At 38.3% G+C, this 559,811-nt stretch overlaps 6 protein-coding genes and 5 long non-coding RNA genes across 42 annotated transcripts in view; 6 read left to right on the plus strand and 5 right to left on the minus strand.

Annotated features, from left to right (window-relative positions):
• The window catches only part of LOC311443264 (uncharacterized protein), an 82,197-nt gene extending 51,975 nt beyond the window's left edge, over nt 1–30,222 (minus strand). The window contains exons 1-3 of the mRNA XM_084533326.1: nt 30,160–30,222; nt 28,918–28,987; nt 28,484–28,590 (exon numbers count right to left, since the gene is read on the minus strand). Coding sequence (XP_084389452.1) covers nt 28,484–28,590; nt 28,918–28,930 — 120 coding nt within the window. The 5' untranslated portion in view covers nt 28,931–28,987; nt 30,160–30,222. The remainder of the gene's footprint in view (nt 1–28,483; nt 28,591–28,917; nt 28,988–30,159) is intronic.
• A 7,390-nt stretch (nt 30,223–37,612) lies between these two features.
• FTO (FTO alpha-ketoglutarate dependent dioxygenase) lies at nt 37,613–282,901 on the minus strand. Of its 7 annotated transcripts, none has more exons than XM_084533340.1 (10): nt 282,830–282,901; nt 240,952–241,029; nt 233,750–234,410; nt 226,858–227,001; nt 216,565–216,644; nt 214,643–214,786; nt 207,877–207,996; nt 174,250–174,374; nt 149,927–149,993; nt 37,613–45,090 (listed from the first exon to the last, which is right to left on the minus strand). In XM_084533340.1, exons 1-10 carry the CDS (start codon nt 282,866–282,868, stop codon nt 45,043–45,045), a joined length of 1,506 nt encoding a protein of 501 aa, XP_084389466.1. In that variant the 5' UTR covers nt 282,869–282,901; the 3' UTR covers nt 37,613–45,042. The 7 variants fall into 7 exon arrangements, 6 of the variants coding, with proteins under 6 accessions (XP_084389466.1, XP_084389465.1, XP_084389469.1 ...); XR_014697170.1 differs by having other exon boundaries at nt 45,064–45,090; nt 149,927–150,023; XM_084533339.1 differs by lacking the exon at nt 149,927–149,993.
• LOC311443272 lies at nt 256,237–274,482 on the plus strand. 3 transcript variants are annotated; one of them, XR_014697171.1, is made up of 4 exons: nt 256,237–256,712; nt 259,331–259,417; nt 268,487–268,599; nt 270,968–274,482. It is a non-coding gene; the product is annotated as an uncharacterized lncRNA (long non-coding RNA). The 3 variants fall into 3 exon arrangements; XR_014697172.1 differs by having other exon boundaries at nt 270,999–274,482; XR_014697173.1 differs by lacking the exons at nt 268,487–268,599; nt 270,968–274,482 and adding exons at nt 259,779–259,909; nt 260,012–260,146 and having other exon boundaries at nt 256,566–256,712.
• On the minus strand, nt 257,409–259,889 carry LOC311443273. Its single transcript, XR_014697174.1, has 3 exons — nt 259,765–259,889; nt 258,685–258,832; nt 257,409–258,153 (listed from the first exon to the last, which is right to left on the minus strand). It is a non-coding gene; the product is annotated as an uncharacterized lncRNA (long non-coding RNA).
• A 185-nt stretch (nt 282,902–283,086) lies between the features above and the next one.
• RPGRIP1L (RPGRIP1 like) lies at nt 283,087–359,832 on the plus strand. Of its 13 annotated transcripts, none has more exons than XM_084533335.1 (28): nt 283,297–283,584; nt 285,853–285,944; nt 286,733–286,874; nt 290,580–290,878; nt 293,079–293,178; nt 294,600–294,743; nt 300,636–300,741; nt 304,833–304,979; nt 306,137–306,210; nt 309,859–309,906; nt 310,303–310,442; nt 314,225–314,331; nt 314,546–314,596; nt 315,783–315,962; nt 316,631–316,748; nt 317,655–318,107; nt 318,732–318,883; nt 321,168–321,534; nt 324,180–324,391; nt 325,571–325,654; nt 327,169–327,240; nt 328,798–328,960; nt 330,084–330,184; nt 339,348–339,531; nt 345,546–345,630; nt 353,108–353,241; nt 356,968–357,116; nt 358,684–359,832. In XM_084533335.1, exons 2-27 carry the CDS (start codon nt 285,860–285,862, stop codon nt 357,069–357,071), a joined length of 3,852 nt encoding a protein of 1,283 aa, XP_084389461.1. In that variant the 5' UTR covers nt 283,297–283,584; nt 285,853–285,859; the 3' UTR covers nt 357,072–357,116; nt 358,684–359,832. The 13 variants fall into 13 exon arrangements, 12 of the variants coding, with proteins under 12 accessions (XP_084389458.1, XP_084389461.1, XP_084389457.1 ...); XM_084533331.1 differs by adding an exon at nt 284,072–284,170 and having other exon boundaries at nt 283,298–283,584; nt 356,968–359,480; XM_084533332.1 differs by lacking the exon at nt 283,297–283,584 and adding an exon at nt 283,087–283,107 and having other exon boundaries at nt 356,968–359,480.
• Nucleotides 359,833–399,378: 39,546 nt separating this feature from the next.
• Nucleotides 399,379–413,534, plus strand: AKTIP (AKT interacting protein). 3 transcript variants are annotated; one of them, XM_084533065.1, is made up of 10 exons: nt 399,379–399,540; nt 404,446–404,559; nt 405,787–405,992; nt 407,949–408,013; nt 408,101–408,201; nt 409,517–409,605; nt 409,679–409,777; nt 409,992–410,099; nt 410,496–410,556; nt 412,215–413,534. In XM_084533065.1, exons 2-10 carry the CDS (start codon nt 404,518–404,520, stop codon nt 412,323–412,325), a joined length of 882 nt encoding a protein of 293 aa, XP_084389191.1. In that variant the 5' UTR covers nt 399,379–399,540; nt 404,446–404,517; the 3' UTR covers nt 412,326–413,534. The 3 variants fall into 3 exon arrangements, with proteins under 3 accessions (XP_084389191.1, XP_084389190.1, XP_084389192.1); XM_084533064.1 differs by lacking the exon at nt 399,379–399,540 and adding an exon at nt 400,947–400,996; XM_084533066.1 differs by lacking the exon at nt 399,379–399,540 and adding an exon at nt 400,949–400,996 and having other exon boundaries at nt 412,218–413,534.
• A 4,199-nt stretch (nt 413,535–417,733) lies between these two features.
• On the minus strand, nt 417,734–439,815 carry RBL2 (RB transcriptional corepressor like 2). The gene is made up of 22 exons (XM_084533063.1): nt 439,561–439,815; nt 439,303–439,433; nt 437,849–438,049; nt 436,358–436,422; nt 431,566–431,694; nt 430,832–430,992; nt 430,665–430,729; nt 429,776–429,962; nt 428,691–428,857; nt 427,896–428,005; nt 426,816–426,919; nt 426,322–426,459; nt 425,626–425,790; nt 425,259–425,370; nt 424,412–424,684; nt 423,668–423,942; nt 422,950–423,126; nt 422,716–422,787; nt 422,216–422,330; nt 420,973–421,175; nt 420,378–420,542; nt 417,734–419,682 (listed from the first exon to the last, which is right to left on the minus strand). The coding sequence occupies exons 1-22, from the start codon at nt 439,798–439,800 to the stop codon at nt 419,512–419,514; spliced, it is 3,426 nt and encodes a 1,141-aa protein (XP_084389189.1). The 5' UTR covers nt 439,801–439,815; the 3' UTR covers nt 417,734–419,511.
• LOC311443135 lies at nt 423,133–424,235 on the plus strand. Its single transcript, XR_014697088.1, has 2 exons — nt 423,133–423,521; nt 423,610–424,235. It is a non-coding gene; the product is annotated as an uncharacterized lncRNA (long non-coding RNA).
• Nucleotides 439,816–443,111: 3,296 nt separating the features above from the next.
• On the minus strand, nt 443,112–536,700 carry CHD9 (chromodomain helicase DNA binding protein 9). Of its 10 annotated transcripts, none has more exons than XM_084533049.1 (41): nt 536,519–536,696; nt 528,846–528,917; nt 528,095–528,180; nt 519,244–520,847; nt 496,123–496,460; nt 486,872–486,983; nt 483,252–483,398; nt 481,806–481,874; nt 481,664–481,719; nt 480,975–481,092; nt 480,371–480,457; nt 479,121–479,258; nt 476,860–476,981; nt 475,275–475,518; nt 473,980–474,156; nt 473,029–473,172; nt 472,117–472,372; nt 471,112–471,322; nt 468,980–469,175; nt 468,189–468,356; nt 467,433–467,612; nt 465,795–465,905; nt 464,116–464,312; nt 462,603–462,802; nt 461,957–462,116; nt 460,937–461,026; nt 459,905–460,008; nt 459,675–459,792; nt 458,967–459,024; nt 458,593–458,635; nt 458,222–458,441; nt 457,873–458,075; nt 456,676–457,584; nt 454,475–454,635; nt 453,335–453,607; nt 452,357–452,525; nt 451,379–451,518; nt 450,669–450,890; nt 449,765–449,893; nt 447,418–447,522; nt 443,112–446,593 (listed from the first exon to the last, which is right to left on the minus strand). In XM_084533049.1, the coding sequence occupies exons 4-41, from the start codon at nt 520,678–520,680 to the stop codon at nt 445,730–445,732; spliced, it is 8,676 nt and encodes a 2,891-aa protein (XP_084389175.1). In that variant the 5' UTR covers nt 520,681–520,847; nt 528,095–528,180; nt 528,846–528,917; nt 536,519–536,696; the 3' UTR covers nt 443,112–445,729. The 10 variants fall into 10 exon arrangements, with proteins under 10 accessions (XP_084389175.1, XP_084389178.1, XP_084389177.1 ...); XM_084533052.1 differs by having other exon boundaries at nt 452,357–452,498; nt 453,383–453,607; nt 454,475–454,638; XM_084533051.1 differs by having other exon boundaries at nt 453,383–453,607; nt 454,475–454,638.
• Nucleotides 536,701–536,955: 255 nt separating this feature from the next.
• Nucleotides 536,956–538,695, plus strand: LOC311443322. Its single transcript, XR_014697215.1, has 2 exons — nt 536,956–537,011; nt 537,262–538,695. It is a non-coding gene; the product is annotated as an uncharacterized lncRNA (long non-coding RNA).
• Nucleotides 538,696–553,996: 15,301 nt separating this feature from the next.
• LOC311443327 lies at nt 553,997–556,713 on the plus strand. Its single transcript, XR_014697222.1, has 2 exons — nt 553,997–554,102; nt 554,811–556,713. It is a non-coding gene; the product is annotated as an uncharacterized lncRNA (long non-coding RNA).
• The last annotated feature ends 3,098 nt before the right edge of the window (nt 556,714–559,811 follow it).

Genomic DNA, 559,811 nt, shown 5'->3' on the forward strand with positions numbered 1-559,811 from the left:
ATCATTTGTGACATAGATCAAGGAGAGACAGGGGGAAAAAAAGGGAAATCTGAAATACAAAAATCAGAACTTAAAGGAAAATAATGGTATTTTTCTCAGTTCTGTAGCCTCATGCAAACATTTGTAAGAAGCAAAAACTTTATTTTTAGTTTGGGTTTTAATAACAATACACGTGCACATTTATAAGTGAAATTACTGGAAGTCTGAAAACTTCGCAGTTTCAACTTAGGTTAAGCTGAAAATTTTGGTAAGTACATCTTCAGAATATATACACACAACCTTTAGGGAGAGGTGCTCCTTAAAATGATGACAGATGTATCAGCTTAGAAATATGTTACTTTTTTTTTTTTTTTTTCCCAATAGAACAAATGAGAAGCAACTCAGTGAAATCAGTGGTGACACACAGGTATGGTAACAGTATGAGTGGGTGGAAAACCCATCACGACTGGAGTAAGGAATTAGGACTGGTCCTCCCTCAACCACAGCACAGTTACGCAGCTCCAGCCAAGTGAAAGTGCTTAAGAAGGGAAATGAGACTCCTTGTATAATGAAAAAAGTCTCCCGGGATGCTGTATGTCTCACTGAAATGCTCTTCGACTGCTGACAGTGTGGGTGCTGCAGGAGGGCTCTGCCTACTCAGGTGCTCTTCCCTTGGCAGCACCTACCCTGCCCCGCGTGTACCCCATCGAAAAATTCCTCACCCACCAGCATCCAGCCTGACTGTGGGAAGGAGCAGACAGTAAAGGTCTCCATTAAATTCCTACTCAAAACCACTCCTTGCCGTCCTGCTGATGCCCAGCCTGTTCTGGCCCTTGGCACTGCCCGTGCACAACAAAAACCGGCTGCCCTTCCTGCAGGAGCCTGTGCAGCACCAAGCACATGGGGGCTGGGGTCCACTGAAGCATTTCAGTCCATAACTAAGGCTCCTAGATGCTGCAATGCCATAAATAAAGTGTGACAATGCGCCTTAATCACTTCTGCCAGAGTCAGTACACACATTCCTTTACTTCAGGGGCAGGAAGGTGCTCTCCATTTGAGTATGTTCTTTTCGGTATCCCAAACTCACATTTAGAACATTTCTCAAACAGTAAATATATGACAGTAAAGCTTCCCCCACAAGTGCAAATATACATTTTGACATAATACAGACATCCCTTTTTGCTGGCAAAGGATTGTTTCAAATATTTACCAGATCTGGCAGCAAACCCTGGTGCAGAGCAGTGCGAACAGTCCCCAGCTCTGTTTTCTCTGCCTCTCCCTAGCAAATGGATCTCTAACTTCCATCTCCCGTGGAAATTGGTAGCACAAGACATACCATGATGCTCACTCCCTTTTTCTTACTCAAATGCATGTGCTGGCAGGAGTATTACACCAAGGAGTAATGCTGGGTCCTCCCTCAGCTTCTCATGGCAGCCTGGGTCCCATGCGGCTGAGCGCCCGTCGAGGAGCAGGGTCAGAGGCATCTGAATTTCAGAACATTTTATCCAAATGCTTTGAGGTTGTTGCTCCTATTTCAGACCTGAAAAATGGGCTGGTGTGCCCAAATACTTATCTGTTGTTCCAGGATTATGGTCTAGTATAACTCTAACATCTGGAACGCCTCTGACTAATAGAGATACTGCATCTCCCTAAATAGCTTGCCTCACTTTTATTCCAAGACTATCACGACTACAACACCACTACTAATACAAGCACTTTACAATTATTAATGGATTAATCTTCGCAGCACTATTGTAGAGATGGAAGACAAAAGCACAGAGATAAAGCAAGTAGCTATTTAAGTTTGAGACCCAGCAAAAAAGGGAAAAAAAAATACCAAAAATGCCAGTTTCTATATGTCCTTACGTCTGCATTGTAGCACAAGCTTTTATTTTCTTTTATTTTTTTTCATAGCTTTTTATATATAGTAAATGAAAATTGATTGTTATAAATTTTAAATTGCACAGAATACTAAACCTCCACAGAAAATCTTACCACGATCCAAAACAAGCTGTTTCAGTCAGCATTTCCCATTTAGCAATTTTGACTGGTTCTGCTTCTGACAGCATTCAGCTGTCAGAGCTAAGTATGATTTTGCCAAAGACTTTGCTGTAAAAAGGAACAGCTTCTTCAATAAAACCAACTTTATAAAAAGTCTAATTACTCATAAACAAGAAATTATTTGTCATTCTACTGACATAAAGGTAGTAAAACCCATGCGAGATGTGGATCAGAGAGGAGTCTAGGGCACGGCTGCTGCTTTACTCCAGAAACCCCAGTGTTTGGTAGGTGGCAGCTTCTGTGTTTTCATTTGTGAACAACGAAGGGCACCTGGATTTTCAGAATCACTCATTTCCACTGGTTAATGGGCTAAACTGGCCAACGTACATATGCCTGAATACCATGGGAAGTATTCCAAACACACACACTGGTACTTGCAGGAACACAGCAAAGTTAATGCTATCTGTGCGTTGCTTTTTGTTCCCAGCCAAGCATATGAAAAAATGGAATTTATCTTAAAGCCATTGAGAAAACCTCCTCTCTTGGATCTGCTCTAGATTTCCAATTCCTCTGCTTCCCTTTATCGGCTATCATGTACAGATGCTTCATTCTTCAATGAGAAAGCCAGAAAATTAAAATCAATAACTTCATTATGTTTACAGTGTATTCCTGTTCACCTGAGTTTTTCCTGTCCTAATGTCTTACTATAACTTAAAAATCACTGCTTGGTTTTACTGAAATATTCCATTTTTATTCCAGTCATATAAGGATTAGGAGTATGGAAATGTATATCTCATTTTTTTATAATGCATATCTTGAAAGGACTAAAGCAAAAATCTCAGGTTCTGTTCACAAAATGCCCAACTGAAGGAAGTATAACCAAGTATTTTTATTCTATCTTCTACTACATGGTAAAAAATATTATTTTTTTTAAATGGGACAATTACTAGGAACCTTTTAAAATCATATTCTCATTTTCTGACAAGAATTCTTCCTGCACAGTTCTTGTTTTGTGCATATACAAAAAATAAATAATTGACATTTTGTACTATATGAACTTCATGTATTATTAATTTGATGGAAATGAACACATGATGGAGCACCTTCTTTATCTTTGTGATTGTTTTCACAGATATGTCAGTAACACTGATATTGCATTGTATGATGTGTCCTAGGGACTGTAACATTTCAACAAAATATCTCGGGAAATATATGTGCACCCACAATGTCATCTAACAAACTCACCTTTCATTACAGTCATCTACAGTAAATCTAAGCTTGCATTTGCAAGGCAAATCTAAAAAGCTACTGAAGGTAAAATAAAATAAAAAAAGTATTAATATAGCAATAGAGCCTTAGAGATTACTTTTGCTATAATTCTAATGAGACAATAAAAATAAAAATCCAGAGATTCAGACTTGACGGTTACACAGAACTTCCTTCGCAAGAATATTTGGGATCTTCATTAAATGATATGCTATGTGCTATTTCTATCTCATCTAAAATTCTGGCATTTCCTGACAATGTATTCTCCCAGTGATATGCACATGTGTAATCACTCATTTACATTAATGGGATTATCGGTGTTTTGTATCTAGGGGAGAAAACCTTCCCCCCCCATCTAAGAGTGGTTACTCACTATGCACTTGGCATCTGAGATGTATTAAGGTTTTTCCCTAAACAGGAATTAAGTCTCCCCTGTACAGCATGTCATACTTGCCTGAAAGCAAAAATGCTGCCTACTAAGCAATAGACACCCTAATTAAAGTTGCCCAGCATAATATCAGCCCATTAGTATAAACTAAAGACCAAAGAGAATAATGGAGGTGGTATTAGGATACCACAAAACATAACCTAAGGTCAAACAAAGATTAGTTTGCTTTGGGTAATTTCTTTAAATTCATACATTTTAAACCAATTTCCAAAGCCAAATATAGACAGGAAAATGCATGTCAGTTTTCAAGCTCCTGCCAAAGCAAAAATGATAACAAATAAACAGCAATAAAATAATTGTCAATCAGATGCTCTTGCTCGAATATTTTGCAATAATGAGACATAATAAATATTCATCAGCACATAATCCATAAAGGCACACAGGACCATATTTTATGCCTGCGTGTAACATATTGTGCTGGACAGTTACAGCTGATTGTGGAATAGCAGGAGTCTAACAATGCTTTCTTGCACATTACGATTCCTTTATCCCTTACACACAGCCTGGAAAATCTGAACCCTTAGAAATTGTGGGAGAAGGAAGGGGTAAAGATTATGCACGTTTCAAATCAGTCCTTTTTGCAAGGCATTCTCTTGAGAGGACAGGCCGAGCTCCTGAAATCAATCGACCTTGCAATTGCAGTGTTCAAACTTTATGTTTAATCGATAATCAAATATTTAAAAGTGAAATCTCTTATAAATATACACTCGGATTAACTGTTTCAGGTTGAACCCCAGGAAAAGAAAAATGCTAGCAGTAATACTGCTCAACAATTGCCTGTTAAAATAAGGCTGCTTTAAAAAAAAGAAATTGTCATCCTGACAATTAGCCAAATAAAATAGCACATTATCCATATTTGTTAAAAACACTTGCATGGCACTCTGACAAACAGGAACATGTCTCAAAATATAGGGTAACCCGCCCAGAAGAGCTGATAAAGGAACCAGCTTGCAGAGTCTGGGTTTGTTTTGTGACACCCTCCACAGCACTTGAATTGTTTCTGTACACATCTATCATACAGTCCTTCAAGGCGTTTATCACTGGATTTCAGGAAAATCAGCATTACATGGAGCCCCAGGAACCGCTAATCCAGGCCGTTTTACTGCCGAGCACAGGTGGGGCCGTGTTCCTGAATTTAACCACGGGGTCAAATCCTGCCCACACAGGTCACTGCCCCTCCTGGCATCCCGCCCTCGAGCTGTGGTTCTTCAAGAGCCGCCTCTCTGAGGCCATTCCTGGTGCTGCTTTCCACCTTTCCACAAACCTGACTCAAAGCAGAGGCCTTGGCTTCCCCTTTGGCCTCCCCCAGGAGGCTGGGGAGTGTTGGAGGTCGCACCTCGCCATCAGTCCTGCCATACCCCACGCCTTCGGCAAGGAGCAGAAAGGTGCTCGTGTCATAGGCCCGTGGCCTAAATTTGCTCTGAATTTCTTCTATGACAACCATGCCCAAAGACCCAGGGTGAAGGAACTCATCAGCAAGGCTGTATTAAAACCTGGAAAGCAGAGCTCGGATACAATAATCTCTTTTTAAGAGCACCTGGAACGTAGGCACGAAACGCCTGTCTAGTAGCCAGTGGTCTGGAAGTCTTCAATAGTTAAAAATCTGTCGCTGCTAGGCTGTTTGGCTGGGAAAGAACAATAGCTGCGAGATACGTTTGAAATATTTTGCATGAGTGCCTGCTTTAGAGCAGGTCTGAGCTGCTGTCATTACAAGTCAGCAGGGAGGATCCCACGGCTCTCAGTGCTACAAGCTCGCATCCTGCAAGCTTCGTTGTGCAGCTAAAGGTAGGGCTGTGTACGAACAACGACGTACTACAGATCCCAGATACTCGAGCTCTCTTGTGCTGTGCAAGACTCCTGTTATCACACCTGGCAGTAGTACTCAAAATACGGCTTTCACAGGTTTGAAATGGAGATGACAGAATATCTATAATGGGACCCGTTACGTGAGTGAATTCCTTTGCTCCTCCAGCGGTACGATTAGACGTGCTGTGCTGGAGCGCACGGGGAGAATGACTTATCTGTACCGCAGATGGAGCAGGTTCTTGGAAAAGATGGGTGAGACCTCTTCGGATGGATTATGATCTTCCTAATCTTATGTGATTGCATAGCAAGGCGGGCAGGAGCTGCTAAAATAAGCATGTATCAGGCAATTAATGTAATGCTCAAGTTTTTCTGTAAGGAGAAATTAGAAAATTCAGGTAAGACTAAAACAGAAAAGATGGCAAGTAAATATGAAGGGAAGCTTTCTGGACCCATGCTTGCTGTTCTTTCTAACCAGGGCTCCTCCAGTGATATGGCACAGCTGAAAGCCCGCTCTGTTGCCTGGTGCCATGGTGAGCATCCGTGGATGCCTTTCTCTGAGCCCAGCTCTACAAACAGCCAAGGGGATGTCGGCATGGTCAAGCCTTGGCCATCTCCAAGTCCTGCTCGGTCCTGTGGGCTTTCAGAGGGCTGGGTGTTTCACTGGGGCCAGCCCCATAGCCTGGTGGATGCGATCATCTCGACGTGTCACCCAGGTAGCCCTGGGCCACAGCCCAGTAATTGCCAGGGCTCCCCAAATGCCAGGATGAAAACCAACTCCCATCAAAATTGAGTGGCTCTGTCAAGTTCAAAAGGTGAAATAAATGAATCTTTACACATTATAAGAACAAAATCAACATTCTTCTGTGGCATAAAGTGCCTGAAAAACTAGCAAGTAAAAGCAGGTGTGATGTGCTCCCTGTCAGCTAACGACACTGATAAGCTTGCCATGCCTGGTTCTGCTTCATTTCAAACAGACTGCTGGAAAAAAGGGGGAAAAGCCAGAGCAGAAATAATTGCTGGAGCTTCGAGTTAGCTGAGAGAGCCTGCAGGCTAAGATCAACGCGACTGATTTCATCCTCTTCCTTTTATTTCTATAACCTTAAACGTTCTGCTATTATAAAAGTCATCATGTCAGCTTTCCCCCAAGCCTTAGCAGCGGCCTATTTTAAAATTGTATCAATTGGTAAAGCTCTTGGCTGGAGTATTTTCATCTTGATTTATGGCTTTTGAGCTTTAAAGATGAAGCAAAACTCCACTGACCTGATCCAAGCATGTTTGCACATTGTCGCCCGCATATGTTTATAATCAGGTCCTACAGAAACAACGCATGCTTAGGAAAGCTTTAAAATTGCAGAGAAAGAGGCAAATTGCAAGTGAACACTGTTTATCCTATATTTGTCTCCAAAGACAAAGCAACACCCACAAAAAACAAGAGACAGAACACCTATTTGGGTTCTAAATGGGCTTTCTCTGCTTAATATCAGGGCTTTAGGACTTCCTGAGGCCATTGATAAGGTAAGGTTTTTGGAATTAAGAAACTCGTAAATCAGTGTAACAAATGTGGACATATAATACCGTGGCCTTGTCCTTGCTTCCAGATCAATGTAGCTGATAAAAGAAATCGAGGCTGGTGAGGATGGGGGCAAAGGCACTCTTGTATTTTTTTTTTTTTTTTTAAAGCAGGGCCTGATCAAAAGCAAAGCCCTAAGTTGGGCTGTTTCAGCAGAGCAGCAGCCAGGCAGTGCTAACGCGGATTGCTGCCTTTTAAACACTTGCAGCGCGGACCCCAGAGAATGCATTATTAAAATGTTCAAGAGGCTCATATTAGGGCTTCAGAATAAATACTAACTTGCCACAATAATCTTCACACATTTGTCCGTGGGGAACGGAGGAATAATGACCCTTTGAATCTGTGATACAAAGGAGAGGCTTTTCTTCTCCCCTCTCCTTGCCAGCAGTGAGGTGGCATTGCACACCAAAGAGCCTGCCGCTAGCGGAAAGGTTAAACTGCTGGAGGAGGGAGGTGGGGAAAGGAAACTTCACCTAGAAAGATGGTGACTGAAGCAGGAACGTCGAGGTAAGGCTCGCTACCACGGCGGGGAAACGCGCGCTGGAGAGCCAGGGCAGGCGTGGGGCCTGCTGTCGGGCCTCGGGTGCCCCGGCCTGGCCGGCAGCGCCGCTCTTACCACTGGGGGAGGCTCCCCTCTGCTGCCAGGGCCATGGCACGGTGTGTGTGTGAGGCCCTCGGTCCGGCTGAGTTCATGTTTTTGGTGTGAGAAGGACCTCAAATAATCCCATCGATAATTTCCAATAAGCTGTCCATCACGCGCACCGCTCCTTCTGATGTGGGCGGCAGAAAAGCTCCATCCAAATCTGAGAAAATTCTCTTTGGATTAAGTGGAATTTAGACGATCCCCTAAAAATGATCTATATCTGCTCGGCAGACAGACAGCAGGTCAGCAAACGCCGGTCTTCCTCCGGGGGTCTGAAACAATCCTTTTTGCCTGTCTCCTCTCTCCCCTGTTGAGAAATGGCTCGGCAGAGCTCCCCTTACCCAGGGATATGCTGGAGAGCTGGCACGTGAAAAAATCTGCTCTCCCCCTTTTCCCAGGACAGAACTGCTCCCGACAATGCCCTTCGTATCAGTTAGCAAATGAATTAAAAGACGCAAATCGGAGAAAGGCCTGCCGAGTTGCCCCCGCGCTTCGAAAGCACCCAAAGTCACAAGGCAATGCAAGTGGGAGCCTCTTAAAAACAGCAACCGCGCTAGCGGAGCTGGGGGAAGAGAGGTTGTGCATGCAGTCAAAGCCATAAACGCGAGCCTTAGTCTGAAAAAAGGTAATTGTGCTGCGAATGCTGACAGATTTGACAGAAAGTGTCTTCATTGAGAAATTGCATTTTGAAGTTCTTCCCGTTCCTTCAGAAATAAATGGACTAAAGCACCAGGGCTGGCTCTGACAGGAAGCGGGGATTCGGGACTTCAAATACAAACATTATGAAAAACAAGCAACATCTGCAAACAGTAAGTACTTATTTATATTTTATGGAGTGTGTGCTTGGGATTTTGACAGGTTTTTAAACAGAGCCTATATTAGGCCCATACAAAGGCGAGAATGTCCCTTTTTAAAAATACATTATGCTGCTGAAAAGAAGTCTAAATCTGCAGCCCGAGCCTCAGGTGAGCTCTGACCCCTCCTAACCTGGTCTAACAAAACACACATGTGGTGTTTGCAATGGAACAGTTTACTGCTACTTTCTCAAGGTCAGGACAAGACAGACACTTGAGGGTTAGTATTCAGCAAGCTTTTCCCTCAGCTGCCAGAGTGGCTTTGAACTTTTCCCTTTTGAACAAATAGGAAACGAAACTGTGAGGAAACAAGTGCTTGGAATCATAGCAAGGAACACATACCAAAAAGAGAGGGGAAAAAAACAAACTATAAACAGACCTTTTTCAAGCAAATAAAAAAAAAATATCCAAAAACCAAAACCAGCCTGACATCTAATTTAAGGGTTTAAAATTATTCTGTGTGTAGTTTTGAAATTTTAACACGCACTCCTTTTCACATGCTCTCCCTTTATTTTTTTATATAACAAATAATAACCGGTTGGCAGGTATGGTGCACTGTGCACTATAAAATATTTAGTAAGGCAATAACGACTCCCTGGGCAGCATAAGAAAACCACGATTATATTCAGAGAGAAAGCCATGAACAAACAGAGGGGAAAAAATACAAAGAAAGATAAAGGAAGGCCTTTCATCAGGTCTTCCTGTCCAATAACACACTCAGGCTTGATCCATATGTTTTGAGAAAAATCAAAGTGTCACGACTACCAAAAATGTCAATAGCTCCAGTAAGGAATATTGTCTAACATTTTCTATTACACTGTTGAAGAATTTGCCTCCCAGCGCAATTTGGAAGAAAAGTCTTTTATTTCTAAAACACTAAAAAAAAAAAAAGAACAAGGCACGCTTCTGTGCAATGTGTAATACAATAATGCTGTGGGCTTCCAAACTATCCTGGAAACTGATACTTTGATGAAAGTGAGTCCTTCTCCACACCTCTCATATTTTCTGTCCTTTGCACATAGACAGGGCTGCGAGGCACATCCTGGTCAGTTTGATCTAATAGCGCACTACACCATTCAGCTTGAAATTGGAGAAGGCAAACTTTCATCAGCCTTAATATTTTTATAATCCTGCATAATGATCCCCAGGATTGGCTGACCCTCCTCCCTCCCAAAAAAAAAGGAAGGGGGGGGGGAGGTGCAGGCAGGGGGCATTAATTTTACTTGCTCAAAGATGTGCATCTGTCCGTGTGGTGTTTGCATCTGTGTGCATAGCTTGCTTTTAAGGACATCCCATTTCTTCCTGTCATCTGTAAACAAGCAATTTATTGCTGTCTTGGCAAAATGTAAACAAAACTTAGCACCTTGCCCTGGGGAGAGCTGCAGCTAACATATGGTTTGTCTGTACCTTGGTGCACAATTTCTTTTGTATTTGCCTTTTCCAGCACCCTTCAAGTTCCAGAGGGAAAAAACACATCAGTGCTGCTGTGTCTTTATCCCGAGGAATCTAAACAAGAATTGAGCGTGTTGCAGGCAATCAATAGCGCTGTGCAAATTAGCCGTTATGACTGAACCACTGTTTGCTCAGAGGAAGAAAAAAAGGAGCTGGTGTGAGTACAGTGCACCCACCAAGCTGGTGCCCCGAGCGCAGGGCAGCTCCACACAGGTTCCCGTGGCATTTTCTGGAGGAGGGAGGAGTCCCACAAAGCCGCAGAGCTGCTCAGTGCTGACAAGGACACAATATTTTTTAAGGTGTTTGTACTAGAGCCTGCTCCTGTCCTCTTGGCTAGAGGAGCTCGCTCACAGCTGGCTACCGATGAGGGCCACCATGCTGGCCAGGGCTGCAGGGGAGGCACAGGGCGCAGGGCTTGTCCCACTGCAGGAGGGACAGACAGATAAGGGACAACCTGACAGCAGCCCCGGGACCTGTGAGGGTGCAGCGAGGAGATGGAGCCAGGCTCTACAGAGTGTGGTGGGAGGATGAGAGGCAATACACCAAAGGTGAATCAGGAGGTCTGGATGGGAGATGAGGAGGAACCTCTCCCCAGGCCAGCCAAGCAGGGGCATGAGATGCCCGGAGAGGATGTGCAGTCTCCATCCTTGAAGATTTTCAGGACCCAATGAGAAAAAGCCCTCAACAACCTCTTTGAAACCCATACAAACCTGGGGGCTGGACTAGAGACCTCCTGAGGCCCCTTCCAACCCAGACTATGCAGTGCTGTCCTTAAAGCCAAACCCTGAGCCCGTGCTCAGTTACTCGTAGAAAAACCTGTTAGTTCAAGAAGACAGACTTTTGGAGTAAGACACATGGTAAAGCATTGCAGGATCTGGCCTTTGGCGCACTATTTGCCATTAACTTTTGCACCCACTCAATACATTTCCAGTACAGTATTTACATGACCTCCCACGAACACACCTACTTACATATTGCTGCATGCAGAATATCCAGCCAGGCTGCCCTGTCAATATTTGGTTTTATTGCTCGGTGCAAAGGAGTTTGTTTTCCACCTGTAGGTTAGTAAATGAGAGGGCTAGCACAGTAATGGACATTAGTAGACAATAAACTAAGGCTTTGTTTTAACAGGAAGGTGTCCAAAAGTGAAAGCAAATAGAATTGCCTGCCCAAACAAATCACACGATAGGAGAAAGAAATGCTCTAAGAATTTATTTGGTAGAGGATAAACAGGAGAAAATAACTAGAACGGAGATACTTGCAATGAACAAGATATTCAACACTTGTAACTCCTTTTTCTTGTTTGCAAATTATCTGCAAACTGACAGTGAGCTTGTGTATCTATTTGCTACTTAGAATTACTCGGCAAATGGGTCATGTCAGCAAGCTGCTGCCAGTGCTTTACCGGCAGGGTTTTGTTTTTTGTCTTTTTTTTTTTTAACCACCACTGTTGCTCTGAGCCTTTTTACGTTCTTTGTGCAATCAGCATTTGTGCTGGGCAATCTCCTCACCTAAGCCACGTGGTGTTTCGCTCTCTCCCTCTGGTATCTGGTTAGCCGATTCCCATGCCAGCAGAGAATGCACAAGATGACCATCTACTTCTGGCACCAGTCATTTATAATCACGAGTTCTTTCCGCAAATGTTTTTGTGCAAAGAAAAGAGCTCAGAATGTTCCCAGACAGCGAACAAAGATGTAGCAAACACTGCTAAATTAACTTGCATCTTTCACTTACAATAACACTTGCAAATAATTTTTTCAAGTATTCATGCACCGCTAAAAATAGCCCCTCTTAACTTTCTGCAATAACAGCGGGCTATATTCTAAATAATATATTTAAAAGGATCACAGAAACCATGAAAGCTTTCTTCCTTTATGCACTGGATTTAGGGTGCTTTTAGCTATCATACCACCCAGACATTGCTTATGAGACTAGCATACAGAAGAAAAACAGCCAGAAAGGATAAGATAGGATTGACAGGCAGAGCTGCAGTCACCCACCCCCTTCCAAATGCTGCTCCGTCCCTCCTAGGGCTGGCTGCACCACTGAGGGCACCCTAAGGCAGGGTGTTTGTCAGCACCGTTTGCCTTTGCAGCTGCCCACCGTGCTCACTGCTCTTCCAGCAGCCCCATCAGGCTCCCAGCGCCTGCTGGTTTAGCTGGAGCACACAGGGACGGGGCGACATGGGAAGCATTCCAACCACTTGCACTTTGTACGTTCTGTTTTGAAAAGAAGTCCAGCAAGAGAGACTATGGCTAAGATCTCAAGCATAATATTACCAGAGATATGACACTGTCTTACTCGTGCAGAGGAAAAATGGTCCCCAGATGACAAAATTTCCCCCTAGTCAGTGTCAGTAAACAGCAACAGAAATCAAAAGTCACAAGGGTATAATTGTCATTAGTATGTAAATTTTAAAAGCTAAGTCAAAAATATCAATACTTTCTACTTAATTTATTACTATATAAAGATGGATGATAGTAAAGTGAAACATTGATTTTCAATGCCCTTTAAAAAAATGGTGATGAAGAAAATACTCAAGGACGACTACTTCAAAATACACAGACTCAAAATTAATTATTGTATTTTTTTTTTTTTTTACAACTGCTTGTTCAGTTCAATCCTATTTGATTGCTTTTTTTTAATGAAGAAAAGGAATAGACCATTTATGTAAAGAGCCATTTCAAAATTGATTAGATGTAAAGACAGGTTAGCATTTTTACAGTATTGACAGAAAACCATTAACCAGGCAGCCTATAGACACGGTCACTGAAAGTTAATCGAAGTGAATAGTAATTTGGTAGGGCTTTGCGTGACAGTCATACAAGCTCACTGCTTCTATTCACAGATTTGGGTTGTAACCGATCTCTGCGGCACATTGAACTGTCTCTTTTGAATGCAGTGTATAATTACTTTTGGATCATAATCACTGAGTTTAAACATTTTTGATAGTGTGTAACTATTGTCACATGCTTGTTTCTAAAATTAACTACAGCATCTTCAACATCACATAGTGACTTGGATTTAATAGCACTGTAAGCAGTCTTGGGTAATAACTTTTCTTTGATTATTTACCTTTCAGATTACTTGAGCCTATGTTGTAAGATAAGGCTAGAGCTAGGAAATTCTTTTAAAGGAAACAATACTTGTGGGCATTTCAGGTCGATGGTTCTGCAGCATTTCTGTGCCACCTGACAAATAGTACCTGCTTGCAGCAAACACGGTCTTAATAGTGCTAAGCTGCCACTAACCAGTTTTTCACGTGGTTGTGGACTCAAAACAACCGGTACAAGTTAAACACACCAGGCAAACGAGATAAAAAGCCTGATATAACGTAAGGGGATATCCAATTTAATAACGTAGATAGCAAATAAACACATTTCCTTCCACTTTTATAATTGCACTGCAGATCATAAAACCAGGACAAGAAAAAAAATACTGGTTTTACTCATTACTCCTTACAATTAAATCAACGTTACCTTTGTTTCACATTATTAGTGCATTATTTAAAGCAAATGCACTGCAGTGACATTTTTATTTTAATTTTACTAAAAAATATAAGCAACTGCTGCAGCTTCCATCTGACTGCAGCATAGCTTTGTCCCATGTTGCAGGGAGAAAACACTTGGAGCTTTAAGCTTCTTTCCAGATTTGAAATACTTCATCAACTAACACCCTTGTTGATGTCTACCTGGGAAGTGTTTGTTCTAGCCCGTTAAGCTTTAGATAACAAGTTTTACTTCCTAGTATCTGTGATGTCATGAACTTAGTAGAGAAAATATACAAACGGTTGAATTTCATTTGCATTTCCCCCACCCTGGTTTGCACGTCCACTTGCAAGGTTTCACTGGTGACACCACTGAGCTGGATAACAACATCCTTGTAAGCCTCACTTGTTCCATTACCTTATTGCAGCATAAGAACAACAAAACCCAAAAGGACAGACCATTTTCAAAGACAATTTCCTGAGTAATTACCAGGGAAACTCCTGCTTTCCACCAGGTCCTTCAGCAGGAGACCCGTGCTGGATTATGAAGGGTACTGACCACAGCAAGACTGTGGGATTTTTTGATAAAGATCAAAATTTGGCCCTTGGACAGCACAGTATTTAGTAGAACAATGTCAAGAGGGAATTTATTATAATGTCCACTCAGAAAGAGCAACCAGTAATTAGGGCAATCCTTAACCAGACAATAATTCTCCAGCAGCTCAGGGAGATGTGGCTGCCTCTGTGCACAAAAGCCAAGAGCACGTATCATTCCTCGGGGCTACTTGCATTGCACAAGTGTTATGAAGAGCGATTGTTAAGGAGCTGCAAAGCAGCGTGCAGCACAACGTGGCAGACAGAAGCCTACCAGTGCTCACAGTGGTGAGAAGGGCTCTGTGCTTTTCCGTGCATTTCAGCTGGAAGTGAGTTCTAAGGGAACAAAATGAGAAGCAGGAGCACGCTCCTTGTCAAACTGCAAAGTGGTTCAACATGAACTTTGAATAGATGGGCCTTGCTAAAAGGTGAAAAGACTGAAAAATGTTTCCTTATTTGTCTTGAAAGAAAAACGGGAGAAAAATGCAAAGATGCCAAAAGCTGGAGGCATGCAAAGCACAGAAACACAAACCAAAGGCTGTCCCAACCTGCAGCTGTTGCACAAAATACCCCAAAAGCCTTCCCCAAGTAAATATCTTCCTTGCCTGCCTCTTTATTAGCAAATACTATGAACCCTGACCCAGCTTAGAAAAAATTTAATATTTTCCCCCTAAATACTTTAAAAAACATATTCAAGGGGCCTGGTGGAGTCAGGAAGTCTGGCAAGAGGTAATTTGACATCTGAATTATTTCAAGGCCAATATGGAAAGCTATTCAAAGGCTTATTTGGAGATATGTCAATCAAGAGACTACTTGTGCCACAGAGATGATGTTGGAAACCTAGATGGCTTTCAGAAAGCTGTGAGATAAAGCAAGGCAACTACAGTGAATGTCACATCTCAATCTAAGATGTCTACAATTAAGAAAATTATCTTGGTAATATGCCTATTTCCACACCTGTAAAAGCATTTAAAATTTATTAAAAATGATAAGCGTAAACAATGAACATGGTGTAAAAGCTTCCCTCTGCTAATTTGGTTGCACTGATTAAGATTTTCCGTGATGCTTCTAAATTGGAACGTCAGCCCCACGCTTCACGGCGAGGCTCTGCAGCTCAGGTTCACCGTGCTTTGGCTGAACAAGTGGCCTTCCAGCACTCCGCTGTGTTCAGGGGCAGGCACGAGTAAACAGCCTTCCTTTCATTCTAGGTAAGGTGTGGATGATTTAATTATTCACTGCTGTCCACACAACAGAGCTTAAAGTAAAATGGCCGTGCTTTGGCTCTGCATTCTCTTCAGGTATTTCCCTGCACACACACACAAAAAGCCACAAAACAGCAACAAAATATTAAATACCCATTGTTAAAATCTGAAAAACCAGCACAGCTGTACTTATGCAAATCTGGAGCCATTTTGCTAAGAAATGCTCAAGAATGTTCTGAAACACAATCAGCAGTAGGAAAAGAAAAATAATTTAGTGTTCATTTCTGCACATTGTTAGTAGTAGCACATGGCTAACAGCAGGAAAAAAGGAGGTGCAACGGACCCTGGGATTGACAGGGTTTTTTTGCATGTAACTCAGATTTGCATTTAGCACAGATTACTTTTTAGATGTAACTCAGAAGAGACACGTATTTTTATGGTGTCTCTCTGGTGTCCGCAGGAATCCCGGTGCCGCCACTGCCGCATGTCCCAGGATTTGTCACGCTGCGGCCTGGTGCTGGGCCGGAGCCGTGGCCGACCACAGCTTCTCAGGGATCGGCTCTGGCATGAGACAGTGGGAAGCAGTTTGTCGCCGTGGCTCTTCGCCATACATTACAGACAATTAAAACTATTTTTGTGTCGTGCAGAGCCACGTGTACAAGCAGAGCAGAACCCCTGGCTGAACAAAGCAGGCCGCAGTTTGTGACCGCAGAGTACCCAAATGTACATTTTCACTCACAGCCTTCAGTGCCTAAGCAGATGTAGATATTTAAAAGGCCATCTCCCATCTATTGATAAAGCCACATTCATGGCATTTATCACCTCATCTGAAGGAGAGCATCAGGCACAATTCAGCTGCAGGCCGCGGCAGGCTGTCCGTCCCAAGGTCAAGGAGCACTGCCTGGGTCAGGTCCCGAGGTCAAGCTCAGCTCTGGGGCTGCAGCCCTTAACTTCACAAAGGGAAGTTCCTGCTAAGTCCTTTTTTTCTGGACACACACACACACCTGCTATGTACTGATTTGTTCCTCAAAAAAACAACAAAACAAAGAAGAAAACAACAACGACAAAAAATCCTTGTTTCTGCCTTTGGTATTTTCTTAGTACAAGTGCTCATCTTATCTTCTTCAGACTTTTCTGGTTTATGGCTCCCAGGCTCAAAATCCAACATACAGAAACTTTAAGCAATATCTGAAATATCACCTTGTCCCAGTACAGAGGTGCCCTTCAGGGGTAAGTCCATGGTGCAGGAGCAAGGCGTGTTGACACACCTCCCCACCTTCCTCGTCCCCTGCAGCTTTACTGAGGAGCCCACTGAAGTAGAGCTGAGGCATGGCACCGGTGTCTGCCATTCCCAGGGACACCCAGACTGGTATTCAGATCTGCACTGGCAGTTGTAGAAGCAGAAGGGCTGCCTCCTCCAGTACCATTTGCCAGAAGGGTAAGAGAGCTTGACCCGTTCGTATGCTACAAGTGATGCAGGAGTGGCCTACCCAGATGCAAACAGCATGTACCCCGTCTCCTTCTCCCATCCAAATTTTGGCTGCTTGATCAATAGTGCAATTTCTAGAAAAATGTGAGATCAGAGTACAGCAATGCTAGCTGAGCATAAGGCCAGATTCAGGAAAGCAGAATTTGTCCCCATACCTAGTGTGGTGCTGTTTGTCCAGCAATGCACCTCCAACAAAACCACCTTCGCTGGTCTTCCCATTTGGTTCCTCCCCGTAAAAAATGAACTCAGGGTTTAATAGCTTCAGAAGGAAATCTCAACCACAAGGAATGTTGGCAAAGGAAAATGACTTCTTTTCCTTGATGGTACGTGCTGAAAAAGAGAAGACTGGGACAGTCAACACTTGGGAGAAACCCCTTGTGTAGCCAAGATCCTACAAAGAAGGAAGTAGAAGAAATCTTTGAAATCTCACCATGGTAAAACCTTGAGCCTCCTTTCTGAAAAAATCACTATCCATGTCCCCTCCAGACACCATGATGAGTCAAACAGCCCAACTCCAAAGACCGAAGCTGGTCATTTTCTGACATAAAGATGCCTCAGGCCCTGGTCTAGCAAGCAGTTATGCCAAATCTGTGCACCTTCATGTCACCTGATAGAAGACATTTGAGCCAGCTGAAGATGCGATTGTATACCAAGATAATAATTGTTTGTTGTTAAATTAGTGAGAGTGCTGTGCACTGGCACGAGCCCTGTGCATGCCGCTTGGTCTCCCACGCAGTGCTTAGTGCATCCTTTCTGCTGGCGGTTTGCTGCAGACCAGCCGGGTGGCACTGTGGGCTTCTGCAGGGCCAGATGTGCTGCAAGTTGTGGCCTCTGTTCTCCAGTGCAGCCAGCTCTATGGATCTGCTTTCTCTCCCAGCACTTGGCACTGTTCACATCCCAGCACAAGAAGAACACAGCCCGGGTCCCTTCCCTGGAGGCCAGCTTCTCCCAGCGCCTATCAGCTGCCATCGCTCAGCCATGCTGTTATGCTTTGCAAAGATTTTATCCACCAGCAAATCTCTTCCTAAAGGCTCACTAATGCAATGCTGATTGGAGAGATAGCTAATGCCCTGTTGCCAAGTGATTTCTCCTTTAATTGCATTTTAAGTCTCTTTTAATTGGTCCTCTAAAAGTCTCACACTCCGTAAGCAGAATGAAGTTACATTGTGTGTCTTACTAGTTCTCTCGCAAAGTATGCTCTGCAGAGGGTTTTGCTATGGCATCCTGGCCTTTTCATTCATTATTTTGAAGGATAAGATTAGCCAGTTATTTGGATATTGCTGTTCAAATGGCAGCTCTGGAACTACAAATCTTTTCCCTCCACCAGAATTCTTCAAAATTCCAAGTATGAAATACAGTGGATGACACCATGCTAATCCTCTGCTAATCCTAACTGCAGGCATGTATTTTCCTGGGTTTTCAGGAATGAACCCCAACATTATGCTTCCTCACAAGCTGTTTCATCTCTCTGCACACTCCTAAGTTTAAACTTTCCCCACAATCTCTTTGGTATTCACAAAGCCCACATATATTAAGGCCATACTTCCATTGACTTTGCTTTTAATATTAAACAGGCAGTACATGATACCCTCGATATTGACTCTACCAAGTCCATTAATGACCCTTTTGTGGCTTCACTTTAATTTACGCTTTGAAGGAAAACTGCTGTATTATGAGTCAGGGGTGAGAGAGAATATTGCTTATATTAAAGATCTGTATAAAAAGAATATCATCTCTGACCTACTGAGGCAAAGTTGAACACTCAGAATAATTCCTACTGTAAGGCACATGAAAAATATTATCATGGAATGCCCAGGCTTTTGTCTGACAAGGAAGATTTGAGGATTTCAGTGTTTATGTACATAAGAGGAAAAGGTCTTTAATTTTTTTGTTGCAGCCAAGCTGCAATAGAGCCAGAGATGTCCGAAGTCAGAATACATATATCTACCTCAGATTCCATATAATTGCTGCAGATTTGAAGCGCCATCCTTTCCAATTTCCCATTCTGATAAACTACTGCAGCACAGAGTGTATTAAAAGCATCGACTGTTGAGAGACATCTCTAGTACCTAAACCTTGCAGGTCACATTAAAGATAGAATTTCAAAACTTCCCGAGCCTTGCTGGTTTAAGTGAAACCCTTAATAATTCAGTATAGCTCTGTATGTGTATATCAAACCTGGTGGCAGAGCTGAGCACTTTGTAACGAGATAGGAGCAGGTCTGTATTGCGGTGAAGGATGACATAAGCTATGCAGCCAAGGCCACATAAAGTGTGAGTTTTAAATTGACTAAAGTGAAATGTAAGGGTGAGATTTGCTTGAATGCGGTCATCTGAGGCAAATTCCTTCAGATTACCCCAGGGAAGAAACAATTCAGAGAGGACATTCTGGAATCTGTCAAGGAGACTGTGAGCTCTCCAGCCTGCGCTAAAAGGGCAGCTGCTGGGGATGAACAGGGGAAGTCCTGCGTGCCAGGACCCGGCGCTCACAGGCATTGCTATTACCTGCGTGCAGACAGGCAGCTACAAGGGAAGTCTGAAGGCTCCTACTACGAGCCAAAAGGGTGACTGAGACACTAAACAGCTGCAAGAAAGCAGGTAAAAGACTCACAGGTTATTGATGCATCAAAAAACGCTGAAAGAATTTAAAGGCAGGGGACAGATTCAGACCGTGGTTGGAATCAATAAACTTGTAAGCGCACAGGCACTAAAGACACTCTGCAAAAGGCTGGTGAGCCGCGCAGCAACTACATAAGCATTTTTAATATAGGGTTTGCAATAATAAAGGCTTGTTACTTGGGAAATTGCTGCAAACTCTAAGAACATGGCAAAGGACTAAGGAACAGTTAGAAAATTTTATTTCAAAACCTTCCTCAATTTGCAGTTGGGAAGAAACCAAATACTAACAGTCACTGCTCCAGTGAAACTAAGCTGTATTGGCTGATAGCTGTAAGAAGTGCAATTATCTCACTTTTCCTGGGAGTCTGAACAATTTTCTATATGACTGTTGCCAGTCTGACTTCAGTTATTCACTCCATCTATGAACTGGAAAAAGACAAGCAACCTCATCCGAAAATGAATCTACTGGAAGGACGAGATTTTTCTAGAAAGGCGAAGGGCAGGGAAATACGTGTGTGTGTGTGTGTGTGTGTTGCATCTGGTGCACTGTTTCTTTTCATCTGGCCAACACTCAGAAATGCAATTATATTTAGATAAAAAATGTGAAACATGTATCTTAGCATTTTACAGCAGAGTCCATGCAGTAAATTCTGAGCCAGCTATCCTCTCCCACACCCAGCCAACCACCCTCGATCTCAAACCAACTTTTAATTTCCGTTAATTGAGCCCTACCTGTCAGGAAACCAAAGCAATGCTTTTTTTTTAAGGTGAGTGAAGTCTGGAGTCTCTCAAACAGCAAGAACCCAGAAGTCTGTTATAGTTATCCTGACCTTTTTCCAGCTAGCAGCTTCCATAGCCAAAATAAAGCATGGCAAGATGCAGCTGGGTGAATGTTCACATCATATACTAATTTTTTTTCACATTTGTGAATGCCTTGTAAAAATCTTCAGCTAAAAAACAGATGTGGAAGAAATGTCCCTGCAGCCTGGAAGGAACAAGGCTACTCGTCGTTAAGGGGGCAGCACAAGTTGCTGCAGTCTCCTCTGTAATTCCCCTACTGACTTTGACTGGTTTAGAGGAGAAACAGACTGGGATCAACTGACTAGCAGACAACTTGCCTTTCGAAGCCTGAGCTCAGAGGTCAGTGCTTTCTGCAGTGAGAGTGGTGCCAATGGATTGCAGAGCACCAGTGCTTTGCCTTATAAATACTTCAGCAGAGGGTTGCATCCTTCTAACACTTCACAAAAGAAGCTGTTAACTGAATTCCTCCCTATTTATCTGTATTCTGTAGTCATGTCCTAGTGTGAGAACTTCAACACCGAGCAAGAATGAAGCTGCTGAACAGAGCTCGTGCCTGACCCAAGCACAGGGCTCTGGGTTTCCCAGGTAAATGCTATCCCTGCCCTCACACCAGCTACTTCTGCTCGTTGCTGAAGTAGCTGAGAAAGAAGAGCAGTTTGCAGCCATGTGCCTTCCCAAGGGCTCTGCCAGCCTCAGTTTTGTGCAGGACTCAGCATCACACCTCAAGGGAAAGGTAAAGCAGGGTAGCATTACTGCAGGGGGCTCATGCTACCTGGGGCTACTACCACAGCTCTCCTTCACTCATCACATCTCTACGGTGGTGTTTTCATTCAGATGAGGAGCATGCTCCTGAGGTGACTCTCCCAAACACCACCACTCGCCATGCTTTGGTTTACACCACAGAGCAGAAAGCCACTGGGCGAGCTGGGCTCCTCTCAGGTGAATCTGAAGGGATGTTCTCCAGCCACAGGGGAGCACTTGCTGTATGGCACCAGACCTGAGCTAATTTCATGTAAACTTCCCTGAAACACCCATAGCATGGACTTCAGGCCTTTAGCACACATGTTTTGCTTTGCAGAGCTGCTCCGAACGGGCTGCATGACTTGCTGAAAAAGGTATTTGGAGTATTTTGTTGCTAGATGCCACTGTCTGAAAGCAGGGGACCAAACTCTGCAGCTCTTCTATAAACACACAACTGCAGTGGGAATTTTTGCTGAATGAAAAGACTGCAGACTTTAGCCCATTAATTTTACAAATGTCTTGTCTTCAAATGCTACAGTAATTAGCTTAACTCCTTCACACTTTAAGATGCTTTAAAGTGTGCTGCAGGAATGTCTTGGATTTTAGGGCAAAGCTAATTTAAACTTCACTAGCAGTATGTTCTCTTGGGATACTGCAGGCAATATTGATTTTTATCTGCAAACTCTCTCCTTTTAACTGTTGCCAAGGTTTTAGATTTTATCATAATGTATTCACAAATATTTATGGAAACTATAACTCAAAAATGCATTGGTTAGAATTAAACATATTTTATACAAGGTAACATCACTGCCAGTTTATATAAATAACAATTCTTAGCTGGTTCAGCAGGCTTGTTTGTCACATTTAGGAAAAACACCTTTAAATCCTGACTATGGTGTCTCATAAAGAAAGCTAAATCTGTGGTTACAGCTTACATGCCAAAGCACCTTTTAGCGTGAGGCAGCGATTGCAGAGGTCACCGTGATGCTCAGAGCACGGTATTTGCCTGGCCTGGGGCACAATAAGGGCCATGGGCTGTTCCAGAGGAAAGCCCACCGTTCATCCTCTACAAGACCAGGCAGCACGGAGCGGGGCTGAAATCTGTCAGACTGCTGGAACCCTGCATCTCTGGGTGGAGGAATGAAATTTTTCCCATGATTGATCTGACTATGGGAATACTTGGGACTCCAAAACAATGCAGGTAAAATAATACTCATTGAAAATTTTCAGAGAAAAATAAGGAAATGCAACATGAGAACTCATCAACTTCTGGATGTTACAGATATGGAACTTGCTCAGTGTAATAAAAGAGTCATGGGAAAAGCAGAAGCAGAGGAAACAAAGCAAAGAAGGTACTCAACATTTCCATGGCATATAAACCTAAATTCAATATTTTAAGTGTGAATATTTACTGTTAGCCCTGCAACCTCAAAAATGCCTACAGCATATGCATGTCATTGGTGATTTTCTACAGTTGTAATTCAGCATGCTGCTCAACTTGGTGGGGGAACATTTGTGAGGAGAAAGGGCAACACTGAACAATGGCAAAACTGACCTCGCAGTAACCAAGGCTGGAATCCAGTGTGGCTTCAGATAAACACAGATACATGGATTTATATGTTCTTTGCACTAGACTTTGTGCTGAATCCAAATTAAACTAGTTTAGGGTTTATCCTTGCAAGGGCAGTCATAGTGCAGGAAATCTTTAATCTCATGTTGCTTCTATTGTAGTTGGCCTGGCTAATTTTAATGGCCAAACCTTCTTGTTAACACACTAACACCACTCCTATGTCATTAACTGGTTTTCTGTCCACCTTGTATTTCTTGACAAGGTAAATCAGCCTAGACAGCTTGGATTCAGGATGATGGTATCAGAATCACACAGTGGCTGAGGCTGGAAGGTGCCTTTGGAGGTCACTTGGTGCAATTTCCTACTCAGGCTGGACCACCTCAAGCCAGTTGCCCAAGACTATGTCCAGATGAATGCACTGGAGCTTGAAAAGTAACTCAGTCAAGAATATAGCCTTATCTGAGCCTGTTAGGAAGGGGATGGTCATCACGCAGGGCAGAGATGTGGAATACATGGGTTACAAAAAGAGCACATCTGTTAGACACTTAAAACGAACCTTTACTCATCTATGCCTTGCAGTAACTACAGCAGGACTGCTTTCCTCTGAAGTATGCACAAAGCCAATACAGGCCTTCAGTGGTAGACAGCCTAGTAAGGTGAGCGAACAAAGCTTCTCATCCATAGCTGCAGGCATCCAAGGATGCCGAAGCAAACTGTGTTTTCCAACTGCTTCGGACAAGGTCACTGCTTGGTAGAGATCTTGTGCTATCACAAATACTAGTTTGGGGTGTCTGCCACTTTTAAAGCCCTCATGTACATTTTAAACCACTTATTCTCTACTTATTTTCTTGACTAGATTTTTTTTTAATGCTCCTCTGACTCTAACAGAATGGAATATCTGCAAGAGGTAAGTCATCAGCTAGGATTTTTTTTTCTCCATACTGAGTGTATAATGTAACAGCCTTGATTTGCTATGCAGGTCAAATGAAAAACAGGGAAGGAAAAAAAGTATCAGTATCTGAAAGTCTTACTCCTTTTATATGTTGTTTTCAGTTATATACTTTGTTGCCCGACCCTCTATTTTCTAGGCCTTCCTGGGATTTTTTCTCTATTTCCATTCAGTATGTGATATGACCGCTGTTGGAATTATGCTGCAGCCCACCAGGATTGAGAGCCGAGTACTCCTCATAATGGGAGGTCAAACTAAATGAAAGTCAGAGCCCCACCAGTTCTCACAGCTGAATTCCAACACTGGATATGACATGGCCAAGGGGAAAATATTGGATTTATTTTTATGAGTTAGTCATAACCCTAATGCCCTTAAGAGGTACTGTGAGAAGTCAATCCATTCATAAGGCCAACAAGGTCACTTTTAACTTGTAAAAATAAATCCAATATTTTTCACTATGTCTTATTAGGTTTGTACAATACAGGAACCACAGTGGTTTGTTTTAAAAACGTCACTTCCCACAACTGCTTATATTGCTTTTTAGCATGATTCTCATCTCCCTTGTCCCTCTACTCCTCAGCTCCTGAGGTCGGCATTGTCTCTTCCAACTCTTTGTTAGTGCTTTGAGACACACGATACATCCTGCTACTGAAAGCCCTCTCAAATTTTGTGTTTGCCTCTCACAATAACACCACTTCTGGTCATCACCACTTCTTTTTTTGGCATTTCTCTTCATTATTTCTAGCGTCAGCCTATCTCAGTGTCTACTGCTAATTACACTGAAATCTACAGACATTCTAAATATCATATATAATTTGTTGTTTAGCCTGGTCTGACATATAATCTAATAATTACAATAAATCTAATAATATCTGGGGCTTTTTCTTTTTTATTCCCCTCAAGAGCTCAACAGCTTTCCACTTGAAAGAATGGAAGAGCTGGGAAGTGACCTGCCCCAGCTCATGACGTCTGCCTTTTCAGGCCATGGGAAGTCCTGCAGCCCTCAGGACTTTTGGGGGGTTTGGAAAACATTTCATCCCACAGATGGCAAGAAACCATTTTTCTCCTTACAATCCGTGCTTTAATTTATAAACAAAACAAATAGGAAGAAGCAGAGGGTACAGAAAGGCAGCGCCTCCGAGGCAGGCTGGAACAAGTCTGCAACGGTCTTACGAGCAAAGAGGTAGGTTTCAAGTGACTGTTAACACACACGGGAGTGGGAAAATTCGGGATGGCAAGGTTGGTCACACCTTCTTTGTTTGCGGGAGAAGGCAGGGCAGCGTTTTGTGCCCACTGGAGTTTGAACAGCTGAGCCTCAGAAAGGTCAGAAGATTACAGGGCTATGGCAGGAAGCATTTCAGCGGTGGCAAAAGGCAGAGCGAGACACTGATCCCTTCAAAACACAGGTGGAAGAATACTGTTTCAGGGATGACACTCATATTTGCTGGTAAAAAAATAAAGGAAGCAGTGGATTAAAGAACATGGACGGAGCAGAACACTTTGCTCTCAATGTCATCCAAACGTGTTGGCCATCTGCCTCTGGAGGCTTTAGGGGTATTAACAAAAATCAAATTAGAAAATAAAATCTCTTTCATGAATTAGCTCTCCTCCTACCTGGATGTAATACGCTAAACTAAAGTCACAAAACCAGCACAATACACCAAAACAATTAAAAAGGAAATTTTTCTGTCAATCACATTCTATTGCTTCCTTTTAAAGCACTTGAAAGGAGATGCTGTGCTATGCCAACAAGTCTCTCCAGAAAGTATTTGCTTTTTCCCTACAGGAGTGTTCAAAAGTTTCTGACTGCAATGAAAGAAACTTGTATTTTCTCTTCCCCTTAAAACTGCACAAAACACAAACCAAGCTGTGAGCAGTTACAGGAATTAAAAAACCTGTCTCCCTTATTGCTTTTCTCGTGGATCCATCTGTATGTCCCCATTCACCCAAATGTGATGATCCCGCATTTTTGCTGGTGACAATAGAGCAGAACTTGGCTTTGATTGATGCATAAATCAGACCTCTACACAACTACGAATTTGTTCTCCCTTTATCCACATTCTGAGCTATTTTCCTTCCAAGTAATGATTTTCACTTACTTTGTCCTAACATTTATGATTACATAAGGTGCAAAGGAAAACAGCTTCAGCTGTGTATCTTTCTCGGTGAGAAAAGGCTGTGCATGAGCAAACCAGCTCAAACAGTTGACACACATTTCTCCTAAAAATGGCACAGCCACATCTTTATAATTTCAAAGCTCCAGCTCCCTGTTTGAGTAGCAGCTCCAGATCATATAGTGCAATTTAAAATCTTGGCACTTGGCTTTCAATAATTCCCTGTTAGATTACTGTCTGTGGAAGAGCATATAACACAACTGCTACAAATGCTGGGAGCAAAATCTTCAATAACAACTTACTGCATATGATAACTTTCCCAATTTCCTGCATCTACACCACCTATCTCTTTACTCTGGTCTGTAGCAGCTTGTTTCTTTATTGAACATCTGCCTTGGGATCCCCTGTCATAAAAAGTAATAAACACATCAATCCAAAAGAAAGAGTATTGCACGGCCCAAAACTACTTAACCAATCAAATTGGCAGCTGGTAGCATGAAACTAAAGGGATAAAACTCAGAGGTGCTTTTTATACCGAGTATTTCTAATGATATTACACACCTGCTGCCATTTTGCACACCTAACTGCCAGAGTGCTTCTAATAAGTTAATTATAGTTTCTAGCACCAATTACGGATTGCAACCTTTGTGGAAATACCAAGCAATGGGATTAATTTGTAAATCTGCTATCTCACAGATATTTGACAGCTATTGCTTTGATTCTCCTTCCTACAAAATACAGATGGATCGTCTGGGGAAAAAGCATTCTTTAACTAAATAATAATAAAAAAGCTCAATAGAAATGCCTTGTAGCTTATTATCTACAGACCCCACAACTTGTAACTGTGACTGTAATTATAGTTGTTCTCGTTTCCCCTGCAGGCTTTGCTAAACAAACAAATGAAAGAGATACCCAAAAGGAAAAACAAAAGCAATTTATGCTCTCCAGTTATCATAATATAAATATCCATAGATTACTTGCATAGAGAGCAGATCAGATCTAATCTTTTACTGGAGTTGCTTGTAAATTAGAAATTACATTTACTTCAGGTGTATGTTGTTTGCCCAGTTCATATCAAGCTGTAAATTAGAGCAGTTTTGCCTTTTGGGAGAAAAACCTCACTTTTGAAATGTGTCTTATTGACTCTGTATAAATTACTAGCAGCTGATCCATGAAGTAGATTCGAAGGCAAAACTGCCTATAGGCAACTTTCTTTATTGATTGTAGATTGATATTCATTTGATTTTAAAGAAAAGCAAACCAAAATAAAGCTGCAATGTAATTGCTAACTCTTTGTATGAGTAACAGAAACATTATCTCTCATAATACTGCGATTTGACAAGCAATTTGTTCCTCATCCTAGGACTCAGATTAGTATGTCTGGGCCAACTTTCCTTTCATTGTTCCCCTCCTGGGAGTACAGAAAGGTGACCAGGGGAGGGATCCTGTGGCCAGCCAGGCTTCCTAACAGCCCCACGGCCAGCGAGAGAACCAGCATTGCTTCTGGATGACGCTAGTTCATGTCTGTATCAATGTGTCGGCTGCCACATGTGTCCCTTAGCAAGAAAAAGATCCAAGACCATTTTGGAGTAAGAATTCTGAACAATTTTTTTAATATGAATTTTTTTTTTTTTAAAGCTTTATTAACCTAACAGATACAGGTAGTTTTCTAAGCCATATGAGCCATGAATTCTTATTTGCTGTGAAGCTGTCTTGTTATTTAATGCCTCTGAAGGGCTTGATTTCTGCTAGGACTGAGTTATCAAAACAGCCTTTTCCTTTCTAGTACTAATAATGCCTCTTTTCTAGCTTCACAAAACTTGCAGAAACATACCTCCTGCTTCAGTTAAATTTAGTTTAAATAGGTCTTTGGGTGATCAGAACTAAGAGACGTATGTGTGAGCATACAGAGCAATTGCAGACATCCCAAATCCTTAGGAAACCAGGTTAAATGATTTATTCTTCAGAAATAACATCTGCTCAAACAGTTAGAAAACTGAGATGCAAAGCATCGGACCTGATCCATCAGGTCAGCTTTGCTGACTTGGGGCTGAAATGCTCAACACATACCCCAGTTCTACCCAAAGTGCCGCACCGACTGTTACAAGCATACATCAGTTACGAACATGCGTCCATTGTACAGAATTCTTTGGAACCTGGAAAAACATTAGCTTTTATACAGCCAAAGCACTTTAAATAATAATAAGCTTGATTTATAAGTGTAAAATAGAGAGACTTTTCCCAGGGCTACCAGAAATAAGTTGTTTCATGAGCAGCAGAACTAATGAAGCCTGATTTCCCATGGATTGGATTTTTTTTGTCACCAAAATCCCTGCCCCTATCCCCTCACCACAAGAGTCCAGCTCTCTCCATGTTCAATATTTCCCCTGTGCAGGAGATCGACCACGCTGTGACTGACTGACCAGATGGCTGCTGCAACGGGACAGTGATGGTCAAGTTCTGCCTTCTCCTTGGAGGAGAAACTTCTGTACAACTCTTCTCCATTGCTACTTTCCAAACTTTTCGAACTTCAGCTTTCCTCTCCAGCTCTTGAATTTCTCTTTCACGTTTGATTAAAGTTGGCCATAAATTCAAAACTCTTTAGAACAACTTAGAGGTGGACAAATGATGAAAATGCATCCTCAGAGGCTTCTCCCCATTGAGGAGACAGGTAAAACACCTCGGAGCAAGTGACAGAGCCTGCCTTCCCAAGCCAAGCTCTGTCCACAAGGTACCAAGGCCTGGTTCCTACAGATGGAACAGTCATGCTGAGAAACTGCCACATTTGAATTGGATTCCTCTATTAATCACAGAAAGTAAATCTCAGCTTATTCTACCAAAAGCATGACTTACTGCAAAACACCATGAATTCAAAGTGTGGAGGAGCATTCCCACCTACCTTTCCGCCTTCAAGACTGCTTGGTTCTTCCAACCTCTTTTGAGCTCCCTCCTGTCCCTTTTCTAGTGCTCTCCATTGCCACAGACTCAAGGCTTCCTCCTGAGCAGCTGGAAAGTAAATGTAGCTTGTGCATATTTGCTTCCATTCCCCGTTTGTTCCCTCATTTCCCATGTCATCTCGGACTTACTACAGCTCTGTCCTTAGAGGGAAGTGGCATCTCGTACTTCAGTTAATTGTGAATTTTCCCTGCCAAGGAAGCCATTCCTGGCTATTTTAAACTATTATTCTGAGGTAAACTGAGGACACAAGGAGCCCACGAAAGCAGAAAACTACTATTCCCACTAAAAACACCCCAAATACCCTTTTACTGCAGATAGCATTGAGTTAGGTCTTTTGTGGACTATCTATAGAGGGAACTACTAAAGGATGCTCACCAGTGCACTGCATTTGTAGAGTGCTTAATATGATGAACTACTCCTTCCTAGTTGGTGCATCTTGCTTTTCCTGTAATACAAATACTCAACTTTTAGAAGAGAAACTGCTATCAGTGCAAAAGATCATACACCGACCACTGGGGCACAGCCTGTGAGACAGGGCTACTTTTGCTTTCACTGCTGATTAGCCCACTTTTATCCCAGACTTTCAACTTCCACCTTTAAAAAATTCCCTCCCACACCTTAGCCCCAGTGCTTTTTATACCGCTGCACAACACAGACACCATTTGGAAATGGTGAATACACATTTGGAAAACATGTCAGGTACTTTATATCTAATTACTAGTGAACTTCAGCAGGCAGATAACTGATAATTACACACAGCAGCTTCAGTTATTTGGGGCAGGTAATTGGGATGTATGTGGTTGCCTGAATGTTTGAGGGGATTTCTTCTCTCATTACATTCTCTCAAAAACTGCTGGCAAGGCCGCTTGCTTGAAGAGAGTGGAAGTGCAGTGTAGCTCTCCATTTCAGAGCACATTATTCAGTGATGGGCAGGCAAAATTACTTCACTGGGTGTTTATCTGCCCTCCTAATGGAGGTAAGGTCTAAAAACCTTTCCCTGTATGTCTCTCCTGTGCTTAAATACACGGCTGCCCTGAGATGCTGAATTTGTCTGCTTTTTATTGTTGGGCGTGCCACCAAGATTTATGTTGCTCTGTGTGACCATAGCAATCATCCATCACTAGTAGTTACAAGAAGATCTTTCTCCTTGTTTTTAAGTCCTTTGAATTAGATTTCATTTTGAAGGTAATGCACCACTGATGGTCAAGTGCTTGTGAATGCAGAGAAGGCAAACATCCTTCAAAAACAGGTGAGGGAAAGTCAAGGGATTTAGATGACTAAAAATGGACTTTCCTCAGCCAAATTTAGCTACCTGAAGATCAGACAAGCAAGTTATCTTAGCTCTCTAGAGTCAACAGGAAGGGATAGGCTTCTTCAGAGAAAGCTCATCCTCTCCTGAAATAAATATCAAAACCAGGTGGAATGACTAATCCCCTGGAGCTGCTTCTTGCTTTTCATCGGTTATGGAAACCATCTTAGAAGATGAACCTAATTCTCAGAACATCTTAACCTAGTTAAGATGTATTGACAGTTTTCCCAGTGGTTCTAAAATGATGACAACCTTGTATATAAAAAGGAAACAGATAAAAAAAGCATCCAAGGTGAATTCATACATACCTGAACACAATTGCGGTATTTTAAAAATAAATGTCATATTCTTCTACTGAAGTTGGAAATTACATTAGGAGTGAATACAACAATTTTGTCTCTCAATGAGGGAGACATAGTGCAGGCTCTCTCCTTTCCTCATCTGCAAAATTTCCTTTACAGCTTACACCCCCAGGTGAGAAGACAGCTGTTCATTTCTATTCAGAATAAGAAACACAAAAGTTTATTTGAGCCATGCCAAATCCTTCCAATGAGGGGTCCAGTTGCATATACACTGCATCTTAACCCCTGATCCCACCCTATTGCGCATTAGTTATATTCATTTGTGTTCAACTGCCATGATAAAGCTACACACACATCCAGTACAACCACCTCTAAGTGCTATTCAGTAGGCCGGCCTGCAGCAATGAAGACTGTGGTTCTGTTTGTAACAGAAGTTTTTGAATAGGGATCTCTATATTTGCCACTTAGTGTTTGAATTTGCAGGGTTTGCTTCAATTCTAGGCAGAAAAATCTAAATATTTGCTTCTTCCATGAAAGCCAAAACAACGTTCTTACAGAATCACTCATTTCCAGGACTCGAGCCTTCAGGTAAAGTACCAAATATTGCAAACCTTTCGATGGACAGCAGGACACTGATTTGACCACAGTGTTACCACACCTTCTGATACTTTCCTTGTTCTTGGATCCAGAAAATCTGCACAGAAGTGCCTCAGTCTGGACTTGACGTCACTGACCTAACACAGCCTCGGTCCCTGCCAGGACAGTGAGTGCAGCTCAAATGCTGCTGCCACGCGTTTGCAGGAGCAGAAGGCATTCAATCCACAATACCTTGGCCACTTCTTAGGCAACAGAAACAAAAGAGTCTCAAGAGTTGTTGCTTTTTTTTTTTTTTTTAATTTTAAAAGAATTGCTTGGCCCCCTCCCAGTTACTCCAGAATATTCCCATTGCTTGCTGTCAGCTGGGCAAGAGCATCGGATTGCTCATGAGGCAGGTAGAGCAGGATGTGCTTGCATGCAGGGTCTTTATAGGATCAGATTTTCACTGGGTTCACTAATTGCTGACCATGCTCTGAAGAAGACTACTCACACCAGCATGCAAACACTACTCTGGCAGCGTGGCAGAACTCCCCATTGACTTTGGCAGTGGCATGCCCACAGCATGTATGCAGTTTACTTTTGATAGTTAGATCTGTTTTTTTTTTTTTTTTTTTTTTTTTTTTTACTGTAAAATCATTACCCTCTATGACCCTCTGTGTATTTATTTTTAAACCAAACAGTTCAGGTGTTACTGTTTCATCAGCTGTTCTTACTGCCCCGTTCCAGGAAGCCCCACCGCAGAAAGCACTGGGTATTGCAGCAGGACCTGATGCAGCCCGTGTGTCAACAGGAGCCCTCTGCGTGGCTCTTGACACCCATCTGATTGGGAAGGAGTTAAAATCCTAATTTTTCTCCTGTCTGGCACTTCAAAGATAAACCCTTTTATAGCAGCCCGGTTCAAAGGCTGGGCTTGCAACCAACGCTGCTCAGCAGAGCATTTGGTTTTCTCCTTACATCATATTTTAGTGAATGCTGTGTTTTATAAGATAAAATGATAAATGGCCTGACTTAAATGACCGGAGGGTATCTACTTTCCTGCTAGTCTATTTAAAAGGTTTCTGTGAACGTTTTACACACCTTACTGTGTGACTGTGGCTGTCTAATAGCAAAGGAAACAATAGCCTCTGATGTCCACAAAGGCAGGGCATACCACACAGGTGCCATGTTTTACAACACCACTATATCTTGTCATTCAGAAGTGCTCCCTGAACAAATTGCCTGTCATATTTAAAGATAAAATCTGACAGTGCCAGAGCTGACAAGTAGTCCTCAACCCTGACATACAACACGGAGCTGAATTTTGCTAGATTTGCTGTAGATGGATTTGTCTTTAGAGATTCACAGCAAAGCCAACTGCTGGCAGAGCAGCAAAAATTATTTCAAAACATTGCTACTAAGTGTCAGGCTTTATTAAATGGCTGCTTTAAAAAAAAGGAAAGAAAGGCTCGGTGTGAGCTTTAGAGAAGAAATGTACAGAAATGTTTTTACATATTTTACTTCTCCCTAAAATAATGATGTACGGTGTTTCTAAATAATAGAAAATACGGCACTGCATTTCAGGAAATGTATTTTCATTACCCCTTAGCACTGTGTTTACACTACGGGAGCCTGTATTCTTTTATCTTTTGCCCTGTGAGGCTCTGAGAGGGATGCACGGTAAATATGAATTAAGGAGGAATGACACAGCCCTTTCAGTAATTACAGACACGCTGCTCCAGCGGTTGCTGGTGCAGGTTTGGAGGGCTCGCCTTGGATAAGCAAACACCATTACCCAGTGCTACTCACTGCAGGCAGTGCTGAGGGGAACCGAGGGGTTTTGTTGTATGACTGCTACACACAAGTGGCAGGAGCAGTGGCAGGTTGGCCGAAGCGGGGCAGGTACTCGAGAGGTTCGTTAAAATCCCAGCTTATCACTGGTTTTACATCAGCCCCCTTGGGGTTTGTGGTTTTGAGGGTGTAAAGAGCCACAGTCATCTTCTGGTGCAGCTCTTTGATGCCTACGTTAGATCACTGTTCATTTAACTCCTTCCTTGGCAAACTCTTGCATGTAAAATGGGAGAGATTTCTCTCTTCCTGCTCTTCAGCCATCAATAATAAGTGATGTGCATTTTCTCAAAGAGAAAAAAAAAAGGCCATCATCTGCAGTTCAGCGTGCCACGTTGCATCAACCCTTTCCACTATGACAGCCCTGATACCCAAATGCCTTTTCATACCTACTCCCAGCCGAGGCAGCAGGAAGGTGCTGGCACCAGCGCTGCCTCCCGCAGCCTCCATCTCCTGCAGCCTCCGTCTGAGCACTCAGCGAAGGGGAAAACAGGAGAGGACACGGACATAGCTGCAGTCAGTAGGTATTACAGTGTGTTTTGGGACAGGCCGAGCTGCAGGGCCCGGGACAGAAGGGAGAGGTGAGTCTGATCAGCAACCGCACAAGGCAGCTGTCGCTGCAGGCAGCAGCAAGCCGAAGCTGCTGGCGTTGGAGCTCACCCTTCCCACTGCAACCACCTCTGCAGAGCCCCTTGGCTCAGACTTCTGCCATGGGACATGCTAAGCCCCGGCAAAAGGCTGCTCGGGTGCATTCCAGTTGTGCTCCTAACTTTATTTTGGCAGCCCCTTCCAAGCCCCTCCGTTACTGTAGAGTTTGGCTGCCTCGCTGAACCTTCACCCCAGGGGTGGCTCCTGTGTGTTGCACCTGCTGGCTGAAACCATCTGTTGCCATCACCAGCTGCACTCAGCACAAGCAGAAAATAACTCAGGCTTTACCAAGGTGACCCACACAGGGCAGCCCCTCGCTGTCTTCAACAGCAAAGCCACCTGTGTGAGCTGCATTTGCTCTCTCAAAACTTCTCCACAGCATGGCCCTCTCTATCAGTCACTACACTAGAAAGGCTCCCCGAGTACCCTGTCATCCTGTGTTTCCTATAAAGCTTGACTTTGCCTTAGGAATAGTGTTAGTAAAAGCTGTAATTGTCATTCTCCTGGGCTGCATCAAATCTTATTTAAGGATGGATCTTCTCTCAATTTCTCTTAGAGGCACTTTACCCGAGAGAGAACCAATCCATTATTGGAGGAAGATGTTCTGACCCCATTAGCTGGGCAGACGTGTGTTTGAACTACAGACCTCTGAGCATCCTCAATCCGAGATGAGCTAGCGCAGGCTACTACATCGAGAAGGGTGCCTCCTCCAAGACCCCTGTACCATTTGGGCAGGTGCCAAATGCACAGTGCAACAGGAGGCTGAGAGATCATTATGCCCAAAAGGTGATTAAAATAGTGAGCATAAGGGTATGTAGATAAATAATAAAAAAAAGCCTGGGTAGCGTTACTTTGGACATCCACTTTGTTCAAAATTCAGCATTGAAAAGAAATTCTGTATGATCTGTAATTCTCTGCAATTCTCATATTAGCATGTACTAAAAAATCTGTGTGTAATATGGATTTTTTAAAAAAAAAGATTGCTCTGTTCCTAGCCTGCTTCATGTGTTGGATCGTGGACTTCTGAGAGTACTGGGAGCTGCACAGTACAAGAGTTTGTAACCTTTAAAAGTGGGAATGTTATAACTTGGTCTTAGTTAGCAAATTGTGGCCCTGACTCTAATGAAAGTGCTGCTGCCCAACAAGCTTTGCACTGCATTGATTTTTCTTCTATCAGTTGGGAGTTCTGGTAAAAAAACAATGGATCTAATAATATCAGCAAAGCAGAGACAGTAAGAAACAGTGAGCTCTTCAAAATAAATAGGTCAAGCCACAATCAATTTCCAGATTTGAAATTATGTTTTTAAAATGTCTGTTTAATACAAGACCTTGTTCTATATCTATCAACTCAAAGCTTGTAAGGTTTAAAGTTCCTCAACGGCTGCTTTATCAGGTAGCCCAGAGTTAGGCCCCAGAGGTTAAGCAATAAAAGAGAAACAAAAATAACTTAACAGTCTCTGCAGCTAGTTGAACCCAGCAACAGCTCCTTAAACAGCTTTTACATTCCTAGGGTTTGAAATGCCATAAAGCCACAAGATACACTGAAAAGCTATGAATTTGCTAAGTAGGATTTCACTTCCTCTTGTTATTAGAGGTCATTAAATTTATTAGATGTTAGTAAAATCCTTGTAAACAGAAAATATGAAGGCTTATAAAACAGTGCTCTGTATTTGAACCCAAATAATTAAGATGCAACTAGGAATAGGATAATAACAGAAGCCTGATTTATGAAGTGCCATTAGTTCTGAAGTGTTAGCGATGCTTATGCAACAAATTTCACACATACCTGTTGAAATAAAATATAATTGTACAGAATAGAAATATTTATGGAGAATATCATATAGATCAGGTCAAAACTTGCATGTATGGTATCTAGTAGGAAAGGGCTCAGTTACAAACTCTAAAGTCATACTCTTCACTCACTGGAAAAGCAAGTATCCGGAGTGACACAAACTTTTATTATTATTACTATTATTATTATTATTATTATTATTATTATTATTATTTTGAGATGATGGTTCTTTAATTTGAATGATCTTGGAATAGAAATGCATGCCAACATTGTAAAAAGCTGTTAGTACAAACTATTTCAAGTTATAACTGTGTAACTGCAAAATAAAGACCCTGTGATTGATAGATGATTGCAGACCTGCAATGTCAGCAATATAACTTTAAACCTTTTAGTTCAGAAATTAAGTTTTTCCACTGGAGGGATGGGAGAGTATCTTTTAGCACAGTGTACACATTCTGTGTGACTTACGTGTGATGTTCTACCTGTATGTAGTCTTCGTGATGGAAGGACAATTACAAGTCCCACTCCCCAGAGAGGATTTAGGCTTTTATGACAGATTTGCTACAGAAAGAATAGGATTAGGGTAAAATTCAAAACTCAACAAGCAATGCTCAATCAGGTGGTATTAAAAGGTGCTGTGCAGGGGGGCCTCCTTGGGGTGCTACACCCTCCTTCCCACTGAATCAACAAAAACCATGATGCATCTCAAGAATTTGGAATTAAACTTTTCTATCTTCTTGGCTCTCAATATTCTCAGGTGCTTTTTGCCTTTAGGGTCTGGCTTGCATGAGGGGCTTTGCAAGCAACTGCTTTTTAAAGGCAGGTTTTCAGTTTTACTTTTTAGAGGACAGCTTCTTCCTGTGGCACAGAAGATTGGCTGGTGCAGGAAATTCCCATTTGTTTCAGCCCTGTTCCAGCAAAAGTATCTGGCCTCCCTAGCTGCTAGTGCAAGAGGAGGCATCCTGATTAGTCTCTGCTTCATTTAAGACAAGCTGTTCTCTACTGCAGAGACTGAAAGAGTGCCTTACTTTTGAGTGAAGAGGGGTGAAGTCTCCTTGTGCTTGTATATCCCCAGAAAAGGCTCCCTGATGGTGTTTTACCCATTTTTATAAAAAGATAAAGACTGGGAAAATCTAAGGAACCTCTGGCTCTAAGGGAACCAGAAGAAAAAAGGATCAGCTTAAGGAAATCTGGATACAAGGGAAGCTCATCTTAGTCTTGCTAGAGTAATGTCACCTATGTTACAATGAATTGTAAGACATATTTAAGAATAATACTGTTTTCCCAAGTTGTCCTTTCATCCAGTTGCCCACACACTTACTTTTGGTTAAACTTTTCTGAAGCCAAGGAAAGAATATACTAGACTACGAAATCAATTTTCTTAGCTCCTGGATGCCTTGCTGACTCTAAGCTGGTGAATTTGTGAAAAATGTTCTCTGTCAACTTTTTTTGGCTAGAAGACTCCATTCCATCCTGGCAGGAATAATGACCTGGCCTCTGTTATTCACGCTTTCATCACCTCCTGGCTGGAATCTAGTAACGCAGAGTAACTGGGCACACAGCCTTTGGAGTTAAGGACATTCCTAATACAGAACACTGCAGTGCATCTAAGCGTCATGGGCATGTGCACATCAGATCAGCCTGCTGGACTTTATAGTGGCATTCTTCAGCACACCAAATGAAACTTGCAGGATTGATCCTTGTCTTACCCTGTAACCTGAATCCAGGGTAGCTTTGACTTAGGGCTATCTACAGCCATGAGAGAGAGAACTGGTGGTAACTCTGTTCCTTTGAGACAGCAGAACCCACCACAAAGTCTAGAAACAACAGCCATCACAAACCTCATCGCATTTTTTGTGTGTGTATGCAAGACATTTCTTCAATACTGCTTTATTTAACAACTGCATGTGTTTTTCATTGCACCTTCTACTGCAATAAACACAGGAAATGCCGTTTATGCACTCATATAGGTTGATGCAGTGCTGGTAGGCACTGGGTTATTAGCGCTCACATCATGTAAGAGTGTGGGTTGGATATGGGAAGTTGCATAGCCAGAAGAATACTTCTAAATTCAGTAGCAGAACCAGATATATTTATATTGAGGGAAGCCCTAGTACAAGGGGACTGTGTGTGTGGAGAGTTAGTTACGTCCATTTATAGTGTGAGTCTTACCAAAGAAAAGGAAATTAATCTGCCTTCCATACTAGAAGACCTGCAATACAATCAGAATTTAATTCCAAGAATTTCAGTAATAATAGTAAGCTCCCCATTACCTCCTTTTTGTTTTCCAATCAACAAACTGTTCACATAAGCAGATGAGGATAACTATGGCACTTGGCTTGGGTTTGCAGTACAGTTCAGTCAGAGAGAGATGCCCCACTGAAGGGCAGGTTCAGCGTACCTTTGAGTTTGCTGCTCTGAAGAAGCTTACCTCTCACTAATCAGCATATAGGAAGCTTACAAAAATTAATTTGCTCATATAGGCACCTGAATGGCGTGAAAAGTATGCTCCTCTTGGTCCTTCTTCCATTTACTGCAACAATGAAGTATTGATGATAAGAGCTAACACCTTCTGGAGGAAAAATGATAGACAAAGGCATTCTTTAAGTGATTTATTTTATAAATGTGGGTAAATTAGCAAATATATTACACAAAATCAAATATACATCTCACATTTTTATACAAATAGTCTTTAATAAAAATTACATGTAGCAATAGCAAATAAACAATGAGCAAAAATGTCGCAATAAATAGGCTGGAAAATAAATGTACTTGAGAAAAAGCTACCTGATACAGTTTTTATGTTTTCTCACTTTAAAGCCATGACAGCCTAACAAAGAACACAACTTCTTAATAGCATGACTATTAATAATGAAATAAATGGGAAAGAAAGGGCATTGGTGGACAGAAGGGAAAGAATGGCAATGAAAGAACCATGGAATGCTTTGATAATGTTTGGGTAATAAATTATTAGGATGTTCATCAAAATAACTAGAAAAGTAGTGCTCTCAGTAAAGTACTACCAGACTACGAAATAGGTACCAGACAAAAAGTGCTAACAGGTGCATAACAAGCACTCCAGCATGTTCCAGCAATGCATCTTCACCTTGATAAATAGCACCCAAATACCCACAGGGGATTTTCTTCAGTTTCCTGGTACAGCAGTTACACCACCCTGGGGGGCTGTCCAGTGAACGTATTTAAAACAGAGCCAGAAGAATGTGGATTGTACTGTAATATTCTCTGCATATTCTCCATGGAAAAATTTAATAGTTCCAGTAAAATTCACCTTTTCCCACTGAGACCTCAGGGACTTGGAATGTAACTAAAAGATTCACTCTGAAGTTTAATCAAGCATTAGGAGGCCTGAAAGATGTCTCTTACATGAGATGTATTACCACGTGTTGTACAATTAAATAATACATTAAATATTGTATGAGATGGGCATATTCCACTCTGCTTTCAGATATATCTTTGGAGAAAAAAAGTTCTCTGAGACCATCCTTGACCCGTAACTGGAGCTGATTAACTGGAAGTAATCAGGACACGCCAGCGATGGGGCATTACGTATGCTCTGCTCCAGTGTTAGCACGCAGAACACAGCTGCACATTTGACCTCTACCTCAGTTTCTCTTGTGTAAGGCATCCTGAGATCTTAAGATCAAAAGCCACTTTAAAATATTACTACAATTAGCTGCTAATTTTTTTGGTGAAATGTTTGAGCAAAGGACCTTGGAAAATGTCTTCCCATTCCACATGCATTACACCCTGATGGATGTAATGAAGTAGGAAAAAAGTGAAAAAACTTGTGAGAACACACAGGTGATATCACTGTGTTCAATTTTTCTTTTTTTACGTAGACATTCACCTTCTGCAGCAAACCAAGCCTCTCAGGAGTGCTGATAGCAAAAAGCCCTAGTCATACAGGCTCAGTTTCAAAGTTATGCTACTACTCAGAGAGAGAAATAAATGTATACTGTATTAAAAACAATCATCATAGCCCTTTAAATGATTGGATAGTTTAGCTTTGAATGCAATTCAACCTAACAGAGGCTTTAATGGCTTTTGACAGATTGTTCCACTGATCAAGGGACGTGTATGAAAATAACTGCCTACCAAGCCCTGATTTGATTTTAAGAAAAGAAAACTGAAGGTTAATGGTAAACAGAAGTTGATTGTTCACATTTTCACTGAAATAACTCTATCTGACCTGTTCTTAGAACGAGAGAAATAAAGGATAATGGGAATCCTATACACCTGACTTTTTACTTTAGCCTCTAATCAAGGAGACTAATCAGACCAAGATGTGTTGGCATGAAAGCAAGTATTTGACGATATGGAGGGGGAGGAGAAAAACTTTTGTGTCCAAATTCAGCACTGTAAAACCAATTGGGTATTAGAGGATGTAAACTGCAGAATAGCGTGTCCTTTTCTATCATGTGAATTGAGTGCTGGCTGCAAAGCAACGAGCAGATAACGCGTAGTTTTCATGTCATGTGTCAAGGGCTCACTCCCAAACATCAGCATTTTAATGCGATCATTTTATCAGTTATCTGTTGGCTTTCATTTGACATATTATTCAGCCAATTCTGCAGCCTTACTAAGTACAGTCTTTTTGCAAACGTATAAATTATCTTCTGTTGTTCAATGAATGCCTCAGGCTAAGGTGAATCGGAAAGATGAATGCAAATCAAGACACAAGCCCAGTGACATTAAAGGCGATGATTTTGAATTTGGACTGGAAAGGGAAAAGCACAGTGGTGCTATTCAGGATTGCCTCTGCTCTTACAGGTGGGGTGAAGTGACAGCCAGAATCGGGCAGGTTGGGGTCCTTACAAACAGTGCTGGCCTCTCCTCCCAAGGCCTTCATCACCACCTAACAGCACCCACCCTCTATCCCTAGATTAGCGTAGGGCTGAGCTTTTCAGTCTGCTGTGGTCTTTGCTGGGACAAGGAACCTCTCTGTGGCCAGTGCTCTGTTTGTCCGGCCCTTCCCCACAGCAGCTCACCAGCCCCGTGGGGCAGAGCAGGAGACGAGCTGCAACAACTCAAGAGGAAACAGATGTTGTATGGAGGTACGCAGCCACGGAGGTGTAGTGGGACAGAGGTGGGGGCTAAGCTTGGGAACAGTGCTTCTCATGCCTGTTCCTAACAGTGGAACAAGCACTCTTCCCAGCTCTGTAACCTGGGCACAAGATGACAGTGGTCAGGCCCCAGCAAAAAGCTGGGGACCAGCTGCTGGGGGCACGAGGGGGGTTAAGGACCTACCATTAACTATGGACCAGATGGTAGCAATCAAGGGAGAGGTCAGGACCTGCACTGTACAAGTTACTGCTGGATGATTCCCACATGAGTCAAGTTAATAAAGTTGTGGTCTTGTGAAGGCACATCCCTTGCATGTCTTTTCTCTTCTCCTCCTCTCATCCCACCTTCAACATCAACCAGTTTCATCTCTGCTGCATTAGCCCAAATTCCGCTGCGTGACACAGGGCTAAGGGAACTGCACTACGGTAACTGAGAAAGGAGCAATGCCTACTGGTAACACACTACAGTACTTTAATTATCTGTTGTGATAGACTTTGGTAATAATTAATGTATTTTTTTATTTCCCCCCCTGCACTAGAATCCTTGAGTCTGGCTCACAGCATTGAAAGGTCTAGAATGACTTTAAAGTATGTCTTGCTAAGTAAAGCTACATTATTATCAGTGAAACTAAAAACGGCATCTGGATGACAGTAAGACAACTGATTTGGGCATTTATAATGCTGCATGTTACCCATCCTGGACAGTTTCCAGTTGGTGACTACCCATAACATTCTTATTTACACTTAAGATAATCAGGATCTGCTGTAACGTTCAGAGTGTAAGCATGATTTCTTTAAAATCTAGTGCACTGGGATTGATATTTTTTATTTACTTAACCTTTTAACAACAAGAAAGAACCTAAAAGATAAAATATTTTCATATGCAGAGATAAGAATAAAGCAGTATAAAAACATTTATCATTTACATGGCATAACACAGCAGTTTTCTATCAACTACTTAAAAATGGCCTTTACCTTTCATCCCCCGCATTACATAAACAATAGAAGTTTTTCATTTTCTGCCAACATTTTCTTTCTCTGAGTGTAAAACCAACTCTCTATCTCATTTTTAAAGAAAGCCCTTGCCTTGAGCATTTCATTTGTATTGGTTCCATGTTTAGTCAGTAGCTTTAGTAAAATTGATGAATATTGTCTAAAGGCAAGTGCAGACAGGCAAACAGATCTGTATCTTCTGTAATCCATTTAGCCTGACACACACGTGCGAGTGAACTATTTTACCTTAATTCTTTCATGACTGATGAAAAGTAAATGTAAGCAAAGCCATGAACTTCACCATTTTAAAAGAATCACTGAATCTAATGTTAGAAGCTAATTTATGCTCTCACCTCTTCCCTGAAACAAACTGACCTTGGTCCTTATGCATCTACAGCATCCAGACTTGGCAAACAGTTGCTATACTCAGAGCATCCATTAGAGGCTGCGTTTTTCAGCTCATCCAAAATGGTAACGGGTTATTTAGTGCTGGAATACAAATGGATTGCTGAAGTATCATTGCAAAACGAACTACGTTAAAATTATTTGTATAAAATAAAGAAAACTTTGAAGTATTTGTCTGCTTATATCTCAAACACAGCAATAACTTATATTTGACCTCTCAGTTTTCTTTAACCATGTTCTTCTCTTGGGGTACCCTTTGGAATTACTACATGCTTCAAACAGTTTCATAAACCTTACTCATGTCTTTGCCATCAACTCCTGTGGGCTTTGGAGAGATGAAACCTCCATATACTTCTATATTTCAACTGAATTCAATCAAGTTACACTGCTTCAGATGATGTGAGACTTGAATGCAACACGGAGTGTTAACTCTCTTTAACCACTTGATTATTGGTATTTTGCCAGTGAAACTTAGGTCTTACCCATTCCAAAGGTTTTCAGTTGTCTGTCATTGCCACCCTTAGCTTAACTGCGTGCTATTTGACCACACTGAAGCTAGTACTAGTTCAGCTAATTCACTAGCTTAAATGTGCAGCGTAGGCAAGACCCAGAATCATGTATTTTTAAACATTCTATTATTGCTGCAACCCCTCTCCTAACACAAGAAAAAACCAACAATAACAACAACAACAAAAAAACAGTGTTGTTTCACTACTGCTGGAAATAATTATTTGCCAATCATTTTTTAATAGCTATGCCTCCACTTCAGCTACAAACTACGGCGCTGATGTGCCTCCTCTACCCTTTCATGGCTGTCAGATTCATTTCAATACTGTGATCCCCATGGTTTCTAGCAGAGCTTAATTAAACACACAAAACAATCATAAAGCAACATAAACAAACAAACAATCCCCTCAAACCCTGTGTTAACTGTGTTACATCATTAGCTTGTTTGAATTCATCTTTCTCATTTCCAAAGCAGTATCTGTTTCTGTGAGAACTGCCTTTTTCAAAAGCAGAATTCCCACATCTTCAGCTAGCTTTTTTCTAAGTGATCTCCAAAGTAAGCAGTATTCAGTGTGGCATTAATCCAAATATATGCTATTTGCCCACTGGTAAAGCTAGCTTTAGATAGCGCAGGGAAGAAAAGCTATGCCCATAACAAAGGATCTCCAAATGTCAACAAATCTGTGGCACATGAGACAACAGATAGATGTGTGGATTACAGTTATAATACAATCAAACCTAATTTAAGTAATTTATTTTTCAAAGAGTCTTTGCTTTCTCTATGGTGGCTAACAGCTTTAGCAGAAGTGCAGGAATACAATGAAAGCACTCGATCCAGACCTTTATACTTTTGCTGGCATAGCGGTGTCAAAGGTGTTAAGAGGCACAACCTCTACTTGATATAATTGTCCTGGCAAAAGCTGGTAGGTGTGGACACAGCTTTATACCACTAAAACTGAATTTTTGCTGGCACAGCTTCTTTAGCTGCAGGGAGGTCTGGCATATGTTACACTGTCAAAAGCAGAGTTTTCAGCAGTACTCATCCACGCACAGGACGCTTTGCCAACAGAGTATCCTGGTATGCTCTGGGTAAGCCTGGCCCCAGCCATGATTTTAAACAGAAGATTAACACAGGAGACGTATTCCATTTCTTGGTGGCAATGTCAAGCTCTGAGTCTGACTGTTTTTTTTTTTTTTAGTGGTAATACAGACTGAGTGCTGTTTTACTGTAATATAATTTTCTTCTGCTTTTTATGATGAAGGAAAAGGCACACACCAGCTCAAGTAAGAATAGCATCTTAACCAAATGAAAAATCTCTCATTCAGGACATTATCCAATATAGAATTGTTATTTTTATAGCATATTATTACAAACCAGATCACAGCAGCTTCATTTCTCATAGTCTTCTGGATTTGTTCTTATGGCTAGATCATCACAGATGTTGCCATGCCTTCTATCACATAATCTAAATCTGTTTTGCCAGGGGGCCTGACCCAAAATGGAAACCCACGGCTCTTTGGACAAGGTACTGGGAAACATGGCCTCAGAGCAGGATTCACAAAAGGCAGAAACAAAACAAAGGTTAGGAAATGAATCCTGAGTTCCAGGGAATCCTGAGTTCCATATTGCTGCATGTTGGAAAACTCCCCCTGTGTGTGTAGGTCCCAAAGGCCCTTCTGAGAGGTACAAATGACGGATCACACCATTCTTTCTAAAGGAAGGCAGATGTAATTATGCATCTGTTAGAGCATAAACCAGGAACAGCAGACAGCAGATTCATGCTCTTAGGCCAAAAAAGTCCAAATCCACATTTTCCAATTTCCTGGAAGCATGTAAAAGACAAACTGTAAGCTGTCCTGCCACAGCAGAGCTGTGCACCCTCGGACTGGACCTGTGAGCACTGTCTTTCAGAGGCCTATGCCCATGAGGGTCCAGGTAGGAAGTCCCTAGTTTGGAAAGTTTTTTAAAACCCAGCCACCAGGACAAACACTGTCAGGTGTTCTTGATAAAGCCATACAGGCATGTACAATTGTGTGGGGATGAGACTAGCAGGCAAGACTAGGTTGCCCAAAACCCAGACAACGAGGATGCACCTTAGGTCTAATAATGGACGTGTCAGATCTTCTGCACACACAATGTAACGCTAATTTGTATATGAAGGGTTTAGTACTTGGGAGTGCTTCACACCTTGAGATGACAGGTGCCACGAGAGGCTGACTTACTATCAGCATCATGCTCGTAATCTCCAAAACCCATTTCTGACAAAATACAAAAAGTACCATACAATTTCCATGATGAAAAACAGCAAAAAAGGCTTAGTATCTATGCCAGGATGCTCCTTCACAAGTTCCTCAGTTTTATAAAGGCTCTGACAAGGAGCCATTCCATAAAGGACTTTCTCCACCATTTCCTCTACCTCTGCCTACATTACTGGATAAAGATGTCACCACATTGTGTGCACAGCTCTATCCGGACACACCTATCAGGCTCCCTCCGAGCTGGCCTCTTGTTAGGATGCCCAGATTACGGATTCTGCTTTGTCCCACGTGTGAGCTATGCCTTCTGTTGCTCAAACTGCTGAGCCAGAGGCAGTTCTAGGCAGTCATGCAAGCTAAAACGTAGATGTCTGGGAAACTTGTGGAAACACAACTACCCATGGGGTACAGGATCAATGGGGATTTGAATGAAGAGGAAAGAACAGAGGCTGGTGTTCTGGACATCACATCTTAAAAGCCAACTCTTTCTGTAGTTTTGGTGTCTGGTCAGTTTTGTTGTGAGACAGTAACTAAGATATACTGTGTGGAGAGCAGTAAAATCTGCATTGACACATAAACCAACACATAACTGAGGAATCATAAAGATGAAAAAAATTATGCTAACTAAAAACTTACTCCAAATGATGAGCATTAATAGTTCTAGGCTGGAAGGTCATCTGATATTCTACCTACTGAACAAGATTTTGTAGGTGAGCTATTACTTCCTCAAGATCATATGGCAGAGGCATATTACATTCATCATTTGTCCAGAAGGGGTGGCATTCAGGTTTCTGGTCTTCTGGCAAGCTCTCTGCTGCTTCTGACTGGCACCTGAAATGAAAAGGAAGCAGAAGAACTACCTAAGTAAAGTTACATCAAGAAACCATATCAAGAAATCAAACACTCAGCAACGATACATTTGTGCTTTAACTTACAGAGAAGAATGAAAATAAACAAACACATCATCCGACCAAATGCGTTGTTCAGTTATAGTGAAGTTGACTTCTGTTGTAGGCTTTGTATTTTCTATAGGGATTTCTCAAAAGCCAATCACAGAGAAAACTCAGTTAGTGTACGTTTATACAGTAAATTATTTTTTCATTATCTCAGCTGTTATTTAAAGTATGTGATTAAACCATTATCAGATTTAAATGTTTGCCGGTTTCCAACATCTTACTAGATTATTGAGAAAGATTAAACTGAATTTACTGCATTAAGGTCAGGGGGGATAGATTAAACAATATTAAAGAAGCCGGACTAGCTTTGTAGATTCTGGAGATTTACAAGTGTATCAACCTGCTTAGCTCTGAAAAAGGCAATATAAAACGAGAAAATTCTATAAAGATAAATGGAAATGGAGGTTAATAACAACTTCCAATGATGAATAGGTGGGCAAAACTTCAATAAAATTAAATTAAGAGGTTAGTGTATGTTAGTCCCCCGAGAAAATGTTTAAATTACAGTGTTTTTTATTAAATGGATTATTCATCAATACTACTGAAGTCTAATTATAATATTCAACTGAACTGCAGCCTGCAGAGGAAAGTTTTCTAAGTGGCAACCATCACATCCCTTCAGATTAGGCTCTAATATAATGTGTTGCATCAAAAAAAAATTGCCACACTCCAATGAGGATTTCTCCCCCTCTTTTTTCACATCCCCTTGAACAATTTGCATGTTGATGATTAATTAGTTAACATTTGGAGTGGGACAAGACAAAGAAAAATGCTACGCGTTATAATTTCAGTATATACTGCAGGTCAACGCAGTTCTTCAAGGATACAGGAAGCAAATCCCAGAAATAAGCTTCTATCTCTTTTAAGACATTTTCAATAATGTCTATACTTTATGCTTCTATACAATAGAGTTGTTCTGATGATTTAAAAGTTCTTTCAAACATATGTATGTGGCTTTCATCCCTGTAAAATGAACTCTAAAAGTACTGACACCTGTAACTTCCTTGCCTACACCATTGGCCTTCTGGAAGAGACAGTTTCCAAGTGAAAGATGTCTCTTGGGAATTATTAATGGCAGTGTAATACCCCTGAGAAAACATACTTCAGCTTTACACCCATGTTGGTGTGTGGTTAATTGCCGCACCAGCATCCTGGGCACTCAATCCATCGTACATTACACTGCAAGGACAGTATTAACACATAACATTCCAATATATCTTCAGCTCTCCACATCAGCCCCTGATAATAGCATCTGTTAACATGCACTAAGTACTATTATGTAGCACATCACTTCATAAATAATAAGATTAGCCGACCTCAGGGCCCTGGGAAGAGTAATGTGTTTAAATGTTCTCATTATTTATTTAAAACAAGAATTAAAGGAACAGAAGCTACTTCTGACAATCCTCTTAGCATAAATATTAAACTGTTTGCATTGATAAGCTGCACTGTACAGAATAACAGAGGATTTGTTTTGCAGGCTGCTTTATAATAGTTGTTAGAGCAAATGCAGTTTAGTGTATGAGTTCTGAGAGGTACTTAACTGATTGTGCCATCATGTTCTGGAGACATTTTCCAAATTATATAAAGGAACGGGAGAAAATTAATATGCAGGGAAAGCTGAAACTAATTACAGCATAACTCTATAAGGCTTTTAAAATCTTGCTTTATTTTCTGTCTTGGCACAAAATAATACGCTCAATTTGCTGGGTAGTATAAGATACTCCAGTCTAAGCATTTCAATCTAAGAGTGGATAAATTAACCATGTACAGATTATTGCAGATGACAAATCAAGAAGCTCAGCTGGTAAATACTGCAGGCATATTATGTGGTCTGCAAAACTCAATTTATAATAATTAACATTCTCTCACTCATTTGCTATTAACAAAAGAATTTTCATTGAGAGGAAAAACACCACCTTCACCATTTAAGGCCTCCTTCTTTTTACCCCTTTTTCCTTTTTATCTTTAATGTCTCTTCCCCTCACTCTCTTTCACAAACTGCTTGGCCAGCTTTTCCCTCACCTTTGGGTTTTGGACATTTGTCACTGTAAACATGTCTGAAGTCACTAACGATGCTGTGAGCAGCTCTTCCAGCCACTACTTTCCTTTCTCTGGTTTTCTTACCATCTTCGAAAGGCCACCCCACAGCTACGTGTGTGCCCTAACTCCCAGCAACCATGTGCTCGGGAAGTGTTAGCCATATATTCCAGGTGAGGGACTACAGGTTAGCAATGATAACAGAGAACAGCCAGAATTCCTGTCTTTTCCCAGATACAAAGCAATAGATGAGGGTCCATGTGGAAAACACTGCAGTCATCAAAGTACAGTGGTAGTGGGAAAGTAACAAGATTTATACTATTATTTGTTAACTAAAAACTGTTATTTGCGTTGATAATGAAGTAAAGCCTCCAAAAGCAAGTAAATTCAATGCCTGTATATTTATGTACAAAACGTGTTAAGAGTGGAAATGCCACATGCCCTGAGATGTGGAAGAAAAGATGCCACATAAAGAGGAGTAGGGAACAACCACCATGACATATTTCTGAGCAATTTAGCTCTAGCACCTCGATAACACAAGTTTACCAACACACCAGAAAAGCATGATTTGTATGTCTAGAGGTGTGCAGAATGCACAAGACTCCTTGGCCCTTGCTTTCTTGCTAAAACAATCAAAACCTGCACCAGTTCCAATGCAAAAAGCCCATTTTGATGGAACACCAGGCTACTGCTGCTGTGCACTTTCTCTCCCATGTAATCTTCACACTCTTTTGATTCCCTTTTTATTCACATTTGTCAAATGGACTTTGCTCGTTCATGTTTACCAACAGCAGAACATTAACATAAGTCATGAGAGGCATTGGTGTAACAAGGTCTGACTCCTTCCCTTGGAAGGTGGCTGCGTTCCCCGAGGCAGGTGTGCGCTCACTGGCACCAGGGACCTGGTTGTGGTCCCTTGGGCTGCACTGACACTTTGATGATCAGGGTGTCAGCTACATTAGAGGACACTGATCACGATACTAAAATTAACCAAGCTAGCTAAAGTGTGTGTTAATTACGAGTATGCAAGCAGTCAATAAAAGGTTAATGCAAAAGTCAAAGGATAAATTTATTTCACTATTGCATCACTCTACTGACTAAATGACTAACATTATGCTTTGTTTTTAATCAATAGATTTTACAGTAATGCGTGAGCCATTGATTTGAAAAACAGACTTCTGTCTAAGGGCTAAGTTTTGCAACTATTTAGTATCAAGTATCAATATACTTAAAACACTCTTTCCTTAGAGCAGATACTTTTTCGCTCCAATGGCAGGAACAGGAATGCACACAAGCCAGAAAGAGCCTTTGGGTTCTGCTGATGCCTGTGATTAACACAAAAGAGTATTATTATCTGGGATCCTGGATTCCACCGCACTGTTTGTCTGCTCCACAGAAGTGTAGTCAAATCAGATCAATAGGGGTCAATTTGTGGCTCAGACTGCAAAGGCACGTTAAGAGTGAAGAGATGATCTGCACGGTCCCGTCTCCTCGATGGTACTGATTTAGCTGCAAGGCAGAGCACGGGGAACTTCACAAGGTCCTTCACGTCAAGAAACCCAGCCTGGCCACCTTCCCCATCTACGTATGGTCAGAAAGGGAGGAGGAGACACGTGCTGTCTATGTACAAAAGTACCCATCTTCCCCTACATGCTTATACCAGCATTCCTGATGTTATGTTTTATATGGGAGTTATTTCTCCCTCCAATCTTGCTAGAGTAAAGGTGTTACTGAGTTGTTATGCAGAAATTCAGAATATTTTTTAAAACAATGGCCCAGGTACAAACAGGTCGTGGATCACCCTACTGAGACAAACACATTCACTAATCCCACACTGACACTGGCTAAAATGATACGACATTGCTAACATGGATGCTGCTCAGAGTAAGGCAGAGTTTCTTTAGGCAGCATCTTCCATTTTTAAGATTCACAATGACTTTGCAAACTTGATCTGCTCACATCCTATGTCATTGAAAGCTCATATTCTTAGTTGCTAAAAAGCATGCAAGAGAAAACTGCACTCTCAGCTACCTGACTTATGCAAAGAACAGAAAATATGAGATTAGATACATGAGAACAACTACCCAAATGTGTTAACCTTGATTTTTCTTTTTCTAAATAGTGCATCTCATTCACAGGTACGACAAATTCACTTCTGCTGCTGAATGCATCACAATTAATTCCTGTAAGCACTTAAGTCAAAGTTGAAACTTGCAGGCATTTCAAGAAGACCAACACTAAAATCCAAATCCTTTCTTAGAAACCACTCACAACAGACATGAGCTACTAAGGATAATAATAAAAAATGTTATTTTTTAAAAGAAACTGTGCAAAAATTTAACAGGCTGAATATAGTTTCTCAAAGTATAATCTCAAAGTATAATTTAGCAAGACATACTTTTTTTTTTTTTTTTTTAACACACAAAAATTGTGAAATTACTGGCGTTATAATTCGGCTAATAAAATATGCTATCACAAGATCTGACTTCCTGTAACTTCTAAGTTGCCACAGAGGAAAATCAAAAACAAAAACAAAACTGGTTTATCAAACTGCATTGCTCAAAAAGAATGGAGAAACTCTAAAGTAAACCCTCAAATTGATGCTGTAAATACATATTCTCCTTCACCTTTGGACATGGATAGGATATTGAGATAAAGTCTGTAAAAAGGATTGAAAAAGTCACCCCTGTTATTGAAGAACCGAACTTTCATTTATCTTCATAAAAAATTAAAAGGTGTAAGGACAAATGTCACTGCTGATAAAATGGAATGGGAGGGGGGGAGAAATGTGAAAAGCAGCTGCTTTCCAGGTGGATGCCCATTACAGCATTAGCAATTTCAGAAATTACAATACGCCTTTGTATTTTTTTTCTACTCCAGGCACCTACCTGGTCACAGAAGCTGGTGACAAGTGCAAATTTCTAACCACTAATTAAGGTTTAAGGCCATCAGGTAGCCTGTTGAGAACACTTTTTATACCTAGCTCTATTTGTCAGCACGTCCGTTACATGCCAGTGGTGATGAACGGGGAATTCGGGTGGCTGACCTCTGAGAGGGCTGACCTCTGACACCAGTTGCAGGAGAGGGGCACCCCGAGCCTGCCTTGCTCCTACCTGACCCCCCTGGAATAATACGGGGGTCAAACACCGGGGGTGATGCTGTCTGTCATATATGAAGCAACCCCGCTAGAGCTTTGGGGCATCCAGTGTTGGATTCCAGAGCTCTGCTGCACCAGGCTGAGAGCAGCTGCAGAAATGTTGTGGTTTCACAGATGGATCAGGTAGCTCGCCTGGCCATTCAGGAGAACAGACACATGACTAAAAAAACACCAAAGAACAACCCTGAAAACAAACACAGCTGAAGAAATGGTAGCTCTTCCATCGGGGCAAAACACACACAGCCACTATGGCACCGGTACCCTTCTTCTGCACAGATCCAGCCTGGATCAGCTGTGCCAGAGGAGGCCACTGCTGTGCTCTCCCAGGAGTACTTTTTATGGAGATCTGACCCAAGACACGAGATTTACATTTCAGTTGTTCCATGCTTGTCATACTGTGGCTCTGCACAACTAAAACATTTTAAAAGGTTTACTGTCTTTTAAGAACAAATAAAATGACATCAATATTTGACTTTGCAAAGCAGATTTCAGAAGTACTGGTCCCAAACAGGCAGTGAAATGAAGTGGCCAGATGGAAAGAGCACTGAGCTTACTCTTTTGAATGTCTAATCCCCAGTGGATACCCAAATAGTCTGTCCCACTCACATTAGCCACTGCTGATGCTCTTTCATGTGCTGTAACTAGAGTGAGCCCAGCCAGATGTAATGGCTGAGAACAGGAATTGCATTTGTAGAGGGACAGAATTGACAACGTGAGTTAGTTTCCAGATACGGAAAAGAGAATGCCAGATTTAGGAAGGGATGGAGGCAGTATTACTTAAATTTTAGTCCTTGGAAAAACTTAGGATCAGCTGCACAAATACTCAAGTACAAACATGATGGCACGTTACAAGGTGATCCTGACTTCTTTCAAAAGCTGATAATGATTTGCATCACTGATGCACTTGGTCCTTAGTACAGAACCAAATTTTACAGTCAAGAGCATACAAGAGCTTTATGCCCCCAAAGTCACTAATTGCACTGCAGCGAGGACTCTGCTGAAATATCCTGAGGCATCATTGGTGTCCTGGTAGCACAGGCTGAAATCTGTCAGCATTACCCTTGTGTGTACTTCTGCAAAGTGAATCTACAGCAGAATCCATCTTACAGCCTGCAGAGAGTGTTTCCTGTTCCACAGAGAGGTGGGAGAGAGAGAAATGAACCTGACACTAAAGAGGCTTAAGTGACAGTGAAGTGAACTTGAAAATGCCAGTGTTTCTACTTTTACTCAAATTGTAATTTATCTAAATATGAGAAAAACACAACCTGTTCATACCCTTTGAATGTTGAAGTGTCTGCAACCAAAGTGCTGGTGGACTCCAACCACATCTCCACTGTGGGCAAATCAATAAACCCAAAAGATACTTCTGATGAGATTATCAGACACCTTCCTCATCATGGCCACCAGCTGTACCCTACCAAAGGGGAACTCCTACGATATGGCACTACAGGAGCAGCAGAGCCACCCAGGACAGTGCTGGCTTAGGGTGAGCGATGAAAGCTTGACTTCCCCAGACAGAACCTTTCCTTTCCTTTGTGGCCTCGGTCCCACAGACCTAGAAGCTGTCCATGAGACAACCAGAGTGCCTCCTATTCCCACCAGAGAATAGCTGTGTGGGGCAGTCTCCATTCCGTGTTTGTTTGATTTTTTAATTAAGAAACATCACTACTCTCTATAAAGTGTAGGGGGTAGGGAAATTCCCCAGAGAAACTCTGAATAAATAACACAGCATTTGCTGAAAGATGAGGTTTAATCCATTTTAACCTACAGGTCTTCAAATTGTTCTCTTCCAGCCCTGTTTCTCAGATGCTTTTGTTTCCTATTTTTAGAATAATATGTACAGAAGCAACGAACCCTGACTGCACGAGGAGCATGTTTATGCATATTGATGTACACACACCTTCATACCAATACCTGCAAATAATCCCATCAGGCCAAAAGAGACAGCATTTAGGAGGAAATTTTCAGCACCACAGACATGGATTTAGTTATAAACTTTTCATTATCAGCAACGGGATTTGGGTTATTCCCTCTGTGCTGAGAATATTTGGCTTTGACTTCAAACAACATAGAAATATATCAGCCTCAATATAATTTATATTCTCTCAAAAGGAACCTAAAATGCTCTAAGCCTTTGCTGAGGTGTCTGATGTTCCCTCCGTTACACTGTATGATCGGCTGCTTTATTTCACTTGCAATCGTGGCTTTCCTATGATTTTTTCAGACAAAGAAACAAAATGTCTGCTGTACACTGAGTATAAACACAGCTGACTTGTTTTCCCCAAAGTATTGATTTTATGCACTTTTAAAATAACTATTTTCATTCCGTTTGCATAATCAGCTGGGGCATTGTTCCTCTACATTTGCAGAAACACAGATGGAACCGCTGATCTGCAGCCTTTGGAGAGGTTTTACACTATTCTCCAGAATCTAAGCTTCTATTAAAATAAGGTTTCTAACACTTCTGGTTGTGAAGATAGTCTGGTCAATGTAAATCGATGCATGGTTATCATGTTGAGTCCACAGCCAGCCAGCCAGACACAATAGCACCAAGGGAGCTGTGAACTTCCCCCACTTACTTTATTGGGTGTTTACTTAGGGCCAGATGCTCCCCTCTGTTGTGCAGAATGGCGTTAAGTGACTGAGAAAGAGAGAGGAAAAGGAAATGGAAATAAAAATCAACAAAGAGGAGAAAAGGAAATCTCAACAGACTGCTTCCCAGGGGGTTACAGATGCCCTCCCTTGCCAGTATTAGACTGCTGGAAGATTTGGGGCTGAGCCATGCATATTGCACATTTTTCTAAAGACACCATATTTTCCAAACGAATGCCACACAAAAAGTTAATGATGCTTCCAGCATCGTTTACAGTCTCACTTTATCTTTTGCACTCCTTTTACGTGGAGGTCATACAGCCAAGGAGAAATGTAAACGTAGCATGCTTTCAGAGGACGCTGCAGGAGGATGGGCTGCCATTTACTGTCCCCCGTCTAAAGAAGGCAGTCTCATTTTTCCATGATCTTCAGGGTTTGAAGACTGCCTTCTGCAAGCAAGATAACACATTTTCCTCATTGATAGTGCATTTCTCCATGAGACTAACTTTCATCTTAATAAAAATCAACTACTGTATGACAAATCCCTATTTGTTACAGGTGCAAAGTAAAACCAAAAGCAGCAGGTCTGAATGCAAGCAACAGTAACCATATTACTTGATACTTAAATCAGGCTGGATAGAAATGGGCTGTATCTTTTCAGCATCAAAACCATGTAATCCTTTCAGCTCTAAGTGCTTCCTGTGACACTCTGCAAGCTCCTAACGCCACCCATCCTCAAAATCCCATCTCCTCCATTAGGGCCAAGGGAAGGGCAACAGGAGGCAGAAGCAGAAAGGAAGAAATAGTAGGGAAATGAGAGAGCAGATACAAGAAAGGCAGAGAATCTCAAAAATAGGAATCAAGTTTTGGAATTAAAAAAAAAAAAGCCTAAAGTAACTAATCACATTTGAATCACTGCAGAATTTCTCTACGACTGCTGCTTTATTCAGTGATATATTGTGGATAAATCACTGCAAAATATACCACTAAGAAAATTCCAGTATTGGCAGGGAAATAGGCTTGATAGCCAGGAAATGCTACAATACATCCAGACATGAATAAAAATCATATGGTGACAATGAAGAATAAAAGAAGTCTGCTACAGAAATCTCATCCAGAATTGGCAACTTCCACTGAAATCACTGCAAATGATTAGTAACCATGCAGGGGAATGACAGTAGTTGCTTATTGTATATTATAATAAACGAGAGAGACAAGATGCAGAAAAAGTAATTCCCATCTCAGTTGAGAGTCTCATTACCTCTGTAACTTGCTGACGGCTTCATTCTTAGTGGAATGCCAAAGAGCTTGGGAGCACTTAGGATGCTTCTCCTTAGAGTGTATTAAGAAGTATGTGACAAGTCTATGTCTTGGTCTACATCTCAACTCTATTCAAACTAGGTATTATTTCCATGTGTACTTGAAAAAAAAAAGTGCAGGATCTCATTCTATAACATCCTATCAGCAGACCTCAATTCTCTCAACATTGTGAAGATTTTTTCACCCAAGTGAGTACAACTTAGTATTGAAATGCTAATAGCAGGTAAAACCTAAAATGTCTATTACAACAAATGCATACAGCTCTTCATATTATTTTTCTATGGTGTAAAGAATCTTTCTGATCACAATATCAATGATTTTAAGACACAGACTCAGACTTTACACCTTTTGGTGGTGCCAGCTCACTTGTTTCATATGTTATGATAATATAGTTCTGACTGAGCTTTCTTTCACTGCTGATGTTTTTGATGCTTTGTTCTCTTTCTAGGATGGAAAATAACAAATAATGCTGAGTTCTCTTCTTACTCTTGAATTCTTCTGATGTCTACCTTCAGAACTCTTCTAACATCCAATTTATGTCATTCTATTTCTTTCTTACGCCGTGAGTTCCAAATGAAAGAAGGTAACATAATATCGTAAGATCTACAGACGATTAAAATGGCCTTCGGAGTAAACTTCAGAGTTATTCTTAAAACTACCTTGCCTGAATAGAAACTAAAAAAAAATTGCTTTTCAATAGATAATGCAACTACTCTTGAAATTCTCTCTGGATGAAGTTATTGCCATAGGGAACACTCTAATGATAATAAAGTATACGGTGCCAGTGTCATAAGAGCAGTTCGGATGTCTTATATTGTGGATATTTGCAAGGCACAATTCAAACTCATTCTTAAATGGTTGTGTTCTTTCTCTTGATTAATCCTTTATTATAAAATATTTACAAAACCTAAAATTTGTTAATGAGCAAAGCTGACATCTGCTGTGTCAACTGACCTGCAATGATGTTCTTATGTTACTCTGCCATATAATTCCTCTTAAAATATCAAACCAGAACTCCAAAGACCACTTGCATTAGATGATTAAGGACCTGATTCAATCTTCTATCAGGACTGAGCAAAATGCATAGTCACATATTTAAATTTAATTTAGCTCAGTAGAACTTGCAAATAAATTTCAAGTTCAGAATAAGTTTAAAAGCTTCACTCTGCAGGATCCCTAGAGATGATCACATCACTGCTCGATGCGCAGCCTCATATACACACATGATTAACTGCAACATGTCTTAGGAACTTGAGGTGGCCATCCCATCCCTGTCCTGGTCCCTACCCACACATTTCATCTCTCGTCACTGTACTGCACTGCCCTGTTCTCTGCAAATCACTACACAATGGGCATGCATCTTCCACGTGTTAGTTGAAGTAAGGCAGGTCTATGATAATGTACTAGCAGTACTTTTCAGAGATTTCTGCCAAGTAATCTGCATAGTAGACACACTGTCATGTTTGAATTATGTGGGTAGTGGCATAATTTTTTGAGCCTCAGGAAAGAGAAGTCTTCTGTTCGGTGCCATAAGCTGTCCATCCGTCTGTGCTTTGTGCAGATTCATGGGAAATGAAGATACACATAATGGAGTGTCCATGTCATTACTCTCACAGGAGACCTACTGTTTTGTCTTCCTTTGTTCCATGCCTGCTAGAGAACAGTTATTTGAACTTCCTGAGAAATAGATGCTCTTGGCCTTCCCCGTTCTATCTTGTCTATGAATGTTGTTTTTCAGACTCAGTTTTCCCTGCTTTATTGCTTGCCATCTGAGCAACATTAGCCCTTCCTTCCAATGAAATGCTGACAAATTCTTCCCTTCTACTTCCCTGAGCATGCAACAGACCTAATATTCCTCCTATTTAGTCTGTTGTTTCAAATAATATTTTGATTGTATTGATCTAAAATGCGAGGTATACATTCATCTTTTTCTTTGCTGAAATGCTGTTACTCTATCCTGTTTTAATGGCATGGAATAAATGTAAACTTTGGGGGATACGGCAACAGCTACACCATCCCCCTCTTTTTGGTGCAAACAGGAGATGTCCTTTCTTCCTGTTTCCTTTCCTAAGTCTGCCTGAGTTGTTGTTAATTTGTAGTTTGTATTTCTCAAATACATGCGGCTCTACAGGGAAATGCCACATGGTCTTTTGTTTATTGTGAGAGCATCTAGGGATGATAAAAAAAAAAATTCCTTAGCAGGAGGAAAAGCCCATTTTCTTAGACCTTTGCTTTCAGAGTTTGTCCTTTCCACTCTCATGTTAGCTTTTCTAGCTTTTCACTGCTATTGAGCTTGCAGAACACTGCTGCTTTCTTTTAGTTTCTCCTTGAAAACATCTAAATGTAATCCTTTCATACACATCCTGCCCAAACAGTGACAGGCCTGGGTTAGCTACTCGTTTTTAGAAGATATCAATTTGATCTCCATTTTCCAAGCCTTAATGACTTTACCAGGCTTGGTTTACTTATCTTGGCTTGTCTGTCTAGCCAGAGTGAAACAGTGGTGAAATCATCCTGTAACCGCAGGCTCTTCTGAAGTCCTTGAGACCTGCCCCAGGCCCTTCTTCCCCAACTCCCACCCCCTGTACAAGACACAACATTACTGTTCATTTACCTTTGTCTCACCATTTTAATCAGGTGCTAAACTTCAAGGTATATTTGTGATCTGACTGGAAGGATAGAATACCTTCAAGAAACCAATTTTGCCTTATGTAAATTTGGAGGGGGGTGTCAAAAAATCTTGTTTTCCAGTCTACTTTTCATATTTTTCATTCAGAAACAATGAAGAATTTTATTCTAGGAATCAAGTAATCTTGTGACAATGTAAAAACCCTTCTTGGAGGAAGTCATCTGTCCTGTGCCAGGATGCTTTTAGCAGAGTTTAAACCATTTTTTTTCTTATCAAATTGCTTCAGAACAGAAATAAAAAAGAACATTCACCTTTGCATGCAGCTAGGCCTCTTAGCCATATTAATGTCTGGCACTAGGCCGTGTAATTCACTTGTAGCAGACTGAAGAACGCTGTGTCCCCATGTTGATTTTAAACAGAATCCTGGAAATTATAAAGCCTGTTAGATTATAGATTCTTTTTAGTTATTATTATATAGATTATTCAAATTATAAAGCCTCATGCTACTATCATGACTGAGGCTGTCAGTTACCCGGGTATTTACAGGCCCTGTAGCATATCACTAGGCACTAAAAAACCGGTTCAGGGTTTGTTTGACAGATAATATGAAGATAGAAAGCATGCCAACAAGTGTGTTTGTCTGGAAAACAAATCTTGTTGGCCAAACCTTTCAAGATGGCAAGCTCATCTACCAGGAGAAACTATGTGAGTTGATTTACTCCAGCTAGGGAATGAGCTTTTTTTTCTTCCAAGCAGCATCGAACATCAACAGATCATAGACTACGTGAAGTAAGTAATGGCTAATAATTAACATGATGATAAACATAAATGGGGGATCATTACTGAGTGGTGACCCTCATAAGGGATTCCTTCCTCCAGACTGACACGGTGGCCAGCATTAGTCACGTTCTAATCGCTATGTGGAAAGTAAACGTGAATGATCCGCTACCAGAAAAGTTTTGCAGATAGCACAGACTGATAGAATGGTACGAAATATGAGGAGAGGATTTAGTGCTGCCAAGTCATTTAGTGATCAAGACCAAATGTTGTTTAGAACTATACACAGATATAGGGAGAAGGATGATGGAAAACTGATGAGACAGTGCTCAAAACCACTGCATCTGAAAACAACATAGATATCCCAGACAACTCAAAATGAATGCCTAGTATTGTACCTACTCCTTCTGCATTTCACCAGGTAGACCAATATGATAGTAAAAGGGACTAGCTTTGTTTCCTGCTTTTTAGAAGTATATTGAAGAGAGCACAGAAAAGAGACTGTGGAGATCGGTGGAAAATTTGTGATTAACAAAATTTTCTTTAGTTATCAGTTTTTTAGTTATCAGTTTTAAAACTGATAGATTGAAGGAAAATACATTGTATGGAAGAGCTCTCTACTGTAGCAGAGGAAGCCAGAGTTTGAAATAGAGCCCAGAGAAATTCAGAATAGCCTGTTTTTTACAATGAAGTCAATCACACACTGGGACAAACTATTAAAGAAACAGACTTCATTTCTGACATCTTCAAATCAAGAAAAGATTCCTGCCTGGAAACCATGCAGTTATACAGCTAGCACAGGGATAAAAAACTAAAATGTAGGAACTTGCTATGGAAGTCAAAACAGCTGACATAAAAATCTTTAATACAATGGTGTTCAAATTTTTACACATCCATTCTTTAATGAGCTTGCTTTGAGTAAGACTTGCAGTACACCTTGCTGTAAAATTAGACATTCCAGTCGGAATGGACACTCCAGCAAGATGAGAGAAGACTTCGATTGTTGAAGTCCCAAAAGGATCAGCTTAGCCTTTGAACCCAATACCACTACAGGGAGAAAAAAACCTGATGTGGGGAATGAAAACCTTTAAAAGCATCCATATTCTCAATTCTCTTACACCTGTTTTAGACAAGTCTGACTTTTTAATAAAAAAACTTTTTTTTTTTCTTTTTTTTTAACTGAAAGGAGAATTGGCCAAAAGGTACATATGCACAAATATTTAACTATAATTACAAATTTCCATGTAATTTCTCAAATGCATTCCAGATAAGAAAACAATTCCACTGCATGCCTCACTTCATTTACATTGTTTCTCTTAAAGCATCCTGGAATGACCGTAACATACAAGGTCAAACTGAATCAAAGGACATCATCTGCTTGTTCGAAACGTCATTATGGAAGGAAAAAGCAGCTGTATTACAAGTCACCTTTCCAGCTCTCGCAAACAAACTATTAATGGAGAAAGTCAGTCCTTTACAGTGCATTACAGGACCAAGGTCATCTGGGAAATGGTAAGGCCTCACTGGATACCCACAAGACCAGAAGAACAACTCGATTAGTCCCAATAACCTCCTGCCCTTGCTAAGGGACTGATGGAAAGACAAGTTTTTCAGCAGACTGCTAACTTGCTGTTCACACTTTTTGGATGAACAGATCTGCAAGTTGCAGCGTCTGAGATTCATTTGCAGCGCTGCGTTTGAATTTCTGTACAGTTTTCATTACTGTGCTCATTATTGTCTGTCAGAATTACCACAAGCATTATAATCATGTCGATAATCACAACTTTAAATACAAAGACTGTCTAAACTCAAACTTTACGTCAAGACTCGTATCTGCTAAAAAAGAACATAACTTTTCCATAATAACTTTGAACTGTCTCGTAGCTCTTGACTGCCATAAATCAGGGGATAGGAACATCTCACCAGGAAGTAAGCTACCTTGGAAATAACCTGTAATGACATGCCAGACACTTTAAAGCTCTCTCTTTAGAGTACCAATAGGCTAAAACCAATCTTTTGGTATAAGCATCTGTGTGTTTCCCTGTACAGAGTCCTCCTTCACGTTCCCAAAAGAGCAAGAGGTTCAACTTATTCAAACATAACCAGCTCACTATACAGAACAAATTATATATGTAATATTAAAGGTGAAAGAACCCTGTATGGTTTCTTTTTGTCTTTACCATGTTTGAGTAATCAGCCGCATTAAGATCCTGCAGCACCTTTCATGCCTCAACCAGAGGTTCCATTTATCTTCCACTCTGAGGGAATCCAATAAAATACAGTGATAGGGAAAAAGGAAAGAAAAAATCTCCAGGTTGTAACCATCTCTCCCACACACAACTATTTGGTTTCAGATCTTCCCTTCCATCAGATTACCTCCTCTCTTAATTTGGCAATAACAGACCACACACCTTTAAATCCGAATCCAACCCTACAATGGATGCAATAGGCAAAGAAAAAAGCAGGACAGAAAGCTCAAGGAAATATAGATTGCAGGTGTGTAGAAATGTACTTCTGTGATGAAACGAATTTAAAACACTTCCTTCAAAGCTCAGAAAGTGCTCTGTCACTTAATCGCTCTTCATCCACTCCTTCATCGATGACAACTGGTTTGAGGAAAGAAGCAAGTGTTTTTAATCAGTACTCTTTTCTGGTCGTTGCTAGACAGGAACCTGGCACGAATAACAGAACCCTCTCTATTTTTCTACTAGAATAAGTTATGACAAATGGAACTTTAAGATATTTTTGTCACTAATCCTTAGTAATATCTCACTACCTAGGAGCCTCTAGATCTCTCTGTCCTCTAGAGATTTCATGCTACAAGGTGCTGAACAGTCACTTCTCGGTGACATCGATGGGAGCTGATGGCTCTCAGCAGCTCATCACATCAGGCAGCAGGGGTTGCTCATGAGAAGAACGCCAGCCATACCTGAAAGATGTTGAGCAAGGTCCCAGCAGCTCGGTCACAGGCTGGCATGCAACCAAAACTGGACAACAAATTGATGAAGACAAAGTATGCTTTGCATTTTAAAGCTATGCTTATTTTAAATCGTTTATATTGTTTTCACTTCTCCATGATCTATTCTGAGAGAACAAGCACAGTACTACTGAACTATAAAGAATGTTTACAACAACCACCTAGTCATCTTAAAATTCAAATACAAAGTATTTCTGAGATAAATAATACTATAATTTCACATTGTAGTATTTTAAATGTTTGAATTTCCATTTAATATTTGACATTATACCAGATATTTGCATTACATGAGTTTAATTTCCTCATTAAAAAAATCGACTTCGAAGTGCATTCTACAGCTCACAGATAAATAAAGACGTACGGCACAAGTCTTGTACCACTTCTACACTGCCTTAAGTTGATTTAGCTTCAACGTTTTATATCAGTTTTACACTTGCATAATTGAGTTGACTTCAGTGGTTATTCTTATTTACACCTAAATAAGGAATCAAGCCCATGGTGTTTCTTTTCATGACTCAAATACATTATGCAAGGATCCAATAAAACCACATAGGCTGTACTTTCAATTCTCTGCGTGTTTTTATGTATATACAGGTACACAGGACACACACATGCTTTAAACAGTTATGAAAGTGACAAGAATGAATGCCATTTTTTTTTTTTCTTTTTTTTTCTTTTCCCTTTTCCTCCCTTGAAAGGACATTTGGACTGCTTAATGCAGGCACACCAGGGTACAGCATGATCTCTACTTGTAAGAAATTTCAATTAGTTATTCTTTGCTTTCAGGTACTGTAGCCACTAAAGCAATTTAACTTTAATTCCATCTGACTTCAATTGTGTTCAAATTATAGTAAAAAGGAAGAAGACAACAAGCTGTAAATATGAAAAGAGACAGAAAATCATTGAGAATCATGCCTTTATGAATATTTGATGAAGAAAGGTTAGATCTACTGCTGGTAAATTACAAGAAATTATGTCCGTCATGTGACTCTGTCAGCAAAGGTTAATACAAATGGGTTTGGATTTAGTTGAGATGACAACGAGGATTAAAAAAGATTTGTCCTGTCCTCACTGCAATTAGTTTTTCTCCTATTATTATTGTAACGGAGTTTATCGTCAGGATTATAGTAACAGAACTACTGCTCAATGAAATCATTTTGTTTTTCATAATACTGTGGCAGTTTTGCAATAAATTTTTCATCTCTACTAATCTAGCTCTTTATTGTGTGTTTGCTGGAGTAAGAATACAATTGTTAACCCATTGCTTGCTGCAGTGTGGCTCATTTTGACTGACTGCATCAAAGCTCCCTGGCTGCCCCAGCACTGCTCCCCACGATGGCAGCAAGGGAGGAGCTGCTATTTGGTGGGACGTCAGGGGAGCCCTGTGGACAAAACTAGTCATGGTCTCGTCTGCAGTAACAGCTCTTCCTTGCCTGTGGTGGTGGAAAATGGGAATATCTTGAAGTTACTGTACATGAACATGCACTGATAAAAGGATGAGGTCCTGAAAAATCACACCCTTCCTGTCACATTATCACTGCTTCAGAACACAAGCTGAAGTCAATTTACAACTTGAAAATATTTTCCGTAGTAGGAATTTATACAGAAAACTAATATCGGTGTGACTATGCAAAAGAAATCAGAAGCTTACGTGAAGTTAGGTTTTCTTCACAACGCATTTTAAGTTTTAACTTCTAGGTTCAAACATCACTTCTGCTCTTGTGCTGACAAATGGCTTTATATGGATAATTTTGCTATCCTGGAGTCCATGTTTTCTTTCCCCACTTTGAGTATAAACATTCACTCTTAAAAATATGTTTGAAGAGCAGCAGAATTTTAATCCATGCTTAAATTGATGCTTTTTATTTTCATACCAAGATGTGTAATCTCATCTGATAAATATGTAAGATAAAACTCTAGACGCACACTATGCTAGCAGGGATACACAGATTTGATGAATTGCTAGAAAGTATTAAGAGCGACTGGCAAGTGACTAATTGGAATTGGCAAGCACAGCACAATCTGATGGCAAGCAGTCAGACTTCGGTGGTGTCCACTGAGAGTTCTGCAGTTACATATCCTTCTTCCACACTTAAAGCCACATGAAAGAAGGAAATTTAACACATCAGGAAGCTTGCTAGATTATCAGAACATCTAATCAATACCATTGACAATAATTCTGTCTAAAAGCATTGGGGCAACCCTAAGTAATATAAGGAAAGAGACATTCAGGACCTTTGCCAATACATTACCTTTGACCCAGTGTTTCCACTGCATGCCCAAGAGGCAACTTGGTTTCCTTTCCTGAGCTCTTCCACCTAACTGCTTTCCAGCTGCCTACTTTAATAAAATGCACCCTTCACAGTAGCTTTGACCCAGCTTAAAAAAAAAAGGTAAAAACCCACCCCCAAAACCCCACTAGTGCCACAGCCTCTGAGGCATGAGAAGCAATGCTTTGGGTCATACAGCTGCTACCCTGCCGCAGCCATCTGATCAGTTGCATAGATTGGACTCGTGTAAATCTCAGCACCGTGCTCAACGTTGCGGGACTCAGTGGGATACAAATGGCTTCTTCATGTACCAGGCGTGCTCGGAGAGACTCGAGTTACCTGCGGAGCAACTTCCCCACTATCTGATATACACCTGGTAGTCCTGAAAGACATCACGACAAATTTCCACTCGCCAGATTTAACGCTCTAAAAAGCACCCGGATTTTATTGCTCGGGTTGAAGTTAACTCTGAAAGACAGAAGACAGGGATGCATATGTCTCGAAATACCTCGGGTAGCATTAGGGAAATGAAGTGCAATGGAAAAAAAACATTAAACTCATAGTATATGCAACATATCAAGTGTGACTGTTGTTCATGTGTACTGGTAATGGCCATCTATCTTAAAAACCTAAATAAATAAAAAAATCAACCTATTCTGAACAGAAACATCCCAAAGCACAAATGCACTACGCAGGAGTCATGGATCAGTACACAAACTTTTAAACATGTGGCTGCTATGCAATCCAGAAAGGAGTACAACAAGGAGAGTCACAGCTATTAGCTAAAATACACACATATCCCTAGAAGAAGACTCACATGTCACAGGGCAGGCAGAATGATTTCGTCATGTTACCGCTGACTTGATTGTGTGTTTAGCCACGAGGCCAGGCAGCCTGTGAGAGTAATTCTTCAGCGTAGCATCGCAAGGCAATCCATGGAGCACAGGTTATTTTAAGGACATGACCCATATTCCACATCCAGTCACTGAATTTTGTAAGCTTTGAACAAATATGTGAATATTGCTTTATGATTTCCCAAACTGTTAGTTTTTCAAAGACAACCAAATCAGTCCCCGGAGACACAGTCCTTTAAGTTAAAGAATATGCTTCTTACAGTGGTATCAAAGTAAAAAAGAAAACCTGAGGCCTTCAGCTTTAAAGACAACATAATGAGATCAGAGATTCTGCTTGCAAAGAAATTAACTTATGGCTAATTAATTAATGAGAATAGAGTAACCTTAAGTAGTAGGCATATTGCCATGAACAGGACAGTAAAACCTAGCGGTAGGAAATACCACACAGCTTGCAAGGGGCTAGAGCACAGCAGCCTGGAAGAGAAATTTGAGCTTGATACTGCTTGCAGATTTGATCCCAGATTTTTGGAACAACCAAGTAAGTCATATCTGCTATAGAGTCCCTGAAAAAAAACCCTCAAGTCCCCTTATGCACCCTCTAATAATGTAGATAATGGATTTAATTAATTGTCGGTGGAAAAAAAAAGTTACTACTTAAGACTCGTAATAAAATTTTTGCTTGTTTTTATAGGAATTACCAGAAATAAAAAAATCTGCTATGCCCTATGAGCCCCAAAGGTCCTCAGCTGCAATCTTAATTTGCCCCATTTTATGTCAGCTATACCTTTTGCCTGTTGCTATAATTCATACTAAGTATCTTAGGGCTCATTCAGTTATTATTGCTCCCTCTTCTTCTTAGTTGGCATAGGATCAAGCCCCAAAAACTGACCTTCCAAAAGACACTTAGCTGGTCTCTCTGACCTTTTGGCTACCTCTTCTGGCCTCTGAATATGCTTGGTTTCATCTCCATACACTCCCTTCTTTACCAACCTCCTGCAGTTCCTTCTTACAGTTGTAGTGCATCAATCACCCTCTGTTCCACTCAAAATATGTGCCTTAATATTTTATTCTTCAGGATTGCTCAATTTCCTTTACCATAATTGCTGGGGCCTCAAACAGATGTAAAACATCAGTATTTTGGTTTTGCTTTTAATTAGTTTTGTATATCTTCAGCTTGTTTTATCTTGCTAAGTGAAGCTAAAAATACTCAAAAAAGTGAGAGGCAAATGCACACTGTTGCTTGGACAGTACCTTATTTTCTGCTCCTTAAGGTGTTATTAGCAATTAATTCTTCTGTGTATATAAATCACATAGCATGACTATCATTACAAATTTTTTGTAAACTTCTCTGGGTGATTATGTTGCCTTATGTGATTAAACTAGCTTTATTTTTACAGATCTGGATGATACTTCCTTGCCATTTTTGCTTACCTATCTCTCCTTACAATATTAACACCAGAAGCTGGTGGAAGTCTTTTGTGTATCCTTTTTCCAAGCCTTACACTCATAGGAAATACAAATACTTCATTTATAGTGTTTTGTTTTGTTTTGTTTTTTAATATAATACAATAGCCTTGATGATACTTCTCATTATAAGAGTCTATTTTGAATCTGTTTCGTTCAGCAATTTACTCTCACCAAGGAAAAAGGACTGGAAACATGACATACTTTGAGCTTATGCTGATACGACACCTTTGCTAAATTGATGGGATGACTGGAGAAGCCTCAAACTGAAACATCACTGTCTTGCAAGAGACCAAATGGCTGGGAAGCAGGTCACTGTCTTGGCAAATCTACTCTTTGATAGCAGAGAAGAGACTCGAAGGTATGAAACGGTAAATGACACTGTGAACTCCAGAGTTAGTAGTTTCATAACAATGAGTGAACAAATTTGCTGTTTGGGAATGAAGGGAAAACATCACAACACCAACTTCATCAAAACACATGTTCTGCTGAAGAATGAGCAAATGAAGTATGGTATAAATGTAATGAAGTTAAGCTGACACATGATAGTCTTCTTAAGTAGGATGCTCAAATTTACCTGGTGGTAATGCTAATACTGAAAAAAAAAAAAGAGTAAAAAAGCCAGGAGCAAGCCAGTTGAAGTGGTTACATAAAATTATTGTCATCAAATATACTGTGTGCTTGTTCGGAATTCTACATATTTATATCATGAATATTTAAAAGGTATTATGTATGTGTAGAAGGGGGCTGATATTGATCAGATTAACCATACACTTATGTCAAGACACAACAGTAATATCGATTACAGCAAAAATCTAGCAGATTAACTGCAGTTCAGATTGTTATCATCTATGAAGATGGCAACATGTAGATTTTCCACCATACACAGCTGAACAGACAAGATGACCACCATTTATACCCATACATCAAGATACTTGGCCGTGCTGCCTTTTAAAAGCTGTTATTTCTTCTCCCCTTCAAAAATACTGAAAACAAAACTACAGAAAGATTTTTTGGTGGAAAGGTCACGATTAAAATAAAACCAAGACATTTTGCTTTGGCATATGTAAGTAATTTATCAACTCTGCACCTCTGTTAATCTGTTAATCCTACAAAGTATTTATTATTTTTGTTTTGACTCATCAAAGTCAGTAAACATGCACTCGTTGTGTGACACCTCTCCACAGAACCACTGATTCTCTTACAGAGGTCCATGCAGCCTGCATAATCAGGCTGGTAATGTTTAGCAATCTGTGCAATGAAATTCATGTGCATTATTGGAATGAACGCATACAGAGAATACAAAGATACAAAGCATGATTCATGACTTCTGCAGGACGAGGCTAGAAGCTCTGGTTGCTGCCTGAGATCAAGAAATTTATTCATCACAACAGAAACCACTAAGGGTCTATCTAAATAATTAGAAACAGATTTTCCTGAAATAAAATTAAATCATTTTAATACAACCAGGTGTGAAAAGCAACTTCAGCTGTGTGAGGGAATGGACAAGGTGATCTACAGATCAGCTGGCTTTATCAGTGGCTGTCAGAAGAACTCAAGAATTTGACATTATCAGGGGGTTATATTCATCTCTCAGAACTGGTCATGTGTGGCTTTGTATTTGATAATTCAAGAAGAAACCAGGCAACCATACATTTCATGCACTTCCTCTAAACCTCCTAACACTGGACGCACGAACTGGATACAGCATGCAATACCGTGGCGTGCTGACAATGAGCTTTTTCTCATCAATCTTCCATTAGCTTCAGTGCTTAATTTCCTGTGTAAATGTATACAGTGCACTTTTGTAAGAGCGCAGACTACAAGCCACATCCTATGAAAATCAGTGAAGTTAGCGTGAATAAAGTAACCAGGACAAGCACTGTTATACCAGAGCTTTTCCATGCAACTAATGTTTATTTTAGGGAACAACAAACAAACAAAAACACAATGACAAACAACTGTAATGCCTCATATTAAACAGGCCTGCTCAGAACTGAACCCTACAGAGCTCCCACTCCAGGTGTGTGGGACACGAGATGTAGATGGACACAAACGATGCACTGGCAGCCTCATAATAGCCGTTACTGCAGGTGTGCTCGTGCTGCAGCCTACACAGATGTGTGCAGAGTTGCTATTATTTTAATCTTTCAAATATGAAAACGTTAAAGTGCTATTTAAAACTTGGCATGAATATGGCTACACATCACTTCTATACTTCTGTAAGACTAAGGATTAAATTACATATACCTCTACGGAACCTAATTAAGACACTGAACATGTGCGCGTGACCAAATGCAACATTTGTCTTGGTTCCATAGGCACTTACAAACAAGCACTGTAGGAAAGCATTTCATCCCAAGATGATATGTTTGGCCAGAAAATGGAGCCAGGCTCTTCAGAGACTTGTAAAGTAGGAGGACAAGAGAGAACAGAAACTGAAACAAGAGATTCTGACCAGATACAAGAAGAAACGTTCTTCCCACGAGGACAGCCAAACAGCAGAGCAGGTTGCCCACAGACCTTGCGCAGTCTCCATCCTTGGAGGTTCTTCACCTCCATCTGGTTAGAAACCTACACAATCTGATCTGACCTCACCGATGACAATGCTTTAAGCAGGAAGTTGGCACAGACAACTCCTGAAGTCCCTTCCAACCCCGCTTTTCCTATAAACCTGTGAATTGAAGTTTTTGAGCTCGTATCGTTAAAGATATGCTTCCATGATAATAGACGACTGCAACTTTCTTATGTTGCTGCTAAAATTGTTGGCTTAATTCCAATTTCCCAAAGCAGGATGGGCAAGAAACAAAGAAGAAAAACCAAACCTTTATTGACATAAACCAAGACAGAGTGGCTTAAGGTTTCCCAAGTATTAACATTATAATTAGGAAACAAGAGTTTTTGTTCCAGCTCTGGGTTTCTCACAACATCCTGCCTTAACAGGATCTCTTGGAATTTGTGACTACTTTAAGCACAAATTGTTCTTCCAAAGAGATGTTGACTTTTGTGGTCTATTAAGCAAGCAATACAAAATCATACAGTGACGCAAGTGCTTCAGGCTAAGCTGTACATAAATCAGCTTCTTCTCCTCAGGGATTTTGCAAAAGTATAGACAAGATTAAAAGTAAACTTCAATGTTCTGGCAATAAGTGGTCAGGAAACAAAGGCAATTCATACAAGTTTGCTCACTGTTGCATCTTCAGGTGAAAATATATCTGCCTCTATAGAGGGATGTAGTAATTGCAAGGGGAAAAATACAGATAGTCCTATCTTTTGGACAGAGTGAAAATCAACACGCATTCCATGCCTTCGGATTCTTCTTCCAAAGTAAGCACCTCCCATTTATGGCAGACTGCTAGGGTAGCCCTCAAAGAGTCAGAAAAATGTAGGCTACTGTCTGTAGGAAAAAAGGACAGAACAAACATGTGTGCACCAGCAATCACAGGCGTGACTGTTTTAGCTCGTTATAGCCTCCAAGAAATCCTAATGGGTACATATCTGGGCTCAGATGGAAGGCGAACAAAACAAATTAAAAAGAAATCTCTACAAGAAAATGCTTTACAGAGAATTTCTACAGAGGTTTTTGTTTATTTACTTCTCCAGATTGGGCTATTGTGTACTTTATTTATTTATTTATTTTTGGTCCTCACTGGTGTGGAATGAGCTACCAAGTCCTTTGCTGGAAGACCAAATTAACCACCAATATAAGCAGATACTAACAAATAATAAAAGCCTACTCCTATCAGTGAAAATTCTGACAATCTTATTCGCAGAAGTGTTTTCTATGCAATTTTTTGACTACCATGCTAGATACAAGGGTAGTTATAGATTGCATTGGAAGCCAAGGAATGGGTTGATACGAAGTATGTATTTTAGGACAGTTCCACTCCACAGCATTCCACATGGAAGTTAACCTGGAAATTGCTAGCACTGGCGGCAGCCAAGGGCTTGGCATGGGAATGCTTCCCAGGTACTTACTCAGGTTCTTACGTTTACTGATGGTGGTCCCCATCTATTGAGCAAGCTATCTCATATGCTTCCACTAGTAATACTAAAAAAGAAAGTCTCACATAGCTTTGGTTTATTTTTTCCAAACACATTTCATGAGACAACTTTCAGCTTGCAATGCCTCATAGTAACATAAACAGTCTTACTCTGCTGTTTTTATTCAGACAAGATGCCCATTTGCTTTGATAAAATGTTCAGTAATACGTAAGAAGCATGTTCAGAATTAATAAAAGAGTAAACTGCACATTTCTAAAGAAAATTATCTAAACATGACAGCAAGATTAACACCATACGTTCCCCCCAAAATATCATCATCTTTTAAATCTAGACTTTACTTCAAGATTTTTTTTTTTCAATTCAAATTTCAAAGTACTGCTGGCATTTGTGCCAGTTTCAGCAATTACACGTGTTACTTTCTTCTAAACCAACTTAGTTGTATCTGGTATTACATAACAACACAGGAGTTCAGGTATCTATTACATGAATGAAGGAAGCTGACCGCCCATAAAAGCCCAAGATGCCATGCCTTGTGAAATCCATTTCAATATTCCAGGCAGCAAAGCTGTAAACAGGCAAAGGCATTATGCACAGAAATTTCAGCTTTAAAAATAAGTCCTTTCCACTGAGAGCTCATGCTCAGGTTGATGATCTGGGAAATTTTATTTGTTGATTTTAATTGTTCAACTCATCTCTGCCTAAATCTCAATATTCAGAACTATCACTGAGCTTCTGATAACTGCAATAAAATATGAGCAATGTGTGTTCAGGTTAACTCTTTTAGGATTCAAAAAGGAAAGAAAGAGACTTTCTTTTTCAAGTCTTTGACAATTAAAAGTTTTTCTACAGAACAAAAATAACTCTGCTTGTAATGTAACTTCCATGTTCCAGCTTCTACTCCTCCCAGCTCAAAGCACTTTATAACGTTGGTCCAAATAGTTCATGCTTTATGCTTGGAAGCACTTTCATTAACTATTTATGCAGGTACAGAAAGCAAGATTTGGTCCATGATAAATAATAAATCTTCACTAGATTTAGATGGGATCTTTTCAATGAAACATGTTTTCCCCAGAAAATCCTAATTTCTTGAAGCCATAGAAGTTGGTGGAAAAGGTCAGTTTCATCTTATTAAACACTTCAATGATATTATGGAAGGATGTTTTCAAATTAAAAAGTAAGTAAATTTCATTTTCAAAACATCACATCTTCATATAAAAATCTCATATTCTAAACAAGTAACTTTCATTTGGAAATTTCAGCTGAATATACAAAAGACCCCTTAAAACTCAAATATGTTTTGGGAACACAAAATACTTTCACTAGTCTGTGCTCAAGTGTCTTGGAGTTGAAGGCTGCAGGAAATTTTCAAGAATTTGCCTTTTTGTCTTTATAGAAAATATACAAAATGTTGATATTTTTCCTGAGACTCATGTCTGCCCTTTATATCATTGATCTGTATCTACATCTTACTGCAGAGATTTTAGTGTAGAGATATATATGAGTTACTTCAGATTACAAAGTAATGGATCTTAGAACACTGAGAAACCCGAACAGTCTGTTTTCCAGTAACACATTGAAACCATTTTGTTCCTTACTTCTGTAAATAAAAACTAATAAAGTCCAAATCATAATCCAAAGATGTTCCTGTAAGCATCCCTGAGCCAGCCAGGGTACACTTATCAGAGTAGCATATAGTGTGTTTGATCCTGCCAAACTGGGACCTCAACAAAAAGGCCATCCATCAGTACCCAACTGCAGTTAATTTAAAGCCATCTAGGGAACGACTATGTAAAGTGAATTTATTGCATTGTAATTTACGTATATTGAGTCAAATCAGCCCGTCTGCAAATGAAGAAAGATGGGCGTCATGGAGCTTTTCTCTCAGCATTTCAATTACTGGTAAGGAATTGGACCAGACCCATTCTGGCTCAGTACTTGCTCTGTTCTCTAATCACAGTAAGTGCTTAGAACCCAGAAAGGGAACAGACCAAAGCTAAGCAAAAAATGCGAGCCAGACATGGAATGGAAAGAATATCACGTAGATGCCAAGCCTGCTAATTGAGAAAGCCCTATCAAAGGAAGGAACAACACCCCTGCCTTGGTCTGGTGCTGACTCCCCTAGCACTGTGCTCACTTTGCTGTTCAGCCTTCCACGGACCTGCCAGCAAGCATTGCTCTCCTGCTCCACTTCCCCACCTAACACACATTTCCATTCTAGGTCTGTTCCGTCCCTCCAGGATCTCACCAGAGGGACTGCCATGTCTTCCGTAGCAGCAGCACCAGAGCAATGAAACTAGCAGGGTTAAATATGCAGAAATTCACCATTTTGGACCGGAAGGGAGAAAAAGGACTTCCTCGCAACAAGGCAGTCCTTTCTACCCCGCCCTGTACAATTCCAGAATTTGGCTAGCAACTTCTCAAGTATTACACATATTACGTATTTATATCATAAATATTACAATTACACATCTTAACAGGAGAGATTATTTACATATAAATGGATCCTAAAAAGAAAAACAACAACAACAAAAAAAACCACACATGTGAATGCTCTCAGAGATGGCTCAAAGAACCAGAACTTAAAGAACTTTTTTCTTTGTGATTAATTTTAGCATTTCTGCAGTTACAAATAACCTGAGGCATTGAAAATTACCATACTAAGGTATCTTAAAGGCTGAGTCAGGACTTACTGCTGCCATCAAAGACCCTGAAAAGTAATCAGAACACAGTCATTTGTCCTTTGGATGTTGTTTTGGTACTAGCTCATTTAACAGGGTGCAGGGAACCCAACAAAATCAGTCTCTCTGCCAAGGTAAAGCTGAGGGTTTGGCTTAAATTAACAACGCATGCCAGCAGATATATAAACTTAACTAAACACAAAAGTCTCAATTGAACTAGAATTTTAAAACAGCCCAAGTGGAGTTTTCATTTTATATAAAAAAGGGAGGAAAAAAAGTAGCTATTTTGTCACGGGGGGAGTTGCTGAGACCTCCCTTCACAATGGCAACAAAGAACCCGCTGGCATTCACCAAGAGACCACCCACAGCACATACAGTACACTGGAAATGTCAAGAAGGAGCTGCATGTGAAAATAAAGAATATGTGCCCTATTTCCTATGAAACACTTCAATATGGCATGCATAATGTTTTAAAATTTTCCACTGACATATTGGCAGTTACTCCGGACCAATCTGGATTGTCACTCAAATGTCAAGACGGAAGGAGAAAATGCAGGGCTAGGATTTTTCCTCCGCTTTAAACTTACCCATAATTTTACTGTCAGTCACCACAACCTTCTTGCTACTAATGGTAGCCCCTAAAAAACTGAGAGGCGGCGTGAGCATTTCTAAGACCACTACTCTGCCTACTCGGATTCCCACTTCCAACACGGAAACTCATTTCTGGAATTGTAAAATAAGGCGCCGCATGCCACGTTGCCATCACACCAGTGTAAGGAAGGGACCTGGCTCTATAAAAAGACAGCAAAGAGCTGATAAACAAGAGCACAGGCGGCTGCACAAATGCAGCCAGAGTCCAATTCTTCAGCGGTCAGCATGGTATTGACTGAATTATTTTCCTGAGAAAAATCTTCAGAGAGGTAGTGGTGTGATGCTTTTATCAGATATACCCATACATTAATACCAGGTCATGCAGCAAACTCCCCAAGGTGAGGCTGCAAGGTACAAATATGACATCATATTACAGAAACAGCCTGCTTTGCATTATGTTTCAGGAAAGAAAAAAAAGTAATCCAAATGCGTGGAAAGGAAATATGCAGGTCATCTCTGTTAATTTACTGCCCTGACTTGAAACCTCTAGATTTTAACACACAAATGCAAAGCACAACTTTCTAACGTTCCCTGGTAAACAGCTGCTTTATGAATAACTGGAAGAAAACCTTTATGCTTGGTCACACCACCAGCAGGAGACAACTGGCTTTTCTCATGTAATACAGGGAATTGCAGCCAGTACTTCATTAAAACACAAGACACTTTGGCAGACATGGATGCTGAACATTGCTTACTGTTCACATCTGTGGATAAATGACAGCAGGCTGAAACTGTTGCCTTCCACTAAAGAGCAAGTACATGATCCAGTGCAGTTAATCAATAAGATAATGGAATGAATCAATAGCAAAGATTTTTAGGAGGTCTTAATTAAACAAACACTTGCAGATACAAATGATGTCTTCAATCTATTGATGGTACCAGGGTGAGGGGTTAAACACGAACAAAACCATCAACTTTATTTTACCAGCATGTATTTCTCTAAAGTACCATCTAGCCCCATGGCCTCTGTGTGGGTCCATCACCACATCCCTATCCATTTTTACCACCACATTACACAGGCATATTAGCCCATAATAAAGATAATAGTAATAATAACAAATTAGTGAGTAATTCAAAATGTAATGACAAAGTAGACGAAAGTCACTATCATCCACTGCTATTTTCTCTCTGCTAAAGGTGCAACTACCTAGCCAGAAGTGCTAATAAATTCAGTTTCCAGCTGCAAGGTGTACAATTAGAATAATTAAAGAACACCCAAATTGATGGACCCATTAATGCAGGAGCTCTCCAGCGGGCCTTCTGCACAAACATGGGAAGTCAATATTTTTGATTCCCCCAATGGTTCTGTGCGAGGCACTGTTTTAAAGAGACATCAATCTATGATGTCAGCATTTATCTAATGAAGCTTCAAAAATCAATGTCAAGATGGCCTGCTACATGCATGCACCCAATTTGTCTGTTCTCCAAGGGACGCTAGATAAAACAAAAACATTATAAGAGCAGTGAAAACTGACTGCGACCACTCCACCTGACCTTGACGATGTTAATGGCAGCAGAGAAACTTCACCTGGCTGTAGGCACAAACGACAGGGTTCCAAAGACAACAGGCATTACCGTGCCTATTATATAATATGTGTACGTATAAAGCAATAGGACTTACAAAGAGAAAATGAAGTGGCTTAATTTAAGGCCCTCTGAAAGTGCCTTTGTCAGCTGTACAGCACAATGACAAAATAAACAGGTGGTTGTTTTTTTTTTTTTTTAAACGATTATAATCAGGATTCTTAAGGATAACAAGATTACCTTAGCTATTAATATAATTCTCGTCCCCAGTGCCAGCAGTGTCTTCCTTGGCAGGATTCTCATCTGCACCCAACAGCCAGCACGTTCAGTCCCTCTCCCAGCTATTAGCGAGGACAGCCACTTAGCTTTGATGAAGCTGTAAGTTCTTTTAGTGATTTTCTTGTTAGCGTTTAAGACTCACCTTACCCTCGCTATTCTGTCCACAAGACTCCCCCAGACTGGTGTTTTGACACCGTATCAGACAGAGAGCGGAGGGCTAAGTTAGCTGCGCTCTCTCTCTCTCGTTTGAATAATAAACTGGGCTCTGGTTGCTCTGAGGTAGGGCTGCCTGGGTTTGTAACTGGAGGTGACAGGTACTCGCTAGCAGATGGGCTGTCTTGTAAGCTTTTTCTTTATTCACAGCAACTCTGTCTCTTCCTTCTGTTCAGCCTATTTACTCTTGTTGGTAGCATGTAAACAGTTAGGTATGCCTCAGACAGTTCAAAGATATGTTATGTGGGTGAATTAGGATGCCTGTCTGCCTCCCTTCTGACGCGTGTCTCGCACGTTCCCTTTGCCAGCTCTCTGCCCAATTAGCTGGAGAGGCCGGGGCCCAGTCCTGAGCTCCTCGCCCAGAGGAAATGTCCCCTGAATTCAGGAAGGGGCCTCACAAGGTGGGAAGTGGAGAATCAGCACGAGGATGCCACGTTCCTCCATCGGAAAATGCTGCTTCCCACATAGCTAGTGGACTTGCACAGTGTTTAGCCTCTCTTATCAAAATACAACGTGGCATAAAGCAGGTAATTTAGCTCCCCATAAGCTTTGTCTCAGTGCATGAATTAGAGAGAAGTCTGTATATTTTTTTCTTATAAAATTACACAGAATAATTTCCTGCAATCTGTGCATTCTGTAGGACAGCACTGACAACCAGGCCAGCTTCTGAAGAATAATGCTCTCACAACAACTACACTGATATTTCATACAGGCTTCCTTTTTCCTTCGCCTGTCTGTTGCAGATTTGTCTTTACCCCTCAGCTAGCACTGGGGGACCAAGCCTTCCGTCTGATGCAGTCACATGAGGACTGAATGTGATTGCTGATATTTTGGCAAATATCGCTGGGTTTTGTTCAGTTTGAACAAACTGAACAAATGTTCAACAATGTTCAGTTTGGCTCCTTTTGGGAAAACTAATTCCCTGTGGAACCAAGTTGCTCCTCAACATAAACATACGCTCTTGCATGTTTACGAAATATTCTTTTTATTTATTTATTTATCTTCCTTAATGCAAAGTGGAATTTTCAAAATTGCCCACGTGCTTTTGGAGCAAAGTCCCATTAACCTCCGGAGGGATTCTATATTTAGTTGTATTTTATTTACCATCCTTTTTTTATGCAAAATGCAAGTCAGCTTTCAAAAATAAGCACGCACATTAATTTCAAGAACTACAGTCCATCCAGGAGTTGCTTTCCATAGATATCTAATTCTATAACTATTATGGTAACAGAGCATTTGCTGCACAAAATGCACAGGCAGCCCAACAGGTAATAATTCAGCAGCTCACATTTTAGTGGCACAAGTGAAGAATTTTTCCTATACTTTCCACCAACTATTTTACTCTTATTTTTTCCTAAGGTTATGTCAGGTTTTCTATTATTATGGAAACTGAGGATAAAGATTATGGTCTATTGCTGTTGAGTAAAAAAATAAATAGAAATCTAATTGATAACAGTCAGTAGATGCTAACATGTGCTATACATGTTCTACTGGTTAATTTTACTAGGTGATATAATAGGCTTCTGCTTCATGGTTGGGTATTTCGTTGTGCAAATATTTTAATTTCACAATCTAAGTTTTCATTCTTGGGGGATACAGCGGAAGGGATGTTCTTCCATGGCACTCCAGCCAGTTAACTTATTCGCAAATCTGTGAAAGGACTGAAGGGGACTCAAGCGTAAACAAAGTGAAATCAGTCATTCTTTACAGAAATGGCTGCAGAAGGTATTTTGCACTATTCACCCATTTCTAGCAATTGTTTGAGATCTGCCCCAAAGGCCTCATTTTACAAACAGCAAGGCATGCAGGCATCAAAATATCAGGTTCTTAAATGTTTCTGTGAACCTAAACCCAAGCAACTATACATCTTATTCACAAATAGGTCACCGTTGCCAGTATAACGCCCCTAGTATTGTGCTAGAATATTCATGAATAGCTCAGAATGCCTGCAAAAATCACCAACTAATCTTTAGGAAGCGTTAAGATACTCCTTCGTGATCCCTGAAGAGCTGACTGGTCTCAGTCGTACTTGAGAGATCTTTGTAAAGCAAAACTAGACTTAAAATATTAAGCTGTTGCAATTTTAATAGGTGTGATTCATATTCTTGTTGAAACAGTTGAATTGAAACTAGCCAGACTCACCACGTGTGCTATGGTCTTTGGAAGACCGTTATAAAGGCAATCTAAAATCAATACCAAGAAACAATTACAGCATCTGAATACCATTTGGGTGAAATAAGCTGATGGTGGTGATGCAACCAGCAGATGCATGTCAATACTTGCAACAAAGTACTCTACAGCACCTGCACAAAGAAGGGTTGAGTAAATATCAATAAAGCAACTCCTATTACAAACAGCAAAAATGATAAAATCAATATTATAAAATAAAGTTAGCACATGGATGAACTCTGGGGTCTAGATAGCACTGCCTTCAGAGCACTCCTAAGATTCTGGTCCCTGGGTATCAGCGAGAGAACAGACATTGGCCGGGTTTGTCCAGTGCTCTGATTAAAAGAAACCAATGTATACAATGAATGGCAAGCAAATGCACAACAGCAATTCCTACAAAAAAGGAAGTATTTATGTCCTACAGCAGTAGAAAGCACGTATCTACTGCACCTGCTAGTCCCATGCACTGTCACGAATCCATCGAATATCACACAACATGCTGGGTGCTGCCAGCACTGTCTGGTTAATGGGGAGACTCCGAAGGACTTCCCATTTGTCCGTAAAAAAGGATAAATTAAGAAGAAATAATCCATTCTTGCCAAAAAAATCACATGAAAACATAAAATCTCAGCAATTCTTTAAAAAAAAAAAACAGCAACTAAATGGGTAAAACTGTGAGTGACAGCTCATCTGCAAGATGCTGTCTGCAGCCCTGACCTGCATTTGAAAATAGGGCTGTTTAGCCTTTTGAGCACCTAAAGTTGGTTCCGTTGTTTGCATTTCATAGAAAATACTTTTGAAAGTAAACAAGAACCTTTAGTGAATTATTTAGCATACAAATAAACCAGCAAGGAAGGCTAAGTAGGCCAGTATGAACTAACTGGATTGAAATATTCATCTGTAAATAACTTTTCAATCTGCTGCTTTCACGTACAAATACTACATGGAACATTAGACACAACTAGCTTCTAGGGATATTTAGGCTCACTGGAGAGCAATTTTTATGTCTACTGGCATCTGTGGGTAGTGATATGGACTGACTGTTAATATAACCAACATAAAATTTATGTGAACACTCACTGCAATAGCAACACACTGTCAGACAGCTGGTGGTTGATGCGTAGCACATGCGGATTTTATATGCACTGTGTAAACTAACCTTTGCAATAAAGATTTAGCAGGTTTATTAGTTTAGGAAATCGCTATAATTAAGGATAATTCATAATGGCCGCTTATCCACTCTATAGCAATAGCTGCCTTAATTTAGACTCTGTTTCTTCGAGCCATAAATAAGTGTGCTGCTATCTTCTGCACAGATGTGGCATTCAACCTGTTCAAGTTGGTTGAGTTTCGCTTGTGTTTTCATCAGAAGAATTAGTAGATAAGCCTATAAAATGCACTTTGCTTGAAATAAATTAGCAAGAAACAGTTTGGAAGTTCGGAAACTCTACCGAGTAGCTCCTTTTTGGGAGGAGGGAGTAGAACACCGAAGTTTTCCACATGACAGGAATGCACTATATGGTCACAGACCTGCCCCGAGACAGAATACTGGATTTGCATAGCTAATTATAAGAAAAAGATAATGCCTGTAGCCTGTGTGTATTATTTACAGTCTGCTTGGTTTGTACCTGAGGGCTTGACCTCGGCAAGCCCCAGTAGTGACACTGCCTTTGCTCCTTTTGTCCACAGCCCAGAGCTGGGCTGCAGAAGAAGCCGTCTGGTGTCTTGTTACTGCCAGTCCTGTTACTCATTCCTGTGAAACAATCCCTTGCGTCTGCACCGCACACTCAGTGGAAAGCTCTCTTCCCAAATTTTCAGCCACTGGTTGGAAACACTGTGGGTGTCTCTAACCAAACACCCACAAAGCCAGGTTTCCTTCCCTTCCCTTCCCTTGGACACAATTACATAGTCCTGGTTTAGTCGTTACAGGGACATTCAATATCAGCACTCCTAGGAACAGAGGGATTTTGCCCTGCACAGGGCTAACAGAAAGAATACCAAGGACATAACAGATGCAGGCAAGCTCTTAACCCAGGCAGACCAGTCCTTGCTGAGGCTTTGCTGCAAGGAGCACAGATGGACCACAGCAGATATTCCTTTTTTTAGCAGACATTCCTTTTTTTTTTTTTTTTTTTTTTTTTCTGGTTCCATAAACGAGGGGACCCGTCACAGCCTTTCTAAAGTGAGCACTCCAGCCTCTGTGACTGGAGTAGGAAGAGTCCATTTCTTTCCAGAAACTGATTTAATAAAAGATCACTCTGTTCCAGATTTAGCCAGGGTTTTCAGCTGGGTGGCCTTCTCTACTGAGAGGAACTATAAAGGCTGGGGAAGACAGTAGTAAAAGGAAAGGAAAACAAAGAGCAAGGAATTTGCAAAGTGAGTTGTTGGAGAATGCTGCAGAGCTTGAGACGTGCAGGAGCACACAGATGAGCAAGAAAGCTGAAGGTACGAGGCAATGGAATCTGCACCTGGGTTCCACTACGTAGGATTAATGAGGTAAAACTCATTGGGCTGATGTGGGAATGTCTTGGTAACACGTCTAAATGCCTATGTTAGTACACCTGCCACTGATCAGGTTAAAGCAGTTAAAGCTGAGTGCTACCCACATGCTGCCTCCCCTCGTCCAGGATTCCCAGTTCTCCGTTCCCTTATCTCCATTGCTCACTGCTGTCCAACGCTTCTCAAGGAATTTCCAGTTCTCCATCTCACGACGAGGGTCGGGTCTCACCACCCCACACACTGTACCTACCCCTACATGATCCCAACAGAGCAGTGGCCTCAACTGGGGTAACAGTCTAGGGAAGAAATCAGTATATGGTGCATGAGTCTGAAGATTTAAAGGAAATGGAAGAATTTAACTATTAGGGAAGATATTTGTGGGACTAAATATCAAACAATCTAATATCACAAATAATCGTCCTGTCTTGATCTTCCCTACACATCTGCTCATGGTCACTGCTGGAGAGGGATACTCTGCTACATGGATCCTCGGACATCCTCTGCATGATGTGCATGTTTGTGCACACAGATTTATGGAATAAAGGTCCAATTACTGTAAATTGCAATCCAAAAATATTTCAGCTTGCTAGCATACAATACAGAAATGCTTGGCTTACTGACGTGTCATACCCAGCTATAGCACAATGACCAGTGCTGGCTCTCTTGAGAACTTAGCAGAAACTTTCCACAGGTAACTACTTATCACGAAGTCCTACAACAAATGAAATATCAAATCAGTACAAAAAATTTACTACATTTGCCACTTGTGATCCCACTAGTACTTTCAATACTCACATGATTAGGGACCTACCTAAGAGATTATGGCTTCAAGTGTCTATCATAAAATGTTTGATAAGATGGTTGCTGCAGCAGCTTGAGCTATCAAATGATCACAAGTCTGGAAGTGAACCTAAGTCTGGTTTTCCTGATTCCCAGTGATGATTCTTTGGAAGAACTCTGGATCAGTATCCCCAGCAAAAAAATTAAATACTCAGCTTCATGTCAGATGACTAAGTGTAACAGCTGAAGTTATTATTTCCTTATGTATAAAGCATAAAGACAGATATCTAGTGCTACAAAAAAACGTCTAGCCTTGTAAGTCTCCTGCCATAAAATTACTAATACATTGTATTTTTGGAGTGGGAATCTGCATTTTTTTTCCTAAATGGATTTTGTAGTAACCTCAAAAGTGACATAAAATGACACAAATTCACATAGTGGCATGGCAAGTCAGTGCAACATGGTAAGTATTCACTTATTGGGATTAAGTCAATTAAAAAATAAGTTAATTTCCTAAACTGTCCTTAGTTTTCCCATTTAATTTTGTAGGTGTTAAATAGTGCTGGACCTCAGATTGCAGAAGCAAATTTGGTCAGACTATGACTTCAGCTTTTCATTGTCAAACACTCAGGCTGAAAATATAAGACTTGATGACAAATGTATTTACTAGTAAAACCTAGTGTTGTGTTGACTAAGATCAAATGAAGAACAAAATGCCTAAAGTCTTCAAAAATTTTCTATTATGCCATTGTGCTTTACAATGACATACAGTTAGAAACATAAGTCATTACTACCAGTATATTGACTGCATATTGTGCACATATTTTATATAGGCATATATTGCACATCAAGCTGGGGCAGAACAACATAGCTTCATTTTTGTTTTCAATGGAAAAATATGGACACATAAATGGAAAACATTCAGAACACCTAGACAAAATGAACAGTATCTAAATAAATGTGAGCATTAGAAACACAAATATCCCATTATCAGTTTTCTAAAGTATATTATAAAATGCTTCTAACACCTTTCTGCAGCCAATATATAAAATAAATAAATGATCACATTCAATTTTTTTTCATGAGTGTATGAAGAGAGAATAAAACTATGGAGTATCTCTTCCAAGTCCCTTTTCAAATCCACGAAGCAGTAAGGAACAACTATTGCTTTAGCACCATTTAAAGCACAAGAATTGCAGTCATTATGTGCCTTCTGAATGAAAGGCATGATGAACAGAGAAGGGTAAAGGGAAACAAATATGTTCTTTTTTTCATATTCCTAAGAGGTGACGAGAAATAACTGCATTTTCCCTCCCCAACTCAAAGCCAAGATTAGAATGGAAATGGGAGAGAGGAGCTCTAGAGCTAGAAGTTTTGCTGTCAATGCAAGACACCTTTTGGCAGTATCCTCTTGCTCTCTGGGTTCTGACTAATATGTTCTGAATGAGATAAAAGCTTCTCCATTAGCATTCAGTTCAACCAACAAGAGCAATTGAGTATAGAAGGGAATTGCTTTGCCAATGGCATATTGCATAGAGCTGAATGAAAACACGAATTTCTACGCCAGAGGAAATCTTGAAATTTCCATTGCTTTTTTATATATTGCATTTTTTTTTAATCAAATAATGCCCAAATAATTCCAAATTGCAATGCTTGCTCAGAAGCGGGCAGAAACCCTTGGTTTTCAGTCTGAAATACTGAACTGAATTCCTTATGCTGACATACAGCTTGGTGGGAATCGTGGCAGGTCTGTGGTCAACATTCCTCATAGGAGACTACATCTCCTATAATTTATTCACAGTCATTTAACTCCTACAGGCTATTACATGGCTTTATCATACAAAGTCCAAAATGCCTCAAAGCAGCATAGTGCTGTTGCCAAAAAGCTGAACAAGCAGAAGAAAATAGGAGACAATTTCAGATCACACAGAATGAAATTGTTTGAATGATTAGAAACCTGAACTATCATAGTTCACATCAAACTCATACAAAATTAAACAGATTTTGCGTTATTAAATGGAATTTTTTAGCTTTTAAATTGCATATTCTGGTAAAAAAAAAAAAAAAAAAAAAAGTGACCTATACTGTGATTAGCTCAAATAATTGTAACTGCAAAAATATGATAAAATGGGAAAAGGTTAAACACTGCTTTGCTAATTCTTATAATTCAAGTTAATTATTGTAAGTTTACTGCATCTTTCTCAAATAAGAAATTCTTGGACTTGTAATAACATATAACTCTTAACCTCTGCTTTAAAAAGGCTTTAATGTTCAAGATTGTAAAGGAAATCCAAACCCTACCTGCACCAAAATAGAAGTGAAAAAACACAAAAAATAGTCCTTTAGAATCTAAAAAGGTTTATGTTAGTAATGATTGGGAGGGTGGGGGGGACTCATTTTCTTAACATTAGTGCAATAGGCTGGTGTTTATGAACTTAGGTTATATATGCATGATCATTTTTTGGAGACAATTTTTATTGGCCAAGTACACCATGTCCCACCTTGCATAAACCATCCAGAAAATCTCTGCCCGAGACTATGCCAAAGAGGCAAAGAATGAAAAGGAAACTAGTAGGGTACGGACTTAATACTTAAAGCAACCCGGGCTTGCATCTGACGTGCACAAGTGCTCAGCAAGGAAGCCGAGGTTGGCACTTGGGGCTGTCAGAGCCGTGGCACTCCGAGCTGGGTGCAGGTACAGCAGCACCAGTTCCGGGCACTGCAGGAGTTACCCAGATACTGGGAACTCTGGGCTCAACAGTGAATGTCCATTTGGAAGAAAAAATATTAAAGATTGAAAAAAATAACCCTGAGCACATGAGCTGGGGATCAAAATGACTTCAGAGACTGTCTCAAATGGATCATTTTTTAGAAGTGAAAGCCAGTGGCTAGGCTGAGGGGGAAAGGGAGAAAGTAGAGTTTATAAACTAAACAAAACAAAACTGAAACACAACTTCTGTCTTTGTTTATAACTCATTTCTTCCCTGAGAAATAAACTTTAATTTATCCAACAGGAATAATGAAAACAAGGTCATGAAAAGTGACTGAATTCAGAAGTGGCCTTGAAGGTTAGATTACATCTCTTTCTCTTAAAGAAACAAACAACAAATAGCACTGGACATATCGTTTGTTTTCTAAAGAATATTTTTAAAACTTCAAGTCAATATTTTTTTTCCAAAGAGAAATTCATTTGCAGCACAAATTAAGACACTCTCCAACATATTAAAGGAGAAGGGGTTGGGTACTGATTTTTATGACCCATGGCTGACATCAACAACTGAAGTTCAACATTTTTAAAAAGCAGAACCTATTTGTTAACAGGCACAAGTTTCATTTGATTTGCAGATGGGGACCTCTATTGGTATAAAACAATTAGTAAAAAAAAAACAAACATGACACCTAGAAACAGACTCATTGGCTCCCACTAAAATCAAAATTGGCCAAATTCTCATTTGCATTGTGTGTCAATGTTAACCTGTACTGATTTAAATTAAAACTGCAGGAATCAGCCCAACCAAATGTAATTAATATCAGAATCTTGCCCAATTGTGAAAGACATCAAGTATTCAAAAAAAAAAAAAAAAGCCTCCAAAGCAGACTCCTACTAACACGCTTTGAAGTTAACCTCCCTGTCCGTACGCCTGGGGGCTCGTCTGTGTGCGTCTTACGGGTATTGTTACTGCAGGCCTCGTGTAACCATGCAGGATGCTGGCTCTGGACTGACATATCTCTGTGTTGGGCAGGATTTTCAATCCTTCATGACTATCTATTTGTCACTGCAGGTGAGTGGTGGCACTCCGGCTGATCCCCAGCCACTTTCACAGTTACTTATCTGTCTTTATGGATTCTTCCTGTGTGTCAAGTTGGTGCATAACAGCATTACTGTCAGGGTGACAAAATCGTCCCCAGAGTGTCACAAATGATTCCCTATCCTTATGGCTGCAAGCAGGTAGTAACACATCGACACTGCCTTTCCAAGCTCATCTTTCTCCAGCCCTGCCAGCCGCCCATCACCCCGAAGAGCCGCGCGTTCCAGCAGGGCTGCGTAATGCTCGCTGCCCACTGCGGCCCTGCGACTTCTGCTCCTCCGACAGTGTCACGAAAAATCAGCAGAGTTTGTTTGCAGGGGGAAATCTTTCTGTCTGGAACATCCGTTCCTCTGCCTTACTTTTAAATACTATTTTTTGGGGAAGAAAACACTGCAGAATTCCTGTTTTCTAAATACAGAAACCATGACTATAAATTCAAAGGAGCGAGACAGCCGTGCATCCTGATTTGGTAGAATTCTCTATGCTACCAGAGCTGATAGTTTTTTTGCTATGTTTCTATCATACAAAGCCTATTTTTATCTTCCTATTGTATGTTGCACTTTTTACCTAATTGTATTCTGCATGCACTAACATCTCTTTTACATAACAGCTCCTTGGGTCCAGTGCTGGCTGTAAACCCGTGATGAATTAAAAATCTTATCAGACAAGCACTGGTTTAAATATTCTTTTTCCCATAATACAAAATTATTCCAGAGAGGGGAAAAAAAAAAAAAAAAAGCATCAAGTTAAAACAATTTATGCAATATTTGAAGAAGGCTGAGGGTCTTGATGAACATATTCAAAAAACGTGCTTCAGCCACAAGGCTTGCTCAGTAACCTGAACACTACTTGGTGCTCCCTCAGTACAATCCAGGATTTTGCTGGTTCTCACCTGAACCATGTTTCATGTAAAGAAGTTTTGCTTTGTTTAAGTCCACCACATTCCAGTTGTTCCAAGAGCTTCCAGGAAGCTGTTTCTGGGCACGGCAGCTGCTCCTGTGCTCCCTCACCCTGCTGCGTGCCTCAGTTTCCCTAGCTGTAAGCTAAAGGCTATTACTCCTTTCTTGCACAAAGATGCTGAATGAACTGCTGGGAGCTGGTAGCAAAGCTAGTCCCCATTAAGTATACACCGAGATAAAAATAAAAAGCCTCTTGTGTGTAGGACGAACCTTTAGCGAATGACAAGGGCGTGCGTGTGAAAGGCAGGGCAGAGCTCTGCTGGCTGAGCTGCAGCGAGACCGAGGGTGGCTGCTCCCCGGCGTGGCCGCAAGCACGAGCGCTCCCCCTGACGTGGCGCTGGGAGCCCGGGCATCCCCCCCAGCCCTGCTCCTGCTCCGAGCTCCCGGGGCGGCTCGGTGGCGCTTCTGATGCCGGGGAAACAAACCTAAAAGCAATTTAGCACTACCTGCCCACGGAGTCAAAAGGCAAAATATCTAAAGCTTCTCCTGGAATCTCTGACCTCAGAGGCTGACATGGTTTGATGGGAAATTTAATGTAATAGTCTGAGAAAGCCAAAAGGCCTATTGTCAGCAATGAAGTCTGAAAGTTAGCAGAATTAATATAACTGTACAATGGAAGTGCCCTCGAGGGACAAGGCTGCAGAACCAGGGCAGAGGGAAAAATGACTTTTGAAGTCATTTCACTATGACATTCTGTCATCACTGCTAAACGGAAATAAAAAATCATCCGAATCACCACGCGCTTCTGTGTGTGTCCTCTCCTTATCTAATATAAAGCAATAACACCGCGGCTCCACGCCCCACCTCGGCGGGCAGGGGCTCTACGGGGACGCGGGGAGCTCCATTTTGAATTGCTAAATGCAATAAGAATAAATGCAAGTGGGAGTCTGCTCAGCAGAGAGTGATGTCTGGTCTGTAGCCCATCAAAGCCCAATAAATCTCAATGCTTCAACAAGAGATGAAAATGGTTATCTCATCATTTCAGTGCCAGGGTGAAATTTTCTCTGAGCCGGAGTATTTTTATAGATGATTTATGGCTGGGAAGGGTAGTTGTTTAACAAAATGGCAGATAATGATAAATAGAAAGTAAATAGAAACAGCAGCGAGGGAGTGGTTCTTAGTTGCAGCAGTAGAATAAACAATATACTTACATAAAGTATATGTCACATATAAGTGCCATTATTCTAAATCCTATGAGTTATATGTTACTTGGAACATCACATAACAGAGCCGGTAATGCAATTTACAGGATAGGCAATTTAGCATGTACGCGAGGCAAATAAGTATCAAAATTCTTTTTGTTTCACCTGTGTTAATCCCACTTCACTGAAATTACTCTGGATTTATAACTCTTTAATAAACAATAAGCAACTCTGCATTTGCTGTACTTAATATATTATGAAATTGGGAGGAATCCAGGAGATGGGCTAATTTTGCTGTCCTTGGAAATTTATTTTTTAACACAATACTGTTAAAATTCACTGTGTGTACTAAGATATGAATGCTTTTATAGAACGGGGAAAGTCTGATACATACACTATCTGGACCTGTTTTTCATTAAAATAATCTGAAAATATTTCTTTTTTATGAGCTCAGTTTGGATGACATGATAAAACAAATACTCAGAGAGTTAATGATGGGAAGAAAAAATCGGAGAAAGCAGAGCCAGCTGCCTTTTGGAGTTTTTTGAATTAGAGATCCTGTAAACAATGTCAAATTGGAGATAGAGATTTGAGGTCAGGGTGCTCGGTTTGGGTTTCTTTTTCCTATTATGCATTTTTCCTGTGGCTGTACACAAAGGAAAAAAAAATCTAATTACAGCTTTAAATGCCCAAAACGCCATGTCCACCAAAAGCCCGCTGCTCATTAGTACTAGTAATTAACTTTACAACTGTCAACACAAACAGCGCCCAGGCTGACAGATAGATAGTAGCTCTGAGGGTGCTAATAAATCCGGAAATAACAACTTGACACGCAGATGCACAAAAGGATGCAGGTGATAAAGAAATGTTGACATCAAATCTAATTATCTTTGAAACGGCCAACTACTGCACAATCCACAGTAATGCACTGTTATTGCTAGTGATGAGCCCCACTGGAACGGCTCTTAACCACAGCATACAACCCGGCTTTTACAGCCCCTTGTCATATCTAGTGAGGACAATATCAAAAAGGAAATTATGAGTGTCATGACCCCTCCAAGTCAAAAACCTAGTGATGAATATAGGCTCAGCAAGGCATAGCAGATTACCCCCTTACGAGTTTTAAAGCCAGGATGATATATGACATTTTTATCAGGCACTTTCTCAGGAATGTCACCAAGAGGGAAAATAAAGGCCCTGAAAAGAGACGACTAGGTGAATTATGCAACTGTAATTGCCGATCATAACCTGATATGAGCTGAAATTGCTCTGTTTTCATATTGAGATAGCATAAAATTGTCGGGAAATGCAATGGCTCCTTAATGTGGCCTAGATGAGTCTAATATTCTGATCATTTTTCACTCAGCTGCTAGGTAAATAGTGCTTCTTTAACACAACCACCGTGGCCCAGGGCAATCTGGGGGCCCAATTTTACACTTGAATTGAGAAAATATGTGTAAACTACAATTTTTCATATTTTCTGCATACATAAGAAGATGAAACATCTTTATCATGTGTATTGTCTGGCTGAGCTTATACAAAATATTAGTTTATCTCTCCTACTTTGGTTTATTCCATAAGCAAAACACATAGATCTAAAGGACAGGCAATATTCTATATACAAAATAGGTCCATCTTTTATGCAGCTTCATATGAGGAATTCTACCATTTTGTTTCTGAAAAGCTGGCAATTAGCAAGTGAAGATTTTGCAAAATAAAATATTCTAAAATGCTCACATTTCCCTGCAAATCAGAGTGAAAATAGCAGCAAACAAAAGGTCACGGGAATATTTATCTGTACAACCTGAGATATTACTTTAAACAATAACCTCTAAAAGAAAAGCAAGGTGAAGAGCAGATCTTTATTCCCATGCCATGAGACAAAATTATTTTATCAGAAATCTGCTGAATTAAATGATTCAGATTTGCTTAAAAAACATCAACAAAAAACAAAAACCCACCAATACTCGAGTTTAAAAAAACACACACACACACAAAACACTGAGACAAAAAGCATGCTGCTACCCATTCTCAGATAATAATCAGCAATAATACCTGGGGCAGAAAGGTCATAAACCATACTTCCAAGACAGGAATAATTCATTGTACTACTATGTGTTTAAGAATTAGTTTGATAGAGTCACTATCTAGACTGTGAGATATTGTCTATCAATCTGACCTTCTAAAAATGAACCGGCAGACTCCCACTTGGATCAAAACCTCTTTGCTTTTATGATGTGCATTGTCTTTCTTTTGGGTGATTTTTAGGACCAGGCTTATAAGGAGTGCAGCATCATTTACAAAATCTATCAGTGCAGAAGAGAAGCAGTACAAACTGTTATATAATTAGGTGCTCCTTTCTAAATTTATTAATGTAATTCCCCACCCAAAAGAAATCATACTGGAATGCAAACTCTTTTTGCTCTTCTGCTAAGATTCAGTTCAGAAATAAACAAGTACAAAGGAGGTCAAAAGGTTTAAATTTCTTTGTTTGCATTAATGTTATCAGTTTTTAATTCCTATATATCCCCCTTATCTAGGTGCTCCAACGCTAATTGCAGAGCAGCGCTGCCTGGCAGTAATAACCAGCGCTCTGAAAACCCGGCGTGTTGCTGGTTACTGGAGATAAGAGCCCCTTAACAAAGTTGGATATATCTGCATCAACAACTTCCTTCCTACTCCCTTTTACATTTTATGCTTTCTAAAGGCTGAGATTGTGTACTAAATAACGTGGCAAAGTGCGATACCTTGTTCTACAGAGAGGCTTCAAGCACACAGCATTTCCAAAGGCTTCAGGGTGCGGGATATAAGGTTCTGAAAATAACACTTTGATACTTCAGCAGTCCCACGAGCCTTTGTGAAATATTTCTCTGGATAAAATAAAACAGGGTTGAAATATGGTTCCTAGCAATTAATAGTGTGTGATCCTAAACACAGAGTTGCTCAGATCTCAAAAGAATTTAGAATTGTAGACATATCTATAATTATTACATTACCACTAACCCTATTATGAGCAGTCTATATATAATTAACATACCATCAGGGAATTTAAGAGGTACTTGGCATTAATTTTCAATCCCTATTCTCCATGAATTTGGTACTCAATTGTCGTGATAAATAGAAGACACATGGCTGTGATTATGCATTTTTTGTAACGATTATGCGCCACAGTAGAAAATACCTCGTAATATAACGCAGGCTCACAGTTAGTGAGAGTACACATTTACTGCTGTACTTGCATTCTACTCCTGTAATTCAAAAAGTCAAATGAGCAGTTTGCATTTCTTTTCCTTTTTTTTTTCTTTCTTTCTTTTTTTTTTTTTTTCCAGCATCTGTTTACAGAAGATTTTTCCCACAGTCACTGGCACTTAGCAGAAAAATAAGTTACAACCTTGATCGCTCCCTTACAAAGTCACTGCACCACAACTGGATTTATTTCATCCTCCTGTCTCTGTATCCCCCTTCCGGAGAGCGCGCGCAGAGGCTGCAGCTGCTGTTGCTAAGCGACTGCTGCACCACATCCCATCCCATCCCATCCCATCCCATCCCATCCCATCCCATCCCATCCCATCCCATCCCATCCCATCCCATCCCATCCCATCCCATCCCATCCCATCCCATCCCATCCCCAATTACACGTTTCTCCCATCATCTGCAGCCTCTCGAATTTGGGAGCTGCTCTAATAATAGGAAGTCATATGGGTAACAGAAGTGTTATCCACAGGCTGGAAAGTTAGCAGGGGGATCATGAGAATTAAAAAAAAAAAAAGGCTACTGTAACAGTGACACAATGATGACAACCATTGCTAGTATTATTTTCGGTGTTTTTAATCAGAACTTTACCTAGCCACTAGGTTGCAGTTCTTAATTCTTTTGATTTTTATAGGTCTTTCTGTGCAAAAGAACACCACGGTATCCGTGCTGCTGAAAGCTACCTCGAGATCTATTAGTAATCAAATTTCAGCCCAGATTTTATGGTTAGTCTAACCGAGTTAATTTCTCTAATGTTAGCAATTCAGGGAAGAGGTCTCTTGTGGCAGCCCAAACCTGGGATCCACAGCAGCTGTCAGAAGAGACTCTGAGGAATTCCTTATTAGCCAGAATGCAACCAGGCAGAAAACTCATTACACAGTGCTAAATATACTTAATCACATCTATTAGAGAAAAATGAACTTGATAATTACAACAAATAACTAAAGAGCAAAAAGTGTTCACAGACAAACCCACACCAGGATGGGTAAGAAGAGGGGCTGCACGCTGATGGTGTGGGAGAGAGCCACACTCCCCGTAAACCGCTCCGCTTCTGCTGGAGAAGGATCACACCTGGCACACAAATGATTGAGGTTCCCCTTGAAAGTGAACCATTTACATTTAACAGCTGACATTAAATTTAATGTAATAAGTAAATTAATTACTGAAATTTAAAAAATTAATTTGGAAAGCTCTTCTGAGAGTTGAGACAACTGCACCTTCTCAAGGTGCCTTTTTGGGAATGGAAGTTGCTGCAGCCATCCCATACAATAAATAAAGGGAATTTCACAATAGCTGCGATTTTACTACAAAACACAACACGTGGGCTCAGAGTCCTTCCCAGCTGTGCAGCTGTTATTTGCCTTCAGATTAGACTGGGTCACACGTGCCCCATGGTCCAGAACCTGGTCCATCGAGCTATCTGTATTTTAAAGCGCGGTTGTTGAAGCTAAAGGTATCAGACACTGATCTCTGCAAGCAATTAGAGTCTAAAACCAAACCCAAGCATCACATACATTTTGTGCAGCAACATGCCATGTACAGGCACTCCAACCAGACCCGAATACCATCTGCCAAACCTCCCTTGCTCTGCCCTCCCAGAGATACCTAAGTCTGCCTGGTTGGTATTTGCACATTGCCTCGTCAGCACACAAAGTGTCAGCGTGCTAATTTTGCAGCCGCTCATATCCTGATATACAGGCGCCTGGGGGACATGATGGAGCAGTGAATCAGGCTCCTTACCTTTCAAACAGGCTTAGTGCCCAGACTTCTGTCCCTTTGCACCGAATTCCGCTCACATCTTATGAGAAGTTCGTCTTCAAGCAGATCTGTGAACTTGGTTTTGAGACTCTTTGAACCCGAACTATTTTAAATTTCTACAAAACGACATAGATTTTTAATATTAAACCATCTAAATACAGAAATTGGACATATTGAAATCATCAAATAAAACTTTAGAAGGGATACTTTGAGGTTTTCATAAAATATTGACTTGGTTGGAAGAGGGCAGCTAAGTAACGCATGAAGCAAGCCATCTGGTTTTTCTTTTGTATTCAGCCATAAACCATTTTCACCTTATTTTCTATGAAATACCATTAAAATATGGGATAGCATCTAGCAAAAATACAGACAGATTCCTCGCATTTATATGCAAATAAAGACAGCATATGATGGCCACAGAAAGTCCTCGCCTACAGACTGACAAAAAAATCCAAATGTCGATGCTTCTGCAAGCCGAGTTAGGGACCTGGGTAGATCCCATGTGAGAGATCTAAGCTGCCTCTTCCTCTCTTCACCTCATTCCTTTCCTTCAGCTGTCAGGAAGAGAGGCAAGAAACTGCAGAATTCCATTTCCTAGGCCCATAACTTAGCATAGTGGAAATTAGGAAACAGGATTTGATTCATTGTGTGGCCTAACAACAGGGAAAGATGCAACCTTTGCGTGAGGAGAAATTAAGAACAGATGGACAGGACTTTGAACTGATGGAGGAATACTTCTTTTACTATTTCCTTGCACTTGCTTTCCTTTGTTTTAGCTGATTCATACCTTCTCTGGGTCATTTCTGCTGTCTCTGTATCATGTCAGAAACAGTATTTTAAAAATATTAAAAAAATATTAAAAAGATAGCAGACACAAAGCTCCGGCGGTAGCTGCTTCTCAGAAGTTAGGCATCACAGAGAAACCATTTTCAAAGATGTTCCTTCCAATGAGTTATGGTCGTGGACTGATGTTATTTAAAAGACAAAATGTAAAAGATATTCTAAAGTCTCAAACTTGAACAGTTTTTCCCGCGAAAACAGACCATCCCATGCATTCATGCACACAGGACCTTGTTTGGCTGGCTTGTGGCACAACAGAGCGTATTTTTGGGGGTTGTGGTAATTCTGAGCACTTTTTTTGCTCTTTTATAGCCCATTGTTTACAGAATAGCTAATGCCCTTACAGAAAGAAGCTATTGAGCCTTGCAAAAATTATCGACCTTATGAAGTTCATTACTTATCCTATAAATCTACACAGCGGACCTCACTGTGGAGTACATGGTATCGCATTCCTCTTGTGTGAAAAAAGGTATCACGGAGCACATATAAGTGCCTGCTCAGTTCTCTATGCCTCTTAAATCATTTGTTTTTATTTGTAGGAATTGAAATTCTAATTTTGGTCTGTCAGAACTTAGCACATATATCAGGCCATGCTGAAATAAGAATTAATACAGGCACTTGTGAATTAAATTATGGGCGCAGAATTGTAAATGCATTTTTAAGTCATTTTTACAGTGTTCTATTGTATTCCAATAAATTTAACTCCCACTTAGACCAGATCTTCTTCACATAAATGTCTGGTAAGGTTGAGATCTGGAAAAACAGCTTTTATTTTCCAGGGTCCTCTCTCTTTGCTCTTTCTGTAAGCTTTCAAACCTGGGCACAGTGCAGACTGGATTGCCGAATCAGGCGGACCTTTCACCTGAACTTTCATAGTAGTTCTTATATTCTTATGACTAAGACACTCTTTATTCTTGAAAGTTAAGTTGGCAACACAAATGTGACATTAACTGATATGAACATAAAGAGAGCTATGCTAGCAATGATAAGATAGAGAAATGAAACAAGCAAGTTTTAAAGGGCATTAAAGGCCATGATCTTTCTTTGTACGTTCAGAAAATGGCTGCTGTTGGATCAGAATTTTGTTCAAAGAGTCGAAGTTGTTACTGAATGCTCCTTTCAGAATATCAGCCTTCACTTCTACGTTCAAGGGTCTGGTCGAGACAGGTAGGTTCTGTAATATTTGTGAGTTATATAGCATCTCTGAGTGGAGACACAACATACATGCATAATTGTGCAGTGCTAGCAGTGCCAAAAAGGAGGTATAACTTTGCTATCCAACAACCATGTTTGGGAAGGCTAAGCACAATAAGAAGGTCATTGGAACATTAGATTATAGCAGTAGTATTTGGGGGATAAAAGGCACCCCGCACTCCTTTCTGCCCTGTTGTTCAATAAACAATAACCCCTCTCCCCTTCAAGCACAAAAGTTCTGTATTTTAATATAAAAGTTCATTAGACTCTACTGAGAATTAAGTTAATAGAAATGTAAAGGCTTCTGTAGAGTAAGTATTATTAGTAAATTAACTGTAGATATTTCCATTTTAATCTAGATAATTCTTGCATGGATATAAATCCCTATTCTTCTCTATTGTGGGCAGTGGGGATTATAAATTTTTTAGGAAAAGGTGTGTTCTTTTGCAAAAAAGCATAGTATTCTAAACAGGCAAACTGCTTGTAGAGATGTTTACAGAGCAAGCTAATGTTTGAGAATGAAGAATGGTTCGGAGGTCATCACGGGGTAACGCACAGTGGCAAACAAGAACAGAGGAATCAATTCCTTCTGCAGCCTTCACCGACGGCTCATAGACGCTTCTCATAAGAAAGAAATACTCCGTTTGATAACAGCAAAAAAAAAGAAAAACTGCTAAAAATATATAAAAAAGAGCTTTGGTGTTAAAAAGTATGCAAAACGCCATAGCTCTAGATATTGCAGTCTTAACTGGAGCCTCCTCAGATAAAGTACATTGGCCGTGATGCTTTTCTTAGTTTTCTCCTATTTTCCAGCACAGCACTGCATCAATCACCCTTGAAAAATATGGAAGAGTTAGGAACAACCCTGACAAGCAGAGCAAGCAGAAAGAGCGCAGTGTGCTAGCAGCTGCAGTGCTCCAGGACTGGCAGGGGGACGGAACACATGGTTGGCACTTAGCGAACAATGGAGACAACCAGCCCGTACCTGCATTTGGCGATGTGGCCGTGGGGTTCCACCACAAGGAGTGACAAGAAGAACTGTATCTGTAACTTTCTCTAACGTTCATAACTCAAAATATCCGACCTTGATCACTTTAGCAGATGGTTTTGCTCTGCTGTAGTTGCAATTACGCAGAGTGTGCCAAAGTGAAGAGCAAATTACCCATGCTATCTATCCCAGTTAAAAAAATCTGCAGTCTTCCAGTATCTAGTGGGAAAACTTCCAAGATTCTCCAACCCCAGCCCATGCTGGATTGCCATTATATTTTATGTCAGTCAGTACTTCAGAGAGCCTGAGACCCTTGGCATATGTTCTTAGTTAACAAAATGGAAAATTAAACTTTGTAGCAACCCCCTGCCACTCCCAAAATAAAAGAAAAATTCTATCTACATCAATGAGCAGGAAGTCTGATCTTCCTGTGCCAGCCAAAAAGCCTGCAATACAAGGACATGTGGCTGAAGAAAGGAATTTAAAATAAACAAACCAGCCCAATTTCACACTTCTGCATTTCAGGTAGGGAGGGATATTCATTAGGAATACAAATTTTAAAATAACCTATAATATTGACAAGCTTAAGCTTATGACTTCAACAATGTTTTTTATGCTTTTAAAGCGTGAATTCACTGTCTGAAAATGTTATTTATTCTCATGGAGAAATGCTCCTTGAGAACATTAAAATACTACCAACATAAAGTCAGTATATATACAAACAGAAAAATTAATGTTGCAATGAAAAGGAAAGAGGCACCTAAAGTTGTGGCATTTTCACTAATTAATGACCCTGTCTGAGTCCATAGAGTCTGAAGGAGAACAAGACAACTGCTAAGAATGAGACCTAGTCTTTGGTTCCCAGCTATCAGAATATGCTTGGGTCTGGGCTACACTGAAAAGGAAACCTGAGCACAGTCTGCACATGGGTTCTTCAGCACTGCTGAACTGGAAATACCCAAGCACAGTAGTTTTTCACATTAAATGCTCAAAAACTGCTGTGACAAGACTTACAAAAATGATGATATTTGAGAGTAGCTCTGAATAGGAAGAAGATATGTAGATAAACTACCTTACTGGCAAACTCATGTTAAGTTTTTACAGTCCAGATGGTAAGGGGTAAATGAAAAGGGGGCATTTATGTCAGAGCTTGTACAATAGGAACAAGAACGCTGATATGGTTTCTTTTTTTTTTTTTTTTCTCTTTTTTTTTAATATATAGCTGGGTAAAGAGATCAGAGAACACTGGAACGTTAGCCAAAACAAGTTATCCAGCTGCACTGTGTTTCATCACATATCAATTTTTACTGAAAGAAAACCATACAAATTTAATCAGTTCTTCATATGGTAATATTTAACATTTTTTTTTTCTAAGTTGTTTGATATTATTGTTTTAAAAAGTTCCTTTTCCCCTCCCTTGAACATGATGTGTGATAGTGGTGAACACAGGAAAAATATCTATCCCTGGCAAGACTGAAAGTCTCATTTACGGTAGACTCAGTAATAAATGCACTGGCGTCTGTGTCAATTGCCTGTCTCAATGAAGAACAGGTCACTATAGGGAACAGCACAAGCAGCGTCTACATTTGAACTCCCACATCCTCATCCCATGCATGTTTGTAGCATCGGTAGAAATTAAATTACCCCAATAAACCTTTCTGCCTCCTCCCCTCCTGAAGAAACAAGTTTTTTCTTCCCCCCTGACATCTTAAACCACATGGGTTTTCCCTCTTTTTTGTAAGGCTATCGTATGGCATTTGTATGGCACTTTTAATTATTTGAAAATATATAATAGAGTGGAGACATGGATCCCACTTATATAAATGCCTATTAAAAGGCCATGTATTCTCTCAGTAACCATAAAACATAAAACACCTCTTAAAAGAATATAATTCCTTTGTTTCTAAGCCAAACACATATAATAAGACAGCTTGCTCCTTTTAAGTAAATAAAAATGATTTGTATTAAATAAAATGAAATATTGTATGCACTATATAATTTAACAATAAGACACATCAAAGTATGCATTACTGTGAGCTAACCCATGCCTCAGAGGTGTTGCTAGCCAAATACTTTAAATGATCCAAGAAACATGTTGTTACAGAAAAGCAAAAACCACAGCGCGTCATAAAATATTGGTCAGATGAGATGTAAAACCCAGTTCCTAACCATTTGTGGTCATTAAAATCCCCTGGCGCTTACTGTACCATTAGGATGTTGATTTTGCCCAACTGGAATGTTTTCAATACACAAGTTGCATGCCACCTATCTTTTAATCCTCCCGCGTTTTCTTTACAGAGAACTTCTTCGCTGCCCACCCCGCGCTGCCGAGCAGCCTCCTGCGATCCTGCGATGCTCGACCAGAGCGGGGGCTGCAGTTCAAATGCTTGCAAGAAGTGTCTGGTGGGGAAACACGCTCACATGGATCTCGGCATGCTCTCCCGGTTACAGCCCATTAAAATGAGTGAAACTAATGGGATTTCTTGGATGTACTTGATAGTGAAATGTGATCCATAGTTTGTAACACAGTTTGAAATCCCTCAACTATAATGCAAGGATAAATAACATGATTATGTTGTATATAACCCTAAATAAAATAATTCCAAAAATGTAATCATTGAGAGTACACTAAACCCCTTGATAGAACACAAAGTATGTTAAAAAAACACTGAAAAAACCATCAGCACAGAAAAGCTTATACATTGTTTATACCAGCTTTATATGGATTTAAACAACTGCATTGTATCCACATTCCTCATTTATGAACTGCTCTGGAGTCTTCACTGTTCTATTTTAAAACTGTTTCAGTGGAAACCCTGTACGCTTCATGCAAGTGCCTACAAAGCTGTTGAGTCAGTACTTTTTGCTAAAAAAGAGGCGGTGTCCCTCTAAGAGTGCTAACAAGTACAGCGTGGTTCAAGCTCTGGTTGTGCCAAGCGCCGAGTAGCAGGAGAGGAACAATCCCATCTCCAGCAAGAGCAAGAAGGTTTTTTAAAGTAATATATCATGCAAGGAAATGCACTGTAAAGCTGTTGTTTGTGAGGAATGAGCGAATGGTGGCACAAACTGGAAAGTTAGGGACTTAGAGAGCAGTTTACAAAGACTATTTCAAAAAAGAGGTCTTTCTAACAGGACAGATCCACGAACTTCCCCCTGCATCTGAAACCATCAGCACCATATAATCGAAGGCAGGTATTTGAGTCATTTCTTTATTGTTGTTTTCATGCCTTATCACCGTGCAAAGCTGCTGTTCCTGAGACCGACTGCCGGGATGGCCTGCCCTGCAGTTGGCACTGTGTGCGTGGCAGCTCAGGGAGCGGGGCTACCTTGCGCCTAGCAGCTGGCTAGGGGATGGGAAATGCTCTGCTTGTCACATCATTGCACATCCCACTGCAGAAGGCCCCTCTAACATCAATAATACATGTCATGATGTTTGAAAAACTGTTTTTTGAGTTAAAACCAAAACAAACCAAAACAAATCTAACTGCTAAATAATGAAGCATAGGGGAGTTTTTCCAAGTAACTTGATGTAAGCCCAAAACATTTCTCTTTATTGATCTAAATACACTTGCTAGGCTGGTAGGAAAGCCACTGCCACTAGCACACCATCTGTTTTAATCTCCTCTTATAGAAACAGCAGAAAATATATTACCATATTATTTCAACTCTTTGTATATAAATATCCACGTTAAACAGTAATATTGAAGGGATTTTTTCATACCGTAACATCAGTGAAAAATCAGTGTGCTAATATATTTTTTTCTTATTTTTAATTAATAGTATATGAACTTTTGCTGCTGTCCTGCAAATCAACCTGCACCTGCAGTTTGCTGTGGCTATAGACTCCACCACCAAAAGCTGTCTGGTGGTGCAGTCATATTTAATAAACACCTTTTATTAACCTGTCTTCCACCCACAGCCTTACTACAGTCAGTAAACGTTACAACAACATTCTTATGTTGCCCCCAAATTGTTATTAATTTGCATTTGATCAACTCCATGTGGCTCATGAGCCTAATGGCACTGCTAACTGTTTCTAGCACGGAGCTGAAGCTCTCCTGAAGCAGATTCACACCCCTTCAAAATGAAAAGGGTCTGCCCTCTGAGCAAACGGCAGCCAAATCCTCCTTCACGTGGCTGCTCTTGGAGTGCTGCTGGACTATTCACACTGATTGGCATCGCTCAATTTTTAATAAAGGATTTGCAGAAGTGACAGATACTTGTGAAAATAAACTGCTGACAGATTTGCTAAGTTATGTGAGTAATTAAGTATGTAAAGCTACAGATGTTGAACAATAGTGCCTTCCACCAAGACGTATGCCATAATATCAAAAAATAACCTGGCATCTGGTTTCTTTATTTAAGTACCTTTCTTAGGGTTTGGATCTTAATTTTTTACAGTTGACAGCAATGTTATTTGAGCCACTCGGTGGCATCTGGTTGCTGGGGGGTGGAAAAAAAGCAAAAAAAAAAAAAAAAAAAAGAAAAAGTGCTCTGTGCACTTTAATTAATTGTGGAGAGATTACATGGTCTTCCAACCGTGTAGTTTGTCATCAGAGCACATTACAGATTTATATTAGATGTTTCTCCACAGTGTCAAGAATAATTAAAAAGGGATAGGAAATGATGCCAGCTAGCAATGCTTTACATCAGTGGTGAAAGTTTTATATTTATTACAGCCAAACAATTTTAAAAGAAGATGTCAATTTTGTACTTACACTGTGCAAGGAATAAATATCAGGTGGGTAAAGCAGCCAATACATTTCGGCTGCTTGAATAATGAGAGGTTCATGTTTAATCTCTCAGACCCACCAGAACTGGTGCGACATGTCAGAGTTATTAATGAAGCAGCATCCCCTTTTCTCATAAAAACATCCTCTCAATACAATAACATACGTTTTTCTTTTCTTCCTTACAGGATCTCTGCCCAACTCTCCCTTCTGATTCATGGAAGAACAGGCACGCCAATGGTACACAAATGTTTCTGCTCAATTAATTTGCCGTACCTTTGGTCTTGGGCTGTGCTAGGCCAGTGTTTGCAGGTACCCGAGCTCCAAATACTGATGGTGAAGGGCCGCCTTTCTCTCCTCCCCTTCACACCTTCTTAGTACAAGTGGATGAAAAGCACATGGAGCCAAAAGCAGCTTCCAAATACCCAAAGACCCCAGGCCTCATTTTTGTCTCATTCACAAATTGAATCTCCCAACCCTCTTCAATACATTTCAGGCATGATCTTAATTTAGCTTCCGTTTTTTCAAACATTCTGTAGGAAGAAAACTGCTTACAGACAAGGTGCTTCCTTTTGCTACGGAACAGCTTTCAGCCTCTGGGCTCTACTGAGATTTTCTTTCAGGTGTCAACATTAGAAGTGAATTATTAAAAGCAGGTGTAAACTGTCCCCTCTTCCTATCCTGTCCTGTTTTCAGAATGACAGTGAGAAAGTTTCAGACAAATTACTGCACTTAACGATGGTCACATCACTTGGCCCTCACTGTCGCTTTTGCTGAGCACAAACCAGGAATTAAGCACTCCTGAATAAAATGGCTAGCTCTCTTGTCCAGTTCATGCCTTTTAGCGAGTTATATTTTATAAAAATATAAAAAATAAAAAGGAAGAATTTCCATTGTACGTATACAGTACCATCCACATGCCCAGAGGTGATGAATCCAAGTCCGGGCCTGTCAGGAGCCTCAACACCTCTCCAAGGTAGGCAGCAAGCTCCAGCTGACAGCAACCTGGCCTGGGATTCAGGCGGCAAGGCTTCATCCTGGCATCGCCAGGAGCTCAGCATATGCCTCGAGTAAAAGCCTTCGTGACTCTTCTGAAGCATTTGCAACTACAGAAGAGACCATTCCTTCCCCTGTATTGCAGGCACTTCGGCATCGGCACAGACATTACCCCAGTTAGAGATGGAGTTTGGATGTTATTGTCATGTGCAAAGATTTCCAAAAACTAAAAAGCAGTCCTTCAGTCTTCAAATGTGCTGGTTCCATTCGGTAGGTGAAAGCACGCGATGTACCATTGCTGGGTTAAGGTGTCACAGAACCTCCTGCTTACTGAAGCTGCTCTGGCATGCTTCATAATTATTTCCTAGCAAGCAGTGGACACCACACCACCTGCTCCTGTTTGGTTTTGTTTTCTGCTGAGGGATTACTTCATTTCCCATTGAAAACACGGCAGTGAAGATTCCTTAATGTTTTATATCTACAACATGTCTATTTGGAAATGGTAGCCAGTGTAAAATTTGTTTGCTAAATGATGTTTCTCTAAAACTGCAAAGCTTCACAATGAAAAATTGTACTTCTACTGTCTTGTAAGCACATTTAACAATTCAGTTCATCCTGTACATTTCTAAAACAAAGAGGAAATCACCTAAATGCCCTTTCTCTTTTCTTCATCTGCCCAGATTAGAAACTGCTGCAACTGGACACAGAAGTAAAGCCTAAGAGAAGCAACACTGGTATGTGAGCAAGCTCTCCATTCAGAAGCAGATCACTGGCCTTTTCTCCTTCCCTGGCATTCCTTTCTCCCCAGCAGCTGAGGAAGCATTCTGGGCAAAGCCAGGAAATGGCCATGGGGAATTCTCAAGAGACTTGCTTTGATTATATTGAAGTTGATAAGGTGTTTGATTTGACTGGAAGAGAGAAAAAGGGAAAAAACTCCTAGTCTTCTTATCAAATAGGATCAGATTTATTTTAAGATTATTTGGAGCACTGAGAGCAAGAGATATTAAATAAAATATGAACACAAAAAAGGAGTAGGAAATTGTTCACAGCTATATATTGCATTATATACTGCGTTTTACTTAGCTGCTCTCTTGCAAATGCCAGTCAAAACAAAAAAAGTTCCAGCTTCTCCCAGACTTGTATGTGTGAGTACATGCACCACTGACAATTCAAAGCCTTTTCAGTCTTTGGAGAACTAATGAACATATTCCAATGAATTTAAGAGGTGCTGAAGAGGCAAAAAAGACATATTCCCCTGTGCCCAAACCCAAATGTCTTTTTATTTTGAAATTAAAAATTACTCTACTAAGCTCATTTCAGTTTCATTTTTTTCATTCAGTTTTCATTTGACGAAAACCCACTGCTAAGAAGAAAAAGATCAGTTGTTCCCAACGACCGGCAAAGCTCTTAGCTCTGAACCAGTGTACTGCTAATATCGATGCACCAAACATTATGCCAAGTAACACCTCGTGGAGAATTAAATCAGGAGCTCTCCTAAACTACAACTTCTAGCTCAACACAAGTCGTACATCTACAATTATGCCATATTAGTCCAACCAACAGTGTCAGAAATGACCAGAGTGTCAAATATCATGAATGTGTCTGGGAAAATAATCTCCTCATCATGTTACTTCGTCCTCTGAACTACATTTCCCTCCCTCTCTACAGTTCAGTGACAGGTAGACAGCAAGAGCCCTTCGTAGCAATACGGCTGGTACAGTAGCTACTGCAGACTTTGATGATCTGCTTTGATCATCGTGCATCATATTCATTAGAGAACTTTTTACTCTTTCTATTCTGTAGGTAGTTATCTCCTTTAAAAGTCCCCTTCTCTGATTACTATCAATACTGGAGAATTCATAGCTGGCAATGTAGCCTTCAGATCTGACACACCCAGAGATGACAATGTTAAAATTTAATGCTTTAGTTGCATCAATATACAACTGCTTTATGGCAAAATCAATCCACTGATTAACAATATTTTATTATCGACTTGAAATTATGCCCATGCAGAACATAGCAAGTTATTAAGATTCGTTCTGATTTATCATACCCTAATCAATGCTCAGCTGCTGCCTATTTTTACCAATAGAATATTTATTAACAAGCCTTGAAAAAATATACAGCATTATCTAAGTTTTGGACACTTTCCAAAGCATATTCATTTCTCGTGAGACCCATCCAGGCTTACTGAAAATATATACACAAAAGCCATTAGTTTGCATGAGAACAGTGAAATGGATAAGCCTGAATTATAGATATTTCTCAAATTATTTACTATAGGAATGGCTGCCTTATCCCTCACCCTCCCACCCACCCTTTTGTGAGGAGTAGGGCGTAGGGAAAAATAATCACTACTTTTCTTACGCTGGCTCTTTACATTTTATATAGTAAGATTATCTATTAGATATTCCATTTCCACCCTGCCTGCTAACACATCCAGGGAGCTGCAAAGGCAATTGAAAGCCATTAAAGCAGCAAGACTAACCATGATTTAAAACAACAATTTTTTGGAGAAAATTTTGAGAAAAAGATGTGCTTGGAAGCTGAAAAAACATTCCTGAGCCAAACACTTTTATATAAAAAGATCAAATTAGAATGCCATCAGGATTTTCCAGACTTAAAAGTCCCCAGACACTTTGTGACTCATGCTACAAAGTGAAGGTGAGCATAAGCAAGACCATCAATGGTTAAGACACAAACAACTCTGCTTCTTGCTACATTTGTATTTTACTTAAAAAAAGATGAATTCATTTAGAAAAATATTTACCATGTATTCTAGACTAAAACAGGTCTAAATTTCGTCAATATTGTTGTTGTCATTTCAGTCAAATTAAACAAATGGATCAAAGGATTTAAATTATAAAAAATAAACTTCTTCATGCAGCTGCCAAAAAGTGATGTTTTTTAACCGAAGACTTTACATCAGAAATTAAAAAGCTTTTTCACTGAGCTGTTTGCCAGAAGCTAAAAATGTGCAAGGCTTGGCTACTGTTGCTGTGCACCACATTTCTAAAAGCCAAAATAAATCCACTGGAATTTGAGAAAAGCATCGCAGTGGTTCATCAGTGGCCCTCCGACACTTTGTTGGCATTTTATCTTATTCTTGATAATCCTTTGCCAGCACTCTCCAACAGAACTTTTCATGCCATGACACTTACTGTGGAGGATTTGAGAGCTATGAGGAAATGACTGCGCTTTCAGAAAGAAATGGGCTGGATTGATTTGGGTTACACAGTCATGCGGCCGATCTGAGCGCAGAGCTGGTGGAGTTGGCTCACGGAACGCAGATGGAATGCAGCAGGCACACGGGGTCTTGGTCACGTTCCAGAATGTCCTGGATTTTGGGGAAGAGTTAAGCTACAAGGTGCACAGCTAGCTGCAAAATGTGGCTGAGCACAAACACAGACATAGTAGCAGAGATCTCTCATTACAGATCAGGAACCTTCTATTACAAGATAGTTGTAATAAAACACTGAAAGGGCAGATATTAAGCTAAGGCAGACAGAGTCAAGAGCCTAGCAACTGAGAAGTGGAAGGAGCATTAAACTGGGATAACTCATTATGATAAAGAAGTTTTCATTTAAAATCTAGCCATAATGAACTCAGAGGAAAAACCTTCTACCTCAGTAGGATCACAATTTCATCCTTTGCTTGTATGCTTTACCCCAGCAATACAACATTTAGGACCAATCTATCCCACACTTTTCCTGTAGAATTGGAGCAATGCTGAAAGTTTCAAATATCAGACGTGATAATTTTTTACTCCAGGAGGCAACTGATAGAGGGACTCGAAAGTTATCAACTATTCTGGTAGCATTAGTCAGGTCCCTTCCAACAAATGGTTATCATGGCAAATGATTAAAGTCAAATGTATTAGTGAGAAAGATAATATCCTGTGCATATCTGAGTTTTCCATCAAAATCCTATTGTCTTGGTTAAGGATAGGCATATTTTCTTTCCTAGAAAAGAATTAACAAGGTTTAGATTACCACTGAGTGATAATGCTAAGGATTATTTTTTGATCCACCATGACATATTCAAGTATTGATTATGATATTCATATATTCAAAAAGATTAAATATTCAAAATATTCATATACAAAACAAAGAAAACATTCAGTGGTGTTGGTACTGTGCCCAGTTTAGGCCTGTGAGCCTAAGCTGGCTGCTATGGTGGCACACAATGCTGGTGAGAAAGGGAACGTGTTGGTGTGACAGCCCCACACTGAAGCACAGCCTGTGGTGTCTGAGTATAACCAGTGCTGGCGGCTTTACACCGCCGCCGAGTACTTTTCCATACCTTGGTAAGTGCAGCACTGCCGTTTCGTTCACAGCCCCTGTCCTGATGGCAGCAGCACAGCAGTACCTGCAGCAGCTCCCCACCTCCCCACGCCACCAGCAGCTCCTTAGCGTGGGCCCTGGGGTGGCTGCGCTGACCCACATCCAGGCGCGGGGACAACGTCAACAAAAGCTTGCAGGGGGCAGATCTTTTAAAACAACCATTTTCGGTTTCCGAGCAATTTACAAGGGAAATGGCACAACTAGCAGCTGACTGTCAGTTTTCCCTGACTGCACTAACAACATCAGGCATCTCTGCTTTCAGCTGGAAACCAGCAGCTGTGAAGTCGTACAGGTGAATTTTAGATTTCTACACCCTGTTACAGTTGTTTTCACATGCATTTGGGGATATAGCCTTGGGCATCTGTCTTTTTGAAAATTAGATCAATCCAAAAATAGCAACAGAAGGAGAAGAAATATGTAATATATATTTTATATGTACGTATATAAAGCTAGGAGCTGCCTAGGAACCTGAGCACACAGAAGTGAATTAGGAAAATTGCTTACATTAATTTGGAGGAGAAAAACTACTTCCACTTTCTTTCCCTCTGAAAGTCTTGGAAGTATTTCTTATGCTTATCACCGGAAACTACATTCCTTCAGAGAAACTTAATGTGGTTTAATGTATGTAAATTTTTTAATTTGCTTTATTCAAAGCTCCTATCACTTCATCATCAAAGTCACCACCATAATCCCTATTTGCAGCCAATGCAAGCAAGACTGAGTCTTAATGTTAACAAATTATTTTTCCCCAAAATAACAGCATCCATCCTACTCCTAGTCAAAATAACTTCTTCACTAAAATCTTATTCATCTACAATGGAAAATATTGTTAGGTTTAGATATCCACAGCTGGAGTTAAAATGAAATGGCTTAAAAAGTGTAGGGACCGCTTTACGATCTTAAATAATCAGTATAGAAGCAATTCTGTAAAACTACAGATATTTTTTGGGGGAAAAAATTAAAGTGCTTTTTTAATCTGCCAAAGACAGCAGTGACATTTTCTGATTTATTTATTTATTTTGTCTACCTCCTACTGAAATCAATTAAAAGATTTAGTGGCAGTTGAACTGGATGCTTACTGTCGTCTGTATCTACATTTTAAAAAATAATTTTATTTCTTCAAAAGACAGCTGTGTGGTCTTCTATACCACAGGTGCAATGCTCTGGTAGTATGCTAGATGATTCAATATATGTAAGGAATTTTCTAAAGTGCTTTAGGATCCTTTGGGATAAAAGGTGCTACATAAATCTAAGAAGTATAATTTTACGTAATAAAAATATGTAAAAATACTTCCATTATGTGCATCTAGATTTTTGCAGACTGCACAAGAAGTTGTGTTTTGTTGTTGTCACTTATCGCTTTGTATCCCTGTGTAGCAAAGAAATTTTAGTTAAAAGCAAAAAGCAACAAAAAACCTGCATACCACACATTTAGATTTCAAGCTGAAAGTGGAAACTCTGACAGACCTTTTGCTGTAACACCCCTGTTGAACTCCCAGTAAATCCTGAGCTAGACATTTATGAAAAATACATAGATAAAAAGGTAAATGTTTACTATGCACTATAATGTTTAAAGAGGTTTTATACTGGATTCTAGAACATGACATGAAATGCATAAGCACTTCAGAAATAAACAGCTTTACATTTTAGTCCTTGATTTCAAATAGTTTCAGCGTTTTAGCATTTGATGTGCCCCTGCACTCGCAGCCTTGGCAGTGCACCTTCTAACCTTTCAGCACTCAAAAGTGGGGCTGAGATAACTAAAATCTGGGAAAGGTAGTAAAACATGGAGCACATAATAAATTAAAGACTTGGAAAATTGTGGTAATAAGCCCTTTGGGGTAAAGACTCTTTTAAAGCAGTAGCGCTATTTAATGCTACTGGAACAATTCTTGTTTTATTTAAGACTTGTGTTATGGAACTTGAACTACTGGCTAGAGGTATGAAATGCTTCTCAGAAGACGACTTCATTCTGTTTCAAGGAGTTTCTGGCTGGTTTCACGATGCTTTTAGACCTTTGTCTCGACAAAAAGACAACAGCTGGGTGAAATGTTTAGTCCCGTGTACAAAGAAGGACAAGTCATTCCTTGCGTCAAATGCTTCCACTCTCAAAGTGTGAAGTTTGGGGAAAACTAGGTAAAGCAGATGACTACAATAACGAGGCATGACTTTGGAGGACAGCCTTCAGGGATCCCTTGTTTCTGGAAAGGTGTATGGGAGCGGGATCCACTGTTACTCTCTACATCTCACCTATGCTCCTCTAGAATATGAAGTGAGCTCTAGAGAGAAGGCTGCCCTCAGAGAAAGGCAGAACAACCAGCAGCTGGCTTTGGATAAGGGAACTAGCGTGGCAATGAGAAAGAGGCAGAAGTGCTAGGGATGCCTCACACTATGAAGGGTATTTGCATGAAGCCCTTAAAGAATCTCAGTGAGACACGACACAGGTAGGCTGGCTTTTCTGGGAAATCTGGACACGTAGAGATGGTCATGTGCATGCGCACGCTGGGGAATTCCGGTCTGAGCTATGGAAGTTGAAAAAAGGAGGCATGGGAAATTCCTTACGTCTTTGACAGCTATATGAAAGCAGACAAGATGTGCCCAGCTGGGGAAAACACTCCACCACCACACTGGCACCGAGGCCTTTAGGGCAGGCACATAGCGACAGAGCTCCAGTTGCTGCCTACAAAACCGCAATGAGAAAAATGGACAAGCCATCAGCAACTCCACAGCACATCAAGATCAGGAATTAGTAATTGTTAAACAACTGTTAAAAACAGACCCAAGCGACTGTCTAGCCTATCCTCTTGCAATAGGGCAGGACTGATGTAATTATCAGCATTCATATGCTCAAAACAACCGATGTGAAAACATGCTAAATGTGTCATTTGACAAATGATAGCAAACATAGATCAAAATGAAGCAAGCAAATTGGCAGGAAAAATGAGTGACTGAATTGCCTGAGGGATCACACAGGTGTTAATATATATGACCATGTGAACTGAAATGCGTACAAGTACTCACATGGAGCATCTTTTTTACCAAGAACTTTTTTTTTTTTTTAATCTCCTCACCGTTATAAAACTGTCAACTCAAAAACATTTATTAGCAATCTAAAGGAAAACAAAATGACTCATTCCTATTTATTAGTTTGATATGTTAACTAGCAAAAGGGGAAAAATCCAGATGAATTCAGTATGTGGAGGCTGCCTACTCTTAATATCTCTAGTAAATCTTTGATCTATGTTAATCTCATGTTATTGCACTGAGCATGCAGGACCATCATTCATCTCACATCAAGCACAGCACTCTTGCATGTCATGCTAGATTTTATCAAGAAGAAAATTAAGTCAAAGGTGGCTGTCAAGGCAGCAGGGTCTTGAGTGAGTGGAGAACTTCAGAACGGAATTTTTTACTTGCAGAATTTGATGGAGGAAGCAAGGAAATTTAATCAACCACTTTACATTCACAGTACTTCATTGATCATCAAAAAACTTTCCTTTTCTAAATTTGTATAGAAAAATCTTGCCCACTTTACTAGGTAGAGTTAACTTGTGAAGTAATCAACAGCAGTTCAGTGCACAAATGAAGCAACAGAATCGTTTGATATTGGAAAGGACGCCCTTTCACTACTCCTTTTAAATGTTACGGAGAGATGGAATTTGAGCACAGCAGTAAATGCAGGGCATGAGACTGTTGACAGGATATTAGAAGGAATCCTGTGGTGGCAAAGTCAATGTAATTCTCATCACTCTGTAGAAACAGGACTATGGTATTTTATGAGCAGTGAGTACAAATAATATTCACTTTGGCCTTTAGCAAAGTAGCGACTGGCAAAAATACAAAAACTATTTTTTTTTCATTTGCCAGGCTATGCTAAAGAAGCCCCAAAAGGTAAAATTAGAAGTATATTTTTCTTTTCACTTGAGGATCACATGCTGTGTTTTTGTTGTTGCAGTTTTTTAAGCTAGTTAGTGTTGACAGGATGACACACAAAGCTCCCCCCACCAGATAGTACCTTCAGCAGATACTGAAGGCGTCTCACTTGTGATGAAGTTAACCAGGAAAGTGCCCCACTGATCATCACTGGGAGGGGACGGTGTCCTCACAGTCTGCAACAGTCTCAGCACTGAGCAGATGAGCATTGGACTCTCAGTTCACCAACTGATGCACTCAAGTGCTACCAGCGGTCTCATCCCATTGCAGTTTTCAGGAAAGAAGTATTTGTGCCAGGACTTCAGGATGCATCCGTGTAGATACACCAGAGGTTGGTGAGCTTTTGGGCTCACAGATAGCTGCAGAAAAGCAACTAAAGAATGGCCACAAAGATCTAGCATTATGATTGTTTACCCTCAAGTGAGTACAAATATTTATATCATAGTCTTCTGAGCTCATTACTAAATCATAGGGTCAATTTCCTTCCCACCTTATTGTTCCCCAAACTCTCAGCAGTGCAAGTTGCTGTTACACTGCAGTGCTTAACTCCTTCCTAGCAGAACAGCAGGGGAACCTGGGCACCCGCTTCTGCTATGTAAGTGTTCTGCCTGCACTTTTCTGTTTTCTGGGAGAAACTGTATATAGGCAGAAGAATTTACATCCTGAAGGTAGGGGGTGGTTTTTCCCTCTATGTTAAGGGCTTCAGCAGAGTGTAATTGGTGCATGATTCTCATGGTAGCCTCCTGCATGAGGGCAAGCATCACCTACAACCCCACAGCCTGCACAGATGACATTCCACAGTGGATCTCCCATCACATTAACATGCAAATGCTATCTGACCCCCAAATCACAAGTACCATAAAATTACCACAACTGAGGGCACGTATGTTGATTTGATCATGAAATTTGGGGTGCACACACACACTGTATTCACAGTACTGACACATACCCTAAAAAAAGAAATCAAATGGGAATAAGGGTCTGCATGTAGCCATTGATGCTTGAAGGTTTCTCCCCCCCACCTGGAAACAAGGCTCCACCTACATTAAAAAAACAGATACATCAATTCTCTCCTTCATTTTCCCACACTAATGCATTATTGACTACAATGTACCAAACTTGCACTTGCAGTCTAACCCACTATTACAGCACCTTGTATCCGTACTTTAAACATTGCTTAACAAGAAAAATATGTCAATATACAATGAAAGCTTTCATTTATGCTTTCAAATTGAGCAAACTGCTGCAAGCTATGTTGTAAATTACCCCCAAGAATGTTTAACTGGGCAAAATAGAGAACAAATTTTAGTGACATCAGACGTGACTGGATTCATAATTAGTAACACTTAACAATATATTAACTTTATCTCCTTTCCATTCCAGTGACCCTTTCAGTTCTGAGCAACATTTGCATGTGCTGCCATAAATCATATCTCAGATTTGTCAACAAGCTCTGAGAATGGTTGTTATTAGGAAAAATTAAGTGAATTCCAGTTCAGGAATTTTTTTATTATCCATTAGAGGATAGGTGGGAACTGCCTTATCCTAGCTTCACTCCAGTCCCTCCTGAAAGCGAAAAGGAACTGCAACGAGTATCCACGCAGCAGTCCACTGCTGCAATAGCTGATGCTACTGGCTGGTGGGGCCATGCCAAACTGATCAAAAACAGGTACTAATGCCAAGTTAGCACTCTGCCTACAGCTACTGTCAAGTAATGATAGATTAGACAAATCTGATTGCTCTATCAAAACATTCATCTCAAATCTTGATTAGTAAACCTATTGAATTATGATTAATTCACAAGAGTGCTGCTGACAGATAAGGTACTTTATCTGACAATGTGTAGTAGTTGCTTTGCCTGAAGCAAAAAAGCTCTGAGTTGCTGGTAAAATAAACAGTATCAACTACAACACACTGAGAAGGATAATGAGGCTACATGCACCTTTTAATTTAATAAAGGCTGATCTATGAGAACCTAGCTTCAGTCACACACACACACACACACACACACACACAAAAGCAGAATAGTAAATAGAGGATGAGGGCCAGGAAATCATAGAAGTAAATAGCTGGAGAGAAGGTAAAATTGCCGGAGTACAGAGCTGCAGGCTTCATGGGATGGACTGCACCATCCTTGGGGTATAAGTCAGCAAACCCAAGCAGCCCTGATGTTGGGGAAAAGCCTGATTCTAAAATCATGGTACATGGTCTCTGCTTATTGCATCACATGGGCCTTACTGCGTCGTGTAGGAACAGCACGCTGCAGAACATAACTTGTATGAGATGTAATCTCATCTGCTTTGCTCTTCCAATGAATGAAACAAGTGGTTAAAAACTGAAAACTGTCTGGAATACATTACACTAGGAGAAGAGACATGCTTCAGTGTTATTAAAATACTAAACGAATATATTGCTTTGTTTTTAATTTGTCATCAAATTCAGTAATAGGTAGGCATCTATCATATTTCTATAACTTTAAAAAAATAAATACAATTGCATTTTTACAGTTAACAAAAATGGAGCTTTGTGACATTATCAAACTTCTTTTAATGCCACCTCTGCACACCCACTGTGACTTTGTCCCAGGCTCAGTACAGCTTCTTTTACAGGGCCAAATGACAACTTACTGGTTTCAATTCAACTTTGCTATACCTGAACATGCATGTGCGTAGGTCACTGGAAAGCTCCCCTTCACTTGAATTTGCAGCAGAGTCAGAGAAAAATAGATATTGTAATATTCAGCTCTGACTTAATGATGAATCCACCTTTTCCAACTCACTTGTTAGCTTATCCTGACCTAACAATTTTAAAAAAACCCTAATGCACTGTAATTATGTTTCTCTCCCGCCTATATTAACCTTTCCGTGACTCTTTTTTTTCTTTCTTCTCTCTCACACATATTTATTTATTTTACCTAGCCTCTGTTAATCAATGTGAACTGCAGATGGGGTCAAGGAAAGCTACTTCCTCCTTTGATAGCCTCCAATGCTTTCACTCCTGGGGATAAAAATGCTTTAAATGGAGTTATATTCTAGGAAAATCAATATATGATTACTGCAAAGATTTGTATCGATTGCCCTGTTGCATTGCAAAAAGGCTAAAGAAAAATTGCACGGCACATTCCCTTCATTTTCTACTTCATAGAACTTGCTGCAAATATTTTGAGCAAGTAAGAAGGGCTAGAACTTTATTTAATAACCTAAACTTTTCTTTGTTTAATCCTGCCACTTGTATGCTTACTTTGAAAAAATACCCCCAGACATCTCTTTTATAATGCCTGAAATCAGAGAGCTACTTGATGAGAGCCTGGAAAACAAACACACTGCAGTAAATATCCAGCTCTCAACAACTTCAGCAGTTTTACATATTTCACACACACACACAAATATATATACATATATAATCATTTCCTATTTTCACTACTTGACCAGCATTGTTGTTTGACCTTCCTAGCATAAACACCACACCAAATACTCTGACTGGATTCTGTTTTCAGACTTCAGCAGGGGGGAACCGGCCTTCCTGGCCCAGATTCAATTGCATGGATGTGACCTGAGCTACACTTGTTCACTCCCCAAGCAATTGCAAATACAACTTCAGCTATTACTTCACCAAAAGCGAACAACCTTTCCAACAGAAACAGGTTTTCCCACTCCTCTCCCCTCAAAAATTAGGTTCAGTTTGAAAGTTAAGCCAGAACGAAGGGCTTCTGGCACAAGGTTTGGCCAGGAGATGGTGGAGCACGCCCTCACACTCATGATCCCATCCTGCAGAAGAAATGCTAGGCTGACCACAGAAGCTCACATGCAATCAGCTCTGTAACACGAAAGCAGAGAAAGGCAACAATATTAATCAAGAAATTCTTTACAGGAAATTTTTTTTTTTTTTTGAACGAACACAACCTAATTTTGCAAGAATGGCCTAAATGCTTTCAGCAAATCATCTTCAGACAATGGTTTCTGTATTAACTTCTTGCTTCTGGTGTTACCCTTTTTTTTTTTTTAATGTTGTCACACAGCATGTTATCCAAATATGAGACCAATTATTTACAAAGTGATTTAATAATTTAAAAGTGTTAAATAAAATAACACACCATGGTACTTCTAAGTCACTTTGGATTAGTTACCGCATTTCTCTGTTCACTGCTTTCCTGAAGGAGATCATTTACCTCTTTTGTAAATTACTCAGATATCTACTGCCAAAAAGTACTATGGAAGGCCTCACCTAATGATGTTTATTATTGGTGAACAGAAATTAAAAATACGAAGCTGTATTTTTAAAGGGCACTAAATGCGTGCCAAGATGTACAGGTATTTCCCTGAATGCATACAACTTGTTGGAATACCGTCAAGTAATAATATGAAGGTAGACTTTACAACTATCCCAGCTTGTTACTTTCATTTCCAAACATTTGTAAATCACTTCAGCCCGTTCCAGTACCCTAACTTTGAAGGAGTTGCTAGTCCAGTCCCTGCTGACTACAAGCACGTCACCCAGATCTGATTATTTTCACATTTGAGTCATTCAAGTCTTGTCTCACAGTCATTTAGCTTTTTTTTTTTTTCCTGTGGCTCTGTTAAAAATAAGGAAAAATGTAAAGAATGAAGTGATTTTTCAAAACATGTTGATGAATGTAAAATTCCTCAGATTCTTCCTCCCTTCTCCAGTTTCATTCAGCAGTGGCTTTATAGTTTCAAGAACGCTCCTTTTGTACAAAGACCTTTGTAAAGCCTTTCTTTCTCCAGTCCTCTTGACTACAAGTTGATCATCCTGTACGTATGTTTTATGACCTTTGTCCTTTTCCAATAAGTCTTCAGTTTCACCTTTTGTTGTATTCCTTCCACTTTTTGTTCCTTGCCTTATCCCTAACGTACTCCAGCTTTGCAGGAGCCAGCACACTGGCTACTTCTGTTACTTACATTTTTCTCTTTCAGGAATGCTATCAATTATTTCAATTTCAATTACATTAAAAGGTATTTCACAGCATACTGCATTACAGTATCTGTTTGAATTCCTTAGGCTTTTTTCATATTGCTGATTTTCATTCTCAATAAATTCCTGACATTAGGTTTCCTTTGCTAATTCTTTGCAACATGTTCTCTGCAGTAGGTTCTAAACATACCACTAATTAATGCTAAGCATGCCTTCATTACTGTCATTAGTGACATTTTTTTATGGAAAGAAAGGGTAGCACTGTGCCACATTTGGTTCATGAGACTAATATTTCGAAATTTGTCTTGTGTAGTTATACATACGGAGAAAAAAATAAAATTCTGTTTGAGGAGAAAAGTTACTAACAGCTCAGGAACTCGGATGTCTGGCCATTTATGAGAGATAAAAAAGACTGGGAATAAGGCCTGTTGCCAGATTACAATTCATGTTAATTACCAGGTGAATGGAGGGTCCCAAGTAGTCTATTTGTGTAATTGCACTTTTGACATTGCTCAAATTGTGCCCGGAGCAACAGATAGGCACACCTTTGTATGGAATGTGTATACATGCAGAGTAAATGTGTATATGGCACTTGAACTCCTGTGGGAACCTGTCTCCTTTAATTAGATTCTTAAGTGGAAAGTGTCAGTTGCTGAGCTTTTTAAAAATTTGAATCTTTGTATTTTCCCATCCTTCCCCCACGACGTGATCCGAGGCCGCACACGAGCGTGGCACTGCTGCAGGAGGCAGCCCCAGCCAGCCGCTGCTCACAGCTCCCTGCTGCTCCAGGGCAGGAGCTGCACCGGCCAACGCGCCACCACCGACGCCGTGCTGCAAGCGCTGGGCGCCTGAGGAACCAGCTAGGGACCTCCTGCGTGCACGCACAGAGGACTTCTGCTATGTTCATCCCCACGCCAGCCGACCCAGCGCTGAAGGGCAGAGTGCAGGGTGCTGTGCACCCCCCTGCTCTGCCACAGCGCGTAAAGTTACAGCCCAGCCCTATGTTTCAGGATTTGTTTTGGTTTGAGGGTTTGGGGTCGGTGTTCTGGTAGCAGAGTAAAGCACAGAACAGTACTAATAGTCACAGAGCTAAGGAAAGACACCAGGAAAGAACAACTCCTGTTATGACACAGAATAAATACACACAGGAAGCACCGCGCGCCCTTCTCTGTAAAGGGAATTTCACTAGTTGGTACATTCACAGACACACAGAGGCTTGCTCCTGATAAAAACAGGTAATCTATAAGGTAATTTCATATTTTAATAATTCTGCATCTATCTATGGAAAAGTAAACAAAATAAATGTAATTTGAACTGAATACTGTGCATCCAGAAAGACTGGCTGTCAAATACCCCTTAGATTTATAGAGGGCTTTTGCTAAAACAAATGGAAAAATAGACGTAGCATTTCTAAACTAAGTTTCTCAAATTACCTTTCCTGCCAATTTATGTCAGGTATAGTAAGCTGTTTTACCTGAGAAAATTCAGTACCAGCAAAGATTTTTTTTTTAATCCTCTGTATCCCAGTCTGCAAATTGCAGACTAGTGTTTGCTACCAAATATTGCTCGTTTACCTGTGCTCAGTAACACTAACAATAACCATAAAAAAAAAAGAAAAAGATTATATTTTCTGCTGTATCTTTACTGAAGCCTAGCCCAAAACCTTGGCTGAAGCACACGAGGAAGTTGTTGAAGACCTATGGAGTTTTGTACAACTCCCTCAGCAAGGACAAGTAAAGACCCATGCCATGTACCTAAGTAAGTCTGTGGGTTCTGAAATGCAACACTCTTACCTACCCAATGAAAATAACATGAAGAAGAACCACAGCCACAGTCCAAGTTATCAGCTACTCCCAAATTCCTGGAAGACTTGATCATCACCTACTGCTACATGTTTTTGTTCCTCTGAATTCAGTAGAGCTATACTAGTTCACAGCAGGTGAGATCTGCCTGGGATTTATTTACCTATCAGCTACCAACTCTGCTCTCATATGGATAAAATGTTTATGAAAAAGCATGGCGGGACTAAAATGAGGAACGGTGCTCCTTTCTGTGCTGGATGAATCATCCCAATGAGTTAGACATGTATGGTGATACAGTAAGTAAAGCCTCCTCCTCAAAAAACACTCACCACCATCTTTTTCCCATTCTAAAAAGGGTAGCAAATATTTAATTAGTCAAATCCAAGTATATTTTAAGTTGGAGATTTTCATACTTGGACAAATAGCTACCCCAAATTGCAGCAGTGTCCCCCAGCGTTTTTGAACTGCAGTGACAGTCGTCTACAAATACACGGTCAACCAGCAGAACAGAAAGTGTTTAGATCACAAGTCGGCAGTTCTGGGAATTCCCTGTCATTTGATGAATGCCAACGACTGACCACAACGCTGAGAAAATGGTAACACCCGTTAAAGGAGATGTGAAGTGATGGCAGCAGCCCACATAACAAGAAGTCAGTGGCATGCAGAAACTCCTCCAGACACTGGGGCACCGCGTGATGGTCACTGAAGGTAAGATCATCATCTCCATTAGAAGGGATGTCAGGCTTTCAGCAAATAAAGCATCACTGTAATTAAATCAGATTAAAGATAACACTCAAAATCTAGAGTAATTGCAATCAGGTAACCTTGTGAAACACCCTGGGCACCAGTAAACAATTCCAGAACAAAGCCCTCGATTAAAAAAATTCCAATAATACATATGTATATATATAAACACACACACTCATTTTAGTACTGCCTCATAAAAGGATTAAGTTAAAATTTAATATAGACGCACATACACGGAACTCTAGATCCCTTTTACTCTGTACATATATAATTACAATTTCTGTGTAATCTATGAGTAAAAATCTGGTTTTGTTACATCCAGAAACACAATTTCTTCAATGTACAGAACTGGATAGTTTATTAAATAAACACAAACTGGGATATAATGGCATACATTTGTTTTCATTACAAGTAGTAACGCAATATTTCTCTAAGGCTTACTACATTAGCATTTCTTTCCATGTTCCAAATGCCTTTGAACTTTCTGAAAAGCTACATCTGTTAGCTCCCTTGTATACAGCCGAAACTTACCAAGCGAATTAACTTTTAATATAAATTGCTTTGTTCACTATTAAGATTGATGTTGGACACACTGTACTGTAAGTTGCAAACTGCAATTACAATTCGCTGCAATTATCTCTGGTTGTTAATAGCACAAGATAGCATGTCACTTTCTACCAAGTGTATAATTTATCTTTTTTTTTTTTTTTTTCCTCCATGAACTCTTGTGGTATTCCAAATGTATAATCTTGTTGTATTTATTTCCCAGTGGTCCAACAAAATGCACAGCAAGTGCTGACTAGAACAAACTAAAAGGCAGTGCTATTGACAAGCCGTCACTTGAGCAGTAATGAACACTCTGCCTCTACTTTCACCTCACCAAACTAACAGCTTTAATTTATGATAAAGCAAACGAGAGACAACCTCCAGTTTTATTATACCCTCAGTGCTGTTTCAAATAAAGTAATTAGAAGGTCAAGAGGCAGGTCTAGAAAGCCAAATACAAATGCAAGCCCTCTGCACTGACATTTTTAAAAAATCTTGACTGTTCAAAGAGCATTTTATCCATCCCTCTTCTGCAGAGCAGCGCAAGGCAGTTTTTACCACCGTAACCAATCTGAAACAGTGTGGTTCAATTCTTTGCTCGGTAATTCAGCCCATATGTTAGGACAGATACCTAGCAACGTCCCTTCCCCATGCCTCTCATTTCAAAGGAAGGTACAGGTGAGTTTTAAAAACATATTTTTCTAACAAATTTTCACACAAAATGAAATGGCTTTTTTTTTTTTTTTTTTTTGTCCTTTTAGAAGCGCAAGACATTTCATGGGATCCCATAAAAATACATGAGAAATATTTGAAGAAAAATAATTATGAAAAAAATCTCCCTTATGAAATTGAGTTTCGAAGCTCTAAAAGCTCATTTACAACTTGAAGAACAAACCGTTCCTAGAACTGCTGAAGAACGAGTTTTTCTTGAACGTTTGGACCAACTGGAATAAAAGCACAAAACTATATTTGGTCTTTGCAGTATTGTTATATAAATATTTACAACCAGAGATATATAATTATGCTAATGCAGCATGTCTCCATTTTCATTATATGATATCATCTTGAATTTAAATTTCTTTCATTCAAAAGTATCTCATAACACCTTAGAAGCCGGTCAAAATCATTCCTCAGCTAGAAACAAATGAAACCTATACAATTAGGCATTCTTATTAGGCAACCATATGTCTTAAATTACATCAAAGCATACTCCAATGCATTACTACAGTTCTGTTATATGTTGATTGGAAAATTACTTCCCATTAAGAAACTGTTTTTGTTGAGCCTTTGATGAGTTGTCTTAGACTAGCTTCACTACTTGAGATAAATCACTGAACTCCAGCCAGGTCTGAATAAAAGGCAGCAGCTGCCTGCCACAGATCAACAGCTTAGGAAAGATAAATCGGAGTCCAAATGAAATAGGTGGGGAACTGAAAAAGAACATGGCTCTCTGCATGGCCGCTTGGACCAACGCCCTGCTCTTCACTACTGTGCTTGGAGAATGCGTGCTAGGAATGGTCACAGCACCTTGCAGACACAACTTAGCCTCAGCCAAAATATTGTTGTTCCTCCAGCACCCTAGGATTCGTGTGACCCACACCAGGACCAGAAAGAGTGCCGCCTGCTGACTTGCGCCACACACCAACTCTGAGCCAGCTTTCTCTGTCTGGCATGCCTGTCGGGCTATGAAATCAGCTGGTTCAGATGGCCTTGGCAAAACTTCCTGGGAGAATTCATGCACAAAAGTTTATCCGACTAAATCCAAAACTAGATCTCAGCTCCTTGCATTATTTCTATGTAGCAGAGGCGTTAGATGAGTTTTCTATTCATACCAAAAAATTGCAGCCAATTGGAAATCATGGCAAAGGTCTCACAAGTGCATGCATAAAAAAACATTGGGATTGCCCAACTGTTTGCACATCAAGGGATTCTTCAGCCTTCAGTACTTACTATGTTTTGGTAAGCATGTCTTATATAATGGCCTTTTAATTAAGATTCTGTTGTATCACTTTTCTCAAAGTAATTTTTGCACTATCATGGCACATTCACGTAGCAAGTGCAATTATACATAATGACATAAGTGGTGTAAATGTATAATTATATAATTGGAACATGCAGTTACGTTGTAAATGCCCTCGTGGAACTGCAAAAAGCCCAGCAGATACTGTACACATGCATAAGAATTAACATAGCTCAGCTGCCACCACTTGAGTTTGTACAGACTACACAAAAGGAATTGCCTCGGAGGTTTTCTTAGAAGAGCTGCTCAAACTACAGACCTTTACAGGAACTATTACAGGTAGCTTCCACCTTCCCTCTTCCAGAGTTGCTAATAGTGATTTAAAACTCTGTGGTGCTGCCAGGCACAGAGAAGTCTGAACTGCTGCAAGGATAGCAGAGATGGAGTTACATGGACTTAGTGGTGAATACAATTTCTTTCTATCCCCTCTTCTTAATTACTGCTCCTTCATAACTGATACACTTGTGCTATTTGCTCTAAATTCAATTACTCCATCTAACCAACCAAATGCATATAAGCTGCTTTCTCACAGTGTAATTCCGTACGTACAAACAGGTAACTTCACACATATACATCCATGGTACTAATGAGAAACACTTTGAACTGTGAAGTTTTGTCCTGGTTCACCCGAAAAGCCTCAAGTTACTTTAATTTGTCCTAAAAACTGGTTTCAATGAAACCTGCACAACCTCACTGTTTTTCCCTAATGGCCTTCAGAGTTTATTTTCTCAAATTGGTGTTTACTGTATGAGATTAAATTTCTTTTTTTTTTTTTTTCTTTTCTTTCCTTTCCTTTTTTTTTTTTTTTTTTTAAAGCTGTGCACTCCCACCTAACATCTATCAGATGCACAGTGCACCTCCTTTTCTCCTACTTTGCAGGTCAACAGGATTGCAAAGATCACTTTGTTTGTCATCTTTTCCCACAAGAAACTCCAGTTCTCCAGCTTCCACTTTCGAAGTACCCTCAGGGTCAGTGAATTCTTTACTAAGATGCAGCTGAAATTGATGGCTGCCCCTTCGCTGTCCCCTTGCCCCCCTCATCCCTTCCATCTTATGTTTATTACTTCCCTTACTCGAACGGGTCATACACTAAGTGCTGCATATAAGAGGTCTTGCATGGAAGTTTAAAAAAAAACAACACAATAAATGCATCATAAAGTTGAGAATGCAGAACAGAAACATCACGTGCCTCTATCACCCAGCGCATGTTAAAATGACAGAGTTGAGGTCTATGTGTAGCAGGCAAAAACCAGTGAAATTGTGCTCTCTGACAGGCATCAGCAGGTAAGAATGTGTGTGTGTGTGTGTGTGTGTGTGTGTGTGTGTGTTTGTGTGTACAAGAAAGTGAACCTTTGAATCAATACATTGGACACTCTCCTTTGTAGCTTTGACTGCTGAAATGCCATCCAAATCATAAATTCAGACCTGATAGTATTCAGTGGCAAGCATTTCTTTAAGCAAACTTTAGATGGGTTCTCAAATATATGACCAGCGGGCAAATGGAGCTTATGAGAATCACTGTGAGATTTTATTTATTTAATCATCTACTCCTTGATTCGGATATTGCCATTGCAAAGCGCAACAGCAGCTATCTTCAAACTGCTATTTAAAGATGTAAGCATTAAAGGAAGTACTGAGGATATAAGGAAATCTGGGAATCAGTGAAAGATGTTGGTATGCAAGAGTGAAGATATACCAGCTGGTCCTACTGCTTCAGCTGGTTTCCAGAGGGCCAGGAAGAAATTAGTCTCAGACTTCAGTTGAAAGAACACCTGGACATTAACCTGGGGCACCAATTCCCTTATGAACAAGGTAATCTTTGTTTCCTCACCCATACATCTAGAAATTAAATAATGACTATTAAAAAAAATCCTTGCTCCCCAGTGTCCTTAAATCACTTAAGTTCAATAACGAAAAAAGAAGTATATATGAAAAGGATAAGGGAAAACACAACAACAGGCAGGGAAAAAAGCTAAGTAACATCTCTGGCCTTCTTGACAGAATACATGGACAAACCTAGAGATTCTGAGGTCTGCATCTAATTTATTTCCAGTAAAGTAGAGACAATAATAAGTAGTTGATTCTTTCCTCAACGATTTGGTTCGTTGGATCAAAATGGGACAGCAGGTAATGGAGTTTGGTACAGGGGTAGACAGAATTTCTACACTGACAACAATACTGGTCTTAAAATAAAATAAAACCTGTGCCATATTTTGGCTAGTGGCCTGCGTTTGCTCTTATTTGGAGATCTTGCCTGAGCATGCTGAACAAGGACATAGTTTGTGTTTGCATCTTTAGAGCATCCAAAAATGAGTATTGCACAATTTCCATAGACATTCACAAAATCTCACATATGGCTAAGTAGAAACTATTAGTGGTGTGTGAATCATATTATAGTTGGCAGCAGTGGTATTTAGATTGCCAATTACCTCCCAGCTCCAAATACAGGACTGAACCTCTGTTTTTCTGCTACAGTACATGCTGCCCTTCAGAAATCTGCAAAAGGAAATGCTAAAGAATTACATGAAATTGTGACTTCTTCCCCTACAGTATTTTTTTTTTGAAAAAGCTTAATATATTTTTCAGAAGAGAGATATTATTCTTACAAGATATTTGACTGCTTTGCAAACCAAAATGAAGAAATGTTTGTTTTCTTTTTTAATTACAGAAATTTTATATTTGTCTCTTTGTTTCTCCTATCCTGTGCTGAGGGAGAATAAAATAGACAAATCTCTACTCCCTCACCAATACACATAAAGAAAAATCTATTTGGCACTCATACTGAAAACAAATCTGATACAACTGATGGCTTTTAATGATTAAATTAAATACTCCTATTGTTTTTTATTAAACCATTGGTACATTTTAGAAAAAAAAAACAACAAATTCCACTACAAGGTTGGCATGAATGTGCTCGCCACTTTATTTTTTTCTCTTGCATTCTGGGGAGGGGGCATTTTCTTGGTGTTTTCACCCTTCCCTAGGCACCCTTCCCTAGGCAGCCAGCAGCACCTTGCCATAGCATTTGATGATGGGCATTCTGTCTGCTCAGTTCTAAGTACAAATTATTGTAGTAAAAATTACATCTCTGCTGACAGAGATGCTGCTCCTAGAAAAGTGGGAAACCTGTGCAGAAGGACCAAGGGAGAAGCAGATGGAAATGCCCTGCAAGCTGAAGAACCTAGAAAAGCCCACTCTGAAGCATGAACTGCTTGCTAGGAACCAGCTAAATGCCTCTTATTTATAACATGGATAGCAATGGTTCTCCTGGGTTACAGTGCTTCCTGACTGCAATGCAGGTTCCTATAGTTGTTGAAGTCTTATAATGGCATTTATCCAACAGGAGATTCAGACTCCAGAAGTAGCTTTACATTATCATTTATATTTTCAAATGATTAATGTTTTTCTGCTGCTGATTTCTGCAGTAAGATGCCTGGAATGTTTTACCTTCCTACAACAAGGCAGTTTTCTCCCGCTCAGTGACAGTACTAATACTACTCCTTGGTTATTACAGTTCCGATGCACAAGAAGCATGTATCATATCTACAGCGATTGCTACAAGCTCCATAGCCATATTAGGATGTTAAGACGTTTCACTGTTACCCTATATAAATACCTGCCAATAATGGAAGCATGTATTTGCAACGTTTCCAAAGGTAGCCACCATCTTACCATGCCCTTTTATTCAAGCTCCTGGCTTGAGCTGCTTTCACTTTGTGTTTTAGATTAGTTCTAACCACCTTCCTTCAGATGTCACGGAGCAGAACTGAAATACTCTTCTCTCTTCACAGCAGATTTCTTACTCCAGGAAAACAACACAAATGCTACTCCAGCCAGATAGTGGAGTTTTCCATTTTTGGGTCAACCTTCATTTGGATGTTATACACACACTGGAGATGTATATTTTATCCCTCAATCTGTTCATAGTGGTACATGAAAGACACTTCCTAGAAATTCTCTGCTATAGCTTCTGATTCATGATGTATTTTATGGAAGACATATTTTAAGTTGTCCATCCTTTGATTTCCCACAGAAACTAATAAATAATCAACAAAAATATGATTAAAGACATTGCTTCAACTCTCAGCCAAAATGAATACTAGCTAGTTGAAAATCTTTCTGATCCAAATCTGTTTATCTTAGAAACAGAATTCTAACTTAGGTTTTAAGAAGCCTGATGAAGGGTTCCGCTAAGATTTGACAAGGTATTTTCATATGCAAAATCTCTTGAATTGAGAAGGAGAAGGATATCAAACTTGAAATTACAGAAGGATGAAATAGAGCTTTAACTAGGAAAGAAAATTACTTATCTAAAATTGCAATTCTCTACAAAAAAAGACCCTCTTAAATAATATTCAACCACTATTTCATCTATTCTTGCGAGCACTGCTTTAAGACTGTTTAGGTAACTATAAAAGCAAGGCCAACAATATATAATGGATTAAAAATATTCTAACTCATGTCTCCCTTTCAGAATCAAGAGGTGAGGAAAAACTAAAATTAAAACTTCAAACGGAGAATTTCCTGTAATTCAATTCTCTGCCAGTCTATTTATCTAAACCTCTATCCCAAGCTTCCAAATAGTATTCAACAAATTGGGAAGTGGGCTTACGTTATGTTTATTTAGAGAATATACATAGGACTTCTTCCTTGTCTAAACTTTCTTTTACAAGCATAGGAAAAGTACAAAAGACCTGGTTAAAGAATATCATTTGTCAAAACATAAATGACCTCTAGCCTTTGTAAAGAAGTATTTATTTTCATACAGCCAAACCTGAGATACTTTTCTTGGTCAGTTATTGCTATCTGTAAAGGCCCAAGATCTGACATGTGAACCTTGCATTTTGTTCCAGCAGGCCGATTTTAGCTCAGAGGAACATCACCTAAGTAAACACAAGAGGAACCATCGAAGGAAGGGACCCTTTGTAAAAAGCTGAAATGCATGAATTACAACTTGTTTTGTACTTGACTAGTAACTATTTTTAAAAGTTGAATTACAACTCATTATGATAACTAGAAGAATAACGCATGTATATACATGTACACACATACCTTATGCAACTCTACAATACTTATTTATTTGGGCAATTAGTACACTTTAGTACTTTGTAATCAATTACCAATCATTTAAGTATTTATTAAAAAAGACAAGCATGATTTATGTCTACATTTAGAGAAGAACTGAAAATACACAAGACAGTAATTTTTTTAATAGCTGGCTTTTAATTTAAAAATAAAGTGCATTGGAAATATCAGAAACAGATATATATTTTTTCATGTCCAGCAATTTTTTAAAACCTGTAGCTCAAGTCCTCTTCTACATCAATTTATTTAAAGGTTAGAAGAGGAAAATAAGCTTTCCTGCATTTTCAACCCTCAATTGGTTTCTCAGCTTTGAATGAATTAGTCATTGAACTGAACCGTAATGGAGAAAAACTCTGCATGCTGCTACTGCTGCCAAAAGCCAGCTTAGCAGTTTAGCAGACTCGCTCCAGGTGTTTAACTCTTTCAGTCACTTGCCTTTCTTTAAAACTTCAGCTGTAAACAAGTGTGCTGCTTGGTTACTGGTTTACTTCAAATGGCTTTCTTGTATTTCAAGAAGCCTGTATGTTACCACTGACTCCAACTCTAACTTCCTATTTAAACTTGCTTTTAGATTTCTTACAACATGAACCTTGATTTCACCATACAAATTCTCTTCTAACAGCTTTTCCACCGAGTCTAAGGAAAACAGGCAAAACTACAATTTCTTGTAGCCTCCTCTGGTTTGGGACTCAGAACAGTGACTGTTCTGCTCAGCACTTCCAGCAGGTAGACCTCACAGTGAATTTTCTGGCTGAGGCAAAGATGTCTCCTTAACTTCAGAATTTCAGGGAAGATCAGAAGCAAACTCTACTTCTTCAAAGCATCTGCAGTAATTATACAAACACGAGCCCAAGCACAGCAACAAAATACCTCCTTCCTCATAGCCATGGAGGTGCAGCATGGATACAAGAAGTCATTAAAAGCCTATAAAACCCATACGCAGCTGGGTTTTACACATTACTTAACACTCCAGTCAGATGACTTTCTCTGTTCATGGCAACTGTGAGTGTTAGCAGCTTAGAAATCTTTCTGATAAAAAGCAGATGCCTAGAAAAAATTTGATTTGGAAGAGATGTCTCCCTACTACATGACCTAACACAGGGACTTGGTCTGTTTTAACGGTAGCTGACAAAGACTGACTCGCAGGCGATGGGAACACACCAGGAAAGCGTAGTGATGTAGAGAAAGTCCCCTGTGATACAACCACTTATAAAAGAGTTCAGATGGTAACAGCTGAGTGATAAAGTTTGCACATAATCAGTAGGAATTTGTCATCTTTCAACCCATTCCTCTGATAGAAAATCAAAATACTTGACTCGAAGCAACTATACTTTCTTCTCAAAAAAGACAGTTTTCAAAACCAGTGCAGGCACAGTATCCAACAAAACCACAAGATTAAATTAATCCCTGTGCAGAAAAACTCTGAAAACAGCAGTTCTACATGTGCTATACCATTAATAAATTCTAAAATACAAATAGCAGTTGGGTGTGTGTTTTTGACTAAAAGGACAATAAGCATTTCCATTTATTGCAGAACTGAAATGTTCTTTCTGGCCCTCTTCTGTGCCGGTACCTTTTCTCCTCATGCTCTACAGATGACACACAAAACAGTCTTATGGACTTGCAAGGGTAATATGAGGATTAAGCTAGGCAGAGCAAATACACCTTTACAGTACACAGTTAATGCCTTTGAAATGTTTTCATTTATTTTACAATTTACAGGAGGAAATGAGCACTGAAACACCATCACAACGTTATCTGCTTTAGCAAAACAACTGTTTAGTTTTACTGAAAGATGACCTGACGTTTGTCCCTATCCAGAGAACACACAGCAGTTGAATGTCTTCTGCAGAAAGGAGATTCCTAACACAACACCTTAACCCAGCCCTGAAGCGCTAACGTACTTCACTAAAAATACTATTGATAATTGTCGTTCCCAGCATCTCTAAACATAATATGCTAGTGTAGTGCAAACATATCATTTAGTTTATTAATGAATGTAATTTTGAAGATACTTTACACATGGAGGCTGGAGACTTCTGTTCTCCCATCTGTCCAAGACAACTAATGCTTTCTCACATTTCATGCAGAGACTCATCCAGCCTTACTGAGGGAATTCCTGAAAGGACTACAACATTTCAGCCAGAGCTCCCAAATCAAAGTACGAGACACAGGAAAACTCAGCCTTCAATACATCAAACAACTAAATAAAAGGTTATATCCATAACCTAAACTAAATTAAAAAGGAAGTGATTAAAAATTACAGAAAGCCCAAATGTCCGTACACGCGATCTCTGTGACCGCTGTGATTTGCTTTGTCCCCAAACCATGAACTAATTTTTACAGACGTATTTCTCCATGGAAGCCTTCGTGCATATTTCATATCACTTATGGTATTTAAGAGTGAGACATTGACTACATTAGGTGTCTCAGGACAACGAGCACCGACCTGGATGTCACATACAGAGGCAAATCCAAAACACCAGGCACCAAAGTAACTTCTAGGAATGAGGAAGCAAAAGGATTTCTTAATAGAGAATAAAAGCACTTGAAAGAAGCTGATTTAAAATTATTTCTATGCTACTTATATTCAACAACAAGTGGATAGGAAAACATATTTTCAGCTGAAAGTACAGGTCACTTATCAACCACTTTAACAAAGCTTTACCCCAAATACTCTATACTTGCAGATGTTTAAAACAGGATGCATCCCACCACAGGCAGCAGTTGTATAGAGTTAAGAGTTGCATTACAGCTGGGTGAAGGGAAAGCTGATGCAGATGTGCAAATTAGCACAGTGAGTGTTAATTGAACAAATATTGTACGTAGGAAGCTGAAGGCATGTGTTACTGTGCATGAGTGATGAGTTTTAATGGTGATCTCTATAAATCAAAATCAGACTAAGCTTTGTTTACTTATTCTCTGTTTAGAAGGAATATAAAAAAGTCTATTCAGTACAGAGATGCCTCCTAATATCTTGCAATAACACAACTGCAAGTATAATAACTAAAACCAGTGAGTATACAAATACAGTTATTGATTCCAAACAGTAACATTATTCCTTCCTATGATCCTCCACTTTACTTTGTTTCATTAAAAAAAAAGGGGGGGGGGGGGGGGGGGGGTGGGATAATTCCAGTTCTAAACCAGAGCTGTACCATTCTCTATTTCTACATAGTTAATCTGTGTCTAATTTTCCATATGATTATTAGATCACTTCCTCTGCAATGTGATACATATGCTCTCTATGGTCCCAGTCACTATTTGTAGCTCTGCATCTGAAACAAGCAAAATCTCTTTGAAGTTCCCTGGATGAATTCCTGGGTCTGCTGAAGTTAATAGCAAAGTTCTCACAGACATCAACGTGGCCCTGCATTTCTTCATATTAGGAAACTTAAATAATGCAAAATATGAACATAAATGGGAAGCTCCAGTGAAGACCAAAATACAGTGCTACAGTCTGACTCATATTCCCTGTCTTGAAGATAAAAGGCTGAAGAGCAGCTGGGGAGAGTGAAGAAACTACAGGGGGAAGTAGAGAACACAAAGTCTCCAGTGAATGGGTTTGTGCATCTTACACCTTGGTGCTATTCACTCTCAAGTCAATGCTACTAATAAGAACCCAAAGCATGCATTTTGTTTAATATAACCCACGGTATTTCCACTGCATGCTGTCTTTGAAGTCTGAAGTGTTTAAAATTCTAAAAGCTAAAAAGGGCCAATTATTGCATTTATGAAAACTATTCAATTACTGTATTAGTAAGGAGGAAAAAAACAGAAAAGCTTTACTGTGATGACCAGTAATCATACGCTGCCTTCAACCACAGCCACTCCCTTCTCTGAAATATGAACTATTTGTTTCTGAAAATGTTTTTTAGCCTGTATGAACAGAGTTAACAGTCTGACTTGTTCTGCAAGCTGCTTTTAATTGCTTAATGTGAAAAAAGTGATAATTAAATTAACATGCAGATCTCCAAACCCTGTTGACAGTGTCAGTAACAGGAACATCACATTAAAGTACACTTTCACAGCATAAACAACGAACAAACCCTTGGAAATGGGCCATGTGGATACTAGCAGTAAAAGCAGACAAAATATTGTTAATACAAGATAAATTGCCATGGCAAAATGGCAATTATCACTCACTTCAATGATTAGTTTCAGAGCCATGTAGAGATGGTAAAAAATAACACACAACATCCACAAAACCAATAACATAGTAAATGCACTCTCCTGTAGTATGATGCCAAAATGAGTATTTAAAAAATATATATATATTTAATTTTATTATTTTGGTAGTGATTGTTCTGTGTATATCATCTAGATTAATGCCATAATATTTAGATTTGCTAGAGACAGAACTGAGCAAGCTCTTCATTGCCTTCAGCCACCCAACACTGTGCAGCACCATTCGACAATCCTTGTTCTTTCCTACAGAACTCCAGAGAGCAGAACAATATTTCTGGAAGTTTGCAGGACACCATTCAGTCATTCTGCTTTTCATTTGTCTTCCAGAGGTGGATTTTGGGTATGAGCATTTGCACAGGTGGATTGCTGGGTCTTTCACAAAGTCTTTTTTCCTCAGGCTATTTACCCTTCAGCCCCCTCAGCTTTTCCATGGTGCAGTTCAAGCTGTACTGGGTAAGTTCAGAGTACAAATCCTATCATTTGTAAAGAGCATCTGTGCACTAGATTCCTACACACACCTTCAAAACTTTTGATTTTGTCTTTAACTTCATTACCTTTTGGAAGTAGGCTAAGCTAAGGTAATCCATGTCCTAGCTGCCTCTTCTCCACCGAATCACTGGATAATCCACAAGACACATCCTGAAAGACAGACCCTGTCATGCTTCTGGTTTGAAATGAAGGCTGAATTCTTACACCCACAGAATGACACAAGTTTCCATTAGGAGTTATTTCAGATCTGATCTTGAAGACTGACCAGAACTTCAGCTCTCTCAGGGGCCTAGGCAGCCAGCCCCCAGCATGGAGTCCCTGGGGACGGCTGGCCATGCAGGTGGAACTCAACGGGACGCTCCCTGCTTGGCCCTGTACCAAGAGGGTATTCCAAAAATAGGGCGCTGCCCTGGCCGGGGGAGGATCTGGTTACAGCACAGGGAGGGTATTACTAGCACACAGACCATCAGCTACGATTTGTCACTACCAAATGATACTTAGGGCCAAGTCTTCAGAAATGTTTAAGACCACCCCTTGGTTTTGGGCCAGAAGGTTTAACCCCCAAATTCATCACTACCACAAAACCCGTGGTGCAAACAGAATGGCTGGCAAGGTGAGGCCAGTGACAATACTCATACTGCTCTTCTGAAGCCAAGAGCCTCTTCCACGCTATCCCCTCAGCAAATATATACACATGCAGTAAATGTCTATAATATTTTATAAATATGTACATATACTGTATATAACTATATATGTATATATATAGTTTACATATATAGTTTCAGACAAACTATATAACTATATATAGTTTCAGACAAGCTCAGCTAACGGGAATTTGATTGCTTTTCCAAATGCTGACATTGGACATGAATTTTAGCTCAGTTTTATCAGTTAGGATTTAAGCTTTCTAACTTGCCTTGCCTGGAGGACTGTAAGCTCTGCCAGTTTCCAGGCACGTATTCTGTCTGCCTTGATCCTGCGTATGCTAAATGCCAGCAGTCACCTTGCACGCAGTATTGTTATGGCCCAAGCTACACATTTCTCTGCTGGGGAGGACATTTTTGAAAACCACAATCAACGACCTTTATTCAAGCCTTTTCTCACACTTATTAGCCCATACTAATCAATTTCTTATTTGAGATATAAGTATACTAGTACAAAGTTGCGAAAACATGCTTCTAAATGTGCCAAGCCCAGACTGTGGTGCCTCCAGACTTTCAAGTCCCAGGCAGCCACGCATTGAGCTGTAAATGGCACGTGTATAACACCCCTCAGCTGACTGGCGTGTCAGCAGAAAACCAAAAGGTGGTTTCAGCGCTGTTGGAAATCCAGAGCCTTGGAGGCTCCGGGACATTGCTGACAGTGCTTACAGCCTCAGGGAGATGAGGAAAGATCCCAGCCATTTCAGCCTTTCCTTTCACTCTGTGGTCCTTCTCTTCTCATTCGTACTGAGGCCACATTTACACTTTGTGTTTGCAGCCAGAATATTAAATACTATTAAGATCCAAATACGAGAGCTTTCCCTGAAGTCTTTTTAAGTGTTTCAACAATAAGAACAAACTATAACCTCTCCAAGTCTAACAGTGCAGATTCCATTCCCAGACATATTAAACACATATCTTCAAGACTTCAAATTGTTAGAAACTTAATCTAATAATTGCAATGAAACTATTATTCTACTATTAGAGAAACATCTGTCAACTGTATTTAGAGTTTTTAAAAAACCTAAGAGTGAATGAGATGCTATGCTTTGTGTTCAGACAATGCCCAGTAGATTATGTTTGTGTCCTACAAATCCTGCCATTATAAAGTACAAAGCACAGCATTTACATTTTATCACTCTTATAAAACATTCAACAAGATTTTCTTTCAAAAATAACACTTTTGGGGTATTGGAGTAATGGCAAAAAAAAAAAAGAAAAAAAAGGACACCTTAGCTGACATCATAGCACTACCTAAATAAAACAGATACCAAGGCTCATGTTAACATGATAAACATTTGAAACACAGAATTTGATTATTTCAGGGTGTCTTAAAAGGTTTTCTGAAAAGTGAGACATAAAATAAAAGAAATGAAAATGTAAAATAACCCACTCTTCTGCTATAAATCATTGAACTCCTTTTCCCAAATCCATTAATAAAAACAGTGATTGTATTTCATGTTACAGTTATCTACAAAAGACCATTCTTAATTGCTCTTAAGGCATCATGTTTTATTTTAGCCAGGTTCACATTTTATTATAGAAGACTAATGGGGCATAGACTCCCAGTAGAACTTATTTTAAACCTTGGACCAGTCAACTATAAAAAGGGTATAAAAATAGTTATAGAGGCAAAATAAAAATTAAAAACTATAGCTAAGCTTTCAGATTTACAGGTGTAATAAAATGTGTCATAAACTTTTGCTTTCATTCCAAAGCTTTGTCGTAAGAACATGCAGAATCTTTCTCCTTTTGGAAAGCGTACGCTCGAATGTTAAATTTCCCTCTGTTTTCATTTTTAGTTTATAGTCTTGCTTCGGTACATGTAATTTCTTAAAATTTATTGCTATTTCATTGAATACCCTTGCTGATCAGAAAGCAAAAGTGATAAGACAGAACCATTAGTGGATAATAATAATAAGTTAATGGCATTTCCAGTTAATGAGGTAATAACAAGAGGCCTTCAGGCTTTCTGCTTCAAAGTTTGGTTAAATAAACTACTTTTGTTATTATCTTACTAACCAGAACCCTCAGGTTGTCACTGTCCTAATAATAACTCTAAGACCTACTAGCTTCATTTATCAAATTAGTTAAAGCAGTAATAAGTGAGAGCTAAGAACTTATAAAACCTCTCCATATTAGACAGATGACCTCCTCCACAGGTCTACAAAATGCTAAGTTAGTGCTGACTGAAGACAAGAGGCATTGCTAGGCTGTTTGCAGCGAGACCTTTGAGAAAGAAAAGACTGAAAAATCCTTATCCTTTGAACAGTAAGAACAACCCTGGGCTTGTGGGGGCTGTCTTTCTTTATATTTCATATTTTTTAATCTACTCTTGAGGTCCGTAATTCATTCCAAAGGTGGTTTGGTTTAGTGGTAAAGCCATCTATTCAAATAGCTAGCATGGTTCGCATGCCAAAGAGCTGCAGAAATAACACCACCTCCTACCATGGCAGCAACAAATCAGGGACAAAGGAAGAGTCACCAGAGGAAGCTTCCCTACAAGATCAGCTCTACTTGAGTTTTTGGATCCACCTGGTTGCAGATGCACAGGGACTTCACTGAACGTGTCCTGCTGCCAAGGCGCACAGTCACCCACTTGTTTTTGCTGAAATCTAACAAAGTGTGCATTTAGCCAGTGGAAGCACAATCCCTTGTTCACAGAGTGGTCTAGTTCCAGACTACCCCATTTATATACTATTTCGGCAGGTTGCATTCTGCTAACGATGACATTTTGCCATGCCGATCTGTGTCACGTGAACTGCCCGTAGTTTCTCTCACCTGTTCTGGTCCATTTCTGGCTGTAGCAGGATTAACAATAGCAAATTATTCACGTGGAAGTATTCTTCCTTCTTAGGTGAAGGATGACTCATACACAGACAATATGGCTTCATTATGCACTTACGCAAAGTGACGTGTACAGAGAGATAAATGCAACAGCTATCTACTACTGCAAGGTATCAGCAGCTAACAGGGTTGTTTCTGTTTCTCCGTCATACTCTCCTGCCACAAACACTTAAACAGAAGAATCTTGAACTGGCTCAGGTTTGTTCCCAGCAGGCATACTTGTAAAGATAAAAAGAATAAGATTTTTTCCCCCTGCGTGCTCACTGTTTTGGTGTTATTAAGGAGAGGGCTAAGGAAGGAATGGAATGCTTAGCCCGGCACCGCCGTCTGATCTCGCGGAAAAAGAAAATAAGAGCAGTCAAGCAAAGTAACTATGTTCCTATTTCTGGGCCTAAATTTCCATGCCAGGTTGTCTTTTAATGTCTGGTTCTCAAAGTTTTCCTACTCTTAATCCTTCTTGCTAAAAAATTTGTTTTGTTTTCTCATCCTGCAGCTTCTGGCAGCAAGTGGTATGTAAATGCTCAGTAGCCCATCTGAACCCTGTTTCAGAACAAAACAACTTCAGTTTCTAAGTGTCTGAATTACTTTAACTAAATCTGAGGATTTACCTATTGAAGCTTGAGCTGCTCCCTTTCAACTCTGAATGAAGGAAGAATTATGAGACTGGAGTTATTCAATGAGAGCTATCTGTCCTGGCACTTAATCAAAGGGATTAGGATTTGGAAAGAAAAGCCTACAGGTGATCCTCCAGGAAGCATACCAAGCAGTTATCAAAAACATACAAGTTCAAAGCAGCTCAATTTTCATATGTTAAAAGTATTTGGATGAAGCCTCAGGCTTGTTTCTAGGTAAAGAATTGTGTTAAAGCTGTTTGTACTTGCATACTTAGTAGACAAGGGAATGAAATAGCATGTGGTGAAGCAGTACTAGGTCCATCTAACCCTGATGTAACACAATAAATCAATCTTGTTCTGTTAGTGAAACATGATCTGATACTGAGTCCAGGTTTCACTGTGCTTTCCGCACTCCGGCAGTCATAACAGACACTCTTCAGCAAAGAGAGCTGCCATTACACAAACGGAAAGATGTTACATGCTACCTCAAATGCTTTAGTAATTATTAATCAAGGCAGGCACTTTCTCCCCCTCCACACGCACTGGATTTTGAATTTAAAATATATTCAGCAGCTTCAGCTTGTACCAGAGTTTTTGCAGTATTAAAACCAGTAATAAACCGAGATCTGTCCTAGCCGTTGAGAGGCGTCAATAATCAAAGTTAATGGTGAATTCAGCTACAAAGAGTTTACTTACCACAAGCCTTCCATCAGCCTGACATGTAAGGGCAGATAAGGGACAAGGAACAGCACGTGCCATTGCCTTGCCGGGAGAGGAAAGGACACTTGAGGAGCAGGGCTGGACCAGCTGTGGATCCAAGACAAAGTCCTTAAGCACTACAAGCCTCACCAACACATCTCTGAGCTGGCTTTCTTTGCCAACCTGTTATATTTTGCATGCAATGAATGGAGATAAGGCTGTCTAGAAGGAGACAATAGAAAGCATTGACTGTACATAGTATGTTCCTACCTAAAGTCACCATAAATCATGCAGCCAGTTGCCACGGAAGGGAACACTGAATCACTCTGCAAAGCCTACCCTCACAGCCTGTGAGCAGCACACGAGGTGCAGAAAGGTGGGGAGGTATCCTTGGCACCAGCTCCTAGAAACTGAGACACTTCAAGTACAGAGCGCACGGCTTTGGGCCACACAGCAATTGCTAAAACTTTAGAGTTAAATATGTGTGTGTGTATACACATATACACACATATATATACATATATATATACTCAAGAGTTTAAATATGTATATATACATCTCTCTCTGTACTTATACGTCTATACATGTCTCTATATATCATATTAGCTCAAGGGCAAGTACTCCACAGCCCAGTCCACAGCAAAAGAGAATGGCACTTATCTCCCAAAAGGAGGAAAAAAAAATATATTTCCACAGAGAAAGGAGAGGAAAAATACAGATGTTCCAAGCCGCAGCTTTCAACCTTTGCTGAATAATACTTAGAGAAAAAACTGTGTTTCTTCTTTCCCTGTTAATATTATCATCCTATATACATATCACACACATAACCATCAACCAATCTCTTCATTAATTCTGGGGAAGTGGCGGTGGGAAAATAAATAGATCTGCACCCATCAGTTTCTTTGGCAAAGTAATGAAGAAAATTGTACATTATGCAGCAAAGTTATCAGGACCAGCTCATTTAAGACAAAAGCAAAAGATAAATTCTGTGAAATGACAACCCTGGAATAAAAGCACAGTACTTGTGAAAAAGGACTTTAAGATGTTTAAAATCGTATGCTTACATAAATATTAGTAATTTGTCAATATTTGCAAACATATTTAATATCTTTTTTTAAAGTTCAAGACTGGGATTATGGATTTTAATGATTATGTCCCAGTCTTAGTTAATTTAAACAAATGTAAGACAATAAAAAGAATTATGGATTTTGACCAAATTGTTTTGAGGGGATCATTACATTAAGGCTCCCTCAGAACAATGAAGTTACACAGTGCTAAACTACAAGCTTTATAACAAATGTAACCTGTATCAGAGCTAACAGGTGTGGCTGAGAAGCAATACTGCAATACTGATCCTCTGTGGCTTCCTACCATCTTTACATTAAAAATGACTGGCTTGAATATTACTCTGAGACAATCTTGAAGTCCTTATTTGTACCTAATTCACCCTTCAAAGCAGCAAGATTTAGCCCTAACGTATCTAATAATGAGGAACTGGAATAGATTTAAATTTATCCTCTGACTCTGGAGCTGTACAATGTCTCTGTATAGTCCCACCTGCCTGTAGAATCAGGCCCTTGAACGTCCACAGAAAAGAAACAAGAAAAAACGTGTAAATTCCTTCACAATTACTTTCTAAAAAAGTAAATGGAACTAAAATATGTATTGAAACAATCTCATTGACACAGGTTTCAAGGCATTACTTTCCATCAAAAATGTGTGTTGTGCTGCAGAATAAACACATTAATGCTCAGTATTTTTAGCTTACTGATCAACAGATTGGCTGTTACAAAAAAAAAACGGAGTCTTAAGACACTAGTCATCTTTAGGGAGTTGCCAGGTACCCTAGCTTCTTTATATATTTCCCTTATGACTCATCTCAACAAGTATGACCAGTATCAACAGGCACTGCTCGCAACCCTGATATTGTGCTAGGCACCATATAAGCAACGAGCAGGAATCAGCCGTGAAGAGCCTACAGTCAGAGAAGTAAAGAACAAATAAGGCAGGAGAAATTCTGTTACAATTACAGTGGTACACAGACATCAAGCACCTATACGAAGACGCAGGGAGCTGGAATTGAGTCCATGCCTTTTATCTCTCTTTCCAGAGCATAAAAACCTACCAAGCTCAGTGATAGCTGAGGGCACTCAGCACCTTGCAAGATCAGTCCAGCAGGAAGTTCATCTTCATAATAAAGCTATTGAAAGCCAGATATTACTTTCATTTGTAACGGTGTGAACCCACAAAGATGCTTTATTTCTATGGAGACCTTTAGAGTGGGATTTGGCTCCAAGAAGACTGAGTTACATAAATGGATGAGTTTGGTAAAGAATTTTAACTAACTTCAACAGAGTGCCGTTGGATTTACACCAGTGTAACAGTGTACGTGTCCTTGTACGACTAAAATAAAGGGCTGTATCAGTTAGCTTCCCATGCTGTCTCCCGTAAAAATAGAAAGGGCTGTTACCATCACAACATAAACACTGGAATACATCTTGTGTACACTATTAAATAAAAAGATGTATTGCATGATTGCTACAATTTTATTCTTATGTCTTTTTGCCAAAAAGAAAATATGGCTTTAATATAAGTTTACATCTGCGTGGTATTACATGCATGTAAAACAGATGTAACCTAATTACATTTTCATTTAAATTGCTAAATAGCTACTTAAGTAAAAAGCTAAAATAACATACAAACAACAGTTACTATAATAACAAGTGTACTTAGAATTAAATGAAAGGGATCAAAGCTACAGCATACAAAATTTGAGCTGGTCTTTGAAAAAGATACAGTGACATAACAGCGCTGTATTGATTTACTCTGTAATGTAATGTCTCTGCAAACTCAGCCAGAAGACACTTCTCAGTTTAGCAGAGACATATGGGGGAAAACCCAGAGTTTATACAAAGACTTTGGGTCTCAAGATTAGACATACCCTACTGGAGATTATGTAGCCAAATCCCAAATTGGAAATTAGAATACCCATGCAATACAATCAACTTGATTATAGTTTTAGGCAGACCTGTCTGAACTGGCTGGACTCAGAACTCATGTCATAACAGTGCAATCAGAGTCTGCCTTTTTATTTTTAGTAGAGACTGCAGTCTTAAAAAGAGATACTGTATTATTTCTATCTCTCCCTATGCAAACATGTTCACTACAGCTAAGTTTGGGGGACTAATCAAAATATAGTGAGTACAGTGGAAAGACTAGAAATCAACTCTCTTGGGTCTTCAAGAACTTAAAATATATTTAATTTTCATTCAAATGTTTTTAACAGAAAAGGCTAAAATATCAATGCCTGGACACAAACACAAAACTATTAATTGCATTGATAAAGCATATTTAAGTGTATGCAGATAGTCAGGAACAAGACATACAAATGCAGGATTCTGTATTCCCAGTATCACCCTCAGTAACTTAAGACACCGGTTACAATGTATGAATTTATTTCCATTACATGCAAATAGTATGCACAGAACCTCTATTACAACTTTAAGGAAGCAATCGTACATTTTTATCTGCCAAGAATCCTAGCTTTTAATTACCTTATCTGTTCACTTGGTACTTGATAGAGCTCACCTTCTGCATACTTGTCTTTCCAAGCCATTTGTGCAGGCTTTTATAGGTGGGCAGAAGGCACTGAAATTTATATTTACTGCCATGAAGCAGCTAATGTATTAGGTTTTGCATGTACATTTACACTTTGCTAGACTATTCTTTGTATCCAATTACATTTCTATTCACTTGTTAGGTTGCATGCAACTGATGAAGGTTCAACAAGCTGATGAGCAGAACTTTGTACAACAATGCAAAAGCATGTCGGTATTTTATATCAAATAAACAGTTAAGGATATTATTGAATATTTTTTTCAGAATAATGCCGATATAAACATTGTATAGACTGCTGCCTTCAGTACCTGTAGGCTGCTAATTACCATTTGACTTGAGATAAATATTGTCCTCTTTAGAAATGCACTGCAGAAGGAATGATGTGCACTTGTTGCTTTGCTGAAAAAATGAAAAGCCAATGACATTTACACATTTCACTATGAAGTGAACCCAAACAGGACTGAGGTAGCAGCTTTTTGGAACCAAGAAAATAATTGAAATGTGAATCATTTTCACATCTTCTGAGGTCTGAATTTTCTTTATTCGTCTTTTAGATAATTACTTACAAAACATACAAATTTATTATTCTTTCACCTAATCTGGCTAAAACTAACAAGTCCCCTTTACAGAGTTCAAGAGGGAAATTCACCCACCAGGTTTTTTTTTTTTGCATCTTACACAGTTTGCTTTGTGTGTATGTGTGTGTATATATATGTATATATATATATAACATCTATGAAGTTACTATTTGCAACTCTGTGATAAACTGTTTCTCATCTTCTCATTGTGTGTCTTAGAATTTAAATCCTGGATTAGAACAAATTCTAAGGAATAGCACAGCTCAAAGCATGTTTAATCTATCAGCAGTTCTGAAGGCAGGAGAACAAGTTGAGTGAAGAGTACAAGCTATTTATTTAACCTTCCCATTTATACAAACCCATTGTAATTTACAGCAGAAACCTGGAAGTTGGTAAAGTGATCGGAGACACATCTGAAACGTGTCCAGCTCCCAACCAGGTCACCAGAAATTCAGATGACTCAACATTTAGCTACAGGTACTCAGTATACATCAAGCCTGAGTACTGGACACAGGTGAAATTCTCATTTAGGGTCCTCAAAAATCTGTATCCCTTCTGTGTCTCATTAATGACCTGCATTCCTCTTGCTTTTTTGCATCTAGACATCACTACCAGGAAATAACTACGTACAGAAAATTAACGCATAATATACACTTTAATTCTGTATAAAAATCAATGGTCTTCTAAACAAAAGCTCAAACCAGAACATATTCTGCTCTTAAAGCACAAACCAATATGGGGGGAATATGCAAAGTCAGGAAGTAGATCGAAGTTCTCTTTGTTGCCATTACAAACAAGAAGGGAATAGGATTACCCGCAAGGGCTATCGTTCTCATCAGTCTATCTTAAAAAAGCCCTACATATATGATCACCAATATTAGGTGCATGAAGGCTTTGAAACAAGGGTTTGTTATCCTCTGGCATCCTTTATGCTACCTAGAACAAGCAGGGATCTGAGCTGATGATAGCAGGCTTCTGAGATTGCAGAAATTCCTGGCTTCCAATACATCACATTGCACACCTCTTTCTTTTGTGCACTAAGGCTAAATACATAAAGATTGAAGTATACTCTTCAACATTTTGGTATTAGACATGGATCAACTAGAAAAAAAGATACATTTATCTTGCTGAAGCACTACTGTTTCGTTGCTCATTTTAAAGAAATTATCGTCATTAAAAGAAACATGAATTAACTTGCCAGGCAGATGTTATTCTGGTGTCTCTTCTGTGAGGTCCGGATAGAATAAATCATCTCTCTGAAAATTTCCATTTTCTCTTAAGACTGAAAGCCTTATATATTACTATTTATAGAAATCTTATGATCTTTTGAAATAAAAAAAAACCTTTTTTTTCCCCCATTGGAAAAAAAGCAACAGTAGCTACTTTTTCATGAAAGGTTCAGTGTATGCAGTACTATGCATTAGAACACTGACACTTCTAAAGGAAGAACCAACCTCTGACCCTATTTTGATGTGCCAACATAATGTTAGTGCTTGCATTTTAAAATATTTATTTCCTTCATAGATATTTTATGTGTAGATCTCAGTCCCTATGCAGTAAATATTCTTATTTTCACATTAGCAGAAGCCACGACTAACATGATGCTCTAATATGAAAGACCTTCCTTCTTGGAAATCAGATTGTTTTCTGTCTTAAGCTCAGAATCAAAGGCATAAAATCATGTGTGCATTTGGAGATGGACAGACGCAAAATCTTAAACATGCAAATGCTTCACTGAGATACTGAATAAGAACTTTTTTTTTTTAATGGGGGAAATATAATTTGTTTTGAATCCTTATAGTTTTTAAACTCTGAGATAATTTACATCACTTTCCAGCGTAACTCAATTTTTTATGTATATTAAAACAAAACTCTGTAGTTTTGTTTGCCTTTTTTTTTTTTTTTTTTTTTTTTTTTTTTTTTTTTTTTTTAAGTATAGACAACTACTAACAGAAAGTCAAGAAACTGACCCAGTGAAGTCCTGCCCCCTGCCCCCATTATCAAGTAATCACATTTTCAGATGAGAGTCTCTCCCTCAAACCACTAAGTACATTTCTGAATGCTGCCAGCCCTGAAGCCAAGAGTTCTGCCCAAAGTCTGCTAACCACCAGCTGGTAAGTGGCATCACCGTGGAGCTGCCATTTTTTATGTAATACTTTGTGCACAATTAAAATCAATACTATCTGTCAGGATGAATCTTTACCAAGAAAAACACTGTCTTCTGGCAAAAACTGCTTTTCATAACACAAGTCAAGTTTACCCCCAAGAAACGTACACACTTTTGTTCCTTAATGGTCAATATATTCCAGTAGCGTGTCCTTTTGATCATACTTTGTGTCAGCTAACTACTAACCTTGTCCTTCACACCTTTTCTTTTCCTTTTTTTCTTCTCTTTCCTCTCACTCTCTGTTGGCAAAGCTCCCCCAAAACACTGATGTTTATTATCAAAATAAATAAATAAATAACTTTAGATCTTGGCTTCTTCAACAACCACTTCAACTTTTACTTTCCCTACTTCCACTGAATGCAAGTTTAAAACTACTGACTTAAGTTCCAGAAGACTACTTCAGCATACATGATGAACATACAGGAACATATAAACTGTTTAGCAATTTATTTGGGAGTGAACATATGCAATTATGAGCTGATCATATTGTTTTCAAGAAAATTAAGAAATTTGTCTCCTTTCTCTGTGAAATTTAATATTGTAAGACATATTCTTCCTCTTGTTCATAAGTCAGTGATGTTCCTCACTTCTGTCTCTCGTCCTTGCCACATATTGTATTTTACCTTAACGTCATACAAGTCAGTATTAAGTTACTAGTTTAAGTAACTTCCTACTGAACTTTTAGGAACTTATCCTACGCATTTATATGTTATATTTATATAAAATGGCTACACCCAAGATAACACATTTCCAGAGAAATACCCAACTCAGATAAAGGAATACATAAGAGCACAATCTTTATGAATTTTCCTCTAGAGGATGCGATAAAATATCAAACTTAACTTTACCTGTTTTCATTTGGGCTTCTGGAACCTGCAGAGATGGAAAAGTGTTCCCAGGAATTGTTTCTTTGCTTGACTTGCTTGTTCCATCAAATAGGCAGTTACTTTTTTTCCCCACGTGTGCATAATGGAGAAGATTATCAATTCCCAGCTTTGCAAAACAAATTTAGAACTCGTTCACACACTTTTAGATTTCACTTTATACTTTCTACATAAATCTGTTGAAATAAACCCCTGCCTAAAAGGCTAAAAGAAATGTTATTAAGTACCACGTGGAAAAAAATCTAGCAATTTCAAAGACATAATATGGAGAGAGTAGCAGGGATAAAATGAAAGAATTAAAAAAACAGAGATCCTTCTGGGACCCTTAAAGTTTTATGAGAATAGCCTTACTGAAAGATCTTTGAATGTGTAAATGTAAATTAATTGAAGAAATTGAATCTTTACCTGCATAAATTTGTAACATTTAACAATTAAAATCTAGTTAAACATTAATGATCCAAAATTTAAAATGTGCCCCCTATTAACAGGGATGAAACCTTCTTCAGTAATCAATATTAATGAATGGAAAACGTTCAGGTAACAAAGCCTAGTGCATTACTAGCTATTGGGGAACAGGAGTTTTTGATAAAGTTTTCTATAATCACAGATGACTCCCCCTTCTGTTATGCATCTTGTGTAAAGGAAAGTCCACGAAGGATGATTTAAAGAAGGAGGACTACAAATTCTGTATGCACTCTGGAAGATCATTCATCATGAGGGATTATTACCATACACAGACTAACAGCATGGTATCAACAGATGACCAAGGAGCTCTTAAGAAGCTAAAGAATAATATTTGAAGAGAACCACTTATCACTACTTAATATGTGCCTCTTGTACACGTGTCAGTGGCAAACTCACCACAGCCAAAATTGCTAGTCAGTAATCTGAAAATGAACCTCCAAAGCAATTATAAGGTGTGTTACACTTTATTCTGTAGTTGTATCCTGTATTTGAATTCATATTTTCATACAACTGTTAGCAATATCTTCTAAAATACACAGACATCTTCAGACATCTTTCTATTGAATAATATTTTTCTGTTTATATATATATATATATATACAGACACATATACATACTCTACATACTTTTTTTTTTTTCCCAGTGGCTTTTAAACTTTATGTATGGTCTCTTTTTACTTTCCATGTGCAATTGGTTTATTTCCCTCCTAGATTTTCATACCTCAGGAGGGATGTGACCTCAACATTTTTAGTTCCAGGTAAATCCACACAAAATTAAGACTTGATCTTGAAATACTCTTCATTCTGACACCTCTGAGAATCATTGCACTTATTAATAGATCCCTTTTCAAGCCTCGACTCCCGTCCTTAGCAGTAGAGGAAGAAGATGGGTACAGAAGAAAGCAAATTCAGGCAAAGAGTAATGCAAGTCTGTTACTGATGGATTTTCCATCCTGGGAGCCAGCATGTAAACTGCAAAACCACTGTAGAATATCCAAAATCAATCTCAAACCTGGGGGTCTAGTCGGGCTTCTAAACATTACCGTAGACATTACTGAACTGAAGGAAAGGTGGTTAAGATGGATATACAAACAGCCCTAAATCACTCAGCATGAAGATGCTTGCCTTTTCTATCATAATTTCCATCAAGGGTATCATCAAGACTTTGAGATGACCTGAAAAAAGTGACAGGCTACCGAGCCAGAACTGTCTCAGGATTTATAGCGTTGCTGCACCACCAGAGGGCACACACACATGTAACTGAGAACACCTAACTGGAATGAATGAAATCAAAGTAGTTCTTTGTTTCTCCTTAGCCTAGAGAAGGAATAATGCAAACAATCAACTCTGAAATAAAAACATGCTGGGAGTACTATTTGGGTCTTAAAGTCATAGCAATCACGCAGAGAAATGTTAAGTCACTTCTACTAAATGGCATATACCAGACTAGCCTTAGCCTTCATGTATGGTGCCCCAAATGACTGAAGATTTGGCCTAACAAAAAAACAAAACCACACCATATCCAAAAGCCTTCAAAAATCCCATGGAACTTTCTTTTACAGACCCTGTGTCCTGTCCAACATCCAGCTTGAGTTAGGCTGCCCAGCAGCAAGTTCCTCTGTAATTTTACTACGTCAATTTTCTTCTTTCTGCCTTATCTACACAAGAAAGGTGTGGGCTGGCACGTGTGATGTGATGCATTCTTTGTCAGGTGGCACAGGGATATGGGATCATTCAACACAGTGTCTGTCTGTCACTTTCCTTTTGAATAGTGTCTCTATATGCAGCATACATTTGACCCTTACCATGCCATTAAAGACCATGTAAAATATTTTGTCTTTATATAATCATTTTCATGAAGTGATTAACTTAAAATTTAGTAACTGACCACATAAGGCAACTACAGAATCCATTTAATGTGAAATCCTCTCACTGACGACGTATCAGGTATGCAACTGCTAATTACTGATACTACACTTGATCTTAGCCAAAAGGCCAAGAAGCAATTAGCCAAATAAAGCACCTATGAGCATTAATACACCTCCATACCTTACAAATCATTAACGTTTTTAATATTTCATCCTCCCAGAAAAGCAAAGAAATGTACCGAAAGGCAATCTGCAGTTGCTAATACTTAATACTAGCTGCTAGCTTAACAATAGGCTGGCTTGGTGACAGAAATATGTTCACAGGAGAGAAGTTTTCCAGTCATTATGGAACTATTGATTTCTGACAGTCTGGCACTAAAATGAAATTACAGTCACTGTATGCAAAGAAGCTTTCTAAGTCTTAACACAAAGGTCTATATACCTCTTCAGTGGCCTATATATAAGCAGAAGTCTTGCTGGCGCAGCTCCAAAAATTAACTTCTCCATACGTTTTCTATGGTAGTCCAGCCAAAATACAACCTCAGTTTAGGAAAGATACTTGGAGTCCTTTGCATATGCACTGATCCCGTAACACCAGAACTCTGCCTAGCAGAGGGACCATAAATATCTTCCTTCTCTTCCCATGGCAGCTAAATAAACACTGATCTGACTTCAGTTCTACCTTCTAGATTTAATGGTGCACACAACTGAATGAAGATAAAATTTTCTGTCTGGAGATGCTAGACATCTACTTAACTGGAAAATAATCATTACAAAAAAACACTTAGGACAATTCCTACATTTCACTTCACAAAAAAACACAGGTTGTTACAACCAAAGTAGAAAGAAAAAACCATTCAACTGAGGAAGAAAACCAAACTGATTTATATGAACACAGTGATGTTTTTCTAAAGGTTAGATGCCAAAGCATGAAGAACTACACAGTTTTGGTTTCCATCCTCAAGGCTGGAATTAAGAAAGGCATAAAGGAGAGCGAACAGCATGATCAAAGATAAGGAAAGGACGTCTTCTGAAGAATGATTAAATACAGTAAGACTGCTTAGCATAAAAAAGTTATCACAGTAAGGAGACACAATGGAACTTGATAAAATCATGACTGAATGAAAAAACTTACTAAGGGAATTACTTTTCACTATTTCCTAATATAAAAAACAAATGAGCAAAAGGAAATAGATTTTTTTTAAATACAGAATCTTTTGCAAGTATTAAAAGCCAACACGAGTCAAAAATGATCGTGTAATTTTACTGAGAAAAATACCTGTGCAAAACCATTAAATGCAAAAATATGATCTTTGCAGCACAAATTAGCTCCCAGTCACTGAAGCTGGATCAATACCCAGAGAGAGAATCACTATATGCTTCTCTTATGCTCAGTTTCTTCTTTTGGTACCTGCTGTTGCCCAGCCCTGCCCAACCCTGAGCTGGGAAGATCTTTGGTCTGAGCTGGCATAGTGCTGCTCGCCATGGGGAAGGAGAGCAGCAGAAGGGAGTTTTATAGCTTTTTTCCCCCTTCATTGTTCTTACTGACAGACACGTTCTTCCTCACATTATTGTATTAAAACAACGAACAGAGACAGTATTGAAACCACAAGCGTGGATGCTACTTACAAATTATTCCTGACTTGCACGAACGTGGTGTTTGGAGTACAGGTACTTTGTATTCACGATGCACATGCACTGATAGTCGCTGAACAGAGGACCACTGGGAGCAACTCTGGGCACTAATGAGCTGCAGCCGAGGTGTAAAGATGCAGAATTGTTCCTAGGCAAATGTGTACGGTGGAAGGAAGTTTGTACAAGGAAATAGGCTGCTTTCCTGAAGGGGGAAGGAAGCAGAGTCCCTAACTTGCAATTTTTACAGAGGAAATAATCCCAAAACAGGTGTCTGGCTCAACAAAATCTCTCCTTCTTGACCTGCTGCCTTCCCTCCTCTCTACCACAGGAAAGACTTATTTATAATAATTTATGTGTTATTCTACAGAACATTATCAGCCTTGCTGAAGCCTTTCTTAAATTACACATGCACATGCTTAAGTTATGAAACTATTCAATATACTTGCCAATAGTTACAAAAACTTTGATATGAAAAAAAAAAAAAGTATCAGGCAAGAAAACATGGGTTTAAAGAACCTAAAATAGCTCTCAGGCTTGTAACTGTTCATAAGAATGAATTTTTATTCAGGAAAAAAAAAAGATAAATGCCGTCCTTTTAATTATCAACATTTATCTCTGGGACAAGACCATCAGGTATATAATATAGAAGATTCTTTTAATATAGAGGACAGATGGCAACTGCACTCCTGGGACTTACTTAGACTGCCCCAGAAAAAAGAAAAAAAAAAAAAGACAACACTAAAAAATCCTATAATTTTAAAAGGCTTTGAGAATTCCCCGAGGACTGCAAGTCTGGATACAAGAAAGCTGGACTGCCTGGTTTGCAAAGCAAATGATAAAGCATTCAGGAATGTCCAGGAACTCTTCAGGACTGCAATGCACAAAATTAACTTGAAGAATACGCTTCCTTGCAATCTACAGTGGCAGCATCATACGCAGCAGACTTTCTTTTTGGAAACTAAATTATGTCAGAAGAATTTTTGATGATGTCACATGTAAATCCAGCATGGCAGATAAGAACGCTTAGGAAAGATGTAATTGGCTTGTTTGGCAAAATAAAAATATTTCAGCGAAACAAAGGTAACCCTTTAAAAATAATTCTACAAAGCACTTCAACTTGTCTTAAATCACACGCATCTCTATATGCACGTGGTATTTCATAGGCATGTTTCATACTTCACTTACAGGGTGTTAATATCATAAGCTGCGAATCAACACTTTTTTCTCGAGTGTTAATACCATTAACGTCCTGCTGGGTAAACAGCCAGAACCAAGCCGGTGTGCTCAACTGCCTCTGACAACGGTGAGCCTTCCTCCTCTTGGTCTGCAGCACAGTAAAACCATTTGCTTTTTTAAATATTAATTTTCTCATGGAAAGACCAAAAGTGTAAATAAAAGAAGAGTTTAATAGTGGTCTAGTAAAACTCGAAGAGATACTTCATGCAATAGCATTAATTAAATATTCTGCGATTGCAGAGTAATGTGATTATTACTGAGGGCTTACGTGTCTGTAAAGAAAAAAAAATAAAAACTGGAATCTAGTTGACTAAACTGTGCTCATCTCCATTGTTGATGCTTTGGGCCACAAATGAAAATTTCCATCTCAGTTTTCTTTACATTGGCTTAAAAAGCACAAAACAATAAAATGTGTAATTTTTTTCTCAAGCCTTTAAACGTAAAGAATGAAATAACGCAAATATTTTTCCTCCCTCAATTTAGACCAAAGTTTCCAAACCGCAGTATTTTACATTACGCGATGCACCCTTTAAATAATTAAACCGTTCGGCTCCATCCCTAAGTTAAAAAACATATAGAGCGAGCACAGCCATCAATACAGGATTTGCCCCTCTCTGAATTAATCCAATTATTCAAATGTCAGTTATAACTGTCAGAGAGCAGTTCCTTGGGCTGGACCAAACTGTTAAAAATTAAAACTGTTTTACCTCGTTTAGTCTCTCTGCCTTTTTAATGTAAAATCCATGGTCTTGACAAAAAGTTGTGGGATTTGACACCCAATGCAACACAACCCTATTTCTGTCATACATGCATAATTCACTTTGGAAATTTGCACTTGCTTTAAAATATTACTAAAATATACATGTAACATATGCTAATTCAGCCGCACTGGCTTGTAAGCTCCAGCCACTAGGTTATATGTAAACTTTGCCAAGTGCATACACTGTACATAAAGGGATTATAAATGAAAGAAAAGATCACTGTCCCTAGCTCTCAGTTTCCAGCCTTGGCCAAACTGACAGCCCCAAATCCCAGCAACATCTAACATGCCCTTCCTGTGGAGAAGACAGCCTGTTCTCAGAGTCTTAATTACATCCCAGCTGACTGCCCAGCGTTGCCAAAATCAGGCAACAAACGATGCACCTTCACTTGCAATATGGTCTGCTAAACAGACTCCCAGTCACACAGAAAGAAACTTTCACAACAAGGAGAAATAAAGGGACAAGCTAGCGAGGGAGGGAGAGGGCAAGCAGCAATCAAGACAAGGAAAAAACCTCTTCCCGGGCTCCTTGGGGACCGGTGAGCAGCAGCATGTAACAAACAAGGCTATCCCTCGCTCAAAACAACCTCGCAGCCCAAGGTGCCTCACGCCAAGGACTGCTGTTCTCCAAGATGGGCCACTGGAACCAAGACTCGATAGATTAATGATTGTTAAGGAAGGCTAACCAACCCCACACTGCTCAGGCCATTATAATTACAGAAGAACAGCATGCCACATTCTGCAATCGCAAATGGTATCATATGTTTTCCTGGCTGCCTTGCAGGAGGAGCTTTATTTACACAGATGAAATGCGAGAAGTGCAGATTTAAAGCAACAGCATTATTTTAAAATGAGAGTTAGCAGAATTGCACGCCTTCACGGACATCCAGACCTGTCAGAGAGCTGCTCCAGCCTGCAGGCCGACCACCACCGAAGTGCCTGCGAGGGCAGAACTCCCCCGTCCTAGCCGAGGCTGAGGGCTACGCTCACAGCATTTACAGCAGCCCCTTAAGGAAACGAATTCAACTTTACCCAAGTGCTGATAAAGCACATAATTGTCCTAGGACTGCAGGGCTTCTTTAGGGTCCGTGAAATGAAACGCCACTCTCACTAGAAGTGCTAAGGAAATCAGAGGTTATTTGCTATCGATTCACAGAACAGTAATATCAACATTATGCCAATTAGCTCCCACAAGATGGCTGCATACTTTCACTAAAGTTTATGATATGCAAACATATCATTTATGATATGCTGCCTCCTAGAAATAGTAGGTATGCACTGATATTCAGGAGGTTTTAGCTAACATCATTCCCAGAACAGCTTCCAACAGTTACTCTAAAATCACCCAGGTATCTTATTTCCCAATAAAGTTAGCTAGTTCTGCCTACCAGTCACATGCCATTTTTAGATTTATATCCTTCTTAAATACACATTTGATATAAAAATGATACTTGTATTAAAACAGGTATCTCCCCCACCAGTTTACTACTCCTTCAATCTTATTCTTTCCCTTCCACGTTTAAACTTTTACATGATGGACCATCTACAAAAGCCAAAGAATTTCATCGGGAACAAAACTGCCTGCAAAAACTGGCTGCGTACCACTGGAACAGCAAGGACATGCCACAAACAATAAATCTCAATGCTTCGTGACTGAGAGCAAAAGTATCTCCTGAAATAGCTCCAGATTAGTCAACCTTATTGACAAAAGTTTACAGGACAGAATAATTTGCACACAGCTTTGTTCTGCATTTTTTTCCCTTTCCAGCACTTTATACAAAAGAAGAATGATAGAAATCACTATAGTCAATCACATTTAAGCACAGGATTACATTTATTACCTTTTAATATAATATTCAGGAGAATTCTTAACAACGGAAGACAATTTTTATCAATACCTCAAAGACAGAAAAATTCAGCTAAATTTAGAAAACTGAACTTGATTGAAAGTAACGATCCTCCTGTTTTAGCACAAAACTAAGTCTCATTCTTACATTTTAATCTTCAGCTTTGAAGCCTATAAAGTAGGATGCAACCTGCCTACTGAGACACAGGTTAGCACCTGGTGCCTTGCAGAACTATCAAGTCACAGAATGGTTGTCAAGGCTTACGTACAAGTAGTAGAAACATTTTTTAATTCTTGCATATACTTGTTGCTAAGTATTGGCAATTTCTATATTGGCAATTATCCATATTGGCAATATGGATACATACTTTTTTTTTTCCTCTTCGTCTGTCTCTGTCTGTTGCCACTGATGTCCAAGATTTTGGTGCTGCAAGTTCTAATGTGTAGGTTATTTAATTTTATAAATAGCCCTAAGGACCCAGCTACAATGTCTGCTTAAAACAGTAAATTCTACACACGGCAGACTTCACTGAACTACGCAAAACAAACGGAGAGTACTTCTTCAAATGAGCAGTACACATTTCTGAATACTCTCCATCCAACTTAGTGGCCTATACTTTTGCAGACCCACATCCCATTTTCATTCAACTGGAAGACCGCTGCTGCAGTGGGGACAGCGACAACACAAAAGTTGTGCTGGGGATGTAAATTCATAGACATCAGAAGGTGTGAGGAATTAATAGACTGTTTTTACAAGGTGAAAGATTCAGAAACCTTCACAAAGATGTAGGTCTCCTTCTGAATGCTGTGTAGACAGGCACGTATCTTTTTGCCGAGTCACTCTGGAGTTCAGTATTAATCTCTCTTGTAAAAATACAGCGGGCAGAAGAACCATATCCAAGCCCATTCTGGGATGAATGGAAAGATCACGAGCAATCCTATTTCACGAAATCCAATCCCGTATCACCAAAATCCTCTTTTAAGAAAACTGACGTGATTTTTGTTGGCTGTTGTTAGCTGTAAAGCAGAAACTCTAAAAACAGAGGACAGATAACACTGAACAATCAGCAGAAGTTCCCTAAAACTCTATTTATATGCTGTAGGAATAATATTTGTGAACAATGAACACTTTCCTAAAGTAACATTAGCTGCACTGATACACTACCAGTCATATAGAAAAGATGTGAATCAGGTAATTCATGGTTATCCACTACTTCCAGGATTAAACTTCTTCCTAGGATTAAACTACTTCCAGGATTAACTGCTTTACTGTTTCATCCAGCAGATACAAGAAGACTTTCAGGAAGACTAAGGAAGGTGTAAAACCACGGTTAAGAAGTATAAACAGCATTTATATTACACAAAGCTGCATCTCTGCTGGACACCTCAAAGACTACTGGCATCTGATACATCAGACCATTGCATTTTCAATGTATATTACTTCTTACGTAGAAAGAAGGCGGATTCCTGAGAAGTGTTTCACCTGTGATGAAAGGGTCAAGTGCCTGTCAGCCACAGAAGAATTGGACATAGCAGAAAAGAGAGATACTCATCAGTTAGAAACAGCAAAGTGATGTACAAGCACTGCCATTTCAGTAACAATTCAAGTGGTCAACGTTTGGCCACTTGTGCAGAATACTTACAGGTTGCCTACTGATCCTGCCTCTTACAGGAATGCTGACTTCAGAGCTGCAAACATTCAGCATCTCTAGAAACAGCTTTGCAACACGTACACTAAGACTCAAACACCCTTCGCCCCCACCTCGCCCCCAAAATAAAGTCAGAGACCTAGGAGGTCTAGCAGTCTGAGTTACAGTGCACCTAAAGCATCAATAGACACAAGCAATGTCTGCAGAAGACTCGAGTTTTAGTCAAGACAAACAAAAAAGACTCGACTAAATTCGTCCCTTCAAACTACCTGCATAACTTCCTTACATAACAAACTTCACAGAACTGTAGCAGTGACAGACACTAGGGGGATTGTTATTTGCTTTTAGCATAAGAAGTCAGAGTATCTCTGGGGTGGAAGAGAGAATTTAGGTACTCTAAGAAACCATCTTCCTTTCCTTCTCTGCAAGAAAAATGATGCTGCAATACAGCTCCTAGGAGCAAGGACCTTTATTAGTGCACTAAACAGAAGAGTCAGAAATATTCAAAACTTACCCCTCGCTGATCTGGAAACAAGGACCAAAGCCTAGTGATGAAAATGGTGAGGAACTTTTCCAGTTCACTATGAATCAAAAGCATTATACATCATCACCTGTTAAGGACAAACTTCTCAATCAATCATACGACAAGTATCCAAGAGCTCCTGAAGAACAGATTTTTTCTGAAGAGAAAGGTCTTTTTCAGCTTGCGGTTCACTTTCAGACATTAAACATGAACATGGCACAGAAACCTCACAGCACCGCAAGTACAAGCCTAACATGCCACAGAAGGTGGTGCAGAAACTTGTGTTACCATCACATTAAGTGTACATAACTCCTTGTACTCAAAACAACAGCTCCGTGTGTAACCTCACCATGATGCGAGGTAAGCACCCTTACAGATCTGTCTGCCGAGGTGTGCAGAAACAAGAGAGGAAAGTGAAATGACTGCTGTTTATCTGTACTTCGGTAGACAGAAAATACAGGACACATTTTTCCTGTTTAGCTGAGAAAATGACAGTTAAGGACTGAAGACAGAAAAACTGCTGAAGCCAAGCATTCAAATAGAAATTAGGACTTTCCTAATATAACAATTACATTAGAGGATATATGAGTTCTTTAGAAGTTAATTCCCATTGTCCTCAAACCAATGGACACCATTCTAGAAGATGCCTTTAAAGCCAGAGACAAACCACTGGACTCATACAGGGACAGCAGTGAAATTAACGCCGTGTTACATACAGGAGGTCAGACTGGATGATGTAACGGTCCCTTCTGGCCTTAAACTCTATGAATCCATGAACCAGAGAACAAGAACATAGCAAAATACAGGAGACAGAAAAAATATTTTTTGTTTGTTTGTTTAAAATGTTTTTAACGTTTGTTCCTGCAAACAGAGCTGAATTCCACAATTTTGGCTAATTTTATCAATTGCATACAATTCTTAGAATGCATTATTTTAAAATGCATTAAATCTTTATTCAACAATATTTGTTTAAATTAACAATGAATAAAATCACAAAGGCATTTTTTTTCTTCCTTACAAAAAGGGCTTAGATTTAAAAATGCCCTTCTTCTCAGACGAGGGAAATGCATCATCCTACCACAGTATTCTATTAGCACAATGCTCGAATCCAGCCCTGAACATCCACTGAAATGTGCTTTTGAAGAATGCACAAGATGAATGTCATATTCACTCAGCATCCATAAATCAACTCGTATAATTTAATACCTGTTGAAATTTTCCTCCAATTTATTATATGAAATAATAACATGAGAAGTAATTACAATAAAGAAAAAGTTCAGGTGCAACAGCATTAGTTCAACATCTAGGATCAAGTGTCAGTGGAGATTAACAAATTTCATTCATTTTATCTCCAGCACTGGAGACACGCTGCTCCTAGCTTTAATAGTCAGGAATGTCTGTTAGTTAAATGACTTTGTAAAGGCAGTCAAGTGAGGGCAGACAGCGACAGTTTAATTAGGGAGCTTGCTATAACTCTATCTGGGAGCTGTAGGCACTGGACTAGAACAAGTGTAAGCGGCACTCAGTGCTGACTAGCAACCCCTCTCTCTACCCTCCCACCACCAACAAAAAAAACCCACGCCAAAAAGGAACCAACCAAAAATGTCACCAACAAAACCCCTTCACACAAAACCCCTTCAGAAGATACTTTTCAGGGCAGCTTCCCTCATTTATTCTGGCGTCAGGTTGGCTGCAGGTGAACGGGAGCAACGTAAGCGCGGCAGCAGAAGAAAGGTGAGGTTAAGAGAGCAATCATTTATCTTGTATTGATTTCTGGACACTATGTCCTAGATACATTCCAAGATAGAATGACAGCTTTCTGGTTTGTGTCAGTAAGGGAAGAAAATGACTAGCACCAGGACCCATTGTTTTCCTATCATATTTCCTCTTAGAAACATGCCACGCTTAGATTTTTATTCAGACAAGGAAATCCAAACAAGTTTATCACAGAAAAGGAGGGTTAGGGGATGGTTAATCAGCCATTTGTCTTTGCTGCCGGGTAGCTGGGAGTCAAAGGGTCAAACCCAAGCACAATTGGACCATTTGGTTTTATCTCAGGTAACCCTACATCTCTGGTAATTGAACCCATTTCACTCGGTCAGAGTTCCTGTCACTCATATTCAATGTCTGTCATTACTGAGAAATGCTTCATGACATATTACACTGACAGAACCACCACTGCAAGACTAGAAGGAATCCCCAGGCACCAAAAGTAGAAGACAATGGAAGCTTCTTTCAGACCAGTGATGTTTAACATTTTATGTGCTGACATTGTGACTGTAACCACAATATAACGAAAGCCTAGCAAATGGAAGATCAAAAAAAAATCCAGTTTATCTGCTTCAGGGACTAGCAGGCAACATCAGAAATAAAACAAACTGGCAGCTCCAAGGTTACCTGCACATAACATTAAAACCCTTGCACAAAATTATATAGAGTATCATATGTATAAATACATACACTTAGTGATGGACCTGAATATGATACTGATTTTATTTATATTACACTTGCTTTAACTGTAGTGATCCAAATCCTTTGTTTTTTTTTCCTACAATTCCTTTACTTATTAGCTGAAAATAGAAAGTGTAATTTGCATGCCTTATGCTGACAACAAGGAAAAAAAAAACAGCTTTTTAAAACTTCCGAAATGATCCTGCAGGTCAAAATTTGATGTGCAAGGATGCCAAAGTTATCAGCACCATAGTCGACGTCATCATACACTCAAAGCTGACTTCCTTGGACCACACAAATTTTTGCCAGAATCTCAATCCAGAGGCTGAAAATTTTGCAGATGCATTAACAGCACCTTAACTTTGTCAGCATGTTCATCAGAAGAAACAGTGGGTGGAAGCCTGGGAGACTTGGACCAGAAGATGGTGGAAAAAACAACAGAAGGCATTGAAGATCTCACTGTGATCAGGATGCATTTAACTCCGTTTTACCTCTTTTACTAAATATCATGGAAGCAATGTATCTAGCACATCATTTAATTAAATCTCTTCACGTAATTGATATGAAAATTGATTTAATTTCACTACATTTGAAATTTCATTTTCAAGAGCCAGCTTCAAACTAAAGGAGTTACTAGATTCCCAGCACCCTTTGCTAGGTATCCAGTCCAAGCATTATGATAAAAGCTGTAAGCTGCTATTTGAAGCAGTTTCTTGTACTGCTTTAGCGATGTCCAGACCAACCAGAGAAGTGAAATAATTTATTTCCATCCTGAGTGCCCTGAATGATAAATAAGCAGGATTAAGTTGTGCTCCCAAAATTGATGGAGGTCCAGAATTTTAGCTGAGATTAATGATATTAAACACCAGAGCTTCAAAGCGGAGACAAATATCAAAGGAACGCCAATGGCGTGGACAGTTTACTTCCATCCGATGGTCATAATGAATTCCACACAGAATGATGGAAAAATATCCTTAAACTAGACATCTCACATTTTATGAAATCAGTTTAGATTGATTTATGGAATTAAGCCATTTTTTTCCACAGCTCTTATACAATTCATTTTAAATAAGGAGCTGCAAGAGCTGTGGGATAAATAAGGAACTTTATCTTGAGCATTATTCACTCTCAGCAAAAGAAACCTGAGCGAGGAATACAAAGTAATCTTCAACTACGAAATTGCTCCGTGATGATCTGAGAATACACTGCCTTAAGTCTATAAAAGTTCTAATATCAACTAAAATAAATTATTTCTAAAGCAACCCTTATTTCTACTCTGCGAATAATCTGTATTTCATTGTGAAGTACATTCACACACAAAAGCTTAACGAGATTTAGAAACTAAGATTTGCAGCCGTAAAAGCAGTTAAGATGTCCAATAAGAAATATATGACAAAGAATAGCCCAATAATTCAGCCATTAATAAATCTGGCACAGTAACTGTTATCTTGTCACAAAGATAATACACCTCCAATCCTTCCATGCTGGATTTTTATACTATATTTATATGCTAAAAGGCTTCTTAGAACCATATGCTTCAATTCAAAGCACCAGAACCCTACTCACACGTACCTGCTCTATTCAACCAGCTGCTTTTGCCCAGTTCCCTACGCTGAATACTTCAAGCAGGGAGTAAAACTCTGGATTTGGAGTGCCATGGCCAAAGAATCCAAATGAATGATATTCAGGTCTATAGCCTAGCAGGGAAAAATGTGTTGCAACAATTTTTCTAATGCTGCAATACCATATCACCAAATGTTCCTGTCAAGGCATGGTTTAATTACCTTGGCACCCATGCCACTTATAATCACCTGTCATTAGCAACGATGCTTGCATCTGTTTACACGTCTGTCAGAAATGCCAGCCCAGATGAAGCCTAAGAATAAGACAACTTTTACTAGCGCTTGACCCCAGATGTGGAAAGGTCATCTTAAGGTTATCTAGCCCCAGAGTGAAAGGCGTACAGTAACTAAAAGGTGCTCGATTAATTCTTTAGTTTATAATCAATTTCATTAATTCTATATAGAATTAGAATGCTCTAAGCCAACAAGAAAATAGCTACATTCTTGCAAAACTATTTACTTTGTTTTTCTTTTTTTGAGATAATTTTGTGAAAATTCCCTATTTTAGCTACCCATAATAGAGTTATTCGCTATAGTCCATTAAACTGTTTATTGATTAGTTGTTTTTCAGAGGTAACCTTAAACTGGGAACAAAGAACTAAATTCTACCTCAGAATATCTGTACGGGCGATGCTATCTTTAAATGTGGGAGCGCAGCGAGCATGCCAATGAACATTTTAAAAAGCTAAGTCTTTGGGCATGGGATATTGTGAAAATCTCAGGTTTTGCTGGACTACAAATCCCAATGTTATCTTTATCCTGATTCTAGAAATGTGCATTCTATGCTGTCTCCTTTAATAACTGGTATTATTGGTCTTCTCCAAAAATTATGTGTTTTTAAGCTATTTCAAGGCATATCTGGTCTGTGATTTCCTCCACACAAAGTATCTTTCTATTGAGGCACAGCCTCCCTTTCACTTTGCCATTTCTATGGATGACAAAGGACTTCTGTGGATTTGTAAAGTACGGGAAGTCAGCAGTACTCTGGTCTTTGAACTCCAGTCAGCCATTGGGAGTTCAAGTTCATAGCAAACATTACGAAGCAGAAGAGAAAACTAGATACTCATCTACTGCACAAAGAAATACGTACCACAGTCTGACAGATAAAAATATGAAACGTGCATTTTTGTGACATGCATTTAAACTCAGTGTTACTGATTGCTGTCATCTGTTTTGCTTCAGAGCTAATCACACAGCCAGCGTCTCATCCTCATGTACACACACAGGTGAGGGACACATGCCATACCCACGGTTCATCACGGCGTTCTCCTATTCATAGCATGCTTCTATTTCAAAGGTATTGACCAACAGATAACAATGATCTTCAACGCTCCAGCTCTCAGCTGTAAAGAACTCTGTACTACACAGTTTTTGCCATACTGCTTCCTCAACATGTATTTTGCAAACATGAGGGTTCTCTCTCTTTCGTTGCTGCATATATTGCCTAGGAATTTCATCCTGGAATTTCAAAGTGCTACATGTATATAGCAGAATAAGTTGTCCAAGCTATAATAAAAAGACCTATTTAGAAGTATGGAGCAACTAAAATCTGAGCCTCAGGTTATTTAATGTAAAAGGGCAGGACTAGATAAGACAAATTCTGACTGATGTTCTGTCAAAGTCTGCTAGCAGGACTCACTAGGTATCAATTCAGTAAGCACACGAGGAAATCATGTGTGTGCATGCATGTGCACATTGAGGAGGCTAGTCTGGAAATAACATACCAAAATGAGGGAAAGAGCTTATTTCAATAAATTTTATAATTCTAGAAATAGGACTCCTGTAATAAAATGTATTTTCAATGTTTTTTGTACTAAGCCACAGGAATACTCCCTATTAGCTATTCCTGCTATCTGGCAAATATCTCTACAACAAGTACACAAATAAATCACTAAAGTAATTTTAGGGTTTTGTCCTGCAAAATTACTGCTGCAGCACTTACTCTTTAAAACCATAGCAAGTTAGCTGTATATTTAGAATTACATAAAGGATCAAAGCTCCTAATACAGGGCAGCACCACCAGGGCAATGCCCCGCACAGAGCAGATAAACACCTGCCCTTTCCTTTCCCCAAGCACGTGTATGGCATCGCTGGCATCACTGCACTCCAGCTCCTGTGGACTGGACTGGAGAAAGTGTATTGCAGCGCACTGCTTCTAGAGAGTTAAAGGACCTTCCACCAAGCTCTTCAGCTGCCAAAATTAAGAGTTTACTGCATAAGTATTTTCACATCTTTATAACGTTGTTGGAAGTAAAAGCTTGCAGATGTTACAGAAGCATGTAGCTGCAGTGAATATTACAATTTAAATGCACTTTTTATCCTTGTAAGGATGCATGAAACAAAGCCAAGAACTCTTTGGCTTTACATTCTAGTGGAATCCAAACTGGTCTGAATGACTATAAATGCTTACTGTTTGTCTTGGCTCCCACCTATATCAGATTCAGACTGAAGAATCTTAGTGAAGAAATTATAAGGGATAAAATGGATATTTCTAAATTACAAGACTGCAATTCCAGTGGCTCAGTATATCAGTTTTCTGTTTCATCTAAGCCTGCTGTAAAGAAATTGTGGGATCTGACAACAAAGGATCAAAAACATTTACTTTCATGAGCCAAAAGCTTCTTGCCTTGATTATACTGTAGATAAATTAAAAAAAAAAAAAAAAAAAAAAAAGATCAAGATCAGTTACATTTTGTTAATGAGTCAAAGGGGTGTAGGTTACCAACAGCATGGTTACCAGCAGAATTTTAAAGTGCACTCAATTTAAAACGAATACAATTGCAGTTAAGTTAATCTAATGCTGAATTTTAATGCTAGAAGTCATGTGTGTGTTACTCAAGTGACTTGCAGGTTTGTAACATTAAAAATTAAGGGGAAGCAAGCACTGCCATTGTATCTTCTATTTGATGGAGAAGCACAACACTAAGGACTGCCAGTGTATTGCCACTTAAAACAGCACCCTTTGTCTGCTCGCCTTTTTTACCTGGTATTAATGACACCTGTGTGGCCTGGCTGCCAAGCCACAAAGACACGCCAGCCACCAGCACCACTCCCCAGCACCAATCCCCAATCCCAGTGCAGTGGGATTAGCAGGTAGAAAGACACAACCCATCGTGCATGGGATGCACATCTGAACAAAAACTTTCCTCAAGGTTTGTACCAAAGCTATCTTGATAAGAAACACCATAAGCATAACTTGAGTTGTAACATCACGCTCACAGCAATGTTAGCAGTGATACAGAAGCTGCCTACAGCCAACATGCAGCTTGCCAGCCGGCGGGCAGGATGCAGATTGGGCATTTGACAACCAGAGCTCGGTTCTCAGCATCCTGGAGAGCACGCCAGCCCGTGCTGAGGGTGCACGTGGGGTGGCAGCGCACGCAGGTCAAGGCACCCGCCCATCAGCACAGCTCTGACTGTGAGCCTTGTTCAGGAGACCAAGCAGCATTTCCTGAGTCACAGCAAAGAAACATTGACTGAACATTTGGCAATACACAAACTGAGAAGTTGGGGATGATGCACATGGAACAAACCAGACAGGAATCATTTTCTTGCCTAAAGTGGCCTAGAAATTCTACAGGGTAGGGCCCCTTCCCTGTTCTTCTAATGCTCCCACACTTGGCACACGATCAACAGCTAAAACCAGAATGTTATTCATTTATCCTAGATTATCACTCCTATACCTTCCTGTAATACATGATGAACATGACTAGAAGAGAGATGCATTAATACAATGTAATCCTTAAAATCCAAAAATTGAAAAAAGATTAAGACTAAGGATGCAAGGGTGGCGGGGCAGGGGGGAAGCAGAGAATGGACAATTTCAGGAAAAAATATATTTCCTCTTTAGGCCTTTGTTGAAAGCATTGAAATCTATGGCAAAACATATGAAGAAAAAAATGAAATATTTTTTCTTGGACTGAAAGATAAATAATTTTCTGGAACAGAAAACTACTGTTACTATTGTGATAGTCAATCAAAATATTTTCTATAGAGATTTCAAACGATACAGTAGTTGGCAATTACACTTATATAAAAAATATAATAAATAAGGAGTCTACTTTCTAAATAATGCATGCTATTATTACATAATGTGAGGCAATAATGATGTCATATTTTTATTTTCCAATTATGACAGATTTTTTCAAGTTTAGGCATTTTAACATTCAAAAACAACATAGATAAACAACTAAATTCAGGTGCATATCAGCTCCATATTGAAAACAAAATGTGTTCAAAAATTTAAGCATGATGACAATTGCCAGAGCAGCTAAGAGGCCACTCATCCCAACATTTATCAATACCGGTAGCATACACAGTTTTTCCAAAACAAAAGAGGTTTGTATCCTGAAAACACAGCACTGTAACACACAGCACGCCTAGCTCACAAAATTATTAATGAAAATCATTAATTGCTGTTTTTTTTCCCCATCATATTTCTGCAGCTGACAATCCTAAACCTGCAAAAATGCCAGGCGTGCTCCAGAAGCCACAAGCTCTAAAACCCAGTTAGCCATCATCCCATCAATACGCAGCACTCACGGAACGAGCCCCAAGAGCTGCGGCGTTCCAAGACATTTTTGCCGTAAAAAAGACGATGAAAGGACTCATGAAAGAGTAGTTAGCATATCTGCAGTAAACATATTACCACCATATAGCATAGGACAAAGCTTGCCGTTTGCACCATTAGGCTAGCTACAACAAACGAGATGCTGTACGTGATGTATAGCCCAGGAAAGAAACCACAGCTGTTTGTTTTTGTAGTACATAGGTGCTCTGCACCTGAGTCTGCAAATATTTATTAAGCCTTCAATGGTGAGGTTGCAATGTGCCGACCAGCTACTGCTGAAAACCATTATCTATGGATAATTAACTATGTCAGGACACTGAGGTCCTAACATGAGGTCCTCATAATTCCCCACTAAGGGAAAGACAGTACAACATTACTGTAATATATTAGTAACATTTAACAACAGGATCGTATTATTTTTGTTTTAATAACGAAGGCTGAATACCATAGCATAGCAGGGTTTAAATTATTAGTTTCTGATGGTACAGTTTAAGCAGTGCTCAAATGCCCAGTTTTTGTTATTACTAAGCAATGTGATAGACTGACAAGCAATGACAACATGTAATTAGAAAAGGTTTTATTTGTAAACAAATAAAAGAGCATTCGTGTCCATGTTTTGTTATTATTAATGCATATTTTTTTCTTATCATTCCCTTGCAGAAGCCTAAACTTATTGGGAAGAAATAACAAATTCACAAAACATTCCTACTTTTTACTTGTCCAAAATAATTCAAATGAACTCTGGAAGCCCTTGCATTTTTTTTAAAAGCATTTTTAGAAACAGCTAGTAAAAAAAAATTCATCACGCAATAAAAAGGCTTTTTGACACATGAAGACAAAAGCTTCAGGCCGTTTATTAAGACTACTTCCTACTGTGTTGGGCTTTGTTTTATCTCATAATTAAAATCACACCTGAGCTGGGCCATCTGCGAGAGTGTATTAAGTTTCTTACAAAACATGAAAATCCTTTCATTTTTTTTCATACAAACGCCAATAAATCTTGTAGGGTTGTGCGTGCGTGTGCGACAAAAATAATACGCTTAAATAAAGGTCAGGCTTTGAGCAAAAAAGTGAGCAGGCAAAATTCTTTTTCCATATCCTTAACCAATTGTACCTCCATAACAATTACCACAGCTTAAAAGTAGTACATTCAAACAAAAAAGAAACCTTTTTTGCTTTTGATATCTGATAGTATGTTGCTTTCTCGCAGTTTCTTCTGTAAGATAAAAATAAAAATTAGCAAAAGTAGAAGGCAGAAGGATTTTCGGATTTGTATTTTCCGTATCTGTTAGCAATTAGGGTGCGCAGAAAAGGTCCGCCTGCACTCTTCAAGATCAGCAATTCTGTTAGCGTGCTAATGCATACGCTTGTAAGTTTTAATTAGAAAAAAAATCTGCATTTAATAAAGATAGATATTGACTAGAAGTCAGGCATATACCTAAAGCAGTTTGCTTTGAACATATTCATATTTAAACACAAGTAATTCTGTTTACTTTGTTGCAATCCATATTCCTTCAAAGAAAACGACATACATTCTTGAAATTATTTTAATACTTGTGTGGAGCCAGGAGGCAAATACACAAAGATTATGTTTCTTGATCTTGTGATTTTAATTATGCAATTAAAATTGCATGGTATCGTGGTAGCCTGAGCAATCCTACTCAAAGTTTTAAACTTCTCACCCAAGGCAAATTATAAAATGGCTCCCTGGCACATAACAGCACCTCGATCGCAGGGCCTAAGACATGGATGAAGGACACTGATCTTTTCCGTCTCAGTAAGAAAAAGGCAATGTATGGGATTATTGTGAAATAAAAGAAGTCATTTATCTCACATCAAGATGTACTATAATGGAGTACAAGAGGAGAGATAATCAGTATCTTGATTTTGATCAAGAAAGTTGTTTTCATAGACAAACTGAATGAGCAAGTGGATCAACTTCATGCAGAGCCCCATTGATTTCACAGGATTCAACACGCACAGAGGTCTCCCTACATTACTGGAACTTTTAATTATCAAGCAGTAAAAAGCCTTTTTTTGTTTTCTATGATGACCCTATTTAAAATTTTGATTTCTTTATAAATTTTGAAGCACCAAGCTTCAGAACTGATCTTTGCTAGCTATCACTGACTCAAATCCTACTGATGTTTACATATATTTGAGCTAAAAAATGAATTTTATTTTTATAAATTCATTTGGCACACTTAAATTGGTAAACATATTTTATTTGAGTTTTAAAATTACTTCTTGCATTAAAAATGACTAAATTAAGTGTGTGTGTCATAAATAAGAATCTGCAGCCATAAAAAACTTTCCAACTGTGTTTTGGAGTCTAATGACTATCAAATACCGAGGCTATTCTGAAAGCCCATTTTCTTCTTGGCTCGAAGGTACGTAAGACTATACTGAGTCATGTTAAGCAAGAAAAACATTTTTTAAATGTTTATCATAACAACCGAGTGGTCTGGATCCAACTCCTATCCTCTCTCCTACTGTAATCTATCTTCCTAAAAAACAAGTAGGCTCACAATACTACATAGTTCAATTGCTTTCCAAACGAAGTTTTCTTTCCTACAGACGTTGGCCAAGAGCCAAGAAACAAAGGCACTGTTCTGAGAAATGTTTTCTTATTCAATTGCACAAAAATTAAATCTTACATTTAAAAGAGAATGAGTTTGGTAATGACGATTACATGTGCCAAATTACAGTTCAGAAAGACTATTTATTAGGACCTATGTCCTGATTCTCTTCAGTTACACTGACTTAAATCAAGAGTAACTCTCTTGAATTTAGTGATGTTGTAAAATCAACCCACAAAGAGATTATGATGATAACCAGGATATTTTCACATAATACTGTCTGACATAAACATACGCTACAATTTCAAATATTCAGCAGTCTTATTATCCCTTCAGAAACCAGTACGGGCCATTACATTCTTGGACAACTTCCCTTTTCCCAGCCTCCTCTACCGAGGCAAATTTATCAAAAATTTAGTGAACACTACATTACAGCAACTATAGCAAGAGCAGACATTGCAGACACCTCCCAGTTCTGATGCAGAATGGTCCCCAACGGAGGGGTGCTTTGGCATACTGATGGATAACCTTGGTAATCTGACATCCTACGACGTAGGAGATAATGACATAGATGAGCAGGTGAAGCAACACTACATTTTATGGAATATGCTAGCAACACAGGTAGCCTTTCCGCCCCCTTACCTCTTCAATAGCAGACAAGGAGAGAATGAACCCCAGAAGGAACTTGGCTTCAAAAGAGCACTGCCTCTGGGCCTGCTCTTGAGGCAATCTGGTTTTTACACCTCACTTTGCCCAAGGCTGTGCCTAATGCACAGCTTTCCTCTGAATACGCTAAACAAATAGAAATGCGGTACTCTGGTCAGTTCAAAGTCCTGAGTTACTTCTCTGAATACACTGAAACAGTTGCCACAGGAAGAAGAACGGCCCTCTAAAAGCCATTATAATGCATATTTACTTTAAATTCTGTGGGAAAAGCAACAATGAACATGTATTAGAAGTGTACTAATATGAACTCTCTATTCAGCCTTTTCTCCTATTTTGCAAACATATAAAAGGCCCAACTTACAGAGTCAGCTTTATTTTCAAAAAATTTCATCGCTGCAGAATGAACAATAATTAAAATGAAATAATTAAAACTGAATGAAGACTGTCAAAAGAAATGAACAATATATATTTAGATGCATTATCCTTGCTGGTTTTCATTATTGCGTTGGCTCATTTTCTCCTCAATTGAATTCACAACATTTACCCATTCACAGCAGTCTGTATATTCACATCTGCACAGTGGTTGCCTATGGAAATGTGTTCAGTGTCAGCTTTCAGTGCTCCTTCTCATATGCCCTCCCAGCTGTAAATGAGGTTAGGAAACAGCACTGTAAACACAGAAGTCCTTTTGAAAGGTAAAATAGTGGAAGGAAAAAAACCTCGCAGGAAATTTGATTTGTACTGAGGTTTCATTCTTTAAAAAAACACCCAAAGCTTGACAGCATTTGAAACTATTGAAATACAAACTACTAAAGGAAGAGACGGCAGAATAAGGCATTATATTTTATGGTAGTCTTGTATTATTGATATAAGGAGAAAAGTAAGGCATTACAGTAATAATACAAGTTCACTATAAAAATGTAAGTAGCTCTTGTTCTGAGTACTGGGTTGCATTCTGTTGTTTTATATATAAATATATATAAAGAAAATCATCATTGTTTGCAATTCTTTCAACAAAAAGCAGGACACACATACAGATGTCATAAATAATGCCAAAATAAAGCCATGCTAATTTATGTAATGTGAAACTCTTAACACAAATTACTTTGCAGCGAAATTGCGCCTCCTCATATTGTGCATGTGAAATAAAAGCGAACAGATGTGCTCTTCCAAACCAGCTATTGCTACAATTAAACCAACAGTCATTTTGCAAACCAGCGAGCTACTTCATGTGTGTCTACGGTGCTAATCATCTTTCTGCACTACCGCAGCCCGGCAGATCGGCGAGTTATTTATAGAGTTATCTATCTTGCACTTTGCAGATGATGCCTAACATTATGACAACAGTGGAAAGGTCTCCGTACCTGCCTACCTAAAGCAAGTTTCTGTAAAGTAATGAATAGAGACAGCTTGGGGACCATCCACCTGCACCGCCTGCCTTTTACTGCCTGCAAAGTGAAGCCACAAGGGATTGGCAGAAGGTACTTGTCTGACAGGGCCAGGACAGCCTTTCTCCTCGGTGACAGCCCGGGCCTAGCCTCTTAAACCTGACCCACCATAATTCCTTCACAATGCGGCAGCGAGGCAGCTGACAGTAGCAGCTGCACCTCCTAAGCGAGATGGATGGAATTTTCATAACTAGTTCCCCAAGTTACATTTTACCTTCAAGATAATTTATGAGCTGCTGTGGAGCCTTGAAGAGACAATATGCTTGCCATAAAATTAACTGTAACAGTCTTGTAGGTTGTAATTAACACTGGGAGGGTAGCACCAACTGGATGAAACACATGGCATAATTGATGGTGAAACTGGAAATTAAGGAACCTAACAATATCATTACCGCGCACATCACTTTTGTGAAACCCAGGCTTTCCAGGGGTTAATTACAATCCCCTCCTAACGTACACATTCTGACGGGGAGCGGATGAATGTCACAGCTAGAAGGAGGCAGGTTTGCTGGCAAGGCCACCTTGCACCTGGACTGATGTATATATTGTTTTTTGCCTGGAAGAGATATACATGTCAAAGCAGCAGCACCGGCACCTGAACATCTGGCAGCAGGCACACTGTAGCTTAGAGATAGATGATTGCTCAAGCCTCATAGAATATTTCATTTTCTCTGTAGCCAGCATACTTAATAGCAAAGAAGAAAAAATCCTCTCTGAGAATTCACTTAATGGCACACATTATTAATTTAAATTACTTGAGCAGAGAAAAACATTTTAACTTTATATTGCCATAACTTAGCAGCAAATTAAGATTTTTTTTTCAACAGCGTATTATCATCTTGGTTTATTACATTAGTCTTTAGAAACATGCCGAGCAATCCTTTTAGCAACTTGCCTGTCAAGGGGATACTGTACTGGAGGAGCAATACTAGGGAGCTAGTTAATCGGCCATAACATTATGAGCCGCTGCCATCGTCGCGAAGAAGAAGATGCCATTCATCTGGCTGTATCTAAGGCTCCGCTGTCTGACAAAGCCTTATGGAATCATTAGCATACTGCATTTATCTGATTCTCTCTCAAATTATTTTAATGAAACTTTTTTTCTTTTTTTTTTTTTTTTGTCCCTGGACAAGATATGTGAAAATATACAGATAAATGGTGCAACAGTGTCACCTACAGGCAAGCAGAACAGCTAAAAGCCTTGTCCAGCGTTACACCCTCACACCTCAAATCCCCTCCCTCCCCTCCTCCAGCCTCCTGCCTGCCCCCAGACACAGATCTGGATTTCGGGTTGATGCACACCTCCAAAGATGAGCAGAAGGAGACGCATCTCGATACTTTCAGAGTGGTCTAATATAAAATATAAAACAATTAGAGCATAAATGTGGTAAAGAATGCCTTACAGTAAACATGCTGAACATGCCGTACAGCTGGTAAGTCATCTGGAGTGGACACATCGATTACTTCTCATCTCCTGAGCACTTTTTCAAATCCACCTTTACTAGGTTGTCAAAAATAATTCTGATAAGATTCTTTCCCAGTCAAAAAGACCAAATGTTGACCTTACCAAACAGCGCCTCTACACCCCCATAGCACCTCCACCATTACTAGATAAGGGCACTTGCTAAAATTGAGTTTAAATACAATTCAGGGCTCGAAAACAAGAAAAAAAACTTCATTTATTCAGCCTAGATGAAACTTTATAATATTACTGGGAAAGCAAACTGAGCAGATTATGCAAAATAATGATTATTCACACCAACCTTATAGGAAAACATTTAATATTTTACAGAATTTGACTAAAATCATTTTATTTGCTCAACAAATTAATGCACTGGCAGGAAGATTTGCAGAAACAGCAAATCTGAAAATCTAATATTTGAAAATTCCAATCATAAATTGTAAATTTGTAATCAAGGAAATTCACTCTAAATTGGTACCCAAACAATCATGTTCTGATCCAAACAAGGATCATATCCATTGCAGTGATAATATCTGGCGGATCAAAATAACTCACACTATGGGTTTGTGTGGACTGAATTCAGATTGATATTATTTCCGTAACCATCACAACCATCACAAATCACTTGGTAAGCCAAGGAATTTGTCTGATAGTTTTGAAGAGAAAATAAAAAAGAGAAAATGTTGACTTGCAAAAAAAGGAACTGGCAAAAAAGTTAAAATCATGGCCTAATAAACTTGTATTAAAATACCCCCCAGCATAATTTGGAGCTGAAGCTAACTCCAACACAGCCACAGGCATATCTGATGGGACCATTCAAGCTTGCCTTTGTAAAAAGAGTGGAACAAGCTCTTCTTAGCGGATCTGAAAATACACAGAAATATTTCCTTTTCCTTTCTATTATTGCCTTCACTTCACCACTTAATAGTCTTCTTCAGTTTTCCCTATAAACCCCGCATTCTTAGAGTCTGTTTCTCAGTTAATCATCCTGATACAACTCATGTCCTCTTTTTGTTTTATTTATCTCAATTTCAAATTATGTATTTTATGTCCACAGATGTTACTTTTAACACACTTCTTACCCACAAGTCCTACCTGCTCCATCACCAACCCAAGCCAATCTCTTGTACATGCCAATATGGAAACACAATTAAGTATTGTGGGTTATAAACTGAGGTGTTGCATACCTCTTCAAGTATCCCTGTTGGCTTAACTACTCAAATTTTTCAGTAATCCATAGCAGCATTTTTTTGCTACTATTAAATATGCTTTCCATTTGGGGCTGCTGTCATTTAAAAACATAAAACAAAGAATATGAAACAAATGCGTGCTATGTAACAGGTCCCTAAGGTCTCGAATTTTACAGAGCATCTTAAGAAATGCCAACTTCCTTTGTTAGCTATTTTAAACATCATCGTAGTTTGTCATTTAGTAATTTCACAGTAATTATACATTTAGAAATGAAAATTCAAACAAAATAAACAGCACAAATGTTTAAAATGCCAGAAAAATCTCATTTGTAGTCAAAATAAGTAACGGATCTGATTCTATTCGTCAGTTCATCTTCATTTCTCTGATTAGTTACACCTCCAGCCCAGCCTTCAGCCTCCCAGTGGATTGCACTTTGTGCAATCATGTTGACGTTGGCCAGGAGTTTACCACGGCACTTTCTCACCACGTATCTGTGTACAGGCATCTATGTTACCATAACTTTTAGTGTAAAAAAATAAATAAAATTAATAGAGAGCAATACAGAGCAATGCAACAGACTGCCATCCTCTTTTCGCCTTCAATCAGCCTCAATACTCTTCCTCCCAACCATCACCTAGAGCGCTCAGAGCACTGACAGCATCTTGCGCAGCTTCTACATCCATTTAATTTTTGGCTGCTCTGAGAATGCCAGCAAGGGTACCAATTAGTATCAGCTGTAACAGTTGCTTTACGTGATATACACACCTGCCTACCAGGATTCAAGAACCAATGCATTTTGCATAGGCCATCAAACACAGATATCCAATGGGAATAATCTTTGGCACTATCTACCTGAAGCACATTTGAACTGCTGACCTGAAAACAAAAGGCTCTGTATTTCATTACCAATCCCTGGAGCCATCAAATTCTAGATATGTGGAAAAACTTTAACAACACAAGTTTGACAACATTTAAGACTTAAGTCATGAACTTACACAAGCATCTGCTCACTCATGTCTCATGCAATGACATAAGCACACCACCTGGCTAGGTGAAGCCTTTGTTATCCCGTTATTTCTGCGCTGGTAACATATACCAGGTATTGAACACAGTTCTTCCAAATCCAGTTAGTTTTGTCCATCATAAAACCAAATTTTACTGCAATAATAATGGCACTAATAACCTTAACAACCACGTCCTGTTTGGACAAGGCATCTAATGCTTTACAGAGATGATAATTGCATCTTTAGACACATTTAAAAGTTTTTTGTTTTTTGAATTTTTTTTTTGACAAAGTTTTAATTTCTACAAAATTTGCAAATTATTTTTTTGGGTATATTACATACCATGGCAGCAACACACTTTGCTAAGGCAAAGGTAAGTACGGATTAATATTGCAGAAGAAAAAAACTCAGTGTCTAAGGCAAAATATACCTATGAGAATTTTGCGTTGTCTTGACCATCATTCTTGATCCCTAGTTTGTAACACCATGTCTTCAGCTGGCGTGGGCAGCTATGGAGTACGGTACAATGCTCAGGATTCTCCCAGCTTTTCTCCTTTTCCCTGCCCCTGGCAGACACCATTCTCTCTTGAAGGAATGATGACAGCTGATGCTAATGCTACTTTGTGGTTCAACTGTCTGATGATGTGGGTAACACTTTGTCTCCACAGATTATAAATTTGTCACCTCTGTCACCTCTGTGATCTATTCACTCTCCAGTCTCCTGCAGTCTGGAAACACAGTAATTTCCATCTCCAGCACTGAGATCTCCCAGTGGTAGTGAGCAAATCATTGTCAAACCCCTTGAAAAACAACACTATCTTTCTTGTACTGCAATTATGAAAGCTTAAATAAGGAAATGTCACCCCTGCTGACTTGATAAACCTGTCCAGGCAAAATAAATTCAAACCTTCAAAAAAACTTAGCCAACTATTAAAAATAAAAATAATCAAATGCACTCTGGTAGAGCGAGAAAATTATTTATCGCATAGTTTTGGAAACTTTAATTGCACTATTAAGACTAAATTGTGTCATTTGTCAGATTTGGAAGTGTCATTTTTGAAAAATCCTTCTGACACATCAGAAGGATTATATATATATTATATGTATCATATATCATATATATCATACAAGGAAGAAAAGCATTAAATCAAAAAAGGGATATGAGGAAAAATATATCCTGTAGTTATTCAGGTATGGGATGATGCATCTCGTTGGGGTTTTCAGAAACAGAGAATTAAAACTAAACTAAAATGGTAACATAACCATCAGAATAAACAATCCTCCACAAAGTGGCATAACAGAGGATGCACACAAAAGCCACACAAAGGTGATCTCCATGACTTTCCTCCTAGACTGCCATGCACCATTCGTTTAAAGTCCTTATACCAAAAGATGTCTTTTATACCGTATTTGCTGTGTCTATAGTGACATCACCAGGTAAGAACCATTTCCTGTAAATATCCAAGCTTGTAAATGATTTTTTTTTCAAGGGTAAAGGGTCAAAGCTGCTTTAAAGAAAATAAGAGTGGTTGTTAAACAGCAAGATTTAATCAAGCAGTACTTCCATTGTGCAAAGTACTTGTACCTATTGATGCCAGGCCTGGCTGCTTCAAAGACTCCCCAGAACAAGAAACACAGGTGAAAGACAGGCAGAGAACAGGAAGGGTCACACGAAGCGAAAGAAGTCTGGCAATAAGGAACCGGAGAGAAGTCAAAGGTCAATCGAGGCAGCTGATGTCTAAGCATAACTACAGCAGGAGACCTGACAACTTCATTGAAGTCTCAGCATTTTCTACATTCATTTAAAAGCTGCAAGGTTGGTTTGCAGTCTGCCTCAGAGCATCTTCCCCATTAACATGCTGTATTCAGTATCATCATCTAACTCACAACATGAGTTTACTTTCTAGATTTTTTTTTTTTTAGGTTACAAAATGGGTGCTGAATAGTTTAATTTTCTTCTTTGAAAGAACACAAACACACAAGAAAATCAAACAAATCCAATCTAATCTTCTGTTTGTTTGGTTGTTTTTTCCCCCTGTGATTTCCTAAATGATGAATCAAAATTTGTTCTTGTTTGTTGCTAATTGTTATGCTTGTTGCTAACTTACTGAATATCCATTCCAGCTGACACATTTATTGCCTAGAGAGGACGACTGTTACAAAATCCCACTGGAGATCACACAGCTGTGTATACTGAGATCGTTACTAATTTCAGAAACATAGACGCTGGATTCCCACAAAAGAAAAAAAATCTGTCATGCTAACATTACACAAAACAACTGCAAAAGTTGTAAATAACATAAATATTTTCTCCACTTTCTGTCAGACTTTACTCGATACTTCTGTCCTTTAACTGTTAAAGCTTTGGCACTGGTATAGTTCCTGTTTCTGAAGTGTTCATATTTCACATAGTTATATTCTGTGATATTTGTCAACCAGTCTTTGAACTGGCCTTACCACGTTTCTTTTAAAATCTGGCAGTTACTGACTTCTTGAGTCTGACAGAAGGAAAACTACTCCAATTTACCCAGAGCCCACGTTAACTTCTTAACCAGTTGACTTTTCTCTCGTTACAGAATAAAAGGTTTCTTCACATCAACATTTTCTGCTACCAGAGCTAAGAGCAAAATCTACCTCATTTACCTTCTTAGGCATGACTTAAAATTCCAATGTAGACAGAGGTAATGTGCAAGAATAAAAACAACTTTTCTTCAAAACAGAAAACAACAAAATATATCAAAAACTTTAAGGAATTGTAGTTAAGTTTGACGTGAAACCAGGAGCTCATACTATTTGCCATGAGTAAGAGGTTCTCTTTTGAGGGGTTATGTACAGACAGAAGAATATAACTCTAAAAAATACACAGTCATCTGATCCACAAAATGCTATGGGTTGTAGCAATGACCTCATAAAATAGATTTTTCTCACTGTATTATTTCAATAAGCCAAGGATTTAAGCTATTGATTCTTACAAGATATAATCAATTAACACTTTTCTGCTGTTTATCTCATGAACCAGAAGAATTCTGTTTACTTTGGTTTAAATTATTTATTGAATGTTTATTCTGTTTTCACTATGTCAATTTGTCATTATATGATGGTTTAGAGAGAACTCCATTAAGATTTCGGAATCCAACTAGCACAACTATGAGAATACAACTATCATGAATAATTTTGTTTTTCCTATCAAACTTTTCACATCATTAGATTTTTATCCAAAACTTCACATTTCTCCTTAGCTGACTGAATTTCCCTTAAGAGAAATGGTGCAAATTTCCCTGAGTGAAATAACATAGTGGACACTAGGCTGCCTCATAACAGAACCATTTCAGACTAATAAATTTTTTTGCATGAAAAAGATTGATTTTAATAATTACTTCACTAACCATCTTTTTCTATGAGTTAATATTTTCAATGTAGTTAAATTATCCTTTAAATTAATCTATTGTTGATTGCTTGATGACAGATGAGTTTGGTAGCAATGTATTTAAACAAAAAATAGAACAAAAACTACTAGCAATTAAGCAGAATATGACATCCATGCCTTAAAGGCAATATTATTATAACTTGGTACAAGTTTTATTAAGAGGAGGAATAAGAGAATTTTTATTGAGCTGTGCTGCCCAGTTCTGTTGGACATTCACCAATGTGCAAAAGTACAACATTCTCTCTTGAAATTCAAGTACTACTTTTTTTTTTTTTCTTCTTTTTGGCCAAACTGTTTCTTTATGATATTAACAACTTTCCTGTTTCCAGTTAAAAAGATCAAAAAATGTCAATAGCATCATTAGCGGGCTAAAAATATTAAGACCATTTTTGAAAATGAATCAGGTGCAGATATTGAACTGTACTTTTTCATCCTTTGTCTCACTTTTCAAATGATAATTTCTTCCACAGTCACCGTTAAATCTTGATCTATTCCAGCTCTCTGTATGGGTCATTGATTCTAGATGTACCATGGTTATTTTTAAATGTTTCCCTTTTGCAGAGAAAAAGAGGGCTGTCTAGAGCCAGATGGGTAACTTCACACTTCATTTATCAAACCCAATGCATTAGACTCCACCCTCTCTTTCCCACTATTGCTGTTAAACTTCCATATAATTTGGTAACAATTTTCATTATCATAGAGTGACCCCAAAAAGTCTACACAGGTTTGTGGTTAACCCAAAATTCACAGCTGTTCCCTTTACCCTCTGTTTGTTACAGTAGAGTCCGAGGTTCCCCTCACTCCATAAGCCGAAGGGTGACCTTTTCTAAGCAGAGGTTAAGAAAGGGTCAGTTCAAAGGGCTAGAGCAGCTCTTTAACAGCTATAACAACCTGTCCATCAGGCGCTATCAAGCAGTATAAACAAATCTGAGGCTTTAAGCAACTCTGGACCATTTCTGTTAACACTTAGAGGACATTCACTGAGTCCTACCTGAAGTCTTTTGGATCACTGCCACTCAACAGGGAACAACTTGAATCCTTGGAAGACCTGTACAGTAACTATGAGACCAACGACATCTTCAAGTCGATAGGATACGAGACGGCGGGCTGGAACACCTACGTGCTACCACGCAGCCTGGACCATGGTGCTGAACTAACAGCTTAGAGTGCTTTCCACTGGTTAATATGCAGAAGCACTGGTACAACTTCAAAGCAAAGGATGTGGTAAGATGCATTATCCACGTAGACATGTACACACACCAAAACGTGACAGATACCTTCTTTTTTTTTCCTCTGAGAAAGGCAAATTTGTAAAGTTTCAATCCGTTTATACTAACAACTCCCAGATTTATTTTATTTTTTTTTACTTAAGGTGACAAAGACAAATAAAACATGTGAAAGAACAGAATGCCTACATAATTCTACGAAGACCAAGTGCAGAGTAAAGTTTTTGCCAGCTGCCCTCCCTTCGTTGACCTAAATTTCTTGGAGTTGTACTATTCATAATGTGCTCTCTAATGCACAATGTAAGGTAATTAGAGTCATCTGTATTTAACTTCCAGAGGAAAAAAAATTCTATTATCTAATCTAGCTGATCCCCTGATAGCCTGTTGAAAGTAAAATACTGTAACCTATTGCCTGCCCTTTGACAAGTGCTAATTATTTCCTGTCCAAGCACATTTTTCTCATGTAATTCCAAAGTACACAATAGACTGATCTCTAAAACATGGGCAGCCCTGCTCGTACCACGGCGGACATTTTATAACTTTCACCACTGTATGCTTGATGGCTACCACAGTCAGTGCTTCATTCCAGACATGGAGCTGAAGCTTTGATGAAGTGAAGTGAGGTGTATGGTAACAGTCTGTTTATGCAGATCATATGGATGAGACTCAGATAGGTCACTGGGATGGGAAACATCAAATGGAAAGAAAAAGGATTAAGGATATTTAATACTCAAAGGACACTTTCTTTCAGAACTTTCAAGGCACAATGCTCTTGAAATTTTCTTTCAGGTGTTTAGTTTTAAGGAGGCCTGCACTTTGTCTGCTTCTAAGCCTCTCCCTACCCCCACCCAAGAGCTCTGGCATTTGTGTGTCAGACAAGGCTATGTCTACAACTGCAACGTCGGCTCCAGCCTCCGATTAAATCATGAACTGTAAAAGCGGAGGCCAGAAACACTGTAACCACATTATTTTTAAATGACTCTTGATTGCTGTGATTCCTGTTGACTTAGTATATTAGGGTATTATTGTTAAGCTAAACAAACATGAAAAAGATATTCCACTCATTACAATTATTTAGCCTTGTTCTATCTCTAGGAAGCTTTCTGTTCTGGTTCACAACGAGGATGCATGTGTCCCAAGGAAAAGCTTTAAGTGATTTCCTCTGTTTCCAATGTACTCAAACTATTTGCAGTATTTATGAAGTATGGTGATGGAAAAAAAAAAAAAACACAACCAAAAAAAAACCTAAACCCAAAACACACAAACAATATAATTCTCTTAAATTTCTTAAAAAGGAAGAAACAAAACACACATACAATCTGAACAATATTACAGACCCACCTCACTGAGCTCTTTTCTACTCTGAGTTCTCAACTCATAGTATACAAATAAACATCACATATGCATACAAAAGCAAATTTATAAAAACACGGTTTCTAAGTTGTAATAGGTGCTACTATGTAGCAATGCTTAATTTCTATCTAAAGCTTCTAAAATATTTCAAGTGCAATCAATACAATTACTGGGAGCAGCAAACCCAGACAAGTGTCAGATCTGATTATCTACAACTGAATTTCTAGTCAATCTAAGAAACTTCAGGACATTTCATTAAGTTATACATTAAAAAAAAAAAAAATACAAACAAACAGGAGAACTCTCTTAATTGGAACATATAGTGCAGGTCAAAAATCATGCCAGTTAAGTGTTAATTTTGATAAACCAAGTCTCATAAAGAAAATTTGACTAAAACCTGTATTTCATTGTAAGCACAGGACATCTCCTGGTCTTAAAAGGAGCTATACATTTGGAAGAAAAAATTCAGAGACTAACAGGTATTATATGTAATTATTTATCATAAATAAGAAAAATAAATAAATAAATACAGATCTACAGCTTTTAGAAATGTGTAAAAAGTTGAGATGGACTCCACAGGTAAAGAGAAGAAGGCAGATGCTGGAAAGACAGTTGCATATGGCAATTTTGTTTTTTTGAATCCACATATTTCTGGAAGAACTAGAAGTATGAGGCAACTGTTTCCAAAATACATCCATCTGACTACAGTCCAGTAATATAAATTTTTGAAATACAAACATGAATAACTTCTTAAAATTGTTAATAACATCACGTGCTCGTAATAGAGCAATATGCTCAATTTAAGAACCCATGTATAATAAAACAGTCAACATGATGTGAACTCTAGAAATATGTACACGTATGCCAATCTCACCCAACACAATCTGGTTAACACAAGTCGGGCACCACAAGAAGTGTGAGCGTTGTGAAGAAAGCAGGCAAAATGGACACCTTTTAGTATGGCAAGCCTGCTGGGCATATTGCTCATATTGTTCATAGTATAAGGAAAACCTCAGGGCATTTAAGGCAACAGCAATCCTCAAATATCTATGCTGTCTATCAAGGTATTCTCAATACATTGCACTACATAAGCACAGTAAAGGAGCATTCTACCCCACAAATTATATCTGAAATCAGAAGCAGAAACATTAAGTTATTCTTCCATTCAGAGAAAAATACCAGTTGAACTGTAAAACTTGTGAATTTTTTTAAACATCTACTTTTTTTTTGACTCCCTAGAAGTGGTTTAATAGAACTATATTTGATAGACTTATTTCTAATTTCAATAGCTCACTATCTTTCTCCAATGTCTCACCTTGCTGTCCACTCTTTACGTAGCCTTTGTCGCTCTGTAAGAACTAGCAAGAAGCAGTTGATGGTTTCATTCCTTTGTTCTTCAGTTTGTTCCTTTTTTCTAACTTCATGGAGGACCAGGCTTGACTTAAAGGGGAAAAACACATAAAAATTATAATCTAGAAATAGGAAACAATGTGTAAAATTAATAAAAAGCCCATAAGCAAATAAGGACAGTAAATCAATACCTTTTTTTATTACACTTCCACTGCTGACAAATCAATACAGTAAATGATGGTTAGAAATGGCCACCATATATTCAGTACTTAATCAATGTACATGGCACATAAGGTAAACCTTAAAATCTCATTGCCTTAAGTAACATAACAAGACATTGTGCATTCTAACATTTTTTTTAAAGATACAATTCTCTTCTCTTTTAAACATTTTCTTATATCACATTATATCAGAAGTGTTTCCCTTACTACAGCATTTGTTTGGGGGACTCCCTCCAACCCTTTTATCCTACTGAACACAATTCCTGTTTGTATTTCATCTTCTGAAAGGAATTTCTAATCATGTCCCCATGCTCTATTTGTCATGAAATATTTCAAGTAAACAAGTAGCAAAACTCTACCTTTTTTTCTTTATGGAATACACTACAAATTGCTGGAAAAAAATACATACAGCAGACTTCACTGTGGAGCAGGCTAACGCTCAGGCCCTGCAGAGCTCAAGTTGTTGGCCTTTCCAAATGTTGCATTAACAGTCAAACCAACAAAACTGCAGATCTGTCCTTCAGCCACCCAGCCAGTCAACTCCAAGTCCATCACTCCTCCTTTGCCTGCTACTACTACAAACTCATTCACAGTTTCCTCCTCTTCTTTCCCCTATGCTTTCCATGGCTGCAAACTTGGGGCAAAACCAGAATATGCTGATGCTCATTCAACTGACGTGTGCACTGCTGTGCTGACTGCACAGGCAGCAGTCCAACCACACCACAGAGCTTGAGTCCATGCTGAAGTCTTCTCCTTCAGTGGGAATAATTTATTTTTCTTTCTCTCCTTAAACAGCCTCTGATTTTCACTTAATTATCTTTGATACTCTAACCTTCATTCACATATTCCACAACCAGACCAAAGTATCTAAATGCTTTTGGGAAGAATGTGACTAAGTGGACGGAATCCTTACATAAACCTAGTTTATTCCACTGAAAAGGATGCTAAAAATATGTTTCTGACTTGAGCAGTTATGGAATTGAGTTTCAAAACCCAGCTCAAATATCACCAATAACTATAAATGCTTCCCCCAGCATGGCCTCTTTTATGGGAACAAGATGAACAGGCATGGCACACAGCCTCCTTCTCAGCATCACAGCACACTTCAGTCTGTCCTGCCCAAGTGGACACGCACAGATTCCTCTGGGGCTTCTGCGAGATAAATGGTCATTATCTTCAGGTTGTGAAAACAGGAAGATCTGTTCTTGGTCTGGCATTTTTTTCCATGTGATAGAAAAATATGCAGATTATACACTTGTTAAGCCATGCAAAGTAGCAGTGGCCTTGGTACCGTGATGATGGTTGCAAAAGGCAAGCATGATAGGATTCATATAGAAAATACTTTTATTACATCAACATCAGATAACAAAGACTACAAAGCATCCATCTTACACTCCACCTCCCAGCTCTGTCAGTTGGCCTACCAAAAGGCCTCACCCCATCATATCAAACTTACATATCAGAAAGAACAGTTTCTTTAAAAAAAAAAGAAAAAACAAACAAACAAACAAAAAACCAAACAAACAGAATCACAGAATCACAGAATTTTCTAGGTTGGAAGAGACCTCAAGGTCATCGAGTCCAACAAACAAACATTAAAAGCCACCAAATGTCCAAAACTCTGTCTATATAGATCACATTCTTGACCCTGCTCTGACATTACAAAGGAAATGAGAAGCCAGGGAATAATTTCAGATAATGATTCTCCGACATGGGTTTCCCTTGCATTGACCTACAACATTTTTTCCACAAGCTCTCCTATCCACCAACTTCAACAGGCCTGATCTTAGGCTCGCTTCCAGGAACTGCACAGTTAAAGCAGGATTTGATAGAGGACTTCAACACGTGAGACACACTCACGTCAGATGAAGAGATGTACATCCTGCAAGAGATGAAAATGAACAGTCCTTGCCATTCAGAATAAATATGCCTCTTAAGGCTCTAACATTTGTATTTCAAGACTTTTGACACAGCACTACAGGTAAAACTTATCTCCATATAACAGCACGATCAGACTGGCCACAGCACCATGTGGCAGTACACCAGGATTTCCCTTTTGGAATTCTTGGATACCCTTATTATTCACAATGGCACCGGGAAATCCACAGGATATGGTGAAGCTGGTGATGGTGTCTAAGTCTATTTCCCTCCAAGACTGCAGAAAAGCCACAAAGTTTAATGATGTGATGCCAGACAAATCTGCTAGTATAGTTATTTGCAGGCAAAAAGCATCAAGATCCCCTAAATAAATAAGTGGTTCCCAAAGTGTAAACCATGGAGAACTGATAGTTGCTAGGGACGTTTGAGTTAAAATTTTATCAAAACAGGATGTCATTGGAGTTTTATCAGTCAGCAAAGCTGGGTGACCACTTCTCCAAATACTCACGGTCACGTAACGCTTGTGTATGAACACTGATGGCCCAGCCAAATTGCGACTTTGTTATGACATTCCACTAACTTAAATCCCCTTCTTCTACATCATAATTCTGGAAATTGAACATAATTTAATTTTTACTGAGAGAACAACTATATTGCCCCAGACTTCTGTTAACACCTTTCATTTCTCTGGTGATGCAGACAGTTCAAGTCAAGCGCAGTTTGACACTGCCATCATAAACGCTTCTTTACTGAGCCCTGCGAGTACTGTTGCAGCTACCTTGAGGGTGAAATAGTACATTAAGCAACATACAACAACAATACATAGCAATTTAACTGATTTACTTGTTTCCTAGGAGTGCTAAGGGCAGTAAGGTTACCTGGAATACGAGTGCAGGGTTTGATATGTAGCTTTTATAGAGGCATTTCTTAATAACTCGCTATTCTTATTGTCTCAATAAAAATCCTAAATTGCAATAAATAAAGCAGCATTCTGGGTAAAATTATATTACAAAACACCCTCCTTTGAAAGATTGGGTTTTGCAAGTAACTTGTTTTGGGATTTATTTTTAACAAGGGGATTCAATATATACCTTGACTGATAAAGGTCAAGGGTTCAAGAAACTCGGTCAAAGATGTTATCAGCTGGGAAAGCCATTTCCTCACATCAACACTGATAAAAATCCATCAGAAACCCGGCCGATACCACCCCTACTCTAAAGGGCAGGAATGACCTTCTTTTGAACATCACTATAGTTGCACATCCCATCAAAGAAAATCTGACCCCGTGTCTCAATCCTTTTAATGTTCTTTAATGACAGATAATTGTCTACAGAGGCCCCCTGTGCCCAACGCTGAGTGAAGCCTTCACTTAGCTGAACTGGACTCAACACTGACTCAGTGTTGTTCAGCACACTTGGGACCAGAGGACAGTCGAATAAACAAACAATGCAGCCAGCCCTACAGCCTGTCTTATCTCATCCTTGGGCTCGCAGAGATTCTTGAGGGTGGTAATGTTTACAGATTGTTGAAACTTTCTTTCTTTTGCTTCCTGAGCTGGCAAAAACATATCCTGGACAACCCAAGCAACAAGATTACGTAAATTGCTTATCACTTGGGGGAAGCAACTTCTTGTCTCATTGGCCAGCATGTGTCTTTAATAAATAGCAATGTTAACATCTTCAAATCTTCCCCCTTTTTCCTTATAAATCTATTTAAATATTTAGGGCATTTCCTCTGTAATTCCCAAATGGCACAGTCTTAAAAATAAGGAAAACACAACAACACAGAACCCACCTCAAAAAAAACACAAAACAAAACAAAGTACATATGCATATATAAAGCAGCTGCCAATCTGGTCTTCTATGCAAGGCTGTTTAGCAAATGATATCCTTTACCTTCCTCTTGGCTCAATGGCAGAACTAAATATCTATTGCTATACTGACATATTTACTATGCAAGAAATGTATTTTAAAAGACCAATATCATATTCATCTCATTGCCACTGATGAAATATATCAGTGACATGTCTGAATAGAAGCTGTTAGAATTACATATTACTATTATTACTATTACTATATCCAGGATACACGCTTAAAATTATGTTTTTTATTAGTCTTAAAGCTATTGTAACAGGATAACTGGTATACTTTTTTTTTTTCTTGCATACACAGCAGAAGAAATTACGTTCCAACATAAATAAGGGACTATTCTGCTTAACAAACAAACAAACAAAGCATCCTCAATAACACACTCAAAAAAAACCACGCTGGTACCTTTTTAGTCTTTTAAAGTTTGATTTCCCTTCCTTCAATACAGACCTCTCAGGATTAGAAACATGTATAGCTGGAGACACAAAGCCTAATACTCTGTCAAACAAACTAGCCTTCAGTCTGAGCTGAAGTGGCACTTGGGACAGTTCATCTTTTGGTCCCACGTTATTGGGTCAACAAATGAGATTTTTCATTCCGAGTTAAAGATTGAATTTACTCATCACCAGTTTAAATAGGATAAGCTTCTGAATCTTTACTAATCACTTCCACTTTAATGTAGCAGTCATCTCTCAACAGTCAATAACTAGCAGAGGAAGGAAAAACAGCAAGTGTAAAATCTGTAAACAGGGCTACAATTTAAGCCTTTCTGCATCTTCCTTGTTATCTTTGTGACTATTTAGCTGTTAGTGTACCCTGATGAAAGTCTACAAAACCAGAACACTGTGCCTTTTAGAGAAAAAAAGAACCTGTAATCTATTAAGCCATATTAATTTAACATGTCATAACTTCCATGTGATAAAAAAGCTAGTAATTGCTTACAAACCACTGCTCATTTCTTCTTTGCTTTTAAATTTTTTTAACTTAAAATATGAGTAAATGCAGCCTTTTTCACTGAGATGTGGAAGTAGCCAGTATGGTTTAAGTTATCACCCAGCAATTTGGGCACATTAAACCCAATTCTCTGCCTTTTGTTTATTAATCCACTATGCCAGATATCACAGATTCACTCAGCAACCCTCATGTTTTGGATGATATTGAAAAATGGCTCATGTTTGTCAAAGAAAGTTAAAAAAAAAAAAAAAAAAAAGGTAAAGAGGAAAAAAGTGTTGTTTATAGAAGCCAGCTGCTCTGGCTTCGGCGCCAGCAGCTCTTCATCCTGCTATTTTACGCTTGCAACCCCCACTGCCCCCACTGGCACAGGTACAACTAAATGTTGACTTCAATGCTTCAGAGAGCACTCAACTGATTCTGTACATGATTAATTGCCAAAGACATGGCTGACCATATGGAACAGAGAAAGCATCAAGTAATTCATACTTCTGTATATGATCATTTGGCCCCTGTTGTTTTAATGTACAGGAAAGAGCTAGTATAGCACAGACCTGGTGTCTTGCCCTTGACAGCCCATTAAGAAATCTCAAAGCACCTAGTTGAAGTTATGCTGTTGGCTTTTCAATAGCAGCCTAATAAAACAGAAGCAAAGCTTTCCAACTAGTCTTAAATCTTTCACATACAGTACATTAACCACTGCTGCTAAAACAACTGGTTTCTTATGATAGGAAATGGGATTTGATTTCTAGCCTCTGCATACTTACTGAAAGCCTTTTTCTGACCTTTGGAGGGTTTACAAAATCATTGTTCGTTTTTCCTGCCATTTTCCCAGTTTCTTGCCATGGTGATCCTAATAGATTTGTTTAAGGTTCACTACATTCTACTCTTACTAGCTGTTATATGCAAACTGTACAACGAAGGTAGGCTCAAGGGAGCTGAAAGGAAAGAAATTATTATTAACTGTTTTCTTCCTGAGAGTCAGAGAAGTCACTGCAACATCTAAAACAATTTACTTTTAAAGAGCCTATAAAACAAAACAAAAAAATTTCTGAAAGAAAGCAATACACTAGCGTGTGCTTTCTTTTATCAGACTGGAGACAAAACATCAACTTTCATTTGAGAAGGAAGGCCAATTTATTTTAAAACCGTGGTATTCTCTGGGATGTCTGACAGAGCTCAATGAAAAGAAAAAAATGCAGACTTGGAATATATGTCACTATCATTAACTACTTTATATTAGTTTTATCTACTGTTAACATCTTTTCAGTCATATTCAGTCAAGAAAAACGTTTAATAATGTTTCCCTGTCAGATTCTTAAGATGACAGTGCTAAAAAGTTAATCCCCATCCTCACAGATCTTTTGGCAGTTTTGACATATGTTGGCAAGGATGTATTTGCTGGCACCTTCCAGTTGGAAAATATTTACATAGAGTTTTCTTGTCTGTGGATTTTCTAGTTGTCTAAATTACCTTCATACTCTGAAAGGCCTTATGTGGGAAATCCTAATAATTGGACATTCATTAGCAGTAATTGTCCAGGCTGCTGAATTCAGCTAACAATACTAATACTCCAGCAGAACACATGAATAATCCAAAAGCCAACATAACACTTTGCAACTATTTTTACTTTCACATGAAACACTGGCATATAAGATGAGAAATTCATACAAAGGTAAGATACTAAAGAGAGATAAAACATGAGCCAAAATTGATAGAATACTTTCAACATTAAAATGAGTCAAATAGTATGTCTGCATTTAAATAAAATATAAAGAAATGGAGAATGTTATGAAAGATTTCTTTTTTTTGTAGGGTAAAGGGAACAAAGTCTCATGTTTTCACAAAGATCATGGACTCTCTTCCACCATTACATTCAGTAGCGCACAATCAGTTAAAGCACTTAAGCACATCTAAACTAAGCAAGTACATAACCCAATTATAGAGTAGAATGCTTGAAGTTAGACATATGCTTAAGCTCTAAATACAACAAGCCTACATGCATTAAAATGTAGGGAGCTCTGTCTCTCTTTGAGGTATTCACTGCTGACAACAAAGGATGAATACCTGACTTGATAGATGAGTAGTTCGACCTAGAAAATCCTACAGAGAGTAGATCACAAACATTTCTATAAAAACTTTAGGTCTCACCTACACTAAAAAGTTGTACCATTTAACTACCTCTGCAGAGCTAAAGCAATACATTTTCTAGCTGTATGAATTTAAAGGCCGTAAAGTAAAATAGGCAGAGCTTATTCCTACATGAGAAAGGAAATTACCTTTATGCCTATATAATTCTATCTATACTGGGGTCTTGAACCATATATTTAGGAAAACAGAATTGAGACAAAATTATGACCAAGTGGTTTTACATTATTCTGGCATTACAAAACTGAATGAATTTCCAGCAGAGGGGAAAAGAAAAAAAAAAAAAAAAGTAATTTTTTTGCTGGATAATTCAATGTGGTTACAATGAAAAATCTGAAAAAAGTATAAAGACCAACACTTTCAAAATCTTTTTGCTGCACTAACCAGTTCAGCAGTGCTCTAAAGGCGAAGTATAACCCATCGCATCAAGAAAGAGCAACTGACCCACTCACAATGTTTGGAATAAGAGTGGCTTAGCACCTTCAGATGTATGGGTGAGTGAAAGGTTACCCTTTAGCCACATTCTCCCAGAGCATGGCCCCTCCACCTCTGAATCATCAATAGCACAAAGACAGAAGCAGGCCTACCATGCACAGTGGATTATATGAAGTGTAAAACATTGTGGGGGAAAAAGCTTTTGAAAGAAGTCAGGAAAAAGAAATCACGCTTGCAAGAAGATACAGCTGACAGGCTAGTCCCCAACAAGTGAATATGTTTGAAAACATTGTGAATTCAAGAAAAGAACGTGCCTTTTGTTTCCAAACCTACAGTGTGTCTTTACCCCAACTGTTGCCTGCATGGCTGAACATATGTTTTCTGAACAAGAATTGAAGCAGAAAGTGCTCTTTGTTATAATTCACTCCTTTGTATACACCTCCCTTTTTCCCATTTTGGTCACATGCAAACAGTAGTTATGCCGAACACTTACGATCTGAAGGACTGCTCAGCAGTATACGCTTCAGTGATTATTTACTATTGCTGAAATCAGCTAAAATGCAATACAAGACTCACTCCACTAATGTGCGCTCTGGACAGCTTACCTTTGGCAATACTGAATCACACGGAGTACAACCTGCACTACTTTGCTCAGCAAGCAGACACAACCTTCTTCATCCATTGCACACAGTTCTAAACAAGCACAGAAGAATTACACAGCAAATGGCTGAATTGGTGGAAATGAATACTATTTTGAATTAAATACTTACATAATTTTACTGATTCCAATCAAGTAATTCCCTACGTAAGCGAGGCTTTGCTTTGACTCATCTAATTTATACTGAAGCCTTTGTATGGTAAGCTATGTAGAAGCTTCCCTTAAAATATTTACAGACTTGTACCAAAATCTCCAAACCAGAGCCTTTGCAGCACTCAAAACACAAACTGGAATCGCTAAGCTTAATGCTATTGGTCACATGAGAAAATATTTTTAAACGTCCCCAAACTATGAGGAAAGATGGGAACACAGCGAGCCTAGATACTGAATTCCTGATTCCATTTCTGTTTGTGACCATCTTTCAGTGTTTGCACTAGAAGTGTAATCTGCCGTACTATTGATTTCTTGAACAGCGTATCTCAGTAGCTTTTTAGTATGGAAACGCCTTGAATACCAACGTTTTTCTCTCATCACTGAAGCCACCACCTGTTGCCATCAAGCCACCACCACCTTAGCCACTACACTTTCTAGTGCGATGTCTTGTAAAAAAATGTGCAGATATTTGGGACATACTCTTGGTGTCATTAGTTTTACTGAAATAATTTGAAACATGAAGATTCAAGTTACAGAATGGGTTAAACACTGCAGAATGAAGAAGCTGCTAGCTACAATCAAATGAAATAGCAAGCCACTTATGTCCAGAAGTGCCTGTGGGCATGCTTTGTCTAAGACATGCCACAGCAGAATAGCAATTTAGTACATATGCAAGATAACCACATAGAGCTGAATCATATCTTCCAGTGACATATGGGTTTCAATGCCTTTATCATCCTCACAGTACTAAAGGCACTGGGTCTATGAATATCCCTGTGATAATGGGACACTCACCAAGTTGTTTCAGAAATGAAGTTTTGTCACATTTGGTTCAAGTAGCAGTTTCATTACCCCCAGTAGCACCATGACACACCTTTATGTAGATTTAAAATTCATATTCATGTAAGGGCAGTAGTACACACTAGCTGTCATGGCAAAAGGGAGAGAAAAAGAATTTAGAACAAGCCCCTGGGAAGACCACAGATGAAAACAAACAGAACCTGATATCTTATGCTTATTCATTTAATGCATGGGGAATACGACATTGTCAAGCAGCAAGTAGGATGACACCACTCATTGCTAGACATTGATCCTGACAATAACTTTTGGTAATCTGCTACTACCCAAGTTGTGATTTTTGTTCCTCAGCTGAAAAGTAGGTAATCTGATTTTAGTCCCCCATCCTCGTCTCATTCCACTGTTTTACATAAAAGAATGTGCTAGGCATTTAATATATAGCTAGGCACTTAATATATAGCCCTACAAATGGTGATGGCCCAGCACCGAGGATGTGCAGTCTAAGCATACAAACAAGTACAACACACACACAAACTGAAAAAAAGAAAAAAAAAAAAGGAACACATACAGAAAAGTTTATCGAGCCAATTCTCATCAGTCACCCAAAATATGTATAGTCACAACCTCATGTATGATACTTATAATAAATACAGATTCCTTCTGGGAGGGCGGGCAATTACTTACTTCTCCTGCACTCAGAGCATGTGTAGGAAAAAAGTCTGACACACTTCATCCTGAGTTCAGCATGTCTCTCATGATTTTCTCACAGGCAAGCCCAGGAACTATGGGCTGGATGCACAGACAGTGAGGTGGATTGAGAACCATCTGATTAACAGGTTTCAGATGGTTGTGATCACTGGCACAGGGTCCAGTCGGAGACCTGTAGCTGGCAGTGTCCCTCACAGGTCAATACTGGGTCCAGTGTTGTTTAACTTATGACTTGGATGAAGGAATAGAAATGCCTCCTCAGCAAATTTGCTGATGATACAAAATGGGAGGAGTGGCTGATGCCCAGGAGAGCTATATTGCCATTCAGAACTGGAGCATCTCTCATATGAGAGATGGCTGAGACTGGAGCTGTTTGGCCTGGAGAAGAGAAGGCTCGGGAGGATCTGATCGACATGTGCAAGTTTCTGAAGGGAAAGGGTCCAGAGAACGGGGCCAGACTCTTCTCAGCAGAGCCCGGTGCCAGGCCGAGAGGCAATGGGCACAAACCACCGCACAGGATGTTCTGTCTGAACATGAGGAAAATCTTTACTGTGAGGGTGACAGAGCACTGAACAGGTTGCCCAGAGAGGCTGTGGGGTCTTCTTCCCCGGAGACACTCAAAATCCATCCGGGCCCAAACCTGGGCACTGTGCTCTAGGAGGCCCCTCTTGAGCAGGGACTTTGGGAGTTGATGATCTCCAGAAGCTTCCTTACAACCTCACCCATCCTGTGATTCAAAGTAAACGCTGCCTGATTCTGCACATGAACCTTGGTATACTCTTCTCACAGACACACAGACGGCACACGTGCAGTCCCCATTCTGTCAGAGCTGACCGCAGTGGGCGACGCTGCCAGGCTGGAGCACTCGCGTGTGGTGCTCGCGGGGCTCTGCTCCTCCCGAGGACAGCCCGCCTGCCACAGCCACCAGCCCAGGGATTCAGGAACTTTCTCACTGCTTAGTGTTCCTCTGAGTGTGATACAGCTGTAAAACCTGCATTTTAAAAACTGGTTAATGCAAGCTATAGCCAATTATTATGTTATTTTGATAAATTTATGTTCCAGTAAAAAAAGAGTGCTATGCGCTGCACAACCTGGACTTTATACGGGTATTTTGCCCATGTTTCCTTTTCATTGGAACGATCTAATGTCACGGTTATATGAATGTGACAGGTACCAACAAGCTAACAGTCCACTCTATCAAAATACTGTTTGTCTTCCATTAATATTCCCTGGTCTCCCTCTCATATGGGTCTATTTTCATTTCATTGTGATTTTGGGGAAGGATTTTTGCTCTCTCTCACTCTTTGGAAGGGAGCAATAAAGCTCTCAGTAATTAATTTATCTCCTCAGGAGAAAGAAAATAAAAGGTTCATTTTTTCATCCTTAAAAAGGAAGATTATCAACTAATTAACCCAACAATTAAAAGTACACACACAGAAAGAACAAGTAGCTCAGGGGAAAAATAAATCAGTTCAGAAAATTTTCAGATTTCCTTTGTCAACTACTAGTGCTTTAAAAAAAAACACAAAACAAAACAACAAAAAAAACTTTTTCTGGAAATATTTTCAGTTATAGTCTACTCCGGTTCTAAATGTTGTGATTTTATCATATTCATTTTCCATGAACATTCGACTATTTATAGATGAATACTAGAGAAATATTTTAAAGCTTGAATGGCCAACTATTTGATAACTTCACTACATAGCAAAAATTATTATTCAAATAATTTTCATTAGTGACATATCATGCTATCAGGAAAAATAAACTTTACCCTAAGATTCATATGCCTAACAAAGAAAACAAACAGTGCAATCAACAGATCTCTGCGAACATATGCATATCAATTACATTCTGAATAAAAAGTCATTTGCCGAAGACTTTGGTAATTCAGCAAATATGACATTTGCATGATGTGCTCACAAACTACGACAGTACAATTTGGAAGAAAAAGAAGGCACAGTTACTCTGCTACACTCTGCACCAACACGTTCAGCACAGCGCGCTGTTGCATTTGCAGTTCTGGTGTTACCATTCACTCGTGTTTGCTTCTATTGGTGCATGAAATAAGAGAGGGGTTCTCAAGTTCAGCTGCAAAGTCCAGCTTAAGAGAGAGGTCAAAGGTGGCTGACTAATCACCTCTGCACCCTTTGGGAAGGATCACTTAATCCACAAGTAGAAGTTACAGCAATGTCAAGGATGTAATAACATATATGGGCCAAGCATCTTTAACAAACATGTAGAGAAGACATGGCACAATGGAGATGTTCTCCATTAAGCTAAAAGAGAAAGCTTTCTGATCTGCCAACTACAGAAATGGAAGTTAACAGTATGTGGAAGAAGGTTTGACCTGTGTTCTTCACATATCACAACTTCTACCTTGAAGATGCATCATACCACGTATGATACCATAGCTATAAGTCTCCATTTAATATTATTGTCTATCCACTTCACAATCTGCTTTAGCACAGCAGCAGAGGGCAAATCACATTTCACAGTGTTTGGAGTCCACAAATAAGAGATATAGACTACACGAACAATAATCTAACCTATTCATATGGTACATAGAAGTATTTCTCTTTTTAGAAGCAAAAAGATTTAATTGGATCATAAATGGGGCTTTGTTCAATATTTAGACTTCAGATTTTACTACCATCACCCTCTACCCCTTTTGTATTTTTATTTAAGTTGTTATCATGCAATTTTTGATATATATATATATATCTAATCAAATTTCACGGCTTATGTGTTTTAAAACACAGCAACCAAATTCTGTGAACTTAATCTCATACTGAAGAGTTTTCGTCTTGGAAAAACACCTATTTTTGTCTCAACAGCAAGATCGTAAGCAAAAAATTTTCTGTCTGGGTAACACAATTTGAGAGCCCACAAAGTACTATTCCAAGTAAGCTACAATTTGCAGCATTCACAACAGTGCTGTTTTGATAAGGATTTGTCATTGCTTCATCTTCTAGAGAGAGTAGTTCCCCATGCCTTGTTCATTCAGTGCTTACATATTCAGTACATAGAAACCATTGCATACAACCTTCAAACTCCTCACACTGGGAGGATCACACTCACATGTATATACTCTTCATGCGCTAGTATAAATCTACGCAACTTAAAAGTAGATATGAATCAAATTAAATTCATGGTCCGAAATTATAAACAAATAAAAATGATATGACCTAGAACTGAGATATCTTTAAAAAAAAAAAAAAAAAAAAAGCACGACTGCAACTTTTTTGGCCTACTAAACCAACTGCATATGCCAGCCACAGATTATAATTAGAATTTGTTTTGAAATGTCCTAACATCTCGGGATTCATGGCAAATTCTAGATAATCAAAGCCAAAACAACCCAGAAGATTTCAACTGTACCTTTCCTCCATACCTGTGACTACAAATAGAAATGCACCAAAGAGACTGAAATCTCCCCAAACCATTTTGGATATACTTCATTCATTTTTCAACTGATTAAAAACACTGAGCATACTAACTTATTTTGACATTTTTTACATAGTCAATGTTAAAACCTCTACAGCAACACATAAATAGCAACTGGTAAATTGTCGTGTAAAGGAAAAACAGTGTGAGCTTTGTTTACTACTTCTAGGATGTTAGGAAAGAGGAAAACCTTTGTTTTGTTATTTGAGGTGAATTCATTGGCTCAGTTAAAAAAAAGAGAAAAGTATCACAGGTCAAAAGAACAAAATGACACACAAAATCCATTGCCATACTGGCTGTCGGTTGGATGCACAAGAGTAATGCTAAACAACTGTGGTATGGAGACAAAATATGCTTTCTTTAAGACACTTTTACAATAAGTTATTTAAGCCTTGTGAACAGCCTTGCCTTGCATCCACCCCTCACACATTAATGAAAACAAAGGGGGCCCATTTACATTGTAACCCTGCAGTGGGGTTAAGCATGCGACCTTAAAGTATGGTGCGCTTGTGCTCAGTGGAAAGGTTCTTGACAATATAAACAAGAATTACTGCTGTTAGAGAAAGGGAAGACAATTAAAAACAATCTAGGATGCATGTTGTACAGCTGTTCAAGTTTCAGCTACATCTGACCTCTAAAGATGCTACGTATTTTACTTGAGAAACTTAAGCCATTCTGGTTTTATTGAAATAATCCTTCAGCAAAACCTAAATTTGTATGAAAAACATGAGGTTTTGTACAAGCAACACAATGAAAATTGTGTATTGCTAGCAAAACACGCCATCATTGCAGTTAAAAAGATGTTGTGGTCTGCACATCTCTTTCCAATGCTTATGTTTGCTAACAGCTAAGCAAAATGGAAATATTTATGAAGAAAGCTAAAAAAAAAAAACTGTAAAGAAAAAAAGAAACTGCTCTTGAAACAAAAGAGTCTTCAATAGGTCAAATCCTATAATCAAATCTGTTTGACAGACCTTTGTGCCCAGGCAAAACCTGTATGATTTCAGCAAAAAAACTGCAGGCACAGTGTCCCGATATAGATCAGATTGCAGGACCAAGAAGCCACAACATTTTTTTAAACTTAATTCTGGATACCATTGATTCCAACTGCAATAAAGAAAGACTGCAATTATGGTTAGTATTTTCATTATATATGCCTACAAATTTTCTAATAAGTAAGAAAATACTTAAACATTAAACAGAAAATGATGCAACAAGCTGTTTTCCACCAGTCACTACAACCAATTGTCCTAATATTGTCCTTAAAAAATAGGGTTAGAGAAGAAAAACTTCTGAGAAAATAACAAAGATCTTGGCTAAGTTTCTCAAAACCACAATTTTCCTGCCTGTTTGATCTTTGCATAGTCAGCATAAGCCACTGAAACTCCTCCACAAATGAAAGGCATTCATGGGAAGCCATCAGAAAGCATTGCTCTTCCTCTGGGACCCAGGACAATAAAAGAAAAGTTTGTGTCTGCCACGTGGGCCTACGATTCGGTTTAAATGAACAAACCATTGCAATATCCTTTGGCTTTGTGAAAGCGATACTTCCTACTTCTTTGGAAGAAAGGAAGTCATATATAAACAGAACAAAGGGAAGAGGCAACAAGTAGAGCCTCTCATAATAAATATTATGTTGAAAGTTTTGCTCATCAAACCAAGATTAAAAACATATTTTAATCTCCCAAGCTTTATGCCTTTGATGTATGTTGAAGAGGAAAGCTTATATATTTTGTAAGATTTACAACATTTCTAGTGGGAATAGTTTCATATTTCAGTTTTTTCCCTGTATCTGAAATTGAGAATGTATTGGGTTGGTTCTATGCCCTAATGCTTTGTATGTCATATTGAGCACTTCTTTAGAAAACAGAAGTTAGGATGTCCTTTGGACATTATTCCCCACAAACAGGCTTGTGCTCTACTGAGCAAAGCATTGCAAAAACATTACACTGGTGCAACGGTGATCCTTGCAACTATGAAATGCCTCTTAAAGTGCCAGCTTTCCTAGATCACTGGAAATGTCAAGTATTTGCACTAAACTCTACAACAGAGAACCAATTAATTGCACCTCTTTGTGTGGCTAAAATTAAGAGAAGGCTATAGAGCTTCATGTGTGAGCTTACGAGTGATATCACCACAATATGCCCACTATATAGCCTGATGTAACATATGAAGTGTTAATCCTCAGAATTACAACACACAAAGGATAAACCTTAAGCTTCAAGAGCTCCCTTTATAACATCTTCTGCTAAATTCTGCTAAATTCTAAATTTTCTTGCCCTCCCCATTCACCTTTTTCAGTGAAGCTTCTTGTTCTCTCTTCATATAGCAACCACTGCAATGACAAAAGGACCTTCCCTTATAATCATGTTATCTTACTTGACTCCATCAAAGAGCTGCTTATTTGCAGCACCTTAGATAAGTGCAAAACCAAATACAGAAACGGGCCCCTCAGATGAGAGTTCTGATGTTACATAATGGTTAAAGAGCAGCTAAGTGTGCTCTCTCCATCCAGTTCTGCATGCTGTACACCATTCTGTTTTGGTCACAACAAACCATTAACTTTGGAGGATGTCATCAGAAGAGGAAATTTGAGTATATTTGGCAAACGCTGAACTCTTAGAAGACCAAAAGAGAGAGATTCTAGAATTACATTTAAAAAAACTATTAAAACTAAGATGATTGTATTTAACATTGGTAGACTTAAGCCTAACAAATTTTAAGGAAGACTTTTTTTTTTTTTCCAGAGAAATATGAAATTAATACAAAATAATTACAAGTTAAGGAAACTCCAGCAAGTAGATTGGTGTAATTTAGAAGTGGGAAGGAAGAAACAGCTGAGAGGTGACAAAAATCTTTTCACAGCTGAAGGAGTCCCTAGAGAGCTGATAAAGGCTGCTCTCTCCTATGCCTCCTTCCAAAGATGCAGAGAGCACATAGCTGTCCTTCCAGGAGCTTTCAATATATTGCATTAAAGTCCCCTCAATCAATCCATCTGATTCCAAAGTCATGTATAAGAGTCATGGAAAGCGGTCCAGAGAAAGACAAAGGAAAAAAAGAGAAGGCCAAAAAGAGATTTTAGGGATCACAATAACACCATCATAGCAGGTTGCCTTTTCTGAGGAAAATAAGGAAAAAAGTGAAATGCTGTACAAGAACACAGGGTTATAGCATGTGAAAACAAATATAGATTTCAACCTCAGAACAGTTACAAAAATAATGATTCTAGAACAAGAACAATAAAAATTATAATCAGAAGTGCCAAAGCTGGAATAACACCAAAGAAACTTCAAGGAGCCTGACCGGGAAGACAGGTGTCTTGTCAATAAATACCGTAACAGAGGAAGGTTCATGCACAACTTCTTAAGTCATTTGCCCAAAGCAAATAGCAAGCAAATGAAAGTGTGAGAAATAATAGGATTCTTGTCTCCTACTCCCCACTTCCCTTAATGTTGCCATATGGTATCCATATCTGTGAGGATAAGCGGTACTTTGTACCCTGGTGTTTCAGTTTTCATGACACTTTACAAGTCTCATTGCTCATTTCACCACTTTCCACTAGCTACTCCTTAATGACACCCAGCCATTGCTTCCTTCGCTTGCCCATAAAAACAACATACTCAGGAAATAATGAATGTATATTTGTCTCTTTCAAGTAACTGCAGCTCAGTTTTAACCATTTACTTTGCAATAAACTTTTTTTTTTTCTTTTAAAGAGAGCTTTTTCCACACACACACAAAAAAAAAAGTCTCTATAACGGTCAGAATAAAATGTCTTTTTAAAAAATATACAAATAACAACCCATAGACTCATTTCTGAGCTACAACCTCCATGATTTCCCCTAAGTTGGCAAAAAAAACAACAACCCACAAACACAGTAAATGCGACAACGAAGTACTCCATAGCTCATTCTGAGTCTTTGGCTCAAACAGAAACAGCCAGTGACTGGTGTAGTTCACAAAAAGACTATCAAATTACTTCTAACAGCAAATTGCTAGAGAAAATTCTCCGTTAGATGGAGTTACTTAAGAAGTTGCCGTGGAAACAAGAAAGAGTTGGGCCAGAGAGGAGCAGGGTAAGCTCACTGACAACAGTGTGCTCAAGTGCTCCAAGCCTGAACGGAACGAGCCACCCGAAGAGGCAGAGGCATCCGGGCTCCTCTCAAGTGTGCAGACGGTGGGCTCGAACCACTTGTCAGGAGTGAGCACGCTTGGCGAAGATGCAGGTAGACACTGAGGAGAAGCTAGAGGGGAAAATGAATCCTCCTGGGAGTACAGAAACCAGGAAAGTACCTCAGGATGGGAAAAAAGAAATAATGCAATAAACGTGTCTCAAAGATTTACCTTCCGGCAGGGGAGCCTCTCTGCTTATTCTCTTTCAGCCCAGAACTCCTGTATAGTCTGTATGAGAAAATTCAGCATTCTCTGCATTAACATAACCTCTGAAGCAGGTATCAAGATTTGTGTTTAAAAACAGAATCTCTGTGTAAGACTCAACATTTTGAGGTGTTTTAAAATAAGATAAGGTAAAGCTTAATATTGCTGCAGCCTCGGGAAACAGAACCCTGTTCATAATAAGTTACGAGAAACAAGATTTTGGGGAAAGTAGAAATCCTCCTCCTTCCAGATCTTCATAGAGTTATGAAGCCTCTTCCATTCTCAGGTCATTGCAACTGCTCTGGAAACCATCCTACAGGGCTCTTTTTCTCTGTATTTACGGTTTGCACTGTGTTCTACAATATGGCCTAGGAATCATATTCAAGTTTTTCACCATTAAATGGTGAATTTTCATGTGAATAACATCTAAAGAAACCCAAGCTGGACTTACATTTTGCAGAATACTATATAATTAATATAGCAAAAGGAAAGGATTCACCACTGCTCATAAGAATTCATTTGTCCAGGGAATTTTTTTCATCCATCCTTTCCTTTACTTGACAAGACAGAAAATAGATTTTGCTGGCTATGTTTAATTTCCACAGCTGTCATTGTGATCTAAAACATTTATATTGGAGCAATCACATATATCCTCAGGAAACCAAGAACTGGAGGACCAGTTGAAACTCCATACCTACCTACTATCTTCTGACCCAAGTGGTGTCTTCTATTCAGAAGTTGTACTGTACAAACAGATGGTAAAATGGTTTTTGATTAAATTATATTTGAAAAAATGCAAGTAATTCTTTAAATAGCAAACACTGACATGGCTCATATAGGCATACTGACTTATTGCAAGTATAAAACAAAGGAGATAAGATGGTTAAATTAATAGAGATACTTGGTTTTCTGATGTACATGTTTCCACTTATTTCAAGTAGCATGCAGTGACTGGGTAGTAACTAATTTAATTGTATGAATTTTGCTTATGGAAGGAGTCAGAAGAAGAGCATCACAGATTCACAGTAACAGATTCATAGCCCTAGAGACTAGAGTCCTGTTATTTGCTGAAGTACTATGAAGTACTATGCCAGCTTTTGAAACAGTTGTTTTGCAAAGAGATTACAGCACTTCTGCAAATAATTATGGTTCAATCCATATAAAGAAATAGTTGTTTGTGACATGCAAGAAGGAGTCAAGTAGATTTCAGCAGACTTTGAAACAGAACCATCAAAATTACAATATAATATGTATTTACACATAATATAACCATCAATATAAAGCTGCTACGTAAGTTTCTATAGTTGTACCAGCCAAGTCAGAAAACAACTTGCTCCATCCTTCCTGATAGTTACCAAGCTGGATCTTATTATTCAGATTTAAAGTGCTGATATTTATATTAGTTTAAGTTGCACCTTCAGCTGTATGTTCCCTGTCTTTTCTTGCTACCTGCTAATTCCTTCTCTCCCCTTTTGGAGTAATAAAAATGGATTTACACCAAACTAGCAACAAGTTTTACAAAAACACTTTCTGGCTTTAATCAGGCAGCTCATCACTTAAAATTTCACACAGGCACACTGTTGTACATGTTCTATCCATAGACCCTCAGGCTGAACTTTATGCTATAGTAAGGTCATAAAAGAACAACTTTTTTCAAGAAAGGTGATTTGTAAGTGTGTCAGCAGACAAAACCATTTTTGACATATAAAGAGAAAAAAAATACATTCACACAGCACTATCTGCACAGCTTGTTATTTTAGTTTACACGTTATTTTTCCAGAGCGAGACTATCAAATGCTACAGTCAACAAGGTAAAGTTTAATAGACAAAAATTCAGATATTCCTATTAATACCTTCTTATTCAGACAAAATACCAACCCTGGTATTTTGCTCAAGATTCCCATGAATACAGACTAAAATTAGACCTGCAATTTGAGAATCCTTTGATCCAGGAAAGCAAGCATTCTCCTTCCTGTTCTATCACTTACAGTAGTTCTTCTAACTTCAAGGAGCAGAGAGAAGGAAGAATAACTTCGAAAGATGAGACACTTGCACATTAACTTCATTATGCTGACTACAAATAAAGTTTAAAAAGTGTACTGACAGGTTCTAATTTATTAGTCTTCTCTTTCGTGTTATCTCTTGCACTTCCATGATTCTTTACAGTTCCATGATCTTTATTCTCATTTCTCTGTACTTTTTACTCTTCTTTCACCTTGTTATACTGTCTTTTTTTTCACACAATTGTTTTCCTTCCCTGTTCCTCTCTCTTTCCTGCTACTTATTTCCTCTCTTTTCCTCTTGCTCAGGTCCCAAAACCACTTCAGACTTGACTTCTGCCTCCCACTGAACCCTCCTTCAAGTCCTTATGCTTTCCAAACATTTTGTAGTACCAGACTACTCTCTCTGCAGAAGTAGAGAAAAAACATTTCTAAGCTAAAATGCAACTACTGAAATGCGAGTGAAACACTAAAGGAACAAATGGGGAAAAAAAAAAAAAAAAAAGGAATGAGGCCAGCGTAGTGCTTTGTATTTGTACAAGAGAAATAAAGCTAACCACAGGCCAGCAATTGAATGGCAGACAGCACTTAAAAAATCTTAAACAGAAAAGTCATGTAGGAAGCCACAGTGCTATATGCAAAGTTCTCCCTGGAGCATGTACAGGAAAAAAGTCCCCCTAAAATTTCTGCATGTCTGCTTTTCATCCCACAACATAGGACTAATTGTCCTCAGTGTCTGAGCCCTATTCTTTGCATTCTGGAGCAGAACAAATACTACATTTTCACCTATCTGTCACAGCAAACATGAAACATTTTGACAAAAGCAAAGCAGCACTAATCTTAGCACCTCACCAAGCTCTGAGCAAAACACCAGAGAGAAAAGCAGAGAGAAAGCTAACACCGACAGTAAAACAAAATCATCAAATGAATGGCTGGACAGGAGCACCTTGCCTCTGCGCTTCCACGTGCCTAATAGCCATCCTTTTTGTTGTAGAGCAATATCGAACACTCACAATTTTGGTGCATAGATTAAACAGACTGTTATAATCTGTTTCACCTTTCTGACAGACGGAATGACTTCATCCAGCAGTTCGGGCATTAAGGCTATAGCTGGCAACTGAGCTAAAACAGAGCTTTTAGACACGAGTGAACCTAGGTTCCAGCTCTGCAAAATATACGTTGTTAACACTTGATCAGCCTAGTCTGATGCTGAGTTTTCTTAAAACACCAAGTCAAGATCAGTTATGCCTCTATTGGAAAATGCAGAGGCAGCCTATCAGATCCCCTTACCATTTCCAAGATTAGCATCATCTGAGCTGCGAACATACACTGAAGTTTGCAGCTTGAAATACAGACCCCACCGGGTGATCCGCTCTCCTTTCATTCTTGGCTTCCTAACATCATCGTTTCCCTCCTTGCTCTTGGACTGACTCCTTTGTTTGTATACTATATTCAAGTCCTAGTTGTTTCAGAGTTAGCAGTTATCAACACAGCATTCCTGTAACTGACTTCTAGCAGCTCCAGGCACTAGCAGAAAGGTTTTAGAGTAGAAAAGTACCAAGGAAGGAACTTTTGAAGGTTTTCCTAAATCCTCATACTCTTCCAATTGGCATTAGATGTAACTCCCACAGCACGAAGAAACCTCCAGGTGGAACGTCTACCTCAGCATCCGCAGTGGAGGAATATGCTATGGACATATTCATAATAATGAGTAAAGCCAGCGGCACAGCATACTTCGGTCAACCCTGATAATTGCTGTACATCACTGGAAAGTCTTTGAAGTTGGAGACAACAACTCAAAACCCCTGTAAAAAAGTGAGTTATCTTGGAGCTGCTTTCATGTTTACACAAGACTGTGTGCAAACAAAACCAACAAAAAGCCCTCACTGCTTCCCACTTACCAGCTTCAGCCCTGGAAGCAGCACAGCTCAGCAGAACACAAGAAAGACCAGAGCTTTTAGAGCAAGGCTAGAAATATTTGGATAAGGGCAACTTCTGCCCAGCCGCAAGCTTTGAAGAGTTCTGGCCCCTAAATTAGCTGTTCAATTCTGAAAAGTCAGTAACTGGGAGATCAGTTGACAGTGGGACAAAAACATACACAGTATCTCCAAACCACCTGAAACATCAGCCATACATATTTATACATAAGGAGTGTGTATATGCATAAGCACGTGTATATCCTCACATATATATACATACATATACACACACACTGACTTGTGGGTATATCAACATATATGTGCATGTGTGTATTAAATAAAGCCTTTTATGTAATAAATCAGCTCTCCAAAATGGAGAAGAATGAGACTCTTGGAGGACCTATTCATTGCAAAGAGATTTTACCTTCTAATGACTTCAGCTTGAACAGACTTGGGCCCCAAAGGAAGAAGGATGCTCCACTGTTCCCCGCCACCTTGAATTATCTCAAAGTAGCTTTCAGATAAAAATAGAAAACACAAACCCTTTAGGAGAAAAAATATCAAAGGCAGAAACCCTGCAAAAAGCCCAAATAAAAGAATGCACCTTTGACCTCTGGTAATTCAAATAGAGTGTTAATCACCAAAGGATTAACACCCTCTGCATTATAAATAACATAACCAGTCATCAGGAAATTATAACACCCCATATAATCAAGAAACACTGAAGTCTACCAGAGAATTATGCACAAGCAGTGGGAGGTACTAAGATGAGAAACTAACTTGTATCAGTTCAGTAAAGTTCTGCAACTTCAAGAATTGTGGAGAACAGCACACTTCTTAAACAAATAAACCTCCTTCCTTCTGTGTGTGTGCATCTCCATGTGTTTATGGATTCGCCAATCTTTTCAAAGTTTTGAATTGCTCAAGCTCCCTGTTCAGCTCCACAAGCACTTCCCCTGCCCCATTTCTCCCAAACCACACCACTCTGTTTTGCCTGAGACACTGCTTCCCTTTTTTTAAACTTTTGTTCCATCTCTAAAGCTTTTCCTGACAAGCCCATTTTCTATTCCCACTGTACCCAGACGTCCATTCCACCTATGCCTCCAGCTTCGTCTTCCAACTACTACAGCCCTTTGATATTGCTGTCCCAGGAGTTCTCACTTATATTGCCTTTAGTGCTATATTCCTGTTAATAGGACCGCCACCACCTTCCCTAACCCCCCAGGCAGGTGGCTTCCTCCTCACGAAGAACAGCAAGAACAACTCAGCTCAAATCACTAACTTGTAATCCTGTTTTCTGCCGAGACCCAAAGACCACAGGAGAGGAGATCCATAGCCATCCTCACAATCACACCACACCAGGCACCTTCTTCCAAAGAACGGTGAAGAAGGAAGGGTCACAGCATCTGATGACACATCTGCAAGCAGGCAAAGTGAGTTGGGATGAACATGGACAGCTCTTTTCATGTATACAAATGTTAACTGGATAGGGGGGAGTAAACTTTTTCAGTATGAGAAGCCTTTCCAGACTAAACTGCATTACAATTTCTCCTTTAGATCTTCAGTAGAAAAGACACGCTCCTTGGATTCGCTTCTTGACATTACAGAACAACTAGGAAGTTTCACCTTTTTCAAACCCACTCTAAAACCCCACCAGATTTCTCCAGCCTTGCATCATTTCACAACTATGAAACAGTTTTCAACTGAAATATACTTAAAGGCTGCTCCGTAAGAAAAAGCACAGCTTAATTAAGTTAACTAAGCTGATTAAGCCATGCTCTTTCACCCATTACAGGAAGTATTTAGCCCTGGAGCCATCCTCACAGGCACCTCACAGAGTGTATGACATGTTTTCTAGAGATACTGTATGTATTTAGTCACTGTGGAAGGGGAAAAAAAAAAAAAAAAGGCAAACACACCATATGTCAGCATGCCAACAAAATAATAGGAGAAGTATCAGCAGATAAAGCAGCTGTTTACATCCCATTCTTGTCTGGAAGGTAGGTATTGCATTACAAGGGAATGAAGGAAGGAAGAGAACATTACCCAACACCTCAGACTTGGCTGTTGTAAAATAATGGCAGCAGGAACACTCTCCAAAGTCCTCAGTCTCCTATATTAGTATTGAGATTTTTGTATGTTTACAAAGAACTCTGACAAATGGATTTAAAATTGAATAGATTATAGCAGCCTTGTTTTTAAACAATTAAGATTAATCTCTGTCCTTTATTGTATCTAAATGAGTTTATATCATGAAAAGAATTCTTTAAAATTTCCAACCCTTTCAAAATGTCTAAAAGCAATGTCTAAAATAAAGACATAGCTAACTAGCATTATGCTTATCTTGGCTGTTGCTGGTATAAGGGTGCTGCTCTGTGTCTCAGAAAGATTTCTGGCAGGGTGAGAAAACCTGGTCCGTTTCAGAGACTTTCCTGGGACCTGTCTGAAGTGTCGACAAGCAACGAAGCTGAATATTAATACACTCTCCATCATCAAAAGCTGTTGCATACCCAAAGGATGAGAAATATTTTAATCAGCTTTCAGCTTGTCTAGTACAAGTCAGTTTATTCCTTCGGGATTATACATCTATGTGCTCAATTTTTGTCTTCGCATGCTCTCTCTCTGTGACTTTTGAAACTAGCAGTAAAGAGCCTAAATCAGCTGTTTGGTTGGAAAAAGCCAGCTAATGCTGTGATTCAATTACAGCATTTTACATTCAACAAGAAAATCTAGCAGATGAAAAGCAAAGAAAAGAATTGAGAAGTCAGTCCCGTATAGTGTTTTTTTAACAGCAGTGTTTTGTTCAATATTTTTGTCAATCTTATGAGTTTTCAGGACTGATGTGTCTGATGTCTTGGCCATCATCCCCGCCCCCACACTTCCTAAGGTCTGGCACTGTAAACTCACAATTCCTCCGTGAAATGACCACTGCTGGAACTGACCATGACCACATGCATGTTTTATGAACACGCACACCAGCTATGTCTTCCATGAAAGCTAAGATCAGTAATGAAATAATGGTCCAAAAAACCTTGAATATAAAACTGTCATTGCATAATGTCACTGAGAGACAAAGTCAGTCAGCCTTGAGGTTGCACTGTCAAAGACACCACCTACATGAGAAGGCTTTTAATTTTTTTATTCCTTCCAAAAGCATCGTAACATTTCAGACTAACAGAGCCAGGACCTCTATTGGCCTTCGCGTTGAGCATCGACAGAAATGCAACACAGAATTTCATGTCACTTCATCCCTGCTTCTCTGGGAATAGATATATTACCCACTGCACATGTAGTATCGCAGTACTCTCATCCTTCCCAAAACAGAAGAGAAAATAGAAATATAAAGCTTAGCTGCTGAAAGATTTTCAACTTCTGGTGCGCATTAAGGAATTATGGGAAGTACGACCTCTGTGTACTTTGGCACCAGACAGCATCAGCATAAATTGGTTTGTACAGGCTAATCTTAATTTCTATCCAAATCCTCCACCAGAAATATAACCAACCATTAGTTTTGAGAAGAGTAGTGAGTTCTGAGGTTGCAAATAATTTCAGCACAGGAACTCATATTTCATGAAATGGAAGCAGGAAATTGGACAGAATATGAGAACAAGTAGTCGAGGAGGACAACGAGTAAGTTTACTCTGCCATAGGTCTGAGTTACAGGAAAACACCTTCCAGTTCCACACCGAGTCCCACCACATCCTTGTCAAACAACTGGGCTTCTAGCTAGCTAACAAATCCTTTGAGGCTTTAATCCATTAGCATGTAGCAAAAAAGCTTGGAGACTGAGCTAAAACATAATTAGTAGAGTACATACACATACATATATATACACATATATATCAAATAAACAGTTTATTACACATCAATCCCTAGGCAGATAGACAATATGAACTGATCCAGACATGATTAGTGCACTTTCCAAAATCCAGCATGGTAAACATCCAGACAGGTTCATCTTGAGCAGACCTGTGAGAATTATATAGAGTTCAGATTCGCTAGCAGACCAAGGAGATCTTCCAAAACTTGATGGTGACTAGGGACATTTGACAAAAGCCAGTAATTATTTTCCAGCTGCTGAATAGTAAACATTTTTTATGTGTACAGCTTCAGGATTATTGAGCAGAATGATGTGCTATCCCTGGAAGTGTTCAAGACCAGGTTGGATGAGGCCCTGGGCAACCTGGCGAAGTGGGTGGCATCCCTGCCCACGGCAGGGGGTTGGAACCAGTTGGTCTCTAAGGTCCCTCCCAAGCCGTTCTATGATTGTATGTGTAGTAAGAAATGAAAAGTACAAGAAAGGGTTTACCCCAAAACTGCTGAGAGCTACAATTGGAGGCAATCAGGGTAAGCCAGAACAAAGTAAGCTCCAGCGATCATACTTCTGTGGACAGAACTTGTCCACCTGAAAATAAAAACAAAATACTTTACATGCTGCCCTAGTTAGACAGCTTCCAGTCATGGCAGGGGGAAGGCAGAAATTTGTGGGGTTCCTCCAACTGCAAAACATTCTCTCCCTGGGACACAGCAACTCTTTCAGTTATAATGAAAAAATCACAACCTCCTTTAGTTGAGGAGGAACTTAAGATCACAAAATTCCTGCCACCTAAAACCAAAGTAAGACCTCAACGTTTTGATCTCCATGCTGATTTTGAAAACCATACTTAAGTTACTTGCACAAGTTAAACAGGTCAGTGAAAGAATTAGCACCTAATCCAACAGACCATAATGCTTTCCATGGCCTATATCGAAGCCAAGTTTATTTCTTTATACATAAAATAAGAGCTGTAATTTTGATAAAAATGATGTAACTTTAAAACTACATTGCAAAACCACTTTTTACCCATGATCATTAGGAATTAGAGGCACTGATGATCAGATAAGAAAGAAAAGGTATCAGCGCAGCAATGGCAACTTCTTGGAAAATACTACCTCCTTCGCACAGAACAGCCATGTGAAAAGTATAACAGCTGTATTCCATTTTATAAAATGGACTCAGTCACTAAATATGACAGCAATAAGGCCATGTTTTGAAATGTTCACTGTACTCAAAAACTCCCAGTAACATAGATGGTGACATTTTGGTCATACTGCCATTTGCTTTCACTTTCATTAGAAATAATTTTCCCTAGTCTATAAAGATCACATTAAAATTATTCCTGCCAAACCAATGCAATTTAGTTTCAACACCAACCCAAACCTTCCTTCCTACCTATGTGATATGTTCAAAAACACACAGAACTTATAGACACAAACGTACAAATTTGCATCTGATCACTTCTATGATGGCCTCAGTGAGAACTAGAAATCATTTTCAACATAGTTGATAATTAATTTTATATGACTTACAGATATACAGGCATTTCAAAAATACAGAGTATTTTGCATTTCCAAAAACTGTTATTCTCCATGTGCAAACACTGTCTTTTATTGAGGTTTTGTACTAGGAAATGACTTTCAAAAACCATAAAAGGCATTGCAATGAATAGCTGGACAAGTAAAACAATAGCAGAACACAATACTACTGCTAATTGGTTTCCACTGCACACAATAAGCCTTATAAATAAATAAGCAAACTGTTGACAAAAAGATCCTTTGTTATTCCAGTACATGTTCGTCCAAGGTTCTGAGGAAAAATGGTGAAAACAGCACAATTTTTTAATATAATTGACTTGGCCCCATCATACTGACTTCACTTTCGCTTAAATCATCCCAGTTCCCACTACCAATAAAAGGGCAGCATCAGGTTCTAAACAAATCCTTCCAGCACTGACACGTATTCACAGGGATGCAGCAGGATCTATGATCTGGGCTTTTCTCTCTGCAACACATGCCGGGTGACTTGCAGCACTTCCAAGTGTAGTCTTATGCTCTGAACTCTTCCTCTGCTGTTCCTGCTGCTGAGAACTGCAAGCTATTGCCCCTGGTGCTATCCCCTATAAGCCACTTTGTTCTAAATGAAAATTCAGATGATCCAGGAGTTACATTAAGGAGTTAGATCATCACCAATTAGAAACCACACACCTGTGCATGTGTTTATGTGCACAAGCATGTACAGACACCTGTTCCTTGGACCAGCTCTGGCGAGCTATCCAGTCGGAGACCACTCCTACGTGATGCAGAACCCTGCTTGTCACTGGGCTCAGCTCAGACAGATCCTTTTATACAGCTCAAACACAAAACTGGGACATAACCTATATGCATGGCTTTGATTTCTGCTGATTGCGTTGCATGCACTTACGTTTTTAAATGCTAACACAGAGCTCATCATACCTACACGTATTTGCATGTACAACATGACGCACAACCATATAGGTCTGATTGTACACAACCACAGTGAAGACAGAAAGAAGCTTTGCTACAGGAAGGGTTTAGCGCAAGACAATAGAATTTAGTCATTCACAACAGGCTCACCAAAGAACAGCGGTGTGCACGAGAACACGGACAAACAACCTCCCAACCCAGGTGTGAACACACCTAGACGGGGACACAGCGGGGCAGCGTGCGCACCTCCGGCACCAACCAGGCAGCACAGCAGCACCCCCCCAGCAGCCCCACAGCTGGGCCAGCCACCCACGGCCCTCCTGCCTGTGCTGTCAGAAACCCACCTCGCCTCCCCGTGGCACATACATTGAGGTAGCCTGCCTGAAACTTTCCCTGGCTCATGCCACTCGGCGTTACAACCTGAGATGTTTTCAGAGTCATTTTCGCAGGACGCCGTGCGAGCTGGAAGGCTGCCCTCTTAGCAATTCCAGTTTATAATAGAAATGTTATAGTACTTCATATCAACTCAGCTTAGATCTCAAGCAGCTCACAGAAGGGTTAAAAATAGAAAGTGCTATCCACTGGTTTGCTCTGATGTTCCTGTAGATATTGTCACTGGATGTATCCTCAGTAGAATTCTATTCAACACCTCTGTCTTTAAGTACAAAGCTGTAGGCTGTAGCAGCTTTAGGAAACATAAGTATCCTTTTTTCTGCTGCACAGTATCTGTGTGTGAAATTCTCTAAAGGGGTTTAAGTATTTACCCTGAACACTATCAGACAGTTTCTAAAATTTTCCTTATCCTGTTGCAAAAACACTTCAAAGAGAATCATAAACACAGTCCTTTGTGCTTTCAGCACACACTTTGTTTTGGAAGCTTAAGTCTGAATTCCCTCAGAATTGTAAATATTTTTTTTTCTGAAAGATGTGCAATACAACTTTAAAAAAAAAAAAAAAAGATTGTCAGTGATTCTGCTGTATGCCACGCAGTATCCTTTCTCCCATTTCTGATGGCTAAAAATATTGGGGTCAATGAAATCAGTGTCAAAAAATATTTTTTAAAAAGAACAAACTCCCCAGGATCAGGGTTTTCCTCTCGTTGTTGAGATAAAAGATACATTTCCAGGAATATCTGACTCCTGGTGTACATAAAATATAACCTGCCAAAAACACATTTATTTAAAGGGTCTGGCCTAAACAGATAAGAAGAGCCCCAAAAGACCAGAGATATGGCTAAAATTTAGGTCTTTGAGCTGCCATGTTGTGCCGACATTTCACAGCTCATTAGGCAAATACGATCACCCATCACCGCACGGCCCTCCAAGAAAAGAGTGTGACACTGCAATATCCCAAAGCACAGGGAGGAAGCTAAAAAAAGAAATTAAAATTATACCTCAGAATTTCTTGAATTTTGGCTGCCAAGATGACACTAATACAAATATAAGTTGCATTTTCTGTAAATGCTACCAGCCACCCAGCTTGTTTGTGAACCCCAAACCTTTTCATGCCCTCCACCCGCAGAGAATTAGCGAGCTGTTTGAAGTGCCAAAGTCTACAAAAAGCCAGCAAGATTCCTTTTAAAAGCATATTTTGTCTTACAGCTTATGGTGGTTATTCTGGAACCAAAATACCCTGATTTAAACACATATTTAAACGCTTGTTTTAATTTGGAAAAAAAAAAAAGAAAAAAAGAAAAAAAGAAAAAAAAAAAAGAAAAAAGAAAGAAAAAAGAAAAAGAAAAAGAAATATATTATGGCCCTGGGCTGAGATTTCATAGCTCAAGTTTCAGCCCAGACTCAATTCTAACTGTCAGGCTCTAAGCCCCTGACAATAGTGGCTTACAGCAGAAACTATGGCATACTTCATACGCAGCAAGAGAACCAAATAATGAAACAGACCTCAAAAAGGAAAGAAAAATAATTTTACTTGGAAATATTTTCACTCTCTGATTTCAATTCAGTTGTATAAACTGATAAAAATGTACCATAGAGAATAACTATAAAAAATAATATGATGAGTTAATGTTTTTTGTTTTTTGTTTTTTAATGTACAAATCAAGATGAAACAGTTGTGCAGAGACATCAGTTTGTTGAATGCCACTTTGCTCATTGTAACTACACAGAAAGCACATGCTGATGTTTATAGATTGCATTTGGAAATTAAAAGGTATGCTGCATATCAGTATCATTAGCTATAATTTAGGATTCCAAAAAGTGAAACAAAAGGTTTAACAATCACTTTTGTATTTCACTTATACCATTAAAAAGGTTTTTAAGATCTATGTTTCGTTCCTTTAAATAAATCCTTTAGAGTAGGCAAACGGTTATGCTGCTAAATACACTAAATCACTCATTTTTCTTTATGTTTTAGAACTACAATTTTCATCATCTTGCCAAATTCCTGCATAAATAGGTAGGATTAAATGGAGCCTAGCCTACCTAACATAATTATATATGTTGTGATTTTATACTGCAATGAAACTGATACATTTTAATAATCTCAGTCTTGGCTCTTACCCACCAAAGTCAATAAAGGTTATTAAGGCCAACTGCCATATAAATACATTGCTACATTGCTAAATGGACTGTCAAAGCAGGAAATACAATTCATACCATATAGCACTACCAGGAGCATCTTTTTTTTTTTTTTTTAAAAAAAAAAAGGAACACTGGATATGTAAAAAAAAAAATCTTTAAAGATTTGGCATTTGAGTACAATCATATATGTTTACTTTTCATTCCAGAGATTTACATTTTACTTTTTCAAATGTGAATCAACCTAAAACAAAATAAACAAAAAAAGACTGTAGGACTTCTACAGCTCTTACTGATTTGGCATGGCGTTAAAACATTTTCATAGCTAAAATAAATGTCAGATTGCAAGGTTTGCATGATATCAGACCCTGAGAGACAAATTGTCTCTCCACTGAATCTCAGAACAGCTTCAGCAAGACTTCCTCGTATCACATGAGATTTCAGCTTTTCAGACTTCTCTTTACCCAGAAAGCAAAGCTTGTACAGTCTTTTTTTCAAATGGTAACTCTCCCTTTGAATTCAGCAAGCATTTATCCTGATGTTGCACATGATAACGTGTTAATCTTGGATGACTTTTAAAAAAAAACTCAAGGATTTGAATAGCCTTCGTATTTCCAAGGGAGGGGGGGAAAAGAGAAGAAGATTGGTTAAACTGCTTTAGATTTAGTGGTTCATAAATTCATGAGGTAATATTGTGGGAAATGTGATGTTTTATCAGAATGTCATTCAAATGAAAGGTTTAACATTTACATCACAAGAGCAAGCTCTAAGTAAAACTATCCACAGGGAAAGAAATGCCAGGACTAAACATTATTATAAGACTGTGTGCTTGCCACAAAGTACAAAAATATTAAATAGAGCCTGAAGGTTTGAAGACCCTGGGCTTAACTTCCTGAGGTATCATACTTTGCTGCGATATTGGAACAATTACAATTAACAGAAGCAGAAATTTTGGAAAATGTTTTTTTTTTTTTTTTCTTCTTTAAAACTCTATTGCTAAACAAAGGAAAAAAAAAAAAGGCACACATCGAACCCCAGACTGACTTTTGTATCACTCTAAACACACACATAAAATTTAAGTCAAGAGTTGTTCAGCTCACACACAAGTGTAGGAAAAAATACATTATTTTCCTTTACAAAACAGTTCCTTTTAAGCACTAATACTCTACTGAGACAAGATCAACAACCACTAAGGCATTTATAATTTAACCATTTTTCCACATTATATAGGTGAAGTTTTTATTTTATTATTTTTGCTTTTTAAAGAATCATGCAGTTAAAGTTATAAATTTGGAGGAAAAACACTGACTGTAGACTACTGGGTACCTTCAGAAATACCTTTTTGATTTAACTTAATGCTGTGGAAGCTAAGCATGCACCAAAACACTGCACTTTTTATGTTAAATTGCTGTTGAATTTGTTAACCCACAATTGATTTCCTGTGTTATGGAATCTTAGAGATTACAGCTAACTTGAAGCAACAGGGATAATTCTTGATGTTAATGCTACATTTCTATGTATTTTTATTAAGTCGGTGCTCGCTCTTGCATTAAAACTGCAGCTCAACATTGCCCCCTACTGTCCCTTTGTGAAACTAAGGACAAAACGTAGGTTGAAACCCAAAAATCCCACCCCACCTCCAAGTCCAAAATACAGTAAGCAGCTCATTTACCTAAGACACTCAACAATACAGACATTCCCAATTAACATTCTCTTCTGTCTCCTTCAATAGCTGAAATTAATTGTGATTAATGCATTATAAGTCATAAAACTTTAAAGCAATTTTTAAAATTTAAATTAGAAGCAGCTTCTGTCTTGGCCCTACTGTCAGTTTGCTGATAAATATCATTGTGAGGCCTGTTGAAAGGAGATACACTGACGCCACCATGTTTCTAATTAGAGACACATGGCAATGTCACACCAATTGCAGAAAACCTAACCCTTGAGAATTCCTGAGTTTGCTGTTTTTCCATGTTCTCAACACACAATGGATATAAAATAACAATCAAACATTCTTGTCTCTACTTCATCTAAGCCTCTGTTACAAGAGGGTAAGTTGTCATTTGAAAGAAAAACAAACCAAATCATTTTTTTTAAATGATAAAGGTCATTCAAGATTAGTTGAGTTTCAGCACATGAGAACACAAAAATGAGGCAAAAACAAAAATAAACAGATCATAAATCTTTTTCCCTTTTTTTGGAAGAAAGTCTAATGTTCACCGATTCCTTGCAGCAACTGATTTCACATATAAAAATTCCACTTTTCCTCACTCATTTTCCAGGCCTGAACCCAGCTGTTGCCAGAAAAGCTTCCAAATTCTTGTGAACAGGTTAGAGAACAACAAGATTTCCCCCAAAACTCAGTAACAGAATATTGTGTCATCATACCTCTGGGATTTCAAAAACACCTCTAATACAAATTATATTCAGTGTGCTCAGCCACATTACAAACTTTTCCAAGACATGTACGGACGAGTTGAAGCTTACGCTGTGAGCAGCAATGGCAGTTTCTGATGGAAATGGAAGGATACCAGCACGACACATTTCTGATGTAGTTCCTCCTGCATGCAGACCTAGAAGCAGGCATGCTGGCAAGTGTGTCATGCACTTAGCAAAGTCCCTCAAGCTGAGTCTCTACTTGGACAGCAACAGCAAGTGGGCTAACAGTGGTCACTGAGTCACTCTCACTATCAAGGAAGGCACAGATATACTTTCAAATATAGAGCAATTACCACAACTGTAAGGATTCAAGAAACTAATCACCTCTAGCTAGTTGTAGCCATCATGTAATTGTGCATGTGCACTACCAACAGCCAGCTGTACCTTCAGCTCATCAGGTTTTACTTTCACCTTCAGCCAGATACATTCACAATTGTTGTGATGGCAAAGGGTGCACCGTCTATCTTGCTGTTTCATGACCAGGTGGCATTGCACAGTTTCAGGTACTAATGTGTGATGCAATATCTGCCTGTCACCTTCTGGCATTGTCAAACTTTAAAAACAAGTGAAGTCAGGAAACAACTGAAATCTCCTCTTGGTTTTTGGTTCTCATTTTGCTCATATTTCTTTTATTTCTCTCCCCCAGTAGCAAAGAGGTTGCAGGATTATACTGATTCTATTTTTCAGATGTTCTGAATAAAGCAAAAATTCTGTTGCTACAGAACAGTTAAAAACCTAACTGTTAGTGCTCTCAGAATTAAGCTCTAAAAGCTTCAGACTATAAAACCAGTACTTACCATAGTCTCCATTTTTCTCCAATATTCTTCCAATTTAGCCATTGGCTTAAGCCACCAATCAGTGCACTTCAAATACCGCTTGCCTTGAAACCAAAACTGCCTGAGCCACTCAAATTCAACCTGCAAGAGAAAAACACATGGTTGCATGAATCATCTGTTTTTATTATCTGTTTTTATTATTATTATTATTATTATTATTATTATTATTATTATTATTATTATCTGGGCAGGAATGGGGTAGTACATGAATCCAGATATACCTAAACAGCCCCAGCAAAGGAGAAAGTTACTAGAGTATTTATTTCTAAACATACCTTTACACCCCATTGTTATTTTTATTTAGTCATATGAAGGATGGAAGAAACTTTCAGTAAATAAACTGTGCTAGAACACAGCCTAGCCAATTGCTATGGAACAAGCACATAGCTTTATAATGACATAATAGTTTCTCATAGTTAACCAAATAATCTAGTTACCAAACAAACTACCAAAAACTTCAGGATTAACTGAGTCTCAGTGCTCAGCTGTGGCCAGGCTTGTGCTCCCTCTACTGGAACTGCACTTAAAGCAAAAACTTGCCAACGATATGTATGTGGGGTTCTGCGGGGAAAGTAAGGCTAAAAAGCAAGTTTTGGCTTTTCAGGGTGTCAGTAGTAACATGTCCCAATTGTTTTTCTAGCACTAGGCTTGTGTGGCAACTGTGCTTAACAAAGAAAACATTATCCCAACGAAGCAATAAAAATTTAATCAGGAACACTGTTATACTTTTATTTAGAATATGAAGCAGAAAATACTGTAGTACTTTGCTAGTTTGGGGTGTTGTTTTTTTTCCAAATCATATATGGGTGGCCCTTCAGGTTTAAACACATGAGAAATATTAGCTTTTAATATACGATAAATATATATAACTCATCAAATATTCATTAAGCAAAATAATTTCATTTATCCTAATTCCTGCTGAGCCTTTTTCTTTAATGGCAATCCATGGTTCTGGTCTTTAGAATTATGTATTTATTTTTGTTGCGGTAGTTACGTTTCACACCAAGTTCAAAGCTACTTTAATCATTATTTGCTACCTCAAAGATTTTGTTTATCCCTACTTGACACTGATGTTGGAAATAAAGAGAACCTGCCAAGGTGAAAGAATAAAGAAAACTGCCCAAAGCTGTCATCTAACTCTTTCTTTCCTGCAAGGCTATGGAAATCTGAAAGCGTTTCAGCTAACATTAAATGTTTGGTCAATACACATTAACGACTGCAGTAAAAGATACTTAAATGTGAAATGTATAAAAAGAACATTAGATCAACTCTTAGTAAAATATAACAACAAAATTAATTGGCAGACATAAATCTTAAAGATATTTTCAAAAAATTACTGCAAGTATAGTGGTTTCTTAGCACACAAGTTCAGTGACATACATCCTCCCTAGCAGAGTTTGCTTCTTCTGCTGTATAAACAAGGTATGAAGTATCAAGTTCTGCTTCCCTAAAAATCGTTATGCACCATTTGAGGATGGCTGAGCACATCAACAGTTCAACTAGAGTTTGGAGTACTCGCTGCTTTTTTCTTCTTTCTATTGTCTGGTCTCTTCCAATGAAAGGATGATAACACATAATATCTTACAAATATGTTTCAGGAAATAGATCACATGAGGTCATTAACTAATAAAAAATTATTTTTAAAAAAATTAAAATGAAAGTTACAATATCATTCATCATGATAACAATCTATTTCAGTCAGTCTGATTTTTAACTAATCATACTGATTTGTTACATTAATCTACATAATTTCAGTCTAAGTCAAGTCTGTAATCCTGGCCAAATTTTAAACATATCTTGATCCCTTTCAGCGTACACAAGAGATAAGGGTTAGCAGTAGGACAGTTAATTTTCTGAAGGATTGTAACTGATCTCATCAGAGGTCAGGGTACCAAATGGCAACGTGTGGCTGTTCAATGTTGGGTTCAAAGGGTTGATTCTGAAAACAAGTCATCTTGATGCATGGTTGACAATTTCTCTGTCACTATCCTTGCTTTAGACACTAGTAAGCACAAATACTTCTGTTAAAAAATCTCCAGATATTCCAATTACGCTGTTTGATATTTTAAAATTAACATGAACACTAAATTAACATTAATTTTTAAATTCTTTCATTGAACTCTAGTCACTAATCTTCTCCTGCAGGAAGAAGGCATCCCCTATTGGTTTGCCTCCTTCCATCTCCTTACACGAATTAGAGCTATACCAGGAAAAAAAACACAACAGTACACGCGGAAGAGAGAAAAGCTCAATTCTAGCCTTACTGGGACTCAAGATACACGACATTCATCTTCCATGACAGGAGTCTCAGGTCAACTGTTCTTGACACGGATTTTGTCAAAGAGTTTTAGTTTGGTGACTCCCATATATTAGAGCTAACTTGAGTTCAGATCAGCAAGTAGTTTACATGACTGAACAGGACAAACACTAAACATATTAACACGTAAATAAAATACACACACTGCACATTTTAAGAAAACTTCTGTCTCCTGAGTCATTTTACATTTGTGACTTACATCTGTGCAAGAAAGTTCAGAATCAGGCCTTATATGTCTAACCTCAACAGATTATTTTTTTTTCAAGTTGTCCTTTAGCAATGATTAAAAGCCAATTTTAGGTTATAGTCAATACTGGGTAGTAAAAGGCCAACAGCAGCATTTGACATTTTGTGACGCAGTGCTCCTCGGTCAATTATTTAAAAGTATTGGTTATTAAATGCCACAGATGTAGGTGATCTATATTTTTGCTCTTCTGTCCTAGCCAGCCACCAACCATGCTGTCAGCTCACTGTGATGTGCCTTCACATGTCAGCCTTCCTTGGGCCACAGACACCACCACCCTTCCTCAGCCCTGACCTCAGCACCTACCACCACATACCTTCCACACCTACCACCTTCAACTTAGCTAGCCTCGGCTTTTCTGCATCCCTGTAGACATAGAAATGTTAAATCATTATAAATTTAACTGCTGCTACCATAAAAATAGATTCGCTGTAGGCAAGAGTGACTACTTCACAAGCAACAGAACAACCAATTCAGTCTCAAATTTTAATTGTGGTCATCAGGATTTGTTAGCGCTGAGCCAAAACCCTAATAAGAACAAAATCCTACTTTTTCAAACTTTACTTTGAAGCCTGCTACATTTTAAACACAAACCCCAGATCCTAAGGAAGTTGCTCTGAAGCTTTACTTCACAGAGAACTTGTGACTGTTCATTTGGTGGTGGCGAATAAGGAGGCCTCGGAGCTTCCTCACGTAGGGGAACTCCTGTCAGATCTTGCACTCCTCTGAGCAAGGTAAACAACTGTTCTCGGACACCCAAAGAATAGGCCGTCTTCTCTGTAGATTTATTTTTCTGCATGCAAGCATTTTACATCATCTAGTCAGCAGTGTTCTATTATTTTAAAAATGTTTGTTTGCCAGTGGGCTTTCCCAGGTCCCTGCAGGTCTGCTTGAGGCCTAGCCAGTAGCTGTATAAATTTTGGAAAGCGAAGTGTGACTCAGCAGGGGCAGAGGTTCACATACAATGAGCTATACAAGGTCATTTATTTCAGGAGGAATGATTCTGGCCAAACAGCAATCTGATTGCTTAAAGGGAAAATTTCATTTAATCTAACACCATGTGAGCATTGTTGTTAGGACGCTGTACTTCACAGCTGTCCAGGACATCACTTCTGTTCACCCTGCCACAGTGCTCCTAGGATACCCTGCCACTGAAACAGTGTTCAGACTTCAAGCCTGAAGCTTGTAACTACAAAGTACGTACTGGGGTGAAATGACTTGCACATCTAACAAACAGCATGTATCTCATAATTCAGGTACGTGATGAATTATGTACCTGAATTCAGATATTACTCCGAAGGCTGTTTTAATGAGGGAGACCACAACAAGGTTAAGTCGAAGTGATGCTGAAAACCTCCTCACTAAAATCTTGCTTCTTCCATGGGAAGGCCTCTGTCATGCCATCCAAGAGAGGTCTCCGACAAATGAACTCTGGGAAAGCTAGCAATTGGAAAAGAGAGCCCCCAGATGCTCACCAAATTCTTTTATGGATTTCTCTGCCCACGACAAAAGTGGAGAAAGTCTCTACCAATGCTACAGGTCTTCAGTTCTAAACCACTTAATCAACACAGCAAGTCAATTTTCCTGCCCAGGAATACAAAAGTGAAGGCACAGAATCATACCTCATTCTTTCAGACTTGCTCTTAGGCTTTTTCCCTCAAGGAGACACGGATAACTCATCCAGACCTCATTTGGCAGAGCAGTTAATTTCAGCACAGACTGTGAATCTGCACTCAATCTGATCTGTGGATCAGATGATGGCACTGTGATGGTTCTGCTCCAGTTAATGATCTCTGATGCTACTTTGGAGGTGTCAGCAAAAGGGGAAGAACACCCATAGCATTTCAGGAAGATGAAGCAGCTACTGAGGATGCATTTAGTTATCTGAGCTAAAACATGCAAAGAGAGATAAAAAAAAATATGACTTTTGGAAGTGGAATACAACCATACCACCTCCTCTTCTGATAGAAATGCTCAATTTCAAGCCCATAATCTCTGGTCCAGAGGTATATAAGCTGTATACCAAAACAGAAATACACAGGCAAAATTGGGTGACAGTTCATCTTATTTAAAATAATAACAAAGGAGAGAAAAAAAAAAAAAAAGAGATGGAATCCTGAGCACAGTTATTGAAGGGAACACTTATTTTCATCAGTACTTGAACAGTTTAATTCTTTAAAGAAAGAAAACATGTTCTTGTTCTTCATATGCCTGAGAAAATTTGAAATCTAGAACCCGTATTATGTGCCTGAAAATATGAAGATTTATCGTAGAGTGAGTAAAAGAAAGCGGGAAGCTTTCACAGGCAAAACAATAACAACAACAATAACCTGCATCAGCCTCACAGATCTATGTGTTTTTACTTCAGTGATGTTTGAAAAAGAAATGTGTATTTACCACAGTGGTAAACAAATGGTAACTTTGTCTACTTGTGCACTAAAAAAGGGAAATTTAAATAGCACTTGAACATACGGAATTTATCTTTTAAGTGAGGAGGTGACCTTGTGAAGAAAAAAAAGAGGTGACTGGGTATTCTCTTTTCAAATGAAATATAGATTCAATGTGTCTACTAAGACTAAGTGCACAATATGTACAAGTTAAACAATGATTTCTGTTACAGTATATCCCATATGCGTAACAGGAAACATCCCTGTATGTCACATAGCAAAATTATTCAGGTGACTGCAAACACCAGGGGCTAGTCTCTCACCTGATGTAAATGGCACAGGTCTTTGATGTTGAAGGACCCGTTCAAATTTACACCAGCTGTGCATGTGGCCCTAGCTGTGCAAACCACATATGTGTATAGTTTTATGGACTGAGCCTGATTAATGTTTTGTAAAGCCCTGCATGCATCCGACTTCTTTAAATTGCTCTAGGAGCTGTTTTGCTGGAAGTCAAGGGGTAAAGCTTTTGCCATCGCTATACTAATTTTTACTAACTTTGAGCACAATACAAATAAAAATGTGTTCTATGAAGTTTTCTAGCAACACACAATATTATATTCCTCAGCAGATAGCAATTTAAAACACTTAGAAAAATTCTAATATGAGTGTGAATTACTTTGGTACTACAGATGTTCCAATATAATGCTGATTGTACTTATCTTAGTAGCAATACAGATTAGTTCCTTCAAAATGTGTGAGTATACAAATGTTGTGACTGATATTTAAGCAAAACATGGTTCAGAAATTTGTATTAGCTGCTTACTATAGTTGTTTTTACAGAGAGATGGTCATCGTCACTTTTGTTAGGAACAGCTGAAAGCTTTTTTTTTCAGGTAGGAAGGCAACTTTCCAGAGCAGCTAAACAATGTCACTTTATACTCCTAATACACAGCCTTGACTTGCATTTTCTTTAACTCTTATAAAAAATAAAAATAAAAAAGCAATTAACTAACCATTTTTGGAAATGTCACCACTGTAAGACCACCCATTCCACTGTATCATTTCCTTGACTATCCACTAACAGTAAAAGCAAAGTTACATTCTTCAAGATGCTGCTTATTGTTATACCACAAAAAAATTACCATTTCCACAATAGCCCAAAACAGACATTTTTAAATCTGTGTTTCCTAAAACTCCAGATCTCTATGTCAAACCACAAAGCACTGTGCCAGCTTCAGTGAAATTCTATGGAAGTGCATTGTTATAACTGCATATTTTATAGTGCAGAACAATCTGCCGAATGAAGTATGTGTTTCACGATTATTTGCACTACATTTTCTTCAGAATATGCTTTTAAGAACATATTCACAATTGTCTCACACCTGGCATTCTGGAAAAAGACTGGCAACTATCTTAACACCTGACAAACAACTGAAAAGCTTTGTGTGTGCTTTCCTTCCATTTTCGCCCCTCTTGTTTCAGGAGGACTAGAGTAGTTTGGTTTGTCCGCCACCCTGTGATTTGGCACAATGAAACCGATGTTACTGAAACTACTCTGCCTCTCCCAGCAGAGGGATCTTGGGAAAGAAAAAATGAAAACTTCATGGGAATGCAATGATCAGATCTAAGTTTATCCCAATCACTGTAAACAAGTAAATAGGGAATAAAAAACAGCTAACGAACTTATACAGTGCAATGCCTTGTGAGCTGCTCAACACACGCCACCAGACTGCACCTGTCAGAATCCAGCTGCAGCATTTTCAGTGCAGATGATCTCACCTCATTATGTATTTCTTCCACTTGCTTTACAACTGCAGTTTCCAGTGATTTCAAAGATAAAGCCCCTGAATTAGAGTCAGTTTGTAAATTCTGGAGCGCCAGTTCACATTGTCCAAATATGTATTCCAATGTTCCTCTTGAACACTATAAAGATATAATAAAAACGAATACTTAGTCACATCAAAGCATACATATTTCTCAAATACACCACTTGCTTCTGAAATAATCAAAGGAGCAGAAAAGATGTATTTCTGTAACTTTATTTTATGATCTTTTACACAAAATCTTAATGTCTTCTGGTTTATGTAGCTGTTTGTGTAGATGATGCAAAAGTCTAATCCACCAACACAAAATAGTAAACCACAATTTGAAAGGAGAAAGAACGGGATTACTTTTAAATTTACATTACAATTACAGCCATACTTTCCATTGCTTTCTGGCAGTTTTTGAGGATATTTAATAATCAGCTTTATACGCATAGGCTCCCAGTAACACTCAAATGGAATCCCATATCCACTCAGGAGTGCTGATTGCTTAGAAGGTGTAGATAATATGAACAAACCAGATCTGCACTTCTGTTGCTTTTGTTTTGTTTTCAAAGTTTCTTTCAAAAATCACAAGGAAACACGTAAAATAAATATATATATATATTTGAAAAAAAAAAAAGTAAGATAACTACATCTTCTTATTATTTTCAATTAATTATCTGTACCTTCAGTTAGATTCCCGGGAATCATCTTCAATATGGACCTCACCGGTCTCATATGCTTTTTAAACAAATATTTCCATACTATACAGGTTGAGGTCACAACAGTTTACCAAAACAAAGCATAATCACTTAATAGAGAAGTTTTTCACAGTGAAAATAAATGTGTATTTTCCTGCAAGAGTAACACAGAGACAGGAGCAGTAGGTCAGAGGACTCTTAAAGTAAAAGAGGTAAAACACAGAACCACTGCTTTTTAAAATGCACAGTGTAATATTGCTTTATGCCAAAGTCTAGTTCGAGTGAGCAGAGTATAGTTTTGTTTGGCAAATAATGGATTTTTTTTTATTTATTTTTTTTACTACAACTACAATGTATGTCTGTGTCCATGTTTGGTGCTATCGCTTCATTTCCGTTATTGCACCAACTAGTAGGACAGGAAAAAAAAAAAGTATGGATTTACAAGTATTTCTCTTGCTTCAGTAGTGGTACTTTTTGCCTTGCTGAAAAAAGAAAGCCATAATTTTTTTTAAATATCTTCTTATGCTACAGTCTATTTTATGTTCCTATATGCTTTCCCATTCAAATACTACATAAAACTAATGCTAAAGCCATGGACAAGAATAAAGAATAGAAGTCGAGTAAATAAAAGCATTTTAACACTTGAGTGTGTCAGGCTGAAGTCTCGTTATCCCAGAATGACTCAGTGAAGGAGCTCTGTATCAGTTTTCTAGTTCTTCCGTCCTTGGATGCGCAGAAGGATCCCATTTAAAGCATACTCATGACTCAGTTTTTCTGACCTCCTAAAGGCTGTTTTAGCCAGTGAGCACTTCTGACATGTGCTTTGAGTATTTTTCTCTCATCATTAATACTGCCTTTTCATCTAGGACCGGGAGATGAACATATCAAAAATAAAAAATAATTAAAAAAATAATTTCAATTAAAAATGCAGCTGTCCCTACACTTCAGCAATTCATGTGATGTGGTAGAGCATATTCCTAAACTGTATCTTAAACGTGTGACTGTGAGTTCAGGTAAATTACTGATGTAGAAGCAACCATATATCAGTCCAATAGTAAACAAATAGCCTGACACATGAGCGTAACTGCAAACACAGTTTGCAAAACAGTTCTGGGTAAGACAACATGATGCTACATTTACGGTATCAGAATATTAGCTTTACAAACACTAAAGAATTACCTGCATTTATACTTACATCTGCCACTCTGTGAGTGGAGCTGAATCGAGGTGAAAAGCCAGCCAGAACACAGTGCTGATGTGTCATATTGAGATCATCTAGAGAAAAATTAGGAAACCTTAAGTAAGGCAAAAAAATTTATATATTCCTCTGGAAAAGCTGAGATTACATCTAGTAGCAACATTCTGTGTTACACTGAATACTGTTCACAAAGCACTTTAAATTCAAACGATTTTAGTGTGAAAATTATGCTGTCCTCTCAAACTCAACGAGACATTCAGGAAAATATGTCAAGATGTGCTGTAAGGTAATTTCGGGGTTGTTCTTACATAAGTTAGCAGAAACTAAGTAAAACCATATAGAAAACTAGATGACCTAAAGAGTTGGCAAGCAAAGCCAAATACAGACATTATCAGAAAAGAACTAGAATAGAAAGCTGCAGGATCCTAGTTAACTTGGAGTCTATACCCTCATCAGTATTTACTCTTTCAGGGAGTTTAGCTTTGGCCATTTTAATACAGCATGATGAGAAGTTAACAAGCTTCATCCTTCCATCATACAAATATAACTTCTCTTTAAAACATCAATATTTGCATACCTGAAACCTGACCCCTGAATTCCTGCTCATTTTTGAAAAGGCTCTTCTGACCATAATGACAGTCCACCAGACTGAAAAGAACAGTGTGTAAGGCTTAATGATATTCTCTTTATTACTGAAAACTGATATGCTCTGAAACTTTTTCTTTACCTTCTAACAAGCCTGAAAATTCAAAATGATAAAAGCCTAAAGAATTCAGAAGAATGACTCAATTCACCCCAGTTGTAAGAACAACGTCTTCTTTCTATGAATGTTATAAGCAATTATTAACAAAGTGCACACCCAAGGCAGCAGATAACATCACTTTGGAAAAAAACACCCGAGAAGTTTATATGAAGAACAGGCACACAAGCGTTACGAACAATGACTGAATTGCCACTAAGAACATTTAGATGGGAGGCATATTTTCTTTTCACATGACGTCTGCAGATATGTGAAATTGAAAAGCTTGAAAAGGACTCCAAAACAAGCAAAAACCCACCAAAAGCCAAATAGGAAAGAGCAATTTCTTACGTAGGCATTTAAGACTGAAATTACATAGAGCCAAATTTTGCAAAGGCCACAGAACAGTATTATCTCCAGACAGGGCAACATTTAAATATCGCTATCACTTTCAAGAAGAACTATGACATAAAATTAACTTAAACACTTCCACCACTTCATTCAGTGCCCATTCATTTTGGTGTGTTTTATGTATCAAATAGCATCAAAAACGTTATGTTTTGATTTGCGCCTTCATTCAAACCCTTGGCAAATCTTTCATTGTAGAGCCCCCCCCCCCAAAAAAAAAAAATTGCTTCCAGTTGTCCCTAATCGATTATGACTTTTAAAAACAAGCCTGCCATTTTAATTTAAAAGCTTATAATTCATTTAAGACTAATTGCACAAAAATAGTTGAAGTTTCACAGCCTATGCGTCTCAAAGGATATTTGAAAAAATAAATGTCCTAGATCTTAACCAATTACGGTAAAGATGTACCTTTTTATTTATTTATTTATTTTAAATATATGAATTGAGTAGAAAAAGCACTTCTTGTTATACTGGCCATTGCCTGTTCAGCAGCAAAAACTTTTATTCAGATTTGAGAGCCAAACCAAAACTGTTTCCTTGGACACCCATGTCAGAAGTAGCACAACTCCCTCACAGTTTTAAGTAAAATACAGCACACGGAGCTAACGTGAGTTTTACGTGATGAGGTGCTGACTGGTGAGGCTCAGAAAAAACAAAATGCAGCCTCGCCAGTTCCATACATTTAGGTCCTGCTCTGAAAAACTTCATGCAGGCAACTTATTTGTCATACAGTTCTCCTGAATTTGTGGTCCTGAATAAGAGCCAGCACGGCATTGTTGTGCCTTAAAACACTGGGCTCTTACCTGCTACAAATTCAGGTGGAGACATGGAGATCTCATTTCAATACTTGTCAGAAAAACAGAACTTCTATGAACTGTACGTAGCACACAAGAAGTGACTTTTTAATTTGAAATCACGATCAACACCAACAATGTATTTGGTAGAGTTTCAAGAACTATCAACACAATCCCTTCTCCTTCAACCATTTTTAGGACTATTACAACAATATTTTTAAATCTGGACTACAGTTTTCTGCTAAAATGACTGCTTTCCTGCCAAAACTTTCCCGCATCTATGGAAAATGCTGTCATCAGCACAGTTGTTCTAAAGTGTATCACAGGCTTTTCAGATGTTTACAAATTTTAAAACATCACGAATTACCCAACTCTAAAATAGTAATTGTAGAAGACAATCATTCTAACATGCTCAAGTGCTGTGATGACCAAAGAGAATTTTCTAAATCAAAGCAGAGGCAATGCACCCATTGCTATTACCTGCACCAACAGGATGCCATGGTGCCACTAGTCACTAGGCTAACATGGGTCAGTACTTGCACTTCAGCCAGTATAACGTCTACTTCACTTTCCCCAACCTGCTGATAATATTCTAAAAGCCTTGTTGGCATTCAAGGGAACAGAACTTGGTAACAAACTTGGCGTTCAAGCGCCAGAAAAAATAACTTCAGTTTTCTGTCTGAGTTGGAGTATTTAAGAAACAGAGCAATGACTTCCAGCATACATGTACAAGGCAAAACTTGTATTTATTTTAAATGGATTTTGTTCTTTTTTTGTAGTACTTTCTGCCTGCCACTTCCCAATGAATCATCTGCCACTCTAGGGCCAGATCCCATTATAGGACTACTAGCTGAGCCCAGTCTGGGCAAGATTTATTAAAAGAAATTAATCACATATATGATTGTGCACAGGTGGCCAAAGCTACCTTAAAAAAAAACAAAGTTATCAACCTGAAGTCTGGTTAAATAATTTGGAGGTCATAAGCAAAAGGATTTTGCCTTTACAGATGAAGTACTAAGAAGCTGTAAGACTGTTCAGCAGATGATCTGATTACTTGCAAATGCACACAATTCCTTTTCACAGAATCACCAGCGACAGAAATTTCAGGTAACACACCTTGTGCAAAACAAAGAAAACTGAATTTTTATTTATTACAAATCCTTACTATTCGCATCTGCAGAAAAAGATATTATCTAAAATACTTGGGGTTTGAATATATTTACCCGTGCAAGACTTCTATGAAGTTGGTAACTGGCACAGAAAAAACTAAAGGGCAGGTGAGGATAAAGGACTTGCTAAAGTTTGCATAGAAATTCTATGTGAGAAGTAGCCTGAAGGCTCCTGAAAGTAACAGTGATGTTTTAACACCTGACCATCCCTCTTCCATCAGATGCAGACTATTTTTCTTTGAGTGGGTCCCCCTATCAGACAAGAGGCCTGGTGATTTTCTGTTTAGAAACAGCAGACACATTTTGGAATTTGGGTGCTGCAGGTCCCATTTTAGATTGTGGGGGCAAGCTCATGCCATAGATCTTTGTCCTTCCCCTGTACTGCCTTCTGCCCTCCTGTTCTTTTCACAAAGACACCCCTCGCTACGCCAGAAGCTCAGCATGGTCCCCTCCACTGCTTGAAGCTACTGCCAGTCCTCCTGACCATGCTCTTCTCAGCCCCTGCCCCATCCACATCTCCTGGCATGCTTTCTGCTCAGCCAAAGTTTCCCTCAGACAGGGTTTTTTAGGTTTTCTAGGCTTTTTCTTTTTTAAAGCTTTCTAGGTTTCAAGTTCGTAAGACAGTGTTTTCACTATGATTTTTCAGGTTAAGAAGTTGCTATTAATCTCCTGTTGCATAACAGGGACACGCTACACCAGTACACTGTCATCCAGCATGATGATCCAGTCAAACACCACAATGTTTCAATTTTTCTTCTGCTGCCTTGTGATAGACGTGGTGGGTTCCTTTTCCAAATCAGAATCGTAGTTCAGTAATCTGCAGGCAATATGAACAGAGCCCTCTGCTTGTAGAACCTCTGTCAAAAGAGCTGATTACTGGATATATGCATTATGTATGGACATAAATTCTCTGTATCTATGGACATAGCACAGATGTATGCGTACTCAACTAATTCTACTGAACTGGAAGAGCATCAGTGTGGTGATGAGCCAATGTAGTCCAAGAAACAATGACTATATACCACATCACTGTGTTAAGATGTAACAAATGCAAGGTAGAAAGAAAGGAAGTTAATCCTTCCCTAATCCTTACTGAAGCAAGAATGGACTAAAGGCTACAATTGTGGTTACTTCCAGGTGAAGTACTTCCCAGGAAGACAAACCACAATTTCCAAAAATGCTCCAGGACTAGCAACATGGGGTTATGTTGTCTTTTCTATCTTCTTAGAAGCGTTCTTCCTGAACTTTATATTTAGACAGTTAACTTGTATTGAAGCAGGTAAAATGTACAATGGGGCTTACAGCACTGGCAAAAGCTTTGATATTCTACATACCAAATACCTACAAGTAAAAAGGGCTTGTGCAATTTATTTTAATGACCATAAACAGACTTTAAACCATATTACAGTCTGATTTCCAAAAGCACTACAATATTTTTATTTTATTTCCAATTCTGTTCAATTGCATTTATGCCTACCTACATACAACATCGCTGAAGGTTGGCTGAGGGCTTGCACGTCTATGCTAAAATGCTTAAGAATAGCAGTAACTACCAGGAGGGGAAGGTTACATGTGTGCCATTTTATCAAACTTATCTGACCATTTTACAAGGAACATTAATTATTTAAATGGTTTTAATACATGCAGAACTGCATATGCTTCACAAATCATGTGGTACACTCCAACATAATGCGATGGTTATAGAGATTGACAGGAGGTGATAGAAACCAGCTCTTTTTTCACCCATCTCCGAGTAATGCTTCAACAACAGAAAATCAAGTCAAACTAATTTTACTGTGAGAATGGCAGCTGAAAGCACGAGGAAGGTTATGTCTCCTTCCCCAAGAAATTACAGGTCAATGGAGTGTGTCTTGTACAGCTTTCATATCAGAAAGCTAGAGAGATGATCTGGCCCTGATTAAAAAATTATTTTTAGTTTTTAAACAAGAAAAGTGTGCACAAACAAAACACCACGTGAATTAAAAGACCCAAGTAAATAAAGATGTCTGAAATTTGCCCAACTTTGTGATCAAAGTTTGGTAACAACAAGTAAGTTTCTGGGGTTCGAAGTCTTATTAATCAAGGAATATAGCATTTGGATTAAATGTGGACTCAAGAAAAACATGGAGTTAAAAAACTACAACACATTCAAGATGCTAGAGAGCAAAAAGGGTTCAAAAGTTAGTTTGTGGAAATAGAAGCAGATTAAATATCTAGAAATAGTTTAATGAGCCACTATATACATGTGGAAGTGTTTCCATTACTTATCTTTAACCACAAGCCAACCTCTGCAATGTGTGCACCCAACTTCTGGATGGTTATGAAAATAATTTTTTGATGCTACTTCAACTATAATTTGCTAGGGGGGGAGAAGGGTATAAGATTCCAAGTTCATCTTCATGCTGTTTTAAAACCCTAACCTTCAAGCAAGAGCTTGATCTATGGGAAACAGCTGCAGAAAAGTAAATCATCTTCCTTTGAAAAAGTCCAGAGTGTATTTTTGTTGAGCATGTTTTGAAGTCATGGTAGGAAAATTAGTGAAAATTGTAAATCTGCTTGCAAATCTGGTCATGTCTAACTCAAAGATTAGGGGAAAGATTCCAATTTAATAGTAAGACCATGACAACCCTAGTTAAGCATGCTCTAGGGCAGAGCAGATGGGGCCCTTTGCTCACCTCCACGCGTTTTGGATTTATTGCATGCACCCAACACGTTTCATATTAGACACCCCTTGACTGTGTACTTGAGACAGCAGGGTTCAGTATGCACTTCCTCTGCAGACCAATATATTATTCTAAATTGGGCTAAAGTGTTTCCGTTTCATGAGTGATATAAAGTTCAGATTTGAGGTTTTTAGGCAGCAGATCTACAGTCTTCCAACAAATCTTTCTTCTTCAAGTTAGGAAAAGCAAGCCTCGAAAAAGTCAATTTTACTGAATAATTACATATTTTGTTTCATTTAGTTGAAACAAAATCCATTAGTGTTCTTGTAATAACTCATCTTGAAATGGATGGTTTGATCACATCATGTTTAGTACCAACATACAAACAAATTACGGCTTATTTTATCTGAAGAGGAGTGCTGAGAATGAAGGTGTAAATCTTAAAAAGACTGCATTTTACTAAAATTCCACCTATACAAACAAAAACATTTTACAGAGTCAATGAAGAAAGGAACATGAGCAGTACTAAATATCTAACAGAAATACTAAAAACAATTTTAAATTTCTTTTTTGGTACTTTGCTATACTCAGATCAGGATTTACAAGTTTATGTGCTCACACACCTCTCAGAGAAATAGCAAGTTACCAAGTTTTCATACATTTTATTTGTGAATTTATTATTTACAGGAATTATTAGGAGTGGACTTTAATTACAAACAGCATACCAAATTTGCCACTTCAGTATTTCACAATATTTACATAAAACAGTAAGCACTATACCATTTCTGAAACTGAAAAATTTGAAAATTGAAAATTGCAGTGTTTGCATGTTAGTTGCTCCAGCTGGATGAGTCAGAAGATAGTCAGAGAAAGAGTCCTACCAAGCATCCCATCTACTTCAACAGCTACTACCAGCTAATAGTCAGTTGTGCAATACAATTGTTCTAATATTGCATTTTCTAGATACTTGGCATACTGCGTCCACTGTTTTTAATGTAATGCTAGCAAAACGATTAGGCTTACTGAAATGAGATTCTGGATTACATGAATGTTTAAAGGGACAAACTAAATTAATCTAGAATTATGTTCCGTATTGTCAAATTACATCTTATAAAAAGTTCTTATATTTTATTTGTTAGAGGGAATCCTCAAAACGTCTCCCATTAAAGTCAGTTTACAAAACCTGAACAGTAAAAAAAAATACGCTACAACTGTATATGTCCATCTATAATTGTCCTTCGTTTCCAGTAATAGAAAATGATAAAGACAGTTCAAATGTACACTGTTGCTAGTTTTAGAATAGTCTCACACTGCTGCAAATTAAAAACACTTTTTTTTTTTTTTTTAATAATTGAGAAAAAATAAAGGTTATGGAAATGCAAGAGATTATCAACCACCTGGTCTACAGAGCTCAAACTATAGCTCTCCACGAAGTATTAATAAGGAAGTGATTTACACATCATCTTCAAAAGAATGTTTAATATATCCTTGTTTCCATCTAAACATGACCATGTTTTCTGTTAAATAAACTTACTTTTTGACCCTCCCTTCATATAGCATTCCCAATACTTTAGTTACAGTATATAAATTTCACTGGAGAATAAGAAATGTCCTTATGATTTGGTAACTACTATAATTTACAGTATTTTGCAATAAAAATAGTGGTCAGTCCCCTTGTTTTATTACTTGCCTTCTGAATCTGCTGCCCAGCAAAGCTGATTATGCACAAACTTTCCAGTCAGTAAGGATCATAGAATCATAGAATCATAGAATATCCTGAGTTGGAAGGGACCCTTAAGGATCATCAAGTCCAACTCTCGACACCGCACAGGTCTACCCAAAAGTTCAGACCATGTGCCTAAGTTCACAGTCCAATCTCTTCTTAAATTCAGACAGGCTCGGTGCAGTGACCACTTCCCTGGGGAGCCTGTTCCAGTGTGCAACCACCCTCTCTGTGAAGAACCCCCTCCTGACGTCCAGCCTAAATTTCCCCTGCCTCAGCTTAACCCCGTTCCCGCGGGTCCTGTCACTGGTGTTAATGGAGAAAAGGTCTCCTGTCTCTCGACACCCCCTTACGAGGAAGTTGTAGACTGCGATGAGGTCTCCCCTCAGCCTCCTCTTCTCCAGGCTGAACAGGCCCAGTGACCTCAGCCGTTCCTCGTACGTCTTCCCCTCCAGGCCTTTCACCATCTTCGTAGCCCTCCTCTGGACACTTTCCAACAGTTTCATGTCCTTTTTATACTGTGGTGCCCAGAACTGTACACAGTACTCGAGGTGAGGCCGCACCAGCGCAGAGTAGAGCGGGACAATCACCTCCCTTGACCTACTAGCGATGCCGTGCTTGATGCACCCCAGGATACGACTGGCCCTCCTGGCTGCCAGGGCACACTGCTGGCTCATATTCAACTTGCTGTCTACCACGACCCCCAGATCCCTCTCTTCTAGGCTGCTCTCCAGCGTCTCATCGCCCAGTCTGTACATGCAGCCAGGGTTTCCCCGTCCCAGGTGCAGGACCCGGCACTTGCTCTTATTGAACTTCATGCGGTTGGTGATCGCCCAGCTCTCCAACCTGTCCAGATCCCTCTGCAAGGCCTTTACGCCCTCATTTGAGTCCACAACTCCTCCAAGTTTGGTGTCATCAGCAAACTTGCTCAAAATACCCTCTATTCCTACATCCAGATCATTTATAAAAATATTGAAAAGTACCGGCCCTAAAATGGAGCCTTGAGGGACCCCACTGGTGACCGCCCGCCAGCCTGACGCAGCTCCATTTACCATAACCCTTTGGGCCCTGCCCGTTAGCCAATTGCTCACCCATCGTATGATGTTTTTATTTAGCTGTATGGTGGACATTTTGTCCAGTAGGATCCTATGGGAAACCGTGTCAAAAGCCTTGCTGAAGTCCAAAAAAATCACATCAGCTGGTTTCCCTTGGTCCACCATACGGGTGATCTTATCATAAAAGGAAATCAGGTTAGTTAGGCAGGACCTACCCTTCACAAACCCATGCTGGCTGGGACCAATGACTGCTTTGTCCCCCAGGTGCGCCTCAATAAGTCCGAGAACCAACTTCTCCATGATTTTACCAGGCACTGGTAAAATGGATGAGATGAAAGCCATACTTGATCCTTCAACCAGTATTACACAGAAATGGATTAATAATTGCCTTTCTAGGAATGTTTAGTTGCCACCTCAGCTTCACTTCTATCTAAGAAATGTCTGTCTCCCCTTCAGGCTGCTACCCTATGTAATCCCACATACAAAAAGAGGGAGGCCCATGTACACAACCATGCCATACGATCTCATATCTAACACACTTGGTTCGAGTCTGAACATACTTAAGAGCACAGGCAGGCTACCTACACACACTTTTTTAATTGCCCAAACATATTGCATATATTAACTAAAACGTGTTCATATTTACTGGGAGGCCAGAAGGTAGGTGAAAGACTGTTCAGCCCAATTTGCTGGCAGTGGGACAGGTCAACCTAAGGAAGTGTCGTAGTATCTACCTTCTAAGGCACAACAGGCAACACTGAAAGTATTCTCACCCTTCAGAGGTGTCTAGTGATTTGGCTTGACAGGCAAACACAACAATGTCAGAAAGGTTGTTTTTATTTTTAGATTGTGCAATTTTTAGTTAGATTTGCTAAAACACAAATAGGTCAGAAAAACACAAGCCAAAAGAAAAAAAGTCTGTGTCAACAAGCCTTATGCACCATCCTTGCCTCAACTTTTTGGATTGAAAACCTGTGTGTGAGCTCAGCTTCAAGTAAACGAGCTCTGTTTAATTTTTTATTTTTTTTAAATCCACTGCACATGAGACAGACTTACTCTTAGAGTATGACAGCTTTGTTCATTACAATCTTAGTATAATCCCACTACTGGGAAATGGTATGTTTGAATATACACATTGAGAAGTGTAGAGGAATGAGAAAAGTGTCGTGTCTTCTTGTCTAAAACTGGTGACCAATAAAACATCCACAGATTAGTGTAACGGCCACCTCAAGAATCATGGAGCCAAACAATTTAGAGGCTGCTATAGTCATAGTTTACATCATATGTAGCCAATCCATAATCCAATTCAAAACAGGAAGTTGTTTTTTTTTCAACATAGTTCCAATTTGTTCAATACAGATATAGAAGTTCACAGTAACTTAGTAAGACTGCATTAATAAAGGAATCGTCATCTACAAATAAAAGGATCGGAGAGAGCTCCATTTCTCACAAGATTTGAGAAAACTCTACTTATGTTCTGCAGTCTGGCCTGTACAGTTGGAATTGCTCGTTCAACAATTTTTTTTTCCTCTCTGAAGCAAAATAAATATTGTAAGAAAAAAATTCCCCAAATTACAATGGAATTGGGCAGGGTAGGAAGAATTTACTATGTTCTCAAGCCAGATCCTCTGTCTTGCTAAAACAGGAGAGTCTTAACTAGAAGTGTGAAAGTTTACATTCAGGTATCAGTTTCTGTGTTTTCAACAGAACATTCAATTTCCTAGCCCCTTGAAAATTACCAAGCATCAAGTAGAAGTCTCCTTGGCGAAGTGGTATTGCTAATCCAGGTGTCTCTATGTCCCATGCTACCTTCAAGCCTACGTGCCAAACAGCTGGGTCTCTTCCCTGCAGTTTCTGATCATAAGTTTCTTCAGCAGGTGAACCTTTAACGATAAAAGGAAAAACACCATGAAGAAATAAGACAAGTACCATAAAATACATTATCTTGTCTTCTAACAATACAAACTTAATTACATCCCATATTGGTACAGTCTTAACTTTTCTCAAATATCCACCTTGCATAATCAACAACTCCAAAGTCAAAAGTACACCACAGATATAAAAATGCCATACAAAATCAAGAATTTCTTGCAATTACTAAGATGAAAACTCATGTTAACTACAAAGTAAAGGTAAATCAAAGTTCGTAACACACCAAGTTATTCTGACATTCTCAAGTACTCATAATGAGAGTTGTAGTTTGTGCCCACTTCTACAACATGAAGAGAAGTGCAAGCAAGGAAAAAAAATAAAAAGCCAGAACACTGATGTAAAAATAGATAACTTCTAAAAATAATTTCAAGTCAAACTGCAAAAACATCTTAAACAATTGAATTTGTTAACAGTTGCAATTTCACTGAATCAAACTGAGGCAAAGTAAGGTGAAAAATGTGCACAAAACCCTATCTAGGCAACCAGCTACAGGAGAGAATCTGGGAATCATATCTATCATTCCTCTCTCAAAATTATTAGTCAAACATGATAGATAACATGTGGGAGAGCCAATGAAGCTTCAATGCATTTGTCACAACACTTTCCTTATCATTAAGCAACACGAATGTGTAGAGCTTGGGGAAAAAGTAATCCACTGCATAAAAATAGTATTTAGAGCTTAATCCCTCTGAACTATTTTCATAAGCTTACTTCACCGCAGTATAAATTGAAAGATACAGTCAGCATTTATAACAAGGTATTTGGGAGCTATGGCATAACAGTTTTATGGCTCATGTAACAGAGCATTTTGACAGAGAAAGGATGAAGTTTTAATAAGCAATTGGCACAGAACAGCAGTCAACTGTTAGAAATCATCAACAAAGTAGCACGCATAGTAATTGCGTGTATGTTAGTAATAGCCTGTGTCCCAAAGCAGCATGCATAATAATTGCATATACATTAGGAATAGTCTGTGTCCCCATGTTGTTGTCCATTCCCAGCATGCTTTTATGTAATAATTCTTGTTTTTGCTTAATCTAGAACAAACACCAAAATAAAGATGCGTATTCCTCCTGTAATAATACACGCACATAAAATTGACCTTGAACTCAACTCCAAAATATTCAAGTCATTCATCTCATGTGGTCACTGCAACGTTTGTTGGGGACAGCCTTTAATAATGAATAAAGTGTCTTAACTTCCTATGTTGATTAAGTATTGCCTGCAATCAGGAAGCAGATAGCCAATCTGCTCTAGTTTAAAAAGCTAATCTACAGTCCTTAGCTAAAGGTCCTACTGTACATTCATTGCCCGGATCCCCCCCGCTGCTGCTGCTCTCATCCCGCTGAAGCTCTGGCTGAGGAGCAGCTCTAGGCCTTTCTGTCAAGGAACACACAAATGAGAAAACAAGAGTGAGCAACCACTCCAAAAAATCAATACTAAAGTCTTCGAGGGGCTTTCATATTTTCTGCCCCGCTCAGATAAATCGTAACTTAATTTAAGAAAAAATGCTTTCTGAAAACTGCAAATAGGATGGCTTTCAAGGCATTTTTAATGCAATATATCATGGATATTATAAAAAGAGGTAACCTTTCTGGGTTAACTCTCTCTGTTATGCTGCTTTCCCATTCACTTTGGCAGCAGCACTGTTCACAATATGGCACCAATAAAATATAGAACTACAATCAGAGACAGCAATTTCAATCAAAGTTTCCTGGGGTCTCCTCATAAATCCAGCACCTTTGGAATGTGCTCGTTAAAATGACTTATTTTTTGCAGTTTGATAAATTTTTTATTGCTCAAGTACAGAGTTCAAATGTAGCTCAGACTCCTTTTCTCTATATTCTCAATTATGGCACCTTATAATTATCAGCAGCAATTGGAACCGATTGCTCCTACCATGCTATTTTGGTAACAAATGGAAGCAAGCTGACACTAGCTTTTAAATACAAGCTCTTCCAGAAGCAAGAGGGGGGAAAAACACCTTAGCATTTGTGGTATATCTCTGGATGGCACTGACAAAATTTACCCAACAAGAAGGTATTCTAAAATTCTGTATGTCACACCAAGTATGACTGGATGTTGTATGTGTTAAGATAATAACAGCTCACATTTAAGTGAGAACATTTCAGAGCATCTAAACCTTAGGCGCTTGAGAGTAAATCATGTGGACTTTACACACAGCACCTTAAGAACATGTATTTATTTTGGAGCAGACTATATAGAAGTGGTCCAATGTAGCAGCACTTAATGGGAATACGATAAAACTATCTGCAAATTTGAACTCTGTTCAGTAAAGTTATAGAATTTGGCCTGCAAGAAACCCTTGTGCCTGCATCCCAAATGGAATAGCATAACTAGGTAACAAGCTTGCCATAATGTAATAGCTCAAACCTGTAATTAAGGATAGAGCCATGAAGGAGGACGTAGCTGTAGAGAATTGGCCACAATGCCGTGCCTTAACTAGACAGCTCATATTCCAGAGATGCTGCAGCTCTCAGACCTGATCTTATCAGGTTCACATCGTGGTTAGGTACAGAACAACATGAAACTTTCTTTTTTTCCTGGATCTAGTTTGGCTATTGTTGCACAGCAAAGAAAGTAGAAGTAGCCTCGAAAGGCTTCTTTGCTATTTGGCACAAAAACCTAGAGGTTTTTGGCATTCTGAAACCTAAATGGTCTCTATTTAACTGAAACTGTACTGCCAAGCTATATCCTAAATGTAATTTTAAATCAGACATAATTTCTTACAGGATGGAATCAGTGCCAATGCATTGCTGCAAACAAGGACTGTAAACATCCAGTTTTGTTATTAACTTCAACACTTTACAGATTGATTTAAATTTTTCCAGAATGTAAAAGCATTTGGGAAATTTTCTACACTGGAATTTGTACAGTCTTCCATGACAATTTCTACCTGTTAAATACAAGGTAAGTGAAAAAAGCCGACCATCCTTTGCTTTTCAGTAGCTGGCGGGAAAGAATGAGTTTCTATCCAGAGTAATTCCATCTGCCTTATTACTGAAAAGCCATAGCACAAGCGATCAGACTGTACTAACATTTTAACTCTCACTTGCAATTAACGTTCACAAAAACAAAAAAGGAAATATTTGCTAACATTGCTCTTACCTATTTCCATCTAGAATACTATGTCCAAATATATCAAGACTAAAAGCACTAAAACAAGAACAAAGAATATTCTGTCATCTTTGCTGAAGGAGAGGTGATTTGATGAAAATCAGTGATAGTCAAAAACTTCAAGAAATCAACAGGTAATACGAATGATATATTCTCGGTAAATGGGGGAGATCAAATCTACTCATATATGAGTAATTTGATCAATAAAAATGTGATTCACTGAAAAAATAAATTCAAACTGACCAAAATCTACAAGTTACAGACCCAATAATTCTATAATTCTACTCGCATATTCATTTTAGGTAATATATATTATTAAATTAATTGCAAATAATGCTAGTGACAGCGTAATTGAACACATTCTAGATTGTAATCAGGTATGCCTTATGCACCATGACTACCACTCAGGCACTTTCACACAGTATACACACATATCGGGAATATTTAATTTCCACGAGAGCCTATTTTTAACAATTGATAATCTGCTTTTATCCTAGTGCTGTTATGTATTTTACTCTAAGTAAAAAATCATTACTATTCAGATGAGCACTGAGCAAAATGTCTATCCCATCTTGCTGTTCTAAATGCATTTCATTTCAAGTTGCTATGAAGCAGCTTGACACTTGAAACATGAAAATAAACTGTGATAGTAATTAGAATATCAGCTTGTTCCAGTATCTTTTTGTTGGCTCTCAAATTTCTTCTCTGGCATATTAAAAACAGTTTCTACTTCAATTAATACTGATCAAAGTTTCAAACATTAAACTTTCACTATGGCATCAAACAGTGAACAAATGAACAAGCAAATGAAGTTGTTTCAATTAGTCGTAACTGCTTTAATGCCATCTAATGAAGTGAGTACATAACAAATGACACAAAACTGCAAACTGAAGTAAAAAAAAAAAAAAGGCATATAAACTGAGTTGTGCATCTCTAAACCATCACACAGCTACCTCGGTGTAGTACGAATGTTCGACTCCCAGGGCTCCTGCTGTTCCAGATGTGAAGAGCTGGGGATTCTGCCTCCATGGCAGGAGAGGTGAGCACTGCCATGAAGCTTTGCAAGCCCCATGTACCCCAGACAAGGAGACGCCACTCACTCAGGGTGGTCTTGAGTGACCACAGAGAACCAGGGGAAGAGCAGGCTGACAAAATGTGCACAACTTAGCTAAGAAGAGAATCAAGCCAGCTGTAACAAAATCTACATGCCTGATGTAGGAGTTCCCTACAGAATCCATATTTTATCCCAAAAAATTAAAAATCCATCTAATCAACATTTTCTGAGGAAGACCTGCTCCATCAAAAAATTTCCAACCATCTCTACTCTTTTTATTATATATACTATAATGACTCTGTCATCGTGTATACACTTAAGAGAGAATTCAATGCTAACTCAATACTGAGTCAGTGGACAAAATACCAATAAAAGATACTGGCATAAAAAGCAAACTTATTTATGGAAAATAGGAACAAGAGTCAAGATACACTTCTCCAAAGGTTTAACAACAATCTTCAATAAGCTGTGGCACTAACTCCTCCAAAGTTCATGGAACCAATTTGAGCCATGCTCAAGAGTTACCAAGTGAAGCTCAGCTTCCTTCAGATTTAGATCTGGCTTCATAAATTATTTTCCTCCTAAAAAGGGGTCATCTCCAGCTATACTGAGCTGTTAATATTGCCAGCTCCTGCCAAAGATTTTTTTTATGATTTTATTTATTCATATAACATAATAAAAAATGATCAAAACTTTTAGAATCACTGCAAAATTAGTCACAATAATTAGGGTAATTTTGTGTTTTGCTTTGTGTTTTTTTTTTTTTTTTTTTTTTTTTTTTAAGTGACAAATAACTGTTAGAAAATTGTTGGAAAGCTCTTCTGTAAGCTTTCCCATTATTTTAAAATTCTTCAGGTAAAATAAACTTTTATTTTATGTTTTTTTGTTTTTTTTTTTTGGAAAACGTCTTGTACTTCTTGGCAAAAGCACACTCATTACACATAGATGCCTACATAATTTTTGGTGTAAATACGTCAAAGACATTTCTACCCTTGTCATTCAAGTCTTGCATAAAATTTGCAGTGGTTTTAAAACAGTGTAATTACTTGTCTAACCAGCTGAACTCCAAGAAACAAACTCAAATGACACAGTAACGACTAAACATAGCAACTTCTTTGTTAATTTATAGCTCTCTCAACTATTTTTTCTCCTCCGCAAGTTTTATGTTGAAGTAAAAAAGTTTAAGCATGCTACCATAAATCTTCACAAATACTATTATTATTGTCATGTTTATGGTTCTCTAATTTACATGTTTCTAGAAATTTCTGTATCTACAGTACTTCTGAAAAATACACTTACTGGACATAAGACAGCAACATCTTTGCTAGAGAAAACAAACTTACAAAAGAATGTGACACTGCTACTGGTTAGGGAATCCTTTTTCATTCAGTTTGCTAAGCAAGCTGATGTTTTATGTCCAGGAAAATGTACACATGATGATTTCCACTGAATGTTAAGTAACAAAGCAACCCTTCATTTCAAAACTAACAATAGAAAGCACATTAAAGCATAAGCTATTATTTGTACATAATGGTCTTCAGCCAAAGCCTACCCAAAGCCAATGTGAATTTCTCCCATGTGTTGAAGAAAAGAAAGGATTTTTTGGAAGTACTAGAAGTCACTTGTAAGCTATGATACATAAAGGATCATTTTCAAATTCATATCAAGTGTCTAAATTCTAATCTTATGTTTGCAAAACTGGAAGCTATTAAAAAACATCCAAGGCTTTGTTCAGAATTGCTAGGAAAAAAAATCCTCATTTCTGTTTTTAAATAAAGATTAAAATAGAAAAGGTATTTTAAAAAATATTTAATGACTCTTCAAGCACATTTTTCCCCCCTAATACTGCATTTAAATTGTTTTTTAAGTAAGAGCCTGCAAATCCTGTCAGACGCGTCTTTTTAATGGAAAATTTGCACTCTTCTAAACTACAGAAGTGTTGGCAGGTCCTTCACAAGACATGAATTGGCACTACAGCACGTAGATACAAAATGTATATACTTTCCAAGTAAATATAGTAGTAGTTTTACACAAGAATAACCCAAAATGATCTTGCCAAGGAAAGGACAGGAGTAAAATCATTATAAAGCAGAAACACATCTGTATATGATTAATAACACAAAGTGATCTCAACTGTAATAAACTATTTTTAAAGGACAGCAGACACGTTCCTGTTTTAGCCTAAAATAGATATTTGACAGATTTTGATTTCTTGGCTCTTAATCGGGAAGTCAATTACAGCAGTTTTTAAATCTACTCAGAGAACTACTGCTAGAGCCAGCTGCAGTAAACACAGGTATATTTTGCAAAGGTGTAAGGGGAAACAAAGATAGGTCTTAAAAATAGGAATCCTAAGGACCACAATGTATTCAGATGCAAGTGACAAACCTACTCTAGCATGCAGATGTGGTTTTGTATGTACACACAAGGAAGCATAAAAGAGCTTCAGGGATTTTAGACATTTATTTCACTAGTCAAGTCATACTAAACTACCTCCCATTACTCACCTTCACAGCTGTAACTGTACACAGCAACTGTTGACCTTTCAACCAGATTCTCATCATGGTGCCAACTCACTGCCATGTTCCCCATTCCAAAATAAGGCTCTTGTTTCAAGTACAGCATTTGTAGAGGATCCATATAATTTAATAAAGTCACGTTATAAGATGTTCTGCTATTTAGACTTGTGAAGTCATCCTCTGGTACACAAAAACTGCTTTGATCTTGTGAGACAGACCCTTTCTCCCTAAGAGAAGTAGCAAAGTTTTGCTCCCTATCTATTACAGGGGTATCTTCAGTTTCTTTGGACTCAAGCAAATTTTGTCCTTGTAATGCCTTGACTGCTTCAATATGCAAGTAGTCATTAAGTTTGATTAATGCTTTACAAGCATCATGTATTTGAGGACTGCAATATTTTATTTCATAACCCTCGGTAGGCCAAGGAACTGTAAATAATCTTGTGTTCAAGTACTTGTAAGTGCATCCTGGGTTTCCAATTAATATACGAGACACTGGGGTAAAAAAATCTTTTCCTTTGATCCTTACAAGATCTTGAAAGAAACAATCATGCTTTCGCAAGGTCAAAAAGCTCTCTTGTACCATCTGATGGAGCTCTTCAGGTACTGTATCAGATCTTCTGAAAACTAACTTGGAATACTTGGTCTTCCACTGAAAAAGAAAACGAAAAAACAAAAATTATTTTTCCACATGAGCCAAAGTATTTCATATATTCAAGAATGGACAGGGATAAGTTCACAGACCATCAAGCATGAGTCTAAAACACAGTAAAGAAATAGATGCTAGTATTTGCTATTTGGTATTCATACTCCAACATATTGCACAGCAGCCTATAACCAGAGTATCACCAGGGCAAATATCTAATGCCACAACACAACATTGAGAAAGTGTCATCTAAAAGCAACTCCACTCTCTTAAAACTGCAAAATGTATCAAAGGACATCTACAACTTTATGATCAACTTTATAAGGCAGTATAGATAGCTTTGTGTCTTTTCATAGCCATATGACACTTCCATAGCTTTTCTGCTGACATCATTTTGGAATGATGTCAGAGATTATGAAAGCCATCAAAACTCTTTGCTTGCAGTTGAATTTGTTTGTACTTGGAGGGAAGTTACAGCACAAGACCGACACCCTGGTCTGCTCCCATACTTTCATTATTCAGGTATTCAGGTATTATTCAAGTATTCCGGAAATACTTGGTCAGCCTCACTCCTACTCTAAACCCACTTTGCTGGTACCTATTCGATAAATTGCTGATGCACCATCTTGGATAAAAGCATATGAAACGGACATAAAATCAGACAAAACCATATGAATTACTTTCTTCCTCAATAAATATTTTAATAGCCCCTTGCTAGATGGCAACATTGTCACTGCATTCTGCCATCTCTTAAATCACCGCAATGCTGAAGAGTCTCAACCTCAAATGGTTGGGTTACACTGCTCTTAATTCCATTATGTTACTGGAACCTTCTTAAGTCTGGCATTTTCCATCTCTCTACTCTTAAGCCTTACGTTGCTAGTGTTTACTGCTGGATCACAGCAACTGAACATCAGCCAATATGAATCAAGTCCAAAGCAGTAAAGGACGCATGTATTCAGTAGCCTAAACAAGCAGATTTAATAAATCTGAGAGCAGTACTATGTACAATCACTGGGGCTAAAATCTTACAAACCAAATGCCTGTAATAGTTCTGAACTACTCAATCTCGCAAAATCAAGAAGGAAGACCTGTGACAAGGTATTTTACAGGGAAGATAAAAGCACCTTAAAAACAAAGGGGAAAAAATGAGGCCAAGAGAATTAAACATAAACCAAAAGCTAGGAACTGCAGAAAATCGACCAAGGAAGTGAAAGGTAGGAGAAGTAATCTGTGACCAGCAGACAAGAAAGTAATTTAGGAAGAAATTCTTAGAATACTACAGATCCATTACTATTGTAGTTGGTAAGTTATAATGTTTAATCAACAGCCGTAAACAGTTTGGATGAAGAAGTTTTAAAAGGCCTGGTCAGAGTACTTCATTAATGGTTAACTCTGATTTCCCTTAATTCGCAAACCTCAGAAAGTTCCAAAACAGTAAAAGATTAATACTGCAGTAATATTTGTAAAGGGTAACCAAGATGCTGGAGGTATTTATAGGTCTGTTGATTTAGTGTAGATTATTTGTCAACTAATGGGAGAACAAACAAGACTGATTTAAAAAATAAAACTGATGCAATTAATAAAAAGTAAATAAAATATAATAGAATGTAGCATGTCAAAAAAGCCACCATTCTGCTGCACTGCATTCTGTTATCTTCAAAATATTCCCTGACGTTCTGGTCCTTCCTATTTTCACGTTCCTCAACATATACCAATTAGCTTCCTTTTTTTAATTATAAAAGTTTCCAAACTTATTTTACCCCCCACCTCCCCACCTGTAACATCCTCTTCCCTCCCACCCTCTTCTGACCACGCCATCTCTGCTATCAGCTGGAGCTCAGAGTTCCGCAGGTTGGGCACGCAGCAGCTCCCAGCCAAGCCCGGCGCTGCTCAGCAGCAGCATCTTGCTTTGAATGCGAAATACTGCTGCCCACTCCAAGAAGTCTTGGATAATTTTATTAATATGGCTTTCTAAGAAAGTGAGTATTACATCATCATAACTTTTACTGGCTGCCTGTAAATCATCTGGAACAACTGCTGAGCCCATTTGTCAAGCCAGATGAAGACTAGAGAGTAAGTTATTAAATAGACTACATTCCTACTTATTTCATTAACACTAACAGATGAAAGAAACACACAGACTAATACCCTTAGTAAGGGAAAGGCTGTAACGTGTCAATTATCAGGTGTCAATTAGTACGTTGGAAGCTCAGAACCGCTCACAACACGTTTCCTTTTGTCAGAAAGTCGGTCACTACCCTGAGGAAAGGAAGATACCGCTGGTGTTGTGGGAAAAGAAATAAGGTGAGGTGAAACCTGCAAGCTCTGGGCAACAGGGCAAGAGCTCACAGATGCACAACACTGATCCCAAAATTTTGCAAATGTAGTTGCAGCCTTCCATACTTAAAGGGAGCTTATAAGAAAGATGAAATGCTTTTAAACAGCACTAAACCCACGACCACAAAAGCATCACATTAGCTTACATCTGCAGGGTCCTGCTGGTACAACTCAAAACCACTTTATCTAGTACTCCCACTTCCAAGTCAGACTTATACCTGCCTTTCAGGAAAATAATTCTAAAAGGTGCCTTTAAAAAATACAAATTAGGCAGTCAGTATGCACATTTCCTTCTGCATGAAAACACATCACAACATGTTGTTAACCAACAACACTTGAGAAGGTTTTATAGGATTGTGGTTCTACTGAGAAGGTGACTCTAAAAGGAAGCCCATTTTAGCAATAGTGATCAAACATAATAAATCTTAGTTTATCTATAAATGCTACCACCACTGCTTGTGAATTCTTAAAGTGAAGCTCCCTTTTGTTACACATTTTTAAGGCTTCCAAAAACTAGCTTCCTGAAGAAGGTAAAGAAATTGATATAAAAGTATCTACAGATAATAATTTCTGACAACAGTATTTACATGCTTAACTTTAAACACCAAAGACTGAAAATCATTGAAGGTATCTACTCTGAAGGTCCCTCTACAATCCAGAGCACAAAATACTGGATCCCAGCTTTCATTAAAAGAACTGAACATCAACTGGAGAAAGAATTGCCAAAAGCCTGAAACAATTCCTTCAGAGGTCATGAACTGTCTCATTTGTTTCAATCAGTGCTTTGTTTTTGCAGCATTTGAACAACACAGTGAAAAATATCCATACAAAATAACCACTGAAAGTAGTAATGGCAAGTCTGAAGTATTTACAGCTACAAGCTACAGTCAGATGTGGGGGTAGAGGTTGACAGAGACCATACATACTTCACAATCACACTGAACAACATTATATGCTGTGATGTATAAAGATTATTGCTGCACGAGTTGTTTCATTATGCAAATGTGTATTAAAAGAGCACTGGCACTTCTATAGGAGTATCCCAGTAGTTCTTTAAATAATTCTGTATGTAGGATGTGCTCAGGTCAGATTAGCATATGTAATGTGGTAGCTGGTTGTTATGGCATATTTAAGAAGTCATTATTACTACACATTTTTACATTATTAAATACACTGAGATTCTGACATGAATCACATGTGAAATTCCAAACAATTATTACAAACAGAAGGAGGGAAATAACACTGTGATGTAAAGCAACTAAATGCCTGAACACACGTACTAGAAAGGAAGCACACAGATTTGATAAAGGTAGCAACATTGCATTTCCCTCCCCAAGTGCAGAGGTAATGCCTTCCACATTTTACTGCCAGCCAGTCAGGTCAGAGGCCTGTTACCTTTAGGTTCTGTTTGAAGATTACACGCTTCAGAACTACATTATCATTAAGTTTTACACGTTGTACTGAAGATTCTACCTTAAATAAACACCACGCTGATATCTCAGAAGTCAGGGAGTGGAAACACATTTCCGACACATTACATGAAAACACTTTGGACTTCTTTAACTCTCCAACCAGTCATTGTGCTACGTCTAACATAAGGAAAGCATTAAGAGATCAGAGCACGGGGTGAGCACCAGGTTCACACTGGACACCTCGTTGTTTTTGGGGGATGGGGAAGGGGGAAGAATCATGTACTGTATGTTGTAACTCTGACAGCAAGTATTAAAGGTCAATTCACTGTTCGCTGAACAAAGTGGTTATGTGACTGGCAACTAAGGGCAAAAAAGGCACATTTGACACTGAATTCCCCATATGAATGTTACACACACACTATTTCAAGCAGAGCCATGCTTGTACTTGCAACAGTGGTACTCAATGCAGAGAAACAACCTACCGGGTAACTCAAGTGATGATAAAGCTGGAAACCAGCAATAAGAACCCTTGATAAGCAAACTGACACATCATGAAATGACAGTATCTACTTCACATATTTGCAATTGGCTTTTTTTTTTTTTTTTAAACAGGCTTTCTTGCTCATACTCAGCTTTAAACATTACATTGTTTCAGCTGGTGGTGTGGGGGCCATTACTAAAATCCTTCATCACGCAAGACATGCACTGAAAGAGGATGTCAGTGAAGTTTTGCTTGTGACAGAACTTAGTTTCGTCCAGATTGTACATTTCCATGCCTGTTAGTACACAGTAGTTTTGAATTACATCCCACATAACTGTTCCAACACACTCAAAGCATACTGCTTTATAAAGGGCAGGCTCTTAAAGAAGTTCTCTCCTGGAAGGACAGACTATAAAACTGAACTTCATCCTACCACCGTGTAGTACATTTAAGCATCACAGAAATTGTGATATCTATAGCTGTGATTAAAGTAATATTTCACAATTACCATAAGAATGCAGAAGTTGTGATGTTTATCACATATACTTAAAGTACCTAGCATACACACAAACACTACACAGAAAGTATAAGTCTACATAATGCAAACACAATGAATCTGAACTCTATTAAGGCTTGAACATGTCCAATTTCTCTGCTTATCTTCTTCCGATTGTGTTCTGTATTTATATATTCCTGATACCAAGCAAATGAGATGCCACTTGAGCAGCCTCAGCTCTGTCTTCTCTTTTCCTGTCAGCTCCACAAGAACAGAGATGTAAAAGGTGGAAAAAAGTAAAAGATGCTGGGCGTAGCATCTCTTGACAAAAGCAGATAAAAAATAAACAGAAGGGCATATAGTACAGGACTATGAAGGAGAGAACAATAATCTGCTTGAGTGCTTAAAGCAGAAAGGGAACATCGTTTTAGGATTGAAAAGAATGTCTTTTTTAAAAAGAGAACAAAAAAGTATAATTCCATTAGGCTCTTGTACACTTTTGCTTGCCCTCTCTCACAGAAGTGCTTTTCTGGTTAACAGCAAGTAATGCGTTCTCATCATTCTGACAGCTGGTAAGGATCCCAATCAAGAGCTTACTGCCACTTGGGTCAGCACTGCAGGAATACAGAGAACCATGCTTTCACTAACCACCTCACAACCCAAATAAAGTGGAAAGGCAAGGGAAGTATACAGATTGCTCAATATCACAGGTGTAATCCTGTGACAACACCACAGTCTGATTTTATCCTTATTAGTTGCAATCCAGTCCCCAACTAAAAAAAATAAAAATAAATCACATCTTCCTTTTTCTGTAGTGTGAGATACGCTAAACATTTCTTGGCCTTGGCATCCTGCAAAAAGAGAAATGCATCCTTGCAAGGGAAAAGTCAGACCCATTTTTATGCTACCATACACATCTTTGGGCCATATGTCAATACAAGACAGGTGACACATCTGTCATGTAAACACATTTGCTGTATCTGTTCAAACTAACAGTTTCTTTCTTAGGCTTTTTATCTTTCTGTGCTCCCATTTGATCTGATTGAATTTGCAGTCCTTGCCATATGGTTTCTAGCTGACCTGAGAAGATCCAACACAGATACAGAATATTCTTTGACTCATTTCATGGTACTCATCAATGCACTCATTTGGCTTACTTCTCATGGGGCTACCAGGCTTATTTTCACTTGTTTTTGGTTTCATTTGAGACATTAATTCCAGTTCCACAGTTCATTTTTTCTGCAAAACCTCAAAGGTTAATTATTGTATAAAGGTAGAACTATGTAAAAAAAATAATAATTTCTATGTACATATTTTTCTTATTTTGCCATCATCTAACGATAAATGCATTCTCTTTACAAGTCACAGAAACATTAAAAGAATGGTGATGTGTACTACATTTTAACAAAGCATAAGAAACAGTGATTCACTGTTGCATGAGTTACGTTTCAGGAAAATAGAAAATAAGACATATATTCCTGTAATGCAGATTTTCATTTCAGTATCTTCCAATACATATTGCTATAGCTTCCAGCATGGAAGAAAGCTAAAGACTGAGTTTGAAAGCTGGTCAGGCCAATATCCTAAAAATAAAGTAAATTCACAAAGTTTTGATTCCCGAATATCCTGATGCTACAGGTCTTATTTCACACCATCTGAAAGTATGTTATCTTTACCAGCCATAAGCAAGAACTGTAAGAGTTGGTACTTTTTTCACATCAGTGTTCACAGTGTCTCCTAGAAGAAAGCTGTATTTGTTGTTCTGTCCAAACAGACAATTTAGTTCAAAACAAGTACAGTTAAAAAGTAATACGTTACCAACTGATGGAAGTCAGCATCGGCTGGTGTCATATATGGCAGTCTACTCTCTCCAAGTTCTTCAAGAAGCTTTTTCTTCTGTTTTGGGGAATAACATTAAAACATGAAGTTAGACTAAAAAGCAAGATAAAAAACACAGTTAAGTATGAAAACAGTTGTATTAAAAAGATAAACATGCAGTAACTGCTCTTATTACCTTCAATTCTGGAAATGTAAATAAATAAAAACGGATGTGAGATCAGTGAAGCTTTTTCACTTAACAGTAATTCAGGTGAAGTAGTTTCAGAGCACATCAGTATTTTTCCTCTTATATTCTCTAGGTAATCAGTCCTTATAACACAGATGAAAATTCATCTTCAGAACTATTCCTACTTTGACTCTTGATTTTCCTTTCTTTTTTTTAGCTTTTTTTTTTTTTCTGTTTAAGTTTGTGGGTCCAGTAGGTACAAAGCTCATATTCCACTGAATGGAATAATAGCATACTTTACTAAAAATAATGAGCCTAAATGTTGGCCACATTTTGAAGTGATTCCTGAAATGGCTGTACGAATGGGGAAAAAAAGACAAACTAAATACCTACGGCAAACTTTTGCCTCCACAACCTGACATATTCTAAATGCCATATTCAAGAACTGCTGTCCCAGGAGATTAACCAAAACTCTGGTTTGATGCTGTAGGTGAGCTAAGAACCAGCTGACTGAAGAGGTTCTCTCTGCCCCTTTTTCTCTTAACTCCCTTTTCACCTGTTTAGGAAGGAGTGTCTCCACCAATCTTTAGTTAATACTACTGCAAAGAAATTGCTAAGAAAAAGCCTGGTTTTCCAAAAACTGTTCTTCCATGTTTTACTAATAAAATTTAAATGTTTGTATGCATTACAGAGTTAAGTATGCAGCTAAGGACTTTGAAAGTGCAAGAGAAGCTTGAAACGAGCTGTCAGATTTTTGGAGTGGAGCAATCCCAATCCATGACAAGTCCATCCACATTTATCCATCTAGGGTCAGACACTACACTGACATGGTACAAACTGACGTTAACAAAAGTGTTAAATTGTTACAGTGGAAGTACTGCCCTAGAAAAATTACATGATTTTCCCCTTATTTCTTCCTCTTTTTTTAGCCTTCAAAGACAGTTTCTTTACAAGTTTCCATCATTACCAAAAACTTGCTAATAAAAATACAACTCCAAGATCATAAAACTATGTTTGCCATAGTGTTTGAATATTTCAGACACCAAAAGGATTCCAATTCTCATTTTTATTGAAATATTTTCAACTACAGAAACATCACCAGGAGAAAAAAATGACGTTGCAGCTCGCTCAAAACTTATATTGTATGAGGAAGACCAGACAGAAATGGAATACAGTTTTCAAAAGAACAATAAAGTGGTGACACAAAGGAAAAAAACAAGATAGGTTAAAAACAGGGGTATAACAAACACTTTTCTAGAACTAAATTATACAGGAACAGCTACTTATTTCATCACCTGGATGTCGCTGCAGTATTTTGTACTTTTCATCATAAATTTCCCTCATCATAATCAATCTTTTGGGGTTACACCTGTTTAATACGTCCTATATACAGGTGTAAATAGAATTTGTCAGTATTGGAAAAACCTATCTTTAAAAAAGGGAGAAAGTAGTATTTATACATTACGTGCTTCTGACCTATAGCAAACCTATGAAGCGCATTAATAAACAGTCTATTCTGTAGCAGAAATTTCACAATTCCTTCAAATTTAAGCATCAAGGCAAATAACAGACTTAAATCCAGCAAGAAGTGTAGAAATGTTGAGGTTTACAACTATCAGTTCAGCCAAACTAAAATTAGAGCAGGCAGTTCTCATATACTCATCTCCACATTCACAACCTGCCATTCACCAACTCTTCCAGTACTGACAATAGCAGCACTGAAATTTGAAAACTATAAATGTGATTTCTCTAGGTCTCTAGTCTCCGCTGGGGACACATGACATATTGACACGAAGTCATCGGTGAAACCAAGCATAATGCAAATTTAGATTAAGCTGGCAGAAAATGATGTGCTAATACACTGCATGTTCCAAAAAAGATTGCTACGATTTTATTGCATGAAATCACCAAACACATTAAACCACCTTTGTTATACGCAAAGTAAAACAAACTGCAGAAGGAAATCCTACATTTCAACATGGACTCAACTGGGGGAAAAAGAGAGGTGGGAAGAAGAGAGATTCTGACAATTTCTTTGTCAAGTACCAGGCTGTTGGCAAAATGCACACCACATTAAAATGCACCCTTGTGTATAGGCAGTACTAGTTCCCATCTGATTGTCAGATCTGGCTAAGTGCTGCTCCTCAGCTTGATGCACAGACTAATATACGCAGCTGGGTGGTATAACACGCTGCTCATCTCTTATGCAAGAAGCTGTCACACAGATGTCAAAATTATCAAGCTATTCTCAAATACCTCCAAAAAAAACCCTGAAGATCTAGCTATACTGGCTGCCTGATGCCACGTCTAACTGTTACACCAGCATTGCTTACAGGCACTTCTAACAGGTAAACCCCTAAGCACAAAAATGCCTTCACTTGCAGGTATCTAGTATCTTAAAAATATATTTTTTAAATTGTATCCTTAACATTTGAAAAATTATTAACAGCCTAACAGTTTATTCAGATATCAATATTGTTTCTCATGCTTTAAATGCCAGTAAGATTTTTTATGCGTGGCTTAGCAATGCCAACATGTGAAAAGACAATTTTGTGTGCATCACCCCTGTGATGTCCTCACACACCATGCACTGTTCAAGAAACCTCTGAAGAGTCACACTTGGGCTTTCAGAGAATGAAGTGAGTACCAGAAGCACTGATACCCAATTTTAGAGTATGCAATGAACTTATATTGTTAATATCTTTCAGATATTGTTAATATCTTTTAGATATTAACAATATGTGCCGTTTATTACTAGAAGTGGATATACTAATGAGATGGTTGGTTGTAAAATTCAGCAAGTGGAAGAGTAATAGGTAGAATCTCTCAAGCCCAATCTGGACGTTTTTTTTCCTGCACAAGTAACTTCATGGTAATAGAAGTAATGCACTGTATGTTACAGAGCAGGAAAAGTAATAGAAACACAGCTAATACATATCAAAGTCAGGCCAAAATGCAGTTATATGCACATGGTTCATTATTTTCAAATTAAGCAATATTAAGGAAAAGATAGACTTAATGGCATTTTCTGGTGAAGGAACGTGACTGTAAAAATTTTTGCAGCTGACATATTTCCCTGCAGGGTGTCAATACTGTTCTCAAAAGGTTTCATTTCTCTCTTAATTGTAAGGCAAAGAGTTCAATATCTAGGCTACAAAGGCTTGTGCTTCAAACGTACAATTCCCACTTAGTTTCATCACCAAGCAAGTCAGAAGACAACAGTCACTTTCCAATTTATAGATCATTGTTTTGGCTGGAACAACACATCGAGAAAGAACTGTATTGGAAGTGTATTGCCATATTACCTGAATTAGTACAGAAAACAAGCTTAAGGCCATAGCATCTCAACAATTCCTAACGCCTAACAAAACTGAAAGCATTAAGCAAAGTTTGTTTTTCCAGTACTTCACATAAAATGCACTCAAGAAGTTATTGAGGAAGTTGGGTTTATGCACACAGGCAGACTTAAGTCAAGGCAAGTAGGATGTGCCTCCAAGATAACCCCCAGGGCTATCCGCCGTCCTGCATTTCTCACAAATTCAGGGGAAAACATCAGCTTCTCTACACCAAGTAATCTCCCTGGGCCTGGAGCAGCATCCCATGCAGATGTAAGACGTCAGTCACAAGTCTAAGACACAGACAGACACAATGCCTATGAAATATTTAGAGATGTTAGCTTTTAGTTACACAACAAGCACTCATTCTTATGAACAGTTAAAATTTATTCAAACTACCAGATCCCCTAAAACATGCCTGTTACTCATTGTTCTAGAAAGGCTCATCTTATTATTTCCCCAAAAAAAGATTTTACAGAGAGGAGAGGATTTCAAAATCGACATGTGCACTCCCAACCTATGAGGGAATGCGAACAACCCTGCATTCAGGCTTAGGGTATTTACTTTCCCCTTACAATCAGCATTGTGCAGAGCAAAGCGAGAGAGGAACCACACTATAGAAAAGATGCATGAAAGAAGATAATTCAAACAAAATGAGTGTCTCACTGTTGCATTTATCTACCTCTTTTCTTTTTATTCTTACGATTACTTATTTTGACTCATTTAGACATTCCTTATTTGCAATGCTTTCGTGTACACATCATAGTGGGGAACAGCCATCTTCTGTACTCTGTCTCATGCCAATTTTACACTGTTGAGAAAACTGATGCAGGATGACAATGAGTAAAGTCCAGACACTTAAGTCTTGTTGTCTTCAGTGCAATCCAAAAGGTTATCGGGGACTGCAAGGCAGGCCTTACTCGGAACGCAGACTCACGACAGAGAACTCTGAACCACAAGCTCAGATGCAAACTTCTCGGTTTCCATAAACCCCTCCTTGTTCCTCACAGGAGCACACGCAGTAAGGTCTGCCTGGGTTAGCAGTCGTTGTTGCTGTTTTTACATTAGATATGTGGATTTACCTCAAGCTGTTCTTGAAGAAAAGTGTTAGTGCTCTGAAGTGAGAGCTCAATGGCTTTATAAGGGAAGAAGATTATAAATATTTTATATGGTCAGAATTGTGATAATACTAAGGCCCCATCTAGGAAAAAAAGCCACTGCTTTACAGGAACTTGCACAACCTTATCCCCTAACATACTTTCACATCTTTAAATTAAAAAAAAAGATCAAATTCAGGATAGTTACTCAAGACAGGAATGTGATTTTTGAAGTTGACATTTCTTTAAACTATGAGGCTTTCCAAGTGTTAGCTATTAAAACTTCATAGCAACCAAGATCATTCAAGTGGCTCACTAAAACCAGTTATGTCAGAAACGAACCTAGAGTAATAAAAAATACATTTTAAGTGCACTATTACAGCTTTTATTTCTCCATTATCACATATATTAGATTTCAGAACTTTTTTCCTTCAAATTATTTCTGCAAATGCCACTCATTAAAAGATCTTAAGGGACCGGCCAATTTTACAGCACCATTTATTCACATGAAAAAGTTATATTTCCAGATTACCCTTCATTATACTCAAGACTTACCAACAGCCTTGTCCATGCTACATTCTTTCTATAATCCAGCCCATCAAAGCCTCTGGCAGGCAACGTGACCATATTACACTGCACTTTGCATCCTACAGCTCTTCTGCCTGCCCCATGGTGCTATATGCCAGAAACGTTTCCATATTAATGACAAGAACTCATTAGTATTTCATTATTTATGACTAAAGACACCAGCCCATACCAACCCCCACCTCAGGGCGCCGTTATTTAACGCAGCCGCCACACGCCTCAGCCGCGCGGCCCAGTTACCGAAGCAGCAGGCCGCAGTTTAAGTGAGCTGATCAGGAGAAAAGCCACGTAACGGGCTGTAATGCACACAGAGACCAATTTCTAAGTGAGCAGCTGTCTAAAAGACCGCTCGATATCTTCCCTGTGAAGGTACTGTTTGCCTTTGCTTACTAATTTCAACCTCTCCTGCCCGTCCTTCTCTCATAAATCTGCAGGCCCAGTTTTGGGACACACAGGGACCGGCCATGCGTATGCACAGCAGACCCGACTGATGTAACTGAACCAAAAGGTAATTTATGCACTGAAGCAGCTTGGCAATGCGTGAAAAGCATCTCTGCTAATCGTAACCCCTCTCTCCCCACCTTGATGTGTTACGTGCCCCTTAATTGTTGTTTTAACCTACAGGAACACTGTTCTTTAGGCCCATGGCAGCTAATGGAACAGAACTGGCAATTTTCTTACCCAGTTGAGCATAGATTAGTCACACGTTGTTTATCGTAAGTAATTATAATAGAAATTTGAAGTGATAAATCATTCAAACACAGCCTCTTTTTGCTGACTAGATGTCCTCAAGTCTCCTCAGTGTAACTATCAAACTTACACCAATATTGCAAGCATCTGGCCACCATCAGCCAGTCCTTGTTCCTGCCACCAGGCGTGCGTCCTCCAGCAGGTACCATTTGGTAAGCGGATCAGCTGTATTAGGCGAGGAGCAAGAACATTCAAACTCTGGGTGAAAACAATGATCAGGTTTCAATCAAATCTCCAATCCTTTTTTCTTCATACACATACAGGGAACAAGAGCACACATGCACCTAAGAAAATGTTTAAAAGAGTAGATACTTCTAGATCAGTATGTTGTTTGTGGATCACAAGGAACAAATGAGGATCCTGGGACATCTTCCATGTCATTCTTTGCATGGTTTTTTTGAAAAATTGTTACAGTTTCTGAGAAATTAAGTTTCATAACAAAGCAGCTCTTAATCAATTCACCTCTAGTAAATCAGAAGGCAAGACCTTCCTGGTGACTATCGTCAGGAATTGCTTCTGCACGACGTAGCAAAAGTACCCCTATCCACCCAGTCCCAAGAAACCAAATACAAGGGAGGTTGACCAGGTGTGGAACAATGAACAATCCTTCAACACAGAAGAGATTCAATAAACTTTTAGATCAGGTAAAATAAAAACAAATAACCCGGGCTAATATTGACATTGGAATTCATTCAGCACTGCTGTCTGCAGTCTTGTCAGGTTTTAGGGATGCTCAGAACCATTAAGACTCGCCACAGCAGTTTGGGAAGCATTACACACCTGGGATGAAAAACCGCATGAGCTTGCTTGGGGCATACCACGGAGTAGGCACAAGCTCTTGAAGGAACAAGAAATAACCTGACCAACACCCAGAGAACAAACCTAGGACTTCCAGAATTAAATTAAAGGGCTGAGAACTTCAAATGCAGATTCTGAATCTTTGCAATATGTTTACAGCTTCCATGGAAGTAGACAGACATCTTTCAAACATGAGCATTTTATTGAGTCTTGACCCAACTACATGGCCCCTTTAACTCCGAGACAGAATAAAAAGGAGGGAAACTCCTTAAAAGCAGGGAACACTTCTGAGGAAAAAAGAACCCAAAAACACTGAGAACAAAGCATTTTCCTCTCAGAACAAACTCCTCAGAAAAGCTCCGCTTCCCCACTCCCCAACCCCTTTGCACCTCTCTTAAGATGGGACCTTCAGTTTCTATGGAAATAGTTAAAGATCTAAACTTACACGGTACTAGTAGATGTGTGCATGAAGGCATGCACCGTAAGAAGCAGACATCTGGCTTTGTGTTGTGAAAGAACAACTGCATGGAAGTCACTACAAGGAACGCAATCAGCTATGACTTTCATAGACCCTTACAAAGGTTTGGGTTAGCAGGGACCTTAAAGATCATCCAGTCCAACCCCTAACTTTGACAACTTCTCTTTGGAGATGGCCTTCACCAACCAGCTCAAGAAAAAAGTGGCCATAGGAAAAAGGCAATGGCGGTATTCCTGAGGGAAATTTAGGCTTGTTGATCAAGGTAAAACCCTTTGAACTTGCAACTTCTGCTGTGGGTACAGCTATTTTAGCCTCTTATCCCACTGCATGCTTCCCATTCAAATTACTGAAGCTGATTCTTAAGATTCCTTCCATGATTGAGGCAAATACTACTGCTTACACATGAACTATCACAACCACCTGCAAGATGAAAGATGCAATGAACTTTCGTGCAGCTTTCCAGCATTCCCAGGAAACATTGGGCTTCGCAGCAGTCCTGGTATATAACTACATCTATATTTTACATGTTAAAATATCACCCAGAAGAAGCAGATGTCAAAAGTAGAGTGAAAATAAAATGGATGCTTGAAAATATATAGGTATTTCCTTAAGTACTTAAGCTTATCATCAAGTTTGGTTTCCAAAGTCCCCTTGATACCAATTCTGAAGATAGTGTAAATGTAGAAAGAGCAGGTGCTAAGTGCAAATGCTTGTGCCATGCAATCAGCTACAAGGAAGATCAATAAGCAGCTAGAGCATTAAATTTCACCAACTGTAACTGTCATGTCCATTACACACTACTTGAACATCTTTGTAGGCCTTTTTATTTTTTAAGCATAAAAAGTTATTTTTCACAGATCCTATTAGTAGAATAAGCACTATAAAACTATAAAAGCACTTACAAACCTACTAAAATTTTAAGACCTTTATAACCATCTTAGACATCATATATGATTATTTAAGAAGATTCTTCACCCCATAATGAAAAGACAGGAAGACTGTTGAATGCCTCTAAAATAAAAAGAAATGTGTTCCAGGAACACTCTTCTTGTGTGTCAATTGCATTTCACCAAATACCAATACCTTTTATAGGACGAACTTGAGTTTATTTTTGAGATTATACGCCACAATTAAGAAAATCACTGCAGGAGACAAAAGGGGTACAACAACATCCCCTGGAATTCAGCTGTACAAGCAGCGCGCTGCTGCCTCTTCTCTTCAATTTTTGTGACCTGTCCTTGGAAAGGACACGATAAACACACATTTTCCTGCAAGCATTTTTCACACTAGAGGAGCCTGTGAGTAGAAGCTTGGTGCAAGTTCCCCGCCAGTCCTCAATTTAAAGGCAGCCATCCCTGATTTGCGATCATGGCTACAACAAATCTGGTGTCACACAGATTGCCAACGTATTTCTGAAACAGCACAGCCAAAAATGACAATTTTTGAAGCTACACAGGAGTACAGCGTGAATATAGTTGCATCATTTCTACAGCCACTTCAAGGACAATAACCACCGATTATATGAGGGAGATAAGTTTACCTTGAGCATCAATATTTGTACAAGAGTATTCAGTTGCAAAAGAGCAACTTGTACCATTTTATAGTCATAAAAGTAACCTGTGTGACAACACCAAACACTAATATGATAGAACTGATGATTTTGTGCATAAACTGCACCGCTGGTCAAATGATGACAATAACACTCGCTTAGAAAACCTGCAAACTGCAGCTGTTGCCTTGGTTTTATAAGGCAACTATTAATGAAACCCTGTTGAGTTGGGCATCCAAGTTCAAGAAGAACATCTCTATGTGAGATTTAATGAAAGAATTGGGTTTCTTCTCATAACAAGAATGAGTTAAAGAAAATGTATACTGTACAACTCAGAGGTGGTGAACAAAATTTTAAACTTAGTTAATTTTGTTTAGTTTGAAGGCTTTGTTTTGTTCACAGCCTCCACAATAAGCCACATAAGGAACAGAAAGCTAGCACTTAACATTAGGTTGGCAGCCAACATTAGCAAAATTCAGGGTCTGAAAGAGTATTAGGCAAGTTCTGACCAGAATCACGGAGCACAATTTAAAAGAAAGGATAATTAACCATTGGAGCAGATCATCACTCCATGAGATGAATTTGCCTTCATGGGAATTCTTTTTATATCAGGTTTCGATGCTTGTCTAAATGATACGTTTTAGTTCAATGGTTCCCAAACTGTTCAGACCAGACTGTAATGAATCACCCATTTTTCCCCAGCTTCTGCACATACAGCCTAACCAAATAAACAGCAGGCAGCAGAGACACTGACTGAAAGTTTGATTCATCATGTTGCCAGTTACCTGTGGTCAGTGAATCAGGAGACACTGGTCTGCTTCTGTAAGAATGCATTTCATTGAAGTCCTAAAGCTGGGGTTAAAAACTCGCTTCTCCATCACAGCTCACGCAAATTTGAGAAGAGCTGTCGGGGTCTGCATTTCACAGTACGTGGTTCGTTTACAGTAGAATTAACGTTTATCTACTACAGTTAAATGCAATATTCCATGTTTTTTTTTTCCACTCACATTTTATTCTTAAACTGTCTTTGGATAATTTAAAGAATAAGCTTAGGGTGCACTAGCAGGTAAATAAATAGACAAGAGAGCACTGATCTACTATGAAAGAAGTACAACTGCTGAGCCATTTGCTTTGTGCCAAACCAAGGTACACTTCATAATGCAAATCAACATTTTGCTTAATACATTTGTCAAGCCGAGTTGAGAACTGTCGCCACCTCCCCCTGCCAAATACTGCTGTTTTAAAAAAAGCAATCCTAACTCTTGCAAAGACTAATACATTTTCTAGTCCTCATTTCTATTACTTGCATATACAGACATTTCGTATTATTTTTTCCACTGCTTGCAGTGATCAGGTCCAATTGTGCTATTCAACTCCTGTGGTCACATACAAAACTGATTCCTTAAGTCTTCTGTGTACATCTGATCTGTTCAGGGAGACTTGACTTGCCCTCCTCCACGTACGCTTGTATTCCTAACTGGCCTACAAGTCAAGATAGCCCTGCTGCTATCACTGCCCATAGGTAACGAATGAGACTGAGCACAGTAGTGACAAGTCTTTTAAAAATCATCTCTTCCCTTTCTCCATGGTGTGTTCTCAAATACGTCTATCTGACAGTGAGAAAGACAGGCTAGAAGAGAAAGGACCAGACCACATTTCCCCTCAGCTCTCCTCTGTCCTGTTTGTTGTTCCCTTCTGATGAAAATCAAAAAAGCCAAACTCAGTTTATACTACTGCATATGCCAACTGCCAAATTTAACAAACAATTCCTACAAAAAGTACTAAAGCATTCAAGAATGGTTTCATTTTATTCTCCAAACAAGTATAGAAAAAAGGCATAAGACTGATCTGCACCAGATACTAAAGCAGTTATCAGGATGATAGGAAAATAAACATCTTCCATCAACTCGGTTATGATATTCATGGATTCAATTCTAAAGTGACCCAATAAATGAAATGCACCAAAAAGGGGATTCTTAAAAAGCACATAATTGTATATAAGAACATCAAAGAGCTCACAGGTGAACTAGGAGAATTGAAGGAATAGGAATGGTGAGGAGAGAAAAACACTTCATAACAAATCCACAAAAAGCCTAACACAAGAGTAAAACTTCACAGAGAGGTTTGTTCCAAACTCTTACAAAATTATTTTTGAAGGCATGCATGAAAGTCTCTGTCCAAGTGAAAAGATCACGGACACCTTAACATTCTCAACTCTGTTGCTTCCTTACAGCATACAAGACAAAAAGAAATTTCATTTCCCTCAGAATGTCTAACAAGGACTTAAATCAATTATTTTGTAATTTGGTACAGTGGTTTTGTAGGTTGGGGGTATTCTGAACCTGCAAGTCAAAAATCTAGGCCACCTTTTTGACACATGCTTTTAACACAAATGTGTGCTGAGTGACAGCAATGCAGATGCATTAATAACAGAGGCTGAGGGCACGGAACTGAGATGAAAAGAAGGCTGCCAGAGCTACCACTGTTCTTATTTGCTGGCTTACCATGCCATATTCCTTCCCCTTCTACACCAGAATTGCTTCAGCAGTAACTAAAACTAAAAGGTGAAGAAAAGAATGAACAGCACAGGAAAAATATTATATATATTTATTGGAAGGGGGGATTTTAAAATTCAAACCTATCAAACACCAGCAGACGATAGTTGATATTTAACACTACATATGGCAGGAAACCCATCTAAACTAGAAATGAGAAAGGTTTTTTTTTTTGTTTTGTTTTGTTTTTTGTTTTTTTTGGTTTTTTTGTTTTTTTTTGTTTTGTTTTGTTTTGTTTTAAATACAGCCTGGAAACTTGAGGCCCTATGTGAAATGGTTTGATGGTCTCAGTGCAGAGCTGCGCTTCCATATGATAAATGTCCCAAATCACTGTAATTTGAGTTAGTTCATTATAGAGGGATTTCATTAGATTTTTGCTTCGAAGTTGAACTAAAACCATATACCTTTACCTAGTAATTTTGGCAATCTTTAACTCTATTTGTCCTTGCCACCACATTTGCAAAGAAATATGAGAGGGATCCCTACCGCAGCACTTATTCAAGGACCTTTTCTTTTCCTTTGCACCAGAACAATTTCCAACATAGTGACTCATTTCCAGCTACTGAAGTGTGAGAAAGATATTTAACTTGTGCTTGCTACCCCTATTTTCATAACAGGCAGAATGTTTGAATGTCATCAACAGTACAGAGATCACCTCTAAATTGCGTAAGAGATTTGTTCCTCTAAAACAAGAATCCCAGGAATCTGTACAGAACTTGGAAAAGCATTACACCAGGCTTCTAAACATGCCGTTATTCAGAGACAGCGTACTCTGATTCCTACAGCCACTCATTCAATTTCTTTGTTCTGGAAGCTGACAAGTTAACTATTCTGTGCTTACAAATTTTCATTAGCCTATTAAAAAAGACTCAAATTTGTTTGCACTACACACCACGGGAATTAAAAAGTAGTTAATATATACCTATTCCAAAGTACTGTGCAGAAAACAGCGGTGTTGTACAGGGCTTAGGCTCTGACCCGCTTAACTTCATTCCCAGAATGCACGATCCATCACGTACAAAAACACTGAGGAAAATGTGAGGTGTTAGTAAGTACCACTGTTAGTGAGAAATTCTGCTAATTATTACACCAAATAAGCATAGTCAACAGGCCAGAGCTGTGAGAGGGCATGTTTCAGGGCATTAAATGGCTGCCTTGGATGGAGATGAATATATTACACTCTGCCCTTTAACAATAAAACAATTTCCCTGACACTTACAAACCCAGGCAGTTCCAGCAGCAGAGATGAAGAGCTCAAGACTGTACTTGGCATACGACGATGTTTCAGTGCCACCTAGTGACGTGCACTTTAACTTTATTGTCTCCTAAGATTTATAGAGCACAAAAAGTTCAAGAGCTAACTCAGCTCAAGCACTGGTGCCTACAGGACCAGCGAGCGGCCGTGCTCCTTGCGAAGAGGAGACGAAGGAAGGTCATGGTGCAACAACCTCCTCCACCTTCTGTGCTATTACAATACTCACTTAGAAGGCTGATAAAGGTTTATATGCACTTCAATTACCAGCTGCTCTTACAGTCAAAAAGAAATGCCTTGCACAAACAGACAACAAAGTGTGTACCAAAGCCTGTACTACGCACAAGGTTTCAATAGCCTGGGTATTTTATCAAATTGATTTTATTCCATCAACTTAAGCTTTTTCAGAGAGACTGTTTTTCCCTGTTTGAATGAAATTATTTGGAGTTTTTTCACAGCTTAAGAACACATTTAAGCACATTCGTTCCTTGTTTGAATTTTGACACTTCGTATGCTTCTGCCACTGCATCTATTTCACATCTCCATTATCCTGTTGCGCTTCTGCTGAGTAGCACAACAGCAGAACTTAGGCTGATGCAGACTAACTAAATTTGGCAGGGCAACCTGGCCTCGGAAGAGCCAGGAAGAGGCTGAAATATTTTATGCAGACTATAAAATAATGCACATTGAATACCAGCACAATGGTCTACCAGCAACAAAAGCTACAAATCCACAAACTTAGATCAAGAAGAGATTGCAAAAGAGATGCTTAAATAATACAGAACAATCCCTGACTAAAACTCATTCCTGCACTGTGTGCAGCTTTTATTTCACATGATTTTAGAGAAAAAACAAGTGAAAGCTTGGATTAACAAAGTTTATCAAGGCCACCTGAAATGGTAATTCTTACTTTCCAATGATTCAAAGCCTAAATACATCGTTGCACATACAGCCATACTAGTAAACCATTGCAAAACTCACGTTAATACTTTTTCTAAAAAACAGTTGAAACTTTTTGCTTTCTTCAGTACCACATTCCCTAAAACACGATATGAAGAGACCACAAGGGGAGAAAATCATGGTATTGGACAGTGGCCCTGTTCTGTGCTCCACCTGCATGACTTCCAGGATAACATGGGACCAACTTTTACAAGGAAAACAAATTACACAATGTACAACCACAAACTAAACTATTTGTGCACAATGTTACCTGGCATTCATTGCTTCCTGTTCCTAGTAAAATAATCATTTGGTGTGAATGCCAATGCCCGTCTGTTCTGGTACACCCTGCTCACTTCCTAAGCAAGCTGCACAACTCTGACCAAGTGTCCCCACTTGTAAGCAACCACTAATTTCCTCCAGCATCGTTACCCAATGTAAACACCATTTTCCACACAGGTGTCTCTCCCCAGTTTACTCCCCTCCTCCAAAAAAAGTTTTGTGGTAAATGTATGAACATTTTTCTTCCCAACGGGATCAATGATAGCCCCTTGACTCACTGCGAGTTTTCCTCGCCTACACTGTCATTGGGTAAGGATCAAACAGCACAGCCTCAGCTACCACATTTACTCCTCTCATCTAACAATCTTGTACCTCCGTAGTGCGTTGACAACACACAGGAATACACTAAGAGGCAGTTCTGATTGAAATTTATCTCTATCACAAAATTTTAAATGAAAGATGCTTACAGATAGCTTTAAATATTCTCAAATTTCTGAAGCAGCAGGGAAAAGTGTGCATGTGCTCAGGTCCTGACTCTTACAGGGTCAGGACCCTGAAAATTATATTATTCTGCTAAAGATGAACAAAGAATCATCTTTATTTATGTGCATCAAAAATAACAGAAAAGATGTGCAATCCAACATGATTTTTGAGTTAAAATTCCTACCCTGATGATCAGACTAAGACAACATAGCCCTGTGGATTAAACCTTTTCCAATGTTAGACAAATTGCTGTGATGTAAGGAGATGTCAGGCACTGCAGGACTGACAGACCTTCTGAAAGCCACCTGGGGAAGCTTCACTCATTGGACTGCACACTAAGCTCAGAAGCCTCTAGTGCAAATACACTTCAGATGTTCAATCTCTGCCTTAGGACTAAACTGCTACCACAAGAACCATTATTGCCCCTACTTGAAATAGCAAATAATAAAATATATGTATAATCTTGTTCCTTCCATGTAAGAGAATTCTGCTCATGGCTTCTCAAATCATGTCTCCAGAAACAGGGTTCTTACCATAAATGTATTTTCCTTTACACCTCTAGAAAGGCTTCACTGACCAATGCTTAACTTGTCATATGCCTTGGACGTTTCACGTTCATCATCTTCCATATTCCAAGGGATGCTTATTTCTTACAAACATTGATGACTTCAGCATGGCTAGCCATGTGCTAAGGAATGAACTGCATTTCTCCAATGAAACCAGTAAGCCGAGGAACAGCTCTGAGTAAAAAAGTAAAACAGCTCCTAGTACACATTTCCAAGGAATTCTGTTTACGCAAAGCCATTAAAAAAACAAACTGTTATCACTTAAAACTGTATTTGCTACCACAAATAAATTACTATATTAAAAAGTCGCTTGATGTTGCTCCTTTTCACTTCATTTTCAATTTTAATTTGTTTTCATTACAACAGAACAGATCATTAACTGTAAACAGGTTCATCATAATAATACAAGCATCACAGAGTATTTTAAAAAAATCAATTTCCTGTCACCTTTGTTTTATTTGTTTCCCTGTAAGCAATAGTGATTTGGAATTCATTAAATTGTGTAAGAACCTCCAACACAACTCATCTGCTCTTGCTTGAGTACAAAAAATAACTTGTTATCCAATGTTTCTGATACAGTACTTTTATTTCAAAATCATGTGAAAAAAATCACGCATGACTTGTGCAACACACAGTGCAAGCAATACCAACTGTTGTACAGCTGTAGTTTGCAGGTTCCCAAAAAGGGCACGTAAACAAGTACAATGCACTTCAAGGACTCTGGACATCAATAAAATGGATTTACTCCCAACAAACTGCTCAGCAGAGTAGAGGGAAGGAGGGGGAAGGACATTGCTTCTTGTTCTCAAGAATTCTTTTGAGCACAGCCAGAGTACAGCTGTCTATTGGACACCAACAGCAGATTCACAGGACAGCTGTGTTAGGAACACCAATGTAAAACTAAGGTAAGTGCAAGAAAAGCAGAGGGGTTCTGAGCTCTAGGAACATACATGCCCAAAATATATTTGTTTGGTGTAAAACACTATTCCTCTGCCGTTACCAATTCTTATTCTTCAACCTGTAATCATCTTTATATTACAGCAGGTATGGGGCAATATCCAAAATAATAATTATACTGATAAAGTCTTGACAATTGTCCTATACGACAAGTATTATTCGCAGGCTTCTGAAGTGTCATATAACATAACTAGACTGAAATACAATTGTGACTCCCAAATAATTACTTCGGTAATATGTATCTGTTAATGACCACCAGTATTTTTCTCTAAGACAGTTGTCATAGAAAAAGGCTACTTATACTGCACTGGGTTTTATTCACCTTACTGCAGAGACCATCTCTTTTCTGCTGCCAAGATGCTTTTGCTATATGTAAATATTTAATGCTATTGCCATCAGTCACCCTGTGCTCATATTGTCTGATCAAGCATCTATTACTGTCCGCTAGACACGCTGGAGGATAGCATTTTTTCATGTCTACGGCTCAGTCACATGCAGGCCCTACTTCGCAAGGGTTCTTCGAAGTTCAATAATTCATTAAACACTGCACAAAGGTCTGCATCATTTGCAAAAAAGCCTGATTGTAGAGAGTGCAAAATTATCAAAGCAACCCTAATAAAAACGTGATTTTAAAAGCAAAAACATTGTATGTTGTTCACAAGTATTTTATTCATGCACGTGCACACACTGAATTCAGGGAACAGGCTGTAATGCTTTATACAATAACAAAGAGTGGACTTGTACTGAGGGTACTGGAGCCAATCTAGATTACAGAAACAAATTTTATATCAGCAGAACTCCCAAGCAAAAAATACAACTTGATAGAAGTTAAAGCATACTGGATATATTTTAATTAACGTAATTCTCTAAAACAAAATTAAAAAACAGAGGTGAGTTTTACCCATTTGCAGTTGCATGCATCACAACATTTTTCTGTTTAACTAAATTCATAGCACTGTATGTAACAGATCTAAAAAAGCTAATATACGTAACTTTTCTATCAACATTATCTCTCAATACACCTTCCAATAAAACACGTTAGAATTCAGACTTCTAAAACACTGAAGTCCTGCTAAGGAATTAAGGCAAATGGCCAGATTTCCCAAGAGGCTTACCTAGGATTAACAGATCTCTTGAAATCAGTCTCTTACTTTGTACGTAATGGTGCAATTGGGATGCAAAATATAGAAACCCAAGAATTATATCATAATCCAGTCTTTCAGCCACGTACAAGACATCAAGTGAGGGCAATGCAGGTGTTCAAGGTACCTGAGGTTGATTGGTTTGCTTGGAAGACTTAAGCAGGAACAACTAAGCAAGGAGAGGTTAAAAAACCTTTAAGAAGATATTTTGAATGTGTTGCTGTCATGATCTTTCAAGGAGAATGTTCTGAAATAAAAGGAAAACAATTAGCTATATGACACATAGGGCAGTGCTTAAAGGGTCCGAACCATTTTTGTTTCAAATCTTTATTTTGTTTAGACAAAAGGGAATCATTAGCTTTTTTTTTTTTTTCCAAACTTAAGAAACAGTAAGCACCACAAACAGACCGTCATAGAGTGCAAGACAGCACAATTATTCCTTCTTTCCCAGTGGACTACCACCCTTTATGAACATATGACAAGATCCAGCTATTCATCAGAGAGGCTAGAAAGAAACGAAAATGTTGAATTCAAAAGATCTGCCTTTCAGTTAACATCCTTAATGTAAATTAGGGTTAAATGTGAATAAAATTAATATTTAATCACTTGAAAAACTTCCATTCCTTTATTCTCTTTAAACTCTACAACTTAATTATAAAATAATGTAAAACAAGTGTAAATTTAAAAGAGTCATTTTGAAGACTTGCATTAATAGTTCAAGACCTAGTGACACTGAAGAAAAGGAGGGGAGTCCCAACATTATGTTGCTTTAAGGCACCTGTGTGATTCTGTTGCGTGCACGCAGGCAGCAGGAGCAGGAAGGCTGCCCCTGCCTGCTGGCAGCCGAGCACCGCTGCAGAGAGAGGGGCTGGTGGGCCACATGCAAACTCCTAGAAGAAGGGTTCAGCATGTTGCTTCGCATTTACCTGGGAAGGAAGAAGTTGGTGTCATACAGGGGCACGGCCCAATATCTAATGATGCAACATGATGCATGGTGCAAAATCAGGAGAAAAAGCATCAGCACAACTCTCCAAAGTCTTGCAGTGCTTGTGGAGTCTAAACTGCTGCCCCCTCAAACTTCGCTAAGGAAATCCCACGCCTCATGAATCCTGTAGCCCTCGTGGTTTGGCACGCAGCAGTTACTGTTACATTGTCTGCACTTGCCATCCATCACTCTGCTGTGATGTGGCTAAGAATTACTTTCTGTTCTAACACAGAACTTTTTGAATCATAAAAAGAACATAAAAAAGCTGAGGTTTTTCATAACTTTGTCTCTATGAAAGGTAATTTGGCAGTAAATACCTAAAGGGGTGCATGCTGCCATTCCTCTCTATGCATACTTTGAACTAAACCCAGGTTAGAAGTTGTCTCCTCGCACAATAAGGAAATTCAAAATCACTGCAATGTTTCCCATTCCTTTCCAGAACATAACCCAAGCAGTTTGTCACTTGCAAGACACGCACAAATGAAAGACAAGAGCGAGCTTCCCTGGGATGCTGCAGTCACACAGGGTTTGTAATGCTGAAAACCTAAATCCAAGAACTTCTTCCAAATCAGCTTTTGTTGAAACCTCTCGCTTCTTCTCTTACCCCCCAAAGCTTCCCCCTGCACCTGCTGTACTTGTTTCGACAATTTTCTCAGTTATAACCAACTTCAAAAAATTTGGCTTCTACGAGGATGCTCTGTTAGAAATGGCTGTAAGTAACAAGGAGTCCCAGTATTAACCTAATTCACCAAATAAACCCAGCAGCATTCTCTATCACTAAAGAGTAACACTCCCAGGCTGTTTTACTGAAGCAAATACACTACCAACAAACAGCAGCGCTCAATCCCCAGGTGTACTCAAACGTAACACAACCTCTCCTTCCGCAGGGAGAACTCCACGCAGAGAACCAGGGTCACCCTTCCCCAGCAGGGCTGGGCTCAGACGGGCACAGCGCTTCTGTCCCTGAGTCAGGCACGGGCTGGCATTGCATTTCTGCCCTGCATAAACCAAAGATACTGTATGTCATATACTTTACAAATATAGTTGTGTTTGTTTGTTTTTTAAGCAAGCTGCAAAGTGCAAAAGAAAAGTGATTGAAAAATGTGTTGTTTTTTTCCAGTACAAAGAGGCCAATGCTTCACTGAGCCTAAAAAGGTTTATTAGAGCCGACTCCTACCCACGCTGTGATGGCCAAGTCCCTTTCCTAGTTGCTTAACTTCTGCTAATTGAACTTCACTCGCCTAGTGTAAACGAAGAGGTCTTATTTACTGTCCAATAACAGGTTTGCTTGCCCCTTTCTGCAATCACATTGTTTACATGGACTTGGTTGACTGTACTCCAGCACACAACATTTCTAAACCTGAATCCCAATCAGGGCTACCCTCATTAAAAATATGACCTTTCACCTGCTATGAAGCACTGCTAACATAAATTACATTTTGTTGTAGCCCAAAGGTGATAGAGATGAGAGTAGGATAAACAAGGAGTAATACAAAAGCCAGTTGGGTCAGCCTTTCATTACAGCCCTTTCAGAAGCTATTAATCTCGCTTGTAGTCAGTGGGCTGAAAATAATTACTTCTTCTAACCTATGTTGTACTCAAAAGCAGCAATAAGGACAGGTCATGCAAGACACAAATAATTCTTGGACCTCATAAAACCACTTCAAATGGTTTTAAGCGACCATCATGGCACGTTACTTCACATCCCACTGACAGGAGAAATCTCAGCAGTATCTCCTGCACCTTACGTTGCGTCGTCACCTGGTCCAGCTGCATGTGGCCATAACATGCCATGAAGAGTACATAAAAAGTAACTGTGGCAAATGCAGAGGAACTACAAAACAGCTTTTTTGTTTTTAAAATGTGAACAGAGAATGCTTTTCATCAAGTCCATCTTCATTTACCTTTCAAATCAGGGTTTGCACTTAAAACTATGTAAGAAGCAGGCTTCACTTAGTTTAATCTAGCTAGCACGTCTTGGTTGCTTCCTGAAATACAGAGTTAGCACGGACCTTTAATACATTAAAAGATTCTCACGTTGACAACAAACAGGAGAACCCTGGGAATCACACTGCTACAGGGCAGCCCCAGAAAGAAATTACACTTGGTAACTCAGTGGCAGCTGAAAGTACTGGCTGGAGAATGTACAGTTACTTGGAAATTACAGGTTGGGAGAGCTCGCTGCCAGCCGTCAGGCTCCTAACAAGTTTGCACTGAACTGCATATGCAAAAAGCCGTATCTGCCCAAACAAAATGCTTGCTTAAACGTTCATCCTGTTGTGCATAAGCCATGGACAGATGGCTCTAGAATAAAATGAAGTTAAATGCTGTCTGAAAGCTCTGCCCACTAACAGCAACCTAGTGCTTATTCTTCTGAACTAAACGGCTAAGTGATAACAAGGAAGGCAGCAGAAAAGCAGAAATTTTGGGTTGTGTGGCATGAACAAAAATCCTATTCCACACTTGAGCACATCAGCATTTTACATACATCTGGGCAAGACCTTTTGCCTAGTAGCTAGAAGAGACTCGTGTTTCGCTGCACGCCACAAACAGCTACTGTAGGATGAGAACTGTGGGACGCTAACCAAAACTTCAGCAGTTGGCGCTTTTAATCTACTCATCAACTAACAAGCAAAGTACACATTTCAAGTTATAACCAATACTTACCACGGCCCATTCCTGAATTTCTACTGGCATCTCCGAAAAAAACAACCACACATTTATCTTACTGGTAAGGTAACAAATGGCTGAGGAAAGGAAAAATGGAATCAAAAACACTTACTGTATTTTTGTAGTGATAGCCAAGATTTCCTAATTTTGTTTGTTTTGTCATTGCTACTATTATTAACTTCTTTAAGTATAACCTACTGTATATAGGTACAGGACCTGGAGTCAGAAGAATTATTCAGTTCCAATTCCCTGTTTGAATGTGATGAAATCAATTAGCTTTCCTGAGGCTCATCTCTCTAATCCTCTATCTTCCCCCAAAATTCTTTCAAAACTTTTATAAAAAATAATAGGAAGCTCTCCCATGAATAATTTCAAATATCTCTGCCCCTAAACTAGTGTATAAGCAAACCCAGCCCGCTGTATAATAGGGACCTTTGCAGATGTAAGGAGGAGCACTAACATCTGGTTCAATTTAGAGCCAACCTAAGGGAGTACAGTGCCAGATCCTTCAGCACAGCTAAATCACCTCACATCAGATCTACTTCTAATGATCAGAAAATCAAGATGATGAAAGCAAAGAAAATTGCTTCAGTGTCTTGCTACCTAGCTATTGAACAGCTGAGCAATCTGCCCAAGGACAAAAGTGGGCATGCCAAAAAAAGGCAGGTAACTGCAAAACAAATACTAGCAAATGTTTAAGAAAGCAGAAGTAATGCCAAATGAGGTTGATGTTCACTACAGGCATGTTAGAAATCTAGCCTCACTGAGGTAGTTCCAAGAGGTCCATGCAAGGGTTCAAGGCTTTGGAAATCTCTCCCTTCCCCCTCCCCAAAAGCACAGGAATTCCTGTATTTCAAAGAACCTGGTGCAAACCCAGTTACAAGCCAGTCCTTATGAAATACAATGACAGATTTTAGTAGTAGGCAACAATGATTTTGTCTACCTGCATCTTTCTTTTAGTACTTCATGGCCAATTACAGTAAAAGTTGCTCAACAGGATGCATACATAAGAAAATCCCTGTCACAGAGCAGATGCAAATTTAATTACTTTAAGTTAAACCTTCCATCTTGTCTAGAGGTCCTTCAAAAATGCAACTGTAAACAAGCACTACATTGCAATCAGGTGTCAAGGGCTTATTTGATCTCTTGCAAAATATGTCACAAATCACTGGCAGAAAGTGGGTCGAGAGAGAGAACAAAGGAAGAAACTGTCAATGGACTAGGTAGCTCATGTGAGCGTGCCTATTAGTGCACTGGATCTTCCTGCTCCTGTCTAACGCTGTCCATATAAAACCTTCTTCATTTGACAGTGTTCTGTTATCCTGCATTTGATGTAATTTTTCTGTAGTAAGCAAAAAAAAGAATCTGCAAAAAGAACTGATGGAGTAACTGAAAACCACTGAAGATTCCAAAATTGTTCTGCTAAAGTATCACTTCTGTGCTATTGCAGTTGGCTTTTGTTTTTTGCTTTTTTAAAATACTGTTACATAACTTCCCGAGGCTCTCAGTATGTATGGGAAAATGGTCACATTGAAGTTGGAAGGAAACGAACTCTACTTTGCACAGAATTACAGGTGGTCCCAAACAAGGAATAGGTGCCGTCATCTTAAGAAAGTGAACAACAATATTATGCATATGCTTTGCTTCCAGCCAGTTGTACGCGGTGCACACATTTTACCTTTCATTGAAACATCAGGTACTTTGGGGGCCTAGAAGCAAAATACCAGATAGCTCTCTGCAGCCTGATCAGTCAATAACTGCTCATTATGAATTCCTCCGCTAACTCAGAATGTACAAAGTATTAGTACTTCAAAGAAATTTGAGAATACACAACTGTGAAGACATACACAACTTGCCACAAGAGGTATGAGTACATTTTGCTGCACACACTCAGTTAAACGATCCAACTGCACAGTTATGAAGTATCATTAAAAATGCACAGAAAATTCAAGACTGAATATGCCAAACATCTCAGTTCTTTTGCAACCTACACAGTTAAGCAATAGGAGGACTGTGCTACTGGAGCAACAATGACTGAGTGGTCTCCGTGGCACAGCTTCTCTCAAGACCTACGTGCTGGGGGGGAGGTGGCAGAGGGGTGTGGGGAGCAAACTAACCCAAAATACATTGGATCCAACCACCACGGCCACATAGCAGCACGATGTGATAGTTGTGGGTCTGTGTTCTGTAAGATCACCTAGAATCCTTGGGCAAAGGCAGACTAGATCTTGAGTACCTAAGCCCTTCTACATCCTAGTGTACCTCCTATAGCCTTACAAGCTGATCTAATACCTATTGCCTCTATCAAACTTGTCTTAATCTAGCAAAGAATTTACCACAACTGCATTTCTTAAATATACTTCAACACCAACGTCAAAAGCTTTATCTTCACTTTCTGACTCAAACAGTGCAATTTACACATAATGCTCATCAGAAATTTTCTGTTTATGCACCCATGCGTTATGGGGGAAAAATGGAAAAAATTGTGTTTATAAATTGTGGCTCTACTATGTAGTGAGATAATAGTCCAATGCACTTCCAGGAAACCAGGACACAGCCTGACTATATGTAAGGCAATGACATTATCAAAAACTGTGTCTTTCACACCAGAGAAGCCCTACCTAAAACAGGCTAAGGAGCTTCTCCTTCATACAACTAGAAGAATCAGACACTAGAAAATGAAGTATTTTCTTCTTTGGCTTACAAAACCAAGCTTTTCTACGCTAATCTAAGCTAAAAAACAAACAGAAAAACAGAACAAGGAGGGCTAGGAAGCTGACTGCCTAGAGTCATTTCTACTCACCCAAAATTTGATTAATGCCTACCTTCTGGTGCTAGAGATTCACAAGAATCAAAAGTAACTTAGGTTTCAATGACACAATTAGTTTTTCTTCTCAGAAAAAGAAAAGTTGAATCTGACTGGAGATGATAAATCAGGCTGTATAAAACAGGAACCCCAAAGCTGCTTGTTTACCATTCCCCTCTACTAACGTTGGCAACAAGATAAACCTAAGCAGAAGACAGAATTGTACTTTTTTTTTTTTTTTTTTAATAGAAATCTTCAGTTGCTGCTTTAGAGGGGTAGACCAGTCTCTTTAACCTCGAAGTACATAATCCTAATACCACGAACTAACAGGGGATAAAAAAAAAATAAATCAAAAACAGTTGACTGTGAAAAAATAATACTGCTGTTCAGGCTCCTCAAGTTTGTATATCTGTAAAGGGAAAAATGAGACAGAAGAAATATTCAGAATTGCTAAATGAAGAAGGGAAGGTACACTGGGCAAGGCCTTACTTTGCTTCCTCTCCAGGCTATCTCCCCTATGTAAGCAGGGCTGTATGTCATATTTACCAAGCCAGTAAGTTGAGTTTAGCCACGTTTAATACGTACCACACATAGTACTGAGCAAAGAAACCAAACTGCCGAAGCTCTCCCATCTAGTTCGCTTGATTAGCGGAATGCACCTTTAATAAGCAAAACCAGCAGGTGCTCTCACTTCCTTTTAAAAAGGAAAATTTCCTCTTAGTTTAAGAAGAGAATTTTGAGTGTACGTCATTTTATTCACATATTAGGTAAGAGTAGTTGCAATCACTTAGAACAGGCTGGCTGCATTTTTAAAATCCATCAGGTTAACAGTGCATTTACCAACAAAAATACTCTGCATCTATTTATCTCATTCCAACAAAATTTAAACAGTGCAATGCATTATTCATCTATCCATATTATAAACTGTTGTGTACATTAAGTGGATAATATTATTAACACTGATGTTTCTGTAGGCTATTCATAAAATAAATGGTGGACAAAGTAATTCCATCTATTACACAGGGAATTCAATAACAATAATAATGAGAAAATTGCAATAGACATCGTGAGTAATAATCAGAACTAGAACGACAACTGTAACAATATATCCATTGTGGAAATGTTCTGATTATAGAAACAGACTAATCTGCAATTTTTCATCACTGATAAACTCTGGAAACCAGCCAGAATTCCCATTATATTTTATCCCTGCCAGTTTGTGCCTAAAACAGCTGCAAAAAACCTACTTGATTTATTAATTTAATGAGAAATAGATAGATGTTGTTTGCTGTGATAGAGGTATACGTGCAGCATGACATCGTACCGCTATACCTGCCTCAACACTCCAGCTAGCAAAGTGTACTCTACCTTCCCACGTCTGTAGCTACAAATGCGACACAGGCAGTTTTGCCAGCATCATGTCACACAGCTCTCCTGCCTTGTCAGTCCACGTTCTCCAAGGCTTCTTGTTAACATTTACAGGCACCATGTGATCCTGCTTTAGAGGCTGCAGCAGTGACTGCTTGTGTCAGAACAGAGATCGAGGTAATTTTCTGGTTTGAAAGCTTCAGTGGTCTTAGTTCAAATTTTTATTACCTCCAATACCTTAACATTTTTACTGCCGCAAGTACAGTAATGCCTAGAAATTATCTGCAGAAGCACAGAAAAGTGTATGGCCTGCTGTAAACACAATTGAGTACGGCTAAGATTAGCCACAAAGAGTCCAGCAAGTTTTGAAGAGGGATCACAACAGAAGCCCTAGGACTGGGCATCCAAGCCACTCACCAACAGTACGAGTTTGTGCAGTCAGCACGCCACGTGAGATTTTCTACACACACTGCCACTTCAGCAGGAAAACACAACGTGTGGTGAGCACCAGGGACTGTTACATAAAGGCGCCCTAGGACAATGCCATCCATCTTGTGTTTTCTGCCTCCTGGTAGGGCTGCACGAACTTACCAGCCAGAGACTAAAGCAGGTGAGGTGTGGTCCAGCTTCACGGTGCAGGCCAGATGGGGAAGATGCTGCACTTGGCAGAGAGCCCAAGGAGAAAGCCCTACAGGGAGTTAGGGAGAGGCAAACACACTTGACAGCGAGACAAGAGCTCTCGCCCAGGCATCATCCATGGGGATCCTTCATTTCCCTCAGCTCATTTTGTCACTGCATATGCACAGTGTGACTGAATGTATTATGCATGGCAAATAATCCCGCTGCTAGCACTGTCAAGAAGTCACTGAGTTTTTATTCTGCGTGCAAAGGGCTGCAATTTTACACGTGCAGATAGGGTTTGGAATTTTCAAACATTTCCAAAAGTCAATCAGAAAGGAGAGAAAATTAGGGCTAGGGTCACAGGGTAGATTCCACATGCCAAAGGTTTTCAAAAAAAAAAAAAAATCAGTGCCGAGGTGCTGAACATGCTCTCTTCTGACAGAGCAGCCCAGACTCGCAGCCAGGTGTCTCTTCAAAGGACTCAACGACCAAGTCCCAGCAGGTGCTTACACACCAGCAGGCCACATGTTCTCACGCTTCTTGTTGGATTTTTTTTTAATTATAGCTATGTTAACATCCCAAATTAAAGAATCCTTCCATTCCCCCCCACCCTGAAAGCGTTAATTATTACTGTTCATTACCTTTCAAAACCAAGAGCTAACAGATGCCCAAGCGAACAAAGAGTTGTCTTTAAAAATTTTGATTTAAAAATTACAATGTAATACAAGCACTAATTTGATGATAGTCGGCTTCCTATCCAGTGAAGTCTCACTCTTATAACAAGATATTTATTTTTTTTTTTGAACACCAGTCAGCAAGGACCAAGTTAGGCCATTGACAAGGCCAGAATTTACATTGATCACGTATTTTTCAGTTTTCCAAAGTTAAATAAAGGTTACTTCACACCTTTTCATTATTTTAACAAAGTACTAAAATACTGATTTATTCTCTCAGATGTTCAGACTTCAGTTGGTAAGTAACAAAAGGAAGTGCCTGCTGCAGGCATACGGCCCATAAGGTTCCTCGTAAAGCAATGGTAACAGATACTGCACTCATCTAAAAGGATGCTGTAAATAAATCATACGGCCTGTTTCATTATTTCAGAAAAAAATCCGAGCTTTCAAACCAAAGAAAGTTATGACACAACAAACTCACGGGAGAAGGATCTTTGGTATTTCATCACTATCTTGTAAAGCACAGACCGCTGCTGAAACACACTCCATTTTAAACATCAATAAAACTCATAACAGAAGTCTTTCCTTCATTCTTAAATCCAGTTCCCGATTAGCATGAAGACCACCTTCATTTGATTTACAGAATGCCACAGATCTATTACTTATAGCTCAAAGGACATTGAATGCTTTGACGTGTTCCAGGTCTGCAGTTTAAATCAACTAAATTATTATACATCTCATCACTCACGGTTACGTTGAGTGCCTGTTCTGTTACTGCTAAATGAATTGTTACAAAACTATAAACGTTATGGAATGCTGCAGAGTCCTTGGTCTTTGACCGGAGACCACTTATTTCCACAAAACAACTGAAGTGCTTGTATTACCTCCGTGCATGATTAAATACCGCATGTTGCACCGTAACAGGTGCATCAGAACTTCAAGATACGACTCAAAATATGTCAGCTTTTTTTGTGTATGTACAAAAAGGCCACAGACAAGCAGAAAGCAGGGTTAAATGTCGAACTTGAACCTTGAGTGTCTGAAGTCGTCAGAAGGAATCTCTTGATACGTATCACGTGTCCTGCGATACCAACAGCTTACACAATAAGAAATCTCCACATTTCTTCATAGCCTTGTTTAGCGGCATGAAACAGTTCCTTCTTTCTACCCCTGAGTATATTTTATCAGTAGCTAGAAATGTCAAATACTTCTATGGTAAACAGAAATATCCTGGCCTTTTTTTTTTTTTTTTTCCTACACACCAATACTAAAGAAGGTGACAATATAATCTGCCTCGGGCAACTCTATCACCAACCACAGTAGACAGGTCATTTTCCTTTTATCAAAGAGGAGAGTAGGTCATCGCATTTTAGTGCATGTTGACACCACCGCTAGTAAAAAGAGATAAGAATTCAGTGCCCTTAAGGTGCCTTAACCTCTATTTTACCTAATACAGATATTTCACAGCTATTGCATTAAAGGCAGAAGAGAGACAGATTTGTACTCTGGAAGAATGCACTACAAAGGTCTCAACCTCTGTGACAAGCTGGTATCTGTACTGCAGAGAAGGTAGGTGACAACAAAGCACTTCACTTAAGGTACCTACCTCTTTTTATTTCGCATAACTTGTTTAATTTTTTTCCTGTAACACCACAGAGCATCATGCATGTCTAACCTCTCAAGCACATGTCCGCAGTTTCCAAACATTTTTAGAAGTTGGAATTAAAAGCATACGCACATCTCCTGCCCTCCTGAAAACAACTTTCAGAAGTTTCTCTGCTTGCTTAAACCATTTTGCTTTCAGTCGGGATATCCTAACTCTGAACGCAAAGTAATGACACTTACCTATAGTTCCCTTTAATCGTTGTCCTTGTGCTTTCAAACATTTGGTTCAAACATCTTAAACTTGAAAGATGCTTTTATGGCAATGCACCTTACATTGTTTAAGACAGTAGGGGAAAAATGCCACTTTCTAATTGCTAAATATGCAACTATCTGAACATGACAAGTTACATTTTATTGCATTTTCTGTTAATAAACTGGTTTTAAAATAATGGGGAGATAAAAGAATCTGCTTACCGAGAACATCAACACAAACTGCTCAGTTATTACCAAGGAGTGGACAACATTCACAAAAGGACTTTTCTTTTTGGAAAACTATAAAGATGAAATGTACTTGCAATAAACTGCATGATGGATGGTCAGTTTCTTCTGCACAAAAGTGTGAAATGTTACTTCAAAAAGGGCAAAAGAAATTCTGGTTAGAAGAACAGATGTTCTGTACCTTAGGAGAAATGGGAAATTTGCGCTTAAAGATTCTAAGCACAATTTCTTCTTTCCCCCAGGAACACAGCTACAAGCAGTATAGTTAACTCCCACTAGAAATTAAAGCTTGATTTTTACAGAGGAAGAACAAAACTTCTTCCTGAAACGGGAAATAATATTCCTTTATTCTGGAAATTAGTCCAGTTAATTTTTCTATTTGTTTCAGTAACATCTTCTAAGCTACGCAGGCCAAGAGAGCAGTTCTATGTGTAGAGACCATATCAACAAACAATGGTTCATCATTTAAGCACTATTTATGTGCATATTTATACTTAAACTGTTGCAAATGTGCATGGATGCCCTTACAAAATTTAGTTCTCCTTCACCAGAAGGTATTCCACCACCTATGAAGAGGGAAATATCAACCAAAACTTAGTAACAAAAATAGTGACCAAGAATAAAAGTTGTTTAGAGGAACGTGATTTTAATGTCTAGTAGCCAACCATTTTGCTCACCAAAGAATTTTGTACGTGTTTTATATGCATACATACATGTGTATATGCATGCAAACATCCATCTGAACACATGCATTTTATACTTCATTTCAGGCAAGGCACATACTAATGCATCAGCAAAGACTGAAATCAAGGAGTAAAACTTTTAATAAACAGGAATAGCATTTAAGATAAAGAGCAAGACAACCAAAACCAGAAATTGTCATGACACAATCTAATTTGTTAGATCAGTGCATCTGAACACAGGTCTCTTGCAAATGGCATTGTAAGCAAAAAAAAAATAAATCTGTTTTTGAAATTACATACAGGGAAAAATAGCTTGAAAAGAACAGTTATTGTCACTAATCAACTTAATCAATTTGGGGGATTTTATTGTTTATAATTAAATAACATGAGGATGTTTTAAAATTAAAAAAAAAAAAAGTGTATCTCATAGCCAATTAGCAATATAATGCTATTTTTATGCTTTGGACAGAAGTTGTCTGTTACGAACAACCTCTAGTGAATCTCATTTTTTAATGTTGATATTTATACTCTGATGTAATGTTGATACACTATTTCAAATCTGAATGAACTGGGATGTTTTGAGAAGAAAAAACAGATGCATTTAACATTTAAGAAATAAACTGCAGTTACAGATGGTTTTGTCCAAGTGACTAGTGAATATGATGTTAAAGCAGGATACAACTCTTCCAAACATGAAGTAATTCTTGGTATTTTACTGTACCATAGCTTCCACAAATGATTCGCTTGCACACCAAGCTTGCGTTCCTAATTAACCCACTGGTACAATTCCTATTCATTTGATTAAGAGTGAGGTTCAGGCCCAAATGTCTTTAGCATTCATTGTTAGAAAATAGAAATATGTCTCGTGTCAAGCATTTATCTTAGTGATTTTCAGGTTTATATATTCAGTTCTTTATACTCAATTTTGATGCTCTTTTATGCACTGTGCACTGTACTTGAGAGAAAAATGACTATTTCACATGGCCTTGGGTTTCTTACTTTATTATGATAAATCCTATCTTCTGTCAGAGTCTTTCGGGGAGGGTGGGGGGGAAGGTACCTGAAATAAACAATATTTCAGTCATTTTAAGTTCTCAAAACTGCTTTACAAACCACACAGCCTGACCCCCTTCTCTAATATCACATTACAGCAAGATCCAAAGTAGCTCTCCTCTTTGACAGCTAACCTCAGGCACCACTGGTCTAGCCTCTTGCTGCTTACACTGCCGGCTGAAAAGCTGAGAGGATACGCAAGACAAGCTGAGAGTTTAACTGGCAGAGCTGTTCAAATCTAAATCGTGCTATCTGAAACTTAGACCACAGGAGACAGCAGTTGACTTTTTACCCTGGCAGCCGATTCAACCTCTTGGCCCTGTGCAAGTCACATGAATACATTTAGCCACACAGAAACGATCTCCCTATATTATGATCAAAGACGCGTCCGGCACACATTTTTTATGCACATTTGATCACTCCGTTGACAGTCGTGGAAGTTAAGTAATATGGACTGCTGCACATGGGCTTCAAACCTTGCTGGAGCCCAATGGCAGGCTCCTTCTGACAGTCGAATAATGACAGGCGCGTTGCAGGCCGATGCCCGTCATTCAGGAGCACCTCGGCCTGCTCCAGCCGTTGCGCAGCGACTAAGTGGACGGTCAAAGGTTAAGCTCGAAGAAGACAGCAATGAAGGGCAACTGTCATGCACCGCTGAGTACTGCGAGGCAGCGAGGAGGGGTTGTCTTCTGAAGAACATGCAAAGCGTTCTCATTCTGTCCAGGCAGACACATATTTGAAGGTCCTAAATGAGACCACTGCCAATTCATGAAGAGCCAAACTGACAGCATGCCATTCAAGCTGTCCGTCACAATTTGGACTTTTTTTTTATTTCAAATCACAAATGCATGCAAAGTATAACGTTAAGCACAACTCCCAGCAGTTGTTTTAAGCAAGCCAGACTTGGCAGGGTGTAAGGGGTGAGGGGAAAGACATCTAAACTCTCCCTTCTTGCTTTCAATATTTAAGTATTTCACAGGGGTTTCTTCAGTTTTCATGCAACGGCATGCATTTATTTCCAGAATTACATCTCTTGTACCCCTTTTATACCTGGGTTTCTTGTGGTAGTAAAAGGCAGAGCCTAACATTTTATAATTAGGGTTAACACAATCACCTGGTATTGCAATTTTGCACATGTACATTAATATTGCAACACAGGAATATATTAAAGCATGCAAATAAACGCTTTGCATGAGTCTCTAAATATCCTAAGCATTTCTGTTATGAATGGTCCAATAACAGGATTTCCTATTTGTTTAAAAGCACTGTTTTGTGGGGAGTTATGGCTCGAACAGCATGATTAACAATGAAATAGCAGTGTTTTGCATAAAACGTATACATCTTACTTTTAACCCATTGCCAGTAAAGATGTATATTTCTTACTTAACATTTAAATTATGTGATCATATTCACACTTGCCTCTATTAACATATAAAAGACTCCAGGAAAAATAGAAATACTTTTGTTTTATTATTAGATAAACAGCGATGCCTCTCATCTTTCACACAAAACCGTGCCTGACACTAAATCTTCCCAGGCTGACAAAGGATCATGCGGGTTAGCTCTTTATGCCCTTTTCATGAACAGTCCATCTCTCCCGCACGTACAGGGCCAAGCCCTGCCCCTGAACAGAACAGATCACCACGCAAGCCGCTCGTTCCTCTTTGCTGGGTCACTGGCATCGTCCCGTTTGTGACACGACTGCTTTGTATTGATTTCTGTCCAACACGTTAAGGACCTTACTCGCAAACTGCGCTTCACAAACTAAAGAAAAAGTGAATCGGCATTATTTATGAGGAATACGCGTGGATCGTGAAGCATAAAGCCACGTGCCTGTCACACCGCCCTCCAGCTCTTCAAGGCAGGGACTAGACTGCTATGTTCTATTGCACGAGCCATACTGGTCGACACCGGAAAATCGTAGTTAATGACAAACCTACTTTTTAAATCACAATGAATGGCTTTCAGGAAGCCACAAGCATAAAATCATTTCAGACAAAAGGACACCTAAATATGAGGTGAGAGGATACACCAAGAGCAAAAGGTAAGCACGTTGCCTATCCCAACTACTTCAGTAAGGACATTTCTAAAGCAGTTCAGGAAGGCTGACCTGCAGTCTATCAGAACAGTTTAGGATCAAACTCAACTAAGAGCCCTATTATTTACAGGGACCCAGCACCAAAATTTGTCACTGCCAGGTGATTTTGCGGAGTTTTCCAAAGTACCGGATCCTGGGCTCAGGAGCTTTTAGGAAAGTTTCAACTCTCATTTGCAACAACAGAGAACGGCTCATGGAAAGTGACTTGAAAACATGAACTCTAAGAACGCAAAGAAACCAGAAGGCAAGTATACAGAATAACAAAGCACTGGAAATTGCAGTACTGGCCAGGGAAAGACAAAAGAAAACATCAGAAGAAGGCCAAAGTGGGAATCAGATCTCCTGCTACATTTCTGGTTGCAGGAAACAATTACTGGTACGTTACTGCTACCTCTGTAGTGTGCAGGATGTAACACAGATCTGAAACACAATACAAAATAATTCTGTCCCCGAATCTACAGAAATTCCCCATAACAGATTCAAGAAAAAAATGTTAAAGAGGAAGGTGCCAAGAAGTGTGGTTTTCTACTAACACAAGAGAAGTTAAAAGCCTTCTGAAGTCTTAAAATACACTGCTAGGAAATCAAAGCATCGGTAGAGCTCATTGACTGCCTTTACCTCAGTTTCCTCCACATGCAAATACTCTCCATAAGCACTTTCCCACTGATTCATGACTGATACCATGTGACTGGATCACACGACTATTTTTCAAACACCAGTGGTGTAAATCCAGGAAACAAAAAGCAGCACACACCAAAAGGCTGCCAGGCTTGACAACACGGAAGCTTAATAGCTTCTGTTGTAAGGAATCAGAGAAGTCTGTGCTAACTTGACATTTGTCCGAGTCCTTTTCCTCCTGGGAAGTTTGATCACCATCAGCTTTACAATGCTCAAAAAGAAACAAAAGCTGCATCACCAGTGTGGTCTGCTTTTCACATGTCAGAGGGAAAAACCAGAGCAGTGAAAATCCATGGGACGTAACAGCCTCTGAATTAGTCAGCACAGGAAAAAAAAAGTCTCCTCCCTACTACCAAAGATGCAAGGAACCACAGAGTTGACTTTCCCATCTTACGCTAAATGACTGACAAGGGAGTAGCTGGAAAGCATGGAAGGGACCTGCCTTTGGGACCTGCCTTACCTCCCACGAGGTCAGCTCTATTATGGCCACGTGAGAACTGAAATTAGTTGAGTAAAAACTACCAGTTGGCTCCTACCTGGAGAGAAGACAGAAGGGGATTTTTTGTGAATTTCGTAATAAGTGAAATACATCAAAAACTTTTTCCTACATTTAAGAAAAAACTCCAGGCTTACAGTTTCAGACTGATCATTTGGTACTATTTGGTACTTTTGGTACTATTTGCAGTGGCTTTATATTGCCTACCATAAAAGATGCCAGTTATGTAGTCTCAGAATAAGCTCTACCCTAAATCCATCTCCTTGGCAAGATCTTTCCATAATTTTTCTGCCTATATGTATAGCACAAGTGTTATGTTTGACAAATGCTCATTAAAAGAAAAAAATCTTATACCTAAGTAAACTCCAACTCCTTTTCAATCCAGAAAGACAGTCATTTGACTGTTTATGATGAAGGCCCCAAATAACTTTCTCCTACAGAGTCTCTTTGGATTTAAATGTTTTATTCTGCTTTTATTCTGCAGTTAGGTACACACACACACACCCCACAGAGATGTGTTCAATATTCTGTCATCCACAGCTGTTCCCCATCCCAAGATTTAGATATCAAGTATCTCCTTTGAGCACCAGCACATCCTTAGCTGCTGCAACATCATTCACATCAGAAGCAAACATGTACAAATTGAGATCCTTCCAGCTTTAAAAGCTATTCTTTAATTTGCATGAATATGTCCCTTCGTACACAACTTTCAGACAGTTCTTCCCAAACACAGATTAATGTTTCAAGGGGCCCACTGCTTTGAGACAGATCTGTAAAAGCTTCTTGGACAACTTCAACATCAATTGATTGGGCTTTCAACCCTTTAAGTGCTTGTGCACATCCCATTTCCATTCACAGAACAACATATTCATGTGCATTTGAACACAAATTTTACCTGTTAGACGGTTAGAAGTATACACAAGGTGTATCACTCCACAGAGTAATAAAAACAATGGCTTTCAGTCCCAGAGCTGCTTAAGCTTACTTCTTCCTCTTCACTTTTTGGTGATGAAAACCTTACCTGCTCTTTACCTCCACCTTTTCACCCCAAAGCACATACACACACTGTGCTATTCCCTAGCAAGAACCAGTGCATGAAATTTTTGCAGTGGGTCGCTTAGCTTGAAGTAAGCTTTTCCCATTGTAGACTCATGCCTCTCCAGGGAATTCCAGGCAGAAGTTTCAGTAATTTTAGTATCTGCAAGGAAACATGCAAATCAGACCCTGAGCTTAATATTAGGAGTTGTTGGATTTCAACACAATTTGAGGCCTCGGAACAGAAGCAGCAGCATATTTTAACCAGATACCTTTTCAAGTATTCACTGCATGAAGTACCAGTTGCCTGGGGGTTATGAAATAATACTAAAAACTTTATAATCATTCATTGATTTAGTTTTGAGCATAGTATATCATTTGAATCCAATGGGAACATAAAGAGCTATTTGTGAGGTCAACCACAGTACAGACAGAGGCTGACATGATATCGATGGCAAGGTGGAAAGAAATTGCCAAATACAGCAGATCAATACCTCGTTTCACTGTTACAGCCTTCTGCAGACATAAAATATATATCTTTACAGCTACGAAAATAATAATAATGAAAGTGGGAGATAAATGCTTCCCTCAAGGTAAACTATTTGATTAGCTGAGGGCAAAGGTGACAATAGCAGTTACACTGAAGTAACTTTACAGTCTTAAATAAAAGTGGTGGGATGTGCAGCAGATAAAAGGGCAAAATGAAACAGAGCAAGTTCTAGGAGATACAGACGTTATTCTTTTTAGAAAGAATGTAGTATAAGTGTACAAAGGCAAAAAAGTGTATACTAAATAAGGTAGAACAGTTTCTTCCCATAGTAAGCCTCCAGTAACTTCAAAAAAGTTTTGAAATTACAGCTCTATCATTTTATACCCAGAAGACAAAGGTAGGTTCAATCTGTCCCATCCCTAAAATAGTAAGACATATTCCTAACCGTGTTTGGCACTTCACTCCTGAGTGAACAGGATACAGTAACACACTACAGTGCTTTTCAGTCTCAACTAAAAAGGGGGTCACCTGATATTTTGGATGCTCTGAGCCATTAAAGGTTAATTGAATAATCTGAAAAATGGATGAGTTATTAAACACTGCAGAGCCCAATTCTGCTCCAGGTGAAGGCTGTGCAAATTTGACCACCAATTCCCCTAGGCACCAAAGCAAGCTTTACCATTTACAACTGGCCTTTCTTGCTTTCACTAAACTTGTCAGATGAAACTGAATCTTACATGCCATATAAGAGAAAAGTGTAATTCTTTATTTCTTTTTCCAAATCTGTAAATTGAAGTGACAGTAGGCCCAGTACTGCATCCCCAGCAGGGACGTTCCACTACAGCTTCATTGCACAGATGCTGATTTCCTCCTGGAACCGCTACGCCTATAAGCCAGCTCCAGAATCAGAAGACAACAGGGTCTGATGACCCACACGCACACCACTTAGCTTTCTGAAATTAAGTCACATGCTAACAGCTTGCAAAATAGTATATCTCTAAATTAAATCAAAATTCCTCTTCAGAGAAAGTGTTCATACAAAACTGAAAACTCAATCCACAAAGTTTTATCCTCTACAGAACACAGAAAAGATTTCCACAATGCACTTTCCCTGGTGGGTTTGGTGCCCCCTCCCTTATTTTTTTTAGAATTTAATTTTCCTGAACACAAAGTTATACAAGTTATACAAATATCTGAACAATCATTAAGTATGTTATAACAACAATCATCAAGGTTTCAGACACTGTATCTCTAGAAAAAGAGCTGCCCTTCCAACCTTTTTCAACTCGATTTTACAAACCCAGTGACAACGCTTATTGAAGTACTTACATGTACAACAACGCTTTTGGAAAGCTTCAAAGATGATCATTTTCTTTGTCTCAGTGTTGCTGTTCAAGTACATACCAGCATAACATGCTCAACCACAGCCTAGCTGCGAACTACGACAACAGAAAACTTTTAAGTTCATCTTATATTTGGCTTTCGGCTGGGTAAGCGAATGCCTCCAAACCACTATCATCACACAAGCAGCTCTGCTGTACGCATCTCTCGTCTGTGCTCTTCGGAATTAGAGAAGCGGCTGTTCACTAAGTAAACAAATCAAGCAAACAGCATCTGCTCAGTTCCTACTTTTTATGAGAAAGGGTTGGTAGACAAGGCAGACGAGAAATCAAAACCATCACAATTATCAAAAACAATCTTCGAAAACATCCGCCCTTCCCTTGTAATTACCCATAAATATATCCAATGAATACAAGAAACAGAGGAGGGGTTTGCTTTTCCCAGATTTTTATTTTCACTGCCATGAGTGTATTTCCATTCGGGAGCTAAGGAGAGACTCTGAAAAGCTCAAGAACGCCACCCTTTTCCATTTAACACAACCAGCTCCACAACTGTTTCCAGGCAAGTAGCAGGGAATTTCATCTGTTAACAGAAGTGGATTTGCTTCTCCCCACATCCAGAAAATACAATTAATATTCAGAATAGATAGCCGATCTTGTTACTATAGGATCCAAAACTTCCCCTGCATGGGATTTTAAGCATTTACTACAGACATATCTGGTGCATTTTCCATTTGCTGGCAGGCAATCAGAGCTCACTCAGAGTGTCTATAAAGTTGCAAAATAAAAATTTAAATCTCACGCTGAGAAGGACTACCCAGAAAAATACTTCTCTTCTCAAAAATGTGAAAACACCCTAAGTGAGAGAAGTTGAATCAATTAAATTAAGACAAAAATAGAAAGGAGAGTGGTAATTAGCCAAAAAAAAAAAAAAAAAAAAAAAAAAAAAAAAAAAAACCACAAAGAAAACCACACAACACACACCCATACTGTTGGTTTTGCCAGAGCAAATACCAACTTGATACTACAATCACCAATTCATAAAATGCATGGACCCGGCTTCTTTAAGCAAATGAAGCAGTTCTGCATCTTGCCCTGCTTCTAGAACCACCAGGAACTCCTCCCACAAGCTGCCAAGCTACCAGTGGCTGGGATGGGGTAGGAGCTGTTTTAAGTTAAAATAAGTCTAATGCAAGCTCAGGGTTAATGGAGCTACTTCCTACAACCATGTCCTATGAGGTGTAGCAGCCATTACACCTGTGCCATACAACCAAGCCAAAAACCCAGGTGTCACTTGGCTAGATGCCGTACAGCTGACAGACATATGCTTAGAGTCTTACTTAGCATACAAGTCTACAAACAAATATAGGAAAAAATAAAAAATAAAAAAAATCACAAAGCCAGCCTCAGAGTGCGTATTCTAATATGGCAAACCTAAGAATGGCTTCTACACCACCGTGTTGTAGATGATGAGGAGCCAGGCCAACTAAAGACCCGCAGTCCCTTGCCGTAGGGCTCCTCTGACATTACTCCCATCTGCAGGAGCCTTGCAGCCCTAAGCAATGAAACACCAAATCATGTTTTCTGTACCCACGCTCCTTGCATCCTTGGCTCCAAGACACTAGAAGACTCTAACACATGAAACATAGATCTGTTCTTATTTACTGCAAAAAACAAGAGACTGAACGTAAAACAAGGTGTTTAATAAATCTGGGGGGTCTGAAGCACCAGTATAATTCAGCGCACCAAGACGGAGACGCGCTTCTTAATTAAGTGGGTGATGTTGTGGTTAAAACAAAAAGACAACCCTGGGCCATAGCTAAGATTAAGCACCCACTCTTCCAAAGGAAGCTCCTACTGTTATCGAGATAAAGGCCTTAAATCACAAAAAATAAACCATCTAATAGTCTGTATTCAATAGTAAGTAGAAAGTCGGGACACAGACTGATTTGGATTAACACATTTTCAGTTATAACAAGTAATTTTACAGAGGATTAGTATCTTGATGGTCTGATCAATACCAGGCACTGCTGCTATTACAGATGAAGAGAAAATTACCCCTCCAGTAATAAAGTGTGTATGTCTTGGTTCTCCTTCATTTGCTGAGTCCATTACTGTAATGGTCCCAGCATTAGCAGCTGAGGCAATTTAAGCAGCAGCAGCAACGCGATGAGTTTAAAAGCGGGGAACACTGGCCACTCATTCTTCCTTCTATTTTGTACTGCATATGCAAGGCTTCTACCTGACCACTTCCAACACACAAATCGTGTGTTATGTTACTATCAACACTATTTCTTAATTATTGTCTCATTAATAACGAGACGGGCCAATAATGTGATTACCACAAAACTTGCTGCTGGCATATTGGCTGCTGATTCTGCTAAAAGCTGCCCGCCATCTACCTACGCAGAAATATGACATGACAACAAGCTTATTTAGCTGCAGCTAAGCTGTTTCATTAACTTTAATTTGCCTAAATACAACTTCTGAAAGAATCTATTTAAGCTGTCAATTAGAAAAATTAATGTTTTTATATCTTACGAGGCAGAACAATAACGGGAAACAAGAAATTAATGTAGTATTTGCACAAACTCTGATGCGACCGAGTTGATATACTTTGTTGCATGGCCCGGGTAACGTTTCACCATTAATCCTAAAATCTCGTAAGTGCTTTGAGATTACTTGCCTATTTTTCCCCCTCAGCATTAATATGCTGAAGCAACCTATTTCATCTCAAACATACAGTATTTTCCAGCCAGCAAAAATAAGGATGATGCAGGAAACATGACTTTTCATCGAAATCCCAGCCAAACCACTATGTTCCCTTCTACTCCTCGTAAATAAAACACACACAAAGCTTGGAGTTATTTAAAGCTTTATATTGCCTTGCCACTTTGTCTAACGTCTCACAAATGTGAAATTGCACATGAATATCTTTGTAAAAGCCCTTGTGAATATTCAGATATGTGCATATTGATGCATTTATTATTTGTATAGCAATAACTTTATTGGATCGGGGTCCCAGCTGCACTGGGAGCTGTACAAATTTAACAGTAATGTCTGCGGAATAAATTCTCTGTAGCTGGTTCTGGCTTCGCAGTAATGTGAATTAGCATAAACAGCTACAAAAGGTAATTGTGAACTGGGCTTAGCAGTCTATTCCACAGCCCCGTCAATGTAATCTTTTTCAAGTAAAAGAAAATAATACTCCAGACTAGCTGAGCATCCCGTCTTTCATATGGCAACGTCAAAGGGTCTTAATAGGCAAATAGTGGCAAGAGGAAGAATATAAATGTACTTGCTACATCTAGGCATCTGTCACACCGAGACTGACTGCAAACATTTTTGATAAATTAAGTCTTGAGAACAGGCGTGTGTTACAGATGAACTAATCAAGACACTAGCCTAATAGCAAAGCAGCTTTTCCTTCCAGTTTAAGAGGAAAAAAATATTCCAAGTAGACTACCAGTTAATAGGCTTACGTTTGCTTTTATTTTATGTGGTGCCCAGCAGAAGTAAAAGTTTACTGTAAACTGACCATAACTCAAACCATCAGTCCAAAGAAGAAAAAGAATTATGACTTAACTAATTAGAACAGAATTTTAGGTAAACAAAACCAAAACACACACTCATGGGGTGGACAGTTCAGTTAAGATGTCTGCTGTTAATGAGTAACACCTGGTCCAACAGCTCGGTTTTTATGCACAGAATTAGTATTTGCTATGAGGAAGACTAGAACAGTAGACAGCACGCAACATCTCTAAAAATGTCTTTAAAATTTAAGATTAATTATGTTCTGCAATCCACCTAAGTCTCAGAGGCATATTCCACAGGAAACTAGCATCCCCATCATGGTGTTTAAGACATTTGTGTAATTAACTTCTGTCTATGATTCCCCAGCTTGTTTCAGATCTGCTTCGCAGTAATGAATTTGTGTCCTCCCACTACAGGAAGGAGCACTCACAGGCTAAGAACGCCAGATATTAGCACGAACAGTTTCATTTCTGCTGGACGCTCAATCTCTCTCAATCCAATTGAGTGATTTGCAATGTGGAAATTGCTGTCTAACAGCACGGCGCACTGAGGAAATTCTACCACACATCCTTGGAACAGAAATGTTATTCTTCTACAACAACATAAATCAAAACTTTTTATACACATGAATGTTTGAGAGAGAGAACAGCTTACCCTTCACAAGAAACATACTGCATAATTACAAAGCTAAAGCCCATCACCAGGCTTTGGATCAACAGCGTTTAACTGTACACAAGTATAGCAAAACACAAACTTTTATTCAGGATTTCATTCTCCAGAGCAGAGACATTGCCAGGAGATGTATAATCCAAACCAGCCTCTCTATCCAACCACTTCCCCCTCATTAGTAGGCCTCATAAATCCTACTTTCCAGAAGAGGTCGGGTTAACCTCACTAGTATTTGGTTTGCTATGAAATATTTTGATCCAGACCTAAATGGATCTCTTGGCACAGCTACCACAATAAGGACGCGCTTCCTGCACTGTCTGTGTTTCTGAGGTGTGCTGCTTTAGTGAGCAAGGCTTAAGCTCAGGGACCGAAGGGTGAGCTATCTTAGTGCCAGCATCCCAAGGATTACACCTGTAATAAAGTTGCATAAAATAAGGTCAGTTCATATTAGTGTAACATGAGGACGATCTCCTGAAGAGAAAGGATACGCTTATTTTTTGTGTAACCCCTCATCTTTATATCACTGCTTTCTTCTTCCGTATCCCTCATTCTCAGACACTCTGCAGGCTCCTTCTGTTGCACTATCAGTATACTCCAAACCTACGTCAAGTAGTACCCAGCCTGTAAGTACTCACACCTTCATGTTCCTGAAGGATCTCTTTAACTTTCACCCTTCTCAAGTGTGCACTTACTACATCTAAGTAGGTCTACTCTTTTGCTTGGTTTCCCCCCGCCTTACATATCGATCCCCTGATACCTGCTCACACAGCTCATCCTCCACAACCCTGGGCAGGGCAGGTTCAATTCCATCCTCTTGCTTCCTACAGCCTTAAATACATACATACATATATATATATGCGTGTATATATATGTATACGCACACATATATATCGATAGATAGATGGATATATCCTCTCTTACCAACAGCAATTATTCTCTCCTAATGATTCCCAGATACGTTTAAGATATATTGTGGTGTGAAGTTGAATTCAGGCCTTGCACAGAGTAAACGTACAGACTTTTTTTTTTTTTTTTTTTTTTTTTAAGTGCCTCTTATCTGCAATGGAATTGCATTGGCTTGGATGGGACAGCTCACACCCACGTGTGCGTTCAGATGACAGCACACAGCGATGGTGCAGAGCTGCTGTCCTTCAGCAAAGAGGAAGAGCTGAAAGAGTGAAGGGAACGTGGTCAGGGTGTCCTCACGGCGCTGCACTGAGCGCCGGTACCACGAGCTGGCCTCAAGCTTCTTTTTCCCACTGAAGCGGATCGATGCAAACTGCGCGGCCACCCCGCTGACCTACCCCTGTAGCGGAATAACGCCTTGTAGCAGAATTTGGTTCGCAGCAGCACCAAGAACAGCGGGTGCGGCACGTGAGCGAGCTGCTGTGAGGGGAGGCTCCCCCTGGAGCCCGGCCCCGCTCCCCTGCCCCTGCCCCGGGCGCTGCGCGGCTCCCAGCGCCCACACGAGGCTGCGAAGCGCCCGGGGCCCTGAGGCGCAGCCCCCACAGCCCCGGCACCCCCCCCACCGACCCGCCCCACCGCCACAGCCCCTGACCGGGGGCGGCTGCGGGGCCGCGCCCGCCTCCCCCGTGACTGGGGGGCAGCTCGGGAAGGTACCTTCAGCTCCTTCTCCCGCTCCCCCGCTCTCCGCTTCATGGCGCCGCCTCAGCCGCCCGCCCGGCCTCCTCCCGCCCTCCCGCCCCCTCCCCGACGGACTACAGCTCCCAGCGCCCCCCGCGCTGTAGTCCCGGCCCAGCGGCTCCGCGGCCGAACTACAACTCCCGGCAGGCAACGCGGGGCGGGGGGCGGTGGCGGCCGGAAGGGCCGCGGCTCGGGTAGCAACGGCCGCAGTTGCTAACGGCGGGCGGCGAGGAGGCGGAGGGCGGGCGGGAGCCGTGAGTACGGGGCGGGGGGGGGGGGGGCGCTGAGGGGCTGCGCTCCCCGGGCGGGCTCGGGAAGGCAGGGCGCTGTCTGTCTGCCTGTCTGTCTGTCCTTAAACAGCCCCGCAGCCCTCCCGTGGGCTGTGTGGGGAAAAATCAAAGCGAGGGGTGGGCTCTGGGGGGGCGCCCCGCCTGTGCTGCCTGAGGGGAGCGCTCCGAGGCCCCGTTGTTTCGGGGTCCTGACAGACTCTCAGGAAAACCTCACGGATTTTTCCTCCCAGACCTGGTGTCCTGGGCTCGTAACGCCTCCTTTCCACCTCAGAAGCTCTCCGTGCTGCAGGTGACCCCTGAAATCGTGTGTGTGTGTGTGCTCCTGGCGAGGCGTCTGTGGGGTTATGTGAGGTGACAAGCCTGACAGAGCGCAAGCGTTTATCTCGAAGGAGTCAAGAGGAGGAACGTGGGCTGGAAATACTTCGTGATAGGCTAAGATCGGTGGGTGGGCTTCCTTTTTTTTCCTTTTTTTTTTTTCTGCTGGAGAGGTGGAGTGTGATGCTGTGAGAAAAGCATCATCGTGGCCACAGCCAAGCCTCATGAACTTCTAAATGCACGTTGAGAGAATTAATTAAAGGTCTTTGTGTTAGTGGCTTCGCTAGGAAGTCCCCCTCTTAGCCCTGCTAGGAGAACTTGTGGAAACTGAAGTAATTTCCCCTCAGGTTTGCTATGTGGGAACGATATTGGGAGAGCTTTGGGGAGTTTTGTAAGAATTTGGGCCTAAAGCATCAGCTTTGCTACTTCAGATATCCACGCTCATTACTGTCTGTTGCAGACTTGCGTGCAGTTTTTTACAGCAGTTTGTCACATACAAGTGACAACAGCACCAGCCTTGTAGCTCATGCAGTGAATAAGAAAGTTACTGTTTCTGTAATTCCTAGTACTACACCTAAAATTTTTACTTAGGCCCAACTTTAAATTCTCAGAGGTTAAATGCAGAGATATGGAGGAAATTCTTCTATTTGTGTGTGAAGTTATTTGGCGCTGTGTTGGTGCTGGGAACAAGAAGTGCTGAAGTGACCTCAAGGTAACCAGTCTTGCAAATAAGCTGGTTTAAGTTGTTGAGGTTCAGCATGGCACGTGGATCTGTCCAGTTACAGATTTATTTTTTTTTAATCTTTCTTGCTTTATTATGCTTCATTTTAGGGAACACTGGACTTTTAAGTATCATCACTTCTGTAGCCATGTTGCTGTATATCTTTCTCAGATTTAATCACTTAGGAAGTGCTTTACCAAGAAATAATTTGGAACTCTGTGAAGAAATCTCTAATGCTTTTGAAAATAAGGCTGGAGCCATTGGCTGCAAGGAAAATAACTTTAAGTGTTTGTGATTGAGGCTGAGTTAATATTAAAGAACTGTAACATGCTTAACAGGTGATTTGCTATTTGAAGTATCCTCAGAGAAGAAACATAAAGGATGGTTGTTAGCAATTATTAGGTACATAGGTTCTTCTGATGTTACTAATGAAACAAATGTCAAGGTGGAATTATGTTTTGCCTCCCTAAAACCAGGATGCAGGTTGGTACTATGTCTGTCTAAAACCACTCTTTTTCACTAAGACAGTTATAATATTTGTGCTTTAAAGTTTTGTTGAAAGCTACCCTTTCGATAATCCTTTTCCTTCTTTTTGGACAAAGTCATAAGGAGACTTGTTGGCGATAGAAGACTATTGGCAGAAGAAAGGCAGTTTTGGTTGTGATAGAATTAACAGATACTTCCTGGAATGTCTGTGGATTAGACTGTGTGACTTTTGTGATGCGGGTATTTAGTAGCGTCGCTGCTGTACACGGTCATTTCCCCAAATCCAGACATTTCTGTATTTATTACAGATTTTACTTCAGCTAAAGAAAGTGTAACAGGAGGAGGAGAAAAAAAAATACTGTCCAAAGAACTTGTTTAATGCTATTCCAGCCTTAATTGACTTTATGGCCAACATACAATTTTCTGCACTGGTAAAGGAGAAACAGTAGTTGTTAACAAGTATCTTCATATATTACACTGAAACTTATGTGCTGCTTTCTCACATTAATACTTTCCTAATCTCTCTTTGTCGTGTAGCTAAGCTTTCTATTGCCTCAAGAAAGAAATGCGTTCAGATTTATGAGAATTGCTCATAGGAGAGTCTCTGTCTTAGAAAGTAATTTCTCATATGACCATGACTGAAAGAAGACTAAGAGGATAGTAGGTAATGCTGGAATGACTTCGTAACCCCCAGCACCTCTGTTTCAAAGAGCACCATTCAAAGTGTGGAAGGTGGCATTACAATCTACCAGTTGATGCCTTAAGCCTTGACCTGTCTTAAAACAAGCAAACGATCAAAGAAAGAAAAAAAAAAGACACTCAGGTTCCTCTCCCACACGTGCTTAGAAATAAGGGCTTAGCCCAAAGATTGCTGAAAACAATGGAACTAGGAAGTTAATAAAAAAAAAAAAAAGCTAATTCTACAAACGTTTAATAAAATAGGAGTTATTACAATAGAAAGGAAGCCATATTTTGTGCACAGATTAAATCTGACATCATGTTAAACTTGAAAGTTTAGATAGTCCCCAGAGCCAAGCAATTGAGAAAGGAGCATTTACAGTAATGTATGAGTCTATCATTTCAGTGAATCTGTCATTACTTTTATACGATGTAATTGTAGTTCATTCTAGTCTCACGGTTTAAGTTACAGATGGAGAGGAATTTTATATGAATTTTGTTATCCACAGATAAGCCATGTCTGTTCCAGCTGATGAAACGGTGGGGGACCTGCCTGTGAGAGACGTGGGTCTAACTCTAGTTGGAATCGGAGGATTACAAGGTTTGTACCAGCTGCTATTTATTACAGTTACAGACTTTGATCGGTGGCTTCTTTAGGTTCTTTCTAAAAATGTTTCTGACATTCACACTCACAAAATTAAGTTCAAATAACATTGCAAATCTGGATTAAATTCTGAAAGGTAAAAGATACTATGACCTATTCTGAGTTCACATTACTTGTTATGAGAGGGGCAATGCTGCAAGATGCTAAAAACGGCAAATCTCATTCAGCTATAACCTTAATCCTTCCAGGAGGAAAAAAAATAAAAAAATAAATTATAATAAAAAAAAATTTTGATTGAGGACAAGGCCAGACCCACTTAACAAAATGGGAACCAAAAGTAGGAAGCCATTCTGACATGCTAGTAACTTGCTTTTAGAATGGAATTACTAGTCTCGGTCTTGTATCTGAGTGAATTTACAGAATTCTGAGTTAATCTTTTCAAGTTTCAAGAGAGTATGTTTACTGTGAAACAGATTAGAAACTATCCCTGCGTGTCATCTTATTTTTTCAGTATGTGTGACTTTGTTCTTTGCTAAACTATTTTCTGTTTGTTGATGACTAGGTAATCAGTTTGCAGTATCATTTGATTTACTTTTTGTTTTTTTTTTATCTGTAAGAGGTAGAAAGAAGGAAGTGAATAATATGCTAATAAATCTGAAAAAAAATAGCAAACACATACAAACATCAAATTACATGAGAACTTTCAATATTCAGTATTGCAAAATGAGAGACTGGATTACATGGTGTTGGATATACTGAAGGTAACTTATTCTTGGTTTGGGTAGAATCAGCTACACAGAATGTTAAAGCTCGACAAGCTATATCACGAATCAGTCGACAGGAGCTGGAAGACAAATTTTTTCGCTTACGTGATGAGAACATCTTACTTAAGCAGCATGCAAACAAGCAAGAGGAGAAGATTAAAAGGTATGGGTTTTAACAGTTTTATTTTGTTTTTACTTTTGCTTGGAGTAACACTTTTGCTTCTTCAAACGTTAATTATCATCAAATAAAAAAGTGCTGATTTCTCTCAGACTACTTTTTAAAGTGGTCTGAAAGCCTTGGTATATCCTACATTCCCTTCTGCCCAACTGAAGCTTCTTGTATTACATTCTACGATGCATCATTGTTCTGTGAAGCTATTTTCAACTAAGAAATGGAGAATTCTGCTGGTACAAATAAAACACCTGGAAACAACGTCACTGTACCAACTTAACAGATCATATAATCATGCCTGAGGTTTGAAGAGGGTTTAGGCAAAAGAGAAGAGTTGTTGCAGTGATTGGAGCAGTTTACATTTTAAACAATTATTGAAAAGAAGACAAGGTGGACATAAAACAATGGTTAAGGATGATAAAATTTTGGAGGAGAAGAGAGGTTACTGTCAGAAGAAAAATTAAATAGGTCTCAAGGATTTCAAGGTAAATGTGGAAACAAAAAAAAAAAAGAAAAAGTAGATGTTGCTATGTAGATGTTTGCATTATTTCAGCAGTGTTAGTCTGTGTTACGATATACAGCAATAGTATTAGGTCTAAAGTTTTGGCTATGTTGATTATATAATTTTCAATTGAAGGTGTAATTAAAGAAATCTGGAAATCAGTGTCACTATTTTCTTAATATAGTTTAATTCCATTAGGAATGTGAGCATTAAACATGAATACCAAAACATCTCTTTCACTTTCAACTGATTTTACTAATTTTTTGTTGTTGTTACAACAGGTTTTTTTGGTTTTGTTTTTTTTTGTGTGTGTGTTTATATCTTCGCATAGACTTTGGACAAGTAACTTAGAAGCATCCGCATCTTCTCTCTTCATTTACCTTTTTCTTAGCAAAGTTGCTTCATCCTATTCGTGAACAAAATATTCACAGAGAAGTTACTACGTGGGCTACTACCACCACGTCATTAGAAATGAAGAGACACACATTCTAGGTTGTTTTGGGGAAAGATGAGAACTGAGATGCACTCTCAAATGAGATGTATACCGTTCAGTTCCAAATGGAGAAATTAATTGTATAGGAAAATATGGAACAGAAGACATCATTTCTTAATTTTTATTTCTGTTTAGCACCCATGAACAAGGGAGAACTGTACATTTTGATCAGAAAGCTATCCATATATCACAGTTAGCTACCACAGAATCACAGAATTTCTAGGTTGGAAGAGACCTCAAGATCATTGAGTCCAACCTCAAGATCATCGAGTCCAACCTCTGACCTAACGCTAGCAGTCCCCACTAAACCATATCCCTAAGCTCTACATCTAAACCAATTACATGCCACAGCATATAATTTTTACCAATTACATGCCACAGTATATAATTTTTTATGCTGCCTGAATCATAATATCAATACATTTGCCAAAATTATAAGATAACTTTTTTTTTCTTTTTCAGCTATAGCAAAAATTACTTAGTGCAATTCATTTTTGTTTTGATTTCTGATTGTCTCTGTGGTGCATGGGATATTTTGATGATGGGCAGTGTTTAGAGCTCCATCTGGAGAGGTACATCTCTTCCACTTTGAAGCTGGTAGCTTGGGTTCATAACTATGCTGTCTGAGTACAAAAAAACAATAGGTATTCTGGGAGATGAAGAAGAGGCTATGGAAGCCTAATTAAACATCTGAGTTTTCATTCTAGAATCAAAATGGCCTATACAGAAATATTCTACTCTTTTAATCCTTCTCTGTCCTTCCAGACATTGACAAACATACAGCCTTTATCATCTTGTTAACTTCAAAATACATTTACAAACATGGTCAGCTCTCCTTTCTGCAGGGTAATAGATACCTTTCCTGAAGAAGCCCCAGGTAGCATCAGGTGCACAGTATCGGTGTATCCAAACATATACAAGGAACTTTAGTGTTATTAGCTCCAATTCAGTGCTGAGCTGGCAATTCCAGTCTGGGTTCAGCAGAACTCTTCATGGTATTACCGTATTCCAGGAGAGCTAATTCATCTAGAAGTACTCTGATTCTGTGTTCACATTGTGCTATATCTATGCTGATTAAACTTCATTGAATCTAAACTAACCAATTCCCAAAAGGGCATCTGAAGATACTGCCTCATGAGATAGGATTATTTCACACCTTTCTAAAGTTAAAAAGGTTCTTCGCCGTTGATTCAGTAGTCAGTGAGCCATGATCAAAATGACCAGCATAATTTCCATCTTTTCTGTCAGGCTGCTATTAAATACCAGATGGTGGACCAAAGGAATTGTTGCTCATTCCAAATGGCATTTCCAGTGTTTCTGTTAAATGACGTACCAAATGCCCTTGTTATCCACTTACGTAAAATTACACAGAACATCCAAATTGGAATATATGAATTAATATTTTAAGGCACAGAAAATACAAAACTCTCAATAGAGCGTTTGTTTAGATTGCCAGAGAAAATATCTTAGCTCCTTAAGCTGCATTTCTTTCCCAGCATCCCTCATGCCAAAAACCCTTGTAACTAGAAGTTTGGAATGAATTTGCAGTAGAAATACATTTAAAAAAAAAAAAAAACAACACACAACCAAACAAGAAAACTGCTTACAGGCAAGTAATGTTCTGTGACATCCTAAAGTTATTACAGATTTTTTTGTTTCACTTTTGTTCTTTTAAGTAGAAGCTTCTGTCCACAAGTATACAAAAATAAAACAAGCCCCTTTAAACAAATGAAGTGTGTCCTTATTTTCAATTTTCTTTCTAGGCCTGCAAAAATAGATTCCCTGTAAACTAGATACAGGTCGAAGATGTGCGACCAATTTTGTAAAGTCTTGAACTTGTCTTTCTCATCAAAGCCACCTTTTCTTTCTTTATATGCCAAGTTTTTTCCATTCACTGCTGGGTATGTTTTCTGTTCTTGTATATTACATCACCTCCATGTGCCCTCTCTGCCTTTTGTTCTAGCTTAGCAATGTTTATCAAAACTAAAGGAAATCAAAGGTACAATTCTTGAGATGCCAAAAGCAAAATTTGTATCCTTTTAAAGATAGATGAAAACCATACCCTCTGTATCTAATTTTATTCTTCAGCTAACTGTTCCTTCTCTGAAACACGTTGGTAATACTTACCAAGTATAAAATTGAGTGCCGTAATATGAACTATTAAGTCTTTTTCCTGAGTACCTTCTTAAATATCTCCACCTCTACATTTTAACAGTTTCAGAACTGAAATGTATATTTAAATCCTAAAATGCTGTAACTGATACATCATTGGAATGTTGTATATTATTAGCATTCTTTCAATAACTGGATGTTTTGTGGAATTGTAGCTTTTATTGTTTGGCCCACCACATCCAAAATCTGTAACTTTACTTAACAGCCTGCAGAAGTTCCTATATAAGGTCATGCGTTAAAAATTACATTTAAGGAGCATATGGAGTAAATATGTGTCCTCCCTTTACTAACCTTAAATGATAAGCCTTAGGAAACTGTTATTTGTCAGTGCTATAAAGCAGATTGCTGCACAGTGGTTTCAATTATCTTCAAAGAGTTCTTCACAGGCAGTAATAGTTATATCAAAACCTGAAATTTATTATTCAGGTTCTATGCTGAAGTCTTCACAGTGATTATGTTCCTTTCAACAGAATGCTTTTTATGCTGACTTTTCACATTCTTTTTCATCTTTTTTTATTATTTTCCTCAGAATGGCCACCAAGTTAATACGGCTTGTTAATGATAAAAAAAAGTCTGAGCAGGTTGGTGGCGGCCCCAAGCGGCTGGGTCAGGCTGTGGAGCTGGAAGAAATGATTGAGCGCTTGCAAGAGAGAGTTCGTGAGCTTGAGAAACAAAACGAGAGTCTCCGTGGCAAGCTCATTTCAACCAAACAGCAACTGCAGATCCAAGGCCACAGGCCTAATTCATATAACCATGTTCAATCTCGTATTAACACGGGACTCAAAAAAGTGAATGATGCTGCTGGCATGCTGGAGCGCCCAAAAAAAGGTATATTCATATGTATTAATGATAGTATTTTATACATGTAACACCAATTATCACTGCATGGGCTTTTCTGAACATCAGTGGGCAATAGTATCTGTAGGCATCATTGTCCCCCCTTTTTCATGTATTTGTAGCGGTTATGATAGTGTTCTTGTGCTTTAAGTCCTTATTTTGAAAATCCACAACAGTAGGGGTAAAACAAATACAAATTTGAAAATAAAGAGTTATCAAACTAGTTTACAAATAGTTAACTTTGCGGGACTTTCCCAGTATGATTTCTCTGAATCTTAAAGGCTTATAAAAGTATTATATGGAAAAGTTTAGCATTATCATGTTATAACAAAGTTTTACATCTGTAGTTTGTTTGCACGTGATTTTCCTTTTTAATTCCAAGGTTTGTTCTAGTCTGTTGATACATGTGTGCACAACACTTTTTGAAAAATCTATTATGTGTGGATTTCTGAAGGCAAATAGCACAATGCAGCCATCATTAATGATGCCTTTTGCTGTCAAGACTTACTGCTTAAGGCAGCATCATTCTCAATCCTTTATTTCTGATAACTATGTTTGGAAATTGCACTTTAAAATCTTTCTATTTTCATAAGAACATTTGTAGAAGTTGGACTTGTTTTTTTTTTTTTTTAAAAAAAAAGCAGCTATGTTGGCCTGGATTCAAAACATTCAGTCAGCAGAACTGTCTGCTGAACTTCTACAAGCAATGGATTAGGCTGATGGCCACTTACGTTGCATTTTTCTCCAACTACCCTTCCTAATGGCCTTTATTTGGGTTATTTTGATTATTCAGGTAGCCAAAATCAGAAACAATAAATATGTTTTTAGACAGTTAATGAAAAGCAATGAGCTCTAGCACTTCGATCCTCAAATTTAAATATAATTGAAAGTTTTGACATTCTAAATATACCTGTATTTTTACATTTCATATGACAAATTAAGCATTTTTATTCCCCAAGATGTTTTTTTTTCCTTAAACAGTGCAAAGATAAAGTGGAAATAAAATAAATTTATTCAGGCCCAGTGTTAACAGGGAAAGACAGGCAGGATTGAGGAATGCAGAACAAATGTTGATGTGGCATGCTGTAAGGATTTTTCTTGGCATAAGAACAGATCCAGATTAAAGATGTCCTGTGCAAAACTAGGATTCAGGCCATACTGATTCAGCCGGTGGTTCTCAAACTAGGGAGAACATGAAGGGAGGAAAAAAAGAAGAGGATAAGATGTTCACAGACCAATGAGCTGAGATAGTAACTTTAGAAACTTTACAGAAATTCTAGTGTAATCTCTCTTAGTTCTAGGACCTTGGCCCAGTCTAGAAGGGATTCTGATGTGCTGGAGCACTGACACATAATTTGAATATGCTGATTCTTGAACATCCTTTTCTAAGGTGAAGACTATTATTAAAAAATCTAGTAACCAATGCATATTGGACACAGAACTTGGGCATGGTAGTATTGTCATCCAGAAGCTCAGAGAATATTTTCTGTAGTATTCATAACCTACTGCTAGTGTTGTACCTTGAACATAAATGACTCAATTATGGGGTCTGAAGGATGGCAGCTTTGATGTTGTATTTGAAATTTAATGCCTAGTTTGTTTCCCCCTCAACACTTCATTAATTTCTTCATGCTGAAGAACAAGGAGGAGGAGAAAGAGATTTGGGGAAGCCATTGATTTTGCTGCTGAACTAACAGTTCATCCTTATACAATTTTGCACTGTTTTTCACAAGCAACTTAGTATGTCTTTGAAGAAAGTAAGGAAATTATTTGCATTGTTGTTAAAAATGGTTCTGTAGTTGCTTGGCTAGGTAAATGATGTTCTTAATGTGATTTTGTAAAGAGTGCAGTCAGAAAAAAAAAGTGATTACAAGTCCGTGTTCCTTTTTTATATTGTTGTAATTGTTCTTTGAAGATACCACCTCACTTCTGTCTTTTAAAAGAAAATCTCCTAAGAAAAGTATTTCAAGACCCATTTTAATGCCTCACTTTAACAGTGCTTACTGTATTACCTGTAGTTTAAATTTTACAGCAGCTGTGGTTGTAGATACTCTGATCTCTATGTGAATTTCATGTAAAATGCTTTTTATGGCATCTGTATAGGGTGTTTGTATTATATAGGGATTGTTTCCTGTAAAATGCTTTTTCATTCATCATTGCAAAAACTTATTTCCCTTTTCTTTCTTTTCAGGAATGAGATTTCAGGATTTAGAAGTGAGATCACCTCACCCTTTTCTCCCAAGAAATGGCCAGAGTCTGCTTGAGGATGCGAGGGCTGAAATACGAAATCTGTATGATATTTATGTTTCTAAATTTCTGTTAATATAATTGTTAGAACTTGTGGTTTTCGTGGAAAAAAATGTATTTCTTCAGAAGTTAAGACTTTTAAAAAAGAAAATGAAATTGTTGGATCTAGTTTAAGTACTAAAGAAGATTCTTCATTGTCATTCTCCCTCACTGTCTTGACATGCTAATCCCTAAAGCCCGTGGAAGCAAAATTTCATTGATAGAATGGAATTTACTAGTGTTTAAATTGTGCTGGTATTAGCATTGTCTCTGAATTTAACCCCTGTTGAACAGCTAAAATTTACTTCTTAAGTAATTTATACTCGTATATTGCTAATGAAAAAATCTTCAGTAACTTTACAGAGATGGGCACAGAAGTGGCTCTTTCTCCTATACCTATCTCTAAGACCAGGAAAAAAAAGAGCTATCAATTAAGCCTTGCAGTAATCTAGGTGTTCACAATAATTATTCTCTCATCATGGTAAGACTCGTCAAAACATTGTGTTATAATGCAGAAAACATTCAAACAGCATATTTTCAGAGATTTCAGTTCACGCATGGAAAAAATAACCACAGTTACTTTAACGTTAGAGTGGAACACCCAAGTACAAGAGCACATACGTGGCCAAAAACCCTATAAGATACTTTTACATCTATGATAGGTACATGAGATAATAAAGAACTGTAGCTTATGCTTAAAAAGCTTCAGAGTGGAAAAAGTTATACACTAGTTGATTATTCTTATTACAAAAAATGCTATTAGAGAAGATAGCCGAGATTAACTCATCAAGAAAATCAAAATTGCAAAGTTGTGGCCTGCTAAAAATATTCAGCCCCTGTTGGCTCTAATTTTCTGTCCTTTTTTAATTGCATTTAATGGATAAATTCACTGGCACATCATCTGAATTGTCTTCTGTCACCTAACTCAGAATAAAAGCTTGTTTTCACTGCTTAATCCATTGTAGATCTCACATGCTTTTGATAGCTAGTAATGATGCTTTCATTTCCAGAAAACATCTGGTACCTTTTGATTAGGAGGAACATGCATTTAATGTAGAGTATGATAAACCATCAATGATGTTTTAAACTAGGTTCTGCTAAATGTATGAAAACATTTAGTCCCACATATACTGTTATTTATTTATTATATATTTAAGAGCACTAAGTTATTGTTTGTGTTGTGTTTGCTAATGTTTGAATTATTTACCTATTTATAGGATTATTCACACGTTTTCATATGATTGCCTCTATTTTCACAGTAAGTTGAACTCTTAAAGCTCTGTTGTGAGGCATGTCTTTAAGAAATACAACTTTTTGCCATACACTTAACTCAAGAGATTTTTGCTCTCTGAAGTATTTTTTTTTTTTTCTTTTTCTTTTAAAAATGCTTATCTGGTTTTGGAACATAAGATACTTGTATTTACAGGGAAATTGTGATTGGTTCCCAAAAGGAACACATTGAGGAGCTAGAATATGCCAGAGAGATGCTTGGGAGTCAGCTAAGAAAGAAAGAAAAGGAGATTGAAGAATCCATCCTACAGCTGAAGGAGCAAGAAACAGCAAGCCAAAGGTATGAAAAATGAAAATCTCCATGGTTGGAGCATTAGAAGAACTATATCAGAATGTTTATAGACAGCTGTGGCGTTTATTCCTCTAAGAATACATGCTGTATTTTTTCTTTGATGAAAGTTATGTTTTACCAAATGACCGTGGTTAATTCTAAGGAAGGATAGTATTATGATAATGCATTTTTTGTTTGTTTGTTTTGTTGTTGTTGTTTTTTAAAGCAAATAGACGAATCAGTTCGTAATTACCATTTTAGAAAATTAATTTTCAGTTATAGTTGAAGTTAAACTCATTAAATTCATCTACCCGTTCTTCAATGCAAGTCTCAGAAAATTTTAAATGTAGTGCTGTAGTGGATATTCCTTAATATTCCTTGATAATTTGGAGTCTGTAACAGTAGAAAAATAAGAGCCGTGTAAAGATAGATTAGCACATATTTAAAGGAATATAGTATAGCTGTGTAGTGAAACAAACCCATGTGAACATTTTTGTGAAATCTTTCACGGAAGAGTATCCATTAGTTTAATCTCTTTTTCTTTCTTCTTTAACTTTCACAAAAATTTATGCAGAATTATGTGACTTGATCTGTTTCTCCCCTCTTTTTACTGTTTCAATTTTGACTTTTTGTGTTAAGGATCTAATAGGGCCCAGTCCCATGTTCCTTCCTCATTAGATGTCAATGAAAGTTTTACTTGGATGGGAAATGCATGGTTAGTTCTGGCTTTCTATGGAGAGACTTATTATGTGTGAGCATTCTTTTGTGCATCTGTGGTGCTACATAAATAATACATCTTAATGTTGCTATTAAATTATTCATAAAGTTGTAAGTCTCTACTGTTCAGACTTCCGTTTATAACATATAGGTTAAAGAAGTTATCATAAAAAATTCCTCAGTCCGTGTCAACAATTTATTTGGAAAATACTTATTTTTAAAATTTCATTGTTTGGAAATAATCTGATAAAATTTTGGAAGAACTAATATGTTTCATTTTCTGTAGATAAACACTGTTCTTTAAGTACAGTAGCCAGAAATGACTTAAGTTCTAAATTGCAAGTCACTATCATATTGCTGGGAATTTTTAAGGTCTTTTAAAGGAAAGGTCCACTTCAAAATTAAGCTAAAAAAATCTTCATATACAGTTAGTTTGTGTAAAGTAATGCAGATCCTTATTTTTTTATCAAATTACTTGTGTGCAATCCATGATACTTGACCTAAATAACTATCTGTGATTACATTTGAAATCTGGAAGTACTTCCTCTGTAGTCTGTTTCTTGATTGAAACCTGATAACACATACGTTAATTATTTAAGAGTTACTGTATCTGGCTGAAGAGTCAAGGAAATAAGTTGAAAAATGTCCACTAGCGAATATCCAGAATAATCTGCGTTCCGCAAGTTCACTACTAGAATAGTTTATAGAAGACTGTTAATCCCCGTGTTTTTTGTTATATTTTTTATGCTGAATGAACGACAGCCATAACTTGGATGCTTTTCTCTTTAAGCTTAATTGTAATCACAAGTACTTATGATTATCTTTAAGAGATTTTTTGAGCAACCTTGTCTAGTGGAAGGTGTCCCTGCCGATGGCAGGGGGTTGAAATTAGATGAGCTTTAAGGTCCCTTCCAACCCAAACCATTCTATGATTCTGTTTTCACTATCTATCTTTCTTGAAAATTTTATGTTAAGTCTGAATTAGCTGATTGACTAGACAAATGCATTTATATATTCTTGGTAGTTATTATTTCTAATATTCTTTGCATCAGCATAGAAGATATCAATATTGGAATACTGCTATGTGAACACTGGAAATGTGGGTGACTGATAAGGTCATCTTATTTTGCCTTTGTAGCCTATGACTTCGAATTTTTGTACAGTTGGCAGTTTTTCCTTGTGTTTTCCTTTGTATGTATGTTACTCCCCAAAGACAGTTAATCTGTTGTATTTATTTAGGAACTGTGAGGTGCCAAAAGGACATACTACATGAAGATTGGTGGAAGCGTATTTATGTCGCTTTCAAACTTCAGGAAAACATACTTCATTCCATTACATTATTATGGAATTGTTGTGATTTAAATAACTGAAGGAGTTTCCAAGCAGTGAAGCAGCCACAGTTAATATTCATTGATTTGTGAGTTGTGATATTCATTGATTCATGAGTTGTGAGGGAAGGAGGTACTAGTTATTCTGAGTCCCATAAGTACAAGAAATCCAGTAATACTCTAAAGCTATCTTTGCTCATCCAACATTGACTACCATTTCTATATTATTACAGAAGAATTACATAACAGAGTTTAGCTGTTTTATAGTGTACAACTCAAGTTGATTATTAGTATACATCTGCAGTCAGTCTTTATTTCAGTATTTAATTAGAGATTGTTTGGGGATTGTTTCAGGAACATACAATTCTGACTTGAGGGGGAAACTTGGCTTGTGGATTTTAGACTAAACATTTTCTTAAGTACAAAATTCAACTGCATTTAGCTTGAGTGTTTTTAATTTAAAGATGGCCAAAACCATAATAATCTCATGGTTTGATGTCTATGATACACAGCATGCAAGTTAAAACATTAAGTCTAAATAATCACATTCTGCAAGCAGCTAGCTTTAAATAACTCATTCCTCATGGTACTTTCAAAAAGTCATTTTTAAAACCACCCTAGATATACACTTGTGAAACAGGTATTTGGTATTTACATATGTTTCTGGTTTTTAGATTTTTGCCTTTTTTCTTTACTGTTTTTCTTTTTTAGTGAAAAAGCTTATTTGTGAATCAGTTTTTCATTCCTTTTGCTTTTTTTTTTTTTTTCTTTTTTTCCTGCAGCATGACTTTGGAGTTAGACCTGCTACATTTCTGGACAGGGGTATCATATTGACATACTCATGACTCCTGTGTTTGCAGTCTCAGAAAAAAAAGTGGAACATGTTAGCCTCTGCATTTATATTGTGATGAGAGACTACAACATATACATGACTTTTCTAAATAATAACTAATATTAAAAAACAACAACAACAAAAACAACCTGAATTTGTATTTCATTATCTGATTTCTTATGCTCAACATGTTTTTCTGAAGATCATGTTTTTATCATTTGTAATTAGCTCTTTGGCCAGGCAAACAAATATAGACTTCTTTATAATTATTTAGATAATCTGAACATAATATATGTTAGAGGTATCAATGCCCTGTTAATGTTTTGCTTATTGCAAATATACCATCAGTTACAATGTAAAAGTATCACTAAAAGGTAATTTTTTTCTTCCTTTGTTTGACTTCCTTTTAGGGATAAAAGGTAAGGGAAAGAACATAATGTAAATCAACATAATTCTGTTACTTCCTAAGCACTGTAAAATAAGAGTACTGCATATTGATGTTGTGTTTTTTATTTCTGTGTTTGAGAGTCATAAATTGGCCTGTGGTGTAGTTGTGATTGAAAACTATGAGCCTAGAAACTTTTTGCTTGTTTTGCCAAATAGAGGCTAAGTGATCCTGAAAAGTATAGTGTACAAAACTATACTTTTGTAATTGTTTTTCTTGCTTTGAATGTGAATAGGAGAACGTTTGAGAGCCACTGATCCCAACTGATAGAACAGTCAGGACTCTCTAAGAACAGTCTTAGTTTTGTATCTGTGTCCTTTTCATATGGAAGTAAAGACAAGATGCAAGAGATGTGATTTAATTAGGCCTCAATTTTATTAGCTTAGCCATCTGGGAATTACTGGCATAAATTTGTACAGTGCAGGTCAAGATCCTTTCCTTAATCGTTTCCTTCTGCTGAAGGTTGCTATCAGTCCCCCATTTCCACACAGCTGGTCCCCAGCCCATTATTAGGATCCCACTCTATTCTTTTAATCCAAAGGATAGAGGCCTGGAAAAGAGATCATCACTTTACTGTACTTCAGACATTAACCCCAAACAAAATTCCTAGTTTTTTTAAGAGTCACTTTCTCTTAACTTCACTTTCAGGCTTTTAATCCAGCTTTAAGATGAGGTCTAAAGTGGAAGGATAGAGTTTTATGTTCCTTATTTCTGCACTTGTGGCAGAAGGCATGCTAGAGCTAAATAAAAATCAAAGTATGCACATTGATTCAAGGTGTTGCCGCAAAAAGAGGCACTAGTTCTTTTTCTTTTTCAAACTTCTGCTGCAGGTCTACCTACATGTTTTCAGGTTCTGAAGCAGAATTTTAGTCTTTTTGGGCAGTGAAGAAAATACTGAATGAGCTGTCTTAGTACAACTTTATTCTTGTAGAGAATTTTGGTATTTTTTGAGCAAAATATTACCTATATAAGAGAAAGGTAGCGCTAACTATTAAATCAAAGCTGTTTATAACCCCCTATTTTTAAGCTCCTTTAGAAAATCTAGAAAGATGTTCAGGGAGCAAAATACATCAGCTACCTGGGAAGGAGAAAGTTGTGTAGATAATCAATTTCTCTTCTGTTTTGTGACTTTATTTATAGAAAATCAAAGTAATCTTCCTCAATTAACTTTGCCTTTTCCACAAAATCTGAAGTGATTTTGTTCTTAAGTAGCATGCTCCTTGTCATGTACTTTCATGGGATAAATACTGATGCAAGAATTGAACTGATTGCAATAAAAGGAATTGGACCTGATGATCCTCGTGGTCCCTTCCAATTTAGGATATTCTGTGATTCTGAAAAGCATTTTTTTACTTCTGAATTTTAATAATTTACTTGATATATCAGTACCCAAAGCCTGTTTAAATCAAGTAGTGTTTCATTCACTGTTGAAAAAATAGTTAATGTTGATTGTCAGGAGCCATGGGGTTTACATCTGTACATCATAAATTTCACTATCATCTGCTCCTTTTTCTACTTAAAAAGGAAAAAAAAAAAGAAGCCCCCTGCTTAAAATGGAGGGGGGGGAAAAAGTCAAAGAAAAAGCCTTTGAAGGCATTGGAGCCTTTTGTTTGATGTGTGGAACAAGATTAATAAAAACGTGCCACTACATTAGCTTTTAAATAGCTAGCATGAGACAGTGCTGCTGTCTATACTCACCACAACTTTAATTTATGTAGATAACATGTTTTAGACACATGATTGTCTTAGCATTGTGTTAGGGCTGTTTCTTGGGGAACATCACAGGTTTGTATGTTTATCTTCTGTGTAAGGACAATTAACTGGGCAATGCCAAAACACAATAGACTTTGATATTTTAAAGAATAAGAGGAAAGTATTTCACATTCTCAGCTGGTTTACAGATGTGTAAGCTTTGTAGTCCATTTTTTTGGTCCAGCATGGCATTGTGACAATTCCTCCAACATGCCTAAAACAGATAAATATTGGAAGAGAAATTACCTTTAAAATGCTAAAGATTTATTCTGACTTTATATTAATATAAATCAGAAATGGTTTCTCTTCCTGTACTTGAAGAAACTGCAAAAGTAACAGGATCTACCTTGACTTACTGAAGGAAAGCACCAGAAACAAATACTTATTTAAATTTCAAATCCTTTTAGACATCCTTTTTATTAAACAGTGCATTCTCAATTAATCTTAGAATTGTACTGAAATAGAAAATCTACGTGCATATTAAGTGATTTTCATGTAGTTAATGTGCAACTTGTTTGAATACCAATTTTTAGGTGCTACCAGTGCAAATTGCTAAGTCATAGCAATATTTGTTAGGTTTAAACTGTAAGAGAAAGCTCCATAAAATGGTAGTGTACTGGTACCAAATTCTTTGGAGGGTGGGAAAGAAGTGATTGGAAAACAAATTATCTCTGCAAGTATCGGGTTGTTTTCCTGTATAGATGAAATATGCAGTATGATATGGTACAACAAACATGTCTATTCAACTTTCCGAGACAAAAATAATAAGAGAACTTATTCTGTACCTTTAAGCTTATGGTGCATTTCTCTTTAATACAATTTTGAAGGCTAAACATCCGGGACAATGTGGAAATGATCAAGGTCCGTAAACAGCTGGTTGAGAAAAGCAATGCACTTTCAGCAATGGAAGGAAAACTTCTCCAGCTTCAAGAGGTAATTAGGATTTGGTCAGTAACATTCCGTTACTCTCATCACATACGCATGCGTAAATGGAAAATAAATATGCACGGTTCTTGATTCAAAGTCAGCGCTGAATACAAGAAAATGAAACGCACGATCCATTACACCCAAACTACTTCAGATGTGTAGGGTTCTTTATTCTTATAACTTCTTTCCGAATTTTCTAGCAGATCTTGAAGATAGTTATCTGCAAAAGTATCTCAGGCAGATTTGGGTTAGATTATGTCCTCAGTTGTTTGGCTGTCTAAAGAGATGCCTGATCCTTTACAAAGAGGGCTTTGATTTAATTATAAATTAATTATTTGATCTAAACATACCACTGATTCCCTAAGGAAGGGGTACCATAACCCATTTGAGATTTGGCTGTTCAGAGTTCTGAGCTTAGGACTTGTATTCATAAATTCATGGAAACTATTTTAGAGGGTTACTTTAAGTGAGAGGTGTTCTTTATCACCAGATTTATTAAAAAAAAAAAAAAAAAAGTCACCAGAACATGCAACTGTATGGCAGATTATGCATCGGTTTTATTGATACAGCGCTTTTCTGCTTTGTCCCATACGTACTGGGAGAACGATGTATGCTTGCATATAAAGGCAGTACAATAACAACCAGAGAGTTCCTGTGAGTAACGATCCTGCATGCAACTGAGCTGAATAAAGTATCTCTTCCTTATGAAGTGGAAGCACAAGATGTCCTTGTTATTTGCAAGATGTATGATTGTATCTGAGATTATTATAATGTAATTCACTGGAAACAAGTTACATTTTTCTTATTGTTACTGTAAATTGCTATTTCTTTTTCTTTACTAATGTTTCTTTGGCTGTTGTTTATGGATCCACAATTTCTTTGTACTTTCAATTCAAGGGAAAATTAAGATTCGAAGTAGGAAACTATAAGAATTTAAGTGACTTTTTAAAAGTTAAGTAAATTTTGAATGGAAGCTGCTTAGTTACTGGTATATGATACAGAATTAATTAAATAAATAAGATTAGATAACAAATAGTGTGGTTATATCTCCCTAGCAGCATTTCATAACAGTTGTAAAAAAAAAAAAAAAAAAAAAAAGAAATTTTTCATGCCTAGTGCAATTCTAAGATATTGAGGCAGGAATATCACACTTAAAATAAAGGCCTTTATTTATTTTAAATTAATTAAAGTATGGATCCTAACCTTGGTCACACTCCTGCCCAAGAAGAACTCAAGAAGACTATTTGTGTGCCTTCCTTACTCTTTCTGGATTGGAGGCTGCCTACAGTCCACATTTCTCTCAATTGTACCTTAGCCTCCTATTTTAAACCTTCCCGTCCATACCTTCTGTGCTCTATGGCTATGTTCTACGGTTTTAAGTTCTATGGCTTCTTTGTTCTTTTTTTTTTTTATTATTTTTTCTGCAAAGAACTCTTTTTGCCAGTTCCTGCTTCTTCCTGTCTGTGATAAACAAGACTTCTGTCATGTGATTTTTGCTCCCTTCCTCTTTTCCTGTCTTTCTGCTTCTACCTCTGTGCTTCTTTCCCCCCAGTCTAATATCTCCTTTGCCAAAGCAGTTCTTCTGTTAGTAGTTCCAATCTATTTTTACACAGAACTATGAACTATGTAGAATGTAAACTCCAAGGGAGGGCAGGTTTCACATAGCTTTTTGTGTTCTTAAATAGAAAATGATATGTAAACTGGTCCATTCTAAATCACTTGCGACTTCTTGATAATATACAGTGAACAGCAAGTTCTTGTGCTTCTCTTGGCAGCAGCTGAATAGAAACAGATGCCTGAGATTCAAACTGGTATTTGAAGACATTGTTTCTAATATTCACAGTGAAAGCTGCATTTTTGGAAAGAATGAGAGTGTTCTGTCTCATCATATTTTTACAAGATAACGGATACAATGGTTTTCCTATTTCCAGTCATTTGAGTGTTTGAAATGTGCATCTACTAAACACAAATAACTGTAAAATCTAAAATTTCTACTTTAGATGTCACTTAAATGCTTATTGACAGAGCACTGTTTTTGTTTGTTTTATGTTACAATTTTCATGACTATTGAGTTCATTATCGTTTACTTTGGCTTATACCAGTTGAAACATTTATAATGCCTCTGTTTGCCATTAAACTTGAGTCAGCCCAAAAGTTGTGAAACTGTGGAATGATAAGAGCCTATAATCTTGTTCCATTAAATGATATTTAAAATGATCTTTCAGGAGCAAACATTTACAGGCTTGTTTTGTTGTTCAAGAATTTTAATGTAGCCAGTTGAATGAATCAATTTTGGAATCTGCATTGAAGAACAAAGGACCCCGAAACTATTTGGATTAAATATTTGATTCCATTGTCATATTTGTATAATTACAGGCTGAACATTCCAGGATTTCATGATTTATCATATGAGATATGCTAGTCTATGCCACTAAATTTGTAAATACTGTGAAGAGTTAGTTCTTGTGGATAACCAGTACAAATATTTCACAAATGTAATAGCATTTGTGTTCATTTGTGCAGTATTTCTAAAAGGTATATTTTCATTTTCGGTAAAGGAGCTATTTCATGTTGAGGCATATTTCCCTTAGAAACACAGTTTTAGACTAGAAACCTTAAACTACAATCATCAACCCATTTGTTGCCGTGACCTGAGTCTTGGGATATTTTAAGGGAGAATGGATAGAAAACAATTCTGGCATGATGGAAAAAAGAGTTGAAAGAACAATCAGGTATAGAAAATCTTAAGAAAGAATGTAGTGGGGCATGAAGGAAAGGGGAGTTATGGTTCCCCTAAAGTTCACAAAGAAAACCATGAGGAGAGTCGAAGAGATACTGAAGGACTTGAAGGAAGTTGAAGCAAGGAGATTTTACAAGAGGACATTTTTAGGACTGTTAATGAGAAGTTTCAGTAACATAAATCCCTTGAGGACTGACCGGAAGAGCTTGAGGATCAGTTAGAAGGCGAAATCAAGACCTTGATTTATGAATTTGTTTTCCTCTGTTTGGGAAATCAAGGAAAGAGATAAGGGTAAAATGGTCTGTGAAAGGCAGCTTTGCCAAGACGTGGGATTTTTTTTCTTCATGTAGTGGGTTGAAATGATACAAGTTATTAAAATGGAAAAGAACTTGTGAAAAAATTGAAGTTGGTGACTGGGTTTTCTGTGGTTTTGTGTGCTTTTTTCTACAGTGTTTATACTTCGTATGAACCTGAACAATTTTCATGGGATTCACATGAAGTTTCTCCATGTAATTACCTCCTAGGAATGTTATAAGGAAATCACGAAGCTAATGTTTTTTTTCTGTCTACAATCATTAAATGTTATCTATACTCATACATCTATTGGACATATAAATTGCCATATAATCACTTTATTAAACAGGAGATTGGCTTTTAGGCTGTTTTTTTCAAGTCATACTTAGAATGTGTTTTACATTGGATTTCTTAATGAGGCATTATTAAAGCATTGCAAAATGCAGACAGTATAATATTAACTAATATTCTGGAAATAGGGGTTCAATCAGCATCCTCAATTTAATATTAAAATTGGTTAAATGTGCCTTAATATAATCCATTGAAGTAAATTAAAATGTAAAAGAAATCATAATTCCCTTATTAATTACTGCTAGCAGGAAAATACAGCCTAGCATGTTAGGATTATGAAAAAATTATATATCTACAGCTAAGGGTTAACAGAGCTGTGGCAAGTTCTGTGATTAACATAACTGTGGTCAACATTCATTTCTGCTTGCTACTGCAGTGTTTTTGGTCAGCATGTCTAACCACTGTAACCACAGCAAAATCTTTTAATTGCTTAACAGATGTATTTCTTGGTCCTTTTCATTATGACTGAACTGAGGGTTTAACGTTCATGAGAGCAACAAGAATGCCACCTTCTCCTGGCCATGTGTAATGAAATTTTTTTTTCGGTTGCTTAGTCAAGAGTGTCTCCTGTTGACCACATTGGGAATATCTGTTAACTGCTGCCAGGAAAGATCACTGATAGCATATGCAACGTTGTAATATTCTGCTAAGAGTGATCTTCTCCCCTGCCCACTCCAATCCCTCATCCCAATTTTTCTTTTTCTTTTCATAGAACCAAAGGAACCTGAAGGCTAGCCATGATGCTTTAATAGCAAAAGGTGATGAGCTGAATCTACAGCTTAAAGAAGAGCGGTTGAAGTGCCTGAATCTTGAAAAAGAATTGCAAGCAGTGACTATTTCTAAGCAAAGGACAGAGGAGGTGAGATTGCATCCAAGAGAGCTAGAATCTGCTTTAGGTACTACGTATAGATAAGGGAAAATGTTATCTAAATTAAGGATGGGATGGGTATCTTTTTATTGCTGAGATGTGAATAGACCTTTCAAACATGTTTAGAAGACTCACTTGAACATACACACTGTTTTCCCATTAAAGAGAAAATCCTGTGATCGCTGCTTGTGTTTCATAGAATCATGAACCATACCTGGCCCCCACACTACATGAGCATTCCACCCCTGTTTAGATAATGCTTGAGGAAGAGCATAGGATTTCACTTGGATTCTGATACTAAACAAGTAGTATGTTAAGCAGAAACATTCTTAATACTTGATTTATTGATCATATTTTGCTATTTCTGTAGTGTTATTTCAACCTGATTTAGTCATGGTAAAGCATAGTATTACATCTTACATGATAGTTCAAATCAGTCATTTCTATTTATTTTTCTAGTGGATTCCGGAGGCAAGTATCATCACCAACAGTCACTCAGAAACAGGGCCAAAAACCAAGTATTTTATTCCTCATTCTATTCTGTATATAAGGAGAGTGTGTACAGACTTACTTGTTTTTTCTTATATTTTGTAGCAACTTCAGTTTTACCACTAGGTTTACATGTATTGAATGCATTTTAAATGAATCAAGCTAATACAAGCCTAACCTAATTACAGCCTAACCTTTGCGCTATTGTAATGCATATCGGGTATATCTTCTATCTTTAAAGACATATCTTTCTTTATTGTATGTTTTGAAAATAAGGACTTGTTGCCTCTGTGTGGTCAATAAAAACAATGTTTACATATTGCAGCCATTAATGAGCAAAATTGAATTAAACATTTTTAATTCCTTTTTTTTTTTTTTCACATAAGACAATATAATTATATACTCTTTTTTCTCAGTTCACATACATTAGTCTCAACTTCATATATGCTACGTGAAAAAGCCTGTCTTGACCAAATTACATAATGTGATGAAAAAGTGTTATTTTGCAGCTTCTAAGAGACTGTTACATAAAAAGAACAAATAAAAGTCTTCTTGAGAATGCCTACAAAGTATTAACTAATCATCTTTATAAATCCATTAAAATTTTATATTTGCTATTTGTTTACTATTTTTTGTGCTTGAAATTTTCTTCATTTTAGTTGCAAGAAAGAATAAATGATCTGGAAAAAGAGAAGGAACTCTTGAGGGAAAACTATGATAAGCTGTATAACAGGTAAATATTGAAATGTAAATCTTTAAATGTTTTCTTTAAATGTAAAATGGGATTTTGTGCTCTGTTTAGATCTTCATAGGCTGGGTACATATACATGTGCATATGCATGTTGAGTGTATACATGTACACATTCAAATATATTCATACTATAATTCCTAATATCAGTAAGCGTATATGGAAAATTTAAAGATGTTTTGCCTGTATTTCACCTCTTCTGTTGAAATGGAGCGGCTTCCATTGTTGCTCTAATACTCTTGAGATAGTACATCATTTAGGAAAAAAAAATCTAATTAAAATGTAAGTAGAAGTAGCATTTTTTTGAAAATGAAGCCAAGAGGTTACTTTGTGAATTTCTAATAATGTTTTGTTTTTTTTTCTGTGGGGGACGGGAGTCCTGTTGATAGAAGGATAAATCTAGGAGAGACAAACTTTTTCAGGATTAATTTGTTTTATTTTATTTAGGAAAAGGGGTTGTTTGGCCTGTTTGTGTAAGTTCTTCCAGTACTTCTGAGTGGATCTAAAGTCTGATATTTGACATCTTCTTCTGTGTTTATTTTTGAGAGGTAGTTTGTTTGTTTTAGTAATGGTTACCATTTTGCTTATGCTGGTTCTTAGAGTTTTAGCATAGGTTAATGTAAGCTTTTTCGAAGATTCCTGTACATAAATGGCATTGGTGTAACTGCTGCTTATAGTGAAAATGGAAGTGCGTTGCCAGATGAGATTCAGAAATTCCCCGGTACAAAAAAATGAAATAATTAATATGCTTGCTCTAATCAACTATCAAGGAAATAATGACCTTGAAAATGACCCTTTTGTATATTGTAAAGCAATGTGGCCTCTTATGCTGAAGAGGGTTAGAAATTTCCTAGAAATTTAACTATGAAAGTAGGTCAAAAGGCTTGAATTTTTTTTTTCATGTCAAAATTTCTCCTCTTAATCTTTGTTTGGTTTGTCAGTGTGATGTCTCAAAAAACAAAAAGAAACAAACAAACAAAAAAAACAACACAGCAAAACAAAACAACCAGTAAACACAATGTGAGTGATATCAAATGTTGTTTATGGGATTCTTATATTTATGATACTTTCTGTACTTTCTATTGTGAAATTAAACATTATATTAGCAAAAAAAATATGAGTACAGGTAGCTTAAATTATTTTAAAAATATGAGCTGCAACAACTGTATAAACACAGTATTTATGTTGTGTATAGGGGAGGTTGGTCAGTTGTCCTTGCTTAAGTTTCTTACAGATTCCTCCAAAGTTTGATGTTATAATACCATGATTTTTCTCCTATATCATTATGCAAAAAAATAATTCATAGTAAATATATCAATTATAATCCCATCTTGAATTGTTCTGTTCTTTTTAAATTATAGTGAGATAATTTATAAAGATGTTTAAATAAGTAATTTAATATGATTCTCTCATAACCCAGTGATCCTCAATATGGCTTTTTTCCCCTAAAATTTTCTTATCATATACTCTATTTAAACTTGATTTATGCTTTATCATTCCATGGTGGCATATAGATAACAAGAAATTAGAAAGAGAATCAGACCATTTTGTTTTGTCTACTGTTTAATGGCCAGCTTTTTCTGTTTCCCATTTGAACAACGTGAGCTTACTGCAGCCTACCTGTTGCTAGCAGTGGATAGGACAGTGTCTGCAGGTGACAGATTATTAACTTTTTTTTTTTTTTTTTTCCCTGAGGAAAGGAAAAGGCATAAACCCTTTCCTTGAGAATGGAAATTCCCTTCAAAGTTGATGGGAATTTTGCCAGTCAAGGCTGAGAATTGGATCTGAAAAGTTTACAAAGAACAAGTATGAATTTGTCAGTTGACTCTTATTATGTAGTCAGTATCCAAGAAAACAATTCGTTTGAATAAAAGATTTGGAGGAATTGTTTTCATATGACCTTGTAATGCAAATCTAGCAATGCTTAAACTCCCTCCAAAGGAAATGGTGCCAGATGTGGTTGACCATTTATAGTTACCCAGATGTCTCTGACTCCAGTGAAATACAGTAAATGTGAAAGAAATTCCACATGAATTCAAGTAAAAGTAATCTTAAGATTTGAAGGAGAAAAGAGGCAGGAGTGGACTTGATTCAATCTGTTCAAAGCATTTTCAATATAGGTTTGGATAAAACCTGTTGCCTAAACTGTTCTTCATTTAAGTATCTAAATTCTGAATTACTATCATAACAGCTGTTAATAATGTTTCTGCCATTATTGTTTGTTTGTTTGTTTGTTTTTCTTAAACTGTACACATTTTTAAATGTGTAGCTGCATGTGAAATAATTTTGCCTAAAGGTAGTGAATGCACATACAACTAGACATCATGGTAATTACAATTTGAAAACTTTTTCAGGAATGTGAAATGTGAAAACTAAGTGTATTTTTTACCTTGTCATACAAAGATTTATTCTTTCCTTCTCGGAGCCAATCCAACTTTGAAGAATGTTAAGTCTAAGCAACTGTAGAGCACGCAGTCTCTCCTGTAGCAATGCAGTATTATCAATGTGATTGTGGGTTCAATGCATTACATTTGCTGCATTATCTTCAAAATTATGGCACAGCAGAGTGAAGTATATGTTACTGTAGGACCTAGAAGCATTGGTTAAGTTCATGCTGTAAAAGATACATTATCACCTTATAAGATGGTATGTGCTTACAGAACTGTATAAATAGATTAGATCAGATACAGGATGAGAAAAAGAAAATTCAGAGAGATGGGACTGTTTTTATGAAGATTTCAAATCAAGAATATAAACTCTTACCAAATATGTCAGAGTCAAGAATTCATGCTAGAATATTTTTTCTTTAATCTGCAGGTCATTCTTCAAATATATAAGGTATAAATTCACTTTTAGATACTTAAAACCACTTTATATAATCATAGTCATCAAAACAGGCAGTTCTCTTCAGTCAGCATGTACAATGTGCCATCTATTTGGGCCATCTCTTCTAACCCTATTTGTTTCCTTCTTTCTTGTGTGGCTTTTGTGTGTGTGTGTGTGGCTTTTGTTATATGGACCTCTGGGATAGATAGATGGATAGATAGGTATGTATCAGAAGATGCACAAAAATCAAAGTTACTTTTTTAATCAGTGACCTTCACCAAAGTATGTAGTCGAGGGACTGACTCATTCGTTAACAATACGCTACCATTTCTGATTTTTCAGGAAATACAGAAGTGAATAAACTGGTTTGTGACTGGTTAAGATGAAGGATATATTCCAGTCATTAAGAATGCAACTAGTGAATAATAATAATATGAAGACCATATTACTCACTGTATAAACTATAGGAAAACGCATTGCATTGCTTTGTCTTTTTACCTACTGGGAATTGTACTGTAAATTATTTAATGTTCTTACTTTTATTTCAAACTAAGTTGCACATTTTGTTGTGGTTTCAGCAGTTCTGATTCTGTGTCCATGCCATCCGTTCTGTACTCAGATTGGTAGTTTACAAGTAAATAATGTGTTACAGGAAAAGTAGTTACTCTAGTTTCTTTACCCAAATCCGTTTTTTATTTCTTAAAGCGGGAGAAAGATTTCTTATGTGCTTCTTAATCAGTATCAGAATTGTTGTTTTACAGTATGAGAAAACTGTTGTCACTTTGTGGTCAACGTTTCTTTGAACAGGCAGCTGACTTTAGGCTCTGCATCTTTCACAGATTTAAAAGAAATCAGGTGGGTGATCCCAGTTCCCTGCATTAAGAGGTTTTGTATGCGGAAAGAATGGTTTTGTCAGTTGTCAGTTGCTGAGGTTTGGAGTTGTGGATTACTCTGGGATATGCATCTGAATTCCTTTTCTAGTCCCACAAATGTTGCATGCTGCCAACTTTTCTGACTTTGGAGCTCTAAATTAAGGCCAGTTCCTTTGCTCATCCCACAAACTCTTTCATGTTTTTTAACCGCAGCCTGAGAAAGGCGCCTTGGTTTCAACAGCAGCAGACCAGCATATGTTTACTTAATTCCTAAGACATGATGACAGTGGTCTCTGTGCCACTAAAAGCTTTCTTCTTTATTATTTTCTGTTGAAGTTGATCTCTAAAAGTTTTTCACATGCCACATGTTTTATTGCAGTGTCTTCAGTGTGACCCACGAACAGCAATGGAAATTAAAGGAAGAGCAACTGAAACTGCAAATTGCTAAACTAGAAAGTGCTATCAAATCTGATTTAGCAGACAAAAATGAAATCCTTGACAAGATCAAAGTAGAAAGAGGTACAATTCTGAAATAATTATCATTTTCTTATGATGTGAGTTTCTCCAATGTTGGAGTTTGGGTATATTCCGCAGAAAAGTGTGGTTCATTTGGTGGTAGTGATTTCAAAGCTGTCCTTTATGAGTACAATGAATAATGTGCTTAAGTAATGACTAGTCGTTAAGTACAAAAACTAACCCACTACAGGTTATGTGCTGAATGAAGATCCTGTAACTCCAGTTGCATTAATTCTTCAACTGTTGGCTGAATTTTTACCCTTTATTCTGTATTTTTCCTTTTCTCTAAATTACAAATTCTTACAGACAGAAGACCGTCTGACAGTCCCTTTCAAATGGTATGCTACTACTCTAATCTCACTTATTGCACAAAGGTACATGAAACCTGTATAGGCACCTGAAGATGATTAATTGCCTTTCAACTTTGTGAATTCAGTTTTGTTTTGTTTTGGTATTTTCAGTGTACACTCATTTTTACTTACAGCTGTAAACATATACAATAGTACAGTTTTGCTCTAATCTTCCCAACAGATAATTTCATATGTGTTTTTCCCATGGTGTAGAACAACTTCTCAGTGAAAGTTCAGCACCTTGCCATCTTTTTTTATCTCTATACTGTGATATACTGTGCCACCAAAAAAAAATTACACGAAGAGCGCAGGCAGGAAGTAAACTAAATATTTTTGTGGTTGTTTCTTCAAATGTGTATTTTTGAAAGGTAGCATGCTTCCATGAACAATTTAATAGAATGAAGTGGGTAGACATGTAAGTAATTATTATGATTATGATTCAAGTTCAGCATGTGTTTAAGATTAAGATTCTAAGTAGTTCTGCTGGCTTCAAATACCAGATAAAATATTCAAATATCTTACTGGATTACAACAAGATTTTGCAAAAATTAGCCCTAAGTTGTCTTAATGGACAAATACTTACTGTATGTCAGTAAAAAACGACATGTGAAATAAGAGTAAAAAATACATTGCACTCTCTAGGTAGTGTTTGTCCATAAAACCTAAGAACAAACAAAAAACACTCCACACCCTTCAGCATAAATACAGTTCCGGTTTTATTCCATGGGCTAACGAAGAAGGCAATCCTAGGCAAGAAGAGGTTTGAGAGTTTGGCCTGTTTTGGTTGAAAGAGCTGTTGAAATTGCCGCATTTGGTTTGTAGAAACTGCATCAGGAAGTTTCTCTTCCCAGGTTCCCAAAGGACACCCTATCTGTGATCAACTCGGCAGAATGCAGCTCTTCATCTGTCTTGTTGTTAGAGAGCATTCCCTGCTGGCTTCCTGATCTCACCCACAGAATCTGTTTATGTCCTTATGACTTCATACTTCAGCTGGATTAATCAGAATAGATAGCCCCATTGTTACACTGAAAATCTCTTTTAATAATGCACCCGACACATACAGCTACAATCCAGTATTTTATTGTTAGTGTAACAGAAATCTTGATGGTTGGTCTACTCTGGTTATCACAAAAGCAGAAGAAGAATAATGCAGTTAGAGTACTGCTGTACAGAAAAAAGTCTCAATAATAATATAATTGGATTGTAACACGTGTGGCCACTTCCTACATTTTTGTTCCCTCTCCAAGTTATACTTACTTCTGTATTGCTCTTCTGGATTTAACAGTGAGTAGATTTGAATTACTGGAGAGGATAACACCTTAAGTCATCAGTCTGTGGAGTCCTCCGTTGGGAGGAATATGATGTTGATGTTGCTAGGATTGACTTTGGGTCACTTTGCTGGGATACTTTTACACCTCACTTTTTGCCTTATTGTTATACAGCTTCACGTTATCTCTGAATTTGTAATATATAGTGAGTGCCCTTTATGCACATCATATGCTATTACTTTGTTGTGTTTAACCTAAAACCAGTGTTGTCCAGCTTCAAGTCTGCATTTTTTAGCTGAGCATGATTCAACAGCTGGAAAGTCATCTGCTGCATGAAATAAATGCATATTATTTTTTTCCTGGGTGTTTTCTAGAAGCTCTGATAAAGCTAGTTTCCTTTCTACAGAAATTACAGTTTTGAAGTTGACTTCTTAAGCAGCAAGTGAGAATAGATATTAAAAATATCTACAAAAGCTTCACTGGGGTTGATCTGAGAAAAAGAGTGGACTGAGCTTTCTGCTTGTGTTGGAAAATTCAGGAGATGAGATAGGAGTACCTGAAGGGGGGTATCTTGTCTCCTCATTCCTGGTAAAAGTGCCAGCTCAGATCTCAGTTTATATTGCAGGGATAAAAAGCAACATCAGCATGAGGAACCCTTTTTCTATACACCCCACCCCCCCATGGGGAAGAAAAAGATGTAGGTCTTCTGGGTTATTATTTGGAATGGAAGAGTTGACAAGACTCAATAGCTGATAGGTGTTTCACAATCTTCTATCAAGTCTTCCTCCTCTCCCTCGCAACTCTCACCCCTCTGCCCTTCCCTCCCCAGCAAAATGAAGAAAAAATCTCAAGGCTTACTTTGTTTTCTTCTTTGCTTTTAAATTTTTAGCCCTTAAAGTTTCTTGCTATATTTTCTTCAGTTCAGTTGTACAAATACATTACATTTTCCTCATGACTGCAGAGAATTAAAACCTTACTGGTTAGTATGTATTTGAATTGAAAGTGACTTCTGGAGTCTCAACATATATGTGAGTAAGGCTACTGTGTGTAGGAGCAATGGCATTACAGATGATTCATTTCCAGTGAAGATGTCATTTATATATAAACTCTGCAAAATTAAAACTAACCTGATGTCAGTTTTAGAAACATTCCCAAACCCTTGAGACTAAAATCTCAGCCACCTGTGTTTTACTGAGTTCAATCCTCAAAACTGAAAAGCTATTCCATAGAAAGTAGCAAAGTTGTGCATTATGCCCTGAGGGTCAACAGAAAAGATTCCAGCATTAAAATGATACTGCGCACTATTCTGTTGAAAGCAGTAGAAAATATTCTCAACTTCGTATGTAGTGTTCTACCCATCAAATCCCACTAGAGCAGATGGGAATTAGAAAACCTAATACTTGCAATTCAGGTTGACAGTTAACATTTGTATCATTCTGACCTAGAATATGAATTCACAGTATTTAAGTGCATTGCATAAGAATACAGCTTTGGGACTTTGAAAAAAGCACAGAAAAAATAAGAAAAACGTTGTCAAGAGAATAAGGAGTTTGGCTGGGGGAGGAGAGTGGATAGGAGAGGGTATGTTTGTTCCAAAGAAAGTTCAGTGCTTTTGAGGTGAACTTGCTTTTAAAACTTTTCTGTGTGGAAGAAAGTAAGTTTTAACTACATTTTTTGGTCTAATCCTTGATTTTTTTTTTTTCTCTCATGAGACAAATTTCTCCTTGAGGCTCTTGAGATGTCACTGTGGAAGCAGCTAGGCATAAGTGAGAAGTCTCTTCAACCTTCAACTGAGAAGTTTAATGGTGTTTAGTCGTTCAGGCTGACAAGTTTTGTTATCTTCTATGTTCTTTCCCCACACCTGCCCCAGAAGCAGAAACCCAGAGAAGCCATACTTTGAGTGTAGATTTTTGATGCTGTAGGTTCAGTTTTAATGAAAGAATGCTTTGTTTTTTTTTCATCTATTAACATCTATCAGGTCAAAGACCAGGTTCCTATCCCCCTCCTCCTGTTGGTTAATACTAAAGATTTCCCTGTAAAAAATAGATGAGATTCTGTATTTTTCAATTATTAAGTTTTTACACATAAGATAATATGAAAAGGTAAGCTTATAATTTTTATGATTATGTTGAATTAAGCAGAATATTTTGTTATTTCTCTATGTTAGACCAAAAGGAAAAGCTGATGCAAGAGAACAAAGACCTGCAGACATGCTATCTCGAAAATAAGCAACAACTAGATGAACTGAAAAATCACATGAAATGTTTGACCAAGGTGAAATCTCTCTCTCTTTTTTTTTCCTATGTTTTATGCATAGTGTAAGTAGTTCTTGAAAGTAAAAAAATACAGAAATACAACCGCATCGTTTTATTCATGATATCAAGCACAATGTCATGTATAGTGAGAATGCATCTTGTTACTCTGAATATAATTCTTCAATATTCATTCACATCTGGTATCACCTTTTCATTGAGTATTTCTGTTTCAGGAAAGTGATGTTGATGCGACAGAACTCAATGAAGCTCTCTTGCTTGTAAAGGTAACTTAAAAAGAATTTATATATATATATATGTGTGTATATATATATATATATATAAACTCTTGGTTTATTATTAGTAGTTTTCTACACAGTTCTTTGGATTTTTAAGAGCTGGATTATTTTGTAGTAGTTTGTGCTTCATGCATGTGTATTTCTCATTTTTCAGCTACAGTGAAGCAGAAGGGAAGATAAAAAAAAAAAATTGCCAGGATGAAATGTAGAGTTATGTAGATAATTCATTATAACATCAAAAGTGAATTAAACCTGATTCATAAGCATCATTTAAAAAAAAAAAAAACAAAAACAACAACAACAAAAAAAAAAGCACCTTGCTTTCTTAGTCAGTTATCATACCATCTAGTTCTTCCTGTAATGTTGATAAGAAAAACATGTTTGTTTTTTAATTCTCTAAGCATAAGAGAACATACTCTAAGCCTGTAATCTCTGAATATGTTAGAGCAACCTCTCAGTTAACTACTTAGCAACCTCTCTGCATTTGCTAAAACAGAAATAGAAAGTTTCCAGTAAACGTTTTTCGTTTTTTCTTTTTTTTCTCTTGCATGTAAGATGTAGTTTTATTCTTTACATAAAAATTGAAAATGAAGTCGGGGAGGAAGAAATGTGTGCTTTAAGCTTCCACTGTTCTGATGACTTGCATTTAATTTTTCATAAATGTGTGTTTACCGTAATTTGCAGTAATTTTACTATCAGTAGAAGAGTCTCTATGCTACTTTATGCTACTTAAATGTAACTCTATAATGATAATGAAAAAAAGTAAAGAAAAAAAAATCAAAATTAAAACCCAAGTATTAGTAACAGAAGTAATGTAGACTTGGGAATAATTCAAGTTTGGATCATTCAGTAAAGCAGGTTTATTAATTATATAAAAGGCAAATATATTAAGGATTTCTTATTTTTAATGGATTGGAAGAGTGATTGCTTCTGAATATCTCATACATTTGAATTGGTTCCTAATGACCTAGAGATTACATTAATAAATGCAATTCGGACAGCTATGGGTCTATGTCATTCCTATTTGTTGTTATCTTGTGCTCAAAGTTTGCAAAGGTGTGCTTACTCTTATTCTTGTCTCAAGATTTTATTCAAATGTTGTGTTTAATCAAGCATGGAAACATCCAGATATTTTGCAAAAGTTTGTTCAATTAACTTTTCAAATTTGCTCCAGGTTCGAAAGCAGCAGCAGAATGGGGACCTTATGTTTTTGGAAAAAGTAGATGATGATATCAATAAAGATTTGGAACGCTCGATGAGGGAGCTGCAATTAACACATGCAGAAACAGTGCAAGAACTTGAAAAGACGAGGAATATGTTAATTGTACAGCATAAAATTAACAAAGATTACCAGGTACTAAACTCTGCACACAGTGGAAAATATCTTGATAATTACATTTTAACATTTGTAGCACTGGAACTTATTTTCCTTCAGGAAAAAGTGAAGTCGTAATTAAGGCTTGCAAATTGCATCAACAAAGGCAGTCAGTTTTATAAGTAACCTAACATAAGATTTGTTAATGTTGAAATGATCCGAATGACTGTAACGTCAGTCTTTTAACTCACCCTGATTAGAAACCTCAAACACATGCCTTCTTGGGATTATTGCTGAGCTCTTATCACGTCTTCACAGGCAAAATAGTAAGTGTAGTTATCAAATAAGCTTCCTTTTCCACAATGCTCTGCTTTCACTCTCTCCTGTTGGCTTATTGCAGATCATATTTTGGCTTTTCTTTCAATCAATCTGATTGTAAAATAATGCAATCATTGGGAAAACAACAACAACAAAAAACATTAAAACATTGTCCTGAAGGAATAGCTAGTCAATTTTATTTAATAAGGATTTTTAATTTTGCTGAAATGAATTGATCTCTGTGTTGCTGAATTTAAAATTGCCATTTTTGCATACTCTTAAGTGCTCTTTCTCAAATTTAAATACATTTTGTCTTTGTAGCCGAAAGCACGTGCAGTATCAATGCAGACAGGCCTCAATGGTCCTTTTTCCATGCAATTTTTTTTCAGACTGAAGTTGAAGTTGTGACACACAAGATGGAAAGTCTACAGAAAGACTACGAGTTAAAACTGGAAAAGTATGTCCATCTTCTTGATATTAGGGCTGCACGCATCAGAAAACTAGAAGGTATTTTTGAAGTCTATGTTCTTCAATTTTTTGTAGTTTATCTACTTCAAATCGTTATTGTAATTTTGTTCTTCAGAAGAAATATCTTTCCATTCTTAAGACTAGTAGAAAGGTCAGATCTTTAATGACACATTATCTATGTGGTGTTTGTTACTAATCTAGAAAAATTCAACAGAAAAGTTTGTGCTGCAATCCTTGCTGAATAAAACTAGCCAAGCTTTGATTTTTTTTAAATAAAAAGTTGACCATAAATATGATTTATTTCTCTGTCCAATAATTACACAGTCATTTTATATGTTGCTAAAAATCCCAAAGTCGTGGCATAATGTAAATGCAGAATATTTCAGACTAATGAATTTAAAATACTATTTTAATGGCTTCGGTGTTTAACATGGTGTATAGAAATCCTGAAACAGGATAATTTAAAAAGCCTAATGTCATAACAAGATTCATGTTTTGTCTTCAAGTTGCATCCCATGTACTAAAGGACTGCATGATGATTTATGTCTTAATTCTGTAAGCACATACTCTTTTTTCTTTCTGTGGCAAGCAATATAACTTTATTTAGTTTAACCCTACAAAAATATGCATCTTAAGTGCCCGCTACATTTTAGCATAGTAATACTTGTTTTGATCACTACGTAAGGCTTCTGCATGTTTTGCTTTTTAATTGTTATTAATTTTAACATAATGTTATTCATGTGTCTATTTTTAGTTATACTGAAGTAGCTCCATTGTGGAGGTATTCTTGATGTCAGAGTGCTAAACAAGCCATTGATGTATGATTTTAAGCATGTAATTTCTTTTTTTGGTAACACCTTTAAGAAAGTAACCTTGTTCCTGTAATAGGATTACGCTTTTTCCTCTCTTTTCAGGCATAAATTATTTGTGTTTTATTTATTGCAGCTCAACTAAGAGATGTTGTTTATGGTACTAAACAGCACAAATTCAGACCAGAAATACTGCCAGATGATTCAGTAGATGAATTTGATGAAACTTTGCATTTGGAAAGAGGAGAGAATCTTTTTGAAATTCATATCAGCAGAGTGATCTTCTCTTCTGCAGCTGTGCATGCTTTTGGTGACCATGAGCCTGCAAGTTTTTGTACTTACGCATTCTATGACTTTGAACTTCAAACAACCCCAGTAGTGCGTGGACAAAACCCATTATACGACTTCACTTCTCAGTATCTTGTACAGGTTGATGACTGCTTCTTGCACTACATACAGAGAAACAGTATCACACTTGAGGTTCATCATGCATATGGCACAGATTATAAAACAGTTGCTGCATGCCAACTGAAGCTCCATGAAATCCTGGAAAAGAATGGGAAGATCTACAGCACAGCAGTTTTAGTTGGTAATCAACATACAACCATCACCAAACAGAATACTCATTAAGTGACAAATAATGTGTATTTGGCCAACAATTAATTCACGTACTGCTATTTCAAAAGAAGAAAAAATGGTTTATACAACATGATATTTCCTGTTGGATGTGCAGTACGTTCTGGTGATTCTACCAACAGTTGTGGAAAAGCTTGTACTGGTACAGTTTTACCCAGAAAGAGGCCACTAGCTGTGTGTCAAAAATATATTTCAACAAACCATTCTAATGAGCTATTTTTGCCAGTAATTTAAACTGCTTACCACTTGGTGGAACATTTCCAACTATTGACATATAAAACTGTCCTAAGCCTTATTTTTCTCAGAGATTAAAATAACAAAGTTAGCTTGGACAGTAAGTACTGCAGGTAACAGAATGAAAAAACTGTCATGCTTCATTTTTAGGTCATTCATGTAGAGCCAGAAGAGTTGTGTTGTTCTTGGCTCTAAAATAAACTGCAGATTTCGTGTCACAAACACTGCTGTGATGCATAGTCACAAAATAAATGATAATTTGTGGCATGTCCTAGCATTTGTGTTTGACTTAAGTACTTTAATGTTGAAGATTAATGTGATCCCATATGTATTTATTCCTTAGGAATCAAAGGAAACATCCAAAATTATGGTACTGTAGAATACTGGATCAGATTACGGGTTCCTATGGATCAAGCTATTAGTCTTTACAAAGAGAGGTCTAAGACTCTGGGGTATATAACATCCAGTTTTAGGGAACATGAACAATCATCCCAGGTATGTTTAGTTTTGTACTTCATAGTTTTGGATGCAATGTTTAAAATTGTTTTTTCAGTTGGAATAGTTTATTTCAACTCTTGATGTGCTCAAGGTTGAGGAAGTTAAATGTTCTTGAACTGTAAAATGTCTTTAGCAATTGAATGATGTGTTTTTCATATAAAGAGATACAGAACCAATTGAATTACAGCTTTGCTGAACTGGCAAAGTCTTAAGCTTCAGTTATTTATTTTTACTGACTTGGTCACTAGAACATTTGAAATGATGATGTAATTAAATTGTATTGTATTTTCTTAACCTATAAGTGTCAAATTTTGTTAACATTTTGTTCTAGTAAAACACTCAGGAATGTTAGACCAGCCAGGCCTTGGATCACTATTACGGGTGAAGTAGTTGTCTAGAAAAGTCTAAAGGTTCTTAATGTTTGAGTGTTATGACATTACTTCACTTTTTCCTTTTTATTTTTATTTTTTTAGCTAAACAATGAAGACACTTCTGACAATATAAAGCAGTTTATAGTCATGTTTAGATAAGGGTCACAGGCAGGAAAAAGAAGGGACTTTCAGATATCTTTAGTACTTGGTTGAAGAAATAAAAACTAGTATCAACTATGTTGAATTGTATAAATTAAAACACTCCAGACCTAATGGGTATTTTTTGTTATTTATAGCTGTTAAAATTACAACAAGTTTGGAGTAACTTCATTGTTTTATATTATTCCATAATGTAAACTTATACCAGAATACCGATTCCAAAATGTAATTTGAGAAGTACATTTGGTATACACATTCTGTTAAGAGTCAGTGTAGGCATTTTCAGAGAAACATTGAGTTTGATAGCACTGCAACATTTGCTTTAAATCTGATTTTAAAAGAATCAAAGGTATTTTTAACTAACTCATAAAATCTGGGTGTTGTTAAATGCCAAAAGCTGGTATTTAGTTTTCTCTATTTTTTATGTTATGTTATGTTATTTCTAGCTGTGTTACTAGTCCAAACATAGATGAAAGGTAAGGCATGTGGAACAGAGTGTTTTGTTGTAATTATTGTACAATTGCAAATTCAAACATGGCAACTGAAATACACTGATTATAAAGGAGAAAACAGGAGAACCGTCAGAAATGAATAACTGTTTCTAAAGAGCTGTTTGAAACACTGCAGTTATTAAAGATGTTTCATGGCGGAAACAAAAGTCATGTAGCTATAGCACAGATGGCTACATTATGTTAGGGATCCTATGAGTCTGCAGCTGCACAAGTAGCTTCAATTGTATGTTCCAAAATTTAGGCTTTCACTAGTTAAACATATATATAAAATTTTCTGTCCTGTGTAGTGGCAGAAGTCATGGAAACATGAACTATACACAAACTGCTATAAAGACTTTTTTTTATTATTTTTATTTTTTCCAGTTCTGTGTGTAGCTAGAAATAATAGTCTTAAGGTTGCATATTCAGGACAATACGAAATTGTCAGGGTAGCTGTCTCTACCAATTCCGGTGTGGATTATTTAATCAAAATATACAACATTTTATCACACACAATTAAATTGATAGGTGTTTCTCCATATACCAGAAGACAGAACTCTGCCTTCCAAAAGCAAGATAATTTTGTACAATGAATGAAAATAGCTGTGACACATTACAGCAAAACAAAGTAGCCCTTTGAGATAGATGAAGATGGGGATTACTACTTTAACATAACCATATTATTTGTTTTCTTGTTATTCCTTAATTTTTATTAAAATTAATTTCCTAGTTTACCAACTTCCTTATTCCACTTCAAACATTTATTATTGCTTTTCACATACTGATTTCTATTTTTTGTGAATTCTTTGTGTAGATAAATATTTTGAAGGAAAAAAAAACCTAAGACAAATCTGCAGCACAGTTTTAATTATTGAAAAGTGTAAATAAAAGAGACTGCAGTTATAAAAATTATATCTTGACACAGAATAGCTGTCAAGGTCAGAATCTGGAACTTTAAAGCTGCACTGGTTATGAATCACTCTTAAAACATAACTGCTTTATGGATGATCACATGACAAGTAGATCTTAGTTTTAGAAGAATAAGGCAAATAATCACAGACCGGAAAGGTTTAACCTTTTATTTCCTTATACCAAAAGAGATGTAGTTGTATTTATAGAACAAGTAAGATTTTGTCATAGAAAGTTAAACAGTAGTTAGAGTGTCATCCAAATAAGTTATTTGTTCTATTTATAAATTTCTTAGAGTGCGCCACTATAAGAATTCTAATGTTTTTAATTCCACTTCTTTTTCATTTAAAGCAGCAGATACTCAGAACTGCCCAAGTCAGCACTTCAACAGATGGCAATTTAAATGAACTCCACATTACAATAAAATGTTGTAACAGTCTACAGTCCCGAAAAAAACATCTTCAGCCAAATCCATATGTTGTCTACAAGTTTTTTGATTTTGCAGACCATGATACTCCCATCATTCCTAGCAGCAACAACCCAGAAATAGATGACCATATGTGTTTCCAAGTGCCAATGAATGCAGATTTAGACCGATACCTAAAATCAGAATCCTTAACATTTTATGTATTTGATGATGGTGAAACAGAAGAAGGTGGTTATTTAGGGAAAGCCAGTGTGCCTCTTATTTCTTTAGCACATGACAGATCTATTTCAGGTAAGAATTTGACCTCTCTAAACACAACAAAATCCTCACTTCCTGTTTCATATCTCTTTTAAATCTCTTTAAGAACCAAACCAAGGAAAAACCCTTATCATTCATCTGCTCCTCTTGTCTGACAGAATTTTAAAGTCCAATGAAATCTTGGAAAGAAATTTTGCATCACGGTGTTACTCATGGCTAAAGAAAAATCTGTGACAGAACTTGGAAATGGATGAATGATTTTTTTAATATAACCATTAAATTGCAAACATTAGAGAAAGAAAAGAGCAAACGAGAGAAGAAGCTTCAAATATCTCTTTTGCTTACTAAGACAGTACTAACAGAATGTTCCAGGATTGTTGCAGTTTCTAACAAAAATACTAAATTAGTGGGTATTTGTTGTGGTTATCCACAAACTGCAATGAATCCTGTATCTTACAAGAAGGATGGCAATAGTAGAGTTTTCTTCAAAAACTAAAAAGTAAAAGAGGAAATTGAAGTCAGAAAAGCCAGCTGTCTGAACATTCATTTATGATGATCCTTACAGGGATAAAGAGTCTTAAAATTCTGGTTTGTTCTACTTACTGGTCCTGGTATGGAATAGCTAGGTTTTGATAAATAATCATAACTGGAATGATGTTTCACTCTAGCACTGATTAAATGCTAATAAATTATTGATATTTTTGTTTTTTCTTTGCATTTTAGTAATCTGTTTGCACCTTGTCTCTTTTACTACTGATTTTTGCCTTAAGAAGCCTACCAAATTTAGCAGTTATATTCCTCACACTACTGTATGAGTATGAGTATATTGATTATTAAATAGAAAGGCCCTCTTAGTCTTAGCATCAGGTGGGAAGGGGTGTTTGAAATTTGATTTTCAATATTTGCTGCTTTCATAACTGACAAGATATTTGTGTAAGAAAAATAGTAGGTGCTTTGCAATAAGTCTTGGGGAATAAAATAAAATAAACATTTAGTGCTTCTCTCTGGTACAAAAAGTAACCTAGAATTATTTAATATTTCCTTTTACTGGCTCTTTCTTAAATTCTGGTGATTTAAAAAATAGTTCCTTGGTATATGTACGCTTTCTCCCTCCTTTTTTTTCTGTTGTTGCTGGTACTTCAGTTTGTCAATAATTTATAACATGGTTTCTTTCTCTGCATGTTTTAATTTTTTCTCATTAGTTTACTTTTCTAGCTTTAGCTAATGTGCACTTAAAAATAGATTATAAAATTGACATGAAAAATCAGCCTGTCTTAGGGAAAGAACATCAAGATCTAAATTTGGACTCTTAAAATCATTGTTGACTGGAACTCCAGATATGACCTAGTCTGACTGCCTGACCCAGTTAGACCAAGTTGCTTAGAACCTTGCCCAGTTAAGTTTTTGAATATCTCAGAGGACAGAGATCTATTATTTGACTGGCCAACCTGTTCTGGTGTTTGACCACCCTTGTAATGAAAACCTTGTTCGTTTTCATTTTCCATCTCGTGCCTGTTGACTCTCATCCTCTTCCTGTGCACTGCTGGCCCCATCTTCTCTGTACCCTCCCATTAGGTGGCTGCAGACAGCAATAAGATCGCCTCAGAGCTACCAGTTCTGAAGGTGAAACAAATCCATTTTCATCCTTTTCTTCTATGTCATGTGCTCCCTGTCGCTCTTGGTAGCCCTCCACTGGACTTGCTCCAGGGTGTCACTGTCTTGTGCTGGAGAGGCCAAAATGACACGGTGTTCCAGATGCCATCTCATAGATATTAAACAGAGCAAGAAACTTCCCAGGGCCTGCTGGCTGCTGTCTTGCTGTTGAAGCCTGGGGTGCAGTTGGCCTTCTTTGTTGCGAAGATGCAGCTTTGCTGGCTCATAATTTTCAAACAGGACCAGCTTCTTTTCTGTAAGGAAGGCTGCTTGTAGCTTCTACTGCTGCTTGACATTATTCAGGTATGCAGGACTTTGCATTTGCTGTTGGTGAACTTCATGAGTTTCCTGCCAGCCCATCTTTCCAGTCTGTGAGAAAGCAGCTTTGCGTTCAGTGCATCAGTTGCTCCCCACGTCTTGATATCATTTACAAATTTGCTATGGTGTTCATAGCATAAAAGCTGATTAATTAATATTTCACTGTCAACTATAAGACATTTATGGAAGTGTTGAAAATTTTACAGTATGATTATTGTAAAATATAATTACCCCACAAAAGTGGATAATAAAGGAAAATTTGCAAGTAAATTTAAGGTTTCTTCTTTGATAAAAATGTATCAATTTAATGTTTTGTTTTTTTTTTTAATCATTTTATTTTCCTTAATAAAAAATAAACATTAGTAAAAAAAAAAAAAGGGGGGGGGGGGAATATATTTAAATTAGATATGAACCATATTAGTAAAAATCAGTTATGTCATTTCAGATTATCTGAGAAACCTACAAAACTCCTTGAAAGACAGCAATCCAGTCCCTTCCAAATCATGTATTTCTGAACATTCTCGGTGTTATATTGGGTATATTTGAATCTACAAAACAGTCTTTTGACATTATTTCAATAATGAAATGGCTTCTAAAATTAAGACCATTAAGCTATTTTATTCTTGAATCACATTCAGCGTTGCATTGCATTTTATTGTATATATATGGAATAAGATAATTAGATGGGATTTGCCTTTTGCTTTCAGGTATTTTTGAACTTACAGATTCTGAAAGACAGGTTACTGGTGCTGTCAGAGTTGAACTAAAATGGAAATTTGCCTACCTACCACCAAGTGCCTCTGTAATGGCTGCAGACTTACGGAATTACATTCAAAATGAGGAATCAATGGCAAGTAAATTACTAGTAGAGGAAGAAATGCAGAATCCAGTCCCGTCTCCTCTTACTTCATCAGTGACAGTGAGTAATCTGACCAATTTACAGAAGCTAAAAGATACAAAAGATCTATTACAGCAGGTCATTTAGTTCTTCCCTGATGACCAGGATTTGTTGTTACTGTAAAACGATGCATACTACAAATGATTCATATAACCACCATCTTGGACTTCCTTTGGGAAGTGAAATCTTTCTTGTGTCAAAAATTTTTTAAAGTCATAATGTAATGGTAGACAATTGGGTAGTAAAAGAGAGAGTAGGGAGAAGAAATAACAAACATTGAATATCATCCTTATCAACTGTATTTTCAGTGCTGCTGTCCTATGTAAAATGTAGCCACATTAGTTTAACTCCAGGACTAAGGTTGAAATTAGTGATAGTTACAAAGTTAGCTTTGTGCTATTTCTGTCATCTCTAAGAAACTCAGCCAGAACTCAGTCAACTGGAATAGCTTTGGGCCTAAAGTACCAAGAAACCAGATCCAAACCTTAGTACAGACACTTAGGTGTATCTGCAACGCTGTCACTATTCTGGCGTCTACAGCAGGGTGCTAAGATATCCAATAGCTTCATAAAAATCACTCAAATAAAAAGTGGCACAAGGATTATTTTTTTATATAAAAGCCAGTAAAGTGGATTATCAAGAGAGTACAGATTGAAGAGTAATGAGCCCCTTTTTATTTGTTATTTTTTGTCTTTTGTATTATAAAGTCACAGCTGAAATACTAGTGGATCGCTTTATTAGTTTTGCAACTATTATCAATCTCTTATCTGTTTGTGACTTTAAAATTTTTGGGGGAGTCAGGGGTAGAGAAAGGTGTCAAAGATATGGCAAGCCTATAGAAAAAGAAATCAAGCACGCAGTAAACAGTAACAATTTATTCTGCCAGATGCATGATGCTGCTGAGTTTAGTCCTACAAAGATTTTGCGACCTGGAACTCACTTTGCATTCCATGGATGTTCTGTAGAGTGTTACGCCCATTTGTGGCTTAATTCTGAAAGGCATCTCCATTTTATGTGGGGGGGTATTCAAACAAGAACTAGATCATCTTGCCCATTTAGAATTGAAGGTAGTACAATTACATTTGTGTACAAGTCAAAAAAAAAAAAAAAAAAAAAAAAAAGGATTTCTCAGAATTTATTGTAAATAAGATAGTTAACATATGCTAATAAATGGACTTCAACCATATTTTTGTATTATAGGTACCAATACCCAAACCAAGGCACCGTGCAGCTCAAACAGAGAAGAAAGTATCTTTTCTGGATGCTAGTTCAATACAGACGGCAGTAAGTTTTAATTGCTTAATTAGTTTTCTTGCATGCTGAAGCAAGAAAGACTACTTATGTCACAGTATGGACAAATTGTAGAACTAATAATTGTGAACACTCAGTTGTTTAAGCAACAGACTGGCATGTCCAAGGCAGTGAGTGATAGAATAGCAGTGCATATAGGTGTTGGAAACAGTGCAGGGGTATCTATGATTCCCTCAGAATTGCTTGCTATCCTGCACAGCTTATGAGCTTCCCCTTTCGTGGACTTAGGGCAAATTCAAACAGAACCAATTAACTGTCTCTGCACTGTTTCTTAGCTCTCTAGGTTATCAAAATGTCTTTAATTAACCAGTCACACTGAAGCACAATTGGTTGATTGAAACCTATCTGAAGTGTGCCAATGGTGTTCGCAAGTTGAAACCATTTATAGCTACCTCTTTTCAACAAAGTTTGTCAGCTGTGATCACAAACACTGTGAGCCCCAGTACACTTCTAAACTTGCGATAAATTCATTTATGTTCTAGACTCTAGGAGGCTTTTCATGGAATTAACTCAAACATTTGCTAGATGGTATACGTTTTCTTTTTGGTCTTAAATAAACTGTCTTCTGAGGATAGATTGTATTAACTCCAGTAAGCTCAGGTGAGTTCTTTAATAGCTAATTATAAAGTTTATTATTAATATCATGTTGCAGTTAACTAATAGTCTTAAAAATACCAGCTGTTTTCTCTATTTACAAATACCTTGATTGAATTTATTATTTGAAATACCAATTTCAATTCACAGCTCCTTCTGCTATTGCTGTGGCTACAACTTCGTTTTGAGCTGTACTATACAGATGAGAAATAGGAAAAAAGGCAAATGTCAGAGAAATCAAATCTTTTTAAAGCTAACTGACCCATTAGCCATGTAGTTAAACGCACATAACTTCAGCTGTCCAGATTAGAACCTCTCAAAATCTGTCAGTTTTTCACAAAGGATGATTTTCCAAGGGAGAGGTTTAGCTATTTTATCTTTATCAGGAGTCACTCACTACCAGCTTTAAAAATCCAAATCTCACTGTCTGGTTATAGACAAGTAATGATAGTACTAACTAATGAAATACTTGGGGTTTCTCTGAAGTCTAAATCTTGTGGTGACGTTGCAAGAGTGTGCCCATGTAAGAGAATTAGAAGCTTAGCAGATAAAAAATGAGCAAGAATGGTCTGCTTCATTTTCTAAATAGCAGAGAATCTGTTCCTCAGATATTCATGTGACACGTGCCAAAGCAAATAGTTTTGGGAAAAGGAAGCTCACTAAAAAATTGGATGAATGGTTTGACTCTCATTAGGACCCAAACTGTATGAATTGTCCAGTGTCATGGGTGGAACCTATAGCAGTTGGTAGATGCAGTAATGCTAATCCAGAAAAGCAAAGGAGGGTGTAATTTCCTGTCCAAATGCTTCTCCACCAGTAAATTCATACCTAGGTTTGTGTTTTAATTATGTAGTATGCAATAAAGTCTTCCCCTTATTTTACCCATAACTTAGGGCTCTGTTGTTGAAAATGACATGGAACATACACGGAAGACAAAAGCTACAACAGGTCCAAGCACTTTAGAGGTATGAGATTATTCAGTTTTTGCAGTTTATATAATGTATTGCATTTGAATTCCAGGTGTATGTTATCTCTTCAGAGCCATACATTAAAAACCAAACTATCGTTAAGTAACATCTCCTAAACTTCATTGAAATATGAGGGGGAAAAGTGATTCTTTGTGATGACATTCTTCTTTTTTTTTTTTTTTTTTTTTTTGGTTGTTAGAAAAGAAGGAATTTGTCTTCTTATTTGTCTCTATGTTTGGATGAAGTGTTTGTCTTCACTCTAAAAATTATCATTATAAAGTGGGGTAGGAAAGAAGAAGAAATATATTATCTTTGGAATCTTGCTAAATACGTAGCATTTGTAGGAGAAGATAAGTATTAAATGCTGTAGTGCCCCTGTTGGCTTTGAAAGTAAGTTCCTGTGGCAGATTGGCAAGCTCTTGGTTATGGTGGTGTTAGTGTTTATTCACTGGCTGTTAACTTCCTTTCACTTTTCTACTTAAAAGCTCATTCAGGGGTTTGAATGAAACGCAAAAATCTTCCTCTACCACATCAGGTCATATTGGTCAGGTAGAATAGTCAAAAACTAATCAAAAATTTTATCCACCAAAATGTAACTTTCTCACTGAAGGAATTCTTTATAAGGAATGCCAAAACATTGTCTAAAATAGTGTTTTAGTTACAAGAGATCATGCGTGCCAAGGAGACACAAAGTCTGTTTCACTTATAGAAGGTTCCGGTGTTTTGTGAATATCGCATTGCTTTGTGTGGCTCCAAATGTCCTGAAGTAGTTAAGTTAAAATGGTTAAACTATTTTGTGTCCAAATATAAAACAAGTTTGGAAAATCTGGGTGTTCTGTGGACAGCTGAAAGTTACCTCACGTATTCTGAGGTTTGGTAGATGAGGCATGACTCTAGCTGTGAAAACCGCAGTCCTGGAAGACAATTATTAAATAATAAATGGAATCTTACACTGAAATTTGCAATATCTCTAATGTTATGTCACTGATAAGGCATTATTATTTGTAATTGTGCTTAAAGTGAAAGAAGGGAATAAGATGATTACTTCAGAGACGGTTTGGTACTAAAGTTATTTTACCTTAGATAACATAGTTGTCATATTTTATAGCAAAACTGTTTCTGTCTTTTTTTATCTTTTACTTTATTTTTCGAAAAAGAAAATGTTGTATGAAATATGTTATAAAATTGCCAAGTAAGAATTTTTTTTTCCTATTTTTTTTTTCAAACCGAGTCTGTTAAAACTGAAACAGCTGAAATACAAATGAATCTCCAGAAATTTAATTGTATAAGTTGACAGTCACCAAATTATTATAATAGCTATGTTTTCACAACTGTACGTTTGTTAGAGGATTGTCTGTCTTCCATATCAGTTATCTGTTACTGCAGTTGAAAACTTTCAATTGCTTGTTATATTGCATAAACAATACAGTTGTTTAAAAGGCATTTGTGTAATGAATGTGAACCATAACTTTTCAAGTTTTGAACCTTCATAACTTTCAAGGAATGTTTTAAAAACTGAATTTATCTGTTTTTATGTTGCATGTGGTATATAAGGTTAAACAAGAAAGGCTGGCAGATGGTAAGGTGAAGGATGTTGCTGAAGAAATTCAACAAGAAAAAGAAGACCTCTCACATCTGTCAGAAGGGCAGTTGGCTGACCAAAGCCCAGTTACCTCTGGAGATGAGACAGAAGTAACTGAAGAATTGGAATCAGAAGGTAGAATTAATTTTTTACAAATAAGTAGCTGTATTTCCTTAATAAATCTATCTTTCCATTTTTTAAGCATTTCTTACTAGCAGTGGGAGCTGCCTCATTATGAGAAGCTGCATGACAGAAATGATATTCTGGTGTACTTCATAGCTGAAGCTGGCTGGTGGGTATGGTGGTGTTATTTTCATCCCAAATGGAAACTGTATAGTAATTGAATGCAAAGATCTGGTATCTGACCTAGATTCATAAAAAATTAAAGGAAACTTGGCTTCTATTTTAAATGTCTTTATATTCTCCCATGGAACTATACTATTCTAAAGACTATTTTAATGAATATGCTCCTTTGTCTGCAGATAACAGCCAGTGCTGATACTGGAAATCCTTTCAGACAGTGAAAGGGTAGTATGTCTTACCATATTTGTGACATAAATTTGTTAAGAGGTAGATGTATTTCAAGATTATAAAAGCTGGCTCACCTCGTTGCAACTCTAAGCTTAAACAGTTTATTAGCAAAATAAACCAAGCCTTTGGTGTACTGTATTTAAAATAGACACACAAACAGGATGTTAAAATTTCAGATTCTTCTTCACAGCTTCTGTGTAAAAATTCATTAGTAAAATTGGAAAAACATGAAGTTGAATCCCTGTTGTGTTTTTAAGTAATTTGCTCCAGAAAAGAGAGACCTGAATACTCTTCAAAATAATTCATCTGTGTTATAGAATTACTTTATTTAAGAAAAAAAGAGTACCTCTTTAGATGTGCATGGTGTTAAACCTAATAAGAGCAAATGCAAAAGTTCAGGCCATATCCTTCCTATGAACTGTTGTTCATACTTCAGTTCATGGCAAGACTTGTATCATTGCACTTACCAACTTTTGTCTTGGAAATATTAGTATTTTTTAGCAAAGCAGAAAAAAAAAATGTATTTAGACCATGTTAAAGATCATTGATTTGCTAGTCTTATCTTTCGCAAGGAAGAGATTTACTTGATGCTGTTTTGCTATATTTATTAGAAATAGCTAATATATCACTATCAGGTTTCTCAGCAAATCTCAGATGGACCACAAATCCAGGGTTGTTTTTTTAACTACATTGATTCTTTTTTTTTTTTTTTTTTTTTTTTTTTTAGCAGATCAAGATGATAAACATACAAATGATGCCATTGAATCAATAATAACTGACAGCGATGACTGTATTGTTGCAAGTCCGGTATCCAAGAATATTAAACAGGTCAGCTGGAATATTTTATGGCAATTACTTGTTAAGTCTAAAAAACAAATGAACAAAACTTTTTAAGCCTAATTCCTCTAAGAGTAGCTTTCCTATTTCTAAGGTCAGGTTCTAAGGCATTTCCAATGAATTTGCGTTTTCCTGTTTCTGGTTGAAATAGACAATTTTTCACAGGAAAAGGAAAAATTTACCATAGCCATATTGTTCATGTGGTTTATTGTTTTGTTTTTAACTGGGAAACTGACTACCTGATGATGATTTTCCTAATTTTGTGCGAAAATAACATTTCTAATATTATAGTTTAGGAAATTTTTAGAATGTACCAAGGACATTAAGGTAAATATTGTTTAACTTTGGGTTAATTTCAGCAGATTTTGGACCTTTAACTGTGACTATTTGTTGTCATCTTTTCCACTGTTGTCACCTGATATTTTGTTGCTAGCAAACCCTTCTTTTGCATGGCTGGGATTCCCATGTGCTGTACATGCCTGTGTTGAACCAACCAAAAACCAACCGTAGAAAATTAGGAGATAGTAATGATGACCGTTATCTTGTTCTGTTGCATTTGTTATGACTACTTAAAAGACTTGGAGCTAGAGATTTCTAATGTTTTTAAATCTGAAAGCAAATTTTAGTTCTGGACAATAGACAAAGATAACTGTTATAATGTGAATAATTATAATGTGAAGATCTTTGTCGTATTGTTCCATGCTGCCTGTTGTCTTCATCGCCACATTTAGGAAAATGTGTTTTTCTACTTCCTTTGGTGCTTCCTGAGGAAGGAGAGAATAATTTAATTTGTCAAGGCCTGTAGTAAATCTGCTGTGTTTTATCGCAGTATGGTGACTTGATGGAAAGTTGTTAAAATTGCATAAGCTTGGCTTGAATACATTTCAATGCAACCAAATGGATTTCTTTGACTTCACAATAATTTTAGAGCTAAAGATTTGTTTTCAGAAAAATTTGTGCATACAGTATCCGGTCACTTCAGTGTACTTTTTTTTAATAGACATGGACATTATTTTTTTTTTGGCACGGACAGTAATTGTATTCTTTTGGATTGTCCTTAGAACCTGCAATTAATGAGCATAAAGTCATACATACAATGTATCCCAACATAATACAAATGTGGAAAATTTACTTAAAGAAGTATTTCAAGAGCATAGTTCTCTACAAACACAAGAATATTGTATACTTTTATAATGTTCACTGAACAGTCTTGAAAAATAGACATCTATTGTTTAATTGTAGTACTTCTAATAGTTAATACTTCTCTACTACTGGTCTGTCTTAGCCTTCTTTTAAAGGAGTAAGGGTATGCCGTTATATCAGCCTTAACTTTTTTAATGTTCTGAAATATGACATTCTAGAGGTAGTTTGATTTTTGTATTCTGTATTCAGGTGAAGGCTGTGTGAAATCTTACAAACTATCAATGTCAAGTAATGCTTCCTATGATAAGTATTGCTCCTTTTTCGTAAGTTGTAGAAGAGATTTAGAAATGCCACCACTTTTATAAGCTGAAGAGATATGCAAAAGGTGTTCTTGAAAATGAAATTGCATGGTATATATATAAAATAGTTATTTTTTAATTTTTTCCTCTCTACCTGTGAGAACTAAAGTGACTACTACTCGTCACTGTTAAGTCAAACTATAATAGGGTCGATCTATACATCCCTAGTACTCTTGTATTTTATGAAAATTATTTTAAAATATTTTGGAGAGGATTTTGAGTGTAGATTCATTTCAGATTCATTGATTTCTGTCATCTCAGATTTGTTCTTCAAGTAACAGTGCATGTTCAAGAAGGGTAGATAAGACAACAAAAACCTATAAGCTATTAAAGCAACATAACTGATACAAATTTCAGGTTAAAGTTATGCATTGATGTATTTGAAATCTTTGCAGAATACAGCATGTGACAATTGAGATCGAATTCATATTTTTTAAAAGACTAAAAATCAGTGCCTTTTATCTTATGAGATAAATATCCTGCTGGTAATCAAACACTGTAAATAAGACTTGCGATTTTTAGTGATCGTTATGCTAATTATCCTATGAATCTGAGTTGTATGCCAAACTGTTTAAGCCGTTTAAGATCATACTGTTTCTTTTTTGCATGTTGCAAATCAGACAGTCCATGGTTATTTCTTAGATATGTTGATCATAAAGGGAATCTAACAGATTTTCCAGTACTTAGCTATACCACTTGCTTCTTTCTCTTTTCTTCTTGTCTATGATGTATAATTAATCATAGATTACTTCATTTTGTTTCATTTCATTTACAACATTTATGAGGTTCACTTTGTCGGTATGAAATGCTTGTCCCCTTCTTTCCTTTCCAAAGTGGCGTAATTAGTGTTAGCATCTTTTTTAACAGGCTACATAAAGTTTAGTGGCTGGATTAAATCAAGTCATTAACATAATGTTCTATACAATTTGCCCCTATCTCTTTTCGTTTCCAGTACATCAAAGTGCCACCGAGTGCCAGTGTAATTGGGCCTTGCTAGCTTGTCAGGTTCAGTCAGGCTGATGGCTGCTGCTTTTACTAAAAAGCTTCCAGGCATGATAATTAATAGAGAAAAGAAGTCTGAGAAATGTAAAAGTTTGGACAGTTCTCTATGAATATTTCATACATTTGAATAATCAGAAGTTAACATTATCAATTTGATGTATAATACATTGATTAAAAGCCTTGTTTCAGATCCTCAAAATAGACATCAAAACTGGGAATTTGCATTTTCTGTGGCATGGTCTTTATATTTAAAAAAAAAAAAAAAAGGCTTTTCTCTCTCATCCCTCCTCCCCTTCACCCCCATGCCTACGCTTTATCTGTATAGGAGATGATAAAGCATTCGGTTATCACAATAAAATTTACTGCTGTCAGCTTCCAAGTTTTCTTAAAATGTGCCCATAAAGCAATTACTGGCAAAAACAATGTATTCTGTGGTAGTCCCATTCCTTGCTTTAGGAGTGTTTACGTCTCTCTTTTTCATTGCTGATGCTGTGAGTGCATTATCTTGCACTAATAGCAGTTTATTGAAAACTGTCCTTATTGGCTCCTGCAAGGTTACATCTCTGGGTCTAATTAATGTTGACATTAAAGTCTCTCTTAAACACTAGTAAAAAGCAACACCAATTCCTTGTGGCTCACCTGGAAAAAGAAATGTTATTGAAAATTTGGGTAGATTTAAATATAAATCCCTATATAAATTCCCTATATGTATAGGGAAACAATAAATACTTTTCCTTTTAAAATGTCATTTTTGTACAGATAGCTAAATAGTACACATCCTCCTATGAAATACCTGCATTCATCAAAAAAAAAAAAAAAGTGATTTGGACGCTGTGTTACAGTTTTACATTGTGTTTTACATTGTGTTACAGTTTTAAACTTTGGTTTCTTCAATTCCTCTTTTAAATTTATTTTCTGCACAACTTTAATGCCTTTGGTGGACCTTCAGGAAAATTCCTGAGTACTCGATGCTTGTCTTAAACCGGCCTTTTCTGTGAATACCCAGTCTGAATTTATGGATCTAAAAATTTAGGTTTTTAATATTACCCTGTGTTGTTGAGTCGCTGTGATTCTACTTTGTCATAAATACTAATTCTTTAGTATTCTCTTGGTCTTGTCTAGATCTAACCTTAGCTGCTTTGTGCTTTCTTTTTTAAGAAACTAGGGAAGTAAGAATATTGCACCAGTATATTTAATGAAAAAGGAAATAGAATTTATGAAATAGAGCTGTTAATAAGTAAATGGTACTTTAGTAAAAGCTTTATAGTCACTATTTTCAAAGAGTACCGATAGGTCTAAGATTAAAAATCAGCTTATGCTGTTCTCCACCTTAAAATAATTGTTGGCTACAGCATGGTCACTATTAGGCAGGAACTCAGGTGAAAGAAAGCAAGCTTGAAGGATCTGGGAGAAGCCTAAGTTGTTTTTTTTGTTGTTTTTTTTTTTCCTACTGATAAAAGCGTGATGTGGACCCTGTTTGATTGCGTATTACACTGAAATAATGAATTTACAAATTCTAGTGCTTGACAAATAAACTTTGAAGTAATAATTAAAACCATGTTTACAAGCCATTGGTCTTGATGGGAGAACTGAGAGAAAAGGGAGAAATAATACCAAAAAACAACAACAAAACACAGCTTTTAAAATGATTCAAAACCGCAGTCTTCAGTCTCTTAAGACTCTACCTTTACCTTAGGTAAAGGTAACACATTACTTTTTGCATAACAATTTATGCTAATCATTCAGAATGCTAAATTCAGTAAAAAGACTTAAGACTGAGTATATAAGCCCATAGGAAAATCATCAACAGGAGCCATTTTTAACCTAGCTGGTAATGTTTACTGTGGTTATGAATATGAATGCTCCTCAGTTCTCACTTGGGAGGCTATATTTATCAGAGCTCATTGACATGGAAGTAAGTTACGGTCATTTCACAAGTAGAAATAAGTTGTTGTTTTTTTCTAATTGGAGGCCTAAAAAGCATAGCATGGGATTTGAAACTAGACTTGAGTTTTGATTAGCTGCAACTTATCACCAAGCAGAAGTTGTTGCGTGCTATGGGTAATATGAAAGAGAATCAATTCCATTCATTTATACGCATCTATATGGTCCCCATACGATACTCTAATGGGAGGTTGGAGAACAGTATCAAATGTTATATATTAAGCCTCTAAATAAAAAGAACAACTGTATTAAAAATGTGCGCTTTGATATATTCTGTCACTATAGTTACCCTCTTAGCACATGATGATGCTATACTGATACCTTCTTCCCATACTAAGGCGTTTTTTCCTAAATGGATTAACTTTCAAATAGAGATTTTATTTTATTTTATTTTATTTTATTTTATTTTATTTTATTTTATTTTTGAAATCAAGTTTATGATCCGCATATAGAAAAATACATGCATATATAAACAGGAATCCTCTCATGTTTGGTTTTGTGTAATTTTATATGATACTGCTTTTTTATTTCATCCTATTTCTGTAGCTTAAATGGTGATGAGTATTAATGTAGCTGAAATGTACGAAGTAACAGCTCTTTAAATTGAGAATTCTTCTGTCTTTTATGCTTATTCACCTAAGGATCATGCTTGCTTGTGAAATTAAAGATATTTTTAATTTACAAAGCATTTGAATTAAGTAATTGTGTGACGAATTTGTATTGATATGAAGCTAACTGGCTTTGAGATTTGATATTTGTTGTTCATTTTATCAGTTAAGGAAATTTATATCTTAGCAGTCAAACAGGTCCGGATATATTTGCTTTTATTTTTTTTTTTTTCCATTTATTATTTCCCAGAAACAGTTTATCTTTACAAACTCTTAGTTGAGGCACTGCTGCAGGCAAATTGCAATAAGAAATGTTAAGAAAATAAATCATCTTCGGGAGTAACATTGAACAGTTTTATGTTAATTCTTCAGAAAGGATTGGGGTGGCAAGCCATTTGGAGGCAAAAAAGACAATATTTTGTTCAATTGATCAAAAGTTAGTATTATGAGCAATGTGCAAAAAGTTCAGGTGTGTGGTTGTGGTTGGAGAGCTTCAGATCCCTCAGTACCATAGTATTTTCTAAAATATTTAGTGTTTTGTACTGAATTAGAAATGGTCTTTTCTGGAAAAAAAAAATACGGTGAATTGGTGGGCATGGTACAGATTTGTGCAGAAGAGGCAATATTCAATCATAGAATTGTCTCAAGCTGTAGCAAGTAATTCACGCCTTTGAAGATACTAAAGACAAAGTCATGCTCTGAAAATGGTCACTTTGGACTCTATGCGCTAGAAAAAAAGGCAGCAGAGATGTGCTAATGCAAAAATTATCACAAACTGTTTTCTTCTTTAGTGTACTCCTAGCTCTAGAAAGAGCTGATGGGATTGCATTGAACCTTGTTCCTATGCTAACCCTGTAGTGTTGCATTCTCCTCCCAGCACACGGCAAAGGCCAGTGATCCTGTGGGAAAGCCACATGCCTTTCCATTCCTCCCAGTAAGTCTGACTCTAAAAGAGCTATAGAACAAGGAGAGACCTCCTTGCCCCTGTTTTTTTGGGGATATTCTAAAGTGCATGCACTTAGGTTAAGTTCCTTCTGTTTGAAGAATGGACATAGTTACATCCCTCTTTATTTCCTCACATTTACACACTTACAGGGAAAACACATAAGTAGAGGGTGTTGATCCTGATATGAAAAGTTACTGCATTCTGAACACCAGTGCAAACCTTTGCTTAAATATCCTGACCAAAAAGAAAACTGAAATATGGTATATACATCTTTTTGAATATGGTAGTCGACTTGCTATGGAAATAGACTAAGCTTTATTAATCTCAGATATCAGACAAATGAGAAAAGTTACATTGGGACTTTAAATTCTGATGTCATGTCCAGTGCATTAGTACTTGACTTAATCCCAGACTTTGTTGAATGAATTCAATGATTCTTGCAAATCTTTAGTTAATGTTAGTTACACATAGTTGATACTGAATTGCACAGGAAGAGAGAATATTTCCACAGACTAAGAATATTTCCCATGTTTTGTTTTTTTGTTTTCCTGACTTGAAATAAAAGCCCTGAACCAGTTTCTGAGAGCCACTCTTTTAAAGCATTTGGTATTCTCTATTTTTATATGTACTTCCAGCCTCTCTGTTAGAGGAAAAATCATATTAAATTGTTGTTTTAAATATTAAGTTTAAAAAATAATTGTATTCACCTCAAAATAGAATTATTTGCACAAAGTAATTGATCTAGACAAACTTTCCATTTTCACTTGCATAGTACCTAATAAATAAGAACAAGTTGAGGAGGAAGGGGGGGGAGGGAAGACCTCAGGAAAAGAAAAGAAAATACTACACTATGCATCACAGAAGTGTAATTGGTTGTTGTTAAATATTAATTCCTATCATATATTGGATACGACATATTTTCACCGCGGCTACATAATATGACCATTTTTATATTAGTAGTGAAATACAGCTTTGCTGCTCTTAAGCACTTCTGTATTTTTATTTGCAAATATTTTAATGAGCTTGTATTCTCTTTTATTTATGCTGTATCTTTGTTTAAGATTAATAAAACCAGACCTTAAAATATTTTTGACTGTTTAGCTCTAAAGTAATTTTTATTTTTTTTTTTGCAATTTTGTAGTGGCATGACTCGGTTATTTGTTTTGTTCTAAGTTAACAAAGTGCCATCAATACCTGATTTATTCTGCCCTCCTAGAAAAACTGCAATATTCTTTGCCTGCAGTGTGCAATTACAAGGGTTAAATATGTCAAACAAGTTTAAGTTACGTAAAAGAAATACTTTGTAATACAGGGTATTGAATTTGGACTTGATTCATAAACTACTTGTCTGTGTACAAACTAGTTTGACATAACTACTAAATACTTTGGGGCAAACAAAACCATTCAGCATATCACTTTAAATACAGATGCTCATACATCTGTTCAGTGCAAGAAAAAAGGAGTTGTTTCTGAAGTAAAATTAGACAATGGAGCCAATTTCATTTTTTATGCATGTGAATGTAGAGTGCTTGAGGTTATTAGTTGAAACTGAGTAACCTTTCCAGGCTTTCATCTCTTTCTTTTCAAATTTGAATATGAAAAGCATATTCAAGTCAAAGACCATCACTTTAATGACATTTGGCAGTCATTTGATTTATTAGATTTTGGAAAAAAAAAAATTCCTTTAAATATTTCATCATTCTATGCTAATCCTAGTAATATTGCCAGCTGAAGCCGTGTACCTGTATTAGTGGAGACAGAATGGTGTGGAATTTTCTCTGTCATCCTAGTAAAATTTCCATGAATCTACTGAATAATAAAACAACCTTATTGAAATATTCAGATTTGGGTTTTTAGTTAAAGTGTCTTAGGATACATAATAAAAGGAAATGTCTTTTGAAAGGAGGGGGTAAAATTACTTCATCAAATATTGAAAGGGCTTGACAGCAATGGGAATTGTTCTATATGATGGATATTTTTACAGTAGGATACACCTGCTTTTCAGTTTGATTAATTATATAATTTGCTTGGAAAAGCATAAGCTATCTCCATAATAAATTAGAATATTGATTTGCAGTTCTAACTGAATCTAGAAAGCTGATCTTTTGAATATAATTTTACTTCAAATGATTTATATTTACCATAAAAATTTGTCAGAATATTTCCAAGTAGGGGAAATAATTTTAATAAAGTTATGAACTTGAAAAGAACTCAATTTTTTTGACATTTCTGAACTGCAGGGAGCTCTGTTTATTATTTGAAGAGTCTCATCTTTGAATGCTCACCTATGTACTCCAATTTTGAAACCATAGTGGCTTTTCTTTCTTTTACAGAGTTACTTAGGGAAATATTTGTGACTCCTTCTGATGAGTGTGACATTTCCATTTAAACACAATAAAATTTATTAACATTTCTATGTACACAAATAATACAGATGTTGCTGGGTGGTATGAAACAAGTTCATATGAGTAATAGAAAAATGTCATTATAGTTTAAAAAAAATAATTTATATATATATATATGATAAAGGGTTCTGATGAAGACCAATTGGGATATTACTTTTATTATCATGTTGTTAATTTTACCTCTTCAATGCGCATTTGATATTACTAGAAAAGTTGAGTATATGAAACTGAGTTCCATGTACGTACAGTGTTACTTTACATGCTTAAGTACTTCGTAACTTGATGGATTTTCATCAAAATAATTGTAGAATAGTCTGCAGTAGGCACCACATCTATTAATTTTCTTTCATTGTGAAAACATTGATACCTGGTATTGCTTAGACTATTTCAAGCAACTACAGGATTAAGATACAAAAGACTTTGTTGTGTAGCTAAAAATAACAGCAGCTGAAGTCTGTGGTTCAGATACCATTTATAAATGCAGATATCCTTAACTTAATCTCCTCCAGTAGAGTATGACTATTGTAAAAGTATTTCAACACTGCATGTAAATCAGGATCTGTTGCAATGATGCTCTTGACTACAAACCCTGGGGCTTTAGAATCATATTGTGTCTATGTCAAAATCAATCAAGCAGTGTTAACCATTCAAAATACCCAGTGATTTACATACATGTATATTTGTTTTAGTTAACACTTCAAGAAATGAAAAATATTTTTATTGCGTTTGTGGTCTGTTTTTAAATAGGCAACTGAAAAAATCCGGATTGAAATTATATCACTTGGTCTTACTGAGTCACGAATTGCAGCAGATGAAACAATACAACAGCTGTTTGTAGAGTGCAGATTATACAACTTAGTTGTAGAGGAGACCCCAGTGTCACTTCCAAAGCCAATAATTGGTCAGAGGGTTCACTATAACTACAGCAACGGTAAGTATAATGTCTTTCTTCTTTCCTCTCTTAAATTTTGTCTTTGGAAAAGCCTGTCGATATCTCCTCTATGTTATAGTTGGATTTGTCTGTGTACTAATTGTATTTGTTTTGTTCCTGGATAGTTTAGGAAACATTACAAGTGTTTTTAGAAATGCTAGGGATGCGATTAGCAAGTATAAAATCAATTGTTGAAGTAGGCTGCTGTATGAAGTGATAACATTACAAAATATGTAAACATCCTGTTAGCCTGTAGTTTTTTAAGTTAGATTTTAAATTACATTTTTAAGATTTTAAGTTAATTTTTAAAGTTAAAGTTACGTATTCTTTCTCAAAGAACATGAGGAAATGATGTTTCTGTTGGTACGTGATGATACAGCAGAAGAAAGGCATTCCACATAACCATGTACAACAAATACAGTTCAAAAGAGAAAATATGTAATTGGACTAGAACATCACTAAGGAATATTCAGTGTTCCTTTAATAAGAACTTTTTGAAATAGGAATTATTTAGCAATGTCTAATACTACTACGCTTGTTTTTCATAGAATCATAGAACGGCTTGGGTTGGAAGAGACCTAAAAGATCACCTAGTTCCGACTCCCCTTCCATGGGCAGGGATGCCACCCACTAGATCAGGTTGCCCAGCGCCCCATCCAACCTGGCCATGAACACCTCCAGGGATGGGTCACCCACAGCTTCTCTGGGCAGCCTGGGTGTCCTGGTTTCAGTTAGGACAGAGTTAATTTTCTTCCTAGTACCTGGCAGAATGCCAGCTCTGTCCTAACTGAAACCAGGACACCGGGCCAGTGCCTCACCACCCTCTGAGTGAAGAACTTCCTCCTAACAGCTAATCTAAATCTCCCCTCTTTCATTTTAAAACTATTTCCCTTGTCTCTAGTTATCCTGCTTGAGTAAAAAGTTATTCTCCATCTTCCTTATAAGGCTGCAGTGAGGTTTTCCTGGAGCCTTCTCTTCTTCAGGCTCAACACCCCCAGCTCTCTTGGCCTTTCTTCACAGAAGAGGTGTTCCAGCCCTCTGATGCTCTTTGTGGCCCTCCTCTGGACCTGCTCCGTATCTTCCTTGTACTGAAGGCCACAGAAAGTGGGGCCTCACAAGGGCAGAGCAGTGGAGGATAATCATCTCCCTCAACCTGCTGGCCTTGCCTGTGTTGATGGAGCCCAGGATGCAATTGGTCTTCTGGGCTGCAAGTGCACTCTGAGTCACGTCAAGCCACATTTTCTTGACCATAGGGTGACTGCAAATTTGAGAGGAAATATAAAGGCTGGGGCACAATATTTTGTTAATTTTGGTAACTTTGAAAAAGACAGTCGTATGCCTTTATTTACAAAACACTGCAGACTGAATTTAATTCACTGAGGCCTGCCTGCTTTTAAAAATGTGAGATTTCTGACATCGTGTAAGAGACATTAGACATCAAGTAAATAACTTTTTATTTTAACAATGCTCATCTTGCTAGTTGCTGTAAACACTTTTCCAAATGTGCTAGATAGGAAGACATTATTGAAATCAAATTTGTAAAACCTCATTGAAATAACACCTTAAGCCAATAAAAGAAAGCTGTCTAACAATTTCAATTTCTCATCATTCTTGAGTTCTCATTGCTTTGCATATAAGAAGCATTCAGGAGGTACAAAAATAAATTCTTGCACAATCTTTTGATTCCTGTGTATTTTGGGTATGATCTAAGCATAATACTAGATTTTTTTTTAAGTACTGACTACACAAAGTAGAACTAGCAAAACATAGCCAATTTAGGGCAGATACATTAAAAGTGGGAAAGTAGAAACAGAGATGAGTACAAGATGAAATTTCAGTCTCTTAAGACAACGATGAAACTTAAATGCATTTCAAGCTGGGATATTGGAAGACACTATTATGCTCTGCAGAGTCTGATGCATAAGGCTAATTCATGAGCCTAATTCATAAGGCTTTCTGAACTGGTAATGCTGTATTATACTATTTCTGCTAGTTAAAACTTGGCTTGATAATTGATCTTTCTGTTTGCTGCTCAAGTGTAGAAATGTTTAAACTTCAAAATTGCCTAACAAACAAATATCAGAATGTGGTTATTAGCAGCTCCAGGCTTGTATTCTGCAGCGTTATACTACCATGATTATTAATTGCAGAGTTGTGCTTAGATAATTGGTTATATAATTTTTACTTAAGGTTTGTTTTGCATATAAGAGAAGAAAAATCCATGTCTGCTGTTTGATAATGTCAGTTGGAAAGCTAGTAAGGTAGTAGTAATGAAATCTGCATGTGTGTTTACTATGGCTTTACTGCATCTCTTATTTCACACAGAATCACAGAATTTATTTGTCTAATATTGTGTTATTATGTCTAGCTAGATTTGAGTATGTTGAATATTTGAGGTTAATTGAATATTTTCTTTAATAAAAATGAGATTTGCATGGGGAGAAAGAAATTTACTTTGAGATTTGAAGGAAACTGATAGTCTTCTAGATTTTGTATAGAAAAAAAACACACATGGTAACCTAAGAAATCATTAATTATATATAAAATATTTTTTATTATTTATTACTTGAGCAGCTTGAGTGTTTTAAATGTGTTTTAGATGATACAGAAGGCTCCATTAGATTCTTTGTATAAAAACCAGATGTATTGTTTCTATACCTTTTGCATATCCTTCACTTTCATTGCTTCATATGTAATATACCAGAAGATTAATGGAATCTTGCTGAAAAACAATAGAGTAGATCTACATTTATCTGGACAGAGAAGACCTTATGAATTTCCCTTTTCACAAGTGGTTAGAGTATGTAATTTGACATTAATTACTTATTTTGACTATGACTTTTTGAGGAGAGGAGGTGTTAAGAGTTATCAGAATACCCAAGAATGCTCCCAAACACCCTAATCCCATGAACTCAGAGAAAAGGGGAACTTCCCAAAATGTGCTTACACCATGATTCTGTCCTGTAATTTATTTTAAAATAAATAAATAAAGATTCACATCTTTGATAGGATTTAATTTGTGTATGATGTTAGGAAGTGTTAGAGATCATTATAAGCAATGTGTTCGTACTTTAATTTTTTAACGTACTTTAAAATTGTGTGCTGGAAAATACTTACAGTCATGTCACAATAGATAACTTTAAATTGAACGTAATAGCAGTTTGCCATCTGAGAAACATTGGGAATCATCAGTTGCTTCAGGAAAACAAAGCTCAGTTACACTCATATAAATGCATCTGTTGATATTGGACTCAATTTCAGTAAAAGGAATACTTTCCTTGTAAAAGCCACAATTACGTTAATTAACAAGGTAAGGACAGTTCATAAATGTTAAGAAAAAGCTTTCATGTTTTATTAAATATGAAGATTTAACTACAAAAATGCTGAGATGGCAGGAAAGCTACTAGAAGGTAACAGAAGATGCAAGATGTGCCATTTTTACTGTATGCAATGATTCTAGAGAACAGACAGCAGCAGAAGAAAATTTTCTGAAATCTTCCAAAGATTTTGAGTTCCTTAATCAGACAACTTTCTCAGTGAACAGGTGGTTACTTGGACAGCCCAAAGTACAATTTCACCAAAGGGAGTAGGGAAGGTGGGGAGGAAGATGATGGGTTTTATTTTCATTGAAAATAAATTTCTGAAGTTCCATACCCTTAAAAAATGGCTGGTTTCTTCAGAATAATTCAAATGAAAGGCCTGGTATCAGAAACATAGTCATACTTCTTGGTGTTTATTCTTGTTCTCCATTAAGGCTCAACACAGTATGAGACATTGTTTTTCCATCATTGTAATGAACCTCTGCTTCAAAACAGACTCATTTAGTTCTGTTAGAAAGTGAATTATGAAAAAAGTATGTTGTAACACAGCCAGCTATGTTAATGTTTAGAATTGCAGTGGCTTTTAACAAGGTTCAGGGGCATTCCAATCTTTCAGGTTTTAATGCTTCTTCAGGACAAATTTAAAAATTATAATTTTAGATGCAAACTGTCACAAGTTAATTTTGGATGATTTTTGCAATTAATTGGATAGAAATATGAGATGTTCCACGCCTTGGAGCAGTGTTATTATTCAGTGTTATAAGCAGTAGTTAGGGGTGATATGAAAGTATGTTATTCATCGTTATCTAAAAATGTAAGTTTCTTTTCACTGCAGTTAATCATTTTTCCTGATTTGAATGGAGTTCTTGTGCTGAATGTTTTACTTGCTAGTATGAATTTTTCCACTGACTGAAGTGAATTCAAATTCTTTAGGTTTGTAAATAGACTTCCATGTAAAATTGTTTTAGATACACAATTAGTAAACTTAGGAAGTTCCAGTTGGAATGCTTATGGGGAAGGGAAGAGTCTGTGGATGTGACAGCTCCTTTGAAGTTCTCTGGCTGTCCATCTGTCTCCCTGCTGCCTCCCCATCACTTCCTGTGGTGGCCCCAGGAGGACTTGGCCATGAGAGGAGCACATGTGGAAAGTCATCCACATACCCAAAAGAAAAGCAGATGGCAGTAATAGCTTTTTTTTAACCTGTCCAAGAAAGTAACAGTGTTGTGGGTGGAAATTAAGGATCCCAAGATGGAACACCATTGCTTTGCTTTCTGCTAGTAGGGAAAAAGGTGTTAGAAAAAAAGGTTCCTTCCATTGAGTGATTCAGATCCTGGCTGTTGTCTGAAAGTGCTGATTTCTAGTAGCGGTTCTGCTGGCCAGGCAAGAGTTGAGGAGCTTTAGGCAAATGGGAAGAACAGTGGCTCTGCATGATGTGCTTCCTAGAAGGACTTTGATAGGGATATGACCACCAATAAATCCCTTTGCAAGGAGTTAATTTGAGCCTTCTTATCTCTATATTATATGCCTATATTCCAATACTCCCTGATCCTTGCTGGTAATAACTTCTGTTTATACGGATAAGTTTACTTTGGATAGTAGAGGAGGGTATGAAATTCATAACAGATTCTGTCAGCACAAAGGAAAAGAACCCTCAACACGATGTGCAGAGTGAAGGAAAGGTGGAGATTGTCATATTTTTTTTCCTGCAGTGACAGAGTGAGCCATGGTAGGAATAAAGATGCTGGAATTTAAAGAGAGCCAAATTTCTAGCTGCTACTCCTGTTCTCTAAAATAAATGCAAAATGTTCCTAGGAGCTATGCTTATTTCCCAGAAAGTTATATTTCTGTCCTAGTATTATTTTTTTTTTCAGCTATGTTTCTAACTTCTTTTTAAAAAACAAAAATGTGTAATTCCTTTAACGTTGTTGTTCACATCCAGAATTTTTTTGTAGTCCTTCACAGTAGTTTAAGTTCTTCTAATACTTGTAGGCTGATACCATGTGTGAAAAAGAAGTGACTTTCTTAATACAAGATTCCCAAAAAAACGTTGTAACAAATTTCCTAAAACCCTGTTTCGTATTATTTTATTGTTTGTCCAAATCTAGACTATTTTTCACTCTAGGTTATATTAATGGTACAAAAATTAAACGCTGGGTCTCTTGTTTTTATTTTAAATTAAAACAATAAGAGGCTTTTAGAGCATTTGCACACACTCCCTGGTCTGTGGATTTTCTTCCGTCCATTGGTCTAGTTGTTTCTCTTATTGAAATATTGTGGCAGGAAAGGAGGATTAAATTACTGAGGCTGTCAAAAAGGACAAGCATTCTGCCATACATTATCATTATCACTAGCTTCCTCAGTGGAAGAAAATGCGCTAAATCCCTTCAAATACAAAGCAGTAAAGACCACTGGCTTTTAAAATCATGACTGCTATTGCCATTAACAGAAAATGACAGCTATGTGGCATGCTTAGATGCTGCTTGTATCTTTTCTGACAGCGTGCACATAGAACCGCCGGTGACATGCCATTAGATCACATGACCTTTCAAATTTGATTCTAGCGTTGTTGCTTTTCCTTAGGAAAGACAAGGGAATGAAATGTTTATTTTTCTTTGTTCTTTTCTTCACGCTTTTTCTCCTGGAAGATGAAAAACAGGCGGTAACTAATTATATTAATTCCAATTTGCTTTGCAGTGATACATGTGGATAAGGCAAACAATCGTGCAAGAAGAGAGTATCTCAAGTCTATACTTCAAAAACCAGATCTAAACGCTGACAGGTACATATTAGTGCTGAAAAACTCCATAAAAGGTCTTTGTAAAGAATGCTTTACGTTTTGCCATTTGGCTTGCCTTGTTCTTTGACTGTATTGAGGAAATACCCAAGAGAAGTTAATACGTAACTAACGAACAAGAGAGAATTTTGTTTCAGTTGGGAATTATACCTATGTTCTGATGTGGTGATTGATAATCGTTTCTTCCCTGAATAGGTTTGTGTGACGTGGAACGTTGCTATCTCTCTTAATGTTGTTTTAGTGCTGTGTTTTGTTTTTTGTTAAGTCATGTTTCACAAAAGAGAGATTCTGTCTTCAGCATTCTATCAATGATGAACTTTTAAAGCACATCTATCACAGTAATACGTCTTTTGCTTTCTGAATTCGAAGAACTAAAAGTATAAAAGCTTCAGAAAGTATTCCTTAGCTCTGGAATTTCCAGAAGCCTTGTATATAAATTGAACCTATATAAAAATTGATTTAGTAGTCAGCTATTGTATTTATACTTATGAGAAAGAGTATGGATTGGTCTAGTCTGAGCTCGTAATAATAAGCTTGTTTATTCAGATTTTTTGATTGAGATAGGATGCACATTCCTTTGAACACATGAATAACAAATGCTGATTCTGTTTACTCTTGAAGGTCAATCTTAATAAAAATGGGACTATTATTAATTTAAAGGTTGATTTTATTTGCAGAAGAGGAGAATACATTCTGACTGTGCTTGAAGTATAGGTGTTACTTGTTTTTGTTTTAAAATACTTGTTTATTCACCAGACACAGATTCACTCTGCAGTAGGGCAGACTGGTCCATCTTCATTCTATTTCCCTTCTAAAGTTGAGTTCTGTTCCTTGGCCTGTTAACAGATTTTACCAAGATGTAGCAGGGAAAACTGTGAAATGAGCTTTGTGGGAATAGGAAATATCGCACCAAAGCATTCTGAGGTTGAGATAAATATTAAAAAAAAGTCTTCATTCTTTAAAAAAAGCAAAATATTTTGGTGAAGCAAAATATTTGCTTTACCATACAGAATGGGAAAATGCTATATTAAGAATTTAATGATACTGAAGATAAAATACTCTTTTTTTTCTCTTTTTTTTTTTTTCTTCCCCTTGGGGATAATTTAGTGAAGGAAACTAGCTAGTCTGTAGGTTGCAATTTCACCAATAAATACTTAGGTATCTATACTAAATATTCACCAGATCTAATGTAGATATGTTCTATTGAAAAGTTAATTTTTAGTATGAAATAAGTAACAGCAGCAAGCTTTTTCTCCAGAGCAGAAGCATTCATCTTTTATTTTCACCATCATATAATGTTGTTACAAGGTCGGTTGTTTTCTTTGTTGTCACGTGGAACAAACTGTTCTGTGGTGAAGTTTCGATTTGGTGTCGACTGAACAGCGAGGCAGGAGGTTCATCAGTAGTCCAGTTCCCTGCCTTAGCCTAGCACGAGGACCACCAAGAAACAAAACTTATGGAAAGATTCTTTTACACCAAACGTTTTCAGCTCTGTGCGTTTTTAAACCTGGCCTAGTTCTATCTTCAGCACATGTTTTCTATCACAGGCCTTACAAACTAGTATCAGAGCTTTTTCAGCTGAAACAGGAACTGAACTAAACTAATGCTTTAAAGATCAGGAGACCAAATTATCAAGGATATAAATATCATTGAAAATTGTCTGCACATGGGTTAGCCTGACACTCTGTTGGTGTTTGTACAGTGCCAGATTATAGGAGCAAAGTCAGTGTATTATGTGTTTAAGTTTTCAGGTGAACTTTTTTTTTTTTTTTTTTTTGTCACAAATGTTGTTAGAAATGATACTCATAAAGATTAATTCCATATTGGAACAAACACAGGTACCTTGTTTGCTATGTTTTTTATTCCAAAAGCAGAGTCATGTTGAAGGATATCCTTTGAAACAAATGAATATTCTCAAGTGTTAAAAGAAAAATTTGAATAGAATAAATAAAATTACTGCTAAGCCAGAACTCCAGGTGATAGTCCTATAATTGAATTGGGGACCAGTTAGACCATGAGAATAATGAATTTCACAGCTTTATATTCTTTAACTTTATACTTACAAACAAATAAATGTATATTGATGTGGCATTTATATGGGAAAGTATGTTTATTTATTGGGAGTGTGGTTTACTGTAAATTAAAAGATAAATTTTCTTAAAAAGAAGTTGCTTTTTTTTTTTCAATTGTATATCGTGTGGAATAATCATGATTTTTGTTGTTGTTGTTTTTTAATGTTGATTTTAGTTCCATATTGGAATAAATGGCTTTATTGGCAGGAAATGCAAGAATATTCAGTATTTAACACTTTGTGTTTTCAGCAGTATAAATAATCAAGAAAATACAGTGCTAAATAGAATGATATAAAGTCTAAAATACATGAGCATGAGATGGTAGGAGACATGGAGGACTCTTGAAATCCTTTTTAGGTTGGTAATTGTTGCATAGCACAAAGATGCCTCTTCTTTTTTGACAAGCGTCTTTGTTTTTGTCTACATTTTCAGACAGGCGATGTCTTTATCATTACTATGGAAATTTTGTCAGAACACTTGCTTTTTCTTATAGCTCTGCTGTGTGACAAGGGTAGCCTTTATGTTTTGTTTCTGCTGTTGTATTATAGAGATTCAGTTTATATTCCTTTTTTATGTTAGAAAGCTATACTTAATAGTACTTGTAAAACCTTGTGAAAATGAATGGGATGGTACAAAATTAGTATTTTTTTGTTGTTCTTTTATCATCTTAGCCTAATGTACTTCCATGTTAAAGTCTTTAAATCAGGTAGTAAAAGGAGGCATTTGAGCCAGTCCATTTAAGATAACTGGAACTCAATTGCATTTATGGTTTGCCCAGTTTGTGTTCATCTGTTACCTTTCAGCATTTTAAGAGTGTGGAAATTTGGGTCATACAGAGAAACGTACCTGATTCCTCATGCCAGATGATACTTGCAGTACTTGCAGACCTGGTGATATAGTACATACTCATCTGACAAGTGTCAAAAGAGACGTGTGTGAAGAATGGAAGAATCCATTCTTATAACAGTCACCCTGCTGTGATAACAAGAGTGAACAGGTTTGTGCGAGAGGTTTCCAGGCTGAGCCTGACAGGTGTATTGTTTCTTGGTAGGAAATGATTTCTGCACCAAGAAACTGACTGTATGAAGTCATTGTTCACCAAAGAAGTTAAAGCTACACATCCATATCATAAGAGTATAGAACACACATACAGTGTTAGCTTCACATTAATATATTATATGCAAGGATTTCTCCTTGCTGCTTAAAAATGGCTGATCTGAGTAAAGAATTGGAACCAAAATCTGCCAACATCACATCTTCTCCCAGGCATTCAAAATTACCTGCTGGTGATAACACCTTTAAGTGCTATCATAACAATGTTTGTTTCAGGTTTTTCTGCTGCATTGTAAAACGTATTTTTAAGGTTGAAGCAATTATTATTTTTCATTTGGTACACTTAAAAGATGAAAATTAATCCAGCACTATTTCCCCTATTTATCATTGCCTAGCTGTTTTCTCCCATTAATTTGATACAACATTGACACTGAATTAGAACAGAATAGATCCGTTCCCAGATCCCAACAGTTTTATCAGGCTTTGTTACAATTTTAACTTGTTTTTATTTCATTTAATAGTTATCTTGAACACTTCATTAATTCTTCCATTTTGATTGAGTTTTGGCACTTATGCTCATCCTTAGCTCTGTGCCAAAAATCTTAAGTTAGATCCATTATACTCCGTCAAGCCACCTGCTGTTGGAAATAGCTGTGATATTTTTCTTTTTTTTCTTTTGTTTCTAGAACCTTTTTTTAAAACAACATTTACTTTCAACAGATGTCAGCTTTTAGCCATAAACAAGTATTTAATAATCAAAATAATAAATATTTTTAGTAAAAGCCAGAACAAAACCAAAATGCTATAAAAGCAGATTGCAGTCATTGTTACTATACTTAAAGGCTTTTAGGAGGATTTGATTATAATTTGTCTGAGATAGTCTTTCCCATAGGCTTGGATTTTGTGCAGTTTGATTGTTACTCCTTTGGAATTGTGCTTATTGGAACATTTTTAGGTTGTAAATCTCACAGGCATTCACTGTTTTAGTAATATTGCCAAGACATACCAAAAAAGTAGTTAAATCAGAATTCCTGTCATTTTGTCAGTCTCAGTGCTTTTGGCCCCAGCACAAGCCACTAACTCAAGTCAGCTCCAGCACAATACTGTAATTATATGTTTAACAGTAAAACTATACTTGAGTACAATGAGTGTAATTTAAGTTCGCAGAAGAAATGCAAATATTTTATATAGTTGTTGGGATCAACTTAGATGTTTGGGATCAACAAACAGGCTTGCATTTAAACAGGATGATAAATAGACGACGGCTTTTGTGTCCAGGCTGTACTCGTGGCTAGTTCTGTTTGATTGTTGTCTAAAGTGTAAAACAATAATCACAGAATCACAGAATTTTCTAGGTTGGAAGAGACCTCAAGGTCATCGAGTCCAACCTCCAACCTAACGCTAACAGCCCTCCACTAAACCATATCCCTAAGCTCTACATCTAAGCGTCTTTTGAAGACTTCCAGGGATGGTGACTCCACCACTTCCCTGGGCAGCCTGTTCCAATGCCTCACAACCCTTTCTGTAAAGAAGTTCTTCCTAACATCTAACCTAAAACTCCCCTGGCTCAACTTAAGCCCATTCCCCCTCGTCCTGTCACCAGGCACGTGGGAGAACAGGCCAACCCCCACCTCTCTACAGCCTCCTTTAAGGTATCTGTAAAGAGCAATAAGGTCGCCCCTGAGCCTCCTCTTCTCCAGGCTGAACAAGCCCAGCTCCCTCAGCCGCTCCTCGTAGGACTTGTTCTCCAGGCCCCTCACCAGCTTCGTCGCCCTTCTCTGCACCCGCTCAAGCACCTCGATGTCCTTCTTGTAGCGAGGGGCCCAAAACTGAACACAGTACTCGAGGTGCGGCCTCACCAGAGCTGAGTACAGGGGGACGATCACCTCCCTAGCCCTGCTGGTCACGCTGTTCCTAATACAAGCCAGGATGCCGTTGGCCTTCTTGGCCACCTGAGCACACTGCTGGCTCATATTCAGCCGACTGTCCACCATCACTCCCAGGTCCTTCTCTGCCTGGCAGCTTTCCAACCATTCCTCTCCCAGCCTGTAGCTCTGCTTGGGGTTATTGCGCCCCAGGTGCAGGACCCGGCACTTGGCCTTGTTAAACTTCATGCAGTTGACCTCAGCCCATCGGTGCAGCTTATCCAGATCCTCCTGCAGAGCTTTCCTACCCTCAAGCAGATCGACACACGCACCTAACTTGGTGTCATCTGCGAACTTACTGAGGGTGCACTCGATGCCCTCGTCCAGATCATCGATGAAGATATTAAAGAGGACCGGCCCCAGCACCGAGCCCTGGGGGACGCCACTAGTGACTGGCCTCCAACTGGACTTGGCTCCATTCACCACGACTCTTTGGGCCCGGCTATCCAGCCAGTTTCTAACCCAACGAAGCGTGCGCCAGTCCAAGCCAAGAGCAGCCAGTTTCTTGAGGAGAATGCTGTGGGAGACGGTGTCAAAAGCCTTGCTGAAGTCAAGGTAGACCACATCCACAGCCTTTCCCTCATCCACCCAGCGCGTCACTCTGTCATAGAAGGAGATCAGGTTCGTCAGGCATGACCTGCCTTTCATAAACCCATGCTGACTGGGCCTGATCGCCTGCTTCCCCTTCAAGTGCTGCATGATGACTCTCAGGAGGATCTGCTCCATGAGCTTTCCTGGCACTGAGGTCAAACTGACAGGCCTGTAGTTTCCTGGGTCTGCCCTCCGGCCCTTCTTGTAGATGGGCGTCACGTTTGCTAGCCGCCAGTCGATTGGGACCTCCCCCGATAGCCAGGACTGTTGATAAATGATGGACAGCGGCTTGGCCAGCTCCTCTGCCAGTTCCCTCAGTACCCTTGGGTGGATCCCATCTGGCCCCATCGACTTGTGCACATCTAAGTGCCGTAGTAGGTCACCAACCAGTTCTTCATGGATAATGAGGGCCACATCCTGCTCCCCATCCCCTTCCACCAGCTCAGGGTACTGGGTATCCAGAGAACATCCATTCATAATTCATAATGGAACAATTAAGGTAAAATAGGAGGTGTATTGGTCGGAGAGAATGACTACAGGACAAATGGCAGTGTAAGGTACAACTTGAAACAGGGAATGCATGATACAGTATTAGAAAGGTACTATTTTGAGAGAACTGCCTTTAGGTTCCTGTTCGGTTTTGTAGAATGTGTTCTGGACTTGAACAGTGTTCTTGACAAGTGTCTTAATGATGTGTGAAAACTCGCAGTGACTTTCAGCTAAATACTTTGCACATGGTGTTATGGTGTTTGGAAATACTTCATTAAATATGGTTAGTATTTCTGATAGCAGGGAAATGTTAGATATGGTTTGTCTTAAATACTTATGTCTCTCACACCACTCATTATGAAGACAAGAAAATGCATGGCTTAGAATTTACTGGGTCTGCATAATCAAGTAGTGTGGACCAGTGGGAGACAGAGAATCTCTAGAGCAAAGCAGTTGTTGCTAATGGTCTGATATTCAAAGTACATAGTTCTTAGGATGATTTTCAGAATTCAGAATACTCCAAATTGATCCCATTGACTGAGTGTCTATTTTCAGTGCAGCGCATTAGGGGTACTCCTGGAGCACATCTTCAGTCTAGTTTAGTCCAGTCCAAAAATAATCCAACGTGTTCCAAGCTTGCTTTGCAAACAGAAGTACCCTAACTGGGGACAAATGAAAAGTTTTACTTCATAAGTATGTTCTGTATCCAAGCCCAAACAATCATACAGGTCCATTTTATGACTAAATGAAAGTAATTGAACTTTTCTTACAAGTTTTGCTGTCAAAGGTTTTAACCAACAAAACGTAATGTTTAATCTAAAATGAATATTTTTGCCATTTAATTGTTCACATCTAATGCATGGCAAGGTCAACAATCTAAAAACAAACAAACAAAAAACACAGAAAAGCTATCACTACTTTAAAATGATTATAAATGAATTTTCCTAAAAGCACATAGGTACAATCTTGATTTAATGAACAGAGGAAGATGTAAAGAAATTAAGTGACTTGAAAATTTTATTCAATAGCTGAGCTACGAGTTTGAAATGTGAAAAAAATCTTTCATCCTTAGACTATTCTCTGTCCTTCTATCTGTTCTTCTAGTATTGATAAATAATGCTAAAGAAGGAGGGAAGATTTTGAAAAAAAAAGGTTCCCAAACTATTGTTTTCTTGGAAAATGTTGCACATCAGTAATAGAGATCTGGTTTATGCTTATCTGGTAAAAATAGTTCATTTTTTTGTTTGTTTGTTTGTTTTTTGCCTTTCTAATGTGTTTTTGTGATACTTTTCAACTCTTTCTGAATGTAAATATATCTTTTCTTATGTTTAGTCTACTGTTTACAGTGGTTACCGATCCCCCAGAAGATGAACAGGATCTTGAATGTGAAGATATTGGGTTTGCTTATGTCAGTTTGAGAGAGATATTCCAGAAGGAAAGGGACGTCATTGAGCAAGATATTGATGGTAAGTTTTAGAGGCTAATTTGTTGTAACCTTCCATAACCACCAATTATTTGTTCAATTTCTGCTTGTCTCTGCAAGCTTTGCTGTGTAAGTAGTTGTTTGACTTTGAACAAGAATTTCTTTAATGGCCTCCATGGCCTCTAATGGCCTCCACATTTGTCTGAAGAAGTCTTCAAAAACTGTGTAATTTTGTTATTCCTTAAAAAGTGCTTTGAAGAAAAAACAGCATTCCCAGCTCATAATAATCAGTTCATAAAACCTAAGAACTTTTAGGACATGTCTACTTGTTATGATTCTCTATTTTGTACATCATATTTACCCAATAAGACTGTGAATAGGTATTATTTTGTTATTAAAACTTCTGTCAATAATTCTGTATTGCTAATGTCTTTATCTTGTTGAAAGTAATTTTATGATCCCCAGAGTACCTCAAGATTGCATCTTCCATATCAAACATATTTGAGGCAAAATGAAATACCGGTGACTTTTGTTAGGTCTGTCAGTTTAGTAAGCATTATTCTGTAACAAACCATGACTGAACTTTCACTGTGATTTATTAAAGCATGTTGAGGCAAGTAGGAGGTGTTGAATCTTCCATTTCCTCTGTTTTGTGATAACGTCTTTATAAAGCAGATAAGAAGACTAGAGAAGGTTATTTGGTCCTTTAATAGACAGCTAGCAAAACTATCCTCCTGGCTTAGCCTTTCCTCACCCCCAACGTAGCAGGGACAGGATTATCAAGTATGCATTTTCATCCTTACCTGTTCCACTCCATCCTCCTTCCCCATTGTGGTAAAGCTAAGTAAAGAATAAGCTGAGAGTATATTTGTTTAAAAAAAAAAAAAAAAAAAAAAAGCAACAGGTTACTCTCCTATAAAGGTGAGCCAACATGATTCCTAGAGGCAGTGTGCCCATGTTTGCAAGGTATTCTTTGTGACAGCAGGAATTATAGGTTAGCCCCAGTCAAATACCACACTAATGTGGCCTTGCTACTCCTACTGTTGTGCCTAATTACCATACCTTGAGTGATGGGGAGCTGAATGGTGAGGGAAAGAAATAGGCTTTCTTATCCGTTCCTGTTATCCTGCATGATTTACATCCTTGCTGTAGCTAAATTACCGAAAGTACGCATTGAAATTCCGGGAACATGATAAAGAAAATTCTAAGAATCAAATTTCTGTACCCTGGAAAAATAATAGACAGATTTGATGCAGTTCTTACTGTGGCTGAACCACTTCATCTTTTCTCCACCAATAATTTTTCTCCAAGTAGATATTCAAAAGCACATCTCTTCCAAAAAGGTATTTCACAGCTATGGAAAATTGTTTGTGTTCTGGATTTTATGGCCTGTTTGTCATAATTCGCATTTGATAAGATTGATTAGTGATGTAAATTAATTTTGTACCCTTGAAAGTCACCTTTCACGCAACTCTTAGAACTCCTAATTGTCATCTGAGATGATTATGAAGACAGAAGATACAGTTGTTTAGTATTAGTTGTTCTAGGTAATCATTATTATGTAACGCCAGCTGCTTTGGGATAGTGAGGATCATTTCTTCCCCTAATCAGAAGATATTCAAACTTGTTTTTTCCTTATGTATGTTGTACCTATGAAAGTGATAACAGTAGCAGATAGAAATACATTTACTCTTATTCCTACCCACACTTCTTCCCATCACTGCAAATGCTAGATTTGTTTCTCAGTAAGAATCTACTAAAGCTTACAAATTATATAGAGGATTTTTTTTTTAAAAAAGGGAAAACAAAAAAGGCAAACAAAAACTGTTGGCTTCTTTTTCACTACACTAGAAATCCCCTGTCTGGAATAAACCAAACTTTGTGTTGTCTGTTAATTGAAGAGCAGACACTCATGCTTGACAGTTACTATCAATAATAAATGGTAGGTTAGGATATTCTGTTTCCCAAAATCCATATGAGAAAGATAATGTATAACGTTGCCAAAGAGGTACTAAACACAAAGGATAATTGGCAGGTGATTTGTATATATTGGTATTTGTTTTTCACTGTGCAGTTTAGATTTTTTTTTATTGCATCCATAAGCATATTTTCTTATAGTTAGAGCATTCAGATAATTAAAATGAATTTTACATAACAATATATCACATAATGGCAAAAGTAGACTATATTGATCCATTTACTTGAATGAAATCATTGTAAAAAGACCTGTTCTTAAGATCTGGATGCTTTTATACCCAGATTTCAATTCTGTGTAGTGGCACAATAAATGGCATTCTTAAATAATACTATACACATTTTCAGAAGTGGATATTGCTTTGAGGGCAAAAGAATATACCTAGATGGAGGAGACTTAGTCTGCTGACATTCCAATCATTCTTAAAAGTTAGGTACCCTAAACTTCTTTCATTCTTTTTGAGGACTGCAAACATAGACCTTGTTCATATCTTGTTCTTTTTATTGTTAATTGGGTGGAAGTGGCCTATATGAAACTTGAAGCAGTTAGAAGGCTAACAAAGCAAGAAGCTGGATGTAAAGGAGCTTATACAAAGGCATATGATATATATATATGCCTCAGAGATAACATGACAATATTAAAACAGAAAAAAAATGAATTAATATCATTTTCTGATATCATCAGCTGTAGTTACCCTGCTGTTCTTGTAAGTTAAATACATACATATATATATATATGTATGTATGTATGTATGTATGCACTCTGAAGTTTGCTTTTTAAGCTGACAGTTCACTGAATGATTTGTTCAAGGATATGTGAAATGGTTTGGATCTGTAAGAATAGCATCTCATCTGTCCTCTAATAGCTCTGTCAACAAAGTAAATGATGGTTTTTGTTTCCCCAAACTTATTCTGAGCTGTCCCAGCAGCCTAGTCATTGAAGCATGCATTATCATTGCAAGTTCCCAGAGTACTTATCCCAGTCCATTTCATAAATACATAACCTTGCCATTTCTTTGCTGTATAATTTGCTTTGAGGAGACGTGCTGTCAAGATTATTTGTTTTTATTCAAATTCCTCCTAGAGTCACGTTAGGCAGCCTCATTACTTTTTATGCAGAACTGGGAAAGAACCTCATTCTCGACTGTTAGCAGCATGTTTTTAATCAAAGCAGCAGAGAACATGGCCCTCAGGGCTTGCATAGATACTGTAGAAGAGAGCAATTTTAAATCATGTTAGCTAATTTCTGTAAAATAAAATTTTTAAATACTACTTTAAAACACGCATGAACAAAAATGAAGGTAGTTAAATAGTTTAGGCTAGGGGAAATACCAAATAATTTGGCCTGGTCATATATACACTGTACAAAATGTATTCATTAGTATATTTTTTTACTTAGTATTTATAAGCATACATGCATGTCTTTAACAGTTTAGATTCTGAAGTCTGAACATCTGTTTATGTATTATGAAAAATAAACAATTTGTATAGGCAGCTTTCATACTGATAGTTCTCTTTACTTCAAAATAGTTTTACTGATGTACTTTCTAGTTCTTAGAGTGCTGAGTTTCCAGTGGGCTGAGCACCATCCACTACATTTAATATGAAAACTGTCTGAGGTCTTTCTCAAAATCATGTAGGGCTGAGTGCCAGAACTGGAGGCTATTTTTTTTTCCTTTTTTAAGCATATGCTAGGTGCCTTTTCATCTGTCCAAATCCTGAGCAAAATTATCAGAACAAAACCAAAGCCTTTAATGAAACTAACTAATGCTGTTTTCTGATGTTTCCTTTCTAGTTTTTGATGCAGAAGATGATAGTGCAGTAATTGGAAAGCTCAAAGTAACAGTGGAAGCCCTCCATGCACTGCGTTCAGTCTATGAGGAATGCAAAGATGACTAGGAGGCATGAAAGGGAAGTTTGCCTACAGAAGTTCCTTCTCCCAGTGTAAATACATGCTTGATAGTGCTTCAAAGATGAGATCTTTGTAATTCGTACAGTATATTTAATGTATAATTTATACGAAAAGGACTCTTGATTTGTAGTTGTAAAGTTTTGTATACTTTTCAGTCTGTTTGTTTTTATATTTCCCCCCTAAGGCTAAGTATCTCTCCACAATGGACAACGTCTTGTAAATAATTAATACCTACATGATTGAATGATGTGCTTTATTTGCATTTTCAACATTTTTTCCTACATAAAACAGTAATAAAAATGCAAGTCAAATTTTTAATTTTTAATAAAAAAACCATAAGCCTCAGAAAACTGATTAAAAATACTTTTATGTTATCCCTAATCACCCCACTAAATGGAATGCCTGTGATTAGCCTCATTAAGAATTTTATACTGTGAAGATTTTATTAAAAGCAATATATGAAAATTACTTGGATTAATGTGTTAATCTGCCTCTTTAAAATGCTAATATCCATTTTATGCACATTAAATCTCAGTATGTGTTTTCTTTGATGCATGCAGTTCCTATCAATTAAATATAAAAAATGAGGCTAGTTGCAGGACTTATTAAATTACTGCAACCTTTTTTAAATAACTTTTGCCCTTCTACTAACATTATAATCAGCTGTTTATGATTATCATGATTTGAAGTAGGGGGAAGGGCAGGCACAATCATTTTTCTATACAGTAAAAGATTTACTTTCAGCCAACATCTGTCAAAGCACAAAAAGAAGCCATAAAGTATCAGATTTTGCTTCACATAGTTTGAGCTGTGGGGACAGGCAACTGCGTTTTCGTTTGTTTTCTGTCACTTTTAGAACTTATATCAAACATACAGTGAATTGTTGTATCTGAATAACCAGTGTCTAGCTTGGAAAGTTAATTTTATAGCTTTTAACCAATCTCAATGAAGGATTTAATTGATATTTTTAATGGAGCTGTGAATCAGTGCTGCAAAAGGATTGTCTCTTGAGAACGAGGATATAATACATTTCATTTTTTAATTTACTTTTTTATTTGTCGTTTTCTTCAAAGGGTTTTATAGGCTGTGGGTTTCCACTGTTTGCAAACAGGCTATGTTTCTTTATAAGCATATGTAAAGTATTCAGAGAGATAAGTAATTTATTAAAATCTACCTAATTTGCCGTGATATATTAAATCTCTGCTTCAGTGATCACAGACCATTTCATTTAGAGAATTAGGCATTCCCTCTTTGTGTGATTAAAGCTCTGGAAAATGAGTTCTTTGCTCCTATTTGTGAACATTCAAAGCCTGCTAATGGCAAGAAGATGGAATAGATTATGAGACAATTCATTACAGTTCAACAGGAGAAAAAAAAAGTAGCTATAATGCAGAAATGCAAGTATGAATATCTGCATATAGTTTGAACCATCTGTGCTCTAATGGCTTCAGTAATGGCTCTTCGTCTTCAGTAGGCTTTGAAATGACATCCATACAATATTAATTTGTTGATGTACATTATGAGGCCATTGGAATGAATATATTCTGACCACAGAAATCTTGAAATTCCACCATGAACTGATTGTTGACTCCATTTTAGGACCTACTATCTTCAGGAGTAGTGCTTCTCATCCAGCTTTCACCAATCCTCGCAGTATTTCATGGCTCTGGAACTTGGAGGAGACCACAGACAGCTGCATTCCTAAACCCCTCCATTCTTCAGTTAATGGCCAGATGTTTGTTGTCATTCGGGCTGGCTCTTAGTTCATCGTTTTGGCCACTATTTCTAGCTTTTTTTGGCTCTGCGCATCTATATTGTCAATAAGACTGTTATTATACATTACAATAATTTGAAACAGCTAGATTCAACACTGAGATTAACCGAGTGGCTTTTTAGAAATTTAGTTGCGGTATTCTGCCAGGAGGTTCTTATTATTCTTCTAATACTTTGCAAACCAAACTAAATATCCTGCGCATAAACAAAGAAGCAAATTGTCTTGATTTTTTTTGTGTGTGACTGTTTACTGACTTGCAGAAGAACTATGTAACTGGTGCTTGTTTTCTTCTGAAATAAGCCATGTGGTAAAATTAGAAAATCGGTGATGTTCATCTCACTTAAACGTTTACAGTAACACCCTTAGCACTTAATCTTCGCCATCTGAAGCTGAAAACTTAGAAACCAAGCATTCGTATATTCATTAAACACAGACCTCTTTGGTAAGTTACTGCAAAATATTCCAGTTGACATTTGGTTACATCGTGTTAACTGTTCTCAGTGACTCCAACATTACCATGCATAATTTGCCTCAGGTTGCTGAGCACATTTCTTTGTAAGTCTCACTATTATCCAGGTTTTGATTTAAAACAAAATAAAAAATAAAAAAAATGAAAACTTGATTTCTATTCATGTTTATTGCTAAGCCAGATATATAATATTCAGTGAGCATTTTTCCAACAGATGGATTGTATTATCTTATGCAACATAAACATGCAAACGTACTAGTAAGTTTTGTTCTTGTGTTAAGCAGTCTGCATTTCCAACATGATCTTGTACCTTAAGACCAAATTCTATGTCGTACAGGGAAAGTAGGAAATGTAATCTGGTGCTGTTTTGTCCAGATTTTAGCTATAAGTAGCTTAGAGAAAAATTCTATCTATGTTCTGTTTAGCCAAAGGAGAAAAAATATCTTTTTTTTTTTTCTTTTTTGTACGAGATGTTAATAAACACATTCCTTTTTGCATTTTTAAAGAGAGACTTTATTAATGCCTAATACTGTCATGATGCTATTTATTTATCTGTTTGTGGTAGTAGAATTTTTTTTCTAAAGTATAAAGTGATGTAAAGATGCAACGACAATTCTTCATACAGTGACGTGGGCAAGGTCTGATGATGTATATTTCCCATCTGTTTTGTCATTTTGTGGTTTGTTTTTTTTTTTTTTTTTTTTTCCCATTATTTGTTACAGCTTTGCTGAGATACATTCTTATGTGATATTCTCTACTGTGCTATTCTTCATATGTCCTAGGTATGTCTACTGATATGTAAACCTAAATTTATCTTAACCCTGCTCTTTTTCATGTTGCTTGTAACTTGTTACAACCCATAACCTAGCAGTGGACATCATAAGAGTAAGCACATCATGAAAGAAGGTAACATCTGTGTGAACTCAATCAGTTTTGCTGTACAATAAGTCTCAGTTTATCACGTTATATAAGAGTAGATAGAAGACAACAAAAAATCAGGATAATAACTTGCCTGTGATAAAACTTCTACAACTGATGATCCATATTCATGTTGATAATACTGTTTTAAAACATTTCTTATTGTTTCAAGACATAATAATAAGTTAGCATAACCCAAGATGTCAGCTAAATATCAGCTGTTAAATTTAATTTTCACGTTTTGTATCAGAACTGAGAAATAATTCAAATTCAGACTTATAATTGTGCAACAAACTTGCACGTTTCAGTGCTAGAGAAATATGCTGCAGATAGGGAGGTTTCCATGCAGGTGATGGTAATGATTTGTCCATTTTTTTGAGATATATTTCAAAAGGTAATAGATCTTCTTTATAAGAAATACCTAATATTACTGTTTGTGTTATAAACAGACCTTAGTAACTGGGCTAGGTAGGTACAAATCCTGCAACTAATACCAAGTTGAATGCATGATCTTGCCTCTATGAAATTAACTACAGAATCTAAATTCAAGTTGATAATTCTGTATGTGATGAAAACTTGCTTTTAGTGTAGTATGCTACAGCTGTATTGCTCTGTGCTTTGTTAGTTTCTTTTTGGTATTTTTGACAAAATTTAAATTCTATTTGCATCTTTGAACATGGGATGCGGTAAGCTTCGACAAATATGATTTAATCAGAATAATTATTCAAGGGAAGTATTTGGTATATATTTTATTTCTTATCATAGTACAATCTTAGCACTCAAAAGACTTGATCATGAAAGTCATATATAACGTGGAGACCCGAGTCCTATTTCTTAAGCTCCAAATTCCTAGATCTTGCATCTTTGGATATTTAGAGGGCTTTAGAGATATTTAAAAGTTTCTTATTTCTAAGGTCATTGTTGAACCAGTCTTCCGACAAGCACTCAGTACTTTGTGGGATCGAGGTCTAACTTAGTCCTAGCAAATTTTATTTTCCAAAGAAAGTTGATTGTAAAGTATCAGATACCAACTGAGGATAAGTGACTATAAATGGTCAAACAGAAATGTTTATAGACTTTTGACAGTAGTAGTTCTACCACAATACTGCAGTAGGATAGGATTATTTAGCTTAGAAGGGACCTATGGAGGAACTGCTGCTCAAAGCAAGATCTGCTGTAAGGTTAGTCCACGTTACTCAGGGCTGTGTTTAATCTAGTCTTGTAAACCTCTAACAATGTAAGCTGCACAAATTGTCTGGACAATCTGCTCCAATACCTGACTGTCCTCATGGTAGCAAAAGGAGATAATACTTCTAAACGTAATTTCAGTTCAAAGAAGTTTCATAGAATATTTACAGTCAGTTTCATTTTCATTTGCAGTTTAAGCCAAGTATAGATCTAAGCATGTGAAAACAGCCTTTACACATAATATACCTTTTAATCACCTAATTTTATTTTAATTCTATGGATAGCATAAACATGACCTTGTTTCAGCCATTTAGCATTTTTCAGAGAAAAATAAATAACTATAGGCATTAAGTGTTGATTTCCATGCCTACTGTCTTGTAGTATGTCATCAAGCTTCCATTCGGTTTTGTGGAAAACAAAAAATAACAACGTGACTTGCTCAGATAATTTTTCTTTAGATTTCCAGTTGTAACATGTTTTCTAGTTTACTGTAGTTTGTTCCTACTTTTGTTATACTAGATTTAGATTATTTTAAGAGTAAAAAGAAGCAGATAAATTGAACAAGACCAGACTCACATTGAAACTATACACTTCTTGGCCTTCATTCATTAACAAATAAACTATGTTCCCTAAGCTGTAAGAAACAGGGATCATCTACACATGGAACCTCTGTCCACACCCTTCCCTTTATCAAAATAAATATTATTCCAGTACTCCAATATCAACAGCTGCAACAGTGCAAGACAAGTATTGCACATGATCTACCAATGATTTGTTTAACATTTTTGTGGATTTGGAAAATACTCTTATTTTCTATCAAGACAAACCAGCATTCTTATTGAATGCAAAATGACTTCTGTATGCATTAAAGCTGCAAAAACTATTGCAAAAATATCCTTCTATTACCGAGCCCAAAAACAAACAAGCAAACAATCGCCAAAAGCCACAATAAAGTGAAGTTTCTTTTCTAGTTCTGAACAGCTGTCATGCAAGCAGTGAATATTCTGACTACCTACATGTAAGTATAAGTGTCTACAATAGCTGATGGCCTTTGACTTCAATGATAATGAATAACTGTAAATATGTTACCAAATATAGGGCAATTTTGCCAGAGAGATTAAAGGAAACACCACTGAGCATCCTGCTCCAACACATAGAATGTGAGCAGTAAATAAACCACAACAAACTTCAGAAGAGAACGTGCAGAAAATCCTTCTATGTTTTGAAAACATTTTTAAACCCTTTTTTCTGTGTTACATGCAGTTGTTGTAGTATGCCAAGACTAGACCTATTTGGAAACTTTCCAGTAAGTCAATAATGTCACTGGTATAATTTACATCTAGATGAACTATACAAGAAGAGAACTATTTATAAAGCAGTATCAGTCGTGTATATCAGCATACAATAATTATAATCTGAGCAAGAATATATATATTTATATATATATATATTTTCTTTTTTGTAGCCAATCTATATTTAAGTCAAACAAGTTGGCAAAACTAAATAGTAATTTATTGTTTGACTTAAACAAGACTCAAACAATAGTTACCTATATAAAATCTTTAGTAACAAAGCTTTTCATATAACTTTGTGAGAGTAATGTTGGAATGACTACATTTGCAACATAGCAAGGGACCTGCAACGTAGCGTCTGTACAGCTATCAATGGATCCTGCAACACATGATTTGAAAGCAGTGATTCATTGTAGCTTTGTAAAGCATCTCTTTTTGATTTGGCCCGTTCAGGGAGAGCACAGAAGTTGACAGTTAAGAAGTGTGTAGGGCGTGAGATGTGCTGTTTCTCCATTTTCATCATTCTATGGGGAGCAATCTTCCTACAGCAGGTAATTGGAAGAAAACTTTCTATTAAAGGTGAGTTTTGTTCTTAAAATCAATTTATAGAAAGGTATTGGGAGAAACTGACCCCTGCAGTAAATCAAAATATTTACTGGTTTTGTTGTTGTTTTCCTACTAGGCCTATAACCTTAGCTCTCATGCTTGGTTGATTGTAAATTTCAATGAACTCTTGACAATTTTCATGGAGACAGAAAAATAAACACACAGAAAGATGTAAAGCAAAGAGATTAAGCTTGTAGAGATTGTAGAATTTATTCATGCTCAAGAGGCAACAGATTTGGATATTTCCCTATTATAACAGTGGATATTGTTAGAATTTATTTTGGTGTACTCTCAGTCTTTGTAACCAGAGAGCACTGTGTCAAAAATCCCAGAATCACAGAAAGGTTGAGGTTGGAAGGGACTTGTGGAAGTTATTTTGTCCAGCCCAAAAGTTTCCTTTCCCCTCAACAGAAACCAGCCTTGAAAAGGCACCAAATAAAAGCACTTGGGCTATTTTGGAAATTGAGGCTTCTTTTTAAATGAATTAGCCATTTTCCTGGAAATCTTCATTTTACCTTTATGCTTAAAGTGTGATAAAATAAGGCTTTCCGGTAGAGAGAAGAAACAACTGTCTGTTGAATATTTTGTTGTATTTAAGATAGTTGTAGGCAACAGTGCCCATCATTTGGGAGAAAACAGAAAGGTCTGGCCATCTTTCAGGCTGGCACTTTTCTCCTTGTTGCAGAAAAACCTTGTAACTCCAGTCTATCCCGAGCAGAGGGAAGCTGGGTGCTGCCAGTGTGGCTTCTGTGCTGCCCACTGCTGGCCACCACCATGGCCGGGTCAGAAGACACCAGCCCAGGTCAGAAGACACCAGCAAGTAGCCTGGCTGCAACTCTGGCAGATGTTGAAGAAGAAAGTGGAGGCCCATAAGACCTAAAAGCTTTGTATACTTAGAGTAAGTTAAGTGCCTGGTAGCTTTTAAATACCTGAGGAAAATGTATTCCTTAACAGGTTTGCTGTATTGCAGTGATGAAACGGTGAGGTAAGGTTGGTCTGAGGTAGAGAAAGTCACTCTGCAGATGTGCTGGGAGACAAGGAAGGAGAAAAAAAGTATCATGAGGAAATGAAAAAGCAAATGGAGAGAGAAGTAAGCATCATAAAGAAATCTGTCCTGTAAGAGGTGAGCTTTCATACTGAGCTTTTCCTCCTTGCATGAGTCCAGTTGTGTCTTTGTTCATTCACCTCTTTTAACATTGAACCTGTTTTCTTGAAGCTTTTGTATTAGGAAAAAAAAAAAAAGAAAAAAAAAGTTTCCAAAACCCTCTGCTGCTGTTTTGCTTTTGGGGCACACGTAAGAGGGATGAGACAGGACACAACTGAACTCCGCAGTTTGGCTGTCCCACCAGAATGATGTTTCTGTGGCTTGACAGCTCATGTCCATTTGAAGTGAAACCATGTAAAAGGGAATAGAAATCAACTGTTTGGCTTCACCTGGCATTCAGTCCTGTGAGACCCAGTAAAACAGCAAGATATTTCTTAGCCTTGCATTAAAAAAAATGAAGAAATAAAAAGCCCCTAACTAATTTGTAAGCATAAATTATAGGATCATGAGGTAATAATCTCTTGCGGTAAAATGTCTACTTGGCTTTTTTTTTTTTTTTTTTCTTTAGCTGTGTTTTTAATGATTAGTTTTGTTTCTACATGAATGCTTGATACCAGTTACACACATGCTTTTTGAATACTAACATGAAAATGTAAGTTCATTTCAGGAAATGCTGGAGGGTGGATGTTTTTCACATCTTGTAATCCTTGTTTATGCTATGCTCTGTCTATTAAGAAAAATACAGCTTAAGTGCACTAACAGAAGTTTTCTATTTTAAGGTGGGGTTATTTTTAGAGAAATAATTGCTAGTTAAGTAACTGAAAAAAGCAGATCCATAGCATGTTTGGGCTGGGGTTAAAGCCAGAAGAGACATTCATCATCACTTAGTCTGACCTCTGAGCAAGTACTGTTGCATTTAGTTACCTCCTGGAGTTATTGAAGGATCTCAGGACACTTCAGAAGAAAGGCTTGCAATCAGTTTCTCACTTAGTTATTGTAGCTTGTCATCCAGTGTACTTTACTTTCATGTTTGAAGCTTAAATGGAGCGTGAAGTTCTGTGTGATTTGATTCCCGGTGTTTGTCATCCTTTACTTGAAATCATGATTTTGCCTAAATTTACTAAATCTCACCCTAAGCCTGACTGCTTTCATTCTTATAGCAAGACTAGCCCCGGGTTTTGTGGATGTATTAGAAGTGTTTGCATTGTGCTGCTTGGTTGGGTTTAGCATGAAAATACTTTCAGGCTAGCCCTACTTCTTCACTTTCACCAATCTGTGCAGTTTAAAAGTGAACTAGGAATTTTAAAGGGAAATCAGTTCTTTGCATATTAAGTTCTATGACTGATGTTCTCTTCTAATTCAGTAAAAATCACAGTAATACAATATAATTAAGCACAATTGAAAAAATGCTGTGTTGACTGCTTATATCCTCTGATGCCATGCCTGCCTATTTAGCATGTCTGGCAAAATTCATAGCAAGATTTTAATTTTTTGAGTGATACAAAACATTACGCATGATATAGAACATCACATCAATTTTTTCTTAAACTTAGATTTATTGTTAAACATTTTTTTTAATTTTTTAGGTTAACATCATTAATGAATACTTTGCTGTTTATATTAGCTTTTATATTACTTCTGGCTCTGTTTTTAGGGTACTAAATTACTGTTTTTATAAATAGCTTATTCAGGGAAGAATTGTTTATCAGATTGCAAGCATGGAAAAATATGCTTTATGAGATTGGTTTCTCACAAATCCTATGACAGCAAGCTAGAGGAATATATTGTACTTCTTTATTTCTCAACATCTTTAAGAGCGTAGTTTCTTGCTTCATCTCGCACCATTCTCTTAGTATACATGTATAAACCAGATATTTCCTCAGCATAGTGCCTGGAGAACAAAACGGGTTTGAAAATAAAACCTTACATTTTATAAAATTGATACAGACCACACAACAAACTTAGGTAAGTATTTAAAGTACCCCTTTCGTGTCATTATATTATATAGCAGAATGCGTAAAGTATGACTTGTGGGTGAAAGTTGCCCCCTACTGTCTGATGGGACGTTTACATACGGAATAGGAATTCACAATAAAATTTGAGATTATCTTGTTTACTGTTTATTTAAAGAACATATTTTAATTCTGAAATTTACAATTTTGTATGGAAGTATGATACATGCAAGAGGAAATGTTATGGGGAAAAAAATAAGCTCCAAGAGATTTGAGTAACTCAGAGATCCTCTATGTGCCAGTGTGTACCTCCTTGCAGCATCTGGACTGGTGTAAATCGTGACCTGTACTGCAATACTTTCTCCATTCCAAGACCAGTAAAAGTCAATGGTTAGCACTGAACTGATTAAATACTAAGAATAAGTGATCTGTTTAGTTCTCTTAAGGGTTGTACCTGAGTGTGAAGTAGGTTTGGCATTTAATTGTGTATATATGTATTAAATTAGAGTTGAAATGACCTTTTTTTTTTTTTTTTTTTTTTTTTCCCCACTGCTTGTTTATTGCAATATAAATTTCATGGGATTCCATACAGTGTGACTCTGATTCACCTATCACACAAATTCTGATGCTGTTAGATAAAAAGAGAAAAGAATTGGAGTTAGTATATAAAATTTGGAGCAATCTGTATCCATGCTGGGTGTTGCAAACCTTTAAAGAGATTTGGTTTTAAATATTCAGATGTAGTTTCTAGTTAATTGCTTTAGACTTCCCTTTCTGACCTCTTATTTTGATTATATGAGAACCATAGTGTATCCTTCTATGATATATTAGATTATATATTAGACAAATTTTTTTGTTGTTCAAAGCCTTGTGGACATTAAGAAACAAATATATACGTTTATACTTTTTATGTTTTTTAAACACCTTTTCAGAATACTGTAAACCGCCTTTTTTTTTTTTTATCCCTTAAATAGTAATAGATAGTTCAGCTTAATTATTATATGTGGATGCTTACTGAGAACTCTTCAGCACTGCAAGTGAGTTAACAGTTCAGAACTGTTACATGCACAAATACATGAGGAAAAATTAGTCACAAGTGCCAAACCTCTGGGAATTTTACAAAGCATTGTCCTAGTCACAATGTGAGTATGTGTTCTTATTTATACTGCACAAATTGTACTTGAAAACAGCTTCAGCGGTAACAAAACACTTGCCAATGTTTGTTTTCAAATTAAGTCTGTTGGAACAATTTGCATGTAAGGATCTTAAATTATTCAGTAATAAACGCCAAACATAACATTCTAGCAGATGACAACTGATATCACATTGTTGTTGTTATTAAGATTTATCACATTGGTTTTATTAAGATTTAAATACCATTTTTGTTAGATATTTTTGTGAAGTAACAGTATTCTCAAATCCAATCTTTGATTTGCAGTTCCCATAATGAATCCTTAAAGCATTTTACAAACTGTATAGCACATAATACTATTTTGAAAAAACAAAAAGTAGGAAAATCTGCCTGGCTGCAGTTGGTGAGAGTTGAGTATGTGTCAATGGCAAAGTGCAACACAACTGTACAAGAACTGAAATTGCAGGGACGATGGTGTATTACTAAAGGTAATACACATTCTTTTCCTTTCACTTTTAGTACCTGTTGCTCCTCTCTATATTTCTTAACTTCTGTAGAAAACCTGTTTCTAATTTGGAGGATTCATTGGTTAAGGAGGTGGCAGCTCTTCCTACAGTGTTGCTATAAGGGCTAAGCTTTGCATGTCTGCAGGGGACAACAGGACAAGTTTAAGGAAGAGAAATGCATAAATACTCACTAAATACTGTGCCACTTGTGGCTCAGAAATGCCATGAGCTGAAAATAGGTAGAGGGTGAGAAAATGTTAGGAGAATGGGCCATATATTCTTGCCCTATTATTCTTTAGGTGTTCTTAGACATTGCATCAATCAGGATAATCAGTTAGATGGACCTTTGGCCTGGCTTCTCAATATAAATTGTGACTCATTTATGTATAATACGAGTATTTATAATTATGAGTATTTATAATACTCATATTATTTATGAAACATGAAATTAAGCCATATATTTAAGCTTCTTCATTGTTAGGCTTTCTACATTGACGCCCAAATGAACTCTTCAACAATATAGCACATCCAATATAATCCTGTTTGGGACAGCAGTATAGCAGATGCTTTTAAACTGGAAAAATAAAAAATAAAAAGTAGGGGAAATAGCATTATGAAAGCTGAAGCACTATACAGACTGTGTATTCTAATTACTTAGGTTTTTTCTCAAATTCCTTGCATGCCGGAGGCTGTGAACTGTACAGTTTTAAGTTTGGGGTCACAAGGGGAACTTGGCTATTCTGTAACCCAGTGATCAAATTATCACTCTGTGGTTTGCTGACTTGCCACTATCTGTGTTGTTCCATCCACTGTTATAATTTCAAGAATGTAGGGTTTAGTGCATATGCTTTGAAGTTATTAGTATATGTGAAAATACATACTTGAACAAGCAAACACTGTGTTGCACAAGTATGAACTTCCTCTCATCTGAACTGTGATGTGGTCCCAAAACGTTCAGTTTAACAAGGTTTCACTGTAACCCAAACATCCACTGTAAATTTGTCTGCATTAAATTAAAAACAAAAAGAGCAAGATGACAAAGATATTTGTAAGCGTTCACAAACAGGGTCAGACCTAGCAACAGATCTGATTCAGTATTTTGGAAAAAAATGTAGGATGATCAACCCCAAAAGCAGGTATCAGGCAATATTTCAGAGGAGAGAAAGGGAAAAAATGAGTGGAGAATAAAAAATAAAAAGTATTTAAATCCTTAAAAAAAAATAAAGGTTGAAAGGGTCTTCAAGGAGGAGACTTTACCAAACTTCCAGGGTTTTGCTTTTTGACATTTACAGTTGTAGTTCAGGTTTCTTTGTATGTATCAATGTTAAATCACTTCTTAATTTCACTTTTATATTGCCAACCTCACATCAAATATTACTGAGTTCATTGCTGCTCTTGTGGCATGAGCGTCATAGCTGCATGTTTTGTCTTGTCTAGATCTACCATATTCCCACCGATCAAGGTGACCAGAACTGACACCTTACCATTAATTTGTGTATATGGTTGTGTAAATTTGAGTCATTGTATAAATTTTGGTGCACATATAATATGTAGTATGACTGTAAATGTGACATAGAATGTTGACTTTTTTTATTTTCCTATATATTTTTACCCTACAGGTTGTCATTACACCCTGTAGGTTATCGTAACATATTCCTTAGCTGATGAAGCACTGCAGCTGACTGAATTCTATTGATTGTGTTCTGGATCTGCATAAAAGCAACACCAAAGAGAGATTACACCGGCCAATCTAAAGTATCCCAGGGCAAAGACTGTTTTTTTGTTTTGTTTTCAAATGTAGAGCAAGCCAAAAATCAATCTGTCAAATTAATAATAAGGTGCTGGTTAGAGAAACAAATTCCTGCTTGTGTCAATACATCTACTGTAGTTTCCCATTAAATGCTGTTGCAATTTCTTTCTTTCTTCACTAGATGCCACATATTTGACTGAAAAGTAGTTGCAATAATGTGAAGTTTTCTGGAAAGTCATGAATACCTTATGTGAGTGGAAATGCGTTCAGTTGCCTGTTGCTCCACAGCCATTAATCTGATGAATAAAGCGTTCGCACATGGGTTCACTCAGAGAGTTAACATCTGATTTTACATGGAAATATTTGAAAGAAAAAGTACAGCATTGCCTGAAGCCTGTTTAGAAAGATTTTAGAGATTTATTTAATGCAGTTTCTTGCCTTGGTTCCTGTTGTCTACTTAGAAAAGAATGCTGTTTTGAAATGTAAAATGAAAGAAGGGGAAACAACTCAATGTCTCTACCAGAGGGGCGGGAAAATCCCTTGCCTCAAACACATACAAAAACTGTATTTTTTTCATTGCTCACCTGTTGTTCTGCTATTTCATTATCATCTACATTAAATCACATTATTTTCCACCTCTACACTGGTGCTTTGAAGATAAAATATGGAGACAAGAATTACCTTCATTTATCAAAGTGAAATAGCATCATCTTTTGTACTGCAATAATATTTATGTCAGTAATTCACTAAAAAAAAAAATAAATAAATTACTGTTTTTTTCTGTGGATTCATGTTTGAAGCAGCAGCTACCAGTAAGCTGAATATCTTAAGTTACAGGGTGATACTGAATATCACCTTGAACATAGATTTAGAATGGTTTTAGGTTCCTGGTTATCTCAGGAAGTCTTCAGACATAAACTGTGTCCCTGTTTGCTGCCTGTCTTACTGCTTCTGAATGTGTTGGCTATGGATTGCTGTTACTTCGAGTTGGACAGAAGACAATAATTAATGTATTAATTAGCTGAATACATTGGATGCTCAGTAAGATTGTAAGTACACAGCTTCTGAGTTATCCCCGTTTTCTTATTATGATATACTGGATGTGAATGATTAGAGTAATGCTTGGGTGGAATTATGCTTGCTTTTTCCTATAGTGTTTATTAATGACATTGAAGAGACTTGATGCAAACTCTCGTGCAACCAGAAGTTGCGTTGTTGTTACAACAAATATTACATGTTGGGTTTATACTGTGTCCTTGGCTTTAAAAAACAAGACCATTTGTGCCACCTTTAAATACTTGTGTTCATCAGATTGCTCTTTAAGATACTGTATTTTAGAATCTTTTCTGACTTGAACCAGTAAATTGTCCTAAGCTGGTTTTGATAGAAAGGGCTGCATTAAAACAGCTGTTGGTGTCTCGTGCCTTTGGTCTGAGATCTGACACTTGCTTATTTCTGAGTGAATCCAATTTGTTAATAGTTGTACATACGAAGTGTTGTTTGTTTGTTTTCTTGTTGTTTAGTGGAATTTGGTGACTTTTACAGATTTTCTAACTACAGGTGGTTATGGACTGTACTCAAATAGCAGCTGAGTGTCCTTAGATGATAAACATGTAATGTTCTTACTGTATTGCATATGGGGGGTTGCCCATAGAGACCAGCTGTCCCATGTGTCTGCAGAGAAAGCCAGGACTCTTTAGATCGCTCATGACCGAAAAAAGAGAGACAAAGGAAAGAAAATGAGGAAGTTTTATTTGCTTTTAGCTGCTGCCATAGACAGCGAACACTGACTAGGCACAAAAGCCCCAGCTGCTTCAGAAACCACTCGGAATGTTTGGCTGTGACTTGTCTTCTAAGGAGCTTCCCTAAGAAGGCTTCCTTCTCTTGCCAAATCTTTGTGTATTCAAACAAAGCTTGTTTCAAAGCAGGCTTTGTCTTCATTTAGCTCGATTGTTAATTTTGGAAGATTATAAAAAGGTACAGATATAGGCTGTGCAAGAAAGGGGCTTTATTGGCCTGCTGCAGAGTGAAAAATAAAGCCACGCTGAGTAAGAGTGGAGAGTAAAATAAAGCTGAAACAAAACGGTGTGGGGAGGAGATCTTTAACTCTGAGCTGCAGTTGCATGCTATGGTGCAATCTTTCATATGAGGATGTTTCCAGAAGCCAGTTTTTCGAAATGGACCACCATTGCATTGAGGTGAGCTTACTCTTTGTTTCTTTACCTGATGTCTGAGAAATGTGCAATAGGCAGGTATGCTCAGGGTGTGGTTTTCAAATAGGATGTTGACATCCACCAGTTGCTTCTGATAACTTTCATCTGTACTTTGATTTATAAAAGAAAGCATTCTGTTCACATATTGCATCCTGTTCTATTATGAAATCGATTTGACTTAAACTTGACTTTCCAGAAGTTGAATGCTCTTGAGTGGCTAAAAATAATGTATTAAAGAGCATTTTGAGTAAGTAAATTCTTTATTGTCTTAATGTATAACCTCTAGAACAATAGAGGCATGTATGTCCTGGAGTTAATGCATGGATGTGTGTGGCAGATGCAAGGCCTGCATATGGATGTTCAAATCCACATCAAGGCTTGTAGCAGCTCAGCATGCTACAGCGATTGAGAGTGGCTGTTTGCAGAACTCTGGCCAGCATTAGAAAAAAATAAAAAATAAATTAAAAAAAAAAAATAAAAAAAAAATAAAAAAGCTGGCTTTGCATTCCATAGTGGTGGTGTAAGTCAGGCTCTGTAAACCTTCCTTCATGTGGGTGCACATCATTCTTCAAGCACATCCTTGCTTTAGACTAACAGTGACTCACATGGATAATGTGTTAATCTGACAGCTAATCTTGCTAAAAGATGGATTAACTACTCTGTACACATGACAGAATATCTAGGAAGAGGTATGATTTTGCTTTTCAAATACTCTATTTTCTACCAGTGGAGTCCTTTTACTCGAGGGGACCATCTGCTCATCAAAAATGGGCTATCCTTACTACTGCTTCTTGAAGAAAGATGATTCCTTATGGCCATATAACCTCAGAAAACTTCTTGAGTTTTTTTCTTTCTCCCCGATAATTCTTCTTGACATTTTCATATCATCAAAGTTAACTATCTTGCCCGTGAAGCTATTGAGGATGCAAAAACATCTGTGAACCATGCCCTGTAGTTAAACACTTCCCAAGTCAGCATTAGCAGTAACTGTTTTGTTTCTGTTTTTTTTTTTTTTTTGTTCCCCGCCTCCCCAGGGGAAAAAAAACTGCATGAGTCCTCAAGCAGAGGATGGGTTTCTGATTAAGTGAAATGACACCTTCTAATTATTAGCTTGTCTGTAACAAAATGTGAAAGTAATTAAATCTTATTTTTAGAAGAGACTAACTTCTGTAATGTATTGTCACTATGAGCTCTGAAGTAACTTGACAAGAGCTTCACAAAACACATTGTAAAATAGGGATGAGGTGAAGGTCGTTCCACCTGCTGTGAAGGTACTAAAACTGGCCTTGTTGGCCTAACTGAAATTCACAAAAAAGTAGCTTAGGACAGAAAGTTGTAAACAATACTGAGGCACAGTGAATACCTTTTATTCTTAGAAGCAGTGGTATAGGTAAATTGTCACCCAATAATGGAATTTAAAATATTTAATTGATAACCAAAGAGTTCTTTTTGATAGTAAGATTATGAATGCCATCCTCTGTAGTTATTTAAAAGAAGCAGAAGTTCCCAAAGTGTTATCATATCAGTTATAAAACTCAAAAGCATGAAAAAGTCAAAGCAAAACAAACAAACAAACAAAAGTACATGGATTATTGGAGATAGATATTGCTTTTTTAGTTTGTTTGTTTGTTTATTTATTGCAAAACCTGCTTCAGTTGCAGTAATTTCTGAAGCGAAATCCCAAATTGAATTTTCCTAATAATTTTTCCCAGTAAATGCTGCAGTGTATTGTTAAATATTTTGCCTTACAGAGGCTTTCTTGCACAAAGCTGCATACATCCATGTGTTGGGAAATTTGCTTATATATTCACTGCCAAGTAGGGTTGTACTACTTCAATAGTGATCAGATATTAGTTTGACCATGCGTGGAAATGTGCAGTAAATCAGTGATGAATTTTTCCATATGTCTTGCATAAAATCCAAAAATGGTTATCTAATGTAAGCCAGAACAGCAGAAAACAAATTCTAATGTCATATATTAAAGAAAGGCCTTAGCACAGATAATAAATAAATAAAGTGAAATGTTGACCTTAATAAAATAAATTGCTGTAACTGTTTTAGCTAAGTAGATTCTTTTGACTAATGAATTTCTTGAAATAGGAGATGCTCTTGTTACACCTAATTATGTACCACCTTTGCTGCAGGGTGTAGAAGCTGCAGATACGTGATTCACTCTGTGGGCCGCCAGGCACCTGAAGGTATGCTGCCCAGGTAAATTGGATTTCTTAACTTTTCATGTGTGACCCAAGTCATGAAGCAGGGGCTGAAATAAGTGCTTTCAAACACCTGAGCTGTAAGGAGGGATCTCTGAACTTGATTGTGTTATTTTAAATATATCTGTCACCATTGTAAATGATACCAAAACTCCCAATCACCTAAGTTGACCCTAATTTTGATTTATCTAGCTGTTTTTAAAGACGTACACAAGTTAGACTATGTGCCAAATATTTAGGATATATGCTTGAAAGCACTCTGTGAAGGAAACTGGCAACTCTCTTCCTGTGGCTAGTTTCAGTATAGAACTGACTTTTTGTTTCCTCCCTGCTCGCTCCTTTATTTATCTTTATACAGAGAGAGAGAGAAATGGATCTCTTGACTTTCTACAGTGCCTAGATCTATTAGGTTGTATTGTGTATGTGATTACAGATTAAAATAATAAATAGCTCGCATGAATTTATTGAGCATCTTTTGGACAGGACAGCCTTTAAAAGCAATTTAATCTTACTTTTAATTATTTGGGCAGAATATGATAATTAGTATTTAAATAGAGCACAGAGACATCTATGATTTTTGTACAATATAATTTGGAGCACATCTCAGCATCTGGATAAGCTAAATTTAATATAATTCATCTGCAGACTACTTTCCATTGCATTAAAAAAATGTGCAAAAATTACCAGATATCTCTGTCTTATGACTGAAAAAAAGAAATTGAAGTACTTGACAAGGGTTAATATCATTCATTTAGGAAAATTTTCTGAGTGATAGGAAGATAACCATTTGTTTAAAAAAAAATCATTTCATTATAAACAATTTCACATTTTGTAAATGACTGCAAAATAATTTATTCCAAAATGAGAGAAATTAACAAAATTAGGCTGCAACTCAGTACAGTATGTTCTTAAACTAAATAGTTCAAGACCAACTGAAGGAAACAATTTACAATAAATAGGATTCATCATATTTTTCTTCTGAAAATCCATTACCATGCAGTAAGTCTGGATATTCCCAAGTGCTTTTGTTGTTGGCATAACACGTTAAACAAATCAGAAAATCATCTTCTTGGCAATTACTAACATTAAATATAAAATGTATTAAATGTATAGGGTCTGTAATTGACTTGTCTAATCAGTACTTTGAATTCCAGTTTGTTTGACTTCTGAGTCTATAATCGATGTAAATATGTTGAATGTAGAAGTACTGGCTACTTCACAGGGTGCTATCTGCTCCATCATTAAGTACTGTAACTTGAACTGACAATGGTTCAGCTTTATTGGACAATCAAATTCATTTTCACGAGCATGAAAAAAACAAAAAACAACAACAAAAAAATACTATTTGGGGATAATTAGAGCTTTTAAAACCAGGGGTTTCGCAGATATTTACCAGAAGCTAGACTATAATATAAAATAAATTTATTTTTAGACTGAACTCAGTCTAAAAATAAATTTATGTAACTTTCTGTTTCACATCACATTTAGGGATATAAAGTATTTGGGATCAACTGATAGTTTTTGTATCACCTGCAGTTTGTATGAATTTGAGTGTGGATTAAGAAATTGTCTTCTGACTATGGAAGGCAACACAGGGGCTTGTAGCTTCCTCGAACTGCAGACTTGAAAAGGGAGTGAAGTGACCCAACCCCTCCCAGCGTGCGGTACAGGGTCCTTATTTGTGCTTTTTGCATGTAAGCTGTGGTTTTCCTTCCTTTTTATCTCTGGCTCTTTTTAGAGTGACTTTTGGCCATGTGAACTTTTTGGTGCTCAGTGTTTAGACCCAGGCAGATTTGCCAAATGTGATCTAAAGTTAGGGTTTCCCTTAACATTGTAAAATAATAATTTTAAAAGTGTCTGATAGTTAGAGCTCTCCATGTTCAGACTGTGATTCTGAATCCATTACTATCAGTCTGCATATATTTTGAGTCCTTCAGTGATCACCATGAAGTGACACTTCAGTGATACGTGTTGCTTCTTAAAGCATGCAGCAGAAAAAAAAAAATAAATCTTGAATTATGAAAGAATATAGTGTTTCAATATTTCCACTTGGCTTTGTGGAGGTTTTTGCTTATGTTATTGCAAGGAATCAATACTTTTTTTGTGTATTTGTTTGTTTGTTCGTTCGATTGTTTTTAGTAAAGGAAAAGATTAATTATACTCATGAACCCAATGTTGTTAGCCACAGTGACAACTGCAGACATATTTTGCTCATTCCTATAAATAGCTCCTCTTTTATCTCACATCTTTCAGTCAGATGGTGCTACGATCCCTCCTTCCTCACTAAGACTCCTACAATCTATATTTCAGCAGTATGTTTTATATGTACTACAATAAAACCCACAAAACGTGCTGTTGCCTTACCTTTTAGTACAGTAGCGTAAAATTATGAACGGAATAATGGGTGTAGAGGATGGGTAAGAATAGTCAGGTTTGGATTTAATTTTCTAAATGGATTCAGCTGGACTGACAGCCCTAGAGGTGCCCTTAAGCAGAGAAATTGTTAGAGAAGGTTAGATTAGGTGATAATTGCTGGACAGTAGAGAAGTTGGACAACTTGTTTTTCTTTCTTTCCGGACTTGTGAGGAGAAATGAATCAGCTCAGCAGATTGAGAAACCAGGAAAACAGTGGGCTTCTCACATTGTTTGTACTGAAAATTAAAACCTCAATAATGTAAAAATGCCGAAAAGCTTCGAAGTATATTCTACAAAATTCCAAACTTGTATTGCCAAGAGGGTATTTACTTATGTTATGGCTCCATCTACAGTCATGAGGAAGAAAATCTTACCATTGATGGCAGCTATCTGCTTCTGGGTCTTCATCGATTCACCATGCCTAACATCATAAACACTCTCCTTTAATTTGGGAAATATACTTCAGACTGGTTTGCAGCCAAATTTAGTGTCTGATCTCTAATTATTTCCAGAAAATAAGGTTGTATTTACCATTTCTTTATATGTCAGTATTGTGGTGTGGTTGGCTTAAATTTGAAGCCATAAAAGGCCAACAGGCACAGGAATTTCTTATTGTTTCTCACACGCTTATCAAGTTCCATTTTCAAAAAATTTAGTTTTTTTTTCCCCTCACTATTTCTTGTTTGAGAGGCTCTTTAAGAACATTGTTCCTCAGATGATGAGCACCATTCTCATACTTTATATGTAAATGTCTTAATAGGCTTCTTGTATCCTCCTGATTTTATGGTGCCATTGACCTTGATTTCAAACAAATTGGATATGATCTGCACACTCAATTTAAGATGAAGTTTAGAAACTGTTACAGTACTTGTGTAACTAAATGACTGACATAGTGCTATTTCCTTTGGCATTTTTTGCCATCCAAATATGAATTGGAATTTGACTTAGGCTTTCCTTTTTTTTGGAATAGTCAACCAGAAGAGAAAACAGCTGCTCATGAGGAAAATGGAAGCTGAGCAATATCTAATTGCAACTATTTTTATTTTTTCTACTACTGTCTGTATGCTAGTCTAGCTAATAATTAATCGTGTGTAGGTTAACCAAAAAAATCCTTATTTTACAGAACAAGGAGAAGTATAATACAAAAAAAAATACATAATACAAAAAATACATAATACAAAAAGAAGGCAAAAAACGTTAAATATGAAAAATGGCAATAAAAAGTAGCACTAATCATGGGAAGATAGAAAGCATTGGCATGGTTTTCTGAAATTCTTGCACTTCAGCAAATAGACAATTGCAGTTGAGAGGATAAAGCTTGGAGGTGCAAAGATGATTCCCACAATTATTGTATATGAACAATTCATTGATACTAATGAAAGTTTAGATACTGATTGCAAAATGGTGGCTAAGAAGTGTATAGGATACTGGCTGCTTGTTTAAGCATGCGCAAGAACGTTAAAAGCTGATAAGAATCTAAAAAGAATTTTGTGGGACAACTGTCTAGTAACTAATCCTGAACACTGGACTTTCTCACTGGAAAAGGAAGACTCGGTAACTAGAATAATGAATAAACAAATAGTTTTTTTTTTTTTTTTTTTTTTTTTCTTCAGTAGTTTGCAAATGGTTATTAAATGGCACACAAAAAATCACAGTCTTCCAGTTGCTGCTATAGGAAAATGTCAAGAAAAGGGAGTTGGAGGTGAGCACAAAAATTACATCTCTGAACTAATTTCATTGCAGTGCTCCTCCCCACTTAAATGAAGAATAGCAAAATTATCAAAAAATTGTGCAATTAAAAGTCAGGAGTAGTGCTCCAAATCAACAAGACTGATCTAACAGAAAATGGAAAATATAGGAAAATGTTGCTAATGCACTTACCAGTTACCAGTAGGGTGAAGGGAAATTTCTTTACAATTTGTAGAGCAGATAAATCCGAGAGGCATAAAAAGTTCCCAGCCTGGCATACAGCTTAACTAAATAAAAAGATTGCAGTACTAGACAGTTGGTGAACTATAGGAAATTCCTGAAAACTATTTTGAAGGTGTAGAGTTTTTGTTTGTTTGTTCTTATATAGATCATGAATATATATAAGAACATACAATTATATATATAAGAACATATGAATACATATATATATTTTATATATGATGTATATATAAAAGATATATATATATATGATATATATAAGAACATATGAATGTATATTAGAACATATATATAACCCTTAACACTGTAGCAGGTTTCTGCTGTTCTTGTAGAGTAGGTTGTATTGGCAAAACTGAAGGAGATGGGGAAGACGAGGAAGAGACTGGTTAAAGAGCAGACAGGGTCTGTGGTCATTTAAAGTGATGACTTTTTGTCTTGTGTTTGTGTCACTGTGTTTTACAGGCTTACAGAATATTATTGCATTCTCTTTCAGCCCAGCTAAATTGTATTTTGTTGTATGCACAATCTGGATGAGGAGGAACCAATGCATTTATAAACACAGTAACTTTATAGCATGATTTTAAAATTTAATCCAAAGAAATGTGAATAGTTTTTTTAAATAAGTAAATTATTTTGAGTATACAATCAGCGAGGAGAAACTTTCACAATGAAAAGAAAGCTGAGGCTGTCCAAAAACTTGCCAACTCTTTGGATGCTCACATATGTTCAGAGTTTTTAGGCCTCCTATTACAAAAGGTTCATTTGTAGGTTGGCCAAAACAGCAAAACCACTACATAAGTTGGGTAAGGAAAGGAAACCATTTCAGTGATCAGCAGTGTGTGATTTAGCATTTTGAGAGTCAAAGAGGCTCTTGTGATTGCTCCTGTTTTAGTCTCCCTGTGTTTCAAAAACCCTTTCATATTGTGCACAGCTGCTAACACTTACAGTTTGGGGATAGTGTTGACACAGGAACACAAAGGGTTTGAGATATTGCTAGCTTATTACCAGGGTGGGAGGTCAGGGGGAGGGCATGGGGGGGGTAGAAGTTTTTCAAAGACAAATCATTGCAAAAGTAACTCATGGCTATGGTTAGAGACTATTTTCGTAGTTGGAAATTTATGATCAGGACAGACCATGCATCTCGTTCAGTGATTCTATAGATTTAGGTATCCTGAGGGAAACTTGCCAGGCAGTTACAGATCTACCACAGTGTGCCACAGACATGAACGTAATCAGGGTAAAGCTACTGTTGCATTCGTATGGCATTTTGATTGCTAGTTGCAAGTATTTCCATAAACAGGACGGTAGGGAATTGGTTGCTCAAAGGAATGAGTGAACTTGGAAAAATGGCCTTTCTTTTCTGTTCTGGTCTTGTGACTTGCTGAGAGTTGAATCTTGAAATCTGTGCAAGCAGTTGATAAAGCAGTTATGTGAGAAAGTTGTGGGGTTTTGGATCTATCACAGTAAAAGCTTCTTAAAGGATTCTACATGAGATGAAAAATAATTCATGATGGCAAGGGGGGGTGTTAGGCAAAGATGGGGCATTGGTGTGCAAAGATAAATTTAGTTGATATGTCAGGTCACAGGGTACATAGAAAATGAACAGAATATGGCCCCTCTAGGTGAGGCTCATTTCATTTATGCTGGCCAGTATGAATGACCCGTAACATCAGAGGGTACGTATTTTTTTGAGAAAAAGGAGATAACATCATGTTTTTTAAACTGGTGGAAATAAATCTGCAAAAACTTAAACAGTCTAGCAGGTAGACACCTAGGATACCTAGGTGTACATGTCACAATGTCTCCATCCATGATTTTACAACCCAAGGAGAAAGAAAAGCAGGACTTTCACAGTATCCAACAAAATACTAATACATATGTAGAAGTAAATATACATATAAGAAGTAAAGAATAGAATACGTTGGTTCCCAAGATTTTATTCTGCATTGTTCATAATGAGTATATGATGTGATAACAAGTATTTCAGTAAAATTACTTCAGCATAATGATTGTATGATATGACGGCTAATGAAGACTTTGAAGCAAGAAGCGAAGAAACAATTTCCATCTGTTTGTTCAAGTATTTCTTTTCATTCCTTATAAATGCCCAGGATGAATGGAAACAAACACCTGATTTCAACATGTGTTTTGTTGTTCTTTTTTTTTTTTTTTTTTTTTCTCCCAATGGAAGCAAACTGAAGGTTAGTAAGCTTTTTGCTGTTGTGGTGGGGTTTTGTTTGTTAGTTTTCAAAATTCAGGTCAAAAATGGGGTAATGATATACCCAATAGTAACAACTTGGTGTTGCATTCATAGGGGAAAGAGTTCAGCTTTTTGGAAAAGTCAGAAGGGGTGGAGGGGGAGGGGGTGAAAGGCCAAACTTCAGAAGATAAATTTTGTACAAAATGAACACATTAATATGTTTCTACTGGCAAACAGTGGGTTGCCTGTAACCTCCAAGCTGTTTTACACTGTGTCAGTCACTGCACAGAGCTGTACCTTCATCTGATCACGATGATGCAGGTGAGATGTTCACAATTCCCTTCTCCTCCGGCATTATTTCTGTAAAAATTCTACATACCCTATCCTGTTGTTATGCCTTAATCTGCTTGTGATAACTGATTTTAATGCTAAACAATGCCACCAAATTAGTTAATGATTACTGCAAATTGAGAGGTTGGAGCTGAAAAAGTAGGGAAGCAACTATTTCTTGAGATATCTTGCTGATTGCCTTTTAACCAGTGTGATTCAAATTAATTTACCTTTTCACCAGCAGCATAAAAAGCATCTGTCTGAAGAGGATACTTAAGGTCTTGACATGTAACATATTGGGCTGGACTTTCTCTCCACTCTGTAAAGCATCCAGTGAACTGCTGCTGTACAAATGGATTTATAAAAGTCTCATAAGCAAGGTCGGTTACTGACTTTGTCTCTTCTTTTGTGACCTAGAAAGTGCTAATGTGTCAAGTTCAATTGAAGTTGGTTGCAGCTTTCTAGAAGTTTACTAGATAAATTGTTTTTGTCCTTAGGGCTTTTGTCCTCTGCAAGGAAATAAAACACTGAGAAACTGATTGAGATGGGGGAAGCATATGTAGCTTTCAAACATTATAAGAGGAAGGAAAAAAAAGTTATGATGTACAGAATTCAATCAGTAATCAGTTGTAGTTTATCTTTGCTGGATAAATTTACATACAGAAAGCTAAGAGAACAAAACATGGGTTTGTTATGACTGAAATCATGAGACATTTGTGTATGTGGCAGGCAGAGTTTTGATGTGAAATGTGAAAATTTTCGATCTTGCTTATCAGCAAACAGACAAAAATTCTGCTTTTAGCAATACGTATTGTCTGTTTTGTGGTTGATTCATGGTTGACTTGAATATGTTAGCTGGCATAACTTGCCCAAACAATAGCTGTATGTGGTAGAGTAGAAGGGAGCGAATATTTGAATTGTGTAAGCATCAAAGATGGTGTTTATTTATGCAACTCCAAAGTGATGAGACTAGCAGAAAGTAGATCACGCTTAGGAAAGACAATAAACTTCATAATGGTGAGATGTGTGATGTTCTAGATAAGTTTCACAAGTGAGGTTAGGGAATCCCCATTGCTGAAGATTTTGTAAAGCTATTCCAAATGTGATGCATGCTCCCAGCAATAATCTGGAACAGGCACGAAGGCTGCACTATGAATTACAAAGCCTCCTACCCCATCTCAGTCCTTAATATTTCTCAATATGGTCATAATATATCTCTGTGTGTAATAATCAGGGATATTGCTGTGGAAGTAATTTGTTACTTATTTAAAGACATCTAAGCTACACCACACCTATAGATCTGTCAATCAGTTTCCTCTGCAGCTCCAGTTATTGCTCTCCTTGGGTCATTAATATGGGAAGGTACCAGGGAGCACCTGTGAACTTCTCATTCACACTTTAGCTTACTTCAGGATATTTTGTGCATATGTCTTAGTTGCTCCGGAGTTACTTTTTCCCCAGAAGAGTTCTGGAGGAACCGCTCTCCCTGTGGATTATCTCACAGATTAGAGGGACTGCAGTGCCCTGCTGGGGCTTGGCTGAGACGTGTTACATAGCTACTGTTCTGTAAATTCACACCCAAGTTTACTGAGGACCGATTGTCTTCTGCAATGGATCTAATTTTTGTTCTTGAAAATTTAAGGTTAAATAATTATTTTTTACAATTGTTATTTTTTTAAACTTGAAATAAGTTAATTTGTTTAAAAATATATTTTTCTTAGTAGTAAAATCTTATAATTCTACTTTTGGTATAATGTTTTCTAATTTTGGCATAAGTTTTTAAAAGTTACTTTGAGTGCTATCTAGCACTTGTTGCTGCTAAGCAGAGTGGTTGCTTTATAATTACTTGGCATTTTTTATACTTTTATAAAAAAGTTGCATGCTTAAGAAAGTCTGATATTATCCATCCTAAAATGTTGCATCTTCATTAGAGAACAATAGTCCCTTTAATAAGATCCCATGATAAACCCCATGAAGTTGTACAGAAGTTGTACTAAGCTGCCATTTCACTCTTGAGAAAGCTCAGCTATAAAATGTAATGCAACTTGCCTGAAGCCACGCAGCAAGTCTTTAAGAAAGCCAGAGCAGATTTGGATTTATTCTTTCTATCTTTTGTGTTAAATGTAAGATATTTCTTCTTCCAAGTAAGGCAAGACATTTAGGGAGAAATTATAATGGTTACATACCCCAGAAAATAAACAGATTATGCAGTAGTGTACATTAGCATATGTTTGCGCTTGCAAGTTAAGATCAGTCATGAAAAATTTCATCTTAAATGAAAATTTTAATAAGTATGTGCATTTGAACAACTATACAGCTTTATTATTTGAACTGTGGCTTTCTCTAAAAATGCATAAATATGCATCTACTTGAAAGATTTCTAATATTACTATATTAAAATTCTTATGATCAATAAAAAAAAAATCTCTGGAATAACAAATGATTTTTCCATATGCAAAAATCTTTAGAACTGTGTGGTCTAGAAATGAGACATTTCCAAATAAAATTGTGCTATGCAGAAGAAATTGAGGGAAAAGTCCTTAAGGTGACTTTTAAATGAAAATGAAATGTCTTTTAGTAAGTTTCAGAGGTACAATATTAGAGACTGGTAGAATTGTATCTCATTAATTTCAAACATAGATTTTATGTGAGGCTATTTGATTATAATTTGATTATCTGACCCTGTAATTAAAGTTTATTGCCAATTTCAAAGCTTATGTGTAAAATGAACTGGTTTTCTTCAAAGCAATATACAATCCATTGGTCTCATTGACTTCTAGTTTTGCATTTAAATCGAAAAGTCTGTTATAACATGACAAACAGGTTCAGTTTTTGATCATTAATCCTGCTAAGCAATATTCATAAATTCAATTTTGAATCAGTTGGAATACTTTTCTTTTATTAGTTTCTGTGTTATTAAATGAGATTGTTTCTGACTAATATATTTCTGGACTCAAACTGTAGCTCCAAGCTGTTATTCAAATCAAATAACATGCCCCTTACTTGTGCCTAGCACTAATAAATGCCAACTTGTGATACATTTGTGGGAGACTGTCACGAATATTAAAGGAGGCAATAATGCCTCTAATGTCTCATAAGTAAGCTTATTTTTCTAAAGGGCTGAAATCAGTCATCCTGCTGAGGGGGGCAAAGGGGGAAGAACCTTTAAGACTTAAAGCCTAAAGCATTATTTTACTCAGCTAAACATTATTATTGAGGAGGTAAATGACCAGGAAATTACCACTGGAGAAAATGAAAAATATAACATGTAACTTCTGGTGCCACCCTGAGCAACAGAAATGCATCCACTGGCTAAGCATATGCTGGTTTTAGTAGAATTGCATGTTCATTGGTTTAGAGGCATGTTTTTCTTCCTCTGAGTGTTTGAATTAAAGAAAGAAAAAAAATCCACTGTTATTGCCAACCTCCTACTTCAGACCTTTCGAGATATTCTGGGTAACGGTTCAGGTGTTTGGTGTAGAACACAAGTCTAATACACTGACATGAAATTATCAGGTCCATAAATAGGATTAACTTGTCTGGGAAGTCATCCCTCAGCCTGGGTGACTTGGAGGGCGGGCATGGGATACACGGAGGCATGGCAGGACTGAGAGGCACAGGAGAGTGCACCACTTTGCAGGTCAAGGCTGAGATTTATACTCGAACATTTTACCCATGTTGCTTTCTCCTCTCTCAGAACATTGAACATTCCCTCCCTGCCATTTTTTTTTTCCTGAGGTAGAATATTGATAATGAATGTGTGCTGTGTGACTCTATGTACTTTTTTAATGCAATCTTGAGCCCCATCTTCATCCTCTCATTTCTCTAGGTTTTCTCTAAGTGTTTATAAACTTAATTTGTTCAATAAATAAGTGGCTGAGGTTTGTATGTTGTGCAGTATGGGTTCTTAGCGTTCCTACACTCTGTGCAATAACCTTGTCTTTTCTAAAACAACAACACAAACTCTTATCTTTGTTATAGTTTATTAGTGTCAGTATCACTGAAAGTACCAAAATAACTGATAGGTTCTAGTAGAGCAACTCATGTATTTGGGCTTAGTTCACTTTTATTTGTTTTTGATGATGATTCCTACATCAAAGATGTATTTAAGTGGAAAGGATTAAAGGATTGGTACAAAACTTGATTGTCTGTTTTGTGATTGCCTTTAGTTTTTACAAACTGTTCTGTTTTGTACAGGGTTTCTTCTAATTTGATTAAGTTTACAAATTATCTGTGACGTCTGCATGAGCTGTTTCAGAAAGCTACTCTTCTGGACTCAATAACTGTGTAGCCTGCCAGCAATGCCCCTACTGTTCACGTATCAGCTGTCCCGCCTTTCCTTGGGCAGGCATCTTGTTGGAGTTCAAACACTAACAGGTGGGACTAGATGGATGGTGAGCTGGACACCTCTCAGGATGTGTCACTCTGTACCCTGAGCTAGCAGGGGACCACAGACCTAGTGCTTTGCTTACAGGTTTTCACTTTTTCATGTAAAACAGAAACTAATCACAACTTCTCATCATTTCTCATCTTCATTACCTGGAGGTGAGGTGGAGTTACAGCTCACAGAGTAGATGAACAATACCTGCCTAAAGTGTCCTGTAATAAACGGTCTTTTTTATTTTATTTTTATTTTTTTTGTAATTCTAAAATATTTCCCAATTTAACAAATGCTGTCATCCTCCCCAAAGAGGGATTCATATCAGTTCCTTCTCCATATGTATTTTTTTTTTTCTGAAGTGCAGGGTAACTGTTCAGATTGAAAGGTTCTATATGAATTTAAGTGGTAAATTATTATTTGACACTTATCGCTATATATATTGTATGCTTTCTCGTCTTGCCGTGATCATTGAAAAAATTAAGATTGTCATATGTACTGCAGGTTACAGCTGATAGCATGTAATCCTAACTTTGGGGACAGTATGATACCAAAATGAATTGAAGTACATTTCCATTTTCATCTTTTTGCAACCAATTTTACTGTTTTCTTAAGGTAGATCCTTAATTATTATTGGTTCTTAAGCATATCAGTTTAATTTTTCTGAGAAATAACAGAGTATATGAAGATGCTTTTCTCTGATATTTAACAAAAAATAAATTAGGCTTGGTGTGATTGGTAAGACTTTCCTTAGGTTGCAGTTCTGGTTTGAAGTTTTATTTTAGACAGATTTCATGACACTGGCTATCCTAACATCTGGTTATCTCCCTCAAAGCATCCCTGAAAATAATTAAATAGTAATATTTCAGAAAATAAATGTAAAACATATTTCTTATTTATATTTTAGTTCTGGACATATTTCTTTTCCAGTACTGGACTATTAGCATTTTATTGTTAACCATAAATATTGTGTTAAAATAGTAAGAGAGATAAGATTTTGATGATGTGAAAAAGGTTGGGTCAGTGAATACTACTTGCTGCACGCTTGATTTCTAAACCTCAGGTCCGTTAGATTAGGGTCTAAAATCTGTCTACTGATACTTTTTTTTTTCCCCTTTTTCTTTCCATGAAGGCCAACCTTACTATAGCTTAGAATCCTGATTCCCCAGTTGCAAGGAATAAAGTTTGTAATTTGCACACTTGGAAAAGAAATGTTACAAAGTGAGTCAACTTGATAATCTACCCAGTAATCAGTAGGCTAATGCCTGGTTTTGCTCAACTTGCATATCCATACCTTTCATAGAATATACAGACACACATATATATATATATATTTATTATTATTTTTTTAATAAAATTGAATTTCTTCCTTACAGAGAACAGATGCATGTTATGTGCTGCAAAATTTTCAGGTTTCCAATCTAAGTGAAAAGAATCTATTTTTTATTTAGTTATTTTTAAGGGCATAATAATACAATTTTAAGAGTATAATACAAAGAAATAAGACTTCTATAGCATTCATTCTCCATCTCAGTCCTGTTTCCCCACTTGTAACAACTTTGGGGTATTGTTTTGTTTTCTAAATTTTTGAAAAAATAACAACTTTGTGGGTGTGCATTACATAGAACTTAAACTGAGGATGGATGCACCTACCATATCATTGTCACTGGTAAATGAACCTGAAGATTGAGGAAAGATATGTGAAGTTCTACTCATACACTAAAAGTGGAAAGTAGTGTTTCACCACTCTTAACAAATTCACTTCTTGGAAGAAGAATTTATTTTCAATTCTATTTAAGTGTCATAGAAGTGACAACAACAAATATGAAGTATTTGATTTTTTTATTTCTCCTTTTTGCAATGGTTGGCAAAATCTTGAAACTTTCTAGTAATCAGCTAAATCTACATCCGCACACTGATGGCAAGAAGTGAACACGTTAGTATGATGTTTTACTAAATTGCCATGTTTCATTAATTTCCTACAATAATTTTAAATATTTTTTTCAGAGAACAGTTAACAGCGTCTCAGTAAAATGAACAAAGATTAATTGATATTTTCTCAAATCAACTTTCTGTAGTCTTAGAAAACATTGCTGTATCAGTTAACTTTGAATATGTGATTAATATTTTTGTTTTTAATGGTTACAGGTTGTAAACTATCTCTTAAAAGAAATTTTGCATTTTAGATCACAATATACACTGGTTTTAACCTGGCAGTAATGGTGTGGTTTATGGTAGAAGGCTCACACAGATTTTAAGAAAACTCATATAATTTTTTTAATCAATTAGTACTTAACTTAAATTTCAAAATTATCTACTTCATGTTTAAATCTTAAAACTTAAACATGAATTTCATTGTAAAATCTAAGACATCTTCCTAGAGGAAAATTAATTTTAAAAATAAGCTTGTTTGGGCTTCTTATTGACTTATGTAGATATTTAACTGCTTTATGATTAAAAATACTGAGTAGTGATTCAGTTTTGAAGATGATCAGAATCTGTTAACCTGAGTTTACTCTTATATTTAATGACCAGAGAGTGCATCAACTTGGATATGCTTTAAAGAAGCATTTTAGGCATGCTAAAAATTTCTAGTTTGTACTTCTTCTTAAGTCTATCTACCTTGAAAGAAAGGAATGAATGAATAATATTCAAATTATATTTAAAAACAACAACAAAAAACCACCATAAACAATTTTAATGCATAGTAAATTCTGATGTTTTTATCCTGGTGTCTAGATAGTGGTTTCTATACTTTTGTTACATTTTACTCCAATTAAAATGATGAAAAACACATACCCGCATTCTGATTTTCATATAATCCACAAATTGCTAACTCATTTCCTACAGTGGGACTTGGTATGGTTATAGTTAGCTTAGTACATTAATGTGCTTTACTGAATTTTCTAGTGTATTTTTTGTTTGTTTGTTTGTTTTTGTTTTTGTTTGTTTGTTTTTTGGTGGAATCAATATCATCTCATTTTTAAAAGATAAATTATAATATTTGAGTAAATACAATACTTATTGTAACAGATCATACAACATACATGTCTATAATAGCAAATGGATTTTGTTTTAAATATTTTACTGTATTTTTTTATTACTATTTTTAGTTCATACCCCGTGGACTGTTCATCAGAAGGCTCGCATCATGGAAAATGTATCTGTGATATCTTTCATGTAAGTCAGTAATAGAAGGATTAAGTGTTTTTTTATCAAGCCTCAGTTATTCTGAGCACGTCAGCTCTTGATGCCTCTGTTGAAGTTTACTTGCATAGTTAAAGTAAGGCACAAAATTTGTAGGAAACAGCTCAGAGTAATACAGAACCTTCCAAAATTGCTCTGTTTGAAAAATGTCCAAATAGATATTCAAATCAGTATTACAACATGAATCAGAAATGCTTTCTACATTATGCAGCGTACTTCATGTGACAAGAATATTTCCTTTCAGATACAGTTCTTTTTCAAAGACTGAAAATCTTCAACTTGATGGTACTTGATGGCAAAAGAGTGTTAACCAAAGTAGGGTATAAAGCTGTTGCTTGTTCACATTCAAATTTAAAATAATAATAATTTAAAAAAAAATGGAGTGAAGGAAAGAGAGCTATTTATCATGTCTTACCCGGTCAAACAATTTAAACTTGTAGGCCCACATTTATTCATGATCTTAATACCATTAGAGCACAGGTGATTTTATTCCTGCTGCTTTTTTTCCATGGGTGTGCTGTCAAAGCTTCCCAGCCACCTTGGTTAATCCACTCCATGTGCCAAAAGTAATTATCCTGAGTTCTGTGCCGACTGCAACAACTGAAACTTTGGAATCCGTGCACCTATGATGTCATCAGGGAGCCATTAATGTAAGAGCAGCTTCTGTAGAGGCCTGAAGGTCCGTGTCAATTCATCACATGCCCAAATACCTCTGCATGAAAGGTATCGATTTAATCATTCTGACAGCAGGCCTGTCAGAAATGTAATTGTCCACTGAAAGTACAAGTGTGTAAATGGACATCCCAGCAAAAGGCAGCAATCTTTCAAGGTAACATTTTACATTATTCAGATCATTCCCACTTGTTTTCTCCCTCCTCTTGCCCCCAGCCCAAGCCTGTTATTGATATAAAGGTTGAAGCTCAGGCAGCTTAACTGTTATGTGGAATGACCTTTACTTTTAATATTAATATATTATTGTAAAGTCTATGAGACTCATAAATGCAATTTTAGAATTCATATGAAATGCCATGTGCTGAACCTATTGCAACTTTTCCTCTAGTCCTGTGGCAGGTTGCAAACTATGTGAATTAATATGCATCATATTCTTTCTCCTTTATTTACTTAGAGAGGTTTGCCGAGCAACTTTATCAAGAGTAACATTATCAAGAGCTTTCCTGCAAGCTTCTTTATCATATTCACATCCGTGTCTGCTCGACACTTGTCACTGTCAATCAAATCGCAATAATACGCAGATGATTTGCTCATTTGGTTTAATAAAATCTCTCTGCTTATTTGCACTGCAGTCATTATGCCACATAATTGCTCTGCCGCTGAGGTGAAAGGCAGCCAGTTGCCTGGGGGATAAGAAGAGACTATTGCTATATGAAGGATTTGTTTCTTTGCCTCTGTCTCTCCCTAGTCACTCATATCCCTAAAATTAATATTGTATTTGAATCCAGTCCTGCTATTCTTATGCAGGCTAACATTGTTATTACTTATTATTTGGATGTGAAGTCATTTATTTTTAGTTTTGATGTCCAAGCTGTCAAGCTAAATTTCATTGTGTACTGCCACATACAATTTTTAACTGCCATTTAAACTAGATTCAAAACCCAAATTATGAAGAGAACATGTTCAAAGGAATGGGCTGACAGGAAGTATAGCTACAATTTTTATTTCCCAGGAAATCAAAGTATAGATCTTGTTATTGTTCTGTGGTAGAAATATGTGCAGTTTTCATACTTCATAATCTTTTTTGTATTGGCTGGACACTGTGATTCAGAAGCAGAAAAAAGGCGGCTATTTATGCATATGAGCAGCCCTTAGGGTGCAAAACAAAGGCATCCGCTTCTAGAAATGACATAGCACAGAACTAGCTCAACTTACTGTTGTAAATTCCTGAATGATTTGTACTCCATTTTCCCATAGATTCTGCTGTGATGGATGGTGGGAGTAAAAATGAGGGATCTGTGTGTGTAACGTAAGCCTTAGCTCCTTCACTGCACAGTTAATATAGCAGTACCTGCCATGCGATGATAGTAATGAGCCCACATTTTGGGGGTGATTCCATCTCAGTGGTCTAATCATGAGGAGCCTGAAGTACTCGTAGCTTGGAATGTATTTCAAACACCAAGTACCTGATGGTTTGTTTTAAAGAAAGTGAAAAACCAAGCTAAAACTGCCTATAAGAGAATACATCAGTGTTCAGCTTGCCTCTTTTAATTCAGTCCTGCGTGGAGCCCTGTCGGTGTGTCAGAGGAAGTGCTGATATTTTAAGGCACTTGAACCTGAGGACATCTTTTCTATTTGTATAAATTTGATCTAACAGTTCTCAGATACACAAAGAGATGGTGATTTGTAGCAATACTAACATGGGAATAGTTTCTTTCGCTGCTCAAACTCAGAAAGCCCACATTCAAACAGAGGAGCCCATGAATTCAGAGAAGTCCACAAAAGGACCATTAAGTCACCTCCAGGCTGTTCCACTTCATCCAGTCAATGTTAAAGTGAACCCAGTAGCTAAACAAAATAAATCTCCTCTAAGATATTCCAATAAATCTACATCTAAGAAGGGATGTAAAACCAACTCCTTCTGGTAGTTAGATTAAGTGGTTAATCACTCTCACTATTAAAATATTTACTTAATATCTCTTTGAAATTGGTTCTTGTTACAGCTTTCGGCACTAGACTAAAAAGATGTTTATCTCCCAGCATTTTCTCTCTATTTTATTTTCCCTGGTAACTGAGTTCTCTCCAAGTTTGTTTGTTGTTTTTTTGTTTGTTTGTTTTGTTTTTTTTTTGTTTGTTTGTTTTTTTTTTTTTCAAAATTGATGAGGAATTTCACCAGCTTTTTATGCATACATGGCTCTTTGTCTTTTTTTTTTTTTTAATACAAGTAATGACATCAGATACCTGGGCGGTGTTTGGTATAACATTAATATTTACTTTGGGGGGCATGGAGGCATAGCAGTTGTAATGGGCAGCTGACTCTGAGCTTTTTTAAAAATTTTGTGTTTGGAGATACAAGGTAGGACTGTGTTTCCATTTATTCTTTGGTATAGCATTTGGTATTTAGCTTGTGTTTTGTTTGAATGATCATACCTAGAGAGTAGCTGGGATCACCCTTTGACTAGGTATCTCAGTCATTATTTACTACTGTGGAATGAATCAAAAATTATATTATCCAAGTACGCTGTGGCTTGTAACTTTAATTTCCTAGGGAAAACTGCATTAGGTCTGTTATCAGCGCTCCCCTGGAGTCTGTTGTTATGGCATAAAGCATTCTAAATCTGACCCTGTGCAAAAGACATCAACTGAACTATGTGTGGCAGGATGGAAGAGATACCCAGACATGAGCATAGGTGTCAGAAGCATGCTCCAGCGAGACGCCACAGTGTTATTTGGCCAGGCTGTTACTGCTTCAGGAATAATCTTGGATACTCCTATTCTACGTTACCAAGAGCAGTTTGTGATGGTGTGCTCCCCTCACCCCACAACCTGGCCTTTCACCCAAAACCCTGGTCAAGTGATAACCACCAGTGGCAGTTGTGATAGATGTGTGTGGTCCTGGTGGCTGCAACTGGCTCAGTGTGCTTTCAGGAGAGATGGCTAACACACAACGAGGTGTTCAAGGAGTTTAGAAAGCAAGGGAGGATCTCCTGAATGACTGGATTTAACCCTCTATCCTGTAAATATTTAACCCTCTATCTTGTAAATAACTGCACATACCTTGCCACCAAATCTGAAGTCACTGTCTTATTTACAAACAAACTTTGTTAAATCACTATATCAGGTAACATATTGCTGCTTCTCTCTTGCAAACGAAGTACATCACTTCCTTGCCCTGTGACACTGTATAGATTTGTTCTAACTCACATTGTCCTTCCTGAATAACAAAATGTTCATCAAAGGAGATTGGTAAGGGCATATCAATTTCCTTCAGGTAGTTTTAGATGGAGATAGCGAGTTGGAAAAGGAAATTAATTCTCTCTCTCTCAAATCTGAGACTTCTAAACATCTTTTCACTTGTCTGCATGGCTGCTACAGCTTACATGGCAATTTTTCTGTAGAATGCTGTTTCTCCTCCTGTCCTCTTTCATAACTTACCTTTGCTTTCAGCTTTTTGTTCTAAGCCAAAAAGCTGTTTACTACACAAGGGTGATCAGGCACTGGAGCAGGTCGCCCGAAAGGCTGTGGAGACTCCATCCTTGGAGATAATCAAAACCCAGCTGGATGCGGTCCTGAGCAATCTGCTTCAGTTGATCCTTTTCTCAGCAGGGCGGTGGAGTAGACAATCTCAAGAGCTCCCTTCCCACCTGATCCTTTCTGTGATTCTGTAATCCAAGGATGCAGAAGTGCTGTATGACTGTAATCTTAATCTGCATTACCAGTGGGAAAGAGTTTTGTTTTGCTTGCTTGTTGTTTGTTTATTGTTCAAAAAATATGGATCTATTTAGCTAATTTTAGGCCTGACTGATTCTATGCTATTTTAGTCAACAGGAGCAGACTGAAATATTTTCATCTAGTAAACACTAAGTTTTAAACCAGATTTCCAGAGAGGATGATCACAGAAAATTTGAATGCCAACCCCCTAAGTATGCTTGGAAAAAAAATATCTTTACTTCAGATTAATCACAAGTACCACTAAGAGAGGAAGGATGGAGGGTTTCATTTTCCTATCTTCATGGTGGTTTTGATCCTTTCTAATCTCTGATATTAAGATGATTTCAGTTCTAAATGTGCTTATTTTGTCATGGTGGCTGATTTGGCTCTAGGAGATACAATGAGCACTTGGAAGAATTATTAACTATTGTGTGCGTAATGGTTTGCTCACACAGAAGTGCAGCTGTTGTGTTACTATTGTTTTAGTGTTGGCTCACTTTCTCCTTTTTTATACTGTCTAGATATTATTATTATGTTCCTATATAGTTTCCTGGTTGATAAGCTAGGGGGGACAAAACAAACCTTGTAAAAGTGTTTGTGCATTATATGCTTCTAAGAAAAAAATCATTCTGTAGTGACAGAAACTTGTGCCCGGTCATGAGCACCAGAAAAGACACAGCTTGACAAACTGTAATTCCTGCATATTTTACAGGCAGAATTACATACAGATACGACATACACTATATATTTCTGTTTTGTGTATATATACAAATAGAAAAAGTCATTAATAAATAGACTAGCATTAAAATCTCATATTGCCTAATAATTTCTAACAAAATATTCAGCACAGATTTTAAACCAGATGCCAGTTCAACATCCTTTTTTTTTTTTTTTTTTTTTTTTTTTTTTTTTTTTTTTTCTGACTCACAAAGCCCCTTGAAGTTGGGTTAAAGATAAAAACAGGAACCAAAAAAAAAAGTATTTTAAATGCTAATATATGTTTAATACCAGTTTACTGATGCTTATAAATAAAATCATTGCCAAACGTTTTACATTTTAGTTTAAAGATTGAGATATAACTGTTTTAAAGCAAAAGAAAAAACAAAAACAAACAAACAACAACAACAACAACAAAAAAACCTTGCAAATAGATCAGACTAAAATACTAAGGCAGTACTATAGTCAGTTCTAATTTCACGTTCCTTTTTAAGAGCATGATTATACAATTCATGATGGGAAGTAGCAACAGCCTTTAAAAGCAACTGTTGCCTATATTTTTTTTTTTGTAGAGATATCTTAGTTCCAGACAAATCATTTTTAGAAGTTGATAGGCTTTTCAAACATACATATAGAACATACAAACATATAGAAAATGAAAATAATATCAGTTTATCTCAAAATACAGTGCTCAGATTGGTGTGCAGCTGCCTTGATGACCTAGCTAGGGTATTGCACTGTTTTGGTTGGTAGGTTGGTTGGCTGCTTTTGTAGACACAGACTTGTGCAAACACCTACATGGAAACACATACAGACAGATGTGCTCGTAAATTTATAGCAAATGGAGAAATTCCTTCTAGCCCAAATACCCAGAGCACCTGTCTGTGTTCAAAACTTTAGTGGGCAGGACTTTTAAAGGCCTTGAAAGAGAAAGTTTATTTGTAATTACACAGTTTGAAATGAAATAATGAAAATTAATTCAATTGTGATGGTAGCTCTTTGCTTGGCTGCTTAACATTTTTCAGCAGTATGCTTTGCTATAAATTGGAACTAATATATAAAATAACACAGACACTGCTTCATAAGGGAACATTCTATCAGGGATTTTCATAAGAGAGACAGATCTAATATTATACCCCACTATTAATTAACATTAGATTTATTATCTGGAAGAAGGTGTTTAAAATTCTGCAAAATGAGACATAATTATCTTCATATAGTCTCTTTTTCATAATCTTCATTTTCCAAAGGTATTAAGGGACCTTATATTAGCAAAGTGGAAATTATTAAGGATAATTAAGATGAAAGTTTTATTTGATAGAGGAATTCTCATGATGTTTGGACATGCATGCTCAGTTTAAATCTAATCTCAATTCACACTTACATTTTTTTAGAATGAAATTTGTAATAAAGAGAAACCACAAACAGCCAAACTATGTTTCAAAACTGCAGAGGCACAACTTGTTCACTCAAAAGAGAAGAAAAATTAGATTTCCCAACATTTTGTGCTTCTGGTAACTGTCAAAGAGATAGAAGATAGGACTGAATTAACTGAGAATCACTGTAGCTTTGGGAAATAGAAATAACCGAATGGGAGGTAGAAACTTCAACTAATCTACAAAAAAAAGGGTTGCAGATGGCATAGAAAAAAATACAAAAGTTCAGATAAAAAATAAAGCCAATGAAACAGATGTGGATGGAGATGTTCTGTTGAGGATTTCCTGGGCAACTTAAGTTCTTATTCATAGATGAAGCATCTAAACTGAAGTCGTATTGAAGTTAATAGGAAGTTTTTCAATACTTTTAATTGGTCTGTAATGTCCTTTAAACATAAATTTGTGACTAGTCACAATTAGTTTTGACAAGTCAGAACTGGGCAGGCAGACTGAAGTTTCTGTACCTTGGTTGTGAGGCTGTTAGTCTTTGATTTCCTTTCATGTAAATGTTCAGACCAATCCCTAGTCTAGCTTTAGAAAGTGCTAAATGTAGTAAATGTTGTCTGTATATACTGACTGTGGTATTTCTGCTTACTTTAAGCCATAAATATGAATACAGATAGTTAAAGACAAACAGCAGCAAACAAATGAGGAGTGAGAGGGGCGTTTCTGAGTTTTAATTCAGTTGTTTCCATATGCAAGTACAGCGTCTGTGCCCTGAGCTATGAGCTCTGAGCAGATAGTGCCGGATGTCGCTTTTATCTGGAGAGGAGAGAAGCAATCTTTCTTACAAATCTTTTATTTACTGAGTCTTTTGAATCTTTTGAATACTGAGGTGCCCAGCCTCCTGTAGCAGTCTGCATGACAGGGCTGTTAGTGACCAAGACTGGCTCATGGAAAGGTGAGGTGAGCCCTACCGATGACAGCGCTGCTAAGTGGCATTCTATTTAATTAAGCATGTCTCTTTCTGCATGAAGGTTTACTAGGTGTCATGTTCATATCCTGCCTTTTCTTACTCCTTTTGAAGCAAGGAGCCCAGTACTGTTTTGTATGGCTGAAACGTTTTTCTAGCTGAAGGGAAAGATGGGTGTAAACTTTCAAATTCTCAAATTTGAGCTGTGAGGTTGAATTGGTCTATTGTGATAGATGCTCTTTCTTCATGTAGTGGACGTTCAGCATTATCACAGAATATCCTGAGCTGGAAGGGACCCACAAGTTTCATGGAATCCAACTCCTGGCTCCACACAGGACCACCCAAAAATCAGACCCTACATCTGAGTGCGTTTTCCATACGCTTCTTGAACTCCAGAAGGCTCGGCACCATGACCACTGCCCTGGGGAGCCTGTTCCAATTATATGGCTAAATATTAGAGCTTGCCAATTTTTAATGATGTGCTCTGGACAAAAGAGCAACAAGCCATCTCAATTTAGACTTGGATTAGTTGGGCTACACAGACACAATCTTGGGTAGCTGTTCATAGCTGTTTCTCATTGAATGTGATAGCTTCCTTTGCTTATTCACCTCACAGCCTTTACTCTTCATATTCACTTCTTTGATCAGCTATACACTAAATTCTTTAATATGCAGCTTTTTTAAATAACCAACCACTTACATACCTGCTTAATATGTCACTTTACTAGGAAAGTAATAAGAAGATGAAAGGAGGGAAGTGACTTTTGTGTAAAAATCTGGCTCCAGGTGTGAGTGGAGAGAAAAATGGTCCTACTTTATTATGTCTTATCTTCTCTGAAATTATGTAGGTATTTTTCAGTCAACAAATTAATTTTCAGCTGGAAAATCACAGTTATGAATTGGTTTTGGTCTGCTTTTCACTCATCATATCATATCGTTAAAGCAGAAACTGGAGTTCATAATGATATTGTGGAAACTGCTGATCAAAGGTTGTTTACGTGGGCTGTGTTCACTGATTTGCCACGGTTGTCTCACACAGATGCGCTCTAATGACTATTCTCTGCAAAACTGATTTTTCAAAAAGATTCTTTAATCTGATTACTCTGTAATCCTTAGTTATTCCTGAGAGTGAGTTTACATGCATATTTGCTTGGAAGTATGTTTTACATGATTATGAATCAAAATATTCCATGAAAGGAATGTATTTAAAACAAACGAAACCCTTATCGGTAAGTAAATAGTAATTACAGCTGCAAGTCTAATTAACGCCTTATTCAAAACCATCAAAAATGGTTGGAAAAATCTAAAATGAGGAATTTCTATTCATCAGTAGACAAATTTAGGTATGAATGTCCATGATGAGACATACTGAGGAAAGCATAGTTTGAAGGCTGTGGTGTGATCCCTAAGTAGTTTGTCATTGTTAGCTTCTGCTGTTCAGGAACAGCCAAGCTCTCACGTAGCTGAATATATCAGCAGCCATGCAAATCTAAAAGTGTCGGGATATTATATACATATGTACTTTTATATGAAGTGAATCTAGCAAGATGAAAGGCTTCCTATAGGGAATAAATATATTTAATAATTCTGATTCTCTGTTAAAGAAGTGAGTTTGTAGTTGAAGTTTTACAGTGTTGCTGACAGAGCAGAGACCCCAAGAACTACATAACAGATTTTGATGATGCAGTTTGGGCTGTTTCTTCTTATCTCTTCCCCAAGGAAAATAAATATACTGTTGTTCTGGTTTCGGCTGGGATGGAGTTGATTTTCTTCCTAGTGGCTGGTATGGTGCTGCCTTTTGGATTTAGGATGAGAATAATCCTTGTTATTTCCCCTTCCTTTTCTGTCCTGTTAGACAGTCTTTATCTCAACCTTATGAAAAGATATGAAAATAAGAGGGATGGTTTTGATGACATATGCCAGGAGTAAGGTTAGTGAGGAGGCAAGGGATGAATGGGCACTGTATCATTAGATGATGCTGTGGGGTTTCTGATGCTTCTGAACACTGGATCCCAGCAGTGACCCACCTTAGAGGCAGAAGAGCTGAACTGACCAGAGAAATACCACATGAAGTGTAAGCTAGGAGTGGGTTGTATTTGACTTGTTTCCAATCTTGTCCCTAAGAGCCTTTACTTCTAATTAGTTTTTACTAATTTGATGTTTCCTTTGTTGTACTATGTTACCAGGCTTGTGTTGCACTAAAATAAATCTAAGTGGAACTGAGAGAAATGCTTTGAAATCTGCATGGAGCAGTATGCCAAAGCAGCTCAAGAGACCCCAAACCCAGGGCATGTTACGAGAATTATGGGTCTGGACAGCATTTTCTGTCAAGCTATGAAGCCCTGTATGGGAACTACCATTCTGGGTAATAAGTTTTGGGAAGGCATTCACAAACCAAATAACTTTCTGCAAGCTGGTCTAGTGGAAGGTGTCCCTGCCCATGGCAAGGAAATTGAAACTAGGAGATCCTTATGGATCTCTTCCAATCCAGACCATTCCGTGGTTCTGTGAGATACCTGTCATTACCTAGCAAGAAGGGCTGAGACGTTCAATAGCTCTAGCCTTACCTGCACATATCGGTTCCAGTTTACCTAGATCTTGTTTGTGTTATTGCCCTTCAGAATGATGAGAGAACTGTGGCATGATGTATTCCTCCCCATAGAAAACCACCCCTGTGCGTTGTGAAATAAGCTCTTACCCACTGGCTTCTTTGTAAATGCCTTTAAAATGAAAATACCTGTTTTAAAGTATTCTTGTACGCTTGCCATCATATTTTAGGAGCCTAATAGTTTCTCCTAACTACTTCACTGTTTTCATTTGTAATTATATTGTTCCATAAAGTGACAATAGTGTTTCTTGTAGTATCTAAATCACAAAGGAATTAATTGCATTTGAAAAGGTGTTCAAGGCTTTGAGTTTTTAACAGTGACTATAATTCTGCTTGTTAGCTTTGAAAAAAAGAAAATATATTATTTCACCTTTTGTTTTGGAGGAGGAAAAAAAGGCATGTTAATACTGATAGTTATCAAGTAAGGTGATGTTTCGTGTAACTATATATGGTATTTTTTCAAAATTCTTTTGTCAGTGTCCCCATAGAACTGCTGGGGATAGCAGTAGGAGAGAAGCATGCATATTTATCTGCAGCTGGCAGCAAAAGCCCTGATCACTTCTTGTCATACAGCATATACAGGCTTTCAGTCAGTAAAGTATTTTCATCCTTCAGCTGTCTTATGGATCACTTTACGCGACTACAGCAGCTGCAGAACACCACCTAGTGGTGCTAAGCACTCCCTCCAGCTAATTAAATACATGGAACTTCCTTCGTGTCTCTTCCATTCAGTTTATTTCTAAAAACTGCAGTCACCACAAGGGGAAATTCTGGCCCAGTCAGAACTATCAGGGTCTTTGCACGCTGGGCAATTAAACATAATAGTGAATATGCCTTACAGGATGCAGCCATCGTGGCCCCCCTTCAGCAGCAGAGCTACAGGTAGGTGCTTGGCAATTTTAGGTTTGGGGTTATGAGGATATGTGCTTTTGGGGTATGATTCTATGTATTGTGGAAAATCTTGGCCAACACCTTTTTCCTATGCTAGCCTGAAGACATTGTTTTAAATTAAATTCCTCCCTGCATTTAGCCTTCTGGGTGAAACAGATATGCAAGTATGCCTAGAAAAAAATGGATTTAAATATGAATGTATAATAATTTGGTTCTCTGTATTTTATAGCTTCTCTCTTCAGTCTCCTGAAAGATTTAAATTGAAGCTGATGAATTTCAAATGAGTCCGTCTCTTATATTTGTCATTTTCCAAGACATTCTTGGCGTGCTTACACAGTAATGAACCTGTAATGCTATTTCAAGCTGATCCAACAAACCTTCAAGATTGTGCACTTCGGACCTAACAAATGTTTATATGTTTTCTTCAACAGATAATGAGATATGGAAATGGAAAAAAAAATGTTTTCTGAGATGATTTTTTCCTAACTTTGGATACAAAGTAAAAAGGAATAGGACTTTTATTAAACTTATTTTCAACAGGCACTAATCCCTAGAAAAAGAAACTTTTTTTCTAAGGTATACAAATAGCACTTTAGGCTAGTCAGTTAAAATACCAATATACATGTAGTATGAAAATCAGTTAAGATTTTCTTAAGTAGAATTCATACAGATCTGGTGTGACTAAGAAGGGAATCCTGACCCCCATGTGATTGTGTACTTCAGCTCATCTCGCAGGACCCATTTAGTCTTAAGTTTATTTGAGGTATTTGATGCCCCGTGCACTGTTACTTAGCGCTGTTCTGGTGTTAGTGCCATAGCCGTGCCTATGTTATGTTTTCACGTAGTTTGCTGGAGGCGTCAAGCTCCAGAAAATGTGTTTGGGTGAGTGTTTCAGAAGCGCAGCAGGGATCACTTTCTTACACCGCCCACTCCGGTGCCCGTGAGGGGCCGGCCCCGCTGCCCGCCCGCCCCCAGCCGCCATTTTGGGGCCCGCACAGTCCCTCAGGCAGGGCCGCCCCAACCCGCCAATCGCATCTCTCCCCGCTCCGCCCCGCCGCCCAATGGGAGAGGCTCGCGTTTCCCAGCCCCCGCCCCGCCGCTCTCTTCCTGCGGCCTGACAGGTGCGTCACCCCCCTCCCATTGGTCCGCCCGCTCTAGACGGACAGCCGCGCGGACCAATCCCCTTCCGAAGGGCGTTCCCCGCAGCACCCTCCGTCCCCACCCGCTGAGGGGAGCGAAGCCGCCCTCATTACCTCACGCAGCGCCCGGCGGCCCCCATTGGCCGCTTTCCCCCTCTTCTCCCCGCCCCCCGGTGACGCCACGGCACGGGAGGGGCTGCGATTGGCTGAGCGCGAGGCCGGGCCCGGCTGTGCGAGGCCGAGGGGCGGGCTTAAAGGGGGGCGGCGGCGGCGGCGGGGCCTGGGCGGCGGGGAGCGGCCGGAGCGCGGTGAGGGCCCGATGGGGAGCGCGGCTTTTAACCAATTTCCTTCTTTTTCACCCCGTTTTTGCCACGGGAGGGAGGGGCGGCGAGCGGGGTGGGGCTCCCCGCGGCCTCGGCGTTGTGGGCAGGGGGGGCCGGGGGGCTCGGGGCGGGCCCCGCCGCTGGGGCCGGGCGCTCCTCACAGGGAACCGCTGGCAGTGGGGTGGCGGTTGGCGGGGGGGGAGAGGGTTTGATCCCCAACGGCTCCGTGCCCCGCAGGCACCGGGGTCCCTTACAGCTGCCCGGGGCAGCAAAGGGGACGTGCGTACAGCCCAGCTGCTGCCGGCCCTCAGCGCGGTCACCCCGTGTGGTGCTGGCGGTGCCGCTGCGGGGTGTGCTGGGGGCGGCAGGTGGCCTGGGCAGCCACGGGAGGGCTTCCACAGTGCGAGTGCGCTATAAAAGCCAGGAAGCCTTACCAAGAAGCAGCATCTGAAGTGGTATCTCTTCACCTTATTCGTGTTTTCAGTTGTTGTAGCAGAAGGCAAATACTAGAGGAAAAGGTGCAGACTGATACAAGGCCCGTGTGAGGAGGGCAGCTCAGCAGCGCAGCTGTGGCGCTCGGCTCCTGAAGCAGCAGAAATCTGTAAAGGCAATGCTGGGCAGCGCGGTGCTCAGCCTCTGTGGGTGATGAGAGGAGCCCGGGTGATCGTTCTGAAGGTGTTCGTGCCTTCCATGTAAAATGAGCAAAGCCAGTGCGTTGGGCTCTGCTGGGAGGCTGCTGCTGCCGGTAGGTGCAGCCCCACAGAGTGCCTTAGCAGCAGGTACCCCTGTGGAAGGCGCTGTAGCCAGGGTGACGCTGGGTGACTGCACTGCCTGGAACCACCCCTGGATGATGCTGGGATTTCGCTCCCGTGGCAGCTGTAAGCCTTCTCCATTCTGGGAAGTAGGATCACCAGGCCAACTGAAACACACCAATAGCCCATTATTTTAATTTTTATCTGTAATGACTTGTAATTAATCTAGGGTAGTAAATTTTTAGGGGCAGGACCTAGCAGTTACAGGCCACGTTTCTTGTGCTGATACCGTGCTCAGCTCCTGTATAGCGTACCTAGAAAGAGTGAGCATGATTCAAAAGAAACCAACTTTGAAACACCTTGAATGGCTTTTTCAGTGACTGTGTGGGAGACTGGCACTCCAAGGCCACCAGTTCGCCATCATCCATAGGATCCTAACAGGAGAGGCTGAGGGCAATGCAACATGTTAAGGGAAACGCTGTGTATCGCTTGTTACTGGGGGGCAGCTGGCTGAAGGAGCTCTGTGCAGGATCCTCTCTGGAAGCTATTCTGTATTCTAACTAGGGCTAAAGTAACGCTTTATTTGGAGATGAAACTGGTTCTTAATAGCTTGTAAATAGGCATCTCTGTAATGCAAAGCGTTTCAGCAGAGCTGGGAGCGTACTGAGCACGTATGGCTGCTTTCTGCAAGGTGGAGTCAGTGACGGAACTGCATCCAGCAGTTATCACGCTTCCAGATCAATTCCTGTCTTGCTGGTAGTAGGTTGGGCTGGTCTTTATGTACATACCTTGTTCCGTGTCCTTTTTGGCTCCTGTGTCTCAGCTCTTGTTCTGGAATAGGGCAGTTTGTGTTAGTCCTCAAAGAAAAAAAAAAATTCCCCCAAACCCATAAAGTAATCACTCCAGGTTCCAGCTAATTGTTTTCAGACCTGCACCTCAGCTCCCAGCAGTTTGCTCGTGTCAGAGCCGGGCCCTTTGTGCGTCAGTTCCTCCACCCTCAGGTCACGCTGAAGGTCCCCAAGGAAATCTCTTGTCTTTTGGTAGCCGAGCATCTCGCTCTTGTAGTCTGGCTGGGTTTTGGGTAAGAGGAAGGGCCTGTGGCATGGCCCTCTGGCAGGGCTCTGCCTTCCAGACAGGGGATGGGGAAAGGTGAAAACATCTGCTGTCCCACTGCTGTCCCAGAGCGTGCCCCTGTTCTGCCCCTCTGTTTTTGCTGGCTCGGAGCGATGCGTCTCTCTGGCTGCTGAAGAGGAAAAATATCTGGAGGAATCGTGTCCTGGAATGTTTGCCTCAGATGCTTTGGGGCTGGGAGACTGAATTAATTTTTATCGCTTTCCTGAATGGTGCTTGCAATTTTTTACTGCTGGGCTGCTCAGTATCTAGATGGCTGTAGTTAGATAACTGCATTTGATATCAGTTTCTTTTAAACATTTGCACAGCTAAGATTTATTTTTTTTTTCTGACAAATAGTCTGGCTTAGTTCTTTTTTTTCTTTTAACAAGGTTAGCTTTGATTGTCTTAGGAAGAGTCTGGATCTTAACGTTATCATTTTCTCTATAAACTGTTCAAAGCAATGCGTGAACAGGTGGTGGTGACTTGCGTGCTGTAGAAAACACTTGGTGTTGACCTCAATATAACTTGTGCTGTCCTGTCTTTGTCTCTCTCATCCTCTGAATTGTCTTGGTTAGTGTTTTTATGATTCCATATTAAAGAAATCAAGCAAAATGTACTGTCTCAAAACTTACTGTAGTGAGAAAGGGTGGGGTGGGAGGTGGAATATTGGAAACCAGGAGGACTGGAATAAAAAAAAAAAAAAAAAGAGGAGTAGAGGAAACAGGCAGTGCCAGATGAGGTGGTGTAGGCGAGAGAGCTCTTGCACAAACAATAACAAGACATTTTTTTTAAGAGGGGGGAAAAAAAAAGACTTCTGGAGTTTATACCCAAAGGGGAGCTGTGCGAATGGCTTGAACAGACGAAACACCGAAACTCCAAATACTGCTGAAGTGCTTGTAATTGAACTGCTGATCTAATGAGCATTAAGCTTAGTGCTCATAATGAGCCCATTAAATAGCTACAGAAAATCTTCTGTGTTCTGTGGCTTTGTCTGTTCCTGGCAGGGCACCAATGCAGATGAAAGCAGAATGACACATACGTAATGCAGGCTCCATGGGAGGATCATCTCGTGCCCTGGGAATGGCAGTGATTTTTCAGGCTGGAGTGCCTCTGAAACCTGCAGAGTGTGCAGTGTGTGCGAGGGACAGCCCTTGGCCATGCTGTGAGAGTGAGCTGTTGTAGAGCTGTCCGATGCTGGGTGTGAACGCTGAAGTGATAACTTTCAGCATTTGTGTGTGCAGAGGATCTGTATTGACTGTGCTGAGCCAATAGATGGTCTTTGGCAGTTGGCAAGACAAAGAATATGCTGCAGTCTTTCTTAGAATATTGTTTTAGCAGGAAGAAGGGAGGCGTTCAAGTGCAAAAATGCTGTGTAGGCAGCTATAGTACTGTCCTGGAGTCTAATCAATAATAGAGCTCTGGTGATTTTATCTACCGTTGGTCTTAACTTCAAGAAGCTCTCTTCTTTTACAGCAACATAAAGCTGGGTGCAAAATTAGATCTGAATCCTATTTATATATTGAGTCCTGTTTATCTGTAAGGATGCACACTCATTCTGTGTATTTTTAGGGTGTAAACCAGAGAAGCCTGACGAAACGGAAGACACTGAAAAATTGCAGTCCTTTATTTGGAATACACGTTATGAACCCTTTCTGGAGCATGTCTACAAGTTCTGTGCGCAAGGTAGATATAATGAGTGGGTGATCTAAGGTGTTAAATCCTGAGGGCTGGGATTGCCTTCAATAAAAGGGTCAGCTGGCTGTGACTTGCAGGAATTGGAATGTGCCTGTGAACGGAGCCTTCTCCAGAACTCACTGCAATGACTTGTCTTATCTGAAGCATTTTCAAGTAGGAAAGACAAATACGTGCAAATAGTTTAAGGACTTGCTGCTTATGACATTTTTTACCGTCTTAAGTAGACTTTAGTCAGGTATTGCATGTGCAGTGAGCACTGGCAAAACTGCATTTCTAATGCTGTTACTTGCTACATGAGACTTTGTCTAAAAGCACAGCACTTTGAAGGTTATTTGCTTCTCAGGTTTTCATTACTAGAGAAAATTCTATAACTTGGTTGATGGTGCTCAAGGCATAGGTATTGCTACTGGCCCAAGTCTCAAGCATTTCGAAACGCTATCCCCTAAATGGTGAGCAGCACAGCCTAGTCACGGGTCTGTAACCTGCAGGTGTGTCCTGGCAGCCTGCGGAATGATTTTGAGGTCTGTACCTAATAGCGATCTCTAGCAGCGTAGCAGTGACCCACTACGTAGAACAGTCTGTGTGTGTGTGTATATATGTACATCTGTGAAACGACATAGGCATAAAAAGGTTGTTAGAGCAAAATTACTTAACCTGGGCTCGATGTCACTGTCAGCCAGTGATTCTCCCACAGCAGGAGCAGGCTGCACAATCAGTGCCAAGTGGGATGTTTGTCTTCACGTATGTCACTTCCCACCTGTGCTAAGTTTTCCATAGAAAGCTCTGATTTCTTCTCAGCTTTACTACGGTACTTCTCAGAGACTCTTCAAAGTCATAGACTTTGAAGTCTATGAATGTGAGGATGCGCGTCAGTGGAAGTGACTTACCTTGATGTGCTGGAAATAGCCTGACTTTAAGCTGATGGTATATATTACCTGCTTCGAGTTCCTAAATAAGTACAAACCTCCGTGTCCTAATCTGCAGATTTCCAACCTAGCCTTGATTGCTTTTGCACTTACAGTCTGGGTTTGAATTGAATAAAAATTTATATAAAAACAAAACAAACCCAAGATCACTAAAAAAAAATTTAAAAAAATCTCATCGGCCAAACTTGTAATTACTAAGGGCGGGTTTAAGCCTGTGTTAAAATATGTTCCTATGTTAAATACTTTGAATTCCAACCTCTAATGCCCTGGTTCTGTTTTAATATAACAGAGACCCGAAGCTGAAGAGAAAACTTTGACTGGAGAGCTGAGAACCAGTCCTCCACGAACCTCTACGAAGAAACAGTTACCTTCTATCCCAAAGAACGCTGTGCCAATAACCAAGCCTGCCTCCCCTGCCGCGTCGTCCCAATCGACAAATGGAACACATGCTTCTTACGGGCCTTTTTATTTGGAGTATTCCCTCCTAGCAGAATTGTGGGTTTTCGCTATTTTTTTTCTGTTATAGGTTACTGGGTGTATGCTTCAGTGAAAAAATAACTTGTAGGGGTCTAGTGCTTGTGTGGTGTCTGCCACAGCCCCTAAAGAATGCAGTAAAACTCTGTGCTACACCAAATTCTTCCGGAGCAGCAACCTCCACCTCTTGAGGTGGCAGGGGAGAAAAAGGGATGAAATTTTAAGGGCTGTGTTTAGATGTGATTTTCTGAATTTTAGTATTTCTCAGTCTTCAAGTAAAAACATTTTGGATCTACCAAAGCTGGTCTACCTGACCACGTACCCTCATAGCATTTTGGTCAGAAGTACCTCATTTGTTAAACAATCAATAATACAGAAGCCAGCAGATGTTTAGTAGGAATATGGTTATGAAGGTAGGGCACTGTATAATGGAATTAGGATGTGCAACACTTGAAAGTGCTTATTAAGTGGATATTAGGAGGGCTGTGTGTCTTCCTGTCTTTAATGGTACTTGAGAGGGAGGAGTCACTGCAATTTAAAGAGTTGTTGTTGGATCAGTTTGATCAGTTGCATTTGATCCGGTGTAGTGATGTGCAGAGTGCTGTGGGAGCACACACACAAAGCTGTATGTCTGCAAAACTTACCAGTTATATGGGGTTACTTAAACTGTTTTATGCCATAAAGCTGGAGAGACTTTGTCAGTAGTAGACGTATTGGATTCTCAAGTATGCAGTGCCTTTTGGAATGAAATCCCTGGAGTCCTGATGCAATACTGAGCTTCAGATCTTGCATTTAACCATTAAGTTGAAAGTGAGAACTCTCTAAATGTAAAACGTGGTGTTCAGGCAACTGATTCTGACTTCTTAATTCAAGAAAAATGTCTTTCTTCTGCAGCATGCAAGAATACTTTGTATTCCTCTTGTTTAACAATTTCACGTACAGTATGGAAATAGTTAGCAGAGAGATGTGTTAGTGCTTTTCCATAAGATCATTGTTTACTAGTGCAAGTGTGCTGAGTTTAATTTAATGGGCCAGTATGGCAACTAACTGGAAAATGTATGAAGTGAGTATTTCAGATTATCATTTATGGTATTCAGTAGAATCTGCATACCTTATAACTGTAGCTGATTACATTTAGAAGGAACTTATTGTGTTCAATAATTAGAAAAATGGAAAAAGTAGCACGATTTTTCTCTGCAGTGCTGTTTTTTATCAAATGGAGCTTCCTAAAGGATAAAGGAAGAGGGAGAAAACCTTTCCTTAATTCAAGGGTCATTGATGGCTGAAGTAACTGAAGATAATTTGATCATCTTCACAAGAAATGAATTAACAAATAAGTGCAAGTTTACAAAAATGTGTTGGTCCCTACTGTTAATGAGATGCTGTAATCACTTGATGTAGATCTCTAATATACCCAGCCTGTCTTTTCTGTTCTCTGTTACTTTGTTTGGTCTCTTGCCAGTAGGATTCCTGGTTGACCTGCCACATAGTCTTATCTAAAACTGAAAATTTGTTTAAAATTAAAGGTTTGGTACACTTTCAGAATTAACTGGAATTGAGTGCAAGCCTCTGTTCAAAGAAATTTAGTTGCAATCCTTTTTTTACTCTTTACTTTGAAACTGGGAATTCGGTAGAAAAGTGGAAATCACACAGTGCTGAGAAGCATTAAATGCATCTTCTGGGGAAGTAAGTTATTTCCGTTTCTCTGCTTACAGAGAGAAATTATTTCTCAGGAGAAATAATACTTCCTCTTAGTAGCTTCTTAAGTGGAGAGCTAGGAAAAGCAGAGTGAAAGTATATGGTTTTGCTAGTTACCTGCCTCCTCCTCTGAGCAATCAGCCCTTGGGAATTGAGTATAAGTTTGTGGAAGAAGTCTCCTGTTAAACTACTGGCCGTATGTTCTGGCTTTACTGCTGTCAGCTTGCTGTAGGTTTAACGCAGTTGTGGAGCTATTCTAAATACTGATTCTAATTGCAGTACCTTGGTTGTTAAGCAGAAATTGCCAGGTGTCTACGTGCAGCCATCTTACAGATCAGCATTAAGTAAGTTTAAACTTTAACTTTTAAAATTGCAATACATGCTTGTTTTTAAATTCTTCAAATTTCTCAAGAAAACTTTCTCACTTGCAGTGTGGTTTGGAGTAATATTCATAAGACATGGGCTCTACCAGGATGGTGTGTTTAAATTTACTGTCTATATTCCTGATAACTACCCAGATGGAGACTGCCCGGTAAGTGGACATGGTTGTGTGTGTCTTGGGGTTTTCTGGTGCTCTAAGTCCGGCTTCCCATTAAAGCTAATGCACCAGGTAGCTTCTCATTTCATTGAACTAGTTTTGTTCAGTTGGCTGGGCATGTTTGTGAGCCATCTTGTATATATTTCCTAATGTCTGTGGAAGGAAGTTGTTGCTCTGATTACTGAGATTGGTGTAGAGAGAATTCTATGAGCTTAGATTAATTAGAGTATTCAAGTAATCAACCAGTTCTTTACCACAACGTTTGATCTGCTACTTCCTTGGCAAGGAACTTGAAGTTGAAGCACTTAGTGTACAAATTCTGAGTAGCCTATAATGGAACATAAAATGCAGGCTCTTGTGCTGTGCTTGCTACAATGCTGCAGGATTTCTTGCCTGTGTCTGTTTTAAAATGCATTGAAACAAAGAACTAAGAACTTGAGTTGAAAGTTGGTAAAATAGAGGGAAAGGGAATAGATAGTCTGCTGTCCCTTTTTCTTCCCTAGGGAAAAGAATACAAGTTATTACATTCCTGTTAAAAAAAAAAAAAAATCCCCATCAAAACAAAAACACACATGTGGCAATCGGACTCTTTCCAGAGCGGAGCATCCGGCCTTCTTGGCCAGATTTCTTTAACAGGAAGATCAGGGGTGGGTGTATGGAACTGCTGTAGCTGAGAAGGAGTTGCTATGTCAGGAAGCTGTCTGCTTGGTGTCAAGTTTTGTGTGAAGCTGTCACCTTTAAAAGGACAGAATTAGTAGGAATCAGTATCTTGAAAAGATTTTAAAGAAACTCATATGCCTCTCATATATCCATATTCTTTTTACTAGCGTGGGGCTTTCAAACCTTGTTGAAGTATTTTTCTTTTGGAGCAGCACACAAATGCAAGAGGAAACTAACTGTGCACAGCTGAAGACACCATGGTGACATCACAGTTTACTTAAAAATGTGTAGGATAAAAAAAAAAATATTGCTTGTAGTTCAAGTATTTAAAAAGCTTTCAGTCATTAATAGCTGAGGGTTGTTTTTGGCTTTAATCTGATCTTATCTGATATTACCTGTGTTGGCACACAGGATTAGTTTCCTGATTTGGTAGTGAGCATGAAAGAGGACAAGACCCTGCACGTAGCCTGGGTATGTTGGGTTACAGTTTCACAGTTGCTATAAATCACTTTAGGGTGTTTTCCTGTTATCTAGTACTAGTTGATTAGTATTTGGAAGCAACATCTGACTGACCAAAACAAACAAACAACCACCAAAAAACCTTCACCCAATAGTTTTAACGTTAGGATTCTTCTTTTTTCTAACTCAGCGCTTGGTTTTTGATCTGCCTGTCTTCCATCCGCTAGTAGATCCCATGTCTGGTGAACTGGATGTGAAAAGAGCGTTTGCAAAATGGAGGTTAGTGGTAACATTTTGATGGGTAGCTTGAAAGAGGCTCTTTCCCTTCTTCACCATGGTTTGTTCCTTTTAGGCGAAATCATAATCACATATGGCAAGTACTAATGTATGCTCGCAGAGTCTTCTACAAGATTGACACAACTAGTCCTCTGAACCCTGAGGCTGCAGTGCTGTAAGTATCTTCTGTGTTTATAGACATAGTCTCTTAAGAGATTTTTTTGCACAGAAGTGTAGAAACGAGATCTGTACAATCAATTCATGGTCTTTACCTTTGGAGATGGTTGCATTAGAAACTTAATTTGAGGCTTTGCCAAATCTGTCTGTGCTTCCGGAGCAAACTTGTGCTTCTTTGCAGTTAAGTGACATCGCTTATTTCTCTGTTGTAGGTATGAAAAAGATATTCAGCTGTTCAAAAGTAAAGTGGTGGACAGCGTCAAACTATGCAGCAGTCACTTATTTGATCAGCCCAAAATAGAGGATCCCTATGCAATCGTGTAAGTACTGTGAGCAAATTCACCACATCTTAATTTTTTGAGAACAAGTTTTGGTATAATTTTTATTGAAGCCTTTCCCTGCAAACAGATTAAAGTAGGTCGTCCTTTTGTCTTGTATGTTTGTAAGTACCTTAATTATTCCTGTGCTCGTTTCCTTCTGTGTAATATTGAGTAAATCTTAAATAGTGAAACAATGTATTTAATGCTGAAAAGATCCATGCCACTGTGAGTTAAGTTCTCAAGAAATGCATGTTTTAACACTGAAAACTCAGATTTGTAGCCGACTTGAAATTCATCAAACTAGACCAAGGAAAACTGCTGTGTTTTGCTGTACTGCTGCTTTGTGCTTTAGTTTCCAAAACTGTGAGGTAAGAGAGAACTGTACTTTCTCCATAGTTTTTCTCCGTGGAATCCAGCTGTGCACGATGAAGCCAGAGAGAAGATGTTGACTCAGAAGGTATGCACAAAGTCCCAATTCTGACTGTCAAAAGGGCTTGTTGCTTGAAAAGGCAAGGAAGGTTCCGCGTCTCTTTGAGATGAGCACGTACCAGGCAGACCTCACCCCACTCCTTTTCTGTATCTGCAGTCGTGAGGAAACTGGAGTCCTAACTGAGCAGTTATGTCACTGTTCTAACTTCAGTGTGTTAAGCAATGAATTGTTCGGCCAGCTAGAAAGCTTTGTTGGGCTGAGTACAATTGTTGGCAAATTTGGCAGATTTTTTGTTTGGAGATGGAAGGGGAGGGAAGAAGGAGAAAGGAGAGATTTGCTGACTGCCTGTTTAGCTTGTCCTGCATTTGTCACGGTCAGTAGTGCTGCATAACCTGACAGTCCCCACCTTTGTTCTTCTCTGTTGTGGAAAGATGTTTAATTATTTAATCAAAACTTGAAGGCTTTCTTCTCATTGAAACCCTTTCAAGCAGCACAAGCAGAGTACCTTGCTAACGTTTCTGATGCTGCTGTTTCCTAGTAAGGCACTGTCTGCTAATCAAAGGCTGCTTACAGTTGCATCTATCACAAAGCACTCTGATAGGGCAAGAATGTTACAGTTTATGACAGCTTTCACCTGAGCAATACCTGTGATATTTATAATGCCAAGGGGCAGTAACATTCAATGGCCCTTTATCTATGCTGGAGCTGAAGTAGTGATGGTAACTATCTAATGGCTTTTGAGCATATAAACGCACACAGGACCAGAGGGTAGAAGAGGTTTTCTTGTCTTTCTTGGAAATAAAGCCAAATGGAATAAGCCTGCATTCTGAAAAACTTAAGGCTTTAAAAATATTCTCTGAAAACATAGTGTCCCTGTCAATCAATTTATTATTTTTATTTTTCAAATGATTCTTTGCACTAAACAAGAGCTGGCAAACAGCAGTTCTGGGTCTGCCTGGAGTGGCGTGACAAGTCATTGCATTCACTGTGCCTCAGGATTGTGAAATGGTGCCTGGTGGCCTTGTTGGGCTGGCAGGGAGGTGCACTCTGAATGTGTTAGTTAGTGCACGTACGGCACTTCAGTTGTTGGAGTAGTTTGTTGATAGCAAGACCAGCCTGATTTCCATGGCTTAGGAGACTTGTTCCAAAACATCAGTGTAGCTGAGAATCTTCTTTGCCTTCCCTGTAAAAAGAAGTTCCCAAGTCCTGAGTTCTCTCTCTCCCTTCTGCTGCAATCCTGGCTCATTTGGTTATTGTTGTTGTAATTCCTGTACCTCAGGAGCCACGCTGGAGCTGTTAGTGTCGAGCTAATGGCTGACATGTTTTGATTTGGATTGCCTCTTCTTTCTGTAGAACCAAAAAATCTGGCAAATAGCAGTGCAGTGGTGCTGGGTTACGGTTTCCAATCAAAGTGCTCCATCCAAAGAGTATCTCTTAATCTTTACAGTATAATGGGGTAGTAATATGTGAACTAAGACATTAAAACTCTCCTGTGGTGTCAGAGTAGTTCTACAGAAGCCACGCGCATCCAGAGAAATTAAAGCAATAGACTTAATTCTGTTCCTCTTTGAGGAGAGCAAACAATACCACTTTTCAGCTTGTATTTGCCAAACTTAAAATGGGTGGGAGAGGACAAGAGAGTTTGGGGTACCAAATAATTCTGACTTTAATTTTCTTCTACCTAGAAGAAGCCAGAAGATCAGCACTGCAAAAGCATGCATGTTTCTGGCCTCTCATGGGTCAAGCCTGGCTCAGTTCAGCCTTTCAGCAAAGAAGAGAAGACAATGCCTACCTAGCTCTTTTGGACTGTGGTGCACGCAACACTTTCTGCGGGTGGAGGGAATGTAATGGAGGGAGAAACAGCAAAGCAGCAGTTTCCTTCTTGACTATGGATTAGCAAAAACTGAACGGTAGCAGTGACTCCAGTAAACCTGCTTGATGGATTGCTGACTCAACGTTTTACATATGCATTAGGTTTTAAAGGCTTGCCTGGAGTTTGGAAGCATCTCTGAACACTGCAGTACTTCTACCTGAAGACTGTCTAGGGTGGGTAATTCCTCAGGGCTCTGAAATGCCTGGAGGTTTTGGGTTGGTTTTTAAGCTTTTATTTTTTCCCTCCAGGAATAGCAATTTTTTTTCTAAATCTTAAATTGCTGGCAGAAATATTAGCAGGAAATATGATGCCAGAGGTAAGCTGTGTTCATGTAAACTAATATAGCAGAGTTAAACACTATATTTAATGGTTTTAAATACTTTGGTTTCTATTGTAAATATGTTAGAATTTGAAATTGTAAATAGGTGGTTCAATGACTCCATTTAGCACTTTCCAGAGGTAAAACTGAGGATGACACTCAGTGTATGATGTATTATTGATTTGTAAATGGATGTTGTCACTAAAGCACACATTAGTCTGACAGGGTGAAAGCAGAATGTCAGGCTTAGTAGACTTTTATTCCATAAACACTAAAATCCAAGCTTTTAACGGTGGTCTCTTGAGCTAATAAAATCTTAGATGATTTTAGATTCCTTAGGTGGCCACACTGAAGGAATTACTAGGATAGCTCGACTAATGTGTGTTAATAGTGACACCTTAAGAAAATAAAAAGAAATGATGATCTTGCTTTTGTCCCTCTGTTCATCTGTACTCTAGACACTTAGCAAAGACTGGCACTGGAGTGGAAGCACCTGGCTGCACAAGTACTTGCAGGCACCCTGTTACGTTCTGCAGAGACTGGTTGAACAGTTTGGTTCCACATCTAGGAAAACATTTTAAAGCTGGTGTAAGCTTAGGACAGAGTCTTTTTGTTTCCACAAGTCTTCCTAGCGTCATAACCCAGCAAAATGTCTTATTCTTGTCTAACAGGATTTTCCTATAGCTTCAGTACTTGTGATGCCAGCCTCTTACAGCTGCCGTGCTTTTCCTTTAACTCCTCATACCTGTACTGATGGCAGTAGTGCAACAAACATGTTACTGGTGACTTCATGTATAAATACGATGCAAGCTTTTGTTTTTCTTTGTTGTTTTTGTCTGACAGAAGCTACATCCACATGTCCTATAACAGGCTTTCTAATTTTTGAGAACAAATCCTTAGTTTTTAAGGAAAGGTATGATGAACTCACAAGTAATATGTTACAATATACCAAACGATTAACTTAATGTGCTGGTAAGGGTGACTTGCGTGGTTTCTATAGTGTTATATGAATTAAGTAATTATTCTCCTCCAGGTAATGCTGAAGCCTTAATGCATGACGGTGCTTTATGCCTTTTCAAGTTTCTGCCTTTGGGATGCAGTGGTTTCCTGGGGCTGCCTGGAGTGATGCCAGGAGTGCTGGAATTCCTGTTCAGATGAAGAGTGCAGGGGGTATGTGGAGAACAGCAGGCCTCTTAAGGCAACAAAGCGTATCCAAAGGTTCATTCTATGGGGCTGCTCTTCCTTCAATTTCCATAATTTTCAATCATAAAGAGGGTCTGTTACAGGGCCTAGGTTCTTTCTGAAATTTAGTACTTCCATTGGTACTCGTAGTAAGAGAGCCACTCTAAATTGTGTTTCTTTGCTAAACAAATTTGAGGTTAAAGTAAGAGGAACTCAAAGTCTGAGTTACCAGCCAGGTGCTTCTGAAAAAGGTACGTGCAACTGAACTTGGATGCGGCTCTGAAAGCTGTTGGTGCCCCTTTGCATGAGGTGCATATCTATGTAAATGAGGGCAGCCAACTGACACATACTTATTGGCTTCAAATGCACTGCGTTCTGCCTTTGGTTTTCTGTTGTTACAAACTATTGAAAGTGGTGTTCCAAGCGTGCTGGAAACCCTGCGAGTGCTCCCCCTCAGGGGCACTGATGGCACCCCTGGCGTCTCCTGGGCCAGGCTGGCCCCTGGCAGCCCCGGGGGCTCCTGGCTTCCCCGCCAGGCACAGCCCTGTGCCTGTCTCCTGCGCCTGTGTCCCCGGGATCTTCGCTGGAGAGGCTGGAGGCCGCGTCCGTCCCTCACAGAAAAGGGTGAGTGAGCGCCGCGAGGCAGCAAGGGGCAGGCAGCCTCCTGCTCGGCCGCCTGCCTCTCCTGCCAGGGAAGAGCGTGCAGGTGGCACGGGACTGGGCTGTAGCTGGGACTGTAGCGTGGGACTTCACTTGTTTGTTGCCACGAGTACTTCTGAAATGTTGAGTGGAAAGGCTGCTGAGCTGCTGCGAGTGGTTGTACACGTGGACTGGGGTCAAAGAAGGCGACTGTCCAAAGTCCCTGTTTTGCGAGAGACTGCTTTGGTGGTTGGGCACGTTTTGCTTTCTTTTTTTTTATTATTTTTCTTTATTTTTTTCGTACTAGCAATTTTAGGAACCTGAAGGCAGTGCACAGGGGGAAGGGCCTTTCTCTCTCTTTCCTGGTGTCTCTTATTTAACGCTGTGTTTGGCAATGGATGTTGTTAGAAGTGGGGCTGCAGGAAGGAGCTCACGTGCAGCTTGCACCTTCCCCAGCACTTCTGCACCCGGGGCATGGGCTGCTCTCAGCCCTGCGCATGGCACAGAGTGCAGCAGTCTGCCAGCTGCCTGACAACTGTCTTAATACTCAGAGAATGTTTTTTCTTGTTGCTCTGGTACCTTTCTCTTGGTTCCCGTGCAGCTGATCTGCTGTGGGGGGAAAAAAATCCTTCATAAGCTTTTCTGGCTGTTATTTGCATTCTAGGGTAGCAATACCTGATAACACTAAACAGGCATTTGTTCCTTTTCACCCCATGCTCTGCTCATGGTGTGTGCTGTCAGTTGTTACCCTTTACAAAATGTGTTTATCCAGTGAAGCGTGGCTGCAGCTTTTCTGCTAGGGAGGCTCTAGAATGGGTCCAGCATACTGAGAGGGGACTTGAAGGCAGTGTTGGACTTGCAGAAACTTGTGAGAGGAACTCTGGATGTCCTTGTAACTCAGTGCAAAGGAAAAATACGGCTCTGTCACTGACCCTGTCGCTTCTGTGTGGCATCAGTGCCCCTACTAGCCTGTGTATCTCAGACTCTGATGGGCTGAGGAATTGCAAGTGTGTTGGAATTGTCACAGCTCTGTTGGAACTTGATTAGGAGACAGAAATGGAGTAACTGATTGGAAAGCTGATCTTGTATTGCAAGGAAAGTGGTGGTATGGTTTTGTTTCACGGAAAATGCATGGGGAACGTGTTTTGAGAGCCCAGGCACCAGCCTGCAGTGAAGCTGCTAAAACACTGTGAGCATTAAGTGTCTTGCTGCTGTTTGTTTTACGCTTTTCTGGGGAATTGAGTTTTAAATGCTTCCAACTCAGTTTGTGAAAGGTTCAGTGAAACAGAGACATGGGCCTGGAATTTTGGCTGAGCACAATGTGCCAGCTAGGCAGGGAGACAGAACCAGTGCTAAACTGGCAGGTGATGGTTTTTATCTATTTATATTATATTATTCAGAAGGCTCTGTAATAAATCACTGACTTGCAAATTTCCTAAGCCACTTAATTGAAGGACGTGCTTAGAAGTTTAATCCCTTCTAATTTTGGGCTGCTCTTTTATTTCAGCTGCAGCAGGATAGACACAAAGCTTAATTCATAGTGCTATGTAAAGCAGAAAATTAATTTTTTCCCCTGAACTACTGGTGGACTGATGGTGTTGGGTGGAGGCAGAGGTAAAGCAATACGGAGCAAATCCATAGCCCACTGGCAACTGGAGATGTGGCTACGATTGTTTTGTGCAGTTGTTGCTGGGGTTTAGAAAACAAAGATTAGTAAAAGCAATGACAAGAAAGGATGATGAAAGGAATTAGTAAAAATGATGGTGGTTTGAGCATGTTTTATCTTTGAGCTGTTATGGACAGCTGTAGGCTGTTACTGGGTTTCTCTCAGTAAAACATTAACAGCAGTTTGCTGATGTGGAAACAATTACATTTATTTAAAGAATGCTGAACTTCTTTAGTTTAGAATAAATAATCTGAATAATCTCCTTTATTTCAGGTTGAAAAAGGGGAGAGAATAACTGGGTTGTCTAGCATGAGCTTGTGTATTAAAAGGAGCTGTTCCAGGAGCAAGTAAAAGGAGCTGTTCCAGGAGCAAGGTAGGCAAGCAAGTACCAAAACTGTACTGCCGATACAAAAGCCTTTTCTCCTTGTTAGCCGTTACAGCTCCTAGTGCCGGTATGTCAACTAATGAGAAATTAACTGAAAAAAGTTGTCCTTGCAATGCTTTGCTGAAGTGGCATTTTGAAAAAACACTTCTAAGTATCGCCTTTACAATTCTGCGTTCCGTAAAGAATGTTTCAGAAAGAGAAATGGAAATTTTAGCCTGCTGGCATAATGATGAAGTCTTGAAGCAAATTGTCTGTAATTGATTGAGATTTTTAAAAAAGACAACGTTCACGTGTGTTTTTCTTTAGAACACCTCTGAAGTAGTTTTAGCTTTTCTTTCAAAGTGTACACTACAGATTGTGCATCTATTATTCTTTGCATCCTAAATTGCTGAGGTTCCTTAACAATCCGGTTTCATAAAGGGATAAAACCAGCAGAAGCTCATGAAGCAGGGCCAGGGCAGCTAACTAAATGCAGAGAAAAACCAGTACATAGTTGTAAAAATAGCACCTGGCTGCTGCTGGTCCAGACAGCTCTTAACTTGATTATGAATCGCCCCCTAACTGAGCTCAGATATGAGTGCAGAGGCTAGTGTTTATGAGAAGATTTCTGCTTTCCTTGGGCTAAAATGTGTTCTGTTACGTTACAAGCGCCTGAAAGGAGGCAGCCCCAGCTTGCTGTCGTTCTGGGGTCCTCTTCTCGCACGGAGCTCCTGTCCTGCCACCGCTGCCTCCACCAGGAAGAGGAATGCGGCCACCACCAGCCCATGCGGCCACCAGCAGCCCATGACTGCTCGCAGCGACACCCAGGTAAGGCAGGGCTGGGCCCTCCCCTCCTGCAGGCACCAAGTTACAACAGAGCAACGTGAGGAAACTCAACAGACAGTGACTAAACTGGGGCAAAGGTAAAGCCTTTTCGCTTTGTGTGACCAGTAAGCGCAATTTTTTGGTATTATTTGAAACTCTTAATTACAGTGTTTGTTTGTCCAGAGTTCTTCTTGAAGCACATCACGTACCTTACAGCTCTCAGCTGTGTCACTGTTCTGGTATTTTCTTTATGTGCCAACTGGTCAAACCTAGCCTTTGGGAGACACGTGCTATTTTTGGCTTTGCACATAAGAAGCTTTTTTCACATGAGCAGTATTGTGAGTTTATAAATTCTTTATTGAAAAATACACTTGCAATATTTTCATACAAAGTATTGTAAATGGTACGAAGTAACAAGAATTGTCTGACAACTTCATAAATATTTTTACAGAAACATCTACACAGCTGCTTGACTTCAGCCTTCGTTACACAGGTAAGAATGAAAGATGCTTCTATTTTACCTTAATTGAAATTACTGTGAAATTAAGTCCTAAACTTTCCCATTATTCAAAGGAGCAGGAATGCGTGAAAACATCAAGCTTTTAATTGTTTCATTATAAAAACTTACAGAATCAGTGTGTGCTAAATTTTACATTGAACAGCAACACTGTCCCCAGTTGTCAGTGAAAATGAGTACATGGCTATAGTATAGCGCACCAGGTATTAGGAAAGGACTTAATTCTAAAATACCAAGCTTGTTGGTATTCTTATTTTAAATGAAACAATTAGTCGGTCTAATTGATACATGCAGCGCTTGCTGATCCTATTAGTAGGGGAGGGATTTCTCTCCCAGGCAGCCTGATTTTTGTCCATAAAAAAAAAAAAAAAAAAAATCACAACCACTCTGGCCTTTAAAATCAAACAACAACAAAAAGCTAAGTATACATTTTTAAGAGGTTGAGGCTACCTGCCTCCTGAATAAGTGAGATGGCCAGTTCCTGACTCTCAAAAAGAGCAATCTGCAGAAACATTGCTTTTTTCAAGGAACTTTATATGCTTGTAAACATCCCTAGCTTCCTGCATTCATTACTGCATGCACATTAAGTTAAAATTAGTTAATGCCATTTGCTGAAGAGGGGAGCTATAGGATGTCAATTTGAAAATAAATACAAAAGTCAAATTGCTTCAATAAAGAAAAATATCTGAAGTCAGCCTTTTAAAAAAAAATATTCACATTTAGAAAGTGCCGTTGCAAATATACAGCAAAACTAATCTGCCTTAAAAATGATGCTTCACAGCCCTATCAAAAGTGCCACCTTTTGAACAAGAGTTCACTTTAAAACATTGCACAGCTAAAAACAATGCATAACAAAATCAGCTATTTTTATACAAGGTGCCCAAACATTAAAGCAAAATAATGTGATCGTTTTCAGGGGCACACAGAACATCCCGAATATAAAAGTATCCACTCACATAGGATTTTTTTTTTTTTTTTTTTTTGAGCCCTGAATTAAGCTATCTTCCTTTTCCAAGGGGAACAACTGGACTTTCCTAGAAAATCACGTAAGTCATTATTTCTGTGGAGGTCATTAATGTTATAAAGAAAAAAAGGCCCCCTTGAATATGAGCATCTTGGCACAGAGCTCCCATGTCTGATACATACATAACTTCCTCGTCCAAAGCTGCAAAGGTAAAGCACTGACAAAAACAGTGTAAGTAGACTGGTTAGAGCAAATGGATTTAAATACCTGTTGCAAGGTAAGAAAGCTGTATTAGGGATGCATCCTCCAAGCAATAAAAAGCTTTTTAACTGCTTTCTCAAGCCAGAGCCTGAAGACAGCTCCCTTGCCTTATAATTAGCTTAATGATGGGGCAAGTTTGAGTTGCAGTTTGAAATGCATCCTCGGTGTCCCAGGCATCGTAGGAGACGCCTCCTGCTGCTTCCTGCCATGTCCCAAGGCTCAGCACAGTCTGGCAGGAGGCAGGCATAAGGTGGAAAGACAACAAAAGACGACTGCCTGGTGTTTGCAAGGCTCGGTGAACCCATGCAATGTGTGAAGCTACCTGGCTCCGTGCAGCAGGAGAGAGGGAATTCCTGTGCTGGACCACTGACCTCAGTGAGAGCCCCTGTCATTTGCCACATCCTGTAGTCGCCTTAGCAGAGCAGTGTGATTTTCCTGACAGATCCGCTTAGCTGGTGCTTCAGCACCATCTTCTAAGAGAATGCCTCTCTTCTTCGTTGGAGTTTCTCCTGTTTTAATCATGCTGTTAATTTCCTTTAGCCTCTGGGGAGAAGCATGGAAAAAAAAGGCAGAATTATCTCTCTGTATTGTGGCTACCAAAAAAGTGAAGTATTGTTAATTCCTTTACTGTGATCTTACACGTGCCTTATTTCTAGCAATTATACAACGTGCTTGCTGTAACAAACTAACCCTGTGGTTAGGACTTATCTCACACCACAGATGCAGCAGTTCTGATCCTGAATGAAGATGCTTCCTGAGGAAGGTTTCTACTCCATTCTTGGTGACCAGAGATCACAGGATATATTCAGCCTGTTTTGAATTCACTTGGTAAGTCTGTCCACATTGAGATGTTTCTCCTCTACTAAGCAGTTAAGAGGGTATGACCATACTTAGTGTTCTACTCCTCCAAGTGTCTTCATGCCAAATCATCCCTCCTGTTACCTGAAAGCAAATGGCACCATGGCCATGCCTCTTGAGTCTTCCGTGTGTGCCATTGCAAAGGGTAAGTTTTCCAAGTACACAAGCAACTTGGACACCTAATTGCTTTATAGCTTCTGAGATATGTGAACTGTCAATTAGATATGTGAATTGTCAATTTGGAGAGCGTTAGGTGACAAAGTACACCTTGAACAATGCAAACAGAAAGATGTGTTGTACAACTTTCTCTAGTTGCACTACCAAAAAGAAAAGGTAGAAGTAAAGCTTTGTAAAATCAAACTAAAGCGCTTTCGTCTTACCTTAGATGGGCTGCTGCTGAAATAATAGAATATTTTCTCTCGAGGGGAGAGAGTAGGCTCATTTTTGTGTGGCGAGATGTATACTGGGTGATTCTGGGACAGCTGTATTCTGCGAGGGGAGACGATTCTTACAAACGGGTAGGGCGAGAGCGGAGGAGAATCTGTCTGCTCAAGGGAAAAAGAAAAAGCATTCAGTACAAGCTGCCTACTCTCAGTAAGCTACCCACAGTAAGGCTTTTGTAAGTTGGTCACCTTAAGCATGGTTTAGATTTTTTTTCCAAACTTAAGTCATACCCTTGCCTATTTAGAATATGGGCAAGTTTGGTCATACTCCTAGGCCATACTAGTAATTTACTTATTTTAACTGTATCCGAGGCTGGTGGACGACATGGCTTGGTGTTGTGTATTTCATACATGATTAATTAACAGAAGTGCTTAATATTTCAGCACCAGAGTACGTCCTTGAACTGAAATTACTGTCACTAAAGAAAAGCCCTTGAATTTCCTTCCCTTAAAATGAGGTTAGCTGAGTGTATTTTACTGCATGTACAACAAAACAAGATCTATTTACTAATGAAAAGCAGAGTTAACTTACCCCATTTGAAGTATACTTCAGGGCAAACTCTTTAATCTGCTCAATATAGATGTTGTTATAGAATTGTATAAGGTCCCCTCGCTCCTCCTCCTCAGTGTCGCTGTTGGCACCGGTCAGCCGGGTCGGCGTAGGGGGAGCGCTGTTGGGGTGAGGTACAGGCAGGGTGCTGCTGGATCGCATCACGGGGCTGGAGTCTCTGCTAGCTGAGGAGACAAGAGCAAGCTCTGCCTTATTCAGTCACAGCTGCCTTGGGCAATTCAATCATTCCAATCCCAGACAGTCAGCTGCACACAAGAGCTGCATACCACATTGTGAAATTGCAGTATGGTGACCCTGAATTTAGTGTCGATAACAGAGATGGTGATTTTGTTGCCTTAGCATCCTTGCTTAAAAAAAGCAGTATGTTGTTCAAGATATACCTGCTGAGTATATGTACAGACACATGTGTTAAGCTCAGCTAAAACTCCATTTCTCAGGAATTTTGCTATAATTTCAACAGTAGCTTGCTCTAGTTGCCAGCTGGCACAATTTCAAATAAGGAATGTCAGTCTTTTGTCAGCCACTGGTAGGAATAGATGTCTTGGTAGTACTTCCTGCTGGTTTAATGTGGGAAGTTGCAAACAGTATGTACCTTTTTTGACAGAAAACATTAAGATCTATTTTTATACTGTCATCTATTAAGTAGCAGGTGGTAAGAATATACAGCAGTAGTTACCTGTTTTCCTGTGCAGAAGGTCATTTGAGGAAAATGTGTTAGTTCAAATGTCAAGGAAAGACTCATCTACACTTCAGAGACAACAGATCTACTAAAATAGATGCTGTGGGTGGCTGCTTTGTTCTTAGCTATGAAGCCAGACAGCTGCTGCTTCTCAGCTAAAATATTAAAAGAAACTGCTGCAGCTCCATGATGGTTGTAAGTAAATGAGGAGCTGAACAGGGGCCAGCACTGGTCTTCTCTGATTCACAAAGACGTGTTCCTTGGCGTACCAGCTCATTTCAGGAGTTCAAGCCGCCACTGTGGTAAACTGAAGCTAAGCTGTGCAGTGACTGATTCAAACAGGCCTGATTCAAATGTAGGATTGAGCTTGAGTTAGCAACTCATTAAAGGTGTGTTCTTAGGTGTACCCAAGTGTACCAAAGAAAGACCTGTTTGGTGTGGGGCAACACAAAATCCAACTTGTACTCCATGCATAATGTTTTGGAAGGGGGATTTAAAACACACATACAATTTGGAAACACTCACTTTTTTCTTTGTTTTTCTCTTTACTTCTGTCTGTAGGTGAGTTCTGCTGGCTGCTGTCGCTGCTGCCAGACTGTCGACGTCGTCTCCTGCCTTTTATCAGGACACTCCGATACACCTGCAGGGAAAAAGAGGAGCATAACACGGGAAGTAAGATTAAATGTGCAGTTACACAGTCAGGAAACAATATGCACGATAGAGCTGCTTTTTAGAAGACTTCTCTGTGGTATCAGATTGTTTCCTACAGGGGAAAATACAGACTCCTACGATGATTATCCACTAGGCACTGGTGCTGTAGCTTGTAAGTGAAATTATTTTCATCTATAGATATAATTCAGCATAAAAAGCTTTTGGTAGTGCAGGATTTTGACTCTGTCTTTAAGGAGAGTGCTCACAGACTGCATATATTTAACATTAAATCTTATTTTACTTTGAAAATCTCTACATTCCTAAAGGCATTTAATTAACTAGAAGCCACATCATTTAACATTAACTGTACTTACATGACTCTTGGCTTGTGGTTGTGTCCGATAGCAGCGCATAATGTTCTGAAATGATCTGTCTTCCTTAGTAACCTAAGGATAGACAAACAGACAAGATTAAAATTGTTCCTGTGTTCCTTTTTTTTCCCCATGATTTGTTTAGGGGTGGTTGTTTTTTCGGTAGGTTGTTTGAGGAATTTGTAGTCATAGCATATTAAGCCTTAAAAAAGCAGCAGGTGTTTTTATTCACCTTACCTTAGACATTACATAGATGGCACACATGAGCAGCTGATCCAAGTGTCTGTCCATCATTATTTCAGGGCAGTGCACCAAGGAATACTCAAAACAAGTCCAGATCTTTTTCCGCAGCTCATCAGATATATCGAGTTTGACACAGAGGTCCCGTAGACGAACACTAGCTAAATGATACACCTGTTGACATTGAGACTGTGCTTAGGAGCACATTAATACTGCTTTTCTCATCCAAGCTAAAGCACAGTTCAGGCTTGTACAGCCTGTAGAACTTGTGCAAATGGTAAGTCAAAAGAAGAATAACTAAATTTAACTTTTGTGTTTACTGGTCTTGATGGTAAGAAAGCATTTGTTTGAAGCTTAAATTCTGGAATTATTTGGAGTGCAGGAACAGCACCACATAACCGCTGTATTGAACAAATAAGAACAACTCAAAGGTGAATCTCTTTCTTGTAAAGAGCCTTAAAGAAAATGGATACCTTTAAGCGGCTGCTGGCCACATCTGTTATCTACTCCAGAACTAGAGCAGTTACTCTACTCCCCTGCCAGTGCGAAATGGTCTGCATGCTCTTAAGGTATGTATCTGAGTAGACTTAAGGTATACATTAACTTTTAAACTGAATATTCTCTTACTATTATTAAAAATAAGTAAATATTTTTAAGCCCTAGAGGACCTACCGCAATACGAACTAAACAAAGAACAAATCTGACTGAAAAGTACCTTTCTAAAGAAGAGCGAAAGCGAGCCCATCTTCCGGGGCCTGGCAGACGCGGCAGTGGCAAGTTGCTGGGTTTGTCTTTGCTCTCCAGGAGAGATCTGCTGCACAGTTACCTGGCCTGGTAGCTGTAACGTTGCCCCAGTCATCTGAGTGTTCAGAGTACCAGCAAGAGTCTGGGCGCTGAGGGGCTGAATGGAGCCAGAGACAGCTTGAGGCTGGGTTCCTACATTTACCTGGACTGGGAAGAAAGTTATTCCCCCATTTTCATTGGCAATACCTGTAATTTAAGAAAAAGAGTCTGAAATGAGAGCAGGTTTTGGTGGTATGAATGGTATTTTGTTTGTTTTAATAATTAAGTAATTATTTTATTTGTTGCTTATAATATATAGCGTATTATAGATAGGAAATTGTTTCATCAAAATGCTTTGGAATTCTTATCATAAGAAGACAGGAATATAATGGAATTGAACTAATTTTTAATAATAATGCTACTTTCTTGCCCTGCTAGTCAAGGAAGGAATGGTTATTGAAATATCTAAGTTCAATAAACAGCTGCTGGCAGTCAGAAGATCTTTGTGCTGTCAGTGTTCTGCCTCTAAATTCATATCCCCTATGCATATGATTTTCCCCAATTATTAATTCTTAAACCTGCTCTTTCACCACTGGCATGCTGTTCTCCCTAATGTACTCGTCTGTGTACAAATACTCTGAGAACCAGCCTAATCCTACTGTTGCTTTTCCCTTACCTTGTACAGGTATTGTAACGGTTTGCCCGTTATTGGCTGTTACAGTGGCAGTTGCCACTGTGACCAGCGTCTGGCCAGGCACAGGAGTTACGGACATGGCTTCGGGATTCATGTTCTGCACAGGCACCGTATTTACCACGGGCTGCTGGGGAACTCTTACTGGAGTTCCATTGTCAGAGGTATTATCGTTATCAACAAACAGTCTTCTCCTGGTGGGATTGGCTGTAGGAGAACTGTATCTGTCATACAGGGTCGTGGGAGAAGATGAGAGGCCTGAAGATTTTAAAAAAATATATATATTTATATATATATACACATTTAATTCTTGTATAATCTCTTATTATACAAATACATGAAAGAAATCTATTAAGAACCAAAATTCTTCTGGAATCATTTTTTAAAAGTTGTCTATGTTTATGGCTTACAAATCACTGTTACAGATGACTTGATCTCACATAATGCAGTGTTCAATGTTTTTCTAAACTAACAGGCTTCACAGAAGTAAATATATAGCAGAGCTTCTATTCTGGTGTAACAATAAAACAAACCGTTTAGGGGCTACTGATTAGAATATATGTATTTATATATTTGTCTATACACATACATATAGACTCTTCATACACATAAAACCCTGAAACCACCCTAACGAAACACTATTTTGATTTGAAATAATGCATGTATCTTAAATATCAGACTTAACTACATGAGTTGCAATAGAAATACCATTTACAAGTTTTGCAACTAATCCTGCATTGCCGGAGTAGCTTCCTTCTGTAACACCATTTAGGTTTGTAAGCTAAAGATGTGGTCTAAGAACAATAACTGTGTTATGCTTTAAAAATCTCACCTTTTCCAAGTCCTCCACTTTCAGCACGAACCTCGTTTATTCGTCTTGGCGTCAGTGGAGAACCTACAACACTGTTCCCAGCAGATCTCTCAAAATACTGAGGTGGCATTACCTAAAATAATTGTGCTTTTATTAAAATGTCTCTATCACAGATTCACTGCATAACAAGTTTTTAAAAGCTTCTAACCTAAGACAGTTGAATGGCAAAGTATACAGAAGAAAATGAAACACTGAAGAGCACTGAAAAACTACTCCAAGTCTAACTTAAAACCAGTGTAACAATTGTACAGGATGTCATGTCCACTCTCAATTATTCTGTCTGAGTAGGAAAACTATGTGAAGCTATGTAATGTAAAGAAGTGCTTACCTCTTCACAACTAGGAACTTTGTTTTCATTATCTCTGATTCTGTCCCACAATATGGATTCCTGCTTCCATGCCATGCTTTCCAGGATCTGTTCTTCAATATGATTAAGGTGTTTTACTACTTCCCGGCAGAGGCCATCTTCTGCTCTAATAAAAACCTCGATTACCTGTAAAGCAAAGAATTATGAACTCCACATAATGCTAAATAAACAGTGAGTGATAAGTGTAATATACTTGTTTTCATGTGTTTCTTCTTACAGAAAGATCTAATTCCTAATTTTCAGGGAAGAGACTAGTAGAAGTATCAGGCTGCATCACTGTGGGTCAATCAGCTGTTGTCCTGCTGGTTTATCAGAAGAGAGGTATTGGTATTTTTCTAAACAAACAATAAAAGATGTCACGCACTGGTTCAGAACAGCTCATTAGCTGGTTCAAGATGAAATGATAATCTGTTAGTTACTATTTGGGTACGCTGCTCCTGGGTGAAACTGAGAAACAGTATTTTGATTTTTAAATGCCCAAGCTACACCCCAGAATGACAGCCAGCTATAAAAAAAAAAAGTCTTTCACCACAAAAAGGGTAAAAATTGAGAATGAAGAGTCAAAGTACAAATTAACATCTAGGTGAGGAGATTACTTAATACAAGGCAAGAGTATGCATGACTTGATCAGCATTTTTTAACTGTTAAACGCTTTACCTTATAAAAATGATAAACTGGAATGTCAAATATTTCAATGATGAAGGGGAAGTTTCCAGGTGGCTTATAGGTAAAGGTAATGATCTCAAGGCAACACGCCAGCAGGGACCGGTGAAACACATCTTGCTCCAGTATTGCCTGCAAGAGAATTGCAAGTTTTAGTGCTTAATTTACAGTGCAACAGAACAGTAAAATGCTTTCTATTCCGTCTCAACAGCAAGAGTATCAGGCGTTTAAAAAAATACCTGCATGTGTACGTGGCAGAACATAATCCAAAATGAGACATCTTTTACTCTTTAAAAATGTTACATATCCTTTGTGTTTGCAAACACAAATGGTTTTTTGTACAGTTTTTCTTTAATTCAGGTACACTTTCAGGCTACTTTTCAGAAATTTACCCTCATTTAAAAAAGAAGTTTGTCATGCTCTACAACTGATTTCCTTATTGCATATCCAACTTTAAAATGAGGCACGATATGATTAGTTTTCCTTACAGATAAGTCAGTGTCTCCCAGTCTCCTCCTCTCTTGCTCAATAACTGACTCCAAAACCTTGTAGTACAGTACCTCAGCACGACGAAAATGCTTACTGGCCACATCTGCAGGAATTTTAAATAGAAATATCATGAAACACAATTCAAAAATCTTGATTTGTTTTATCTCTATAGCTTAAGACAATTTACTTGGATTTCTGTGCGGCAGGGGCTGCAATACTTGCAGAACTAAATCGGACTAACGTTAAAAACTTAACACTAACTGTGGTATCTCTTCCCTATCCTGCATAGATTTGTGGTTGCAGAACAGAACAACTTACGACTGAACCTACAATTTGGTAAAAACACCATGTACAAGAACCAAGTACACCATGTACATGGTGTATAATACACCATGTATTCTAGCAGTTATATATTGCTATAATATAATGCACATATTTCAAATTCAGAAAATACAGTTTGGAAATGATCTATATGGATCCAACTTGCACTGTGCAACAGAAAACACTGAAGCAGCTGTGGTGACAGGAACAGACACAAAGAGCATCTTCATAATTTCCAATCTGTCTTTGCTTACTTCACAAATCTTGACAGCTTTGCAAACAATACTTTGTGTTTATACTAGTACAGATATTAATTAAAATCTTGCTAACTAAACCTTGTATTTAAGCCAAATTTGCTGTAGGAATTTTGAAGAATATAATGAGTCAGGTTTTTCATTACTATTACAAAAACCCATGCTTGAGATGAAAAGTAGTACCCTCTCACAATGGGGCTTGGAACTAGATGATCTTTAAGGTCCCTTCCAACACAAGGCATTCTACCCTTGAGAGTGCTTTTTCTTTCCCTTCTGCAGAACTTGTAAGTATCAAATTCCAATGATTTAAGCCAAGTTTAATTATGAAAGTTTATACAGGGTTGAATGTTGCCATGTCTTAAGAATACCAGGAAAAGACAGAAGTAATAGAAAAAATATTCTTGTGCTAAAGCAGAGCCTCTATAAAAACACAGTTTACTTAAAAGGGATAAGCATTTTTAAATACATGAATAGAGATTAAAGTGCAACTGAAATGTTTCCTACCTTTAGAAAAATTACTGAATTCTCCTTCAGACTGCATACTCTGGCAATAGAGTTCACACATTTCTTTTACTCTATTTGCAATAGATTGAGAAGGATCTCTGGAACATGCCCTGAAAATACAAATTAAATTTTCAAAGTCCTATTCCTACTAAGACCAAAAAAAAAAAAAAAAAAACCAAAACAAAACCAAAATCTACCATTTGGATAATATGATTAAAGCATAAAGCTGGAAATATCTCAGACAGCACTGCAAATACATGCATATGTGTGTAGCTGTAAAACACCCACAGCATAGTAATATTATTGTGCATATTGCAGTAAATATGCACATCTTTTCATCATAAGGGTTTAATACTTAAACAGCATTTTCCACATGATATAAAAAGTGGGTTAAAATACATAGTACCTAAGGTAAAAATTTATCTGCATGGAGAAAAAAATATTTTTAATTCCGACAGTATGAAGTGACTTGCTAGGTAGTGAGGTTTGCTAAGTAAGAAGAAAAGTCTTGAAGAAAATCTATTAGCAGTTTGCTGTTCAAGAAGCTCAGAAAGTTGGGTTTAAAATATTGTGTTTTCTCACAGCTGTCAATCTCAAGGACAAAAGGCAGAGAAATAAAGAAAAGAGTGTTTCGAAAGCTTAGTATCCCTCTGGCTCTTACATTACTACAGAACCTTTCATGATTTTGCATTTTTAAATTACACTATCTCACGATAACATTTGTTATTATAACCCTACGTTTTAAACTTTTTTTTTTGGTTATCAAACATCATATAACATAAACATCAAACTTACCTGAATATTTGCTCCAGATTTTCGCTGGGGGCATTTTTCAGCCCAGCCAGCATGGTGTGAAGGCGGCTCAAGCTGTATGTTGCTATGGAAACAGGCGTCACATACGGGTTGCTCTCTTTAATGTACTTGCGGCCGGTAAGTGGGGTTGTAATCCTCAGGGATTTGGACTAAAAAGACAGAAAATAAGCACACAACTGTCCAGTGTTACAAAATTCTGAGCTTACAACCTAGAAGTGTCAGTCTCTAGAATTCTTTCTTAACTTGTTACAATACATGTCTGGGGAAAAAGACAAGGAATCAAACAGCCCAAATGAGTTATGTCTCAGATAGTCACCAGCAACGACTTCCCTCTGTCACCTGGATCTTGGTATCAAATGCTGGTGGGCGAATGCACGAACAGAGACATTCAGTGACCTCACACTGAAATACAGATACTGGAGTGAAGCACAAAAGAGGCCTAACTAAAAAATGTCAGCAGTCCCCTCCCATCCTCTGAGTACCAAAGGCAGCAGAAGCTTGTAGGGAAACTGTACTGAGCCAGGGTTTCCTGTCAGCAAGTGTGACTCTTAGATAAAAAAAGAAGTCCTCCTGAATGTAGCATAAACAATTAGCACTTCCATTCTGTTGCAGAAAGTATTTTTTTTATTATTATTTTTGTCCTCCTGAATGTTGAAAGCCATCAACCAACTGTCACGCTGGAAAAAGATCACATTTCAGCGCTCCAGCCTGCGTTACCCTTTTGTACTCTCTGATCTAACTGTACTGATAGAGCTCACATCCTTCCGTTGCCTGCCTCATATCCCTTCTCCTTTAAGATATTTTTCCATCTTCAAGAACATTTTGGTGTTCTGTAATCACAGGTAAATATGTCTGCTTTCTGCATGGAGAAATATTGCCCCAAAACCCTCACAAAATTACACAATACATCTAAGCAGTTGCAAAATGTAACTCAATTATGCTGTGTGCACTCCCAGAACAGCTTCTCCAATAAAGATGGTAATTTTTTTTTAGCATCTGCTACAACCAGATGCAGACTAACTCAATGTCTTCTCCATAAAAACAGCAAGAGACCATGTCAGACTCACCCTGTCAAAGTGTTGCTGCAGATTATGCTTCACTTGCACTCGTTCGGCTGTTTCCATTCCTGAAGTTGTATTTAAGCACCTTGTGAGAGTTCCTATTTCTTCATCTGCATCCTCCCCAAGAAAGATTCGCTCATCCAGATTTCCTACTGACAAGACGTACTCCTCATAGGCCTTGTTGATGGCTTTGCTACAACAGAAAGGAAAAGACAAACATATAACCCCTTTATTTAGTGCTTTGTTTACCTCTTTAGTGAATAAGCACACTTCTGGCCTGTCAGAAGTCTACCTCAGACTACCTTGACCATTTAAAACCAACAATATCTAAAACACAACAGCGGCAAGAACATTATTTTTCCATGATATCTGCTGGCTTGCCATTTGGTATGACCATGGGAGGAACATAATACTGAGAGCTGGTGTTTGGCTGGAAACTCCTCCAACCTTACTCATCACAGCACCATAACCTGCAGCTGCCATTTTCATACCATTTAAAAGAAAAGAGTAAGTCCTACTCATAGCATCTCTAGGTTTAAAAAGGAATAAACACCAAACCTGATTTTTCCCTCAGGCTTGAGCCCCACTCAGTGTGCCACCACAGCTTTTTCTTCCCAACATTTACAATTATGTACAAAAAAATCAAGGACACAAAGAAACCAGAATAAAAGCAGACATTAAGTAACGCTATAGTAAGGAATCATTCCTCTTATGCCTCAGGCCATACCACCTCAAAGAAAAGGAACTGAAACACAATTCAATGTAATACATAGACAGAAATATGCAAATCAACCAGCTAGCATTAATGCTAAGGCACAAGAGTAACGCAAGTGCGATTGTGTTACAATTCAAGGGGATACAAACACAATCCAAACCACAAATAAAGTTGACTCACAAGCTATCGCCAAAGTTTCCAGGATCTAGAAATCCAGTCAGATTCTCCTCTTTTCCTTTTAAAAGCTGTAAGAGAGTTAAGAGCAAAGGATGGACATTTCAGTTCTTAAAGTCCTGAAGATAATGACTAAGGAGAATTTTTTCTGCATCAGAAATGTATTGACCAACCTTTTTGTCAAAAAGTTTCCGAATGTATGGCTTCCAAAAATGTTCCTTTATGCCTTTTGCTTCTAAAACTAATCCATAATGTAATGAACACAGTTCTTCAATGATGCAGGGAGGATCAGATGACACTTTATAATCCTTACTGTGAAAGTCTTCAGGTAGACCTACAATTAAGAACAGTGTATTATTTGATCCTGCAAATTCGTACCCTGTATTCTTACTAAACTAAAATTATGTGCTGCGTGGTCCCAGGTAGTGTGAAATTAAAATGGTAAACTAATCAGTTCCCTTGAAAGAATAACTAATTGTACAGTGCCCACTCAATGTAAACAATCAAGGTGCCAGCCTTGTTTTTGGGCAGTGGAGCTTTCCAAACAGCTGCCTCCTGAAAGCCCTCTGGTCTGACTGTGTCCAACAACGACCTTGTCATTATGAACCCTTTCACTGATGTTAACGTGTCATTAACAGAAGTGTTTAGATTGGAAACTCCTTCAGTGGTATTTCCATAGTATACTAAGTTCTTGACTTAATGTACTATTTACAGAATTCAGTAGTCTGTTATCACAGATGACATTAGTAGGAATACAACTGTGTGGCCAGACAGAGACAATAATAATTCCCCCATATTTCATATGAGTATTACTCAATTTATTCTGTACTATGTATGTTCATGCTCATTTCAGCAGCTTAAGAAATTCCTGCAGACTTCGGATAAAGACTTTTTTTTTCCAACGTACCTTTAAAATTAGGATTCAGGAGTTCTTTACGGTTTGGACACTGCAGAGCATTTCCATATACTAGATCCAAAGCACATAACAAGAGATGGTAGGAATTGACCAAGTCATCACTGATCATCGGAAAATTACCTTCAATTTCAGAAAGACACATGAAATTAGTTAAAATTAATTAGCACAAACTTAAAATTATTTTACAAAAAAATACTGAGATTTGTATTGCAATCAATAATGGAATCTTTGAAGCACATATTTGGGTGACTAAGATTGGAAATATCTAGATAGAAATAGAGGGAGTAAAACGGACACACACTAGCATATAGCAAATATAATGATAAATACATTTTCAGGAACAGCAGCAATCATACAGGAACTCAAATACATTGTGCTGTTTTGAAAACAAACCTTATGGAGATACTGCTAAGCATACTGCAGGCTCCCTCTTTCGCAGTAACCTGATCAATCAGTACCTAAGTAACCTGAAGCAGCATGAACTAATGTAAACTGCCCTAAGGACAAAACTTTGTTACCCTAACTCTGGGAACACAAGCCTCAGTGCCTGGCAGTGTTACTTCTTCAACAGTCTTCCTCCACCTCTCTGAGGCGGAATGTTGTTCTGAAGTCGTGTAAGGGGAAGAATGGGTTTTGACTGAGACTATCCTTTTCCCCAATTTTGCATTGCTATGGAATGTTGCAAAAAACTTTAACTTCTGCTAGGATAGAGTCAAGTGTTCAGATGTCCTGGGAACAGCAGCCCCCCACCCGTCCAACAGCCCCCCATTCCTCAAAACAAATCTAATTCTGTTAGGGGCATGCTCATTACAAACATACATTGAACTTTATTTCTATTATGCTTTACAAAAGTCTAGCTTTACAAATGTGCATCTTTAATCTGGTTTACAATGCACTTTTCTTTTATATACCTCTAATATAATTTTTGTTCATCATCTTTCTTTAGAAAAGAATACTTATATTCTTTTATCACCTTTCACAGAGGTTATATTCAGATTCCTAACTCTTTACTAAACTCATTTAGTTTTATGATATTCCTTGAGAGGAATGGTCAGAGCTAAAAACAGTTCTAAAATCAACTGTGCTGTTAATTCATATCATAAATCACAGTTCCATGAAATTATATATACAGCATGATTTTCTATCATTTTTTCAATATTATTAAGTCTTTTACTCTTTTTTTCAGGTAAGGTCCTAACCAGTTAGCTGAATCCACAATGAAAAACAGGGGCAGCTCCCAAAAGAGATCTACCATATAGTAATAAACTCATGTAGGACACATCAAAATAGATATATGATTAAAGCATTTTCCTACACATATTGTCACTCTTCTACCAGTAACGTACCAGTTTGTTCAAATTTATATCCAGTTTTCTGATTCTATGTTTGATAAAAATATTTTGAATGTAGATAATTGGAACTATTTAAAATAATAAAGTCTACATGAAATCTGTGTTAACTGTACACTTTCATCAGAGTTATTTCCAAATCATGAACACGTTCACAAGAAAGAAATCAAACTCCTAAATATAAAAGCAAAATTTTAATCAGTATCTTAAAGTAACTTTCATGACAGGATCAATTTCAGAAGCATAAAGTCTAGCATGGCAATAGCTACTGCCAGTAGTCAAAAATAAATCTAATTTTACGTTACCAGTATGTTCATACAAGTGATTTGTTAAATCAGTGACATTTCAGATAATAATTCACCACTCTCTTTCACAGCTGTCCTGGTTTTAGCTAGGATAGAGTTAATTTTCCTCCTAGTAGCTGGTAGGGTGCTATGTTTTGGATTAGGATGAGAAGAGTGCTGATAACATGCTGATGTTTTAATTGTTGCAGAGCAGTGCTTACACTCCGGAAGACTTTCCAGCTCCTCTCTCTGTCCTGCCAGCAGGCAGGCTGGGGGTGCAGCAGGAGCTGGGAGGGGACAGACCCAGGACAGCTGACCCAAACTGGCCAAAGGGGTATTCCGTACCATATTGCATCCTGCTGAGCAAGGGTGGCTAGCTGGGGTGGGGAAGCCGGCTGCTCGGGGTTAGGCTGGGAATCGGTCAGTGGGTGGTGAGCAACTGCATTGTGCATCACTTGTTTCATACACATTATTAGTAGTAGTACTATTATTATTATTTTATTATTATTTTCCTCTCTTAATAAAAAGTCTCTACCTCAACCCACAGGCTTAATTTTCCTGTTTCTTTCCCTCATCCCAGAGACAGGGGGGAGGTGAGCGAAGAGCTGTGTGGTGCGTAGCTGCCGGCCAGCTTAAACCACAACAACCAAGCATGAACTAATAAAATCTCAGTTATCTCAGTTATCTGAGATAAAATCTCGGTTATCTCGGTGCAGCAAAACAAGATCTTTTTTGAATTGACATTTTAAGTAAGTAAGTTATAGAGTTTAAAAATAAATTCTTAAAAATAGTAGGCGAGAACAGCACTATCGCTGAACAGTCAGTATCTTATGTGCAGCATGTACCGGAGGTGCGAGCAAGACCTGCACTTTGTGCACTGGTGGAACTGAACGCACCGATCTTGAGGCGTGCAGAAATATCACAGTGACAAGCCTCAACTTGCCGCTGCTGTGTGGTTGCCATGATAAGGGTTACTGCCAACCCTCAAAACACAATGAACAAAACTTAACAGGAATTTTTAATTCCTCAAATGGTAAACATTCAGTTTACATCTTTGTACTGCCGCACTTTAATAAAGTTACCACTAGTCACTTTGTAATTTCATAGTTCATCAATAGTGTAATTTTTTTTTTTTCAGCTTAACTGGCAGTGTTATCAGCACAATATTCCAGTCTACAAATTTACTCCACATGTCTGAAACTGCTCACCAGTGAGCACGTAGTTAACTGACGATGCAGCTACTCAAACATACCAACCAAGAATCCAGCAAGAACAAGACTCGTATTAGTCCCTTTGCGCTTTTGCCGCTCTACCCACAGAAGTGGGGTTTCCATAGCAAGGAAAAGAAAAACCTGAGATGTTTCAGACTGACCCACTTACTCTCTCAGCTGCCCAAGCGTGCTAACAAAGTGAAGTCCTGACTACTGGAAAGATGTACGGTACTGACTGCTCTTGTCTCAGGGGAGTGCACAGAGACATTTCATACTGCTTGAGAGCACTACTCTGGAGTGCAGGGAAATAAATAAATAAATAAAAGATGTAAAATAACACTGTGTTTCAAGGATGCAAGTAACATGCTTGTTTAGGAGAAATCTCTTTCCCTGAAACATGGAATTTGCACCCTATTGGAAAAGGCAGCTTCTACATCAGACACAGGTGTTTGGTACAGCACCCGTGCAATTCCACAGCCTTCCTGATCTTTGCGCAAAGAGATGATGATGATGGTCCAGTGATATTGCTGGTAACTCTTCCAAAAAGAGCTTGCTGACAACCCCCTGCTCTGTGGTACAGTGTAGCAGGAAAGGTTAATCTGTATTGGACAAAATGAGTGCCAGATAATTCAATACTGTAACAACCTACTCTGTCCTATCCTCAAAAGCAACCAATTAAGGAAATCACAGCACACTGCACAAACCTTAACACTATTCTACTTTTAAATTCAAAGCAAACACCCCACAATCTTTCTTTTCTCCCTTTCCTTGTAGAAATGAGACTACTAGCTTTTTTCAAGAAGTTGTCACGAAAAATATAAAAACTCTCTGGAAATTATTAATGGATAAGAATCTTCAAAAGTTCCCTCAATTCAGAGCATAAAGTTTGTTTTTTTTTGCCTAATACCAAGTGTCTGACTTATATGGAATTCCCAGAGAACTTTCACCCAAGCCATACCTGAAGTCCCAGGTAAGCAGAAACACTGTAACAACAACCAGATTTGATGAAAACAGACTATACGTTATATGATAACTGAACAATTTAAGGCTAAAATTTTGGGGAGCTTCACTATCCTTTGTGCAAAAGGATTTACTCCTGTTCCCTTCTATGGTCCATCAGTCATTATCAAGAAAAAAATGCTGCAATTCTCTGCTATTCATACTGGCTTTAAGGGTGCTTTTACAATAGCAAGTATACATACGTTGCAACAATTACACATACATTGCAATACACTGCATCTTCACTGCACCACTTCCATAGAAGCCTATTAACAGAGGATTTCCCCTTGTGTCTTTCAAAGGAATCTTTAAGGCAACCAGACAGTTGCATATACACTGTTATGTCCAAAAAGCAAGGGACAAATCACCCTTGTGTGAAAAACATATGCAGACCTACTTAGTAATGCACGTTATCATTTGATATAGTTACTGTGTGCACACTTTTTAAAAAGTGTGAGGGACAGGTTATCAGAAGAATTAGAACGCTATCTGTGATAACAGCATGAAAGTAATTACACCTAGAGTTTTATGATACATTCTTACTGCTTTACAGAAAAAAAAATCCATTAAATATTATAACCATTGTTGGAAATTTACGAGGAATTTAAATTATTCTTTATTCCTAGTGAATATATATCTATATTTCATATTAATTATAACCGTCTCTAAATACGAATTCACTAAAACTCTCAGCTAATTTTACCTTGCAATTACAGCTTAAATTGCCAAAACGTTGGAAACATCACAGCGATATTTCACATAAAAGCTACTGTTGACATACAGCTTACCTCAGAAGTGCAGTAAAACATACAGCTGGGGAAATTAAGACCAGATGAGCCCTTCTGCAAAAGGCCTGTAACTGCCCAATGTTTGGGGATTGATATGAGACAAAGACAACAAAGCCAGGTCTGCAGCGTTTAATCCCATTCAAATCTCTTACCTTTTGCATGAACAAAGAGCACCCAACAAAAGTGGAACACTTCGGTCACTGTGCACGGTTGTCGTCTTTTGGGGAAAAATAGAGCAAGACACAGAGTAAGCTCAGTGAATTGAGGCTGACAGAACATCACACAACAGTCAATCATTATGAAAGAAAATTAGGCTTTACCATGGAGTAGCCAAAGCCTTAACTATGCCCTCTCCCCCCAAACCAAACAAAACACACAAAAACCTGACAGAGGTAATAAAAAGGCTGCACGGTGCTTTACTGCAGACGCAACTGGAACCCTGGTCTCAGTCTGCACACAATGATTTGAATGTCACCATGGCAGTCCAACATGAATTGAGAGCTGGAGCTGAAATGCCTTCTTCAGGAGTATTCTAAGCGATATAACCACGTATACCTACGTGTTCTTGGAGGAATGCATTACGCAGAGTGTTGATGTTAACATACTGTTTGTTCACAAGTGTCACCTAAGTACATACTTAGGTAAAGCATTTTTGTATGTAACTTTACAGGGTATACAAAATACAGGGTAAATTAATTCAGGGTGAGGCCATATTCTCCATTTTTGCAGTTGTCTGGTCAGCCTTAAATAATTTATTTGGTTACATCAGGTTACATAAGGAATGTCAGAACTATGTATTTCACACAAAAATCAGAAGTATCATCTTCTGACTTGATTTTCAAAATTAGTTCATACCTCACCACCCAAGCTAGCCAACTAGCAGGGCTCCTCCTCTAACTGTAGAATTATACACACAGCATATTGTAGGTTCAACATTTTGTGTCATCTTAATACATCTCAATACATTTGTAACTCACTATTGGTTAGAAATAACAATAAGTTATTCTCACAAAAATTATAAAGGAAAAAAAGAAGAAAGCAAAGAAATTGATTTTTTCCTAACATTTACAGTTTATGTAGCACAAGCTGTGCTTAAGTGCTAGCATAAACCAATAAAATCTTGATAAGATCAAAATAACCAGAGAAGAAGGCTAGTGCATAACTTTACTGCTCTTATAATATCAACAGTGACAAAGAACCAAAGCTTCCACTATAAATTAAAACATGCAGAAGATCTGCCTCTATGGAGAAAACTACAGGAATTAATGTGAAGTGAAACAGACTGAGTCGTTCTGTGAGCTACTGAGGCTGTCGGACCATAAAATCAAATTCTTCCAGCCTTCCTCACCTTACAAATATCAGTACTTTCTTGCCTACGGGCTGTTTTTCATTTTTCATCTTTTTCCCTACCCCTAAATCACAGAAACTTAACAGCTTTGGGACTTCACGCATCCTGTCAGATCTGACAAGCTGGAAAAAAAGATTCTAAAACTTCGGGAAGCGAGGACAAACAGACCACCTCTGATATTGGAAAGAACTACTACAAAAACACAGTTAAAGCACATTTACAACCACCAAGCAATTTCAGGATATTGTTGTGACAGTGATGCTCAAAAGTCAGTCTGGAAATTACAGAAAGGTACCTCTGTTTTCTTCCTCTCTGTTGACGAGGTTGATCTTCTTGAGGATATCTGAAGATGTCCTGAAAAATGGGCTCATACTTCTTAAAAATTACTGCAGAAACTGTGAAGTTTCTCTCCAGTCTCTCGGTTCGTTCTCTGAACTGGGGGGGTAGATTTGCCATGTCTTCCCATTTTTTCATCTTGTTAAAAAACTCAATCAGGCTGAAAATATGGAACAGGTTAGATCTCGGAGGTTGTTGTGGTTTTGTTTTGTTTTCCCAGAAATATACCATACATTTTTATTTATTTACAACAAAAGAGCAATTGCTACTTTCCTAACTACTGATAAAATAGCAGTATTGCAAATATGACAGCTGTAGTGCAAAGTGTTCAGAGCCAGTCCTTCACCTATACACATGGACGGGCTTTTGGGTAGCTCGTGGCATGTTGTTGATACCCTCTGCTGATGACCCTGTTAATTACATGTTCAAGGTTCTTGGCTTTTCCTCACAAAGATACCATCAGCTCCAGCAGACAGCTTACTATAAAAGCATATTGCTGTCATTTTTTCTGAATAATCTGTCTAATTAAATAAAATAAAATCTGACCTCTACTGAACACTAAAAAGCTCTACAAAGTAGGAAAAAATACAGCGTACCACTTTTACATAGGTACATTTCAATTCATGAATTTGGCTTCCATTCACTTTCACTCCTTTTTCTAACCATGCTTTTTCAACGTTATTAGTCTTGCATAGTCCAAATCACAGGAACTTTTTGTCTGTATTCAGTTCCTTGAATGGCTAATTTGGAAAAAAACGCTTTTGAAGGAACTCTTCTGTATTGTTTAAACAAATAATAGTGCTCCAACAGTAAAGGACACAGGGAGAGAAAATGCATAATGAACAGTCATATAAGCTTTCTTTTTTTGCCAATCTACTAAATTGCTACAAAACAACCCCATTGCTGATAAATAACATCATTTGTTTCAGGAAGGTCTCCTTCATTACGCTATAGACAAAAACACTTGAGCAAAGTTTGTCAGAACCTGACATTGCTTTCGCATCGGAAAGCAAGAACAGATGAAAAGTGAAAGTCTTGACAAAAAGAAAAAAAAGTGAAAAGGTATTGATGTTGTCACAAGCAATGAAAACGGTTACTCTTGTGGGAAGCTCGCAATTCGTTCAGTGTTCAAAAAACTGCTCCTCACAGGTTGGTTTCTTCCCCTTTTGAGCAGAGGAAGTTAATCGCTAATTTTAAAAAGCAGCGTTCTTATGACACACTGATGACCCAAATGGAGCTGTCCTACTCGTGGGGCAACGAGCTCCAGCGCACAGTTTCCCGCTGTATAAGTTTGATCTGTGACAGCAGGAAGCAAGAATGACATCTATCATTTATCCACAGTTTCTAAGTTTTTCCAGCTGACAAGCGGCCCTTGAGACTTCGTGTTTTGCACCTGGCCAGAAGAAGAGTTACCTTTGCTCCGAGCAGCGCAAAATCCTGGTTAAGGACACGAAGTTTCCCTCCACCGTCCCCCTGCCCATGGTCGGGATCGCCTTTCGGCAAGCCACGTACAGGGCGCAGGCCAGCCAGTGCAGGTCGTTCCCCTGCCAAGCAAAAGGCGGCGGTGTAGCGGCTGTCAGGGGAAGGGAACCTGCCGAGGGCCGCGGGCGAGCACGGCCCGGGCCCGGCCCCCCCTCAGCCCCCTGAGGCGCCCCGCGGCCGCGGCCCCACCTCCAGCGTGTAGTTGCGCCTCATGCTCTGGAAGCTGAGCCAGGCCTCGGAGCGGGCTCTCTCGTCCATGTTGAGGCTGCTGCACAGCTCCTCGTAGCGCTGCCGCGTCTCGCCCTCCTCGGCCGGCGGGGACGGCCCGCGGGGCCCGCCGGGGGGGCAGGGGCAGGGCCCGGGGCCGCCGCCCCCCCCGGCCGCCGCCGCCGCCGCCCGTCCCTCGGGCTCCCCCCCGCCGCCCGCCATGCCGCGCCCCGGCGCTAGGGGGCAGCGCCGCCCCGCCCCGCCCCGCCCCGCGCACGCGCCGCCGCCCCTCAGCGCCGCCCGCTCCCGACGGGCCGCCGCCGCCACCAGCCCCGCCGCTCATTGGCTGGCGGCGAGGAGGGGCCGTGCGCAGGCGCGGTGGGGAGGGAGGGAGGGGGGGAATGGCTCCCGGCGGGCAGCGCGGGCCCTGTGGCGTCATCAGGCGGCGGCGCTGCCATGGCGCTGGGAGGGGCCCGGGGGGCGGCTCCGCGGGGGGGCGCTGGTAGTGAGGGCAGGGCGGTGCTGCCTATGGGGACCCTGCCCCTTTTCCAACGCCTTGAGGGAGAAAGGACTCCTCCACGATAAACAAGGGGAGCCCGCTGCATGCTGCCCTAGTTTCTGATGCAGCTGGGTTCTAAAATACGTGACTGAACTCGACGTTTCTCCCTTCTCTAGGAAACTCAAATCTTGTGTTGTTTTTCAGGTAGTGGTCAATTCACACAAGAACCCTTCAGCCATGGAAACCACCAATACCTTTTTCAGCCCAGAAGATGTGGCTTTATTTACGTGTTCCTCCATGCCCTCCCTCCCTCCTTATTCCCCCTCTCACAAAGCAGCAAGAAGGCTGAACATCACTAATGTCTGCAGTACACACTGTAAATGATTCAATAAAATATCATTCATCATGTCAATGGAGTAGTTCCCACTACGGGACTCGGTTCTTTATCTCCTGCTGTTTTAAGAATAAATTACAGAATTACAGCCCCCAGCATCAGCAATTTACGCAAATCTCTACTGGACCGTCCCCCACACCCTCACTCTGGGTCCCTGAGAAGGGCAGACCTTCTGACAATAAACCACTGTTATCAGTTTTCAGAAACTTGGCTTATGAACCTGTGATGAGACAGACTTGAATTAATTTTAGATGATACTCCTAGACCATGAAAGGCCTCCACGTCTAAGTATTTCCTTGTTTTGTTCCTCCTTCCGTCACAGTGGGGAGCTGCAGCTTCCGAGCTGAGCTCTTAGGGAGGTGGCACTCCTCTGGTACACAGCTGCACATCACAGAGCACAGAACAACTCGGACATCTGCAAAGTGGGGTTGGACAACGATGAGGGAAACAGCCTCATGTTTTTTCATCTCCTGGTGACTTGAATAAGAAACTATTTTTCCTGCAAAATGCAAGAAAGGGGTAGCAAATCTTGAGGCCAAACAACAATGGCAGTGATGCACAGGCTGTAGCTGTACTGACTCCACACAGTGAAGACTAACTCAAACTTCTGAAGAGTGGCTAACATTTACCTCCTGAGAAATTAGGGGGACCCCCAGACAAGGCAGGACAGATAACAAGCAAGGTCTGACGTCCCAACAAGGCAGGTCCAAGATGACAAACTCTCAGAAGTACTACCGCAGGGAGAAACATCAACAGAAGGCTTCCTTCCAGTATTCCCCCTGGGACTGTCCCAGCACAGCCAGTTCTCCTGCTACGTCTAATGTCTTTTTGTCAGTGTGCAGAATGTTAGCAGGAGTCTTCCAGCATTTGATGTTTTACAAAAGCAAGTCTCAGTGAACGAAGACCAATGATTACGTGAAAATTTTCAGCTTCCGTTTGAAAAGGACAACGTGCTCCCCTCACAACTCTCATACGCTCATAACGAAAAAACAGAAATTACAACTTATTTAGGTTATAACTGCTGACGCATTGAAAAAACAAAGCAGTCTATGTACACTTTTTCTAGAACCAGGATTTAGAAGGCCTCCCTTAGAGCGGCAAAAAGCTGAACTGTAGACAAGCCACTTGATTTACTTGAGAGGTGTGTTAGATCAAACAACATGAAGCAGAGTTGCTGACAAGTTACCACGTCAAAAGCTGTTCTGAGAACTGAAACAAGCTTGACGACATGCTCTAGGTTTTGGTGAGCACTGGTGAAAGATTCTGACCCCAAATCTGACATCCAGTTCCCATGTATTTTCCAAACCAGCCTGCCTTACATGCAGAAGTGACAGAAGAAGGGGGTAGGCACAAGAGACATTACCTGGAACAGTACTAGCTGCACCAGTGCAATTATTCTCCTCTGCAAATCCCAGCATGACCCCAACACCCTGCAAACATACAGATGTGAAATTTGAAGTGTTCATCAACTGCAGCAGTGCAAATCCCACATTACACTGACACAGTTTGCTTATGTTAAGATATGGGTATAGTAGAACTAGGTCGGAAACTGTTTACACAGATAAATGGGTATATAAAAATACTAAACAACACATTGAGAGCAATATACTTGGACAAAATATAACAAAAAGGACAGGAATTTGTCTGGGATGGCCTGTTAACAGCCTTATAGCTCAAATCAATGTATCCAGATGGGTTTTCAAAAAAACTTGAGCACAAGAAATTAAATACTGTTCCTCCATCCTCTGTTCCTTGGAAATCTCATTGAAGATAGATCTATTCATATTTTACTTTACAGACTAAGATGACTGAATTACAAGTTTACAGGATTATGAATATGCATTATTTTTTATTTACTCAAGTCTGTGACAGTTCTCTAATTGGCCTGTTAGAAATAAATGAAAAAATATTATTAGGGTTTCTGCAGAACTTTAAAGGAGAAAAGAAATGGATGAGAACATGAGAGCAAAGCACATACACATTTTTATCACCTGTGTAGACAGTTGAAAAAGTAGAAGCTTAGAAAGGATACATGTGATCTAGAGACAAAATTCAGAGTGGAATAAATAAGAAGGATACCACAATTCAAGTTCAGTGACACATTAAAAACAAGAAGGCACTTGACAACCAGGAGACAATCTGTGTTCCGAAGAAGTGTCTGTACTCTGTAGGAAAAAAATGAAAAATAGTTAAGTGCTGTGTACAAAATTAAAATATATGGTAAATACATAAAGGAGTAATGCAGGGTTTTGAAAAGCAAGATTCAGAAAGGTAGTCCACTCCCAACACGCTGACCCAGGAACATTAGATGCGTTCTCATTTCTAACCAGAACCTAGACTACGTACTCCTTCCACAGCAACTCAAGGGCTGCAACAGCAGCCCATTTTGCTTGTAAGACAACAGAATATAGGAAATGGATTCAAACCAATCCCCAGAAAAAATATACAAAAGTAAAATATTTCTGTCTGTTGAAAAAAAACCACAAAACACAACACACATCCTAAGCTTGATTTTTTTTTTTAAGGCCTTAAGAGTAATTTCAGTTTCATCTATAACGCTGAGACTTACCTTTTGCTGCTCTGAGATGCACGTTTAATCATTACACAGCATTATTTTCATATATTGAGGCTGACATCATGGGTAGTCAAAGAATATGTTTAATAAAAAATAATTAAACTTCCATTTGCTCTATAGAACATCATAGAAAGTAATTCAATAAATTACAAATGACTTTTTAAGACGCTTGTTCAACTACAGAAAGCAAATTCAGACTACACAGAACACAACTGGCAAATATTGCAAATGTCCAAAAGAAAAACTGGACTAAGACTTGGATCATGAAGCCTGAAACAAGGGATAGAAATACAAGGCAATAACAGCTAAGGTTCTTTTAGTAACTACCAACACACACTTTATCATCACCTTGGATATCCTTTTAATTTTAACTTCAGTATTAGTGTAATTCTACTGAGGTTTCCTTATAACCCTTAACTTTATACAACCGTATTTGCATATAGTCTAGCTGATAGTGGGACATTTTTCCCCTTCTGGTTCAAACTGATTAAAAATAAACCCAATACATTATGTTCAAGTCTGTACCAGCCTTCATTACTTGAAACTGTAATTGCCTTATTACATAGAAAGAATCACTAGAATGGTAACCAAACTCACTTGAGCATAATTAGGAAAATACTTTATTTCATAAATCTGATATAAATTAGGTTTTAGCCACAAGATTTAGGATTTCTTTTGTGGGGTAAGGGTGGGAAGTGATGGTATTGTTGACATAATCCATCAGCAAACTAAGTTAATAACTGTTTGTAGAACTTTGGCTATTTCATAGATGCATCCTAGTTAAATAAAAGTGCTATATTACAAAGGGCAAAATATTAAATATGCAATACTTTTTTCTTTTCTTTCCTTTTTTTTTTTTTTTTTTTTTCCATGATGAAGAATTGCTACCCCCTTCTCTTGGCAGTTTTTAATTTTCACTATTGCTAAGACACTGCATGAAGGGCCAAAAATCAGAATACTATTTGGGAAAATATGTAACCAGCACAATCCAAATGGTACTTGTATAGCTGTGTAATTACATGTAATACTGCTTCTAATCATGGGGTTATTTTGCACATAGAAACTTATATTTCATTGGTAAAGTTCTCGGTAAAAAAAAAAAAACAACACAGTTGTTTTACTGTACAAGCAAGCAACAGAACTATATCAAAATATACAGTTTTTGTTTTTATTTTTAAATTTATCCCTTTGTAAAGCTTTTTCAATGACTTCTACTAGTACCTGTATCTATTTTCTCTTAACACTTGCCTTTTCTTGGACTGCAAATGATGGAACTAAGGTCAATTGAAATCTCAGTCAGTTCAGATCTTCTGTAAATGTGAATCTGGGCCTCTACTGTGTCAAAGTAATAGCAGCTTAAGAAGGAGGAGGGATCAGATCACACATCAAATATTTAGACAGATTTTATATAGTAAAGGGTTCTAAGGTTTTGGACTTCAACAGATGCTTTATGCCCTGTTACTGTTGTTTCTAGGAATAATTTATCTTCCTTACTATTCAAAGTGCTTTTTCTTTAGTGGGTAACTCAGCATAACATATGAAGTGATATCCCAATAATGATTTGGGGTAATATTTAATATTTAGTCAGATTTAAATCTGCAGAGAAGTTTAAACTCAAAAGGAGTTCAAAACTATCTATACTTTATTTACCATTATTAACTGGTAACTCCAGGAGGTTTTATGACATAAAACACAAATAGAAATCTACACAAACAAAGCAAACAAACAATTTTTACATGAAGTATGCAGTGTTGAAAGGTCTTTTCAGTGGCACTTTATGACAGTTTGCCTCTTCTGAGTCTTGGGGAAACTACTCCTCATTTGGGGACTTTTAATTCTGCGGAGGGAGCCCAAAACTTTGCAAGGTGTAAACTAAATAGATCTATATGGTGCCAAGTAGCATGAGATAAGACAGTTTTTGTTGTTATTTCCCCCTTACTGCTGTCACAGAACAGTTGTAATGATGGGGAAAAAAAAACACCAACAGTCATAGCTCAGCTCAGATTTTAACATGATATACAGGATGTCTTTAGAAAACAAAACAAAACCTGAAAACAAGTAATAGAAACCAATGTAAACTTCCTAAACTAACTCAGCTGAGGTAACAGGTAGCCAGTTTAATTGGCTGATTGGGAAAAATTTATCTTTTTAAACACACTTGTACCTGAATTGGAAACAGCAGTGCATCACAACACTAGAGCATTTTCATGTAATTAAAGCAATGGATGGTGATGTAGATTCTACAGCTTTCATGACATTCATTAGCTGCCCAAATTATTGCTGAGTTTTGATCTGTAAATTATAAGTGTCAAGGAGGCTGTAAAACTATATTCAAATTAAATCAATAATATGCATAAAGTATTCTGTGTTCACTGCAAATATATTAAATATACAGCTCTTACTTGAGCATTATTTTCATAAAATTAACCCCCCAACAAAATTATAATGCCTTTTGTTGTAATTTTACACCATTGTGTATTTGATAGTACGTACAAGTTCAGAAACTTATGAACTTCAAGAAATATTACATGCAAAACGTCTCTGAAAGCAGTTTGCACTTCTAAACAAATACTGAAATGTTCGGTCAGTAAATCATTGATGCACTCAACACTGGGTTATTTACAATGAAATAATTAAAGAATAAATTCAAAATCAGTTCATAATTTAAGTGCAGAGTCTGGGGTCAGTCTTCATCACTAGAATCTGAATCCTCAGATGAAGATGATGTACTATCAGATCCAGATGAAGCATCTGCTTTCTCTGAACCCTCATCTGTGCTGTTTTCGTTGTGAGAGCTTGGCTCTGTTCCCCCTTTGTCTTCCTGATCTCTAACCCTAGAATTTTCCTCCTTTTCTTCTGTGGGCTTGGCTGAGCCCGTGTCATTACTTTCACTGTCCTGTACATCAAAAATATTAGACTGAGACAAAGCTGGGTTATGAAGATTAAGGCCTGGAGTGAGAAGCATCCCTGGATAAAATATGTTGGACAAAAGTAATGGGTTAAGAGAGAGAGGATTGGCAGCTGCAGCAGCAGAGGATGTCGAAGGAGAGCTCAAAACAGAGTTTTCACCACCAGTATCTGTATTTTGGTCTTCTGTCCTTTCTTTCTTTATATCCGCCTCTTTTGAATCGTTTCCCTTTTTATCCTCTGAAATAGACTCCGTAGACTTGGTTAAAAGTCCTCTCATGCCCAGCAGGTTTGGTAATCCAGCCATCCCTGACAGCAGCATGGGGAACATGGCAGCCATGTTCTTGGCGTCTCCTCCAGCAGTTAGGCCAGCCGGCATTCCCATTAGGCCCGCCGTTACTTGCAGCGACTGCAGGTTTTGCAGGTTTTGTTGTAAGGCCTGGAGACTAGGCAGATCCACTCCCGGCAGCAATCCGTTAGCTAGCAGAGGGTTAACCGACACACTCGCAGCAGTGGCAGCGGCTGCAGCTGCTGTTGCCTTAGCAATCTCACTTTTCGGGCGCCTTCCCCTCCGGCTTACTTCTTCCCGCACAACAGGCCCAGTGAGAATACGGTCAAACATAACTTCTGGGAGAAATCCCTGCAAGAAACATTGTGTATCATCAGTGTTTTGATAGCATAAAGATCCAGAAGTAAAACCCCACAAGCATACAGTAATGGTGGCAAAGATGATTCCAGTACGCTGGCACAGCAGCTCCATCTCTAGACCACTCACTGGAATTTATGGTGGCTTTGTGCTATCACATCTCAAACAACTGAAGTGCCATTTCTACAGCCAGGTCTAAGCAGGTGTCTTCTCAGACCCATTGCTAACTCATCTTCAGACGTTCGCACATCAACCCGAATACAGCTAATTAGAGGAGCACTCATTTCAAGACCTAAAACATAGCACTGCTTTGCAATATTATCACATTCTAATCACTTAGTTTGATACCACTTAATTAAAAAAAAAAAACAGTTAAGGTTAAATATAGACGTGTGACTGCACACAGACCAATCTCCAAGTCCTTTTTATTATTGCCTGTATCTATTTAATGTCTTTATATTTCATCTTATCCATAAACTTAAGAATAAAGACTCACTTTCAATTCTATTAAAATGGGATTCAGACCACTTCTTTTTAAGGCTTGCATACTATTTACTTCACCTCTGCAAGCCCTCATTTATGAGATGAAGTCACAGCATTATAGCACCTTCAACCAAATCTCTAATTTGGGGTTGCCAGTTACTGTCCCTTCTCTTCCGCCTACTCACAGCTGTGCCAGCAAACCACTTTAAGGAACCAAGCTGGCTGAAAAAAAAGCTAATACTGACTCATACTCCACATTTAATATAATTTAATACCAGAAATGAAACCTTGCCTTCCCCCCTACGTCACAGATATCTCATTTTGCCAATACTCACAGACTGTTTTACAACATCTCCCCATTCAGGAGCCACTCCATACTCTGGATTTTCTTTCAAGAACCTGCACAAATCCTTCAGAGGGGGAGCAAATGCACCCCCCACCTGAGAAACAGAACAGAGAAGTTAGTGAATATTTCTCTTCTGATAAGAAAAAAAGGCAACAACCATAACTGACACTGTTTCATTTTTGTCTTTCATAGAACAACACACATATAGTCTTACAATTATCAGTAAGTATAGCATAGCGTTTAGTTGATTTCTGTCGGTATATGTGAGACACTCCTGATTTGTTCTCAACCTAAGCCCTAACTCCTCCATTACACTCACATGCCACAACTTCAGTATCTAACATTCATTCTACGCTAAACATCAGGAAATTATTTAGACATGTAACAAAGCAAAGAGCAACACTATGAATAGAAAATAGTGAACAAGTAATAGCAAGTTTGTAGTTATAATCTCATTTGTTCACCTTTTCATCTATTCACTAGATCACTCTTATCTCAGTCTGCTTCTAAAATACTTCCATTGGGAGGCTCTGTTTCTCTTGTGAAGTTCATGTATTTCTTCCATGCAAAGAAGGTAATTTTTGAGTTACGACTGCTAGACAGCATGTCTTAATAAAATCATATAAGCAAGGAAGCTTTCAAATTAACCAGAAGTATTACTCAGATCTATATTATTTTGTGATTCTATTCTATGATCCAGAAAGAAAGAAGAAATGGCTGAAAGAGAGGGGAAAGACTTGCAGTATCTATTCAGCTTTGTCTATAAACTGCAGCTTAAATTCACATTTCCTAGGCTACTTATGGTCCTCCCACCCCATGTTACTAAATATGTAATTCAGAAAAGAAAATGAGAGAATATTTTGGAGAGTTCAGTGATGCAGATAAGTCAGGGGCAGGTTATAACTGGGGAAACTGAGTAATAAGGTAACAGAGGAAGACCGCCTCAACTTGGGTGCGGAAAAGAAAAAAGCCATCATGAAAACATAGGCTCTTACAGCAAGCAAAGACCAAATCCCTCATTTGTCAGTAATCAACTTTGAAGATTCCTCAGGGCACAGCTTACTATAGAGAAATGTTTTTCAAGAGACTAGCAACCATAGAGGTTCCTCTTCAGAGCAGCTATCCCAATGCATGGAAAGGATTAAAGACCCAAGTTCTGCCTCACTTTCCTCTACAAACACACAAAGCTTCTGACCTTAATGGCAGCATTAAAATAATAACAACAATAAAAAAAACTGCTTTCCTTGCAACTACTCTCTAACAGAAACTGGCAGCAACACAGAGAAAATGCTCTAGAAGGTGATGCAATCAACACCTCGAAGACTCTCCCTGGATTGCTGCTTTAATACTACACTGACACTCAGAGACACCATCCCAAGAATCTAAATTCATTCCATAAATAACAGGAATGTTCTATATGCTTTTCTTGAGTATGGCCCTTTCGCCTTCCCCAAAGCACATTCAAGTGCATTACATCTTTTGAACTTTGACCATATATTCATATATCTGAAAATTTGTATTCAGCATCTGGCTTCCCATCTTCCACTGTTCAAATTTTAGACCAAAAAACCCAACAACCACTACTTTTGACCCCCTGATCAAAACCTAGCAATTTTATGTACAATGCATATATGCTGGTGACCCATAAAGGTTGAATGGCAGAGATAACAACAAAAATAAAGAAAAAATGCAAAATGATCCAGTACACAGGATTTAAGCAATACCAATGGGCAAGATGCTATGAGAGATGCACTACCAATCTATTTTTAATCTTTTTGAAACGCAATCATGTAAAAATGATATGGCATGCCCAGAATTTAGAATTTCTGAGAATGCTGTTATTTGATTAGAACATACAAAGAATTACACTAAAAAAAACGTCAAATTTAAAAACAGGTCCTTTTTAAAAGCATTGTCTTTGCTGCTAGTCTTCAAGTAGATTAAAATTATACAGAGACTAAAAACTTTCCCTGAAAAAGTTTCTGTAACAAGTCCGACAGTTAAACTGAAATAGTGAGGTACAAAGAGTCATTTTTACAACAGAACAAAAGATTTCAGTGGCCATGCTTCTGTGTTAGTCAGTGGCACAAATACTGCAATATATTGAGTGTTCAATTCACTCTCAACCACAAGGTAAGTTCCTAGCAGTATCTTGTACGTTTTCATAGTCATAAAATGCTTACTAGAAGATTGTGATCTATGTTCTTGTTCTGTGCCAAACCCCTATCAGAAAACCTTTAATTTGTACACAAAGTTACACCTGATAAAATACTAGACTTCATTTCAGATAACTTTTAATTTGGGGAGCATATAAATGAGAAGAGCAATATGAATACCTTTCTTGCATTTCTTCTATTTATGAGCTGAACACGTTCTTCACCAGTCAAACTATTAACATCCAGTTTATTAGGGTTTCGACAACGATGTCTTTTTTGTTTGGGCCTCCCATCATGCAGCTGCGTCCTCTATTATAAAGAAATTACAAAGCCAATTATGTTTCTGATATAACTGTTTCAAAAAGTGGTAAAAATTACTTTCAGAAACATGTTAACATCAGTATTCATTTACAAATCACAACTATGTAATGAGAAGACCAAGAAACAGCTTCTATCCATTGTTTGTTTTAATATTTTTTTCAGTTTTCATCAGTGTGTTAACTAGCACAGATGCTGTTTCTTTTTGTATTATAACATCTTTCTGAAGAAATAAGGCTGTTATTCAAGATGTCATAAATAAGACTTCTGGCATTCTGTTCAACATTAACAAATCTGAATTCAGAAGTAACTTGAGAAAAATCACGCCCACATAAAGATCACTACCATACCCTGTAACGCAGATAGGGGGTACATCCCACAGTAAAGTCTAACCCCTCTTGCACATCACTAACTATGCTGCTACATGTTTTCAGCTCCCATAATTTCTCATATTACCATGATACCATTTAGCTAATTAGGTTTCTTATCTTAGATAATTTTGTAAATCCTATGTACAACTATACAAATATCAAATCTCTTTGTTTAGTATTACTTTTCTTAGCAATTACATTTGGAAGGAAGGGAAATAAATGAAAGGCTTGTAGAGCTCAAATGTGTAAGAGAAACCAGACATTTTCCTTCCTAAACAACAAAAAAGAACAAAGAAAGAAAGAGTAATTCCATGAAACATGCAGTACCAATTGAAATGTATTTTATGAGAAATGTTTTGCTGTTTCACTGAAGTAGAGCTGAAAGGAATACTCACAGGAATACAAGCTCCTAAATCTTCAACATAGCCGGGATGTTCTTTCAGCCATCTTTCTAAATCTTTCCTTTTGGGGGCATCATCACCTGCAAGCCTTGTTCCATCTTTTAGGTTAATAACAGGAACTGGACTCTCTGCATCAAGCATGCCTTGTGACTGCGTGTAGGTGAGCGCTGGGTTTATTCCTGCAGCAACTTGGCAGGAGTTAATACCTGGATTAACCTGGAGAAATTCGAAACATTCGACTAAGTTCTCCACAGAAGGCAAACCATCACGATTATTTCATGTATGATACAATGAAGGCCACAGTCCTGCAGATCATTACGCACAAACTCAAGGACTCGGGGAGACTAATTAGGTGCATAAAGATAAGCTCCCTTTAAATCCCTGTAAGATCAGGTCCCGTAACACATGAACGTGTGTAACATCAGAAGGTGTTGCTAAGACAAATATCAAGTTTCTTAATAATACACTGTTAATCAAAACAGCTTACCAAAACTAGATTTTTTTTTTTAAATTGTAATGTTTCTAATATTTTAGTAAAACTCCACCAGTTCTTATTGGTGTAGTTATACGCATCCAGTGAATAGTTTCAGAAAAAAACAGCCGTGTAATTAATTTTTCACTGAATGTTGACAACCAGTTACACTCAGGTAAGGAATTAACAGTAATCTAGGCCTTATTTTGGATACAGAATGGAGTTTACTTACATGGTTAGGCTGCTTATTTCTATTTATAAAGAGGACATCAACTCCTTCCACATTCTTTCTTCTTCCCCTTCTCTTTTTGACTGCAGGCTGACTGTCAACTATCACTCCGTTGGCGCTGGCTGTTATGTGACTGGAAGTACCTAATGAAATTACACAGCAAAATTCATGTCGATGCTTAAATTGTTCATAAGAAGAAACACTTCAATTTTATTTCCTTTTTTTCTTTTAATTCCGAAGTTGTGCTAGTGCAGATAATTTCTACATGTAATATATTTAGCAGAAAATGAAAGCTAAGGATGGTATTTTCAAAGGAGATGTTTTCATATGCATAAGCATGCAATCAATTACAGCCATTTGATCAGAATCTGGCCTAATGCAAGCACCCAATTCTAATACTACAAATATTTAAATCCAAATTTTAACTGCTAAATTCAAATGCTTTTTAAATTAGCCACATACACTTACTGTTATGAAAATAAGCTATGAGGTTTTGGCTGTAAGCCACAAACCTTCTTCTAGACTATTGTCTTCCACTGTTTCATTACATGAGACACAGGCAAGAATATGAAGAGTGCAAAGACAACACAGACATACGTCTAGAATTCTTCATCTTTACTTCCAAACTAGTTGTAATAAGCTGTAATTTGAACTCATTATTTACAGTGGAGACTTATGAGCTTTATAATTACTACGATCTTCTTGTGGGGGTGTTTAAAATGCAAGATGGCATCCTTCTAATAAATGAATTTTACAATTAACTGACACTGTGAGAGTACTCGCAGTCTGATATCCTAACTCAGGTGCCCAGATTGCCTAACACACTGCACAGAATTCCCCTAAATAGCAGTTTAGAGCAAAAAACACTGCCAACATCTCTCTCCACTGCCTATATACATGGAGTTTAACAGAAGAACATGGAAGAAAAGATTTATTACTAATCCTCATGTCCTCTGACATTTAGGAATTCACAGTATATACCCGATTCAGGAAGTGATTTGGGGAAGTTGACGAGGCTGGTTTCTGAAGCGTTCTGGAGTTCACGTAGCCGAGCCAGGTATTGCTGCTGTCCCAATGCACCTTCCTCGCTTTCAAATGGCCTTTTCTGAGACAGTCCCTGCTTCTGAAAAGTCAATTTCAAACCACCTTCCTGTTAAATAAATCCCAGGGTTAGAAGAGTCTCTTCTGAAGCAGAACGACTACTTCATAATCAGGATTTTTGTTGTATGAGTTTCAGTTTGTATGAGAATACAAACGGTTACTCCAGAGGAGTTAATGAAGAACAAAAAACTTACATTAGACCTTAAAACTAGTCTTGATTCTCCTCCATGTAAAGGAAACTGACTGGAAATTTTGTGGAATTGCCTCTAAGAATATAGATTATATAACATCTTCATATAACATCCTAATTGAAAAATCTAGACACTAAACAGCTGCCTACCTGATAATATCCTAAACAAGTAACAAATCCAATTGCAAGAAAAAAGTTTTGTATATTTTTTACATGCTACCAACAGGTCACAAAACATAGATAAGAAAAACGTTTGAAGCTTCTAGCCTACATTCTAGCTTGAAAACATGCCTGTAATTCTCTAAAAGGCCATGAAAAAAAAAACTAGTTGCTGAATAGGATATGCTGAAATGTTCAAAAAAGCCAAACAGAAATACTGTTTATTAAACCCGTTTTTTAAGGAAATGCATAAAACAGGCTGTCTGAAGAAGCAATATAACAGCAAAATTTCAACTCAAAGAGCGAAATAGGGGTGATTCCCCTCCAGAGTTTTATGAAAACTAGAACCAACAATGAAAAAAACCCAAAAACCTCAGAAGAAGCAGACCCAAATACCCACAAACAAGTGTGTGAAGGAAGTGAGAATAAGAGCAGGCAGCCACTTGCAGGTAAAGCATGCCGCACACCGCAATCGCAATCAGGTCCTAGGGCAATAAAAATAAACATACGTCATTGATTTTCACTGTAAACTCCTTTTCTCGTACATGCTTCTTCACCTTTGACATCTGTGGTGACTGATCATATTCTTCTTTAACACCTGCAAGAGGGGGTGTTGGTGCACTGGGCTCACTGTAATCTGCAGCTGCACCCGGACTATCCAGAAGCTTGGTTGTGTAGAAAGATGCCACCGTATTGCTGTCATAGTTCCTTCTTGCTGAAGGCCATTTACCTTTCAACACTGTTTGACAAATACTATCGAGCCGGTTAATCATAACTCGATCCTAAAAACCAGAGAAAGTATTTTTGTAAGTGTAATGCTTAGTAACACTGCATACATTACATTTATGTAGTATGCAACAAACTGCTCTGCGAACTTCCTAACTATGAACCAAATCACATGGATCTTCTCTCTGACTATTGAAAAACAGCAAAAAAGCACATAACTCTCAAATGCAAAAAATATATTGTGGAAGACCGAAAAGCAAACTATCAACCACAGAATTGAAATTAGTTATGTCAGTCATAGGAATTTGGACACAACTAAAAAGCTTGAAACTATCCAGAACTTATTTCAAATAAGATGAATTTGCAGTCCATTAGTACAATTATCTTTCCACATATACTGGACTGTTTCAACATACAGAGTCACACAGTAAAAATTCTAACACGAGAGCTGTATTAGATCACTGCCTCACCCAGTCTATACTTCAGCACAACTTCAGGATTTTACTAGGATTTTACAATGTAGCGGGAGGTGTCTGATATCCCCAAATAAAATAGTTTCTAACATGTAGCATAAATGATTTCTTGCTCTACTTTTGACATACTTTTGAACTACTCTAAGGAATACAATCACTGACTTAAAATTCAAATACCTGATCATTTATCTCATCTACATCCAACATATGCTTTCTTTCACATTCTGCTTCCCAAGTGAATGTTTTCTCATGTACAGATACAGCTCTACAACTGATGCGTAAACTGCTTAACTGCAGTTTTACTATAATTTACCCTGAAGTCAATTGTTTTCCCCCCCCCCCGCAAGATCTTCTGTGATGTGTTGTTAGCATATTTAATTGAATACTAATGTATGTCACAGCCCACCTTCCTGTTTAACCTTGATTTTCAAAGTAGTACGATAAACTTGCCTTTGGCCAATAGGATGCTGCCAACATGTAGCCACCTTGTAGGAGGTAACTGGAATTTGGTGTCCCATTGTTCAGCTGGAAACTGTCTTGCGTCTCATCTTGCGTTGTACTCAGAGAAGCTACACTTTCTTCATCATATGCTTTTATATGAGCGGTTCCTTCTGCTAAATAAAACCACTAATATCACTTGATGTTGTAAGTTAAAAAATAGGCTCACAGTAAGAGGCTCAGGTAAACAACACATAAAGCAACGTTCAAAGAAAGTCCAAACTCCAAATTACACTGAACAATTAATTTATTAATTTGCAAGTTTTTTCAGTGTGACTGATGACCCTTTTCTAGGCATGTAAGTTCCATATGTATATATATATGTGTGTGTGTGTGTGTGTGTGTGTATATATATATATATATATATATATATATATATATATATATTTCTGTTAACTTTTTGAGAGCTTAACATGCCAAATTTGAGATATTTGAAAATGGGCATGCTACACGGTAAGCTGATAGGAAGTCCTTTTTTACTTTAAAATTAGTACTTTATTTTACAGGTAAACATATTAAAATACAGAATTAGATTGAAAAGAAAGGTGTCTATTACCAGAGTGTGGCAAATCTATTGGGATACTACTTTTAAAAGTAGTATGCCATTTCATTTACTATATGGAACATTGGATGTTCTAATTTACTCATTCATATTGAAAATGCACTTCTGCATAATTGTAATTTTATTTACTTATTTTAAATCATTGATTTCCCCCCTCTCCCCCACCAGTCAGTGTGTCCCCTGACTTTCTTATATTTCTCTCTTCATCTTTATTTTACTTTTGCTTCCATCTCACAATAGAAGTTTCACTATGTTATAGGGAAACAGTCAAACTGGAAAAAAGGTGCTGCCTTACAAGGAAATACTACGTCAGCAAAACAAGCAGGATAATTCTACTGAACTTGTATCTGTCCTTAGCTATAGCTATGTATTCAGTGACTTGATGTTATTTTATTCTCTCAAACTATGTTTCAAATATGGAAAGTACACCAAAGGTTCCGCCATACAATATATGATGCAAAAACTGGGCCTACAACTGAAAGCACGGATGAATTTCAAGAGAAGCTTTCCAGCATTTGCCAATCTCTTCAATACCAAGTTACAGTAAAATAGCCACAGAAAGAATTTAAGATTTTGCACATCTGAGGATGGCACAATTACTTGCATAAACAGACTGAGCTGGCAGAAAGCAAGGCTAATATTTTGACTTGCAGCACATGTTACGGTATCCACCAGCTAGAACTGAAGATCGAAGTCCTGTAAGCTTTCCTTTTCTCTCACTGCTTTTATTTTTTTCATACAGCTGTTTCCTTTGAACATGTCCTCCCACTGCTACAGGGAGCAGCATCTTAATTATTTTGCCTAAGAGGCATTTAACTTGCCCTCTTTTCCCAGTATATTAACCCTAAGGGTTCTAGCTGTCATTTCCAAAGAACAACAGGATCTATCTGATTAAATATTTTCTTTTGAGGTATCAGGAGAATAGTCAGCTTATTTAGTCATGCTGTAATGCCACAGCTTAACTTCATTCTCTTCTCTTTTCTATTACCATTTATTATCACAGAGCAGAGAAATATTTCCACATTCTGAGTCTGAACAAGGCAAAAGTCGAGTCCAGGTCAGAGTATCTAAAAGTAAGGAATGTTTCAAATAATGATTGGTTGGCTTAGTGCACATTTCAAATCAGTTCACTGATCAGAGGCTTTTGTTTTTACTTTGAACCTTCCAGAAGTGTCTCTACGGGTTCTTGGGCCCTATACTCTATAATCACTGCAGTTTTGAAGTATGTATTTAAGTGTTGGAAATTTTTCAGCGCAAGTACACTGCTTGGCCACCTCGAGCTTTCAAGAAAAAGCAGCTTACATCACAAACTTGTACACTTGTAGATTTCCTGAAAGAACAGTGAGGAAGCTACATATGCAGGAGAGCAAGGCTGAAAAAAAAAAAAAAAAAAAAGGCAAGCAAAACCAACTACCTCATCCAAAGCACTGATAAGAAGCAAAGCAAAAAGCTCTCTTGAATTTTTTCTGACTCGCTTCAGATCAAGCAAAAACTTTTCTGGGATTCAATAACCTTTTTTGGACATTCTTTCATTATGAATAAATTTGTTCAATTTAAAAATTGTATTTCAGAAATAAGACTACCAACATACCACGTTTTTGTGCCTCCTCTTCATCACTATCACTCTCTTCAGACGATGATGATGATGAGGACGATGAGGAGGATGATGAGGATGATGAGGATGAAGATGCTGAAGAACAAGATGAAGATGAAGAAGAACTAGAGCCTGATCGAGAGTGTGAACAAGATGAGGAAGACGAAGAGGATGACGAAGATGACCTGGAAGAACAGGATGATCTATCTGAGTCAGAGTCTGAGTCAGAGCTAGAGTCAGATCCTCTTTTGCTGACTCTCTGTTTTTTGGAAGCTGGGTTTGGAGTTAGAGGCTCTGTCCTTGCTGCCACCATGCGCCTGTCTGTTTCAGTCTTCACACTAGGTCTGTGGTCTGTATTTTGTACTGGTGTGCCGTTTTTTGGACTCAGAGGTTCAGATTTCATTATCGTCTGTGTCTCCTCTGTAGACATAGATTCCTCTCCAGAAGACTGAGCATCCTCTTTCAGATTTTCATTTTTCACTTTTGCATCCTCGAGAGCATTCACTTTAGCATCTGGCAATCTTGACTGCGGTGTAAGAGGAGAAGCAGCTAATGCCATCTGGTACTGATGCAAGAGCGGAGTAGAAGTCCTTGAGAGCGCCACTTTGTTCTGACTATAGTTCCTCTGGGCAGACATAAATGACAGTTCAGGATCACGAAGGATATGATAATCTGTCCTGCTAACTCCATGTTTAGCAGCTCCAATAAGCAAATCCCTGTCGTGAGTCCCACACTCCCACCAGACAGGTAAGTCTGGGTTTGGCTGACATAGCTTTAGTCGCTCAAACAGCTGGGGGTGTCTAAGGGCCTGTTCTCGCACCTTCCTTAGGAGCTCGATGCGATACAAAGTCCGGGAAGCACGCTCCTCTGTAATCGGTTGGATAAAAATGTTCGGGTCTACGAGTTCTGTTTTAAAACAAAACAAAAAGATGAGAATCTGGCAAAAAAAAAAAAAAAGAAAAAGAAAAAAGCGCAAAAAACAACCACTGCAAAGCAATACTAGAAGTAGATGGCTTCAATCAGTTATGTTCCCCCATTACAAGCTTATAATTTTACGCTTCACTTAAGATCTTTACTTATTTTCTTTACCCCCATTTTTATTTCAGAATACATGAACAAAGAAGGCAATAATCAAGAAAAACACTTTAAATAAAAAGTAAAGAGAAAACTAAAGATAAAAATATATACACCCACCTTCTTTTGAGGGGAGACGACAGACCCTCCTGCACATTGACATAAAAGCATACAGGTACTTTTCTAAGCTCTCATCAGTTTTCTTATGTAGCCTAGCCATTGCTCTAAATTTGGTCCAATCAAATCGTCCCCGTTCCGGATCAAATACCACTCCAAATGTGGACACAACTCTGTAGAAATCAGCTTCTTCTCTTCTTGTCCACCTTCATGACCAAGCAAAAAAAAAAACAAACAAACAAAAAAAAACACTTTAATTTTCTTCACTATATCATGTGGCTAGCAATTACTTCTCTCTAAATATATTTTAAATAAGTATGCATAAACATTTGCATTTCTATAATGCATATACCTTTGCTGTCTTTCTATCTTAGCAGCCATCTTTGGGTTTAGAGCAGCTTCTTCGTATGGAGGCTGCATCATACTAGTTTGTATTGGGAATGCTGGCTGGATCTGCTGGGCCTGCCTATTTTTACTGGTTCGTTGATAAGCTGTTATTAGGCGTCGAAGACGTGTTGTTAAGGCAGACTGGGTGGGCCAATAGATTTTGTCTCCTTCCATCATTTGTCCATCTATATTAAGACAAAATCACAGAAAAAATAAATAAATTAATCGTTGCTCGTCTCCATGGGTCTACACAAGGCAATGTCAACAAGTTTTAGTTAAGTCAGGGGAATTAAGCAACCAAAAATAAGGTGCAGATTTCAAGTTCTATCTATTTACCTCCATCTGCTATTACCAAATCACCCGGAGATGAAACATCGTCCTGTAGAAAAACAAAAGTGAAACAAAATAAATGTATCCTTCTCCAAGGATTTAGGTAAAATGCACTTCTTGTAGACAATTTACAAATAATGACAAAGAACAAGAGTAACATGAGTTTTGGACAGGCAGCTAACAAGGCACACAACACAATTACACAGTAAATTCCTCCTGTTCCCCACCCCCAACTGCAGAGAAACAGGGAGTAAGGTCTATCAATTTTGAAAAACACAGAAAAATGTAATTATTTGCTCAAGAAAAAGATGGAAACACATTATAACATTTAACACATTTTAAGTGTGTTAAAAATAGCTATTAATAGATGCCTGTTATACCTCTATGTCATCTTTAAACAATGCTGGTGCTGGTTTATATTCCGGATCTTCTACGTCCCTGTTAAAGTTTTAACACAAAACACATTTTAACAATATTTAGGAAGACCTTACACTCTTTCAAATCAAGCAAAACCCATTTCAATTTAGTTACATACACTGTGTTTAATTTTATATTTGAAACAAGGAAAATATTTCATAACAACTTTTGCTTGAATCCTGCCCCCCCTCCCATTTACTGTCTCACTCATATTCTTTATCAGCACAGTTGCTAATATCATTGATGAAGCAATGAGTAAAGAAGTTATCTCTTTCAGAAGTTATCCAGTAATACTCAAAGCGATCTACTGGTGTCACTGGTTAACTACACATGAAAACACATCAAGGTGGCCAACCTAAAATCAAATTAAATAGATCTGTGGTATTCAGCCTCTGAAGGCTTGTACACTTCAGCATTTATTATTTCTTAAGTAGCAGCACAATGCACAATCCCTTTAACATAAAGTTGATGCATTTCTCCCTTAAACGTGAAATCCCAGATAATTAAATTTTGTCACACTTCTAATTCTGCTCAAAGTATTGTTCTTCACAACAATGACATCAAACTAGCATAAAGCTAGTTAAGAGGAGAACAAAGTACAACACACACAAATTGAGTCTTGTTTACTTTAAGTCCTTAAAACATTCATGCTCCGTTTGAAGCACTCCTACCCATCAATATAATCATTTGCTCTCTGCTCAGCAGCAACCGCTTTATCATCTGGCTTGCCAACCCTTTCCAAGAAGCACAGTGCTGGGTCTGCTCTGATAGTGTTGTATTTTTCATAACCTATAAAAAAGTGGCACAGAGTCATCTTTTAAAGTAAACTATAAAAGAAAAGATGGTAGAAGTTGATATTGAGGGATGGGGAAGTACATATGCAGTCATTCATATTACTCACCATGTTTAAAAACTCCAATTAGAAGGGATTTATCTGCATCTGCATCCCACCACTCAGCAGGAACTTCTGAGTGATCTGGCTCAGGGACCCAAACATCAATTTCACTAAGGAGAATCACCAACAGCATCAACATCAGTAATATTCAGAGGCAGAAGTACATTTTAAATTTGGAATTTGTACGTTATGGAAGGTTTTCAAACTCCTCTCTTCAAAGACCCATGTACCACATTCCATGTCCAACAAAACAATTCAGATTATTTTGAAGGTTGTAAAGATTCTTTGGATATAAACTTTTTTTTTTAAAAGCACTTTGGTAATTAAAAGCAAGTAACAGTTAACTAATGTAGGACTATGCTACTAAGAGGTACATAAGCTACACAATACAGTATTAAACAGCAATACAAGACAGATAGCTTGGTATTTTGTATTTGGCAGAGACCAGTAACAGGGAAAGAATACAAAAACAGAAGGAGAATACAATATTCTCTTTGAATTCTGCCAATTTCTAGCAGTTTGTGTTTACCAATCTTAGTAAAACCAAATATTACCTGCTTTTGTGTTTAATAGCACGAGATGGACTACTCCATACATGTTTATAACAGCTTTCTGAACCCAACTCAAAGTTCCTATTTACTGCAAATTCTTGCAGCCATGAGCTCAAGGATTCTCACACAGAAATTCTTCCATAAAAAAATTAATGGAACTTGCAGCACTTAACTAAAGTGTGCATAAAGAAGCAAGGAAAACCTGCCAATTAGAATGTCAAACATATTTCATCTTTCACTTACTTTCTCATTCTATTTGTTTTTAATAATTTCATATAGCTAGATTCCTAAATAGGAATCAAGACTTCCTGTGTCAAGTAAATACAAAGTGTTTTGTTAACGTGGCAAATAAAAACATGTTTTCCTCACAACCTAAAAATAGAAATATTTGCTTGCAACATCTTTTATTTGGGTTTAAGACTTCCGAATTTTCATTTAATAGATTTACATCTAAGATAAACAGGCAAAAACCCTCTGTATAGTTCACCTGGCATCAATTCCTTCGAACACCTTTTGGAATTCATTACCAATGACTTCTTGTTTTAGGTAATACAGCATTCTTACTCGAAGCAAGACCCTGAAGAAAAAAAAGGTTAGATATATTAGTACTTTAAAAGCTTTCATTATTTTGTGTGACATCAGAAGGTTTACAAGCCGTTTTCCTAAAACATACTTCTTTCAGTTATGAGAGGAGATAACCTCCAATTCAAGTCACGCTGCACTTTTTTATTGCTACTGTTTCATTGCAAAATACCTTTCAAATCCTAGAGAAAGACCAGAGCCAGCAGAATACTCACTTGCTTTATAAATTACTGCTAAGAGCAAATTTCTATTTCCCTCTTCCTACGTGGAAGATTCCCTTAAAAAGATTCCAACAGGCTGACAATAAACATCTTTCACATCCCTTTTCATTCCTCCTCACTTCAAATTTAGTTCATGACCTCAATGGTCCATGCTTTATCTCAATTTTTGTCTATAGTTGCCTGAAGTTTTCAAGCAGAGTATGACAAGCTTTGTTATAAAGAAATGCTTTATCTAAAATAACCTTGTTCATCGTTGTGAATAAGCTTTCAACAAGCAAGCCAGCTCAGATTCTCAGAAGCCTAGAAACAATACCAGGTTAGGAAAAAAAAAAAAAAAAGATTTAGGAGCAACAACTTCAGCGCTTTCAATTTCTTTGCTAAGTGCTCTCAAGTTCCTTAGTCTTTGGCTGCTACAAGGCTCCAAAAACATGCTAGCAAGATTCTCTCTCTCTCAGGCCCCCAGCTTTGCAATGTACGAACATACAGTTTATTTAAAAAGGATAATAAGGTTATTTTTAATACAAAATATTCATTTCGCCTCATAGTATAATACAGCCCATTTGTCCTAATCAAACACACACCATGAAAACTTGTTTTTTCATAGCAACACAACAAGTACTTCCAAGTCTAAGACAACAAGGAATTAGAAGAAAAAAAATCTTTACATTAGAAGCAAAAAATATTCACACTCAACTACTGCTTACTTGTTGCAGTGGTGTTTTATGTGCTTTTTGTATCCTTCATCTTGCAACAGATGTTCTGGATTGTATTTTCGAAGCCATTCTGCTTTGTGTATGTCAAAAGTGCTAGCCTGGGTCTTCACCTTTTTTCCTTTTCTTCCTCTAGGCACAGGGGCTGATAGGCCTATATAATTTAAAATAATACAATAACAGCAACAGGTAGGTACAGAACCTGTGATATTTATAGCTACCAAATCCTATACCAGTATTGTGACCTACTAGAAAATACACCAGCCTTCCAGCTTGTGAATACAAGTTTTGTTTTGTTTGGTCTGTTAGAGCATCTCTGAACTACATTTCACAAGCTAGGGACAAAGCAGGAGATGGAGACAGAGACAAGAGCATGTTGTCACCTATATTGAAACAAAATAGGTTCTTACGAACCAAAATGAAAAAAAGCTTAATAACAGTATACCAACCCATTTGGTTAAGCAATCAAAAAACAAAGTGAAGCAGAAATGACACTTTTTCCATCAGTTGAATTAAATGGAGCTTACTCCAGATACCTATTTCAAGTAGCACGCTTTCAGAATTTTTAGCTGCTTTTATCCCATTGTCACTGGCATGCATATGTGAAGCTTTTTAACCACAAAACCACTTTGGTCCTTACCAAGGTGATTCTGCAGCTCTCGTGTTTGCCCATCTTCTGTTGGGGTAATGAGATCCCATATAAAACTTTTTATTTTCTCATCCCCTCTGTAGTGAACAAGACAGTAGGCTAAGAGAGCTCGGCAAATTATCTCCACATCCTGCTCATTTAGCTGTCTCTTGAAGCGACCGTGTGACAAAATCTCTCTCCAGCGACCCCACCTAGTCCAAAGAGAATCACAGGTTAGCATGTAAAAGTGAAACACTGCAGCAGGTTTATTTTATAAAAAGAAATACTAAAAATTTTAGAGAAATTCTATTTTTTCCTTCCATTTAAATTACTGAGTGGAAATATGAAAGTAACATTTCCAACAAGACTACCCGTTTAAAATGGTTTTAAACAAAAACTACATGTTTAGAAAAAAAAAGATCATTTTAGGCACAAAGCTCACTGGAACTCAATGATAACATGCAGTCATTTATCTTTTCAGGTAGATGAAAAGAACACCTAAGACTTTATTTATAAAATCACAACATCTGATATAAGAATGCTTAAAATGACTGGTTAGATTTTCAGTTCCTATTCAAACCTCACGGAAGTGCAAGATGTTCTGCAATCACGAACAAGACAGTTACCAATCCGTTCATTAGCTTATTTTAGAAATCTATGTATACAGTTTTAAGCCTGCCTGCAGTCCTTACAGTAATTTTTTTTTTTTTTTTTTTTACAGAGACTACTTGAGTGCCCATATAAGATATGTCTACCCTTCCCTGAAGAAAGCTTCTTACCTGTTTTCTTTAATATTTCTTCAACTGCAAATTGTCAGAAGGATTTATACAGGGCACATGATTATATCAAATTTATTCATAAAGTAAATTCAAATTTTAAATAAAATCTCTCTATAGACACACCAGGTTATTGCAAGTTTAATCTAAAACTTGTATGTAGTTCATTTTAGCAGAACAAACAACAAAGAGGGTAGCAATTAAAACAATAAAAGCATAATAAAGATTTAAATGAGCTCCTTTAAATGTAGGGGGGAGGGAAAAAGGCAAAAATGCTATGAATGCCATCAGTACATGCTTATTCGATATTGCAATATGTATAAATATGTATACATATTGCAATACTGCAATATGTATAAATATTGCCATTTACGTTCCCATACCCAAAAGCCCCCAAAAGACCAAGGTGAATCTTAGTCTTGCTACAAAAGCAAACACCTAAAATTACAGTTGTGTGATTAGGTATATTTTACTATTCCTTAGAATTTCTGCAAAAAGTAATTCATCTTAAAATGCTTAGGATCACATCCAATGGATACGTTAAGGAAGCCATATATACAGTGTCTATGCACTATAAAAATACCTGTTTATTAACTGGTCAGGATCTGTACTTCAACAATGTAAGTTTCCCCATAAATACAATTTAGTACATGGAAAAACAATTGCTTTTTTCCCCCCTCTTTTCTCTCTTTATTTGTTTAAATTTAATTTTATTTTTTTCCTAGAACAAAGAAGGATGTACACCATACCCATAGACCAGTAGGTTTTTTTCCACCCGAAAGCACTCTGTTCTTCCATATCCATTGGAACGGTCACACGGCCTGCGGAGTTTCGGTTTATCCTCACCCTCGCTTTCCACTTCAGACAATTCAGCCAGCTCATCTTTTGTAGCACTGAAGGGCCTTGTTTGTTTTCTAATTCTTGGGGTATCAATAACCAGGCTGTTCTGCAAAATTTCCAGCAAACCATATCAGAAAAACAGTTGGAAAGTTTTCTGTAAATAGCTTGCTTTAGTTCAAAAAGGAACAACCTCTGTCTAATGTCATTAATAGGTCTTTTGCAAAGACATCATGGAAAACACCTGTAAAGCATGTAAAAACATTTTGTAGTATTTAAGGCAACAACAAGAAAAAAAGGATTTCATGCAACGATGCCAGCACACTACTTAAAAGCCATATTGAACATTTCATCTGAGCTGAATACTTCCACAGACTATGTATGACGTAGCCTCTATCAGTAAAAAAGGGTTAATGAAACCTTTTTAGAGCTGACTTCATAGGAGTGTCTTTGCATGTAAGTCACAACTTCCAGTATTGTAAAACCAGTAATTACAACTCTGTCTGCTGTTTTGCAGATTCCAGAACAGTTACAGCCAAAGAAACAAGGCAATCAGAACAATTACACACTTTCAATCTTTTCCAGGACTTCAACAAAAAATCAAAACCGCCCAAACCAAGGCCAAGTGCCGGGTCCTGCACCTGGGGCGCAATAACCCCAAGCAGAGCTACAGGCTGGGAGAGGAATGGTTGGAGAGCTGCCAGGCAGAGAAGGACCTGGGAGTGATGGTGGATAGTCGGCTGAATATGAGCCAGCAGTGTGCTCAGGTGGCCAAGAAGGCCAACGGCATCCTGGCTTGTATCAGGAACAGTGTGACCAGCAGGGCTAGGGAGGTGATCGTCCCCCTGTACTCAGCTCTGGTGAGGCCGCACCTCGAGTACTGTGTTCAGTTTTGGGCCCCTCGCTACAAGAAGGACATCGAGGTGCTTGAGCGGGTGCAGAGAAGGGCGACGAAGCTGGTGAGGGGCCTGGAGAACAAGTCCTACGAGGAGCGGCTGAGGGAGCTGGGCTTGTTCAGCCTGGAGAAGAGGAGGCTCAGGGGCAACCTTATCGCTCTTTTTAGGTACCTCAAGGGAGGCTGTAGCGAGGTGGGGGTTGGTCTGTTCTCCCACGTGCCTGGTGACAGGACGAGGGGGAATGGGCTTAAGTTGCGCCAGGGGAGTTTTAGGTTAGATGTTAGGAAGAACTTCTTCACTGAAAGGGTTGTGAGGCATTGGAACAGGCTGCCCAGGGAAGTGGTGGAGTCACCATCCCTGGAAGTCTTTAAAAGGCGTTTAGATGTAGAGCTTAGGGATATGGTTTAGTGGGGATTGTTAGTGTTACGTAGAGGTTGGACGCGATGATCTTGAGGTCTCTTCCAACCTAGAAATTCTGTGATTCTGTGATTCTGTGAAACTCTTTTAGGACAACAGGGAAATAAGAAATACTAAAGCTATCTGCTGGTTGATTATCCACACAAAGTAACCATCACACAAACTCTGGTTCATAGATATATTAAACAAAGAAGCACCAAAAATTTATATTGCTTTCTCAGACTTCAACAGCAAGCACATACATGGAAAAAATGATACAATATGAGAGAAATACTTACTCGGCCACTGATGGCATCTATATCTATTTCTGCTTTTTTGGCCCATTTCTGCCAAAAGTTGGGATCATCTAGTGAAATATCAGTCCTGTTTCCAGATGCAACAAAGCTAGCCTGTAAATAAAATATAATTATATATCTTACCAACAGCATTCATGAGAAGTTTGTAGAGTTGAATGCATCAGTGCGACATAACTTTATTCGATCAAAATCTCCCGAGCAGCTGTTAAGCCTTTAGAAGTTACTAATGGTGCAAAGTAACTCAAAGTTCTCCTCCCCCTTCATTTTTTAAATTCATACCCATAATATATCAGAAAAATCTAATGAACTTTTATGCACCATCAGGGGAGAACTACATTAAGCAGCAAGATTATTCTGCTTCCGAGTCTGAATCTAAATTACTTGAATGGAAAAAAATAGAATCGTTTGAAGAGGCTTATCAGCATTTGGGGATTTCATCTCATGAAAAAGTACCCGCTTGAGGGAGATTTCAAAGGAGTACTTAAACTACCAACAATCAAAGCTTGAAAGCACGGAATAAGCTTAATTTCAGAAGGCCTTAAAAAAAACAACAATACACCACTTTTTGGGAAAAAAAAAAAGTAGTAAATAAAGTTTTCTAATGCTTGTGATGAAAAGACAGTCATGATCATGTTCCGTAACTGGTTACATATCGCTTCTTTAGAAAGCTTTTTTTTTTTTTTTTTTTTTTTTTAACTTAACTCACAAATAAGCAAGATATAAGAGATCCTCAATAAATGTGCATTTCAAAATAGTACATACACATCAGCTTAAATAGTTTTCTGTTTAACATCTTTTTTAAATGTAACAATCACATTACTGCATTAGTGAAGGACACGTGCTCCAAGCTTGATTATACTACCTGAGACTTTTTTTTCTAAATTTATCTTAATTTATATTTGTTCAGGTTCATTTTTACAAGTTTGGAAGTTAAAGGATTCAAGTTTATTCTTCATTCTTCTTGTCCAATTTTCCAGCACAGGTTTTTGGATGCCACAAAATTACTGTTTTTCCTATACCCACCACAAATTAGAAACAGAGTTTGTCTTTTTTTTTTTTTTTTTTTTTTTTTACAGTGTTACTCTTAAGGCCTTATATTCTTATTCTTCCCCCCCCCCCTTTATTCCTTTTATCTTTACTCCTAAAATATATATGTATTATTTGACTTTTCAAAACTCTTACCAAAAAAGATCAGATTCAAACTATAACCCATGTATAAATAGATTTAGAGTAAGCCTAACTATCTGTAATCTTATTAAAAAATTGTCTTATATTCATTTTCCCTTGCTCTTCATATATCTGAATATGAATTAATCTATAAACTGAAGTCTTTTAATATTCTTGGTTACTGCAGCCCATTATGTCCTTCAAGTCCCCTTTTCCAAAGCAGAACACACAACTTTCATCTTTGTTTTGTGTCTGGCATTTAGTCAAGGTGTATGTGTAAATTGGATTTTGCTACATGCACATGCTAATAATATAAATAAGATCTCAAAAAATGTACCTAACATACAAATGCACATACAAAAGTCATCTGCTTTTATCCAAGTATAAATTTTTATAACATTCAATTAAGTTTACAGGCCTATGCTGTCAAAGAAAAACCTGCTGCTTCTGTACCTTGGCAAATGTGGAGCCCCTTCCTTCTGATTCAATTGTGATAGTTTTAGTACGGCGCTGCAAAATTTGATCGATGTCTTCCTCACAGAATTTAGAGCCTTCATCTTCTTCATCCATTATGGCACCATATGCACCTCTTCGGAGCAAGTCTTCAATTTCTTTTTTTGAGAGTTGTTGGATCTGAGTAAATAAAATGGGTGTTAAAGAAAATAATAGAAAAGATCTCCAAAAGTAATTCTTTCTTTCTTTCTTTCTTTCTTTCTTTCCTTCTTTCCTTCTTTCTTTCTTTCCCTTTCCAGTCTTTCTACAACCTAACAGGGTCTTGTAACTTCTGAATTTAAAATCTTTATTATTGAAGATGGAGATAAATTTAGTTAACCGCTAAAGTAATTTGCGGTCTTTGCAGTACCCACTTATACATGCACCTGTCTCTAGTTTTGGCTAGTCTCAATACTGGGATGAATATAAGGTTTAAAAACCTACCCTTTAACGCTAGATGTAAATCTCACCTTATATTGAAGTAACACTTTATATTGATACAGGAAGATAAAAGGAAAACAAGAAAGAAATTTTCCCTTTGTTTAACTTTGACATTGTTTACCTTAAGAGGCACAAAATCAAGGAAGACTTACCAGAATGACTGCTACGTTATTACTGAAATAACTTGTAAATTATTTCAACTATTCTTATCTTACATCAGAAAACGTAGATTACAAAATCAAAAGGAAAATTATGTCAGGAAGCAAGTCTACATACACCACCAACACTGTTTTCTCTTCCGCTCATACTCTGTAAGACAGCCTTATCGAGTCCCAGTTTCAGGCTTGCTCGGTCAAACATCTCTCTTTCGTATGAGTTACGAGTTATCAGTCTGTAGACCTTCACTGCTTTGTTCTGACCAATCCTGTGACAACGGGCTTGAGCCTTTTGAATGAAGGGAGAACAGTAAGAATTTAGATCGATCTAGGAATAATGTAAGATTAAGAAAATATGAACTTAAATAGAAGTCATGTGCCTATAGTTTTTCCAAAATCAGAGTAATAAGAAAAATGCAGATGAATGTGCTACTGAATGGTATTTATCTCCCAGTAGCACTAGACAAAAAAGACATGCTAACCCCAAAGTTATCTGATCTCCAGATACAAACTCTAAAAAGTTGTAACTTGAGAATGTATTCAATTTCAGCATTCAATTCCTAAATTTGATTAGTTCACTGTTCCATTATATGAATTTGTTCATTTCTATATGTTAAGTTTATATAGAACAGTTCTATTTCTGTAAACAGTTACTCAATATATGCAGAATCTAACCCCACTGCTGTCTCAGGTTTCATAGTGTCATCAATATCTTAAAGATTTATAAACTCGCTGACTTAGTTTTCTTGTATTGGGCATTTAATCAGTTTGAAAGAAAAAGTTAGAACCGAACCTGAACATTTAAATGTGATACATGTGAACAACAGAGACTGAACATTCTGAGAGACCAAGTTTAATTTAATTCTATCAACCAAGTTTAATGTCTTCCATCTCAATATTAAACAAATTTACCTGCAGATCATTTTGAGGATTCCAGTCAGAATCAAAAATTATACACGTATCTGCTGCAGTCAAATTGATGCCCAAACCACCAGCTCTGGTGCACAGAAGGAACACAAAGCGATCGGAATCTGGTTTGCTGAACCGGTCAATTGCAGCTTGCCTGAGGTTACCTCGTACTCGTCCATCAATTCGTTCATATAAATATCTGGAAATTGTCACACACACAGATCACTACAAAGTTTTTCATAGTTTAAATGGGGATTAGAACAAATCTGCCTGCATATTTATTCTTTACAGTGAATAAAAGGTCACAAACTTTGATTACCAGAAATCAGGACAGAGCACGGTAGTACTAATATACATCAGGAAGTCCTAACAGCAAATATTTTAAGAGATGCTCTTCGCCCATTACAGCAAGTACCTGACTATACATACCTGGAAACATACATGTACGTTATCACGGCATTTAGTTGCACTAAAAGACACCACAAACTCAAGGCTACTGGGGGCACCTAGAAGTTTTTCCCATCCTACTCTTGGATCTCAGCCTGTGGCCACAGAAGCAGGCAGTGTACTTCTGTATTACACACCAACTTGTCTGAGCACAGGAAGGGTAACCAAGTAACCAGCACAAAGGAATACTTAGTGAGCTGGCATTCAGCAAACTGCACATCGATTCTGGCAAGACCAAGAGAAATAGAACAAAAAGGACTTCACAGCACCTCTCACTATCTTTTATCAAGGCATCAATGAATCTATGACTACTTAAACTAAAAGTGGCAAAATCAGAAGCCCAAAGTGTAATTCCCGCTTCCGTTACCTTTGATAATTACCAAGACCCCTGTAAAACTTTGGAAATGAAACAGACCCTCTCTGTCTTGCTTAAAAAGGGAGCAAATACTTCTAAACGTACATAGGGTAAGATGCCAAGTGTGTATCTAGTTAAAAAGCTTCACAACCATTTTTCTTTTAATCAGCCATAAAATGGGACAGCAGATAATCCACAGGACCACAGGCTATTTGGCAGGCAGCCATCTCCTACAGTCATGAATTCTGGTAAGTCTAATCACGTGTGCACTCTAACATTTCTAATCAAACAGCAGCATAAAGCGAGCTGCAGCTTCTGTGGATATCAGAAGATTGTACCTGTACCTATCGTGCACCAATCTAAATCTTGCCAGATAGTTATAAAAAATGAATAGTTTCATACTGGATTGTAAGCACCACTATGAAGTTACAATTAGTGTATTGAAGTGAACACACACAAAATACAAAACGTTAAGCTCAGTTCGAGTAACTACATTCATGAAACAAAAAGCACAGAATCGTGTAATTTATATACAATTAAGATAAAAAGAGATACTAGTAATCTACAAACAATTTCCAATATACGTTCCAGTATTGCACTGCATGAAGGCATGTCTATTCTTTTGTTAGATGTTAACACTGTATTACTGTGCAGTTTACTGACAGATACACATTTTAAAATAGTATTTAATTTCTAACAAATAACCAGAACCTTTTTCATTTTTCAGGTTGATATAGCAGCTACTGGTTGTAGCTGAGTTTAAGGGCAGATTTTACGTGCTAAGGCTTTATGTATAGTACTTAGTCATGTACATCTGTAAGTGCTTAGTTTCAGTGGAGTTGACAGTATAACCAAAGGGTGCTATTACACACGACAACACAAGGCCATCTAAGGAGCTGCATTATGTCTGGCAGTAAACAAACTGGCTTTCCGTTCTGCTGCAAAATTCAAAGCAGTACTAATTTAGGCAAGATAGGAAGCCCATTTTTCACATTAATAAAGAAATTAAACCTCCAGTTATTTCCTAGTTTGTAGTAAGGAATTGTGCTACCCATATCTGGTCCAAGTTCAGCATGATGTAAAGAACATATTATATGCTTCCTGGAGGCTGGATGGGCAGTGTTGAGCTTGAATTTGGTTGGTTTCCGATAAGTACCAACAGTGTAGATATATGTTAAAGAATGTTTAATAGAAAAAGCAACAAACTGAAGGTTTACTCAACCAGCTTCCATTTCTCTGTGAATTTGTCCAGCTGTTGCTGAACCACAACAACGTCCAAAAATATGTCCACTGACATCAATATACTACAAAGACACAGCATGAAGTATCTTACCTTTTATGTATAAGGTAATCCTCCAAAATATCAAGGCATCGCACCATTTGAGAGAAGATAAGGACCTTGTGGCCTCCGGCTTTCATTTTTGGAAGAAGTTTATCAATAAGAACTAATTTCCCAGCAGACTGGATCATTGCTTGTAGATGGAAGTCAGGGGCACTTGGGCTGTAAGTTTCTTTAAACTCTCCAAGGATTTTCTCTTCAGCACCTATCAAAGAATAAATCTGTGTCTACCAGCATACCTACACAAATATCTCCATATACATAGAAGAATAAGTTACCAAAATCAATGCTTGTACTAATCAAAGTTCCCTGATTAGCCAAGGCTGGAGACAGAACAGAGTTCTGGATGGATCTCAAGTCTAACAAGATTTATTTCTATGCTCTTTGAAAAGAAGTCTTGTATTTTTAAGCAGAACACAGAAAAAAATATCTAAAATTAGATGAATAACCCCAAATTGCAAAATCAAAAATACAACTCCAAGTGTTGTGTAAAAAAGTAATTTAAAAAACCAAAACAAGTCCATTTACCTCTGTAATATTTCAAGTGGGACATGAGTCTTAAGAACAGTATTTTGAAAACCTTTTTTAAAGTCCCACTATGTTTGAAAACATAGCAAAAACATTAAGAACTTAAGGTGTATTTTCTTGCAAGCGGGAAAAAACATCTAAAATGAGCAACAAAAGCAACAAACACCAAAACAGACTGTATCTATTGCAAGTAGTAAAACTTCAAAAGTTCGCTTTAGAAGCATTCATTCATACTGCTTTTAAAGTCAAGTAACACTTTCATAAGGTAATCAGTTCTAAATGTTCTGTGGAATTGTACAAAACAACAAGCTCACATTTCACATCTCAAATATGCAACTGCCTCACAGCTTTGCCTTACATCTGTCAAATAACATTTCCTCCTAACCCAGTACTTCATAAGTCTGATAAAAATTTTAAAGATTGCCAGCAAAAGTTGTTATATAATTCCAATAAAAGTAGAAAAGTATATACCTTTGATGAGATAAGGATGATTACAACATTTTCTGAGTTCCATCATAGTGTTAACCAGATTTGGTACATTTGCTTGCCCTGCTCCTTTGGATAAGAAAGCGAAATTTTTCTCTAGAATTGCTCGATAATATTTCTTCTGAATATTAGTTAGTTCTACTTCAATTATAGTTTCCTCCTTAGGAGCCAGCTTTTTTTCTACATCTTCTTTTAACCGTCTGAGCATCATGGGTTTCAGGATAGCTTGTAGTTTCTGAACCTGAATGAATCAAGTTTGTCGGGGAAAAAAAATTGAACTCAGCATCACTTTTCATTTCTGGACTTATATATTCTATCTGGAAGATATTTCATAGTCTCATTTTTAAACTTTAAATTACTAAAGAAATGTTTGATGTACTTCAAAAAAGAAAGGGGTATCTTTTTAGCATTTGTTTGCAAACTGTCTACAAAGCCAGAAAACTTCAGGTTTTATTATTCTCCCTGTTTACTTCCTATACTTATAAAATCAAATCTAAAAATGTAAACACAGTTCTTTAACATTAACTGAAATTCTGCAATTTATACTCTGCTTTCAAATTTATCAGTGTTTTTCCCCAAAAATATTAAGCTCTAACTAAATTCCCAATAAACATAAATGACATCTGAGAAATATTTTTAAATTGTGATTTTTTTTTCAGAATGTCCCTAACACACCGTCTTGACATGTTTAATAACTTCAAAATAGTATACTTAACTACATTCTTCTGCCTGCATGATTTAGGAATATTATATGCATGACAAAAAAACAACTGATATGTTACATAGGAAGGGGCAAGGGGAGAAGCAATAATGGTTCCTATACAAAACAAGAGTCTCTCCTACAGATCACCCATTCAGATACTGAAACTCAAACCAAACTAATTCAATTTCCAATACCTGTTCCTCTGTTTTAAGGTCTCCAAATTCTTGCATGAAGGTAGATTCAGCAGGGAAACGCAATGGTTCAAGAAAATGAAGGAGACTAAATAATTCTTCTACTGTGTTCTGCAGTGGTGTGCCAGTTAGCAGCACTTTATGCTCCTATAAAAGGAAACAAAAAAGTCTCATAACTTAAGTGCAAACACTTGCTAGAATTTTTTTTTTGTCAAGTCTGACTGTCATAACTTCAAATGACCAGCTCTGCGTGTCACTAAGTACAAAGGTAATACAGATAAAAGAATCCATAGAAGAAGAATGGTATTTTCAAATAGCTTTTCTTTAAATCTGTCTTTCTTCATGTGTAATGAATGACTGAATACTTCAACTTTTCCCTGTACTATTCACCCATATAATCCCCTCTCTTCATACTACAGAAAATACACACTTAAGATTCATTGTAGTGTTTTTAAAATCTTCCACTGTATCAAGCAAAATCTGAACTACAGTATTAGAAAACGACTATACCTTAATAAATAACAGGAATTTATTCCTAGCATTGCTTGCTTTTATTGTTAACTAACTTGTTTTTTAAAAAAAGCTATAAGGTAGTTTAAACATTAATTAATGTAAAAACATTTGCATTAAAAACATTTTAGTATTACAAACACCATCTTAAATGAAGTCAGCATTGTAATCTAAACAGGGTATAGAATAGGATCATCAGGAATAGACTGCTTACAGTTAGAGCTTTTCACGCTTTCTTTTCCATCAGAAACATACCAGTATCAGGTTTCAAAAATACAGGCAGCATTCAAAGAGAGCATCAGGAACAGGTATTTCCACAGAAAGACTGCTCAAGGCCTCTTTTTGACAGATAAGCAAGCTTGTGATTTATCATCATATCGTACATAACTATTTGTACAGGAAACAAATAGAATCAAACAACAGAAGTAAAATAAAGTTACTCACAAGGTTCATTAATTTTAGTCCTTCCAAGAGTTTGCAATTTTTATTCTTCAGCCTGTGTGCTTCATCAATTATAACGCATCGCCATTCAATTGCATTTAGCTCTGGACAGCCACCAAGAATCATTTCGAAGGTTGTGATAATGGCTTGGAATCGGTAGGTACCTCGAACAATACGTCCCTACAGAAATTCATCAACACAAAACTTATATTATCTTGAATCTACTCATTTCAAAGATTTTGTCGCTGAAATCTTATCCAAAGTCAGACATTAGTTCTTACATTATAGGTAAATGTGTATGGGATGACAAAATGTTCTAACACTGCAATTAATACTAACAATTATTCACCACCAGGAATTCAATATTGTCTAGCCAACAGTCATGTTCTAACCACTTCAAAATTACTGATATAGCCCATATAATAAAAACATCTTCTCAGGTGTTTGTTGACAATACTACATTTCTGAATCTGTGAAAATCTGAAAGACTCTCTAACAGAAAAAAACAGTCAGTAAAAATATGGCAGCAATACATTTAACTGTCACACAGTTACGTAATAAAAATATCAGCTAACAACTAAACAAACACCTTTTATCTAGTTTGCTTTACTCCACTGGTCTGATAAAGAATACGGAAAGCCTTCGATAAGACAGTTAGTATAAAGTAACTCCCTAGAGAAACAAGACTTAATTTTAGTATCTAATATCTAGGACTGCTTTAAAAAAAAGGTTTCCAGCCTCATCAATTTCACAGAACTGCCTTGTTTTTTTAAAAATAAATTGTTTGTCTATGCAGAATACATAGACAAGGAAAAAAACTGTTAAAAAGTCAGATTTCAGGTCTTTTTTCTTATCAATTAACGTAAAGTAATTAAGACAGAAAAGCAAACTGTACATGGGCAAGGCTAGTTTACAGTAGGGAAAGGAAATTAACAGCTACATAAAGGCAACAGAGCTTAATCGGCTGTATTTTTGTTCATACTGCTCTTCACATTCAGGGCCCAACTGCAACCATCTGCATACACTTTAATCTCCACACGTGTATCAGCATCACTGTTATTCAATTGCAAAATCACTCAGCATACTGAAACAACATATATCTTGCTGCAACCACTTTCACAAAACTTACTCAGTAAGCATATGTTAAAGATTTAGGCAAGCAAAAAGCTTTAAAATGCATCATGGGGCGTACAATGACTTTCTCAGTCTATGTACAGATAATGTAAAACGTACTTTTCATTCCTACTACCTGAGGCAGTCTTTGGGTTAGATAGTTAATGCAAGCAACATTACAATACCTGGGAGTCCCTGAAGTACATTTCGTACTGCTGAATCATCTGCCTGCTGATCATACTTCCATGATACACTACAACATTAAGGTCAGTCCACGTGCGGAATTCTCTTTCCCAATTTGTTATAGTGGAAAGCGGAGCTATGATCAGAAAAGGCCCTCTTATACCAGACAGGAGGATTTCATAGAGGAATGTAATTGACTGAATGGTTTTGCCAAGACCCATTTCATCCGCTAAAATGCAATTTCGCCTGAAAGTAAAATATATTTATTTGTTATTAAGGTCAAAGAAAGTGCAGTATTCAAGCTATTATTCAAATGGATAAAAATATAAAAGCAAAGCTCAACTATACCAGTTTAAAACAATAGTCAAAATCAAAGTACTGCAGAAGATGCTCCTAAATGTTCCCTGTTTAAGGGCAAAGAATAAATTTGGCACACAAAACCACAAGCTTTCAGTTCCATTTAGCACTGGCAAAACCATAGGAATGGAATGTTCTGTGACATTCTCCTAGAAAATTACTCCAAATATTCTTCTGGGACTGTATCTGTCCCAATTAAAGGAATTTAAATTAATTGGATTTCCTATATGTATGTTCACCTTGACAAGTCTGCTAGAAATCAGTGAAGATTCCATAATAGTCACAGATGGCAAGTATCCCAGCTACCCTCACATTAACAGAGGATATCCTAACAGCACAGCCAAACTTCCCCCACGTTTCCCAAACTCAGACAGATGCATATAACCAAATTACTATGCAAAGAACCACTAGCTGCTCACCCTCAGCCATGTATTCCAACCCTTCACTGTTTGCATAGGTGCTCATACTGCTATAGAGTGCCTTACACAGAGCTTAAGGCAATTTTTTTTTTTGCACACCACAGAACTTATGTGGTAAAATGGTATGCTCACTGACATTGCCTCTAAAGGACAAGCAACAGATGCTTTGAAAAGAAAGCAAGCAGGACAATGCATGAATAGATATCTGAACTAGATACAGAGACATGCTTCTGGAAAAAATCCTGAAAGCACTTATACTCCAGTTAATACCATACTGTATTTATGAACGGAAGTTAAATTAGCTTCTAATGTAAGGAAATAATTATTTACTAGTCTTATGTTTGAAAAGAGGTAACTATATTTGAAACATATACTAATTCTAGAAAATATTTTGCAAGATGAAAGTGCAGCAGTGAGACTATAATTTTTTTATAGAAGTAATTTTATTTGGGTATTTTGATAGAGAATAACACAAAATTATATTCCAGTTCCAAAAATTCTCAAAGTTTGTACTTTGGTGGAAGTTTTTTTTGTTTGTTTGTTTGTTTTTAATAATTCCTCAAGCTATTGAAAATTTATGTTCAGTTAGGTTAGTTTTTCTCTTTACCATTTTTTTTTGTTGCCATTATTGATAAAAAACATAGCTGTATACACAGCTTCAAAGGAAGAAAATTTCCCATTTTTTCCAGTTATACCTTTTTAGCTGTGAGCAGAGAAGCTAAGATATATTTAGTCAAAACAGTATTCAACCCCGTAGCACTTGTTCACCCCCATATTTAAAATTTGCATTAAAAAAGATCTATGAATATACCTGTTGTACCAGTTGAATAGGAGCCAGTTAAGTCCTTCCAGTTGATATTCCCTGAGCTGATTGCCATTTTTATATTCCCTGGAGTGTTCTATCTTCTTCCAGGAGTTTGGAGGCGGTCGGTCCTTCAAGGGAAAAACACACATGCAAATTGGCACACTTTTTTTCTTCCCCAAAACAGTTCTACCCACTACTTCTCCAGTCTAACAGCTGAGATTTACAATGTAATTATTCACTCTTAATATTGGGAAGGTGTCACTGTTGAAATTACTTGCTAATAAGTAGTTTGCTGAAACCTGAAATTCATATTTTATTTATTTAAATTAATATTTTTAAAATTATTGAGATAATAATACCAAGCAATTGATTTCTAAAATTAAACATACAAATAGCTTGGCCCTGCTAATTTGAAACACTAATTCATTCAGATGAGCCTTCAGAGAACCCTGTAAGAATCTCTGAAGTTTGACTTGGTAAGCTCTAAGAAGAGCTGTCCCACAACTACAGGCACCTGAATACTTAGGTGATATTTCTCAAGATCACCAGTCTGAGTAAGTTTGAAATAGCTTGGGCAGTCTACAGAGTTAACTGTGATCTTGCCCTTTCCTCTCAGAACTTGCCACAACCATCAATGATCAGAGTCAGCTAGTTCAGAAAGCCAATGCTGGGAATACAAAAAGGTTGTGTAAATACAGGGAGGTTTAGTTCCCTGAATCAGTTTCACCACGAGATCGGATGAAAGACAGCATCAGCATAGGCAGGATCATGATACCGTGGACATGACACAACAGACCTGTAACCATATCAAGGTGCATTATCTTCATCTCCCTAGCAAACTAGAAGACAGCTGGGAGGCTACACAGACAGCCTAGCTCCAAGCTTGAATGCTCAACAGGGTGGCAACTAGCTCATAGCAGGCAACTGAGAAAAGACAAACTGCTGCTAGGTGGGATTGCAGCAGAAGACTCTCTTGAGGTAGATTCTAAGTTTCAGTGTCAGTAAACTCTCAAAGTCAAGCAAAATAACTCTTCCTAAAAGCTTCTCTGATCAGCTGTGCTTTTGACATCACTCAGGATTTCTAAAAGCTCGCTGTTGCTCCACGCTGATGCGGCCTTATCTGACGAATCTGAACTGCAGACGTGCAATTGGTGCGCCTGTTGCCAGCATCAGCAGCATCTGCCCCCACGTCCCCGCGGCAGCGGCTGGCCTTCCCCAGCAGCTGCAGCTTCCTCCCCTCGCGCACGAGCAGCCATCTGGCCGCTGCCCAGCCCCAGGAGCGGCCGCGCTGCCGCTCGCAGGGCTGCAGTCAGCACATACTTCCTCGTACGTGCCGGAGCCTGGGACAAAACCCGCTTGCTGCTGATGCCGAGATGCCTATCGGTTGGACGGTTGCGCTTTAATCATCTTTTTTCTCCCCGAGCCAAATACGGTAACGGAGATGTATAAAGCCCTTCTTCCCGCACGCCAAAATGGCAGGATTTTAAATAAATGTTAGAAAAATAATATAACGTAATCTGAAGAGGTTAACTACGACCTCTGTCATTATATGAACATAAAAGAAAAGAGAAATATAAAATCCAAAGCCTATAGAAGAAGATACTGTGCATATTCAGATATGTAAAATAAATTAGAACAAGTGCACTACAACACACTGGATATGTCTTAAATACAAGTAAGCTACGACCAATAACACACAGAACTTTAAATAGAAAAAGTATTTTTTTCCCCCTCCTTCTCTAAGACAGAAGATTGATAATTTAAAGACAACATGAATTTCCTCATTAGAAGTATTTTTCTTCCTTTCAGCTAGCCCTTGATTAAAAGAGGAAAAATAAAAGCAGGAAGCAATTATGGAATCTGTTTGACAGGCCTGTTTGCTAATTTCCTTCAGTGTTGAAGCACAAGACTTAACCGTTCTCCGCAAGGGGATGTTTTCATTTTATTCCGTTCTCTCCTCATCTTAATGGTGTTTAGATTCTGTAATAGCCAGATTCAATGTGGTGTTCATCACTCAGTTAAAAGCTCAGCAAGTTCTAACACTTCATATTTTCTCCTAAACAAAAAACTTTTATTTTTTTAATCCAAGTAACAATTTAGATATTTATCTATGCCTACGTGAAAACATTATTATTCCTAGCTAACAAGGCACACAGATCCTTTACACAGATTGTCAATAAGCCTTACATTTTAAACACAGAAGTTTACAGTCAGGAAAATCAAATCCAATTTGCCAAGACAGACAGGTAAATTAGGTATAATTTTACCAATCTCCTTGAATCAGGCCTGGAAGCTTGCAATTGTTCAAATTCTTCTATTTTTGCTTGATCTACATCTTCTTTCAGCTCCCACGTACTGTCTTCATATGGCAACGAACACCATTTTACTAAATAGTAAATAACAGGCTGCAGAAGAAAATTCTGAATGTTATCAGCTTTTAATTTAGTATACATACTAATATACCTTAGTTAATATACCTTACTATTTGAGGACCTAACTTAGGTGACAGACCCAGAAACAAAAATACATGTCTGATACTTTTTACGGTGTTTTGTGGAGGCTCTTTTTTAACTACCTACTTATCCTTGGCTTCTCATACTCTTCTACTTGGTGTAGACCCCCAGAGTACTTTTCAATTTCACCTTCCCACAAATAAGTTTCAGTCTTTGGGAAGATAAATTACTACAGTGTGATGTTTGAAGAAACAGGAAAAAAAGAATTTAACACAGAGGTACCACACAATATGAAGTAATTTTAACCCTCAACCTTCTTTTAAGATGACAGCTGAAATCACTGTTTAAAAGTCTGCTCAGTTTGTTATCTGAAAGAACAGATTAAGTTATTACAGCTATTCCAACACCCTTAAATAGACAAATTTACTGTCTTTGGTTTCTGCTTGCCACTCACACACTTTCTGAATTTTGGCACTTCATTTGCTTGACAGGTTTTTCTTTTTTGATTTTTTAAAACTTGCATTCTTGGTCTGTAATAGCTTTCCAGGAGAGGTATGCTGGGTAACAAGGGTTTTGATAAATACAGAGAAAAAGGTTCACTGATAGCCACACTGGTGGCTATCAAAAAACCTCTAGATCACTGATTGTCTAAAGGCTAGGGATAGAATTAGAGAGGAAGAAGGTATCACCACTGGACCTGTTTATGGCCTGCCTTCTTGTGCTTCTTTCAGCAGATCCCTCATCACTATCAGAGGCAGGACTGTGCATGGGATCAGTCTTTTGTCTGAACTCACATGGTTCTTACCAAAACTTGCATTTATATTAATAACCACCTAAGCTTTATTTACTCTTATATATTAATACTAATAAAAAGAGAAGCCATTGCACTTTGTGATTTCTATTTCAAAAAAAAAAAAACACGACTAGCATAGGAAATGACAAGATTGACATGGCTCATTAAATATATCTTCAAAGCTTAAAATCATGAAAATGTTACTCCAAAACCTGCTAGAAATACAATTATCAGAGGTGCACCTTCTAGATTTGCTTTAGGATATATTTACCTCACCAGTGTCCTTATCTTCACAAAGAGAGACTTCTAATACCCGGTCTACTTCAACATAGTCAGGATTAAAAGGTTCTTCTTCCATCTGCAATGCAAGATTAATAAAATTAGTTGAGAGGCCAAAAAAAGATGGCACATGCTGAGACTTGGTCCCATCATACACAAAATCCGATCGGGTATGTATGAATGCCATAGTTATGGACTAATGAGGCTTTTGCAACTCCACCCTGTCCTCACCCTTTTCAAGAGACAACTGGCACTGAAGAAGGATCTGGCATTACGCAGATTCATTTAGGCATGAAGTGCTCTCTTGGAAGCAGAGAACCTCGCCACACTAAAATATCCCTTCCCTCCTTATCACTTAAGTAGTAACCCAAATAATCCTCTATTTAAAACATGCAAGTCAGGTTAGCTCAGTGACTCCAGGAGAGTTGCTCTTAGAATTATGTTAAACAAGCCACCTCCTGCTGCAACCCAACACCCAGTCGTGATGGCTAAAATTCACTTTTCAGCATTCAGTTCTTGTATTTTAAAAACTAATATTAATCACAATTTTGACAAGGAAAAAAGCAGCTTATTTTAACTGCATATTTCATACTCACATCTGCAAAAAAGTGAGCTCTTTGTGCTTGCCTTAGTTTGAACCGTTTTATTTTCTGCTGGATTCTCTTATCCTTTAAAAGCTGCTGTTCTGTGGCCCACTCACAGTGGAGATAGGAGCTAAAATTACAAAGATTAACATTAATATATTAGTGTAAGCCAAAGCTTACTATCTATTTTTAACACACAGTTCAAATAATATAGTTTATAAACCAGAATTTCACTCAAATAAGAGACTATTTTACCATTTAAGACAGAATTCACTGTAAAGATTAAAGATTTTTTCTTCCGAATAATCATATTAAAGCATCTAGTTAAGGTGGCATATTTTTGTTCTAAGATCCAAAGAACTCTATGGATTCCTAAATCTCTTTCAAGTGATCTGAGAAGAAAAGCATGGGCATTTAACATGAACTTAAATGAAGTTAAATAAAGGTCTTTTAGAGTACCTGACACTCCAAAAACACGTGAATCCAGAAACGCTTAAGTTACATTTATCAGCAAGAATCTAATAAAATTAGTCACACAGGTAAAATAAAAAAAAAAAACTTAAAATTTTAAGTTTACAAAGAAAAATGTGAAAAAGACAAAAAAACAATGACAAGTAATCTCCAAATAACACAAAACTTTTGTAGATGAATATGGTCCTTACTTTAGTCAACAGCTCCAGTGAAACAACTCTAATACTTACTAGTTCTTATATTTTACAAAAAACTCTTCTGTTTCTACAGTCATCCCAGCAGATATCTAGAAAGGAAATTTCAGAGAATTGTAAAATGATGAAGCAAAACCCATTTTCAAATATGCAATTTCATCCAATGACAATCACTTACTTCTTTCTTTATTATCCTAGAGGATAAGATTTTGTCTACAATTGCTGCATCTTCTTCACTTGGATTCTCCTATAAACGTAGAAAACCCATGACATCATTATAAATAGCAGTAAATGCTCTCTCTTCAAGCTGATCAGGCTTAAAGGTTTCATCAGCACCAATGGCTTGTTAAAAGATCAACAGCAAGGGTAAATAGGAACTTTATCAGTAGCAGTCTCTACCATACTGGCAGACAAATTTAAAGTACGATGAATATTACTCCTTTAACATAGATTAAATGGAAAGGCAAAAGCAGATGAGTATGGTTGTCATTATGTTATTTAATATTAGTATTTGATTACTACTATTTAGGCCAAGAAAATATGTTCCCATACTAAACCAAAATATTTTTCTTAGGATGCAGGAGGTTAACTGCCAGATGTTTATCTTAAAAGGAAGGCCAATATCTATCCAGAGAGAAATATAAGTAAAAGTTCAGTTCATCTTCCAAAGACCAGACGACTCAGTGCTCACCTGCCATACACACTCACTGTGCAAGCAATGGTGATTTCCAGACACAGACTCACTGTGTGTGCCCTGTTAAATTAATCTGATACCCTGAGCTTCATTACACAGAGATGGAGAAGCAAGAACTCTAGTAGACAGGTTAAAAAAATTAGTAAAATGAAAACCTTGTAGCATAATATGTCAAGCATAGATTTACTCTAAACACAGATAGCAGAACTATGCTGTGGAATCAGACAGACAAGGTCATGCCTGTGAATTCCAGCAGGGCTTAGGTGTGCGACAGACAGTGGATTATTTAGCTCTGCCAACACTCAAGCTATGGTCCCAGAGACAGTGAGCCCATGTTTAAAGGTTGCTTCCAATAAGATCAACCTCCCTCCTGTCCGACTTGTTCCCAACCACAGCATCTCCCTTACAGCTTGGACATTCTTTCAATTGTCTCAAGAACACTTTTGTAAAATGTATATCCTGCCACTTTATTTACCTGGAATTGTTCAACACCAAGTTCAAGTACCAGAATTGGCACAAGTTAAACACTGAAGTGTGAACCTGAGGGGAGAATGAGGAAGGAAAGGAGCACCCTTCTTAAAATCTTGCTAAGCGGAGGTCCCCGTAGGCTCAACTAATTTTATATTTTGGGAAGTCATGATAACAGTAGTGCACAGCTTTATCCTGTACCAACAAAGCACAGCACATTACTCCAGCCATACCTATCCTTTGTCTTACCTTTATGCTTATCCCTAACTTCTGTTAAGTCAGCAAATGCTTTTAACAGAAAAAGAAAATGGCTCTAAGTCATTTATTTCAATTCTTAAGACCTTGGCAAGATGTCACATTGAATGAACTGCAGATTAGTAATGATAATTCTGAGCTTTATTCACTGAACTCCTTGAGACAACTGGGCAGTTCCTACTACTGACCAAGGTAGATTTTACTTACCACAAATAACTGTAAAGGCTGTTCAGCAGGTAAAGGAGCTGAATTCTTTTTCATTTTCACAGAAACTTTAGCTTCTTCTTCTGACTGCTTTCCTTCTCCTTCTTCAGCATACTTTTTCCGTTTAACTTGACGATTTGATCTTCTCTTCTGCATGGAGTAGAATAAAACTAAGAGGCTTTACCAAAAACTTCCTTCAACACGAACTGCAATTTTCAGGGTTCTTTAAGCAATACTTCAGCTCTATCTAAAATCAGTGGCCAAAATCTGATGGAATACATCAAGCATGTGAACCACAGGGTAAAGAAGTAGCCAAATCCTATTTTGGACCAATTAGACTATTTTTTTTTCCTAATGCTTTTCACAGGAACATTTGATGCTTTTATTTTTAGCATTCACAAGCAAACACAGATCAGTAATTTGAGGGTGGGTGAACTAAACTGACACATAATAGATCTCCCTTAAGAAAGCATCAGTATTTCAACAGCAGTTGAAACAGTAAACAGCGGAACAGCTGTATGTTCTTGTCCAATTCAAGAATCTCAGTGAAAGATGCAAAATATGCTTTCTCTGTTAAACAACAGTAATATGAAAATTAAGAAGATATTCAAAAACAGTAAGAGGAAAGATTATTAGATGTTGTTGGTCAAATTGTTGATCAACTCTGATTTGATTGTTAATAGCTTGTTTCTTTATTCATTTTTCTGCTTTCTCCTCCACCTTGATCAAACCTATTTATCGCAGCATTTTGCCTACTCAGCTTTTTCGCTATCTTCCACTCTTGTTTCAGCTGAGGACAACAAGCTCCAGCTGGAGAAATAATGTTATATTATATTAAAGAAATACTGTCTAGGACAGCAATTTCTTCTCATGTCTCTGTTTAAGCGTCAAAAACTTAGATTACCTTCAGGTATCCTTTCCTTCCCCCACAGCACAAATTTATAGGACACTGCAAGTGTCCTAAACAAAAGTCAATCCTATGATTGACTTGTAAACCTACTGCATAAATAGTGATAGCAGGATCATGACAGTCAGTTAACATACAGCCACTAACATTTGAAAACATTGCAATCTGCTTTAAAGAACTCATCATCACAAATAAAATCTAAGTAGAAGAGCTTACATTAATAAAATTTACTATACTGAGCTACACAGAAAGCATATTGTTGTTTAGGAAAAGCCACTGCTGGTTGCAGTATACTGCAGTAACCAGCTGGAAAAGAAAAAGTTGTGGATAGACCAAACCCCAACATCCTGTGGTCATGCTGGCCTCTCCAGAGCAGAAATGAAGCAACGGTACGATTGCAGCACAGGAACTTTCTTCCTGACTGTTAAACTCAAGCCTTGGTCTGGCTGCTCTCTGGTAAAAGACGTTTCTATACTTTAACAACTATTTGAGAAGTATTTTAGTAAGGTAGAAGTTGTAAAATATATACAATACAGTAAACATCAAAGAATGAGCATCCGACCATTCTTCCGTAGAAACTAAATGTGCATAAAACAGTCAACTTGCCACGAGAAAAACAACCAGACTAGCTATTCATTGATACTAAGTGTGCATGGGGGGTAGTTTGAGGCAAAAATAAACTTCAGGTTTAAACAGACTCTAAGAATGTGACCGTATAGTTTAAATCAACAATACTTTGAAGAAAGTAGGCAAGCTTTTATACAAATGGCTAGTTAATAGAAGCAATGCAAAATGATGCACAAATTAAGAACAAAAGGGTTAAGAACTAGGTTCAAGTTTTACTCATTAAGTCGTCGTTGATATTTTATTTAAGTTATTGAGTCATTAAAATGTATTTTCAATCCTTTTCAGTATGTCTTTTCTGAATTTATAAAATGATTAACAAAACATCTACAAACCTACATTCTCCAAAGTATTTATATAACCTCTTTTGTTTGAAAGAGGCTGTATACTTCCCTGTGCTGAGAAGTATGGTCATAAAAATGATACAAGGAACAAAATAAAGTAGTACTGAACATTTTTCCAACACATAAATCAACATACTAAAGGAATACACTTACTGAGAAACTAAACATACCAAATGAATTAGGGCAAATTACCTAAAAATACACTAACCTTCCCCACCTGGGTTAAAATAGAAAGCTACTTGCAACAGGAAAAGAAAATCATGTTCAAATATTTAACGGAGAATGAATTAAAGCAGAGACTTAAGTAAAGCAACGGATGTCTTTCCTGTTATGCTCCCTAACTCTTGTATGTAGGCAGAGCAGTGTTACGTGACATTCTGCAGCATGACTTTTTGCTGTCCCATTCCACCCGTCAGTGTCTCCACGCTCTGTTCCCTTCATACAAGGATCATTTAATACCAAAAATCAAATAGCTAAAAAAACCTTCCAAAACAATAACCAAAAAGGAATGAACTTCAGTCTTTTGTATTAAAGTTGTTGACCCAAAGGATTATATTCATGTGTTTACAGAACTCTGTTGGTAAGTTGCAGGACTTCAGAACCATGAAACCTTTCACCTCCTCTCAAGTCTGCTAAATAGGCCTTCCACACCAAGACAAATACCCTGAGGAATAAATCATTCCACAGTCTCTTCCAGGTAACCTTTACCTAGGGCACTTCATCATTTAAATTAATAAAAAGCCATTCTTGGAAATGGCTTTGGATCCTCTTTTCCCCAGCATTATCATCTGCAAAATACTAAAGGTCAGCTCTGCAATTCATGATTATTTTCTGACATTGTCATCAGATCACGCAATTAATTTTTACTCAGCAACTTATTATGAATATTGATTACATCCCCTTCAATGAAATTGCTACAGAATAAAAACCTGTGCATCTTCAGAATGAAATCTTAGGTTTTAATGCTGTCCACCCAAAGGAACAGAGTTGCAATTCTGTTACTAATCTGCATATAAATAGGGTACTATCTCTTACACAGTTCATATTTCTTTGTGCATAAAGTTTGTAAATGATCAAATGACTATACCAGGGCAATCTATTAAAAAAATGAAGACAGAAAAGTTACAAGGGAGAGATGCCAGGAGAGAATGACCCCACCCCTTCAGTTCTCAATCCTGCACTTCCTTCAGGTGCATTTCAGAAGCAACTAGAGCCTGCCAGCACACTGAGCATAGCTCCTTCTGATCCAACACTGTAAAAAAGTAATTCTTCAGTTTCTACAGAAGCAGTGCTCAGAAAAAGCACAAAGTTTGCCACAGGCCTTTTAAATGTTCTCCAAGAACGGGTATGACTGATAAATGCCCCTTCTATTGGGCAGTTACCACATTCTCCCCTTCTTATGACAATGTCACCCACAGTAGGCATCAGGTCTAACAGCCAACTCAATAGATGAGTACTTACAGTCTCAAATCTACACACTTCTGTACTGAAATGCAGCAGATGCAAGCAGGACATTGATGTCCCATTACTACAGAGGGACTCCAACCTACAGGATTCTCTTATTTCAAAAAGGGAAAAGTAGACGATAATGTGAGGATTGTATCTATGAGAGACACATATTACTGAGAGAGAGAAAGACAGTAACTCACGATACCAACAAAAATATAATTCTTTGGAGAGACAGGAAAAAGAAAGCCTATAGACATAAGAGCACATACAAATTAAAGAGAAAAACCCTGACTGCTTACCTGTGAGTCTTCATCTTTCACTGGCCGCTGCGGAGTCTGCTTAGCATCAGACAACTCATCTGAAGATTCATTTTTTCTTTTCTGCTTCTTACCCAGTGTGATGATTAGCTTTCTGTTAGGGAAAAAAAAAAAAAAAGAAAAAGAAAAAAAAAAAGTGAATGCTATATACTAAGTTTACTTACCTTCAAGAGTAAAAACAATGCCACAGACTAGCAATTCCATTACTCATTACTATAAAAATAAGGAAGCACCATGCCCTTAAAAAGGAAAAATACTTCTCAAAACAAAAAGCTACAATTTAACACTAGGTATTTTCTACTCATGTGTCTGGGTTTCTCTACAAGAAAGCAGTTAGCCAACTACCTTACACTCCTCTATCAAATACTTTATATCTATAAATGAATAACTGAAATGTAAAATCTAACATTTAAACTAACTGACAATGGTAAATTACCCAGACAAAAACTGGCATACCTATCATCTGCAGGTGATGACAGTAAATAACTTGCTGCAAATAACTTCTCATTGTAAACTTTATCTTTTCTTATCAATATTTAATAGATTAGCTAGTGACAACAATCTAAAACAATTCAAAGCTGTCTGACTTGCAAAGCTTGTATGCTTAATCTAGTCATTTAATGGTGAAAGTGAGAGAATTACATGCATCCTTTTTGCCTTTAAGAAAATTAAAAAGAAGCTGTATTCAAGCCCCAGTAGTTTTGTCTCCTCTAAGAACTCAGTATACTCTGAGAGCCAACACTGCGCTGAAAAAATTGGCTAAATTCTAATGAAAAGCACCAATTATTTCTCAGTTGAGCTTTAAAGGTTATACTACAAATTATGGTACCAATGTCATCTAATTTGTTTGTATTTAAAAGGTGTCAAAATATTTCTTTTTTCATATTCGAGATGTGCCAAACACTAGTCTTCAAATATGTTTTCAGTGGAATAATCACAGAATGATTACAAACTACCCAAAAACACAGACATAAAAATCTGTCCTAAAACACATATTTCACATAGTATCTGATCATCAGCTCTGTGTACCAGAGAAAGAGACAACTGTTCCGGCACACACGTCTCTGCTATTTACGGCACAAATTAAATGGCTGACAATAGGTTTTAGACAGACAATTCAAGTTATTTTATGCCAAAGTAGCATCCAATATATTGGCCACCTGAAAAAACACTGATGAGAATGCGGTGGTGGTTGAAACACTTATCTCATGTGTTTTGGGTTTTCTTTTTTGGAAGTGTCAAAAAAAAAAAAAAAAAAAAAAAAAAAAAAAAAAAAAAACCTATCACGTATTTACTACAACCAAACCAGCACTCCAGAAAGAAAATGAAAATCTTAAACTACCAAAATATTATGGGTAGGATTAAACAACATGGCTGCCAAAAGATTACAGACATTTTTTAAAACACTCAACATTTTCACGTTTTCAGTATTTAGCTGCTAAGTGTGGAAAGATCAAAAAAATAAAGAAAATATTTTCCACTCCCATTTTTTTTTGTTTCATTATGAACTGAACAGCGCTGGAAAACGCGCAATGAAATTACATTGCAATGAGCGTGATCACAGAGCTGCCTGCTCAGAGGGAAATCCTGGTCTTCAAGTCCTTGCTTTTCATTAGGCATCCTCAGCTTGGTATTTAGAAAACACTTATCATAATTGCTGGAAATAATTTCAACAATGAATACAATGGTTTTCCCCACTGTATATGAGAACTGGCTCTTGGATTTTTCCATTGCTTTTCCATCTCTAATGAGGAGTTTATTTATGTATTGATACTGTTGGATCCTCAGATATTTGTTAAATATGCTTCTTTCTGGAGGTAGGCTTGGATAAACCACTTCCTTCCTTTTTAATCTCACTTTCTTTTGTAGAATTTAAAGGTGTTATATCAGCACTTATCAGCTACCATGCCCAATTAGCTAATATTTTTGGAAGTAGTATAGGCAAGGCACACCAACTGACTTGCTGAACCTAGTTATACCGAGTTGCAGATACTACCATTTACCACTGATTTAAAGGGAAATATGACAAACTGGTGGGATAGAATTTGTTGGAAGACCAGCAAACTGACAAAACCATCCCTACCCCAACAAGTTCTTGAGCTGCACATTTGGAGTTTGGGAAAACATGAAGAAGCATCGGGAATGCTTCTCCTGCTCCTGAATCCTGCCTGTCGCATCTGCTTCTGACTGTGGCTGGAGACGGAATACCAGGCTAGCTGAGACTCCGGGCAGACCTGGCCAGGCACTATTCTAAGCTTTGCCCTTCTGTTACCAGTAAGTGGAACACACTGGGCTCATCTCTAGCTGTTCCTTGCTGATCTTTTCACTGAAATACCGGACATAGAATGCATTCAAACTAATGAACTCATAATTTGTAGATTATTATTTTTCTCCAATACAAATTTTTTCATTAACTAAGTGCTGAATACAAGTGAAGCTGGACAGGGTCTTGGCAGAACATTTGGTCCAATTCCTGCTCAAAGCCATGGGCAGACAGGACCTTGCCCTGCCAAGCACTGCCCATCTCCACAGCTGATACCTCTCTGGCCAACCTAATCCAAATCTGGACTCTTTTTACGTAAAAGTGAGTTAAAATATTTCCTAAATGCATGCTGCCACGTTAAACATTTGTACCTGTGCAACTAGGTTCATCCTTGTTTCATACCCTAGTGCCTAACATTCTAGGTTCAGGCTCCTTTTGGGTTCAAGCAGCACAGTGTGATGGAAGGCCATGACCATTTTCCTACAGCTTCTAGTGTTATCCACGGAATAGCAGATATCCAGCTTTAGAACATGGGCTTGTTTGGGGATTACAGACTTCTCTACATCTTTTCCTGCACATTTTTCACTTCCTTCTCTGTAGTTTTGGTCTCCCTGTGTGCTTACCTCTTGACCTGTCCCTGCAGTCTTATAAATATTCCACTTGTCCATCAGCTGTTATCTTCTCTTAATCTTGTATTCCCTACCCTCGGTACTTTTCTTCACATGCATCTCCCTGAAATTTTCTTAACATTATCTTTACACATTACTGATCAGAACGTTTCATCCTCCATGTGGATACGATGCCAATGAGGAATAATTGCAGTTTCACTTCCTTCTGATCCAGTGCCCAGAACTACCATGCACTTTGCTATCAAAAGTTGCTGAATGACAGTATGGTGCTGAAGTCATGCGTTTCTCTTAGTAAAAATGCAATCTGCTCATATTTTGGCCAAAAACTTCTAAAAAAATCTGCTATGTGAAAACAATGACTTTCAGAAGCTTGTAAACTGGATCAATTCTGTGAAATTTTTTCATTGACAGAGCAAGTTGCCTTGCCAGTTTATAGATTTCTGCAGGAAAGCATAAAGATCCTTGGCTAAAATCCCTTTTTCCATGCTGAAACAAACTGTTCTGAACAGAAACTATCTATTCTGTTTCTATGAAAAGGAAGCAGCACACTGTAGACACAGAATAAATAATGCCACTCGACTCCATTCCAATTTCATTTTTTCTCGCCTTCTTAAACTTAAAATCTGATTACATAACATCTAGAAATACTGTAGTTTGCTTCAACGTGTTTTTTTTCTTCTGTATCTTCAAAGTAAACCAAAAATGTTGAGCAATGTATACAAACGGAAGAGATTAGAAAGAAGCCATCTGAGGAGCCAGCATTACTCTTGATCCCTAGCACATAACTCTTGACTTAGGTCTCAAAACTAACAGAAGCCATCAGCAAGAGCACCAGGAACCACTATTTGAGGAACAAATCTCTGGACAGTGTAACTACTTTCCTATAAATTAAGAGCTAATTAGAATCTGGTCCATTCCTCCTGTTTAATAGCAGAAGAACGTGATGGAAGAGCTGTCAGCACTTTTAACAGCTTTAAAATTATGAGAACAAATCTCAAGGCCTTCAAAATATTGCACGTGAGCAAGTATGATAGAGGAAAAAAAAGGAAAACAGCAAATTTGTATTAGGGGTGTAAGAAACAGAAAGATATTGCTGACTTTTAAAGTATCATTTCAGTTCTGTTTTCTCAAAACCAAGAAACACTAAATAACTAATCATTAGTATCCGAACAGCCACCTCCCAAATACTTCATTTGCAGTCGAAGCATTTTATTAACTCATGAGTAATAAAATGCTGTTTATCTACATCATTAGTGTTTATCACCAAAAACTTAGCTAAAAATCCAATTTATTGGCAAAACAGAAAGCAGGTATTTCCTTGACAAGATAGCATATCCTCTTAAAATGAGAAGTATATTGATGGTATGAAAACAGTTGCTCTCATCCTTTTAACATGTTTAATAAATAATATCAACACCTTAATATTAGCCACTGTCTCCTCCAAATATGTCTCCAATTAGTAACTTTTGAATTGGAGACAGATTTTTAAAACACTCATCTAGTCTTACTTGGAACAGGCAGCCATTTCAAGCTCAGACAGAACTGGAATAATAATGCAAGAGAAAAAACAAGTGTGTTGTTTTTTTGTTGTTGTTAATAAGACCATATTGTTTGGCATTCAGATACTTCGTAGTAGGTTAGCAGACTTCAGATTCTGTCACTTAAACCCAACTGGTGCATCAAAACTAGAGTTTGGGAGCAGAGAAAACTACGCCAATGAGTCACAGCTCAATGCAAACACATCCCAGGAAGATGATCGAATCTGAAATGTGTGTGATTTCTAGTCACGAAAAAAGAGGGTTATGATCTGACGGAACAAAGACATTCAGTGACATCTCCTCTACTTGAGCATAGATCATACAGCCTGCATTTCCCGACTTATATAAAACATACAAGACAATTGACAATGTCTACTTTCTAGGAAATTGACTTCAAGTTCTTGCATTTAACCTTAAATGATGCAGGATCAGCTAATAGGTGAATCACTTCCGTTTTCTTTTCCATCCCCACATCTCCTGCTGCTGAGTTTAGAAAGGATTCAAACCCTCTGGACAGTACCATATCAACAAGTGATAATGTAAAGATTTTTCTACCAGGGTCTTGGGTCCTAAAAAGGCTCTGTACTGTAAAAAGTACATCTGAGATCCATTTTAAGGCAGTAACAATATTTACTATGTGAATAGGATCATGTAGGACTTCCTGGATTCATTATTATGCAATTTAAGGGTTAATACAAAAAGCTTCAACACTGTCCTTTTTAGCACATGAAACGATACACCCATTTCTGGTAATGGGAAACAGTTTTGAACTTATGGGCTATGACCCCCAACTGAACTTTTGTAAATCTAATTTCTATGGTTTGGGGAAATTTATTTAGTTATTTATTTGAAAACAAATAAAAAATGACCTCATGATTAAAAAAATCCTAAATATAGTCTAATGATATTGCCCTTTATATCACTATTGCTGAGCTACTGCTTTTAATCAGGACCATGATATTTAATTTTGTGTTTGAGTAGGTGGGAGTACATTGAGAGCTATAAATCTAAATGCCAATCTACTTTCTTGAACAACAGAACGTTCACAAATTCCTAATTCTTCTATCCTTTACGTAAAATGCTGAAGGTAGACTTTCGAGTTTAAATATGTATCACCGTAAATGGAAGAACTGGAATCATAAGCAGCTCAAATGCTTGTAAATACATACAAGTTCTATGCAAAAATATTAAGTATTTAGATTTCTAAAACTCAATATGCTTTGCTAAATCAACAGTACATGAGAAGCAGTTCTGCAGTCCTGAGAAACCACTAAAGTAACTTAATTTTTAAACAATTAGCTTTATCAGTAATGAACACCCAAAGATAACCATTTCCATATCTGGTAATACTAAATACATTATACATGCATCCTTATACTGCTAATAATTTGTCATACACTTATGACACTTTTGGTAATAAAGGAATTTAGTCATTTATCTTCAGCAATGCTTACAGCATCAAAGCTTTACTAATTATTGATTCTATTTCTAAACCAGAGGACTGAAATGAACAAGTCTTGTTTCTTTGACTTCAACGGGTCAGAGGATAAAAAACCTTAATCGGAACCTTTAGAAATAAAATATAGCCTGCCTAGAAAGTAATTCCTAGTAGTTTACAACTAGCAGTGATCAATTGAAAACAATTACTGTGGCTTTTATTTTTTTTATATACCTGTATATCTCAAAGGAATCATGACAGAAGAGGTAAACAGCTAACATGAAGCCCCCAAAGACATACCAATTAATTATGCTTAATTAGGAAGAAAAAGATTAAAATCATGCTGTCCCTGATATCCAGAAACACGGTAGCTAAAACTTATCTTGATCCTAGATGAGGGCTACTCAATGCCAGTAACAGTTATATTGCACTATATTTAAATGCACATTTTTTCTTTTTTCCTTTTTACTAAAGCCTGTTGGCTAGCAGGCCATTTTAACGAGGTCTGTCCAGCAACTAGTGTGCCAGCTCCAGCTCTGCCAGGTGAGCCAGGCAGAGCATATCATTTTCACAGCTGAGTAACTGTACCTCTCTCAATCCTCCTCAAGAGGAGCACACAACATGCTACACGGTCGGGACCTAAGATCCTCGTTAAATCCTTGATCCCAATCTGTGTACGAGCTTGCTGTTTGAGTACTGGACCAGAGAAGATACACGGTACACTTGTGCTTGTATTGGACAGGCTATGTCTGATGCATGAAGGATGTGAGAGATGAGATTAAAGACAAACAGGAGTCACCTGGAAAATGAGTGCGACTTCACATCTCTCAAGCACTCACAGCTCCACACCACCTCCCAAACACAAAGTTCTCACGGAATTCAAGTCCTCCTGTCTCCTTGCCCAATAAAGGGCTCAATCTTCTAAAAGTATTACTTGAACACAGTAGAACTTTTTCCCAAGATTCAATGGGAGCTTGTTTTATTTTAAGATAAAGGGGAAAATGGATGTAGCAACCCACACATTTAAAATCCTAATACTATTTTGATGTCACAATTTGCAGAATGTGCTGAGATTCATTAAGAAGTATTTTTCTAATAATGTAAGACAGGAAGAAACCTTTAGAAAACGTGTTTTAATCATCTAAAACCCTTATGAATTATTGGATTTCATTTCATTCTTCCCTAGGTAAAACAAATTTTATTAAAAACCTTGGTAACCACACTTTCTTAATCACCTTCGAATAGCCAGTTTTAGCCATACTATAGTAAGTGTTCTACTTCCGTAAGATCAATAGGTACAATTACAAAGAAAACAGAATCTGGTAGGATTATTTTAAAACAGAAAACAGAGCCTGCTTGCAATTAGTGCTATTCAGTGTGTGTGCTATTCCCTATGGTACACACTCATGCTAAACACTTGGTATTTTATTTATATAAAGATATGTATTTATTTATAAAACTGTAAAATAGTGCTAACCCAACATAAAACCACATCAAGCTATTCAGATACAAAAATGAAGCACATGGACATCCAGAAGCATTAGATTTACAGCAGTCCACTAAAGCATATGGAAATTTGGTAGAATCCCTAAATTGTGGCTCTAGAAGACTTTCACAGCTCTCCAGTATGACCTGACTCCTCATTCTTCAGGTATCTGTCCCATGTTGTTAACTGAACTTACCCATGCTGCAAGGTTGCATGCTGCTGGGGCATTACTTGATTAGACTGGTAAATAGCAGGGAGGGAAACCTTCGCAGCTCAATGCAAAATTACACAGAGTTGACTGTACCGAATTAAAGCTGTCTGCCAGCTTCAGCGTACTTGGGATCAAGCAGAAACATCACTTAAAAACCCAGTTTGACAAATGTCTGCTTGTCATTTGATACTACCTTGTGCAATCTTGAGAACTGATGCAAATTGATGTGCACAGCGAAGCATTTCATGAAGATAGAAAACCGAACGCAGAAGTGTTAATCAAAGGTAAAAGCTCGTTTCACTATTCTGACTAAAAAGCAGCAAAAATATTACGGGAATTATGTATCATATCATAAGGATTCTTTTTCAGTATGTTTTGTTAATTACCTAGAGAAACGGCTACAAAGCACCTAGAGCAATTCACATAAAGGTTCCAGAATCTGACAGTAGCTAAACAACAGTGTGCAAGTTTCCTGGTTAGAAAGACCCACAAAACGCCTATCTGTTATAGAACACGAGTAAATTCAGAAACGTGAAAGGGAAATCAACTTTGGAAGTACATATCCAACTCGCCCGCCTTTAAGCGAGACCGGAGGGGTGAAGGGGGAGAGCAGGAGAAGGAACCACAATGAAGTGCTAACAAGTATAAGCAGCATTCATTTGCAAACCCTTAAGTTGAAGGGAAAGAAATTAAGACCAGGAAAGTTCAGGTTAAGAATCAAGTTATATTTAGAGTAGTAACCTTTATACTATCGGGTAACTTCTCAAGGAAGTGGTTTGTTTGGAGCATGCAAGCAGAGAAATAGGCTGATTAAAAGAGCATTCATTTCTCCTCCGTATAAATGAAAATATACATATGCATATGAGACATTTAAATATGGACAGACATGCCAGTTCCTACGTCTGTTACTGAAAAAAGGGCATACCATTTCAAACAAAAATCTAATCGTAGCTAAAATTTCCCTTTCAAGTCCTGACTGACACACATTAACATTAGAAATCACATTGTTTCCTTTAAAAGTATTCTGGAGAACTAGGTTAGCTCTGAAGTCAGGAGGAGCGCCATGTATCAAATGTTCTGCAGCGCTCTAACACCTAACATGTCTTTTGAAGGCTTCTCACCCCCAGGGCATCAACCCAGCTTGATCCAGCTGAGTCTGCAAAATCTTTAAGAGGGCAGATTAAGTCGATATGACTGAAGGCTACAAAGTACTTAGAATTCAAATTTTCCAATATGCACTTTACTTATAATACCCCGTGTGGTATCTGTAAGAATATTCAAAGTATCACACATTGAAGATATATACCAGAATTGGTAAAGACAGCATTTATAATATCAGATGAACTTAATTTGGAGTCGGAACCGATTACAACAGTAGGCGAAAAGATACTAAGATACTTTGGTGTTGTTTATCCTTCAAAATAAGTATAAAGAAATGTAGGAAATGGATTTGAAACACAGAAGCCATTCCTTTCAAAGGACAGTTCTAAAATGATTTTATCTGAAAGGAAAACAAAGCATTCTTGTTCCTGAACAACAAAGTCCACACATGGACTTAATTAGGAAGAATTTTGTGTAGGCAGCGAAGGAGAATATTATCAGTAAGCAGTTTTCATTTTAATCACAGATATGCAATCTGAGGAGAAGACAACATTTAAATCTACTTACCCAATTTTTGTTTTCTCTTTAATTTTGGTTGAGGAACCAGTTTTTGGTTTTTTGGTCTCCTTGTCCTTGGGTTTGGTTTTAACTTTTCTGCCTTTCTTTTCCTCTTTTCCTTCAGCTGAAACACTGGGGAAGTTTTCAGGACTCATTACTCGTGGAATGTTTCTCTCTCCTCTCTCTTTTGCTTTTGCAATTGCTTCAGATATTATGCGATTTGCCTTCTCTTGTTTACTTTCAGAGTCTGCTTTTTTCTTCTGCTTCTTTTCAGACATTGCCCTCACCTGGGTATTCTGCAACTTAGTATATGATCCTGAACCATCAGTCTTCTTGGAGGAAGGAGGCTGTAGACAGAGACAAAGTAAACAAAATCCCCTTATTTTAACAATCTGAATTATTTCTTAAAAGAAAAAAAAAATTGTTTTTAATCTAGAATCGCATATAAAAAAATTAAACTGGCAGAGACTTATACAGACACAACAAAGAAGAAATTCTGTTTTTACCACAGAATGGCGTGGGTTTCAGAATAAGTACATCAATTGTTGGTTTTACACAAGCAGTCTGCATACCGAAAAACAGGAAAAAAAAAATCTTCACAAAATTCTCTCCGCGTTCTTTCCTCCTCTGTGGTTAGACACACCGATCCCTAACCTTCCAAGCATTCCCATACGTTTGACACAAATCTCAGACATCTCCAGTAAATATTCTTCTCATAAAATCTGAGAAAGCCAAGAACTCCCAAAGGTAACAGCATCAGTATTTCTTCTTCGGTATGATACCAGGACCACATAGATCTTATGGTAGACATAATATCCACGAGACAACTCAGTGCTAACCAGAATTGATGCCGAACAAAATCAAGATTAAAAAAGACAAAACCAAAACTAAGCCCATGCAGCTCTGTATCAACCCAAAAATACTGCTTTCTGATCATTTTATTTAGATCAACATAGTACGTTCGCTCGAAAATGCACGTCTTGTTTTTGCTTTCGGGTTTTTAAGCACTATTTCATCGATGCAGGTTGTTTACGCAAAGAATTCAATTCCAAATGAGCAGCCGCTCTTTAAAGGGAGCAGAAGACATGTTTTTGCTTTCTTCCCTCCTGCCCCCGCCCCCCTTTGAGGAATGGAAAGAATTTCCTATTCAAACAGACAAAAAAAAAAAAAAAACAACCAGCAGATAACAGTTATGTTACATTCTCACCCGTAAATGCGCCTCTGACTACAGCACGAAGAAAAGCCACCAGGAATTTCCAAACACATTTTCAGGCCAAATCCAGTGCACTTCACTGGATACATTTTCTATGCGTGCCTCATCAAAGGCTTAATAGCAGTGCTGCGGCAGCAGGAAGGAGGCAGGGTTTAGGATCACTCTCTAAAATGCCACCTTAAGGCCTACAGGCTATAACAAATAACCAAGACTCGAGAAAACAGCCACAAGCTCAAGATGGCGATGCAGCACGGCTCCCGCAGCAGCAGCCAGTAATAAGGAAGGTTATTCAATCCCATTAGCCTTTTAGCCCAAAGAACCCCTCCTCCTCCCACTCATTCAGGCTTTCACTTACCCTTCCTCTTGGCCTCTTCACTGAAGACATTTTTGGCGTCAGACAAAGGCTTGCCCTCTGCTTTTTCAGCACCCCAGGCAGTGCTCAAGAGAAAAGCATTGAAAGAAAATTGCTAAATGGCCTATTTAGCAAGCTGCAGCCAAGATATGCACAACCCTCCACAAACACACATTGGGATTTATCAACATATTTCTCCCTTGGCAGGCGTCCGTCCACCGATCGTCCAACTCAGGTAGGGCACAGCCCGCCTGCCGCCCCTCAGCAGCGGGGCTTCCAGCCGGGCCGTAAGCAGATAGCCAGATTCCAACAAAGCACAGAAAGAAATGAATGCACAAAGCATCAAAATGCATCAGCATGAATATTAGAGATGTCGTTAAAAATACTGACTCCTTCTGCGGAAGTAGGCCAGCAGATGGTGCTACCAGTTATTATTCCATTAGGCTCTGCAATTTAACCCCCAACGGACTGCTCTTCCCTACATGTGGTACAGGGATTAACTCTTCCCCTTCCACCGCTCGCCGTACACCGCTGCTGTGCCTGGCTTCGGGCTGGAAACCGGGGGCACGGAGCGTTTGTGGGGCCGGGGCTTCCCTGAAGCGCTCCAGGTCTCGCATCGACGCGGGGGGCGGCGACGCACACTGCACTCCGAGCCTCGGGCCTCAAAGCCAGTTTGTCCTCCGACATACCTTGCTCTTTTTTCCCCCCTTCCAAAGGCAGTTCAGCACTGTAAGCAAGCACCAGTGACCACATCAGGACTCGTTTACAGGCTTCGCTGCTTCCTAGAGAAGGAAGAAATCCTGAACGGGATCTCAGCCTCACCCCCAGCCCAGGTCTACGCACACCTTGTGGTGAGGGCCCCCCCAGTTACATGGGACATGGCTTTATGGAAAAGTCCTCCTCATTTTAAGGTTGTTTCAAGTGCTATTTTAAAAGAACAGACACATTTTTACATGTGTTCTCAAAAACCACAAAAGTTACTAAAAAATAACTCTCCAGAGTTATTTAACCCACCTTTGTCATCACAGCTACTCCCTAACAAAACCTCCGTTTATTCTTTTCCTCCTCAGAAGCCCACTAAAAAAGAATCAAGAAATAGCTCAAGATATGATTTCTGTTAGGATTTTGACTGTTAAGACTAGGTCTTACACTTGACCAGGATTTTACTTCTATTTAAGATTCACTTCAAAATGAACCTCAATTGGTACACTAGCGGTACCGGCACATGAAACAATCCTTTAGTTAACAGTATCACCTAAATTCAGAAGGTATTTCTGCACATATGCAGCTTCACTACAGAGACAATTATTAAATTTTAATTTTGCTTTTAGAACCCTAGCCAAGATGCTTTCACGTTATGGTTATGCAATATATAACAGAAACTGCTGTCATTTATCTTGCAGAGTTACCATTTCATAACTCAGGACGATGCTAAATAATGCACTATTTTAGCTTTTTGAGATCAGTTAAACAAAAAAAGTTTCCTAAGGCACTCACAGTATGATTTCAGCTCTAAGCCAAATGCTACTGAAGTTGGTACGGTTAGAGGACTTTGAGAATGAACGGATGCCTTCCTGAACCATTCTAGGGCTGCAAACAAACAAAAAAAGCGTGCCCGATAATTAAGTGGGCAAGAATAACCATGGTAGCTTTTGGGTAATTCTTCTGAAATCCTCTTCCTAAGTGTTTTGTTACTTTAGGATGAAATTTCTCAGGCTACATCTCCTCAGAGCTGCCCCGCAAGTTATTCCTCAACAACTTGTTTTACTGTCTTTTTGTAAAATCCTGAGCATGCTGGACGAGGCTACTGTGTGTTTTAATTCCTGGGGCTGGCCCACTGCTTCGTGCTCCATAGTATTCCTTCTGTTTTTAAGTTACATCTCCTGCACTCCACCAACAGTAAGCCAGCTGCTGGTTACAGGGCTGAGAACGTACTCTTTTGGTTTTGCTGTGCCACTTCTCACCATACTGGAATGACACTGACGAAGATACCGGAAGGCTCCAGCCAGCCATTCTGAGCTAAATAAAGCCGTAGTGAAACCTCCATCAGGGAAGTCACATAGGTAACAAAACACAAAACTGGAAAGCAATGCAACTGAGTTGAGATTAGAAGACCCAGAACCACCCGTGCATTACAAAGGACAACGTCTGCATGTACTTAGCAACCACAGCGACATAAAGGATCTGATGCTGCAGAGGTCTTTTCTTTCAATTACCAATTCATCCTGAAATAAACTCATAAGCAGTTACAAAATCATGCACACTGGAAATAAATTCTGAAAGCTACACAGCATCCACAAGGAAAAGGACAAAGCCTTTTGCCAAGCCAAAAACACCCCTTCCCCCTCGCTCCGAGGGGACGCCGATCAAACACCCTCAAGGAGCACGTCCTTTTGCCAGTGGCTTACAAACCTATTTCATCTATCAGCATTGAGAAAGAAATGCTTAGCTGACAAATGTGTAGGAGAAGGTGGAAAGAAAAACCCTGAGGCAGACGCATTTAAAAACTGAATATTTTGTTCAGAAAAATATGCTTTTAGTTTTCGTGGCTGCAAAGATAATCATCCCGATAGAGCCAAACGTAAACCAACGTGATGTTGTCTCAAGCCTGCACGGAGCAAGCTCCAGGGTGTGTGGTGCTGCTGACAGCTTTGGCGAGCAGCAGCACAAGGACACCACCGAGCTCCTGCCAGTTCCCTGTTGCTGCTCTGAGAGCTGTGGCACCAGGGAGACGTGGGGAACCACGTCAATCCCGTGTCGGCTTCACGCTGCCACCCACTAAAGCCATTAGCAGCAGCAGGTACGGGCTGCCTGCTGGTCACGTGGAAGAGCTATCCCTAAGAAATATTAAGGGTGGAACAGATAAAACAAGAGCTGTAGGCTTCCCCACATATGCCTTGATTCACAGCTGCCAGCAAAGCATCTTCCCTTCAGTGGCACTGAAAAGACACTGATGTGGTGTCTTACAGGGGCAGAAGGTACTCGACACGTCTGATTGGTATCTTAATTAAACTCACGTAAAAACAATCAAATTACCAGATGATACCCAGAAACAATCGTGACAGCAGTCTTCCGGATAGCTGGGAATACTGTACCAGGGAGGCTTTTCACAGGAAGGAGTTTCTGCAACACTTCAGCGTGGCTTTCATCAGCCCAGCACTTCTCTGGCCTAACAGCATTTCCCACAGCAAGGACAAACCTCTGCTTGTGCTTGTCTTTTTTTTTTTTTTTTTTCTCTCCTCCCCTTCAAGACCTAAATGCACTTTGAATTTGCTCCATGACAACACACAGTTTCTCCACATCCCCTGCATATCACTACAAAGGAAGTCCCAAGAAGAAAAAAAGGAGTTTAATATAACAAAAGCTTCTATCTCCTAGAAAACCCTCCCAGGCGCTGCCTTACCCACTCCATGAACAAGGCGTTGCTTCTACTGCATGAAACCCTGCCTGGCGGTAGGCATGGGCACCATGCTGGAGCAGTATGGCTCTCCCTTCTGTGTGCACACAGTCTTCAAGACCAAATTTCTCTCTTGAGTTGTGTCCATTCTTGATGTACTTACTCTAAGGCCTAGTGATGCCTTTCCCTGGTATTTTCATTAGTCACACATTCCTGACTACAATTATACAACCCCCTTCCTTTTTTTTTTTTTTTTTTTAATAATTATTTTCACTTGTGGATCAGCTCACCCAAACAGCAACTACCACTACAAAATAAATTATGATCCCAACCATCCTAAAAAATAGAAAGCTAAGGGTCACATTCGCAATGCCTTGAAAGTCTCTTCCTTCTACTGGCAGCAGACATCTGCAGGAAGATGCAGAAGATCTGCAAGCACGAGGTCCTGTATGGCAACAAGTTTTTGCTAGTCTACCAGGTCATTAGGCAAATCAAGATGACCTTGACATCAACTGCACTGAAAGCAGCTAAAATTAGCCACCTGGAAACCTGATCTTCACGCATTACCACTTCATCATCTTTGTCCCTGTTTATTACTAAACAAGGAATCCCTTTGTGCATGTCAAGCCACCAAAATAGTATCAATATCCCAGCTGTGACACAAATATAGGAAGAATAGTAAAAATGATCGTGATCAGTATTGTTTCTATTTCTGTTCAGATTAGATTGTTGTATATTTTCCTATTAGAATCACATCAGAATTCGGAAACTGCAAGTGCTTTAAGCTACCCCAGAGAAAACTCTTAAAGGAACATACATTTATCATTTGAATCACAAAACTGTAGTTAGGAATGCAAATCAAAAACTGCATGAACTCAATTCAATGACTTCTGAATTCCATTTGAGTATTCTAAAATCTTTTTCTCTACAGAAGCCTGCATAATTAACTCTAGTGGTGGTTTTATGACAGTTTTATAATCAAAAAGAAATCTATTAAAAAAGAAGATACCAGCTCACTCCCTGTACAGAGTCTATTTGTAGAAGATCGCTTACAAGACAAATGCGTCACCCCACGTGCACGCAGAATCCTCTGCTGAATGGCAATTCCAGAAGAGGCAGTGATTTGTCTTTTGATGACTTACTGTGACAAAAACTTCAGTTAAATCAAGCTGCTTCCACACAACTGACAGAAAGATCATCTAAACATGCACGAGGGTTTCTTTTCTCCAGAAAACCTTTTTTTTCCTCCCTTTCGGAGTTCCTTCTGACTTGCTTGTTATTTTCTGCTCAACAGTTGCCCCATACCATCTGTTGGATTGCTCTACAGAACTAAGAGCACTGTTGAACGAAGATCCATGGGGTTCTATAATTTTTCCTTCCTTTTTGGTGTATATATGGAACTAATAGGACAGTCAATGAAGCATTCTAAATTGCGATTCTTTCATTATGCTGAGAATACTCCGCACTCTGCTTGGATCTTATTATCAGCTCTTATAAATGATTCAGTGTTTCAGGGATACAGAATTTTAGAGATAGATATATGAAACCTAACCCGAATTAACATTGAAGTGTTACAAATAGATTTAAAAAAAAAAAAAAAAAAAAAAAGATACAGGGAAAAAAATTACCTTTGCTGTCTCCCATATTTGTTACCTGTAACGTTGATAAATGAATGGCTGACAACTACAGCAAAGTGACGAGCCAACAGTCTGTGTCTGTATAATAGGCACTTTTGAATGTAAATTTGGCTACTGTACGTCATACCTTACCCCACGTTTAGCACTGGGCTTATGATAAATTTTCAATTTACGTAGAAATGAAAACATTTATGTAAAGGCCAGCAACCTTAGTCATCTTCCTATGAAGAAAGAAGCAAGTGCTTCTCATGTCACACACGCATACCAGCAGGTTGTTGCTACAAAGGCAGCATCTGATACTGGAGAATGAATCTGTAGTGTGCATTTTTGTGTGTGGAAGATTTTGTTTGAGCAGAGGCATTTTGGGGCTCAGCACCAAACAGGGTGAATTGTTTTTCTGACTATTCGGTAGTGGTATAAAAACCATCTCCCAGTATATCTTAAAGGAAGCACTATGTAATGGAGCGTGTTAAACTGCCAGGAAATGAAAGAAATTGAGAACCTCATCCTGCTCACCCTGCCAAGCTACTGCACTGGATGCGTGTCAGCTTTCAGTGGCCTGCAGTGCTGTGCCTATCACGTACCGATTTCTTTTGTTCTAGTCTGTAGCACCGAACACAGCTATTTGGAAAATGACATACACCAACAAAACCAACTTCCTCGGCAGCGTTTCTCAGGTGCTGTCTGTCACATGCCCAACTAGCAGCAGCACTGAGTACTTGCACTGATCCCAGGCTGATGCACGGCAGGGGTTTTGCTGCAGCCACAGGGCAGGCACCCTGCCAGAAGAACCGCTGCGCTCAGTGTGAGCCTCAACGCCCTGCTCCTACGTATGAGAAAAGTAACGACCACATTCAAGTCAACTGGACTTGTGAATGCGCTGTAGATTTGAATTACTCAAGTTCAGAGCAGTTTTGGAGCCATGCCATACCTCTGCAGATTTTCTAAAGCTTCTAATGCCAGTCCTCTGGATCCAAAAGTCTTAGCTTTATTCCCCCAAATACGTGAATGTTTCCAACAAAAAAAGCACCCCTACTTGGATTCTTTCTTATATTCTCGACTGAGCTCACCTGCCAATTTTTACAATTACTTAACCTCTTAAAAAAAAAGTTCACTTAACTCAATACTCTATAAAAGGAATGTCACGTTTCACCTCACTGGTTTCACACAGGACCTGTGCAAGTATCTGGAAATAGATGTGTAATATAATTTGCCAAATACAGACAAGAAAACAATGCAGATCTTTCTGATTTTAAAGAGACTGGACATTAGAGTACAAAACCCCCAAACGAAGCCCTACAAATGTATTGATCCACTGAAATCTCAAAACATCAAAGATATTCTTAAAAAGTACAGGTAAAAGGCAGCTTCTGCTGGAACATACTCCTGGTTTTGCAATAGGACAACTTTTATTTAACCGGTCAAGGAAGTCTAATAGCTTCTGTAACAGTGTGGAGCAGAATGCTGCAAAGCAGCAAAATGGAACAGCTCTCTCCAACTTACCTATTTTTTATTTTATTTTTTTAAAGTCCTTTGTACTCCATAAAAATATATTATTAACCCAAACTGCAGTGATTTTTAGTCTTTCACCACTGAACATGGGTTAGTTAAAATCATCTCTCATTCCAGCACAAGCAGTGCTTCAAGAACCTGCTAAGTAACAATATGGGAGCAAAGCAGAATAAGCTGCTAATTTTGTTCTGTACAAAACTTTTCTCTGACAAGATTGAATTCAGTTGTATTTTATATTGTATTTACATTGAATTTTATATTGTAGATCCAAAGTAAGGGGACTCCCGGTACAGATATTACATGTAAATATAAAACGCTGTTAGGGAAGGTAAGAAATAATTTTTACCGTACTGAATGTAAGCTTTCCTTTAGACAAAAATACTCTAACATCTCCAATTTCAAAAATGAAGAAAGCTTACTGAGCTTGTGTTCTCTGTTCAAAAAAAAATGGAATAAGATTACACTTTATTTCCTAACTTTCATAATGCTGATAAAGGAAAAACAAAACCACATCACAAAATGGAAGCAAGCAACAGGAAACCCCTAAATGACTTAACTGAAGGGTGTTTTTTGGTTTTTAGTTTTGTTTTTTTCTTCCCACAAGGTAAGTCATCTTTTCAGACATTTTCCTGGAGTTATTTTTGGAGGCTTTGCAAAAAGAGATAAATATACAAATACTTATTATAAAATTTCATAAACAATCACCACCAAAATAAATACACAAATAGAAACTGAATTCTCCTCCAGGAGAATGATTCAGTATTCCCTCTTTCCTGTTTGCAAACACCAGGTCTCTTGAAAATATAGCACGTAGCAACACAATGTAGCAAGTAAAAGCTTACTGTGGAACATTTTCTATTCCTGCTACTATGTGCTGAATTGCTAAAAAGCAGCCTGGTGGTGCCATGAGCAAGTAGAGCCGAAATGCCAGCATCACAACTGTTCGCTGAAAGCAAGCACGCTGCAGGCACCGCCAGACCTGGTCCCACTGCTCCTCATCCAACACATCCCGTGGCAGCCAGAACCCTACCGAGGCAGCCTTAGTAATCACACACTCTTTGACTTGTGTCTTAAAAGGAAGATTGAGCTTTAAAACATTCAGCGAGGCTGCTGCCCAGCTCACAGCTGCTCAGTTTTCCTCCAGCTTGTTTAAAAAAAAAAAAAAAAAAAAAAAAAAGCAAGGCTACACAACCACGTCATACCAGGTTGTGCATTTACGCCTCCAAGTTCTCGGTAATTTCTAGCCCATCGATCAAGTTTAGCCAAATTAGGTACATCTCTGAGATAGCTGTTCTTTGGCAACTGGCATGAAGCACACAGGATTTAAGCAGGATCTGGGGCAAGGAAAATGAGCTCAGTCCTCCTTAGACCTCCGAGCATCCACTTGAGATGCTCTAGGTGTTGGGACCACCAGCTGCAAAAGGCAGCCCTTCGACACCACATCATCTTCTCATTCTTCCCTTTGTCCCTACTCCAACCAAAGAAACCTTCAACTTCCCTCTGCTTGAGAGCAGTCTGCAATTCTCCAAGCAGTCTCCTCGCTACCTCCCTCCTCTCCCCCCTATGCCAGAAGCCATTCCAGTGCATCAAAAGGAAAGAACCACGGATACCCTATTGGGACCCAGATTTCTCCAGCAGCTGTTTGGTCTGAGTGGCCAAAATCTCCATCTTTCACATCCGGTTTGTTACTCCTGCTGTAAACTCAAGCTGAGCAGTGTTCACATCACCTTGAGCTTCCTGGTCCTCTTTCCCAGCAGCTCATCGGAGCACCTCCAACCTGCCCAACTGACGGGACGGTTGAACTGCCCACGTTACGGAACGGCTGAACTCTTGGAAAACAGCAAAGGCTGTAGTGTACAGGCCTATTTCTTACAATGTTTTAGCTACTGGTCCTGTTGTGAAGGCCTGACTGATATAAGCATAGTATCGCTCTCTAGAATTAACACGTGATTGAAAAGGAACTTTACAATGTATAAATTAAAATAAACCAATTCTAGAGATTCAAGAAAATTATGTATTCACAGAAACACAGGGCTTATCACTCCTCCCTCTCTCAAAAAAAAAAAAATAAATAAAAATAAAGGTTTAATACAGGAAATGCAGGAAATATAAGATTTAGGATAATATATCATGAAAAAAATTAATTTCTGTACTTCCATCCTGATTACTCAAATTTACTTCAATTCTCTATGCATAATAACATAACAAAACAAAGAGAAGAGTGCTGTAGATAGTTTCCTGTCAGTTTCAGAAACTACTACTTTCTACACTATTTTTCTTTTGATGTTTTATCGCTCCCACCCTGAAAGGGTGATAAACTCACAAGTTTGGCTGTCTGAAGTCAGGAAGAATTCACATGCACAGATTTAAATGCAGAGACAAGTCTGATGCAGTGGTCTAGAACTTAATTTTATTTTTTTTTAATTATTTTATTTTTTTTACTGCCAGAAAGGAAGTTAGTCTCCGATGGGAAAGAATCTTTCAGAAAGTGCCTCTCTGGAAAGGAACAAGATCTGCCATAATGCAGCAGCTTACTTGGAGGCCTTATGAGTCAGAAGAGGAAGCTAGCTAAGCATTTGCATTTTTCCAAAACTGCAAGAATGATCAAAAAGCAAAACAAAAAGCCAAATAAAATCCAAGCTTGTTTTTTCTCAGAAACTCAGAAAGACTTTTAGTGTTCTGTAATCAGAGTCTTATGAATAATAAATTCAATCTCTAACTAAAATAAAAGTGAAAAATTAACACCTGAAATAAGATACACCCCAACCACAATATACGACAAAAAGACATTTGTACACAGGATACACTGAACTCTTCCAGTTTTCCTTTTCACCAAAAGCTTCCATTTTTATTTATTTATTTTTAAGACAATTTTGACAGCAGCTCAAATAAGCTGGCACCAATCCACTGGAACTCTGTTACTAACCAGCTCAAAGACCATCCCTTGAAAGTCTATCAAGCAGACGCAGGCTAGTTGTTCAACAGCCCAACTTCTGGGTGTTCCAGAGAAGAAACCACGTGAGCCAACCCACAGGTGAAGCAGAGCAGCAATCCTGCCCCACAGCACCTATGTGCTGTTGTCCAGGCAGCCAAGTAATAGAATTCAAGTCAATGACTTGGTAGCAAAACAGATAGGAACTACTGCGTGTACTGTGAAATAAACACTGTGAAAACTGAAGACGCAATTATGTTTGATCCTTGCAGCTGTAAGCACTTACAGACATGCCTGCCATTCGCCATTTCTGTGTATAAAACTACCCCACGTTAAAACTGACACGGGGGCGGGCGTTACAAAGGTGTGCAAACTCAGGCAGGTTGAATACGCTGAGACAGCTTTTATCCAACCTTTTCACTGCAATTTAAACACCACAGGCCCTACTCAGATTTATAGCCTTCAGTCAATTTCCATATTACTTGAAAAGTATTCACGTTTGGGCTTCTGGGTCTTATATGAAGCCATTTTGTTTCTGTTTAGAAACTATAAAGAACCGCAAAACCCTTAAAAATGCTGATTTCAATGTAAAACTACAAAGATTTGGCTGCAAAAGCCTGAAGAAGAGAGAAAACAATTACAAACAAGGGGGAAAAAAGCAGAACTCTCCACTTGCCATTTTGCCAAGTTGCTGCCTGCCCACTCATGTTCTAAGTTGCCACCACTTCTGTGCGCTGCCGAGAGATTTTCTCCTGCTTTTCTTCACCAACCAGAGGGAGGACAAAGAGACCAAACAAAGACAACCCCAAGCCATCCAAATAACCCCCCAAAAGAACACGAGCTTTTTGATCACCTTGGTGATCCACACCTACCGCCAGCAAGCAGCACAGCCCGCATACAGCTCGGAGCAACAAACCGCGCGGCCCGAAGGGTGGCTGCTTCTGGTCACAACTCCATTTCACATCAAGTGCTCCTTTTCTACACCTTCTGCTGATGCGAATGGCCTCATAAGAGAAGATTTTTATAATTAAAACCCAACCCCCTTTCATCCTTATGGAAAGGATGCCACTGTTTCCTCATGCTCTTCCCCCCAAAGCCCTCAGGTTTGCCTGCCCCACAGCCTGAGGCGCGTAAGCACTGCAGCCAGGCAGCCGCAGGCGAGGGCGGCAGACACGGAGCCGTCCCCACTCTCATTTCTGCACTCTGCTTCTTCAGCAGAGCCACTCAACCTGCCGGGGCGATGGGAGCGAAGGGCAGGAGGCAGCAGCTCCACTGAACTAGCGTGAACCTGCCCTCCTCTTGTCTCCACACCTCACTGCAATTACTGACAGAAAGGCAGGCTGGGCTAGGCCCCAGGAGCAACTGCGGATTAACCGAAGCACAGACACGGGCTCTCTTCCATCAGATGTTTTCACAGCGTAGCTTACCAAACCCAACTCCAATTTCGTAACGCGGAATGGATGCGGCCTTACAGTTCACTTGGAGGCGAAGCCGAGCAGCTCATTGAGAACATGAAGGCCGCTGGAGCTGCAACCAATCGTTGTCTCGGGCAATGTCAGGAAATGATTCTGTGATAGCACCCTCTTTTTTTTATTATTATTATTTAAAAACAGCATGTACTTTCACTGCTTGTTGATGACAAAAAAAAAATCAAGTGCTGTGAAAGAGATAACAGATGTGAAAAAGATATGATTTAATTCCACATGAACAGGAAAATGCTGATCATAAACTATCTGTGAATTGAAACAAGCTACATCTTCAGTAAGTCTTACATGCAAGACTTCTTTATTTACAAATAGGGAGTTTATTCATTAAAAGCACTTAAGTTTAGAAGTTCACTCAATCTGTGAGCATGGCATTTTTGTAGGATTCCTTCATACCTAACAGAGTAACCAAAATGTCTTCAATGCTTGCAATTTCAGTGAAACAAAAAAAATGAGCATTTTCGGTACATTAGAAGACACTGACACAAATTGGGAAAAGCAATTTATTTTTAACATTACCAGCTAGGAAGTCACATATCATTAAAACCAGTGCTGACTGCACAGCATATTTCCATTTAAATCAAAGGGGGACATACTTCTTCCTCTTCAATTCAAACTAACTTGCATATCTGCTGTGTCAGCTTCAAGGAATTACTTTGATGGCTTTCTCTACCAAGGTGCTAGAATATCCAAGGTAAAAGAAGAGCACTTTAGCATATATATAAGCCTAACAAAACTACTCCTGCATACAGGTTTCTCAAATGTTCCTGAAAAAACCCACTCCTCTCAATGAATAGGGAAAACCAGACGCCCACAGAAAAGGCATTTATTAAAAAGAGGTGCTGGTTTGAAAACAATGCTCACAAGTTGAGGGATACTATAGGGGACCAGCAGGATTCAATTTCAGGCAAAGGAAAAAACAAGCTGTTGTTTTCCCAGAAGTGTCTTAAAAGAGAGAGAGAGAGAGAGAGAGAGAGAACATAGCACCCAAGAGCTTCACTGGGTTAACCACAAAAACCAGTAGTGAGTAGGAACTTTTGGTAGGGACTAAACAAAGTTTTAAGACAGCTCACTAGAAGGAAGCCTAGCAGTCATTTTCTATCTCAGCCAAAGCTGGCTATTTGCACAAGAGACAAGACTAGGTGTAGGGCTCAAGACAAATGAAATTTTTATCATCTTTAACGGAGTTTGAGTCAACAGCAACTGCTGTTAACCATACACAGAAAGACAGGCTGGCTAGAGATGGCCGCGTGCTGCCAAGGACATCCTGTGGCACAGCCAGGACACCAGCACCCTCCTGCCTCCATCCCTGACCAGGAAGGTTCGCTCACCATGTCCCCAGGTCTCCCAGAGTCAGTGAAAGCCCACTCACACTTGCAGTTAAACTCTATTAAGTGAAAGCGCCCAACAGGCTGGCACCATAAAATATGCCTCTTGTACAGTATCAGGAGCTTGATCAGATTTCAGAGTAAAAAATGACTGCAGGTGAAAGAATCCTCCACGGGATGACAGAAGTAAGAGCTCCAACACAGAAACTTCAAAATAAATCTTTTTTTCAAAATTGTTCTTACCAATCTTATAGACAGTAAGACACACTTCTGATTTTGCCTCTGTTTACTTAAAATAAAACAAACTTTAGGAAACTTTGTTAAGCTTGTACACATAAATCTCTCTCTGGAATCCTACCAACAATGAGAAGATGTTAAAGACACCTTTCCCCATCCACATAGGGATGCATATTCATGTCACACGATGATGCTTTCAGTCATGCCACTTAGCTTCCTGGACAGATCTCATTTCAGATGGCTATAATTGGCAGGACTTTGAAAAAAACACACATCAAAAGCCACATAAAACAGGGAGGCAGGGGGTAGAACAGAAGAGCACATATTCAGGTTATGCCTGGAACATCACCTCTTAATTCTGACATGGTTTTTATCGCAGAACAAAATCCCCAAAGGAAGAGATAAAGCAACACTTGGCCTACAGAACAGGAACTGAGCTCCCATGCATCAACAATCCCTTGCTCAAGCACAGGCTAAGTGATAATTTCAGCAGGAGAGATACTGCTCTAGTCTGAATATGCTGAACTCAAACTTACATTTTTACTGGTGAATTTAATCATACTAAAACCAAGACAGCACGACTTAAAATCAGTGGTCCCTAAGCGTAAAGCTTGCAGAAAAATCACAACAATACACAGACCATGGAAAAGCTGGCACTTCCCTCTGTGTACTCCTCTCCCATAATAAATCATGACAGGCCAGATGTTAAAACCATACTTCAATTTCACAGCTCCATCTGAGTATTATTAAAGCATTCAGCACTGTAACACTTCCCGACTCCAAAAACATTTTGGAGAGCATCTCTGTGTCTGTGTGCACGGGGCTCTGTGTTGTGTTTAAGCAATCCCTGACACAGTTCTGTCTACGAGTACGAATGCTGAACTGCAGCCTGCTGACCTGCCACTTGTTAACGCTACAGCTGGAGAGAAAGGCTCCTGGAACCTCTGAACAAACACAGGGCTTCAAGCCTGGGGTTAGAATTCAGAAATTCTCCTTGTGAAACAATCTTTCCAAGCACAACAAAAGAAGCAAACAAAATGCTCTAACGACAAGAAGTCTTCTTCAACATTATCAACAGTATCTTCTTCAACATTAAGGGCAATACTTCTTTCCAGCATATAAACTGGAACTCAGTTGTGATGTTATGAACATCTCCTACAGTAGGTCTTTCTACTAATCTATGAAACTAGTTCTGGCTTGCTGTTCAATAGCATTTTGTATGCATATGCAGGATGCTACTAACATGGAAATTACCTTACCACCTCCTGAAAAGGCACTACAGAAAAGATTGGAACATTTTCCTAGAATATACATTAAAATGCTAGCCTTCACAGTAAGACATCAAGAGAGCAAAAAACCAAAGTAAGTGCAAGCACAAGCTAAATAACCCACGCAAAAGAAAGCCTACCACAGTTATGAAAGAAACATGAATAAGTAGACTACAAATTACACTATGCTCAAAAAATATAGGACTTGTCAACTGTTCCTAGCCTAAAGCTATGTTCCTAGATTCATTTATCAAATATATTCAAATCAAAATATTAATTCTCAGCCCCACCACCCTCGAAGCCCACTCACTTGTATTTACTTTCTTTAAGAGTTGCCAAATTCAATCCCCTCTCAGCACATAAGGATAGATACTGTCTTGGGAATCCATGCAGCTAGGAGCTTGTGCAAATTTTTTATCTAGATAAACTACAAAGTAAACAATACCCCCCCAGTTCTGGAAGGCTATTGATTGGACAAAGTGCTGGGAATTGTTTTGGTTTCTCTATATATTTAGACTTAACGTTACAGCTAAAAGAAATTGTAAAACCTGAGTGCACATAACACACTGACACCTGTATAAAAGCCACATGGATTCCAAATGTACTTAAGATTCTTTGGCTTCAAAAGCAGGCCACTGGTTAACATCTTTAAAAGCTCTGCTTCTCTTTTGGCAGTAAGATTTCACTAACGCTTTAGAAACACACTGATCTTCTACAAAATGTCTCAAGGTGGAATGGCATTCTGGAAGTTTTGGAGGCAAAGCTATGTCTTAAGCCTTTTGGAAAAGAAAAAAAAAAAATAAAAATATCAGGCTTTAGCTAACAGCACTGGACAGCTGGTCTCCGCCAGTACCAAGGGAGAGTTCCCCTGTGAGCCCACTGATGTCCTCTGAGCCTCTGAGGCGCGTGACAGCACACAGTTGGTTGCCTTACTGCAGCACAAGGTGCTTCCCAGCTCATCACGCCTTCCTCTCCCGCTGCCGCTGTCTCTAGCGTGTGCAGTTTTGTCCAACTACGCAGCAAACCAAGTCAGCAACTCGTATTCTCAAGAAACAGCTCTGGCAACAAAAAGCCATTTCGCAGCTCCTGAATCAGTTTTGCAGTTCAGTTCACAGCACAAATGGTTGAATTAACACATGATGTAAGAAGGGAGCTTTTTCCCCATAAAGTTTTTCCCTTAATCTAATGGTATTTTAAACAGACACTGAACTACTGCTTCAACAGTCTACAGTATGGACTGCTGTCTTTAGAGGACGATTCAAGACAAGTTTTATTTTCCTTTTTTCTCCCTTTCTAATTAGGCACCAAGCTCAGACACTGAGCTTGCACCATTGCATCATTACTCACTGCTTTACGGTTCTTCAGTGTTAACAAGACATCTGTTTGCAAATAAGTATTTAGATATTCAATCTTACTTATTTGTGCATTTTTTTAACATCATCTATTTTACTTGCTTCTGTCAACCTGTCTCACCCTGGAGGATTACCCCTGTAAGCTGAGCTAGACAGAAGCTTCCTGCCTGTGCCTGCCACCCATTAACAACTTTTTACAAAAAGGTTTCTCTTTTGGAGCATTTTGAAGACAATTATTACAGTCATTTAACGAGTGTGCAATTATCTCAGGAAAGATTACATTCTTAAATTGTAACAATCATTACAACAGCAGGTATTGCTTTTTAAATAAGAAATGTACGCAAAGAATTGGACAGCCTAATTATTTGACAACTGAGGAAGGTTCAGAGAGACTTCAAAAAAAAGAACAAGCATTAGCAACAGCTAGCACGATTCAAAACTGAATGAGAAGAATGATTAAACATTTTAACTGGTGGAAATGTTAGCTACTGACAAACTCATAAAGCTTATAAAATGCTAAAGCAGATAGCCTGGTACATTTTTCCAGCAATTCTGTCCTTCCCTTGTTATGCAGCTGTATTTCCTAAAGAAAAGCAAAGCAAATGAAAAAATGGATGAAAGTTAAATATATCAACAAATATTCATCAGTAAATGTGTTACAAGCCAATTTCATACACACATACTTCCTTTCCCCCATCCTATGCAATTTCTCGTTTTAAAAAGAAATAGGGAGTATAAAATGCTTACCTAAAATTTGTATAAAAAATATAAAAAACAAAATTCTTTGTATACATCCAACTGTAAAGCTAGCAAAATATTGCTGTCTTGAGTGATGAAGACATCCATGACAAAAAGCCACAGATTGGTTTTGAAACACATATTAAATACAGTTAGAGTCTGAAAGAGTTTGCTCATTCCAGGAACTGTGCTACTCAGCTCCAAGATGATGCCCTACTCATCTCATTAACTCTACACACTTGACACAGCTTTGCCACTTTCCACTTTCACTTCCTCCCATTTGTGTGGGCCCTTCTGAAAATAGAAAGTGAAAAAGCAGGGAAATACAGTGCAAAAAAGGTCAGCGGAGGGAGTACTTTGTTACTTGTACAGACATGATAAACCTGCTAGGTGCTGGGAGATGACAACTGAATTCTGCTGCCTCACAGTGGCAGACAATTCATTAAGCTGCTACAACTACAAGGAAGGTGAAAATTGTTCCTCAAACACAGAAGTAAATCCAGAGCATGCAACTCCTAGAAATGTTTAAAAGGCAAGTTCAAACAGATTTCCATTTGTTAATGTGGTGACATCACCCATAAAATTAACCATAATTAAAAGGAACGAGTACAATATAAATACAATGGATATGCTTAACAGCATTTTAGAAGAAAATGAGGTTTTTAGGGCTCTCTTTGGGTGGGGGGAAGGAAGGGCTTTAAAAAAAAAAAAAAAAAAAACACAAAAAAACACACCAGTTGCAGATTACAAGCTAATGCCCCACCAAATACAAGTGCTTTCAATACACCAGATGTCTAGATTTCAGTTCTCAGATAATGCAAAACAGGGCAAATTTTGAGTCACAGATTTTATTATGCTTAGCCCCACTGAAAACTGTCATACACTGCTTCACAAACAACGTTAATAACAGGATCGTAATTTTACAACATGGTCTCGTAAGAACACTTAAGAGCAATAAGCTTACTATGCAGAAAAGCCGGTCTCTGCTACGAAGAATTTAAATACAGCCCCACCAGTTCAGGATTTGAAAATATTTCTCATTGTGGGCTCTCTTAAAAATAAACTACGTGGAATTTCAGAAACGCATTCTGAAAAATACTCTAGCCCTCATTTCTATACATCTTCCTTAAGTGCACGTTGCAATGAATTGGCTTGTTGGGCCAACCATAGCTACCCGAGACAACACATCACTGCTTCCTAGGCATGTCTTGCATTTGCGATCTGGTATATGAATAGAATGGCAATCAAGAGCAGAGCAAGAGGTTTTTGAGTGGGATAATCCCAGGGATACTTGCAAAGCCAAATTTAGAGCCGATACAAAAGGGAGGGAGCTGCTAACATGGGTGAAAGGCTGCGACCACGCAGGGTGTGCATCTCAGCCGCACCAAAGCCTGTGCCCTGTGCTCTGATCAGGTGAATTCCACCTCTGACAATACCCTCATGCATCAAGTTACACCATTCTGACGTATGGTCAATATTTCTTCCTAAGCTTTCAATAAGGACAAGATAAATTCTCTCCAAAAGCAGCGTCACCTGTCGCTCTGAAACAAGCGGTAGGAAAGCAAGCACTTGCCAGCAGAACAGCACTTTCAAGTTTCAAGTCAGTTTCAAAACAACAACAAAACAAAACAAATGCAAACGTCAGATGCAAGATAGTGGACTTCATGAATACACTGAATTATCAAGTTAGGTGCCAAACATTTAGTCACAAAAGGGGTAGAAAAAAGATTCAGCTGATACCAAGAGCTGAGATCAACACCTTGTCGTGTAGCACTTCCAACCATTAATGAAGTATTATTTTCCAGGCCAATCTCCATTAAGCTTTGAGATATGTAGCCAGAGGAGCACCGGGGCCCCCAGCCTAAGGACGTGGACTTGAATCAGGTCCAGAGGAGGCCGTGAGGACGCTCAGAGGACTGGAGCCCCGCTCCTACAAGGAGGAGCTGAGGGAGCTGGGGCTGCTCAGCCTGGCGAAGGCAAGGCCCCGAGGTGACCTTACAGTGGCAACCTTCTCTCAGGCCACTACAAACCTCAGAATATCACCTCAACTTCCTTTTCTTCTAAGCATACAGAACTGAACATGGATACCTACATTTGTCACCTTCTTTCACACTCATGAAAAGCAAAGAGAATATTTTCAAAACAGTTTTAAGAAGAGGCAAAAAGATCAGAAGCGTTTTATTAGTCGAGGGTGAGACTACACGGATCTCCAGTGTATTCCTTCACTTCATTTCGCTCCCATAATCAAACTATGATGAAAAATGCATGATGTAAAATTAAGAGGCACGATATATTTACAATTATAATCTAATTACAGCAAGCATAGAAAGTATAACAGCAGCATAAGACATTTTAGATTGTTTTTAATTGTGCACTATTACACTGAACTATTAATTTTTAAATTAATTTGTACTGAGAGAATAGCTTTACAAGTTACACTGCGATAAGCATGCTTCCTTTCAAACAACGGAGTCACAGGTATTTCATCTTGTCTCATTTTTAAGTGATCTTAGTGTAACTGCAGTTGGGGATGTTTGGTTGTCTAATGTTGGGTCCACTCCAATAGCCACAGATCATCAACTACTTCATAAAATTTAAAAATAGTTCTTTTTCAAAACCCCTCAATCGTTATCAAAGCAAAACTGCTGAAAACAACTAAATCCACTAGTAATTGTTTCCTCCAGTTGCCATACTATTACTAAGTCATATTACGCACGCTGCAGGCTCAGAGAGGCTTGCACACGGTTTGCTCCTATCATTCCCCCATCGATGGGCTCCTCGCAGCTGTATGACAGCTCCCACTGCACAACCAGTTCCTGGAGGAAACACTAAACATCTCTTCTGTTAGATAAACTTAAAGTCTGAAACCAATTTATACCATTTATTGCATACCCTAGAATCATAATAAAAAACAACCCAGCAGCTGATATGCCTACCTGGTTTCTGCCAGTGTTATTTCAAAGTTCCAGAAAGAAGTAAGAAGGACGAAACAAAGAGCTGAAATCCTGTGAAGATGCGTCCTTCTCCTGCCGCTACCAAAACCAAAGCAACCCTCCCAAACACTTGAACACTCTGTACAGGTCTCAGAACTTTCCCTCTGTTCCAGGCTACAAAACAAGGCACTGACGGTGATGTCAGTGAGGCTGATGCAGTCTTAAAAAGGTTCTGATGTACGCTACAGAAAAATTACAGCACCAGAAAACATCTTGAGACCTACTTTTCACTGCCTGGCTTATATGCCACACGCTCCTCACAAACTATCCCAACGCATGCATTTCTTGCCACCGCCACTTTTCCAGGAAGCCACATCCCGCTTGTACCGATGGGAGACCCGAGGGTGCAGCTAACAGCTCTGGCTTCTGCCCTGCAGCCCCATGGCAGGGAATTGGGCTCTGTTGCTTTAGCAGAACCCAGCAGTACCTCAGTGCCCTACCAGCAGCCCAGCTCCGTGCCCGTGTTAGGGGCTCATATCGGACAGAACCAACACGAGGAGCCATGCAGGCTGTGCCCTCCTCTACACACTCCCTACCCCCAGAAAAAGAAAAAAAGAAAGCACATCAACACCAACGGGTTGCACCTACCGCATCATTCGATCCATCGAGCTCATCTGAAGTACACTGCTGTATGCATACCCTACGGGCAACACGCCAGCACTACACCAACTGAAGCACCAAAAGTTTCGCTCACAGGAAATGAAAATCACATGCTCCATGCACATCAGCCCAGGTTGTAACGGAGGAGAGGTCATCTACTGAACCAGGCCCAGAGATTCAAGTGTGAAAGCCTCATCTCTCCGCCAATGCCACGAAGCAATGGCACATTTTACAATGCCTCCTTCACAGGACATGTGTCTTGCAAGCTAACTAAAGCAAGTCTCAGCCACTGAGTTCCTTTCCTTCCCAACAACTCTTCCAACAGGACACCAATCCATACTGTAAGGTACAGAGCGCATCCGTAAAGAGAACAGAGAAGTAACACAACAGTTGTAGCTTTTTAAGGCCACATGCACGTACGTATTTGATGTTAGTTGCCTCTATTTTGAAATGCACAGATGGAAAACCAGAAAACATTGGTATTTCCTCTCTCCTTTCCCAACTAGAAGCTAAATTCCTACTAGAATTTAAAACACCATTCAAAAATCTTCCCATTTTTACTGCTCAGATGCACACAGACTTGAACAGACATCCTCATGCTTTTGGAAGCCCCAGATTACCAGCAAGAGCGGCTGAATATGTAGATGCATCATACAGAAGCTGCAGCTCCTGCTGCCAAACCATTAGTAGGAGTTTCAGTCATTCCTGTCAAATCAAATTCGGGCCTGAAGCTACCAAGCAGTGCCAAAAGGCAACAGCACTCAGGAACTAACTTACAGCTAATGCTGCGATGGCACTCAAAGAAAGCCTTAACAATGGAAAGTCACTAAACCAGTCTCACAAACGGCAGCACCAGCTTAAATGACTTACAGATTTTAAATAGTTCTTTGTGTATTTGGTTACCACATCTCTATTATATTCAAGATACAATTTCTTTTGAAATACATTTTTTTGTGTGCTGAAAATTCCTGCAATCTTGCACAATGAGTTTTCCAATAACTGTAATCAAAACAAATGATTTTGCTGGTTACAGAGTTGTGAACAGAGAACTTTTACGAGCTGCTTCAACAGGTATTTGTTGTTCTTGTTAGTTATTGAAAAGTTTAGCTACTCTCAGAAGAGAAGATACCAGTCTATACTTCAATTTATTACTGCTCACACACCTTCAACAAAAGACAAGGTGATACAGATGAAGATAGGGGTCAGTGTTGGGGGGGGGGGCGGAGGGGGGAAAAAAAAGAACTTACTATCACAATCAATTAAAACTACTTGAAAATTCACTAGGCTCACTAGAGAAAACATTAAAAATAAGTCTATAAAACCTTGCATTTCATATATTCATGTCACTGCAAGATTGGTTTTCTAAACTCTTCAATGTTCATACAATTTTTATCTTATAAGATAATATGAAAACCATTGTCTGCAAAGTTAATTTCTCTTGTATGCCATTAGAACAGTACGAGATAATTTGTGTGCTTTCATGTCCTCCATACCACGGGCTTTAATACATGTAGTAGATGCGGATATTATGCAAGAACAACTGCACATTTTTTTCTTTTACCCAAAAGTAATGAAATAAATAGCTATAGCCGTTTCTATTATTGCTGATCATATAAAAACAAACAAAAAACCTGTATTTTTAGTTAATGACAATGAGCACAAAGTTACCAAGCAAAGGACAAAAGCCAATCAGTCACACCAGTACCTCTTATTAAAGCTCTTAAAAATGCACTGCTATGAGTACTTTAACAGACAATAAGCCACAATATTTACATCTGAAGCATAAAACAACTGTTCTTCTCTGCTGTACTTAGGAAATACATGCAGTAGAAGGGCTGGCTCCATTTTCTCTGAAAAACTATCTCAGGTCATATAAATCTGGTTTTCTACAATGCTAAGAAAACAGGAGAAGAGAAAGCAGGCTTGCATCGACAGTTTTTTCATAAACCACGAGTTACGCAGACTTCTTGAGGACCAATTACCAACAAAAGCTCAGTATCTCCAGTCACCCTGCTTTGGCACAAGTACCAATACCAGAGCAGCCAAACCAGGCAGCTCAAAACCCCATCCCCTAAACCCCCACATACCTGTCCTTGTAAGGTTATACGACTTCTCTCTTGCAGATGCTGACTGGAAACTGCAGAATGCCAGGGATGAATCTGACTTTGCGACTGTGCCCGACCAATATCAGACGCCTGTGTTACTTGATGGGGGCTTATATGGTGTTCTAGGTCATGCTCTAAAACATGGCTTGTGCTATCCTGAACAAACGCAGAGTCATCAAACTGTGGCAGAAGGTCTTCCTGAAGGAGGTCATCTGGGTCAAGTCCTGTAAACGGTTCGTTTGGAGCATCAACTTGATGAAGTAAGTTCTCATCCAGAGACGTAAAACCATTGCTCTCAATAGGGTCTGTGAAATGGCTTATCTGAGAAGCAGAACCAGCAGAAGCTGGAAAATTAATATTCACAGGAGAAAGTTTTGAACTACTAAAGTTGCCCTGAGGATGCGCAGAATGCAACATTTGAAAACTACTTGAATTCAAAGGTGTATTAGGATTCAGCATGTGCTCCGTTGTTTCTTGCTTGGTCCCTGTTTGAGATGTAAAGGCATCGCTTCCAGTGAAGTCAGAGATGGGGTGTGTCTGCTGGCTACTAGAAAGAGCTGTTGTAGACTGAAGAAGGCTGGTAGGAGAAATGTGGTTATTAGAGTACGAATAAGGAGATGAAAATTGTTGGCTATTATTGACAGAACACGGAGTAATAGTTGGGGACTGTCCATCAAAAGTTCCTTCTTGATTCCCACAAAAATGTATTGAAGCACTTGCAGTCTGAGAAAACTGTTGAACAGACAGAGGCTGCTGTGAAGTTGAAGGATTAGAAACTGGAGGTGGGTGGTTAACATTGACTCTGTGAGAAGTAGATACATTAACTTCCAGGAAGTCTTTTGGCTGACTCAGAGCATCTTGCCCCGTGTTGTTCCTGCTTTGTTGAGATCGTAGTGAGGCACACTGATGCTGCGGTTCATTAGCCTGAAATAAGGCAAAGTCATGGTGTGCTACAAAGCTTTTGTTTTGCTGCATAGACTGAGAATGTCCTTGGTGAAAGGGGGACCCATTTTGATTCGAAACAGTCGTGGCAGTTTGGTGACCCCACATAGGACTACCATCAGCCACATCTGGAAACATCCCATTAGACTGGGTTTGTGGATGAATTGGTGAACAGTTGAATTGAGAGTGTGGCGATAAGACGTTGTCTGCTGAGCTATTGAAAGACGTACTTACTTGGTGAAGTTTCAAAGAATCAAACTGATTCAGCGGCTCAAACTCACTTATCTTTTGTTGATTCTGAGCATCTTGCACATGGTTCAAGGAGTCTATGTGCAAAGGTTCAAATTCTGCACCTAAATTCAATTCATCAACAAGTGAAACAGGTCCAGGTTGAACAAAGGCATCATCTGACAAACCTTCTAAGGTCTCGCTAAAAAGATTGGCATCATCAAAAAAATCCATCATAGGATCAGTCATCTTGGTAGGTCTGTACTGCTAACTTCTCTCAACTCCAAAAGGAGTCAGTTTTGGCTCTCTGCAGTGAACAGAAACAGATTACATCCAGTGGTCACCACCTTATCCAAGGCATACCAGCATCCATTAGTGCTTCTGATGAAATGTTCGTCTTAAAGTGTTAAAGCATCCTATGGGAGAGGAAAAAAAGAGAAGCATAATTACACACAATTGCTTTGTATTTCAAGTCATTCCTCATACCTCCTTCCCCTTCCCGATATTGCTATGGATTTTTGACATTTCATTCATAATTTTAATAGTTTAGGTAAAGCACAAATCACTTAAGAGTTATTTTTTGCTTTTAGCAAATGTCCTCTACAGCTCTTATAGTTTAAGCCTTATGCATCTGACGTTTTAAATACATGGGTTTCAAATTGTTTCCCGTTTGCTGTTATCTAAGCACAAATTCAGATTCTCCTATGCCACTTTCATTAAAGCTACCAAATTGTAACACTCGTGTTTCTCAGTAGTCCAGAAGTAAAATAAATTTGCTTATGATCATATTCAACAGAATGACAACTTCCCCCATTCCAAACACCATCAGACAGATAAGCCAACACTAGGATCCATGCAGATGATGTATTTTACAACACTTTTTGTTTTAATCAAGGCAGTAGTGTTTCCCAATAGAAAGTGACCTAGTAAGGCAACTATCTATATTTGATGGTATTTCAACGTATCATCTAGTAAGGATTTTAACTATAATTATTTTTCTGCACTTTTATTAAAAGATCCATGTTCAGGTACTTCCACCTCTGAACTATTTCACTATTCTAGCTAGGTAATTCAACTAGGCTACGCCAAGATGAATTAGATGAGCTCCTATATCCCCTAGTCAGTAAAAGATATAGAATAAAACAGACCTACTGAACACACACATTTTTCAGAAAAGTACCAAAAAAGATGAGGAAAGATCTCTATCTGCATTTCTCCAAACCAACACCTCCGAAAACCTGCATTGTTTTCAAGCATTTGTAGCATTTCTAATAGAATCATCTCTCATCTTAGGATATTTCAACTCAAAAGATAAGTTGGGGGACAAAGCTATTTTAACTAAGAAAATAAAACCAAGTAAGATTAGTTACAGGGAAAGAATATTGTAGCCACAGAATAATCTAATTTAATAGATGCCCACCTGTGGAAAAATAGATGGTAATTAAAGTAGCCATGTGTAAAATGTCAAGTTCCAGGTTATCGAGGACTCAACTGTTAAAAACTCAGCTTTGAAGCCTGTAACAATATAAATTTACATACTGGGACTGAGCATAACCATCTCACCAGACTGACGTAGCTCCTTGGTTATGCCCAGATAGACTCTGTTTCACTGTGACTCATAAGAAAGGCTATTCAGTTTGTACTAACAACTTGAGGGGAAAAAAAAAAATTCTTCTGTCTTTAGTGATACCGATACAACCAGATGTACAATAGTTTTATGTGGGGTAAGTGATGTACAGTTCAGCAACTCCACAGTAAATATTATACACACTCTTGAGTTTAATTATACAATGGCCTAGAAGTATCAAACAGGAGTAACAATGGCCATGTATTGAAAAAGCACGTACCAGACAATCTCTCCATGTTTTATTGCTGAATAACTTAAAAAAAAAAAATTAAAAAATAGCAAATATCATTACAGTCATGGCACTGTAACTCTGAGCTTGCCTCATGGCAATTTTCTTCTTCGCTCAAAAGACAAGAAATGCTTCCCATCCCTGTTCTTCCAACTTCCTTACAAGATAATGAAAAAAAGTAAGAAATAAAGAGACTACAAAACTTTTCTAATATAAACAGCCCTTTTAAGATGCAAAGGGTTTATAAAACAAAAAGTCTTCGTATATGTAAAAAGAAAAGGTAACCTGAAGATGTCAGCATCAAGCATTCAAACAAGATGGACTTCCAAATGAGAAATCTGAAGGCTAGACACACGAGAAACTTCTCCAGGCTAAGCAGATGCACATAAATACATCATGACAAAAGTTGTTATGTAGACAAGAAATTATCACGTGGGAAAAAATAAAAATAAACACTTTATTTTCAAAAGAATACCACTGCAGATAGCCTGAACACAACTCTGTTGCAAAGACACCTTGTCTTTTGACCAGAGAAGTACTTTTACACTTAGCTTTTTAATTCACTGTCCATAAAATGCATCGTGTTTCTTCAGCCCAAAGAAAAGCATACCTGGGAACTTCAACAATACCTGATTGGGATAAACTAGCCCTTGCACTCAGTCATCTTCCAGACTTACTTAGTGACTGTGCTTCTTGTGTCTCTGCTGTACTTATATACGAAAAAGTTAAATGCTCAGCTTGCAAATCATGAAGGGACATGAAGGCAAACCGCAGCACACTTCTGATTTAAACTGGCACATAAGCATGATTTTCCGTCCCTACCTTGAAAAGAATTTCTGCATTCTCTCATCCAACTTAATGAAAGATTAAGATTCTCACATGGAAACTTTCGCATGCTGTAAGTGCTTCTCTTCCCCTATTTTGCTCCCCCTTACCCAGAAAATGATAGCAGCTACAGTTAGGTTTTAGCACACTTTCATCCAGCCTTTTCTTTTCCCCAACAACTCTATTGTACCAAGTTGAATTTTGGACATTCTGTTACCTCTGGCTGGCAGAAGAACATTTTAGGAAATAAGTGTTTTTAAGACTTTCATCTATTGTACTTGACAACCAGAGGTTTAACAATGCAAGTGCAGACAGTATTTTATGAGTATTTTTCCAAAACCCTTCTCACTCAAGACAAGTTCCTCTTGCAGTCACATTCTAATCAGAATGGGGAAACCAGTTTTGAATCCCTACTCAATGAAGCAAACTACAGTAACAAGAGGCAGAATGTAAAAAACAAACAAAAATACAACCAAGCAAACAAATCCCACCCAAAATCCCAACACTGTTTTGTTAAAACTATTTACTTCCCATCAAGCAAACACTGTTACGGTTAATAATTCTATTTTACAGCAATCCAGTTTGATTTCTCTTCATAAATAAAATTCAACATCCACGTGCCCCTTATACCCCGAATTTGTGATAATCACACTTGCTATAGAAACTAAGATAACTGTAATACTTTGTATTTCTCAATTCACCATTATTTTATACTGATTTAACATTAATCTTAACCCAGCTTAAAGTTGTTAAGATCCTTCTACAACAGCGAAGTCTAAGACCTACTTGGAGAAATTCTAGAATATAAAAAGGGCACCACACCAGAGGTACAACCCGACAAAGCAATCAGAAGACCACAGTCTCTTTACTTGAGTTTAAGAAATTACTGCCCCCCTATGAGCTGGAATTGCTTCAACAGCATTTACCAAGTATAGGACATTAGGTATACTTGTAATTTTCCACAGTGTTGCACTTTTTTTTTTTTTTTTTTTAAAATATAGTTTAACCCAGAGACATCCAACAATATTTCTTACTAGCATTTAGTTTCTTTCTTTCTAACCTCTCAATTTTGTATCAAGCTGATTTATGCAAGAAAACGGAACAAGAGCTAAGAAAAAACATCAAATGTGTTCTTCAGACATGCTGAAACACATTTCAAGGTTTGTCATCCTTGTATATTCTAAAGCATTTCTCGTTTAAACATTAAATTTCTCCAACTGCTAACTCTACAATTTTACCTCATACAAAGCACAGCATGCAAGTATCAAGTTATTCTGCAAACATACCTGAATTAAAACAAAAACATCTTCCAGCTTCTATTTTTATCACTTCACTACTCATTAAACAGAACACTTATAATTTATTAGTTCTTAGCATAAGCTTTATAGTAGAGATCTAAACCAAAGTTTTAAAACAGAAGAAATGGTATTAAAATGGATCTTACAAGTCCAAGTGAATGCAAATATACTCACTGCTGCATAGCTCATGTTTTTCATTTAAAAGTACACAACTTGGTAACCTAGATGTTTGTAAAATCATCTTTTCTATTACAAACAATATAAATCAATTAACTACTCCTGTTCCTTTTAATTTGCAAAATCAGCTCATTTACTTTTTCTGTAATTCTAACTTCTTTAAACTTTACATCTTTCTCAAGTTTTATTTATATCCAAAACCACTTAGAAATGAAGCTGGGTACACTCAGCCCTATTTGATCCTTTTCATTAAAAAGTCCGTGTGCAACAAGACAGAATCGATACCCGAGCAGAGGTTAGGAAACGGAGGTTTCAAGTGAAAAAGGTTAATGTAACTTCTTGCAAAGGGAAAAAAAAAAAAAAAGCAAACTTTCTCCATTCTGCCTGTCCATCAGAGTTTAGTAACAACCTTTTTTTGCTCTAGTCAGAGAGAAAGGCCAAGAAGAAATAAAGACAGCCTGAAAGTCTCAAAGAGATGAATTTCTTTTAGAGTAGATTAGTGTGTGGAAGGTAACAGTTGCAAAAAGACAAGCTATAGCTATAGGAACAAGTGAGAGCAGAAATGAAGGCAATGGTAGAAGATACAATAAGCAGACAAAAAGTACAGCAAAATGTATTTTATCACATATATCAAAAAAAGAATGAACTTGTAAGAAAAAGACATTTTTTCCTTGCAAGAAGAGAAGTAGTAGTCAATGAAGAGTAGCAGTAAAATGGAAAATAAAACCTGATTATTTCATTAATTGCATTGTTGATTACTAACGATGAAGTGACAACTGCAAACTAGCTGCTTTAGTTATGAGCACGCCAAACAGGTAAAGATTCAGACATTACTAATGACGTCTCCTCTTTCATCCTTTGAGGGACTGAGTATCGCAGCTTAACATGACAGATGTATGACAGCATCACAGATAACAGGAAGCAGGTGACTTTGATGGACATTTTTTATGTGAGAAGCTGAAATAATGGCTATCCAGACACAGAATAAAAGCTGCCTCAGAAATAAGTTGGGGACAAGTTAGTAGAAGAGATTAGAACTGAAGTCATCGAAGCATAACAGAACAGAAATCCAGATTACATATAAAGGAAATAGAAGAGGTAAACACAGATGGCCATAACTAGGGAGGAGTTTTACATTATATGCATGGACAGGTTGGCTTTTTGTTGTTGTTTTGTTTTATTTGTTTTAAAGCAAGACAACAAAGCATAACAGACTTGCTTCCAAACAAGATCTGTGAAAGACTGAAAAATAGTTTTGTTTGCTAAATTTTATGTAGTATACAACAGCATGACAGGCAGGTGGATTTGTATCATTTGCCCATCTAATAGATGAAACACTATGTCAAAAGAGGTATACTGTGGTAGAAAAAATACTGAAAAGTCTGATCACTTCTGCATGATATTCAGAAGTGATAGAGCTCTTCCCTCCCCCAATATTAAAAATAAATTACATTTACACTATCGTTATTTATCTGATTTAATTATAACCAAAGCTTTGGCTGAGTTCAAAAAGCTGCAGTAAATTAAATACAGAAGTAATTTCCCAGTGATGCTCAATATAAATGATAGTATATTATAGATTTTAAGATCAATGTGCATGTTAAATTTAAAATGCACAAAGGAACAGAACAATTCGCTCAAATTCAAGAAATACAGAGCATAGAAAAAGAATATTTAGACATTTAGTAGAAATGAACTGTTTTAGTCTCTAACAGAAAGAGAGAAGCAAGTCTTTGAATAAGAATGCTACGGTACCTATAGCAAATATGGATCAAAGAGGTGAGTTTTCTCTTTCTTGTATCACTAAAATCAGTAAAAAGTTTGCTTGGGTAGTCTGTTTCATTGAACAGAGAATAAACATCCACATTTTAATTTATACAATGCATATTATATTAGTATGTTGTGTATTATATCTATACATGCACGTGTATGTATATATATATAAATATGCATTTTTAATTTTAAAATTGCCTTTCATATATATGCATTTCTAACTATTTTGGAATAATAAGCTGTACCTTAAATAAAGTCACACCCTCAACATGATACTTTTGTTTAGAACTCTATTCTACTAAAGAGTTCAGAGACATTATATTAAATACTCAAAAGATAAGTCCTTCATATTTTGATTTGAAGGTCAGAAAAAGATTTGAAACTGCTTTAAATTCTCAGGGGATTCCTGTCCACGGCTACGGCTCCAACTCTGAGTAAGAGCATACAACCAGAGCACACTGACTGGGGTGTACTTGCCATATGGATACAGGGTGGTCTGGTTGCATATCTGCACTTATTTTGCTTACACCAAATACTTCATATCACTCACTGCTCCCCCTTGTACCCTTCACAAATGCAATAACTGCCATCTAACACCTCTCCTCCTTTCCCCTAAGCAGGTAGCCTCTGGGAAATAAATATTGAAGGTTTACAGGAAAAAATAAATGACAAATGACAATTACACACTTTTAAAGTTTTTATATAAAAAGTTCAAGCGAACCAACGTGACAAAGGACATCTCACATGGAAATGAAACATCTTTCAATGCAATTAATGCCAAATTTCTACCATTAGCAAAGAGATTGGCAGGCACTACATATGGGACAGATCCTTCATTGAGAACAGCTTTGCTTAAGCTCAGAGCAAAACCACACCAAAGAGAAAGTGTATCACAAAATTTTTATATATAAAATTCCATGACATCATGCAATGATATCAGCAATGTTTGTGGTACTTCATGTACTTCTTCAAGGATCCATTAATTTATAACTCAAGTTTAATTTATAACATTAATTTATAACTCAAGTTTATTTTATAGTCTCAAAATGGTATTTCAACAAGCAGTGCCTAATATATGAAGGGAACACATTATACCAAATTCTGCAACATATGAAGTTATCTTAGCTGTTCTATTTAGAGACCTACAAAAATTAAAATATTAGTAACATTTAGAAAAACTCCCATTCTCTAGTTGGATTTTTGCAAGCTTTTTGTTTCTACTTTTTTGAAGTAGGAGTAACACCCCAAAATTTCTTCAGATGAGATACAGCTTTTACTACTTAAAAACTGTTTTTGTTTTTTTAATTACATACAATTCACATCTATTTTTGTTTGTTGTTTTCTTTTCTTTCTAGAGCTCCAAATTCAAAAGATGCATGGTAAATGTCTAATGAAAGCCAGTAGAACTGTTGTATATATCCAAAAAGGAATCAAAACTCACTGACCAATTTGTAATTATTTAGAATTATTGTTCACCTATATACAAAAACTCTGTCCCACTATCTAACCAAAAGTTAATGTAATATGAAAGTCAGACCACTGATATTTAGGTATTAGAACTCCTAAGTTGCATGAATAGCTTGGGTCAAAATTAAGAGCCCATACATGCACCTAAGGAGCTCTATACTGAGTAACTGATGAACCCGTAAAACACCAGTTGCTAAAATCTTAGAAATTAACAATATACCACAAGATACTACATAAAAGCATGCAAGTTAAGATGAAACTCCTTACCCATGAATACAGAACACATCTCTTTAACGAAGAATTGAGTTCAGAGATGCTCTTTATGGCCAGATGAGCACCTCATCATTAGAGACCTGAAAATGAAACATATTAAACAAGTCACACAAAACCAATTTTAAGATTATACTTGAAATAATAGTATATTATTATGCAAATACAACAGTTGGAACTTTATTATTTAATAGATACCATAAAAACAAGAACACCAGAATTAATGTACAATCAGCAACAGCCATGCTGTTATAGACATCTCATAAATAAGGAAGTGAAGTGCCTATTTTTACTAACTCTGGGAGAAAAAAAAAACTGCAACATCCCAGTAATTTTTTTTTTCCTGAATACTATTACTACATTTATCCTTTTATGTAATGTCAAATAGATCTCCCATTATGCAAAAAGTCCTCTTCACACCCAGATGTTAGAATCAAGTTCAAAATTATTCAACTGTCAAGTACTATGCAGCATTTCAAAATATACTTTAATTCCTAAACTTGTTTATTTAAAAGTTGTTGTACAATATATAAATTAATTGAATAAAAGCTTGAAAAATATTTATTATATTGCAATCAAGTAATTGCTCCTACATGTGAAAGCGAAGCAGTAAAAACCAGAAGTCTAATTAACCTGTAACTACTATACAAGACAAGCACTATCTTAAATTCCTTGCTATCAGAAAACATAGCTGTCCTCCCTGAAGCAGTGTGTTCAGAAATCTTCAAAACAAAAAGATACTACTTACTCTTCAGGCCAGCTTCCTTGAACAGCTTCCAATATGGAGACAACTGTGGAGTACTTAGCAGTTTGAAATATCCTATGTTGAAAAGAAGAAAAAAACGTATGTAAATAGAAGTACAGAACTACGATACATTATTCTAACAGTAAAATATAAGTAGTATTTCGTACAGAGAAGGAATCATTGATGATTGCACTGAGTGCTGAAGAAAAACACATGCAAAAGGAACTTAAAGCTTTCTTAAGATGCAAAACAAGGTCTGTCTCCCCAGATTCTCAACTAAGCTATGTTGTACACGAGCTTTAAATTACACAACTATATACATGTCTGTATGGTTAAAAAACGTTCTGCAAAGTTTCCTTCTTTGAAGCATGGTCTTAATTCTTCTTCTAAATCTCAAATTGTGAAAATTTGCTGATACGTGAGGAAGCTTATATTAAATAGAACCAGAACTAAAGTTATGTAGGACTAGATGCAGAGATATTAGGCTATCTTAGAAACTTTTTTTGTTTTTATCTTCCACTGACCAACTAACATAACCTCATCATAAAATACTCAAAAACCATGCACTTCCCTATGGGCACAAGGATTTTCTTATGTTCTTGACGGAATCCTAGAGAACTAGGATTCCGCACAAGATTTTGAACAATAACCACCTTTCTCATTTTAGACCCAAAATGCAGACTTTTATACGCATTACTGCAACAGGATATAAGCTGTGCATTTCAAATAGTGTAAAATAATCATTTTAACCCTAAGTTCCACTTCTTAGTGCACCATCCTAGATTTAATTAAAGAGTGTATTAAGTTTTATACAAAATCCTTGTGTGTTTTTGTCTTAGGTCTTTGGCAAATACCCTTTAGAGAACTTAGCAGCAGCAGATTGAGAAATTATTCTTTTCAACTCCTTCTTTCACCCTATCTGCCAAAGGTTACTGCCCTCAAATCACATTGCTCAGAACAAAACACGTACATGTGCCTCTGCTGCTTCGGTGCATAGTGTCTCAGCTCAGGTTTAACCTAGCCTTTTGGCGTTAGACATTGCATTAAAATGGCTGAGGTGTACACACACTTTCCATTTTCTCATTTATATTTTGCAGGCATTAATTTCAACAGAGGAACAATAACAAAGGCGGTACGGAGAAGGGCAACATGGTACAATTGTTCAGGAGCTTGGAAGATGGCTAGAGTTTCAAGAAGCATCTTGTAAAGAGTGTAAGGCTTATCCTTGAGCCAGTTTATTTTACTGAACATAAATGTTAGAAAGTTCAAGGGTTCTGCCACAAGACTACTGAAGGAAGCTATTCTAATAACTTGCTGTGCTCTTTAAGCATTACCATCATTCTGCTTCTCCAAAGGGAAGAGTCAAATTTCAGAACTTCAGAGGTGCTGCTTATTTTGCTAATACAGCTCACAGAATTTCCCAGTCTTCTCTTCTTCAGGTGCAAATACCACTCTGCAGAGTAACTTCTCTTTAAGAGATCTGCCCACAAATCTCAGCATAGCCACACTGAATAGGAACGGGCTCTTTAGTTCTCAGAAGAGTTAGAACAAGATATTCAGTGTAACGTCCCTGTAACTTACACGTCTGATCACTGGAAAGGCAGTTGCACAGGCTTCCCTCTAAGTTTAAAAAGAAAAACCTCTTGGTGCTCTCTAAATTTCTCGTGTGTGCAATTAGAGGGTTTCTAATTATTTGCCAGCTGCTTTTATCATGAACTCCAGCATTATACCCGAGACTCGTTTCTGAATTCCACTATCTTCCTGAGGAACTTTACTGCAGTTTTTAAGAGGTAGAGAAATGAATGCGCTGAAAACCAGAAAAAAGCGTTCTTCTTTTCACAGGGCCTAAAACCAAATTTCGTAAGGAACCTTCAGAGACAGAAAGACTTCACAGCACAGCCCTCTTTCAGCTCACAATCTGTTAGTATATTAACTCCCAACAATTCCCATGTTCTCATCTGATAAGCATCTTTATGAACTACTGCAATTTTATGACCTGGATGTACCAACTAGAACAATTCAAAGGCTCGCGTCTGTTCTACAAATGAGCTGCGAGTACAGACCAACAGTAGCAAAGACTTGACACTGACAGAGAGAAGCTCCTAAAAATTTGCAAAAAAAAAAACACACCAAACAACACAAATTGAAGTCTGGACACCACCAGCTGAGGACATAAGAGGACCATGGACATCAGTGCCATGACAGCGCTCTGCTCAACAGAACAGGTTGGGACGATCAGGTTCATGCTACACAAGCTGGCATCAAGCGTTTCACCTATTACACTCATCTGTATCTTTCAGAAACAAAGCTGCATGTAATTTTTCTCCTTTAAAACTATTTTCAAGCAAATTTGGTATCCAAGTTTCTCAAAAAAGTCCCTCCCAAGCACATGCTAAGCAAAACCTTCTGAGTTTGTGACTAGTTTAACATACTATTCTTAAGAAAATGATGAAAAATGATATTATCTCAAGCAAAATAACATTTATCATCTTGTTTCATTGTTTCACAAACATGTTCTTGAATTCACTTACAATAGACTGCCAGAGAATCTGGGCTCCTGCTGTAACACCAATCCTTTGCCACAAGCATGTGACAACGCGGGCTTCTAAAACACTTCCCCTGCTGAAATGGGACAATACTCATCTGTCTCTCAAGGGCAACCGAGCGTTAATTCTTAAAAAACTTTCCTGAAATTCTGGCTCTGAACCTAGATTTTAGCCTACCTTCTGCAAAACAGCAAAAAAAAAAAACAAACAAAACTTCCAAACCCTGGATACTGAAACCAGCAGCACGGCACCCCATGGCATCAGGCCCGATCTCTTCCCCAACACGTGCCAATGCTGGTGGAAGCCACCCACTGCCGTGGCTTCGCTACAAGGTAAGGGAAAACAAAAATGGCCAATTTACCTCTCAGATTCCCCCTAAAAAATGGAGTATCAGAGGCAAATTTCATGCCACTACACAGACCTAAACTCTATGAAACTTAAATTTTTCTTTGTTCAGACGTTAAGGACCAAATGTAATAAAAGAATTTGCTCTATAAAAGCCATCTGCAGAATAAATTGTGGAAAACTCCCTCAATTTTAGTGACCAGAACACAACTGAGCTTTCTAATACTGCTCGTGCAACACAAGGAAAAATGCCCAACAGGACACTGCAGAAGGAAACCATTTGGTAACCAGAGTTATTAAATTTTCTGAATATGACTCAGATAAAGAACAAAGTAAAAAAATATTATTTGTCTTCAGAAAAAAAAAAAAAAGATAGGAAATTTTTCTATCTGGCTGCAAACCTTAACTGTTGATTTAAGATGAAAACAAAAATATTTACCTTAAGTTATTTTCTTTTTAAAAAAATAAAAGTAACATGCATTTACTACTATTTCATGTCTAAAGACATGAAAACTTGACTTCTCCTTGGTAAATCCTGAGAGAAGTTGAAGATCAATGCATTGGCTCATTGACAGATGTCACATCCTATCAATATTTCTGCTGAATTCTGAGTTAAAAGAACTGCCTTTTCTTGTAGCCTCGTAACAAAGCAAAGGCAGCACTAAAGGAGAACTCAACCCAAGAGTAGCCTTTCACTTCAGCACTAAAGCTGGTTCTCTAAAGCTGTGTATCCATATGAATACTACTACACATGCATTTTGAAAGTGTTACTGAGATGCTAAAAGGTTCTGAAGTTGAGCTACAGCTTTGCTAACCACACCATTTTAAAAGTGTTTGATTTAAAGCTCATCTTCCGCAAGTTTTGAACTCTGCAGTTCCTCGAAAACATGGTCATTGCAAACCACATCATACTTCGTCATGCAGTACTTAAAAGAAAAAAACTGCTTAAAAAAGACCTCTCTTCACGCCCTTGTAAACTAGGAAAGTCCTCTGTTCAGCCTTTCTGACATCCGGCCAGCTCACGTTTATGGATTGATTACATGGGGCAAAAAAAAACAGAATCCTGCCATTCCTTCATTCAAAGAAAGAGCTGCAAACCATTTCTGGTGGTAGCTGTATGGCCAAAAGAATTAAACCTTAGCACAATAGCTTATATTGCTGAATGGGAAAGAGTTATTACTTCCAATAACGTCCTAAAATATTTCCAGTAATGCTATCAGTTCTTGAATGTTTGGCTTAAGAGACAACTGGTTTCTCCATCCCCCATTTACACATACACATTACCATTGCATTCCTGACACCAACTGCAGGAAGAGCACTAGAAAACGGAATTAGAGCACATAAGATAAGCCTGGGAGTGGGAGATTTCTAGGTGCTCATTAAGCACACTGTTTGATAGAAGAGGCTATAGAAAAGGACAAATGAAGGCAGCTGAGCAGAATACAACCTATCTGCCGAACTAGTTTAGTTAGAAAAGAAACTGAGTGTGAAAGTTACCAGATCTCAGGTAAACCCAAAAACATACTTCAACTGAACAATTTAAGAACCTAGGGCCCAAAGTTGACTGACACCTTAGTTAACAACAGCGGTAGAAAGAAGTCTAATACTGCAATCCCAAACTGTGTCGGCTCATGCCGCTTGACTCCATCAGATCCAACTTCTCATCCTAAACTGCATGAACAGTATCCAAGAAAGAAATGTGTCTGAACACCAGGCCATTATCTACAAGACTGATACCAAGGAAAAAGAAGAAAAGGGAACTGCATTGTAAGAAATTTAGACCCATAAAATGCATGCATAATTGTCCAGCTTACCTTTACTTCTGAAGTGTCTGAAGGATTAATATACTTAAATTACACTTGTGAGATACACAAAAAAAAATAATCTTACAACTAGACCTCTAAAACAAGAACAAAAGTGCATCCATTTACTTTATGGGTTGCACAAACAAGGTAATTTTAAAGCATCATGTGGATATTTTTGTTTTAATCCACCTGCATCGCTAACTTTTCCTTCTCTTTATACAGGGAAACAAATGAACAATGTCTGTTTTAGGGCTTCTGTAGTCTCCTAGTACTGGCTCATGTCATACATCACTTAGATAACATCACTAAAAATAGTTTTTAAAAACAACACTCTGCCTTCATCAACATTTCTCCATGACTGAACCCTTGGAGGAATCTTCAGGAGCATTTAGCACCAGCAGCTCTGAGTAGGTGCTGAGATCCCTCAAAATCCTTGAAAAATTATGGGGCTTAAAATCCCAGTTCTTCCTCCAGCCAAAATAACAGCTTTAATCTGAGGGAGAGAAGTTAGCACACCTTCACCATGAAGAGCAGCATAAATTCTTACAAATGGGACTACCTGGTTAAACACAAACCAGTAAGCACAAAGTAAACCAGCAGAGGCATTGTAACCACCTATGTGCCTGTCCTTATCATACTATAAATGCACAGTAAACTGAGGCAGTTTGCCCCCCTCTTTCTCATTAAAAAGAGAAAGCTCCCTCACATTTAGTGTAAGGTTAGAGGGTTCACAGTGGGCTGTAATTGGGCAGCTACCGATACCTCAGGCTTGAAGTCCACTCTATTTCCCACCAATTTCTCTGTGTGCCCTCGCCTGGCACACAGTTCCCTGCATTGGTTAACTTTCAAGGCCATGTATATTAATTTTTGCTCTTTGGATGACAAAAACTGCATATTTAAGTCCGTGGTGCTTTGGAAGTCCCATCTGCCAGATGCAGGAACAATGAAAAAGTCATTATTAAGCCTGAAAGAAAAAAGTATAAATGGGAGGTGGTAGAAACTCTGTCGGTCGATAAAACCAAAAGATATTAACTGCTGCTACTCATTCTTTAATAGTTAACAAAGTATACAAAAGGAATAATTACTAATTTAAAAATATTTATCCTATGGAAGAATCTAGCAAAAAGTTGATCTACGTACCAAGCCATCAAAACTCGGAGCCAGGTAAAAACCCAGGTATTTCTCAAGGATGACTGAATGTTAACATTCTGCCTTGAATGCTAACCGTGCAATCATTTGTATGCAAATATAAGTGAAAGAATGATTTTACCTCACACCTACCAAATAGGAGCTCGATGGTGTCAAATGACACAGCTTGAAAGAGATGCAGAAAGGTCTCACACTTGATGGGCCTAATCTTCCTGAGAGGCGAATTACTTTTCATGGCTACTTCTCGCACTCTCGAAAAAGACACGCAAGGAGAACTAAAAACCTTCTCTATGAATGTAGATTGCTGTTTTGTGCCCCGTGAGTATGCACAGTGCTGCTAAAGTGTTCAGATTTCTTCTGCGTAAGGCAAGAAGACCGAGCTCTATTTCCTCACAGTGCTGAAGTTGAACAACTTTCACGAACTGAAGGAAGTTTGTAGTTGCTGAAGATTTATGGCACTTATACGAAGACAGTGAGGAGTGCAAAATACTTCTTGAGAACTGAAAGTGCACACATCAACCTTCGTGTCAGAGCCATGCAGCCAAGCGAGAGAAGCCTGCTCTCCTCACCTGCCTCGTGTCCCTGCCCACAAAAACGTGTGCGAAGAGGGAACAACGAGGTTTTCACATCTCACCGCTTTATGCTTCAGGAAGAACCAGCGCGATGTCTCCCCTTTAGTGGGGAATGATGCACGCCACCAATTCACCCAGCGTGATTTGCAGTGCTGAGCTGGCCTTGAAATCCTCCCCTTGTCATCCCACAAGGAAGTCAGCCTGCTACCTGGGAAACGCCAGCCAACAGATCCCAGCCCCGTGCTCCCACCGGCTGCTCTCAGCTCCCACCCATGCAGCAGGGACCTGCGGCCAGGAGCCCCGGGCTGCCCTGGCAGCAGCGACCCCCAGCCCAGCAGAGCCCAGGGCCGCCCTCCCCAGCACCCGGCCTTCCCCTGCCCCACTCCCCACCTCCTGCTGCCGTGGATGCAGCCCAGGGGCTGCCACAGCCGCCTCCTTTTTTTCCCTTTCTGCTTCCCCCGCCTGGCAAACCCTTTTTTTCTGCCCACCTGGGCGGGGAGCGAGGGGGGGCACCCCGCTGCCCACCCTGGGGGTGCCGCACCCCAGCTCCCCTCAACCAAGGAGCTGTGTGGAGCCCTCCCCTCCCTCCCTTTCCCTTCCCTTCCCCCTCCTTGCCGGGGGGGCCGAGGCGCATCCAGCCCCGTCCTCGCCCTCCCCGCGGCGGGCAGCGCCCCCTGCCCTTCCCCTCACCTGGCAGCGCCCAGGCCCCGGGGCCAGGCCCCGTTCTCCCCCTCCAAACTTTGCGGCCGCCGCATCCCTGCCCCTCCTGCCCCTCACCCCCGGCAGCGGCCGGGCCCGGCCCCCCCCCCCCCCTCCCTCCCCTCGGCGGCGGCCCCGGGCCGGGCCGGGCCGTGCCGGCCGAGGGGCGGAAGCAGGGGCAGAGCCGTGCGGGGAGCAGGCCGCGCCGAGCCTCCCGGCGGCAGCAGCGGGAGGAAGGAGGGGCCGGGGCCGCCGCCGGGGCCGGGGCCGGTGCGCCCGGAGCGCGGCCTGCTCGGCGGGGCGCAGCCCGGCCCCTCTCGCACGTACTCACCGCCGGGTTCGCCATTACGCCAAGGCGGCGGCGGCGGCGCCCGGAGCCTCCCCCCGCTGCCCGGCACGCACGGGCGGCTGCGGGGGGAGGGAGCGGAGCGGGGCGGCGGGGGATGCCCCGCGCCTGACAGCTCCCCACCGGGCCGGCCGCGGGCACGCGCAGCCCGGCGGCGGCGGCGGCTTCCCGGCGGCCCCACGCCCCCCTCCCCGGGCTCCCCGCGGGCGCTTACCGGGGCCGCGCCGGCTGCCGGGGCCGCGCCGGGGCCGTGCCGGGGCCGTGCCGAAGTTTCAGCCGCTCGCCGCCGCCGCGACCCCACCGGCCCCAGCGAGCCCGCGGGGCCGGGCCGGGGGGCTCATTTGCATATTTCTCAGCCCCGCGCTGATTGGCCGCGGCGCGCGGGGGCCGCCGCGCGCTGACACGGCGGGAGGGGAGGGGAGGGAGAGGAGGAGGGGGGGGGGGAGCGGGAGCGGCGGCGGCGGCGGCGGCGCGGGGCTGAGGGGACCCGCGGGTGGGAGGAAAAGGGGGCGGGGCCAGCGCGCGGGGCGGGGCGCGGGGGGGGGCGGGCTTCCTGCCCCCGGCCCTGGCTGAGGGGAGGCGGTGGCAATGGAGGGGAGGGGAGGGGGGGGGGAAGGAGGGGATAAAATGGAGCGCGGGCGGCGGGGCCGGGCCAGCCAACATGGCCCCCTCGGCGCGCTGCGGCCAATCCCCGCCGCCTTTACTCGGCAGGCCCCGGCGGGGGGGGAGCGGGGATGGGGAGTCCCGGGGCGCTCCTGGATGAGCCCCTCAGAGGGGGGGGGGTCGGGGCTGTGAGGGGCGGTTGCTGCCCGCACTGTGAGGGTGTTGGGGGTGGGTGCGGGTCGTGGCCCCGGTCGTGGTCCTGGCGTGGCAGCCCCGGCCCTGCGGGGGTGGGTGGGTGAAGGCAGCGCCGCCACGGCCTCGGACACGCCGCTAAAGGCCCTTTTTTTTCCACAGGGAGTTCCTCGGGTGTGCCAGCGCGGCGCGTGGGGCTCCCCTGCCACACTGACTGACAGCTGTGGCAGGCACGCAAAACCAAGTACTTCACACGTCGAATATTGATTTGGGGATCCAAATCGAGACGTAGCAGCTCGCAAAACGCTTAGAGATCGTGTCACTGAGGTGACTCTTAACAGGTCGTGGGCAGGAGTCGTTAGGGGATCGCCTCCGGGAAGGGGCACCCGGCTGGGGGGCTCCTGCTGCCTCACCGGGAGCAGCAGGGGGAGAAAAAGCCCCACAGGTGAGCGGTTTTGCAGCTCTTCAGAGGAGGCCTCAGCACGAAGATTTGGTTCCCCCGAGGACTGAAGATGCAAAGCAGTGCGGGGGGATTCCCAGAGTCGCCCTCCCCTCAGCGTGGTGCCCAGGACTGCATGGGCTGTGCGGGGACGGGCAGCAGGGATCTGCCCCTTCGGCATCCTCTGCAGCCTGCTGAAGAGAACTAGGGACGCGCTTCTGGTTCTCTGCAACCTGTTGCTTATGTCTTCTAAAAAGAGTTTGTATTATTATAGCCAATATCAGGTTTCTTACATACTTCAGATAACTACATGTTGTAATACATGGATTTTAGGATCTCTAGCTCAAATAAGCTTATATTGATAGAAGTGTAAGATAGGTTTTCATTCCGCATTACTTCAAAACACAAACCCTCAAGCAATTTATTTAAGTTTCAGCTTTCTAATATTCTATTTCCCTTCTTCCCCTTCCTTCATTGCTAAAGCTTTAATTTTTTTCTCTCAGACTGCTTTTAATGGTTATGCTAAAGTTGACTTAGAAGTTCACTTCTTTTAGCCAGCCCTATAGGTTTTGCTTCTGTACGTTTTCTCTGATGAACAATGGAAGATAACTTCAAAAAATAAACGTGCCTGTTTGTGTTTTTTTTTTTTTTTTGCATGTCTTCATGGTTTTGAGAAGAAAGCACATATGTCTCTACTTTTCTCTTCTCTCTGAAGAAGTGTTCCTTCAAAAGAAAGGCAACCTTTATCTTCTTAGTACAATTAGCCAGCCAATCATAGTGCATCCTTAATAAAGCTATCAATGCAATTATAACAGTGTGAAGGGCTTTCAGATGTAGATAGTTTGAATGGTAATGTCATAAGTTGAAAACACAGGCTTAGAGTGATAAATCACATGAATGACTGAAAATGGGATCACGGGACTGGTTATTCTGTCGCTGAAAAAGAAAATTGAATCTCATGAACCTCTTAGAATTTAGACAAAAGAAAAAAACACATTGTTTAAATGTGCGGAGTTAAATGTAGATTTTTGTTTGGGGTTTCATCTTCTTAAACATATCATCAGTTCTGGGGATCACTGTCACAAAAGTTCTGCAGAGTGCTAAATGTTTTCTTTCAATTTCTCTAAACTTCTGTCACTTTATATCACCATCCAAAAGGCTACCAGTATTTAAAGCAATTATAATTTTAGCTGGTTTCATACATTTTGTGAGATCTTTGTTTTCTCACCACTGCTGTTCCCTCACAAGCTAGTTGCAATGCTTTGATCTATCAATACATACAGATGACTCTTCTAAAATGTTGGGTTTGATAAAGTAGGAAGAATACGGTGTGTCTCCCCTCCTTTATGGATGTCCTACCTACAGCAGTTAGAGCACACGCATGTTTGTGTTCTGGATTACCACAGAACTCCAGCAGCTCGTTCTGCCTTGGGACCTACCACTCGCATGCATCATAGGCTGTAGGGGGAGAAGTCCCACACTTTACGGAATGCTCATCTTTTATCCTGTCTGGGTGCGGGATAAAATTTTCCAAGAAGAAAAAAAAAGGAAATTGATTGCTGCACTTGCCTGGTTTCCTGTCCTTTGATTATCCATGGAAGCTGCTGTAGGGGTATTGAGGTCAGGACTGGAATGAGGTCCGCAGGCACTGCATCAGCTGCTGAGATCCCATTGTTGCCACAGTGACTGCTTTGATCCTTCTCTGTAGCCACTCTGTGGGACTTGGGAAAGCAAAGAGCGGCTGCCTGCACAGATTGCAGCTATTAGAGCAACTCTTCATATGTCTCTGTCGACACTCTCTAGAAGCCTGGTAGGAATCTGTGATGCAGGTGAGGACTTGCAGTGCCACACAGACTGGGCCTTGGTTGATGTCTTGTGGCTGCTCGGTGCACTGCCTTTACAACACGCTGCACGAACGTGGAAGAGAACACTTTCAGATCACTTTTGGAGCCCTTAACAAATCTGCAGGGTGAGGGTAAGCTCGTGTTATTTTACCTCTGAACATATTTACAGTCATAGGTTCCCATACAGTTCAAGCTGGGGAGGTCTACTTTGTTTTGTTGTGTTGTCGGCTGGCAGTTTGTAAACACGTTTGATCTGAAATATACACGGGAGCTCCTGCAAGGAGGAGCTGTGCTCCACACCTGCAGATGTGAAACACTGCAGATGCAAAGTGAGTGCGTAGAGGCAGATGGTTTCTCTCATGGCCTTGCAGAGCAGATGTAAACCAGACTATAGTTATAAATCTTTTTAGGTTAGCACTAAGTTTAATTCTTTTGACTGTGTGTGGGGGGACAATTGCATCCAAGGGTCTGGATCAAAAAGAGATGGAATATTGTCATAAATAACCGCAAATAAAAATCTGATTGCTATTTATACTTGCAGGCAACCTATTTTGTAACATGGAAACCTCTCGGCACCCAAACTACTTGATTCTGAGTGATATGTCCTAGAAGTTTGCCTGGCAGTTGGAAACTACTGTTGTGAATTAAGTAACCCTGCAGCTGGGATATCAGAATGCTGCTTCCACTGCTGTTTCTCCAACACCTACATCCGTAGTTTGGTTCTCCGCTTGCCACAATGACAGCCACGAGTACACTGCTAGCTGATAAAAACATAATTGTAGTACTAAAATGAAGTCTGCCATGAAACAGGCAGTATGAGAGGAGAACGTTTGAGAATCTGAACTTAAGTCCTGTTTTCAGTAAGAAAATAAAAAAGCCCCCTCCCCCCCCCCCCTTTTTTTTTAGGGATTTGTTGGTAGTAACCAGTTTTGTGGACTTTTTTTTTTTTTAACCGTTTGCTGTGCTCCTTTTTGAGAGAATCACTCATCTCTTGGTAGACTGAGAATACTTACTTTGTGAGTCTGGGTGCTGAGATGAGATTTTTGAGTCAGGGTTTAAAGCATAGTCTGCAAAGATCATGTCTAAACAGGAACTGTGGTAAAGAACCACTGCTAAACATTTGTGTTAGGAAGAAAGTAGCTGATTCAAGAACAGAACTGGAGGTTTTGATGACCAGGTAGAGCACAGGACTGAGGGTCACCTGTCTCTCATTGCGCTACATAAGACAGCACTGAAGCCTTACTGCTTTTTTTTTTTGATAGAGGAGTCAAATGGGGAGGAGTTTTCAAGAGAAAGAAAGTAAAGATAATCACTTTAGAAATAGCAAGTAAGGAGATGTTATTGAAGTAGAAACATGTTAGAGATGCATAAGTCCAGAAGTATCTTGGAAGTGGCTACGATGATCTGAAAATAGCCATGAGTATTTAAAATCATGTTAGTAGACCAGTTGTTGAGAACATGTAGTAAAAAAATAAATAAATAATAATTATTTTTATTGTTGTATTTTTCTTGTTTTCATGCTCTATTTTCTGTTTCTTTACGTTACCAAAAATTGAATGGATATGGTATTACCTGATATTTGACTGCAGGGTTTAAAGTAAGTGTAGTATTTTATTTGAAATCTTATGCCCTTGAAGATTCTTTATTACGAGTGTCTTACTCTAAGACTCACATTTGTTGTCTGTGGACTGGCTTTAAACTTACAGAATGAGAAGAAAGAAAAATAGTATGTAAGGGATTTGAAGTCTAGCTATGGGGTACAGTGTTTTGTTGTTGTTGTTGTTGTTTTTTAAATAAAACATTTTTCTGGAGGTCATTTCGCAGCTATGAGATGATAGCGGGTCTCCTACTAAAATAGGTATTTTGTTTGTTTGTTTTTGCTTCTGTTCTCTTTTGCCACTTGTCCTGGTAATAGAAATCTTACTTTGATAGTAAAAAAAAAGCACAGTTGTTTTCAGGTGTTATAAGACAAGAAAATCTATTGAAATCTATTGGGAAAACTACTTCAAAGATTATAGCCACAGGGTTTTCTTTTTAGAGATGGGCAGGGGTTAGTGGTAGCTTCTACTCCCTGGTGAGGGTTTTTGGTTCTCTTACTCATGTGAAAACAGTGAGTTCATACTATAGGAAAATCAGATACATCTTAAGGACTTGCGGCTTCTGATGAAAGATTGGGAAGGAGTGGGAAGACAGGTCAGTGCCAGTGTAGGGCTTTATCTCATTTTGAGTACTGAATAAGGAAACACTTCAGACTACTTAAAAAGGAGGCTTAGACAACTCTTCAGGTAGCTTGAGTGTACAAAACAGAGTAAGTTACTACCTTGTCAGCTGCTGTATTCGTGGACTGCTGTAGGGAAGCAACTCTCTTGAAGGAGTAACAAAACTATCATCTGGAAGTTACCCCATAAATAGAGTTACTGCTTTAGGGTAACTACACACTACTGCTGATAGGCTTGTGGCACTTCCCTGTGTAGCTCCACTAACCATACTAGGGTTCTAGCTTTGGGACTGCTGTTGTGGTCTAAAACTAGTTGTAAAACCAATTGTTAGTATTGTGCCCCCCTGAAAACTTGCCATGAAACATACAAATTCTGGTGCTGGTGTGATCCGTGTACCGGCTTTTCTTAGGCATCTCTGAACTTTGAGTCCCATATATACTTTGTAAAAGAAATTCATGTTAGTGTCATCAGTTGTGAGTGGCATATGAAGTAAACTCCTAAAACATTAAGTTTTAGTGCAGTCTTCTGGTGTAAAATGCTATTTATTCTTCTTTCTATGTGAAGTGTACTATAACAAATAGTGAACTGCTGATAATAATTCTGTAACTCTTTATTTCCTTTTCTTTTTTTTTTTTTTTTTTTTTTTTTTTTTTCTGTAATACCAAGCCAGTGAAATACACTCTGAAAACTGAATTGTGTATGGAAAGCTCTACCGCCACAGGCAGGTGTTGGAAGAACTTGGATTTGGTACCTCAGTTTTGTGTGAGGCGTTCATCTGATGGGACTGGGAACTGCAGAGCCTGACTAGGCTGCGTGAGCTGGTGCTCAAACCAGCCGCATGGCTTAACTTTGTATGTGTGGAAAGCTTCTGCTGCCCTCTTGTGATGGTTCTGGAGATAACTGTGTAGCTGTTAGAAGCCCATTTTCTTTTAAAGCTGTGTTTTAGCTGGTAATGAAGTTAAAGATGTCCTTTTACTGGTAAGCAAGAGCTTCTAATCTTATAGGCTACAAAGCATTCTTTTTAAGGTAAAATTGCCAGTGGATGTCATTTATCTTACCTTTAGAGAGGCTTTTCATACGATCTCCTGCAATACTCAAATGCCTAAGGATTTTATGCTCTACATGGACAAAAACTATTTTTTTTTTTTTTTTTTGGACTTTAAGAAAATAAAAACAGTCTGGATGATCAGGTGTGGAGTACTTAGTACTCAGCGCAAATGCTGGTAATGAATAAAATACTCCAGGGATCCATGGTGGAACTAGTTGTGTTTAACACCTGTGTTGGAAGATGCTGAAGTGAGAAGGACAGGCTGCATTGCTCAAAGACAGGGCTGCCACTGAGAGACCTGGACAGCCTGGGGGACTGGCAGGAGCTTCCTTTCTCGAAGCTTGCTTTCTAACCTCAGATCCCTAGAACATATTCAGAAACCTCCTGTGCAATCTTCAACATATTCAGGCATCTGTTTTATAAATCCAGATGATGTAACATGCCAAGCCAATTGTTCTGCTGCCTGACAACAGGAATGTGGCTTATCATAGGTTTTTTGGTAAAACTGACGATGAAGCGGTGATTCAGTCTCTTGTCAGTGTTGACTTTGGGTAAGTCATCCTCAAACTTGCTCTGAGGTAATACTGAAGTAATCACGAAACTGAAAGTGAGAATGTGTTCTCTGTAGTTCTGTATTTGTAACCTTGGGGTGAAACTCACCTGGTCTTAGACAACTTTTAACTTTGGACTTTTTTCTTTTTGGTGTATGCATTGTATCTTTGAAGTGAACTTGGCCTGGTATATGTTAGACACAAGATTTGGTGTTCAAGTTACCCGTAAAATAAATTTGGTACTGTGTGAACTTCATTGTTTCCATTTAGCTTGTCACAAGACAAATCATCATCCTGTGAGCTATTGAGGTATCAGGGAGTAGCTGCTAACGTCACTGATTTCTGTGAGTTGTGCAGTTGAGCACCCGAAACATACACCCTGCAGAAATCATCCTGTCTAGACCAGAGACCGCGTTGGTTCATGTAGTGCAAAGCAGCAGTGGCTCTGCTGAGCCTGCCCTGCAATTTTAAGTATGGAACAAGTAAGGGAGGGTGCAGCTTGCAAACAGAAAGTTTTACATCTCTTTGCTTGAGGACAAATTCAGGGTAGGCTGTGTGGGATTCAGCAGTCATTTGGTCCCAGGGATTTCGTCAACCCTAGTGATCCCAGCGTGCTGTAAGAGCAATGCAAGCAGGCAGCAGCAGCTCTCCCCATCTGCAGTGCTGAAACCCTCAACTGGGGAGCTGAAGGTAGAACAGAGATGTGGCTGTCTGCCAGAGGTTTTAGGAAGTCGCTGAAGAGTGCTTTCGTTTCACTGGGGTTTTGCAGCAATTTGGACCCGTGCACCTAAATTCAGTTAAAATGATTCTTTGGATCTGTGCCTGAACAAATGAAGCTCCTTTGGACCTTGACTCTCTGGGCTGAAATCAAATATTTAATATCAGCTTAGAAGTGATTACTTGATGTGGTAAGATGAACTTTTAAGAACTTTTGAATGTTTTGGCTTGTGTTTCTCATGCTAAGCTTAATTTCTGTGAAACTACTAGTCATGAAGTGCAAGAATATGGCAAAATTAAGCTTAAAGGTCTTTTAAAACATTACCTCGGGAGACTGTAGGGAAACATTGTGGAGGTTAAACATTGCAGTGATTGTCTTCATTGAATTGTTGACTATTACTGTGCATAGGAAACCAGCTCTGTGCACAAGAAACAAAATTTGCATTTTCTAACAAAATACATATTGGCAAAGACTGCTGCATTTCAGAAAGTTAATTCTAATGTGTGGATCCTAGGTGATAGCACTTGTGAGGTACTGTTTCTGAGCTTTCTGTCACTGGTCTAGTTTGTGACTGATGCCACAAAACTAAAGCAAATATCCAGATATTTGTACTTGTATTTCCTAAAGATGTATAATAAAAATTGGATTTTGTGATGACAGAGCGCTGACTTTTGGGAACTTCTAACTGTCTGTTCTATCTGAGTAGCCTTCCTTTATCTGCACAGACTTTAATTGACATCTCCTGATGCTTTCCTCACAGCCATCTAGGAATTAGGATTGCATTTGGCTGTACTGGCTTGTTTGTTCAACTGCTTTATTGCTTTTTCACTACTTACTAGAACATCCTCCCTCACTTGTTACCTAATGCTTAAATTGTAGGGAAAGCTTCTTGCATATGTGTGTGTACATGCTAGTGTTTTTTTTTTTTTTTTTTTTTTTTTAATGGTATTTAATAAAACAAGATTGTGGCCAGTAATAGCAGCTTGAAGCAATTGGTATCGATTTTTCATATTTCAAAGTTTTGAAGGGATAAATGAATGAATCTATTCCCCTGTTTCTTAAGTTCAATTGATTTTAAATATTATTTAACTTTTTATACAAATATCTTCATTGGTTTCAGGTATGCTAGAAGCAGGAGAACTCTGTGTGTGTCTATATGTAGGTAACCAGTTAAAAAGTATAACGCTTCTACTTTGGCTCAGTTTGTAGCATTAATGCTGCACCCCCCTCACCCTATCACTGCTGAAAGTACTTCTGCAAAAATGAGATTTGACTGCTCACAAGAGGGCACTGCAACTTTACTTTTGTGCACGTTCTTGTGAGATGTAAGCATTGCTCTGAGGTCTAGCAACAGAAGGTAAATAATATTGTTACTGTCTAGCCTCATTCATTTTAAAACCTAGTTCTTAGCACTAAAAATTGCAAACTCTTTTTAAACACAACATGAAATTGAAGTTAGTGGAAGTAATGGAGAAAGTTGAGTGTAGAAGTTTGAAAAGGAGTGTCTGTGTTAGCTTTTGGGTCCAAGAATTGTAGCTGCTGATGACTGAAGTAAGGAGAGCCACATAATAATCTATGAGCTCATTTAAAGAAGAAGAGGGACTGTAATGAACTAATTTATTTACTTATCAAAGCCTTAATTGTTCTTTGACAGCTCAGTAGACAAATCATCATAAGAGGAGTGTTCACTTAGTGGAGATTAATTATAGCCTCCAGCATATCAAGTTTATTATGTCCAATAAGTATGGCAAACAGCAGTAAGAACATGTTTGTCGTTACACTTGATAGCATTCTTTTGCCTCAAGGCTTGACTCCTGTAAGAATGATTAGATGTGGGTGAATTGCTCCTAATTCTGCAAACTGCTTTTTTTTTTTTTTTTTTTTTTTTTTGGGGGGGGGGGGGGGTGCATTTAATCCTGTCCCTTAAAGCAAAATTAAAGTATAGGGTCTAATACTGAAGTTATCAATACATAACTGTTTGAACTCTAAAGGAGAGACTTTTTGTTGTTGCTGTTGTTGTTTTGTTGATTTTTTTTTGTTGTTGTTTTGTTTTTTTTTTTTGTATTGGTTACCTTTAGTCCATGCACTTTTTGGATTTAAAGAGGCTTTAAACTTTTGGTCTAGAATGATTTTCCTCAGTGGAAAATGAAAGACAGGCAACCCAAAGAATGGCTGTTTTTTTAGGGACTGCCTGCTGAAGAAATGTGTTTTAACAAGGTGTTTTTCCAATTTGCCATAGTGACTTTCAGCTCTGAAATTGTTTCCTACTGGTTAGCACAGAAACTTGTGAGTTGTGTTAGGGAAAAGCATGTATTGCTGAATAGGCAAGGCATATTCAGAGCTGAATTACGTGAATAGCTAATGGAGTCATAAGAATCTGCTGGGGAAAAGCTGTACTTATATGTAATTTGTTTATTTCTTTTTGAGAAGCATACACACTACAGGATTATGACTCAAGCTGGGAGGAGGGGAATTACAAAAGCTAATGAAGTCATTTAAATAGTGAGAAAAAGGGTTACAGAGGAAATGAATAGACAGTGTAGAGTCTTTCAGCAGACTAAGAAAAGCCTTCTGATAACTAAGGTAAAATAAATTTGTGATCTCTAGAATAGGTTTTAACTGAAGAATATAAACTTGCTTTTTATTCAGTTCTCTGATGGACATATCAAAAAGGGAGACTTCTTTTAAAACAATGAGAACTTGATATCCCAGTGACAATTACTGAGTTCTGGCAGTTCAGACTGAGCTGTGGGGATGTGAGCAATTGTCTTCAAGTCAAGGTGATTGTAACATCAAAGCCAGATACCACTTGCTGTGTGCCATGTTGAGTCTTTTTAAAAAATATTCTGTAACTGTTGTCCAGGGGAAGTGTGTGTGACCCACCAAATTTGATATTATCCCATGTGGTGAGCATTTAACTACATCAGAGTGTTACGGTGAATTTGTAAAGGTAGGCAGTCCAAGTGGTATGGTCTGACTTGGCAGTACTAGCTAGCCCAAGTAGCTGGCTCCTTGTGAAGGCTGGCTCCTACTAGCTGGCTACTATTAACAGTCAGTTATATGAGGACTGGAGCCTGAATTCCAGATCATAAACCAAAGTTGGAAATAGGGGCTTATGCTCTAGACCCCAAAGCCCTGCTGCAGCTGCTTGCCACATGGTAGTGTTGTGCCCTGCCCCAGTTCAGGCCTGTCCCAAACTGGGCTGTTTCAAGATGGAAATAGGAATCACTTGAATTAAACAAGATGCCTCTCTGTTATTGTAGGGAAGAGCTCAGTGTAAAATGGGAGGAGGGGAACACCAGTCCCTTAAAGCAGGGAGGAGGCTCTTCACCTGTGATACAGACAAATGTGTTTTGTAATCTTGGGGTATTTTTCTTTGAAACTTTCTGATCTATGTTCAGATGCTGTTAGAGAAGAACTGTTTGCTTAGATTGCTTTAAAATGGTACTGTCTGGTGCTCTGACCTACTTGTTGCCTTTGCTCTTTTAGACTCGAGTGGTCCTGGTCCTGGTCGTTGCTGTTGGCCATATCCTGCCAGACAGATGCTTGCACACGTAGAACGTTTGTTCTGAGTTGAGAATGGGATGCTTGCAGGGCTTGGAACTGGTGTGTTTAGAAGTTTTGTTCTTAACCTTCAAGAGAATGATTTAATAAGTACTGTGCCTATGTCAATAGTCATATTGACTATGTCAATAGCAACTAACAACACCAGTTGGATAATATCAAATTTGTTGTTGCACAGAGCTGAACAGACTCTCAAATATAAAAGAAGGCACAGAGAAGTACTCTGTGCTGCTCTTTATTCTTCTAAATTTACTTCTGTTCAGTTTTTCAGTAGCTTAGTTACAAAATTCTGCTGTGTCTACTCTGGATCCTTGCACCTTCAACTCCTAAATAATCTTATTTCTATATAGTGGTGTATATAATTGTGTTGTAAGGATTCAAAAGCAGTGGGCATAATTCTTATGGGCAGCTGGAGCTTCTGGGCATGGAAGAACAAGAGCAGAGCTTGGTGGTTATGAACATAGCTACACTGGCCAAAGCATGGGGGAGTGTTTGGTGAGGAAAAAGGTAGCAGTGGACAGAAGATAGGATTGGATAAATTAAATAACAGAAAGGAGAGACTAAGCAGCTATTTACAAAGGGATAAAAGAAAATAACCCTCTACTTGGAAGGGTATTGATTGTGTTGACATGAGCTGTTAACCTGTAGCTCTTTCATGAACGTGCTGAACCAACAGCATTTTAAATGTCTGATGTCTGTTTAACCTATGTGTATCTTAATGTTTTTAACCAGTGTCATTGTTGGGTTTGAACATGCTTATTTCCAGCTGTACAGGTTGACTCCTTCAATATACAAGCTGCTTGACTTGGAATAAATTGGGTTGAATACTGCTGCTCTAGCTTACAAACACAAAACAAAATCTCCCACTTGACAAAAGTGAATGTTAAGGTACTCATTGGTCTTGGAATTAATTTGTGAATTTGTCATCTTGATATTTACTTTTAATGAGTCTTTAGGTGATTTCCATACTTAAAGCCTTGGTTCACAGCTTTGCAGTCGGTAGAAGATCTCAGCTGGACTCAAACTTGCAATAGAACGGGCTTAGGTTACGTTTTATTCCTACTTAGGGCCTTTCATCTGGTGGGGGTATCAGGCTGCTTAGGAATGCTGCCTCTAAACTACAAAGAGTATGTTTGATATGGCTGCTTATATTAATAACTACTGCTCGTGAACTTCTAATAATTTTAAATAATGGAACAACTGGAGTCACAAATAAGCTCAGCTAGATAAGGTACTATGCAAAATATATTACAACAATTTTAGAAGCTCTGAACAGCAGGTTTGTGGAATTTGTTACTTGCTTGTGCTAATATTTTAACAGGCTTTTACACTTAGTTGTGCAGATTGCTAAGCCTCTAGACCCCCCAAATGCTGCTACTGTAGCAGTGGATGCCTGGGCAATAACTCTTTATTTCTGAGGTAGATAAAGCAATACTTATGTGTGAAGGGAAACTGGGAAGGCACTTGAGAGTTGTGTGCATTGAGAGGAGTGCAGAATGGGAATTCCCAGGTTATGAAGCTGTGCTCTAAGATCCTGCTGTGATCTTCTGGAGGCTTGAAATAATTGGGTTCATGTGTTTGCACCCCAGCACCCCCCTGCCCCTTAGAAACTTCCCAGCTCTTTCATGAGCTACAGGAAAAGCAGCACTTGCTCATCATTATCAGCCTGTGCTTTAGTTTGAATCTCCCAGCCTGAGCTCTGTATTTTTTCTCTTTTCTTTTTGATTATACTTTCTGTCCCCAGTATAAGACCTGCCTCCATGCTGCATTTTTTTTACCTTGGTAATTTGGAACAAAGACCATGATTTCAGTTTGTTAATCTAAAATGTTTGCTTTCTGCTTCATTGTTACAGGAAGTTATGCCATTTAGTTAACTATTAGAACAGTCTAAATTAAAAGGGATTTTATTTCTAAGTGTGTGCCTTGTTAACATCTCTAATAAATACAGTTATTCACTTCTAAAGTGTTTGTTCTTGCATCTGTTTGCAGGTACTGATTTGACACGATTTGTATTTGACATAGTATTATAGGTATTGAGGTAGTACTTGAATATCCAGCTTCTCACTTCTGCAATGCTGAGCTGTGTAACAGCCTGTTAATTCTCTGCTCTAATGCAGATTTTGGAATTAGGGCACATGAATCTAAGCTTCAGGATTGCTCAAAAAACTTTGTGCATTATCTAGGATTCATTAGCTGCCAAGAGGAGACTGGTTTCTTTTCTTGTGAAATTGCACTTAAGGTGCAATGCTGTCCCTGATATTTAAAGATCCTGAAGAGTTCTACTACTCAATGTGTAAGGAAGCTGTGTGATCTGGCTGGTTACTTGTGAAATCATTAATAGATGTAATTTTGAGTTGGCAATTTCAGACTATGAAACAAGACTGTCAGTGCAACAGGAAACAGGCTTATGACAGATACCCATTTAGTGCAGGAAATTGGCAGTCCTTTTTTATGTAGACTTAAGTCTTCTGGAGAAAGAGGAAAAAGCTTACACTCTCCGGTCCTTAGCTCTGTCCCGTCTCATTGCAGACGTGCTGCTTCTCTCCCTCACCTAGCAGATAGCAGGAATTTGGCATCTACCACTACAACGATACCTCCCTTTCTGATGTTCATGAAGCATACAATACAGGCTCAGAGAGTGACATAGCTCATTCAAATTCCAAAAGCTCATTTCTTAAACTTAGTTTGGTAAAATTGTCAAGTACTGTAACATATTTACTAGCTTGACAGACTTTTTTTTCTTAGCCAGCCAAACACAGCTTGTGTTTTTTCAAGAGAACAGATTGTCGTGGTTCCTCCTTCTTGGTGTACAGCAACATGGGCGTGTGTGACAGCAACAGAACAGCAGCTAGGACTCAGAGGCAAGGAGGGCTGGGGATCCAGGGAGTCATTTCTTGTCCAACTACTGAATATCTGCTCCTTATGTTAATAGCAAGTAGGAACGCCTTTGAGAACATTTACTAAATTAATCCTGGTTATCTACTAATTTTAAACGAAGAAATAGTCTATTATGTAGCTATTTGGATCTTAAAGATTAAGTTGAAAGACTGAAATTTCATAGCAAAATGTATCAAAGGTATTTATCTGAGGTCAGCAGACCTCTTAAGGAGCCATAATTAATATAAGGCTGGAGTGTCACCGTTCCAGCTGAGCCATTCAATTTCAGAAATCTCTGGTAAAGAAATGGAGGGGTGACAGCATGTGCTGTGCCACTGGAAATTTTAACACTTCTTATTTGCAAAGGAAGCACAGAGCACAGCAGTGGGGAAGTCATACCTTATGGTAACCCCAAAACTAAAATAATTTGATTATGTACCTGCATGTGGAGGCTGTCTTCTGTTGATAAACTCACATCTTAAAAGAAGCACTGAGATGTCCTTCTAAATGAGGTTTACCTAGGCAGCCTTTCCACCTTGGAGAAGGTGGATTACTTATGAGTTTAATGAGGTGATCTCCTTTATTTCTATGGGAAGAAAAGAGTATGAATATACTCATTTAAGGCAGCACAGCATGCTCAGTATATTGCAATGTGCAGCTTGCTTTGTTGCTTTTAGGGTATTTCTGTAAAGTAGTTCATAAATAATATTTTGTTACTAGACAGACAAAGGAAAAAGACTTTGTTTTAGCTTATTAATCCAATAAAGATGGGGTGAAGCAATATTCAGAACTTACTGTGCAGTAGACTTTCCTATTTGCCTGGTTATTACGCATTTCAAGTTTTTTAAAGGAAACATGGGATGGAAAGCTAGTAGTGTTGCTATGGGAACAAGAATTTGCTGCAGTGGTGTAGTTGTTGAAGTTTGTAGCACATCGGTATGTTGACTGCTGCTCAGATGTGAAAACAATGCGCGGCCAGTTTGAAGAGGGCCCAGAAACTTGAGGAATGGGTTAGAAATGTAATTAATACACCTCAAGCCTTCTTCAAACACTTGTAGATAACCTTCTGCATTTATTGTCCAGTTCTAATATGTGACGTTTGCTATCTGAATTGCACTGAACTTGAGCCTGCTGCTACAAGCAGGACACGAGTACTTCAGCTGAATGATTGATTGCTTGTTCTGAAGAAACCTGTTGTGGAATTTTACAATATTAATTTTGGGGGTTGTAATGAAGAGCTTTCCAGAAAATGTTATCTTTTAACAGTGGAAGGAAGTAAATATGTTAAATCAAGATCTTCTAAAGATTTCTGATGGCAAAAGCTGGCAAACAGGCATTTGTTCACTATCACAAACAGAACAGACTGAACCAAGTGATCTGTGATGAGACCAAAGTAGACTTAAGTAGCAGGACAGTGTAATTATCTTTGTGCCTCTTATCCAAACCTGCTTTCTGTTGAGAAAGGAAAAGAAAGAAAAAGGACTTAGATGTTGCCAAAAAATAATGAAGACTATTTTTAAAAGTGATAGCGAAAGGTGCACGTATAGCCGTTCAAGGAAGTTGAAATGGTGTAGGCTTGTTGTCTGTAAGCACCGTAGCTTCCTTACAGGCAATGAAGCCACAGCCTGCAGGCTGGTCTGAAGGGTTGTCTGTACTACCCCTTTGTGTACAGCCCCTATAAGAAGGGTTCTTGCTGCACCTAGACTACTGGTTCTAACAGGGCGCAGGGGGGTGGGTGCATTCAGTTCAGAAAGGCTGCAGTGCCAAGCTCTCTGTTCTCTCTTGTAACCAGAATGGTATCTAGGTCTGGGCCTAAACTTGTTATGTTCAGTACAACAGACTTAGACTTCACGTCTCAAGTACAAAAATTAAGGTTCTCATACTAACAAAGCTTTTAGGGTCCATGGCTTCTGGCTGCTAACCTTGGAAACAAATGATTTGAGAACTGAGAGCGTCTACAGTTTGCTTGCATGTTGTGATGGGTATTCATGCCTGAGAGCATTTGGACAGTTTTTTCCCTCCCACCTAAACTGATTTTATCCTACTTCCTGTAGTACCCCTTCCCTTATTTTCTGAAACATGTATGATGAAGCCATCTGTGACAAGAACATACAAGGTACATTTTTAGCAAGATCTACCATTTTGATGAAGCCCATGCTCACATAAAGAGACTCACTGGTGCCAAAGGCATGACATTAATGGATTTCACTTCCTGGTTCAAAACTTCTGTGAAATGTAAATCAGTCAATATTTAAGACAGTGCCACCTCTGGAAAGGTTTTATTTTTCTTAAAAGATATTGGGAGTAATCCTTTAAAAATTGTAATCAGGTGCAACTCCTAGGGCTACTCTAGGCTGTGTAATACTGCAGAATCAGCGTAGTATTCAGCTACCATCTAGTGGGGAATCTGAGGTAGTGTTCTGAAAACGTGGAGCAGTAAATGCTCCAGAATCGTTAATTCCTACATAGGCAGACTTAAGGAGTTCTGGGAATCAGTTTTTGCCCGATTCTTTTACATCCTTATAACTATTCTGCTTTCATGGGAGTAATCATGTTCAAGGGAGGAAGTATACTAATGTGGATTAAGCACTCAAATACAGAAATACAGAAGTGTAGAGTTATATTCCTGTTTTCCTACAAACCCAGAAAATACACTCGTGCCTTCAGATTCTGAATAGCTCCATCTTCCTCTCATTTTATCAGACATTCTGGCTTAAATCAATCTGGCAGGTACAAATTCTATAGTGTAGTGACTAGGTTATGGTTGCTCTGGTGTCTATGCTGCACATGCAATTAAATGCCAAGAGTAACAGTGGAAATTCAACTAGCAAATCATACCTGAGGAGCACACAAGTTTATATAATATTCTTTTAAATAACTTTTTCCTGCTCTGTAACTTGGCTTATCAATGCTTGTAAAGATAAGTGGGTGTTCCTAATGTTAGCTGAATAAAATGGGAGGTAGTAAATGTAAAGTAAAACAAAACACCCTCTTGCCTAACAGCCGTTAGTAAAAGGGAACATAACACAAAAGCCTTGAAGCAGAGAGCAATGTCCCTGGTGGTAGCTGGGCAGCAGTAGTCATCTGAGAAGCACTGAGTCGTGCAGTTAAACTGCGTGGTGGTGCTTGGACTTGCTTCAGATGCACAAGTCTGATTCTCCTGAATTTGGGGGGAATCTTAAATATCATGCAATATATTTAGCCTCTGCCTCAAAGGAACAGTGAGCAACTTTCCCTTTATTTCTGCTGAGCATGTTTGAGGCACCTGTACCCTGTTCCCCATATGGACATCCTTCACATTAAGACAGCTCACCTTAATGTACCTCTATTACTGTTTGCAAGCATATGCAGATCAACATCCAGTAATGAAGTTTACTGCTGTTTTTTTTTTCTAGGTTTAGAAAATAAGGGCCTATTTCGTTGTGTACCGGCAACCCTGCAACTGTGGTCCCAATGCTTGTTATATTAAGAGTAGCTGATTATTAAAGATCAAGTCAATTAATGAGGGGTTCCATTTGTGGCTATAAGGTCTAGTACTGTTGAGCACTTACCTACTATGTAGTTGTGTGAAATATCAATATGATTTTTTAGCTAAACATATCTCTGCATTTTTTTTAAATAACTCACTTGTTTCATAGGGGGAAACACACCAATGAAGTTGACCTGCGCGTGGAGGTACTACTGGCTTTAGTTTGTAGTGGATAGATGATAGGAGTCAGACAGTCACTGTGAGCTCATTGTATGTAAGTTTTTATTATAAAATTGTTTGAATGTTGGGTTAGAATGCAAGTTGGCTTATTGGTTTAGCTTCTGGTAGAGACCTGCTGTTTTTGGCATGCTTGAGTTCTGAGTGTATTCATTTACTCCTGCTTTTCAGCTGAAAACTTTCAGCTACTTCAGTGAGATTTTTGGGGTGCTTTTTTTTGTTTTGTTTTGTACTAGACTTAATATTCAAGCTGATATTTTAAGTGTTTTTGGGCACATGGATTTGTGTAACTTCAGAGCTTTCTATTCAAGACTAGTGTCTTAAGTCAGGTGTCTACATAACCTAGTAGTATAGATTACAATACTGAAAATGCTTAGAAAAATATGTAGACTTGCTGCTGTGACTATTTTTTTTTTTTTTGTGTGTGTAGCAAGGCATTGTTTCCTAGTAACTAAACTATAGGGTGTTTAGAAGATAAAATTAAATAGGCTTCCTTGGGCAAAGCAATCATGAGTTACTCATCTAGGAAAAATACAAGTGAAGAACAGTTTCATAGGCTTTTTAGAAAGGCAGCAAAAATTGTCTTTTGCTGGCTGCATTAAACTGTAGCTCTTTATTGGCCAGTGCTTGATTAGCAGGATCAGTATGTTGTCACAGAAACCAAACATACTTGCTCTTAACAATACAATAGGGAAAGCTATTTAGCTAGGAGTTCGTTTCCTTGTTCTTCATTCCCTCAATGCAGTGAGCCTTCTATAGACTTCTACCAAAAAATCACAGAACCTTCATTGACTGAGACCAAAATGGGCTGCAATACCAGTAAGAGCACAGCAGTTGTGGAATCTTCCCAAAAACCTGGAGAACAGCCTGAGGAAGAAGAAAAAGATGACCCTTGCACGGAAACAACTGCTGATGCTGCCCAGAATTCGGCTTTGAAGGACAGTGCTTGTGACAGAACGAGTTGAAATAGGATATTGATGTACTTCAAATACAAACTGCAGCTATGAAGTAAGCAACTTAATTATTGGTGTTCTGTGCTTGAAGGGATTGATCTTTGTATTACTGACAGACTGTGCAGATCAAGTCAAGTTTCATACAGGATTTGAAGGAAGTCTGTATTTACTGCCGATGGTGCGATATGCCATTGAATTTGATGGATTCCCTGTGTGAATACCCAGGAGTTTGTGTGTTGCAGAAGAAGCAAGCCATCAACATTGCTTCCTGGAAATTTGCACTGAAGTCTGAAGTAATCTCATGGAAATCAATGGAGCCCTAAATCTAAGGCATTAACTGATTTTTTTTTTTTTTTTTTTAATGTATGTGTATGTATCTGTCAATTTTGACTCTGACAAAGTTTGTATTGTAATAAGTAGAAATAGCAATAATATATGTTGAATAATCTGAAAGTGTTATGTGATAAACACAAATGTACTTCAGTATATACAAATTCAACTACATGTGAAGTTTTGTCTATTCTCCAAACTGTGCATGTTGATCCATTGATGTACCTTCATATTTACTACAGTTCATTATGATCTGATGTGTTGGAATTTTGAGCAGTTTAAAAATCCTGATTATAATCAGTCTTCAGTCTTGTTGATGCAAAGATGTGCAACAATTCCTGTGCTTGAAGATGTAAACCAAGTAAATTAATGTTGTAACATATTTGGTTCTTCCAGTTCTGAACACGTGCAGTAAGAGATGTTCACATGCTTAGACATGCACACACCTTGGTGTACAGTTCTTTGTGGGCTGACCTACACTTAACTTTGGACTGTTAATTAAAAGACAGTCTGGCATTTCCTAGTTTTCTCATGATTTAAGCACTTGTGAATAGTGTTTATATATGTCCATTCTGAGAAGACGAAATCTTTATTGTATGTCCACTAAACGGTGGATGGTGTGCATCTTTAACGAAGTATGGCACTCACTTTACAAGAAAGGCTGAATGCCTGCTCTGTAATAGCACTGAAATGTTCTTGATTGCCATATGTAACAACTCAAGAACAGTATATTCTGGAACTTTTTTTCATAAATAAGCAGACTTTAAAGTTATTTCAGTAGCCTATTCATCTGAGTTTGGTGTCTGATAGTTTTACCTCATTCTACTTACCTATTTTAATTGCTTCGAACTATTCTAGCTTGAGAGCAAATGAGTTGATTGAAAACAAGTAAGGTGAGAGGAAAATAAACTTCTAGCTGTTTCTGAATTGTGGATAAACTCTAGAAAAGAAGAGGATCTGGCTTCAACTCTCAAAGGGGCATATATATGATATATTTGGTCATCTGCCTAAGTTTCTGAGGGATGGCAGTGTAGCACTTCAAACTGACTAGAGGGTAAAGCTGGGTGTTTAAGACACTTCTGTTAACTAAATTCATGTACTTCTGAGCTAAAAAAGTTGTTTCTGCTTTTTCAGATGTGCTTTGTCAGTGTTCTTTGCTTAAAAACTTAGCTTCTTTTAAATCCTGTGTCTTACACAAATGAAAACCTGCTGTCTCTTAAGGGGTAACACTAACTGTTGGGTAGAGAAGGAATAACAGAAGGTGACTCCTCTCTGAAGGGTCTGTTTCTTGCTGCGGTGGGTATCTAACATGGAGATGTATATTCAATGAGTAGTCTGAGTTCAGTAAATATAATTTATTCAATACGCCTGTTGGGCATACCTCAGTTGGCATGGAGGTGGTGGTGGGAAGCAGGAAAGATCAGATCTGTTACTCCTTGCTGTGTATTCATTATAGCCTCAAAAGCCAGTGAAGACAAGTTAAAGGGGGTTGGCGCTTCCAAATGGGAACTTGACACTTGGCAGAATTAAGCCATAATTCAGCAGATTGTTAGAGCTTTTCTTTAGCCAAATGCATGTTAGTTGGTGTTTTTGTATGTCTACATTAGCATATCTTGTTTAAATGCTGGCGACGCTCATTTGAGAGTATGAAATATAGCTGCTTTCACTGTGTAAACTGAGAATTTAGCTAGAGCAACCTGTGCATAATTTCTCTGCCAGTGTGTAGGCTACCAGACCGTGTTTGTACGTGGGTACACCTAGCAACCTGAAGCTCCTGGGGGTCAAATCCAGAAGTTTACAACAGGAGTTACCGTCACTGTAAGGATGTCTAACTGCTACACTTGCAGAGGGGCTAGTGTCTTACCTTAGAGTACTATGGGATGATTAGTTTGAGAAGTTCCGAAAATACTTTGCAGGTGGTTCTTCATCCGAGTGACTGGTGGCACCCATGGCATTTCAAAGGTGCATGCAGTGTGGCTGGGAGTGGCAGGTGGCCAATGTAAACAGCAGCCTGTTGGTGTTGCTTGCATATCTGGTATGTATGCATTCTTCTCTCACACACTGGATCCTATATTCTTAGTGGTAGCTTGGGACCTGAGGTAGGTATCTTTATTTTAATGGTCATGTGGAGAACTTCATGTCCTTTGCTCTCGCAGTGACCCAGTGCAGTGTTCCCTAAAGTGGTATATTTACAGCTTTACTCCCTGATGGGAGGGCAATGTTGTGCTTCCAGAACAATTGTACTTCTTTTTGTTGGGACTACCAGTTCAGTTCCCGCACTTCACAGCTGGCATTTCTAACATGAATTTTTAAAATGGCACTTGGTCCTCAAGTACTTAGCTTAAGGCATTGGCCATATAATGATTTAGCACTTCTTGATACAGACTTCAAGTTGCAGAACTTACTATGTACACACTACAAACTACTAGTACGGAAATGATTTATAATGTTCTAAGCATATTACATTTCTGATTCTTACATCCTGGAAGTTAAACAGAGGATGGCATAAGTTACCAAGCTAGTGGTACTCAACATCCTGTAGTTTCTCTTTAACATTGGATACAATACCTAGTTTCCTCTTTTCCCTGGGAGATTATCCTATAACTGCTTTTTGGCTTCCTTCAACTCAGACTTAGGTAATTTTCAACAGTGTCTCCCTTTCCTCACAAAAAAGGCTTATAAAATGTTGGCCTACCATGTTCTTCATGATTTACTCAGTAGCATAGCTAGTCTGCACATGTCAGAGGAACTGCTCTGCAGAGCTAGGGATTTTGGGTCTAGGCTGTTGTAATAGATGAACTGTAGTGATACTGTCAGGGAGATTCAGATCCATTTGTTCATATCTGAAATGATATTGAGAACTGGACCACATGCAGCAGCATGGAGCCCTGGGCAGGGCTAGCTAGCTGTCCTGCTAGCAATGTGTGTACTAGCTCAGAAGGTTGTGTGTTGTGCTATGATGCACCACAAACACTGAAGGAAAGGAAAGCTGTGTGGTAGGCACATGATCTTGGAGTCTGGTGTGAGAGTACTTGACCTCCAAACATCAAGGGTTTTGTTGGTTTTGTTTTCACTCTTCCTGCACTCTTCCTATCTACCCTATTATGTAATTTTATCTCTGAGAGTTGCTATATGCCCTTATGTTGAGCTTTCTGTTTTTCCCATCGCTTCTCTGTCTCTGGGAGGGAAAAACGGTTGGTTTATTGCTTTACATTCAAAGGAGGAGGAAAACAATTACTTGGACAAGTGTTAGTAAATATCTATTGAGCAAGTCTTTGATAAGCAAACAGTTGCGGAGATGACTGAAAACTCCCTTGTGAGCAGGTGCTGGGGCTGTGTGGTCTTTTGTGTCCTGCTGCCCTCAAAATAACACCATTTTTTATAACGATGCTGAGAGCATGTTCTTTGAATTTTGGCATGTGGATAATTGATTATGAAAGCTACAGAGTGGCAAATGGGACAGAACAGTTAATAGAAAGTCTATGGAGTCTTGCCAGTGATCCCAGAAATAAAATATTTGCCACAATTTTGGAAACCAGAGCTGATCTGGGGATTGGAAAATGCAAAATAACTTTCTTCTGTGCAACCTTCAGTGATCATCCAACTTCCCATCTTGTGCAAAGAAGTTGATCCATCTCCCAAGGATCTATAATCATACCTCCCTCACTCCTGAAATGGAGTGTCTTCACTTATGAGTTCGGTCTCTCACCTGTAACCATTCTTATCCTATTTTCTGTGCAGTTTTTACTTTCCACTGTTGTCTATTATGAATAAAAATATATTATGAAAGCTTTTTGCTGATCCAGATCAAAAATACCACAAATCACTGTTGGAGCATATGGAATTCTGATGTTAAAAAAAAAAAAAAAGGAACATGCTTAGGGAAAGCTTGCAATTGTATTTATGGATAAGACTAAAAAAAATAACATGCTACATTGTAGGTAGGCAGGATATTTAATTTAGCTTTCTAATATCTATGTGGACATATAGGTAATGACTTAAACTAACGCCAGCTTGGTTGCTGCAGTTCTTTGAATTGTCACTCCATTGCTTTTTAGAGCTGAAATCACACAGAAATGGTTGTTTTGTCTTTTTACTTAGCTGGTTATAAAATATTAACATGCTTTTGACTCATGCTATCACTGTCTTTGCAATTAGATTCTTACTGGGCATTATGTAAATCCACTATACTATCTAGCAGGGGAAGAAGAGTAATGGGAAGGAGGTTTGTAATGTTTTGTAACAGATGGCCTTCATCTTGCGTATGTAATTACAGATACTCCTCACTTAGATGTTGCTGTGTCCCAGTAGTACCTGCTTTTTGGAAATTAAAAAAAAAAAAAAAAAAAAAAAAATACTGCCTCAGTGCTTGTTTTTCCTCATTTGCCATCTAGTAGTGGTGGACAACCACTTACATTTCTCAAATACTTACCTGTATCCTGAATCCTTAAGTGTGTGCCCAC

Source organism: Aythya ferina (assembly GCF_964211825.1).
Source record: "Aythya ferina genome assembly, chromosome: 12".
NCBI classification, from domain to species: Eukaryota; Metazoa; Chordata; class Aves; order Anseriformes; family Anatidae; genus Aythya; species Aythya ferina.

What these genes read in the sequence shown, in the direction of transcription:
- AKTIP (XM_084533065.1), top strand. Translation starts at nt 404,518, where the DNA reads ATGAACCCTTTCTGGAGCATGTCTACAAGTTCTGTGCGCAAG. An exon ending in ACCCAGATGGAGACTGCCCG is followed by an intron (nt 408,202 to 409,516) that starts GTAAGTGGACAT and finishes TTTCTAACTCAG; the next exon opens with CGCTTGGTTTTTGATCTGCC. An exon ending in AGAGCGTTTGCAAAATGGAG is followed by an intron (nt 409,606 to 409,678) that starts GTTAGTGGTAAC and finishes TGTTCCTTTTAG; the next exon opens with GCGAAATCATAATCACATAT.
- RBL2 (XM_084533063.1), bottom strand. Translation starts at nt 439,800, where the DNA reads ATGGCGGGCGGCGGGGGGGAGCCCGAGGGACGGGCGGCGGCGGCGGCG. An exon ending in CAGAGAGGAAGAAAACAGAG is followed by an intron (nt 436,423 to 437,848) that starts GTACCTTTCTGT and finishes TTTCCCCAAAAG; the next exon opens with ACGACAACCGTGCACAGTGA. An exon ending in TCAGCAGCAGCCCATCTAAG is followed by an intron (nt 419,683 to 420,377) that starts GTAAGACGAAAG and finishes GCTTCTCCCCAG; the next exon opens with AGGCTAAAGGAAATTAACAG.
- FTO (XM_084533339.1), bottom strand. Translation starts at nt 282,868, where the DNA reads ATGAAGCGGAGAGCGGGGGAGCGGGAGAAGGAGCTGAAG. An exon ending in ATGCTGACTTCCATCAGTTG is followed by an intron (nt 234,411 to 240,951) that starts GTAACGTATTAC and finishes TTTCTTTTTCAG; the next exon opens with TGGAAGACCAAGTATTCCAA. An exon ending in TGGAAGAAATACATAATGAG is followed by an intron (nt 207,997 to 214,642) that starts GTGAGATCATCT and finishes TTTCTCTTGCAG; the next exon opens with GTTGAATTTGAGTGGCTCAG.
- CHD9 (XM_084533046.1), bottom strand. Translation starts at nt 520,680, where the DNA reads ATGACTGATCCTATGATGGATTTTTTTGATGATGCCAATCTTTTTAGC. An exon ending in TGAAAGATGAAGACTCACAG is followed by an intron (nt 483,399 to 486,871) that starts GTAAGCAGTCAG and finishes TACTCCATGCAG; the next exon opens with AAGAGAAGATCAAATCGTCA. An exon ending in ATAAAACACCACTGCAACAA is followed by an intron (nt 461,027 to 461,956) that starts GTAAGCAGTAGT and finishes TTTTTTCTTCAG; the next exon opens with GGTCTTGCTTCGAGTAAGAA.
- RPGRIP1L (XM_084533332.1), top strand. Translation starts at nt 285,860, where the DNA reads ATGTCTGTTCCAGCTGATGAAACGGTGGGGGACCTGCCTGTGAGAGAC. An exon ending in CAAGATCAAAGTAGAAAGAG is followed by an intron (nt 310,443 to 314,224) that starts GTACAATTCTGA and finishes TCTCTATGTTAG; the next exon opens with ACCAAAAGGAAAAGCTGATG. An exon ending in CAGGTCCAAGCACTTTAGAG is followed by an intron (nt 327,241 to 328,797) that starts GTATGAGATTAT and finishes GTGGTATATAAG; the next exon opens with GTTAAACAAGAAAGGCTGGC.